General features: G+C 48.9%; 21 protein-coding genes, 1 non-coding gene and 2 pseudogenes across 76 annotated transcripts; 15 read left to right on the top strand and 9 right to left on the bottom strand.

Annotated features, from left to right (window-relative positions):
* Window positions 1–7,830: 7,830 nt before the first annotated feature.
* On the top strand, window positions 7,831–7,937 carry LOC128560544 (U6 spliceosomal RNA). Its single transcript, XR_008373040.1, has one exon. It is a non-coding gene; the product is annotated as a U6 spliceosomal RNA (small nuclear RNA).
* A 4,087-nt stretch (window positions 7,938–12,024) lies between these two features.
* On the top strand, window positions 12,025–48,645 carry SMARCD3 (SWI/SNF related, matrix associated, actin dependent regulator of chromatin, subfamily d, member 3). 3 transcript variants are annotated; one of them, XM_053609122.1, is made up of 14 exons: window positions 12,025–12,324; window positions 14,002–14,139; window positions 41,745–41,956; window positions 44,016–44,058; window positions 44,952–45,074; window positions 45,193–45,315; window positions 45,538–45,633; window positions 45,790–45,891; window positions 46,116–46,277; window positions 47,186–47,283; window positions 47,457–47,592; window positions 47,881–48,003; window positions 48,125–48,226; window positions 48,462–48,645. In XM_053609122.1, the coding sequence occupies exons 2-14, from the start codon at window positions 14,101–14,103 to the stop codon at window positions 48,513–48,515; spliced, it is 1,413 nt and encodes a 470-aa protein (XP_053465097.1). In that variant the 5' UTR covers window positions 12,025–12,324; window positions 14,002–14,100; the 3' UTR covers window positions 48,516–48,645. The 3 variants fall into 3 exon arrangements, with proteins under 3 accessions (XP_053465097.1, XP_053465098.1, XP_053465096.1); XM_053609121.1 differs by lacking the exons at window positions 12,025–12,324; window positions 14,002–14,139 and adding an exon at window positions 38,568–39,052; XM_053609123.1 differs by lacking the exons at window positions 12,025–12,324; window positions 41,745–41,956 and having other exon boundaries at window positions 14,016–14,139.
* A 141-nt stretch (window positions 48,646–48,786) lies between these two features.
* Window positions 48,787–54,659, bottom strand: CHPF2 (chondroitin polymerizing factor 2). The gene is made up of 4 exons (XM_053609110.1): window positions 53,028–54,659; window positions 52,005–52,569; window positions 50,983–51,165; window positions 48,787–50,230 (listed from the first exon to the last, which is right to left on the bottom strand). Exons 1-4 carry the CDS (start codon window positions 53,306–53,308, stop codon window positions 48,923–48,925), a joined length of 2,337 nt encoding a protein of 778 aa, XP_053465085.1. The 5' UTR covers window positions 53,309–54,659; the 3' UTR covers window positions 48,787–48,922.
* A 5,659-nt stretch (window positions 54,660–60,318) lies between these two features.
* Window positions 60,319–73,616, top strand: ABCF2 (ATP binding cassette subfamily F member 2). Of its 3 annotated transcripts, none has more exons than XM_053609334.1 (15): window positions 60,319–60,483; window positions 61,145–61,343; window positions 62,934–63,146; window positions 63,861–64,043; window positions 64,126–64,297; window positions 65,379–65,474; window positions 67,169–67,271; window positions 69,321–69,416; window positions 69,592–69,711; window positions 69,796–69,885; window positions 70,274–70,384; window positions 70,750–70,812; window positions 71,041–71,169; window positions 72,015–72,218; window positions 72,945–73,616. In XM_053609334.1, exons 2-15 carry the CDS (start codon window positions 61,187–61,189, stop codon window positions 73,080–73,082), a joined length of 1,875 nt encoding a protein of 624 aa, XP_053465309.1. In that variant the 5' UTR covers window positions 60,319–60,483; window positions 61,145–61,186; the 3' UTR covers window positions 73,083–73,616. The 3 variants fall into 3 exon arrangements, with proteins under 3 accessions (XP_053465309.1, XP_053465311.1, XP_053465310.1); XM_053609336.1 differs by having other exon boundaries at window positions 60,405–60,483; window positions 62,937–63,146; XM_053609335.1 differs by having other exon boundaries at window positions 60,455–60,473.
* A 2,507-nt stretch (window positions 73,617–76,123) lies between these two features.
* LOC128598420 (histone H2B type 2-K1) lies at window positions 76,124–78,765 on the top strand. Its single transcript, XM_053608750.1, has 2 exons — window positions 76,124–76,264; window positions 78,529–78,765. Exons 1-2 carry the CDS (start codon window positions 76,124–76,126, stop codon window positions 78,763–78,765), a joined length of 378 nt encoding a protein of 125 aa, XP_053464725.1.
* A 3,460-nt stretch (window positions 78,766–82,225) lies between these two features.
* IQCA1L (IQ motif containing with AAA domain 1 like) lies at window positions 82,226–95,598 on the top strand. Its single transcript, XM_053608749.1, has 19 exons — window positions 82,226–82,236; window positions 82,638–83,055; window positions 83,967–84,086; window positions 84,393–84,578; window positions 86,714–86,785; window positions 88,195–88,400; window positions 88,838–88,922; window positions 89,340–89,465; window positions 89,578–89,650; window positions 90,364–90,470; window positions 91,255–91,338; window positions 91,430–91,485; window positions 92,143–92,225; window positions 92,357–92,464; window positions 93,170–93,369; window positions 93,754–93,840; window positions 94,072–94,249; window positions 94,608–94,846; window positions 95,384–95,598. The coding sequence occupies exons 1-19, from the start codon at window positions 82,226–82,228 to the stop codon at window positions 95,489–95,491; spliced, it is 2,547 nt and encodes an 848-aa protein (XP_053464724.1). The 3' UTR covers window positions 95,492–95,598.
* A 4,183-nt stretch (window positions 95,599–99,781) lies between these two features.
* On the top strand, window positions 99,782–110,990 carry ASB10 (ankyrin repeat and SOCS box containing 10). Of its 4 annotated transcripts, none has more exons than XM_053553832.1 (7): window positions 99,916–100,215; window positions 100,554–100,792; window positions 100,963–101,230; window positions 104,191–104,533; window positions 109,176–109,289; window positions 109,567–109,752; window positions 109,898–110,990. In XM_053553832.1, the coding sequence occupies exons 1-6, from the start codon at window positions 100,049–100,051 to the stop codon at window positions 109,750–109,752; spliced, it is 1,317 nt and encodes a 438-aa protein (XP_053409807.1). In that variant the 5' UTR covers window positions 99,916–100,048; the 3' UTR covers window positions 109,898–110,990. The 4 variants fall into 4 exon arrangements, with proteins under 4 accessions (XP_053409806.1, XP_053409807.1, XP_053409804.1 ...); XM_053553829.1 differs by having other exon boundaries at window positions 104,191–104,710; XM_053553831.1 differs by lacking the exon at window positions 100,554–100,792 and having other exon boundaries at window positions 99,782–100,165; window positions 104,191–104,710.
* Window positions 110,991–117,061: 6,071 nt separating this feature from the next.
* On the top strand, window positions 117,062–137,461 carry GBX1 (gastrulation brain homeobox 1). The gene is made up of 2 exons (XM_053609714.1): window positions 117,062–117,739; window positions 135,980–137,461. Exons 1-2 carry the CDS (start codon window positions 117,208–117,210, stop codon window positions 136,519–136,521), a joined length of 1,074 nt encoding a protein of 357 aa, XP_053465689.1. The 5' UTR covers window positions 117,062–117,207; the 3' UTR covers window positions 136,522–137,461.
* Window positions 137,462–140,162: 2,701 nt separating this feature from the next.
* On the bottom strand, window positions 140,163–208,450 carry AGAP3 (ArfGAP with GTPase domain, ankyrin repeat and PH domain 3). 10 transcript variants are annotated; one of them, XM_053609678.1, is made up of 18 exons: window positions 207,829–208,450; window positions 169,287–169,345; window positions 168,977–169,064; window positions 168,711–168,796; window positions 168,398–168,539; window positions 167,842–167,976; window positions 167,561–167,688; window positions 165,639–165,797; window positions 161,992–162,084; window positions 156,623–156,727; window positions 150,180–150,348; window positions 146,351–146,521; window positions 144,563–144,703; window positions 142,457–142,611; window positions 142,261–142,351; window positions 141,919–142,141; window positions 140,977–141,232; window positions 140,163–140,841 (listed from the first exon to the last, which is right to left on the bottom strand). In XM_053609678.1, the coding sequence occupies exons 1-18, from the start codon at window positions 208,148–208,150 to the stop codon at window positions 140,635–140,637; spliced, it is 2,730 nt and encodes a 909-aa protein (XP_053465653.1). In that variant the 5' UTR covers window positions 208,151–208,450; the 3' UTR covers window positions 140,163–140,634. The 10 variants fall into 10 exon arrangements, with proteins under 10 accessions (XP_053465653.1, XP_053465650.1, XP_053465654.1 ...); XM_053609675.1 differs by lacking the exon at window positions 207,829–208,450 and adding an exon at window positions 170,580–171,584; XM_053609679.1 differs by lacking the exon at window positions 146,351–146,521.
* Window positions 208,451–210,717: 2,267 nt separating this feature from the next.
* On the top strand, window positions 210,718–213,804 carry TMUB1 (transmembrane and ubiquitin like domain containing 1). Of its 3 annotated transcripts, XM_053609673.1 has the most exons (4): window positions 210,718–211,122; window positions 211,367–211,522; window positions 212,348–212,766; window positions 212,993–213,804. In XM_053609673.1, the coding sequence occupies exons 3-4, from the start codon at window positions 212,378–212,380 to the stop codon at window positions 213,342–213,344; spliced, it is 741 nt and encodes a 246-aa protein (XP_053465648.1). In that variant the 5' UTR covers window positions 210,718–211,122; window positions 211,367–211,522; window positions 212,348–212,377; the 3' UTR covers window positions 213,345–213,804. The 3 variants fall into 3 exon arrangements, with proteins under 3 accessions (XP_053465648.1, XP_053465649.1, XP_053465647.1); XM_053609674.1 differs by lacking the exons at window positions 210,718–211,122; window positions 211,367–211,522 and adding an exon at window positions 211,653–212,023; XM_053609672.1 differs by lacking the exons at window positions 210,718–211,122; window positions 211,367–211,522 and having other exon boundaries at window positions 212,257–212,766.
* A 203-nt stretch (window positions 213,805–214,007) lies between these two features.
* Window positions 214,008–218,236, top strand: FASTK (Fas activated serine/threonine kinase). Of its 5 annotated transcripts, XM_053609662.1 has the most exons (11): window positions 214,041–214,198; window positions 214,959–215,149; window positions 215,285–215,381; window positions 215,845–216,024; window positions 216,150–216,289; window positions 216,779–216,992; window positions 217,087–217,246; window positions 217,463–217,554; window positions 217,626–217,761; window positions 217,836–217,950; window positions 218,028–218,236. In XM_053609662.1, exons 1-11 carry the CDS (start codon window positions 214,117–214,119, stop codon window positions 218,133–218,135), a joined length of 1,515 nt encoding a protein of 504 aa, XP_053465637.1. In that variant the 5' UTR covers window positions 214,041–214,116; the 3' UTR covers window positions 218,136–218,236. The 5 variants fall into 5 exon arrangements, with proteins under 5 accessions (XP_053465636.1, XP_053465639.1, XP_053465637.1 ...); XM_053609661.1 differs by having other exon boundaries at window positions 214,008–214,198; window positions 214,959–215,381; XM_053609663.1 differs by lacking the exon at window positions 215,285–215,381 and having other exon boundaries at window positions 214,056–214,450.
* A 101-nt stretch (window positions 218,237–218,337) lies between these two features.
* Window positions 218,338–230,836, bottom strand: SLC4A2 (solute carrier family 4 member 2). Of its 3 annotated transcripts, none has more exons than XM_053609657.1 (22): window positions 230,723–230,836; window positions 228,866–229,031; window positions 228,459–228,694; window positions 228,264–228,379; window positions 226,567–226,799; window positions 226,338–226,480; window positions 225,148–225,328; window positions 223,443–223,578; window positions 223,179–223,344; window positions 222,954–223,068; window positions 222,615–222,799; window positions 222,254–222,479; window positions 221,944–222,159; window positions 221,714–221,862; window positions 221,417–221,611; window positions 220,490–220,744; window positions 220,301–220,390; window positions 219,954–220,120; window positions 219,301–219,554; window positions 219,049–219,218; window positions 218,684–218,857; window positions 218,338–218,577 (listed from the first exon to the last, which is right to left on the bottom strand). In XM_053609657.1, exons 1-22 carry the CDS (start codon window positions 230,771–230,773, stop codon window positions 218,497–218,499), a joined length of 3,705 nt encoding a protein of 1,234 aa, XP_053465632.1. In that variant the 5' UTR covers window positions 230,774–230,836; the 3' UTR covers window positions 218,338–218,496. The 3 variants fall into 3 exon arrangements, with proteins under 3 accessions (XP_053465632.1, XP_053465633.1, XP_053465635.1); XM_053609658.1 differs by lacking the exon at window positions 230,723–230,836 and adding an exon at window positions 230,104–230,145; XM_053609660.1 differs by lacking the exon at window positions 230,723–230,836 and adding an exon at window positions 229,558–230,072.
* On the bottom strand, window positions 230,723–233,392 carry LOC128598853 (translation initiation factor IF-2-like). Its single transcript, XM_053609671.1, has 2 exons — window positions 232,999–233,392; window positions 230,723–230,836 (listed from the first exon to the last, which is right to left on the bottom strand). The coding sequence occupies exons 1-2, from the start codon at window positions 233,386–233,388 to the stop codon at window positions 230,783–230,785; spliced, it is 444 nt and encodes a 147-aa protein (XP_053465646.1). The 5' UTR covers window positions 233,389–233,392; the 3' UTR covers window positions 230,723–230,782.
* A 1,489-nt stretch (window positions 233,393–234,881) lies between these two features.
* CDK5 (cyclin dependent kinase 5) lies at window positions 234,882–238,824 on the top strand. Of its 4 annotated transcripts, XM_053609666.1 has the most exons (12): window positions 234,882–235,011; window positions 235,622–235,710; window positions 235,799–235,866; window positions 235,986–236,046; window positions 236,144–236,200; window positions 236,888–236,983; window positions 237,131–237,205; window positions 237,364–237,460; window positions 237,624–237,694; window positions 238,161–238,220; window positions 238,328–238,408; window positions 238,537–238,824. In XM_053609666.1, exons 1-12 carry the CDS (start codon window positions 234,975–234,977, stop codon window positions 238,621–238,623), a joined length of 879 nt encoding a protein of 292 aa, XP_053465641.1. In that variant the 5' UTR covers window positions 234,882–234,974; the 3' UTR covers window positions 238,624–238,824. The 4 variants fall into 4 exon arrangements, with proteins under 4 accessions (XP_053465641.1, XP_053465643.1, XP_053465642.1 ...); XM_053609668.1 differs by lacking the exon at window positions 238,161–238,220 and having other exon boundaries at window positions 237,624–237,764; window positions 238,280–238,408; XM_053609667.1 differs by lacking the exon at window positions 238,161–238,220 and having other exon boundaries at window positions 237,624–237,764; window positions 238,277–238,408.
* A 1,010-nt stretch (window positions 238,825–239,834) lies between these two features.
* ASIC3 (acid sensing ion channel subunit 3) lies at window positions 239,835–246,724 on the bottom strand. Its single transcript, XM_053608380.1, has 12 exons — window positions 246,595–246,724; window positions 242,972–243,866; window positions 242,247–242,397; window positions 241,801–241,928; window positions 241,459–241,660; window positions 241,309–241,365; window positions 241,061–241,208; window positions 240,701–240,792; window positions 240,548–240,627; window positions 240,381–240,452; window positions 240,153–240,211; window positions 239,835–240,011 (listed from the first exon to the last, which is right to left on the bottom strand). The coding sequence occupies exons 2-12, from the start codon at window positions 243,500–243,502 to the stop codon at window positions 239,933–239,935; spliced, it is 1,599 nt and encodes a 532-aa protein (XP_053464355.1). The 5' UTR covers window positions 243,503–243,866; window positions 246,595–246,724; the 3' UTR covers window positions 239,835–239,932.
* Window positions 246,725–247,794: 1,070 nt separating this feature from the next.
* Window positions 247,795–263,481, bottom strand: ABCB8 (ATP binding cassette subfamily B member 8). Of its 2 annotated transcripts, none has more exons than XM_053608378.1 (16): window positions 263,247–263,481; window positions 259,622–259,934; window positions 259,101–259,256; window positions 258,930–259,024; window positions 258,694–258,799; window positions 257,853–258,014; window positions 257,657–257,742; window positions 257,413–257,510; window positions 256,955–257,060; window positions 253,570–253,603; window positions 253,192–253,328; window positions 252,923–253,017; window positions 252,623–252,756; window positions 251,379–251,526; window positions 248,878–249,128; window positions 247,795–248,083 (listed from the first exon to the last, which is right to left on the bottom strand). In XM_053608378.1, the coding sequence occupies exons 1-16, from the start codon at window positions 263,339–263,341 to the stop codon at window positions 247,943–247,945; spliced, it is 2,157 nt and encodes a 718-aa protein (XP_053464353.1). In that variant the 5' UTR covers window positions 263,342–263,481; the 3' UTR covers window positions 247,795–247,942. The 2 variants fall into 2 exon arrangements, with proteins under 2 accessions (XP_053464353.1, XP_053464354.1); XM_053608379.1 differs by lacking the exon at window positions 263,247–263,481 and adding an exon at window positions 263,136–263,226.
* Window positions 263,482–263,586: 105 nt separating this feature from the next.
* ATG9B (autophagy related 9B) lies at window positions 263,587–274,344 on the top strand. Of its 10 annotated transcripts, none has more exons than XM_053608375.1 (16): window positions 263,587–263,660; window positions 265,323–265,448; window positions 266,258–266,881; window positions 266,991–267,036; window positions 267,211–267,273; window positions 267,528–267,689; window positions 268,793–268,934; window positions 270,359–271,113; window positions 271,299–271,452; window positions 271,653–271,832; window positions 272,420–272,656; window positions 272,776–272,909; window positions 273,416–273,512; window positions 273,688–273,814; window positions 273,898–274,039; window positions 274,205–274,344. In XM_053608375.1, exons 3-15 carry the CDS (start codon window positions 266,338–266,340, stop codon window positions 274,023–274,025), a joined length of 2,769 nt encoding a protein of 922 aa, XP_053464350.1. In that variant the 5' UTR covers window positions 263,587–263,660; window positions 265,323–265,448; window positions 266,258–266,337; the 3' UTR covers window positions 274,026–274,039; window positions 274,205–274,344. The 10 variants fall into 10 exon arrangements, 8 of the variants coding, with proteins under 8 accessions (XP_053464350.1, XP_053464349.1, XP_053464346.1 ...); XM_053608374.1 differs by having other exon boundaries at window positions 266,056–266,881; XM_053608371.1 differs by having other exon boundaries at window positions 265,323–266,881.
* A 928-nt stretch (window positions 274,345–275,272) lies between these two features.
* Window positions 275,273–292,975, bottom strand: NOS3 (nitric oxide synthase 3). Of its 4 annotated transcripts, none has more exons than XM_053608357.1 (26): window positions 292,790–292,975; window positions 291,403–291,505; window positions 290,910–291,058; window positions 290,574–290,736; window positions 289,399–289,490; window positions 289,184–289,325; window positions 288,802–288,941; window positions 288,501–288,675; window positions 287,580–287,681; window positions 285,985–286,179; window positions 285,684–285,757; window positions 285,361–285,505; window positions 285,021–285,125; window positions 282,511–282,578; window positions 282,087–282,203; window positions 281,803–281,977; window positions 280,027–280,159; window positions 279,821–279,899; window positions 279,506–279,693; window positions 278,839–279,011; window positions 278,382–278,592; window positions 278,205–278,292; window positions 276,931–277,052; window positions 276,055–276,203; window positions 275,565–275,759; window positions 275,273–275,434 (listed from the first exon to the last, which is right to left on the bottom strand). In XM_053608357.1, exons 1-26 carry the CDS (start codon window positions 292,945–292,947, stop codon window positions 275,282–275,284), a joined length of 3,594 nt encoding a protein of 1,197 aa, XP_053464332.1. In that variant the 5' UTR covers window positions 292,948–292,975; the 3' UTR covers window positions 275,273–275,281. The 4 variants fall into 4 exon arrangements, 3 of the variants coding, with proteins under 3 accessions (XP_053464332.1, XP_053464333.1, XP_053464334.1); XM_053608358.1 differs by having other exon boundaries at window positions 275,583–275,759; XM_053608359.1 differs by lacking the exons at window positions 275,273–275,434; window positions 275,565–275,759; window positions 276,055–276,203; window positions 276,931–277,052; window positions 278,205–278,292 and having other exon boundaries at window positions 278,458–278,592; window positions 278,839–278,914.
* On the top strand, window positions 290,431–339,986 carry KCNH2 (potassium voltage-gated channel subfamily H member 2). Of its 10 annotated transcripts, none has more exons than XM_053608363.1 (16): window positions 306,377–306,396; window positions 309,613–309,843; window positions 324,733–324,897; window positions 326,232–326,678; window positions 327,229–327,440; window positions 331,741–332,169; window positions 332,726–333,113; window positions 333,419–333,618; window positions 334,322–334,574; window positions 336,117–336,212; window positions 336,333–336,526; window positions 336,612–336,711; window positions 337,233–337,505; window positions 337,577–337,763; window positions 337,964–338,141; window positions 339,433–339,986. In XM_053608363.1, the coding sequence occupies exons 2-16, from the start codon at window positions 309,714–309,716 to the stop codon at window positions 339,580–339,582; spliced, it is 3,402 nt and encodes a 1,133-aa protein (XP_053464338.1). In that variant the 5' UTR covers window positions 306,377–306,396; window positions 309,613–309,713; the 3' UTR covers window positions 339,583–339,986. The 10 variants fall into 10 exon arrangements, with proteins under 10 accessions (XP_053464340.1, XP_053464338.1, XP_053464336.1 ...); XM_053608361.1 differs by lacking the exon at window positions 306,377–306,396 and adding an exon at window positions 306,572–306,704 and having other exon boundaries at window positions 336,612–336,678; XM_053608360.1 differs by lacking the exon at window positions 306,377–306,396 and adding an exon at window positions 306,572–306,704.
* Window positions 339,987–402,829: 62,843 nt separating this feature from the next.
* AOC1 (amine oxidase copper containing 1) lies at window positions 402,830–414,742 on the bottom strand. 2 transcript variants are annotated; one of them, XM_053608966.1, is made up of 5 exons: window positions 414,679–414,742; window positions 405,388–406,973; window positions 404,402–404,687; window positions 403,470–403,602; window positions 402,830–403,168 (listed from the first exon to the last, which is right to left on the bottom strand). In XM_053608966.1, the coding sequence occupies exons 2-5, from the start codon at window positions 406,967–406,969 to the stop codon at window positions 402,902–402,904; spliced, it is 2,268 nt and encodes a 755-aa protein (XP_053464941.1). In that variant the 5' UTR covers window positions 406,970–406,973; window positions 414,679–414,742; the 3' UTR covers window positions 402,830–402,901. The 2 variants fall into 2 exon arrangements, with proteins under 2 accessions (XP_053464941.1, XP_053464940.1); XM_053608965.1 differs by lacking the exon at window positions 414,679–414,742 and adding an exon at window positions 414,360–414,572.
* Window positions 414,743–448,818: 34,076 nt separating this feature from the next.
* LOC128598512 (spermine synthase-like) lies at window positions 448,819–449,857 on the top strand (annotated as a pseudogene).
* Window positions 449,858–458,945: 9,088 nt separating this feature from the next.
* On the bottom strand, window positions 458,946–463,519 carry TMEM176A (transmembrane protein 176A). 3 transcript variants are annotated; one of them, XM_053608973.1, is made up of 7 exons: window positions 463,217–463,519; window positions 462,307–462,488; window positions 461,691–461,801; window positions 460,619–460,675; window positions 460,212–460,421; window positions 459,575–459,698; window positions 458,946–459,224 (listed from the first exon to the last, which is right to left on the bottom strand). In XM_053608973.1, exons 2-6 carry the CDS (start codon window positions 462,475–462,477, stop codon window positions 459,576–459,578), a joined length of 672 nt encoding a protein of 223 aa, XP_053464948.1. In that variant the 5' UTR covers window positions 462,478–462,488; window positions 463,217–463,519; the 3' UTR covers window positions 458,946–459,224; window position 459,575. The 3 variants fall into 3 exon arrangements, with proteins under 3 accessions (XP_053464948.1, XP_053464946.1, XP_053464947.1); XM_053608971.1 differs by having other exon boundaries at window positions 459,588–459,698; window positions 463,217–463,515; XM_053608972.1 differs by lacking the exon at window positions 463,217–463,519 and adding an exon at window positions 462,853–463,164 and having other exon boundaries at window positions 459,588–459,698.
* A 69-nt stretch (window positions 463,520–463,588) lies between these two features.
* TMEM176B (transmembrane protein 176B) lies at window positions 463,589–472,640 on the top strand. 3 transcript variants are annotated; one of them, XM_053608970.1, is made up of 7 exons: window positions 463,589–463,786; window positions 468,029–468,253; window positions 470,328–470,438; window positions 470,794–470,850; window positions 471,076–471,297; window positions 471,868–471,987; window positions 472,299–472,640. In XM_053608970.1, the coding sequence occupies exons 2-7, from the start codon at window positions 468,047–468,049 to the stop codon at window positions 472,389–472,391; spliced, it is 810 nt and encodes a 269-aa protein (XP_053464945.1). In that variant the 5' UTR covers window positions 463,589–463,786; window positions 468,029–468,046; the 3' UTR covers window positions 472,392–472,640. The 3 variants fall into 3 exon arrangements, with proteins under 3 accessions (XP_053464945.1, XP_053464943.1, XP_053464942.1); XM_053608968.1 differs by having other exon boundaries at window positions 463,593–463,786; window positions 468,045–468,253; XM_053608967.1 differs by having other exon boundaries at window positions 463,593–463,786; window positions 468,042–468,253.
* Window positions 472,641–510,312: 37,672 nt separating this feature from the next.
* LOC128598613 (high mobility group protein B1-like) lies at window positions 510,313–510,928 on the top strand (annotated as a pseudogene).
* Window positions 510,929–558,995: the final 48,067 nt, after the last annotated feature.

The raw sequence follows: 558,995 nt of genomic DNA, 5'->3' as shown, positions 1-558,995 counted from the left end.
TGCTTCTAGTACAGCCTGCAGAACTGTGAGCCAAATATACCTCTTTTCTTTATAAATTATCCACCTTCAAGTATTCGTTTGTAGAACACTGAATGGACTGAGATACTGAGGAAAGAGGAGCAGTCAGATGAGAACCTCACAGGCTCCCACAGCTACAGCCCACACCTACCTGCTTCTGTACCTATGTACAGTTCCTTCCCCGTTCTCTGCCTGGGCATCCCCAGGTCTGAGGTGTGCCCTGGGCCTGGTGATTTTTAAACACTACTCAGATGATTCTAATATACATCCAAGGTTGAAAACTGCTGCTATAGATGAGTGACCCGTGCTCTTGCCTCTTGTTTACTCAGGGACACTGTCCCAGTTGATGTCATCTCCTTCCCTCCCCAGCATCATCCCTGGATTGCCTCTTTCTCCTCAGCTTTCATGCATGCTGTTAATTTTCCCATTCTAAAGAAACCTTTTCTTCAACCTCATTCCTCCTTCTAGCTCCCACCCTACAATCAAACTTCTATCAAGGGTTGTCTGTTCTTACTGCCTATAATTCCTCTTCTCCCCTTTCCCCTTCAGGCTTTGCCCCACAGACACATCAAAAGGTTATTATCAAGGTCACCAGTTGACTCTTCACTGCCGATTCTCAGTCTTCAACCTACTTGGTCAACAGTGACACACGATGCAGCTGATCACGGCCTTCTTCCAAGAATGCTCCCTCTAGACTGGGTTTCTGAGATGCCCTATTCTTCTGATTTTCCTCCTGATGCATGGTGGATCCTTCTTAGCCCCCTTTCCTGACTTTTCCTTATATCCAACCCCTTAGTGTTGGAATATGCTGAGGCTCAGATTTTGGACCTCTCCTTTTTCAATGCTCATTCCCTTGGTGAGCTCATCCAGTTTCATGGTATAAAATACTATCTAAATGTTGACTCCTAAGTGCATATTTGCAGCATAAGCTCCACCTGGACTCCTACATCCAAATTTTAACTTGACATCTCTTCTTGAATGTCCTCTAAGCATCTCAAAGAGATCCTCCCAACCTCCCTCTTGAGTAAATGGCAGCTCCATACTTTCAGCTGGGAAAAGACCAACTCCTTGCAAGCATCCTACCTTCTTTTTTTTTTGAGATAGAGTTCAAGCTTTCACCCTGGGTAGTGTGCCATGGCATCATCACAGCTCACAGCAACCTCAAACTCTTGGGCTCAAGTGATCCTCTTGCCTCAGTTTTTCTATTCTTCGTAGAGATGAGGTTTCTCTCTTGCTCAGGCTGGTCTTGAACTCATGAGCTAAAGCAATTCACCTGCCCCAGCCTCCCAGAGTGCTAGGATTGCAGGCATGAGCCACCTAGCCCAGCCAGCATCCTACTTTCTTTTTTTTTTTTTTTTTTTTTTTGTAGAGACAGAGTCTCACTTTATGGCCCTCGGTAGAGTGCCGTGGCGTCACACAGCTCACAGCAACCTCCAACTCCTGGGCTTAGGCGATTCTCCTGCCCCAGCCTCCCGAGTAGCTGGGACTACAGGCCCGCCACAACGCCCGGCTATTTTTTGGTTGCAGTTTGGCCAGGGCTGGGTTTGAACCCGCCACCCTCTGCATATGGGGCCGGCGCCTTACCGACTGAGCCATAGGCGCCGCCCAGCATCCTACTTTCTTCTGCCTTTCTTTCACACCCCTACCCAATCTGAAAGCAAATCTCACTGCTTTGCCCACCATCTTACTCAAACCCGCTACTGCCTCCCACCTGAGTGATGGCAAAAGCCTCCTAACTGGCCTCCCCACCTTCTGTGGACCATCACAATCTGTGCTCAGCATGGCCATAGATCTGTCCACTCACATGTAATGGCTTTCCACCCAACTCAGAGTAAAGGACAACATCCTTAAAATACCCTGCAAGACCTTGTACAACCCCTCCACCTTGCCCCCCGTACATAACAAGGCTTTTATCTCTCTGACCCCATAGCCCACCAACCACGCTTCAGTTCCACTAACACTTCAGGCCCTGAAAATCCAAGTACTCTACCCAAGTACAATGTTCCCTCTCCCACCCATGTTGAACTTTTTAGCTCTCTCCCTTGCTTTACTTTTTTTTAAATTAAACTTTTTATTTTTAGATAAATGTAGATTCACATGCAGTTGCAGGAAATCATACAGCAAGATCTGCTGTTTTTTTTCCCCTGTTTCCCCCAGTGCTAACTTTTTGCAAAGCTGTGATACACCACTGCAACCAGGACACCAGATAGTACACACGTACTCCTGTCCCCGCACTGGGACAAATTAGCACACGCTGGGTGGCTAAAAACAAAACAATATTCTTTGTGGTTCTGGAAGCCAGAGCCCTAAATCAAGGTGTAGGGCAAGGCTGTGCTCCCCTCATGGCTCTGGGGGGAATCTGCTCCTTCCTCTTCCAGCTTCAGGCTGCTGAGTTAGGCCGCCTTCTGTGCTCCGTGTTTACATCACCTATGTGTGTATGTGTGTGTGAAATCCCCCTTTGACATTCTGTTATAAGGACACTGGTGATGGCATTTAGGGTCCACCCAGATAATCCAGGATAATCTCCTCTCTAGATCCTTAACTTAATTACATCCATCCACAAAGACCTTTTTTCCAGATAAGGTAACGTTTACAGGTTCGGGACATATCTCTTGGGGACATTATCAGCCTGGCACACAGTGAAGGTCCTCAGACATTTTCACCAACACAAGAAGGCCACACCTACTTTCCTCCCACTCCCACCCCCTCCTTAACCCCTGGCAACAACAATCTGTTCTCCATCTCCATAATTTTGCCATTTTGAGAAAGTTATATAAATGGAATCATGCAGCATGTAACATTTCCAAATCAGCTTTTTTCACTCAAATGGCTTCTTTTTCTTTTTGAAACAGACTCTCACTCTGTCGCCCTGGATAGAGTGCATTGGCATCGTCATAGCTCACTGTAACCTCAAACTCCTGGGCTCAAGCAATCCTCCTGCCTCAGCCTCCCCAGTAGCTGGGACTATAGGCGTGGGCCACAAAGTCTGCCTAATATTTTTCTATTTTTTATAGAGATGGGGTCTCACTCTATCTCAGGCATGTCTCAAATTCCTGGTCTCAAGCAAAATCCTCCTGCCTTGGCCTCCCAGAGAGCTAAAAAATGACTTTTTTAATAATTTTAATTAACAAAAAAAAAATTGAAGCAATTTTTTAATTAGATTGAGATTCCCTGTGTAGTTGTGTTTAGCAATAGCTTGTTCCTTTTCGTTGCTTAGTAGTATTCCGTAGTGTGGCTGAACGGCAGTTTAACATTCACCCGCTGAAGGACAGTTGGGTTGTTTTCAGTTCTTGGCTATTGTGAAAAAGCTGCTGTGAGCTTTTGTATATAGGTTATGGGTGAACATGAGTTTTTACTCTGGAATAAATGCTTGAGTGCAATTGCGGGGTTAAATGCATGTTTCGTTTTACAAGAAACTGCCAAACTGTTTTCCAAGTTCTGTACCAATTTGCCTTCCCAGGAGCAACGCATGAGTGACTCAGTCTCTCTACATCCTTGCCAGCATTTGGCGTCATCACTAGTTTCTATTTCAGCCAGTCTGATGTGTGTGCGGTGTGACAGCTGCTGGCAGTGAACGTCCTTTCGGGGACTTATCTGCCATCTGTAGGCCCTATTGGTGGTGTGTCTGTTCATGTCTTTTGCTCTCTCTCGAATTAGATTACTTGGGAGTTTAGCCTGTGAGTTTTAAAAGTTCTTTATATTCTAAGTACTAATAATTTGTTCGATATGCAGTTTTTCTCCTATTAGGATGCACATAGGATAGGGATAGGATAGGGTAGGATACACGTATTTTCTCCTATTCCATGTCTTTTATTTTCATCTTCTTTCGCAGAGCAAAAGTTTCTTTGTTTTTATGATGTCCAGTTTGTCACTTTTTATCGTTTGTGCTTTTGGCATCAAGTGTAAGAATTCTTTACCTAGCCCTAAATCCCCCAAATTTTCTCCTATATGTTTTCTAGAAGTTTCATAGTTTCACCTTTTACATTTAAGTCTGTCATCCCTTTTGAATAAGATTTGAGGGTTAGGTGCTCTTTTTTTTTTTTTTCTCTCTTTTTTTTTTGATGTCTGGTTGTTCCATCATTGTGGAAAGGCTGTCTTTCCTCCACTGAATTGCTTTTGCTTTTGAACTTTTATAAAGAATCAGTTGAAGGCCAGGCACAGTGGCTCATGCCTGTAATCTCAGGACTCTGGGAGGCTGAGGCAGGTGGTTTGCTTGAGCTCAGGAGTTCGAGACCAGCCTGAGCTAGAGTGAGACCTCGTCTCTAAAAATAGCCTGGCATTGTGGTGGGCGCCTGTAGTCCCAGCTCCTTGGGAGGCTGCGCTGAGGCAAGAGAAGGAGTTTAAAGTTGCTGTGAGCTGTCATACTACAGCACTCTACTGAGGATGTCAAACTGAGACTCTGTCTCCAAAAAAGAGAGAGAGAGAGAGAAAGAAAAGAATCAGCTGGGCATACTTATGGGGGGTTATTTCTGTGTTCTCTGCTCTGTTCCATTGGTCTCAGTGTCTGTCCTTCTGCCAACACCACACTGTCTTTGTTACTGTAGCTTTACATAAGAGGGTAGAGGGATTCCTCCCTCTTTATTCTTCTATTTTAAAAAATCCTTTGCATTCCCATATAAATTTTAGAATAATCTTCTCTTTATTGATAAGCACTTTGGCTAGGATTTTGATAAGAATTGAGTTAAACCTGTATATCAATTTGGGGAGAATTAATATTTTTACTATTCTGACTCATCCAAATCACCAACTTGCTTTCTCTCTTCATTTATTGAGGTTTTCTTTGATTGTTCCCATCAATATTGCATGGTTTACAGCATACAAGTCCTGTATGTGTTTGTTAGATATGCACAAAGCATTTCCATTTTATTGAGCAATTGTAAATGGTACTATTTCTTTTTCTTTTCAGACGGAGTCTCACTCTGTCACCTGGGCTAGAGTACCATGGTCTCAGACTAGCCCAGAACAACTTCAAACCCGTGAGTTCAAGCAATCCTCCTGCCTCTGCCTCCCATGTACTTGAGACTACAGGCTCCTGACACAACACCTACCTAAATTTTCCCTTTTCAGTACAGATAGGGGCTCACTCTTACTCAGGCTGATCTCTAACTACTGAGCTCAAGACAGCTTCCCACCTTGGCCTTCTAGAGTCCTAGGATTACAGGCATGAGCCAACATGCCTGGCCAATGACATTGTATTTTCAGTTTCAGTATCCACTTGGGCACTGGTAGTATATAGACTACAATGGACTTTTTCTGTTGTCTGAGACAGGGTCTTACTCTGTAGCCTGGCATCATCATACCTCACTGCAACCTCAAACTCCGGGGCTAAAGAAACTGCCCACTTCAGTGCCCTAAAGTGCTAGAATTACAGACATGAGCCACAGTGGCCAGTCCACAGTGGACTTTGTATCCTTGATGACCTCACTTATTCTAGGAAGTTTTTGTGTAGATTTATTGGGATTTTGTATGTAGACGGTGGTGTCTCTGCCAATAGGGACATTTTTATTTCTCTCTTGTAATCTTTATGTCTTTTATTTGCTTTTCTCACCTTGTTGCACTGGCTAGAACTTTCAGCAATATGTCAAATAAGAGTGGTGACAGTTCAGGGGTCCTCAAACTTTTTAAACAGGGGGCCAATTCACTGTCCCTCAGACCGTTGGAGGGCCGGACTGTAGTTTAAAAAAAACTATGAACAAATCCCTATGCACACTGCACATGTCTTATTTTGAAGTAAAAAAACAAAATGGAAACAAATACAATTGCACCGCCTCATGTGGCCCACGGGCTGTAGTTTGAGGACCCCTGTGACCTTGCCTTTCCCTAGGTCTAAAGGAAAAGCACGCAGTCTTTCATCTGGCAACCTAAATAACAGAGAGAGAGACACTCTGAAAGAAGACATTTATTCAGTAATTAGCATTGCAATGGGAAACCAGCACCCTAGTGAACCGTGTGCACAGTCAGGGAAGTAAAGAAAGAAGTTTTTGAAGGAAAAATAGGGAGAAATAAATGATAGTTCTGAGAAAATTATCATTGGCTACAAGGATCTATAACAAGGGTGATGTCAGGGCAAGCTTGGATATGCAGTTGCCAACCAGATGTCTTTACAGAAGTATTTTGTGTGTGTGAGATTATCCCGGCCTTTGTGTGAGGCTGTGGGTTTTGAAGTCTTTGTGACAGTTCTTGTTATCAGGCATTCAAACACCAGAGCCTCCTTTCACCGCCCTCCTTGGCTCTATTTGTCAGTGTTTTTAATGCAGACTCCGTTTTGATTCTGACAACTTTCACAGACCATTAAGTTTGATGTCAGCTCAAGGTGTATAGTAGATACTCTTTATCAAGTTGAAGAGGTTCCTCTCTTCAAATTTTCCAAGAGATTTTTAACGATGAATGAGTGTTGAATTACGTCGAATGCTTTTGCTGCATTGATCAACGTGATCATGTGATTTTTTTCTTTAACCTTTTAATATGATAGATTACATCGATTGATTTTTGAATAGTAACGTGGCCTTGCATGACTACAAGGAACATCCCACATATTTTTCTTATTGTTCTTGCCTGTTGTCTACTTTTCCATTTGAAGAAAAGTTCCAAGTAGGTACAAACTTCTTGGTTTAGTTTGTTCATGGCCATCTTCCAATGCCTAAAACAATGCTGAGCATAGGACTTGATACTTGTTTGTTGAATGAATAAATGAACAGGAGAGAAGAGAAAGGAATCCCCAAGATGATCTTGACGGGAGACTCCAGGGTGACAACCATGGGTAGTAGGAGATGTTGATAGTGGAGGAGGCTGGACCTGTGGGGGAGGGCAGAAGTTTTATGGAACTCTCTGTACTTTGTACTCAATTTTGATGTGAACTTAAAACTCCTCTAAAAAGTAAAGTCTGTTTTTAAAAAAGCTGATCATTAACTCTAGGGAAAACAAAAGTCACCCAAGAAAGGAAGAGTGGTCACAGTCTATTATCTGACTCCTCCAGGGCAAATGCAGGTTTGATGGGGCCCAAAGTTTACACAGTTGGGGAAGGGACTGCTTCAGAAAAGAAAAATGCTAATCAGAAATAAATCTGATTTCATCTCAGAGCAATTTCTGGAACATTTGTCCTTTCCCCATGAAAGATTCTAATCTGTGAGAATATTTGGGGGACCACGTGGGAGCCAGGGGTGCTGAAAGTCTTCAGGAACGAGCGCTCAAGAGCTCCAGCTGGTGCAGCAGCCAGCAAGAGAGGTCAAAGGCAGCCCTTTGTTGTTCCCCTAGGCCCAGAATGAAGCCCAGATCCCCTCGAGGACTCCAGAGCCCCTGTCTTAGCCATGACCCTCACCAGCCTTATTCCTTGCTCCACCAGGCCATTGGCCAGTCCACATACTGTCACACCCGTAGCAGCAGCTCAGCCTGCTCCTTGCTGAGCAAGCCCTCTTGTCCTCTTGTTGTGCACCTGTCATGACCCAATGGCCCCTCAAGACCTCGCACCAAAGTTCTGTGTCTTATCATCTGTAAATGTGAACAGTGATGTCCTTCAGGGCGGGTGGGAAACCAAACACCCAGTAGAGGGCTTGACATGTGGTGGGTGAGAAAACACCTTTTCCCTTCTTTCTTCTAGCATTTTTTAAGTTTTAAAAATTATGGCAAACTGGACTTTGTGGCAGGTGCCTGTACTCCCAGCTACTCGGGGGGCTGACACAAGAGCATTGCTCAAGCACAGGAGTTTGAGGTTTCTGTGAGCTGTGACACCACAGCACTCTACCCAGGGCAACAAGAGTGAGACTCTGTGTAAAAAAAAAAAATGTGGCAAAATAACATATAATTGACCATCTGGTGCTCACTTCGGCAGCACATATAATCAAATTGAAGCAATACAGAGAAGATTAACAAGGCCCCTACATAAGGAAGATACAAATTCATAAAACTTTCCATATAATTTTTCTTTTAAAGATAAGAGAAAAAAATGTACCATCACAACCATTTGTAAGCGTATAGACTGGCAATATTAAGTACATTCACATGTTATCCAACCTCCAGCACCATCCACTACAGAACTCCTTCCATCTTCAACACTGAACTCTGTCTTTCTCACACACTAACTTCCCTAGCCCCTTTCCTGGCACCATGTCCCCCACTCACAAACAGCTGTGGTCTCACAGCTCAAAGCAACCTCAAACTCTTGGGTTCAAGCAATCTTCTTATTTCAGCCTCACGTGTAGCTGGGACTACAAGCATCCACCACAATGCCCACCTGGTCTTGAACTCTGGAGCTTAAGCAATCCACCCACCTCAGCCTCCCAGAGTGCTAGGATTACAGGTGTGAGCCACCGCCCCTAGCTCTCCTATCCTACTCTTTGTCTCCTGGAGCATTTAGACTGGCCTCTGCCACTGCACCCAGCCTCTTCTAGCTGGTGTTGTCAGCTCTTTCACCCTCATCTGGTGAGAGATTCTCACTCATCTCTGCCCCCAGTACTGGGGCTCCACGGTGATAGAGGGTGGAAGGGAAAATACAAAATGAGTGAGAGAAATGAGCGGAGAGAGTGTAGGTACCACAGGGGTTCATGGTCAAAGGCACATAGGTTTGTGTCTGTTTTTACAGAGCAGGTAGTCAGAATATATTAAAATCCAAATGATGATGCAGACGGTTTTAGTAAATTTTTACTTATTTTTTTAATGGGTAAAGTATTCTTAATTCAAACGCTACGGAAGAATACACAGTAGAGGTAAATGTCCCTCCCACCTCTGTCCTCCAGCCACCTTACCGGAAGCAACTACTGCAGCCAATGTCTTCTGAATCCTTCTGGAGTCATATACATGTACATGCACGGCACACACATACGTTACACACACGTACACTCACACACACGCTCTCTCGTAAGCCTGCTTTACATACTGTTTGTGTTTGTGTGCCCTGCTCTTTCTCACTTAACACACTTTGAGATCTCTCTAGATCAGCACATAGACAGTGTCTCCATTGTTTGATACCATTCATTGAGTGATGTTTTTACCCTGTCACCTATTCACACCTGTCACAGGAATCATGTCATCTGTCACCTGTTGAACATTTAGGCCATTTCCAAATTCTTGGTATACAAGCAGTGCTTGCAGTGAAAAACTCTGGACACTCACAAATGACTGATTGTCATCCCTGACTCTAGTCTGGGGGAGCCCAGCTAGTTCCCCTCCTTGACCTCTGTTCCAGCCTACCCTGGCTTCCCCGGACTCTCTCTCAGCCCCTGTATGGCCACTGCTCACCTGTTGGAATGTTCCTCTTACTCTGTGCCAGGCAATGGGCTTGGCTCTGGGCTGGCAGTCTCCACTCCTTCCCTCACGGAGTCATGGCCCAGAGAGAGAGACAGATAGGATGAACAAGGGGACAGTTATTTAGAAATAAGATGTTAAGCACTGGGATAGAGACCTGCTGTCCTAACTTCATGCCCCTCCCGGCCACCTGGGGAGCCACAGAGAAGGGCCATGGGCTTAATGCTTGATAACCTTATCCTTGCTCAAGGCTCCCAAGGTGGCTTCCTCACCAGTTGTCAGTACAAGGAAGAAAAGGGGAGTCCACGGAGTGTGGACACAGGGTCACAAGGGGAGAATGGCCCATGTGGCTGCTCTGCCCTTCACCTGAGCCAGGCCTACCTGCCTGGGACCATTTATCCCCCACTGTATCCTGGCCATCCTACTCTCCTCATCTGGAGGCCCTGTGCTAAACCCCACATCAGGACTGGCCACCTTAGCACTCTCCTCACTTTTGAAACTACTGGCCTGTCCCATTAGAAGGGCTCTGTGAGGCATATGCTGCCAAGTTAGCAGCTGGTGATGGAGGGAGGGGAAGGCAGCATTCAGCACGTCCCCCGGCAGGAAGAGGGTGGGTGCTGCCCCTGAATAGACTCTTGTCAGCCAGAAGGGATGCAGCACTAACAGTGATCTCTGGGAGTCAGCATCTGGATCCTGGAAGTCCAGTCAGGCCCCCAAAATCCCATCATTTGGAGGCCTTCCTCATCCCCCCAAGCCACTGAATATTCAAAATATTCACTCCTCCCCTCTTCCCCACGCTTCCCTGCTGAGCCTGCTGTCCTGAGTTCTGCCTCTGGATCTGTCCTTTGGGTTTATAAGGCACTGCATCTCCAGAAGTCACAGGGAAACATTCCTAGGAAGGGCAGCATGGGCTCCTTAGCATGGACTCAGGTGCCTTCATGGAAAGCGGCACAGGCATCAGTTTTGATTCAGAACATTGAGTAAGAAAATTTGATTAAGAAGTCCATAGTAGGGCCTGGTGAGGTGGCTCACACCTGTAATTCTAGCCCTTTGGGAGGCCAAAACAAGAGGATCACTTGAGCCCAGGAGTTTGAAGTTACAGAGGGCGATGATTGCACCACTGTACTTCAGCCTGGGCAACTGAGCAAGACGCTGTCTCCAAAAAAGAAGAAAAAGAAGCCCACAGTGGGTCCTCTGTGTCTGAGCGGTATGAGATGCTCTGAGAAAAGGTCCTGAAAATAGAAACACGGGTGCTGAGGGAGCAGCTGCGGGGTGGGGGATTGCTGAGCATGCCTTCCCAGGGCAGAACGGGAGGGGGGGCCTGTCCTGTTTGATGCCAGTAATTTTAACAGGAGCATAAAAGCCAAATGAATCACTACAGCCAGCCCTGTTGTGGTTGGTGAAAGCAACCCAGATGTCCCTCAACAGATGAATGAATACACAACCTGGTGTGTATACTCACAGTGGAAAACTGTTCCCCTTAAACAGGAAAGAAGCCTGTCACATGCTACAACGTGGATGAACCTAGAGGACACTATGTTAAGTGAAATTAGCCAGTCACAAAAGCACAAATATATATGACTCCACTTACAAGAGGTTAAATTCGAGACAGAAAGTAGAATGGTGATGGGGGGTGGGGGGTGGGGGGGTTGAGGATCTCCTGTTTAGTGGGGACAGAGTTCCAGTTTAGCATGATGGAAAGAGCTCTGGAGGTTGGTTGTATAACAATGTGAAAATACTTTACAATACTGAACTGCATACTTAAAAATGGTTGCAATAATAATTTTTTTTTCCACCTGCATCATCATTGTTCAATATAACTCCAACTCCCGGGCTCAAGGAGTCCTCCTGCTTCAGCCTCCCAAGTAGCTGGGACTGCAGGCGCCACCCCCCCCCCCAAAATGACTGGCTAATTCTTCTATTTTTACTAGAGTCAGAGTTCTCACTCTTGCTCAGGCTGGTCTCAAACTCCTGACCTCCCAGAATGCTAGGATTACAGGCGTGAGCAGTGAGAAATTCTATGTTACGTGCATCTTACTACCATGAAAACTTTTTAACAATAAAACAAAATGACCAAAAAGAGGGATGAAACACTTCATGTCTGTCCATGGGGCCTGCTCATCACAGGGCCAGCATGGACCCAGGCAGAGCAGAGCCGGGACCCCAAATGCTCATGGTGTGAGGGGAGTGTTTGGCATGTGGCAGAGGTGGAACCAGAGGCACAGATCCTGGGCTCTACTATGGCTCCCTGCTGTCTGCCAACCCCCTTCTGGGGGCTGTCACCCCCCCCAAAAAAAAATACTTGGTAAACATATGCTGCTTACTGCTGCTCCTCCAGAGGACAGCCTGTTCATTCTGGCCCCTGCCAGAGATCTCTGGGGCTTATTCCTTCCGGCAGGTAAGATTTGAGTCCCTGCTGTGTGCAGGGCACTGTGCTAGCTCAAGTCTGGAGGTTAGCAGTGGGACTGGAGGTCCCATGGAGGTTTGACTGGGTTGAAGTTGGAAAAGGGCTTCTCCCAGCTGCCCAAGTTAAGTGTTAAGTGCATAATAGGGGAGAGAATTGTCATTAATGAGAGCCTGGTGCTGAGGCTCTGAGGGGGTGCGTTGGGAATTGTGCGCGTGTGGACCTGGTGTAGATAATGTCTGTAGCCACAAAGGATGCTCCGACTGTTTCGCGTGTGTCCACACCTGTACATGTGTGTGCCCACGTGTGCACTTGTGGTCTTAGTACAGGGAATGTCTGCCACCACATAGGATGCCGTCTGAGTGTGTGAGTCGTGGGCGTGCAGATGCATGTGTAGATCTAAGACACATGTGTGTACAGGCCGAAGAACACAGCGGGTCTGACCAGGGCCCGCCGCGGGACTCTGAGCACGCGATCACACAGATTGAGGGTGGGGCGACGCTTTCTGCTCCGATCCCTAACTCGTTATTAAGCTCCTCGCTCTTTGCAGACGCTCCCTGCGCCTCCCCCGCTCCGGGCTGCAGCGGCGCAGGCGCCGGGCCGACCAAGCGCTGAGCGGGGAGCGGGCGGCCGCGCTCCGGGCCGGGGTCCCGGGGGAGCAGGTGAGCGACTCGCGCCGCGCGGCCCCCATGGCCCCTGGCGAAGACGCCGCCCGGCCGCGCTGCGCCGGCGCCCCCGCCTTCCCTGCCTGGCAGTACCCACTCGCCTCTGTTGGCATCCTCCTCCCCCTGCCTGGCATCCCTCCTCCCCGTGCCAGGCATTTCCCCTCCTCCCCCTGCCTGGCATCCCTTCTCCTCCCGCCTGGCATCTCTGCCTTCCCCCTTGCCTGGCATCCCCTTCCTCCCCCTGCCTGGCACCTTCCCCTCACCTGGCACTTCCTCTCCTCCCTACCTGGCGTCCCCCTTTCCCTTCCTGACATCTTCCTCCTCTCCTCCTCTCCCAGTATCTCCCCACTCCTGACTCCCATCCCCCCACCAGACACCTAGGGAGGTGCCCTGCAGCCCCACTCAGTCTGGTACCCCTTCCTCCAACCCCCTTCCCACACCTCCTCCCTGCCTGGCAGACTCCCATCCAGCCCCTCTCTGACACCTCCTCCTCCTCCTCCCTGCCTGGCATCTTCTCCTCTTTCCCTCTCTGGTACCTTCCTATCCTCCCTCCACCTGCACTTCCCCTCCTTCCCCTGTCTGGCACCCTCCTGCCTGGCACCTTCCCTTCCTCCCCCCTGTCTGGCACCACCCTCCTCCCATTGCCTGTCACCTCCCCCTGCCGAGCACTTCCCAACCTGCTCCTGCCTGGCATGCTCCGCTTCCTACTCCCCCTGTCTGGCACCTTCCCTCCTTCCCCCTGCCTGGCACCTTCCCTGTCTCCACTTGTCATCCTTCTCCCTGGACACCTCCCTTTCAGGTTGTCTCTCTGTCCCCACCTTCCTGCAGAGCCCCTCCCCTCATCCCTGGACTGGTGACTACCCCCCACCCCCATCAGCACCTTCCTCTGCTCTTCTGCCTCTCCTGCTAAACTCCCCATCAGCCACACCGTCTGGCTCCTCCCCATCCTCAGCAATCCCTCTCCCCAGCCTTCTCCTTTCCTCATGCTCTCTCCTCACCCTGCTCAGAGCTGACCTGTGGCCAGCACCACCTTTTGCCCACATGGTTTACAGGGCCCCTGAACCACTCTCACCCATGCCACACATATACAAAGCTGGCCTCTCCTTGGTCCCCATACCCCCTACTGCCCAGGGACTTCAGTTCAGAAGTTGGGTCCTCCCATAGGCCAAGGCCTTCTTGCTCTTCCAGAAGGGAGGGAGGCTGCCTGGGGGCAAGAGCTGGGGCCTGGCCAGGAAGGCTGTCACACAGCAGGGGATGATAGCCAGGCTGACTACCTGCCCCACCCCAAATACCCTCACATGCCTGGGTTCCAGAGGCTGTCCAGTCACCATCCTGGCCTGCTGTCTGACCTTCACCTCCAGTGTCCAGCTCTCCCCTTCCACCCATTGCCCTCCAAACCTGCCTTCCCCTGTCAGGGCATTGCCTGAGGTCTCTGCTGTTCCCTTTCTAGTTCTTTGTCTAGCAGGCCCCTAGGACCAGTACACACTGTTCCCACACTGTGCCCTTTCTGTGTCACCCCATCTCCAGGCTGGCCCTCACTAGCCCCCTCTGTCCTGGTCCCCTTCTGCATGGCCTCCTGTCTTCTTCCTCAGGGCACCTCTTCAGGGACTCTGGCAGCCTCCAGAGTCCCTTTTAAGTCTGCCTGGGAGCTCAGGGTTTGGCCTCTCCTTTCAGATCCTCAGAATGGCCCTTGGTGCTGCTGGCGAGGTGGGCTCCCGGCCTGGGCCCCGAGGGGGCACTGGATGACTCACCAGTTGCAGGACCCTGCCATCTATGACTCCAGGCCTTCAGCACCCCCCCACTGTGGTACAGGTAGGCACTTCCTCACCACACCAGCCCAGGAGCAGGAGCTGTGGGGCCTGAGTGTCTGCAGCTTTCACCCTGCCCCAGCACGGCCCCCAGCTGGGCTCTGCGGTGCTCACAGCAGTCTCATCCTCATCCCTCTGGCTGGGGCCTTCTCCACCCTCTTAACATCTGTCATCGATCCATTTCCCTCCACCTCTGTCCTCGTGCTGAGTGTCCCGTCTTACACCTCCTGGCATCCCTAGGTCCTGGTTCCCAGAGGCACTCTGAGACAGGGACAAGTTAGTCTGAAGCCAGGGTTTTGGTTTGTGTGAAATGTCTGGGGCTCTGGCTTGCTCCAGTTCCTCCCCCACCCCAGAAGCTGGGGCACACACTGTCTCCCCCCTCTCTGGGGTGTATGCACATGCACTTGCACAAGTGCACACAGCCCTCCACACACAGGCTCTCTGCTTGCTGGAAGGAAGCTGCTGACCCTGGTACAACTTGGGCTCAGAAACCTATCTCCAGATGTGCTGTGTAAACCTCGGAAAGCCCTGCAATGCCCCAGGTGGGGCTTCGTTCTTGTGGGAAGTCCGTGGTATTGTGTGGCCTTTGAGGGAGTGGAGCCCTGCCCTGCCACAGGTGGGCCTCCAGCTCAGGTGAGCTCTCAGGTGTTGTACCCAGTTAGACCCTCCTACGCCTCCTCCCTGAATAGTGAGAAGAGGACTGCTAGTTTCACATCAGTTCTGCCTTGTCCAGAAGGATGCACTGAGGCTCCAGGCAGAAAAGCCACCTGCCCCAGCACCCCACCCAATTGTGGGAAGGGTTTGGAGGTGGGTCTGAAGCTCAAGTCTGAGCTCTGCCGACCCAGCCTGCCTGTCATTCTGGTTGGCCTTTCCTGTGCGAGTTACCTAGCAGATCTGGGTGCTGCCAGGAGCTCAAGGTATAAGGGACCTAGTCCCTGTCCTCAGGGCCTTGGTGGTCTGAGCAGAAGGGCCACAGATGTGCAAGCCTTGGGGCTCTGAGAGGGACACCTCAGGAGAGCCTTAGAAAGGTGCACTTCCTGTGGCTGTCAGGAGGCAGAGGGGTGGGGTAGGCCTGGCATTGTGGGCAGGATGAGAGTGCTTTCCTCAGCTTCTTCCTCAGAAGGGGGCAGAGGAACTCACCTTCCTGCCTGGTTGTTCTGAAGGCCAGTCAGAGCCCTATTGCCCTTTCCCCAGGCGGAGCAGGGTCTAGGCCCAGAGGATTAGAGCGACACGGGGTGGCAGTGAGCATTGTTCACCTGCTGCCTGTCACTCAGGAAACAGGCAGGTTTCGGGCATGCCCCTTCTATGTAAGCTAACCAGCACCTTAGGTGAGGTGGGGGCCTATTCAGTTTGCAATAGTAGGTCGGTTTTTTTTTTTTTTTTTGCAGTTTCTGGCCGGGGCTGGGTTTGAACCCACCACCTCTGGCATATGGGACTGGTGCCCTACCCCTTTGAGCCACAGGCACCGCCCAATGGTAGGTTTTTAAATGAAGATTCATAAAGAAAAAGTGTGAACTAGTGTATTAAACCTGTTCTTACTGGACCAGTGGACTCACACTCAAGCAGTCTGAAGTATTGGGGTGTCTGCAGGTGAGGATCAATGCAGAGGCAGCTGAGCTCCCTGAAAGATGGCAAGTCCCCTTAAGGGGGCTAAGTAGTAACCTATTTGGGACTCATGGAGCTAAGCCCTAAAGGTGCTCCCCAGGGCACCAGCCGTTGCCTGAAGAAGGTGATCTCACTGAAGGTGGGTAGTGAGGGGTGGGCGGATGCCTGATAGGACTGGAGTTGGGGACACTGGGGGAAATGGGTATGTTGTGGTGACCCTGAGTCCCCAAAGGGTTCCTGGTCATGAAGGGGTTCCTGGGGGATCAGGAGCCCCAGCCCCCATGGCGATGAGATGGTGAGGGTGAGATGCCAGGGGAAGTTTGGTGTTTTATTTTGGAGTCACAGTAGCATAAAGTCAGCCTTCATTCAGTATGGTTGCAGGCTGGGGGCGCGCTTAAGCATTTGGGTGATGACAAGCCAGGTCCCAGCAGTGCCAGAGTCTGGCTGCAGCAGCTGGAGGCTGTCTTCACCTTGAGCACGCGTGTGGCATGATTGCAAGCCAGCTTTAAGTGGCAGAGGTAATGAGCTGGGGGTAATGAGCTGGAGGTGTCACTGGGAGGAGGTGTCACCAGGAGGAGCCTGAGCTGGGACTAGTGAGCAAAGGCTCTCAGCTTTGGCTGCATCCTGAGCCTTCTGGAACTGTTGCATCTGAAGGGCTAAGCTGAAGCCATGCCTAGTTTTGACAGGCAGTCAACTGAGGGGCATCTTGTGGGGATCATGCTGTGTCCCTGGTGTTCCTTGCTGGTGAGGATGTACAGACCCTTGGGAACTCACAGGGGACCATACAGCAGAGTTGTCCATCACTCCAGCCATGCCCACCTTTTGGAATAATGTGTTCTGTTTACTTACTTCTCAAGGTGTGAAACCAATTTCTTTGTGACCTAAACTTCCAGGGAATTTGAGACTGTATCTCATGTATGTACCCACATGTGCCTTTACTGGAGCTTACAAACTTGGATCATCTTCTATGTGAACAGTTTGCTGGGAGGGAAGGGGGTAGAGGGACAGAGAAGATGACCCGGGAAGATGTACAGACCCTCCACTTCATTCCAGAAAGGGCTGGCATTTGCAAAGATACTTGTAGTGAGGACACTGGGACAAAGGGCAAAACTTGATGCAGCTAAGGATCAACAAAATGTCCACCATGAGGTCCTGAGACCCTGACCACTAGCAGAGAGACGAGCAGTCACATGAGTCACACGTCCATAGGACAGAAATCAAACCACCTGCTCAAATCACTGCAATTTCTAACCCTGAAACCCTCCTGTGTAAGGATGTGGAGAGGATGCTGTGTGACAAATTGAGCAATGACCTCAACAATATCACAACAGTTTCCAAGGGCCAAGGCAAGGACCAACGCAATACTGTCCAGCTATATAAATGGTGCTGATTTTGCTTAATCTGAAGATAAAATTCAGAGCCACTGGAGGAAAGGATTGCTACCCTCAGGGAATACTTTCTGTGTTAGTATTTACAACATGAATACTTGGCAGCAGGAAGGTTTACTGAAATCAGGAATGAAGTACAAAGCCATGCTCTCCAGGTAGGGGTAAAATCCTCATAGAAAATAAAGAACTCTGTCAGCATGTCTGCCCAGCAAGAGAATTTGGGTACAAAGAGGGACCAGTCCCACTCTATCCCGCATGTCAGGGATATATTGACATGTCTAAGAAAAAGGCTTGAACTTGAAGCCCAAATGTAGAAGGGAGGTTCTCCCCACCTAAGCTAGGTTTGCTTCCCCTGCGCAAGATGAATTCAACACCTTCACCCCACCCAGAGGCCCAGAGAGGCTGGTCCTCCAGGTATCAGAGCTGCCTCCTTCCAAGAGGAAGGGTAGGCAGAGGGGAAGGAGGATTATTCCAGAGTCTTGTCTCCTGGGAATAGAGAAGTTTCCTTGTGAGCATATGAAGGCAAGGGAGCGGGGCTTTCTCAGCAGTAAGGTGGGACTGGCCACTGTTGCTGGACAGTGACATCAGTGCTCAAGTCCAGATCTGGGAGTAACCTTTGACACTACTCCCTTCCTTATCTCCTTTGGAACAATCACCACAATCTTTGATTTCGTTTCCTAGCTACATCTCAATTTCACCCACTTCTTATTCCCCACATCACCACTCTAGTTCACGCCACTGTTGTCTTCTGCCCCTAACTGAATGTCCCATACTCAGCCTTGCCCCCTCCACCCGACCTGGACCAAGCTGAGTACCCACACACTCAACCTGCTCCGCCTTCCGCTCCCTCAGGGCTCCGCTCAGCGCCTTCACTCATGCGCTTCCTTTCACCTGCAACACCCTTCCCGGCCCCCACCCCCGGCTAGTGACGCTCGTCCTTCAAGTCTCCACTTAAGTGCCACTTCTTCCAGGGAGACTTTCTCCTACCTCCGATTGAGTGTGAAGTCCCACTTGTGTCTTGTAGCACATACCCAAACTTGAAATCTCTAATTGTAGTGCTCCTTACAGGCCAGGAGTGCCTCCACCTTATTCCGCACAGTATAGGGAAGTATTTCTTGAGGAAATGAGGAATGCATGAGGTGGCGGGAGCGGAGATGCTGGATCTGAAGCCGATTTGAAACCGAGCCCCGGAACCCTCTGTGGGCTGCTGACCTCACCCTCTCTACATCCTGAGACCCAAATGTGGGCCTCTTTTGGCTCTCTAGCTCATCCTGCTGACACTTGAGCTGGTGCAGACGCCCTGCCTGCCCCAAGGTCCCCTCACTATCAGGAGGGATACTCCACATTCAAGGAAGCTTGTCCCCCTTCAGCTGGTCTCCCTCTGACTTTGGTTTAGCCTTCTTCAGTCTCAGAGAATAAACCCTTTTCAGTCCCCTGAGCTACAAGTCTCATCTGTGAAACAGGGCGTGGAGTCTGTCAGTAAAGACCAGGGGCAAGAGTGAGAGCTGAGCCCTTCACACAACACCTGGCCTGTGGCAAATGCCGAGAGTGCCCCTCACTCCTGCATGGCTTAAAATATGATGTTCAGTGCTGCCCCTGCCACAAGTGTCATCTGTGGACCCCAGAGCACCCTCTAATGCCACCAATGCCTCCCTTGGTCCAGTCCCAGCCTGCTATTTACTCGGCTTATATGTCAAGGGCTTCCAGCCAAGAAGTTCATTCTCCCTGTCCTGTATCTGTGAACTTCAATGCCAAGTGCCTCAGTTTTAGGTCATCTTCACAGATAGTAGTGCCCATCCAGGCTGCTGCAATTTGTCCACAGGAAAAGCCTGCCTTCTTTGCCTTTAACAAAGTTTTTAATTGGAGAGAAAAAAGGTGAGCCAGCAGAACCTGGTGGAGAGCCCTGCAGTCCTCTGGAGATGCTCTAGGTGGGTTGTGGCGCATTGGACCTGGTTTGGCAGCTGAATCAACAGCAGGCCCCGGTAGATGGGCTTGCAGTGGGTGCTGGGGGTACCCGCACAGGTGGGGAAGGGAGGGTTCTGCCCATGGGGGCCTTCGTGGAAGGAGGAGAAGCTGAGCACCAGCTCCAGATCACAAACTCCCACTCTATTCCCCATGACCACCCTGCAGGAAGCATCGCTGTGGTTTTGCCTTTTCTTGCCTCAGTTTCTCCTCTAACTTGCTCTTTACTGCCATTGCACCCCTGTCTTCAGGACACTTTGAAAAGTGTGCCCATTGGGCTGGCTATGGCCCCTGTCAAGAGTCCCCCACACAGACCCCAGCCCTCTCTTCCTTGGCAGCACCTCTGATTGGAGAGCAGCCACACAGACATGGTCACCTGCAGGAAGTGAGAGGGACGCAGCTGGGCAGAGGAAGAGCAGCTAGTGTGCACTGAGGTCTTAGTGTGAGGTGGTTTTTTTTTTTAATATCAGTTTTATTTGGTTGATCTTTGCGAGTTGTTTTGTTTGTTTATTTTTGGGTTTTGCCGTTTTTGGCTGGGGCTGGGCTTGAAACCGCCACCTCTGGCATATGGGGCTGGCGCCCTACTCTTTTGAGGCACAGGCACTGCCCTTAGTGTGAGTTTTAAGAATTGTTTTAAGGATTTTTTTTTTTTTTTGAGACAGAGTCTCACTTTATCGCCCTGGGTAGAGTGCCTTAGCATCACTGCTCACAGCAACCTTCAATTCCTGGGCTTAGGTGATTCTTATTTATTTAGTTTTTTTTTGTAGAGACAGAGTCTCACTTTACGGCCTTCAGTAGAGTGCCATGATGTCACAGGACTCACAGCAACCTCTAGCTCTTGGGCTTCCGCGATTCTCCTGCCTCAGCCTCCCGAGCAGCTGGGATTACAGGCACCCGCCACAACGCCCGGCTATTTTTTGGTTGCAGTTCAGCCGGGGCTGGGTTTGAACCTGCCACCCTTGGTATATGGGGCCGGCACCCTACTCATTGAGCCACAGGCACCACCCAGGCTTAGGTGATTTTCTTGCCTCAGCCTCCTACAAGTAGCTGGGACTACAGGTGCCCGCCATAACACCCGGCTATTTTTTGATGCAGTTTGGCCTGGGCCAGGTTTGAACCTGCCACCCTCAGTATATGGGGCCAGTGCCCTGCCCACTGAGCCACAGGCACTGCCCTGTTTTAAGGATTTTAAGTGGTTTAACTAATTTACCATCACTTTTCATATGAGGAAGCTGAGGCACAGAGTTAGGTGACTTTCCCAGTGGTTAGGGGAAGGGTCCCAGCTGGGATCTCTCTGCTGTACCTGGCCCTCAGAGATGTGCTGTGCAAAGACCGTGGGCTTACAGGGATGAAAGACCATGGGCTTTGTTACAGGGATAAGAAATCACTTCAACATGCAGGCCCCAGCCCTGCCTTGCTTCTGGCATCCCCAGCTCTGAGGCTCAAGGTCAAAGGCTACTTATCATTTTACACAAATCCTAGGCTACCCATGCAGATTATTTATTTATTTATTGAGACAGAGTCTCACTCTGTCACCCTGAATAGAGTACCATGGCATCCATCATAGCTCACAGCAACCTCACTGGGTTAGAGAAATCCTCTTGTTCAGCCTCTCAAGTAGCTGGGACTACAGGTGCCCACCAAAACACCCTGGTAGTTTTTCTGTTTTAGTAGAGATAGGATCTTGCTCAGCTCAAGCAATACACCTACCTTGTTCTCCCAGACTGCTAGGATGACAGATGTGAGCCACTGGCTGCCATGCACATTATTAATTGCTCGGCACCTAGGGAGACATTTAAGTTTGCAACTACTGAAAACAGGGAATGGGGAAGGGACATGGTGGATCTGAAAGCCTTGAACCTCCACCTTTCCTTCTTTTTTCCAAGAGTATTAGTGGTCTTGTCTTGCCAGATTTGTAGATTTTTAAGAGATTCTGGAAATCTTGCTTTTTATGTGAAATCTTCCAACTTTTAGGTTGGTGTCTAATTTAAGTGTTTGAGATGCCAGGCTAGGTGGCTCACACCTGTAATCCCAGGACCCTGAGGCGGGTGGATTACTGAGCCCGCGGGTGGCTGAGGCAGGTGGATTACTTGAGCTCAGGAGTTTGAGACCAGCCTGAGCAAGAGAGAGACCCTATCTCTGAAAAATAGCCAGGCATTGTGGTGGGTGCCTACAGTCCCAGCTACTTGGGAGGCTGAGGCAAGAGAATCACTTGAGCCCAAGAATTTGAGGTTGCTGTGAGCTATGACACCATGGCACTCAACCCTAGGGTGACTGAGTGAGACTCTGTCTCTAAAAAATAAGTAAATAAATAAAGTGTTTGAGATACAGTAAGGGCTGAGCAAGCCTAGTCTGCCTTTCCCAGTTTGTGACACTTACCTTGAGCTTTCCTTGGCCCATCACCTGGCATCTGTCCTCTCTCTGTCCCCTAGCCCAGAAAACAAACCAGTGGTTTTCACTGAAAACTCAGGGACCCCAGGCACCAGCAGCCCCTATTTCAGAAGCATTGCGTTAGGAGTTGCTGTCACTTTCACTGGTTTCTTTTTATGACAATGAAATTACAAATGAAATGCAGAGACTTATCAAAAAATCGAGGACCCTCCCCACAAGAATAGACCCAGCATTGCACTTTGAGAAGCACTGGTCATTAATCCTCAGTAACTCGCTGCCAGTGGGAAGGGCCGAGCTGCCTTAGAGTCCACCTCACAACTTGCCTCTGTCCTAGACCCAGAGCAGTGACCACAGAGGGATTTTGAGGTACCTTTGATAAACAACAGGGGAATGGTCAGATGGTGACCCCAAAAGAACTCTCTGAGCCTCGTGCTCCTTAAATTGAATATAGAAATATCTGTCCCTTCACCTTCTTGGGGTGTGGAGAGGATCAAGTTAGATGACACCTGTGGAGCTGTCTGTAGTCTAGGCTCCATGAAGATGGATCGGTTGACTGGACAGTGTCTCCCATATTTTTAGGGGAGGATATCTAAACGTGGGCTGGGTGCAGTGGCGTGCAGGTAAATGCTTAGCAACTGGTTCTTGGTGGGGCAGGGAGGGGAGCAGAGCTAGTTCTTGTGGTATACATACCCCACTATGCCTGACGTTAAGCTGCTGATGTGACTCTGGCATACCACTGGCCAGTTGTTAATGTGATCAGGTACATTTGCTAAGAATTGAAAACTCAGCCTGAAGCATGCTGAGTAGTCTAGAGAGGGCTTTGGCTTGCTGTGTGTCCTTTTTCAACACGTTCAGCAAAGACGTGCATGGAGATGGATGGACACACTCACTGAGGGCATGAACAGTGCACAGCTGGAGAAGAGGGCAGATGTGTCGATGACAGAATTGAGATTCAAAAGCTCTCAGCAGCCAGAATAATGGGCTAATTCTTACAGGATATTACTGGGAATAAACATGTGTCCGTTCTGAAGTCCCAAGTGGCAACTTTCCAAGTAGGGGACAGGGAGATATGTTTGGGCACAGAGTAGAAAAGGAAATGAGACTTAATTGGCAGTGAGTTCAATACAAGTCTACAGTGGGATGGGTGGTTACCAAAGCATAATAAACGAATGACTTTATTTAGTACTTAAAGAGAATGTCACAGATGGCAAATCATTACTACTTAGCTGTTCATGATAACCCACTGAGAGAGGTAAGATGATGATATACCTGTTTTGTTTTTTTTTTATTGTTGGGGATTCATTGAGGGTACAATAAGCCAGGTTACACTGATTGTAATTGTTAGGTAAAGTCCCTCTTGCAATCATGTCTTGCCCCCATAAAGTGTGACACACACCAAGGCCCCACCCCCCTCCCTCCATCCCTCTTTCTGCTCCCCCCACCCATAACCTTATTTGTCATTAATTGTCCTCATATCAAAATTGAGTACATAGGATTCATGCTTCTCCATTCTTGTGATGCTTTACTAAGAATAATGTCTTCCACTTCCATCCAGATTAATACGAAGGATGTAAAGTCTCCATTTTTTTTAATGGCTGAATAGTATTCCATGGTATACATATACCACAGCTTGTTAATCCATTCCTGGGTTGGTGGGCATTTAGGCTGTTTCCACATTTTGGTGATTGTAAATTGAGCTGCAATAAACAGTCTAGTACAAGTGTCCTTATGATAAAAGGATTTTTTTCCTTCTGGGTAGATTCCCAGTAATGGGATTGCAGGATGAAATGGGAGGTCTAGCTTGAGTGCTTTGAGGTTTCCCCATACTTCCTTCCAGAAAGGTTGTACTAGTTTGCAGTCCCACCAGCAGTGTAAAAGTGTTCCCTTCTCTCCACATCCACGCCAGCATCTGCAGTTTTGAGATTTTGTGATGTGGGGATATACCTGTTTTAAAGATGAAGAGACTGAGGTTCAAAGAGGTTCACATAATTGTGGCACATTTGTCCTTCTGTCAAAAGGCGATGGAATAAAAACTCAAACTGAGGCCTCTGGCCCCAGGTTCCATCCATGTGGTACTGAGGACCTTGCTTTGGGTGGCTGTAGGCAAGCCAGAGGGGAGAGGCCAGCAGGTGTCCAGAGGAACCTTATGAATAGTGAAGAACATAACAGAGTCTGGGGGCAGTGTTAGGTCATTAGGGCCAGTGGGACAAAGCACCACAGACCAGGTGGCTTAAACAACAGAGATTTATTGTCACACAGTTTGGGAGGCTGGGATCTGAGTGAGATCATGTTGGCAGGGTTCATTCTTTCTAGAGGCTGTGTGGGAGGGGTCTGTCCCAGGCCTCTCTCCTTGGCTGGAAGTTGGCCGTCTTCTCACTGTGTCTCTTCTCATCATCTTCCCTCTGTGCATGTCTGTCTCTCTAGTCTAAATTTCCATTTTTAAAATACCAGTCATTGGATAGAGCCCATGCTAATGACCTTGTTGAGCCACAGGTGCTGCCCCCCCTATTTTTTGTAGAGACAGAGTCTCACTTTATTGCCCTTGGTAGAGTGCTGTGGCGTCTCGTCTCACAGCAACCTCCAACTCCAGGGCTTAGGCGATTCGGTTGCCTCAGCCTCCCGAGCAGTACAGGCACCCGCCACAAAGCCCGGCTGTTTTTTGTTGCAGTTTGGCCGGGGCCAGGCTCGAACTCGCCACCCTCAGCATATGGGGCCGGCACCCTACCCACTGAGCCACAGGTGCCACCGCCCGCCCCCCCTTTTTTTAATTACAGTTTTTGGCTGGGGCTGGGTTTGAACCCGTCACCTCCAGTATATGGGGCCAGGGCCCTACTCCTTGAGTCACAGGCGCTGCTCACTAATGACCTTGTTTTTTTTTTTTTTTTTTGCAGTTTTTGACCCAGGCTGGGTTTGAACCCACCACCTCTGGTATATGGGGCTGGTGCCCTACTCCCTTGAGCCACAGGAACTGCCCCATGACCTTGTTTTAAAGATTACCTTTTTAAAGAGCCTGTCTTAAAATAAAGTCACATTTTGAGGTATTGGAGCCTAGGACTCCAACCTATGAATTTGGGGGGCCATGATCAGCCCATAACAGAAGGCCTCTAACAGGTGCATCAGGATTTGGAGATGCATCTTGTGGAGGATGGAGAAGAGGCGCTCTAAGTGACCACAGCCTCAGGGAAGTGGCTGGGGCTCAAAACTCTGGACCACACCTGCCCCAGAAGGCCCAGGGCCCTAGGGAGAAGTAGACTCCCTGCCACCCTTTGAGCGGCTGGAATGCCCCCAGCTGTTCATGTGACTCCAGCTTTCTTCACATGGGAACGTGTGGAGCCAGAGGGAGGCCTCCAGACCTGCTGTTCCCACGGTTGCCCTAGGCATTAGCGTGCCCTGTCCTTGCTCGGCTAGTAGTCAGTGCCCCTGTTGCTGCCAGCCTCAGCCCTGACTGCTGCACGCCTCCAGCAGAGGTTTGGGTACAGTTCCCTAGAACTTCCCAGATCACCCTCGTCACAACCATGTCAGGGAGACGGTGGGCCCATAAAGGAGTGGGATGTTTAGGGGCTCTTTGCCTCTGTCTTCCATAGGAGTAGTCCCCAACCTTTTTGGCACCTGTGACTAGTTCATGGAAGACAGTTTAGACAGTTTTTCCACGGACCAGGGAGGCGGCCATGGTTCTGGGATGATTTTTTACCTCTGCACCTCAGATCATCAGGCGTTAGATTTGCAGGTGATCCCCTTGCATGTGGAGTTTATGGTAGGGTTCACGCTCTGTGAGAATCTAATGCCACCACTGACCTGATGAGAGGTGGAGCTCAGGAGGTGATGAGAGCGATGGGGAGTGGCCGTAAATACAGATGACGCTTCTGAGGAAGCTTTGCTTGCTTGCATGCCATTCACCTCCTGCTGTGTGGCCCAGGTCCCAACAGGCCACAGACTGGTACTGGCCCACAGCCTGGGGGTTGAGGACAACAGCTCCACAGGAATGTCCAGTTTCTGACCCAGGTGCTGGGCTGGCCTGGCCTGGACAGACCTGCTTCACCAACACTCACTGGTGCTCTGAATCAGGCGCAGTGGTGTGCTGTTCTTCCTCCCTTATGCCAAAGCCACTGCTATCCTGTCTACCTCTCCAAGCCAAGGGATGACATTAACTCTTCTCTATTCAAGGGCCAAATCCTGGCTTTAGTAACCTGATCTTTAGACCCAAGTGGCTGATGACTCCAGGTCAAGGGAATGGTATGTGCAAAGGCGCTGAGGTGGGCTGGTATCAGTGGGTGTGAAGCCCAGATAGGGACTGGTGAGCTATGTGAGGGGTGGGCCCTGTGGTCTTTGGCAGAGAGCTGGATTCTATCAACACAGTAGAATCCATTATCAGATTTTAAGCAAGGATGTACCATGGTCCTAGTTATATTTTTTAAAAGATCACTCTGGCCATGGTATGGAGAGAGACATTGTGAAGAGGTGGGAACATTGGTCCAGAAGAAAGATGGTGGTAGCCCATACTAGGATGGTGGCGGGGAAGACACAGAGGTGGAAGGGCTTCAGAGATCATTTAGTGGTGGGATCAACAAAACTTGCCCGAGGATTAAATATGAGGGCTGAGGGAGAGCAGGATGTGAATAACAGTAAGAGAACAACACCGTGGAAAACACAACCAGGGAGTCAGCTGGGGAACTGGCTGGCTTGAAGGATATGTGGGATAGTGAGGGAGGCATCCCTGCAGACAGAACCCCGGGAGCAGAGAGGGCTTTGGGGCTGTGTGTGGCATGTTTGGGAGCAGTAGCACCTCTTTGGTGGCAGTGGGAGGGCCTGCGTGGACATGTGGACACTCCCCCTGCCTCTGTTGTTCCCCAGTTGCCTCTCAGCTGTGAAGTTGTGATTACATCCTTAGCCCTGATTTAAACACCTCAGAACCCCTGTTAGCTTTTCTTTTTAATTATAAAAAAATCAATTTTGACAGGAGAGTCTGGGACCTTCTTACATCCTCGCATCAAGCTTGCCTGCAGCATAGGGGTTAGAATCCAGACAGGGCACAGGCCACGTGGACAGAAATACCAACTCCATCCCTTATTAGGTGTGCAACTTCGGGCCAGTCATTTTGACCTTCTGGGCCTCAGTTTCCACACCTGGGTAAGGTGGGTAAGGAATTGTACTTAGCCGGTAGGGTGGTTATCAGCCTTAATTAAGCTGACATCCAAGAAGGGCTTGGGGCAAATGGTACCCGTGTGTCACTAGTCCCCACCTGCTAGGCTCTGTGGGCACCTGCCCTGCCTTTCCATTCTTCATAAAACTCTCCTGGGAGAAAGCACAGGCCTTGAGGTACCTCTCCCTGTAGCCTCACAGAGGTGCCCATGGCACCTGAGCCAGCCATGGGCATCACGCTAGCTCAGGACTCTACTCATGTGTTGTGGCTCTGAGTCACCTGTGGGGGCAGCCCTGCCTGCCCCTGTTGGGGACCTCAATGCCCAAGAGGTCCTGAGAGGCCATGTCATGCGTGTGAATGGGCCGCACTTCCCACAGGCCATGAAGAGGACGGAAGGAGGCCCTGCTTTTCCTTCAGGTGCCTCTATCAGCAATTCCCAAAGCTTTAGCTTTCCTAGGTCCAGCTGTGGCCTTGAAGATTCTTCTTAGGTTTGAATCCAATCGATTGGCTAGTTGTGGTGGCCCCTGGATGTCCCCTCCCCTCCCGAAGCCTTATGCTCCAGACACCACCAAGTGTTTCCCCTGTTATGACCCAGCCTATATAGTAGCACCACCCCTGGCTGTTCTTTGCTCAAGGAAGCATCCAATGGTTTGGGCAGACCCCAGACTCTCCACAGGGCTCTGAGAGCCCACCATAATCAGCCACTCTGGTAGTTACCTGGCACCCCTCTCATGCACACTCCATGGCATTTATGACAGGCCTGTGGCTGTAGAACTCCAAAGGCTCCCTGGTCCCAATGTTCCTGCAGCTGGGGTGGGTGGCAGCACTATCAGCCAGGCCCTAGACATGAGGTAGATCAGCAGCAGCCAAGGTGGCAGGGACTCCAGACTGTGGGACAGACAGGCAGTCACATTGCGGAGCTGACGGTAGCTGCTACTATTCATTAAGCATTTGCTTTGTACCAGGCACTGTGCTGAGCCCTCACACATGCTGTGTGAGTTCTGGTCACCACAGCGCTGGGAGGTAGGTGTGGGATGGGAAAGATGAGGCTCAGGGGTCAGGCAACATGTACAAGGTTATGGTCACTCTGTGGAAGAGCCGGTTTTGAACCCAAGACCATCTGACTCTAGAGCTGTGGTTCTCAACCCTGAGTCAATCTCACCCTCCAGGAATAAGGGTCACTGTCTGGAGATACTCTGTTTGTCACATTGAGATGCTGATAGAAGTTATTGGATGGAGGCCAGAGATGCTCCTAATGTCATACAATGCCCACTGTAAAGACTCATCCAGCCTCCAACCCTGCTCTAGACCCCAAGCTGAGAGCCTGCAGAGACCTCACCTAGGATAGTGGATTTCGGGTGGGGAGGCAGCCAGCCTTAGCTACAGAGTTTTGGAGAAACCAGAGGTGGGGCCCTGAGCACTTCTAGGCCCTGAGAACAGTTCCCCTGCCCCATCCCTGCCTCCTCTACTGCTGCCAGCTGCATCCCTGATGTGTCTTCATGAGATCTCTCCGTGCCACTGAAGCCATCTGAGCCCCAGAGTAAAGCGCCACCTGCTGACTTACAGGCTGTGCTGTATGGGGTCATGCAGAGATGCTGAACCTGGTTTTGACTATGAAATCCATCTCTTCTCAATCCCAGGCACTTTTGCCTGGTTCCCCAAGAAATTTGAGGTCCTCTCAGCATTGCTATTCATATCCCTTCTCCTACCCTCCTTGAGGGTCAGGTTCTGTGTTTGAGTTCCCCAAACCAGTAAGGTAGGGCTAGGTGTCATGGGCTGGCTTGGGGCCCCACTGGCCTATGTCAGGATGACATGCATTCCTGAAGGAAAGAAGACTGAGGTCCTTAGGTAGGAAGATGAGGCGCATGTCATCATGGCATCCATGTGTATGCTTCCACACAAGAGTGACATGAACATATATGTGTGTCCATCCAAAAGGCTGGGAGAAGCCACAGAAACAAGGGGCTTGTTCCAGGTTTAACTAAGACTTCTTCTTTTTTTTTTTTTTTCTTTTGAGACAGAGTCTCACTATGCCACCCTCGGTAGAGTGCCATGCTGTCACAACTCGCAGCAACCTCAAACTCTTGGGCTTAAGCAATTCTCTTGCCTCAGCCTCCCAAGTAGCTGGGAATACAGGTGTCCGCCATGATGCTTGGCTGTTTTTATTGTTGTTGTTGTTGCAGTTGTCGTTGTTTAGCTGGCCTGGGCTGGGTTTGAACCCGCCAGCCTGGGTGTATGTGGCCGGCGCCCTACCCACTGAGCTACGGGCACTGCCTTAACTAGGATTTTTTTTGGCTAAATACTGATTTTTGCACAAGAACTCAAGGAACCTCTTCAAATGCATTGAGATTTATTTCAGACACCTTGACAGTGAATTTTCTGGAACTTATATTCCCAACATTTGAAATAATCTGTTCGAGATTATTTGGGTGTATTTTAAAAGATAACTGAGGGTAATTCAGCGTACATGTGCAGACCACCAGGGATTCTGACTTCTCCCTCTGAAGGGCAGGTGTTAAGGAAGGTTCAGGCGCTGGCATACTGGGGAGGTGGCTTAGCATGAAAGAGGAAACCCAAAGGCCTTGCAGTCAAGAGACCTGATTGCAGTCCCAGCCCCACCCCATAATAGCACAGTGACTTTTGGCAAATCACATGGCTTCTTAGAACCTCACTTTCCTTATCTTCAGAATGGGAATCGCCTCGGACCTGAGAGGGTATCTGTCAGGGTTAATGTGTGTGAAAGTGCTCAGTCAACAGTCACGTCCTATATAAATCTGAGCTGACATTATTCCTATCATAACATAGTCTCCAGCGGTAACACTAGCCAGCCTGAGAGCACGCTGGAAATCCTGAATCGACTGGGAGTGAGCTCACTTCACCTACACCTGTGACATATCGGAGTCTCTACCATGTGCCAGATATTTGGCATTTGTCAGCAAACAAGACAACAAGAATCTCTGCTTCCTTTAGAAAAACACATACATTAAAAAAACAAAACAAAACAAAACAAGAACCTCCCTGCCTTTTTGTAGCTGGCATTCTAACTGAGGAAAAGAGAAACTAAGTGTTCCCTAACAAGTGGCGTCTGCAGGCTAGAGAAGGAGCAGAATAAAGGAGACAGGAGTGTGGAGGGTAGGGGGCTGCACTGCAGTTTTTTAATCCAGTGGTCAGATTGTACCTCATTGAGAAGGGGACATGTGAACAGAGACTTTTGGGAGGTGAGGAGTTAGCCATGCCCATAGCTGGAGGAAGAGTGTTGCAGGCAGAGGGAACAGCAGGCAGGAGAGGAAGGCTGGCAAGACCTGGAGCCTCCAAAGTCCTGCAAGGAGGCCAGAGGCCAAGGCAGGCGTGTGAGGGGAGTGTCTGGAGGTGGAAGCAGAGGGGACAGGTGGAGCCAGCCTACAGGGCCTTCAGGATCTCGCCCTTTCATGGAATCAGATGGGAGCCTCAGGAGGGTTTCTAACAGAGCCATGACATAATTGGATTCCTTCTCCAAACTGTGGCCAGGCTGAGAATGCTCTGTCAGAGGGAGGTCAGACACAGGCTACCCCATCATAGTGGAGGCTTGGACCTAGGATGGCAGCAGGGGAGAGTTGAGAATTGGCTGTGCTGGACAGAGCCAGCAGGACATGCCTTTGATCCAATGTCAGGTTTGAGAGAAAGACAGACTTCCAGGAGGACCAGGAGGCTATAGGCAAGAGCAGCTGGAAGGAGGGAGGAGCCTATGAGTGGTAGCTGAGCCCGAGGCAGGGGAGCAGGCACTCATTTTGGACATATTAAGCTAGAGCTGTCTATTGACGATCCAGGAGGAAATGCTGAGAAGACGATGGATGGATGAATCTAAAGATGGAGAGAGAGGACTGCACTGGAGGAGAAACAGGAGCTGTGAACATGTGCATGGTGTTTAGGGCTGGGAGTTTGCACAATGAGAGCTCCAGGGAAGAGAGAGTGGAGAAGCCAGGGAGAAGGGTTCCAGAGAGGAGAGCATAATCAGGACGGAAGGCTACAGTCTGTTAAGCCAAGCACTGTGTGGGCTAAGAATTGATGGTAGCATTTGGCAATATGGAAGTTACTGGTGACCCTCCCAGGAGCACTTCAGTGGAATAACAAGAAGTGCCCCTGATGGGACTGGAATTCAGGAGAATGGAAGACAGCAATGGAGACAGTGCTTTTCAGAAGTTTTGCCGGAGCCGGGCAGCAGCATGTAGGATAAGTGGGATTAAGAGAGTTTGTTTCCGATGGGGACAGAAGCCTCTGTGTGCTTGGTGGAGGGAAAGCTGAGGGGGGTGGTGTGGGCGAGCCATGCGGAGAGCTACACTGTCTGCGGTATGGGGGTGAGGACAGCTGCCAGGGGTAGGAGCACAGCTTATCTGGAGGAATGGGGAGGAGGGGGTTAAGTTGCTAGCAGGTGGGAGCTCATGGTGGGAGCCCCTGGAAGTTCTTCAGACATGTCTATTTTCTCAGCAAAGTGGGAATTGAGGCCTCAGCTGGAGAGGAGCAGGGAGAAGATGTAAAACCCCTGTGAGAGCAGGCATGGACTTGAACAGGCTGTGGAAGAGTGGACAGCTCTAGGCCCGGTGAGCTCCTGAATCTGCAATGGGACTGGGCATGTGTGCAGGTGCAGGAGAGGTGCTGGCCAACCTGGATTTAACTCTGAAGTAAGAGAGTCAAGAGTATATGGAAGTGGGTTAAAATGGTAAATTCTGGCTGGGTGCAGTGGCTCACACCTATAATCCCAGCGCTTTTGGAGGCCTAACTAGGAAGATTACTTGATGTCAGGAGTTCTAGACCAGGCTGAACAACATAGTAAGACCCCATCTCTATAATAAATAGAAAAGTTAGCTGGGCATTGTGGCAGGTACCTGTAGTCCCAGCTACTTGGGAGGCTGGGGCAGGAGGATCACTTGAGCCTAGGAGTGTGAGGCTGCAGTAAGCTATGATGATGCTATTGCACTCGAGTAGGCAACAAAGTGAAACCCTGTCTCAAAAAAAAAAAAAAAAAAAAGAAGTAAATTTTGTTAAGTATATGTTACTATAAAAAAAAGTGTACTTTTTGGGCGGCGCCTGTGGCTCAGTGAGTAGGGCGCCGGCCCCATTTGCCGAGGGTGGCGGGTTCGGACCCAGCCCCGGCCGAACTGCAACCAAAAAATAGCCGGGTGTTGTGGCAGGCGCCTGTAGTCCCAGCTGCTCGGGAGGCTGAGGCAAGAGAATCGCGTAAGCCCAAGAGTTGGAGGTTGCTGTGAGCTGTGTGACGCCACGGCACTCTACCTGAGGGTGGTACAGTGAGACTCTGTCTCTACAAAAAAAAAAAAAAATGTGTACTTTTCCACTCCCAGTGCTTCACTTGACTAGTTAAAAAAAGAATTTTTTTTTAAAGTATAAGTGAGGAATGGTTGTGCAAGTGAGGAATGGTTGTGAAAAGAGGTGTGGGCCATTGAAATTGACCAGTGGTTCCAGAGAAGTTTCAGGATTTGAGGATCAGGCAACTGGATAGAATGAGCTGGGGAGAAAAGAGATGGTGGTCATAAAGTAGGGTACATGGGGTTGCAGTTCGGGGATTCATTGCTACTTTCATCTAAGAGGTGACCCTAAAGAATAAGTGGCTGAGCTAGGGGAGGTCACTAAAGGAGAAGTAGCCAAGGAACTTAGAAACCAGAGGTTTTAGAAGGCCCCATGTAATGGACCCTGAAAATCAGCAAGTGGGACAAGACTTGTGCTGGAGAAAGTGCCATCAGCCAGCAGCCAGAGCCTCAATAAATGAACACTCCCTGTGAGGGGTGAGGTGTAAAGCTGTGGGTCTGGCAGGTGGTCCTCACCCCTCTGTGAAGGTAGGGACTCTGGAAAAAACACAGCCACCAGAAAAGGCTTTGGTGAGGAAGCAGGTCCTCAGCAGGGAGCCCCACTTCTGCTTTCAGGAGATTTTCCTTGTGACAAACCACACAGGAGAAGAGCTTAGGGCTTGGTGGGAGATGGGTGCCTGCCAACTTATGAGGCCCAGAGTGCACGAGTTGGGGGAGTTTGAGTCTGGGGCTTTCTGTGGTGACTAATAGTCCGGGACAAAGAGTAAGACTAGACCTGGTGCACTCGAGGCAGGGTCACACCTAGTGGACCTGGAGATATCTGGAAGGTGAGATCCATGAGGTGCTTCCTTCTGCATTTCATTTGCACATTCCACTATCCATGGCCATTTGATTTAATTTCTCCAGAAATTTATTTAAGGAAATGCCAGTGAATTTTTCCCTCTCTGTTTGGTTCTCTTCACCCAGGTGACATCCCAGATCTTAGAATGTAGTATTTGGCAGGGGTCTCTCTGATCACCCAGTCAGAGCAGTAGCTAAAGACTTGTTCTGCCTCACGAGTCTTCAAACTTCCCAAGTTGAGAGCAGGATGTTAGGCTACCAGGAAGATTGTCCTGACACTGGTTATGAGGGAGCTATGAGCTGCAAAAGAGAGAGGAGGAGAATTGGGCATGCTGGGATAAGGCTTCTCTCCTCTCTAAACAAGAGGCCTAGGGGCCCTGGGCATACACGCAGACTGCTGGAAGAAGGATGGCCAAGGCCTCCCAGCCCAGGCAGGGTGGGAGACCCAGGGCCCAGACTCAAAAGGGGCAGCACCCTGTGCTTTCTTGGCATTCCCAGGTAGCAGCACCCTCATTTCACAGATGAGGACAGAGCACCACGAAAGAGGTGGCATTTATAGGGCTACACAGTGGACATCAGTAGACCCCAGTCCACAGGCTGGCTCTGCAGCAGCCAACACAGGGAGGAATCCACCAACATCTGTAGAGAGATGCAAGGGGCCCGGGTGTCTGGGACATGTAAAGCTCTGGGTCTCCTCTGGAGCCTGAGGCACTAGAGATACAACAGAGGCAGGGTGGGAGTGGAGACTTTAGCAGAGGACAGAGGCTACCATGGGGATGAGTGGCCCTCCCTGGCCTGGCTGCTTGTCAACCAGGAGGCCAGTGGAGCCAGAGACAATGGCTCTGAAGCTCCCGGGAGAAGGAGGAAAGATGTGCTGCTAGTGGAGTCTCCACTGCCCTATGGGTCACAAGGCTGCTCTTCTCCCTTGCTTTAGCCTTGGGATTCAGCCACATCTAACCAGATGTGCCAGGTGGATCAGGAGGGAGAGGAGCAGGGAGTAAAGATGGCTCTGGGAGACATAACTCTCCCTCACTGGGCATTCAGGCAGCAGGTCATTTTGTTACCCAATGCAGGGTCACTGGATGTGGTCCTGCCACTCACCAAAGCTATGCCCCAGGGGCAGTTCTAGCACTCCTCAGTGTCCCATATCAGCATTGCCCACAGATCAGCCCTGTCCTTGCAGAAATGGGGACAAGGTCTCTGTGGCTCATTTCCTATATGCTGTGTGACCTGCTACAAGAGACCACCTAATTAATGCTGGCCATGAGCGGATATGAGAAAACCGGCTGTTTATCAAAAATGAGCCTTCCATCTGGGACCGCAGGGTTCTCAGAGCCTCAGCAGCCCAGTGGTCCCCTTGTGACTCACAGTTTACTATATGTTGTATGTGTGGTATGTGGTGGGTGGGAGTCGGTGTCCAGGAGCATCCCTAGCCTGAGGAAACCCACATAGGCAGAGAGAAAAAGGACTTACCCATTTAACTAACCTTTGTCATGCACCTGCTGGCTGCACAGGACCCTGAGGACCCTAAGGTAAGGTCTTTAGTAGTGGTGAGGGTTCCACCAGGTGTGTGTGACAAGGGGCAGAGCTGACCAGAGAGAGTAACTCTGAGCGGAGGTGGGTGGAAGAGTTGGGGGGAGGGGGTGTTCCTGAGGACTTTATAGAGGACAGGGTGCTGATAGCTGGGACCAGGCTTCCCTCCTTGATAGTAGCATATGGGTGTGGGTCTGTTTCTCTGTCTCTGCTCCCTCCCTCTGGCCCTTTCCTTCCCTCCTGGTCTGCCTTCCTTCCTGTCTCTTTCAGAGCCCTTGGATTTCAGAGGAGAAAGAATCCTCTAATCTGAGCCCCTCCTTTTAATCCCAAGGATGCGGAGGAGCAGAGAGATAAAGTGACTTGCCCAAGGTCATATCACTATTTTAGTGTACTACTTCTGGGGTTTTTACTTCTTTCTATTTGTCTCTCTTGTGTATATTTGCAAAACAGACACAGAAGGGCAAAGTTAAACAGAGAGACAGCCCTCTTGATAGCAGCAGATGATGTCCTGGGCACAGAAACATTCTAACAAACAGGGAGGCCCACAGCGACTCTGTCCTGGGAAGAGCAGCAGCAGGAGGAGAGCTGTGCCTTCATGCCTCTGGTCTGGGCTTCCAGATGTCCTGTCTGCCAGTCCCGTCCTTTCATCTCTAGGGCTGGGCCTTACCCCAAGGACTAGCCAGAGTTCCTTGGGTGCCTGGGGCTTAGGCCAGGAAGGTAGGTGGGATCAGAGCTGCTCTGGGTGCAGTAGCTGCCCCACGGTTTAGTGACCAGAGGAGAAAGCCGGCAGGGGGCAGATTTAGGGATGGGCCAGAACACAGAAATCAGGATTCTGTGGGCCTGAGAGCTCCAAGTGGCCTCACTTCTCCCTCTCTCCATTCTCTGAGGGTAATTTTACTTCCCTAAGGAAAGCTTCATTGTGGGGGGTGTAGGGGAAGGGGGCAGCCAAAAGAAGTCTCTCCCAAGCAACCCGTTCCCCTCCTTCCCTTCCAGTCGCATTTCCTTTGTTCCTCCCCTCCCTTCCTCCCTCTTCCTTCGCCTGCCTCCCTTCTCCCATTCTCTCCTCCCACTCCTGCTCTCCCTCCAGCTCCCCCCACCCCCAGCTGTGTCCCCGTAGTGGGACCTCCGCCGTAGGCGAGAGGGCGGGACTCGGGGCTCGGCCTGGCCTTGGTGGCTGTCTTCCCGCAGGGAAGGAGTTAAGTCTCTCCTCCGCATCCCTCCTCCCTCCTCCGCCTCCCCGGCCGCCGCGGGTCCTGCAGCTGGGCCCTGGGCTGACCTTCACCGCGAGGGAGGCCACAGCGCGCATGCCCAGGCCGGGGGGCCGGCGCGGACAGAGGGAGGGCGGTGAGGGCCCCGCCGGGCCGAACCCCCCAGCACACCGGCAGCCTCCCGCTTGCTGGCTCCGGCGCGGTGGGGGCGAAGAGGCCGAGCCTGTCCCGCAGGCCGCCGTGCATCTCTCCCTGCGCGGGGAGCGGCGCTTTGCCATTTGGTGCCGGTGGTGCTTCAGCGAGGAAAGGAGAGATGGGGGGAAGGCAGGGGGGACTCCTGCTCCGGGCCTCCAGGCGGCCACCCTCGCCCCAGACGCGCACAGCCTGTCCGTGTGCGGCCAGCCCTCAGTTGGGCTGGGCGGAATCTGGGCTGTCCCTGGTTCTCATTCCCAGCCACGGAGCCATTGACCGCGTGGCACTGCCGAGTACCCTTCTGGAGCTGAGCTGTTAAGGATCCTGGCCTTTGTGAGGAGGAGGACCCGGGCCCCCAACACTGGCACTGCCCCTGCTTTCTGGTCTGAAGGCTCCTCCGTGTGCCCACCTAGAGTCGCCCCTATAAAAGCAGCATGCAGTGTCTCTGCGGGTGCCTTGTGAATCTCATGTGGCCTGCAGTGGGTGGGATATGGAGGTGGTCAAGATGTGCTGTGTGTGGGAATGCATGTGGCTCCGTGTCCCTCCGTGTACTTTAGTGTGTGTCTGAGGTGTATGCTGAGTTGTTCATGGTGCACCTACTGTCTGCACACATGAGGACATCTCCCAGAGAGGTGGTTCAGGAGGGGCTTATCTGTGGACCCCAGTGACACCAGCCCTTCACATGGGTGTCATCTTAGCCCCTAATCTGAACACCTCCTGCAAAACCTCCTCCACTGTGGAGACCAAGTTTGGATTGCTCAGCCTCTCACAAATGCAGGGTATCCCCCTCTCCTCAAGCCTCTCCCTCAGACTTCTCAGCTGCTCTTGCCAGGGCACCCATCCACTTCCTCTGCTGTCCTGTATTCCCAAAAGGTCTCTCCAAAAGTTAAAAACACAAAGTTCAGGGGTGCTGCCTCTCAGTCCCAGAATCTCTGAGGCCTATGGTTTCCCATGTCCCTGCCAGAAGCCTCCACAGTGAGTAGGGGTGCCTGGGGTGACTCACACCTTCAGGTGAATGGCAGAGTACCAGCTCCATCCACGGGGCCACTGAGCTTTGCAAGCATCATCAGTCTCTTGGTATTGCTGAGTCCCTGGATCCAAGCAGAGGGTGAGGAAGTAGGACTTAAAGACCAGTCCTTGAACTTAAGGGGTCATAACCTCTTTGAGAAATAAAATCTAACACACAAGGAGCATAGGCCACATCACCCCAGTCCAGTGCCAATTTGTGATGCTAGGTAGATGGCAATGGGCATTTGGAGAAGAAAAAAATCCATGCACACAAATGGGAGGGAAGACTTCCTGGAGGAGGCAAGGCCTGTGCTGAGGTTTAAAAGATGGGTGTGAGTTGGACAGGCAGATGGGGAGATGGAAGGCATTCCAGACCAAAGAATTATGGGAGCAATGGGCTTAGAAATGTGAGTGAGAGGTTTTGGAGGTTAGTGGATGGGTTGGAGCAGATCACCTCCCCAGGTTACTAACAGCTATCTTCCTGGCCAGGGGCAGACAGAGGCAGCCCACCCACCCACCCCCACCCTGCCAGCACCCAATCTCTAAGGACCAGAGGTGAGGCAGAGACCCTAGGAGAGATTGGGTAGGAAAGGAATCTCTAGGTCCCATGCCAAGCCAGGAGTACAGGAGGGGCATCCAGGACCAGATGTCCTCTCTGGCCTTTCAGATCGACAGTGGGCACATATATGGGTAGTGACAGCCAGGAGCACAACCGTGGCAAATGGAAATCAGGCTGCAGGCAGAAAAGACTCCCTGGGCCAAGGTATCCTGTAGGATTGAGGGTTAAGACCCCCACCCCCACCCCAGTCTTCAGGGCCCAACTTCAAATAAGTGTTCCAACAAACTCCCCCAGGCATTGCCCCCTCCCTCACCTGGATTATGACAGTGTAGCAGGTCCCTAAACTTGACCCACTGGGATCCCAAAGCCCACGGGCTCCTCCTTCAGAAGGAGGAGAAAGGAGAGTGGCCTTGGGGGCCAGGACACCCAGCCAAGGGATCTCAGGATTTTCCCCTGCTCTGTCTTGTGCCCCCTCCACCCCCAGGGACGGCCAGTTCCACCCACACTGCCTCCTCTAGGGTTCCCTCATCACCCTACTCCACACCCTTGCTTTCTTAGGGGTCTAGAGGCCCCACCATACTCAACTGCCCCACTCCTAGGGTTCCCTAGTCCCATTCCACCCCTACCCGCAGGAAATGAAGGCCCTGCTTGTCTCATTCTTTGCACCCACCCTGGCTCTGTGCCATTCCCCCACATTCTCTCTTGCTGTTACCAAGAACCCTCTCCATGTCCCTCTTTCCGAAATACTTCCCCTATTGCCCTCACTTTCTCACATAGAGACAAAGACTCACATACCCAGAAATAGACTCCCACAGAGCTGAAAGGCACAGGCCACGTCCTGCCACACGCACGCACGCGCACGCACGGAGGCTGCTGTGGAGGGAGGCACACAGACGAGGCGTTTGTCTGTGCACGCACATAAACATCCACACCCACGGCCACCGCGCCGTGCCACAAAAGGGCGCGGACACACTCGGCGTGCGAGACAAGGGCACACACATCTATGGACGCAGGGAACACCGCCGTGCCAGGCACACCCACCGGAGGCCGGGCGGGAGCAGAGGCCTCCTCCGGGCTCCCCCCATGCCTTCCAGAGAGTGTTTCGCTACTTGGCCTGCCAGGTCTCTGGGGAAGGGCCTCAGAAATGCAGCAGGAGCCACTTGGGGGGAAAGTTGGAACTGCCGGTTCTGTGCCTCGCCCTGCCGGCGAATTCCCTAACGGAGAAACTATTTGTGGCGAGAGCCCGGTGGCTGGCGAGCCCCCCGCCACCTCCCCTGGCATCCCCTCCCCGAGCCGCCCGCCGCGGCCCTCGAGCTGCCTCGCGCCCGCAGAGCGGCTGCCCAGCGCCCAGCAGCCGGGCTCCTCGGCGCGACTGGTCGCTTATCTGCGCTGTTTGGACAGCGAGAGCTGGAAGGCAGGCCGCTCCGGCCCCGCCGAGCCGGCAGCAGACCCCGGGCCGCCGGACTATTTCTGTCTTATCAGCGCAGGAATGCGGCAGCCGCGGCGGCGGCGGCGGCGGCGGGCGGGCGGCGGCGGCGTGGGCCGTGGGCCGTCAGGGCAGCCCTGAAGGGGCCCCCTCCCCACTCCGCTCGAGTAGAAGTGTGAGAGAGCCCAGCAGGACTCAGAGGGGAGAGTTGGAGGAAAAAAAAGGCAGAAAAGGGAAAGAAAGAGGAAGAGAGAGAGAGAGTGAGAGGAGCTGCTGAGCCCACCCCGATGGCCGCGGACGAAGTTGCCGGAGGGGCGCGCAAAGCCACGAAAAGCAAACTTTTTGAGTTTCTGGTCCATGGGGTGGTGAGTGGGGGAAAGTTAGCGGGGGAGGGTGAGCGAGCTGGCTCGGGCTGAATGGAGGGCTGATTGGGAGGGGCCGGAGGGCGCTCCCGCTCTCCCACTCCTCTAGTGGGGGTGCCACGGCCCACAGTCCAGCCCAGAGACTGTGCCAGCGCCCTGGCACCCGAACACGTCGTCAGGCGGCAGGCTGGGGATGGGCGCGAGGCGGTGAAGGGAGGCGTTTGCACGGGCTCTTTGGGGGATATTGGGGGGTGGGACTTGAGGACTATCCCCCCAAGTAGGGCGTCACCTCTGTAGCTGACACGTTGACTTCCTTTCCTTATGGGCCCAGGTGTTACTTCTGTCCTGGGGGTGGGGGTGGGGGACGAGGACATGACATAAGCTGGGCTAGGTTGTCTGTTCATCCTTTGGGACAGTGTCACTCTGCTTGTATCTGGGAGCAAGGAGCAGGTGACCCTGGAGCACTGTGAGCGGGAAGCGCTCTCGCTGGCTGAGCAGCCTGTGCATCCCAGCAGGAGGGCTTTGCTGATGGCCTCTGCCATCAGGGTCAGGGAGAGGCCTGCTGTTAAGGACAGACTCCAAGTTAGGGGGTCAGAGGGTGCCCTTGGCAGATTCTGCCACCAGAAGCTGATTTCCTTAAAGCCTCAAAGGTGTGAAGGAGGGGCTGGAATTGGGGACATGAGGCCTAGAGATCCAAGGGACAGTTCTCTTAGGCTTCTCACAGGGACTGCCAAGGCAGGGATATGGGGAGCTAGGGGAGCCAGGGAAGCCTAAGGGGGCAGGAGGCTTGATGGTGGGATAGGAAAGGCAGGGACTCCAGCACTTCAGAAGCCACAGATAGAGGAAGCAGTCTGGTTTGCTATAGCCAAATTTGGCTGTGACCCCAAGGAAGACACCTTCTCAGTCAAGAAGGCCAGGGTCCCTAGACTCTTGGCCTTTTGTGGGTATAGGACTGGCACAGCTCTCTAGAGGCTCTGGAAGCCTCCCTCTTAGGGCCTCTTCAGCAGATCAGAGAGTATCCCTGGCCTTGGCAGCTGATAGGACCAGGGGGTTCCCTGAAGCAGTCCATACTCCAGTCCCAGGGACCTCTGGGCTAACTTCCTAGGGTGTCTGTGTCAGCCAGCTGACTTACCACCCCTAACCTTGCTGCTTAGGGGGAGTCCTTTTTAAAAGACCCATATAGTGGGAACAGAGGCTGTACACATGTATGTTTTTATATGGCCAACTGAGAGTTTTAGTTCTTGGGTGGCTGTGAGCCCCACTGCCCCGTCTATGCTGGTGAGGAATGACCAGGCCTGGACTCCATTCTGAGCTACTACCCTGGAGCATGAGCGACAGGGTCAGGTGGGATGGGAGCAGCAGACACATGGATAGGCAGTTTTCCCTGTGGGAGAGATGGGCAGAGACAGCTGCTGGCTGGGGGTTGGAGGGTGTTAGGGTTAAACACAGTGCAAGGCTTGGAGGGACTCAAGGGAGGGTTGGCAGTTGGAAGGGCAACACCATGCCTAGTGCAAGGGCTCTTTTTGTGCCTGCAGGGGAAGGTGGGTGGTATGTAAATGGCAACAGGGGCCCAGGGTCTCCTCCCTATTCTCCTGGGCCCAGTTCCCATCCCACCTCCCTCTACAGTCCCTGAAACTCACTCTGTCTCTCCCCATCTCCCTTCTGGAGTCTGGACAAGTGGGGTTTGGAACACTTCACTGATGCATTTGCATCTCATTTACACCCCATCTGACCACCCAGGGGTAGCAGCTAGGGAATGGGAGCTTCTCCCTCCCCACAGCCCTCTTTGAACTCTGACTCCTGACCCTGCTGGGGTGGGGGTAGGGAGTGGAAGAGGTCTCTGTTGACCTAGGGGACAGGAAGGGAGAAGTGGATGTGAGTGGGGGTCCTGCTGCCTCCACTCAGCCCAGGCCCCTTGAATAGCCCACCCCTAGCCCAGCTCCTCCTCCCCTAATCAGAACCCTGGCGGGAGGGGGTCTGGAGCAGCCCCCCAGGTTGCCCTTGCCCTGCCCCCAGCTTTCACCCTTGGTACAGGTTATGGGCGTGGGTTAAGTCAATGAAGCCCCTGGTTGTGGAGATGTGGAGTGGGGTTTGGGACTGAGGGTCCAAGAGCAGGGGCACAGAGGGGATGAGTACCATACAGAGCCACCCAGGGTGGTGACAGGGGAGATGGAGAGGGAAGAGGAGGAGGAGAAGTGGTGGAAATTAGAGCAGGGAGCTCAGCCCCTGACAATACCAAAGCACAGAGAGGAAAGGCCCTGGGCCTCAGGTGCTGCCTTTGGCAGGATGAGCTGCATGACCTTGGCCAGGTGGCTTTTCTCCTTGAAAAGCCCCAGTTGCCTTATCTGTCAAGTGGGGATGAAAGGACCTGCTTAGTCTGCCTTGCTGATGATGTGAACACCCTTTGAAAGGTTGAAAGGCGCCATTAATATTCATTTTGACGGTACCTTACTCCGACCGGAGGCTCAGTAATGCCCTGTGCCATTGCCTGGATTCAGTTCGCCTTCCAGCGAGAGGCCAAGCCCCCTAGCACCCCCGCCCCTACAGCTCTTCGCTCCTACCCATCGCTCATCGCTCAGGGTCACCAGCGGGGGTCTTGGGGGGAGGGGAGACGCCGGATCACGACGCCTGGAGCGGGGGACCCTGGTCTGACCCGCCGGTGCCCGTTTCTGCTTCACCCCCGCCCCACCCCCAGCGCCCCGGGATGCCGTCTGGAGCCCGAATGCCCCACCAGGGGGCGCCTATGGGCCCCCCGGGCTCCCCGTATATGGGCAGCCCCGCCGTGCGACCCGGTCTGGCCCCCGCGGGCATGGAGCCCGCCCGCAAGCGAGCAGCGCCCCCGCCCGGGCAGAGCCAGGCACAGAGCCAGGGCCAGCCGGTGCCCACAGCCCCCGCGCGGAGCCGCAGGTGAGTGGGGGCCCACCCCAGCACTGGGTGGGGAGAGGCGTGCAGGGACGGGCCGTTAGGACCCGAAGGGACCAAGTAGGCGAGTAGCGGGGATTGGAAGGGGCAGTCTTCCAGGGTCGGATGCTCTCTGGGGAGATGGGCTTAGGGGGCCCTGGTCTGGTTCTTTTGTGTGCCCACCGTAGAGACAGGCTGCAGCCGCGTCTGGTGCCCCTTCTCTGCATGCTCCCCTCACGTTTCTCCTTGTCAATTGCTCAATCCTCTTTCCACCCCTTATTCCAGTTTATGGGTGATGCTTCAGTCTTTGGGGGTGGGGGCGGGGCTGGCTGTAGGACTGAGGGCAGAGCTTTAGGACTGCTTCCCAAAGTATGGTTGTCTGCTGCGCCTTCCTGCGGAGTCCCTAGCTGATTGGTTCAAAGCCACTCAAGATCTTCTTTGGCTGTGGGGGTGGAACCTGGGGATTTGCCCTGTGGGTGGCTGGTCTCTGCCCAGTCCTGCCCTCAGGCGATTCTTAGATACTCAAAAGTTGAACTGCTGCCATAATCCATCCTCTGGTCCACTTCTGCTCCCACGCCACTAGGGCCAGCCCATTTCCTTGTCTAAGTAGCTGGTACCCCAGAAGCTCCTGCTGGCTCCTGGCAAGAACGATGCCCCTCTGGGTTTCAGTATTTAGCCAAACACACATGCTTCTTTTGCACAACAGATGGATTCCTATAAAAGATGTAATATCAATTTTACTTCATTATTAAATTTTTTGGCTGGGTGCGGTGGCTCACACCTGCAATCCTAGCACTCTGAGAGGCCAAGACTGGTGGCTTGCTGAGGTCAGGAGTTTAAGACCAGCCTAAACAAGAGTGAGACCCTGTCTCTACCCAAAATGGGAAAATTAGCTGAGTGTGGTGGTACACACCTGTAGTTTCAGCTACTCAGAAGTCTGAAGCAGGAGGATCACTTGAGCCCAAGAATTTGAGGTTGCTGTGAGCTATGATGGTGCCACTGTACTCTAGCTGGGGTGACAGAGCAAGACCCTGCCTCCAATTAAAAAAAAATTTTTTTTACACATCAAGGAAAATTCACCACTTATAGGCATCCCACGATGAATTCTTTTGCAAAGTTAATAGTCATTTATCATAAAAATGATGATTTTTCTTGTACAAATGGAAAGTTTTACATAGATAATTTGTTTGAAACAAACAGTAACTGAAAGCTGCTTACCTAGCCTTACAATAGAATTCTGGATAGTGAGGGGCAATGGTTGAGAACACCACATGGGGGCAATATAGAGCCATGTTCCAGGCTGCATTTTAATCTCTTGACCTGCCAAGGTTATTCTGGGGTGCTTTTGGGAGTCAGAAGCAGCTAGCAGGTCAAGAAGCATGCACATTCCAGATGCTGCCTTGCCCAGGTCCAGCCAGTTTGGCCCCAGCCTGAAGTCACACCCACAGAGGAGGACATCCACAGTCTGGGTCCCTGTGGGTATTGTGTCCCTTGCCCTAGGGGCAGGTGGTCCAAGGGCTTGAACACCTCCCTGCCTATCAGCATTCCCTACCAAGCCCAGGGTAGCAAGGATGCAAGCCCCACCAGCTTCATGCCATCACCTCCTGCTCCAGGAGTAGAAGGGGGCATCTCTCTCCTTTCCTTTGAGCTTAGGCCAGCTTGGACTGTGTAACCCCTTAAAGGAAGGGCATAAAAAGAAGGTCCTCAGGACCTGTCTCCTCACCTCTGCCCTCTCCTCTCAGCTTTCCTCAAATAGCTCTGCAGCTCCAGCAGCATCTCCTCTACCTCCTAGACCCTCTTAAGTGGAAATTTCTTTGGCCCTGAGGATGTGGTAGGGTGGAAAGGGGCTCCCAGGCCAGAAGATGGACAGGTCACCCCTGCTACCTGAAAGAGGATGAAGTGTCAGTTCCACACACCACCATCGTAGCCCCTCAGGCAGGCAGATGAGCGGACTGTGGGAACCCCAGCCAGGCGGGTGGAGATGTCGGGATAATTTAGCAGGTGGCCTCGTTACTCCCAGATCTGTCGCCATGGTAACCTGGTTTTTTCTTTAAAAAATGTACAGTGCCAAGAGGAGGAAGATGGCTGACAAAATCCTCCCTCAAAGGGTGAGTGCCTTTCACAGCAGCCCCCAGCCCACCCCCACGCTCTGCTGCTCCGCCCTCCTCTCCCCCTATCCTGAGCTGCCACCCCTCCCCCCTCAGAAGCAGAGCTTTAGTATGGCAGTCACTTTCACTTTTTGTTTAAAAAGCTCACTAAGAAGTGAAGCTCCCCAGGCCAGAGGGAGGGGGTGAGGCAATGGGAAGGAGCAGAGCCATCAGCCAGAGCCCTGGTGCTGAGGTTCAGGAGAGGACAAGAGCCAGGGAATCAGAAGCTGCCAGAGAAAGAAGGGAATGGAGAGTGGCCAGAGATCTCAGGCATAACGAAGGGACCAAGGCCCAGTTGGGTACTGGGCCAGCATGGCTAAGACACTGGGTGTGGGGGCCAGGGGCTGTGCCAGAGTAGAGGCCACATCTGACAGCCTCAGGGACCTGAGCCCCTAAGCACTTTGCAGAGGCCCAGGGGGAGCCCACTGGTCATGTAACAAGGGAAATGACAAGACAGAAGGTTAAGGGCCAGTGCCTTTGAGCTCCACAGTTATAACCTCTTCCCCTGGCAAGGAAATGCATGGCTCACCCTAGAGAAGCAATTTTTATCCCTGCAGTTAAGTTGTCTACTTTTTTTTTTTTTTTTTCCTTTTTGCAGTTTTTGGCCAGGGCTGGGTTTGAACCTGCCACCTCTGGCTTATGGGGCCAGCGCCCTACCTCTTTGAGCCACAGGTGCCACCCAAGTTGTCTGTTTCTGAGTAAATGGAACCCTGGAGAGAGGTCCTATTCCAACTCTCAAAATTCCACACCCTAAAATCGGCTCCCCACCACATCCTTTGTACCCTGGAAGTGAATGACATACAAGTCACAAGAGGAGCTGATCCCTAACTCCTGATGTGCTCCTCCTCCCCCAGATTCGGGAGCTGGTCCCCGAATCCCAGGCTTACATGGACCTCTTAGCATTTGAGAGGAAACTGGATCAAACCATCATGCGGAAGCGTGTGGACATCCAGGAAGCTCTGAAGAGGCCCATGAAGGTGCTTTAGTTTGGGGGTAGGAAGGGGGCTCTGTGTCCTGTGCCCAGGATGGTAGAGTGGGGTGGCCCAGGTGGAAACACACAGCCATTCCTCTGTACTATACTCTCTATCTCTACAGCAAAAGCGGAAGCTGCGTCTCTATATCTCCAATACTTTTAACCCTGCAAAGCCTGATGCGGAGGATTCTGATGGGAGCATTGCCTCCTGGGAGCTGCGGGTAGAGGGGAAGCTCCTGGATGATGTACGTCCTGGCCCAGGTCTCTCCAGGTGTCCTGGGGTGGGTATGGGCTGAGCTGAGAACAGAACTATCATAGATGTTTGTACTAAGGGTTAGGGGGTTACCCATGGCTAGGGTGGGTGGGCCTAGAGAGATATCCTGGGTGCCACACTGCCTGCTGCCAACTCGGTCTCCTGTCTCCACGGCCCCTGTTCTACCCCCACGGTCCCTATTCCTCTCCTACAGCCCAGCAAGCAGAAGCGGAAGTTCTCTTCCTTCTTCAAGAGTTTGGTCATTGAGCTGGACAAAGATCTTTATGGACCTGACAACCACCTTGTGGAGGTAAGTCTGCAATTCCTCCTACCTTCGAATCACCACCCTCCTACAGACCCAGGTCCCTGAAGATCCTGCACATTTGGACCAGGGACCAATGTAGAGCCCTGGGCCCCACCAATCCAGATGGGCCTGTAGGTAACCCAGCTCTTCCCCCCTGGACAGTGGCATCGGACGCCCACAACCCAGGAGACAGATGGCTTCCAAGTAAAGAGGCCCGGGGACCTGAGTGTGCGCTGCACCCTGCTTCTCATGCTGGACTACCAGGTCTGCACCAGCCCCAGTGTCCTGCAGATGCCACACGAGATGCTCAGGGTGTATCTAGGCCCCAAAGTTGCACATCCTGAGAGATCTTCCTTTCCTCCCTACCCTATCCTTCTCTGGGAGCACATTTCCAAGGAGCCCAACCACACATCCCCTCCAGTCCCAAACAGCTGGGCCCTGAGCTCTTTCCATTCCTAATTTTCATGCTCATGGTCACCTTTCCCCAGCCTCCCCAATTCAAACTGGACCCCCGCCTGGCCCGGCTGTTGGGATTGCACACACAGAGCCGCTCAGCCATTGTTCAGGCCTTGTGGCAGTACGTGAAGACCAATAGGCTGCAGGACTCCCATGACAAGGAATACATCAATGGGGACAAGTATTTCCAGCAGGTAACCACACTTCTGAACCTCGGGATCTGGGGAGCAGGCAGAGTTTTCCATCAGGGAAATACTTCTACTAAGGTAACTACCACCCCTCCCTTCTAGATTCCTAAGTAGCAGAAACCGTACCTAGTCATGGCCTTGGAGCCAAGAGACCAACTAGGGTCCTAGTCCAGGCTCTACTATGGATTAGCTTTGTGCTAGAGCCAATCCACTTTAGGTTCCCCAAGTTAGGAAGATTTGGAATCCTTCAAAGCCAACAACTTTCTGGAATGTAATATTCTTAGCACTTGAAGTTAGGATCCCTGGTTCTAATACTGGGTCTAGACTTTGGGTAAGTTACTTAGCTGTTCTGAGCCTTGTTCCTTGTCCTTGAAGTGAAGGGATAAAACTTGTCCTATCTGATTTCTTGGGCAGTTAGGACAATCAAATCACTGTGAAAGTGATTTGGCAAAATCCTACCAAAGTAGAGAGTATTCTTAATAACGTATTTTTAAATAAACACAAGAGATAAACCTGAGGAGTAAAAAGAGTAGTTGGTATTTATTGAGCACTTACCACCATTCTTTGCATTTCGTATTAACTTACTGCCTTGTCATGACACCCCTGTGAGATGGGTGTCATCTCCCCACAGTGAAGACACTAAGGCCTGAGGTGTTAAGTAACTTGCCCATGGTTGCAAAGTAAGTGGTGGACACCCAGGCAGGCAGCCCATAGCTGTGCTGTCAACCACTGCCCCATGCCACTGGTCTCCTCATCAGCTGTCCTGGTGACACACCCCAGTCCCATCCCCGTGAGCATGGAGGAAGCACACTCTCAGCTTCCTGTGGCCTTCCCAGGATGGAAGGATCTAGAAGTATAGGTATGATCTCTTCAAGCACAGAGAATGACCTCTCTTCTCCCCAACTGTTCTTCAGATTTTTGATTGTCCCCGGCTGAAGTTTTCTGAGATTCCCCAGCGTCTCACAGCCCTCCTGTTGCCCCCTGACCCAATTGTCATCAACCATGTTATCAGGTGAGGTTGCCCAGGTTGCTTCTAGGACCAGAAATTCTCATTCCTGCCTTCCCTTCCCTTCCCTCTCCCCCGACTCCCATCTCCCCTCCCTTGCTGTTGGATCTGTCCCAGTGCCAGGGCCCTTGGCCTCTGTGGGGCCACCATGGACACCAAGGGCTGGACTTCCCTGGCAGCGTGGACCCATCAGACCAGAAGAAGACAGCGTGCTACGACATTGACGTGGAGGTAGAGGAGCCACTGAAGGGGCAGATGAGCAGCTTTCTCCTGTCCACGGCCAACCAGCAGGAGATCAGTGCTCTGGACAGTAAGGTGGGACCCAAGCCCAGAGCTGAAGTAGGACATTAACCCAGAGAAGACAGCAGATTTACAAGAGACCACAGCATGGGCCTACTAGGAGATGAGGAGACACATGGCCCTTCCATGCTGCTTGGTGCTAAACCTCATCCCAAGTTTAGTTCTTACATCCCCTCCTTCCTTGGGACTTTAGGGACTCAAGGATTGCCCTTCACAGGAAGTCAGCCCCTCCTCCCTCCATACCCGCCCTCCTCTCCCACATCACCACAGCCAGGTGGAAAGCATCTGTCTTTCTACCTGTAGATCCATGAGACGATTGAATCCATAAACCAGCTCAAGATCCAGAGGGACTTCATGCTAAGCTTCTCCAGAGACCCCAAAGGCTATGTCCAAGACCTGCTCCGCTCCCAAAGCCGGGACCTCAAGGTGAAGAGGGAGAGTCGGGAGGACTGGAGTGGAAGACAAGCACATTGGGAAAGGCAGTAAACACTGATGCTAGGAGTAGGTGAGGGGTTGGGGCTTAGGACTGACCCCATGCTCCCTCCAGGTGATGACAGATGTAGCTGGCAACCCTGAGGAGGAACGCCGGGCTGAGTTCTACCACCAACCCTGGTCCCAGGAAGCTGTCAGCCGCTACTTTTACTGCAAGGTACAGAAGGGCCCCTGCCCTGAGGTTCCCTTTGCTCTGCCTAAAGGACACCTCCCTTCTCAGCTTGCCCAGCCCTCGCCACACCCCAGGGAAGTTTCTCCACCATACTGCCTCCATGCAGCAGCCCTCCCTGTTCCCGGCCACTCTTCCAGGGCAGGGGGCTTTCCATAGGTAGGTTGTCCTGATCACTCACCGGGAACACTGTAACCTGTTCCTGCTTTCACCTCCCATAAAGATCCAACAGCGCAGGCAGGAGCTGGAGCAGTCGCTGGTTGTGCGCAACACCTAGGAGCCCGCGAACATACAGCACTACAAACCCTCTGGCCGCACCCTGTTCCCCCAGCATTCTGCCCAGGGCTGTGGCATCACTCTGCCGCCTTGGGGTTGGGGATGCTGGATTAAAGGTCATTCATCTGACAGCAGCCGTGTGGTCATTGATAACTGGGAAGGGAAGAAGGTAGGAAGGAATGGGGGGAAGGCAATGGGTCCCTCTGGACAAACTCCCCACAACCCTCCTTGGATTTTTCTCCTTACTCCATTTTCCCTAGACCTAAAAACAGTTTGGCAGAAGATACTTTTAATAACGTTTTGTTAAAAAAATACAGCGACAAGCCCTCCATCTGTCCATCACCCTGCCTTGCCTTTCCTGAGGCTCAGGCAGACCCAGGGAAATACAAGGTTAGAGCTGTGGAGCAGCTAGGTGCTATTGGCCTGCTCCTGCTCAAACAGCGCCATGGCCAGCTGGGCACGGCCCCCCAGCCCCTCCAGGTTGCTGAGGCGGCAGCGGTGGTAGAGTTCCTCACTGAGCCGCGGGTTGCAGTCCCGAAGGGAGAACTTCTGCACCAGCCCTGGCTCTACGGCCCGAAAGAGGTGGAGCCCTGAGAACCGGAGGAAAACATCCATCACCTCCAGCCCCTCCAGGGCTTCCTCCTCTTCCTGACCTGCCAGTTCACCAGCCAGCCGGGCTCGGGCTGCCAAGTAGTCAGCATTGTAGAAGCAGCCCTCCGCAGATGCCTGCCGGTCAAATCTGCCCCCCACAGGAGCCCCTCTGGAAGGGTCAGCACCAGGAGGGGATGGAGGGTCAGGGCCAGACCCCGGAGGCCCTGGGGGTGACCTCTGTGGTGACAGGACGGGGTTGAACTCCTGGAAATGGATGGGAAAGAAGGCCTGCCAGCCAGAAATGGCATTCATGCGGCAGCGGTTGAGGACTTCCAGCCCAGGCCTTGTCCACACAGTGGTGAGGAAGAAGAGAGTGTCCACGGGGTGCTTCTTAGAGACCACGTCCATGAGTCGCACCTGGGAGGGGGCTTCTGCTCGCACAGCAAGCCAGGCCAGCCTCGTCCCAGGGTATCGTCGCTCTAACTCAGCCGCTGCAGCCTTCACCCCAAGAAATGGGTCTGGGGTCCCACGGCCACCTTCTCGTGGCCCATAGACCAGAAGCAGAGTGAGCAATGCGTGTTCTCGTGGCTCTAGAACACTGGCAGCAAAGGCCTCAAGGAAAGCCAGCGCTGCAGCAGCTTCAGCCACCAGGAGTGGCAGCACCAGCTGCACTCGGGTGGCCTCAGTGACATAGGGCATAGGTAGGATTTCTACCCGGCTCAGTGGCCTCAACAGGCTGACCCTGCGGGCCAGGGCCCGCCGGTGCCCACGCTGAGTCACACATTCCAAGAGCAAGTCCAGGGTGTACTCCATGCCCCGAGCTGGATCAAAGCGCCGGTAGCCGTTGAGCAGCTGCTGCTTCTGGAAGCGCAAGCGGGGCTGATAGCGTCGATTGAGCTGTTCCAGGGCAGTCTCTACAACGTCTCCCACATCTGCCCTGCCAGCCCCCTGCAGTGGGCACTTGGGGGCCCCATCTGCACAGGAGAAGGTGTGCTGCTCTGTGAAGTAGTCCCAGCCTAGCACCTCAAAGCGAGAGTGTGGTGTGAAAGGGGCTGGGAGCCCAACAGGCCAGCTCAGCCCTGCCTCCCCCTCGGGGGTCAGCACTGTCAGGTTCCGGATCTGAGCCTGTTGGAAGGAACATGCTGATGTTAGTGCCAGCTCCAGACCCTACCCAGCTCCAGTTGCCCAGGCTCGGAGAGTCAGAAAACTGAGTTCAGTCTTAACTCCATCAACATTTAGTCAGGGGCCCCTTGGCTAATCATTTAATTCCCTGTATGTTATAGTCTTCATCTATAAAGTACAGAAGAGATAGGAATTGTACCCACCTTATCCGACTGCTGTGAGAAGGAGGAAAATGTGCTTCTGCATAGGCAGAATTATCTTGAAATATAAAGCTTGAGAACCCTTCTATCCAGACCCAGAGGACTCACACCCTGTTCATAATCAGAGCTTGTTTTCACCTACTCTCCACCTCTGACATGTAGCTAGAGAACTCTGCCTTCTACCCTTGGGGCTTTCTTGGGATAGTTGTAGAACTTTCTTGGGAAGTTGTAAAACTTCTGGATTTTGCCTCCTTGGTGGAGAGGGACTATTGAGGAAGAGCCATAATTACTATATCTCATGCTGTACTGAGTGTCCTGATGCTCAGTGCTACCTGCATTCACATTGTTCTAGGAGTGTACCTCATAACTACTCTGGATTCCTCAAGGACCCTTGTCCCTGTAGTTGTTTTACTTAGGTATGGTCAGCCTTTTTCCACCCTGCCATTATACAGAGCCTAGCCCAGGACCCTGCCCCAGATCAGCTCACTGTATGCCTGGGTATCTCAGGCTCCCTCCGACCATGGTCCTCTACCCACCTGCCCCTCTTCAGCTCACCTGTAGTTGTTCTATTTCGCTGTAAGCCCGCTCCAACTCCAGAGCACTGAAGCGTTTGTGGAGCCGGTACATGAGGGTGCCCTCAGAGACAGGGTGCACGGCGAAGGCACTCAGGAAAGCAGAACTCCCTTCCTTCTCTGGGTCCCTATTTTTGGCCAGTTCAAATGAGCGATACTGCTGCCCCTAGAGGGACAAATCAGACAAATGAATGCCATCCATAAGGGCCGCCTAACCCAAACTACCCTTAGTCATACTCAGAGTTCACTTCTGTTCACCAGTTACCAACTGCTGGGGTAGGGGTGGGAGACACTCCTTCTAGCACCTCCCTTAACCTCCGTTCTTCCTTTTCACTGCCCAAATTTTGGAAAGGAGAAAGCAAGTAGGCAACTAAAGATAGCTTCTTCCCTCAAAAAATCCCACTGTTGCTCAAAGCAATGCAAGCCACACCCAGAAAACCATCCCAACACTCTGGTTTGGGAGGATAGCTGCCTATGGTATCTTCCACTCTTCTCCAGGATGACTGACATGGCAGTTGGGTTGGAGAAGTGATCTCACTTTGTTGTTGAGTGGCCATCTCTAGGACATTCCCACACTGTCCTTAACTGATGTGTCTATGTCAGGGGAGGTGTGGTGAGCAGGGAGGCAGATGGGTAGGAAGAATGGTAAGCACGGGCACCTTTCTGTCTTTCTCAGGGGTCCTTGACAAAACACCACTTTACATAGTCTCAGGGGTTTTTTTTTTTTTTTGCAGTTTTTGGCTGGGGCTGGGCTTGAACCCACCACCTCCGGCATATGGGGGTGGTGCCCTACTCCTTTGAACCACAGGCGTTGCCCTAGTCTCAGGGTTTTAAGATTGCTGAAGGTTAGGGAGGGTGTGCCAAAGGGGCCGGCCAGTAGGTAGGAAGTGTAAAACGATAGTCTCCAAGGTGCTGATGAGGAGCCAGCATCACCCAGCCTGGAGGCCAAACACTTAATCACCACTAATGTCTCAGGGATTGAGACTGACTTGAAAGAGCTGTCACCTGGTGCTGCGAGACACAGCCGATGCCCAGGGAGTCGATGAGGCAGCGGCCAAGCCACTCGTCAGGACGGGCACTGAGAATATCTCCTCGGCAGCCATCCAGATGTGGCCACAAGCGAAGCAAGAGACTTCGTGATAAGAGGTAGCCAAAGCCCCCATGACAGTACCGGGCCTGCTCGCCTGTGCCAATGAACTCCTCTGCTCGGCCCAAATACAGGTCTTGATTGATGCTCAGGTGGCCAGCAAGGGCTGCCAGGCGGGGGGCCTGCACATACGTGTCATCCTGCATGATGAAGAACCAGTCGTAGTCGGCTCCAAAGTGTGTGTGAAGGTGTCGCAGTGTCTCTGACATGAGCCAGGCTGGGCGCTCGTCCCCATGGGACACCACCTGCATCCCTGCTGGAGCCCGGGCCCCTCGCTGCCCAGTAAAGTAGAGTAACCGAGGGAAGTGGTGGGCCACCGTGCGGTTCACAGCCACAGCCAGAGTGGACAATGTGGCCCGAGAGGTCAGGACAGCTACCAGCAACCGCTCACGAGAGCCCAGTTCTGTCTGGATGTACCGAGTCCTGTGGAGAGATGAGAGTGCCAGGGTCAACTGCCTAATCTTTAACATATTCAGCATAAACATCCCCCTAAGAACAGTGAGTTGGGGTTGAGAAAAGAAAAAGAAGAAGCCTTCTTTCTCATTAATGTTAATAAGCTACTGGAGTGAGTACCCACTGAGTAGCTAACATTGGAATTGATTTGGGAGGGGAAGAAGTTTGCTAAGGATGCATTATATAGGTAACATGCAATTCCCACCCTGTTCAAGAATATCAAACCCTAATTACCACCAATAGGTGAGATTTTCTTAGACCTGAAAAGGAGGGGAAAAAAACAGGAAGAAAAGAAGATGGAAAGTAAGACAAAAAAATTGTTCCAAGATGCCTAACACTGATTACCGGTGGAAAAGCAGAGACCAGGACTTACAGCAGCCCCAAACTGAGGGCTGGCGTCCAGGACAATGCACACATGTAGCTCTCACCTGAGCACCTTCTTGTAGGGCTTGTTGGGATCCCTGTAATAGGGGACAATCCGGGGTTTGAAGTCTTCATCACTTTGATCTAGCTGAGTTCTTGAGTCTGGATTCTGTGGCCCTCCTGGTTCCCCCACAGCCTCTATGCAGGGATCTTCTCCCTCACCTTGGATCCAGGAAACCCGCAGGAGGCTCAGGCTGCACCCCAGAGACAGCCCTAGGATGAGGGGCAGTGCTGGCCGCAGCAGAGCTAACAGGGAGCTTAGTCGCATGGTGGTGGACCCTGCCATGTGGGTGCCCCAGGGGGCACAGCCTTAAGGATTAATGCGCGGATGGGCACAGTCCTTAAGTTTTAATAAAGGAAACTGGAGTCAATGAGGTCAACAATAGAGCAAGGTGTGCTGGCTTCCAGGCCCAGCATCCCCAGGAAGATTGTCCATCTCCACAACTCCCTCTGCGTGGTCTTCAGCCACCAAGGTGCAGAATCTAATCCTCAGCCCAAATAGTAATAAATATGAGAACCAATTTCACTCACACTGTGATTACTGTTTGTCTTCCAATAGAAAGGGGGAAGAAACAAAACTCAATACTACAAACCTAACCCAGAAAGGACTACACACATCTGTACCCTGGACCTAAGTCAAGAGTTGTCAGCAACTGACGAAGAAGGAGATAAGGAAAAGCTCATGGTGAGAAACAACTGCCCCCAACCAGAGAGAGGAGTCTGCTCCATTGAGCCTTTCTTGAAGAATGCCTAGTTGTGGCACCATGCCTTACTCAGGTGACTGGAGGGGCTGCTGACCAACTCCCGCGGGTGGCCACAAGCCTAGGGGCCAGAGTCTCTTTCTACTCTGCTACCCGAGTGTCAAGGAAACGCAATGGGTACAGTAACCCCTCCTGCCACTCAGGAGCAGTCAGGAGCCACTGCATGGTACACACAAGTCCTACCCACCCAAATGAGGTAGACAGACGCGTGACTCAGCACTGACAGCCACTCAGAGAAGCAATGGCTGATGGAGCCATCTTGCAGCACATTCTACAAATTCCAGCTGCGGGAAGGCTAAGCTGTCCACCTTCGGGAGGAGAAAGCCGGCAAATTACAGTAACTCTTGCTGTGAAAGAGCTATTCGGCACCTGGTTTTATCAGCGCCCCAGGGACCAAATGAAACAAGCCAAAAGCCAAAAGCAAACACAGAGAACAAGGAGCTAAAGACAACGCAGAGGTTCTGTGGCCACAGACAGAAGCGTGGCTGGCTTTGGAGATGATCCTGTCAGGGGCCCGGCGTCCTTGCTCTACCTCTCAGAGACCAAAGACCAAATCTAGCCCTACAAAGAAGGCCCAGCGCGGGTCTTCGCCCAAAACAGAAATAAATCGGCTACGTCACAGGCTGCAGAGAAAGGGAAGGGGGTCCAGCTCGGTTTGTTCTGAGAGCCAGAGCCGGCGGCAGCGGGCGGCAGCGGGCAGCACCGGGTCGCGCGAGGAGATCGGGTAATATACCGAGTTGTCGGGCCCGTCGGCGGAGGCAACGGCCGCACCGGAGACTGTGCCCAGGCAGCGAGCTTAGGGCACCGAGGGACGCGCAAGCCCCACAGGGATGAGGCCGGCAGCAGAGCCAGGGAGCAGGGAACCGAGAGGCGGAGTGGGGTCCCGCGCTCGCCACGCAAGGAGCAGGGACCAGGAGGAAGGAACAGACGCCAGGGCCAGCAAGGGACCGGGACCGGCTCCGGCGCTGCAGCCGATGCCACCTCACAGCCCCGGCCCTCAGCTTCCTCTTCCGCTCCCTGTCAGTCAGCGGTCTCTATGGTGATCGCATCCGGCCGCTCGCTCCGCCCGCCCCCTTCTCCGCCCCCAGCCCCCCGGGTCCCACAGGGACGCGCGTGCGCTCTGCAGCTGCTAACCCGAGTGAAGCGAGCAGGACCAAAGGTATCTTGCAACTCAGCTCAACTTCTTACGCTCTTGGAAAAGCAAGCCCTGCCCTTCAGTGAACAAGTTGCTTCGCCCAACCACCCATTCTATTACTTAAGAAATGTTGTTTGCCAGGCATGTAAGTTTTTTTTTTTTTTTTGAGCGTCACAGCTCACAGCAACCTCCCAGCTCTTGGGCTTAAGCGATCTTTTGCTTCAGCCTCCGGAGAGCAGCTGGGACTACAGGCGCCCGCCACAACGCCTGGCTATTTTTTTGGTTGCAGTTGTCATTGTTGTTTAGCAGGCCCGGGCCGGGCTTGAACCCGCCAGCTTAGGTGTATGTGGCCGGCGCCCTATTCACTGAACTACGGACGCCGAGCCAGGCACGTAAGTCCTTAAGGATACTGAGTTCCAGGCATCTTTGTAAGTAAGTGAGAATGAGATGGGCATGGCCCCTGCCCTCAAGGAGCTGGGAATTGAGACTGTTGAGACAGGCAATAAACACACTCTGACGTGCCAAAAATAAAAATAGGTAGAGATCACAAACTGTGATGAGTACCATTGCAGAAAAGTACAGAGTCCAGTGGAAAACACAGGAAGTATTACGTTATATTGGGGACTTGGGAACGCTGAGATCCAGATGTTCAGTTAAGAGTTATCAAGACACCAAGTGGAGAGTTTTCCACGCAGATGAACGAGCACACGAAATTCCTGAAAGAGGAAAGAGATTGGCCTAGAGAAAAACTGGAAAGACAGGGTAGCTAGAGGCTAGTAAAGGAAGAACAGCCCAAAGTGAGGCCAGAGGACAGGCAGGGTCTTCAGATAGCCACAGTGGGTCCCCAAGCAGGATGCTACCATCCCTAGGGAGCAATTTGGACATGTACTGGGGCAATTTTGTTGCTAAGTGATTTGGGGTGGAGGGGAAGGTAGGCCAAGGATGCTTAATGTCTTGCACATTGCAAGATAGTATGACACAAGTAGACTGTCCTGATCTGACACTGCTTTCAATGTCCTACTGAACAACATTCATGTAGGTGAAAAAACTGGCTATAATCAGCTGATCTTTGAGTTTGTGTTTTTAAAATCTACACACATACACACACACACACACACATATGTAATTTTTCAGGGCTGTAAAATGTGTTGAATTTTCAAGGAATGTAAATATGTAAATGGAAGGAAGTCTGTATTTAGTTGTGTTTGGAATTTACTGGGAGTTATTCTCTATTTTGGAGAACTGTATCACTGACAGCAATGTTCATGGCCTTTATACTATCACATTCAAGGTGATCTCACATGTATGTAAAAGCATCTGACTAATAATGTTAGATTCTAGCATGCTGAAATAAAAGTATATTTTAATATAAAGTATCTCCTATTCTTCTTTCTTTCTTTCTCTCTCTCTCTTTTTTTTTTTTTTTTTGGTTAAGACACCATTTTTGGTTTTGGGGTTTTTTGAGATGGAGTCTCACTGTGTTGCGCAGGCTAAACACATGAGCATGGCTCATTGCAACCTTAAACTCCTGGCTTCAAGCGATCCTCCCACCTCAGCCTCCCAAAATGCTGGGATTACAGGCATGAGCCACTGCATCTACACTGTAATTTTTAAAAATTATGTGTATAGTTAGGTATATCATCCATGAACTTAAATTCAAAATAATAAAGAGGTGTTATGAAAAAGGAACATGGGCTGGTAAAGAACCACCATTCTAGCAGTATATAAGATAGAACTCACCTGATATATTACTTACTAGCATTGTTATCCTGTGTTTTGGACTTAACCTCAGACTGCAACTGGATTACCCCTTACCAACTGGCACATGATAACAGTAAACAAATGAATGGTTAGAAGAGACTCTGGGAAAACAAAATAGAGACACTCAGCTACAGGTCAGAAGATTTCTAGACCAGTGCTGTCCATTTGAAATTTAATGCAAGCCACAAACATGAGCTATATGTGTAATTTAAAATTTTCTAGTAGCCACATTAAAAAACCGAACAAGTGAAATTAATTTTAATATTTTATTGTATTGTTCAATTATGTAAACTATTTCAATATGTAATCAATATGAAAAATTAATGACATATTTTATGTTCTTTTTCCTCATATGCAGTCTTTGCAATCTGATGCATGTTTTACACTTACGTCATATTTCAGTTTGGACTAGCCACATTTGGTGTCCTCCATAGCCATATGTGGCTAGAGACTACAGTATTTTTTTTTTTTTTTTTTTGGTAGAGACAGAGTCTCACTTTATCGCCCTTGATAGAGTGCCGTGGCTTCCCACAGCTCATAGCAACCTCCAACTCCTGGCTTAGGCGATTCTCTTGCCTTAGCCTCCCAAGTAGCTGGGACTACAGGTGCCCACCACCACGCATGGCTATTTTTTTGTTGCAGTTTGACTGGGCCCTACCACCTGAGGCTACAGTATTGAACAGTAAGGTTCTAGTCCCTGGCCAGTTACTAAGTTCCTAGGTAATTCTCAATGTGACATTTCCTTCCTTGGGTCTTAGTTTCTTCATATTTTAAACAGAGTCTTACCCCAAAAGTTCTTACTTCCAACATTGGCCTTCTGTGATAGGCCAATGTTGGAAGTAAGCCAGTCTTACTTCCAACTTTCATAGTTAGCCGGTCTTTTCTTCTTCTGCTCCCACCTTCCATTTCCCTATCTCTCTCCCTGTTTATTTTTCCTCATCCCCAGTTCTTTTCTTTCCAAAAGATCCAAACGCTGGGTGGGAAGGGTAGCAATTCTAATTGCCTACCAAGTTTTCTAAACCACCCTTCCTGTGCTGATGGAGACTCTGCCTAGTAACTGTTCATTCATATGAAATCATGTATGTCATTGGCTGCTACACAGGTGGACTTAGAGAACTGGTTAGTCTTTCCCTTGCCATTCCTAGCCATTTTAGAATTGGAGTTCATAAGATTTCAGCCTCAGGGCGGCGCCTGTGGCTCAGTGAGCAGGGTGCCAGCCCCATATACTGAGGGTGGCGGGTTCAAACCCAGCCCCGGCCAAACTGCAACAAAAAAATAGCTGGGCGTTGTGGTGGGCGCCTGTAGTCCCAGCTACTCAGGAGGCTGAGGCAGGAGAATCGCCTAAGCCCAGGAATTGGAGGTTGCTGTGAGCTGTGTGACACCACGGCACTCTACCGAGGGCAATAAAGTGAAACTCTGTCTCTACAAAAAAAAGATTTCAGCCTCAAATCCAGTCACTGTCTCCAACCAGCAGTGTTATTAGAAGTTCTGTGTCTTAGTTTCCTAATCTGCAAAATGGTAATAAAAGCAACCTCAGGAGTTTGTTGGGGGGATTAAATGTGATGACATTCTCTGTAGCCTGTAACCAGAAATTCTAAATGAGGTTAGAAGAAGGAGGCATATAGCAGACAATAATCCCTGAGGCTCAGGTGTTTGAATGAGTGCTGTATCTGTGATCCACAACAACATACAACTTTTTTACTTCATACAGAGGACTTTTGCAGTCAACTATATATATATATATTTTTTTTTTTTTTGTAGAGACAGAGTCTCACTTTACCATCCTCGGTAGAGTGCCATGACGTCACAGGACTCACAGCAACCTCCAGCTCTTGGACTTCTGCGATTCTCCTGCCTCAGCCTCCCCAGCAGCTGGGACTAATGGCGCCCGCCACAACGCCCAGCTATTTTTTTTGTTGTTGCAGTTCGGCCGGGGCTGGGTTTGAACCCGCCACCCTCGGTATATGGGGCCGGCGCCCTACTCACTGAGCCACAGGCGCCACCCTTTTTTTTTTTTTTTTTTTTTAACCAACATCATTCCCATTTTACGGGGGTGAGCATGGACTTTGCCTAAGGTCATGTACTGTGAATGGTAGGTTGTTTTTTTTTTTTGAGACAGTTTCACTTTATCACCCTCGGTAGAGTGCGGTGACGTCACAGCTCACAGCAACCTCCAACTTTGGGCTAAGTGATTCTCTTGCCTCAGCCGCCCAAGTAGCAGGGACTACAGGCGACCACCACAACGCATCGCTGTTTTTTGTTACAGTTGTCATTGTTGTTTTAGCTGGCCCAGGCCAGGTTCGAACCGCCAGCCTCGGTGTGTGTGGCCCGTGGCCAGTGGCCGGAGCCCTACCCACTGAGCAACAGGTGCCGCCCGAATAGTAGATTTTGAACGCAAGCGCCAGAGTTCCTGCTATGCCAAGTGAGATCACCACTTAGGTACTCAAGCAGCCACACAGAAGTCACTTCTTTTATGGCACTTATCACATCACCTGAACGTCATGGTCTTTTTACTTTTCAAGTTTCTTCTAATTATTACTTGTCACTGTTAAAACTTCAGCATCTATCTCTGAGCCTGATACAGTAGGCACTTCATTGGGGAAAGTATTCCAGGAAAATTGAAAGTTAAAAGGCATGAAAGTGTGAAATAGCATGGTTTATCTTTGTACAATATGCAGGTAAGTTCCACCAAAGCATCAACTTTGAGGACAAAAACTAGTTTTACTATGAGGGGAGGAGTCAGCTCATTTTTTCCAAGTCAAAGGACCATGAGAGAAAAGGTGCGGCATTTGGAGAATATCATCATCTGCTTCATTCCAGTGTCACTGATGGTGAAGCACCACCGGACAGGGGCATGAAGTAACACGGATCATACAAGGCCTGCCTTATACGTATACCTGAGGCTACAAATTTGGGGGTCCCAATGCAGGTATGTTAAGTCTGTGAGATTTCTAACAGTGGGACTCAAAGGAAAAGTAACCAGCACTGCCACATGACTTAACTGATAATAAAGATAAATTCAACAAAAGGGTTTTTTTTACTCCAAGTCTCTTAGCACCAAACTTACGCGGCTTCGATGGCAACAACAGTTCTGGAGTAGGTGGGCGAAGAGGCCAAAGTTCAAAAAACGTTTGGGACCTTCTAAAAGTTTGCTTGACAACGGACCAGACTCTAAAACTTCGATTTCATGAAACGAGGGCGCCACTCTTTCATGAACCAATTGTGCTCGCAATGTATCCGCGGTGCCGCCCGGTTATCCCGGGCCTTTACTCAGCGCCTCACTTCTTCCTCTTCCTCCTCGCTCTACCACCCACTTCTCCGGTCCCATTGTTTCGACCCACTCCGCGTGATACATGCTGGGAAGTGTAGTCGCACGCCCTGCTGGCTAAGTTGATTGGGCAGCCCTATAAACGCCGTATTTCCGCGGAGCTCAATAGATTTTCAAGAGGAGGGGTAAAGCCTGGAGGGCTCAGCTCGCTGATCCGATGAGTAATCTGGGATTTGCAGTTTCCAGTGCCCAAAGCCGTCCTTCAAGCGTCGGGCTCTTGGACTCTAATCCCCGCACCACTCCGAACCTCGCGCATCATGATGACATCACGATGGCCCACGAGGTGTCTGGGTATGTTGTAGTTCTTGAGCCGGGACCCAGCCTTGCCTACCGCAATTGGAGGACTACATTTCCTAGAAGTCTGCGCGGTGACGCGCCAAGAGCCACCCGAGCTCGTGATTGGCTGATGAGCCGGCCGCACGCGGAGGAGCTCAAGGAGCAGCTCTGTTGCGACAGAGGCCAAGCGGTGAGGCCCAGTGAGTTGGGGGAAGGGGCGCTGTGGGGAGAGGGTGCTGGCGGGTGAGGGGGACGGACGACAGAAGAAGAAGGAAGGACACAGTCGGGATGGAGGGAGCTGCGAGGAGGAAGACAGGACCAAAGGAAGGAAGCTGACAGGCGGCGCGGGGGAGGGAGGTGCGGGGGGGTGACGAGTGTGGAGACTTTGGGGAGACTAACCCAGGGAAAGACCAGCGTATCCCAGAAAGAAGCGGGGCTGGGCTCGACGGCCGGGTGATGTGGGAGAGGGATGGCGGAGAAGAGGGCAGAGGTGGACGGGAGGAAGAAGCCTGTAAAGTGAGGCGGCAGGCTGGAGTGCGGAGCGCCAAGTGGTAGGGAAACTGGAGACGGGGACCTCTGCGAAGGGGCAGAACCTGGTTCCTAACTGGAGGCCCTGAAAGAAGGTACCAAGCTAGTCCGTGGGTTTGGTGACCAAAGCCTGAAGGAAGAGATGTTAAGATGGGGAGAGCAGCTGAGAATCAGAATTGGGTTGAGAGACTCTGGCAAAGTTGAGAGAGACTAGGCAAGAGCAGAGCAGGGCATCAGAGCCTTGATAGGAAAATTCTTGAGACGGATGGACAGGGCCCAGGCATTCTTACCAGTAAGTTTAGAGTTGGGAGGTATCTGTTTGCCTCCCTCCAGGCTCCCTGAAAGAAGAGTAACCTACCCCTGTGGTTCATCACCATGCCCTCTGACTTGGCCAAGAAGAAGGCAGCCAAAAAGAAGGAAGCTGCCAAAGCTCGACAGCGGCCCAGAAAGGGACATGAAGAAAACGGAGATGCTGTAACAGAACCACAGGTGGCAGAGGAGAAAAATGAGGCCAATGGCAGAGAGACCACAGGTGAATTGAGGGAGGAGAGAGTTCCTGGGATGGTTGCCAAGACTTAATGCAAGTCCTAGCCCACGTTAGAATCTTGATGCTGGGAGCAATGGAGACTACCATACATACATATCTGGTGCCGTGAAACTCTTCATGATGAACCAAAATAATAAAGTTGGAGTTGTGCCACCCTGTTATTGATTACTGAAACAAACCACAAGGTTCTCACATACTGAGTGGCAAGCAAATGTGGCAGTTGCTGAACTGCCTTGCTGGTCTGTTAGACTATAAGGAGAAGAAAGTCAGTTCCCTGCTCCTTTTATTTCTATGCTCGGTGGCCAGTGTGCCAAGCTCTTTGCCACTTTATACCCTTGTCCTCACAGGGCCAGTTCCATACCTAAAAGAGAGTAACTTATGAATTATTTTGTGGGTTTTTCCTGGGAAAGAGATGCCTTTCTGTTATTTATATTTTCAGAAATATTTTTGAGTACTTCTCAAAGATTGACTTGGTCCTACACACTGAGGTACTATAAACGAAGTCTGGCATCCTATAACTTATAGGTTAGATGGGGAAACATGGAATCCCAGCCCTTTTTGCCCTTAAGAACTCCCTAAACAGACTTTTGTGCCCCCATGCTATTTATTGTCTCAAATCATTACCACACTGCTGTTTACACACTACATTTTAATAGGACAGTGTTTCTGTTAGCTATATTTGATATTTCTCTCAAGGGCCAGCTCAAGATAGCAAAGCCTTTCCCAGCGAAACCTGACCTCAGTAACATTTCCATTCACTGTACCCCTGTGCTATCACATTGTGTTGCTTACCTTTATTATATCTTCTGTTTTTTCATGTAAATTGTTTGATCTTTGAGGGCAGGGACCATATCTTGGAATGTGTGTGTGTGTATATATATATATATATATATATATATATATATACACATATTTTTTAATGACCTGTCTCATGGACAATAAATGTTGGAAGAGAAAAGGAGAATTAGTCATGCAAATTATAATAGGCATGAGTCCAGAAAAGAGGGAGTTAAAAATTGATTGAGAGATAAAGTCAGGCTATGAGGAAGTTTCATTCCTGGCCAGAGTAATAGAGGGAAGTTAAGAATGATGGGAGTGAACAAGGATACAGAGGACAAAACAAGGACAAGAGAGAATTGACAGGGTGGTGCCTGTGGCTCAGTGGGTAGGGCACCGGCCCCATGTACCTAGGGTGGTGGGTTTGAACGCGACCCTGGCCAAACTGCAAACAAAAAGTAGCTGGGCGTTGTGGTGGGCACCTGCAGTCCCAGCTACTCGGGAGGCTAAGGCAAGAGAACTGCCTAAGCCCAAGAGCTGGAGGTTGCTGTGAGCTGTGATGCCATAGCACTTTACCAAGGGTGATAAAATAAGACTGTCTCTATAAAAGAAAATAGGTTATAAAGTGAAAGGTGTTCAAGAAAAGCATGGTGTTGACAGCTGTGTCAGTGGCACTGTGTAAAGTTTGGGAAACATATGAGTCTGCTCAGCAGAATCTAAGCCTGGTCATTTAGGACACTCCTTTGTGTGAGAGCTGAATTTGAGAACCCTTTTTGTAAATGGCTTTTCTGTCCCTAGAAGTGGATCTGCTGACCAAGGAGCTAGAGGACTTTGAGATGAAGAAAGCTGCTGCTCGAGCTGTCACTGGTGTCCTTGCCTCTCACCCCAACAGTACTGATGTCCACATTATCAACCTCTCACTTACCTTTCATGGTCAAGAACTGCTTAGTGACACCAAACTGGAATTAAACTCAGGCCGTCGTTATGGCCTCATTGGCTTAAATGGAATTGGTAAGGCCCTTGGAAGACAAGGTGGGAGGTATCTCGTTTTGTTTGCAGTTTTTGGCCGGGGCTGTGTTTGAATCCACCACCTCCAGCATATGGGGCTGGCGCCAACCGGGAGGTATTTCTTGTTGGCTCATCTGCTACTCAGCAAGTATTTATTTAGTACTAGCTGTGTACAAGGCAAAGAATTTACAGTAGGGGTGGGAGACTAGATATTTGCAGGGCAAAGGAACTACTAAACAGAGCATTACAAGTCAAATACCCCTTAACTGAAATGCTTGGGACCAGAAGTGTTCAGATTTAAGAATTTTTCAGATTTAGGGATATACGGATTGTACTTAACTGGTTGAGCATCCTTAATCCAGAAATCTAAAATCTGAAATACTCTGTTTCCTTTAAACATTATCTCAACCCACAGAAAGTTTCAGATTTCACTGTATCTGTACTACATGAGTAGTTACAGATAGTAGGTGCTGGAGATGTTGGTGGAGCAGGGTTGTGTGAAACTGTTACAAATGCAAAAGACTTCACAGAGAAGAGGGGAGGCAAGGATTGGAAGAAAGTTAGAAAGGTATCCCAAGAATGGATGAGGGCAGCAGGATTTGAATGAAGGGAAGAAAGATACTCAGAAAAAAGGAAGAGGTCCTGGTGTGGCTAGAGTGGAGGAATGGCAGAAAGGAACTACAGGAAATTGACTGTACCTCTTCTCTCCCCACTCAGGCAAGTCCATGCTGCTGTCTGCTATTGGGAAACGTGAAGTACCCATCCCTGAGCACATTGACATCTACCATCTGACTCGAGAGATGCCCCCTAGTGACAAGACTCCCTTGCAGTGTGTGATGGAAGTTGACACAGAGCGGGCTATGCTGGAGAGGGAGGCTGAGCGGCTGGCTCATGAGGATGGTAGGGCTCTAGAACTGGGGGTGGGGGCAGGTCTCCTTCCAGGAAAGCCCCACAGAGCCTCATGGCCCCACACTGCCCATAGCCGAGTGCGAGAAGCTCATGGAGCTCTATGAGCGCCTGGAGGAACTGGATGCCGACAAGGCGGAGATGAGAGCCTCACGGATCTTACATGGACTGGGTTTCACACCTGCCATGCAGCGCAAGAAACTAAAAGACTTCAGTGGGGGCTGGAGGATGAGAGTTGCTCTTGCCAGGTGAGTCGCTACCTCATTCCCCACCCCAGTACCTTCCCCCTTCACTCAGAGTTGAATGTTCACTGTTTGGAATGGGTCAATGGTTAGTAAGTGTCAATTGAGACACAGACATGGACAGTATAGAGGGGGTGGTGTGTGGGACTAGAGAGTGAGCTTCCTGGCTGAAGCAGCGAAGGATGCCTCTGCTCCGTTGGATGCCCAGCTCAGGATGTAGGATTCCTAGGGGTAGCCATGGAGTAGATCTGTCTCCTGACTCCTGTCACACCCTTTTTGTACTGCAGTGCTGCTAGTTTTTGCTAGAGAGTGTTTGGTATCTGTTTTGCCCTCTGTGGCCTGAACCCAAAGTGAATTTCTGTAGACCAGCATTCTCCCAAAGTCACCAGTTAAATAGGTAATTTCTTACCCCACCATTCTCTGTGAAGTAAATTTATAAACTTGATACACTGCTCTAGAAAATTGCCTTGTATATACCTTAGAACATGAGAGCAGTAGTTCCACATATTAGCTCTCTCCACTTCACCTGTGGCGCTTTTAAAAACAGATTTCCCAGCCTCTGCTTCAGCTCTCTACAGTCAGAATGCTGGAGTTTGGTGTCCAGAAATCTTACTTCTAACAGGCTCCCCATGTGTGATGACTACAGGTTTGGGAAGTGTGGTTTTAGAGTCTATTTCTTGCTTCTCCCATCCTGAGGTTCCATTTTAAGAAAAGAACATTGTTTTGGCCCTCTTGTTAGAGTCTGGGTCTAAACTGAATGCTTCCTTTAGCAGTTTATATTCTCTCTATCCTCTTGGCTTGCTCATGGTCACCAGCTTCAATATATAAGACTCTCAGACTCATAAGGACTTTACAGCCTGACCTCAAACCATTTTCCTATACTTCTAAGTCTTATTTTCTTGTCTTTGATCTTTGCTGTTCAGCTCTGGTTTCTCTCTTAGTTCCCTTTTTCCATCTGGGATGGAGCCTAGAGTTGATTTTAGGACTTAAGCTAGCCAACCCAGACTTGCATGTGGTGGGCAAGCCAGTTAGTTCCATGTCACATCCTTTATGCTGAGGTGCCTCTGTCTCCTTTCCTGTCCTTCAGAGCCCTCTTTATTCGGCCCTTCATGCTGCTCCTGGATGAGCCCACCAATCACCTGGACCTAGATGCTTGTGTGTGGTTGGAAGAAGAACTAAAAACGTAAGGGGGTGGGATTGGGAATGGGAGCGGGCAGACCCCAAAGGGGAGTGAGGAGACAAATGCCCAGAAACTGCACTGAAGTTAGAGCAGTGAGAACAGGAACTGAAGGAGGTCAAAGAAGGCTCAGCAAGTTTAGAGCACCTCTAGGGCTGGCCTTTTTGATTGTTTTTTTGTTTAGTGTGAAATGTGTACAGTCTTTTTAAAAAAAGTTTGTTTTTTCCACTATACCATCTTTAGTAAATACCATATTTTTTTGTTGTTGTTTTTGTTGTTTGGTTTTTTTTTCTGAGACTAGGTCTCATTCTATTGCTCAGGCTAGAGTGTAGTGGCATCATCATAACTCACTGCTACTTCAGTCTCCTGGGCTCAAGTGATCCTCCTGCCTTAGCCTCCCAAATAGCTTGGAATACAGTACACACTACTACCCCCAACTCATTTTTTAATTTTTTTGTAGAAACAGGGTCTGACTATGTTGCTCAGGCTGGTCTTGAACTCCTGGCTTCAAGAGATCTTCCTCCACTGGGGCTCCCAAAGCGCAGTCCACCATGCCCAGCCTAAAGACAGTATTTTTTCTTTTTATTTATTTATATAGAGTCTTGCTTTGTTGCCTTCGGTACAGTGCCATGGCATCACAACTCACAGCAACCTCAAATTCTTGGGCTTCAGCGATTCTCTTGCCTTAGCCTTCCAAGTAGCTAGGAATACAAGCACCCACCACAACACCCGGCTATTTTTGTTATTGTTGTTGTAGTTGTCATTGTTGTTTAGCAGGCCCCAGTCGGGTTTGAACTTGGTGTACAAGTTCACCCTAAACACTGAGCTATGGGCACTGAGCCAACTATTTTTTTTAATTGTATTTATATAGATCAAAGAAAGCCCCAAGAGGGGAGTCTCCCATCTAAGATCGTGATGCAGTGACAAAAGAAAATACGCCGACATGGTCATGGTCCTCCTACAGCTAAGGAACCACATAAGCTGGAATATTGTACTAACTGTAAAAGAAGGCTTTTGTGGTACAGTGACCTAGTGCCTTCTTTCAAAAAGAAAAGAATTGTGTTTTTTCTTGAATCTGTTGCAGTTCTTCCCACCCATACTTTTGGATACGTTCATGGGTGTGTTCGTGTGTATATACTTCTCCTTTGCCATCAGTGTTGCTGCCATCACAACTCTATTCTTTTTTTTTTTTTGTAGAGACAGAGTCTCACTTTATGGCCCTCAGTAGAGTGCCTTGGCATCAAACAGCTCATAGCAACCTCCAACTCCTGGGCTTAAGTGATCCTCCTGCCTCAGCCTCCCGAGTAGCTGGGACTACAGGCGCCCGCCACAACGCCCGGCTATTTTTTGGTTGCAGTTTGGCCGGGGCTGGGTTTGAACCCCCCACCCTCGGTATATGGGGCCGGCGCCTTACCGACTGAGCCACAGGCGCCGCCCCACAACTCTGTTCTATTGAAATTTAGAAAGGAAGATTAAGGAAACTCAGCCTATCATGCCACACTTGAAAGGCATCTAGTTATCCTTGCAGAGTGGTAGTACCTCAGTGCTTGCTAACTGGCAGGAATTGGATGGTACATCTAAAAGGTGTCTAGGTGTAAGGATTGGAAAGGTTGAAGATTTGGGGCCTGACTCTTAATACACCCATTGTCAGCTTGCTCTCATTTTTGAGCTCCTCCCTGATTGGTTCTTTGGCTTTGCAGTTTTAAGCGCATCCTGGTCCTGGTCTCCCATTCCCAGGATTTTCTGAATGGTGTCTGTACCAACATCATTCACATGCACAACAAGAAACTGAAGTATTATACGGTGAGTGGACCTCTGCTTCTCCCACAGTAATCTTTGCTTACTACTTCTCTGTTGTTCTCCTTTTTTAAAAAAAGTAAACTTAGCTAGCAGCTCCTTTCACCTATTGTTATAAAAAGGTGTGGCTGCATCCTGCAGGCTTTTGTTTTAGTTCCAAAGTTATTGCTTTCAGACCATAGACCATGTTGGTAGCCCATGCCTGTGCTGTATGGCAAAGAGGTTGACTTTCCATAGTGCCCAGGCATATCCTGCTCTCTCCACCTTCTTGCATGTCTCCTTAACTCTGCTTTACCGAGTCCACATATGGATCCTCCTTCTATAGCCATAGGAAAATGAGGGTCAGGATCTCAGCACCCCATTATTGTGCCTTTGTTTTTTTTTTTTTGCAGTTTCTGGCCGGAGCTGGATTTGAACCCACCACCTCCGGCATATGGGGCCCGTGCCCTACTCCTTTGAGCCATAGGCGCCACCCTGCTTTTTTGTTTTGTATATGTATATATATATATATATACATATATATATATTTTTTTTTTTTTTTTTTTGTCGCCCTCGGTAGAGTGCCATGACGTCACAGCTCACAGCAACCTCCAGCTCTTGGGCTTAGGCAATTCTCTTGCCTCAGGCTCCCAGGTAGCTGAGACTACAGGCACCCGCCACAACGCCTGGCTATTTTTTTGTTGCAGTTTGGCTGGGGCCAGGTTCGAACCTGCCACCCCTGGTATATGGAGCCCGTGCCCTACTCGCTGAGCCACAGGCGCTGCCCTGTTTTTTATATTTCAAAAAATGAATAATAGCAATTCTCTTCATTCACAGTAATACTTGCCATGGGAGTATTAATAGTTTCTTATATAGCCTTCCAGGAATTCTCTGAGTACTAGCAAGCATTTCACTTATACACATATACTTTTCTTTTTACACAGTTGCAATATTAATAATCATTCTATTCTATAGGGTTTTTTTAATTTAATACAGGGTGGCCGTAAAGTTCACGTACAGTTTCAAATTGCACACTATTTTAAATTGTACACAAACGTTATGACCGTCCTGTATGTCTTAGACTGCTTTCCATATGGGTATATAAATCAAACACAGTCACTTTTCAGTGACTGTGTAGTATTTCATTGTGTGGTTCTGCTGTAATTTACTTGTTAGGTTCTTTTTGATGGATAATTAACTTGAATCCAGTTTTGGGGTGGTTTTTTTTTTTTTTTTTCCAAATAGAAACTATGGTTGTCAGGGCGGCGCCTGTGGCTCAGCGGGTAGGGCGCCGGTCCCATATGCCGGAGGTGGCGGGTTCAAACCCAGCCCCCGGCCAAAAAAAAAAAAAAAAAAAAGAAACTATGGTTGTCCTGGGCAGCACCTGTGGCTCAGTGGGTAGGGCGCCAGCCCCATATACCGTGGGTGGCAGGTTCAAACCTGGCCTGGCTGAACTGCAACAACAAAAAAAAAATAGCCAGTGTTGTGGCAGGCGCCTGTAGTCCCAGCTACTCAGGAGGCGAGACAAGAAAATCGCCTAAGCTCAGGAGTTGAAGGTTGCTGTGAGCTGTGATGCCACTCTACGAGTGTGATAAAGTGAGACTCTGTCTCTAAAAAAAAAAAAAAAAAAAAAAAGAAAAGAAACTATGGTAGTCCAGTTGTGCAGGGTTTGTCAGATTCTAAATCTACTCAGTCTATTTTCCTACCTGGGGACAGCTCTCGTAGTCTTTGTGGAGCTTCAGCCTCTAGGAGGTGGTGTCACAAGGCTCTGAACCTCATGATGTATATGTGATCATGGTTTTCAGGGCTATTCCCAATGCTGTGAGTATCTTTCTGGCTAACCTAAAAACTTGATCAGTTTTTAGGATCCATATGGGCTGAGAGGCACAGAATTGAAAAGACCTTAGGTTCTAGGTTAGAATGTGCTTCTGTAATGTACTTCCTCTTTTCTTACTTCATAGCCTCAGTATCAGGGTCAAGTCCGTGTCATCACTCATCTCCCTAAACTCTGAGTGAGAACCTGGGATTGAAATCTGGGTTAAAGCTGCCCATCTTGTCTGGCACATGTCCATGCAGGGTAATTACGATCAGTATGTGAAGACACGGCTGGAGCTGGAGGAGAACCAAATGAAGAGGTTTCACTGGGAGCAAGATCAGATCGCACACATGAAGGTAGGGACTGCACAGCCAGCTCACGTTCTCCTGTCTGAAGCAGGGAGTTGGACGTCTAGGGGGTTGGGGTCTGAGAGGAGTCAGAAGGAAGTTGCAGTCATTTTTTTACCCTGGATTGAGGGTGAGTTGTTTAGGACCTGCATGTATTCCAAGGCCCCTTTCTGGTCTCTTTTAGAACTACATTGCTAGGTTTGGTCATGGCAGTGCCAAGCTGGCCCGGCAGGCCCAGAGCAAGGAGAAGACATTACAGAAAATGATGGCATCAGGACTGACAGAGAGGGTCGTGAGCGACAAGGTGGAGTCTGATTGGGTGGGGTTAAGTGGCCTAAGGCGAAGTGATAAGAAAGGAACCAATTTGATACATGCCTTCTCTTCCTAGACACTGTCATTTTATTTCCCACCATGTGGTAAGATCCCTCCACCTGTCATTATGGTGCAAAATGTGAGCTTCAAGTATACAAAGGATGGGGTAAGTTCAGGCCAGGGCACGTAGTAGGGTTGGGAGCACCTGTGTAGGGTTGGGTGCTGGGGCATGTTTTATAGGGTGAGTGTCAACTGGCGGGACCCCTCATGTTCTGTGCTGACCACACCTGCTAACCCATGTGGTATGGGGGATTTCTAGGTGTAGCAGCTGGGGTACCTCATCTGGGGACTCATGCTGGCCCTTCTTTATGTACTTGGAAATAAAACTGTTAGGCTGGGTTGGTGAGTTAAAAGGCAGTAGGTCTGCTATGAGAGTGCTTTCTTCTCCCCACTTCCTCCATGGGTGACTGGGGATTCAGTGGGCTTGGTCTGCAAGTCAGAGTAGATCTGTCCACTAGCCTTGTGTCTCCATATCTCTCTCATCCCCACCTCAGCCTTGTATCTACAATAATCTGGAATTTGGTATTGACCTTGACACACGAGTGGCTCTGGTAGGGCCCAATGGAGCAGGAAAGTCAACTCTTCTGAAGCTGCTAACTGGAGAGGTATGGTGCCAAGGTGGATGTGATTCCTTCCCAGAGTAGGTGCTTATATTTTCTGGGGAAGAGGGGGGTTATGCAGGGGTCACTACTTTGAGAAGATTAGAGTGCCCTGGTGGTGAGTGAGCCATCTGGAGGAAGCTGTAGTGAAGGGAGGAGTCCAAGCAAGAGTGAGAAAGAGCATGTGTGAACCACGTGTGTTTAGAGTGGCCAGAATAATAGCCTGTGAGTTGGTGATGTAGATTCTGTTTGGCGATTTTGTATGAGTCTTCTTCAGTGTGAACATGTTTGTTTGCCTGCCTTTGTCTATTTCTGACCAGGTTTCCTTTCCTTCATGCTTATTTTTCCACTTAATATTCTTTACTTCTTAGCTACTACCCACAGATGGAATGATCCGAAAACACTCTCATGTCAAAATAGGGCGTTACCATCAGGTACAGTCCTGGGTGTGGGGTTTGGGGAAGTTGCCCAGGTGTGGGAAGGGGGTGCATCTGGCTAAAGTCCAGCCAGTCCCCTGGCCCCAGGAATTCTAGTTTAGGCAGCTCCAACTGCTTTTCCTTGAATCCTGAACAGGTGCCTGGGATAGAAGTAGAGCTGCCCAATGGGGGCTCCTTTTGAAGCTGGTTACCAGTCATACTGAGTGGCTTCCATTTTTCCTGTAGCATTTACAAGAGCAGCTGGACTTAGACCTCTCCCCTTTGGAGTACATGATGAAGTGCTACCCAGAGATCAAGGAGAAGGAAGAAATGAGAAAGATCATTGGGCGATACGGTCTCACTGGAAAACAGCAGGTTAGTGGAGGAGGATATGGGTAGAACCTCAGATAGCTGGGAGACCATGACTGGATGGGTCAGGGGATACTATGTCCTGGCAACCCAGGTTTGGAAGCTGTCTCAGAGTCTCCTCTGCTTGATTCCAGGCCCTAAGAGAGCCCAGTATCTCTCCTTTGGGTTGTTAGGTAATGGAGTGTTCAGGTCTCATTGTAGGGGGTAAGGACAGAGTGCCAGTCTCTGATGGGCCTTTACACCATAGTGCTTAAGGGCAAAGGAACTTACAGCTTTGAAAATAAATTCCTAGATTCAGATCTGAAACTCAGGATTCACTGGATTGCTCCAGTTCTATTAAGATTTAAGTGCCATGGCCAGGCACAGTGGCTAATGCCTGTAATCCTAACACTCTGGGAGACTGAGGTGGGTGAACTGCTTGAGCTCATGAGTTTGAGACCAGCCTGAGCAAGAGCCTAGCCAGGCATTGTGGTGGGCACCTGTAGTTCCAGCTACTTGGTAGGCTGAGGTAAGAGGATTGCTGGAGCCCAAGAGTTTGAGGTTACTGTGAGCTGTGATACCACAGCACTCTACTGAGGGTGACAAAGTGAAACTCTCAAAAAAAAAAAAAAAAATTTAAGTGCCAAGAGAGTGAACGGTATGGCTTAAAGCAAAGGTTTCAGGTTTCCAAATGTGTCTGTCCCTTTCAGGCCTCAAGAGACAGGTGGCCATTCAGTGTGATGTTGGGTCTTTTTGAGCCTCATTTTTTTTTTTTTTTAAATAAAATGCCAGTACTAAAGGAGGACCCAGGGAGAGATGTGCTGTATGGTGGCAGTAACACCAATTTATGTGCATGTTGTGGTCCCACTCAGGTGAGCCCAATTCGGAACCTGTCAGATGGGCAGAAGTGCCGAGTGTGTCTGGCTTGGCTGGCCTGGCAGAACCCCCACATGCTCTTCCTGGATGAGCCGACCAATCATCTGGATATTGAGACCATTGACGCACTGGCAGATGCTATCAATGAGTTCGAGGGTGGTATGATGCTGGTCAGCCATGACTTCAGACTCATTCAGCAGGTGAGACCCTGCCTGGGGTGGGAGGTGCAGCAGAGAGCATCTAGAAGGTTGGGCAGAACATAGTCATGGCACATGGCACATGGTGGGTGCATAATGAAGGGGCTTGGTGTAGGCAGTCATGGCACATGGTAGGTACATAATACCCATCTACCAAATGAAAGGACTTGGCATAGGCAGGGGTGGTAAGAACTGAATCTTGTGGCTCTTTGGGGCTACTTAGAAAGTCTTAACTGAAACTCTTGCTTTCAGTAGCTATTTGGGTATATTAACAAACTTGGCATTGTTGGCCCTAAAGGGGAAGAGAGAATTGGGTAGAGAACAGAGTGCTTAAACTATTGTCCCAAGATTCTTTAGTCCAAGTATGGCATTTTAGAAAGGATTTGGGTTAAACAGAGGGCTACCACAGTCATTGGGGAACAAGCTTTTGGTCATTTCTCGGAAGCTTTGGAGAAGATGGGAGTTGGAGAAAAGGATGCTTAGAGTAAAGCCTCCGAGTAGATCTAGACCCTGTTAGAGAACTGACATAGGGGTGACACACTCACTTCCTGGCTTGGAAGGCCTCTAAAACCTGCTGGTTATTGTACCCTTGGGTTAGACCATCCAAAGAACTTAAAGGTGGTAAACCAGTGGGCTGGGTATGGTTTGGGGTGGGGCCCCTCAGAAAAGTCTGCTGGAAAGAGATGGGAACAGTGAGTGGCCAGGATTAAGTCCAGGATCTGCTTTCAGGTTGCACAGGAAATTTGGGTCTGTGAGAAGCAGACAATCACCAAGTGGCCTGGAGACATACTGGCCTACAAGGAGCACCTCAAGTCCAAGCTGGTGGATGAGGAGCCCCAGCTCACTAAGAGGACCCACAACGTGTGAGCCCTCTGCCCCAGCTCGGGTCAGGAGCTTCATCTGGGACTAACAGCTGCCACCCTGACCAGCTGCTCAGGACAGGACACTGGGGCTACACTCCTGCACTGCTGCAGTACTACTCCCCCAGCCTCTCCCCTGCCCCTCAACCTGCCTTAGCTGCACTCTATTATCATATCTACAGCTGGACAGTACCTGTCCGTTTCCTATCCTCCTTCCAGTTACATTTGTCCATGTCTGGACTTGGCTGGCTGTTCCCTCCAGCCCCTTGCTGGTTACCTGACCCTGAGCGTGATGCAGCCAGAGGCACCTAAGGGTTAGCCCAAGGACCCATGCCCTGGATTTGGCCCTTGAAGGAGCTCAGGATCCTTGTTTTCTGGCTTTTGGTGATGTTAGAGGGCCACTGCCCCCATTCCTTTTGCTTCTGGTTTGGAGCTCTGGACCAGGGCCTCAGTCCTGATCAGTTTTAAAATAATTATTTAATGTGTAACTTTTAGACCTGCGTGGCATCTACAAAGCGTCCAATAAATAAAGAGGAAGCCATAGTCCCTACCTTCCTTCTCAGGTTTCTGGGGCCACCTTCCCCTCCTCCCTGCAGTGCCAACTTTGACTTCCCCTTGGCAAGAGCTGGAGCTAGATAGTGGGATGGATGGGGATGGAAGACCAGTCCATAGGAACTGATTTGAAGTTGTGCCTTTTCTGAAGCCTGTGGTTCACATGCTGTACATGCATCAGAATCCTCTGGAGGGCCTGGGTCTCCTCTCAGGATTCCTGGCTCAATAGATAGGCCAGACCAAGAATGATAACGTTTTTAACAAGCTTCCAGATGATGCTGATGTTCCTGGTCTGGGGCTGCACTTTGAGATCCACTGTCCTGGATCCGCATGGTTTCTAGAGTGTGAGCTGAGGTTCTCCTGCCACTCCCTGCACCGCAACATGTGGGATGCTTGTTAAAAATGCAGATTCCTGAGCTCCAGAGCTACTGGCTTTATTTAGTGGAACAGGAGAGATGCAGAAGTGGCTAGGAGTCTGCACTTTCACACTAAGGGTTGGGAACCACTCTCCTGCTGGGATGCAGGAAGAGTTAATGTTTGACCTGTGCACAGCCATCATTTTCCTCAGCACTATTCAGTTTACTTGCCGCCCAGTGTTCTGCATTTCTTGTCTGTTTCTTTTGAACCGTAATAGCACTTCCGTCCTTTGTGCCACTAGGCACACCAGTGGTCATCCTTAACAGCATGGATTCATCACTTAAGCTTTGGAACCTCAGCAGCCATCCCTGTGGGAAAACATAGCACAGACACAATTTTTCAGTACTCATGGCAGTACATCCAAGACTATGGGGGGGAAAATGTCTCAGATGGTGTTTATACCCCCAAGGAGCTCATGATCTAGTGGGAAAGCCAACCAGACTAGAGAACATGACACAGAAAGACGTATATCAGATGCCAAACTGTGATTAGAAAGTGTTCAAAATGGAGGGAAATTTCTCATGAGTAGCTGCCCAGAGGCAGGGTTCGTACTCTCTGAAGATGAGTAGGGTCTTACATGGCTACAAAGTTCAAGACCTGCAGTAGGCAGAGGGCACAGAGCTGCAGCTGAGACATAGTGCTCTACCCCACCGCCAACCCCAGATGATCTGTTTCGGCTGCTTTGTTTTAAATGGATCCTGGAGCAGAAATGGGCCATGTCTGTCAGTCTGTCCTGAGCATCCAGAGCCTTGGTTGCAAGGAGAATGGGTATCTAGAGAGTGAGCTGCTGGGATTATGGGAACAGCTCCTGCAACTTAAGCCAGGGAAGTGCCCAGGTATTGCTAAGAATCTAAATAAAGTCTATTGGTGGTCTCCAGGTTACTGTGTCCGAGGAGACAGAGATGAGGAGTCTTCAGAACCTGGGGGGATGGAAGGATTCTAGCTAGCTAATTTGTCAAGAAAAGTGCCAATCTTGATTGTTTAATAATGTTTAAAAAAATCCACAAAATAAATATTTCTAAATTTATCAGTGCCTCATTTGGGGTTAAGAATTACCCCCTTGGTCCTCTTAAACCTAGCAGGTAGGGTGAAACTGGACATTGGGAAATGGGCAGAGTGGCAAGTTAAATGCGGTAGGGATTGCTTGCTCACACAGGCAGGTGATGCCTCTCTTGACCTCTTTCCCCCCAGCCCATACTGCTCTTGTTGCTGCAGATGTCTTTAATCACAGCATTCAAGGACTGCAAATGTTTTTTCACATGTAGGTGCTAAGTAAAACAGTTAACCTCTATTTCTCAGAGCCTTTTTCTTCCCTTTGCAGCTGACTTCCAAGACCCCCACACACCTGCTTCTATGGAGAGCATCTGCTGTTTCTCTGTTCCTGCCCCGCCCCTCCCCGGGGAGCTTTCCTGCTGTCTCTGGTCCAGGTTCAGCCATTTTGCTCCATCTTCTGCCTTCAGTCCAAGCCTCACTATACTCTGTGTGCACTGATTCCACGCTCTACTTTTCATGCTGTTTCTCTCTTCCCACATTCTTAGCATTTAAATGATACCCGTCCCACAAGACCAGCTTCAGATCCCCATTTGCATCATGAAGCTGCCTCTGGCTACTTGAGCCCTCCTGCTATGGCTGCCACACCACAACCTTTGGCCCCTTCGCCCTGCTCCAGTAATTTGATGTGAACTGGTCTTGTCTCTCGTCAGCTCTGCTAGGGCTGGTAGGAGGTGGGGGAGCCTGTGCCCCTTTTGGAATGCCCCAGCACTCAAAGCTGAGCACCCGGATGGTAGTCCAGAGGTGTGTGAACTTTAACAAATGTGTAAATACAGTGGCATGTGGTTGGGTGGGGGCAGGGGGTCTGGTAAAGGGTTTCTTGATTCAGAGACAGGAGATCACTTGGGGGAGAGGAGAGCAACTAGTCTCTTTCAAGTTTAACCCAGAACATGTTCTGGATGGGGTAGAGCCAAACCCCACCCCTCCCACTCAATCTCAGGTGTTTGCCCCCAGCCACACCTGGTAGGGCAACTGACTTCATAAAAGTGGCTCCCGAGGGTGGGAAGGGGCTGTCCGAGAAACTGGAAGATGAGTACGGAGCATGGGCAACGGCAGCAGGCTGGGGGCCGTGGGGGCCGTGGGAGCCGCAGTTCTGGGAACAAGAAGTCCAAAAAGCGTTGCCGGCGTAAAGAAACCTACTCTATGTACATCTACAAGGTGTTGAAGCAGGTGAGAGGAGGGACGAGGTGTGAGGGGGATGTACTGGGAAATGTCTTACCGGGCACCACACCGGAAATGGGACTTGGTTTAACGCCAGCCCTGGGGAAAGCCCTTTGCCCTTGTTGTGTCCAGCATGAGGTGGCAGGACTTGATCTCACAGGTCTCTCCACTACCCAGTATCTCGCACACCTGTGACAGGCAGGTACCATGTAAAGCATGCTGCCTACCAACTGCCGGAAGTTCACAGGGCTTTTGGACAGACAAGATGATTAGGTGAGGGGACATAAAGGCCAAGGAGACGACACTGCTGTGCTAAAGGTGCTTGGGCACCAAGTATGGTACAAACAGGATATCTGAGGTGACTGAAGAGCAGGAAGGGTGAGCCAAAGTCTGGACATGCAGCATTGACTCCAAGGGGCTTAGGGTTTTCTTGCTTTACAAACCAATAACACAAAGCCCCCAAAGACACCATGAGGCAGCCAAATCATGTGACCAGATAATGGCAAACTGGCCACTAGGCAAGCCCTTAGCATCCTTCCTGTGTGTCACTCTCCCCTAACACAAAGGGGATGCAGGTACCCTTTATTAATCCATGAGAAGCGGCTAACTTCTGGGACTCAACACATTTTACAGACCCTTGGACACCAGTGGGTACCCAACAACCAGTCTGTTTGGGGGATCCAGAGCCACTGTCTTATTCAGAGCCAGGGCCAGGAGCAGGTGGGGGTAGCTGTGTTGCCAACCCTGGCTCACCAATCTGCCTAAAATTCTTACCCCTGTTAGATTCAGTCCCAGAGGTAGAACCTGCCTCCAGCTTGAACCCCAGTAGTGGTTTTAGTGGATTGACAACGTGTGTCTGGGGGTGCTCTTGGGTGGAGGGTGGACCCAGCTCTGATGTGGGTTGGCCAGAAGAAATGCACCAGAGGACAAACTCCCATGCCCTGAGGGAGGAGAATGGGAGTATTACCGAGCCCAGCAGCTTAGCCAACTTTAGGGCTCAAAAATTGTGTATGACTGGCTGGACCAGGCCTGGACTCGGCGAGGAGAGTGCTGCTGAGTTAGTTCTTTATCTCTCCCTGAGGGTGAGAGCCATTTCTCACTCTAGCAGCCCTAAGGATGGCAGGGTGTGCTGACTACAGAGGGGACTTGGGGTAAACCAACCTTGTGCCAGCTGCAGACTACCTGGGTGGTGGTGAGCAGAGGCAGTGGGGGAGCTGATGGTTGGATGTCAGGACCCTGGTTCCTGTGTGTTAGGGGACGGGCACAGGAAGGATGGGTCTTGCCCAGGCTAGTACTGTCTCCACTACTGGCTCCATGTAGGCCACTTCTCTCCCACTTCACACCTGACAAGGTCTATCTAGTCACTTTAAGATTGTCATCGGGTCCCTACCATTTGTTTTATTGGTGATCGCCTAGTCCAAAAGCTTGCATGACAGAAGAGGAAACTGATGCCCAGAGGAAAGTGTCTCATTCAGGGTCACACTGATTCATGGAACAAACACAGAACATGGGTCTCTTATCCCTTAGTTTGGTGCTGTGATTTTGTCATGTGCTCACTCTAGAGTACCTTGGTAACTGTCAACCTGCAGTCTCCCCTCTGGGAATAACCTTCGTTATGCTCAAATAAGGGTTCAAAGATGTCCATTCAGAGAAGAATGGAGGCCAGGCACAGTGGCTTATGCCTATAATCCTAGCACTCTGAGAAGCCGAGACAGGTAGAAGACCAGCCTGAGCAAAAAGCAAGACCCATCTCTACTAAAAATAGAAAAACTAGCCTGGTGTTGTGGCAGGTGCCTGTAGCCCCAGCTACCTGGGAGGCTGAGACAAAAGGAACACTTGAGCCCAAGAGTTTGAGATTGCTGTGAGCTATGACGCCACAACACTCTTCACAGGGTGACAGAGTGAGACTCTGTCTCAAAAAAAAGAAGAATGGAGATATGAACTATCATTCATCAATACCATGGAACAGCATGCAAATACATTAAATGAAAAAAGCAAGATGCACGTGTAACTGATCCCATTTGTTAAATATAGGTGCTTACATCTACTTGTACAGGAACTTAATAGTGTTAACTCTTAACGTTGGAATAACTTTTTTTTTTTTTAACTTGGATATAACATAGTAGTAAAAAGAAAACACAAATTCCTATTTGCATGTCTGTTGGCTTCTGGGGAGGGGCTGGCAAGGACTTGCCTCCTGCTTCTTCCCCCAGCTCCTGGGTGAGGTTTGTGGTGGAACCCCTGTTAACAGAGTGGTCCTGCTGTTTCTCCAGGTGCACCCTGACATCGGCATCTCTGCCAAGGCCATGAGCATCATGAACTCATTTGTGAATGATGTGTTTGAGCGGCTTGCTGGTGAGGCTGCCCGGCTTGCGCAGTACTCGAGCCGGACAACCCTGACTTCCCGAGAAGTCCAGACAGCTGTGCGGCTGCTGCTGCCTGGGGAGCTGGCCAAACATGCCGTGTCCGAGGGCACCAAGGCTGTCACCAAGTACACCAGCTCCAAGTGACCCAGGGACTGACGAATAAAGGGTGAATTGCTCCTGTGCACTTGGTGATTTGAAAGAGGGATGTGTGAAGTGGGGTGTAGTCTGGGGCAAGGAAGGCTACCTCCTACCACAGGAGGAATAACAACACTCACTCACATTTATAGTCCTTTAAAGTCTGCTGTCTGGGTGTGTCCGTGAGCAATGGGATAGTACTTTGTAAACATACAATGTTCTAATTGGTAGTGAGCTAAAGTAGGACTTGTTGCTTGGACTAATCCTGGGTTTACTGCTGGCTGCTTCCCTGAGCTTGAAACTCCTCATGTGTATTACTCTTTTAGGCTGTGGTTTTGTAATGCCATTTCCCGCCAACTATAACGTGTCCCATAGGACAGTTCTTGTGCTAGGTGAAAGGGCCACACGGATCTATTCATCAAGATACAAAACTCAGCCTGGGGTGGCACCTGTGGCTCAAGGAGTAGGGCGCTGGCCCCATATGCTGTGGGTAGTAGGTTCAAGCCCAGCTCCGGCCAAAAACCGGAAGAAAAAAAACAAAAAACAAAACTCAGCCTGGGTGTAGTGGCTCATGCCTGTAATCCTAGCACTCTGGGAGGCTGAGGTGGATGAGCTCAGGAGTTTAAGACCAGCCTGAGCAAGAGGAGACCCTGTCTCTAAAAATAGCTGGGGGTTGTGGTGGACGCCTGTGGTCCCAGCTACTTGGGAGGCTGAGGCAAGAGGATCACTTGAGCCTAAGACTCTGAGGTTGCTGTGAGCTGTGACACCAAGGCACTCTACCAAGGGTGACAAAGTGAGACTCTGTCTCAAAAAAAATATATATATACAAAAACTAAAGGTTCAGATCAGCTTCTAAACAACCTGATGAAATCAATAAGATTTTTTATTTTCTCCCAACATTTTCTTCCCCTTAACTTCAGAACAAATCAACAAGGATATAACTCTTCTTCCCTAATTTTATTTACAAAAATCTAGAACCCAGGCTTGGCACCTGTAGCACAGTGGTTACGGCACCAGCCACGTACACCAGGGCTGGTGGGTTCAGACCTGGCTCAGGCCAGCTAAACAACAATGACAACTGCAACAAAAAATAGCTCGGCATTGTCGTGGGCACCTGTAATCCCAAGTACTTCAGAGGCTGGGGCAAGAGAATCACTTAAGCCAAGAGTTTGAGGTTGCTGTGAGCTGTGATGCCACAGAACTCTACTGAGGGTGACACAGTGAGACTGTCTCAAAAAAAAAAAAAAAATCTGGAACCCACAGAAAAATTGCAAGAAAATACAATAGCCACTCACATCCCTCACCTAGATTTACCATCTAACATCATATCACATTTGCTTTTTCTCCATCTCCTGCAGCCCCTGCTCTATCCTGTGGGAATGTGGCCCATAAATTCTCTTCCAAACTTGAAGAGGGTGGAGTGAAGTGATGAGACTTAGACGAATCTAAAAATCCTTCTTTATGTTCCCTTTGTAATTGGGTAGATGTGGCTTCTTCTCACCTTCAGCTCCATGTGCTAAAAAGGCATCACCTTGTAATATGGCTGCAGTGCTATGTATTTCACATGCATTTTCTTAGACCTCAAACCTCACAGTGGGATTCTGAGAACAGAGAACTGATTTACATTTGGGTCCATAGCTGGCAAGCAGCAGGCCCAGGAGGTGCCCCCCCAGCCTCATTCCAACCCACTCCCCACTGTTTCAACCTGGCCATTAATGTGTGCCTCCTGGACCAGTGACATCCACACCAGCTGGGAGCTTATTAGAAATGAGGCTCTTGGCTGTCTGCCATGGTGGGTTACGCCAGGAATCCACCACTTTGGGAACTAAGGCATGAGCATCACTTGAACCCAAGAGTTAAGACCAGCCTGAGCAATATAGTGTGACTTCATCTCCACAAAAAAACAAAAATTAGCCAGGTATGGTGGTAAAAATCTGTAGTCCCAGCTACTCAAACTTGCACCCAGCAATTTGAGGTTGCAGTGAGCTATGATTGTGCCACTGTACTCCAGCCTGGAAGACAGAGCAAGGCCCCATCTCTAAAGAAAGAAATGCAGTCTCTTGGGGTTCACCTCAGATCTAGGATTAAATTCACATCTTAATAGGACACACTTTGAAGTTTGAGAACTCCTCCTCTTTGTTCCTCTTCCCCTCTGCCTCCCTTCTCCTTTCCTTGACTCTGTTCCTTATGTTTCTTTCTTCACAAGTCCCTACTTAACACTGAGTTCAAAAGCTCACTAGCTCGCCAGCTGACCAGCACAAGGCAGCTGCTGGTATAACGTCTTGTATTTACTGAAAAAAGGTCTCCCTAGCCTGTAGCAGCAGGTGGGTGGGCCCCAGATGTCACTGAGCAGCACCCACAGCACTAAGAATCCTTGACATAGGTCTAGTTCCTGTGAATGGTATAAACCAGGGGTCCAGTTCACTGTCCCTCAGACTGTTGGAGGGCCAGACTATAGTTTAAAAAAAAAAAAAAATGAACAAATTCCTATGCGCACTGCACATATTTTGAAGTAAAAAGAAAAAACAAACGGGAACAAATACAATCACACTGCCACCTGTGGCCCGTGGGCCATAGTTTGAGGACCCCTGGTATAAATTCTCTGCATAAGGTAGGCTAGGTTCTGCTCACTTTCACAAACAGGTCTTCTGACCCCAAATCCAGTGCCCCTCCCCCTCTATCACACAGGCTATGCTGAGGCACAGCCCTCTAAGGAATAAAGACAGGCAGTAGGTGGCGCCTGCGGCTCAGTGAGCAGGGCGCCGGCCCCATATACCGAGGGTGGCAGGTTCAAACCCATCCCCAGCTGAACTGCAACCAAAAAATAGCCGGGCGTTGTGGCGGGTGCCTGTAGTCCCAGCTGCTCGGGAGGCTGAGGCAGGAGAATCGCGGAAGCCCAAGAGCTGGAGGTTGCTGTGAGTCCTGTGACATCATGGCACTCTACCGAGGGTGGTAAAGTGAGACTCTGTCTCTACAAAAAAAAAGGACAGACAGTAATGTCTTACAGCATGCCTTATACCCAGAGCTGCACAGATTACAGGTGACTTCAAATAGACTCATTTCCTTCGAGAAATGAAAGAAAAATAGCCATGGGCGGCACCTGTGGCTCAAAGGGGTAGGGCGCCAGCCCCATATGCCGGAGGTGGCGGGTTCAAACTCAGCCCTGGCCAAAAACTGCAAAAAAAAAAGAAAGAAAAATAGCCACAATGAACACTACATTCTGCCCTAACCTTCCAAAGCCTAATATTTAGGCACTTGCCGCCACCATCCTCTTCCCTGCAGCACAGAGCTTCCAGGACAGAGATAAATGTCCCCAGTCCTGCACCCACCCACCTCCTTCCCCTTGGCCCTAGAACTTTGGGTATAATGGGTCAGAACTCTTCAAACCAAGTTGTTCTGCCCCCCTAGCTTTGGGTTCTGTGGATTCCATAATCAGCTCGAAAAGGGCAGCTGAGTAGGAGCAGGCACCATGTCTGAGGAGTGAGTATGGGCTGGAGGGGCCCTAGGGCTGGGAGAGCAAAAAGCAAAGCACCTCTCTGTTCCTAGGAGGCTGGGGGGGACTTGGGTGATAGGCCACCCTGGATGCTCTGCCTGTGGCCAGCTTTCACTCTGCAGACCCCATCTTGGACTATTAGCTCCAGAACAAGGGCTCTGCTCCAGAGAAGGTACCCTTGTCCATGCTCATCCTCACTCCCTCTCCCCCCAACATCCAGACCACTGCACCCTGGCTTGGAGGGACCCACTGCCTCTAACTACAAAAGACCCCCACCTTACAGAAGTGCCACTCTCTGGCTGCCTCCCTCCTAAACCCCTAAGGGCTACACACCTCCTCTCCTTGCTAATCCACCAGCCACCTCTACCTCACACCCCCTCTAAGCTAGGCCATACCTACTCACTCTCCTGTGGGCCCCTTGGTTCATTAAAGTTGGAAGGGCTGGGGGCTCAGAGCAGGGGTGCCGCCTTCCCTCCAGAGCCTACCAGCGCCTCTGGGAGTCCTCCCATGTGACCCTGCAAGAGCTGCTGGAGCAAGAGCAGCCTCTGCTGGAACCCGTGCCGGAGCGGGAGCGACAGTCCTTCCAGTACCGGATTGCGATGTTCTACCTGCACTACCTGGGGCTGATGCGCGGGTTTGACACCGCCTACGACCAGATGGTGCAGCCGCAGAAGCGGCGGCTGCTGCGCCGCCTGCTGGATTGCGTGGTGGTCCGCGTGCTGGAGCTCAAGGAAGAGCTGGTGCGAGTAGACCTGAGCGAGAACCACTGCCTGGACCGTGTGCTGCAAGATCTCAAGCTCACCCCGGTGAGCAGCAGCAGAGGGAGGAGGCGGGGTGGGAAGGGCAGACCTTGAACCTCTCATTTCCTTGGCATTTCCTTATATACGAGGGAAGCAGGGCCGAGCAGATGAGTGGACAGAGTAGAGTGTGGAGGCTGGGAAGACCCACGCACTGCTGTGGATCAGCAAGGAGATCCCTCAGAGGCCTGCTCCTCAAAGTGTGGTCTCTGGACTAGCCACGTCCACATATTGAATGCAGAAACTGCTGCCACATGGCAGACCCACTAAATGTGCGCCTGCATTTTACAGAACCTCAGGTGGCCTATGTGCACAGCCAAGTTCTAGAAGGCTGTTCTAACTCCAGGATGGTGAACAGAGTGAAACCCTGCCTCTGTTAAAATGATGATGATGATAATGATAATGATAATGATAATAATAATAATAATAATAATGCTGTTCTACAGCACAGAGCTTAAGCAAGGCCTCTGGTCCTGCCCCAAGGTTAGAGGTCAGTCACTGCTCCATAGCCAAGGCAGTCTCAAAGTTTCCCCTAGCAGATGCAACATGTACTTCAACAACAACAACAAAAAAAAATGATCTCCCAGACCCTGCCATTCTGATATGTTTAACTGATAAAGACCTAGGGATTCATATTCAAGAGCTTTCCAGTTGATTTTGATGCACAACCAGTTTTGGGCTCACTGCCACCTACCAAGATGCTCTAGAATTCCACTCCTGCTGGTGCAAAAGGTGGTGCAGAGGAAGAAGGGAATGACCCTTGGAAGGATCTGCCCCATAACACGTCAAGTTTCCCACCACAGGGCTGTAGGATGGAGAGAATAGTGACAAGGAGTGTATAAGCAGCTGGGAATGGCAATTGGTCAGCCAGGTGGCTCAGACTTCATTCCTGACTCTCTTTCCTCCATATTGCCCCAAAGGTGGATCTGGAGGTTCCAATCCCTAAATACTTCTTGTTGGAACAGTCCAGTGCTATACGGGAGCGAAGGCTGATGCTGGCTGAGATCTTGTCCAGAATGGAGCCAGTGTCCCCCCATGAGGTAAGTGGGGGAGACGCCCTCCCAGACTCTTCCCTTACCCCTTTCGAGACCCTACAACACACAGAGCAGCCCTGCTCTGCTCTATACCCACTCCATAGTGCTCTTTAGGTAACCTCTGGTTTCCTTCAAGGCTGCTCTTGTGTCATTGTAACCCTCCAGCTCTGAGACAAGACAAGCTCTGAGACCCACCTGCTCTGGGAGGACTCTGGTTCCAGCATATCCTTCGGTGGCTGATCTCCCAGCTGCCCACCTTGGACAAAAGCTCACCCTCACATCTCCCTACTCTTTTGCCCCCTTTCTGGTCAGAGCTTTCCAGGAATGCACCGGACTGAGGCCATAATTCTACTGCAAAAGGCTGAGCGGGCCAGGCAAGGCAGGCTCCGGGCCACCTTCATGCGAGAGATTCGAAGAGAGGAGGAGCGGGATCGGAGGATTTGGGAGGATGAGTGGCACAAATTTAGTCAGGACCAAGCAGCTGTCACAGTACAGAAGGTAACCTTGGGTGTCCAGGAGGATGGTTAGGAGAAGAGAGTCACCTCCTCCAGGAAACCTGCCAGGCTCAGCAATGGCTTACAGGAGTGTCTGGATTCTGTTTCCCATGACTAGATTCTAAACCAGAGAATTTAATAACCCAGTAAGCTTGTATTTTACTTGTTTATGATTTAATCTCCAGCTGTATTACATAAAAGGTCCAGAAGCAGAAGGATCATTAAAGTTAGGGGAGAAAGATCCATAATAGTGTAGCAAAACAGAGTAGATGATCATTCCAGAAACTCTTAAAACTGTTAAAAATGAGCCACTAAAATGTATCCTGATGAGACTGAGGATCGCTTGAACCCTGGGCAACATAGTAAAACCCCCATCTCTAAGAAAAGAAAGAAAAAAAGAAGACAAAAAAGATCCTGAGGTAAAGGGAAATATGATGAATAAATTAGATTTGATATGTACTCCAAATATCCTCAAGCTCTGTGCCATCAGGGTCACTCTTCAACATGGAAATATAATTACATTCTCCCATATTGCCCCATTGTGGAAGGCTCAGCCCCCCTAGGTTTCCCAAGCCCCCCCTAGGTTTCTCCTCTGTACAGCAACTCTACACGTCTCTGGGCCAGCCTTTGCTATCCACTCCTGTGTATGGACATGGCCTCTCCCACCTTTCCCTAAAATGCTGCTTGACAGGTTGACTCTAGGCAGAGGCAGTTGGCAGCCTGAGCAGAGACTGCAGGGGGCCCGGGAAGATTCTAGGGCTGCTCTCAGCTTCTGCTCCTGATGAAGCTCTGCCTGAGGTTACTGGCCCTGCCCTGGAGCTGCTTGCCACCTTTTCTTTCCAGAAACTGTTGACCTGAGGCTGGACCCTCTTTATCTATCTAAAACCACCTCCTCTCGCATCTTCTCTCTCTCAAGTCCCCACCCTCAAGAACTTCTGCCTCTTAGCCCACTAGAGGAGACTTACAAGGTCTTCCCACCAAAAAATATAACCAAAACACCAACAAACAACAACTCTGTGAAGATGTATCCTCTCCAAATGGGATAGATTTTTGCATTATTAATCAGTGCACTGAACATCCGGTCTGAGCCCCTGCTTTTGGGATGTCTGTACCAATGTTCAGCTAAGCAGAAGGTCCTTGGCCACAGGTCTCACTAAAGCAGGCCTAGTAAGGAGGATGGGCCCCAAAGATAGAGTCCTATCCTCCCCCAGAGAGCCAAAGCAAGTCTTTTTTGCCTCTATTGACAGATATCAATAGTACAGAAGTACAGTAGAACCTCCATAGTTGACCACCTCCCTACATTGACCACCTCCTTAAGCTGACCTAATTTTCACAGACGAAACATGCACCACATGTACATGTCAGTACAGTAGGCCCATTTCCTAATGTTGACCATTTGTTATAGTCCCTTGGGTGGTCACCTTACAGAGGTTCTACTTACTGTATTACATTCCATCCAGCATACTCACAAAAGGAACGAATGTATGAAGGACTTGTCATTGTGGGCTTGTCCTGTGCTGGTCAGGGGAACAGAAAGATGAAGGCAAGATGAGAGAACAGGAGCCAGCCCTGCTCCTAGATGCACTGCTATGCACATGGAAAGCCCTGGATGGCCTGCCTCTTGCTGCCCAGTATCCATGTCCCTGGCCAACCAGCACTCAGTGGTCCTCTGGACTGAAAGTGCCTAGGGCCTGGGAAAGACCATGGGTCTAGCTCTGCATTGATGGCTCTGGGGCCCAGGAGCAGTCACGTCCTGTCTCTGGCCTCAGTTCCTTAGGGTCAATAATGAAGGGAAGAAGGTCCACGTTCTCATGGTGCAGATGCTATGTGCCTGGGTGGAATCAATTATTCCAGCTGCCCTGAGAATTCTGGGGAATGCTTCTTGGACAAAGTGGTGCTGGATTCTGATCCAGTCCTCAAAATATATGGCAGATGAGGAGGGAATTCTTTTGGGAAGGGAGTCGGAGCTAGATGGCTTGTTGTTTGCCGGAAATCACCTGTTCCACCTGTTCCTGCTCAGTGTATACCTGAGCACCGAGTCCTGCCCTACCCTCTTCCTAGCCAGACCCTCCCTGAGAGAGTGGCTGCTGCCTGAGCCTGATGGAAAGTATCTGTGTCCCACATGTTCCCCACCCCCAGGTGTGGAAAGGTTACCTGCAGAGGAAACGCACTCAGCAGGACCGGCAAGCAGAGATGGAGTTCATTGGCATGGTGAGCCCAGAGCACAGGGCTGGCCAGTGCAGGCGCCCTCTCTCTCCTTTGACCTCTATGTCCTGTCCCGGAGCACAGACCTCTCCAGCCCCACACTGCCCATGGCACCCTCCACTTAGGCCAGGGTAGGGGTGGGGATCCTGGGTGAGAAGGACATGGAAAGACAGGAAAGCCACCCCGCCACATCCCTTCAAAGAGCCCCTAGAAGGATCTCTAGGTGGGTTGAGGAGCATAGAACAGAGCATCCTGGACCCCACATCCCTGCACCCGGCTGGAAGGAGGTGCTGCATGGTAGGTGCAGGCGGAGTACCCCCACTGCCCACTGCAGCTGAGGATATCCACCGGGGCTGTGATGGAGTGGGGGCACACTCCCCCAACTGGGGCCGTGCAAGCCACAGACTCCCTATTTGTTCTATGGACCCCAGACTTGATTCTGTGCAGGGGGGATGGCAAAGTATGAGCTGTGTAATGTGTGAGTGCCCACACAGAGGAGTGTAGATGGTGGAGGCAGAGGCCCTGGGTGTGCCAGTGTGTGTGTCCAGGTGGCTTGAGTTGGCCCCTGCTCCTGTCTGTCCTCTGCTCTCTCACAGTTCACTGGTCTGGTGAGTCTCCTCTGCCTTAGGAAAGGAAGGTCATGCCCCCGGGACAAGGAGAAGGAGTTTGCCTAGACAGATCCCACAGAGGCCTGGTTGGCAGAGGGAGCTGAGAAGGGCTGGGCTAGGGGCCGGAAGGTTGGTGGGAAGGCAGCTTTTCCAGGTCTGGCAGCATCCAGGGTGGAGCCAGGGTGTTTTGACAGACTAGGAGGCCCCACTGGAGCCAGGGACCTTCAGGAGGAGGAAGCAGTGGGGTCCCTGTGGGAATGGAGGTGAAGACTTGGTGGGGCTGGAAAAGAAGGTGAAGACTTTGAGGGGACTGGCTGGAGAGCTACACCCTCAGGAGGCAGGAGCAGGAGGAGGGAGGCAGGGTTGAGCCTTGGTGTTGGGGGGTGCACAGCACGGCAGTGGGTGAGGAATGAGCCTGGCCGCCCAGGCCCATCAACAGTGTGAGCTCAGCGTTTTTCGGTAATTGTCTCTGCGCAGAGTGATATTTAAAATACATTTGGGAGCCAATGAGGCGGGAAAGTGGCTGGGAGAACGGCTGCTGCGGGGTGGGGGCTGGGCCGGGGGCTCCAGAGGAGGGTGTGCTGGAGGGGGGCGCCCGGATGCATCTAGCAAACTCATTACCAGAGTAATTTACACAGACGAATTTTGGCTCCAGACACAGTTTCTCCTGACGCAGGCCTGCCAGTTGTCCGTGTGGGTGTGAGACCGCTTGTGTGCGGGTGTGCAGGGGTAGGAGTAGGTGCTAACTGGTGCTGGTCCTCTCGTGCCCACCTCTGAGCCCCTCGGCCTCTCTCTCTGCTCCCCTAGCTGCCCCCACCCAACCAGGGGGAGCATCTAGGCATCATTTCCCAGGCTTGCCTTGGTGATGAAGTCCGGAGGCTCCGCCAGGTGGAAAAGGAGGAGGAGTTCCAAGTGGCCATGGAGAAGGCCCACAGCTCCCTGACAGAGACCGAGGGGCCTGACATGAAGGAGCATATGAAGGAACAAATCCGTCAGTGGTTCATCGAGTGCCAGTCAGTGTCTTCATAATCCTCCACCTCTCAGTCCCTTCTCACACCAGTGTCCCCAAGGCTGCTCTTGCCCTGCTAGCCCCATTCTGCCCTCTGGTCCAGACTGCCTCCCTCCCCCACTAACTCTGATGTACAAGACCATCTCACACCTGACTTCCTGTTTCCACAAAGGGGAGGAAATGCCGGGTAGGATGGGAGGAGCCTCTATGAATGCCCCTACAGGGTCTGTCTTTTCTGTCTGCAAATGTCCATTCTTTCCCTCCCTCCTTCCATCTCCCTGAAACTTCATCTTTCTCCACTCTTCCATCGGTCCATCCACTACCCTTCTATCCACCCATCCAGGTCTCCATCCATCCATTTACCATCCATCTGTGCTGTCAACCCCCAGTGTACCCCCACTACCATCCATCTCTCTCTCCAACCATCTTATGTTCACTTAGCGCCCTTACTGGTCGGTTCCCTGATTATCCAGATGAGTCCTCAGGTGGATCCTACCTGATCTTCGCAGACAAAACTCCAGAACAGGTACCCTGGAGGACAGGAGGTTTTCTGTAGCAGGTGGAGCCCAAGGTTGCAAAGAGTAGGGATTGTGGGCTGAAGGAGGCAGCAGGTGGGACAGGGGTCAGCCTCAGAGGAAGCACAGGTGGCCGAGAGACTGTATGGAGAAGGGAGTGAGGGCAAGAGGAGCCTGTGGCAGGGGAAGGTGTCCATCGTCAGGGAGGGGAGATGATGTGTCTGGGGACACTCATGGCTCCAGATCACTGTGGCCCAGGGGAGGCAGCTGCTTAGATCCCCACACTCCTTCTTAGGCTCCCCTTTCTCCCTAGCCCCCAGCGAAGTCTCCGGACCCCGTCTAGGCCCAGGGGATCCTTGGTCCAGCCCAAACTAAGACCCTGTTAGAGACGTTTCTTCTGAAACATCTTTCGTCCTCGTTGGTCACAGGTAAGAATGGAGCTGGAGATGCAGGTTCAGGAGAACAAAAAAAAAGACCAAGAAAAAAATAAGGAGAAAGAAAATGATAAAAAGGAGAAGAAGAAGAAAGGGAAGGAAGAAAAGGCCAAAAAGGGGGTAAGATGCCTCCTGGAAACGAGGAGCAAGTGGGCAGGGAGGAGGGGAGCCTCCTGGTAGGAGGGCTGGGCAGAGGGGAGGGTCAGGGCCAAGAAGGTCATTTCTATTTTAGGAAGACGTAACACTGCAAGTGCTGCCATCCAAGGTCATCCCTGCAATTAACGCAGGACATGAGGAGTACTTGAGTAAGGAGGGCCAGGGAGTGTACCTGGGCCTTGTGGAGTCCTGGGGCCCTGGGTCCTGTGGAAAGTGGGCCTCTGCCATGTAGACTATGAAGTGGCTGTGTGTGTGTTTCGGCTGTGGCTGTGTGGGTGTATGCACATGTGGCTTTGTGACTATGTGTGTATGGCCATGTAGTTGTGTGACTATGTACGTGGCTATATGTCTGTGTGGTTATGTGTGTGGCCGTGTGGCTGTGTGTGGGGGGGTATGTGCCTGTGTGGCTGTGTGTGTGCGGGGTGTAGCTATGTGGCTGTGTGTGTGAGACCATGTGGCTGTGTGTGTGTGTGTGCATGTGGCTGTGTGTGTGGGGGTGTGTGTGTGACTGTATGGCTGTGTGGCTGTGTGTGAGTGTGTGGGTGTGGCTGTGTTTGTTGGTGGGTGGGTATGGCCATGTGTATGGGGAGGTGTGGCCATGTGGCTGTGACACTGGGTGTGTGTGGCTATGTGGCTATGTAGGCTGAGGGGACAGCGGGAGATGTATGTGATTCCTTGGCTAGGGGTGTCATGGCTTGGGTCTAAATCCAGGGGTCACAGGCCCTGGGCTCACGCTTCGTCTGAGGTCGGGGTAGGAGCATTGCTGGGGGCCAGAAGGGAACAGGTCCCTGACCCATGTCTGTGCATGTACACATGTATGCATACCCAGAACTCTGACCTTCAACACAGCCCTCCATTTCAGACCTGTGGAAGAATCGACATGAGGGCATGCACCCCAGTCAGAACTTTGACTCTGAGACGCTCCGGGAGGAGAAGAGGAAGGAAGTGGAGCGGGAGATCCGGGTACAGGTGAGCGCTGGTCAGGGCTTCCCTGTAGGCCAGCCACTCTGGCCCTCTTCTGTACCAGGTACCCCTGGCCTATACCAGGCTTGTCCCCAGCCCTCTGTCTGCCTCCCTCTTATCCTCAATCCCCTACCCCTGGCCCAATTCATCCTCTGTGGACCTCTCTACCTGCCTGGCACAGTCCCAGTTACTCTTGCTGCGCAGGTCAATTCCCACCTTCTTCTGCTTCCCTGTCCCCCTCTCTCCCTGGGGAGTCTGACATAGCAGGGCTGTGAAGGCACGGAAAGGGCTCAGAGCTGGGGTCAGACTGGACCAGGGACTGATACCCCACCATATCGTCAGGAGCCCTCTGACATTATGACCCTCCCATGCCGGGTGCTTTAGGAGCATTTGATCATGTCTTCTTTCTCACAATCCATAAGGGAGGTACCATGGTTTTTACAATGGTACACAGGGAAACTGAGGCTAAAAGGTTGTGTGAGTACTCCCTGAGGTCACGGAGACCTCGAGGGGTGGATCTTGGGCTTGAACTCCACCTGGGGGCTTCTCCCCATGTTGTCCACTGTTGAGAGCAAGGCTCAGGGAAAGCAGGACTAGGTGTAGAGAGGTGGAGGGAGGGAGGAGAACGCAAAGACATACATGGGGAGGAGTTGATGGCTGTCCCTGTTGCCCTCACTAGGCTCATGGGTGCTTCTGGAAGGCTCCTCCCTCCTCTTTGCCATGCCTGCCTCCTCACCTCTCTTCAGTCCTCCCTAGCCCCAGGCCACCCTGCCCCTGCTATCTCCCCCAGGTGGATGAGCTGATGCGCCAGGAACTAAGGAACCTGCAACTGGCTGTGGACAGAGAGGAGGGAAGACCCTTGAAGGCTCCAAAGGCGAGATGAGGCGGTGGGGCCCAGCAGGGGAGGGCACAATGGGACAGGAAAGGCCCAGAGAACAATGAGCTATGTGTTTGTTTCCAACCAGAAAAAGCCTGGGAAGAAAATTGGCAAGAGGAAGGAAAAAGATCTGACCTCAAACAGGTAGCAGACCCTCCGGTGCCTGCCTTGCATGGTGGTGGTAGAGAACAGGCCTCACTGCTAGTCCTTGTTCTGCTGCTATGTGACCTTGGGAAAGCCACTTACCTCTCTGACTCCCTGGCCTTGTTCACCAAGTTCCTGTTCTGCCAAATGCACGAGATAGCTGTGCGGGCATAATGCAGAAAGTGACACAAATGGAGTCTGTGATATCAGTACCTCTGCTCCCTCCTTCCAGGTGCTCCCTTCCCCCTGAACCTCCTGGAGGGGGCCACTGAGGGCCTTTCTACTTCATGAGCACATTGACATGAGCCTCTTTAATGGTCGTCCCTCCCAAGAGGGTTTACATCTTAAGAGTGGTTTCTAAGCAGAAGGCAGTGCTTAATCCAACAACTGGTTTCTCATGGAGGACCTGTGGACAGAGGACATCACCATCACACCTCTCACAGAGCATCCACTATGGGAGGCCTGCACCTTGGGGTGGTGATTTGGTTCTGTGCCCTCTGGATGTGCCTGTCCAGTGGCACTATTGATGTTTTGAGTCACTAATATATGGGCAGGAGGATCACTTACTCAACCCCTGCCCAGAGTCCCCTGTCTCTGCCCTCGGTCTCCTTAGCCCTTGCTTGAAAACACCCTTGAGGTCTTCCTGCATCATCCCAGGTCCCTGGACACTCTGTACGAAGAACTTGTCATTTTTGGCCTTCTAAAGAAGAGTGAGACGGTAGCACTGAAAGACTACATTGGTGAGACCCTTCCCCCAGTCTCTGTTCCCAGCCTGGGAAACAGTGCTTGAGGCTCCCCACAACCCCAGCCCACCATCCACGCCTTCCCCTTGGGGGACTACCACTGACAGGATGGCCACCTGTCCCCTTAGGTGACTGCCTCTATCTTGGATCCACTCTGACTTTTGCAAACAAGTTGCCCATGCCCTCCCTGTTTGACATACGGCAGAACATGGCCTTGTATGCAGTCCTACGTCTTGGTAAGAGGCCCTGGGGAGTGAGAAGAGATAGTGCCAGGCAGGTGGCTGTCAGGGTAGGGGTTGGGGTTCAGGGCAGGGTTACTGAGGCAAGCATGTCCAGCCTGGGCCTCCAATCCCCAGAGCCTCCTGCCTTCTCCAGGCCCTGCTGGAGGTGACACCTGGACTGAGCCACCCTGGAAGTCATGTGGGTCTTTGACCGACACAGCTAGTCCCTCACTCATCTCAGTGACAGCTCAGATGATGGGTGCTCTCCAGGCTGCATGGTGTGGTGCCCACTGTCCCTCCATGTCTGTGTCCTTCCCATACCTGTAGTACCCTAGAAGATCAGTGGCGCAGCCCTATTAAATATCAGGGACAGAGATCTTTGCAGCCATGTCTCAAGTGCCTTTTAATTCTGCCCTGTCATAGCCCAGGAGTGGAAGCATCTGGTATAGAAAACAGAAAGGGTGTTGGAAGGAGGTGCCAGGCTGCCTCCTGACCACACATGCAGCTCTTCACAGCTGAGACTGCCAAGCCATTCAAGTCTCCAGGCTGCACCTCCCAACTTGAGCCCCAGTGGAACTGCACAGACATTGGGGGACAGTAGTACAACCAGGACCTGAACCTCATCCTCCCTGCCAGTCCTATCTCACATAGGGCCCTCTGCAGCCCCTCCCCTGCTCCTGGCTCACTACCCACCTCTGGCCTCTGCTTCCTTCCTCTCAGGCTCCCCAGACATCCACGCCATGGCTCCCCTCATCCGCTCCATCCTCCTGGTGGGCCCCTCTGGCATGGGAAAGAAGATGCTAGTCAAGGCTGTGTGCACAGAAACTGGTGCCAACCTGTTCGACCTGTCCCCCAGCAACCTGGAGGGCAAATATCCTGGCAAGACTGGGACACAGATGATGGTGCATATGGTCTTTAAGGTCTGGGGCCCATGATTTTTGGCATTTCTGGTTCTTAGACTTGTGATGACAGAGCAGGGTGGGCTTTATGCTGAAGAGGTTGCCCATCAGCTTATTTGGTATGATTTCAGGAACTGAACTGGTCAGGTCTCTCTGCCAGCTCTGGCTAGGAGCTTGGGTTCCCCCTAGAGCCTCTGTGCAGGGGCAAGTGGGGAGACAGAGCCTTTTCTTTTCACAGTAAGACAAGGCTTAGCATGCTACCCCCCATGGAGGGCAGAGGCTTGGTCCATACTGAGGATGTGGGGCTGGCAGGAAGTGGGACATGGAAGCTGAGGGCTCCAAGGTCAGCTCTGGTCCTGGGTGATGAGACCCTGGAGTCTGATTTCGACTCTCCAACCTGTCCAGGTGGCCCGGCTCCTGCAGCCCTCTGTGATCTGGATTGGAAATGCCGAGAAGACCTTCTATAAGAAGATCCCCAAAGAAGACAAGGAGGTGAGGGAGCGCAGACATGCAGTGCCCTGTGGGCAGGGCCGCCAGTAGGGCTTCTTTCTGGCACTCTAAACCTCACCTATTGGGACCTTGGACAAGTCCCCTCCCTTCCTCACACCTGATTTCCTGTTTCAGAGTAGGGTGGACAGCACCCCCTGGGCTGAGCCTGGGGCCTGTGCTTCAAGATCCTTGGATGTCCCATCACTGTGTCCAATTCTTTTATATCTGGGGCAGATGGACCCAAAGAGAATAAAGAAGGACCTCACCAAGGCCATGCGACTGCTGGTTCCTGGAGACCGTGTGATGCTGATTGGGACAACCGCCCGGCCGCATCTGGCAGAGCTGAAAGGGCTATGCCGGGTCTACGAGCGGATTCTTCTGATGCCCCGGCCCGACTATGCTTCTCGCTTTGGTGAGGTCTGGGAACAGGGAATGGCCAGAGAGGAGCCAAGGGACTGAGACCCCTGCAAAAGTCTGCCCATCTCTTTTCCCACCACCCACTGCTGCTATGAGCGCTCGCCTCCATGGCCAAATGTTCTGGAAGGGCTGCTGGTCAAGCAACCCAGTGGCCTTAGTCCTGCCTCTGATGTGTGGACACAGGCAGGTCACAGACATCCTCCAGGGAGACAGTCCTTATCTCTGGGGGAGAGGAGCTGATGGGTGGGATGATGGGTGCTCTCCAGGGGCACAAGGCAGAGGCTGGTCAGGCCATGCTGCACGGTGTGGTGCCCACTGTCCCTCCATGTCTGTGTCCTTCCCCATACCTGTAGTACTCTGGAAGCATATGATAGAAGCCCGGGGAATCCAAATGACCCGAAGCCTGGACATCAGTGCCCTGGCCAAGGTGTCTGATGGCTACACGCCCGGTCACATTCTCCAAGCCATCCAATCAGTGATGAATGAGCGGCGGCTCCTGCAACTGGCCAAGCGGCCCCTGGTGGCCTCAGAATTCCTGGGACATCTGGCAAAACTAGATCCAGTATACAGGGAGGAAGAGGAGTCCATGAAGGTGAGGCTGATGGGGGCTGAGGCTGCCAGTAAGCTGTGCCTGTCAGGGAGTCAACTCCCTGAAACACAACTTGGACCCCTTCCTCTGCTCCCCGAGATGATTGGTTTAAAATGAACAAGAGACTCCATGGGAAGGAAAAGAGAAATGACTATGAAAGGCCAAGGAGTAGGAGCCTGTGGGCAAAACCATCTCACCTAGTTTCCAAAAGGGCCACCTAAATATTAGGAGCTCTCAGCTGGTCAGCCACCCAGATCCCCCTGAGTCGGTGTCCCCTGGACGAGTAGGGTGGCACTGGGCATCCAGGAGAGAGGGCTGCAGGAGTGGAGGAAGAAAAGTTTGCCTTGAGATGGCTGGCACTGTGGCCTAGAGTATTGAGTGGGGAGCAAAGGGAACCCCATTTCTCCAGGATTTCCAGGCTTTGAGGGGGAGAGGAGGCTGCTGAGAGCACAGGGTCCATAGAAGGGGAGGGGTGAGGTCAGGAGGCAGAACCCAGAGTCAGGTCCGAGGGACTTGCCCCTCCTGCTTGTACCACCCCAGGACTGGTACTTCAAGACTCCACTGGGCAAGAAGAACCTGAAACTCAGCAAGGAGCATCTGGAGGCTGAGGAAGCCAAGCTGGCCAAGGAGAAGAAGAAAAGGAAATGATGTCTGAGGCCGGAGGGTGCCTAAGATTAGTGGGGTGGGAGTGGGGAATGCCCCAAGGGTGAAGGGACAGAGGGCAGAAGCATAAATGCCCAGATGACTCAGGGACACTCTCTTGTCCGTCCATGTCCATGTCTTCCCACCCCTCCCTCTGTGCCCCACCTGTGCCGGCCCCATCTGACCCCTGCCTCTTTCTCCTGGGCTCTGCCCCCTCCCCCCCCCAGCTCACCTCTATCTCCCTGCTCTGGCTCCTAGATCCCTGTCCTGGGCTCCCACCCCCATGACTTCATCTCCTTGTTATTGCTCTGTCCTGGATCCACAGTTCTCTTCCTCCTCAAGGTATTTAAGGGAGAAAAAAATGCAAAGAGAAGGCAAGATGGAAAAAGGAGAGAGGGGAGAAGGAAGGTCCATAGTTAGTATAGAAAAAAAAAAGAAGAGCTTGGAAGGGGGGCATCCCTGGGGTTAACCCTACTCCCACCGTGCACTGGTTCCCTATGTGATCTGGACAATGTTTTCCCTTCTCTGGGCCTCAGTTTTCTTACTTGTGTGGTGAGGAGAGGCTGGACCAGCCCTCACTAACATTCCTTCGACCCTAGGGTTCATTTATTCCAGCAAATGTATCTGGGAAGTCAGGAGGTGAGGGTGCTGGGTGAGGAGGGTTGGGGAGCTGAGCAAGGGTATGGGGAAGTGGAGGGACTTTGTGGCCAGGGCTGTTGGTAGACCCAATGCCTGTTCTGAGTGATCTTCTCCTCTTTCCTCCAAAGATCCCACCCTTGGTACCTTGCCTGCCCCAGATCTGCACTTTGTCTTCTGACCCACAGCCTATTCTCCAGAGCTTGATGGGACACAGCCTCTTGCTCCTGGGGGCTGGGGGGAGTCCATCTGTGGGATTCCCCTTGCTAGAGAGAGAATAGTTCAGGGGCAGGTGAGTCAGGAAACTTGGAGAGCAGGGGCAATCATACCACCAAGGGCTGGGGAGCCCCAGAGTTCTCTGGGAAAAGACAGACCCATGGAGTGCACACTGTACAAGGGTGTGACTGAAGGTCAAGGTGCGTCCACAGGCAGTAAGAGCCAGTACAAGACCTAAAACTGGAAAACACTTGAAGAAAACATAAGGGAAAGCTCCATGACATTGGCCAGGCAGAGATTTCTTGGATATGACACCCAAAGCACAACAAAAATAGACAAAAGGGATTGCATCAAACTAAAAAGCTTCTGCACAGAAAAGGAAATAATAGAGAAGAAATAACCCAAAGACTGGGGAAAAATATACTGCAAATCAAACATCCAATAAGGAGCTAATATCCAAAATATACAAGGAACTCAAACTACTCAATATACCAAGAAAACAAATAATCCTGTTTACAAATGGGCAAAAGGCTGAATACACATTTCTCAAAACTCAAAAGAAGACGTATAAATGGTCAACATATATATGAAAAAAATGCTAATATCTCTAACCATCATAGAAATGCAAATTAAAATTACAATGAACTTTCACCTCACATATATTAGAATGGCTATTGTCAAAAAGGTAAAAGATAAGTGTTGACAAGGACATTGCACTGTTGGAGATATTGTAAATTAATACAGCCATTTTGGGAAGTAGTATGGAAGTTCCTCAGAAAACTAAAATTAGAATTGCCTTATGAGGCAGAAATCACAGTACTGGGTATATACCCAGAGGAATTGAAATCAGCACGTGGAAGAGACTGAAATCAGCACTCCTCTGTTCATTGCAGCACTATTCACAAAGCCGAGATGTGGAAGCACCTAAGTGTCCATCAGTGGAAGATGCATATAGAAAATGAGGCACAGCATCCTCCAGGGACACTGTCTGGAGGCGCTCAGAATAGTGCAGCATTTGACATGTGGTCCTGGGCTTTCCTAACAATACGGCCTCTAACAAAACCAGGCTATCCTGACCCCCTGCTAATAGGATCATTATCCTTTATAACAGGAAGGTTGGGGTAGCACCAATATCTACATGCAGCACCTGCCCAGGTAGGTTGCAGGTGTTCATGCTGCGGGACCCTATTTATGAGGGTGTCTAAAGTGGCAAAACATGCCAGCAGAGCTCTGGTGGTTCCACATGTGCTCCTTGTGTCTGTGACAGGATCACATGTGCTTTCCCATTAAGGAGCAGAATGTTGTCGTGGAATTGTTGAAGGCATAGCATAGTCAGGATGCTAAATTTAAAAAAGGAAAGTTTTTTTTTAGTAATAAAAATTGAAAGGCCCCCCCACAAAAGTGAGGTATATACACATTGAATACTATTCAGCCTTCAAAACAGGAAATTCTATCATTTGTGACAATACTGGTGAACATTACAGGATTATGTTAAGTGAAATAAGCCAGGCATAGAGTTACAATACCACATGATCTCACTCGTATGTGGAATCTAAAAGATCATAGTTGTGGAAGCAGAAGGGCGGTGACCAGGAGCTAGGGCTTGGGGGAGGCAGACAGGGAAAGGGGAGATGTTGGTCAGTGGGTCAGTGCTACAGTAACACAGGATGAGGTCCTGGTGACCGACAACTGCACAGCATGGTGACTACAGTGAGTAATAACGTGTAGCTAAAAGAGAGGATTTTAAATGTTCTTACTATAAAGAAACATGGATATGGTAAACTACGCTGATTTAATCATTAATGCAGTAAACCTGTATCAAAACATCACATTGTACCCCATAAATATATACAATTATTGTCTATCAATTAAAAATAAACTTTTTAAAAAAGCAATTGGTTAAAAAAAATTTTTTCTAGAGCCAAAGCAAACTAGAGAAGGTGAGACTGCTTGGGCTGGAGCACCCCAGCCTGTGGTGGGAGTGGTGAGCCAGACCTGAGCCTGGCTTGCTCTTACTCTTATTTCTCCCCTTTTTTCTTTTTATTCACCTGAAGAGAGCAGTCTTTTTTTTTTTTTTTTGAGACAGAGCCTCAAGCTGTCAGCCTGGGTAGGGTGCTGTGGCATCACAGCTCACAGCAACCTCCAACTCCTGGGCTTAAGTGATTCTCTTGCCTCAGCCTCCCAAGTAGCTGGGACCACAGGTGCCCACTGCAACGCCCGGCCATTTTTTGGTTGTAGTTGTCATTGCTGTTTGGCAGGCTCAGGCTGGATTTAAACCCGCCAGCTCTGGTGTATGGGGCTGGCACCTTAGCCGCTTGAGGTAAATGCGTTGAGCTATGAAGAGAATAGTTTTAACCTGACTTGCCTAAGGGGACAGAGGCATTTCTTCCTCACTGTCCAGCTGAAACCCCATCTAACTACGGCAGGGTAGAGATGCCATCTGGGAGATCTAGGAGTTATCCAAGAAAATGGAGGATCAATGCCTGGCATGCACATGGGGGGCGTCAGTACCCAGGATGGGCATAGAGATCCGTACTCAGGATGGATGTGGGGGTGTCGGTACTGAGGATGAGCATGGGGTGTCAATACCCAGAATGGGCATAGAGGTCAGTACACAGGATGAGTGTGGGGTGTTAGTACCCAGGATGGGCATAGAAATCAGTACCCAGGATGGACATGGGAGGTGTCAGTACCAAGGATGGGCATAGAGGTCAGTACACAGGTTGAGTGTGGGGTGTCAGTACCCAGGATGGGCATAGAGATCAGTACCCAGGATGGACATGGGGGGGTGTCAGTAGAGGATGGGCATAGAGGTCCCTACACAGGTTGAGTGTGGGGTGTTGGCACTCAGAATGGGTGTGGGGCATTTCTGTTGCTGCCTGTGGGAGGAGCCCTATTCCCTAGGTAGAATTTTGTCCTGAGAAGACTCCCTTCAGGGGTGCTTCACACAGTGGGGGGAGCCTTACTGCTTGTCACTGCTATGACCCCCTCCCTTGGGTTTGGGAGTGGGAAAGTGCCTGGCCATTTGGAGGTCAGGAAACATTACCTGACACCCACAGCCCCTCCCCGTAGGATCAGAGCCCAGGTAGCTGGAAGCAGGTGATAGACAAGAAAGAACTTGAAATCCCGGGTTCTATCTCAGCTCTGCAACAAATTATTTGTGTAACCTTGGGCAGATCAATTCTCTTCTCTGGGCTCCAATTTCCTTTATCTGTGAGATGACAGGTTGGCCAGATTGGACAGCACCATCTGGGTGGCCCCTTCCAACTTTGATGTCATCAAATCCTGTGGTGAAGCACAGGGTTGGAAAGCTTAAGCCTTACTCTGTTCTCCTGGCCCTCCCCAGGTCTCCTTCCAGCCTGAGAGTTCCATCCTGAGTGCTGACAGCCAGGCCAGCCAGGGCTATTTATGGCTTGGTCTGTGTGTGCCCTTCCTCTTCTCCCACACCGAGCCCCACCCAGCTTGGGCCCAGCGCCTACCTGCCCAGTCATCCAGCGGCATTGCCCAAGCATTGTCCCCAGTCCTCCAGCACCAGCTTTCTCTCCCAGAATCTAGTCATGCCCAGGGGAAGGAAGTCCCTTCCCCCCTGGGAGCACCATCTGGGGTGCCTACCCTCAACCCCTACCTGCCGGGTCTGGGGACTCCAGTCCTGCCCAACCCAGGGGACCCCTCGGTCATCACCACTGCTCTGCCGTGACATGGCCCTGCAGAATGCCCTCTACACTGGGGACCTGGCAAGACTACAGGAGCTGTTCCCTCCCAGCAGCACAGCAGACCTGGTGCTGGAGAGCCAGGCCGCCGAGCCTCGCTGGAGCAGCCATCAGAGGGGTGAGGGACAGCTGGGGGCCTGAGAGTCGGGGACTGGCTGAACACCTCAGGTACACAGGTCCCAAGGGCTTGGAGAAAAGGAAACTCCCAGGCTGTTTCTCCCCCACCCCAAAGCTTGTCCAAGATCCTAACCTTTGGCCCAGGAACTAAGTCATGTGGAGCCCAGAATAGCTCCTGCTGAATGCCTAGCCAGCTCAGACACAGAGCTTGGGGCATGGGGACCCTCTGTCTCTTTCTGTCTGGGTTTCCCTCCTTCTCTCTCTATGCCTTTGGCCTCTTCCTCTCCTCCCCACCACCCTTCCACTTCCCACATGCTCATGAGCTGGTCCCCAGAAGAGTGTGGGGGACAGGGAGAGCCCCGAGGTGACAGACATACCCTCTGTGCCAGGCTGGTGGAGAAGCCCAGCAGAGGGGCTGAGGAAGACCCCGAGGCTGGCCCGGGACCCATCGTCACCCGCACAGCCTCGGGACCTGCCCTCACCTTGTGGCAGGCAGTGCTGGCCGGGGATGCGGGCTCTGTCTCCCACATCCTGGCAGACTCCAGTACTGGCCTGGCACCTGATTCTGTCTTTGACACCAGCGACCCGGAGCGATGGAGGGATTTCCGCTTCAACATCCGCGCTCTGAGTACGGGCCAGGGGCATGGGGCTTTGGAGTGGGAGAGGGGCGGCTACAGTGGAGCTCTGGTTGCAGTGGAGCTCCAGCTCCTGCTTCCTGCCTCTGCCCATTGCACCCTGTTGGTTGGCAGCTCTTTATCTCCTCTTAGGAGCTAAGGCCTGTGTCCCCCCTCTTTCTAGGACTCTGGTCTCTGACTTATGAAGAGGAGCTGACCACCCCTCTGCATGTGGCGGCCAGCCGTGGCCACACAGAAGTTCTGCGGCTGCTGCTGAGGCGGAGGGCGAGGCCAGACAGTGCCCCTGGGGGCCGCACTGCTCTGCACGAGGCCTGTGTGGGAGGCCACACAGCCTGCGTCCATGTGCTGCTGGTGGCGGGAGCTGACCCCAACATCCCTGACCAGGATGGAAAACGGCCCTTGCATCTCTGCCAGGGGCCTGGCATCCTTGAGTGAGTGACCCCTCACATTGACCCCCAGTTCCACTCTGAGGGGAGGCAGAGAGGCCTTCTCAGGGAAGGCGAGGGGGCATGTTAGGGCTGGCAGCCTTGGTGGACTGGGGCTTGGGGTGGAGGTCAGGGTGAAATTCCCAATTCACCCATTGGCCCCATGACTTTTGGAGTGGCCTGGACTTTGGGCCATTTTCTGGTTTCTGAAGGATAGAGGAAGGCTGTGGCAGGGGCCCAGTTGATGGTCTCTGTTGGGAAATTATCTAGATTCATGATGGGGAAGTGGTGCTGCTTACAATTTTAATGTTTTCTGAGTTTACTCTGTGTTTCAGGCCCTGTGCTAAGTACAGCAGCAACTAAGGCATGTCCTGCCCTCAGGGGATCCTGTCAGGCTGCAGAGGGCAGTGACCCCAGTTGGGGCCTATTGTGGTCTCTGTGTGCAGGGCCTGGTTTTCAGCCAGGCAGGTCTGGCATCTCCTTATTGGCAGGGCACCCTCAGATAAATGGGATCAAATGACTGTCACTGACCAAACTCACAAGAAACTAATGAAAACACCCAGATGTGTCAATGTGTTATTTACTGTTGGCCTAAATGATTATGATCTATGCATAAGGAACCTGGAAGAATAAGTCCCACTCACAATTTATTTTTATTTTTATTTTTTGCAGTTTTTGGCCAGGGCCAGGTTTGAACCCGCCACCTCTGGTGTGTGGGGCCAGCACCCTATGCCTTGAGCCACAGGTGCCGCCCCCCACTTACAATTTTTTGATGAACATGGAATCCAGGCAAAGGGAGCCTCAGCAAACTTACGCACTAAGTCTGCATATGATAGATAGAGGGCCTCTCTCTGCTGACCGCACACCTGCTGGATTCTGCATCTCGCCTATGAACGATGCCAATTATTGACTTTTGGAGGTCCCTTTAATGTAATCTCTTCCTCTTGTTAGCCTAATCAGCCTCCAGAGGATTCCATAAACTTAATCCTAGTACTGTTGAAGATGTGTTTTATACCAGTGTGGTCAAACAGGAATCTAACGTGCGCCACATACGCAATTTAGAATTTTCTAGTAACCCTAACATAAAAAAAAAAAAAGTCTGAGGGCAATGGCTCATGCCTATAATCCCAGTACTTTGGAAGACTGAGAAGGGAGAATCACTTGATGCCAGGAGTTTGAAACCAGCCTAGGCAAAAATTTTAAAAATTAGCTGGGCTTGGTGGTGCATGCCTGTAGTTCCAGCTACTCAGGAAGATTGCTGGGCCCAGGAATTTAAGGTTACAGTGAGCTGTGATCAGGCCACTGCACTCCAGCCTAGATGACAGAGTGAAAGGCTATCTCTAAAAAAAAATTAACAAGGAAAAAAAACATGTAAAATTAATTTTTAAATTGCATTAAAAATATCTACAAAATCTCCCACTTTATCCATTTTTAAGTTTACAGTTCAGTGGCGTTAGGTACACTAACATTGTTGCATAACCATCACCACCATCTATCTCTAAATTTTGTCATCATCCCAAACTAAAACTCTGCACCCATCAAACATTAACTCTTCTCCCTCCCCCAGTTCCCTGGCAATCACTATGCTACCTTTTGTCTCTATGAGTTTGACTACTCTAGGGAGCTCATATAAGTGGACTTATATAGTATTTGTCCTTTTGTGCTTGTCTTTTTCTACTTAGGGTTCATTCATGTTGTAGCATGTCAGAATTCCCTTCCTTTTTAAGGCTGAATAAATATAAAATATTCCATTGTACACAGATACCACATTTTGTTTACCCATAAATTTAACACGTGGGTTGCTTCCATATTTTGGCTACTGTGAATAATGCTGCTATGAACATGGGTGTACAATCTGTGAAATAGGTGAAATTATTAATTATAATAATATATTTAACATATATATCCATATGTTATTTTATTATGTAAAAACTGGAATATTTTACATATTTTTATTGTAGTAAGTCTTCAAAATTGGTGTGTTTTTAAAACTTACAGCACATCACAATTAGTACTAGCCAGCTTGCAATTGCTTTTAGTAGCCACATTTGGCTAATGGTTACCACTGGATAGTAAAGTTCCTTACAATCCCAAATGTTTAGTTCTGTGTTCTTGTCAGCTCCTCTGAGGTCACATCCAAAGATACTTTTAAAATTATTATGGAGCATTTCAAACACTTAGAGAGGTAGACAGGATAATCTAAGGAGCCCCCATGATCCATCCCTGTCTACACCACATGACTCCTCCGCCAATTGCTGCCATTTTTGAGCTCTTATGATGACGGCCTTTCAGGCTTTATCTCACATGTTGGTCCCAACAACCTCATGAGATCAAGGTATTATTGATTGTCCCCATGCTACACATGAAGAAACTGGAGCTCAAAGAGGCTAAATCCCCTTTGGGGAACACATTAGTGCCACTTGCAATCTTCTGTAGGAACCATATTGGAGTGTGTCTGCTTGGCCAGTTTTGGTCTTGCTCTTCTTTGTCCCATTGCCCCCATTTCCATCTAAGCCCGCTCCTGCTCCTCTAGTCCCAGCATGAAGAGATTTCCAACTGCCCTGCTGCTCCGGGACTCCAGCACCAGTTCCTCCCCTTAGCAGCTGCACAAATTTGGTTGGGATCCTCAAACCCTGCAGAGACTCAGTTTCCTCATCTGTGACTTGAGGCTCATCAGAGAACCTACTATGGGAATGTCGTGAGGATTAAACCAGTTAACCCATGTAGAGCCCTTAGGAAGGTCCTGTTCTGAGTGATAACTGCTGTGACTTTTACTCCCATTGAGGATTTGGTGAATTATTCTAGCAGAAACTATTTGAATGTTAAGAGGACAGGCAGGATGGAAGATGAAGGGAGACAGAACTTAGAGCCCCCAAGGCTCCCTGCCTTGTTCACTTTGCTTAGATTGCAAGGAAGGCAAGGGGTCTATGCCTGCTTTCCTCCCATCGCCATCTCACCCTTACTAGGTGTGCAGAGCTGCTCCTGAGGTTTGGGGCAAGTGTGGACGGTCGGTCCGAGGAAGAAGAGGAGACTCCTTTGCATGTGGCTGCCCGGCTTGGCCATGTGGAGCTGGCAGACCTGCTTCTAAGACGTGGGGCATGCCCTGATGCTCGTGATTCAGAAGGCTGGACTCCACTGCTGGCTGCCTGTGATACCCGCTGCCAGTCTCCTGCAGATGCCGAGGCTACCACCGCCCGCTGCCTCCAGCTGTGCCGCTTGCTGCTCAAGGCTGGAGCAGATGCTGATGCTGCTGACCGGGACAAGAGGCGGCCCCTACACCTGGCCTGTCGTCGTGGCCATGCTGCTGTGGTGGAGTTGCTCCTGTCCTGTGGTGTCAGTGTCAATGCCATGGACTATGGGGGACACACGGCCCTGCACTGTGCTCTGCAGGGCCCAGCTGCAGCCCTGGCCCAAAGCCCTGAGCATGTGGTGCGGGCTCTGCTCAACCATGGAGCTGTCCGCGTCTGGCCAGGGGCCCTCCCTAAGGTACGGGGACCAAAGGCAGCAGGCAGGCCACCATTGTGAGGAGACAGGGAGACCTAGACCTGTGCTTCAGCTTCCTTTGAAATGCAGTCCAGAACATTGTGCATATAGATTAGCTCCTTCTCTCTTTCCTTTAATAAGTAAGCAGGCTCAGTGCCCGTAGCACAGTGGTTATGGAGCCAGCCACATGCACCAAGGGTGGCGGGTTTGAACCTGGCCTGGGCCAGCTAAACAACAATGACAACTGCAACAACAACAACAAAATAGCCAGGTGTTGTGGAGGGCACCTGTAGTCCCAGCTACTTGGGAGGCTGAGGCAAAAGAATAGCTTAAGCCCAGGAGTTTGAGGTTGCTGTGAGCTATGACACCACAGCAATCTACCGAGGGTGACATAGTGAGACTCTGTCTCAAAAAAAAACAAAAACAAAAAACAAGTAAGCAAAGCCCAGATAGGGTAAAGGCAAAGACAGATCAGCAGGAAATGTGTATTGTGCACACATGTGTATGCATGTGTTTATATGTAGGTGTGCACGTGTATTCATGGTGTGCGTGTATACATATGTTCATGCACATATATACATGTGTATCCTGGGTTTGTGCATGTATGTGCGCAAAGGGAGGCGGACGGCAATGGGGCCAGATTATAAAGGGTCCACAAAGACAGGAGTCAGGGCTAATGTGGGTGATGGGTATTGTTAAAGGGTCTTCATAAGGGCATTTGAGGGAGCACTAACTGGTAGTAAGGTCAGTTCAGTGACAGATACCCGGACATAGGAGTGGATACTCCAGGGAAAAGCATGGGCCTATCTCATGAGGCTCAAGATCCCCCAAACATCTGCAAACAGATGTGGCCCTGCTTTCTGAGAGCTTAGAAGTATGCACACCCCCAGACCAGCTGCCCATAGTCCCACTACCTGTGAAACGTTTCCTACTGTCAGTTTTCAATTTTTATCTTACTCTATATTAATTTCCCCTGAGTAGGTTCTATTAGGGCCTATGCTTCTGACGTCTTGGCGGGGAGGGGGGGCGGAGGGGGGAGGAGATGGGTAAGGACTCAAGACACCTTCTCAGAGGGTGGCAGAAGCGTGTCCCCTCTGGCCCCACCTAGGGCCTAGTTTTACCTAGCCCCACCCATCCTGGACCCACCCATTCTGTCTCCGCCTCTCCTCTTTGCTCACAAACCTAGAAGCATCTGTCTGGATTCCTAAGCAAGACCAAATAATTAAACAGCCCGAGAGTTCGGCAGATTGGTCTCCCCTTTGGGAAAATACAAGAAAATCAACAATTAACACTAATTAATCTCCTATTAACACTAGATAATTAGGAGACGAGCAATTCCCTGTAATCTGAAAGCGGCTCTGACAGCTAATGATTTCCCCACCAGGCAGGGTGGGAGGACTCCAGCAGTAAATGAATTTCCCAGTACCCCACTGGACGCCCATAAGCCCTTCTCCACCCTTCAGCCTGTCTCTGGGACTAAGGGGGCCAGAAAAGCAAGGGGCCCCATTTGCCCCTTCACAATCTGCAAGTCTTCCAGCCTTGGCCCCCCTGGCGGCTGTGATGAAATGCCAGCCCCAGCCAGTCCTCTAGGAGTCACCACATTGGACTTGGTCCCCAGGAGACCTGGACCTGGATCCAGGATCCAGCGTTGATGTTTGCCCATGTGACTGTATACAAGTCACTGAAATTATTTGAACCCCAAGTTCCTTGCATGGGATACAATTTCTCCCTAACAGGGACAAAAAACTTCAAGGGAACAATAGGACTAAGCGTAGCACTGACACCACATTAGACACTGTCTTAAGGGGTGTTGCCTGTTATGTGGGTTTCCTCAATCCCCTCAACAACCTTTGAGGTCAGTGGTGACTGAAAGTGCAGGCTCTGGAGCCAGGCACACTGCCTGGGCTTTCTCAGCTGGTTGCTTTCTTTCTGTGGGCCTCAGTTTCCTCATCTGTAAACGGGGGCTGTAACACAGTGCCTTCTTAAGGTTTGTGTGAGAAGTAGAGTTAATAAATATAAAGCCTTTGGACAGGGCATAACCTATTGTCAGTGCTCAACACTTGTTAGCTAGTGGTGCTCTCAAGTTAATCCAGGAAGCAGCCCTTGGTAAGCTTCTAGGCACTGTTCCAATATAAGGTGTCATTAGACATGGCAGAGAGCAGGGCAGGCTGTCACAGCTGCACAGGCTTCCCAGAGGAGGTAGGACATGGGATGGGCGGCTCTTGGAGAGAGAGAGAAGGAAGGATCAGGCATGGCAGCAGGCTGAGCACTTGAACAGGGTACAGAGGAGGGATAAACAGGGGCCAGCCTGACAGGCAGGCAGGAGGAGCAGGTAGAAAGGAAAGTCAGACAGAACCAGCCTGTTCTTTCCTGGTTCTGGAAGGACTGAGGTAAAGTGAGGCCTCCACACAAAGGGAGAGCACTGCTCAGGTGCATATCAAGGAGCAGGGCCTGGGCCTGGACTGTCTCCTCCAGGGGCACCTGCCCTGGAGATATGCCTGGTCTTCCACCTGCTCCACTACCCAAGGCACTCTCAACCTGCCAAGCAGAAGGGTCCCTTCTCCTCAGCAGGCCCAGGTTTTGGGGTTTTTTTTTTTCATTTTTTTATTAAATCATAAACACATAGATCATGTATACATTAATGCATGTATGGGGTACAATGTGCTGATCAGGCCCAGGTTCTAAAGCCCCTACTGTTACGTCCCATGGTGTGTGTTTGGGAGGTATGGGGTATGTACAGGAATGCTGCCCAGGAGGCTGTACTTAGCTGTTTCAGATCTTATGAAGCCCCTGTGCTCACTGCCTGTGATTTGAGATCCAGCAAGAGATGGCGTAGAGCAGGCATCCTCAAACTTTTTAAACAGGGGGCCAATTCACTGTCTGTCAGACTGTTGGAGGGCCAGACTACAGTTTAAAAACAAAACAAAACTATGAACAAATTCCTATGCACACTGCACATATCTTATTTTGAAGTAAAAAAACAAAACGGGAACAAATACAATCACACCGCCTCATGTGGCCCGCAGGCCGCAGTTTGAGGAGTCTTGGCGTAGAGGAAGCATGGACATGCTCATGGGTACCGAGGGCAGACACAGGCAGACATCAGGTATGGTGTCGTTGGGACTGTGGTTGCCTTTTTGACCAGCAGATGCTCCCTTCAAGGGCTGCTCCACTGCCTTGGCTGCCAGCTCAGAGATGCTTCTTGGCCACTCTGTCTAGGATGGTGCCCTCACTCATATGCACAGTCCTCTGACCCAGCTTCATTTTCATTGTAGCAGCAGATCTGTAAGTAATAGGCCTAGGCATGTGTTATGTTTTCCTGCTGAAATAGAAGCTTCCAGATGACAAGGACCTTGTCTATCTTCCTCACTGTTGGATCTACAGGATTGGCATAGAGTTGGCCCTCTGTAAACTTTACTAAATGAAGAAATGAAAGAATGAATTTGGCTCCAATTGCTCCTACCCTTGCTCCTACCAAACCTTCCACTGCTGCCACAGGCAGTCCTTGCTCCTGAATGCCATTAAGGCCCCTGAGTTCCATTGCCTTCAGAGGCCAAGCCTCCCTGTGAGTCCCTCCCTGACCACCCAGTCCCCCTCCCATATGCCCCTCTTGTAGCCATCTCTAGCTCTTACTTTGCATTGGGAAGGTTCTGTTTTATACAGTGGTGGATCTTTTTATCTTCCCAGAGCTCCAATCACAGGCCAGGGACCCCTTATGATCCAGCAGAAAATTCAGCATAGAGCCTTGTAGAGGCAGACAGGAGAGGGGGATAATGTAGTATCTAAGGGCAAGCCATGCTGCCAGGCCTGGACTGTGGGAATGAACTGTAAATTGAGCAGGTAATTTAACCTCCCCGCACCTCAGTTTCCTTTGGCTGTTAAATGGGAATAATAACAGTCCATACCTTGTAGGGTTGAGAATTATAAGTTCATACAAGTAAGGTGCTAAGAAAAATATCTAGCATAGCATAAGTTATGCATGACCGAAATGTGTTCGTTTCCTGAGGCTGCCACCATATAGCACCATAAACTGGATGGATTAAAACAGAAATTCATTTCTTTACAGGCTGGAAGTTCAAAAACAAGTTGCTGGCAGGGTTAGTTCCTTCTGGAGGCTCTGAGACGGAATCTGTTTCCAGTCTCTCTTTTAGTTTCTGGTGGTTTCCTGCAATCCTTAGTGTTCTTTGGCTTGTACATGCATCACTCCAATGTCTGCCTTTGTCATCACATGGGTTTCTCTGTGTATGTGTCTGTCACATTGAATCAGGGCCCATTCTTGGGCCCAAACTTGATTATTATTTACGAAGATACTACTTCCAAATTAGGTCCTATTCATAGGTACCAAGGGTTAGGACTTCAGGACATCTTTTGGGAGATAAAGTTCAACCCACAACAGTTGTCTAGAGAGAACCATCTGGCCACCCTGCATGGACTGATTGGGGACCTGACGCATCTCTGCCTCCTCCAGGTGCTAGAGTGCTGGTGCACGTCCCCACGGACCATCGAGGTCCTGATGAACACCTACAGTGGCATGCAACTTCCTGAGGAGGCTATGGGCCTGGTACCACCTGAAACTCTGCAGGTCAGACTCCAGGACCCTGAACACAGACTCACTCAGCCTGATCCCAAGAGATACTCCCACTCCCTAAATGGCAACCCTATCAGTCCCACATAGAAATTGCCCAGTTACCTGTTCATCTCACAAGAGAAGAGAACTCAGGGTGTGAACTCCTAAAACATACACTGCTTCTGAGAGGTCCCTGTAGACACCCCACCAGTCACCAGCCTACCCCTGTAATGAGGGGTGGGTGTCACTTATCCAAGGCAGCTCCTGGCTAAGCCCTGCCCTCTGCCCCTAGAACCATCAGCGTTTCTACTCTTCCCTCTTCGCCTTGGTGAGAAAGCCCAGGTCACTGCAGCACCTGAGCCGCTGTGTGCTCCGCTCCCACCTGGGAAGCTGCCTGCCCCACGCCCTGCCCCTGCTGCCCCTGCCACCCCGGCTCCTTCGCTACCTGCAGCTCGATTTTGAGGATGTGCTCTACTAGGTGAGCCCTGGGTTGTGTGGACGGTGACAGCCACTGGGGGTGGAGAATGGATAGGAGGCAAAGGAAGGGTTGAGGGAGGGCCCTGGCCAGAACCAGTCCACTCCTGGACCACTGGACATCTCTGAATCCAAACCTCTCCTTCCAGCTGTCCACTGCCTTTTGAGAGAGCCTAAAAGCAGATGCCTCATCCTGTGGGGGGTGTTTCTCTGCACCACGTCAGGGAAGGTGGCCCCGGCAGCAGGAGGTCCTTCTCTACAGGCAGATGTGAATGCTGTGATTCCCAACAGAGAAAGGCGGACAGACCTCTGCAAGCCAGATGATGTCTGATGAAGAGAGTTAAGACTCATGCAAATGATACTTTCCTCTTGGGTCTCTCCTGAAGCCCCTTGCTAATCTGTGCAACCCTTGCATGTGCATTAAAAATCTCCAGGCTGCGTTTGATGCGGTCTCCAACAGACCATCCTCTGAGCTGGCTCCTTCCCAGGAGAGTCAGGATGGGCAGACTCACAAGTGCTCCATATCTGTCCCATAGTGCTGGCTGTGTCACTTCCCCTTTGGTATCTACCAGCTCTTTCATGTACCCACGAAATGAAGGAATGGCCCCCAGGTGAGACAGTGTTAGATAAGCCTAAAAGATGTGCAGACGAGGGTTTCAGGTAGGCAGAGCTGCTGTGCAAATAAAGGCAGGTGGTGCAGAGAGTTGAGGTGAAGGGAGGAGGGAGGAGAGCCGCCGGGAAGGTGGTGGCCAAGCATGGAGGATAATAACCATGGCTCAGGTGAGAGCGAAAAGCCCAGGTCTAGAAAAACAAAACCAATTCTATCATTGCCTGACACTGTAGGTCAGGGAGCACCCCAGGCAGACCTGCTTCCTGCCACTTTTCATCTGTTCCTTCCTTAAGTTTAGCTCTGTGACCTCAAAAACACTGAGCTAAGAGTTACATGACTGGTTCTGGTCTAACTCTGTCGTTAATTTCTTGTGGAACATAAAAGTCTCTTGCCTTCCGGGCTCAAGTTTCCGCATCTGTAAAGAGAAAGAGAAGGAGAGTCCTCTGGTTCACTGAAGTTCCAGGAGTTTAGGAACCTGCCGGAAAGAGGTTGCCATAGAGCAGCCAGTCAAGTGCACTGTGATCGCTGACGTCAAGGGTCGCCAGGCAGAGCACCCTGGGCTCGCTCCAGAATGCGCACGCGCTGGAGCTCGACTTTCCCGCCAATCGCCGCGTGCGTGCAAAGCTGTGGGGGCGCGGCGGCGTGGGGGCGGGGCCGGGAGGGCGCGAGGCCAGAGCCGCCAGTACTTGAGCGCAGATCTTGGCGTGCATGGAGCGGACAGGTGAGGAGAGGCAGAAGGGAAAGGCTTGGGCCCGGGCCCCCACCCTGGCCTAGCTCACCTCTCGGGGACTGGCCTGTCTGGACTTCAGGTACAAGGCAGCGGCTTTGGGCAGGGCTGGAGGTCGGCAAGCGGTGGAGGCTCTCGGTTATGGAAACTCCAGCCCCTGACCCACAGGTCCCACTTCACAAGGTGACGGTCAGGGGTCAGGAAGCAGTTTTCCCAGAGGCGCGTTGGCGGGAAACTGCCTCGTTTGCCTCCCTGCTGATCTCGTCTTGTCCCCAAGTGAGGCTCCTGGAAGAATGTCTTGCATTCACTTTTTGTTCCACATCTGGTGAGGGGCCTGCTGTGTTGAGGCGCCGTGGGCCGGGGAGGCAAGGCCTGTCCTCCAGTCCCCACTGAGTTGGCTTCCTGGTGGGAACAGGGAGACACTGAGCAGACTCGCAAAGTGTCAGATGTTGGTGAGCCTTAGGAGACACGTGCAAAAGGATAACGTGACAGAGCGGGAGCCATCTGCAATTGAGTGACAGGGAAACCTACTCTGAGGAGGGGAGGAACCTGCCAAGTGAGCAGAATGAGGCAGAGTAGGGAAGGGCCGTGAAGGCATCTGGCTGTTGAGTGGCTAGGGGCGGGAGGCTACTCGAGGTTGCTGCAGCTGATATAGGGGGCTGAAGAAAAGCGTGTGGGGTGATTCCCAGTTTTTTCGCTTGAACAACTGGATGGGTGGGCAAGATGAGAAAGGAACAGGAGGCTCGGCGCTGTAGCTCAGCGGCTAGGGAGCCAGCTACATACACCGGTGCTGGCCCGTTCGAACCCGGCCCGGGCCAGCTAAAGAGTGACAACAGCAACAAAAAATAGCCAGGCGTTGTGGCAGACGCCTGTAGTGCCAGCTAATTGGGAGGCTGAGGCAAGAGAATCGCTTGAGCCCAAGAGTTGGAGGGTGCTGTGAGCTGTGACATCATGGCATTCTACTCAGGGCGACATAGTGAGACTCAAAAAAAAAAAAAAAAAGAACAAGAATCAAAGGTCCATGTTGGATATATTGAGTTGAAGCTGCCCCTTTTTTTTTTTTTTGACAGAGTCTCACTCTCTGTCGTCCTGGTAGAGTGCCATGGCTTCATGGCTCACAGCAACCTCAAACTCTTGGGCTCAAGTGATCATCATGCCTCAGCCTCCCAAGTAGCTGGGACTACAGGTGCCCAGAAAAACGCCCAGCTATTTTTAGAGACCGGGTCTCATTATTGCTCAGGCTGGTCTTGGACTTCTGAGCTCAGGTGATCCACCCGCCTTGGCCTTCCAGAGTCCAAGGATTACAGGCGTGAGCCACTGCTCTGGCCTAAAACTATCTATTAAACAACCCAAGGAGGCTGTGTGAAAAGGGTATTTAGATGTATGAATCTGGAGTTTGGGGACAGGGACAGCCCTGCGTGCAAAGGTGTAGGATCACTGGTGTGTGAAAAATGTGTATAGCTTTCTTCTAAGAGAATCCTGACTCTTAAAGTTATGGCTTTCCCAAGAGTCCTGTTTATGAATTTTGATGGAAATTCCATTTAATCCCACCCACTCTGTTTATTTTGTGCTTCCTGAGCCCAGACCTTATTACTAGACATAAGGCTATGAATGAGCCATGCTTCTGCCCTCAGTGAACCTTCAGTCTAGTCTGAGAAAGAAGTGTGTGAACAATTAGTTAGAATACACAGAGCAATTGAATGAATGCAAAATAAATGTGGGAGCAGGAGCTGAGGACATGAAGGGGAAAGTGGGGTATAGAGGAGTTGGGATCCCGGAAGACTTCACAGAAGGAGGGTATGCCTCCCCTAAAGTGACTAAGAGTGGGAGGGAGATTTCTGACCTTATAGGGAGAGCACTGGATCACCAGAACCCTTTTTAAGGAAGGAGAAGGGGAAAAAAAGCCATGTGGAACTGTCCGTATAAGGGGGTTGTGCCTAACTTCACATGTTGTCCCCTTTAGTGTGGCAATGTCAGGAAGGTCCTTTCTGAGGTTAGACATTTAAACTACTTGCAAGCCAGGAAGCTCCCTCCCCAGCCTCCTGGCTGTTGGTCCCGCAGGCCCAGAACCTCTCCCCGGTAATTGCTTTCCGTAATGTGTTTGCTCCAAACCAATTTCACGCCTCCATGAGGACTCCGCCCTGCACTGGAGGCACGGACCTCCCTACCACCAGCCTACCCGCGCGTGAACGCGTGGGCTCACACATAACGCCACACTTTTAACACAGCAGATACGCAGGATTCAAGCACCTAGACACATACATAAACCTGCACGCATGCATACCAGACTTTAAGACACTCATGTACAATCCCCTCGTCCAACCAAACCAGTGCGCTGGCGGTTAGATACCCAGAAGCGCCTAGCGCTCTCGTCCTGGGACTGCTGGGTCCCCTTTCCTTACCCTCGGCGCGTGTCCTAGACCAGCGCGAGGGGGCGCTGCAGCACGCCGCACTTCCTTCGCAGTGACAGCAGTTAAGCGCTACTGCCACCAGAGGGTACTCGCGGACAGGGTCTAAGGATGCCCACGGTGAGGTGAGTGAATCCAAGGTATAGATCCCTTGGCTTTGACTTTAGAATACTTTCTTAGCATCCTAGGTGCTTATTGGAAATACACGAAAGAGAGACCACATGATGAGGCCTGACATAGTCACAGGCAGAGAGGGTAGATTAAAAAAAAATAAGATTCCTCTGTAGGAGCATTTCCCAAACGTAGAGAATTGAGAGTAGGACAAGTCAGAGCAAGTGGACAATTGAAGCAGCACTTTTAGAATTCCATTTTAGACAATAAGGTGTTTGATCATAATGGACCTGTTCAGGGATTCAGTAGGAGAACCACGGTTTTCTGCTGGTAAAGAAAGGCACCAGCTCTGTTCAGATTTGAGGAAGGCAACTGTTCTTGGTACTGATGGGAGACTAAGAAGCAGGTTTTGTAGTGTTACTGATCTGGGAAAGATGAGTCTCTTCCATTCTTGGCCATTCTACTGTCTATTTAGTGCAGGAAAAACTCATGTTTGGAAGTTGTTTTCTCATATTCACTTGATCCTTGCACGGGCTTTTTGAGTAGGCAGTGTATATGATACTTGTCCTCTCTCACAGATGAAGAAGTTAAGTCAAAGAGAGGCCAAGTTCATTTGACCCATTGAGGGATCAGGACAGGTACTTGCCTCCAGGTGTTTTTACTCCAGCCAATGCTTTCTTCCATTTACCATGTGGCCTCAGTTCCATGCTCCACGAAGGGGCTGAGAAAGGAAATGGGCTGCTGCAGTTGCCACTATATATGTGAATGTTACTAAATGTCAAGGACTACTTGGAAGTCACACTTTATAACCCCAGCATAACAGGATAGCAGAGGATATAAATGCCTCAGTTCATATTGGTGGCCCACTAAGATTTGTTGGCACCTAGCTTCAAGTCTGTACTCTCTGTGCCAGCTTGAGTAGAGAATCCACTTTACTGAATATAGTTCTGAGGAACAAGCTGCTCTTGTCTTGAGCTAGGTGACATCTTTAAGAACAGAGGATCTTTAACCTTGAACCCTTGACAATGCGTGATCCATTCTGTCCTACCAGAGAGTGATAGGCTTGTTAAGGTGGCATTTTACTTGGAGAACTGGTGGCAGGGGGAAATGTTCCAGTTATATTCTTTTGAGCTTTTGGAATTTTGTAGTATGCGATTTTATTACCTGTGGAATAAATGAATGGCAATTATTTTTACAAATGGCTCTTTCTTCGTGCCTTATTTGATTGGTTCTCACACAGCTGTAATTTCAGTTATTATAGCCCAAAGTTATCTCAATAATTTATCGAGTCAATAAACGTCTATTATGTATCCAACACTGTTCAGCCATCAAACCAAATACTTGACCTCTCACTTTTTAAATACAATACACTTTTGAAGTCTGGTCTTCCACAGTGAAATACTTGGTTAATTTAACGTGGAGATGTTCTGAGGATTATCTTTAGACAAGTGCTCAGTAATGAATTGGGGTTCCCAGACCTAAGCTTTCTCCATCATGACATCTTCCCACCAGACTTGTCTCTTCTAAGTGCCTCTGAGTTTAAGATAGTACCTGTGGTAGATCAGGACTGCATTCACTGCTGATGAGCTATCAGTTGAGACATAATCAAAGAAAGCTCTGTTCTTGAATCCTGCCCTCTTCCTCAGTGCACCCTGGTGACATTGTCTTTTATGGTGCTGTTTAAATACATCAGACTGACATTAATAGTACTCCTAATTGAAACAAACACTGAGCTCCAGAGTTCCCATCTACCAGCTCTGTCTTGGCTGAACAACCTGATACTCTTTGGTGTAGGTTTTCCTTCTCACTAGATCTATATTACTTCCCCTGAGCAGACTACATCTTCCTAAACTTGCCTGGCTTTGCTATAATTAATTTTAACTAGTTTGGCTCTCCCTGGCCCCACCTGAATAAGTAACAGTTTCCTAGTGATCAGATGATACTTCAGCTAGCCAGGCTTGGTCTGTGCCCTAAAGCTTGGGTCACTCTTCTCTTAACTTGCCTGTCTTAAGCCTTTTTCTTGCCCACTGATCTAAGGCACCTATCAAGCCAAAGTATCTGTGACTTTTACCTCTAGATTGACAACTCTACTGCTGGGAATCAGGAGGAGGAGGGCGGTAAAAGGGTTAGGGCACTACCATTTCTGTGCCTGAGAATGGGGGAGGTGAGCAGAGTCATCCACAATTAGCGGATAATTAGCGCAGCTGACCCTTGGGGCTCATCAGCGCTCCTGAGGCCAGCCCCCAGCAATCAGCCAGGGCAGGTCGTGAATGTCAGGCCCAGGAATGAATAGGGCTCATCAGCAGCGCTGGAGCTGGGGAGCCAATCAGGGAAATTAATAGCAGAAGAGGAAGAGAGAGCTAGGGAAGGAGAGAGAGAGACAGACAGACAAGAGATACAGATAAAGAGGCAAGAAATGAGAAAAAATAGAGTAAGATGGACTGGGATAGGGAATGAGAGATGGGAAAGAGCTAATCAAATAGGAAAAGGAGTAGAAACGAGGTCAAGAAAGGGAAGAAAAGTGGGGGAAAGGAAACAAAGATGGGAGAAAGATGGAGGGGAAAGGTGAGAGGTAAGTACTTGGCATAGTTCGGGCCAGAGGAGAGAATAAGAGACTGAGGAAAGCTGGCAATGGAGGGGGAAACGAGGATGAAGGGCAAGAGTCAATGCCAAGAGAATAGAGACCAGGGGCGAGCAAGCCAATGGGGTGGAGACGACGGGAGGGAAAGGGCCCCCCAGAGGGTGGCCCTAAGCCTTGGCTCCGGCTCCAGGCGGTCGCAGCGCGCCCCCTGCCGTCCCTGCGTCGCCGTCCTCAGCCCAGCTCTCGCCCGAAGGAGCGGCTAAGGTGCTGTCCCGCCCGCTGCCCTGGGGATTGTTCTGAGGAGGTTGCTCGTATTCCGTTTCAGGGGCCGGGGAAGGGATGTCGGAGGCTGGAGGCAGGCCTGGAGATGGTCCGGGTCTAACGGAAGGCAGCGGCCCAGGGCCGTAGTTGGGCCGGCTGTCCGTCCCTCCTGGTGCGCTCTCCTTGCCTGCCACCCATGCCCGGTCCAGGCCTGGGCCGCCTCCCGCTTGCCCCTCAGAGCCGGGCCGAGCCCGGGCCGGGTGGGTGTAAGTGGAGGGCAGGTTGAGTGGAGGGAAGGGGATCAGCTCAGCAGCTGCCGCCGCCTTCTTGTCGGCCACAAACTTTCACAAAGCGTCGTGTCCGGCCTCATCAATCTCCATTAATAATAGTTGGTTGGGCCGTGGGGGGCGGGTGGAGGGTCCCGGGCCGGTCGGCCGGGCCGCTGGGAACAGGCTCTGCCGAGGGAGTGGGAGCCGGGCGCGGCGCGGCGGGCGGAGGGAGGAAGTGAAGCGTAATTTGAGGAAGATGGATGAGTCCGGAGGGCGACACCCCCAACCCGCCCGCTCGCCCGCCCCCTCCCTCCTTATGTGAGAGAGGGAGCGCGGCGCCGGAGCCACACTGCGCCGAGCCCGCGCCCCGCCGCCACCTCGGCCCGGGAGTCAGGGAGCGAGCCCTTCGCGTCCGCGCTGGGCGCCCGAGCCGCGGGGCGCACGGCGGCGCCTGGAGGGGAGCGCCCCGGGGCGGCCGCATCTCCGGACACCATGCAGAGAGCTGGAGGCAGCGGCGCCCCGGGGAGCAGCGGCGGGGGCAGCGGCGGGGGCCCGGGCACTGCCTTCTCCATCGACTCCTTGATAGGGCCACCGCCACCGCGCTCCGGCCACTTGGTCTACACCGGCTACCCCATGTTCATGCCGTACCGGCCGCTAGTGCTACCGCAGGCGTTGGCCCCCGCGCCGCTGTCTGCGGGCCTCCCGCCTCTTGCCCCGCTAGCCTCCTTTGCTGGCCGCCTTACTAACACCTTCTGCGCGGGGCTGAGTCAGGCCGTACCCTCGATGGTTGCGCTGACCACAGCGCTGCCCAGCTTCACGGAGCCGCCCGACACCTTCTACGGGCCCCCAGAGCTCGCCGCCGCTGCCGCCGCCGCTACTGCTGCCCGCAACAACCCTGAGCCGGGCGGCCGACGCCCAGAGGGCGGGCTGGAAACCGAGGAGCTGCTACCCGCCCGGGAGAAAGTGGCAGAGCCCCCACCACCCCCGCCTCCGCACTTCTCAGAGACTTTCCCAAGTCTGCCCGGTAAGTGCTGGCACGCCAGGAGGGAGGCGCGTTCACCTGGAAATCCCAGACGGGAACCTTGCTCGTAATCTCGGCGACTGCCTGGAGCCCTGGAGTCCCAAACCCCTAGATCGCGTGCAGGTTCTGACACCAATTCCGTTCCAAACAGCGTCTCTAGATCCCAGAGCCCCTGCCCTGTCTTGTCCCCAGAGCGCCTGAAGCCTCAACTAAAGAGTTCCCAGTACTCTCTTCCAAATTAGTGCCTTTGCTCCTAGCATCCTCATCCTCAAGCATTGGGTCAAGCTCCTTTGCAGCATTCCTTCATTTTCTCCTCTTTTAGGAGTAGAGAAGATAAAAGAGTGGATTCTTGGGGAGACGAGGATGAGCGTATGTTTGAGCAGCTGTCAGTTCAGTAAGGCTGGACATGTTCTGGTTTCTGAGAAAATTGAATTGACACCAGACACTCAGAGGGCAGGGCTGGGCTCTGGATACAAGGGCAAAAAGAAGATCTTAAAGCAGTGGCATCACCTTAGTAGCAGAGGACACTTCTGAACTGGCAGATTTAGAGCTAAGCAGAAGGCATTAGCTAGCAGGCGTGCTAGAACCCACTGGACCAGGACTGACTGGGAGGAGGCTAAGAGAGAGCAAGGCTAAAGGCTGGGCTGAGTTGGGTGTGGCCCAGAGACCTGGAGTCAAGAATCAGCTAAGATTCAGCTAGGAGGTAATTCAGGAGCCCTGGAAACTTCCCTGGGAGAGTGCTCTCTCAATAGAAGCAGGGTGTATTAACCTGTATTGTGTTTAGGATCAATTTAGAGCTTTCCTTTCCAACCTTTCGGTCTTAACCACTAGAGGCCAGAAAAGCTTTCTATTCAGACAGATCCAGGTGTTCTGAGACCCACAGCTTATGTAATTAGGTGAGCCCTTTTTAAGAAAAATAGAGGCCATGTGCAAGTGGGCTCTGATGCTTAAACTTCTTTAGTATGAGTGTAAATCTTCCCTCTGGGATGCAGGTGGGAGGCGTGTTCACCTGGAAATCCCAGACAGGAACCTGCTCAGAATCTCAGCAACTGCCCAGAGCCTAGAATCTCAGACCCCTAGATCACAGGCAAGTTCTGATTCTAATTCAGTCCCAAACAGCATTTCTAGATCTAGATTATTCATTGCATCCGGATTAGCAGGTGAAAATGACCCCAGTAGACCTGGGAGCTGACGCTAATGGAGACAAGGAGATGTAAGAGTCCTTTTGTCCTTTGACAGGAAAAGGCAGTTCTTGATGATAGGTATCTTGGCTCTTCCTGAAATTATCCAAAGAGGGCATCACTCTTCTAGACTCCAAGGGTTGCCATAAAGCCTGTCTTCCTCTTCTTTTCTCCCTTAGCCCTGGACATTTTTGGCTTTGAGGACGCAGCTGTTGTTTTCTTTCTTATGTCTGGATGGACCAGGAGGATCCAATGACTGAAGTCAGAGTAGCATCTTCTAAGGAGGATCGTAAGGAAAAGATAGAGCAGCAACTGGAAGGTGGGAGAAAATGTCCACAAGATAAAAGGACCTAGGGTACAGTACTGGTGGTGGTGTAGCCAGCAGGATGATTTTAAGAAGAAAGGATTTGTAGGATATTCAGAATAGGAGGACCGGAAGGCAGAAAGAGAGCAAGGCAGGCCATCAAAGAAATGGCTTTGGAGGCAATAAGATCATACCCAGACACATCTGGGAAAGAGAGACCCCTCAGTGGGGTCTCAATGAGGGGGGAACTGAGAGGTTTATCCCAAACCATGGGAGGATGAACAGCTTATCCTACTCCTTTATGTCCCCTTGATTCTTATTTTGACCCACAAGTATAATGGGGGCTCTTTTCTTTTTAAAAAATTTAGCCCCGGCTTCCCATCCCCTGTGGGGGGCTCTTTTCTCAACAGAATATTGGCTATAAAAACTAGACATTGAGAGAGAGAGGGATAAGCAAAGGAAAGGACAGAAGAAAAATATTGAAGAGATAAGAATAGAGAAAAGGACCAAGGAATAAGCTGTATGCTGGGGATGTCCACAGAGAATATGACAGAAGAGAGGGTCTCTGTTGAAAGAGGGAATTCTAGATTGGGTTAAATGAAAAGCTGACAATATCACAAGACCAGAAGAGAGCTGGAGAGAGAGAGATCATGAGAGAATTGGGAAAGAGCTAAATAAAAATGCTAAGAGAAGAGGAAGAAGTTTCAACACTAGGAATAATTTTCTTGAAAGAAAGGTTTTTTAATACTGGGAGTGATGGGAAATTGGAATTTTTATGGAATGATGAATAAAAGATCTTAATCACCTGCGGAAAATGTTGGAAGCAAAAAAGGACACTTGTGTTGTTCTTGGAGTAAAGGCAAGGAATTTTTCCTAAAAATGATAAGGAGACCTTATAGATGAATTCTGAGAAAGTGCTAAAATAGAGGTATAACTTATACTGGGAAGGGATACATGTAAAGGGTTTATAGTGGGGAGGCTAGGACAGAGTAGTAAGGAGGAAAGACTTCAGAAGAAACGTTGGAAGAGGAGAATGAGTGGGAACTCTTTATCTGTGACTGGTGCTTCTCAGCACCTTTTCTACAAACTCTCAACTCTTCCTGGCCAAGCCATTTACATCCATCTTCTTAGTCTAAAATCATTGCGAAAAGAAAATGCAATTCCAGAAATGTTAGACATAAAATCAGCTTGGGAACTGATGACATATGGCCCTTGCTAAAAATGGTTGATAAACAAATACTCCGTTTTGGGAATTGTATGCAAGCATTTGGAGGGAAATAAGAGTTCTCTGCTGTTGAATAACCGGCTGAAAACCTCAACATTAGAAGAATTTGGAGAAAGAAGTAGTCTTTAAGATGACAGGAAAAATGGCTCTCCTGGTGTGAATGAGTAACATTTTTCTGACATTATTATGAATTTACATTGTTTAGAGTGTCAAAATTTACTAGCCCCTTTAAATGAAATTATCGTATAGATAGGCCAATTTGGAAAATGATGAGTGAAGTTCTTTTTGTTGGGAATTGCAGGGACTATTTCTTTTTAATTTGCTGAGAGTTAAGACAAATACCACTCTATTAGAAATGATGAGGAAAAAAACAGAACTAGGCCATGATTTTAGTGCAAGGGTAGAACCTCTGTTAGCAGATGAAAAGAAATACCATGTATAGAAATAAGGGGGTAGAAAGGTATTGAGAATGGTAGATTGAAAAGTGTTCTAGGTTGAGAATGTGGTATGCAGTGGGAATAATTGGAGAAGTTCTTTTAGTAAGAGTGATAAAGAGGAAAAAATTTTGAATTAGTCGGAAAGATTAAAATATGAATCAACAGGAGAGCCCAAAGTAGTGCTAGCTATTAGAAATGTAATGCAAGCCATTACGTTATATATGTAATTAAAAAGTTTTTAGTAGCCATGTTAAAAAGATAAAAACAGTTAAATTAATTTTAATAATATATTTTATTAACTAAGTATGTCCAAATTATTATTTTAACATTAATCAATATAAACACTCTTTATGAAATATATTCTCTTTTATGCTAAGTCTTTGAACTACAAAGTGTTATTTTATACTTCTAGCACATCTCAAGTTGGAGACTAACCATGTTTCAAGTGACCAGTAGCCTCATGTGAATAGTGGTAACCAAATTCAATAAAACAGATTTACAGAGTTGTAAGAACAGAGCCATGTTAAAGTGATGGGGGGAAAGCTTTGAATTGGGGTGGAATAATGAATATTCCTTGTATTAGGAATAATGGAGAGAAGAGAGCAATAATCTCTAAATGATAAGAAAGCACAGAATTCTAGCTCAGGAGGGGTAGGCAGAGATCATCTTGTATGCCTGAGGGAGGATTTGTGTGAACCCTGGCTAAGTGTAATTGAAGCTAACTTGTCACGGCAAGATGTGGTACAGATACACATCTCAGCATGGGTGAAGAGGATGCTATGTGCTATGATGAAAAGAGCTATGTGCTTGGAGAAACACAGAAGGAAACTTTAAATTGGGGGTTTCTAGAGCAATAATTCATTCAAGGAGAAAAAGGTTGGATGCCTGAATGAAAGCTTGAGAAGTGAGGGGTGCTAGATACTCCATATATAATTGTTAGATGAATGATAAAAAATATAGTGAGAGTAGATGGATGATAAAAATACAGTGAGAGATTGGCATGAGAGATAATGCCAGTATTTGGGTGTGGTGAAGAAGAGAAAACATTTGTAGTTGAGGGTGATGTAGAAGATAATAGAATAAGAGAAGATGATGGGACAAACCTGAGAGATAGCAGTGTAATGAAATTATTTTTAAAAACTAAATGGAAGGGCGGCACCTGTGGCTCAGTGGGTAGGACGCCGACCCTATATACTGAGGGTGGTGGGTTCAAACCCAGCCCCAGCCAAACTGCAACAAAAAAATAGCCAGGCGTTGTGGCGGGCACCTATAGTCCCAGCTACTCGGGAGGCTGAGGCAAGAGAATTGCCTGAGCCCAGGAGCTGGAAGTTGCTGTGAGCTGTGATGCTACGGCACTCTACTGAGGGCAATAAAGTGCGACTCTATGTCTCTTAAAACATAAACATAAAAATAATTGCTAATTTCTGAATAGAGATTGTCAACAATAATGGAAATTATACAAAGAGACTAGGAAATTTCCTAGAAGCATAATAGTCAAGTGCTGATTTCTATAAGCTAAGTGCCTGAGTGTAGCTAGGGAACATTTTAGATGACCATTAATTAATTCCTGAATAGGTATCTATTATGACTGTCAAGATATGATATTTACTTATGAGATGAAAATAGAAAATGATGATAGAAAGTGATGTGGAATCAGAAACTTGTGGTGTTACAAACAAGAGGGAGAGAGTGGCTCGGCACCTGTAATACAGTGGTTATGGCACCAGCCACATACACAGAATAGCTGGATGTTGTGGCAGGTGCCTGTAGTCCCAGCTATTTGAGAGCCTGAGGCAAGAGAATCGCTTAAGCCCAAGAGTTTGAGGTTGCTATGAGCTGTGATGCCATGGTACTCAACTGAGGGAAAAATAGTGAGACTCTGTCTCAAGGAAAAAAAAAAAAAACAAGAGGGAGAATTTTGGGAGAAGTGATGAAGACCCAGAGTATGTTTTTCTAGAACTTTTGAGGAAGAGCATATAGTGAGAATGCTTGCTCCATTGACATTTATAGGGCAAATGTTGCATTAACTTAATATGATTGAAGAAACATTTATTTACAAATTATGACACATGGGCATACATCTTAACTTTCTCATTCATGAGCTGTGTAATTTTGACAAGTCACTTAAATTCGGGGCTTAGTATGTTCAAGACACTATGAGAGAATCAAAGTTGTGTAACTTTTCCAGGCTTTGGTTTCCTCATCTGGGTCAAAAGTTTTGGTTCAGATTACTTTTAATGTTCCTTTCAATTGCATAGGTCTCAATGTTTAAATTAGGGTTTTTTTTTGTTTGAGACAGAGTTCCATTAGCAACCTCAAACTCTTGGGCTTAAGCAAGTCTCTTGCCTCAGCCTCCCAAGTAGCTGGGACTACAGGTGCCTGCCACAACACCCAACTATTTTTTTGTTGTTTTTATAGTTGTCATTGTTGTTTAGCAGGTCTGGGCCGGTTTCAAACCTGCCAGCGCCCTAACCACTGAGCTATGAACACTGAGCCATAAATTAGGGTTCTTAACTTGGACTCCTTGGACCTTTTGTCAGGGGATGGTATTAACTATGAGTAGGAATAAATTATATCTTTATTTTTACTAACTTCTCCCTAAAATTTGGTACTAACTTTAATAATGTAGGCCAAAAATTATAAGAGTTTCAGCAGTACATGAGGTTTTTGTCACTAACAGAAAACATAGACATTGGTTATATGAATTTATAATCTTTGGAGGGACTTTGCTTAATCAATAAAGAGACATATAATTATATCACAAATTTAATTTTAAATATTTTAATATAGTTGCCTTCAGATGTATACCTACAAGGATTATTTTGAGAAGGCTTTATCAGACTGCCAAATGGGTTGAGGGCACAAAAGGATGAAGACCCCCTGGTCCAAAGATAAATCTCAGAAATGAAGAGCATTGCAATGGGATGCTGAGATGCCTTGTGCCATACCTGACACTTGTTGGGGGCGTTGGCAAAGAGAAGGCTCTCTGCAGTGGCACACATGTATATATGGAGATACGTATTCTAGAAGATGAAGAGGAAGATTCTTATACTCACGGTGATGGGCATGAATAGTCTGTACTGGGAATAATGGGACAGAGGCAACAAGTGGAATACTGAAGGAGAAATATTTTAATTGGAAAGGAGGAACATGATATGAGCAAAGTTATCTGCATTGAGAGAAATGTTACAATAGGAAGCTGTATAAGAGGAAGCAAGAATTCTGCATTGGAAGTAATGAGAATAGCAGGATTTTTTTTTTTTTTTAGAGAGATAATGTCTCTATCATCTAGGCTGAAGTACAGTAGGCAATCATAGCTCACTGTAGCCTTGAATGATCCTCCTGCCTCAGCCTCCCAACATGCTCAAAGTGTTGGGATTACAGGCTTCAGCCACTGAACTTGGCCAAAAGAAAGAGCTTTTCAGTGAAACTGATTTGCAAGAGGAGGCAGGCTAGGACATATGCATCTTGAAGTGAAATCAAGGCTGGGCTTTAGGGTGGAAAGGTTTTGTGATCTAGGATTGGGGAGGTGGTACTTGAGCTATGACTATGTATAGCCATCATATTAAATGAGAGAGAAAGGAGAGAAGTAATGGAGTAGATGCACAAAAAGAGAGAGGCTTAAGCAGGAATGATGAGATGGAAGGTGTCTTGTGGGAGGAAAGAAGGTTTATTTAGAAGGAATGGGTAAATGCACCATACTGGGAGTAGGAAAGGGACTGAGCTCCCTATGCAGACGGTGCCCAAAGCCACAAAAGAGGCTCGGATTAGGAGCAGTAAAAGAGGCTGGAGATTTTTATTGGAAATATGATTGTGCTGGGAGAAAGTTATCAGTTTAGAGTAATGTGGACAAAATATTGATATGCTAGCACTAATTGGAAGAAAGAGTGAGAGAGAAAAGGGATCTTGGATATGGTGGGATGGAAGAGTAACCCATATGGCTTGAATTAAGGGGCAGTGGGAAGAGACAGCACTGTGTCACAAGTAGCCATGAAGCAGTGTCTTCACCGTTCCTCATCAAGGGAAGAGGAAAGATCCTCAAGGGGGTGAAGAGAAACATCTGTATCAAAAGGAGGGCTGCAGGAACTCCCTGATATTAGGTTGTTAACAAAGGAGCACTATCCAAAAATTAGGACTGGGGAAAAAATGGAAAACACTCCTGAACTGGGGAAAATGGAAGATGGATCTCTTGACTGAATTATGGAGAAGATAGTATTATAATAGAAATAATGGGGGAAAGGGAACTGTGTACTTGGGAGCAGTGGAAAGAGAAGTGATGCAGAGGTGTCTTGACAGAGGAAGGGAGATGTAATCATCCTGAGAGTGAAGGTAAAACTGTGTGCTGGAGGAAATGATAACTGCTCTTTGAATTGTACTGAGGCACTGATCATGCACAGCAACGATCTGGACCACATCACACCTCTCTGTCTTAGCCTCATCAGTAAAATTAAGGGCTTGAAATAGGTGATGTCTGAGTCGCTTCTAGTTCTACAATTCCATTATTATCTATCAGGATACCTTTATTAGTGAATTATTTCTTTAAAAAGTAAAAAAGGCATCCTGAGCAGAGGGCCTGGAGGAAATTCTATGCTTCTCAATGCTGGGTTGTGGTTGTGGAGGAGGAAGAGAAAGCGGGCTGGGATGCATGCATCTTGAGGTGAAATTGGGGCTGGACTTTAGGGTGGAAAGGGCTTTGTCATCTGAAATTGGGGAGGTGGTACCTGAGCTATGACTGAGTAAAGTCATCATATTAAATAAGAGAAAGAATCATTTGATAAAGGCAGGAGTAGATTTTGCCTAGGCCAATTAGATTGAGGATCAATTGTGACCAACTTTGCCTGGTGAGGAAGGGAGCAATGAAAAAAAAAAAGTTGTATTGTACAATCAGTTCCTAGCCTATACCATTTTTAAAAATCTGGTACAGTATTTATGATAGGATGACATTAGAATCAGTCTTTTGCATTCTCAAGTAACAAAGAGATGTGGTGGAGTGCAGAGGAACAAGCATAGGCTTTGGTCAACAAAGCTGAATACAGATATTGGCACTGCTTTTTGTGGTCTACAGTGAAATACTAAGCTCTGCAGTTTTAGTTTTCTCATCAGTAAAATAAGGGCAATAATACTTACCTCACAGAGTTGAGGATTACATGTGAAGTTTGTACAGCATCCTGAAAGTAATAGGTGCTCGAGGGATTGTTACTGTCCTTGTATTGGAAATAAGTGAGGAATCTTTCCTGGGAATTAACTTGGGAAAGATTTCTTTACTAGGAATGGTATAGCATAGGTGACACTGTGTACTAATAAGGACAAATATTTCTGGGAGTGATGATGGAGAGAGTGCTGTATTCTGAATTGGCTATATGGGGACTGCGGGAGAGAACATTGTGCTAAATCTCATAGGGTAGCTTTCAAATTTGTCTTTGGCTTTGTCTCTGTTCGTTTTCCTAGCTCACATTCTGGCATCCTCTGTAGATCCTAAGGCTGCCTAAAGTACCTCTGCTGTGCCTCAGTAGGGCCTGTTCTCCCTTTATTTCCATTAAAAAAAAAAAAAAACCTCTCCTGTTTTCTTCATCAAAATTTCTTTTCTTTCTTTTTTTTTTTTTTTTTGTAGAGACAGAGTCTCACTGTACCGCCCTCAGGTAGAGTGCCATGGCGTCACATGGCTCACAGCAACCTCTAACTCTTGGGCTTACGCGATTCTCTTGCCTCAGCCTCCAGAGCATCTGGGACTACAGGCGCGCGCCACAACGCCCGGCTATTTTTTTTGTTGCAGTTTGGCTGGGGCTGGGTCTGAAACCGCCACCCTCGGCATATGGGGCCAGCGCCCTACTCACTGAGCCACAGGAGCCGCCCTTCATCAAAATTTCTATTCCCTCATATATGTCCATCTCAATTTGATGTCAGGACCAAAGCTTTTGGGTTAAACTAATTAACACTTGATGGATTAATGAGATTTTTTAAAAGTCCAGATGAATTTCAAACAGGTGGAATTTTACATGGTATTACTATGAATAATTTTGGGGAATATGGAAAAATTATTTTGGATGAGAGAGTTATGGGAGTGAGGTGGAGAGACTTACTTGCATGTAATTACCATCTCTTCTTTTTCTTCTTAAATTTTTTTGTAGAGATGAGGGTCTCGCTATGTTGCCTTAGCTGTCTCAAACTCCTGGGAGCTAGTGCTCCTCCTGCCATGGCCTCCCAAAATGTTGGAATTACAGGCATGATTCCCTGTGCCAAGCCAATGATCTCTTCTAATTACAGCATTATACTTAGAACTCTTGGGGCTGTTAGTGACAGTAGCTCAACTCTAATTTAAGATAAAATGAGGATTTATTGATTTATGTAACTGGGAGGTAGGTACCTGAGTGGATCTGGAAAGGCAAACTGTTGTTAGGACCCTCCTTCCTACTGTCAGCCTGGCTCTTCTGTCTGATTTCATCTCATTCTGTCCTTAAGACAGCTTTCTTCATTTAGTGAGAGGTAGGAGAGGGCACGAGTACGTGCAGCTCTAAATTTTTATAATCCTAGCTTAGGACCCCAGTGAATTCTATCATATATAAAACCCTAGGTGTCTCCAGGGAGATAGCATGTTGCAAATGGTAGTTCTGGGTCACGTGCCCCCTCTGGTCAGGAAGGTATAGAAAAGCCATTCACAGTCTCACTGGGTATTGAGTAGAAGGGAAGAAGCAGTGCTGTAAAGGAAGACGGTGCTATTACTGAACAAAAGAGAAAAAGATGCTGGGCAAACAAAACCAACTCAAAACAGGTATCTTCCTAAACCAGAAAGAAGGGAAAGAATGGACTGTCAGCTCCCTTTCAGTATTAGGGAGGAATACTGAAAGGAAACACTTAGCTTCCACACTGGCTAGCTAAGTAGTCTGGGGAATGCTAGAAGTGATCCTGAGAGTGAAGTTCTAAAGAGAACTCTGTAGTGAGGAAGGCAGAGAGAAAGACAGTAGAAAAATTTCCATCCCTCCATCAGGCTGTCTCTTTGTTCTGATTCCTGTACAAGAAAGACTAAGAGATGAAGGATACAGTGTAAACTAGAAGCTAGAGAAAATTGATACTAAAACAAAACTCTTTCCATAGTTTGGCAGTATTATTTTTAAAGTTAGAAAATACATTTTTACATAAAAGGAACACTAACTGGTTACATCATACAAACCAATAAGGTCAGAAAGAAATTGGAGAAAAGATCTAGTGGGAATTTTGTCTTGAGAACGATGGGAGAAGAAGCCTATTAAAGGGTAGGTGACATTTGGTGAGTGAGGCCTCTCCTATGCCAGTTTTAAGAATCTTCTCTGACAGGGTGGTGCCTGTGGTTCAAAGGAGTAGGGTGCCAGCCCCATATACCCGAGGTGGTGGATTCAAACCCAGCCCTGGCCATAAACTGCAAAAAAAGGAATCTTCTCTGACAATGTTAAGGGAAGATATTAATGAATAGGCTAGAGCTCTGTGGTGATAAGTGAAAGGGATAAGACCTAAACTTACTTTGATAGGAAGGTTATTTATCTAATGAGGCATCTGGAGAAAGGGCTTTTACTTCAAGTGCAAGGAAAGGAGAAAATATTATATTGGACAAAATAGAGCATTAACTGGAGTGATAGGAGATGAAGGTTCTAGACATGGTGCTCTGTCCCTGTCTATGTAACTTGGGAAAATCGTTTAATCTTTCTGAAACTCCATTTTTTTTTACTTGAAAATAAGATTACTAACTCTGATTACTAATTATAATATAGAGCTGCTCTACTTCAGTGAGTTGCTTGAAGATAAGATAATTTGAAAAATGTTTTGAAAAGTTAAAGGTCATACAAGGGTGCTCTTGGCAAATACAGTGTTAGTATGCCATGAAAGGAGCTCTGAGCTTGGAGGGAGGAAATTGTGGTGTACAGTGAAATACTAAGCTCTGCAGGGCACCGTATCTAGAACCTTCATCTCCTATCACTAAACTTTCATGAAGCTGGGAGGGACTCTGGATGGCAGTGATGTAGAGAAACTTCTCCCATTGATTTGGAGTAAAGAATGCTAAAGAGTCATGGGACAAGTGGTGAGAGAGTGAAAATGAATGTTCCTATTGTACCTAAAATTATAGGAAAGACTAGTAGCATAATGGATGTATGAAATTAACAGGGATGAGAGAAAACAAACCAAAAGTGAGCTGGTTGTTGTAACCAATGAGAAAAAGTACTGTGCCTGAAAAGAACAGAGAAATGATCTGTACTAAGCATGATAATGAAATGAGGATTTAGAATGGAGTGATGGCAAATATATCTCTTTCTTGAGGGATTACCTGTTTCCTCCCACCTTTTGATCCCACCCAAGTTGGATCCCAACCACCAGGGAGATGATCAGTTGACCTAGGAAGATCAGGAGGATATTCACTGTCCTGGGAAGGGCAGGGTAGGAGGGAACTTTTCCTGAGAGTAGATGGAGAAAGTGTTAGGGTAGCTGTTTTTGAAGTAGAAGAAAGAGAAATCAGAATGGAGGGAATTATTTTCTATAAAGATAGTTGATTTTCTATAAGCTATGACAACAGGAGATACAGTAACTGGATGAATGAGGAACAGCACAAGGGATACATGAGTTTCTATAGTGGGATGTCTAAAGTCCTCATGGTTCTCCATCATCCTTAGTGACTCCAGCTGACTCCCCCTCTACATTGAGTGAGTCTGGTGCTGTGTATTCTTTTTTTTTTTTTTTTTTTTATTTATTTATTTTTTTTTATTGTTGGGGATTCATTGAGGGTACAATAAGCCAGTTACACTGATTGCAATTGTTAGGTAAAGTCCCTCTTGCAATCATGTCTTGCCCCCATAAAGTGTGACACACACTAAAGCCCCACCCCCCTCCCTCCATCCCTCTTTCTGCTTCCCCCCCATAACCTTAATTGTCATTAATTGTCCTCATGGTGCTGTGCATTCTTTCTACTGGAGAATAACTACCATGGATTCTTTGGCTTTTGATTTCTTCCCCACCCTGACCCAACCCATTGCCTAGATGGGGGTTCCCTCTGATCAGCACCAGAGCTGCTTCTCCTCTTCCTGGAAGAAAGACTCATGCAAGCGCATCTCCTGAGTGCTGTTCTTTGGAGCAAGATCAATGCTCCTAGCATAAACTCTATAGGAAATAGTGATTAAACCTTGTGATTTCTGGTTCTTAGGATAATAGCATGTACTAGGAGAATTCACATGAACTCTTCATGTTTCCTCATAACCAGTCTGTCCTATAATCATCCCCCGCCCCCCGACCAGAGACCAAATATTTTCTACAAGTTCTGGACTTACCTATAGGGATAAGGTAGAAACTCAATATAGTCTTCTTATTATCAATTATCATTCTCATACACAAAAGACAGAATCTTTCTGGCTATTTAGCCTGCCTGCCTAGCACCGTCTAATTTTTTCCAATTAAAAATTTTTCATTTTGCTGAGAGTATTCTCACCATTGAATAAGAATCCTTATTGTCCATGTAAAATTTTTTTACAAAATCTTGTTTTGTTGATCAAGGATTTTTGTTCCTATCAACCAATTATAGTGTCTGGTTGGTCTAAATACTCTAAATACTTCAGGTCTAAATACTAAATCAAATTTTGCAAATATGAAATTTTTTTGCTGTTGTCCTAGGTTTATTAAAATGTTATAGCACAGCAGATAGATTCAAATAGTTCCACATGGTATTTTGAAATTCATCCTAACTGTAGGCTGAGTGACCTGGAGGTTGGACAGACTGCCAAAGTCCGAAAGCTTCAGCATTTCCTTAGTGTCGGGATCTACTTCCATGATCTCTTGATCCAGGGCTGAGACTTCTTTCTCTCCTCCTCCTGCACCTTTATGGAGATGCCTCTCACTGGCCCCCTATGGATGCATTTCATCAGGTGTGTGACATAGCCCACTATCTTGTTGCAGAGCTTCTTGCTGGGAATGATGGTGATCACCTTGCACATGCGCTTGTTCATATAAAAGTCATTGCCTAGACAGGTGTAGTACTTCTTGATGATGACCCAGGCTGCCTTCTTCATGGTTTTGTTGTGATCGTGGCCCATGTTGGCGGGTCCTTGATAAAAAGAGACGCAAATATGAATTTTATTAAAAACATTTGCAGGCTCAAGTGGCTAAGATGCCAGACACATACACCTGAGCTGGTGGGTTTGAATCTAGCCTGGGCCTGCGAAACAACAGTGACGGCTGCAACCAAAAAATATCCGGGTGTTGTGGTGGGTGCCTGTGGTCAAGGCACCCACCACAACTTGGGAGGCCAAGGCAGGAGATTCACTTGAGCCCAGGAATTGGAGGTTGCTGTGAGCTGTGATGCCACAGCACTCTACCCAGGGTGACAGCTTGAGGCTCTGTCTCAAAAAAAAAAAAAAAATTGCACTGGGCATGGTAGCTCACAGCTATAATCCCAGCACCTTGGGAGGCTGAGGCAGGAGGATCACTTGAGGCCAGGACTTCAAGACCAGCCTGGTTAACATAGTGAGAGCTTATCTTTATTAAAAATTTTTAAAAATTAGCTGGGGGTGGGTGGTTTGTACCTGTAGTCCAAGCTACTGTGGAGGCTGAGGCAGGAGGATTACTTGAGCCTGAGAGTTGAACGTTGCAATGAGCTGTGATTGCACCACTGCACTCCTGTACTGCCTGGGCGACAGGGGAATCCTGTCTCTGGGGACTAAGGGAGAAAGATTTGCTTCTTTCAATTTTTAGTCAATATATTTTTATGTTCAGTTTTTATTTTATTCTGTTTGATTATTTTTACCACTAATGAATATTATAAACTTGATAAAACTATTTGTATTTGTTTCTTAATTTATGAGAAAATAGTAAGATGTTTGGGATTGCTGCATTTTTGGGATTGCTGCATTTAAAGTCCACACTACTGTTTTGCTCATTCTGTTTGCCTGCCTCTGTTCCCATCATTCTTGTAGTGCTCTTTCTGTTGGTACAGCAGAGAGCAGATGGCAGGGCCAAAATGCTTTGCTTTGCTCCAAATGCATCAATAATCTGGCAGGGGTGTGGGGGGAGGTAGCAGTGTTTTTTAAAAAGCACCTTTTGATTTCTTTCTCCTGTCCCCCCCCCACCAATTTTCTCTTTCCCTTTTCTAAACTCTTCAGCTCTTTCATTCTCTTTGACTCATTTAATCCTTCTGCCACTTCTCTATCCTGCTTCAGCCTTGCCTTCTCTCTCCCACTCGTTGTCAGTCTCACTCATTGTCCCAGACGCTCTCCACTGAGGTGTATAGCTGTACTTTCTCCTATTTATTCTCCTATATATTATTATTCTCTCCCCATTTTGTTCCCAAAGTTGCTTATCAGAGTCTTCAATGTCATGATTATAAAGGTTCAGAGAGAAATGCTTACCCTTGCCACTCAGCATCCTACTGGGACCAAGTAACCAAGGGAGGTTATGAACCTGTGCTCTTTATATGGCTTTAAAAGCCACCTGTGAGAGTGGCTGGCTCATATAAGCTTGATTTTATGGATCTGTCTGAAGACGGGGGATGGATGATCCGATCACAGGAGGGGTCTGCCAGATACAGGAACCTGGGAGCTTCATCTCAATCATCACCAAATTAGATTTATTGCACACCCCCCCACCCCGGGTGCTTGGAACTATACTAAAAGATTTCATTCTTCAAGCCCTGAAATGTGATTTCTGCTTTTTTAGTAGTATTTAAAATTTTGTAATGTTGAGCTGTTTGTACAAAATTTTGTTATTTTTTTCTGTTATTAATACTCTCTGTGTTTTAAAAATTAAAGTTAGAGGATTTAGTAATGGTATCGGAATTCTCCTTAATTTCTTTAAGCAAGCTATAGATTTCTAAGATCCTGTAGATTTCTACTGTGGATGGGTACCATTCCAGCCAATGTGAGATCTGAAGTATTCTGAAAAGTAGGATAATATTCATGGCAAGGATGTCTTATGGACAGTAGGGGTAGGGTAGGGTAGATTTTGGGGAAATATCTTAGGAAAGGCTTGGGAAAGGAAGGGACAAGAAAGGAAGGAAAGAGAGAGGGAGAGAGCACACACACACAAGTGCTAGGAAATAGTGTCTTATTTAGTTGATCAATATTTATTGAGTATCTACTCTGTGCATGTAATTTTCAAAATGCTGAAGATACAGCAGTGTACAAAAAATTTTAAATCTTTTCCTTCATGAAGCTTATATTCTAGTTGCAACAGACAGCCAATAAAATAAATGAGTGAAATTGGCATATGTTATAGTAACACATAAAACAGAGAAGGGAGATAGGAATATGGGGAGGTTGATTTTAAAAGAATGATCAAAGAAGATCTCATTGGTAAAATAAAGACCTGAAGGATGTAGAGAATGAGTTACAGTGAAGAACTACGTGAATAGTATAGTATTCCCAACAGAGGGGGAAATAATGGTCAGGAGGAGTGGTAAGGGGAGAGCTGGGAAACCAGCTAGGACATGTCAGCGAACAAGATTAGAGAGTATGGTGATGCTGGCTTGTTGGTAGCAGAGGAGGTGGTGAGAAGGGGTTGGGCTTCAGGTGTAAAGGCAGCAGCACTAGCAGGATTCATGGGTGAATTGGGTGTGGGTCGTGAGAGAGAGGAGTGAAGGATGGCATCAAGGTTTGGTTTGAACACACAGAAGATAGAGTTACCATTAACTGAGATGAGGAAGAGCTGATTTAGGAGAAAGATCTGAAGTTTGGTTTGGGACATGCTAAATTCTATGAAGCAGAAAAATAACATGGGGACAATCCCTTGATGAAATGAAGATGGAAACCAAGGATGTAAATCTTATAGAAAACAAAATGGATTGGCTAGTGATGGAATAGGGAGCGAGAACATGGGAAGACGAGAGGTGCATGTAATGAGGAACACATTATCTACGGTCTGTGGCACTTATCCAGATGGGGCTTGATGCTGGGCACCAGTGAAGCTTATGAAAGCTTGTTTCAAGAGAATACAAGATAATTTGCTGGTGAAAAGCAATGAGTAGGAGCAACATGGGAAGACGTGGTGAGCCTAAACTGGGGTGTGCCACATGGGCTTTGAGGAGGTTAGATGAAGAAGGAAGCACAAGAGGAAGAAAAGGCATGGATGAAAATACCCTTGAGGTATGACGCTGATTGGGATGAAGGTGGGTGACGTGAACAAGGGTTGAGAATTCTGGCCACAAAGGATAACGTCAGTGTGGTTCTTGAGGAAGAGAAACAGGTGTAGACTGTAGCAGTGAGGGGAAAGAGATGACGCTGGGGAGTACGGGAAGAATGCCAAGAAGCTCTGACTGCTGGGAGGTGTTCTAAGCACAGAACACATACCTTCTTTCTATTATAAAGCATTTCACTGTGCCCTGAATTTAGTTTATGTTGAGTTGTATTCTCAACCTCTGAGAGTGCTTATGTGTATACATGTGATACGGGGCAAATAGAAGTAGATTCACTCCCACAGATGTTTGTAAAGGCCTCCTGCCTTTACACAGTGAACTCTCTTGGGAAAGAGCTAACTCTTCAGTTCACAGATGATCCATTTTGTTTTTTCTCTTTCCTATTGGTTAGTTGTCTTTTGACTTTTTATTGTTTCACTGCTTGTTGGTCCTTTGGTCAGAAAACAGGGGACTTTGTAAAACTCAAAACACTGAAAACATTTGTAACATATTATTTGTTGTTCCAATAAAAAACATCAGGGGCTGGCTGGGCACCTGTAGCTCAAGCAACTAAGGCGCCAGCCACATATACCAGAGCTGGCAGGTTCAAATCCAGTCCTGCCAAACAACAATGACAACTACAACCAAAAAATAGCCGGGCGTTGTGGCAGGCGTCTATAGTCCCAGCTACTCAGGAGGCTGAGGCAAGAGAATCACTTAAGCCCAAGAGTTTGAGATTGCTGTGAGCTGTGATGCCACGGCACTCTACCCAGGGTGACAGCTTGAGGCTCTGTCTCATAAAGAAAAAAAAAAAATCAGGGGATAAGAAGATTAAAACTAGTGGTTAAATTAAATTTTAGAATGTGTGGATTAAAATGTTTACATGCCTGTGATTACAAATAATTGGTAATCTATTGAGTCAGAGTTTCTTTTTTACCATTTCTTTCTCTATATTTTTCCTTGTTGCACTTCCTCCTCCTCCCATATTCCCTCCAGTCCTTCCAGCTGACATCAAGCTCAGGGTCCTCAGGATTCTGAACTTGAGCAGAAAGCAGCTCTTTGTGCTGCTCGGGGAGTTTGGGCGAGGAAAGAGGGAAGGTGGGAAAGAGATGATGTCACTTCAAAATAAGGGTAAGGATTGAACTAGGGTCGGGAGGCCTAAGTAATTGGGAGAAAAATATGGCTGCATACAAAGCACCGTGTGGCTGGGAGTCCCGTTATAGGCTGGGCATCTGGTTAAGAAGAATTGGGTAGGAGGCTGGTCAGAAAACCTCAGACTACCAGGTCCCTTGATAACATTTCTTTGACACAAATTTGGGTGGGTAGAGGGTGACAGATCAGATGACCATGAAGGTTCTATCTGGAAATGAAATCATGATTTTAGATCTAGTGAAGAGGGAAAAAAGAAAGACTAGAGGTCATGAGACAGGTCTTGCCAGCTGGGTCAGATGTGGATAGAGGCTGACATCCCTTATCTCCCCATCTATCCTGGGAAAGTCAGTTCTCCTTAACTTCTTTGCTTCACTCCTTCCCACTGTAGTACTCTGGAAGGACCTTAAGCCAGGTTCTATGTTACTCCTATGAGTCTGGCTTTGGAGGGGTGGTGTCAAAATGAGATATTGGGCCCTTGGTCTCTGGGTTTGGAGAAAGCTGGGGAGGTGGTGGGTAAGGAGAATGAGATGGGGTGGTGGGAAGATGAGGGGTCATTGTCAGTACACTTACTGCCTCCCCCGCTTTCCCATAGTGAAATCTGTGCTGGTTAATACCTTTCTTCCCATTTCTTTGTTTTCCCTAAACCTCTTCCCATTCCCCACCTTGGATGTGCGATCCTCCTTTCTCCTCTCCTCCCCATCTCCTATGTCTGCATCTTTTCCTGCTGTCCCCCACCCTTGCTCCTGGCCATGGTTCCTTGTGCTGTCTCCAAACTGTCTTTTCCTTGCCATCTCCCTCCCTATCCATTGGTTTCTCACTCCTCACAGCAGAGGGGAAGGTGTACAGCTCAGATGAGGCACCAGCAGGAGACCCAGCAGGCAGCGAACAGGAGGAAGAGGGCTCAGGCGGTGACAGCGAGGACGACGGTTTCCTGGACAGTTCTGCAGGGGGCCCAGGGGCTCTTCTGGGACCTAAACCGAAGCTAAAGGGAAGCCTGGGGACTGGAGCTGAGGAGGGGGCACCGGTGGCAGCAGGGGTCACAGCTCCTGGGGGGAAAAGCCGACGGCGTCGCACAGCTTTTACCAGTGAGCAACTTTTGGAATTGGAGAAGGAGTTTCATTGCAAGAAATACCTGAGCTTGACAGAGCGGTCCCAGATCGCCCATGCCCTCAAACTCAGTGAGGTGCAGGTCAAGATCTGGTTTCAGAATCGACGGGCCAAGTGGAAGCGCATTAAAGCTGGCAATGTGAGCAGCCGTTCTGGGGAGCCTGTAAGAAACCCCAAGATTGTTGTGCCCATACCTGTGCACGTCAACAGATTTGCTGTGCGGAGCCAGCATCAACAAATGGAACAGGGGGCCCGGCCCTGAATGGACACCCAAGGACTTAGGAAGGCAATGGATCTGTACCTGAGCCAATATGACACTGAGTTAGGATTCTGGGGACCAGTGGGCTGCAACTGTGATTCTGCTCCAGGGGAGGCAGTAGTTGGCCATTAGCCTAAGCCGTGGTGTGCTCCTCTAGGAACCTGAGATGTGGGCAGTTGGCCCTGAGCTTATTCCAGAGACCTTCAGGACTAGGGGCTACAGGGTAAAGGGGCTTGGGTTCTAACTGTGGAGGAGCTGTGGGGACCAAGGTGGACTCCTGGGGGCGGGGGGAGGGTTATGATGTCTTAGAACCTGAAGGTTCTGTGGCTAATGCCCTGGAACAGCTGCTGCCAAGGGGTGGAATCCAAGACTGTATCTAGCCAAGTGGGTGGCAGCTCCCTATTTATTTTGTGTAAAGTTTGTATATATGGTGCTGTCTCTTGTCTGTCTGCACCCCTGAGAAGGATTGAGAAAGTTGTTTCCTCAGTCCTCAGCCAGAGTTCATTGCATCCTACTCCTTTAGGGTGGGCATCATCTTGCCTCTCTTTACAAAGAAATGAAATACAACTGTCACTGAACTCTGTGGAAATTCCTTAGCACCCTAGCCATCCCACTCCACATGTACTGCCTCCACTCCTGTGCTTTTCCACTCGGGACTGCTCACACCATGACACTGTGTGCTCCTAATGTGCCACTTCTCTTTCCTCTCCCCATTAAACAGGAAAGCTCCCTCATTTCTACTTGTTCCTCTTTGGAAGACTTGGCAGACTTCAGGGTGGAGATTCACTCCCTTTCGTATTATGAAGGGAAATGGAGCACTTGACCCTGCTTTAGCTGGGGTATTTCCAGGCTGTCTAACTAGGGAGATGTGACTGGGGCAGGGTAGAGGGCTCAGTCACATCACTGTTAATAAGCTGTACAGGAGACACAGAAGCCTAGCCCATCTCTGCCACCTTTTGATATTCTGGATACAAGGGCCTAGGGGAAATGATTATTTCCAGTTTTCTGTTCTTATAGTATTATGGTCTCTTTTTTCCCATCACACCATTTTTGAAGCTTCAGATAGCCCAAGTTCTTCTGTTGTAGAACAAGATCTGTTGAGGGAGGCCACTGCAAAGTGGATGGGACAAGAATGAATCTGTGGTTTTGAAAGTATGTACTGGGGCGCGGGCTAAAGAAATCAGCAGCTTTGGGATTGGTGTTTTATAAGCAAATTAAGAACAGCATTAATGGACAGAGTACATACAGGGAACGGGGCTCTATGTATCCATCTGTAGAAACACTGGGTAAAGGGGAACCAACTCAAGTTGGTTCGGCATCGTGGCAACTGGGCTTCCTGAGAAGCATGACCTGTGTTGATTTGGGAGAGGAGCTAGAGGATAGAACCATTAAGAAGAAAAACAGATAGGCTGATAATGTGGCAAGTATCAAGGTCAGGGAGGGAAGAGAAGTACAGTTCAGTCAAATGCCTGGCCTGCCTCCTCACCTTCCTTGTGGGCAAATTTCTGATTCCAGGAATGGCAAACGTACTGATATTTCATTCACTCTAACAGTGGTGAACACCTCTTACAAGGAGACTGAGACCACCTTTCCTTGGCAGTTCATTTCTCTCAGCTCCCAAAGGCAGCCAAACAGTAAGCAACCAGGAGCCGGGACTGGTCATTAATGGTACCACAGTTCTACAGCCAGGATGACACCAATCCAGGGCAGGTCTTTCCTATTTTGTGACTATAAACTTCAGGGAGCCTTGAGAACTAAACACATGTAGTCCCATTCTCAGCCTGGTCTAGATCTGATACCTTAGATTCACGTACACAAGGAACTTACTACAGGGTAAAGATTCTTTTTAGCTGGGCGTGGTGGCTCACGCCTATAATCCTAGCACTCTGGGAGGACGATGTGGGTGGCTTGCCTGAGCTCACAGGTTCGAGACCAGCCTGAGCAAAAGTGAGATCGCATCTCTTAAAAAAAAAAAAAAAATAGCTGGGCATTGCAGTGGGAGCCAGCTACTTGGGAGGCTGAGGCAATAGAAAATAGTGTTTGAGGTTGCTGTGAGCTATGACAACACAGCACTCTGAGGGCAACAAAGTGAAACTGTCTCAAAAAAAAAAAAAAAAGGAATTCTTTTTAGGAGATAAGCCAGGCAGAGGTTGAAGATCATAGGAACTGTTGTCACTTTGTTGGGGCTGGAGGCTCTGTGGTTCCATGTTTCCTGCAGAGGACAGGTGAGCTCTGGGTGGGAAGGCAAGAGAGAACCAGCCCAAACCAAGGCCTGATCTGCCATTTTCTCTGGCACTACCTATGAAGTCTTCTAAAATGTACCAAGCTGTCCTGATCCTTCCTAAGCAGCTTGTTTTCCTGAGGGAATCTGGAGTTGATTATTGCTAATATCCTGAACCCAGGAACCTAGTCCCATACATCCCATGGCCCTGTCTCTATTCTGCCCCAATGTATATGTAAGGCTCTCAGCAGCCTTGCAAAAGGGGCTGTGGACCAAGAAAATAAAATCTGGTTTCTTCTCTTGAATGTCACTTAGTTATTTCCCTCTAGGTAGGCAGGTACCTGTGCACAGAGCACCAGCCCACCACACCTAACACACACTCAAGTTGTTTTAGAAAACAAGGCTCCAGGAATGAGGAAGCAACAGACTCCGCAGAGAGCAAGACTCTAATTTGTAATGCCTCATCCTTTAAGAACCAGCAGGCAGACAGCGCCCGTTGCTCATTGAGTAGGGTGTGGCCACATATGCTGAGGTTGGTGGGTTTGAGCCTGCCCTGGGCCTGCTGAACAACATCTGCAACCAAAAAGTAGCCGGGTGTTGCGGCAGGCACCTGTACCTGGGAGGCTGAGGCAAGAGAATCGCTTAAGCCCAAGAGTTTGAGGTTGCTGTAAGCTGTGACGCCACAGCACTCTACCAAGGGCAGCATAGTGAGACTCTGCCTCAAAAAAAAACAAACAGTAGACAGGTTTCCCACTGGTCGTCTTTCTAGAATAACCAAAAGATATAGTCAGAAGGAAAATGGGCTCTGGAGTCTACGTCTAGCTTGGCTTGGCAAGATGTCGTGGGAGTTAAGGTGGCTGTTCTTGTGTCAACAACCTACCTCCTCCCCTTTCCTCACACGCAAAGCTTAGGCATGAGTTGGTCTACATCGTAACACAGCTGTTCTGAGACAAGTACTGCCACTTCTTCTGGGGCCTCCTTGAAATTCTCCTGTTTGACTTAAGTATTTCTTTGTACACCTGGTGGTGAGGCTAGTTCCCAGACTCAGAGGAAGGAGGACAATGCTTATGCCCGCTCTCTAGCCAGCACAGAATGTAGCATGAGGTTGCCAGAGAGAATATTGATGACAATGAAGAGAACAGCTGGAAAATGTCCCTAGTGGGGCAGGCAGTGCCCAGGAGGAAGCAAAGCACTCTGTCTCCTCTTGTCAGGGCTCACTGTGATGTGCTGCTGGCAAACCCAGCTGCACCTCTACCAAGGGGAGGCCAAAGGAATCAGTTCAAGTGGGAGGTCAAGGAAAGAGCCTGCAACCCAGGCTAAGAGGGCAGAAAATCCTAGAACACAGCAAAAAATGAGAAGGGACAATGAAGTAGAGATGAAGGGCATTCTTGGAAGGGCAACAATATAGAGATGGAAAACAAGGCCACACACAGTCTGGTTTATTGACTCATCATACACACCAATTATGTACACAAACATAAATATTCTAATGTACAAAGTTTACATAGGACTCAGAGACCACCCCGTCTCTATCCAGCACCCCCTCACCTGTGCCCTCTGCTTTAGGATGAAGACTTGGGACGGGCAGTAGAAGGAAGGGATCTGGAGGAGGGAGAGGTCCTGCTCCCCTCTCCTCACTGGCACCTCCAAAGGGTCCTGTCCCTTTTCAATGGCACCTCAGGGCGGAGGGCTAAATACTTCACTCCCTCTCTGTCCTGTAGCCTAAATGCCAACATATTCCTTGGATCCTTTTGATTCTCCTGATTTCTCCTCCTCCTTCCTCTCTGTGTGTTGTTTCTCCATCTCTGTATCTTGTTTCTTCCAGTGCCTGCGGGGAACAGGATCCCCAGGCTGTGGAGTTCTTCAAGCTAGGCCCCCTGCCCTTTTCCTGGGCCTTATAGGAGGCTAGGACTACGGTGCAGTTCAGCAGAGGGGTTGGTGCCATTAGCAGGCTCTCTGTTGGGCGTAGGTGCTAAGCTACAGCCCTCCCCAGGGCAGCCATGCTGGATCAAGATGTCTGCACACTCCTGACTGCCAGCCCGGCGAGCATAGGCCAGTGGGGTCAGACCCCGGGCGTCTCGGCTCCTCACGTCCACCCCATACTGCAGGAGAAAACACATTTCATAAGTGACTTATGGGGTAGGAAAGATACCAGTCTGGGGGAGAAAAGGAGAGGTAGCTTTTAAAGGGCTAGAGTAAGGATAAAATCAAGGTAGATCCGAGGTGCCTCAACTCACCCAGATTAGCAGCTGTGTGAAGACCACATTAGCCATGGCACTGGAAAGATGCAGAGCCGTCCGCCCGTCCCCATCCCCATAGGTCTCATTCACCTCCTCCTTGGACCCATGTGCCAGAAGCATCACCAGTAGCCGCAGGTCATCCTCCACCACCGCCCGCAGCAACTGCTGCCCCAGCGGCACATCAGAGCTCGGCAGTGGGGCCAGGAAGAGCTTCTGCTCATACTTGGCCCGTATCCAGTGCTCCTTCTCCTCTCTGCAACCATAGGTCCATGAAGGCATGAGCCAAGGCAGGACACCGAGCCAACAGGTGGGGCCGGGAGGCAGTTAGGACAAGAAAAAGGGGGGATAAGGAAGAAACAGTGAGAGAACGTAAAATAGAGTAGAGAGAAAAGAGAAGCCTAAGAAACTCTAGGGTATATGGATAGTATAAAAGGAGTAGGAGATGCTGAAAGGAAGGAACACTGAAGGGAAACCTCTTGGGGCAGCAGAGATGTGGGGGCTGAGAGGGCAGGACAATTCTAGGCAGGCCTGTGTGGCACCTTATCTGGCCGTCTGAACTTTCTCCAATTGGCAGTGCTGGAATAAAGCAGGTGGGGGCCTGCACTGGGGGCCATGCACTACCCTATCTACCACCCATTCTCCCCATCTCAGCACTCAGGCCAGGGTGCTTGCACCACACTGTGATAGGGCCCTGCGCATGCGTCTCCTGCTGGCCCCCTGACCTGCTGATAAGGGCTCAAAAAGGGCCTGTTGTTGTGAGGAGCCTGAGTGACAGGCACCAGAGGGGGAGGGGTACCCCCAAGGGGCCAACTGCCAAGCAGAGTTAACGGCTAGTTTTAACCCTTCTAACACTGTCACAGCCACTGCAATCTTTCCCATACTGGGAGACCCAAATGTTCCCTCCTCTTCCTGGCCAGTTTCAGGGCCCCATCCATTCACCTGCATGCATCAGGCCCTGGCTTTGCGTAGCCATCCAGGGCCCCTTCCCAGACACTGTTGGCCAGGGCATTGCCCATCGCAGTCATAACAGCCAGCAATTCAGGTGGCCAGTCATCAAGGTCAAGGGAGCGGACCCGAGACAGGTGAGCCCCCAGATGTCGGTGTATCCCTGAGCACTCAATGCACATCAGGGCACCCAGATTCAGGCTGGCCCAATCTGGATCTAGGTGAGGAAAGGAAAACGATAAACAGGTGAGCAACCAGAGAAGTCAGTGGGACAACGAGGAACATCCTCCTCCCCACGTCTTCCCACCTCCCAGCCCTACCACCCTCAGCACTCACTGGGTGCATCACAGTCAATGCAGAAACTGTTGCCACGAACAGTGCGGACAGCCTGCACAGCCAGAGCTGCATTCTGGTTCCCCAGTCGAGTCTGCCACATCGTGGGAGAGACAAGAGGTAGCTGGTCAGTCATGAAGCCTCTTTCAGTCCCCTCCCAGCCAGGTGCTCCATGCCAGCCCAGCCTCCCCTTGCCAACCTTGTCCTTGGCACTGCGGCAACCCTGCAAGCTGGCGAGGATCTGGGCCTGCACACTCTGTACCCACAGCTCCCGCTCCTCAGCCGTTGAGGCCTCAAAGTGCCACGTCTGCCCGGTGAGGGACACCACCACAAACTCAAACGACTCCTCTGCCTCTGGAGGGCGGGGAAGAGGGCATGCCATCAGGCTCCTGGCCAGCACACATGCCCAGGGCCACACCATTACTACAACTCCGCTCCTTCCAGTTTCGCTGGCGCTCATCCTCCTACCCCGATCTTCCCACCTTGGCCTTTCAGGCCACACTCTAAAGCAGGGGTCCTCAAACTGCGGCCTCTGGGCCACATAAAGCAGTGTGATTGTATTTGTTCCCATTTTGTTTACTTCAAAATAAGATATGTGCAGTGTGCATAGGAATTTGTTCATAGTTGTTTTTTTTAAAACTATAGTCCAGCCCTCCAACAGTCTGAGGGACAGTGAATTGGCCCCGTTTAAAAAGTTTGAGGACGCCTGCTCTAAAGGGAGAAGCAGAGTAGACTTGTAAGAGCCCTCAAACCTTATTCCTAACCACCTGTGGAGCATGGGTAAAAAAGATGGAAAACCAAGGTCTTGACATCCCTGGCACTGCCAGGAAAGGGTCTGAAGCAAGGTGCTTTCTGGAGAAAGAAGAGCCAAATCTCTGAAGAAGGATGTGACGGGTGCTAGGAGGCAAATGCAGAGAGGGTTGGAGGCGGGTGTGGGCACCATCCGTACATGTCAGCTGCAGCCGCCTCATTTTGCAGCTCATTAAACCCAATATTCCTGACGGCGTCAGTGTGGGGCTCCTGGGAGTTGGACCCCTCCCCCACTACCCTGGCACAGACAGGAAGGGCAAGTAGATTGGGGAGAGGAGAAGAGGTTTTCTTCAGGAACTGGAGTATGTGAGCAAACAGGGACCTGAGGGCATCTGCAGTAACAAGCACCGAGGGCTGGACTGCTACCCAGAGCAATGTTGTGAGCCTTTCCAAGCTCTGCTCCCCAAGGCTCCTGGAAGACAGCCACACGAATCTCATTCCAGTGGCCACTGCTCCATGGTGAACAGTTCCTAACGAGCAGTGTGATGTGTCACAGGGGCTGGAAAAACAGCATAGGCACTAGGCTGAGCCACACCTTCTGCCAAGGTCATCCCTGCTTGTAAATCTTACCGCATCTTGGCCCTGGGCAGCCTCATCTCAACGACAACAACATCCCCTGGAAATCTTCCTCTGTTGGCTCCTGCTCTCAGGGACCCGTAACAGAACTTTCTTCTCACACAAACAGAACTGGCACCTCTTTCCCCAGACGTTACCACGGTACCTCACTTGCTTATGACCTCAGCCTTTGAGCCACATGATCTCCATGATCACTGGTAGGACTCCCTAGACCACAGTGACAGACACCCTTTTCCATAAACACTAAGCATCACTGTGAAAAGCTGATTTCTGCCCACTTGCCCCACAGCTCTAACCCTGACAATTAGAGCAGAAATGAGAAATTGAGTCTACAGAAATTAAAACTTATTCGGGAGCAAAGAGACTCTAATAACTGAGAAGAGAGAGATTTTAAAAAAAACTTCAGGAAAAATCAGAGGTACAGTACTATAATTAATACAAGACTTTAAGAAGGGTCCTATGGAAGGGTTTAAGGAGCTGGAATTCCTTAGCCTAAGGAAGACTAAGGAGAGACTTAACCAGTCTGTACACATGTATTAAGGACCTATTAGCATTCGTTAAACTCAATGGATGACAGGAGAGACGCAGAAAACACAGATCCTGTCCCATAGGTCTTGGAAGTGCTATTGCAATAGTAGCCTGCTGTCTTTTACCTTCTTTAAGAATAAAAGCAGCTCACATTACAACAGAAAGTGTTTCAGTTAGCAGTAAAATTCCAGTAGGTTTTACTGTCCCATTCCCTAAGATAATGGGTCTAGATTACCAAAAGAAGTTATGGAACTACTTTTATTAGAAATTATTACTAGAAAGTGGTTTAACTCATATAATACAGAGAAAACAGTGTCACTTTCAGGGGACTATCCCCAAGTCCCATTGCCCACCTCCTGTGCCCAATTCCCTCTGCAGAGGTCCCCCTAACCTTCAGCAGCACTGCTGGGGCCGTCTGGTCGGGGGGTCCCGGTGGTGCTCTTTTTCCGCCGGTGCTTCTTCCGGTTGGAGTGGGGAGATGGGGGAGGCTCCAGCTTGGGGCTGGAACTGAGCACCTCAGCTGGGCCACTGGCTGGTGAGGGGAGAGTTGGAGAAGTGTGGGAAGAGGGGAGGAGGCCCAAAGCACAGGGAGAAGACCAGTCTTGCCGACTGTAGCTGGGGTGCACCTGGGTCAGCAAGTCAGGCGCCCTCTCTCTAGGTGAGGGATCCGCCCAGCCTTCCCAGCCCCAAAGCTTCCCAGACTTGGAGGAGGAAAATGTGGACAGAGTGAGAAGGAAACTTAGGCAGAGCAGAATAAAAGCAAAGGGAGGAAACTGCCTCTGCAGCCTGGAGGGGTGGAAGGCAGCCCCGGGAACTCACAGGGAGCTGAAGCCCCAGCAGCTCCGCACCAAATTTATCCTCAATCACACTCCCCGCTCCTCACAATTAATAGCAGAATTAGAAACAATCAGGGAGCTGCCTAATTACTGTCAATTAGAGCGCGCTAATCAAGCTCTGTCTCCCACACCCCGCCCTGCGCTCACCACTAAATGTCAAACTTCATTAGAGGCAGACACGCTCCCTCCCTTCCTGCCTTCCTCCTTCCAGACTCAACAGAGGGGCCTCGCCAAGGCCAGCATAGCCATCGACCAGTGACCTAAGGGAATGGCCCCTGGCTCTTCCCCCAAGTGGGCTTGGGCTTGGATCAGGTGGGGAGCAAAGACTCCTTGTGCTGGAGTCATCCATCTCTTCCCTTGGCATGGCTGCTCCTGAGGTGCAAGGCAGCTCAGGCTGGGTGGGAGTGCTTCTACTGAAGGGGTCAGGGAAGGGTCTTTGGGAGGCAGCTCTGGGAGAACTTGATGTGCCTCCTCTGGGATAGCAGTGAGAAGGCAGGTTTGCTCTGGGGTGCCCACCTCCCGGGGGGCAGTGGGACACCCTGGGCTCCTCCCTGTCTTCATACCCTCACTCTGGACAAGTGGATATGGACAGGAAAAGACAATTGTCTCATTCCCTTTCTAGCCTGTGACCAAAAGGTTAGGATTTAGGTTAAAGTGAGGTTGAAAGAAGAAAGTGGGGAAGGGAGGGAAAAGGGGGTGGGGGTGATAGAGAAAGGAGGACAAGAAGGAAGATGAGGTGCCAGGAAAGCAGAGGAGTGGACTGTAGAGAGAAGGCTGAGTTTCCCATCCATCTGGGACAGGATGGGGCTCAGCGGAAGAAGGCTGCACAGGTGGGGAAACGACCTTTCAGGACAACTCCATGGGCAGCAGCTAGGGCAAGTTGCCACCTTCAAATGTGGCTCACACTGCTTAGAGCCCTCAGCCTGGGACTGCCTAGGACTGCCTTACTCAGCCGCTTCCCTGTCCCCCTGCCGAGAAGCTGATGAGCTGACTGAGCAGGGGGCTGATGGGGATGTAGGAGCTGCCACCAGCACAGCCTGGGGACAGAGAGGGGAGGAGGATCTGCAGAGGGTGGGCCTCTGGCACTGGTCACTGGCAGGGCTAGGGGACTCAGGGGAAAGCAAAAGGGTAGGTGGCCACACATGGTGGCTGGAGAAGGATTAGAGCCCCTACTCCGTTTCCAAGAAAAGACTGGTGCCAGGCCCCAAAGCCAGGTGTCTGTGACTAGCCTTGGAGGGCTCAGCTGGGCATTGTCCCATCACAGCCTCCTAGGCTAAACTGCTGCTTGGCTCACCTCCTCTGGGTCCCAAAAGAGGTGGGAAGCAGCTAGAGCCACCACTCACCAGGGTGCTGCATGCCTGGGGGCAGGGCAGCGGGCTCACTCCACTGGTCGGTGCTGGAAACAGAGCAGGAGCGCTGATGCAGCCCCTCGGTGCTGCTGGGGTCACCCCAGGCCGAGCTGCTGAGGGGGCGCTCAGAGTGCAGGGATGCGCTGCTGGCCGAGTGGGGGGCACCTGGGGGAGGGGAAGGGTCAGACTAGATGGTGATGGTAGGCCAGGCAAGAGGTGCACAGAGATACTGTCCTGGAAACAGGGCAATGGGCAGAGCTGAGAAATTCCAGTAGGTTTTACTGACCCAAAATGAGGATTTTGGGTTCACCGGGTGGAGCGCTGCTAGGCTTATCAGAGAATCCCAGGCCTCACACAGGCTCTCCTCATGCCTTGGGAAGCATCCTGTCCCCAGACTTTTACGCTTTCCTCTCTCCATGCACATAAAGGTCCATAACTCTGTTCCCTCACTGTGACCCTGAAGCTGGATTGGTGGGGGAGCAGGAAACTGGGTGGGGTCTCTACACCAGAGGACTCCCAACTTGTGGGACGAGCTTGGGGTGGTGCCAACTCCCCAACACTGCAGTGCTCCTTGGCTGAGAGCTGGGACCTGCTGTTGTCCCAACCCCTGCCCTCGGGCTCACCTCCTGCACCCTTCACTCTAGTCCACATATGCCATTTGCTTTGCCTCAGCTTTGCTGCCATTCTGACGAGAAATAAGTGTATCAAATTCAAGTAATTATGTCTAATTAGTATTAGTAATTATCCTGTTGGGCTGGAGAAAATTAATCTTTCGTTTCCCATCAGGGAAGAATGGCAGAGCCAAGGGGAACCAAAGGCTCTAGGAGTGCCAAGGCTGGGCGGGCACAGCCGACGATGTAGGGAGGAGGACAGCAGGCTCCTCCCGGCCTCTCTCCTCAGGTTGAATCCCTTCTGGAGTGATCCCCAGAACAGCCATGGGTTCTCAGAGGCCTATGACATGGAAAGGGTCTTAGCTAGGATACCGAGAACCTGAAGCTTCTGTCCCTGTCTTTAATATACCCAAGACTGAGTGTGGTGACTGAGGCCAGAAGGAAATGGCCCTGAGTGTCTTAAGAACAGGTGGGCCACACAGAGTTGTTTAAAACTTTGTGCTGAGGAGCTAGCCAGGTGCTGGAGGTTAGAAGGAAAGCAGAGAAGGGGCCTGGCACCAGCCAAAGCTGGAGAAAGCAAGCAGAGGCAAAGCCAGGAAAAGAGCACTCCAGGCCTCCCACCAACCCTGCGGAAGCCTTACCTAAGCTGGAAGGTAAAGGACCAGGCAACACATACCAAATGCTGTGGGGACAGTATGATGCTCAAAAGCAGAGAGCAAGTTTTGTGTTTCTCTTGCATTTGTCGTAACACCCAAAGCAGAACTAGACACGTAGTAAGGGCTTAGTAAGATACGTGTGGCGCCAAGACTGTAGGCCAGTCTCCTGCTTCCAGTCCCTACGGTAACATGCTGATGCCATCTCCTCAGAATCCCACCCACCGCTGCCCCTCTGCTCTAACAGGTCCCCCACTCCCCACCACTCAGGAAACCTTGTGGGGGAGACTTGGCCCCTAATTTCTCAGACATCTTGCTCCTCTTCACTCCTGCTTTCCTTCTCCCAGGTTCCAAATCACAAACCCCTCATCCCTAACCCCAACCAGAGACATCATTGGTCCAACTTCCTTTCTGAGCCCCCAACCCAAAACCCTGAGGGAGGGAATGTGCTTTCCCTTTTCTTTGTTAATTCTCCCCTCATTACGCCTGCAATCCCACAATCAGTGTGCACTGTAATTGTCGAATTTGATGCTAATGATTAATGAATTAAACATGGAGCCATCAATTAGTCCTCGGAGGATAATTCTGCATAAAGCAGCGGATAATGTAATTACAGTAACAAAGATAATGAGATGTTAACATCGCCCGGTGAGCAAGAGACATGTGTGAGTGTGCATGAGGGTCGGTGTTGGCGTGCAGCAGCAGGGTGCGGGTAAGCACCGTCCGTGTGCTCCTGCGTGTGGGTGCTGTAATTACGAGAGCGAGTATGCTGCGGCTTCCCAGGTGAAGGATGTCAGGGCCAGGAATGGGATAGGGCAGTGTCTTCTTGTTTCCCTCCCTCTTTGGGGAAACAGCCCAGCTCTCCTCTGTTCCCTGCCTTTAAGGAAAGGTTCCCCTTCCACAGACTCGTACCTGTTCCTCCTCCACGCTGACTCTCCACATGAAGCCCCGGGAGATCCTGGGGACCAGGCCAGAGGGCTCCCAGCACCCCTGACCTCTCTCTGGGCCAAATACTGAGAACTAATGACCTACCATTTTTGCCCCCCCATGCACTCCCCCCCAGCATGCTCACAGCCCAGCACGGGCACACTGCCATGATGAGAAGCTGCCTTTTTCCTCTGGCTTCCTTCTTCCCCTCCATCCACTAGAGCTCTCCCTCTGCACACTTCTCAAGCTTCCTCTTTCTGAGCTCAGGGTGGCTTGGTGGAAAGGACATAGTTTCGAGTCAGACACACTTAGATGCAATCCTACCTTTCCCACTTAGGAATTAACAAGACAAGTTATTTAGCCTCTCTGAGCTTTTGTTCCCCCATAAAAATGGAGACTGTAATCTTGGGCCTGAAATAGAGGCACCCACTGCACCTGGCACATCTCAACTGATGACATCAGGCCCCTCCCTGGCCTCTACCCACTTTTGAGCCTGGTGAGTAGTGGCCATTGTCAGCATGAGCCTAACACACATGAGGTGCCTTGCCTCAAAGAAGGAACATGCCAGAAGGCCACCATCTTACATGCCCTCCCTTTTACCTAGATTTCTCAGTGCAAACCCCATCAGCATTTTCAGTGGGGGCAATTCTTTATTGTCTGGGGTCTGTCCCATCCATTCCGGTATTCCAACCCCTGTCCACTAAATGTTATAGCACCCTCCTATCATTGTGAGAAGCAGAAACACCCGGCATCCCCACACACCTTCCATGGCAGGCAGCACACCCAGCTAAAGCCCTACTCTGCTAGGAGCTGACTCCTGGGGCACGGAAGGAACTTGAGTGGCTATTCCTGGCCTCAGGTACAGTGAGACACAGTGAGCCAGGACAATATCAGCAATACCGAAGTCTTGGAGGGAGGGTACAGGAGCACAGGGGCTCTAGGTGCCTGAGTGTGGAAGGACAGTCCCAGGGGATGGAGACAGGAGAAGCCCAGGAAGAGGAACGAGCCCTGGGGAAGGGCCTGTCGCCTGAACCCACACCATCCCATGAAGAGGTAACAACACAGAGAAAGGCTGCTCTGCCTATTGCCATCTTAGTTCCTTACTTCATTACAGACACCGGATACACAGCAGTGTCCCCTGCTTCCAGCTCCTCTCTAATTCAGTCCTCTCTTGAGCAGATACCTACCTCTCACTGCAGACCTGAAAATGTTCACTGGGTGAACCCCTGGATAGCTGTGTCCCCTCTGCCTCCCTTCCTATGGCAAGCTTGGCTGAGATGCTAGCCACATATGCCAGGAGGTCTGCCCCTACCCACGGCCTGCCTTGGATCCAGATGCATCCATAGGCCTATGACCACTGGTGCCACTCCTCAGATACAAGGCTACCTGGTCCCATCTGATATCCAGATCAACTGCTGGTCAAGACGTTTGCTGCCACCTCAAGTAACTCCACTAGGGCTGTATTTTGACACATGCATTGGCTGAGATGAACCCCCCCAAAAGTGTGACACTGGCTTGTCAGCATCTGTGGAGCACTGTGCCCAGGCGGAGAAGAAGCCAAGCCCAGAACAGCTGCCTGCCTAGGCCCTGCCACGGCCACTTCCCATGCCCCCACCTCAGCAGCCACCTCACCTGTGCTCCCACCCAGCTGTGTGTTACTCCGCTCCATGGCCAGCCCATTGGCACGGGGGCTGGTGCCTGGGGCTGTGGCAGGTGTGGCTCGAGGCAGGCGCTTCCCTGGCACTTTCACTGTGGTCCGCAGCAGATCAATCTCCTTGCCATGGATGTTCTGCATATAATCCTAAAGGCCATGTGGGTAAGAAGATTTGTTAGGACAGGTCACTCTTCAGTGGCCCCTTTGTCTCTGGCATTGACCCTCTCAACTTCTGGGTCTCTCCTTGCTGTGCTACCTGGGTCCAGGGAGGAGAGAGAAAGCACACATCTTAAAAAGCAGGTCTCTGATGCCTACAGAACATTTCCAATCTGAATTACACCTAGATCTCCATGGTGCCAAAGAAAAGCCCATGGGGGACTTAGCCAGGAGAGAGACCGGGTCAGGGGAGAGCTAAACATCAGGAGCCAAGCACTGAGGCTCAGTCATTTAGAAAAGAGTTTAGGAGGCAACACCACAAAGGAGGCCAAGTATTGGGCTGAGCTGGGATTTAAGGAGAGGGAGCCTGGCAAGGTCTAGACATGGGTGACAGGGAACCAGGCCTGGGAGGCTGGCCTCTGTGTACTTCAGCCCATTCCAGAAGTTCCCACTCCCACCTAGGCATCAGAACTCTTTTAAAGCCTAAAATATTATCAGCCCTTAGAATAATGCCAAATAACTGTTCAAATAATATTTGTTGAACAGTTTAAAGTAAAGCCTCTGATTCTTTTTTGCTGGACTTCAGAATATAGCAACAGGTACATGGTTCCACAGATACCGCAGGTCCTCTGTCAGTGACCCTGTCATCACCGTACCATCTACCCATCCCTGTGCCAGGTATTCAACGTATGTAGCAGTATGTTTTGTACATGATGTCACATACTATCTCATGTGATCTTCACAACAACTTGCGGGGGCGCTACTTTGCCTATTTTGTAGATGAAGAAACTGAGGCTTAGTGGCCAGGCTGTGGTCGGGAGGACTGCTTGAGCCCAGGAGTGTGAAGCAGCAGTTGAGTTATGACTGTGCCACTGCATTTTGGCCCAGAGTTGAGACCCTGTCTCAAAAAAAAAAAAAAAAAAAAAAGAAAGAAAAAGAAAAAAGGAAAGAAACTGAGGCTTAGGAATGTTAATCCACCCAGAAACTCCCAGAAACCTATAACTAAAGGTAGCAGGGCAAGATTCAAGCCCAGGTTTTTCAGATTCCCAAGGCTGTGCTCCATACTCAAGACTTCCTTAAGCCCCATCCTAGGCCCCAGAATGCCCTCTTCCTTGAGTCAGCGCCCCAGAGGGCTCCAGAGAGTGGAAGCCACTTTGTGCCTGGACTCCCTCCACCATTTGGGTTTTGGCCTAGGAGCGCCATGGCCAAGTGGCAGGGACGGTGGGGGCCTGCAGAGTCTCTGCTTTCTGCTTTAAGCCCAGTGCTGACTTGCAGCCCCAGCTGTACCTGTGTCTCTAGCTTCCTTTCAGACCACTGACTCAGTTCCACCATCCCTGTCACCATCCAGCTCTTCAGTAGTTCCTAGCTAAACCTCGATATCACAGCAAAAATTCCTTTCCTAGTCAATACACCCTCCTGAGAGAAGAATCTGGGTGGTGTCGCCTAATGTAACTTTTGACTGAATTACACTCATTAGACATAAAATCAGCTGCTCGTTTCCCCTTCATGAATATCTCTGGGATGTTTTGCATCCAAGAGCTTCCATGAGAGGACCCAGCTCAGTGGCGGGTGGATTTCCATCCCCGAGGGATCCACCTGCTCATTTTTACCTGCTCTAGGCAGCAGACTGCTTTTCACCTGGGTGTTCTCTCTTTTCTCACCCTCTAGCTCCTAGGGAAGAGGACAATGTCTTTTGCTTAAAAAAAAATGGTAGGGAGTGCAGCCCCTTGGGAAGCCGTAGAAGGGCAGCAGGTCTCATGAGTACTCACTCTGGAAACCACAAGGAGGACATCAAGTAGACAAGAGGCACCAAGAGAACATGAGGAGGCAGAGCAGGACAGCTGTGTCCTCAGGGATGGTGGAAAGGCCTGTTGCCAGCATGCATCTCCCTGCCCAAGTCCCGCCCCTGAGGCCTGGCTAACTCCTAGTCACCTTCTCTAGGAGGTTATGACACCCTCCCAGGAAGACAGCCCTTCAGAAGGGGGAGGGGAGATTGGCTACCCCTACCCCAGCCCTTCAGAAGGGGGAGGGGAGATTGGCCCAGGTACAACCCAAGGCTCTCTATAGCCTTGGGTTGTACCTGGGCCCTCCTGCCACTCCTTACCCTCTGTGAGGCATGGTGCCAGGTCCCCGGTCCCAGGCACACAATGACATTACTGGCAGGGCTCTGTACTCACCTCTGGGCCTCACTGAGGTGCTGGGAAGGAAATGGAGGACTCCTTCCTACTCTGTCCACTCCTTCTCCACCAAGCTGGGCTCCACCTCGCCAGTCACACTGCCCTCTAGTCTTGCTTCCATCCCAGGGTCTGCCTTCTGGTCTCGCCCTCTCCCTACCTCTATCCCATGGACTTGGCTTCTGCATGCCCCCATCCCCAGGCCCTAGCCCCTGTACACAATCACATCTTAGATCGGCTGCTCTAGACAACTGTCAACAGCTGGCTGGGCCAAAGGCACAGCTGTAGTCCCTCTCCTGAGGGACAGGCTTAGGCTGCTCTAGTTCACAAGGAGGTCACAGCAGCTGCAACAGTTTTCAGGCCCCACTACACAGCCCTGGGATGCCCAGGCTGGGATGAGGCAGGAGAAGCTGACCCTACGCCAAGAATCAGAGCTGCACAGAGGGACTCTGTTCAAGGCCAAAGAGCCAGACGCTGTCTTACAGGGAATAGGCTGCCCAACTTCACCAGACAGCCTGGGCCTGGAGGTGAGTGGAGAGAAGCTAGAGGGCAGTGTCAGGGACAGGAACCTAGGGCAGAGCAGTAGTGTTTCCCTCTGTCAGCAGAACAGGGAGCGTGGTGGTGGCAGTGGCAGTGGCTGCTCAGGAGAGCGGTCACCACGGCTGCCTTTATTACCCACCATCAAACAGCAATTTCTTCCCCAGCCTCCTCGCTAATTACCCAGCCAGCGTTCTCATCTCGTTTTATTACTGGAATTAACAACGAGTTCAGAGCGTGGAAAGCTATTAAGATGTGTGATTAAGCCACATTCAATTAGTTTCTACAAACAATTTAATTGATGTTGCAGATAGAATTAACAGAAGGTGATTGTGTGAATGGCTCCGCTGGCTGCAAAATGGGGGAGGCTGTGGCGGGCTCTCTTGGGCCAGGCAAGAATCAGGCGTGAAGCTTGAGGCTGGTCCACCAACATATCCTCTGCATGTCTCGTATGGCCCAGGCCTAAAGGCCTGCTGGCCCTGGGTCTTGGGTGAGACTTGTCACTGGGTGGAGAGCCAGACCAGGCCCAGAGTTCTGTGTGAGCCTCCAGGGGTGCCTGAGGCCTTGCCCCACACTTCTTGTCAGGATCTTGTACTTGAGAGGACCTCACAGGGAATGGCTGCTCATAGGCAGGGAGGCTACATGGTCACTGCTGACAATTAAAGAGCTTATTCAGGCTGGAAAAAGGTGGGAAAGGGGGCCAGGCATGGTGGCTCATACCTGTAATCCTAGCACCTGGGGAGGCTGAGGTGGGAGGATTACTTAGGAGTTTGAAACTAGCCTGAAGAAGAGTGAGATCTTATCTCTACAAAAAACTAGAAAAATTAACTGAGCATGGTGGCACACACCTACAGTCCCAGCTACTTGGGAGGCTGAGGCAGGAGGATCACTTGAGCTCAGGAGTTTGAGGCTGCAGTGAGCCGTGATGATGCCACTGCACTCTAGCCAGGAAAACAGGGGGAAAAGGTGGCTAAGGGGACATTGAAGAGGTAAGGCAGCAACAGCAACCAAGCAGTGCAGCGAAGAAGCAGAGAGGGTAGAAGGAAGTGGAGTGGCCTCTGCCAGGGCCACCTGAGCCTGGGAGCACCCTGCATGCAGGAGCTCTGGGCCATCTTCACCTGTTGCCACACAGTTCAAATCAGACCTGTCTTCTTGATGAGCATCTTCAGGGCAAGGATGGTACTGTCTGGTGGTCCCTCCTGTGTCCAGTGTGGAGGGGGGACGTGTACTTTGACCACAGAGTCCATGGGCAACCAACAAAGAGCAACCACTCACAGACTGGTCACTCATGCTTTCAAGAGCCACTCCCACGACCCTCCTCATGACTTCCTGCGGCCAGGAGAGCAAAGGGAACATGGTGGTGCCAGGACCCAGGGTACAGGACCAGCAGAGCCTCCACCTCTTGGAACTCACCCTGCAAGGATCCAAGGACATACCTGGAAGCCTCTGGCAGCTATTCCAGGCCCCTGAAGCACACGTGGCCACAGTACAACAAGTATGGCACTAGAGGGGATGCCTGGGGGCTCAGATGCCCTACCTGGCCCCGGGCTCACAGTCTGACTCCTTCTGTCCTCTTTGCCTGACAGCACTTGGCCCTGCTGCTGACTCCTCAGCGACTTTCCCAGCTGGCCCCTAGGAAGGTGCTTTGTGCAAGTGTAGAAAAATCTGGGTAATGCAGAGTCAAAGTCATGGGTCCAACCAAGTCTTGCCTTAAATACTGACTGGGTGACTTTGACAAGCCACCAAATCCACCAAGCATCTGCTTTCTAGCCAGCTGAAGGTAAAAGCCTTCTTCCAAGCTTTTACCTTTCTTTCCTACACTGAAACCCAGACGTGGCCCTGCTCCACCTACGCCAACCCTTTCTTCCATGTCCCAAGACCCACTGCCATCCTCTTCTTCAGCCTGGGCTTACTTTACTACCTGGGACATGGGAACAAGAAGAGGACAGACCATGTATCAGACAGGGCCACAAAAAGAAGAAAGGAGTGAAGAATGCAAGGTCACCCCTATACAAGTGGGGAAACTGGTATGCTTCAAACAGGCCCGTTCTGAAGCTCCCCCATCAAGATGGAGAAGCTGAGAGCACGTGCTGACCCCCCTGGTGTATGGGGTTGAGTGCCACAGGCTGGGACAAGGAGGTGCCAGTGTGGTCTTGGCTTCAGCACACCTACCTGGGACTTCCTGTCTGTCAATGGCTTTGGCACCTCTCGGAATCCTTTGGCTGGGAAACCATCAATCTACTTGCTTTCCTTTTGCCAGCTCTTCCAGCCTTTCCCTTAGGTGTGGGGTTTTATTGCACAGTAACCAAGCCTTGTACCCGGAGAGTGCCCTCTGCCTTCCTAAGATGGCTTTTGTCTCTGTTGTCAGTGCTTTCCTAGCAGCCCTTGTCATCTCATAAAGACAAGGTCTGTGCATGAGGGGAGGGTGGGGTTGGGGTGAGGAAGGAACTGAGGACCTAAATGGATACGGTCCCTTCTCCAGGCCCCCAGGACCATGGCAAACTGGTGTTCTGGCATCAGGTCCTACCCTGAGGAGTAAGGGACCTTAGGAGGATATATCCTCTAACTGATATTATCCCCTGAGCTAAGGGGAAGGGCCAGTCCCCAAGAAATCAGATAATGAGAAAACCCTGGAGGGCCAGGCTGGGGTGTGGCTCGATGGAGACAGACCCTCCAGGCTGGCTCTTTCCATGCCAGGCCTCTTGGCATGTTTTCTCTATTGGGCTTCCTGGGAAGTGCTCTCAGGACTGGGTTATGGCCAGGAAACATGGACTTTAGCACCACTTGGGTCAGGCCTCCTTGACATCATGTGCAGATTCAAAGGCAAGCTAGGGACCCTCCAAGGCAGACCCAGGGCCTCTGGGCCAGGGGATGGGGCTGGCCCACGTGCTGTGCTTGAGGGGCTTCACAGGAGAACTCATTAGCCCCACAGTGGGGTGGTGACAGAGATGGATTCTGGTGACAGCTGTGTGCTGGAGCCACGCAGTGAGGGGAGGAGGAGGAAGGCAGGGTGGGGGGAGCTGCCACAGGGGCCACTCTATAATCACCACAACACCCTCCCCCTACTGAGACATAGGCCATGCACCTTCACTCTCCTTCTCCCAGAAGGACCTGTCCAAGGCCCCAGGCCATTCTCAACAACACTTGCTTAACTGCAGTCTTGTGCCCCACTATCCCAGACCCAGGAGCCTGCTGCTCCCCTGCTGGCATGGCCCAGATAAAGACGATTTTGACAATACTGGCACCCCCTGACTTCAGAAATTCCACCTAAGTGAGTGAGTTGAATCCAGCTCTTTAAACAACTGGAATATGGAGTGTAGAGCCTGGTTGCCCAGCCTAGCATCAGCCAGGGTTACCATCCCTGGGAGTGAATCTCCCCCCAAAGGCTCAGCTACACGTGGGGCTCCTGTGAAAACACTCAGTAGGGCTTGGGTCCTGTGCATGTCCCAAACCACCAAAGCCAGGTTCCTTCTTAAGGGAAAAGCCATTTGATGACACTAAGGTTTGTTTCTAGCAACCTCCCCCAGGATCCCAGCTCTTCCTCCTGAACTCACGTGCAGGCTAGGGTGGTAGGTGAGCAGCCCATTGTCACAGAGGGTCACGTATTTCTTCTTCCACTCCTTGTTCAGGGACTTGCCGCTCCGCTTCAGCAGGATCCCCTGAGAACAGAGGTCCTATCAGAAACCAGGGCCAGCCCCACATGTTACAGGACATGGGAAGGCCGCATCTCCCTTCTCCTTAGCCACTTTGAGGAGAGAAGCCTGTAAGAACTGAAAGCTGAACTCAGAAGAGCCCATTAGACAAATCCTTCCACAGAAGTCGGGTTTTCCTGAACTCTCATGGGACATAGCCCAGACCACTCTTGGGCCGGTGGCCAGTTCATGGAGCGGGGCAGAGATTTAGAGGGTGGCCAGCATGATGCGGGTGAAACAACAGCAGAGACTTCAGTACTGCCTTTCACCCCCTGCACTAGCTCCAGAATAGGACAGAAAAAACCCTTTAAATGTCCCAAGAATGTCCCAGACCTCCCAAGGTAAGCAAGTGGGAAGACCTGGCCTTCTGTCTCAGCAACCAAACTTCTTAAGTAAGCCAGAGAGACACTAAATATGGAGGTTAGACAAGGGTAAGGATAAGAGAAAGCTCCATAAGAACAGGAGTTTGTGTGTTTTGTTCACTGATAAACTCTCAGCACCTGGACCACAGCAGATAGCCAAGAAATATCCTTTGGAAGAAATAAGGAAAGGGCCCCCCAGACTGTGACTGCCAAGATGATAAAGCAGGAGACGGACCCCACAAGGAAGACAAAACAAGATGGTACCCAACCATGGCCTTTGCTTCCTTCCTGGGAGAAACCTGTTCCTCAGTGCTAGCCCCAGAAAGCAGCCCCTAGCCACACTGGCTCTCCCCCTCCAAACAACAACTAGCACAAGAAAATGGCTGGGAATGGGAACAGAGGTCAACAAGGATGCAACCTGTTCCACCGTCAGGACCAGCGTCACTACCTGTGGGCTCCACCTCGAAATCCCAAAGCTTAGAAAAGTTGAGAAGAGGCAGTCAGTGCTCCTTGGGGATTTCAACACAAAAATCTCACAGGGATAAGAGGGACATAGATCCACAAACCTGGGGCTAAGTGGGGAGGGGAGAAGGGGAAGTAGCCCAGGTCCCATCCCAATGCTGGTTCAAAGGATGAGCTCTGCCCACACCTAGAGGCAAAGCCCAGAGAGAGCCCCCAAATGGACAAGAAATGGAGGAAGAGATTCAGGTGTGAAAAAACAGTCTGCCTTCAGCCTATGGTCCTGAGGCCCAAGGGTAGGGGGTAAACACTGGATGGAATTGCACCTTCTCCCTCTTAAGGTCTTCCTAATAGAAGGCCAGCCCTAGGAGGACCAGAGAAGGATCAAAGTGACTGAGGGTTTCCTGGCTGATCTCTCCCCACCATAACCAGGGGGTCAAGCAGAGGCAGGACAGGGCAGTCGCATCCAGCCACCCAAGCAGCTTTGATTCCAGTCCCCCAGTTTTCCAGATATTTCGCACCCTTGCTGACCCTCCATCCTTCCTTCCTCTATCTTCCTTCTCCTCCTGCTCCCACTGAAGACAAAAACCACTGCAGGAGGTATGGTCCCAAAAGATGTGACTTGAAGTACATGCCCATCTAAGGACACATCCTGCTATGTGGTCCCCCTCAGCCTCAAAGGGGCTTTTGAAGACACCTAGTGCTAGTGGGACCTGCACTAGAAGGGCTGGAAAAATCCATCCCCAAGGCAATCGGAGCCTGCCTCATGGTCTGTGAAGGAGCCCCGTCCTCTGAGGCTTTGGTGACCAGCCTCTGGGTGTGGCATGTCTGTCACACTGGCCAAGGACAAGGTGCAGCTCAGAGCTCAGTGAACAGTCCAGCTGCTTCCTTTACCCTGGTCCATAGGCAGGGCAGCTGAACACCCCTTGAGGACAAGTGGTCATTAGACTCTGGAGATACCTTCCAGGAGTCGCCCTCTCAGGACAGAGACCAGAGCAAGAACCTCCATGGGTAACTGAGTGGTGTGCCTAGAGCCCCAGAGGGGATGTCTTGGACCAAACTCCCAAGCATATTCCCTAGGCAAAGCCCTGATAGATGTCTTCAGTGGAGTTTTGGTCCTGGGTCCTGAGCCTGGGGTAAATGTCTTGAGTGGAGACTCCACCAGGCTCACTTATGCCTGCCTCCCTTCCCTCAGTGTGGCCCACTCCCCTCTCCCCAGCCCTCCACAGGAGATCCCACAGAGGCCTCTAGTCTGCCTCCTGCCCCTGGGCCAGCCCTCATCTTTCTGCCACCAGGGAGCCCCATAACATTAAACAAATCATTTATTGTTCTGGGTTATTTCCTGGGACAAACAGGAGGGTGATCTTGGGGTCTCAATAATCTTTCTAACTTAGACCTAGCCAGCTCCTCCCTCCTCCCTGAGAAAGGGATCAGAAGCTAGGATGCTAGGAGGCAGTGTCTAGAACTCTCCCCTCCCTTCACCAGGGCCCTCTTTGGGAGGAAGCACGTGGAACCCACGACCAGCGCTAGCTAGCCGGGGCGTGGGCCAGAGAGTGCCCAGAGCCTGGCGGAGAGAGGCTCGTTAGCTAGCTGGTGGGTGGGCTCAACCCGCCGCGCCCCGCAGCTCACCTCTAACCTGCCGGTTCGCCCGGAAGCCAGCAGAAAGCCGGCGACCGACAGACCTGCCCACCCCGCCTCTCCCCAGTTCCCTCACCAATCTCGCGTTCCGAGAGGGAGAGGAGCTACAGGGGTTCCCGCTCCCCTCCCTGGCCGGCCGGCTGCGCACGGCGGAGCAGGAAGCAATCTGGGGCGGAATGGGAGCGGTGCGGAGGCGACAGCCCCCAGAGGACCCGTTCCCGCCGCCGCCTCCCTCCCAGCTCCGCCAGCCGACTTAATTGCGGAGTCCGGATTGATTGGGAATGCAAATGGCAACTGAAATGCAATCTCCACTCCCAGCAGGAGCTGGGGGGAGGGGAAGGAGCAGAAACGGAGTAGGAACGGGACAGGAGGGCGGGAGAAGGGAGAGGCCGCAGATCTTGCGGGGCGGGACGGCGAACTGCGGGGGAGGTCCGTGAGGGCCAGCTGCAGGAACAGCCCCACGCCACGGCGTCGGTGGTCATTACAGAATGATAAGGTGCAGGCACACCCCAAAGGTTGCCGCTGAGATCACACAGGGCCACTACCGGAGCCCAGGCCTCTGACACCTGCCCCCAGCCAGTAATACGCTAAGGGCTGCATGGAGCAGGGGACCTTCCTACTGAAAGCCCCTGAGATTTAGGGGTTGTAGCACCCAAGGAACCTAGCTGACTAGGTTGGACCAGAACCCCAGGTGTGAGTTCACACAGCTTCCTACCCAACTCTACATCTTGCCTTTCCCCTACATGTAGGGGATTCAGGGAACAAATAAGTGGCCCCCAGCTACCACAACTCCCAGACAGGGCGCATGGGGGCCCAAGTAAAGTGTTCCCATTTACTTATTAAACACGTGGTTTATACACATCATTTGGAAAGCCCCTGCCCTCCCTTATGTCTCCTGATCTGCAAGCAGGAGCTGATGAACCTTTGCCCCAAACACAGAAGCATCCCTACCAAGAGGCCCCTTACAAAGGGAGTGCCCAGGAGGTACGGGGTCCCATGATCAACAGGTATGTACAGGACTGATATTGCACATAGACACCACACGTCCACACACGAAGGGGCGGGCCTCTGGCTCCTGTTACTCTGTACTCTCAGCCTTTTCCAGTTACCTCTCAGCAGGCTAAACCAACTGGCAGCCAAAGATCACCCAGAGTGATCTCTGCCAGACATAAATGCAATGAATACTTCAAGGGAGGAGTAAGTAGGAAAGGCAGGCAGGGCAGACATCTTCGTATGGTGCTCTACCCTGCCCTCTGGGGCCCACAAATACACCCTGAAGCTCTTCATTCTACACTGACCTTCACTGGGGTCAGAAACCCCAGCTTTGCTGGACACCATGACTTGTGCCTATAATCCTAGCTACTAGAGACACTGAGGTGGGAGAATCACTTGAGGCCAGGAGTTTGAGACCAGTCCGGACAACATAGAAGAACCTCATCTCTTTAAAAAAAAAAAGAAAAATCCTCATGAATTCTGGTCACAATGACTGGTCCCCTCCCTCCAAGAAGTCATACCTCCCATGGGTCCCCAAAAGCCCAAACCAGGAAGGCTGAACCTGACGCCAGGTCCTACCAAACTAAGCCCTGGTGTTCTGGCCACATCAGTCTTCTCTGTGGTCAAAACCTGCCAAAATGGCCTCCTATAGACATGGCCTCTCCAACCACCAGATCCTTCCCTCCCTCTCTATCCTCATGGGCACTTAGCTTCTCAGGCTCTTGACCATGCACTAAACAGTCACCCCTCATTCTACTCCTGTCCACTCTAGCAGCTCTGAGCAAAGATAGCCTCCAGTAGTCAGTGTCTTTTCCAGCACAGGGACCCACAGTGGGAGGTTCTGGGAGAATCCAAGCTTTGGGTGGCCCAGCGTTCCCAGGCAGTGACTCAGAAAGGAAGTGGGGGAGATTAGGTAGTGGCATCTTTACTAAGTATTTTCTTTAAAAATGAACAGAAGCTCATATCCTCATATTGATAAAACAATGCCAATTAGCCTAGGGCAGGAGTATCCTTCAGTACCCCGTTTGGTGAACACTTAGGTTACTCATCTGCTAACTCTCCCTCAGGCCGGAAGACTAGAGTCATCCGCTCCAGATTGAATTCAAAACCAGCAGGTCCAGGAGGGCTCCTGAGGGCAGCAGGTGGCTCTCTGCTGCCCCCACGTGGTAATAAGATGGTACAGGCAGGCTGTGAGCCCAAGAGAGGTCCCCAAGGAAGGGACTCAGCCTCCCGTTTCTTTTCGTTTTTTTTGGAAACAGACTCTCACTTTATAACCCTTTGGTAGAGTGCCATAGCGTCATAGCTCACAGCAACCTCAAACTCTTGGGTTCAAGCAATTCTCCTGCCTCAGCCTCCCAAGTAGCTGGGACTACAGGCGCCTGCCACAACACCCGGCTATTTTTAGAGATGAGATCTCGCTCTGGCTCAGGCTGGTCTCGAACCCGTGAGCTCAGGCAATCCACTGGCCTCGGCCTCCCAAGTGCTAGGACTACAGTCGTGAGTCACTCAGATTTCTTACGAGGAGCACCTGTCCCTTGTTAAAAGACTCCGCTGGGGGGCGGCACCTGTGGCTCAAAGGAGTAGGGTGCTGGCCCCATATGCCAGAGGTGGCAGGTTCAAACCCAGCCCTGGCCAAAAACTGCAAAAAAAAAAAGACCCCACTTGGGAGGGGGCGCTGGCCTCTTACTCCCACACAGAAGCCCCAGGAAGAATCACACTAGCCTCTCCTGGACTTCCTTCTGAGCTGCTCTTGGACCACAAGGGAAGGGAAGTGCTGACCTGTTTAATGGGGATTGCCCTGCCACTCCCGATACTGTCCATCTTGTTCTCAGCAGCCTTCTTCTCCCGGTCTAGGTCAGCACCCTTTCGAGACTGAAAGAGAAAAGAAGAGGCATGTTAGAGGCCCTGGCTCTGCCAGAGAGAAGTACCCATCTGGACTTCCCAGCCCTCCCTCCTTCCTCCCTCCTGGGCAGCTCTAGCAGTGGACCAGGCCGGGGCGGCGGGATGGGAAGGAACTGAGACCACGAGTATTCCAACGGGTTTATTCTTACACACGGCACCATACAGAGCAGCACAGGTCACTGAGCTGGGCCCGCCCCTTACAAAAGAGCAAGGACACGATACCAAGGGTGCGAGGAGCACGCAGCCCAGGGGGCTGGGGCCTAAGAGAAGGGAGGGGTGAGGAGAGCTGGACGGTGGGGCAGAGGGCTGGCTGGGAGCACAGGGCACGACAACCGGGGAGAGCAAAGTCCAGAAGTGAGCGGGCAGGTAGCCCGTCGGCGGCACAGACACCACACGGCACGTGGTGCCGAGCACATCGGCATGGCCCGAGGGGCACAGTGGATGGAGAGAGAGAGGAGAGAGGCCAGAAGAGGCCCTGCGCCCTATCAAGCTCCTGGGGCAGAGTCCACCCGAATGCGGATCCTAGGAAATAGGGGGAGGCCAGAAAGAGGGGGCAAGGCAAGCGCGGTGGTGGCGGCGGCTTCCGGAGCAGGAGCAGGAACAGGAACGGCAGAAGTCCATGCAGGAAGGAGCAGAGGAGGGAGGGGCAGGAAAGCTCCCCCCAGGAGCAGCTGGGCTGGGCAGGCTTGGGCTCCCCAGCCCCTGTGGGCCTCGTCGCGCTGGCCAGCGCCGGGTGTGGGGCCGAGCTCCCTTCTTCTCCATGCAGCGAGCCTGGCGCAGCGTCCAGCCGGGCCTGGTCCCCCAGTAGCCCCCAGCGCGGGCTCCAGCGTTCCTAGCCTTCCCTGGGGGTGGGGTTAGTTACAAAGGTTCCCGTGGGTCTCTGGAGCGGGGAGCTCAGCGGCCGCTTCTCATCTGAGAGCAGTCCCAGGGCCCGGCCCGCCTCCGGCCCCGCACAGGGGGAATGTCCAGAGGTGCTGTGTGTCACCACCTGGTCTTCTAATTTGGAAGGAGTTGGAAAGGCCTTTTTGTTGATGAAAAGTTGGAAACAGTGGCACATATCTGCAAATATCGAAAGAATAAAGATTTTGGCAAGTTATACTTAAGCCCCGCACAAGTTGGTCAGCACTGGTGAGGGCAGAGACCCAGGCACCTGGGGAGCGGCAGCAGCGGGATGAAGAGGAGGAGGAGGAGGATGAGGAGGAGAGGCGGCGGCGGCTGCACCTGCTGGGCAGACGCAGGCCCAGCAGTCATCTCAGTAGGGAACATTTGCCACTCAGCAGCCCAGGCCCTGTCTCTCCTGTTCTCCCAGGCTGTCAGGAGCCAAGGGCACAGCAAGGGGACAAAGGGCCACAACTGCAGCGTGGGAGGAAGCACAGCCAAAGGGAGCAGGGAGAACTGGGCAAAGAGAGGCCGGAGAGTGAATTGCTGCCCAGCAGCTCCATAGGCAGCAGCTGCCTCCTGGTCCCCTCCTGGGCTCCATAGCCCCGACTGCCATAGCCCTCTGTCCTTTCAGCCCAGGGAGGAGGAAGGTGGATGTGACCGCTGCCACCGTGTCCCCACACAGAAGAGCTGGTTGGGGGAAATGGGGTGCAGCCCACCCCAGCCAGGCTATAAGCCAAGAGGCCCCCAACCACCAGAGGACCCCAGGGGGCCCAGAGAGGCACCTCCCCCACACAGATGGGAACAGGGTCAAGAGTGGCAACAAAATGAGTACATGAAGTGACGGAGGAGGGGACTAGGGGCATCACAACCATGTCCGGTGGGGGGAGTCATCAGAGCAGGTAGGACACAAGGGCTCACCCTGGAGCAGGTGTGACTGCTAGGGAGGATGATGGAGGAGAAGAGGGGTGGCCCCGACAGCAATGATGAAGGGAGGTCCCAAGATACACCCATAGAAACGGACATGCCTGAGGCCACCTCGGGGACGAGGGTGCAAGTGAGGTCACCACAGAAACAATGGAAAGAAAAAATAAGGTGCCACTGTGAAGATGGAGAGAATGGAAAGGCCTGCAGGGAAAGTCGTGCCGTGAGCTCACAGAGCAAGGATGACGAGGGAGGCAGCACAGGCGGGCAGGCAGCGAGAGCACAGGATGACAGGGCACAGGCGCCGTGGCGAGGAGGCCATGGAGCTGGGTGCAGGCGGGTGGAGAGGGAGGCAGGTGCCCTGAGGAGCTAGCCCTGCAGAGCTAGCCCGCAGGGGTGGAGGGTTAAGAATGGAACTGAGGCAGCAAATGACTGAGGCGCATGTCAGGGAGCAGGGTGCCCGGGCACTGCGGTGGTCACCGTGAGCACAGGCACCCAAAGACTCCATAGCAGCAGTGGCAGCAGCAGCACGAGCACAAGCAGGTGGCCACCAAGACTCTGTGTGTCCCAAGGAGCATGAACAGAAACACGAAGCCGTGAGCCTGGGCAGGTCAGCGGGGAGCAAGCGCCATGCACAGCAGTAGCTGTCTGCAGCAGCAGGGCTGGGCAGCATGGGCGGCTGAGAGAACACCTGGCAGGCTCAGGGCGGGGCAGAGGCGAGAATGAACGAGCAGAGCCTGGGCACACTGGCTTTGCCTAGGCAGGGTCCTGAGAGTCTGGCCTGGCTGGGTGAACTCAGGCCCAGGCTGAGAGCCAAGCCCTGCTCTCAGAAAGAGACCCATGGAGTGAGTGACGCAAAGGGCAGGTGCTCTGGTGACAATCCACACAGGCGGCTCACCCACCTTTGTCTGGCCCAAGATGCCTGGAACAGTCCAACCCCAGCCCGGCTGGAGGGTTAGAGTTTGAGTGGGCGTCATATATCAGAACAGAGAGTGGAGAGACAGTAGGTGCAGAGGACCTACGGCTGAGGGGCTGGCCCTGGGCAGGGAGGGCACATCAGACCCAGCATGGGGTGTGAGGTTTGTGGAGAGGGTCAAGTGAGTAGCTCACAAGGAGACAGGACAAACCTGAGAGGGAGGAACGAGGCAGCGTGGTGAAGCCCAGGAAAAGATGGCTAAGCCTTTGTTAAACCAATCACAGCGGTGGGTGGAAAGCATGAATTTTCCCCTCGGCAGTGGGGTAACGGAAAAAGAGCCGGAAGGCAGACTGGGAGGCCTGGGCTCAGACTCTAGCTTGGCCAGCTAACCCTCTGTGTCGCCTTGGGCAAATAGCCTTCTGGCCGCCGGTTCATTAGCTGTTGAATCAAAGGGGGTCAGGGGAGTTAGGCCAGATAAGTCCAAAGATCCCGTCAAGCTGACAGATACCCTAAGGGGCCTAGGAGAGTGGGAGGCCGCAGGGGGTGAATGACTACAGCAAGGGTGGGGAGGCCCATGGGGGACTTGAGGGTGGCAATGGGGAGCCCCTTTGAGGGCTCAGAGGACCAATCTGGAAGATTCTGGGGGTACCAGTAAGGAGCCTCTGGAAGCCTGTGTGTGCGAGAGAGGCTGCAGGTGGCATCTTCCTGACTGGGGCTGCCCACGCCCCTCCTGGCCAGGAGCTAGGCGCTCCGCCCTGCTGGTTCCATGAAGGCAGCGGGGCGGGGAGGAGGGCAGGTCACGTACCGTGAAGATGTTGGAGCGCCGCTTGGACTGCTTGCGGATGGGTGTGGGGGTGGAGGAGGCAGCGATGGTCTCGATGCGCAGCTCCCTCTGGCTGATGCTTGGGGTGGAGGGGACTGAGGATGAGTAGTCGCTGAAGGCGCTGCTGCCGCCATTCGTGGCCTAAGGACAGAGAGGGCTGCTGAGGGCGGCTCTGAGGGGTACAGGTGGACGCCAGGGCATGGGTTATAGGGATTTGGGAGAGGGCCTGCCAGCTCCAACAAGTGATAATGGGGAAAGCAGCATAGCCTGGAGGCCAGCATGATTAGCTGGCACCATGGTAGGGATGCCCCACTAGGCACCTTTGTCCTGGGGCCCCAGCAGGGTTGCTTCTAGGCCAACCAAGGAGCTAAATTAGGAGGCATAGGCTAAGAGACAGACATCAGTGATAATGCCTGAAAGTGAATGAATTGTGCAAACCTGGCTGGCAGGTGGTCTAGAAGGAGCTAGGGGGTGGCCCTAGATGAACCCTAAAGTCAGTGGCATATGTCAGGGGTGCAGGAGGCCAAGAGGTGGGTGCTGGGGCCCAAGATTGGGCTCAGAGTGCTGGGGGAGGCTGAGATTTGCCTTTAGCATGTGCGTGACGGGAGCAGGGTTCTGGGACAGCTGAGACAGAGCAGAACAGAGCTCAGACCACCAGTCAGAATAAGCCATGAGGAACAGAGGAGGGAAAGGAGAAAGACAAAAGCCATCACAGGATGGAGACAGAGCATGGCAGTGTCTGTGCAGGAAGCACACACACTAAAACCAGGAGGCCTGAGCCCCCCCTCACCAGAGCAGATGACCTATGGGTCATCTGCCCTGTACCCTCACCAGTACAAAAGAGGCACACTACCCAGACCACTGCCTCTCACAACCCATGCCCACGAGACAGGGCCACCAACCCTGAACTCTTGTCGGCGCAGGACCTGGCTGCTCAAAGTCAATGAAGAAAGACATTGCTCCTCCTTTACCTATGTGGGATGCTGCCACCTTTTCATAAGACCTAAAGGGGAGGATCTCTATAAAGCAATAGGCTGTTATCAGAAAGCTGGCTGCCTCCAGGAAGGCCTTGAAAAGATAATGGGCCACTGGCAGAAAGCACGGTCGCCACTGGTGTGACCACTCCATCTGTGGACAGCAGCAGGGTGGGAATGCCACTATGATCAAGCAATGGAGCATATGCCAACGGCCATAAACTAATCTGGCAGTAGGCCTAGGAATAGACAGGTGTCCCAGTTGCATTATGGGGGGCACACTAGTAGGACCTGGCTCAGAAGCTGCACTACCCCACCCGCCAGCCCTGAAATGCCACATGGCACCCAGAGCCATTCATCCTCTTAGGACAAGAGATGCCCTCCTAAAACACACACTCCCAGAGGACTGCAGGCAGATCCTGTCCTTAGTGGGCATGAGGCCATCAGCTACTGCTTCCCATGGAGGATAGCACCGCAGGCTGTGGGCGAGAGGAGAAGGCACCCACCTGCAAGAGGTGAGGGGCTCAGGCCTACGTATGCTTCCCAGGCTCTCTAAGGGCCAGTGTAGAACAGAGCCAAAGGAACTTTCTCTCCTCCCTGTGCCTGCTGGGCATGGCTTCAGTGGGAAACAGCCTGAGACAACTCTGACAGGGTTAACAACAGTGAACATCTGTGTCATCTCTGCTCAAGTGGTTGGGGTGAGAATGGTGCAGAGCAGGAAGCCATAGCAGGAAGGGGAAGCACCACAGGGCAGCTGAGGCCAAGGCTAGCATGCAGGCTAAGTGGAATTCGAGCCAATGTTTTCAAACCATGTGCAAGGCTGGGAGGCCAGAGGAAAGCAGGCAGCGTGAGGAGGCGGCAGCAGAGGTGATGGGATACACATAGGTGAGATGCACAAGTGAGGGCGGTGGGACGGGTGGCTGACCACACCTGGTTGATATGCACAGCCGGGATGGAGGCGGCGGACACTGCTGAGTGGCTGGGCGAGTTTGGCAGTGACTTGCAGGGCCCGATGGCCAGCTGCTGCTTCTTCCGCAAGGCCACTACCTTCTGGGCCACTGCAGGGGACAGCAGAGTCAATTAGACCCACTGAGGAGAAGGGAAAAGCCCAGCTTAGCGCCTCCCCCCCAAAACATACCGCCCTGCCCCCTGGGAGTCTTCCTACAGCCCCTCTGGCCCCACCAGCATCTCCGGCCCAGCTCCCGAGTTACCGTCCTGGAAGACGCGCTCCACATTGAGCCCATAGGTGGCGCACGTCTCGTAGTAGGTGCAGCGCTTCAAGTCTGTGGAGAGCTTGCGGGCCCTGCTGTCATCAATGACCCGGGGGTTAGCAGCACTGATGGCGTCTGTTGGAGGCAGAAGGGTGGGATTCACTCACCTTTCTGAGCAGCTGGGGCAGTGGAGGGAGGGGGCCCTTTGGCCCCAGGGTGGGGCCCATGAGTGGGACACAGCCCTGAGAACACAGGTGTCTGGGCCTCATTCCAACCCTGACATGCTTGCGTGAGTACAAATGAGCAACCCCTAAGTCTCTGAGTCTCTGCTTATTCATCTCAAAAAATATGGACACAAAAGTCACGCGACCTACAAGACTCAGCTGGGGAAGAGCAAGCACAAGGCCTCCAATTACCAGCAAGGCAAGAAGGGCTGTGATCTCATCGGCACCGGGAAGAGTAGGGGGCTCGTGGCTTCCTCATACCTGGACACCCCCACCATGCACCCCTGCTGGGGCCTCCCGCCCCCTGCTGCTCCTGCAGGGCCCCGCCTCACCCTGTGTGCCCACTAGCACCATGGGCACCTCGCTGGCGTTACGGAAGCTGCAGAGCCGCAGGAAGTAGTTGTACACCGTCTGGAAGCTGATTTCATCCTCCAGGCTGAACACAAACACCACTGCATCCACCCAGGCAGCAAACTAGGGGAGACCAAGCAGAATTAGCACCCTTGCCTGGGCCTCAGCAAACTCCCACACCAAGCAGGTAGACCCCTTTCCCTAGACACGCAACCTTGCCCAGTCCCGGTACTCGGCTCGAGAAAGGGCTCCAGGCACAGGGGTCAGCCCAGGGCCGTGGGGCAGGAGCATCACCTGGAGCTCAGGGGGGCCTCCTTCATCTCGGATCAGCAGCAGGTAGCTCTGGCCATCCACCACAATCTCCTTCTTAAACCGCCCCCCTAGGACAGAGTGCACGGTCAGCACCAAAATGAGAAGAGCCCAAGGAGGCCAACAGAGAAGGAATCTATACAGAGAGCAGTGCTGAGAAGGATGGGGCTGGAGGCCCCTACCCTGACCCCATGGAGGGGCAGGAAGCAAAAAGCCAGCCTCCAAGCCCCGGCTGGACCTGTGACCCTCACCTTCAGGGGACTCCTCCTGGACATAGGTCCCCGTCAGATAGCGGTGCACCAAGGCTGACTTCCCACTAGACAGGTTTCCCACTATGCCCTGCAGAGAAGAGAGGGTGAGTGGCAGTCAGCGGAGATGATGGAGAAGACTGGGTAGAGAAGGCAAAAACAGAGCAGGAAGGATTAAGGCCAAGGCTGAAGGGGCAGGAAAGAGGGAATAGGAAAGACACGGTGAGAGAAGAAAGGGGCGGTCACAGGAAAAACAAGGCCCAGGCCCCGCTCCCAGCCTTGCCCACCCGTACCCTCCATGCGCCTCACTCACCACTTTAAGCTCTGGCACTGAGCGGCTCAGCGTCCACTCCTGGCTGTTCACAAAGGAGTCTGTGGGAGACAGAGGCGCCCCATCAGGACCAAGGCGGCATACATACCTGTCCTAACCACTGCTGCCAGCGTCACCTAGGATGCCCCTCTCTAGGCCATAGCGAGAGGACAGCACCCTCCTCGAGGAAACTCCAATCCTCACCCCTAGTTCCCCAGAAAACACTGGAAGGTTCTTTCCAAGTAACCAGAGTAAGGACGGTCTTCAGGACAGGACTCTGAGGGCTCAATCCACCTAGATGTGGACCTGCATCCCTCCTCCTCTCACTCCAGCAGGTGAGCACCCCATATCCAGCCTGGTGCCCCAGGGCCCAGGTACCAGACCTAGGTTAGAGGCCACTCCACCAGGTCTCAGACCTGCCTCAAGAGCTGGGCACCTGCCAGGGGGGCAGGCCAGACTTCTGCAAGTAGGAACAGCTCACCCTTGACAGGGTGGGGCCACCCACCGCATTCCTGAGCCAGGGTAAAGAGGGAGGAGCCTCACCTGGCCCTGTTCTGCCAGGGGCAGGTCGAACCAGGAGCCATCTGCCCCTCCCTGTCCGGCCCTCGGCCCTCCTCCTCACGCTCCTCCTTAGAGAGGAGGATGCCACCTCTGTCCCCTAGAGACACACCTCCTGAGCTCCCTCCACTTCAGTCCAGTCTCAGCCCTTGACTCAGGCAGTGTCCCTTGAAAGGAAAGCCTCAAGCTACCCAAGCCCGCTCACAGCCAGCCTCTAACCTCCAGCTTCCCACACACAACCTTGCGCCATCTCTGGGTGGCCCAGGCCTGGGCCAGCCTCTCCAGCTGGGCAGCACTGGTGTCCCCTCCTAGGTTCCCCAGGTTGTCTCAAAGACCAGTCTGCAAGCAGTCCCTAAACCCACCCACAGAGGCAGCTAGAGGAGAGAGCTCGACCTCATCTTGGGAACTAGAAAACACTCAGGCTGGCTAGAACCCTGCGACTGTGGTAAGTTCGCCTCCTCTCTTGGACCAAAATTCTGCATCTGCTGAACAGGAGGAGGGCCAGTTCCGAACCTGGGCCCTTCCTATGCCAGGATGCTATGGGCAATGCTATCACCTGCACTGCCCTGCAATCCTCTGCCATTGCCACCTCCTCTGGACACTGCCAGTGACCCAGACACGGTGCTGCTTGCACTTGGGCCAGGCTCAACCAGCCTCTGCCGGCGCCGCACTGTACCGAGCAGGTAGGTACCCTACTGACACTCACAAGCTCTGGGTGCGCGCTGCCACCCCCCTTACCGCTCGGCGCGTCCAGGAGCCCAGGGGCCGCGGCTGCCCGGCGGCTCCACAGCGGCGCGGCGGGCTCGGGCTCCGGCTCCGGCTCCCTCCGGCGGAAGCGGCTGGTGAGCAGCCTCCAGAGGCCGGCGGCGGCGCGAGGGCGGCCTGACTCCGGCGCAGCGCGCGGAGCCTCGGCGCCCAGGAGGTCCCGGCGGCTGGGGAAGGCGCCCAGGGAGCTGGCGTCGCCGTCGCTACGCGTGCGAGCGCGGGGCGGCCGGGCCAAAAGCCCCGACTCGGAGCGCCGGATCTCCTGGCCGCGGCGCAGGCGGAAGCTGAAGCTCTTCTTGAGCGCAGACAAGCCGCGCCGGGGACCCTCGGCTGCGCGCCCTCCGCCGCCGCGAAACACCTGCCAGCGCTGGCTGCTCCACAGCGACGCACCGCGCAGGAAGCCCGCACTGCCCGCACGGCCCAGTCCCGCGCCCGCGCCCGGAGCCTCGGCCGCCGCCAGCTCCAGGCGGTTCACCTCCAGGAAAGTCATGCTGGTGGGCCGCGGCCGCGGCGCCGGGTCCCCTCGGCTGCGGCTGCGCCGGGTCAGCACGGGGCTGGGCGCGGGCGAACCGGGCTGCCCCGACGACGTCAGGTCCCGGCGGCGGAGGCGTGGGCGAAGGAGGCCGAGCAGGCCACGGGCGCCGGCAGGCGGCGGCCCCGGGCCACCCGAACATACGCTCCGCGGCCGCGCCGGCTGCTCCCGCGCGGCGCACAGGGCGGCCTGCAGGGCGGCGGCAGCGCGACCGGCGGGGGCGCCGTGCAAGTCCAGCGAGTCGCAGACGCTGAGGGCGCGGCGGCAGGCGCCGGGCCGCTCCCCGCTGCAGCTGTCCACCTGCGGCCAGCCCCGCTCCATGCTCAGGGCCTGCGGGCAAGGGCCAGGCCCATGGCGAGGGTCGCGGGGCTGGGCCCAGGCCGGGGCCGCGGCCGGGGCGCACGGACCTCCGGCCTCGGGTCTCCTGGAGTTGGCCGACCGAGTCCCTCGACTCCTCCACCTCGAAGCCGGCAAGCCCAGACCTGGAGAGGACGGGAGCCAACCCCGCCAGGAGAGGCGGCAAGTCTGGCCTGGAACACCTGGGAACGGTGGCGCAGGGGAGCCGACCTGCTGGGGCAGCCCCTGGAAGCCCTCAGAAAACAGGAAATTCCAGCCCAGGGCTCCTCCTAGGACTGGGCAGGTAAGCGAAGAGCTGTCATTAAGAGCAGGGCAAGTAAATAACAGTCCTGAGTACACCACACGCTGGGGCCCGTTTTGGAGAAAAATGGGCCATTTTCTCCTCCAAAGGAAAAAGGGCCAACAACATGGAGGACCAGAATTATTAAAAGCCTGAACTGGAAGTCACGAGGTGAGTCTTATGCCTTCTCTGGGCCCCAGTCTCATCTGTAAAATAAGGACTTGAATGAGATGTTCTGAGGTTTAGATTCGCTGGATGCTAAGTCAGCTTCTGCTGATGACTGGGCTGTCCTCAGAGACCATAAAATCCAGAAGATACCCATCACTTTGAACTGAGTTAAGTATCCTGCCTAACGCAGCAGAAAAGTCAAAAGCTAATTGTGCCCAGACCAGGGTTCTGGCCCTGAAGTCTCTGGTTCCAAGCTATTGGTGGGTGTCACCTCTCTTCCAGATGATGGCCCAGGAGTGGTAGACTGCAGTTCTGGCTGGAGCCTGACGCTTTCGGTAAATGAAAACACTCTTCTCTCAGCTCTGGTGAATGTGGGCTGCAGGGCTCACCCAGAACGCATGGGAGAGGGAGCAAGGACTTCCCTTGCTGTGACTTAGGCTACATTGTAATCATCAGTCCTCTCCAGAGGCCAGTGTGGCCAGTGTTTACTATACTCCACAAAGTAAGAAATCGCCAGAACTTCCTCAGTACCTCCCACAGACGGGGAGTAACCAGTTTAGGCAGTGAGTGGCAAGGGAGAGGGGCTCAGGTTTGTTTTGTTCAGAGAGGTAATACTCCCAGGTTTCCTCCCTTCCCAGTCTAGCCCAACTCCCAGGGTTTCTGTGTCAGTGTTAGAATTCCATGGTCCTGGACAGAGCCAAGGAGGAGATAAAAGTGGCACATTCCTGTGGGGCTGGGGGAATGCCTAAGGCAGGCAGGGCCTCTCCTTCCTAGGCTCCCTGCAGAAACCAGCATGGGAAACTCCCAAGTCCTGGGCTGGATCTCCCAGGCCTGGAAAGGCCCTGGAGTGATTCTGTATTTTCATGGGACTAGTTATTAACAGTGGGGAAGATGGCTGCTTCCTCTCCAGGACATGTATAATAGACCCCCCCCTCTCCTTCCCCAATAATAGATGGTTTAGCAGTAGAGCCCTTCCCAGGATCCACGGGCAGACATGGAGACAAGAAACACAGGCAAGAATTCTGACTCACATTTCCCAACGTCCTGGAGGTATAGATCTTTTTGCCTTGACTTCTCTATTTGTGTTATCTGTCCCTTCACACGTATAGGGAATGGCTCTTCCTCAGTAGAGTAAGGCCATCACAGGCTGATTAAAATGCAAGCACAGAACAGCAGCTATAGATGCTGGTCTGTGGAGGCTGAGTGGGGGACAGGGAACAAGGTGCCCAATAGGGGGATGGGATGCTCCAGAACCCAGCTGGCTCTCAGTGGGAGAAAAGGATGGATGAGAAAGGAAGAAAGCCCCAGCTCTCTCTACGCTGTGCAGACAGACACACACATATAACACAAGTCTCAGGGAAGGCAAGCAGCAATGCCCAGTCCCCTAAAGAACATCTTATATTCTCAGAGGACACAAAGGCTCCCAGGTCCCACTGCACCTACAGAAATCAGCTTGAGTCAGTTCCCAAACCTAGAATATCTTCCTCTTCCTCACCCAACTGCATCCTCCTGCCTGCCCCTTTTCCCCAGAAACTTTTCCTGACCCAGAGAAACTAGACAGAGAAGGGTATCTGCTCCCACATACACATCTCAGAACGTCAACCCAAAGGCCCCAGAGGACAGCTGCAAGCATACGTCCCTCTTCCTCACTGGATCAGCCCTGGGTCAGGAATAAGGTCTCTGTTCTCACAAGACTGTGCATCAAAGATGTGTGGCCAATATAGCTGTCAATGCAGCCATTACTTGCTGGGCCCAAGCTGGGACATACAGACCACACAGGATCCCACGTCAGGTCTTTGTTTCTTAAGTCTATCAGAAGCTCCAGGCTGAATTTTCCTCTTAGGGGCTAGAGGCTCCATGGAGTTTCTGGGGACTAACAATGGAATCCCTCACAGATGCCCACAGTATGCACTGTGGTTCAGGGTGAACACAGCTTCCATGGAGACAATGAGTGCCAAAGATGAGCACCAAACCACCAAGCCCTGCTGACCTAAGGGCTTGGAAGTCAGGAGAAAGAGCTTCCCTAGCTATGCCTGATGGCAGCCAAGCTGGACAGCCACTGAAGCTGGCCTGTGCCTTCGTTGCCCTGCCCATGTGAGCACAGTGTGTCTAGTGCCAGGGGGCCATATTGGGGTGGGGAAAACCCACTGGGCAGTGTGAGATGTGATGCTGTCCAGAAAGTGGGCTGAACTAAGGATAAGGAAAGGGCAGCTCTGGAGCCAGAACCTGCAGGCCCTTGTACCTATTTTACACCCAAGTGTTTGCTGGCCATGCTGGCCGGCATTGATAAGTCTTAGGCTGTGCCCAGCTGCGACTCACCCAACCCACAGGAAGTGGTGACTGTCCTTCTTCTCAGAGACCAGAAAGGACTAGCTTTCTTCTGAAGGCCCAAGCGTGTAACTGGTTCCCCAGGCTTCTTCCAGTGCCAGGTTTGACCTAAGAGCCATACCAGCCCTCCAGGAACTCTTAGGTTCTTCCTGCCCACAAGGTGGCAGCAAAACATCTCCCTGTGCTGAAGCCCGCTGTGTGGGAACAGAGACTAGCAAGATGACTCCTGGGTGGCCACTTGAGCTGGGGAGGCCAGGTGGGTAGGGGATGGGAGAAGAGGCACAACAGTCTTTAGGTTGCCTACCCTACTGCCCCACCGTCCTGGCTGGCAGGCTGACCAGGTTATCCACGCAAGCCAATCAAGCTGCTGTGTGGCAGCCACTGACCGCTACATTCTGTCCCCCAGGTCCCCTGCCTTACAAACAGCACAGCAGCTACTCCAGAGCTGCAGGCCACAAGTCTAGTACAATCTCTCCTTCCCACTCTGGCTCCCATCCTGGGGGCTCTTCCTTGCCAGCTCCCTTCTCCCAGGAGCAGGGAAGCCACCCCTCCCCACGGAGCCCACTGCCACCAGGAGGAACAGCCCCTTAATACAGCTCCCAGAGAAGCCCTGCAACTGACACTCCAGCTCCTGAATCTTGTCAGCTCCTGAGTCTCTCCCATTGCCCCTTGGCCTCCCATCTGTCACAGTTCTTGTGATCCACCTCCATCCAGCCACCAGGCTGCCAACACACAGAGATTGTCCTCTGCCCAGACTTTCTACATCTGCTTTCTGTGAGGTCATTCAGGTCCCAGCTGCCACATCCCTTCCTCACAAGGCTGACCCGCTCAGAGACTACTGTCAACATCACCTGACACTCGCCATGCAACTCTTAGATATTCCTTTTTGCATTTGATGCTCCCCTAACAGAATGCCAGGCACACGGAGCGTGTATGGTGACCCTCCCTGAGTAAATGAAGGCGTGAACATCTTTGCTGAGTGTGAACTTCACACCCAGGCCTCTGCTCTCGTGGGGAGAGAGGCAAGTCTAAAAGAGATGGTCCCTGGCTGGGCCAGTGTGTTGAAGAGATAAGTCACAGGCAAAATAAACAACACAGATCCTAAATAGCCTGGTGGTGCACCAGCAAGATGCACGCTGCAGAGCTGAGGGAGCTGGGATCAAGTTCAGCCTCTGACACCTGTTAGCTGTGTGACCATCTACAGTCAGCTTAAGCATGATGAATCTTGGGTTTTAATCTGAGAACTAGGGATGATCCCCAACCCTCGCCCTGCCCAGCTGAGTCTGCTGTGCTGTGTGAGTGTGGAGGCACCATGAGCAAGAGAAGGAGCTGTCACTCCTTGGAAGGTAAGCGCCAATGCTTTTCTCATGGGACATCGAGGCGAACGCGGTCAGTCCATGACCTTAGCAGTTTCACATCAGCTAGGGATGGTTCCTAGACTGGTCCTTAAGAGACCTTAGGACCTTAAGAGACCTTAGTGTGGATGCTGGAAATCCCTGAGTTCTAATTGCTAGGACCTCACAATGTGCCCTTATTTGGAAATAGGGTCCTTGCAGGTGTAATTAGTTAAGATTAGGTCATGCTGGAAGAGGGTAGGCCCCTGCTCCGTTATGATGGGCATCCTTATAAAAAGGGGAAATTTGGGCACAGAGACATTCACAAAGGGAATTCGTTGTCAAGAGACACAGGGAGAAGAGGGCCATCTGCAAACCAAGAAGAGAGGCCTGGGACAGATCTCTCCCCAGCACCTTCAGAGGGAACAGACTCTGCCCACCTTGATCTCAGACTTTCGGCTTCTAGAACTGTGAGAGAATAAATTTCTGTTGGTCTAAGCCACCCACTTTATGGTGCTTTATTACCACAGGCCCAGGAAATGATAAAAAGCTATGGGCTCTAGAAAAAACGATATACACTTGGATGAATGTGCAGGTGTTTCCAGGAGGTTCCCAGCCGCCTTAAGTCCCACTATGGACGCCAGGTTCAGAACTCATGCTCTGCTTCTGTCCTTACATTTTCTGTTTTATTCTTTTCTTTTCTTCTTTCTTTCTTTTTTTTTTTCCTTTGGAGACAGAGTTTTACTTTGTCGCCCTGGTGCCATGGTGTCACAGCTCACAGCAACCTTACACTTTTGGGCTTAAGTGATCCTCTTGCCTAAGCCTCCCAAGTAACTGCGAGTACAGGAACCCATCACAATGCCCGGCTATTTTTAGAGACAGGGTCTCACTCTTGCTTAGGCTGGTTTCAAACTACTGAGCTGGAGGAGCTTGGGCACTCGTCCTCCCAGAGTGCTAGGATTACAGGTGTGAGCCATCAAGACCTGCCCTATCCTCACGTTTTTTAGAGACAAGGGCACCAATGCCCAGAGAGGGGAAGTGGCTCACCTGAGGTTACACAGCCCTTAAGCTGGACTGTGTGTTAAGTTTTGAAGGGAAATACCATTATTAAAAATATTAATATTTTAAAATGTATGAAATGCAGGGAAGGGGTCAAAATCATGAGGAAAGAGTATAGTGCAATCAGGGGCATGTAATACTGCAAATTGCTCGTTGTTGTTTGAGATAGAGTCTTTCTCTGTTGCCCAGGCTGAATGGAGTGCAGTCATCATAACTCACTGTAGCCTTGAACTCCCTAGCTCAAGCAATCCTTCCAACTCAGCCACCTGAGTAGCTGGTACTACAGGTGCCCACCATCATGCCTGGCTGATTTTTTTTATCTTTGTAGAGACAGTCTCAGGTCGGTCTCAGGTCTTGCTCTTATTAGGCTGGTCTCAAACTCCTGGCCTCAAGCAATCCTTCTACCTCTGCCTCCCAAAGTGCTGGGATTATAGACATGAACCACTCCCACCCACCCCCACCCAGCCATACTTCACAGTCTGGGTCCTGAACCCCCTAAGTACCAAGGTGGGGCATGCAGGCTCCTGCCCTACCCCTCAGGCCATGGGAAGAATAGAAATGGTGTGAAGTGTACAGGGTACCTGGTGTAGGGCCAGCCTCCAGGGTGGAATGGTGCATATCTGTACCCTTTCCCCTTCAGGGAGGAACTGCTGGAAAGCAAGCTTTGAAAAGTCAAGCCAAATGAGGCATGGCTGAGCCACAGGCCCCAGCAGCTACTGTCGCTGATCAGAGCAGAAGTGGTGTCCAGGTGCTGTCAGGGTCTTAGAATGTGGGCAGATGGGACAAGGTCCGGAGGCCTGATGGAGGACATTCTTTGAGAGGGCCCTTGTCCCGTCCACTAATGTGCCCAGCACAGAGTTAGTGGACAGAAAGGAAAACAAACTGCTGTCAGGCTTGGTGCAAAGAGGCCATTTCCAGGCTGGGAAATCGGCTGTCCTAATAAGGGTGGTCTGGGATCCTCGGAGCCCAGGACCCTGTGGCTCTCTCTTCCCACTCTCCCCTTCGCTCCCTCAGCTAATCCCTGGGGAGGGGAAGGCAAGGTCACTAGAGAGCTCTCAGATACCCTGAACTTGGGCCCTTGGTGGGTTCCAGGGATATTAGGTGGTTTTTGTGCCAGTCCTGACTGCCAACCCCTAAAGCCAGCCGTATCGCCTATAGGTGGGGTGGAGCAGAGGCTTTTGTCTGCTTGCCCCATCTCACTTTAGTAAGTGCTCACTCAGAAAATAATGTTAAATAAAGCTCGGAGACCCAAGCACTGGTCTGGGAATCTGGAATCCTGGCACTTGTTCAGGCTCTGCCACCATGAGTGAAAACTCTGCCTCTTCCAGCCTAATGTGCTTCTAAAATACGTTCAATTTATGAGATCTTCATTCCTTATCAAAGTACTAGCACTTTCACTTAGATTCATATTTTTTTATAGAAATAAAGTTGTTTTTTAATTTATTTTAATTTTTACATTTTTTTTTTTTTTTTGGCCGGGGCTGGGTTTGAACCTGCCACCTTCGGCATATGAGACCGGCGCTAATTTTTACATTTTTAATTTTCAGTAGAAGATGGGGTCTTGCTATGTTGCTGAAGCTGGTCCCAAACTCCTGACCTCAAGCAATCCTCCCATCTCAGCTTCCCAAAGTGCTGATATTACAGGTGTGAGCCGCTGTACACCCAGCCAAAAGTAAAGTATTTTACTTCTGGGGAAAATGCAATGGAGTATACAAATAGCTGCATTAATTTTGCAGCACTGTCACAAACTACAGACACCGAGCGGCTGAGAGCACAGGCGCAGATGGTAAGTTCAGGATCTCAGAGCAGGAGACGGCAAGGCACAGGTGCACTATCGAAGAACCAGGTGGGCTGAGAGTCCAGTGGACAAAAGCTTAAAAGCGAATGGATTCTTCTGACAGATGTTACAACAGCAGGGCATGTGTGGGAGGCCACCTTCTGACTGGGCCCAGTTCTGCTCACCCCAGCCAACTCTTGGGTGCTGCCCCACCACATCCCGGGGGCTCCTTCCAACACTCACAGCACTCTTGCCTCTGCCCTCTGCTCATGTTTAATCTGCCTCCTATCGTGCAGGAGCTGGGTTCCCAGGTTCCCTGAGGTGGGCGTGTAGAGCTGGCTGGGGCCCCTAAGAACACCTGCACCACTGTGGGTGCACAGACTCCTGAGACAACTGCCAGGTAGGATAGCACTGGTCACCTGATAACAGCAGCAACTTACAGTGGTCCCCACTCTGGGCATTTTATACATATTAACCCACATTTAGTCCCCATAATAGCTCTTTGAGAAAGGTACAATTAATCTCCCCATTCTACAGATGAGGAATCAGAGGCACAGAGGCAAGGGACTTGCTGAAGGTCACCAACCAGCAAGTGATTTCAACTCAGGCCATTGGTTGGCCAGTTGGAGCCTGTGGCGTCCCCAGTGCTGGCCACTGTCACTCTGGCCTGTGAGACCTCTGTTGTTACGGTGCCAACCAAAACCCAAAGCTTGCCTCGGTCAGAGCTCATCTCTGAAGCGGTGCCCCCCACCTTCCACCCATCCTGGTACCAACATCTGGCTGGCCCAACCTTGGCCTTCCTAACAGGGACTTTACTTCCAGAAGATCCCTCCCTGAGGTCTTTCCTCACTGACCTTCCAAAAAACTCCTGCCCCCATCTCCCCTTCACCCAGCCCCGAACCACATTAAGTACGAAGGATTGACTGGGGCTTCCACAGCTCCCCACAGGAAGAAAGTGGTACATGGCCCAGAAACTAACCTGGAACACTTCCTTCTGGCAGGCAAATGTTCATGCCATGCAGGCGTGTGGACAGATCACACACAGACCAGGCTGCCTTGCGATCAGAGAAGGGACCCAAGGAAATGCAGATGGCCCTCCTGAATCAAAGCTTCCCAGGGCCCTGGAGATCCTGAGCAGAGCACAGGGACATCTGACGAATGAATTCCCCTCTCAAAGAGCCCCTCCCTGGCAGGTTTTCTTCTGACCGAGGCCCCTGCTGGCAACCCACACCCACACCCAGATGGTGGCTGCCAGAGCACTGCCTGGCCTAGGTGCCCAGCCTCACACTCGAGGGAGGGGGCATGGGCCACCCACAATGCTTCAAGTTTATCAGCCAGATCTGAATAATTTTCCTGTCAAACACCCACCGTGTATCCCCAGTCAACCTAGTTCTCCTGTATCTTAGAGCAACTGAGAAATGGAACCAGAACTTTAGCGCTTTTGGTAGCTGGGTTTAAGACTTTTATCTTAATCCAATCTTATACCTTGCTGCCCTAGTCAGCCCAGCAGCTCTCAAGCCTTGACCCAAGGGTCACACCATCAACATGAAATGATGGCAGTAACCCTGGCAACAACTGTGGGGCCCACAGGACCCTTGGCTTCAGGATTAGAAAGGCTAGGAGGTCCCTAGAGCCACCTGCAAAGCTGCCATCAACTGGGAATTTACGTTCTAAGGTCAAGGCAGAGTCAAAGGAGACCAAGAAGCCCGTGGTGGGACCCCTTCTGGGTCAGCAAGAAAATCCAGGGCTGGGTGGTGCCTGTGGCTCAAGGAGTAGGGCACCGGTCCCATATGCCGGAGGTGGTGGGTTCAAACCCAGCCCCGGCCAAAAACCACAAAAAAAAAGAAAATCCAGGCCTGAGGTCTGTCCAGCAGTATCTCTGTACAACCAATCCCAGGGCCACACCAGGCAGAAGGCAGCCAGAGACATCCAGCAACAGAGTATAAGGCACTATCTGCAAATAGCCGTCCACCCCTTCTCAAGCCCCAGAAAGACAGGTCTCCCCTCTCTTTCTTTCTTGGGCCACCTTCACACCTTCCTCTGTGCTGCTCTGGGAACCATCCCAAAGACCCCACTCACCCATGGCCAGCTGCTCCCTCTGAAGCCTCAGCCCTCACTGCCCAGCGCCAGCCGTAACTGTGCTGAGTTAGCACAATACCAGGTCAGGGGAGCTGGAGGGAGTGCCTCTAACAGCTGTCTAGTGAGGTTGGACATAAGAAGGGGGCTTGAGAAGAGGGTGCTGGCTGCAGGACAGAAGGGACTCAAAAGCAACCCCAGGCTGGGTGCAGTGGCTCACTCCTCCCATTTCATATCCTAGCACTCTGGGAGGCTGAGGCAGGGGGATGGCCTGAGTCAGTTCGAAACCAGCCTGAGTAAGAGTGAGACCCAATCTCTATTAAAATGAAAAACCGAGGCAAGAGGATCACTTGAACTCAAGAGTTTGAAATTGCTGTGAGCTATGACACCACAGCACTCTACTCAAGGTGACAAAGTGAGAACTTTGTCTCAAATAAAAAATAAAAGAAAGCAACTCTCAGGGCAGCACCTGTGGCCCAGTGGGTAGGGCACCGGCCCCATGTACCACGGGTTGTGGGTTCAAACCCGGCCCAGGCCAAACTACAACAAAAAAATAGCCAGGCACCTGTAGTCCCAGCTACCCGGGAGGCTGAGACAAGAGAATCTCCTAAGCCCAGGAGTGGGAGGTTCCTGTGAGCTGTGTGACGCCACGGCACTCTACCGAGGGTGATAAAGTGAGACAGAAAGAAAAAAAAAGAAAAGAAAAGAACTCTCAGCAGAGAAAAGAGCAACAGATTCAAATAGGTAACAATGAAAAATCCTGGGAAGATGAGAGAGGGGAGGGAGGGGGGTATGGGAGAAGGGAGGGTATTTGGGGGGACCTCACCTAATGTGCATGATGCAATGGTACATTTAAAAACTATTAAGAAATGAGTATAATTGCAATGGATGTGTTACTTAGTTTAATGTAAACATTTCATTGTATATCAAAGCAGTACCCTGAATCCCATAAATGGATCAATGTACAAAGTTATGATTTAATAAAAAAAATTAAAAAAAAAATAAAAGGAATAAAAAAAATGAAAAATCCTGAATGGGCTAGGCACCTGTAGCTCAGTGAGTAGGGCGGTAGCCACGTACACCAAGGCTGGTGGGTTTGAGCCCAGCTCGGGCCTGCTAAACAACAATGACAACTGCAACAACAAAAAAAGTAGCCGGGCGTGTGGCGGGCGCCTGTAGTCCCAGCTACTCGGGAGGATGAGGCAAGAGAATCGCTTAAGCCCAGGAGTTGGAGGTTGCTGTGAGCTGGGATGCCACGGCACTACTGAGGGCGACATAGTGAGACTGTCTCAAAAAAGAAGAAAAAGAAAAATCCTGAATGATAAAAAGCTATTAAAACCCTAAGAGAAATATAACTAAAGAAAAACCAATAATCTGAAAAAATGTGACTATCTAAAAAATGTAATCTATTAATATAATAGATTAATATCATTAATAGATACAGAACTCATCAACATTGTTTAAAAAAAAAAACACATAAAATCTCTAAATGAGGGCGGCACCCTTAGCTCAGTGGGTAGGGCACTAGCCACATACACCAAGGCTGGTGGGTTCAAACCAGGCCTGGGCCAGCTCAACAACTATAAGTGCAACAACAAAAAAATAGCCAGGTGTTGTGGCAGGCGCCTGTAGTCCCAGCTACTTGGGATGCTGAGGCAAGAGAAGCCCAAGAGTTTGGAGTTTCTGTGAGCTGTGAAGCCACAGTCCTCTACCCAGGGTGAAAGCTTGAGACTCTGTCTCAAAAAAAAAACATCTCTAGGCTTGGCGCCTGTAGCTCAGCAGCTAGGGTGCCAGCCACATATACCGGAGCTTGTGGGTTTGAATCCAGCCCAGGCCTGCCAGGCAACAATGACAACTGCAACCAAAAAATAGCTGGATGTTCTGGTGTGCTTGTAGTCCAGCTACTGGGAGGCCGAGGCAAGAGAATTGCTTAAGCTCGAGGTTGCTGTGAGCTGTGATGCCATAACACTCTACCCAGGGTGACACAGTGAGACTCTGTCTCAAAAAAACAAAACAAACAAACAAACAAAAAAAACACCTCTAAATGAGTACAGAAAGTTCAAGTGGCTCATACACATGCAAAACCATTCACCCTTAATAGGTACTTAAAGAATTATAAGGCTTGGTGCCTGTGGCTCAAGCAGCTAAGGCGCCAGCCATATACACCTGAGCTGGCGGGTTCAAATCCAGCCCGGACCCGCCAAACAACAATGATGGCTGCAACCAAAAAATAGCCAGACGTTGTGGCGGGCGCCCTAGTCCCAGCTACTTGGGAGGCTGAGGCAAGAGAATTGCTTGAGCCCAGGAGTTTGAGGTTGCTGTGAGCTGTGATGCCACAGCACTCTACCCAGGGTGACAGCTTGAGGCTCTGTCTCAAAAAAAAAAGAATTATAAGTTAAGACAAAAATAGGATTCTATGTCTCATCTACCAAAGCCATAAAAGTTTACTTCTGCTTTAATTGGACTGCCCTACGGAGCAAGCACACTTGCAGGGTCCCCTGATCGCTGTTCTCAGGCCATGTTCAATTGATCTGGCAGCTTAGCAATTTAGCTGTGTGCACAAAGGGACAAAGAAAAAGAGCCTTATGCACCTCATGCCACCCTCTTGGAGTCCACCTGCAATGGAGGGAAAGATTTAGGCTCAAAAAAATACTAGTAACCCTGGATGTCAAACAACATGGAAATGAGCACGTAAACAATTCTATATCCACATAGTAGAATATTTTTTGCACATGGTAGGATATTATGCAACCAATTAAAATAATGTCTGCAAAGACTTCTTTACCTAGCACAGGTGGCAGTACTTGATTTTTTTAATCCAGGTACAAAATTGTATGTAACAGGAACCTGTGTAGAAAATTCAGGGGAAAAAAACAGAACAGGTGAGAGGGGCTGCCTGCCTCTGTTTAGGATTATCTGTGTTTTCTTCTGCTTCTTTACATTTTTGTGATGTGTATATTTTACCCTATTTTCTGAAATGTTTACAAAAGGCACATTACTTTTATAAAAAGAAAAGAAGATTGTTCCGCCTCGGAATGGGGAGTAGATAATTTTTAATTTAGGTTCAGGGTGGGGTACAAAGGAGACTTTGTACCTTTCATAACAACCTGGAAGCACCCGGAGAATACTCCCCTGAGTAAAATATCACAAGAGTGGAAAATCAAGCATCACATGTACTCAATACTAAATCGAAACATGTAGATTAACCGACTACAGGTCCACATTAGAAAAAACTCAATTACACTTAAGAAGGAAGGAGTAGATCTTACCCAACCGGTACATCGCATAGGTATTAAAGGCACACTTCCTGGGTGAAGAACACAACTATATCTCAGACTTTACCTTGCAAACCCAAGCACAGTAACCTAATCATCTGTACCGAGTTAAGGAAGAGGAAATGCACATTTATTGATGAACATGAAAAAATGTAGCCTCACCTAGTGATCAGGGAAATGCGAAAGCACAAGAACGGGGTGCCCTGTTCCTGATAACTGCTGTGGCTGGTGGGGCGGGCTACCAGCGGAGAGCAGGACATATTAATCTGAAATTTTAAAAACGTACTCTCTGGCTCTGCGCCTGTGGCTCAAGCAGCTAAGGTGCTGGCCACATACACCTGAGCTGGCGGGATCAAATCCAGCCCGGGGCCCACCAAACAACAATGATGGCTGCAACCAAAAAAATAACCGGGCGTTCTGGCGGGCGCCTGTAGTCCCAGCTACTTGGGAGGCTGAGGCAGGAGAATCGCTTAAGCCCAGGAACTAGAGGTTGCTGTGAGCTATGATGCCACAGCACTCTACCCAGGGTGACAGCTTAAGGCTCTGTCTCAAAAAAAAAAAAAAAAAGAAAAATTTCATGGTACTGAGTCCCATCAACTATTCACCATTCCCTTGCTGAGGGGTACTTGGGTCACTTCCTTCTTTTTAAACCACTACAAGCAAAGCTATAATCAACATCTGTGTACCTACAGTGTTTTCTCCCCATCGGGAACATGCCCACAGGTAGGACCCATTAAGCTGGAAGGCATGAGAATTTTTCATGTTAATGGACGATGCCCAATTACTTTCCAAGTGAGGCAGCTGTCCTGCTCTCCGCTGGTAGCCCGCCCCACCAGCCACAGCAGTTATCAGGAACAGGGCACCCCGTTCTTTTGCTTTTGCATTTCCCTGATCACTAGGTGAGGCTACATTTTTTCATGTTCATCAATAAATGTGCATTTCCTCTTCCTTAACTCGTCTGATCCTACTTTTTGTTTTTCTCTTGGGTTTTTAAAATCTTTTTCTTAACTGTCTGCAGGAACTCTGTGCTATGGGCATGTTAAGCCTCAATCTGGCACATGCTCATTATAAGCAAATTCTCCTACTCTAGGATGCCGAAGTGAATTTCATCTGTTAGTTTTGCAACTGACTATAATATTTGAACAACAGCATCAACAAAAACCCATGAGACAAGGGTGATGCTAAAAAGAAGCTGTGGTGCACAGCAGCTGTTCTTGACAGCAGAGCACCTGCCAGTACTCAAAAAAGGAATGTCAGGATTAGAAAGTCACCTTGTGACAACTCCAATGTAACCGACGACACCATCGGTGAAAGGCTGTGGGGCCAATTTATTTCCAGGGAGCATAAGTATCACCACACAGACTCCTTACCAACTACAAGGGAGGACAGGAGCCTTCACAGTGGAGAGTCGTGATTGTCATTACCCCAACAGCACTGATGGGTAGGCCCTCTGGAGGGAATAGAAGGTTCCCACCAAGATGCAAACCGCGCTGCAGTTCCCACCCAGGCGATAGGAGGGAGGGAGGAGCAAGTTGGACAGCACCACGTAGCAGCCATACCCAATTCTAGAACCCAGTTCTAAACTTTCCACAAGAAAGCCAATCCCAATGCTTCAAAAAGTCTGTATGGTGGGGGAAAATGTATCGTGTGGGATCCTGTTCCATTCTGATTTGGAAAACCAAAAAGGGCCTCATATGAAACATTTTGGGGATTGCTGGGAAAATTTGATTATGGATCAGCAATTAAATAGTACTAGAGAATTCTTGCTAATTTTCTTAGGTGTTATTCTGGTATCACACCATGGAGAAGATTGTGCCTATTCTTAGGAAATGTCTGCTGAAGAGCTTTAGGGAGAAGCATCAAGATGTATACAACCTCAGAAAAAAGTGTGTGAGAGAGAGAGAAAGACCAAGAGAGGGAAAGAGGAGAGACTGAGCAACCAGATGGGGTAAAATGTTAATAATGATCAGACCTTTCGATGTTGTCATTTTTCAAAATAGAAAACGGGAGGAAAAATCAGTCTTTTCCCTATAAATTCTGGGTTTCCCATCTGACTTAAGAGTATCCCTCATCCTAAGATTAGATAATATTCTTCTAATTTTAGGCCAGATGTGGGAGCTCACACCTGTAATCCCAGCCCTTTGGAAGACCAAGGTGGAAGGATTGCTTGAGGCCAAGAATTTGAGACCAGCCTGTGCAACACAGCCAGACCCTATCTCTACAAAAGTTAAAAAAAAATTATCTGGGCAGCTGAGACAAGAAGATCACTTGAACTTCAAGGTTGCAGTGAGCTATGATGACATCACTGCACTCTAGCTTGGTGGCAAAGTGAGAGCCTGTCTCAAAAAAATATACTCATGAATATTTTAAATAAAATTCATGAATTCTTTAAATTTAAAGTACATGAACTTTATGAACATGGTGTATATATTTTCTTCTCTATTTTTAAAGGTTTTATCTTTTTTCCTGGCAGAGTAGCTCCTAATGGGAGGAGCATAGCCTTGGAAACCAGACTTCCTGGGTCCAGGTCCTGCTATGAACGATTAGCCTTGGGCAAATTCCTTTACATCTCTAGGCCTCAGTTTCCTCATCTGCAAAAGGAGTTAATGACAACCTGCGGGGATGCTCCAAAAATCATATAACAAGAACACCAGGGAAGCACATGGGTAGGGCCTGACATCAGAAGCACAGGAGAAAGGCACCCTTCACACCGGTCTTTCCACTCTGGTCCTGCCACCCCAGCTTAAAACTCTGCAACTCCCATCACCTGCAGCAAGAGTTTTCAATCTTGTGACATTTGCAGCACAGACATAACATGCTGGAGTGTGCGGTGGCATGCTTGAGTAGCTCAAAAACAAACTACATCAGCAAGTTCCATCATAAAATCACTACTCCTGTAAAACTGTGCCCCACAGTGTGAGTTGGGCCAGCAGACCTAGCCCCAAGGGCACTGGCAGAAGGCTGTTCACTGCCTCAGCACGCACTCTTAGTATCCTCCTAAGACAAGATTATTTGCTTTTGGTAAGCACGATTTTCCTTCAATGCCAGTTTACCATTACATGTTTCCCCCACCCACCCCCAGTCTCCTTCCCACGACCGACTCCCAGCCTGGAGAGTGCTGTCACCTGTAGCTCTGCTTATTTCACCCTTGATCAAGTTTTGGGGGTACCTAGGAAGGAAGGGGTTGGAGCACCACTGCTATGGGATTCAGAGTCATGGACACTACCCCATGGTTCCCTCCACCTGAGCTGCAGTGCCTAACCCGCCTTCCAGGAGCAGAGAGGTTTCTCGAAAACACCAAGGGAAATCCTTTCTCAGCCTCCCTGAGACCCTGCCATTTGAACAGAAGGCTCGGCCTCTCCTGGAGCCAAGGCCAGGGTCTCTGCCTCTCTCCCTACCTCCCTGGCCCTCCCAGAGTGTGGTCTCAACCAGGCCTGGGCAGGGAGGGCTAAGACCCCTGGGACAGGCTTGAGTCAATTGAAGCATGGCAGGAAGGTGTCACAAAAATGCCTGCATACTCCAGAGGGACCCCAGGTCTGCCCCTCCACTCCCAGGGGTCATGTGAAACTGTATGGACTTGGGTCTGGGTCTCAGTCTCTGGCCTCCTCTTCCCTGGGGTGATGCCAGTGGTTCCCCCCACCCCCAAGCGCACCTGACCCTCCGAGGCTTTGTGTGGCTCGTGCTCCCACTGCACAGAGATAGGAACATGTAGCCTGGGTCCCCTGCTGCAGCTTCTTCCCTCTCTCAGCTCCCACTTCCCTTGTCACCTGGTCTCCTCACCCCATGGCTCCTGCCCAGCTCCACCAGACTTGGGCCAGGCACGGGGAGAGCAGCAGCCACACTCTCAGGACTTTGCTCACTGGATAGACAACTGGGAAGCGTGTCCAAGCCCTGAGCTGGCAGAGCAAGACCCCAACAGCAGGGCACTGTGTTTCCTGACATCTCCCTGAGTCCCAGCTCAAGGCATTGCCGTCCTCTGCACCAGCAGTCTGGCCAGAGTTGGGTGGTGGCTCGGAGGCTCTGCAGAACTCAAGCAGGGGGCCCCATGCTGGCCTGTCCCTGACACTCCTGCCAGAGACACTGCCTCAGAAGGAGACCATTTGGTCCACAGTAAAGCGACTGTCCCGTTGACCCATGAGGGGACATCACTACAAGTCTCAAAGCCCCTCCATCAAGCACCTGCCTGATAGCCCCAGCCCCCATCTGCATCTGGCCTGGAAGGTACCCCACAGCCTGGCAAGAGCCCTGAGCTAGTGCTTCTGACCCAGTACAGAGGCAGGAGGCTCTGTGGGCATTCATGGCTTCACTGGGCCAGGCCTGGTGCTGTGCTGAGGGAGTGGCCCAACTGCTCCACATGGGACAGGGCTCCGTGTCCACCAGGGAAGCAGACATTAGCACATGACAAATGCCACCCCAGGAGGTAGCAACTGCTCTAGGTCACAGGGGGATCAGGTCAGAGAAGGCTTCAGTGGTGATCTATGTGGGCAGGCACCCAGCCAACCCAGTCCAGTCTCCAGGGGGAAAGCAGAGCCTCCCAAACAAGGTGTCTGGTCCCATGCAGGGTGAAAAGGCCTGACAGAGCCCCATTTAAACCCCAGCTTGCCGAAAGCCTTAACAACTGCTTAGCTTTTATGAGATCACTCCTCCCATATGTAAAGGGGACAGTAATATGTCCCTCGGGGCTGTTGCACTGCTCAGAGCCCAGGCAGAGAATCAAAGGGTACCAGGTGGACTCAGGCAGCACCCCTTACCCAGCCCCTTCCAGGCATCCGAGCCTTCACACTGGCCAGGATGTGATGAGATAACAGGGTCAGGATGACATCTCCCTCCGAAACAGTGACAAAATTGAGGGGGAATATGAGCCTCCCATGATGACCACATCTGTTCTCTCCCAGCTGGACTGGACAGCCTTGGGTTGTCCCAGCTCAGATGTGACATCTGAGATGTTACAAAGGGCATGCAGAAAGCAAAGGGCTACCTGGTACAAACCATCCCTTGGACTCAATGCTGCTCCCAACAAAGCCTGGGATCCTTCCTGATGTCCACAAGGGGGAGTCGCAAATGGGATCCAGCACTGACCACTGCAGCACCACAGGAGGCTCCTTCCCAGACAGTCCATGGTCACCTCATCTTGACAGTCAGGGGGGCGTCTCTCCAGTTCTTGGACAGGAAGCAACCCCAGGCTAAAGAGCCTTTCTCTTGTGCCACACATCTTCCCAAGGTCCATGGATGCTCACAAACTTCCTGCTATTGTCCGTATCACTTAGCATAAGTTAAGGAGAAACCACAAACACAAAACCTTGGGGCCAGGTGCGGTGGCTCATGCCTGTAATCCTAGCACACTGGGAGACCAAGTCAGGTGGAATGCCTGAGCTCACAGGTTCAAAACCAGCCTGAGCAAGAGCAAGACCTCATCTCTAAAAAATAGCCAGGCATTGTGGCTAGTGCCTGTAGACCTAGCTACTTGGGAAGCTGAGGCAAAAGAATCACTTGAGCCCAAAAGTTTGAGGTTGCTGTGAGCTGTGACACCACAGCACTCTACCAGGGGTGACAAAGTGAGACTCTGTCTCAAAAAAAAAAACTCACAAAAAGCCCCTGCCAAAAATGCCAGGATGGAGTGAAGGAAATATCTTAACTTTTGTTGACCAAGGCCTTTGACCAGGCCCTCCCTAAGAAGACCCTAACAGGTAACCAAGACGCTGACTTTGTCTTCTCCAAGAGGAAGGCTTGACTGTCCCCCTCTGCCCTCCATGAACAGAATCACAGTTCCCAAACTGGGTATAGGAGAACTCCTGAACATTAGCAAATATGATTGCCCCACACAATAGTCATCCTTTCAGGTTCTAAGAAAATACACAGGGACAAAACACTACTGTGAATTTAGTCATACTTTAAATGGATTTGTTAGCTGGCAGTGGTGGCTTACGCTGGTAGGCCCAGCTACTAGGGAGGCTGAGGTAGAGGATCCTTTGACTCTAGAGTTCAAGGCCAGCCTGGGCAACACAGCAAGTCCCTGTCTCTATAAATAAATAGAAAAATTCGCTGGGGGCGGTGCCTGTGGCTCAGTGAGTAGGGCACCAGCCCCATATGCTGAGGGTGGCAGGTTCAAACCCAGACCCGGCCAAACTGCAACAAAAAAATAGCTGGGCATTGTGGCGGGCGCCTGTAGTCCCAGCTGCTCGGGAGGCTGAGGCAAGAGAATCACATAAGCCCAAGAGTTAGAGGTTGCTGTGAGCTGTGTGACGCCATGGCACTCTTCCCGAGGGCGGTACAGTGAGACTCTGTCTCTACAAACAAAAAAAAAAAAAAGAAAGAAAAATTTGCTGGGCATAGTGGAATGCGCCTATAGTCCCAGTTACTCAGGTGGCTAAAGCAGGAAGACACCTTGAGGAGGAAGTTTGAGGTTGCTGTGAGCTATGATGATACCACTGCACTCCAGTCAGGGTGACGAAATGAGACTCTATCTCATAAAAAAAAGAGACCTTATTAAAATTAATTTCACCAAGACATGATTGCAAGAGGGACTTTACCTAACAATTGCAATCAGTGTAACTGGCTTATTGTACCCTCAATGAATCCCCAACAATAAAAAAAATAAAATAAAATAAAATAAAATTAATTTCACTTTTTTTTACTTATTCCATATGACTACTTAAAAATTTAAATTTATACATGTGACTCACATATGTCTACTGAACAGTACCGAATTAAAGAAAAAACTTTATCAACAGGCAAAATAATAAAGATGACACTGGGTACATGTGTGAATATGCAGACCCCTTGTGACAACCTGTGGCCCTGTGGCCCATGCTCATTAGCTGGAACCTCAGACAAATGTCAAATTGGCCCTCTGTCCGTGAACCTTGCTGGCTATACCAATGTACCCAAACTCTGCCTTCATACAAGTTCCCAAGCTCGGTTTCAGCACACACGATGCCATGTGAGGCACACCAATACACATGACCTTACTCAGTCCTCAGTGCACCACAACCTCATCTATGAGTCAAAAAACAACTGCTGGGGGTAGCACCCATAGCTCAGTGGGTAGGGCGCCAGCCACATACACAGAGGCCGGCAGGTTTGAAGCCAGCCTGGTCCAGCTAAAACAACAATGACAACTGAAACAAAAAAAAAAAGGAAAGAAATTAAGAAACAGCCAGGCATTGTGGTGGTGCCTGTAGTCCCAGTAACGGGGGGGTTGAGCCAAGAGAATCGCTTAAGTCCAAGAGTTTGAGGTTGCTATATTACCACACAGGGTGACAGGTTGAGACTCTGTCTCAAAAAGAAAAAAAGAAACAACTGCTGGGGAAGGGGCAGAGCAAGATGGCAGACCAGAAGAATCATTCAGCTGAGCTCTCCTAGAATGACTAGGGAAAAAGAGAGAACTCAGCCATACCTGGCACAGGGACCTTACTCAGAGTCATAGCTCAGGGAGCACAGCAAAGACATGGTGAGCTGGATACAACATATGATCTGGAGCAGTGGAAATCTGATAAATTAGGTAAGTGATTGTGAATTGCTGGGATCAGCTGGCTCCCCACGGAGGTCTGGGACAGGAAGAACCCTTTCTGGAGTTATTAGTTGTTGGGGGAAGCTTCATGTTGAGTGGAAAGCTTGGAAGAGTGGGAGGACTTAGAATGGTATACAGCAACCAGATATGAATGCTGGTTGGAGTTGATTTGCCATAGGTTTGGTGGCTCATGAGGTAGCCATACTGAGAAGGTCTCAGTGGCTAGGGGGCTACCATCATGGTAAGGTGGGGAGGTCTTAGCAGGAGCCTAAAGCACATCTTAATTATGCCTGCCAGTATCAGAACTCCACTCTTGCGGACAGGCTGAGGGATTCCTGCACCACATGGGAACTGGAGTCAGGGGGGCACTGTAAGACCTGCCCCTGAAGGATTCTTGTGAGCTTTAAGATCCCAACCCATTAGGGTCTGAATGGTGAGGAAACAATCAGGTGATCACCAAAGGCAACTAACTTTGGAATAGGGACCACAAAGGTTGCTGGCTGTGCTCTATGTCTCCTAAAAAAAAACACAGCACCACCTTGTGTCCTGGAAACATATTGCAATATATTGTCATCAAGAGCAAGGACTTCTGTTTGAAACAAAGGAAGCAGTGAGAAGGAAAAAGGAGGACAAGGAGGTAAACAAGAAGAGGGCGGCGCCTATGGCTCAGTGGGTAGGGCGCCAGCCTCATATACCGAGGGTGGCAGGTTCAAACCCTGCCCAGGCCAAACTGCAACAAAAAAATAGCCAGGCGTTGTGGCGGGCGCTTGTAGTCCCAGCTACTCGGGAAGCTGAGGCAAGAGAATCATCTAAGCCCAGGAGCTGGAGATTGCTGTGAGCTGTGTGATGCTCTGTGAGCTGTGTGAGCTGTATGAGACTCTGTCTCAAAAAAAAAAAGGAGGTGAACAAGTAGGAACCAATAGAAAAATTCAGGCAACATGAAAAACCAAAACAGAGGAACTCCCCCAAGGGACCATGAGGTAGCTACTGCAGAAGACACCACCTATAAAGAATTAATGGACTTGACAGAAAGGGATTTAAAATATGGATGATAAAGATAATAAAAGGAATGGACGAAAACATGGAAAGACAGAACCAAAAGTTGGACGAGAGATATGAGAATATAAAAAAGATATAGTTGTGCTTAAAGAAATGAAGGAGACAATCAGGGAATTAAAGATGCAGTAGAAAGTATCAAAAATAGGTTAGACCATGGAGAAGAAAGAATCTCAGAGCAAGAGGGTAAAGTTTTCAAGTGAACCTAGTTAGTTAAAGAGGCAGAGAAGAAGAGAGAGAAAGCGGAACAGGCACTTAAAGAACTACGAGACTCCATGAAGCATACAACATATGAATAATAGGGATCCCTGAAGGGGAAGAAGATTGTCCCAAAGGAATGGAAGCCCTACTAGAGACTATCATGAATGAAAACTTCCCAAGTTTTACTAAAGACCCCAATGCACTCCTTTCATATGGATATCTAACTCCGGGTTAACAGAGCCTCCCCAAGATACTTTGGAATGATCCTGTCCAAAGTCAAGATGAAAGAAAAAAATCTGCAAGCAGCCAGGAGTAACCACCAACTGACCTACAGAGGCAGAGCCATTAGGATGACGGCAGACTTTTCAAATGAAACCTTCCAAGCCAGAAGAGCATGGTCATCCACCTTCAGCATTCTTACACAAAACAATTTTCAGCCCAGAATTCCGTATCCTGATAAACTAAGCTTCAAAATTGATGGAGAAGTCAAATCTTTTGCAGATTTACAAGCACTGAGGAAATTCACCACAAGACTAGCTCTACAGGAAATATTTAGATCTATTCTCAACACTGACAACCACAATACACCACAAGCAAAAGGTCAAGACTTAGCTTCCACAATGGTGCAAAGGATAAAACTACACACTAGACTTTCATAAAATAAGATGAACAGAACTCTACTATACTTATCAATTCTCTCAATAAATGTCAATGGACTGAATTCAACATTGAAGAGGCATAGGCTGGCTGATTAGATAAAAGAGCACAAGCCATCCATATGTTGTCTCCAGGAGACACACCTAGCATTGAAGGACAAATCAAGACTCAGGGTTAAAGGATGGAAAACAGTATTTCAAGCAAATGGAAATCAGAAGAAAGGAGGGGTTGCAATCATATCTTCAGATACAAGCAGATTTAAAGCAACTAAAGTTAAAAAAGACTCCAGACTCTTGGGCTCAAGCAATTCTCTTGCCTCAGTCTACCAAGTAGTTGGGACTACAGGCGCCCACAACAATGCCCAGCTATTTTTAGAGGTGGGGGCTCACTCTTACTCAGGCTGGTCTTGAACCTGTAAGCTCAGGCATTCCACCCACCTCAGCCTCCCAGAGTGCTAGGATTATAGCTACCACACCAGACCTAGATATCATACCTTGTATCTTCTCTGACCACAAGGCAATAAAGGTGGAACTCAGCTCCAACAGAAATGTTCATCCCCACACAATGACTTGGAAATTAAACAACCTTACGCTGAATGATAGTGGGGCTCAGGAAAAGATAAAAGAGAAAATTGTTAAATTTCTCCACCATGACAATAAAGACACCTGTATCCCAAAACTTGTGGGATACAGCAAAAGCAGTCTTAAGAGGGAAATTTATCACATTAGATGCCTACATTTGAAAAACACAAAGAGAGTGCATCAACAATGTCATGAACTGTCTTATGGCATTGAAAAAAGAAAAATAATCTAATCTCAAACCCAGCAGAACAAAAGAAATAACCAAAATTAAACCAGAGATTAATGGAAATTGAAAACAAAAGAATCATTCAGAAAATTAACAAAACAAAAAGGTGGTTTTTCGAAAAAATAAAGAAAATCAATAAACCTTTGACCAGATGAACTAGAAACAGAAAAGTAAACTCTCTAATAACCTTAATCAGAAACAATAAATGGGAAATAACAACAGATGCCACAGAAATACAAGAGATCATGTCCAAGTACTAAAGAAACTCTATGCCCAGAAATTTAACAATGTGGAGGATTCCACATTAAAATGGATCAATACCTGGAATGACACCCTCTCCCTAGACTTAATCAAGAAGAAATATATCTCTTGAACAGACATCTCAATAGATGCAGTAAAAGCATTCCATAAAATTCAGCCTCCTTTTCTAATTAGAACACTTAAGAATTTAGGCATAGGTGGCACATTTCTTTTTTTTTTTTGTAGAGACAGAGTCTCACTTTACGGCCCTCGGTAGAGTGCCGTAGCCTTACACAGCTCACAGCAACCTCCAACTCCTGGGCTTAAGCGATTCTCTTGCCTCAGCCTCCCGAGTAGCTAGGACTACAGGCGCCCGCCACAACGCCCGGCTAAGTGGCACATTTCTTAAACTAATAGAAGCCATCTACGACAAACCCACAGCTAATTATTATACTCAATGGCGTAAAACTGAAAGCTGGATCCACTCAGAACTGGAAAAAGACATGGTTGTCCTCTAACACCAATACTATTCAACAAAGTACTAGAAGTTCTAGCCAATACAATCAGTCAAGAGAAGGAAATAAAGGGCCTCCAAATGGGTGCAGAAGAGGTCAAACTCTCACTCTTTGCTGATGATATGATCTTATACTGAGAGAACCCCGAAGATTCAACCACAAGACTCCTGGAAGTGATCAAAAAATACAGCAATGTCTCAGGATAAAAAAAATCAATGTCCACAAATCAGTAGCCTTTGTATACACCAATAACAGCCAAACTAAGAAGCTAATCAAGGACATAATTCCCTTTACAGTAGCTTCAAAAAGAATGAAATACCTAAGAATATATCTAATTAGAGAGGTGAAGGAACTCTACAAAGAAAATTACAAAACCCGGGCGGCGCCTGTGGCTCAGTCAGTAAGGCGCCGGCCCCATATGCCGAGGGTGGCGGGTTCAAACCCGGCCCCGGCCAAACTGCAACCAAAAAATAGCCGGGCGTTGTGGCGGGCGCCTGTAGTCCCAGCTACTCGGGAGGCTGAGGCAGGAGAATCGCCTAAGCCTAGGAGTTGGAGGTTGCTGTGAGCTGTGTGAGGCCACAGCACTCTACCCGAGGGCCATAAAGTGAGACTCTGTCTCTACAAAAAAAGAAAATTACAAAACCCTAAGAAAAGAAATAGCAGAAGATATTAACAAATGGAAGAACATGTCATGCTCATGGGCTGGGAAGAATCAACATTGTCAAAATGTCTATATTACCCAAAGCAATCTACAGATTCAATGCAATCCCCATTAAAATACCATCATCAGGGCGGCAACTGTGGCTCAGTCAGTTGGGCACGGGCCCCATATACCGAGGTTGGTGGTTTCGAACCCAGCCCTGGACAAAATGCAACAACAACAAAAAAAAATAGCCAGGCGTTGTGGCGGGTGCCTGTAGTTCCAGCTACTCGGGAGGCTAAGGCAAGAGAATCGCCTAAGCCCAGGAGTTGGAGGTTGCTGTGAGCTGTGATGCCACAGCACTGTACCGAGGGTGATAGAGACTGTCTCTAAAAAAAAAAAACCATCATCATACTTTCAAGATTGGGAAAAAACAATTCTTCATTTTCTACGGAACCAGAAAAAAACCTGTATAGCTAAGGCAGTTCTTAGCAATAAAAACAAAGCCAAGGGTATCAACCCTACCAGACTTTTGCCTATACTACAAGGCCATAGTGATCAAGTAGCATGGTATTGGCACAAAAAATACAGACACTGACATTTGGAACTGAATAGAAAACCATGAGATGAAACTAACCCCTGTAGCCACCTGATTTTTATTTTTATTTTATTTTATTTATTTATTTATTTATTTTTGTAGAGACAGAGTCTCACTGTACCGCCCTCGGGTAGAGTGCCATGACGTCACACAGCTCACAGCAACCTCTAACTCTTGGGCTTAACGCGATTCTCTTGCCTCAGCCTCCCGAGCAGCTGGGACTACAGGCGCCCGCCACAACGCCCGGCTATTTTTTTGTTGCAGTTTGGCCGGGGCTGGGTTTGAACCCTCCACCCTCGGCATATGGGGCCGGCGCCCTACTCACTGAGCCACAGGCGCCGCCCGCCACCTGATTTTCGATAAACCAAACATGAACATACACTGGGGAAAAGAATCCCTATTCAATAAATGGTGGTGGATAACCACATGTAAAAGACTGAAACTGGACCCATATCTCTCACCACTTACAAAAATTGATTCAAGATGGATAAAATATTTAAATCTAAGGTATGAAATAAAAACCCTCGAAGAAAGTGTGGGAAAAACACTCGAAGATATTGACCATGGAAAAGATTTTATAAAGAAGTCATTCCTGGCAATTGCAACAACAACAAAAATAAACAAGTGGGACTTAATTAAACTGAAAAGCTTCTGTACAGCTAAGGAAAACAACAACCAAAGCAAACAGACAACCTTCAGAATGGAAAAAGATATTTGCATATCATGAATCTGACAAAAACTCAATAACTAGGATCTATAGAGAACTCAAATTAATCAACAACAACAAAAATGACTCAATAGTCCCATATATCACTGGGCAAGACAGATGAATAGAACCTTCTCTAAAGAAGACAGACGGGGCAGGGTCTGTGGCTCAGTAAGTAAGGTGCTGGCCCCATGTGCCAAGGGTGGCAGATTTGAACACAGCTCCAGCCAAACTGCAACAAAAAAATAGCCAGCCCCTGTGGCAGGCACCTATAGTCCCAGCTATTTGGGAGGCTGAGGCCGCCTAAGCCCAAGAACTGGAAGTTGCTGTGAGTTGTGACACTACAGCACTCTACTGAGGGTAAAAAAGGAAGACTCTGTCTCTAAAAAAAAAAAAATAGAAGACGACAGACTAATGGCTAATAAACATACGAACAAATGCTCATCAACTGGGTGCGATGGATGACACCTATAATCCCAGCACTCTGGGAGGCCCTGAGCTCACAGGTTGGAGACCGGCCTGAGAAAGAGCAAGACCCTGCCTCTAAAAATAGCCAGGTGTTGTGGAGGGCACCTGTAGTCCCAGCTACTTGGGAGGCTGAGGCAAGAGAATAGTTTAAGCCCAAGAGTTTGAGGTTGCTGTTGAGCTGTGATGCCACAGCACTCTACCAAAGGTGACAAAGTGAGATCCCCCCCACAAAATGCTCATCATCCCTAATCATCAGAGAAATGCAAATCAAAACTACCCTGAGACATCACCTAACCCCAGTGAGAATGGCCCATATCACAAAGTCTCAAAGCTGCAGATGCTGGTGTGGATGTGGAAAGAAGGGACCACTTTTACACTGCTGGTATAACCGCAAACTAATACAACCTTTTTGGAGGGAAGTATGGAGACTCCTCAAGAACTTAAATTAGACCTCCCATTTGATCCTGCAGTTTCATTACTAGGCATCTACCTAGAAGAAAAAAAATCCTTTTATGGGCTCAGCACCCATAGCTCAGTGAGTAGGGCACCGGCCACATACAGTGAGGCTGGCGGTTTCGAGTCCGGCCCAGGCCTGCTAAACAACAATGACAACTGCAACCAAAAAAAAGCCAGGCATTGTGGCAAGTGCCTGCAGTCCCAGCTACTTGGGAGGCTGAGGCAAGACAACCACTTAAGCCCAAGAGTTTGAGGTTGCTATGAGCTGTGACAACTCTGTCTCAAAAAAAAAAAAAAAACTTTTATGATAAGGACATTTGCACTAGACTGCTTATTGCAGCTTAATTTACAATGGCCAAAATGTGGAAAACGCCTAAATGCCCACCAGCCCAGGAATGGATTCACAAGCTGTGGTGTTTGTATATCATAGAATACTATTCAGCCACTAAAAAAGATGGAGACTTTACATCATTTGTATTAACCTGGATGGAGGTGGAACACATTCTTCTAGTAAAGCATCACAAGAATGGAGAAGCAAGAATCCAGTGTGCTCTTTTCTAATGTGAAGGCAGCAGACGAGCTAATACAAGGCGTGAGTAGGGGGATGAGCAAGTGGGGAGAGGGGAAGAGGGAGGAGGGATAGGGCGCCATGGTGTACGGCACACCTCTTGGGGTTGGAACACAATTATAAGAGGAACTTTATCTAACAAATGCAATTAGTGTAACCTAATTCTTTGTACCCTCAATGAATCCCAAACAATAAAATAATAATTGGATGCTTGTAGCACAGTGGTTACAGTGCCAGCCACAGGGCTGGTGGGTTCAAGCCCAGCCCAGGCCAGCTAAATAACAAATGACAACTGGAACAAAAAATAGCCAGGCTTTGTGGCAGGCACCAGTATACTCCCAGCTACTTGGGAGGCTAAGGCAAGAGAATAGCTTAAGTCCAAGAGTTTGAGGTTGCTGAGAGCTGTGACGCCACAGCACTCTACTGAGATTCTGTCTTAAAAAATAATAATAATAAAAATAATTTTTAAAAACATATGCATGAAAAAATTGCTGGGCCAGGTGCTGTGGCTCACACCTGTAATCCTAGCACTATGGGAGGATCCCTTTAGCTCAGGAATTCCGGACCAGCCTGAGCAAAGTGAGACACCGTCTATAACTGCTACCCATATGGGTACCTCCCAGGAGCTAGTGCAGACGTTCAGTGACACAACGCTAAATGTCACACTCGCACCTATGCTATACCCATGTTTTACCAACAACGAAGCCAAGACACACGTTAAGGAACTCACCCAAGGCCACAGAGCTCCTAAGTGCTCAAATTCAGGCAGCTGGCTCCAGAGCCTGGGTTCTTGACCACTACCTTATCTAGGCTCCATCAGAGAAGGAAGAAAACCCAGGCCTCATTCTACCACCTTACCCAATATAGAACTGTCTAGATCCCAGAACGATCTTAGAAGCAATAACCAAGCAGAGGGGCCTTCAGAGTGATGGCAAGCCCTCAAATCTTCATAACTCTTCTCAAAGGTCCTAGGGCTTTCAATGAGGTAGTATGTATATCAAAAACTCCTCTAGGCAGAGAAGTGATGTCCCCAGGTTCCAGCAGGAGCACATCAGGAGCCCTGAGTGGGGACCTAGACCTCTGGGCCTGCCCTGTTCCCTGTGCCTGGGTTTTAATTCCATTCTAGGAGTTTAGGTTTCAGTTTTGAAGCCATCAAAACATCAAATTAAATGACAAAGAGAAACTGTTGTGGGCAGGCACTCCGACAGTGGCCAGGAAGGATGCAAACAGAAAAGAAAGGAGAGAAAAATACACCCTGTGAATAGGCACAAAAATACTCAACGCACAGCCACACAGAACCAAGCCATGTACAGTTGGGACAACAAGCTTCAGTGTCCTCAGTGGCCCAGAGGACAGTATCACCCGCTCTGGTGTCAGCCGGGGTGACAGTTCTCATTAGCTGGAACCTCAGACAAATGTCAACCATGAAGCCAAAGTGCTGACCAAGACCAAGACTGCACCGTACTTCCAGCAAACAGGCTTATACAGGCTTTTTTTTTTTTTTTTTTTTTTTAAACCCACTGAGAGGGGAAGTAGAGCAGGGAACAGGCTGTCACCAGCCCTGGAAATCAGAACGGCCTCTCTGGGGCAGTGTGCCCATGTGCAGCAAAAGTCCTAAAAATGGGCAACCCTAGAGTCTCACCGTTTTTTTTCTGGGAATTTGTCAAAAGGAAATAGAATAGGGTGGCGCCTGTGGCTCAGTCGGTAAGGCGCTGGCCCCATATACCGAGGGTGGCGGGTTCAAACCTGGCCCCGGCTGAACTGCTTCAAACCCAGCCTGGGCCAGCTAAACAACAATGACGACTGCAACAAAAAAATAGCTGGGCGTTGTGGTGGGCACCTGGGGTTCCAGCTACTTGGGAGGCTGAGGCAAGAGAATCGCTTAAGCCCAGGAGTTGGAGCGCCATGAGCTGTGTGATACCATGGCACTCCACCGAGGGCCATAAAGTGAGACTCTGTCTCTACAAAAAAAAAAAAAAAAAAAAAGGAAATAGAATAATCAGACAGGTGTACAAGGAGGTGCACAATAAACAGCATTCATCTGTGCCTGTCAGAATAATGACTAATGCTCAGCAGGTGCTCACCACGTGTCAGCCCTGTTCTAAGCATGCTACACACAGGATGCACACATGAGAGACATGGCCAGTGGCTTTGTTATGACCCCTCCACCTAAGGTGAGGAAACTGAGGCACAGAAAATCTCACCTCTTCCCATACGATCTCTTCCAATTATCAGCTCCTTGAGGGCTCCAAGGATGCACATCTCAAAGTGCCACATGGCAAAGATGAGCTCAGAACAAGGCCCAGGACCTCCGCTTGGGTCCTCACTTGACCGCACCACAGGCCAGAGAGCCAAGGGTAAGATACAGCCGAAAGTTCACTCACAGGGTCACAGCTAGGTGGACAGACACAGCCAGAATGTGACTCTGGGAAGACAGGCCCGGAGCTGTGGGTGACCTGCCCGAGGTCTCACAGTCAGTCAGTGACAGAGCAGCAAGGAGAACTCCCAGCCCAGGGAGCTGCCCAGCATACAGACAGACAAAGGGGCCTCCTGTGAACCTGTGACTCTCTGGCTCCCCTTCTCCCAGTGAAGTGGTTTCCACAAAATCCCACCTTTGCGGGCGGCGCCTGTGGCTCAGTCGGTAAGGTGCCGGCCCCATATACCGAGGGTGGTGGGTTCAAACCCGGCCCCAGCTGAACTGCAACCAAAAAATAGCCGGGCGTTGTGGCGGGCGCCGTAGTCCCAGCTACTCGGGAGGCTGAGGCAAGAGAATCGCTTAAGCCCAGGAGTTGGAGGTTGCTGTGAGCTGTGTGAGGCCACGGCACTCTACCGAGGGCCATAAAGTGAGACTCTGTCTCTACAAAAAAAAAAAAAAAAAAAAAAAAATCCCACCTTTGCTGTGAAACACTAGTAGTATCAAATCAGTCAGAGGAGCTGACAGGAGACAAAAGGCCACACCTAACAACAGACACCTCGGGGAAAGGAGGCCCAAGTTTCCTCTACTTCCTTCTATGTTTGAGCGGGTTTTAACAAGCACATATTTACTTTAGTCACTTAGACATACTTAAATGAAAATTTTCAAAAATATATTTTAAAGCATTTCTTAAGCAAGTATCAGCCTACTGTTTGTTACAGCCACGCTTATTCCCAGAAAGGAGAGACACTTCAGAGAGCCACTGTACAGTGGGGGATTCAAGACATCAGAAGAAAACTACAGGCCGGGCGCAGTGGCTTATGCCTGTAATCCCAGCACTTTGGGAGGCTGAAGTGGGCAGATCCCCTGAGCTCACAAGTTTGAAACCAGCCTGAGCTAGAGGCAGACCCCATCTCTAAAGAAAAAATAGCAGGCATTGTGGTGGGCACCTGTAGTCCCAGCTACTCAGGAGGCTGAGGCAGGAGAATCACTTGAGCCCAGAAGTTAGAGGTTGCTGTGAGCCATGACACCAGGGCACTCTACCAGGGGCAACAAAGGTGAGACTCTGTCTCAAAAAAAAAAAAAAGTCCAAATTCACCCTTAAATTATACTCTAAAAGTTTCTAAGACTCAAAGTCAGGTCAATTCAACTCTCAATAAAATTTCCTTTAGAAACAGCTTTTATGGGTGGCGCCTGTGGCTCAGTTGGTAGGGCACCGGCCCCATACCGAGGGTGACAGGTTCAAACCCGGCCCCGGCTGAACTGCAACCAAAAAATAGCTGGGCGTTGTGGCGGGCACCTGTAGTCCCAGCTGCTCGGGAGGCTGAGGCAAGAGAATTGCTTAAGCCCAGGAGTTGGAGGTTGCTGTGAGCTGTGTGATGCCACAGCACTCTACCGAGGGCCATAAAGTGAGACTCTGTCTCTACAAAAAAAAAAGAAACAGCTTTTATAAGGGCGGATGGGAGCGCCCCCCCACACACATACACACACAACTGTATTACATCATCCTGCCAAGGGGAACACCACCAGACCTGGAGTTGGAAAACCAGGTAAAATTCCTGGTTCTAACACTCACCACTGTGCCTCAGGGAAAGTTACTTATCTAAATCCTAGGCTATTTCACTTGCAAAATGGAGATGGTACTTGCAAACCTACAGACGCACCTTCTCTGGGAAAATAAATGGTGAGCTGCAAAGCTTTAAGCCTCATTCCAATCTCCAGTTAAGTGGTAGGCAGAGTGTCAGCGCAGCAGGGGACCCAGGCACCGTCCTTCCCCACCTCAACTCCACGCTCTACTCCAGGACCAGCTGCCCTAGCCCTTGGCCTGTACCGCACAAGTCAGCTAGAAGGAAAGCAACTCAACAGGTTCATTTCTAGTTACCTGCCTAGTAAGAAGAATGAGGGCAACACTCATGCAATGCCACCTGGGGACACAGGGGTTCTCAGAGGAGTGTCTGGCTCCCCCAAGCTTTCTAAGAAGGCTACCTCGCCCCCTCCTCTTCTGAGCCAGAGGCAGGTTGACAGCTGGTGGAGGGCTCAGGAGCACCAATGATGGGTGCAGTGTGGGCCGGCATGAGCCTCCTCAGAGTTAACGCTCCCCTGAAACCCCTGCTCCTGCAGGACAAGATGAAGTACCATCTCACAAGACTTCTGGGAACGTGGAGAGACAGAAGTAAATACATAGAGAAGAAAGCATTGAAACTTCTTCACTGGGGTCTTACCTGTGCTCCACCTGTGCCCCATAACTTGATGCCCCAGTCTGGGGCCATAGCACCCAACTCGCTCCTCCCCAATTCCCCTGTATGCACTACATGCTTCCCACCCTGCTGCCTTCTGCAGGAGAAAGCTCAGCCCCAAGCCTGATATACAGGAATGAAAAGTGATATAGGAAGGGAGCCAGGTGGTACACAGGGATAAGGACTGCTTCATTTGTGCAGTATCAACACGTGGGAGGAGCCAGAGTTCAGTGATCTTGGATGGGGCAGGGTGGGTTTCCTGCCACACTGGACCATGAGGTCAGACAGTGTGAAGACCAGCTGTTTAGCTCTTCCCATCTCTCCTTCTGACACTGAGGAAAGGATCTTCTGGGCTTTTTTGAAACAGGGTATCACTCTGTCACCCAAGCTGGAGTACAGTGGTATGATCACAGCCTAGTGCAGCTTCCAACTCTGGGGTTCAAGGGATCCTTCTGCCTGAACCTCCTAGGAGCTGGGACAACAGGTGCACACCACCATGTCCAGTTAAATTTTTTAATTTTTTGTAGAGACAGAGTCTTGCTATGTGCCCAGGCTGGTCTTGAAACTCCTGGTCTCAAGCAATCCTCCCACCTCAGACTTCCAAAGTGCTAGAATTACAGGCATAAGCCACTGTACGTGGCCAGGAAAGAGGTCTTGCTGAGGCTTCTCAAGTCTGACCTTTGCCTTGCTGTCCTGAAAATCTGGGCTTTGTCCTCCCACTCCCAGTACCCCACTGGCACCCCCTACAGGCTGAGCTCTTCTCCCCACGTGCAATGAACTCAAACCTTCTGGCCCTTTCTCCCCACTACTCCCCTTTGATTGCCCATTTTCCATTGTGCTACATGCAACTGGGCCACACGGTAGGAGCTAAATAAATGTATCTGGAACAAAAGCAGCTTTCCCCAGCTACTAGCACCCACACGGATATCTTCTTTTTCAGAATTCCTAGAACCCTTGTGTGCAAAGTCCTATATAAGCAAGCCCACTCCCACCACTCATTCCCTAACAAGCTAATTGCCAAGATGGCCCAGGAGGGTTCAAGGGCAGATTCCCAGCCAGGATTGGAATGTCTACCCAAGGAATAGTGAGAAGGACAAATTAGCTCAGTAGAGAGCGCCCCTGGCTCTAAAATGCATACCATTATTCTGATCCTCCTGAATCAAATTACAGAACAAACAGAAACACCACACAAAACCCCAGGTGGGCCTGGCAGATGGGTTCAAGCAAGGGTGTGGGCTGCAGGGTGGCTTCTCACTGCTCCCTCTTCTGAGCTACCACCCAACATCCCAGCCCCCTTCTCTATCTAGCCTCCACTTGCCTGCATCTCTTTCAGTCCCTTTAAGATGTTACTAAGCCCAGGGCCCAGCGCAAGCAGGCAATCTGGGAACTGAATCAGTGGGCCAGTGAGGCTAAGAGCACTCCAGCTAGTCCAGGCTGCTGAAACTCAAAGGAACTTCACTGTTGTGTTTTGTTTGTTTGTTTGTTTAAGCCCTAGGGAGGAAAACAAAGGAGAAACTTGAACAAGTCATCTAGCTGACAAAGCCCATTCCAGCACACACAATAGTCACCACATGACATACAGACCATCCACTTCCAGGCTCCATGCCCATCAGGAACCTTGAGCTGGGGTTCCAGGCCCTCCCTGGGGGCAGCTCTCCCCTGTGCACATCCACCCAGCTAGCAGGCCTTTCCACCCACCTGCCAAACCCTTGGGGCTGTTTCTACCAACAACTTCTCCAAACTTGGTTAGCCTGGTCCAGCCTCCCATGTTCCACACATCCAGGGTCCCCACTCTGGACTGCATCCCTCTCACAGCTAGGTGACCCCCGCAAGTCAGAGGAGTGCCAATCCCCAGAGGTGAGCGAGTGCTGAGCTGGGAGCCAAGAGCGGGGCTCCCTCTCTTCTTTGAGCCTCAGTTTCCCCACCAGTGACATAAGGGTGGCTCAGAGGTTCTATACATGGAGGCTTCCAACTCTGTCCCAGCTCACAGCTGTGCTTCTCCGTTCCCTAAGACCAAGTGATGGACAGGTTTTCTCCTTCCTTGGCCTTTGGTGGGAAAGGAACTTTCCAAAATGATCTGCCTCCTCTCAAATCCTGAAACACAGGAAAGCTGACCATCCCCCTGCTGCTTCCTGCCCTGGACACGGGGTTGGAGGTGACTGAGAGAAGTGGAGAGAAGACAGGAGATGGAGGTACCCACCGTACTTCCTCAGTGCCAAATGGGTCCTGAGAGCACCTCCCAAGTCACTTTAAGTAAGTGCGGGAGGCTTTGTTACACAGCCTGCAAATGTCATCCCTTTCCACGGAGAGGCTCGCTCCTCCCCCGCCCCCACAAGCAGAGGATCCACTCTGACATATGTTTATGTAACAGCCCAGGTCTGCAGGGGGCCTGGGGCAGGGGGTAGGGGCATGGGGGAGCTCAGTCTCAGTCCAAACTCAGAGTGAGCGCAGAAACGTCTCAGAAAATCTGCCCCTCTCCTTCGTTGCGGAAAGAAGGTGGGGACACTGCTTCACAGGACAGAAGCAATATAGTTTGGCAGATGGAGAGGCCTCCAATGGCAGGAAGGATACAGGGCAGAAATTGGAGGTGTGGTTTTTTTTCTTTTGAAGCCTGCCTACAGCAACAAAGCTCAGACAACAGAATAGGGAAGCAAGAGGGGTGAGGTGGGTAAGAAGGACAGCTCTGGGAAAGAGCCTGGGAGGCCCCACAGGGAGCAACAGGGCAGCAGGGACCAGGGGAGGGACAGCAGAACTGAGAATGCACATGTGAGCAGCAGCTGGGTCCATCTGGTGATGATGAGACATCAAGTCCCAGGATTTCATGATAGTGATGCAGAGCTTCCAGGCCAAGCAGATGGGACCATGGGGTATTTCCAAATAGCAAGGGGAAGTTGGCTGGGAGGGAGGGCTCTAGCAGGGGGAATTCCACTTGTCATGTTGAATTTAAGATGGAGGTGAAAACCCTGGCTTGGTGCCTATAGCTAAAGCAGCTAAGGCGCCAGCCACATACAACAGAGCTGGTGGATTCGAATCCAGCTCCGGCCTACCAAACAACAATGACATCTACAACCAAACAATAGCTGGGCGTTGTGGCGGGCGCCTGTAGTCCCAGCTACTTGGGAGGCTGAGGCAAGAGAATTGCTTGAGCCCGGGAGTTTGAGGTTGCTGTGAGCTGTGACACTCTACCCAGGGCAATAGCTTGAGGCTCTGTCTCAAAAAAAAAAAAAAAAAAACCCAAGTGCATCCCAGGAATCATGGTCTTCTCATCACAGAAAGCTCCCAACAGAGAAGCCTGAATTGGGAAGGAGAGACCAGCAGGCCCCACCTCTCTCTGCTCTGGGAAGGGCTCTACAGCAGACCCTCTGCCCTCACTTTCCTAGGTTGACCAGCCAGGTCTCTTCACCCTCTAGAAGGAACTGGGGACAGGGGAGAGGTAATCTTCCCGGAGTTGATCAGGAATTTCTTTACTTCTTCTAAGGGACAGTGAAGCTGCAGCACATAGTGTCTCTCCTCACGCCATTCCCTTCAGATCTAGAAGGAAAAATTGGCCATCTCTTCTCTTTGGGGCCCCAGGCTCACACAAATGCCTCCTCCCAGTCCCCAGCCACTGCGGTGATTCAGGCCATTTACTCAGATCCACGTTAATGAGTTTTTGCTGCCACCTAATTAGTTCACAGTGAGCCCAGTCTTGAGAGGAAAGAGATAAGAGTGGGTGGGGGAAAGGACAGAAAAAGTCAGACTGGAATGTCACAACAGGAAGGCAGGACTCTAGTTTCTCCTACTTCCAAGAGACCCAATAATCCTTTCCCAGCTATGGGGACCTCTGAAAATAGAAAGGAATGTTCAGGTGCAGAAACCCAGAGAGCCTCGCACAAAGAGGTGGGAGTGAGGCCCGCACAAAGAGGTGGGAGTGAGGCCCTAACTATAAGGCCCCAGGAGTGGACAGGCCCCTGCCCACAATTCCATGTCATCCTGAAGAGCCATGTCACTTGGCTCTTGCTGCATTTCCACTAAGACAGAACCCACCACCTGCTGGTGGGCGTCCCCCTTCTAACGTAAGTGGAGGAGGAAGCAGATGGCCCAAAGCAAGGCCCATCTGTCTGTGAGCACTCGAAGGTCACCATGCCACTGGGTGCCTGTGACTACCAGTGGCCCTTACCATATCAGGGTAGTGGAGATTTCTGTAAGGAGTGTGCCCACACTTCCTATGGCAGCAGGCACCTGAAAGTCCAGCAGCCAAGAGACCAGAGAAAGGAACAGTGGGCAGCGCTGTGGCCCTGGGTCCCTGGAGATCATTCGGCCCCCTGCAGCCCCGCGCCTGCCTCCGGAGTTAGCAGCCACGAATGGCCGGCGCGCACTGTACAAGGCAAAGGCACGGATGGACAGTCCGGTGCCTCTCACTCGGTTGCAGCGCCCCACCACCGCGCCAGGCGCGGCCCTCTCCCTCTTGGCCTCAGCAGCGTGGGGAGGGGAGGTGTGCGTCGAAAGAGGGCGCCGTCACAAAAGCCACCCTCATCTTCCAAGGCCCACCGGCGCTAGGCCCGGGAAGACTGCCATCCCCTAACCGAGGCATTAAGCCCCCGCCCCACTGCGGGGCAGAGCCGGGGCAGCGGCCGAGATGCCTCCCCGGTCGCCGCCCCACCTCCCCGCGCGCCAAGGCACGCCGCCGCGCCCACCCTCCCTGGTCAAACCAGATTCGGCCCTATCCCCCAGGGCTATACCACCTTCGTGCCCTGGAGCACTAAGCGCAGAAAATGTCCCCCCTGGCCCCAAAGTGTCCCTGAACGAGACACGGCGAAACCTACTAGCCCGCTCTACAGCGCCAATCAGCAAACCGCGTGGCCCGGATCTCAGGCGCGCGAGGACCCCCGACAGGGAGAGCGTGGCCGGCTGGGCAGTGCACCCTTGGCCAGCTCTGGAGGGGCCACCGCGCCGTGGCTACCCGCAGCCCCCGATCCGCTCACCCTCTATGGAGATGACGTGCTCCCGGATCTGGTTCTGCAGCGCCAAATCCTCGATGCGCTCGATCAGGTCGTAGATGGCGTAGATATTGGGATGCACAGACTCGAATCGCTGGATCTCGGCCCGGATGGCCGCCGAGTTGGAGAGTGCGAACTGCTGGGGGGGCCCGCTGGCCAGCTGCTGAGAGGGGCCGCCGCCGCCCCCGGCCCCCGGCCCCGCGCCGCCGAACTGCCCGCCGCCCCCCGAGCCGCCGCCGCCGCCTCCCGGAGCCGCGAGGCTCTGCTGTTGCTGCGGGCTCTGCCCCCCGCCCGCCTGGAAGTTCATGGCTCCGAAGCCGGGGGGCCCGAGGCGGGCCCGGCCAGGGCCCGGGGCGGCGCGGCGGCGGCGAGCGGGCGCGCGGGGCTGGTGGGGCCGGGACTACTGGACCCGCGGCACGGGGCTAGTGCATCGGGCCCGAGTCGGGGGGCCAAAGCCACGAGGCGCCGCCGCGCACGCTGTGGCCACCGTTGCTGGGCGCTTCCCGGCGCCGCGATCCCGCTGTCTCGGCGCAGCCTCCAGCGGCAACAACAACGGGACCGGGAGCGCGCGGCCCGGGCCCTCCCCCCGCGTCATGCGCACGCACAGCCACCCCCGCCGGCTCCGGCACACGCTACCCGAGCCCCCTCCCCGCCGCCCCCACCCCTCCAGCGCGCCAGCCCCAGCGCCCCCGCCCCTTCCTAGCTAGTCAGCTCCGCAGCCTCCACCCCCAGGCCGCGCTCCAGGCCGGGCGCCCGGTCCCCTCCCACCCAGCCTCAGCCCTTCCGCCTCCTCACCAGCCCCCACCCACGCCGCCTGGAGGGCCACCCGCTCGGAGGGGACAGCTGCCCTGACCTCCTCCCGAGCCCAGCTGTCGTTTTCGCCTCCCTGCGCATATCTGGGCGGGGTGTTGGGTCTCTGGGCAATGTACAAACTGTACCCCGCGCCGGAGGGTGGTGATGAACGCCAATGATTGGCCCGGCTGCTCCTAGCTTACAGCGTCCTGACTTCAGTGCGGCATAGGCTCCCCTGTCCCCAGGCCCCGAGGTCAACCCTAGAGTCCACCCCGCCACCAGGGTTCTCTCCCTGGCTCACTGCCCAGACTCTCCACTGTTGGCTGCAGCTTAGGGGCTGGGATGGATTCTCAGCTGCTATTTCCAGTTCTCCCTGAGGCTTCATGGATGGCCCCTGGAAATAACACTTTGAACAAAAAAGTCCCCACTCTTATCCTCTTGTGACGGGTCTATCCTAAAAGACATCTCCGCCTTGCATGCGGTGGACTGGGAGGCTTCCTCACCCCTGACATGGAGGAAGAAGGGGGGAAAAATCAAATACTATGCCTTTTCCTTCCCTATCCACCCCATTCAGGAGACTGGACAGGGCCCACATGGTGCTCTTAATTTTCCTTGTCCTCACTCCCTTTTCCTTGTCCAACTCCATTCTGTTGTTTCACCCTTTCTTGGGCCAGGGAGTGCCCTTGAAATGTCCCAGTTACCAGAGCATTCCCATTGCCAAAGCTGTCTGCAGCTGAACCCCACTCCCACCCCCAACACACATATTTCCTAAAACCCACCAGAGGTTGCATGTATGTTGCAGGGGCCCCAGCCAATAAATGTGCCAGGGATATAGCAGGATATTTGCTACACCAGATATCCTCAGATAGTTGACACATGTCATCCTTTTTACACACTTTCAATTCCCAGGCCAAGCTGAACCTCCCCTGCCTCTGCCCCCCTCACCATCCCCCCGCATACAATTGCCCATCATTTGACTACTCACACAACTTGGCCCCAGTACCAACCCAGTCACCACTCCTGAGTGTCTTGAGCCTTCCAAAGAACCAGGTGCACAGGTAATCAACACATGAGATGTCCTGTGCTCCTGAAGGGCATGGGTTTCTATCTACCTATATGACCTTAAGGATGTCTTGAACTTTCTCAGGGCTTCATCTGCAAAATATAGTGGTTGAACAGAAAACCTAGCTGTGGCATTCTATAATTCTAAAACTAACAACCAACATCCCTTTCAGATGTTTAATTAAAACTGATGTAACTTCTTGACAGCAAGAAGTTACATCAGTTATACCTGCCAAAAGAGATGCTAAGGGTAAGAAATGCTGACAACCCCTTGAATGTGTTGCCCCAGCAACCAGCACACACTTGTTTTAGCACTGATAGGCTATCTATGCATCTGTCCTCTATTAGTAGATGAGCCATATGAGGGCAGGGAGAGGGTCTGATTCACCATTGTATTCTTGCACAATGCCTTGCAAAATTTATAGTATATATTTAATAAATGTCTGTAGAAAAATGAATGGAAGGGAAAGAACTAGAAATAAGTTCGTTCTGTACCTTACAAATTCAAACATTCTCAAAACAACATTTGTCAGTTTGCTCCCGTAAGTAGGCATGAACTATGGAAAAAAAACTAGGGTAGATCTCTTTTTTTTTTTTGTAGAGACAGAGTTTCACTTTATTGCCCTCGGTAGAGTGCCATGGCCTCACACAGCTCACAGCAACCTCCAACTCCTGGGCTTAGGCGATTCTCCTGCCTCAGCCTCCTGAGTAGCCCAGGCGGACTACAGGTGCCCACCCCAACGCCCGGCTATTTTTTTGTTGCAGTTTGGCCAGGGCTGGGTTTGAACCCGTCACCCTCGGTATATGGGGCCGCGGCCCTGCTCACTGAGCCACAGGCGCTGCCCCTAGGGTAGATTATCTTTAATCAAGACTAGCCTGTAAAATTCACGATGTGAAATCTCTGTGGCTACAGGAGCCCAGAAGAATCCACAGAAGTCCGTAAGCCAGGTTGGGACTTGACATCCTCTATTGTAACACAATAAGGACTCACATTTCTGAGCCCAGGTTTGGGTAGATGGAATGTACTTATACCAGGTGAGCAAACATCTACTACGTGACACAGACATAGTTTTCACATTTTTAAATAAAACCATATGATTTCTTCCTTATAATTGATGGACTTATGAGGTATGTTCTAGGAACGAAGAAACATGTTCAAAGAGATTCAGTAACCCATCCAAGGTCATATAGCTGATAAGCACCGGATAAGTGGTCAGGATTTGTTCCAGGTTACAAAGTTCATGCTTCTTTCACAGTCCTGCAGGGGCAATGTGGAGAAGGGGAACAGGGAAAGGGACAGCCCTGGGGATTGGTATCCTTAGCCAGCCTGGCTCGGCAGCCTGTGGGTACCGGGGTCTGGCCTGAAGTCACTTTGGGAGTCCACCGTGCCTTCTGGCGTCCACTCTGACACAAGGATACGCCGAGGTAGGGACAACCTGAGCTCCCCAGAGCTTCATCACCGCATCACCAACACGGTCACTCTGACGTGCTCCAGATGACGTCGGTGTCTAGACTGAAAGATGCCCAGGCTGCTGGCGGGGAAGGGGGAGGGTTTTGCTCCTACCCAAATCTCTGGAGCTAGCACAACTCCCAAAGCTGCCCCCGCGGATCCCCCGGCGGTCAGCTGGTGTCAGGGACCACCGCTCGAACCCCGCATGTGGGTCTGCAGAGCGGAGGTTGGGGACAGCGCGGCTCCGGACTACAAGTCCCACAATGCCACGGGCCGCCGCGGCGGAGAAGGAGGGGTGCTTCAGGTACTTGCGACCTCGGCGCCTCCTGCCCGGAAGTGCCCCAGGGGCCGAGATGGAGCTGGCAGAACCGAAGGGTGAGTCCCCGCACCGCGACCGCGCCCACCCTGCCACCCAGGGCCGCAGGTGGGCCCCGCTCGCCCCGCCCCGGGAACGCTGTGCCTTCCTGCGGCTCCGGGGGGCGGGCAGATGGGAGGGCTGATGGGGGTGGGGAAGATGAAGTCTCGGGAGTTGGGGTGGGGAGGATGAAGTCTCGGTTTCCTGGGCCGGATCTGGGGTCTGGGAGCTGGGAATCCGAGGCTTTGGGGAGGCTACTAGACTAGACGCGAAGTTGGGTCCCCGCGGGGTGGAGCTCGCAGGGACCAGGAAGGGGCTGAGTTGAGTGGGTGGCAATGCTTGGTGGCTCCAGATTGCCAAAGGGCGGAGTTTGACGTTTGGAGTGGGGGAGGTTTTGGGAAGCAGCCCCATGCCATGCGTGGGGTTTGGGTAAATTGTAATGCGTGAGGGTGGGGGAATCCATTTCCCCTCTTGGAGAAACTTTAGCGACAGAGTAAATGAGCCTTTTGGGGGTGAAGTAGGTAAGAGGTAAACTTTGGGATGAAGTGGACAAAAGAATAGATACCCTCCTTGGGGTAAAGTTTGGTGGGGGTCGCTTAGAAAGTCAAGGCCCTTACCTTGAGGGTTTGAGTGAACTGGGGAGCTAAAGACTGAGACTTGGGTTACAGAGAGTTAGGAGTTGGGATTGAGAGATGGGAAAAGGCAAGTTTGGGGCAACTGCGAGTGAGGCCAGTCTATGCTGGGGCAGGTAAGGGGACAGAGGGCTTAGGACTGTGGGAGAGTGTGGTGGGTGGAGGGCTCGTGACCAGGGAGCCCACCCTCACGGGTTCTTTGTGCCTCTCCAGCTCGGTAGCGGTGCGGTTAAGGCAGGCGTCATGACCCTGATTGAAGGGGTGGGTGATGAGGTGACCATCCTTTTCTCGGTGCTTGCCTGCCTTCTGGTGCTGGCCCTTGCCTGGGTCTCAACACATACTGCTGAGGGCACGGACCCACTGCCCCAGCCCTCAGGGCCCCCAGCGTCAGTACCACCCGGCGAAGCCATGGCAGCTACTGAGAGCATCAGAGGGGAGGCCCCAGGGTCCGAGACCCCCAGCCTGAGACACAGAGGTCAAGCTGCACAGCCAGAACCTAGCCTGGGGGTCACAGCAACACCACCACCCTCGGACTCCCCACAGGAGCCCCTAGTGCTACGACTGAAATTCCTCAATGATTCAGAGCAGGTGGCCAGGGTCTGGCCCCATGACACCATTGGCTCCTTGAAAAGGTAAGGGGGAACAGGGCAGGAGTGGAATTCTAAAGAATTGGGAGGAAGTGATTGCACCACCACAGAGATTTGAGACTTCCCCCTCAATTTAAGATCTCCAAATCGCATACCATAGTGGTTACCCTGTGGCAGGTGGAGGGCACAAGTGAGGGTGGGAGTGTGTTCTAGGGCAAGGGCCAAGGATTGCCTGAGGCCTACTTTCTTACCCAGGTCCCTCTCTTCTCAGGACCCAGTTTCCTGGCCGGGAACAGCAGGTGCGACTCATCTACCAAGGGCAGCTGCTAGGAGACGACACCCAGACCCTGAGCAGCCTTCATCTCCCTTCCAATTGCGTTCTCCACTGCCATGTGTCCACAAGAGTCGGGCCCCCACATCCCCCCTGCACCCCTGGCTCAGAGCCAGGCTCCTCCGGGCTGGAAGTAGGCAGCCTCTTGCTGCCCCTGCTGCTGCTGCTGCTGCTACTACTATGGTACTGCCAGATCCAGTACCGGCCCTTCTTCCCCCTGACGGCTACCCTGGGCCTGGCCGGCTTCACCCTGCTCCTCAGTCTGCTGGCCTTTGCCATGTACCGCCCGTAGTGCCTTCACGGGCTCATGGCAGTATTGCTGGCCTCTCCGGACCTTGCTCCCTCCACCGTGGTCAGAGCTGCTGTCTGCCCAGATCTGCCTCTCTGGCCTGCTTATTTCCACTACCCTGAAGCCCAGCCCTGCGTCAGAGGACTCCGGGGGGCTGGCAGAGGCCCCTCCCTGTGATCTCCGTGGCTCTGGGACACCTCCTGGGGCTGCTGGCCCACAGCCTCCACTGACAGTCGGCTCCTCAGGGTCAGGCACATGCTGTCCCCATCTGGGCCTTGGGCGGAGCCGGGCCACCCCCCTAGGCTGGTCTTGGTGTCTTTCCCGAGGACCCAGACCCCTCTAGTTCCTGACAACTCCTTGGGCAGATTTAGGGACCCAAGGACTTCGGGAGGCTGATAAAGGGGAGCTGAGAGGGGTAGAGTTCTCTGAAACGTGTGCACATTAAAGTAACTGTGAAGTTTTCTTTCTTGGTGTCTGCGTGTGTGGTACCTGCGGGGCTGGAGAGCCCGTGCCCACGGGACGGAAGAGTGCAGGTCACGGAGCAGCTCTGACCAACCCGCTTCCCCTTCTCCCCTCCGCCGTCTGCCTTCTGCATTTGGCTCGCTGGCTCCGCCCCCACGCCGTGCGCTCATTTCCTGGCGGGCGGGGCTCACTGCGCCCGGGCTCGCAGCGCCTGCTGGGAGCCACGTCTCAGCTGGCCCAGGGCCTCGCGGTGATTGGCGTCGGGCGGCGCTCCGGGGGCTGCTGGGAAGATGGCGGACTTGGTGGCCCGCTGATGAGGAGGCCGCGGGGGGAGCCCGGCTCCCGGGCCCCGAGACCGACTGAGGGAGTGACCTGCGCGGGGCCCGGGGAGTCATGTAGGGGTGGCGCCTGCGGGGCGGGCCGCGGGAGGGCGGCGGGAGCTGGCGTTGGCGGCGGTGACCGCGGTCTCCTGGAGTCCCTGGGCAGGGGTGGATGTGGGGGCTCCTGACCTCAGCGACTCCGCGCCATTGCAAAGCTGCGCACTCGAGTCCCACGCGTGTTGTGCGAGGTGGGCACTGCATTCTCATTTCACGAGTGAGGAGACTTAGGCGGAGTGACGAAGACGAAGGTCCAAGGTCACGCCGCTGGTAAGTGGGAGCGCCCAGCATGGAACCCAGCACCGTCCGGCCGCGGAGTCCGCATTCCGTCCTTCGTGCTGCCGCCGCCTCCTGAGGGAGGGGGAGGTGGTCGGAAGGGCGCATCGCCAGGGCCACCTGGGCTCTAGACTGGGCGCGACCACTAACCCGGTTAATGACCTCGGGCTTAACTAAAGCTGCTCTGGGCCGTGGTTTCTCCACCTGTGAAATGAGGTAATGCCTGCCCTGCCTACTCCTCGTGGGCGTGTAAGAAGTATCAGAGAAAATGATGCATACGGAATTGCTTTGTAAATAGTGCTATGCTGAGCACGTTAAAGGAGTATGATGACAATTTCAAAGGAGTAAGGAGGCAGAGGGGCGGGTAGGGGGGAGGACCAGAGCAGTCACAAAGGGGTACTCTGAACCCCAGGCCCCTCTGGAGGGGGAGTGAAGTGAGTAGATAGCGGGTCTTTCTCCTCTTTGGAGAAAACCTCACCCCCTTTTCTGGACCGCCCTTCAGGGTCTCCATCACCCAACTTCATGCTTCGAGTCCTGCTTTCTGCCCAGGCCTCCCCTGCTCGGCTGTCTGGCCTGCTGCTGATTCCCCCAGTACAGCCTTGCTGTTTGGGGCCCAGCAAGTGGGGGAACCGACCCCTTGGAGGATGCCCCAATGCAGGCCCTGTGCAAGGGCTGCAGCGACTTCTGGAACAGGCAAGGAGCCCTGGGGAGCTGCTGCGTTGGCTGGGCCAGAACCCCACCAAGGTGCGCGCCCACCACTACCCCGTGGCACTTCGTCGTCTGGGCCAGCTCTTAGCATCTCAGCCACAGCCCCCTCCTGTGGAGCAGGCCACACTGCAGGACTTGAGTCAGCTCATCATCCGTAACTGCCCCTCCTTTGACATTCACACCATCCGTGTGTGTCTGCACCTTGCAGTCTTACTTGGTGAGGAGGGGCTTGAGGGCTTTTGGGGGGCTGGGTACTAATGGAAAAATAGAGAAACAGAGACTCAACCTCTCAGACTTTTGCCAGGAACTACACATACCCAGGCACACTTCCCTTCTTACAATAGCAGACATTATGAGTTAAACAGCATTTGTTCTAGTCTCACTAAGGTGGCACCCCAAATCCCTTCTGTAATACAGTGCTCTTTGGAGCCACTATGATTTGTCAGTTTGTGTGAGATGAGAGTATGTTTGCCACCTTTGTATAAGGTCTTCCTCACAGACTTTCCTAATGCCTCACGTTCACACAGTATTTTACATTTCTTCAGTGTTTGTACTTAAACTCTAGCATACCTTCCCACTCAGGAAATGGGAGAGGAGAAAGGTGGGGAATTCGCTAACCCCATTCTTAGACCAAACCAGCATTGCTCTTATCAGGACGGCCTTTGACTTCTCCCTCTTAGGCTTTCCATCAGATGGGCCCCTGGTGTGTGCCCTGGAACAGGAGCGAAGGTTCCGCCTCCCTCCAAAGCCACCTCCCCCTTTGCAACCTGTCTTCTGTGGTGGGCAAGGGTTGGAAGCTGCTTTGAGCTGCCCCCGTTTCCTGCGGTATCCACGGCAGCATCTGATCAGCAGCCTGGCAGGTGCTGGAGGGGGTTAAAGGCAAATGGGGGTATTGCTGAGGAGGAGGAGAAAGATGGATTGAGGTGGAATTTAGTCAACTGGAGGTCTGGCCTGAGGGTCCAACATAATAGGCCATTTTTCACAGAGGCCAGGCCAGAGGAACTGACCCCCCATGTGATGGTGCTCCTGGCCCAGCACCTGGCCCGACACCGGTTGCGGGAGCCCCAACTTCTGGAAGCCATTGCCCACTTCCTGGTGGTCCAGGAAGCCCAGCTCAACAGCAAGGTGGGCTTGCCTCCACCCACCCACGCTTCTCTGAGTCATCCTTAGCATCCTCATCAGGCCCAGCCCTCTGTCAAGCTTGGCCGGCCTCTTCCTGCAGTAAACACACCAGTGGGCTGCTCTGTCCCCTGGGACCTCCATCCTTACTTTCTCTGGCTTGTCGAACACCCATAACTAGCATGTACCTAAAGCTCTGCAGTTTTCCAAAGTACTCCCAGTTCCACCCTAGCTTCACGGATCCTGTTTCTCAAAGCCTTCATGGCCAGACCCCACAGAGCTGTCCCCGCTGCTTATTTGGTGATTTAGTCACCTGCTGCTCATGACTGCTTATGCTACTGAACTTGTATGTTGGGCGGGGGAGGGGGGGTAGAAGGACTGTCCTCCCTTTATAGCAATGTTATAAGCTTGAGGCCTCAGCCTCCCCAAAGCTCAGCTTGTAGAAGATACCAGGGAGGTATTTTTGGTGGGTAATGAACTGGTCTTCCTCCACAGGTGGTGCAGAAGTTGGTTCTGCCTTTCGGGCGGCTGAACTACTTGCCATTGGAACAGCAGTTTATGCCCTGCCTTGAAAGAATACTAGCTCGGGAAGCTGGGGTGGCACCCTTGGCCACAGTCAACATCTTAATGTCACTGTGCCAGCTGCAGTGTTTGCCCTTCAGAGCCCTGCACTTTGTTTTTTCCCCTAGTTTCATCAACCACATCAGTGGTATGCAGCATGTTGGCTGGCCGGGACTCTGAGGGGCAGGGGAAGAGTGGGGTGGTCTGCAGCCCAGTGTGCCCCAGTCTCCACCTTCCTGCAGGCACCCCTCATGCTCTGATTGTGCGTCGCTACCTCTCTCTGCTTAACACTGCTGTGGAGCTGGAGCTCCCAGGATACCGGGGTCCCCGCCTTCCCCGAAGGCAGCAAGTGCCCATCTTTCCCCAGCCTCTCACCACTGACCGTGCCCGCTGCAAGTACAGGTGGATGGGGCAGCTTGGGGCAAGGGGAGGGGACTCACACAGAAGACAGCAGAAAAGCCAAAGGGACCATAAACAACCCAAGCTAACTTTTGGCAGTCATAAAGAATAATGGGCTCTGAGGCAATAGGCCTCAAGGGGGTAGTGGCTACACAGTGCAGAGTAGGAGGAAACTCCAATGAGACTCAGCCTTTCCTGCTATCCTGTCCTTCCCTGCAGTCACAAGGACATAGTAGCTGAGGGACTGCGCCAACTGCTGGGGGAGGAGAAATACTGCCAAGATCTGACTGTCCCTCCAGGTTATTGCACAGGTGAGCTCTGGGTAGGTGGCAATCTGGGGAGAGGGAGCCCTGGCTGAGGCCACTGGCCCTTCTCCCTGCAGACTTCCTGCTGTGTGTCAGCAGCTCTGGTGCTGTGCTTCCTGTGAGGACCCAGAATCCCTTTCTGCCATACCCACCACGGTCCTGCCTACAAGGCCAGGTTGCCTCTAACCCCACTACCAGAGACCCTGCTCAAAGGTAAGGGAGGCAGGGGGCAGAGCCTCAGCCATCTTTTGCGGCAGCACCCGAGCCATGTTCCTCCCCACTTCTAGGGTGGTGCTGATGCTGCGGGAACGCTGGCATTTCTGCCGTGATGGCAGGGTACTACTGGGCTCACGGGCCCTGAGGGAGCGGCACCTGGGCCTAATGGGCTACCAGCTCTTGCCCGTGAGTTGCCCTGCCCTGCCCTGTCCAGTGTTGTCTTCACTCCTGGCCAATGGTAACATGCTGCCCTCTTCCCACAGCTGCCCTTTGAGGAACTGGAGTCCCAGAGAGGCCTGCCTCAGCTCAAGAGCTACCTGAGGCAGAAGCTCCAGGCCCTGGGCCTCCGCTGGGGGCCTGAAGGGGGGTGAAGGGATTCAGGTGGGGTTTAGGATAGCCCCCCATGGGGGGGTGACAATTTGCACTTTGGCCTCCTATGTTTTGGTTTTTCATTAAAGTCCCTTTCCTTCCCTTTTGCAAGTCTCCTTTCTGGGACAGGGAGTGCAGGGCTGGGTCTCCTACCTCTTCTGTATATGTGCATCCCCTACAGAAACAATAGGCTAGGGGTAAGTAGGGGCTGAAGCACTTTACTGCGGGGGGTGAGGGGTCAGGGGTGGGGACATTAAATTATTCACTTAAATAAAAACAAGGAAGGAAAGGGGGATGGGAAGGCCCATCCCACAGCCCGTTTCCTCAGTCCATCAGTCCCTTGGCTGTCTCTCCAGGCGGCAGCTACACAGGCATGGGCATCTCGTTGTACTCATCCACACCCTCCCGCTCGTCAAACACCGGCTCTGCCTCATTGGCATCCAGCTGTGCAAGGAAGACACCATCAGGGAGAGAAGGAGAGAGGGACCTTTCCAGATCCATAAGTAGGAGGGACTGGAGTGTCCGAGGGAAGGCAGGTGGGAGTCCTTACACATTTCATCTCTCGCTCGGTGAAGATGCGGGAGAGCACCACCATGCGCAGTGGCACTGTGAGGATGAGGATGAAGGGAAAGGCCAGGGAGGCTGCTGTGGACATGACTGCCCAGAGCAGGGCCAGGCAGAGCAGCTGCAGGGCTGTGAACAGGTGCATACGGAGGGTCCGGACCTGGGGGACAGAGACAGGTGAGCCAGGCTTCTCTCCCTGCCTGCTGCATCTGGAGATGGGATGGAGGCACCTTCTTAGGAAGCCTACTCAGTGCAGGCAGAGAGGAGGGGCCAAAATGGGTAGATGGGGGGAGCTGGAGGGTGACCTGAGTAGACCAGGGTGGGGCAGAGGCTGTGGGACCCAGGGCTCACCTTCTTAACATAGGTGACATCTGGGTGGTGTTTGGGTGGCATGAGCAGCAGGTGCAGCCGCTCATAGAGTTGGATCCCATTCAGAGAGGTAACTCCCATGTACAGGAAAATTCCAAAGAGCACAGCCAGGGGGATCTGCCGAAGCAGATCCCCAATAACCATAGAAAGGCCTGGGGGCAGGAAAAACAGTTGGTCCCATGGTTCCCTGACCCAGGGAACCCACTGGCCAGGGTAGGGGCAGAGGCCACATACCCACAAGAAGGGCAACCAGTAGCCCCGTCACCCGTTGCTCCTTGACCTCCCGAATCTTGGGCTTGTCCCCAGGCGCCACAGCCTTACTCATGACAGTGAGTGCATTGGCATGAGTGACAGAGCGGACGGTGGCCGCAGCCAGCCAGGGCAGGCCAAAGAGGGCACAGATGCCACCCATGGCCACAATGAGCAGCAGGTCCAGGTGGAAGCCGGAGCCCTTCTGCAGCATGCGTTCCTTTTTGGAGATGATCAGCCTGAGGGCGGGAGGGGCATTCACTGAGGGGGCTGGGCTACACAGCTGCACAGCTTGGCGCACCATGTCTTTCCAGAATCCCCTGCCAATTCCTCCCTCTGCTTATGGAACCTGATGGTCCTGTGCATTCCTTCAGGACTAGAATTCCACTATGGAGCTCAGTCTGCACTCCGCCCTGTACTACAGGACAGCTCCCAGCAAGTACTGCCAGGCCACCTGTTCCCATCCCAGCAAACATCAGGTGGACTTCCTGCTGCCTACAAAGTAAACCAGCACAGCAGCCAGCCTGGCATTTGAGGTCCCCCAAGGTCCCTGGGCTCCCTCGTCCAATGCAGCTGTGGTTCCCAAGTGTCATTCTCCAGGCTGGCCCAGGCTCTAGCCCTTCAGCTAAGACACTCACGTTGTGATCTGCGTCTCCATGAAGATAAGGATGAAGACCAGGATGGCGGGCAGCAGGCTGGCAACCATCATCCACACAGGGAAGGGGCTCTTCTCCCCCAGGGGATTGATGACCCAGCCCCGCTTTTCTGGGGCTGTTACCGAGAATCCACTGGGCACACTCAGCTTCTGCAGGACAGGTGGGGTGGGATGAACATGAAGGGCATGACATGGAAAAAACTTGATGCCTACCAGCTTAAGGATAGGCTTGGGTTGTGGACTAGAAGGGGGGGAACACTTAAGACTCCAGGTGGTGGAGCCAGCCCAGTGGCAGGCAGCAGCTCCTCACTGCCATGTGCACCACCTTACCTGGGTATAGGTGTCCTCGATACTGTAATCCACAAGCACCATGATGAGGATGGCAATGGGCACCCCAAAGTCCCCAATCACCCGTCGGATCTGGGTGGGCAAGCACAGTGCTCAGAGGCCTCCTGCCCATCATAGCCTCATATCTTATCACCCGCTTTCCTGTCCCCTATAGTCTTCAAGGCTACACACCCGGCCAGGGAAGAACCGGCTGTTCTTGAACTTGCGCAAGAAGAAGGCAATGAAGAAGGTTCCAGCCATAAGCACCAGTGACAGCAGGGCTGTGTTGGGTTGGCCCTGGAGCCTTCCCTGCCCAGACTGCCCAGCTGAGCTCATGTTGCTCAGCTCCAGCGTGGGTCCTGCCCTAGCCCACGTTGTATTCCTGCTGCCGTCTGCCTCTGAACTGTTGGAAACTGAGCAACCATGCAGGGGGTGCTCCTGGAAGATCTGAGGAGAAAAGGGCCACATAGGACTATCAGCTAGACTGCAGGGATTGCCAGGGCTTGGCTGCACACTGAGTAGGGTGGGGCAGGGGACAAGCTGGCCTGTCTTGTTGAGTTAATGACCCAGAGAACCAGTTGTGAGCACAGGGCAATATGGGATTAGGAGAGGGCCAAGGGGCCGATGTAAGGCAAGCAGCTGCAAATGTGGCTCTAGCCAGGCCCCAAGGGTGGTTCCATGGACCTGAAGCACAGGGGACCAAGGGTGGCCTGTCTTGAGCGTGTCACACATACATCTGATACCCGCACTGTGATGGTGTTTCTCGCTTCTGGGGCCTTTCCCATTCTATACTCCTGAATCACTTGACATCCTAACAAAAGCGTGTGTTACCTTTGTTACTAAATACCTACTATATGTAAACTTCCAAATTAAAAGTAATATAAAATATTGAAAAAGAAAAAAACAAAAAGACTGATTTGAAGCTGGGTTGTGCTGACCACAAGGAGATTGGGGCAGGGGCATGAGGAAGAACAAGCCTCAACTCCTGGGTGTCAGCTACAAGCCCAGTGGACACCCTGGACCAGCCTGGCCCCACATCTAGAAGGAAGGACTAGGAGATGGCCAGCATGTTCCCGGCTCCCTCTGGCCCTAAAGCCTTGGCCCTCCCAACCTGCCCACCTTCACCAGCTTGTAGAAGGTCTCATAGATGAAGATGAGTGAGATGAGAAAGGCGAAGATCTCCTGGGTGAAGCGGGAGACGAAGCGGACCAGGAAACTCCCCTCCAGGGCCACCATGAGCAGGGCCAGCAGCACCAGCCAGAAGCCAATCCATACACGGCCCACCAGGTACTCCAGGTGGTTGCTGCTACAGAACTGGGATGGGGCAGCAGTCAAGTCCTGAGCTCAGGGTATGGGCCCTGGGGACAGGTGTCCAGAGCAGAGAAGTGTGGCTGGAGCCCGGCAGGGAGCCCTTACCGTGAAGAAGGCCTCCTCAAATACCAGCAGGGGCCCTGAGAAGCCGATCACCAGTAGTGGCTGGGCACCCAGCAGGCAGAAGATCACACCCTGGAGTGCTGTGGACATGATCAGCTCTGAAACCCCTATCAGGTCCCGCGTCTTCTCTCCTAGGGGCACAGGAACTGGCTCAGGAGCTGGTAGTCAGGGTCCTGGGCTCCCTCCTGCCCCCACCTAAAGCCTCTCCTCACCCAGTAGCCCCCCGAAGGTGATGGCAGGAGACAGGGCAGCAAAGTAGATAAAGATGACAGCAGCCAGGCATTGTGGGTCAAGTGCATCTCGGAAGTCACTCAGGTAGTGGGGATAGCGGCGCCGCACATCACGGATCAGCCCCCCAAAGGGCCGGCCTGTCCGCCGAAGGGGATCATCTTCGGCTGCGCCTACTGCCTCTACCATCTGTAGGAGCGCTGCAACCCAGGCCTCCATCAGGGCTCCTGCCCCTCCTGTCCACCCACCCTCCTAGGGACAGCCCATGCTGCATAGGCCTGTGCTGGCCCGTACCCTTATCTTGGGAGGACTTGGGCTCTAGCCCGGACCCCATGGGCAACAGCCGACCCTGCTCCTCCCGCTTCTTGAGCATCTGGCGCTGGAAGTGAGCAACAGAACGCAGCAATTCCTCGCCCTGCACCTCTGAGGGTGGCAGTACCACACTGCAATCCAGGAAGGCGTTGATGGCGGTCAGCAAGTCTTCCCGCTCGTCAGCCAGGTAAGCAGCCTCGTGGAATTGCTGCCAAAGCACAACCAGGATTGGGGAGGGAAGGAGGAGGGGGCCCAAGGGCCTGGAGCTGGGACTGGGCAATGTTGGCAGGTGGGGAGTGGGGGACATGCAGGGAGCAGGGCCCAGGCGTGGAGGGGAGCTGACCTTGTCTGACATGAGGGTGGAGATGGAGCGGCCAATCTCGTGGTAGTCCATGTTGGCACTGCTTGGGCCCAACAGCAGGAAGAGGAAGCGCACTGGCACCGGGACCTCTAGCACCGCATCCAGTTCCACAGCCTCTCGCAGCCGCACAAAAGCCATGGTGGGGCGGGAGAGGAACTCCACACAGCCTAAGAATGTGGGCCAGCATATGGGCAAGAGCAAGGAGGCCACTGACTTTCCAGCCCCTATCCCAGGGCAGCACCAAAGTAAGGCCAAGGAGACTCCAAAGGCCCTGCTGAGGCCCAGCTGCCAAGCCTTCCACCAGGGCCTCACTCTACCTACCCACAAGGACCACTGTGGCCTCGGCATTTTCAGGGATCTTCTCCAGCAGCTTCAGCTCATGCTTAGACTTGGAGCGTGTGATGCCAGCTGGCGGTGCTGGGGGAGGCAGCTCACGCTAGGGGACAAAGAAAGGAATTCAGATTAGCTAGGTCCTTCCTGCCACGCGTTCATACAAGGGTCCCCCTCCCAGCTGGCACCGGCCCCCCAAAGGGTCTGTTCACTTACCTCTCGTTCCACCTCCAGGCGGGCCTCCGGAATACCTCCAATGAGAGGCTCAGTGACATGGGGATCGCACTCAGCCCCTTGGCCATGGTGATGCCCCAGCAGAGAGCCCAGAGAGCCAGCAGAGATGTTGCGGGGGAAGGAGAAGTCCTTCTCATCACTTGGGTGACTGGTGGGGCAGACAGCAGTGACATTAAGGAGGTCAAAAGTGAGGGCTGGGGTGAGTGGGCTGGATGATGTGGACTTCCCCCCCACCCCCAGGCCTACCTGTGTTTCAGTAGCAGGGCCCGCAGCACATTGGCTCTGTCCTCAGCCTTGATCTGGTCAGAGATGACCATCTGCTCTACCACCTGGTGGGCCACCCCAGGCAGGGTCTGCTGGTCTAGATCCAAGAGCACAGCCCCTGGGACAAAGCCAGCATGGAGAGTTCCTCAGTGTCCCCAGTTAAGAGCCAACAGTGGGGGATGGAATGGGAGGGAGTGCTGGGGACGGGCAGGAACAGCCAGGTGGGTATGCTGCAGGGGACAGAGCGCCAGCCTACAAATGAAGGACCAACTCTACTACTGAAGCCTTAAGTCGCATCTCCTTTCTGATTTATTTCTCCCCACAGGAATGCTAGGGGGCTCAACAGAGACCACCAAACCTCAGTTACCAGAGAGGCTGCCAGACACTCCTTGCAGAGGCACCCAGCCTCCATGGGACATCCAGGCTGCCTACTCTGGGGCTGTTAATAAGCCATGTGCTGCCTCCTGCTGAGCATCACTCTAGGGTCCTAGTTCTACCCTCTGGAACATGACACAGCGCATATGTGGCCTTGTTTATGTGGCAGCCCTCAAGCCATCTAAAGATGCCCCGATCTCTTCAGGCTTCTCAACTTTCTGGTCACTTCCACCAGCCTCATGGCTCTCACCCAGTACCTTCTAGAGGTCCCTCTTCATTTCATATCGAAATTAAAGTCCAGCAGGGCGTGGTGGCTTACACCTGTAATCCAAGCACTTGGGAGGCCGAGGTGGGTGGACTGGCTGAGCTCACAGGTTTCAGACTAGCCTGAGCCAGAGTGAGACCTTGTCTCTAAAAAATAGCCAGGCGTTGTGGCGGGCGCTTATAGTCCTAGCTACTTGGGAGGCTGAGGCAAGAGAATCACTTGAGCCTAAAATGTTGAGGTTGGAATGAGCTATGATACCATGCCACTTTACCAAGGGTGACAAAGTGAGATTCTGTCTCAAAAAAAAAAAAAAAAAAGAAAGAAAGAAATTAAAGTCCCTTCAAAAGTTACCAGGTTAAGGTCAACTTTCAGGAATAAAGAACTAAAAAAAATAAACAGACCCTAAGGCCCCTGAGCAGTTAAAACAGAGACCATAAAGCCCAGTGACAAATCTTGCACTTTACCCAAAGTACTCAGGCCTCACTCAGAACCTGCCTACTCCCAGTCAGGACACAATTCTAATGGCAGGGCCTCAGCTGCTTAGAAACTGGCCTCTGACAACAATGGAGTGACTTCCCATTGGGAAGAAAGCAGTGAGAGGAGAGTGGAAACCTCAGACACATGGCCAAACACTCTGGCATCCCCAGTCAGTGGGGTCAGGCAGCTGACAGTTATATTCCCCAGATCTCTAAGATGTACCAAGGTATGCCAGGAATTTCAACAAGTTTACATCAAAATGGCTTAAAAATGTTTCAGCACCCCACACATCAGCTTGACCTGTCTGAAAATACCAGAGAAGCTGCTTGCTGAAAATGCAGATGGGAGATAAGTGTTGTCAGCCCTACCTGCAGTCACCCAACAACAGAGCCCGAGAAGCTGCAGTCTGTGTGACATCGCAGAGAGGGACGATGCTCCTTCTTGGGCTTCAGTGATAATCATACAAAGTGTGGCTCAAGACAGATTTGGGGCCATTTGGGCCTCAGCGATCAGGCCTAGCAGCAGAGTTCCTGGAGCAAGGATGGGCAGGAGTGGGAGGGGAGCCAGTACCGTGGGCCAGGGTCCGGCGGAGCTCCAGGAGACTGCGGAAGGAAAGGGAGGCCACATGGGGCTTCCCCCAGCGCTCCGTCTCCTCCTCCACGTCCTCCTCAAATTTGATCCAGCGAGCTGTCTCCCGCCACTGAGGCTCCTGGTTCTTGTCCAGCAGCAACTCATTTAGCTCCACGAACACCTTGGGGGGAGATGAGAAGGCACTGCAGGGTACAGAACCAGAGTGGCTCTGAAAGTGGCCAGAGATAAGTGCCATCAGGAGGGGTCAGGGAGCCTGGAGAGCATGGTGGGCAGCACTCAAATCTCATACACAGCCTAGGTAGGATTGTGGATGAGTGACTAGCCACTCTGAGACTGTTTCCATCATTTGTTAAATGGAAATAATATCCACCTCAAGGGGCCATTATAAGGATTAAAAGAAAAAGCATATACAACACTTAGCATGCTGCCTGACCCACAGTGAGGGCTTGGTAAATAAATTTGCTACACACGAACACAGTGGGGTTTGTGTGGTTCTACCTGAATGCATTTAAGAACTGGCAGCCAATTGCAGATGAGTGGTCACTTCTGAAGGACAATGCCTGATCAGGGAAACAAAGGAAATTTCTCAAATGTGGGGAATGGTCTCTTGCCTGGCAGTCTCATGTAGGTGCTGCCCGTGAGTGAGAAGGACACTAATGCCAGTGCAACTCATTGCATCCCTCATCATCTCAATAAGAAGGGGGAAAATTACCCTGTCAAGAGTTCAGGAGCAGAACCCTGAAGCCTATGACAGGCAGTGTCGCTAAATAACCAAGTGACTGGCCAAGCCTCAGTGCCCTGGTTTAGGGCTTACGCCACCTGCGGTCATCCTCACAGGTTGCTAGGAGGATCAAATGAGTACAGAGCTGATGAGGAGTCGAAAACTGAAGTGCAGGGCCACACAGAGCCACCTCCAGCCCTTCACACCAGAAAAAGGTGTCTCTTCCTAAAACAGTCATGAGAAGCACACCAACATCTCAGATGCGAGCCATAATCGTAATGCCCAAGGCAATAAGCTCCAAGATGCATACACTGTGCTCTGATGCCTTACACAGCCTTCTGAACCACAGGGACAGCCCTGGTGCTACAGAGCATTGCAGTCTGCGAGGCAGGGGAGCGGCGTTGGGAGATGGAGAGTTAAAGGAAATGTGTGGTACAGAGCATGGTACCTCGTGGGGCTTGTGGGGAGCCCGGGGTCGGGCCCGAGGTGTGGGGCCAGGCTCCCGCCCATCCCGTCCACTCTGTGCTGACCCCTTGGCATTCTTCCGCACCAAGTGCCGCCGCACCCCAGGAACGTCCTCGAACCGGTGACCTATAGGTGTAGAGGGCCAAGGTCAGGCTTTCCCTCCTCTCACTCCTTTCCCACCAGTGCTGGGCTAGTTAGGCCCCAGCACTCACTCTTCATGAGGTCTAGGTCAGCTGTGGCCAGTGTCTGGGCCTCGCTCTCATCCGTGGGGACACGGGGCAATAGTGCCTGCTCGGCCCCAGTCATGCTCCCGATGCGCCTCCTCTCCTGAAGGTTGTAGCTGCGATGCCCAGGCTGGCCTTTTGTCAGGGGGCGTCCCGAGGCACCGCCATCATCACCACCTGCTGTGCCGCTGGCCACCACGACCACCTCCTCCACCAGGGTTCTAGACAGACAGTGCAGCTGTGAGCCTGAGGAAGCTGGGCTCTGCCTCTGAGACCCAGGCCCTCCCCACTCCTACTCTTAGAAGGTCTGGGTGTTGGAAAAGGAAGGATTCTGGAAGCAGACTGCCAGTGTTCGAATTCCTTCTCTTGGCTATGCAGCCTCAAGGTCACCCAAGGCCCCTCGGAACATCAACTTTCCCTCCATAGCTGGGGCTGAGGCCAGCCTCCCACAGTGTAGGAAAGATCGGATTTTTGGAAAAGCCCAGTGCAGGGCATGGCATGTAACAGGAGCATAGGACACTGCCTACAGTTAGCTAGCATTTGTTCCTGTGCCCCTCTGCCCTTCACAGGCACACCCTACACACAGAACTCAGAGTGTCATAGGGGCCACATTTAATCAAGCAGAATAAAGTCCTCCTAGAAGGGCCTTCTCTACTATAGTGTCTCTGTGCTGGTGGGAGAGGTTGCCACCTCGGCCTCCATAGACTCCAGCTTCTGCTCCTCTCTTTTTCTCAGCTAACACCTCAGCCCAGGCCCTGCCACATCATCTTGTTTCCCTCTCCCAACATCAAGGGCCCCCACAGTTCCAGGCCCACGTCCCCTCCCATGTCCAGGCTTCCCTGGCCTCCATCTACTCTCAGTGGCCCTCTTCTGTTCACACTCAACCCACAAATCCAATCCTTTCCCACTGCCAGACCTTCCTAAAGCACTCACCTCCTCCTGGCCACCCAGCACCAACTGTGGACCCGCCCCATCTGTATGACTGTCCCAGAGCGCCTGGTACTCTCAGGGGTGACATGTCCTTCAATTCTCATAGCCCTTCATGCTGCCTGGCACCCAGAAATCAACAAGTCTGTGATAGTAGTGACCTTGAGACTTAGTGCAAAGTCATTTCCTCCAGGAAGTCTTCTCTGGCTAGTGCCCCCAAACACCAGTGGCCCCCTAGTACTGATGCTCTGCCCAAACCAGGCTGCAGGATGCATTAACAGTGTTCCAGTGCCATTTCACGTGACAGTATTTGGTTTCCAACCAGGGTGGAATGGCAGCACCCCAAGAATAAGAGAGGTCTCCTATTCTCAAAACCTGGGGGCCCCAGCGGGTGCTGGGAGGTCACAAGCTCAGTGCTGAGCCAGCTCCCTGAGTCCACAGGCAAGGGAATAGGTAAGGGGACAGGCAGGAGGTGGGGCACAGCTCAGATAGCACATCTGGTTCCATGCCAGGCTGAACCACATTAGAACGTCAATTCACACCAACCCAATCCCCACAACCACCCAGTGAGAAGGTTCTATTGTGCGTGGCTCCCAGATGAGGAGCCTGGGGCTCAGGGAGTTTAAGTCACTTGCCCAGACAGCTGGTGAGGGCAGAGTTGAGCTCCGACCCTGGTCTAGAGACTCCAAGACTCACACTTTCTCCTGCATCGCCGCCCAGCCCCAGCAAGGGACACTTGTTGACCAGGATGCACTTACCCAATCTGGGCCCCTTTGGTGGCCCGAGGAGCTGCCTCTTGGGGCAGGGGGGCAGGGGGAGAAGGACTGGTCCTCTCTGCCTTCCGGTCCATGCCTTCATCCTCTTGGAGAAAGAACTGCAACAGGGACTTGTGTGGGTAGGAGAGGCGGGCCAGGGCCCTGCAGACCTCCCCTCGGGGCCCACGCCCGGCTCACCTGCACTGAAGAGGAAGCTGGGGACGGCTGTGGGAGGGCTCGAGCCCCCTCAGCCTCACTGGCCTCATCCTCATCTTCCTCTCCTTCCTCAATGGTGGGGGTCTCTCCAGTAGGGGAGGTTCCAGGGCGCCTTCGAGGCTTCCGTCCTGGGCCCTGGGGTGTCTTACGGCGACGGGTGTCCGGAGGCAGGTGGGTGGACAGAGGGTGATGGATATGGTGGGAGGATTGGCGGTGGTCTGAAGGGAGGAGGGGGATGGAAGGGGAGTTGGCTGCTGGTAGGCACAGTGTCTCTCCCCTGCCATCCTACTCCTAACCACCATTCCTCCCACTAGTCCCAGCCCCTTACTCCTGGGCAGTCAAGCCTGAGCCCCCTGCCTGACCCGTCCCTTCCCTGCCTGCCCCCTCACACTCAAAGTCTTCCTCCCCATAGCTGCGGCCTGGCTCCTCCCCTCCGCGAGACCCGGCCTCCTGTAGGATTTCCTCAAACCGCTCCACGCCCAGGGTGCGGTGAAGTTCATCTTCCTCCTGCTCGGGGAACCCAGGCGTCCCAGGGACCAAGCTCTCTGGCTCTGTCTGTGAGGAAGAAAAGGATAGAAAAACCCACAGGGGCTCACTGGGAATCATGCCCTCAAACCCCAGCTGGCCCAGTGCCAGGGACCCAATGATTCCCAGCAACTGTCCCCTCCAACATCAGGGACCCAATCTCTTCCCCAATAGCCTGTCTCCTGGTTCTAAGCTGTGTCTGGACCCTGGCTGTACAATCAGTTCCAGAGCAGGTAGAAGAGCCCACCCTGGAGGTGGTAGCACTTCTGCAACCGGGGGGGGGGGGGGGGGGGGCTACTGTGTGAAGCGAGCAGTTCACACAGTGCCAGTGAAGAACTCTTGTTAGGCGGGGGACAACTGCTGAGCCCAAAAAGTAACTTCTGAAGGTGCCCCAGCTAACTGACCTGGAGTAGCTCTCTGCGCACACACACACCCCCAGCCCTGCCCAGACAGACTGCACTTCACTCTGACAGGGGAGCCCCAATTCAGCCCAGAGCCCCCCGGGCCCCTGGCTGCTCCCCAGCCCCGCCCCTCACCCCACCCCCACGGCCCCCACCTGAGTCATCCTGCAGGAGCCCAGCCGACTGCAGCACTTGTGAGAGCCCAGCCTTGCTGAGCAGCGCTGCCTAGGAAGGCAGCCTTGGTCCACCCCCCCACCCCACAGTCTTAACTCAAGGTGCCACCAAATATTTGCTCAAGAGCTTCTGGACCTGAAGGGCATCAGGACCTCCAAGGGCAGGGGTATGCAGCCCCCTCCACGGCGGTGCCAGCAGCTAGAGCAGGGAAGAAAAGGGGAGGAGGGACGGAGGGAAGGAGGTACGGAGGGGAGGATGGGGCGGGTCTCAAGGGTGAGGTGGGGACAGGACCAGCTGCGGTGGGCAGGAACACTGGATACAAGATGAGAGAGCCAAGGGGCCGTCTTCTCCCCTTTGCCTTGCCGGAGGATGGTCCCTGCCCAACCCATTTCCCAGCTCCCCAAGCCCTCGTGTTGCTCCCACCAGAAGCAACCCCCAGGGAGGACCAGGGAAGGCCAACATAGGGAGCCAGCCCAGGACGGGGGTGGGGGGGAGGGGGTCATGGGGGGGGCCAGGACCCCTCGCACCTGAGGCCGCAGGAGGAAGTCCATGACTGGCAGGACTGAACCAGGGAAGGAGGGGGAGGGGACTGGCCCGCGCCCCTTCCCAGTCACGTGCCCGCTGGGCCAAAGTGACCAATAATGGAGCTGATTATGGCACTGGGTTAATCATTAGACTCCTTAGGAAACTCAGGAGGGGGCCATGTGGGGCTGTAGCCACATGGGGGAAGGGAGGGGCGGGCCAGGTGGCACGTGGGGCTGAAGGGTGGGGCCAGTTACACCAGTCACTCTGCCCAGAAGCCAGCACCAGCAACAGCACAGACTTGACCTCAGCTTCTAAGGCCAGGTCAGAGAGGGGTTGCTGGGTTAGAGACCCAGAGTCCTCAAGGTTTGTGTGAGTCTTCCTTCAGCAAGCAGCAGCAGCATCTTTCTACCCAGGACTATAAGACACCTAAATACCCCCGTCCCCCTTCCTCCCACTGCAATAACCATTTTGCTCCCAGACCATACTGCACAGTCAGGACACAGATGGCAGCACCCCTCCTAATCCACACCCACACAGGTACCCCTGGTTGGTGAGGACCCTCAGCAGAAGGGGACTGAGACTAAAGGTCAGGGCCCAACTGATCCTGTGGGCAACACTCACCGTGCAGAAAGAATCTGCCCCCGAGGCGGGGCGCCGGGGGGCGCTGCTCATGGCCAAATCTTAGCCCTTTTCGCTGTCACTGCGGCTTTCAGGGCAACAAGGTGGAGGCATAACCTGGGTAGGGGAGATGCCCAGTCATCATCTGAGAGGGGTTAGGCTGGCAGGGCACCCAGCCAGGGGATGAAAAAGAAGCCTGCCTGCCACACAGGTCTCTGCGCTGCTCAGGATCCTCTGTGCTGTGAAGGGCCTTGGAGTGGCCCTTAGAGGCGGCAAGAGTAAAAAGAAGAGTTATTCACAGGAAAAAAGAGAAGAACAAAGCAAAAGGAGAAGACTGAGGTGAAGGGGGCCAAAAAGGGCCAAGAGACTGGGCAGAATAGGGAGGAGGAGAGAAAAGGTGGGAGGCTGCAAAAAAAAAATGAGGAAGAAAGGAGTCAAGGCCCAGTCCTGGAGAGAAAGCAACAGAGACTGGGGAGGGTGTGATAAAGAGTAGAGAGAGAAGGGGAGTGAAGGCCAAGACAGAAACAGGAACCATGCCCGAGGTGGCACCAGAGGTGGGCCTGAGACCAGAGAGGGGTGTGGTGGGAAGAGTGAGACACCCCATGGAATGAGCAAGGAAGAGGGAGTAAGAGAACTCTGGGGTGAGTCCAATATGTCAAGCCAGAGGGCAGCCGCAGGAAGGGTAGCCCCCTCCCCAGTGGAGGCCAGGCAGGGAGACTCCCCTCCCCAGGTGTGTGGGGGAGGGGGGCAGGCAGGAGAGAGTTAGACTCCCTGGGTGAAGGGCAGGAAACCACCCCCACTCATTCAGTGGGAGGGAGGAACAGAAAATGGGCACAGGCCAGGCAGGCAAACGTTTATAATGGGGGGAGGGGCATGTGATGGGTACTGAGGAGGTGGGCACAGGAGCTCTGAGGTTCCTGCCCCTGAGGGGCAGTCTGTCCCCTCCCTAGCCTGGGGCCAGGAAAATCTGAGTGGCAGGGCTGCTACCTCCTGACCGTGACTGTAGTAAAGGCTGGGGAGGACACTGTGTATGCCCAGGAGCTGCAGGGCTGAAACCTAATTGATGCAAATTGGGGGACCCATTCCTAGTGGAGGCAGCACAAAGGGGATACCCAAAGCATTCCGAAGGCAACAAGCTCCCCAGTGTGCTAGGGAGTCAGGGCTGCCCAACTTAGGAGTGAGACAGGTCAGTGTAGGATCAAATGATACAGGCTTGGGGGGTCAGCCCAGAGTGGGGAGCCTGGGTGACACATTCCTGGCAAGAACGTCAACTCAGCTGACCACCCTCTTCACCCTCCCCAGCAGGCCTTCAGCCAGGGCAATCCCGTGGGAGCAGGGGGGCCACTCTGGGATGGGTATGGAGAATCAGTCCGGAGCACCTGCAGGTGCCCACTCCCACCTCCAAGCTGTGCCCTCAACGAACTCCGCTACCATCCGCTCCTCCTTTTATTCACGCCACTCCACCCCTCCCCCGCTGTCCCAGAACACAAAGCAGCTTCTGTTCAAAGCATCGCGCCGATAATCCGAATGGGGGCACATTCCGGGACCAGCCCCGACCGGCCCGGAGGATTAGCCTTTTTTCCCCCTGCCCAAGGGATTAGCACCTCGGACCCCTACTAGGGCATTAACCACCCCCCAAGTGAATTTGTACATTCCACAGCTCTTGGGTGTGGGGCTGGCGGGGGTAAGGAGGGAAAATAAGTTTCTGGAGTTCAGAGATTTCAGACAGCGCTGTCCCCAACACCCAGTATAGAGCTTCCCACCCAGGGAAACCGGACCCCGGGATTCAGGTCCAACTCTCCGGGCTCTTCTTTTTCATCTCCACCCAGATGCTCCCTCTTCTGCCTGACCTCTTGTCCCGACCTGACCCGCCACTCCCCTTTCCCGGTTCGCCTCCCAGCCCGGAGTTCGGAGGCTGAGCGCCCAGACGAAACTAAGGGGCAGTGCAGCAGGGTCGCAGAAGAGGGCAATCGCCTGGAGACTGCCCAGAGTGGGAAGGCCGGTGGCGCCTCCCTGAGACTACCCCCTCCTGGTGGCAGGGGGCGCGGCACCATGGCTTTGAGAACTCTTAAGAAGCGGGACCCGGTATGCCCGCTTCGGACCAGCATCCACTCGCCTCGCGGTCGGTCTCCCCAAGACCTCGATTCCCCGCGCCCCAGTCTCCGCCCTTTCCTCCACTTCCACTCCCTCCGCACGAGTCCCGAGTCCCCCCGCGCTCCTCCCCCTCCCTTCCTCCCTCTGCAGCTCTGGCCCTCCCCCGCCACCACCTCTCCGCTTACCCGCTTGGTCTGGACTTCACGCCCGGGGGTCTCGGGGGTCTCTCCCCGTCCTCCGGCGCCCTCGCGCGCTCCCGACGACTCCCCCGTGCCCACCCTGGGGCGCGCCCCTGCCGCTCCCAACTTCTCCCAACTCAACTTTCCCCCGCGCCGCGGGCAAGCCAGCCCCCTGCGTGCGCGCCCCCCAGCGCACCGTGCGCGGTCCCGGCAGAGCGGGTCGGGAGGCGGGGAGCCCGGACCGAAACCAGGGCAGGGGCGGGGGCGCGCTTCCAGGCACTGCCCTGCACCCCCGGGCCGCTCCCGCTGCCCAACGCTACCTCCCCGAGAGGCTGCAGCCACGGGGTTCCCCAGAGAGGGCTCAGGAGCCCCTGAGACGCCGTCTCTAGGCTCCATTTGGCACCTCTGGGCGGAAAGGAGCCCGCCTCACGTGGGGAATCCCATGCAGGAAAACGCAGGCACAAGGATCGCCAGGAAATTCGGGGCGGAAGAAGTTGAAATAGAAATGCATCAGGATCTAGATTCTCTGGCGCCCCGCCCCTGCCCAAATACCTCCCGGTGCCTCCAAGAGAGCCCCTGTCTTTGTCTAAGGGATGAGGTGGCAAGTGAGAGGGGATGATAGCGATGGAGGTTGGCCGCCGGTTATCTTGAGCTGACCTAGGGAAGACAACTTGTTAGGCACCCCCCACTTTCTAAGACAGACAGATTCCCTGAGATGGCCTGGTTCTTAGGCTCTGTTACCTCCACACTGAGTTGAACCCTGTTCATAGCCATCACCTATTATTTAAAGACTTTTGTGTGTTTTCCCAACTAAATTATAAATTGTAACAGATAACGCTTTTCTCTTCTTTAGCCTGCCAAATACGTAAGGCACAGCATTGTGTACGCAAGAGCATTCAGATATGAACGAGTTAATTAAATGTTTAGCACCAAATCTGGTTTCAGGGCTGAAGAGTGCTGTTTAGAGTCATTTTTGCCCAGTTCACAGCCCTCAAGAATGCAATCATGAGACAATTAGAGAGCAGCACAAGAAAATCTATAATCAACTCCTTTCAGGAATGAGGTAAGGGCTGCTCCAAGTGTACTATCCGTCTGTGGTCATGTCTGTTGAGTGGGGTAACCAGCCTGCCGGCCCTCGTTCCTCGACCACACCCTGGCTGACTCCAGTATCCCTGCTCTGGAGACTGAGATCTGGCGGGACCCCTAGGCTCCAGCCAGTCGTCTTCCGGGTAAAGTGGCTAGTTTTGTGGGCTCCAGCAGAAAGGGGGTGGGTCTTTGACATGTTTCCCCCTCCTCAAATCCAGCCTCAAATGGGCCCGCCTGTCTCTCTTTCCAGCCCTGTGGTCAGCTGGCCCCTGTGAAGTCATCAGCTGCAAGACATTCCTCAGAGCCATTCCGCAATCAATCCTGGGGTCAACCAGGTGAGGTCTGGAGAGAGGTGAAAACCGGTACTGAAAGCGTCAGGAACGGGGTCGCTGGGAACTCAATACCACCAACCGGGTCAGAGCCGGGCCACTGAGGCCCAAGATCTAGGCCGCCAAACTCCAAACCGAGAGCGCCCCACTCCCACCCCGCTGCATTCTGGAACGCGTAGTCCCGGAACGGCCCTTTTCGGGAGCACGGAAAAAGAATAACAAGAGCAGGGCACACTGGGAACCGCGGCGCCAATGCGGGGACCCCCGGAAAGCGGATACGCGATGCTTCCTGGGATTTGAAGTCCTGGGTTTGCCTCCGCTGTGGAACCGGAGCCCCGGAGTCGAGTGCGGCAGAGCTCCTGGGCACGGCCTGCTGGGAGTTATAGTCTTCTCGGCCGCAGCGCCGAGCGTTACTGGGAGACCTAGCTGTCCAAGGACTACAAGCCCCAGAAGCCCTTGCGCAGGCAGGGGGCGGGGCGGGATGGAGGCAGGGGTGCCACCTCCTCTGCAACGCCGGGACCGGAGTGTTAGAACCGAGGGCCCGCAGGGGTCCCTGCGGCCGCCGAGATGCAGAAATACGAGAAACTGGAGAAGATTGGAGAAGGTAATTAAACCAGGAGATGTTTCTGCAAGATCTTCTGCAGACCCTTTGGCATTCCTTGCAGCGTTGGCTCCCCTACCATCAGCAGTATCTGCAGGCTTAGACCTCAGCACTGGCCGCAGTCCTGGACCCTGAGCTCAGGACTTCGTGCAGACAACAGTCCTCGCCACGTAGCATTTTCCGCAGACTCCCACTTCCAACCTTAGCGCTCCCTGTAGAACAGACCTCTCGACCGCGGCACTTCCTGCATTTCCCATCCCAGTCTCAGTACCACTCGCACAACCTCACCCCACCCCCCAGCCTGTGTTCTTGCTGCAGACCTCCAATATCAGCATTTCTACAGCCCCCCAGAACCAGACCAGTCTTCCTTTTTTCCAGAATCTCTGGAGCATCGCTTTTGTTATTGACCTTCTTACCCTGGCAGCCCAGACCCCTCCTGCTCACACCCTTGGCAGGCATCTTCTGCCTACTTGCCACATCCTCACTAGAAGCTCTTCATGCCTGGGGCTTTCACCGTGAATCCCTTTCCTTGTACACCCAGGAGGCACATCCTTTCCTTCTGGTGTGGAGGAGGTGCCCCATCCTTTCCCTCACCCCTGACCTCCTCCCCTAGGCACGTATGGAACAGTGTTCAAGGCCAAAAACCGGGAGACTCATGAGATTGTGGCGCTGAAACGGGTGAGGCTGGATGACGATGATGAGGTAGGCCTGAGGATGGGGTCAGGGAAAGGTTGAAGGTAGGACTGCCTGAGATCTGACTGTTGCCCACCTGGTTCCCTCACACATGTAGGGTGTTCCGAGTTCTGCCCTCCGGGAGATCTGCCTACTCAAGGAGCTGAAGCACAAGAACATTGTCAGGTGTGTAAAGGCAGGGCTGTCCTTGCCTGCATGGCTGGTGGGAACAGGTGGGGGCTTCGGCATGGGCTGGGCTAATGTTGGGATGTGAGGTGCAAACTTGAGCCCTTCCTTTCCCCTAGGCTTCATGATGTCCTGCATAGTGACAAGAAGCTGACTTTGGTTTTCGAGTTCTGTGACCAGGTGAAGGGAGAGCTGGAAGAACAGTAGCATTGGGAACGTGTAGGGGCCCAGACTGAGGTTAAACTCTGTCTCATTCTCCTACCCCATTCCATTTTAGGACCTGAAGAAGTATTTTGACAGCTGCAATGGTGACCTGGACCCTGAGATTGTGAAGGTGAGGAGAGTGGTGTCTAGGGGACTCCTCAAGGCTGGGGTTGTAGTCTATATTCAGTACAAGCCCTCTTTGAGCACCAAGTTTGGGCCCTGAAAAGGGACACTTTGGGGTGTCAGAGAATGAGAAACCATTTCTACCCTCCAGTGGCCTCTGATCTTAGCAAGCATAGTCATGTGACCTGAAGAACAACACTCTAACATCAGTGACTATTTACACTTGACAGGCAAGAAAGCGAGGCTCAGTGCGATACTGGCATTTATTCTGCAGACACTTACTTAGTGCTTCTCTGTGTGCCAAGCACTCTTCTAGGCCCAAGACCAAGTGCCTTGATTCAGGTTCCTAGGGAGCCAGGTTCCAAATAATGCTGTAGCACATATTTTATGGTGATGTGACAAGAGTGTGCTCAGACGCGGCCAGCTAAAGGAGGTCAGGATGGTCTGGGAAGGCAAGAAGACGCACTAGGCTGTAAGGTCCAGAAAGGTAGGAAGCAGGGCCAGCTTGTTCACTGTTGTACTTTGAGTACTGGGCACAGTGTAGGCAGGTCCTGAACAATGAGTGTCATATTGATCTGGGGTATGACAGGTGGATGGGGGTGAAGAGAGGCAGAGGATGAAGGGGGTGACCCACCCTTGGGCACAGCAGCAATATTGGGGTGTCTGACTCCCATCTCTCTTCCCCCTGCCCCAGTCATTCCTCTTCCAGCTGCTAAAAGGCTTGGGATTCTGTCACAGCCGCAACGTGCTGCACAGGGACCTAAAGCCCCAGAACCTGCTAATAAACAGGGTATTTACTTCTTAAGGGAGAAGGTGGGAGATAGGGGAGGCTGGAGCCAGGGGCTGGGAGTGCTAAGGGGACAGGGCCTAGCAGGAGGGAGATGAAGCCTGCACTAACTGCTAAGGCTCCTTCTTGTCCCCTTCCCATCCGCCTCAGAACGGGGAACTGAAGTTGGCTGACTTTGGCCTTGCTCGAGCCTTCGGGATCCCCGTTCGCTGTTACTCAGCTGAGGTGACTAGAAAGTGGGCTGTGGGTTGAGGGAGGGAGGCCCTCAGCTCCTACTAGGACCCAAAACAGCATTCTCCTTTCCTGTCTGAGCCTCTGCCTCCAAACTCTTTCTCCATCCTCTAAGTGTGTGGGGGGGTCCCTGTGGGTGGGGTCTCTTCCAGGTGGTCACGCTGTGGTACCGCCCACCAGACGTCCTCTTTGGGGCCAAACTGTACTCCACCTCTATTGACATGTGGTCAGCCGGCTGCATCTTTGCAGGTGATACTCTGGGGCTCTGCAGAGGCACTTTGCCTTCCATTTGGGTTGACAGGCAAGAACTGGAGGGTCCCATCTAGAGTTAGGGAGTAGGACCTTGGGGCTGGGGATGGAAGGTGTGGGGGTACCTGGGAGCGAGGGGCCTTAGTTCCCCTTCTTCCCCCAGAGCTGGCCAACGCTGGGCGGCCTCTTTTCCCTGGCAATGATGTCGATGACCAGCTGAAAAGGATCTTCCGATATCCTTCCATTTCCCTTCCTCTCAAACCCTCTGGAAGGGGACCGACCTGTGGAACATGCCCTACAGGGGGTGAGGATGGGATGGCCTTGGGCCAGGATGGTGGGGTCTGCAGGGCTCCTCCTGAGGGCAAAGCAGGGATAGCAGGGGTGCTGGACACCAGCCTATAGACAAGCAGTGCACTCCTCCAGATGAGCCATGAATAATTAGGATGTAGCAGACAGAGTTTTGTGAGAGTGGGGTAGGAACTGGTTCACTAGGACTGGACCTCAGGACTCAAGCTAGGTGAGGGAAGCTGGTGGGGCCACGTGGGGGGCCTCCCTCTGCCACAGGTGAGGACGAGGAAATGGATAAGAGGAGGCTGTGGTGGGGTGAGGAATGCCCCCTGGGAGGGGAAGAGACCCTCACCCTCCCCAAAAGTTGCAGACATTGCCATCTCCATGAATGATCCTTGACCTGGTAGACACACTTCTGGGGACACCAACTGAGGAACAGTGGCCTGCCATGACCAAGCTGCCTGACTATAAGGTGTGATGGGTGGGAGGAGCATGGTTCATCAGGGTTCCTGTTCTTTCTGTTCCTAGCAGCCTGCATATCCCCATGCCCCTGGTCTGCTTCTCCCTGCCTCTCCACAGCCCTACCCAATGTACCCAGCTACAACATCGCTGGTGAATGTCGTGCCCAAGCTCAATGCCACAGGGAGGGACCTGCTGCAGGTAGGTGACCAGAGGGAGAGGGTGGGGTTTTAGACACTTGCTCTTGTCCAGGGCAACTAGAGGAGGGCAGGCTTCTGGGCAGCTGACCTGTCCTGAACCTGCCACCACTTTTTCCTCCCTGACTCCAGAACCTTCTGAAGTGTAACCCTGTGCAGCGCATCTCAGCAGAAGAGGCCCTGCAGCACCCCTACTTCTCTGACTTCTGCCCCCCCTAGGCACCAGGACTGCTGGCCACCAGGCTGGGGTCTGGCCTTGTTTGAGCCCCCTCCTGGGAGGGGCGGGCCAGTGGGGATGAAGGTCAGATGCTGAGTTCCAGCTGTGCTGGGCCTGGCCAGGGTGGAGGTGCCTGAGCTCATGTTCGTCACTCCCTCTGTGGACTTTATTTAATTTCATAAATTGGCTCCTTTCCCACAGTCTGGCTGATGTGATGGTCCAGTGACTGGAAGGGTGTGGACTGGGGTCTCTGCTTTGCAGCCTTGCCTCCAGCTCAAACCAACCAAGGGTCTCGAGACTGGGAGATGGAAGCCATGACACCCCTCACTGCTGGGGTCAGGACAGCCTGTCCTTGTGCACATGTGCTTGTGCGCATCCCTTCCTTTCTCTGCCCAGATGGGTGGTGGCAGCATCTGAGAGCAAGGGTGGGCTTCCCCCAGAATGGGAAAGAAAGGGCCTCTCCTTGTGGTTGTGGTTCTCCATATCCCATGTCCCTCTTGTCCCTTTCCTCCTCATGCCCCCATACCCAGGCCTGCAGGCTGGGAAAGACCTAAAGCATTAGAAACACCCTACACACACTCCCTGTTTGTCAATTTTCCAATGTGTAGGTTGCAGTCAGAGAAAGGGAAATTGAGCCTATGACTGGGCATTGGTGTGCCCTTAGTGGCAGGAGGGGGAAGGAAGGGCTCACCCCACCCCCACTGTCTTAAGCTGGGGCCTTCAGTTTTTGTGGGGAGGTTGGGAAAGCAAGAATCATTTCCGTGGACAGGCTGTGTGCCATGCTTGGTCCCAAATGTGAGAAAGGGAGCCTTGGTCTACTAAGGCAGGAAAACAGCTGTACTCTTGGGAGTGGAATGGCCTCTGTCCTCTCCCTGTGCCCCACTTCTTGCCAGGCTCTGGGTCAGAGCTTTCTTCCAGCCTTACCTCCACTGTGTGATCACTGCCTGCTGCTAGCTCCTATCCTCACCCCTAAGTTCTGGGCTTGGATGGGGCCTGTCCTCCCTTCTCTGTGTGATGTCAATCTGATAGACTCCTTCACACCAAGGTGCCAGTGACTGATCTCTGCAACAGATTCATGGGGTTAGCTGGGGGCCAGCTTCCCTTTTCAGAAGCCATGTGCAGCCAGATAATGGCTGGCAGAGGACTTCCTGTGCCTGCATAGGGCTGACCTGGGCCTGACTCGTTTTCTCCCTATGAGAGGAACATCTGAGGCTGATGCATTAGAACTTTATTTGGGGTGAAGATGGCAAAGTTCTGTGCAGGCTGGTTATGTCCAGGATGTCAAGGCGTGGCCCTGAGGACATAGTAGGTCTAGAGCCGAGTGACGAGGTAGCAGGTGCGGTGGGAGGTAGAAAGAGTCTTGGTGACAGCACGTGGTGGGGTGGGAGGCCTGTGGGACAGACCACAGTGCTGGGGCCAGAGGCCTTCACACATGCTGCCTTGTTCTGCTCCTGTCCTCCTGGACTTGAACTTCACCCCTGCATTGGACCTGCCCCTCCTCCCTTGGCCTTAGGGGGCCATGTTGCATTACCTGGGGCCCAGGCTGAGGTGGGGAACTTGGGTTCCATGGCTGCCCAGCCCTTCCTGAAGCTGTGGGAGGAAGGAGAGGGTCAGAAGTGGGAGGGTTCCTCTTCCCAGGGACCAGCCAAGGTCACTGCACACCCCTTCCCTGCTTTTCTATTCCTCATGAAAGTAGGGAGGATGTTCTAGGCTTCAGGGAGGGGCCTAGCTCTGTTCTGTAAACAGGGGAAGCTGTTACCAGGTTGGTGTTGGAGTGCCTTTGGGAGCGCCTTCCGTTCCAGAAATAACCCAGGACCCTGTCTCGGAACACCTGAAGGCAAGCAGCAGGGGTAGGTGGCCAGTGCACACCTTCCAGGGATCTTAGTGGTGGACCCCTCCCCTGCCCGGGCTGGGGCCCTGGCCCACCTCACAGAGGTAGTCTAGGATCTCAAGGATGGTGAGCAGGCTAGCCCCGATGAACAGCCCCATCTGGCCACCAATGTCGCCTGTGGAGACGGTCACCTTTCAACTCAGCCACCTGCCCAGCCCACACCTCCCTAGCCCCAGGACTCTGCACACCGAGCAATGCCGACATTTCGTAGGCCTTCTTCTGCTCCACCGTCTCGTAGTTGAGGGCCTCAAAGAAGATGTCCAGGACCAGCACGTTCTCCCTGGAGGGGGGTAAAAAAAAGTCCTCGGATGTTCGCTGGACACCCTTTGGTGCCAAGAAGCCCGTGTGGATACTCTGGTTCCTCCCAAGAACCCTGGGAGGGGCATCAGCAATCCCTGGGAAGAAGGCTTAAGCAAGCAGCTGGTGCAGAGGCGCCCGCGCAGCCGCAGAGACCGGTGTCCAGCCTGGGCTCTCGCTCGGGCCCAGTCCGCACAACCCGCCAGGAACCCCTCCGCCTGCTCCGAAGCCTCCAGCCCCGCCCGGCTCACGCGATGTAGGCCTCGCTGCGGTTGAATTTCCGGGCGAGGTAGCGGGCGGCGGCGCGGCTAGGGATCCGCACCATGGAGAGCTCCTTGGCGTAGCGCGTGCTGGCGCAGGGGTTGGGGCAGGCGCACACATCCTTCCGCTGCACGGCGCCTGCGGGTACAGGCTGGGTCAGCGCAGACAGCCCTGGGGGCTCTGGGTCGAAGGCCGAGCCGGGTGCAGAAGGCGAGGTGGGGGAAGGCTCGTCCCTTACCCAGAGCTGTGCTGGCGCAGTTCTTGTGCTGCTGGGGGCTGCACACTGGAGCGCCGCCTGGAGCGGCGAGGGAAGGAAATGACTTCAGGAGAGGCTGAGTGGCCAGGATCAACACACACACACATACACGGACCCCTCTCGGCCCCTTACCAGGCATGTGCATCATTCGACAGCCACACTTCCGAGCCACGTAGCGGGTCTCACAGACCAGGCGACACCCCGTTAGGGTATAGGGAGGACTGGGCCTGATGCTGTTGCTGGGGTGACCCAGGGGATCAGAGGGCTCTGGCTCAAAGTCAGGGTCCAGAGAAACGGAACTGCAATCGCCCCAGGGAGGTGGCAGGAATCTCAGCTGTGGAGGGACAAGTTAAGGAGGCCCTGGGAGAGCGGAGTCGTGAGTGGGGGCCTGGACAGGTCTGGGACACACAGTTGAAGGTCTGCGGGGTTGGGGAGCGGATGGGCTGGACAGCTTAGGAGTGGAGGTAAGGATACTTGCTGTTGCTGACAGGACACGAAAGTCTGGTAGCCAGGGGCCACCCCGAAGCCCAGCTGGTCGATCAGGGGGGGCTCCTCCTGGCTGTGAATCTGCACTCGGATCCCCACTTCAAATAGGTTATCCTCTGTGGAACAGGGGCCTCTGAGGCCTGAGACTCCCCTCCCCCAACTCCTGGCAAGTCTCCTGCCCCACTCAGGCAAGACCTCCCCTGCAACCCTCTCTCCCCAGGATAGGGAGGAGCCTATCCTGTCCCTTTTCACAGGGAAGGCCTCCCTGGACTCCTCTCTTCTTTCCCTAAGCTTTTGCCCTCCATCTGTGTTCCCCCCGTCTGCATGTGTCCCTCCCCATGGGCAGACCCCCCTGCCCCTCACGTGTGCTCTGTACCCATGTCCCCCAACACAGCCAGACCCCCTCCCCCCCATCTCACAAATGTGCTCCATACCCATGTCCCTCCACACAGGCAGATACTCCTCCTGCTGCACATCCAGCATGACCTCCAGCCCATTGCCGGCACCACCCTTGGTGGTGGTGAGCAGCTCTGCCCCATCAATGCCAGAGTTAAACGTGTAACACTGCCCCATACGGGTGAAGATCTAGGGGTGGGCAGACAGGGTGATAGCCTCTCTCTCTCCAAGGCAAGCATGCAGGTTGTGTGACCCTCCTCATGCTTTATTTGGGTCTCTTATTTGAACACTGCAGCCCAAATCTCAATGCCCCTTGCCACACCATCCACTGGGGCACATGTAGTTGGACCCTTTGGTGGCCCATCCCTCCAACTCGTCCACTCCCCACCTCTCACCAAAGCCCAGGGCACAACCTGGAGGGCAAGTGTTTCTCTGACTACTGGGGTGAGAGGAGATGGGTCCAACCTTCCTCTGGGGCTGGCAGAATGTTCAAAAGGGAGAGGGGAAAGCAAGGCGGGGAGAGAGGTCTACTGCTCCAGAACAATCCCACTAGGAGACCATTGCCTGCCCCAGAAGCAGGGTCTCCACAGGCCAGACCATGGGCCTGAAGACAGGTTGGACTGCTTCCTGGGCTGAACAGAATGGGACAGGGGCTCGGGAGCCATGGCCTCTGTGCGCCAAGGAAGGGAAACCCTGGGCACATATGTTAGGGTTCCCTGGTTTTGGGGCATGCTGGGCAGGACAGACAGGGTGGTCAGCTCACCGTAGTGAAGTTCTCTGGCCCACATGGTTGACCACGGTAGCTGCAGTCCAGCAGCATGTCCTCCAGGGTGTGCCCAGCACGGGTGTAGAACTGCGCCATGTCGAAGGTGGGACTGGGCATGAAGCCGGGTGGCGCGGGAGGCCGGCCCAGGGCGCGCAGAAAGGCTGTGTGCTCAGCGGGGTCCAGGCCCAGCAGTGCGGGCCCGGCCCAGTGCAGGTCATTGGGCGTGAGGTGTGAGCGGCGCAGTGGGTTGATGTTGCACAGGGTGACAGCTGGAAAGGTGAGCTGGTGGCTTTCTCGCTCTTCCAGGGCCGTCTGGTGGTGGAATTCCTGGTAGTAGCGCACCCTCCCAGTCACCTGGTAGAGGAAGGCGGACACCGACAGGAGCACGGCCACGGCCCACAGCCCCCGGCGCACGGTCAAGCCGCCGGGCCTGAAAACATGGCCCAGCCCGTGCAGTGTGCAGCTGCTGGCAAACACGCAGATGTCTGAGGTTGACTTCTGGGTTTCTTCTGGCCCTGGGGGCTTCATGGCCAGAGCCTGGAGAAAGCCACTGCAAGGGCTGGGGGCAGGTAACCAGCCACAGGGGCTTGGAAAGAGAGAGAGGATGGGTGGGAGGGCTGAGATAGATTTGCGTGGCCAGGCAGGGGCCACTGCAGGTAAGGCAGGGGGAGGAGAGGAGAGGAGTGAGTGGGAGAGGACCCAAGGGTGCAAGGTGGGAGGTGCTGGCCTGTGGGCTTGGAGGAGGTGACCTGGCTGGTCCAGCTGAGTCTTCCCCAGGAATAGGCGGTAGCTCCGTTGGGCCAAGCACTGGGCTGGGGGCTCTGCAGCCAGGGCTAGGTGGGGTGCAGCCAGCCGCGGCAGCCAGGGGCTGCAGCAGTGCTGAGCTGAGCTACTGCAGAGGATTGAGTTTCAGCAGCAAGGGGGGCAAGGGGCCGGCCTAGTAGCCTGGGGGCGGGGGAGCTCCCTGAGGCCCCAGGCTGAGCCATTAGTGCAGCATGGGGGGGCCGTGGCTGTCAGAGACCATAGGCGCCAGGGGGAAACCACAGCGGTTCTAGCTAGGGCTTGAGGGGAACCCAGAGATAACTTGGGCCAGGGGGTGCCTTTGGAGCCCTCTAGATTACAGTTGCAGCCCCTGTATATCAGGCCCGAGGGTCAGTCACTGACCCTTGGCCTGGCTCCTCCCTCCTTCTACCTTCCCAATGACCTCACCCAGGAGCATCTGTTCTTTCACAAAGAATAGAGTTGGCTCTTGACCAAGCTGGAAAGTGGTTGGAACTTTGGCATCAGTAGCTCTCTTTTTTCTGTGCCCCCAGAGTCCCAGTCTCCACTGGCCAAGTCCTACATCCAGGGCTTGGCTATTTCTTGAGTGTCCCCTCATCCCTAAAGAATCAGACCTCACCTCCTCACAGGCTTTCCTGTTGAGGAGACTGGCCTCTACCATGATGGGTGTGGACTAACCTGCCAACCCCCAAGTAACAGGTGTGCTCCACCTGCCACGCTCCCCCCATGGTAGCATGGGTGTCCCACTTGCCATAAGCATCTTACAATGTGATATCCAGGCCTGGAAAATGCCCTCATTCTTTTAAATGGTTGCCTGCCACCCTGTCAGGTGGACACAGCAGTTTATTTTATGGCTGCCCTATTGATGAACACTGGGGTTCCCACCTTGCTGTCAAGAGGCCCCTGTGTTGGTAATGTGACAGATGAAATCAAGTTTCCCCCCGGAGTCATACCATTTTGCATTCCCACCAGTAACATGGCAGTGTGCTTGTTTGCACTGGGCTTTGAAAGCTGTCCTAAAGAGGGCAGGGTCAGTGCAGTTATTTGACCAAAGACTTCTGATGAGCCAGAGGATGGGGTGGGTATCAGGGTGGGGAGGACTCCTGGGGCAGACATCTCCAGAAAGCAGAGTTGCTGTTCCCAAGGTCACAGACAGAAGGCCTGAGGTACAATAGGGTGTCCTACTGATCCATGGCCTTGCCAAGCTCAGGGCTACTCACACAGAGGAAAGCCAGAGCCTGGTCCTTGTCAATGTCAAGCTGTGCATATGGTCAAATGCTCACACGCACCATTTATTTGAGAATTGGGCGACACTTCCTTCTATGCCTGAAAGTAAGCAGGCTCACCTCCATTAATTTATTTATTGAAATTTATTTCTACTCCATCTTCCTCCAAAAAGTATTTGAGGCTGCCAAGTTCATTTTGGTGGACTTTGGCCCTGAGTGGTTAAAAAATGGTTCCACTAACCAAATGGGAACATACCACACTAGGACTGCCTGCTCCACTGAAGGGACCATAAGCTTTGCTGGGTAGGGACTATCCTCATTCCTCACTATAGACTCAGTGGCAGAGAAGTGCTTAGTTAATAAATAATTTGGAAGGGCTGAGTGAATAACATGGTTTATGGTGTAGATGCAACAACTTTCCAAAGCTACAGTATTAGGATTTCAACAGCAGATTATCCATTTAAACTCTTAAAACAGGCTTTTGGCTTGACGCCCATAGCACAGTGGTTACAGCGCCAGCCACATACACCAAGGGTGGCGGGTTCAAACTCGGCCCGGGCCAGCTAAACAACAACTGCAACAAAAAATAGCCAGGTGTTGTGGTGGGCACCAGTAGTCCCAGCCACTCAGGAGGCTGAGGCAAGAGAATTGCCTAAGCCCAAGAGCTGGAGTTGCTGTGAGCTGTGATGCCATGGCACTCTACTGAGGGCAAAAAAGTGAGACTCTGTCTCTAAAAAAAAAGACAAAAAACAAAATTTAACATGAAGTATAGAATATAAATTTCTTAACACAATAACTAAGAAAATGCAGTGAAGGCTATGTTAACCAGTTTGATGAAAATATTTCAAATGAATAGCTGGGCGTTGTGGCGGGCGCCTGTAGTCCCAGCTACTCGGGAGGCTGAGGCAAGAGAATCGCTTAAGCCCAGGAGTTGGAGGTTGCTGTGAGCTGTGTGATGCCACGGCACTCTACCGAGGGCCATAAAGTAAAACTCTGTCTCTACGAAAAAAAAAAAAATTTCAAATGGTATATAAAACCAGCACATTGTACCCCAGATTGCATTAATGTACACGGCTATGATTTAGTTAAAAAACAAAAAACAAAAAACAGGCTTTCAAGATCAAGCACAGCCAAGCACCTGATCTCTACAGACCAGTGGAGCCTGAGGCTGCGGTGAGGTTACACACCAAGTGCAGATAGCATGGCTCTTCAAGCTTGACTAGTCATGAGGCTTCACTACTTCCCTAGTAGGTGGGAGGTTGGAGGGCTAGACTCCAAGAAGCCACTCTGAAGATGTAAGCAAACATCCAGAATCTGGTGTCAGAAGGTATCTTGGGGAGTCCTCAGATGGTGGAGGGGTTAGGCAAACAACCTGGTGGTGGAGGGCAATGTGGACTTGTGTGGCATGGGTGCCCTACCCTGGACTGTGCTAGGGAGGCGTTTAGTGGCAAAGCAACCTGAAGCCAGCCCTTGCCTAGAGATGCAACCTTTGATCAGGAAGCAGGGTATCCAAAGGGGGAGGTATGGTTCTGCGGTAGCTAGTGCCAGAAGTAGCATCTGGTCCCAAACCATGCTCACAGAGGCTAGGAGTCCCACCCTGGCTCCTGCACTCACACCTGAGCTGCTGCTGCCTTCTCTAGGCTGGCCTCTCTGCAGCACCAGTCTGCTCTGTCTTTCCTGTGCCTCCACCCTGAAAGATAGCACTGCCTTCTTTCCCGCCAGATAAATCAGAAATGGTTGGCTAGCAGTGAAGGTACAGCACAAGCAACTCCCCTACCCTGGAGAGCAGGGCTCTGCAAAGGTCCACAGGCTGGACAGCGGAAGGATCCCAATGGAAAGTGACAGCAGTGCCAAGGTGAGGCCACCAGCCCTGGGAGGGTGAAGAGGGCTGATGCACCCGCAGCAGCACAAGAACATCAGGTTTTGGCTGCTCCTCAGTCCTAGGGTGGCAGTTTAGTCCAAGGCCCTATTTGCATGTCTTTCTAGGCCCCTCAGAAGCTGACTGGAGGCCAGCTCTTCCTGGTTCACAGCTTTGGGGCTACATGCACATCTCATTCAGGCTGTCTGCACCTCCCTTTCAAGGTGCACCTTGGTGAGCACTCTGGGGAGGCAGGCCTGGCAGCAGCATTGTGCTGGGCGCTCCCTGCTCCCTTTGTATTTGTCAGTACTGTGGCCCTGCAGCTGAGAATTCTGGGTGTTCACTTGTCTCCTTCAGAGCTGGATGCTCTCAGGGACTGAGAAGGGAGGTCAGTGTATAATCTCAGCAGGCCAGCAGCAGACAGCCGAGCAGGTGAGGTGCCCCTCTAACCCTAATCCAAGGGCTGGGCACTATTAGGCATGTGTCCCCTTAGGAATGGGGTGTTAAGATGAAATCTAGAAATCAGGACTATGTAAATGGAACATAGAAGGAAGGGAGGTTGTTCGGAGGATGGGGAGTGTGCGCTTGAGAGTGGGCCAAGACATAGGCCCCTTCTCTCAGGCCCCAAGAGGGCAGTGGGGAGCAGGGAGTATGGGAGGCAGTCTCCAGTCTAGGGCAGTGAGATCCTAGCAAGGGTGTGGGAAGAGCCTACGTCTGGATTCCCACATGCTGATTTAGTAAAATTCCCTGGAACTGGGGCTTGGACAACTTGAGGCTGCTGGATGGAGCAAGAGTTTCAGCAGCATGATTCTGAGAAGGGCCTGGGTGGTCTGGGCAGAGGGAGAGCAGAGTGCAGGAGCACTGGGAATTTGGCCTCTGCCCACATGCAACCTGGTGACCCTGGCAGGAGGGAGGCAGCCTAGCAGGATCAGGGAGCAGGTAGAAGGGCTCCTAGCCTTCCAGCCCAGGGTTTATTGTGAGCAAGGGAGCAATGGCGGCCATCACACAGCACACTGGCCCTCCTAGGGGCTCAGTCCCTAGTGAGCTGCCCCCAGCTGAGCCTGGCTCTGGCACTGATGTTCGGCAGAGATCTCAGAGGATGCCTCAGGACTTGTGCTGGCGATCCCTGGGGCCTTCCAGCTTCTTGGGAGGTGGGACCTCTGCCAGTGGCCCATCCAGGGCCTGTCTCCGGATAAGCTCTGCATACAGCCCGCCTTTCTTCAAGAGCTCGTCATGTGTCCCAGCCTGGAGGACAGGAGGGAAGGACAGATGGTTTCCCTAACCCAGTGTGGATTTCAGAGCCCTAGGAGGGCTGCACTTCTTTTTTTTTTTTTTTGCAGTTTTTGGCTGGGGCTGGGTTTGAAACCTGCCACCTCCGGCATATGGGTACTGCGCCCTACTCCTTTGAGCCACAGGCACCACCTGGAGGGCTGAACTTCTTTACCGGCCATTGGGGATCACGGTTATTTAAGCTGGGGATGCTCTGAAATCAAAGTCCAAGCTGAAAGGAACTGTCATTGGCACAGCTGTATCAGTCCATAGCATTCACTGCTTAGCTGAATTTTGGAAGAATGTGATTCCTCCTGTCCCCTTTACAGAGTCCAAGGCTCTAACTCAGGACCTGATGCCCCATGAAAGCCCCTCAGTGGCTTGGGGCTGTGAGCCCCCATAGAGCCCTGGGACTGCTCCTGACCAGTCCCCAATCAGGTGCCTTGTGGGGTCTCCTCTGCACCTTACCCCTGGGCAGCCAGACTTGCCCAGGCCCCACCCCACCCAGCACCACACACTTTATTGAGTACTTTTCCTCTTGATCCTGGAAGCCAGTAGGGCATTATACTATCCCAGGGGACAAAAGAAGAAATTGACGCCCTGAGCATCCAGGTCTTGTCTAGGAGCAGAACTACTGAATACTGTGGGATGCTGCTTCCAAAATACTGTCTCAAGGCCAGACTCTCGCACAGCTTCAGCTGAGCCACCATTTCACTGACTGTGGCTGAGACCATCCCTAACCCGACCCTGTCCCCCAGGCCCAGACTAACCTCCCAGACACTGCCGTTGGCCATGACAATGATGCAGTGGGCTGCACGGACAGTGCTGAGCCGGTGGGCAATGACCAGTACCGTGCGGCCTGTGCTGGCCCGGTCTAGGGCCTCCTGCACGACACGTTCAGACTCTGCATCCAGTGCACTCGTGGCCTCATCCAGGATCAGCACTGTGGGTTGCTTGATGAGAGCACGGGCAATGGCCAGGCGCTGCTTCTGGCCCCCAGACAGGGTGGTACCTCGCTCACCTGCAGAGGGAGGGCACAGGGCAAGGGCCTGAAGTGACCCTCTGCTGTACACTTGTGATACAGTGCCATGAAAGGGCACTGGGTCCTTCCTGAAGTTCTGTCCAGCTCCTTTAAGTGCCCCTCTTGGCACTGTGCACATCTGCCCTGCCCCTCTGTGACACCCATCAGATCCCCAATCCCACATCCCTGTGCAACCAAGTATATACCACTCACACAAAATAACATAGCAAGGCTCAGTGTCCTCCACAGGTGCATGTCCCTCCCCAGCCACGGCAGAACCTCAGAGCTAGGATGACCCACTCCCTGTCCTGGGACTGCAGCTCTGGCTGCCTCCCTAGCCTCCAGCTCTCTGCTACAGTAGGGACACCCCGCAACACAATATGGACTCCTGGGGTGTGGTAACTGGGGTAGGCAGTGGGATTCAAAGCCCACAGAGGACAGGAGACATGGCAGCCTGGGACCCAAGAGCATCAAGGCAAGATGGCATCCCAGGTCAGCAGACAGTCAACCCTGACAAGCCCCAGGCAAGCATGAGTGTGCTAGGATGAGAGATAAGGGGGAAGCTCCCAGCCCCCAGGATGGTGTGGAGCATGAACAGTGTCAATGCAGCCCATCAGCACACAGAACACGGAGGACAGGCTGCAGGCAGCAGTGCCACACTCAGAAGGCTGGAGCTCAGTCAGACCGAGCAGAGTTCAGAACCCCAGATAGTTTTGCATCCAGAGAGCTGCTGGAACATTCTGCAACAGTGCCAAGACACTGGACGATAATCATAGCCCCAAAGATTGAGAAGAAATGACTCCTGAGGTAAACACGTAAAGCTGCAATAGGACAATAGGAACGCCCCACAGCGTGATGCTGGTGTTCCCGTACTCCAGGAGAGACTGTTAACTCAGTCGCCCTACTGTAATGAGAGATGTCACAGAAGAATAGGAGGGGAAGAAAATAGCCCAGAAGAGTTACAAGGAGTCAACCCCCCATTTCTTCTCTTTGATCTCAAGAAGTAGTGGCCCCTGCAAAGTTCTGTGAAGATTCCAAACATCACAAATCATGGTGTCCACGGCCCGGGTCCTGTTACATTCATTTTTTATTTTTTGAGACAGGGTCTCACTCTTTCTCTGGTGCTAGAGTGCAGTGGCACCATCACAGCTCATTGCAGCTTTGAACTCCTGGGCTCAAATGATCCTCCTGCCTCAGCCTCGGTTAGGACTACAGGTGTGCACCAACATGACCAGCTAATTTGGATTTTTTTTCTTTTTTTTTGAGATAGAGTCCATTCTGATACCCTGGGTAGAGTGCTGTGGCTTCATAACTCGTAGCAACCTCAAACTCCTGGACTCAGGCAATTCTCTTGCCTCAGCCTTCCGAGTAGCTGGGACTATAGGTGCTTACCACAACACCTGGCTGATTTTCTATTTTTAGTATAGAGGGGGTCTTGCTCTTGCTCAGGTTTTTCTTGAACTCCTGAGCTCAAGCAGCTCACCTGCCTCAGTCTCCCAGAGTACTGGGATTACAGGTGTGAACCACCATACCTGGTCTAAAAGTTTTTTTTTTTTTTAAGAGACAGGGCCTTGCTATCTTGCTCGGTCTGGTCTCAAACTCCTGTCCTCTAGTGATCCTGCCAAACCCTGTCATATTCTTTAACTCCTCTGGAGCCACCCCCTTTTTTTTTTTTTGTGGTTTTTGGCCGGGGCGAGGTTTGAACCGGCCACCTCCGGCATAAGGGACCGGCAACCCTACTCCTTGAGCCACAGGCGCCGCCCTGGAGCCCCTTTTTTTGTTGTTATTGAGACAGTTTTATTATGTTTCCCTTGGTAAAGTGCCATGGCTTCAAAGCTCACAGCAACCTCAAACTCTTGGGCTCAAGTGATTCTCTTGCTTCAACCTCCCAAGTAGCTGGGACTATAGGCACCTGCCACAATGCCCAGCTATTTTTTTTTTGTTGCAGTTGTCATTGTTGTTTAGCTGGCCTGGGATGGGTTTGAACCTACCAGCCTTGGTACATGTGGCCAATGCCATAACCACTGTGCTACAGGCGCCGAGCCTCTGGAGCCCTTTTTGTTGCTGCAGCCTGGTTGGTATGTTGTGCTTGAACCCCATGAACCTGGACTCCCCATCTCTCTTAGTTACAGTTCTGGTCATCTCTAATGCACTGTCTCTTTCCCCTAATGCCAATGAAGCCTTTACCCCTGTGTGACATCCTATCTCTTAGCCTATGGTGCCCTGAAGGATTCCTGTCCTGGAACTTACCAACAATGGTGTTGTAGCCCTCAGGAAAGTTGGTGATAAACTCGTGGGCATTGGCTTCCCATGCAGCTGCATATACCTCTTCATCAGAGGCTTCTGGCTTCCCAAAACGGATGTTCTCCATGATGGTTGTTCCAAACAGGACTGGCTCCTAGAGGGGAGGCATAGGGATGATCCACAGAAACATTCTGACTCTGCCCAGAGCCGTGAGGGGCTCCCATGATCATCAGGAGAGTCTACTTTGGCAGAACCAGAATAGGATCCCTTAGAGAATCGGAAGTTCAGAGTCAGGTTAAGTGAGGACTTAAAGTGGCCCAGAAACCCTCACTGGGAGAGCAAGGCTAGCCAGCCCAGCAGAGGGAGGGAGAGAGGAGGGGTTTACACTTCGGCTTTCCCCTGCTCATGGGCAGCTGTCTGAGCCTGGGAGAGACACTGCTCATGAACAGGGGAAAGCCAGAATAAAGCCATGAATAAAGTGTTCCCTCTTTATTCGTGGGCCCACGATGGCAAAGAGAGGACCATCACTGGGCAGTGCCACTTGAAGCAGAGGGAAGGTGATTAGAGGCTCAGTGCTCCAGGCTGGGCTGTGGATCCTCAGCTACGGGTGGATGGTGGCTTCCCGCAGTCCCAGCAACCCCACTGTGGGCTTCTCTAGACCAGGATGCTATGGGCTGTACAGAGAATCCCAGGGATCCTAAAATCCCACCTGCACAGACTGTTTTATTTATTTATTTATTTATTTATTATCGTGACAGAGTCTCACTATGTTGCCCTCAGTACAGTTTGATGGCGTCATAGCTCACAGCAATCTCCAACTCTTGGGCTTAAGTGATTCTCTTGCCTCAGCCTCCTGAGTAGCTGGGACTACAGGTGCCCACCACAACACCTGGCTATTTTTTGTTGCAATTGTCATTGTTGTTTAGCAGCTCCGGGCCAGATTTGAATCTGCCAGCTTTGGTGTGTGTGGCTGGCGCCATAACCACTGTGCTAGAGGTGCTGAGCCCACAGACTGCTTTAAATAGGGACCAAAGTTTTCCTACCCTGGGAGACAAGGGCAGAGATGCAGGTGCCCTAAAGACAAGGATACCTCAGACCTAGATGACAGCTGGGGACATGTGAAGAGGGCTAGGGGCTTCCTGGGAGTGGTCAGATAACAAGGGTAGGGAGGAGAGAAAGGCCCCGAGGGCTGAGAGGATCAGGGGAGGACAGGGGATGGTGGCTAATGGCAACTCCAGGGGCCCCCGCACCTGGCTGATGAAGCCAATGACGTGGCCACGGAGCCAGGAGGGGTCAAGGGTGCGCAGGTCCCGCCCATCCAGTGTCACCACTCCCGCAGTGGGGTCGTAGAAGCGCTCCAGCAGAGAAGCCACTGTGGTCTTTCCTGGGGAGGGAGGCAAGGGCTTCTGGAGAGATCCCAGCAAACCAAGTCCCTGGGTGGCAGTGGAGGGAGACCCCCCCCCCCCCACAGGAGGGCCAGGGCTCACGGATGCCAGAAGAGGAGTCAGAGGGTAGGGAGAGGGTGGTCAGACAGTGGGGGCTCCCCTTACCTCCCCCAGACTGGCCCACGAGGGCCACGATCTTGCCAGGGGGCAGCGTCAGGGTGAAGTCTCTGAGCACCTCGAAGCCAGGGCGGCAGGGGTAACTGGGAGGAGACAGACATCAGACCAGGCTCCAAGCCTGTTGCCCTGGTCCCTCCTAAAGTTTCACTGTACCCTGGCGGGGCACTTGTTTGGAGGCATTAAGCCAGACCTCCCTGCCTGGTTCCCCCAGCCCTTGGCCCAGAGGGGCTTGCCCTATGCCCATTCACCCTGCTTACCTGAAGCAGACATTCTGAAATGTGACAGAGCCTCGCAGATGCTCCCTGGGGATGCAGCAGCCCCCAGACAGGGGGATGCAGGGGCTCAGGGCCATGTACTCGAAGACCCGGGTGCCTGCACTGAGCCCTCGCACCACCTATGGGGGAAATCCAAAGTTTACAGAGAGGTGGTAGCGGGGCTTCTAGGGACAGGAGCCCCTGGGGATAACCATGGCATCTCCTAATCACCAGGCAGCAGCAGAGGGGGCTGTGGGTCTGGCCTCAGGTCCTTCTTCCCCTCTTGTCCCCACCCATACCCACTTCCTACAGCACCAGCCAATAATGGGACTTGGGTTCAGACCTGAGTGTCCATATCCCAGGTCCCCACCTGCTACTCACCTGACCAAACAGGATAGAGAGATTAGCCATGGACCTGGGAGAAGAAGGGGAGAGGGCTGTAAGAGGTGCGGATGAGAAGAGCCAAGAGAAGGAGAAGAAAGCCATGGTGGGGTTGGCAAGGAAACCAGCAGCCTGTGACCCAGGTCAGAGATGGCTCCTGATAGGGGACTGCGGGAGGCCTGGGATCTAGTGACACCAAACCACTGAACCCTGGCTTCCTCCCTGGCCAGACAAGGATGACAACTGTCCGCCTACAGGATTCAGGGACAAGAGGACATGGACATGGAAGGCAGGCATAGGACCTCAAGGGTGTCCTGTGCTGCTCTGGCCTGCAGCCTGCAGGTGAAATTAGCTCACAGTGTGCAGGGATGCAGTCATTCCACAAGGATGGGACCCCACCTAACCCTATGACTTCCCTGCTTTGCCCTAGTAGTGGAGATGCTGCTGTCAACACAGATCAAGGTTATATGGCCTATGATAGGAGATTAGCCCTGACATTAAAAACACAAGTCAAATCCTGGCTTCAGAGAAAAGAAAAAAAACGAAAGGCGCTACTGAGCAACAAAGAACTGTGGGAGCCCCCAGACAGAATTCCTTGGAACAACTTCTACTGTGGGCTCAGCCCGCAGGGCCTGTGGGTATGAGATGGGGGTGTTTATCTATCTAGACCAGTGGTTTTCAACCTGTGGGTCGCGACCCCTTTGTAACAATGAAAATACATCGTGGCCATTATGAAGGTTGAGAACCACTAACGTAGACAGTGTGTGGCCTCCTTTGTCACAGCAGGGCTGAGATGGGGCTGTTGGCTGCCTTGAAACTGTGGGGGAAGATGAGTCAACTGCTTTTTAGTCACTGACTCCTGACTGGTCTGGTCAACTCGTGACAGTGGCTCTGCCACTGTGTGTGATGGGTCCTCTCTTTCAGAAGAGGAAAACCTGACTCCCCAGCAATGGTTCAGCTTCAGGATTCACTTCTTCCAGCCGGAAACCCACAAGGAAATGGTTCCAGCAGGCTCAGGACCAGCAGTACTTGCAAAGGGAGTAGGCAGGTAGTGAGCAAGAGGCCAATTCAACAAGCCATAGCTGGGGATAAGGTGACAATCTCCACGAGAGCTAGAAGCCATCAGGGCCTGGGAAAGTGACTGGGCTAAAAATGAAGTCCCACACATGCGTGACTCATCCAGGGGCAAGAACCCTACTCTCAGGGAGGCCAGGTAGGGCCATGACTAGACTGTGAGGTCACCTGACCTGACTGTGGTCTGTCTGGGCATCTCCCCTTCCTCACTCAGTCTCCTCCCTCAGGACCCCAGTACTGATGTGTGTACCCCTGGCTTAAATGGCAGGATACAGGAGGAAACATACCAGCTTCTTTAATACAATAAGACCCAATTCCTCCATGGTGGGTGGTGAAGAATTTTCATATGAGCAGGGCTAGAGGGGCTCTCAAAAGCTAAGGAATGTGGCTACAGGAGCAACCGCCAACAAGGCAGACAGTGCAGCCTGGCTCCCTGGCATCTGTAGTGTAATTCTGTTAGCTGGCTAAAAAGGGGAAGTGAGTCCTCAGGGGAGGGGCCAGGGCTGGCCAGAGCAGCTGCCTCCCCACAGGGAGATATCCTGCCACTGCCCCAGGGAGGGCTGAGGGTGTTTTCATTGAGAGGGCTGGTGGGTCGGTCAGGACTAAGGTGATGGCGCTGCTTATCTGAGTCAGCATGGAGGGGCAGGCAACAGAAGGGATCTGGCATCCCACCGCCACCTGGAAGCAGCTCCTGGGCTGGGGTAGAGTTGGGGCTAGTTAGGGAGTGTGGAACAGTAATGGGGCCGATGGTGTCTGTGCACCAGGAGATGCTGGATTTGGGGCTGAGAACTGGGGTCTGTCCTGCCAGCTATCTCTTGCTTATCCTCAGTCTACTCGAGCAGTAAGCCTGGTGGGGGGGGGAATCCTTTAAGGAATAGCTGACGCACACCCGGAGGTGTGTTAGGAAGCAGGGCATAGACACGTACTATCAAGGAGTGGTGGCCTTGGGAGGGAGAGCAGAGGAACTCATGGGGGAGGTACATGGGGGCACTGGGGATAGTGCTCTATTCTCCTGACATGGTTGGTGACAACAAGTCTTCACTTTTTTTTTTGACACAGAGTCTCACTCTGTCACCCTTGGTAGAGTGCTGTGGCATCACAGCTTACAGCAACCTCCAACTTTTGGGCTTAAGCGATTCCCTTGCCTCAGCCTCTCAAGTAGCTAGGACTATAGGCGCCCACCTCAACGCCCAGCTACTTTTTGTTGCAGTTGCCATGGCTGTTTTAGCTGGCCGGGGCCTCGTTCGAACCCACCATCTTCGGTATATGGGGCCAGCGCCCTACTCCCTGAGCCACAGGCACCGCCCAAGTCTTCACTCTTTAATTATTATAACGTATTTACTCTTTAATTATGTATCATAATGTAAACTCACATTTTATGTATTTTTCTATATTTGGTGGGTTGGGGAAGCAAAGGGGAAAATGGCAATAAAACAGGTTTTTGTCTAGCCTGGAAAGAGAAGGGAACAGAGGCCCACCTTGGGCCATGTGTGGCAGAGCCAGCCCCTCAGCTTTGGTCACCCTGTAGGGGTGGGAACCCAGCTGAGGGAGTATTTTCAGAGTTATAAAAAGCACTGGCTAAAGGGGTGGCCCTAGCAGGGACACTGGCTCAGTTTCCCATTCCTAAAAGTGGCCAGTGAGGGCAGGAAAGGCAGTTCTCAAAAAGCTTGTCAAGGATGGTCTGTCCACATGTGGAGTGTATTTGGCCTTAGCAGGGAGGGGATTCAGACACGTGCTACGACACGGAGGAACCTTGAGGGCAGTGTGCCACGTGATAAAATGCATTCACAAAAGGACAAATACTGCATAATTCCACTTAAGGGATGTCCCTAGCGCTGTCAAATTCATAAAGAAGGAAATGGTGGGTGCTGGGGGTTGAAGGAGAGTTAGTGAAAAATGGGGACAGTTTCAAGTCTGCAAGATGAAGAGAGATCTGGAGATGGAAGGTGATGATGGTCGCACATGATGTGAGTGTGCCTGTGCCACTGAACTGCACACTTAACAATGATTAAGATGGTAAATGTTAGGTTGTGTATTTTACCACAATTAAAGAAAAAATTAAAGTTTGTCAAGAATCCTTTTGCGTCCTTTGGGAGGCTGAAGATGACAAACACATTCCTGAGTATACCTGGGCATTGTTTACAACCGTGATGGTCAATCTCACCCCAGCCCTGTGCTTCCCTGGAGTAGATGGGCAGGCCTGGGGCTGTGCAGCAGACCCTCACCACAGTAGGTTGGCACCCCGTCCCCTGACCCAGCAGAACTCTGAGGGTGACAGGGGCTCCATAGGGATGGGGATGGCCCTACTTACCTCTGCACTGTCTGGGAGGCCACCAGGAAGGACATGAGGTCTCCCCCTGTGAGTTGCTGTCCAGCCACGAGGGAGCCCCCAATTAATAGGGTACCCAGGACCATGCCTACATGGGAGGTGGGAGGGGACAGGTGGTGAGGGAGAATGTGGTTGGAGCAGAAGTGCCCCGCCTAGGTGTGAGCCTGAGTCTGGCCCTGCCCTGAGGTTGACTGGAAGACTGAGGCAAACCCCAGAGAGTAGGGTGGGTGCCCCTCCACAGCTTCCCTGAGGGTAACCTGTAGCATTCCACACATGGCTTGGCTGGGAGGTAGGCCTGCCACCCTCCCCTTGCCTACACAAGATAGTGGCCCGGAATGAGGTAAACTAAGGCACCCAGTGACCGTCCACAGAGAGTCAAGCAGAGGGAGAGCTGCCTCATCATCTGTCTTTATGCTCCCCCTCGGGACCAGCTTACTCACAGTTAAAGGCGATATTGGAGAGCCCCTGGAACAAGGCTATGCCCCGGCCTAGCTCCTCTGCTCTGCAGCGGCACCCCTCCAGCTCTGCCCCGTAGCGCCTGGTGAGAGAGGCCAGCCACGCTCATGAGACAAGAGGATAGGCTGTGGCGAAGAGTGTGTGTGTGTGTGTGTGTGTGTGTGTGTGTGTGTGTGTGTGCATGTGGGCGGCTCAGCTCTGCTGTGCCCTGCCCCTCCCAGGACTCACTCCTCCTCCCGCTGCTCCATGGCAAAGGCTCGCACGGTCCGGACGTTGCCTAGGGCTTCATCTGCTACACCAGTTGCCTTGGCAATCTGTGAGGAGTCCAGGAAACATGGAGCCAGGTTAGAAGAGGGTGAGCGGGGAGAGCAGATGGAGAGAAAGCACGAGGGGAGCAGAAGAGGATGGCCAGGAATGCTGGTACCTGCTCTTGACACTGACGAGATAATTTTCGGAGACCTGAGCCCATCAGGGTGCCAACTCCCATCAGGGCAGGTGTGGCCACCATCAGCAGCAATGTGAGGCGTGGGGACAGCATGGACAGGGACACCAGGCAGCCAGTCACTTGGGTGCAGCTTCGCAGTCCCTAGGAGTGGGAATGAAGGCTGGAGGCTAATGGCCATCAGCACCATGACTCAAGGGACTTTACCAAGGGTCAGCGGCCAGAGCTCTGCACCCAGAAGGCCAAGGCCACAGGTCTGATGCCTAGGAGCCCAAGTGGCAGTCACAGAACATAACCCTTTCCTGACCAGAGAAGTTACACCCAGGATACATGAGGGGCCATGAGAATGCCTGAGCCATGGCTTCCTTCCCCAAGATAAATCCCGGGTTGCTTCTCTTCCTGTTTCATGTTGATCAAAGAGAACTGCACAGGGATACCACCTGCTGATGCCACAGGCTGGTGTCCGGTACCATGCAGCAGCCACTGTGATGGTGGGCGTGGATAAGAGGGAACAGCAGTATTCAGGCTCTCTGGGGACAAGGTAGGCCCACTGATTTTGCTCTTGTCAGGAAAGGCTCTTGTCTAAGTCCTTGGGAAGGCTTTCTAAAGGAGATGGTTTCAGGGCAGCGGAGAAATAGCCCACTCTGACTTTGGACATGGCCTCAGCACCTCCCTTCCATGAACTTCCATGCTACCTCACCAGGCACTGGTCTCTCAAGTCCTTGTGAGCCTTGGCCCAACATCAGGGTTGGGCAGGGCAGGGCTGGCTTGGTGAGTCTGCATGGGGGAGCTGTGGTTGTATGGGGGGACTGGGGCCACTGACCTGGGAGATGACGAGCTTGAAGGATGACTTAAACTCCTGCACATCAGTTGTCAATCGGCTCACCAGCTGCCCTGTCTTTTTAGCATCAAAGAAAGCAATGTCTTGTCTGGCAGTGAGACATGGAGGCAGAAGGGTGGGAGGAGGGAGAGGGAGACATTACTTTAGGATAAGCCCCAACCCAGGGCCCCTGTGGTCACATTAGTTACCCCTGCCGTGCACCCTTAGGCTGGCAATACCGGAGCAGGGAGCTGAAGAGGGCCCTTCGCATGTCCACAGCCATGCGCTCGCCAATGTGGGACAGCAGCACCAGGTACCCGAAAGTCAGCAGTCCCTGAACAAGAGGCAGATACACTCAGGGATGCCCTGGGGAATCTCCTGGGTGGCCTGAAGCCCACTCTCTGCTGTACCTGGATGCTGTAGAGAATGAGCAGGTGGGTACTAATATTCCGGGATTCAATCATGAAACTCCCCACATGGTCCCTTGTGTACTTGGCCACGATCTCTACCAGCTGTCCCAGGAGCAGGGGGATCTGCACATTCACCAGAGCCGCACCCAAGGCCAGCTGGAATAGAAGGGCAGAGGGGACAGATATTGGGGGAGGTACTCTTCTCTGTCCTAGCCTCGACTTTGGCCTTTCTTCTCCCATAGCTGCCATGATACCTGTCCATGCCAAGCTGATTGTGTGGACATATCAGTGCCTCTCTAGAGTTAAAATGCTGGCTTCCAGCCCCTGCACCCCTCAAACCCAGCCACTTTGTACTAATTCTCCTGGCATCCCTCACAAGCCAGCGCCTTGGGCTACTTCCTGGAGGTCTGAGACATAGTGAGGCAGGAATGCTATCCCCGTGACCTCTGGCTTATAGCCTCTGCAGACCCTTTCTTGGGTCTTTCCCTGTCCCCAGTATGGAGGAGTGGGGAAAGCCTCACCACAATGGCTACCCCCAGGACCAGAAGGTGGGGGCGCAGAAACCGCCAGAAGAGCTTCCAGTTAAAGCGGGACTCCACAATACTGGGTGTGGAGCGGGCAGGAGGGGCCTCTTCTGCTTCACACAGTGCCACAAGGCAGAGGTGAGGACGTTTACTCAGCAGCAGAGGGCCTAGCAAGGGCCCCCCAACCCAGTACCATGTAGAGGGGCTCCGGCTGGGAGCCAGGGGGGCTCGAGGGAGGTGGGCCCGGAGCTGAGACCGCAGCTGGGCCACAGCCCTGAGGAGGAAGGAGCTGTGGTGACCGTCAGAGTACCTGCAAGGAAAGAAAGGCATCGATGGCTTGAGGCCCTGACTGTCCTCCAATTGACCAGTAAACTGACCAGGCTCTGGTTAAGCCCTCTGGACAGCAACATTTCCTCTTCTTTCAGGCCCTTGACCCTGACTTTCTTAGGGCTGATTTATAGCAACTTCAGTTTCTAAGATAAATGTACACAAGTAAAGCTGCTGAGAATGAGGAGGCTAATCATGGAGTCAGACTGCCCACAGCCAGCCTAGGCCCCTTTCAGCCTCCAGGGGCACCTGACTCCCAAGTTGGCAACGGCTGCTAGTCCATAGCACTCCCTGGACAAAGAGAAGCCAGAAGGCCTCAGTGACCAAAGTGCAGAGGTCAGGAGAAGAGAAGCTCCTTTTGTGCCTGGCACTGCACCTGGTCACTCCAGCCACCAAGGCAGACACAGCCCCCACCTCCCTGGGAAGAAGATGGCTGTTCTCACCTGACAGAGGAAAAACATCATGTGGAGCTGAGACAGTTGAAATCACTTGTCCCCAAGCAGTAGAACTAAGATAAGAGGGGAACTCTGCTCCAGCATCCAGGTTCATCTACTCTGCCTATGTGCTGTGCCCAAGGCTATAGGTGGCCTGGCCAGGACTGGACATAGGTCTCCTGACCTATTACATCCCTCCCCTACTGGGCTTGGAGTGCTGTGGCACAATGCATGAAGGGAAAGGGGACCATACCCTCCTGTTTTTTTTTTTTTGTTTGTTTGTTTTTGTTTTTTTGAGACAGAGTCTCACTTTGTCACCCTCGGTAGGGTGCTATGGCATCACAGCTCACAGTAACCTCCAACTCTTGGGCTTAGGTGATTCTCTTGCCTCAGCCTCCCGAGTAGCTGGGACTATAGGCACCTGCCACAACACCCGGCTATTTTTTGTTACAGTTTGGCCAGGGCTGGATTCGAACCTGCCACCCTCCGTATATGGGGCTGGTGCCCTGCCCACTGAGTCACAGGCCCATGTCTTTTTCTTTTGAGACAGAGTCTCACTTTGTTGCCCTTGGTAGAGTACAGTGGCATCACAGCTTACAGCAACCTCAAATTCTTGGGTTCAAGCAATCCCCTTGCCTCAGCCTCCTGAGTAGCTGGGACTACAGATGCGTGGTGCAATGCCTGGCTATTTTTAGAGAGAGGGTCTCACTCTTGCTCAGGCTGGTCTCGAACTTGTTAGCTCAGGCAATCCACCTGCCTTAGCTTCCCAGAGTGCTAGGATTACAGGTGTGAGCCACTGTGCCTGGCCATGTCTTGTTTTTCACTGTGTCCTTATACCTACCCTAACATTTAGATACTGATGCTCACTCTCCTTCTGCCCTGGGTAACTGTCCAATTTTCGCATTAGAGTATACGTTCCTGAAGTGCAGGAAGCTATCTCACATCCTCAGTACTTAGCAGAGCTCTGGCACATGAAAGATATTCAGCACATGTTCACATTTGTTGAGCACTGTATGCCCTCATTAGAGACACAGAACAATCTGACCTGACTACTGCTGTAAACATTTGTACTTACTGTGGCAAACAATAAGGAAATGCATTTTACATTGCAATCAAAGATGATGAACATATATGCATATGCCACACAAAGTTGAAACGCTTCACAAAACAGTTATTTTCCCTAATTAAAAAATGTATTCCAATATTTTTTATTACATTCACCTTATTATTTTTTATAATTTTTTTTTTAAGAGACAGAGTCTCACTTTGTCACCCTCGGTAGAGTGCCATGGCTCACAACTCACAGCAACCTCCAGCTCTTGGGCTTAGGTGATTCTCTTGTCTCAGCCTCCTGAGTAGCTAGGACTAGTCGGGCACCCACCACAACATCCGGCTATGTTTTTGTTGCAGTTTGGCAGGGGCTGGGATCGAACCCACCACCCTTGGTATATGGGGCTGGCGTCCTACTCACTGAGTCACAAGCGCTGCCACTCCCCCCATTTTTTTGCAGGTTTATTTTTGGCCGGGGCTGGGTTTGAACCCGCCACCTCTGGCATATGGGGCCAGTGCTCTACTCCTTTGAGCCACAGGCACCGTCCCCCCCACCCTTATTTTTTTAAAGAGATCGTGTCTGGCTATGTTGCTTAGGCACAACTATAGCTCACTGTAGCCTCAAATTCCTGGACTCAAGTGATCCTCTCACTTCAGCCTCCAAAGTAGGTGGGGCTAAAGGTGTACATCATCATGCCCAGTGAACTTTTTTCTTTTTTGTACAGCTGAAGTCTTGCCATGTTGCACACACTGGTCTCAAACTCCTGGGCTCCAGTGATCCTCCTGCCTTAGCCTACCAAAGTGCTGAGATTACAGGTGTGATGCATGGCACTAAGACCATTTACCTTTAAATGGCCCTGATCCATTAACTTCATTTTATGAGCTATTGAAAAACACTAACTTATGAACACATATATACTTGAATATTACTTGATATCCCTCCCTGGTTTAAATAATATCAACATTTTAATTCTGTCTTAAGGTTTGTTTTCAAAACTTCCAATAATTTACCCTGGCCACTTTCCAGCTTCTCTCATCTTTTCTAAACTAAAACTCCAAAGAAGAGCTTAGTCACTGCCAAGAACTGATGGAATACTTCCCAGCACCAGTACTTCCAGCTTCAGTGGGCCCCAGCTCTTGTCCTCTATCAGATGGGCTTATGACACATAACTCCTCATCCACCTGCCCTTTGGGAATCTTGCATCTGTTTTTTCCTTTCTTCCGGAAGAAAATCAGTCCCTTCTCCTACAGCATTTATCTGCCAGCTGTAGTTTCATGGCTCTTGTTTGCTGGCACGCTGTCTCTCCTCTCCCTCTCCCAGTGTATGTACAGTGTTTTACCAAGAACAAACATGTTCGAGTTAGTAGACTGACTATCGCTGCGGAATGTCTCCAGTTCTAGGCCCCATTTTTGTTGGATTCACTTTGAATCGTGTGGAACACAATCAGTATTAAATGTTCCTTGTCCCTAGTAACAATTTTTTTCAAATCTCCAGGTCAGTTTCAAGAGGACAGAAGTCCAGAATAGCGCCCCCTCAAGGGGAACGCAGACTCAGCATAGTCACTGACCCGAGAGCCCCATACGTCCCGCCACCACACAGATATACACGCACAGAGCCTGCTGCAGGAGCCGCACGGATCGCTATTAATAATTGAGGCCAACGCTCCAGGGAGTGACGCTCCACCCCGGGCCAGTCTAGCCTACAACTCCCAGAAGGCCTCGCGCGAGTGCAGGGACTCCATCTCCGGGCGGGCTCGGCACTGACTTGCCAGCCGGTCAATGGCCCGCGCTCTAAGTTTGTCTCTTTTTACCTGGCAGCCGAGAATGTGTGGAAGCGGAGGGGCAGCAGTGGCCTGCCTGGGACCAGGCCACTCCGAATCCCGACCCGAAATAAGTGCACCAACATACTGGGGCCGGAAAACAGGAGCAGCCGGCAACGGGAATTTCACTCTCACCCCACCATGGGCTCCATCTTGGCTGCGGCCCACGTCCCGACAACCTCCTCGCGCCTCAGCAATGATTGGTAGAAAGACCCATCAATCTCGTTGCAAGCTGTGATTGGAGAGAACGTTGTAAGCGGGCCTCCTTCCGAAATTGTGATTGGAGAAAATCACTTACTCCTTTACCCCAGTTGTGGGCGTGGCCGAACGAAAAGCTCACTGCCTTTCTCCCAGTCTCCAGGTGATGGCTTGATAGTGTGCACAGTCAGTCCCCTCAGCTCCGAGGTATCCATGGTAACGCGCCTGCCGCTAACCGCGGGACATTTTCCTGAGGGTATCCCGGAGGACATGGGAAGTCCTCTGGTTTCTAGGGAGGGTAGAGCACTGAACTCTAGTGGACAAATGAAGAAAATTCGACGGGGAATTTTTTGAAAGCACGTGCACGGGCCCAGCGCGATGATATTTGCCTTTAGTCCTAGCTACTCAAGAGGCAAAGTGGGGGGATGGCTTGAGGTCAGGAGTTCGGGGCCGCAGGGAGTTATGCTTGCGCCACTGCACTCCAGCCTGAGTGACAAGGCGATACCCCATCAAAACACGTGCACTTGATTTGCCACCCGCCCTGTACTTCTTAGGCGTGTCAGAACTCCAGGACAGCTGGCTGTCATGTATATTGGGGGCGGGGGGAATCCCAGGATTCTGATACTGTTGCCCCGTGCGTCAACATATTGAGTATGACCAGTGTGGAGGTCCTGGAGTTTATCAAGGCACATCTCAAATCTCTCTCCCACGGCAGATGCCTTCCTCACCCTGTCAGAACAGCTTGCACCTTTGTTATTTCTCCTGTGTAATTATTTGTTTGGATATCTGCTTCCCCACTGGTCTGTAATGTCTTGTTGGGTAGTAGCTCTGTGTCATTCATCTGTCTTCTCCAAATGCTTGGCAGGGAAAAGTGCCCTTTATAATAAATTGTCCTGAGTTGGGGGAGGGGGGGATGGAAGTGAGGCTGTCAATGGATGAATCTAGGTTAGAACTGGGTAGGAAAATGTATCAAGATTAGTTTGAAGTTGGGCTGGGAAGGGGTCCTAATGTGAATATAGACCTAAGGATCCTAATGTGGAATATCCATGATATTGAGTGAGTGATATTGTTTAAGAAGGGGCAGAGACAAGGCAAAACCCCACACAACCCCATCTTTCTGAATAAATTTTTCCCAGAGACTGGGTCTTGCTCTGTTGCCCAGACTGGAATGCAGTGGTTTGAGCATAGCTCACTGCAACCTCGAACTCCTGAGCTCAAGTGATCCTCCTGTCTCAGCCTCTTGAGTAACTAGGACTACAGGCATATGCCACCACACCCAGCTAATTTTTTATTTGCAGGAACATTTTTATCTGGTCTCTAGGGAGGGTAGAGCACTGACTCTAGTGGACAAATGAAGAAAATTCGACAGGGAATTTTTTGAAAGCACGTGCATGGGCACAGCACCGTGATATTTGCCTGTAGTCCTAGCTACTCAAGAGGCAAAGTTGGGGGATGGCTTGAGGTCAGGAGTTCGGGGCCGCAGGGAGTTATGCTCGTGCCACTGCACTCTAGGTGGACTAGGTTGTCCACGCTGGTGTCAATTCTTGGTCACAAGTGATTCTTCTGCCTTGGGGCTCCCAAAATGCTGGTATTATAGGTGTGAGCCACTGAGCCCAGATACCACATAATACAGATGTCTTAGAAAGGTTATGGGAATATCTGGCTCCTCTGCAATGTGAGATTCTATTTTGCCACCTCCAGAAGTGCTGGGTCTTGTTTTCATAGCTCTGCCACCTGCTCAGGGATAAAGTTATGCTACTACTGTTCCCCACCCAAAAAAGAGGCACAGAAAGAGAAAAACAGGTACATTGGACTCAAGTTTTATGGGTACTTCATGATTGTCTCCACATTCCTTCATTGAATAACCAGGAAGCACTGTATTCCTTCCATTTCATGGATCTGGGCCCCACATCAGCCTTTGGGCCTAAGCCCTGGAGGCCCTGACACCTGGTGGCTGAGTTAGCATCTCAGGAATGGGCTTCAGGAAGAAACCTGGTGAGTCAGGGCCTCAAGAATGGCGTTGGGCAAGCCATCAGACCAGCTTCCTGGGCCTCCTCCTTGTTGAGGCAACACCACAGAGCTCAACTCAACTCACTTGACTCCTTGAGTACCCATACTATCCTTCCAAATCCTGCCCTTCTCTGCCTGCTCAGCCTTGATGCTGCGCAGGGGGTCTCAGAACCTGGATCAGGACTTGGAAAGGGTGTCAGTGTTCAAGAGTGTAAGGAAGTAAACATAATGGAACTTCCAGGGAACCCCACTTTTCTACTTTAAATCCCCTTTAACTGCTTCTGGAATCCAAGATAAATGCCCTTTCTATCTTCACTTCCTCCTCTCCTCAGTTTCCCTCAACCTGACTGCCAGGTCAGACAGGCTTCCTTATTTCCTTCTTTAACATCCTTAGACCAACAAAACATGTTTTCTTTTCTCTTTCTTTTCTATTTTGGTCTTATAGCATTTATTGTATGGGTGTGTGAAGGGAAGAGGGTCGAGATTTTAGGAAATGGGATTTAGCATCCCAGCCCTGAGCATCTCCCATCTTTTCATAGGTTTCTGCATTTGCTTGTGTTACTGTGACCGCTGCTCTTTATCTCCCATCCAGTCTGACATAGGTGTCTCCTCTTCAGTTCCTGCCTCTTAAACCAATGACCCTCCCAGGCATGGAGTCTGCACCCTGAGTGGTTTGGCCCCAGGTTGCCCTGGAAGGGGTGTGAGTGATCAGACAGGTGACTGAGGGCTGGAATGCCTGAGGCCTGCCCTGACTGAGTCATCTTGTGCTGTTGTTGTCACTGTTCTTGTTGAAGTCCCTGCTCAGTTCTACAGACATCCGTAGGAACAACAACAGCTCCCATCCTTTTACCCTTTCTGGAGACGCTGCAGCAGGATGGTGAGCCGAATGGGCTGGGGGGGGAGCCAGGGGCGGCTGAGGCAGTGGGGAGACCTGGGGCCAAGACCCGTGCCCCTCCTCCCCATGCCACCTCTGCCTCCTCCTCCTCCTCATCAGGGACCCCGGGGAGGGAGGATCTCTATCTACCCTCTGTCCCCTGCCACTCATACAAGAAGCTCCTCCTCCTCCTCTTTCCCTCCTCTCATGGGCCCCCCTTGCTTGGTGCTGCAGGGGACAGGGGCTTCTCAGCCTTGCCACAATGCCCTCCCTGCCCCAGATACCCCCACAAAGGCACAGCCCACAATGGCACCTGCCTCTGCTTCCCCCTCTTGGGGATCCCACACCACCCCACCCCTGGCCTCGGTGACTTCTCCTCCCTCACGCCGATGCCCCCAGAATGCTCCTGGGCTTCGGATAGGTCCTCTGATCCCTGAACAGGATTATGAGCGGCTAGAGGACTGTGACCCTGAGGGCTCCCAAGACTCACCCCTCCATGGGGAGGAGCAGCAGCCCCTGCTTCACGTGCCCGAAGGCCTCCGGGGTAAGTGTGAGGGTCATGTTGGAGTGAGCATCTGGCAGGGGTTGAGGGCGTGGAGACCTGATCACTCAGGTGAGTGCATCAAGGCCCCATGCTATTCTCCTGTGCCCAGGCTCCTGGCATCACATCCAGAACTTGGACAGCTTCTTCACCAAGATATCCTTTGTGCTAAGCCTGCAGAGATGGCATGTGAAGGCCCCTCAGAACTAACAACATTCTTGGCTAGGAGACTCTGAAGGTGTCATGGGTGGGAGGACTTGTTGGAGACAGGGGGAAGAGACCTCAGGAAAGGCCCATGAGCCTCAGGCTTATTCCTTGACACATGGCCACATCTACAGCTACCACCAGCGGAATGGCTTCACCTGTATCCTGCTGGAGGACATCTTCCAGTTGGGGTGAGCTGCTTTGTGGCCCTTCCTATCATCTTGTTGCTTTCTGGAACCTTTGAGTGGCTGCTGCTTCCATCCCACACTTTCCCAAACAAGGGTCTTGGTGGGGTTGGATGAAGGATGACTGGCTGGTGTAGGGGCTGGGGCAGGCCCACCTGGCCCTCATGTCCTATCACCTCTGCATCCTTGCACCCTCTGAACCCTGTGAAAGGACAGGAGATTCTCAGGGCTGGGTGTTAAATCCCATTTCTTCCCCCCAGACAATTCATTTTTATTGTCATCTTCACAACCTTCCTCCTTCGCTGTGTGGATTACAATGTTCTCTTTGCCAACCAACCAAATAACCGTACCAGACCTGGGCCGTTCCACAACAAAGTGACCTTGTTGGATGCCATCCTACCCTCGGCCCAGTGTGCTGAGAGGTGAGTGATAGTCCGGTGGGACCCAGGGGAGGGTGGAGTTCATGAAGAGGGAGCTCCTGAAGAGGGGATAGGAGCAGAATGGAGCCTCCCTTATCCTTGGTCTAAACCAGCAGTTCTCAAAGTTTTTGGTCTCCAGACCAAAAATACACTTAGTATGCTTTAATTGTATTTAATTTAAAGTGTATGGTGTGTACTTTTAATGCACTTAAAATTGAGAACCCCAAAGAGGTTTTATTTATGAGAGTCATGTCTATCCATGACTATCATATCTAATTTGAAATTAAAGCTGAAACAATTTTATTTATTTATTTATTTATTTTTGAGATAGTCTCATTCTATTGCCCTTGGTAAAATGCCGTGGTGTCACAGCTCACAGCAATCTCAAACTCTTGGGTTCAACAGTTTCTTTTGCCTCAGCCTCCCAAGTATCTGGGATTACAGGCACCTGCCGTAATGCCTGGCTAGTTTTTCCAATTTTAGTAGAGATAGGTCTTGCTCTTTCTCAGGCTGGCCTTGAACTCCTGAGCTCAAGCAATCTACCTGCCTTGGTCTCCCAGAATGCTAGGAGTACAGGTGTGAGCCACTGGGCTTGGCCTGAAAACAATTTTAAAACCTAAGACTGCCCAAGCACACATTCCATTGGCTGTCAGTGTGAGGTGATGTCTTTACAAGTCTTGTAACCTCTGGAAAGTGCCACCTCATGCCCATGAGAGAATGAGATTGAAAACAGCGAAAGCATTTGTATTATCTGAGAAAAGTTTTTTAGACAGGCATGGTGGCACTGGTGCCTGTAGTCTCAATTATTTGGAAGTTTGAGTTAGGAAGATCACTTAAGCCCAGAAGTTTGAGGCTGCAGTGAGTTATGATTGGGCCACTGCACTGCAGCCTGCATGACAGAGTGAGACCTTGTCTCTAAAATAAACACAAAAAAGAAAAAAAAGAGTTTTGGCTTTGCAGACATGGTGTAGGGGCCCCCTCCTTAGATCCCAGCATGGAGAACTGCTGGTCTGGCTAGATCTTCTCGCCATGGCTGTTTTCCCTTCTTCTGGTCTCTCTCAGGCCCTCATCTTTCCCCCCTACTACCTGTCCCCAACACCACACAGGATCCACTCCAGCCCCATGCTGGTCTTCCTCCTGGTCCTGGCTGTCGCCTTCTGGCTGGTCCAGCTGCTTCGCTCGGTCTGCAACCTCTTCAGCTACTGGGACATCCAGGTGTTTTACAGGGAGGCCCTGCACATCCCACCGGTGAGCTGGGCCAGCATGTCTGTGGAGTGTGCAATAACAGGGTGGGTAGAGGAGTGGGGCTGTGCAGATGCAAACAACTACTTGGAAGAGGGCAGAGAGAGCAAGGCCTTATACCTGCCCTGGGCCCTAAGTATGTACCACCACTTAGAAAACGTGCTACTTGCCCTAGTGGAGCCTAGTTTATTTAGATGGCTCATATGAGATGACTTAGAGTCACATGTTTGAGCTAAAAAACAGGGAGTATTTAGAGGAGGGGCAATCATTGGCTTTCCAGAGCAGGAAGAATTTGGATTGGGCTTGGTTGGATAGGAAAGAAAGGTAGGGCATTCCAAGCCACAGTGGGCCAGAGAAGGAAGGTGGGGAAAATCTGTGAACATCTGTAGGCTGTGGTAAGGAGATGGACCCATTAGCCTAAAACGGAGCCTTCAAGTCCCCCATCAGGTGATCCCCCTCCCTGGTACTACAGTAAGCCACTGCATTGGCCTTGTCACTGTTCTCTGGTCACACTCTGCCCTTTCCTCATCTTGCCTCCGCCTCTTATTGCTTTGTACTGAAGTTCTCTAAGAGACAGTTCAAAGGCTGCCTTCTGTAGCACCCTTCCCTTGCTTCCTCCTGCATAACAAGGGAGAGGTACTAAAAGGCCCCTGAGTAGGGGAGCACCAGGCACGGGGTGGGGTGGGGGGCATCAGGAGGCCCATGAAGCAGAGGTGAGGGAGTGAGAGTGTGACCACCTTCCTGGAGACTGCTAATCCTTCTCTTCCCTCCTTTTCCATTCCTCCCAGGGGAAGGGGAGACCCAAGGATGAACTACAGAGACTGGAGGGACTGGGGAAGCTGGGTGAAAATGGGCTAAGATGAGGTTTGAAGACCCCCAAATGAGCTCTCACAGCACCCCATCAGCAGACATGAGCACTACCAGGGTCTTGAGAAGGCTAATCTGGTGACAGAGTGCTAGATGTCCTGGGGTAGGGTGGAGCTGGGGGGTCTCAAAGTATGCCGAGGCAGAAGGTGGGGGAGGTTCTGGCCCAGAGTTGGAGGGAATACTGCAAACTGGAAGGAATCATCCCCCTGGGACCTGCCAGCCAGTCTATCTTCTTTGTGTACAATTGAGGGGACATCAGACAAACCTTCTCATTAGAGCTAAGAAGCCAGGTCCAATACCTGGAGAGTTTACTAATGAAGTGTCCCCAGCAAGCACGTGACTAATGGTCTCATGAATGGCAGGGATGATGATGAGCAAAGCAGTTCAGAAAAGGATGAAAGGAAGTGGGAGGTTAGGGGATGACAGAAAGCAAAGGTGGGGAGGTGAGGGAGGGTCATGGTTAATTTGAGGTGGTTTCCGGGCAGCCCCTTGTGGGGTGTGGCTCAGGTATCACTGTGGAGAGCAATGGGGTGGCTGGCACACAGCAGGTCCCCTTTCCTTAGGAGGAGCTCAGCTTGGTGCCCTGGGCAGAGGTGCAGTCCCGCCTCCTGGTGCTGCAGCGGAGCGGTGGGCTGTGCGTGCAGCCACGGCCACTAACAGAGCTGGACGTCCACCACCGGATCCTGCGCTACACCAACTACCAGGTGGCTCTGGCCAACAAGGGCCTGCTGCCGGCCCGCTGCCCACTGCCCTGGGGAGGCAGTGCTGCCTTCTTCAGCCACGGCCTGGCACTCAACGTCAACCTGCTGTTTTTCCGCGGTCCTTTCTCTCTCTTCCGCGGGGGCTGGGAGCTGCCTGACGCCTACAAACGCAGCGACCAGCGGGGCGCCCTGGCCGCGCGCTGGGGGCGCACAGTGCTGCTGCTGGCCGCCGTGAACCTGGCGCTGAGCCCGCTGGTGCTGGCCTGGCAGGTGCTGCACGCTTTCTACAGCCACGTGGAGCTGCTGCGGCGCGAGCCGGACGCGCTCGGGGTGCGCTGTTGGTCCCGCCTGGCGCGCCTGCAGTTGCGCCACTTCAACGAGCTGCCGCACGAGCTACGAGCGCGCCTGGCCCGCGCCTATCGTCCAGCCGCCGCCTTTCTGCGTGCCTCCGCGCCCGCCGCGCCCTTGCGCGCGCTGCTAGCCCGCCAGCTGGTCTTCTTCGCCGGCGCGCTCTTCGCCACCCTACTAGTTCTCACCGTCTATGACGAGGACGTGCTTGCCGTGGAGCACGTGCTTACTGCCATGACCGCGCTTGGGGTCACGGCCACCGTGGCCAGGTGCGACAGCGGACACCCTTGGGTGGTGGTGTGTCTCTTTCTCTGAGCTGGGGCTATGTGAGTCCATCTACTGGCAGCAAATCCTTACTCCTCCCACCGTCAGTGCCCCCCAGCCGTGCAAACCACTGCTGTCCCCCTAGCCGCAAGTCCCTTCTCCCCATCCCTTCCTCCTCCTCGCTTTCCAGGTCTTTCATTCCGGAGGAGCAGTGCCAAGGTCGTTCCCCGCAGCTCCTGCTGCAGGCCGCCCTAGCCCACATGCACTACCTCCCGGAAGAACCCGGCCCTGGCGGCAGGGCCAGCGCCTACCAGCAGATGGCGCAGCTGTTGCAGTACCGGGCGGTGAGGGTCGCGGGCTGTGGGCGGCGGTGCAGCCCCGTGCTCTGTCTGGGAGGCGGCATGGGACAAAAGGGCAATGCCGGAACTTAGGGAGTGACTAGGTTGGAAGCTTCTCTCCCTGGCGAGTGTCCCTGGGGCTTCTTGGTCTTGGTCACTCGCGTGGCTCCTCAGCAACGCTTGTACAGCTTCCCCCTACTTTCCAGGTTTCCCTGCTGGAGGAGCTTCTGTCTCCCCTCCTCACCCCGCTGTTTCTGCTTTTCTGGTTCCGCCCTCGTGCCCTGGAGATCATTGACTTCTTCCATCATTTCACTGTGGATGTGGCTGGGGTTGGGGACATCTGTTCCTTTGCCCTTATGGATGTGAAGCGCCATGGCCACCCTCAGGTTAGACCTTTCCCTGGCCTAGTGGGGTCGTGCTGGATAGGAGTTTGCTTGTCTTACCCCAAGCTGACCTGGGTTCCAACTCCAGCTCCATCACTTGCCACCTAGGACCCTGAGCAAACAACTTCATTTCCTTGCATGCCAGTGCCCTCATCTGTCAAATGAAGACAACAGTGGTAGACAAGGCTCAGGCTTGTAAGGATGACAAGAGATGATGTCCTTAGGACCCTTAACAGAGTTGCTGCCTCATAGGTGTATCAGCAGATGGGAGCAAAGATGACTGGAGGGGCTGAGAAGAGTGGCCAGTGGGTGGGGCTGCATAAGGATTGGCTTCTGGACCAAAGCTGTCAGGCCCATTCTGGGGATGTGGTCTGCACTGGTAGGCAAAGCATTGAGGCCAGGCCACATCCCTCAGCTGGGTCTAGACCCAGCTCCTCCTCTGCTGCTGTACTTTTGGGTGATGGTGACCAAATCCCCATTGTGGCCTCCATTTCCTTCACATGGAAAATGGGGCAGTGTCTCCTATCCCACCTACCTTCCTCCATAAGACTTAGTGTTTGCAGTACCTGAGTGACCATGGTTGCTTGCAGTGGCTATCAGCAGGACAGACAGAGGCCTCACTGTCTCAGCGTGCAGAGAATGGGAAGACTGAACTCTCTTTGATGCGGTTCTCCCTGGCCCATCCACTATGGCGCCCCCCAGGGCACAGCTCTAAGTTCCTTGGGCACCTCCGGGGCCGGGTACAACAAGATGCAGCTGCCTGGAGTGCTACTTCGACTCAAAGTCCCCCCACCCCAGGGGTACTCAGCAATTGCACCTCACCTCTGGTGAGTCCTAAACCTGGCCTACCCTCTGCTCTCCCCATCCCAGTCCTCCCTTCTCTCTGCCCCTACAGCCTTGCTGTTGGTAGTACCCTCTTCATCTTCCCCTCCTCTCTTGCTCCCAGCCAGAGGCCTTCCTGGCTAACCTCTTGGGGCACCCCCTCCTGCCCCCGAGGGACCTGAGCCCCACATCCCCCTGTCCAGCTGCTGCCACAGCCAGCCTCCTTGCCTCCATTTCCCGCATTGCCCAGGACCCCAGGTGAGATGCAGGGAAGATGCAGGGGAATTGGGGGTGGTTGATTTTCTACAAGGGAAATAGGATGCTGAAAGGAGTCCAGAAGGGGAAATCCAGTCTGGCTTGCCCTATGGGGTGGGGGCAGGTGGGAGGGTGTATTTTTTTTTTCTTTGCAGTTTTTGGCCTGGGCCGGGTATGAACCTGCCACCTCCAGTATATGGGGCCGGCGTCCAGAGTCTCAAGCTGTGGCCTTGGGTAGAGTGCTGTGGGATCACAGCTCACAGCAACCTCAAACTCCTGGGCTTAGGTGATTCTCTTTCCTCAGCCTCCCACATAGCTGGGACTACAGGTGTTCACCACAATGATCATTTTTTTTTTTTTTGGTTATAGTTGTCATTGTTGTTTGGTGGGCCCGGGCTAGATTTGAACCCACCAGCTCCAGGGTATGTGGCTGGTACCCTAGCCGCTTGAGCTACAGGTGCCGAGCCAAGGTGGGGTTGTATTCTGATCTACTGTACCCTGTGTTCCAGCTGTGCATCCCCAGGAGGCACTGGGGGCCAGAAGTTGGCCCAGCTCCCAGAGCTTGCTTCTGCTGAGATGAGTCTCCATGCCATCTACTTGCACCAGGTGAGTGGAGGGTGTGGACAGGAGAAATGTGGAGAGGAAGCAGGTGAACAAAACAGAGGTTGGGAGGTACCTAACATGAGCTGCAGGAGGTGGTTTCTAGAGCCTCTGCACCCAGTCAAGGGCTTGGCTTGCCCTCAGAAGGGACGGGCCCCTCATTCCTCTCATTTCCATGCAGCTTCATCAGCAGCAGCAGCAGCAGGAGCTGTGGGGGGCAGCTTCAGCCATCTCTCTGTCCAGGCCCTGGTCTAGTCCCTCACAGCCACCCTCGCCTGATGAGGAGAAGCCATCTTGGTCAAGTGATGGTGAGGAGAGGATATGCAGGGGGTAGATCCTGGGTGGACACTGGGAATCATGACTCTTCCCAGCTGATGGTTTTTGTCACTAGGCTCCAGTCCTGCCTCCAGCCCCAGACAGCAGTGGGGAGCCCAGAGGACCGGGAATCTGTTCCCTAGAGGGTTTCAGGAGACCACAGACACCCAGAAGGAACCTGTCCAGGCCTCTAGCACTGTCTGAGAAGACTCTTCAGGGTCAGAATTGCCTGCTTTTGCAGGGAGGCAGAAAGGATTGAGTAGGAAGTTGGTTTGGAGTCAGACTTGGAGGGATGGAACAGTGGGAATTCACGGGGGCAGGGGGTGGTTATCTTTGGAGCCCAGAGCCCTGGACTGCTTGCCAAAAGCCTTCTCCTTCCTCAGGTTTGCTGGCTTCCCACAGGAGACTGGACAGGGTGGAGTGGAAGGACATGCCAAGCCATCTTTAGAGGCCCCCTACATACAACAGGCCCAAGATACTTTAGCTGGGCAGGACCTAGGGGTCGATGAAGAACTTGTCCCAGAGAACAGAGAAAGGGTTTGAGGGTTTCCAGTGACATCTGGAAATAAGTCTTAGAGATGGTTCCCACAAGGAGGGGGAAGGAGACACACCCCAACTAACTGTTCTGGAGTAGCTTCTTGGGAAGAAGCCTCCAAGTATACTCAGGTAGGGGGCATGGGCCAAGGAGGGAGCCCCAAGTGTAAGGGAAACAATGAGGCCCAAGATCTGAAAGCCAGTGGCTTCTCCACTGGCTTCTCTCAGGTTCCCATGGGTCTTGTGAGTGGAAAAACTAGAAGGGGCTGGCTATTGTGGACTTCAGCATTGTGATGTCCAAGTGGGGAGTGGCTCCTGTTCTGTACAACATAAGCAGTAAAGATTGTTCATGGCTGTGTTGCATCTGGGCCAGTAATCTCCCCCACTGCTGGCAGCAGAGGGCCAACACCTCCTTCTCAGAGATGAAGAGCCCAGGTCTGGCTGGAACCATGTTTTTAGTCAAGTGGACTGTGTAAGACTCCTTGCAAAGAATAACAGCCCCCTACACATTTGCACAGGTTAAAACACAAACTTGTCATTTCATAAGCGTAATTGGCATGAGCTGGGTTAGGCATCTTGGTATCTCTCATAATATTTGGCACAGTCTCTTGTGGTTAATCTTTAATAATAAATATTTGAATGATTAAGCTTTCAGATACTCCTGAGAGAGGGAAGGGGAATCTAGAATTCGCCTAAAGAACACAAAGTGGGTAGCAGTAGGCCCTGGAACGCCAGTGCTGGGAGGGGCCTTCCCGATATAGACAGACCCAGGCCAGGGGGAAGCAGGCCTAGAGCGAGACACTGCACTCATTGCTGATGGAATAAGGTGAATCTTTGCAACCTCTGGACAGATGCGGGAAGGCACCTTGTGAGGGGAGGGAGAGGTGGCTGGTCCCGGTCAGGTCGAACCGAGCACAGCAGCCCGTCTAGGTGTCTGGGACAGGAGGGTCGAACGCCCAGGGCACTGCGCCCCGAAGCTGCCGCTCCTGCAAGGAAAAGCTCTGGGTTCGTATGCGGCTGGTCACTTCCTGGGTGCGCAGCGTGAGCCCGAAAATGTCCTCGTGGTAGCGTTGCTGGTCCTGCCAGGAAAGAGTTCACCGGATCAGAACCAAGTGTGAGACCCCAGCGGGAACCTGACGCGCGTCGCGCCTGAGCCCCACATCTGTCCCCACCCGGTCCTAGCTTGGCCCTGGCCTCGCCCCTCCACACCCGCAGCACGCCGATTACGTCGCCGGCCTCTTCCAGCTCCATGTCACCCTCGGTCGCCAGGATTCTCTGCACTGTCTGCAGGACGCTGGTTGCCATGGTGACGTCGCCGCAGACGAACATGTGGCCCCGCTCCAGGCACAGCACGCGGTACACCTCCGCTGCCAGCTCGGTCCTCAGGAGGTCCTGCACATATGTCTGCGGGCAGGCGGGGTTGGGGCGGGCCAGGTTGGCCTAGGTGCTCTGGGGCTGGGTGTGGAAAGGCCTGGAGGGGTGGAGCCAAGCCGGGGGCGAGCCTTTGGGGCGGAGGTGGACCGGCCCAGAAGGGACTGCGAGCAGGAGCTCGGGCCGAGTTGGGCGGGTGGCCGAGTGCTAGTGTGTGAAGGCAGGGGATGTGAGCTGGGGCTGTGGCAGGGCGTCCCTCTGGAAAGCGCAAACGTCCTTCCCTTTCTTCCTGTCTTCACATTACCCCCGCGCCCTCAGAGTCCCGCACCTTGGGGCTATCGGGTTCCCGGGAGAAGGCAGTGAGTACGCAGCCAAACACCCCATGCTGCTGGGCGTCCTGCACCTCATCGTGGTAGAGATGGTCGAGTTGGGAACATCGGCAGCCGAACACCAAGGTCATGGGGGCGGGCTGCAGCCCTGCGGGCAACAACGCTGTGGCTTGGGAAGGCCCCTCCCCTGGGGCGGAGCGCAAGCGGGAAGGCCACCCTAACCCAGGCTGACATGTTGGGTTGAAGCAACCACTATTTTGGCTGTTTGGGCTCTAGGAGAGTGCAGGGTGCTTTCACAGAGATCCTGCCACATCCCTGATTTACGGAGAAGGAAACAGCTCATAGAGAGTGGTGACTATCCTGGGCCGCATGGCCCTTGGCGGGGCTGCCCATAACGCAGGACTTCTGGCTCAGAATCTGTGCTGTTTGCATTGTGTGACACTTCAGCCCCCTTCCCTGTTTCATCATCATGTTCTTCCACACTTTCAACTTTTTGGCACCCCACTCCCAACCTGAAAACTTAGTATCTTACTTAGGTCTTAGACACACCTAGGTGAAGTCTGGCGCTATGCTGAATACACCAGGGGCATTTCTTTGTCTTTTGAGTCTCAGCCCCATCCCTTCCAAAGTTCCATTTCTTCTGTTTTTAATCCACTAGACACCTACTATGTGTCAGCCCAAGGAAGCCAAACAGGGCCCAGCCAGCCCTTGCTTCTGGTCTCTCCCCTCCGTCTAATTATAATCCCCCACTTCCAGCCTCTTACCTTCTCTTTCCTACCCGCTTCATGCCTTCCAGCCCACCCTTTTGTCCCTAGATTGTGTGACTCCTTCCTACCCTCCCCAGGCTCCCTCATACCCTTAGACCCCAGCCTCACCTTTGCTCTCAATGTCATGTAGCCGCTCCTGCCAGAATCCCCGGAAGGGGGCGATTCCAGTGCCTGGGCCCACCAGGATGCAGGGTAAGCTGGGATCAGGTGGCAGGTGGAAGGACGGAGCCCTAAGCAGAGAGACCCTTGGTCAGGTCCTTTCCCTTCCCTGCTGTCCTGTTCCTAATAGCCCAAGTTCCACTGACAAATTAGTTGTTGCTTGTAAAGTCCCTAGATGTGTTGATTAAAGGAACTCTGCTTGCAGGTAGAAACTTATATAGTTCAATTTGGATTGAAGAATACTTAGGGATTTAGAAAATATGGGGAAGAGAAGGACAGATTTTGGTTCCTAACAGATAGTGTTTATTTTAAATAAATAGCTTTATGTGGTACAGTGTCTCATTTGCTGGAGCTCAGGAATTGGAGACCAGACTGAGAAAGAAGGAGACCCTGTCTCTACTAAAAATAGCTGGCTGGGCAATGTGGTGGGCACCTGTAGTCCCAGCTACTTGGGAGGCTGAGACAAGAGGATTGCTTGAGCCCAAGTTTGAGGTTGCTGTGACCTATGAGGCCCATGACATTCTACCTAGAGCAACAGAGTCAAACCCTGTCTCAAAAATAAATAAATAAATAAATGCCTTAACCCAGTATTTGGTTTGTATTCAGTAGATTGGAATAGCTTATTTATAAATTAGCTTCCTGGGTGCGTTTGGGTCCCTGAGCCTAGCTCATGGCATCCTGGGAACTCTTCTCAGTCCTACTGAAACTTTTGGCTCCTGACTGTTGAAGAGGGCATGACTTCTGAACACAGCACAAGGGAAGGGGATCTTGAGCTCCCTCACCTTCTTTGAGTCCTTATAGACACTGTGGCCAAAGGTGGTCTTTGTCCTAACCAGTCCTCACTGGATTGGGTGAGGACTAGATGCCATGCCTTCCAATATTACACTGAGGCCATGGACACAGAAGTACAGAAGCTATACTTTCAAAAAGCAACAGGGCCAGCAGATCTAATCCCATTTCTGTCTCTGGGAGCTGTGGTTTCAGGAAAGGACCTGGAGTCCAAATTAGCAAGAGGTCCAGAGCTTAGTCAAAGTTCTGAAGTGACCTAACTTAATGACACCCCACACTTGGTGTGGTCCTTTCTGTTTTCAGTAACACTATTTACCAAAGCAACCACCCTGCCCCTGTGCTACCCTCCACTGTGTCCCCATCTGGTGCCAGCCATCCATGTGGCACTTTCCCCACCCCTACTTGAACAGACCCTACCCACTATGTTCACTCACCCCCTAATGAAGCAGGGCACAGGGTCTCCAGCCTTGAGCTGGCTCAGCCAAGTGGAGCAGACGCCATAGTGCAGGGGGCCCAGCCCATCTAGGGGATGGGAGGAGAGGCTGGTGAGGGGCCTGTGAGGGGCTGGCCTGGCTCTGCTGTGGCCAGCCTGCCCCCATTCCCAGCCTCACCCTGGGTCCTGTAGGCCAGCACAGCTACAGTGAGGTGGATCTCTCCTGGGTAGATGCTGGGTGCTGAGCTGACGGAGTAGTACCGGGGCTGGAGCAGAGGCAGCTGAGTGAGGAGCAGGGGCGCAGGCAGGGCCACCGATGGGAACTGTTCCAGCACCTCTAGCAGTGTGGGACAGCGGAACCACTTCCACTCCTCGTAGCGTCGGGGGTCCTGGCAGAGCATGATATAGTGGGCTTGGAGACCCCTAGCCCTTCCTGGCAACTTCCCTTCTTGACCCCTCACTAGCTGAGCTTTCTTTAGGGTTTCTCCCTCCTCAGTTAAGGCCAACAAAGGTTTCATTGTGTGTCAGCCAGGAGAAAGCCTAGGGAGCCCCTTGCATGGAGGCTTCCTACCATGGGGATCCCCTCTGCTCAACCTGCCTCTCCAGCCCTTGCTGCCCACTGGGGTGGCCCCAACCTGGCTCAGGGCCTCCAGCTCCTGCTGTTCACTGGGCTCTTCAGCCAGGGTGCTGAGCAGGCGAAGGAGTTGAGAGCTGGGTGGGGAGGTGATGTCCAGGAAGAAGGTGAGAGCCTGGCGCAGCGTGCACGGGGGCAGCCGGGGGTCCCGCACCCAGCCGGGGGGAGGGCCACCTGCGGGTGGTGCATAGGGAGCTCTCAGCAAAGGGCCTGGTGGGAACTGTACTGTCTGGGCTGATGTTTGCTTTTGGGGTTCTGACTATGCCCCGTGATGTTTTGTTAGAGAACCTGTCCTTGATGGTAGTGTGGGTCTGTCTAGGCAGTCTCAGTGTGTTTGTCTAGGCTCCTGTGTCCCTAACCACCCTGCTTATTTAAACCCCAGGTACTGATGTGGCAGGAGACAGACCCAAAGTCTGTTGCAGAGCAGGCTGTACTGCAGGGTGTGGGGAGCTGTTGGGAGGAGTCTGGGGGAGGAGGGGTGGCCTTTGGAGGGTGTGCAGGGGGCAGCTTCTCAGAAAAGACCTCTGTCCTGAGGATGGTCCAGCAATAAGGCCAGCCTGGTGTGCTGACTGTGAGGGAGGTGGCAGCCCTACCAGTCCTGAGCCAGAAGAGCCTGGGGCCAAGGGGTGGGGCCCTCTTATTGTGGTGCCCTAGACTGTGCCCCTCACCAGGGCTGCCCTTCTCCAGCTGTTCCACTGCCACTGGTTCAGTAGGTGCTGGCGGGTCCTCCACACGGCTCAGTAGCGCCTCCACGAGGCCAGGCCGGTTGGGTGGACAGATGCCTATGTGGTCCCCTGGCTGGTACTGCAGCCCCTCCTGGCCACTGGTGTCCAGGCGCACCAGGATTGTGGCTCGGCTGGGGGTGGGGAGAGGGGGCAGTTACATGAGGTCAGAGAGGGGTGGGGGCAGGGAGAACATGGGTGGAGGAGGACACAGGGTCTGGGACAGGGGGCAGGGTGGGTGGGGTATGCCATCTTCCTCACGTGGACTTGCTGCTTTGCAGGTTTTCCACCGAGAGGACTGAAGCCTGGGACATCTTGCGCCTGTGCACGTGGGTCAGACCTGGAGTGAGGAGGGCAGAGAGCCTGAGCCTGAGCCAGGGAGCAGGGCCTGGCCTCTGAGTGAGTTAGTCATGGGGCCCTGAAGTCCCTAGAGAGCCAGTGGGGCCGGGGTTAGGTCAGGTTCGCACCTGGCAGTAACTGCAGGCCCTCGGCCTGGGCACTCAGCCGGTACCTCTGGCGCTTCCAGCTCCGTTTGGGGCTGAATATGTCTCGTGCGGCAGCCTTGGCATCCTCTCCAACACAGAAAGTCTCACAGGAGGCCTGAGGGATAGGGGTAGTGAGGACTGAGGAACTCTGCCACCTAAGAATGGCCCTAGTGAAGGGCCTGCTTCCCCGCCCAGAGGAGTGGGTATGGCATGGGCAGTGGAGCTGGGCCTTCTGGATCCCTCTTATTTCTGGGTGGCCAGCAGCTCCAGTGGAGAGAGGTGACAGCACCATTTCTTCTAGCCCATTTCATGGTGTGGCGCTGGGCCCAGGGACCCTGCTTGTGCTCCTCTGCACATACTGGCTGATCTGCAGCACTTATCTGGTGTTAATCCTGTGTCCCAGGAGCACAGTGCTTGCCACGTGGAGCTCAGTGAAGGTGTCTGTATGACTAGACCTGCATTCTGACTCCTGTACTTAGATTTTACATGTCTCAGTTTCCCCATCTTTACACCTCATTGGATTATGGTGAAGACTAAATGAGCTACTAAATGAGCTATCCAAAGCCCTCATTGTAGTGGATGTAGATAGTATGTGCTCCTGGAGAGGGACACAGATTTCGGGTGGCAGAGGGGGGCGTACAGGGCAGGACCTTTGGGAGGACGCATGTCCTATCTGGTTCTGGTCAGACACTCATCCAGCAAATTGCTTGGACAGTCCCAAGCTTGGAATTGAGGGCTCCCCTGTGATTGGTTGAGCCCCATATCGCCAGGTCCTGGTAATCTTTCTCCTGTGGTGTGTGCAAAGTCTTGTATCTCTTCCTTCCTTCCTCGGCCCCCTCCCTTCCTTCCTATCCCAGCTGCTACCACCCTGGTTAAATCACAGTCTTCCTGCCTCGAGTCTTGAGATGCTCTTATTGATCCCACACCCCTATGGTAGTATTCCTGAAACTCTATGTTGCAGCCTCATCCCACTCCAAAACTTGCAGTGGTTCCTTTTGTATAAATTCTTTGCCTTATTTTCTGTTCCCTTCTTCCTAGCCAGGGCCTATAAGTTTTTTCATCTTGACCTCTGCAGCAAACCTCTGCCACATGGCCCTCCCTGTGCCCCACCTCTTAGGACACCCTCTTCCTCCAAGTCAGGCCAAACTCCTGAGCTCTGGACTGGAGCTGGGAGCAGCACTGGGGAGAATATGCCCCTGTCAGCTCCAGCCATGATCCGATCCCTAGATGGGCAGTGTTGACCGCCACCCCTCTGGAAGCCCAGACTTGAAAAGTCACAGGCCCTGGGAATCACCTCCCTGTGTTTCCCTGCCCCAGTACACCCTGGCCTCTGACTTCCTGTACTTCTGTGTTGGCCTCAGAAGGCCTTCAGTCCGAGTGTCCATCTGGAACCTCTCTCCACCCGCCCATCTGGGGTCGGGGGCCCTGTCCTGTACCCCCTCCCTCAGTGCACCTGCTCCCGGGGCCCCACCCGAACGCACCAGGCATCTCTTCTGCTTGGCTTCTCTTCTGCTTGGTGAGGCATTTCCCATTGTCAGTGGGCTCATGTCACCTGCTACTTGGGACTGACCCAAAGTGCCGGCTGTGCAGTGGTGAAGTGAGGATGGATTTTGGAAAGAACAGGAAGGGACCAAAGAACCAAACAGGATCAGGGCAGCAGGGAGGCTTCTAGCCTTGACATTGCAGGCCTCAGAAGGAAAGGCTCTGGAATAGTCTCAGGTTGGAGCGAGGCAGAATGGGGGCTGGGGGCAGCCTCACCTGGAAGGCTGCCTGGGCCCAGCCACGGAAGGCCTCTTCCTGGCCACACAGCTCATCACCCTGGCCCAGCGGCAGCAGGCGTTCCCCGCCCAGCTCCTCCAGTCGTGTGTCCACCGCACGAGCAAAGGCACAGAAGTGGGGGTATGCTCGGGAACCCAGCCCGAACACACAGAACCTGGGGTGCAGGGGCCTGTCACCACAGACCCCATCCTGGTGCTATTTGCCTGGCAGCTTGCCCACCCTGTGACCTCTTCTGTGATGCCCCGACCTGAGGGTGTCCAGACCTGAGGGTGCCCAGGGCCCCTGCACTGTCTGTGTTACTGGACTCCTTCCTCCTCCGCCGCCAAGAGGACACCAGTGGGTCTGAGCAGGAGACACTGTTGAAGCGGATTTTGTAACTCCTGGCAAGAAAGGACAAAGACAAGTGTGTCAAAGGGAACTGAAGACACAATCCAGGGTCTGCCCACCCCGGAACAGCTTTAGGGCCTTGACCTCTGGGGTGGGAAAGGCCCTGGCCTCTGGAGAGCTGCCTTCCCTCCCTCTCTGAAGGAGACCTCAGGACTATCTCTATCTCAGAGTCCTTGACCCTGGGAATGGGCAAGTGCTGAGGGAGCGAGGGAGGGCATCCTTGGGCTACATGGTATCTTCTGTTGGGAAAATGACTTGCATTACAGGGGAACCTTCCTTGTGTGTCCTCCTCCCACTCACTTGTGCTGTTCCGGCCTCGGGGAGCTGTTGTAGGGGCCCGACATCTCCATCAGGGCCGCGGCAAAGCTCTGGCAGGAGAAGAGTTTGCATCAGGGTTATTTTTGTTTGATTTCAAAGCCTGTTTCTGAACTTTATACAAAGTGAACCTTGCTGGGCACGGTGGCTCACGCCTGTAATCCCAGCACAGTGGGAGGCTGAGGCAGGAGAATTGCTTGAGCTCAGGAGTTCCAGACTTGTCTGAGCAAGAGTGAGACCCCAGTTCATTAAAAAAAAAAAAGAAAGAAAAACCCAGTTGGGCACCCCGGAGAGCATCTATAATCCCAACGGGAGGCTGGAGTCTGAGTACGTAGTGAGCTATGACGCCATTGCACTCTGCCCAGGGCATAGGGTGGGACTCTGTCTCAACAACAACAACAACACAACACCCCCAGGAAATAAAAAGAAAAAAATAACAAGGAAACAAAAATAAAAAATAAAAAAAATTTAAAAATCACAAACAAACAAGCAAACAAACAAAAACCAAAGTGAATCCTGCGGTACAGAATGCATTCGTTTGTGTCTGGCTTTTTTCATTCTTCATATTTTTTGAGGTTCTTCTGTATTGTGTGTGGTTATAATTTGTTCATACTTATTGCTATATTGAATTTGAATATACCACACTTTATTTATCCCATTTATCATTGACAGTCATTTGAACTGTTTCCAGCATGGGGTATTATGAACAAATCTGCTATAGATATTTTTGTTCACATCTTTAGTGAGTATGCTCCCATTTTCTGTAAGGTGTATTCCTAGAATTGTTCCATTAAAAAAAAATCTGGAGTAAAAACAACATACATGGAAATGCACAGATCTTAAGGGTGCAGTTCAATCCATTTGGCTGTTTGTCAATTTTATGAAAAAAGAAAGTTATATATGTACTCCATGACCTAATAATTCCATTCCTAGGTATTTATCTAAGAGAAATAAAAACATAAGCTCAGGGCGGCACCTGTGGCTCAGTCGGTAGGGCGCCGGCCCCATATACCGAGGGTGGCGGGTTCAAACCCGGCCCCGGCCAAACTGCAACCAAAAAATAGCTGGGCGTTGTGGCGGGCGCCTGTAGTCCCAGCTACTCGGGAGGCTGAGGCAAGAGAATCGCCTAAGCCCAGGAGTTGGAGGTTCCTGTGAGCTGTGTGATGCCACAGCACTCTACTGAGGGCCATAAAGTGAGACTCTGTCTCTACAAAAAAAAAAAAACATAAGCTCATAAAAGCCTGGTACAAGAATGTTCATAATAGCTGTATTCATAATGGCCTCAAACTGGAAACAGCCCAAGTGTCCATCAACTGAATGGACAAACAAGCTGGGGACATTCATACTGTGAACACTACTCAGCAGTAGAAAGGAGTGAAATAATGCAGCAAGGTGGATGTGTCTCAAACAGACTATGGGAAAGACTCCATGACACTGCGTGGTTCCATTTAGATTACTTTCTTTTTCTTTTTTTTTTTTTTGGCCGGGGCTAGGTTTGAACCCGCCACCTTTGGCATATGGGACCGGTGCTCTACCCCTTTGAGCCACAGGCACCGCCCGCATTTAGATTACTTTCTACAGCAGGTGCCACTCATCTGTGGTATCAGAGGCCATGCTGGGAGACAGACCCAGTGGGAAGGGGATTCACTTGGAGGAATTGATGAAACAACATTCTAGAGAGATAGGAATGTTCATTGCTTGTTAGGTTGTAAGTCATCTGGGTATATATGCTACATATAGGCTTTAATTACTACTGCTAGTTTTGTTCCAAAGGTAGATCAGAATGAGGGTTGAAATGGGGGTGGGGAGAGGGACAGGACAGAGGGAGCCTGCCTGAGGGTACAAGGGGGTGTTAGTGCTAATAAGGCAGTTAGCTCCAGAAACTGGAGCAGATAAAAAGGAACGAAATGAATCGAGCCTGGGGCAGTCCAGAGACACCAGGCATTCATGGAGGTGCTGTATTGTTTTGTTTCTTTTAAAATTTGTTGAGAAAGTGAAGTTGTTCAATCTACATTGGCATCTAAACGGTGCTTTTTTCTTTGTTAAGAAGAGAAGAAATGGTGTGGTGGTGGTGGTGGTGCACCTGTAGTCCCAGCTTCCCAGCTACTAGGGAGGGTCTCAAAAAAAAAAAAAAAAAAAAGCAAAAGCTGGCACAGCATATTCAGTGGAGTGAAGTATCTCTGTTTTCTCATTCACCAATGCCTGCCTGAGAGCATTAACCTCTCTTTGGCCAGCCAGAAGGTGCCTTCCACATATAAAGATGTGCATTTGAGACACAGTGAAGCAGGTATGTATTGCGGGGAACGGCCACAGGGGTGGGCCAATGGCTTTAGGGTCTCAGTCCCCAGTACCATGTCCACCTTCCCACTCTGGGTGCTCTCTCGGCATCTCCACTTTCCATCCTGGGGTGTGTGTGTGTGTCCTGCCTTCTACCCAGTCACTCCACTCTGAATCTTTCCTCATTCCCAGTGGCCCCCTCTCCTAGAAGGCCTCACCTCTCCATTTTCTGGGGGATCCCCATTCCCAAACGTGCTGGTCACCACCAACACCAGTGTCTCGTGCTCCAGGGACACCACATCATACTCATCCATGCACAGGACCTGTGAGCAGGGAGAAGACAGATGTCTCATGGACTTTTGGCTCCCTGCAGCCCTGTCCTCACACTGGGGCTCCCTGCAGACCAATATTCAGGCCCAACTTGATCCTTGAATCCCTGTGGTCCTGGGTTCCTCATGAGCCCTGACTTGTGACCCTCTCCTGTTCAACAGGACACCTCTGAAGATGCTGACAGAGCCCCCTCTCTCCATCTCTCTGCCCTTCTGGGCTCAGCCCTACCCGGGGGTCGAAAGCCTTCCGGAAGAGTCTCCCCAGCTGCTGCGCGAAGCTCTGGGCCCGTCCAGTCTCAGAGCCGTACAGGATTGTGGCCTTCACTCGCTTTGCCATCACTGTGCCCATGAGTGAGGCAGAGATCTTCACCGCGCTGCAGGGAGGGACGGGTGAGGGTATCCCGGGGATGCGGAGGTGGGGCCTTTCCAGGCAGGGGTCTGAACCCCATTGGAACAAGGTCTTGGGGTACTGAATGGTGGTCCCAGACCACTGATGGGGCTGGGTGTCCCCAGGGCATGGGTGAGGGAGGGCAGGACTCCAAGGGTACCCACTTGGCCACTTCCTTAAAGGTCTTCTTCCTGGCGATGCCAGTGCCCTTGGCTGCACTCCCCTTCCAGGGGTCTGGCTGCAAAGAAGGGGTGTGGGAGGTGAATAGAGAATATAAAGATTAGGGGTGGCACCTGTGACTCAAGGAGTAGGGTGCTGGCCCCATATACCGGGGGCGGCGGGTTCAAACCCGGCCCCGGCCAAAACTGCAAGAAAAAAAAAAAAAGAATATAAAGATTAGAGCTCCCTAGGGTCTGCTTAGTTAGAGCTGGGCCCAGGTGGGGAAGAGCCAGTTGGCACTCATACCTGGTAGCGGAAGGCAGGGGACAGGAAGTAGTTGACCATCTCCTGATGGAAGACAGGAGTGAGGCTGCCTGAGATGGGAGGCACAATCCAGGCCCAGTCAGCAGGGCAACCCCCCCTGGCTTTCTGCTCATTTTCCAGGTGCTTCATGAAGGAGGCTGTGGCAGCATGGTGGTCCACGATGGTCACTTTGGCTAGCTTGGGTGGGAAGGGAAGGGAAGAAGCTGGGCTCAGATGAGGCCCACAAAGGGCAGCCATTCTATGCTGCCAATTCTGTCACCCCAAACCACACTGTACCCTGGGCCACTCCCAATCTAACTTATTCTATGTCCCCTTACACCACAATCACCCCAAATTGCAGCCTACATGGCCATGCTCCGAGCTCAATACACAACAGCAGCTTTAATTAACTGTATGCCTTGGCCCCCAAACCAAAATATCCTAAACTTTTTTAAAAAAATGAACTAAAGAGCTTTATTGACATCCCAGCACATTCAAGAATAAATTTAAGAACATTACGGCTGAAAGAGAATGGCATGTTTATAGTCTTATGCACTATTTTTGTTTGAAAAAAATGTAAAACAAAGAAATCCTATTAAGTAACTTGGAGGAGCATTGAAAAAAGTACATCTATTTACAGATTAAGAAAAAAACCTCTGGTTTCACCTATACAGCCACAATGTGCCTCTATGATGAGACAAGCCCTTAAAACGCATGGAATTTTTTTTTTTTTTATTGTTGGGGATTCATTGAGGGTACAATAAGCCAGGTTACACTGATTGCATTTGTTAGGTAAAGTCCCTCTTGCAATCATGTCTTGCCCCCAGAAGGTGTGGCACACACCAAGGCCCCGCCCTCCTCCCTCCTTCCCTCTCTCTGCTTTTCCTCCCCACCCCCCTGGAATTTTTTTTTTTTTTTTTTGTAGAGACAGAGTCTCACTTTATGGCCCTCAATAGAGTGCCGTGGCCTCACACAGCTCACAGCAACCTCCAACTCCTGGGCTTAAGCGATTCTCTTGCCTCAGCCTCCCGAGTAGCTGGAACTACAGGCGCCCGCCACAACGCCCGGCTATTTTTTGGTTGCAGTTCGGCCGGGGGCTGGGTTTGAACCCGCCACCCTCGGTATATGGGGCCGGCGCCTTACTGAATGAGCCACAGGCGCCACCCACCCTTGGAATTTTTTTTAAACAACATTAAATATCCTAAACTTTTGAGACCTCAAGAAGCACTCAGCAGGCAGGTACTAACTAGTCTATAACAAACTATAACTCCCAGCATGCTTTGTACCCCCATACGTAGCACACCCTGGATCCTCGTATTAGAATTTCCAGAATCCAGTGGATCCCACAAACTACAGTACCCACATGACCCAGGAATTAGAATTACTGAGCATGCCCTATTCACCGAAGTTCCCAGTGCATGTACCTGGAATAGCATGTTCTGTGTCCCAGAACTACAGGCCTAGGGTGCCCCATGGTACCTGGGCTGGGGAACATCTCCCAGCTGTCCCATCTGCCTGGGTTCTAAGTGCCTTCTTCTCTTCTATGCCCACGTCACTTCCAAGTCCCTTTCCCTCCTGGCCAGTCTGGGCCTATTCACCTGGTAACTGTGCAGCACAGCCACGTTAATTTCCACCGCTGCCTTGTCTTTCCACAAGGATGAGGTTGTCCGGGTATCCAGGTCCATGCAGACAGCCACATCCTGGGACAGAGAAGTGTGTGTGGCATTGGCAGGGACAGAGACGATTGGGAGCAGATGGAGAAAATCTCTTTCTCAAACTTGTGGGTAGAAGGAGTCAGGTGGGTGCTTGGCTGGGAGGTCTGACTGCCTAGTGGGCTAGGTGAGATTTTGCCTGCAAAGGCACCTCAGAGCAGAGAGGCACTTTGGGCCAGTCACTTCTCAGCCTTACACCTTAATTTCTCATGTCTAAAATGGGGCTTTGGCCAGGTATGATGACTTCTGCCTGCAATCCCAGGACTTTGCAAGGCTGAGGTGGGGGGGCACAGGGCTGGGGCCCTCAGAGATTGAGACCAGTCTGGGCAATAGCAAGACCTTGTCTCTATGAAAAAACAAATATTACCTGGGCATAGTGGTACATATCTACAGTCCTAGCTACTTGGGAGGGTGAGCCAGGAAGATTACTTTTGCCCAGGAGTTTGAGGCCACTGCACTTCAGCCAGGGGGACAGAGTAGAACTCTGTCTCAAAAAAATAAAAAATATAAAAACCTTACATTGAGTCAAGATCTCCTTTGAGAATCTACTGAAAGTTATAGAGTTATGGATCCTCTACCTGGAAAAATAACTCTGTATTCACACAAAGTCTCTCTCTCTCACACACGCACACCCTTTTGCCCCAACCTTCGTGGTTCCAGAGCCTCATCTCAGTTTCAGTTAGGAGACAGTCCTGGCCCCGCCAATGCTCAGACTCTCCCCATGGATGGCATTCTGCAGATCCGGGGGAGGGTCGGACTCCAGCCCTGGGCACTGCAGCCACGGGCCCCTCCCCTGCTGCCCCTCACCTCTAGGATGTTGTAGCGGTGAGGGTCACACAGGTTGCGCATGCCAATCTCAGTGCTCATGTACCAGCCACTGAAGGGGGCTGCAGGGAACTCCAGGCCCCCAATTTCCAGCAGCATGTTAGACACCGCCGGGAGAGCATACCAGCGCAGGTCCAGGGCCGAGAACCACTCCAGCCTGGGGGTGTCAGGGTGTTGGATCAGTGAAGGGGGGGGCTTCACCAGCACCCACTCCTGAAGCCCTTCCTTGGGGTGCTTGGGACATGCCTCTCCACCCAATCCAGTCAGCCCCTGTTGTACTCACGTGGGGTGCTCCAGGGGCACCTCAAGGACCAGATCGGGGGGCAGAGTGAAGAGTTCTGGGGGCTCATCTGGGGCCTGCAGTAGCAGGGGCAGCACGTCGAAGCGGCCGTTTCCTGGGGCCCAGCCGTGCTGGATGCAGAGCTGTGGGGAGCGGGCTAAGGTGGGTCTGAGGGCCCCACCCTATGCCCTCCTCAGTGACTCCCTCCATCAGCTGCCTCCCATCACTCATGGAGGGGACCCTTCCTTCTGGATTCTTCACCTCAATGAGGGAGCCCCTCTTCCTGCTCACAAAGTCCTCTTTGGCTGAATCCCTGTGCCTCATCCCTCTGGCTTCCCCTTCCTCTGCCTCCAAGGCCACCCTATGGGTGGCTCTTGGTGCCCACCTCGGTGATCTCCACATTGGCTGGGTCACCCCGCACAGAGCCATCCTGCTGCCTGTAGCCTGCATAGCGAATCAGCTGGCTGTTCCAGATCCGGAAGTCCCGGCGGCCGGGGCAGCGCTGCGGGAACACTGTGATGGCTGAGCTGGTGTGGGCAGAGAGCTGATCAGAGCCCCACCTTCACTGCTACAGGAGCGGGGAAGGTTGGGGACACTCACCGAAGGTTGCCCCGGTTGGTGGCATACTTGATGTGATTGCAGATGAAGGTGAACATTTCCTGGGCAGACCTACAATCTCGGGCATCGAACACCTATGCCAGCCACGGCAGGGGGGAGGAAGGAGGAGAGATGGATCTCAAGGACCAGCTCACAGGGGTTACAACAGGAGGAAGGGCCTGGGGAGTCACTTTCTGACTGTGGGCCGGTTCTTTCTCCTGGGGGCACCCTGCACACCCAGCCCTGCCATGCTGGCTCCTCATCTCCCTCCTAGGCCTAGCAGCCCCCTCCATTCCCACAGGAGCTGACTCTGTACCACAAGCAGAGGGACTGGGTCACTGCCAAACTGATGCTTGGGGAAGGCAGATAACCCTGTCAGCCATCTGACCATCCTTAAACACAATGATGACAGGAAGGGGGTGGCTGCACTAGTGGCCTCCCCCTATGACCCTGCCAATCCTGACATTCTGATGCTAGGAGGAGCCACCTGGCCTGACTGAGGGGAAGCCTCAAGAGGGGTCTGGGAGGTCCCATTCCTGCTTAGGGGAAGAAGAAACTTTGTTGGTGATGGGTAAGGGTGGCTGTGACTGGCCTGGGACCAAGGCAGGGACAGCTGAGAGTGGAGTCCTTTATGGAAGTGCAGATGGGTTCAAAGCTAAGTTGAAGCTTTGAGCAACTTAAAGGGTTAGGCAAGTGTCAGACAGAATCATTCTGATTTCATTGGAGACTCCTTTGGGATTTACTGGGCATGTGACTTTATTCCAAATTCTTTGGTGGCCAGTTACAGCTAAGGAGGCCAAGGTCACAGATCCAGTTCAGCTGTGGGGCACTGTGTTTCTCCTAGTCACAAGCTATTCCAGCAAGCTGGGCCAACCCTGAGTGTGTGAGGAAGAGTGTGGGGCTGAGGTAGGGTCTGGGAGGGAGCTGTAGGGAGGGCACCAGGAGGGCCTGGCTCAGAGGGCCAGCTGTTCTTTCCTACTGCAGCCAAGGCATGGCTGTAGGGCTTACTGGCCAGGTGTCAGCTGCTAGGCTGAGTCTCCGGGAGTTCTGAAGGTAGGACCAGTCTCCTTTCCTTTCTTGTCTTTAAGGGAACAGGCAGGGGTTTCCTCACTGCTCTGGACCCTTGGGAAGCCTCAAGAATGGCCCCACCCGCCTTCCCTTTTGCTAGCTGGCCACACCTGCAGCTTCCCCCACTGGATCCGGCCCACACAGCGGGGGGCATTGCGCCATGCCTGCTTGGCCCCGAACACTAGTTCACTCTCCCGAAGCTGATAGGTGCCTGTGGCCGCCACCTCAGCTTCCACCTCTTGGAGCCGCTGCTGGTGGGCCTGGGAGCCACTCCTGGAAAGGAGAAGGGAGGGAAGAGGATGAGCAGGAAACTGTGTAGGGCACAGAGGGCTGGGGACACTGAGCTTGGGCCGGTTATGGTGTCAGGCCTTAGGAAGGGACTGGACCAAGGTGATTATGAGGTTTCCAGAGCCTCAGTGGGACAAGGAGGGCTACAAGTGTCTCACCGCTTGATGGAGCCAAAGTACTGGTTGATGAAGGCCCTGGCCTGACTCAGTAGCTGCTCAGGGGCTGCAGGACCTGAAGAGGGCCCACTCTGCAGCTTCCGTGGAAATACGAGGGAGCCCAGGCAGCGTCTTGGGGTGCAGGGCCCATCCTGGGTTGGGAGAGCAGGGCACTCAAACTTCAGGAGCAGGGCAGGGGACAGGAGTGGGGGCAGCAGGAAGGAGGGGCCATAGAAGTGTGGGTGGGGCCAAGGGTGAGGTTGGAAACGGGGGTGGAGTGGGGGGTTTGAAGGGCAGAACTTGAACCAGGATTGGGGGTTACCAAAGTCCCTGAACTCCTCTGGTTCTTCTCTTTTTGGAGAAGTCCTCAACTCTTTTAGGAGACAAGGGGCCAATTCAGAGCAGGGTGGAACTTCCCTCTCCATTTCATCTGAGGTCCCTCCTCAGTACCCTAACTCTGGAGAGGTGGTAGAGACCTGGTGGGGTCTGGCCTCACCTGTTGTGCCTGGACGCTGAGGGTGTCGTAGGCGATGCTCCCCACCTCCCAGTTCTTCACTCGAGGGAACTTGGGTCCTTCTGGGGGCTGAGTTAGTGGGGGGCTGTTGGGAGCCAGGGATGGGGTCATGAGGGAGGCCTTACAGATGGAGCCAGAGGCCCCCCTACGGCACCAATAATGTCACTGATTTGTTGTTCGCCTGCTGCATGCATGCTTTATGAGCTTTTCTCTGTCAGCCCTCCCAGCAACCTGGGAGGAAGGCAAATGTCTATGTCCCCTTTACAGAGGAGGAACCCAAGGCTCAGAAAAGCCAGGCAGTAGGCCAGAGGGTGTACGTTACAGGCACAGCTTGCAGTTTGATGCCTGAGTGCTCAGTCTGGTCCCAGCTGGGTTATCCCAGTGCTCAGCTCTTGGGTCCTGAGGCTGGTCCACAGCCCATCTAGTCCCACCTCACCTCTTTTGGAGGTGGGGTGTACAGGTCCCTTGAGGTTGTCATGAAGCCTACCTACCTTGTGGGGGACAGACCTGGTGCCAGAGCTGAGTGGAGCCCCAGCAGGGATTCCTCATCCCGATTTTCCTCCCCATGTGCCCCTCCTGACAGCAGCCCCTATGTGAAGGGAAGCCTTGGAGGCCTTATCATTTCCTCCCAGAGCCGCCAGCGGTGGGAGGAAGGGAGGAACTCAGCCTCCCCCAGCCCTTTACCGCAGAGCCGTCTGTTGCCCTAGCGCCATGCCACCTGGCCTGATACCCGACTGGGCCTCAGGGTCCTTCCTCTCTCCTGGCCCCTCTGCCCCAGAGAAGACTCTTTTGGGGACTGAGGTCGAAAGTTCCAGTGGGGTTGACATCCCGTGGGGTGGAGGTAAGGGTGGGGGGGCAAGGACCTAGCAACTCTTCTCTACCACCTACCCCCAAGGGCCTGAGTCTCCTGACCCAACCCTCCTCCCTTCCACAAGGCCCCACTTCCTCTCTCTCATAACCACCACGCCCAGTTGCTTACTTCTCTGGTTAAATAACCATCACCAGTGTTTTTTAAAGGCTTGCCATGAGCTAGACGTGAACAGCCCCATGGGGCAAGTACTGCTATAGTCCTGTCTTATATGAATCAAAGGCTCAGAGAGGTTAAGTAACTTGCTCAAAGTCAAACAGCTGTTGGTGGCAGAGTAGCATGCAAGCCCTGCCCTGATTCTGTAGCCGGTACCCTTACTTCTACCTTCACCTGCTTCCCATTGGCCCTGATGCTGGTCTCTTTTTCTGATCCCCCGCCCCACCAACTATCCTATTCTATGTACACCAAGAGACCATTAGTGTTGCTGACCTTGCCTTCCCAGCTGGGCTACAGGTCTGACGCCACCCTCCTGCCCACCTGCTCCTAGTGCAGGGCCCTCACCTGTGTTCTGATGCTGGTGGGGGTAGGGACGCTGGGGCCTGGCTGGGCTCAGGTGCTGGGGTGGCTGGGCCCTGCTTGCCGCACAGCCCGAGGCCTAGCCCCAGACCCAGGCCACAGGGTGGCCCAGGTTCCTGGGCCACACTCTTCAAGTTGCCCATGTCGCTGAGCGTCAACTCTGCTGCTTGCCAGTGCAGAGCTCTGGCCTTTTCCTTAGGAAGCAGGGGGAGGGTGGGGGGCAGTGGGAGGGGGCTCTCTGGTGTTGGCCCTTGCCCCGCCCCGTTCCATACACAATGGGACAGGAACAAGGCTGGCTGGGAGGCTCTGTAGCCTCGGCTCCATGCCCGTGGCCTGGAGGGTGGGGGGCCGGACGCCTGTGTTCCGCTGTGAAGACTGGGGCTGATAAGTGGGAATCCAGGTGTCTAGCAGAGCCCTGGGGCTGGAGCACAGGAGCCCAAGTGAGGGGGAATGGCAGGTGGAGACACCAGAGGGTCAGGAAGGGTCTTCTGTGATGTCACACCAAAAGGGGGGCCTTTGGCCTCACCCCTGCCAGCCTTTCTCTGAAAGGCTGGGAGGAAAGTAAGCAGCAGCAGGGTGATGGGATCCCACAACCTCAATGACCACAGGGAACCTCCAGGATCACCTGAGTTCTCCTTCACCAACCTCTTTACATCTAAGTACCCCTGGACCCTGACTTTGAGATCTTTTAAGTTCTTGGGGATACATGTATGGGCCCAGCAGGAATGCAGTGACTTTTTGTCCTTGAGTCTGGCATTAGGGTATCCCTTCTTCTCCCAGCCCCAATTTCCTGGAACCCCCAACCCCCATGACTCAAGTGGGGGACACAAAAGGGCAGGAAGCTGCCATCCAGGGCCCCCACCCTGTCATCCAGTGACGCACACTTCCCTGGGCAAGCAGGTCAGCAGAGAGAGAGAGGCAACCGCAGCCTGGGCAGGGCCAGACTCCTGGGGGAGATCTTGGAGTCCTGGCCAGTGTGTGGAGGCAAGGCAAACTACAGTTCCCAGAATGCAGATGGGAGGCACCAGTACTCCTCAGGCTCCTCAGGCAGGAGGGCATGCTGGGTGTTGTAGTTCTGTGCCATCGGGTGCTGGAGAAAGGTCCCTGGCTGGGCATCTGGGTCTACAGCCCTGGGGTCCGAGACCTCAGAGACTGAGAGAAACTGTGAGAAAGAAACGGAAGCTGAGAGACTGGGAGAGGCAGAGATTGGGAGAGGCAGACAGGCAGACAAACAAACGTGGATTTGTGTTGGCTGGACTCCTGTGAAAAGCAGTGGAGGATAAGACCAGGGTGGGCCTAGGTTGGGGGCAGGCAAGAGGACCAGCCGGAAGGAACGGGCTGTGCTAAGAGCTCTGGGGTCACGCCAGGAGGTGGGGGCTGCCCATTTTGGAGGGTGGAGGGGACGGGGCCTCATGGACAGAGAGAAACCTGCTCCAGACGCCATGTACTCTGCTGCCTCTGGCTCCGGAGGAGGGAGACCCGGTGGTTTGATGCTGTGCTCAGCTCAGGCCTTCTCCCAGGCCCTGAGCCTGTGGCCCTGTCCCAGCCTACTGCCTCATCTTCCCAGTGAGGATGATGGATGAGATCCAGCTCCCTGCCCCTTCTAGACATTCTTGACATGCTGGTGGGAAGGACAGACCCCAAGTCTGGCTACTATATTCAGCCATTCCCTAAAATGTGCATGGTTGACAGGTTCCAGGTTCCCATTAGTGGAGTTGTGCCTGATGTCCTTAGGGTCAAGGTGACAACTAGCCTCAGATGCTGATGTCCTCATGACTTCTTGCTTGCACCACTGGCTGTGGCCTGTCTCTGTTCTCTCCTGACCCCAGGGTCACCCTTTCCCATCTAGACTACATGCTGCTGACAGATTCCTTTCAAAATCAGGGCTTACCTCATGCTTTGGCCCTACCTAAAACCTTCAGCCAAGGCCAAGGCCAAAACCACGCTGACACATTGTCCTGGCCTTCGATTTCCCCAGCACACTGCTCACCCTCTGTTCTAGACAAACTGGCTTTCTCATTGATTCTCATGGACCCTGCCTCTGACCTTTGCTGTGCTCTCCTCCACAAAGGAAATCTCTTACCCCTTCCTCTGGCTAAGCAGTGGCAGCTCTGGGGGTGTCCTGCCAGATCTCTGTCCTAGAGAGCAGGAAGTGCAGTGGCTGACAGCTTCCAGTTTTGATGCTTGCAAATCTGCCCAGCATTCAATCCAAGGGCATGTGCTTGCCTGGTGACTTCACACAGCCCCAGGACATATGCGGGCTCAGCATTCGTGCCCAACTGGCCTCCTCCAGTGGCATCTCTATGCTGGTGTCACCTGCAGGGTTAGCTGAGACTCAGCTCTCTCTGTCTGATGGCTTCCTACCCAATCCCCCTTCGCCCCTCCTTCCACATGTGTCTGGCCTGCATCATGGTTTGGATCCTTGCCCTGTTCACCCCTGTTCCTTCTCCCCATTATCTTTCTTAGACATCACCTCCTGTAATTCTCTTGTATTTCTAACTCCTTCTTAGAGGTCTCTTCCTCTGGGTGGCTCTTTGTCACTCTGTATCCCAGGCCCTGGGACCATTCCTTCCTCTCATTCCTCTGTTCTGTGTGTGAGTTGTCCCCCCCACCCCCTGTGAACCTATATCTCTGGAAAACACAGATTGGTTCCTCCTGTTTGGGACCCCCATGCTGGGTCTGAGCCCCTGCACTGAGTAGGTGCTTCATAAACATTGGCTTGCTTGTTTGCAAGTGTGTGCAGCCATCCCAGGGACCAGTGTCTGTGTTTTAGAGGCAGTGAAGAGGGGCCACTGAGAAGGTCTGGCTGAGACTGGATAGGTCTGGGCAGGCAAAGAGAAGGGTCAGTCTAGGTCAGCGGTTCTCAACCTGTGGGTCGTGACCCCTTGGTAACAATGAAAATACATCCTGCATATCAGATATTTATATGACAATTCATAACAGTAGCAAAATTACACTTATGAAGTAACAATGAAAATAATTTTATGGTTGGGGGTCACCACAACATGAGGAACTGTATTAAAGGGTTGTGGCATTAGGAGGCATTAGGAAGATTAAGAGTCTAGGTGAAGGGAACAGGTCCAAGAGAGAGCACTCTCTGGCCAAAAGGGAGGATGGAGTATAGTCAGCACTGAAAGCTGTGGGCCAGGACAGGATCTGGGGCAGAGGACATTGTGGGGTTTTAAGAAAAGGAAGAGAAAAAAGTCAAATAGAAAAAGTCAGAAGTAGAAGCTTTCTGGACGGGGGTTTCCTTCCTCCCCTTTCCTGGGGTTGTGGCCAACATTACCTGCACGTCCTGACTTTCAGTAAGGTGCTCTGGGTAGAGCAGTAATGTCCTGATAGCTGTTGATTCCTGTACTTGTGGGGCAGACCTTTCCTCCCTCTCCCCAGGTCTCTGGCTGGCTCTGGCCCCATTCCATGCCAGCACCCCTGCTGAATTGATCACATTTACGCCTCTTAGTGGCTGACTGCTCATATGGGCAACTTCATTTTAAAGAGTGATTTCTGAAAAAAATATAATTTTTACGGTTTCAGGTTTAAAGCTCTACTGAAAGGGAATAAATTTTAAATCACAAGATCTCAAGCTCATGGGGCTTTAGTTATAATCTGGTTGGGAGCCCAGCTCCTCTGTCCCTGACAGCAGCTGTGTTTCTGCCCCTGGTAGGTTGGTCCAGACTTGAGCCTTCATTGACCCTTATTAGCAGGGGGGCAGCCTTTGTCCCTGGAGTGGGCCAGGCCTCTGTTCCCTCCTAAACACTGAGAAAACAGCACACTTTGCTCCTGCCTTCCCTCTTAGACCAGAGCACTGTGCAGAGCCGGATAGGGGGATGCCCTGACCTTGGGGCCCTGTGCAAGGAAGGGAAGGCCCTGGGCCTGGATGTGTGTGCAGGGACTGGGGGTGGTGGTGGCAGGGGTGGTGGGTGACGGGAGCGGAAGTCCCTGACTCTTTATAGACCAACCCGGGGTTGTTCAGTGTGAGCTGGAAGTGCCCCACCCTCAGCACTATGAGCAGCTTCCTTCCTGCCTGCTGGCAAGGCTGGGTGGGGAGCAGCGGGGAACTGAGGGAAGGGAGGTGGGAGAGGTGAGAATAGGGGAGGGCAGCAGCTCTGTCGGCTAGGGAGGTCTTCTCTTCAGGATGTAACTCATGCTGTGCATCAGGAGGCCGGCAGAGAGTGGAAAGCCTTGCTCAGTTTCCAGATTGCAGAGTTGGGGCTGGGCATGGTGGGAGGGCTTTGGTCAGGGTCATGGGTTGTTGAGGGCTTCAAGCCCAGGGAAGGGGCTTTCTGTCCCAAAGGGACTCCCTTGGCCCTATGCGTCACCTAGCAGCCCTAGCCCTTCTTGAGATGGCCACATGGGAGCAGCAGAGAGCTGAAGAGAAGAGATTTGAGCAAAGTTCTGGGATCAGACATCAATGACAGAGGAGGTGCAGGCAACCAGCTAAAGGACAGTGGAGTGTGCCTCTGAGCCTAGACTGCGTGGTGGACCCACAGAAGTGGCTCATTTGCATAAGCTTTAAGCTCTGGATAGTGACCCTGTAAGCAGCCCAACACCAGAGGGGCAGGGGAGCCTCCCCAGGGGCCAACCCTTCTGCCCCTCTCTGCTCCCTATATAAACTGACCATATGAGTTGTGGTGAGGTGCAGGCAGCTCTTGAAGTTGGAGAGTCAGGGAGAGGGTGACTGGAGATGCCTGCCCTGTCATCCTGCAGGCAGGCTCCTGAGGACAGAGCCAGAGAGCAGCCTGACCTCCTCTGGAGAGTCTTCTGCTGCCCGCCCACAGACTGCTAGGAAAATCATGTGGCTGAGAGGCCTTTGGAAATGCTAAGACCTTGTCCTGGCAGTGCCGGGTGACTGTCAGCCTTTGGAGGCTTCTGGAAATTTAGACCAACTTTCTGAGGGAAATTCAGGGTTTATATTCTCCCTTCCAAACCATTGCTCTGCATGGGTGTGTGTGTGTATATGTGTGTGTGTGTGAGAGAGAGAGAGAGAAAAGCAGAGAGAGACAGAGTCAATTTACTCTGGCTGACAAAACAAAACACCATAGGCTGGGTGGAAATCTAAAATCAAGGCATTGGCAGATTCCCTGTCTGATAAGGTCTCAAGTCCTGCTTCACACTTCGTGCCTCCCTGCTGTGTCCTTACATCGTGGGACAGGTGAGGGATTTTTCTGGGGTCCCTTTTACATACTATAAGAGCACTAACCCCATTCATGAGGGCTCTGCTCTTATGACCTAATCCCCTCCCAAAGGCTCCACCTCCTAATACCATCACTTTGGGGTTAAGATCTCAACATACAAATTTTGTGGGAACCCAAACATTCTGTCTATAGCGATATGTCTGTGTGTGAATGTGCATATGAGTGTGAGTGTACACATGTACACGTGGGTAGTGCGTCCTGGGGCTCCCTCACTGACCTGCCTCCTCATCTGGTCCCTGTCCCTCCAAAACTAATTTGAGCCAAGAATATCAGTGTGGCTGTGACTGTTTTAACATTTGTGGGGACTTGAAATTTCCCTTCATTCCTGGGATCCAGAGTGAAAATGAAGAGTTTCTAGAGTCAGGCTGAGGTCTCCTGAATGCTGACCCCTGGGGCCCCATGCCAGGCTGTGGGGCCTTACATAGAAAGCAGTGCTATCTGCCAGTGCAAGACTGTAAGGTGACCTCAGACTCAAGCAGACAGCTGTCAGGGTCAGTCTGACGGGCCTTCCCCCTCCCCCTCTCCTCCTTTATCCCTCTCCTCTCCTTCAATCCCTCAGCTGGCCCAGTTTCCTGGTGTGGTTGCTGTGGTGCTAGGTCTCTTGGGAACCAGGGCTTTGAGCATCAAGTGTGCCTAGCATGGAAATTCCATAGCAACCATCTAGGGGATTAGCTGGGCAGAATCCTCTAACCCCTGCCTCTCAAGTGCCCGAGGAGGGGCCAGTCCCTCTCTTCAAATCAGGGTGAGAGGGGCAGCCTTTAGATTACCTTAGTGATCTGTGAGGTGTAGAAATCCTGGCTCCAAACCCTGCTGTACCTTCAGTCATTTTATAATTTGTCTTTTTTCCTGTCCTCCCAAATAGATCATATGTCCCTTGACTCCTAGCAAGCTTCAAGACACCAGCAAACAAGACATTCCTGACATGATCTGAGGCTTTCCTGGGGATCTCATTCTGTTGTCTGGTTTCCCAAACTCCAGTCTAGGTTGCTCTGGGAACTACTGAGCCCAGTCCTGGAGGAGCCTCCACTGATTAATATGTGATATTCTGCCTCATAAATCCAGAAGGGGGAGCTCTCTAGGCCCCCTTTTTTTTTCAGGGGAGATGACCTAATAATCTCTTCCAGGACATTTTGGGCCTTTGCATCATTATCAGCCTCTGGTGACACCTTCGCACCCAGCTCTATTCTCCCACTTGAGAAGGCCCTGCACTGGACTGGTAGCCTCTAGAGGCGAGGTCCTGAGCACAGTTCTCAGCTCAGCCAAATTCTCCCTAAACCTTTCTCCCTTGTAATGCCTTCCCTTAACCTTCCAAACTTAAAATGATCTCTTCCCACTCCAAAGTCAAAGCATTCATGGTCCACACCACTTCTTGGACTTGGGATCCAGGATCATGTGATTTCTCTTGTTAGCTGCCATTATTTGTATTTGGCTCCTGTAATATTGTCTATTCATGTGTGAACATCTTGTCTTCCCCCCTAATTGCAAACTTTGTAAGGATAGGAGCTAGGCTGTATACTTTGCATTTCCTTAGGAGTTCTGCATAGTGTGAGGTGCATGGAAAATGGTGGATGGTTGTTGGTGGGTAGGTTGGGGGGATGATAGAGTGGGAGACTTAGTTGGATCTGAGTTCTCTTCCCTGGTCCTTGCTGTTGGCTGGCTCAGAAGCTCATGATTCATGGGGTGAGCTGGCTACCCTTCAGGATATGGGTTGCATCTCCCATGGCCAAATTGGGGTAGGGTCTGAATTCTGCTCAATTTTAGCATTTTAGCAGAATGAACAGGGCATAGTTCAGGAGAGGTGAAACAGCCACCTCTGTATCTAGAGCATTCTCTCTCATATACATATATATCTCATTCCATATTTCTTTAGCTCTTGTTATATGTGGTATATAAATCTCCAGCCTGGGCTGGTGTGGTAGGAAAGACACTTAGCTAAGAACCAGGACATCTGGGGTTGTCCAACTCCATTTATAACTTGTGACACAACCTTCTGGAAGAGTTCTCACCACTCTGAATCTAACATATGAAAGTGTCTGCTTCTGGCTCTAATGTTTCATAAAGCAACAGAAACTCCCAAAGGAAATACCAAGAGTTGCATGTGTAAAGTTCAGGAGTGTATCCATATCTTTTTCTGATGGCTGTGGTGGTGAGGCTGAGGGAGGAAGGCACATTTAGGATGCAGGTAAATGAGACCTGAATTTCCCAGGACCAACTGGCAAAGCCACATGCTGCCTCCCGGAGCCACAGTCCAGCTCCATAAACATTCTCATGTTTTGAGGTGGCCATCTACTTCACTGTGTCCCGGAGAGGGCCTTTGTCTTTCTTACCTGGGCTGTCCTCTCTGGTTTCCGGCCAAGCCTAGCATGAAGGGCTTTCAGCACCTTGGACAGAGACAGAGCTCCAGCCTGGCTTGAGGCATTGAGAAGCCAAGCGAGCTTAGGATCGCCTACCCAGCAGCCTCTCTGGCAGGGTGGACCAAGGCTTGGCTTGCTCTTGATTTTTTTTAAATTCTTCAAAGCCACTCCAAAATAATCTCCAATCTATGCCAAAATAGTGCACTGTTCTTCAAACTCTGAGGGCATAACAGGAACCAAACCAAACTAAAACAAAACCAGCCTACTTCCCCAAATAGTGTTAGCTACATACTAGGTGCTTAGCAAATACATTTTAAAGAAATACATGCAAATTCAAAATCCAGATAAGTGTCCTAGCACCATTATAATCTGAGTCTCCCTCCCCATCTGTAGCTTCTACTGCTCACTAGGTTCTGGAACCTCACTTGAAGCCCTTTCTTGTGTCTAAAGAGCTTAGTCTTTAAATCAAAGGGACACTTGGCTGTTAAGTTGCCAGGCAGAGGAAACCTAAACTGGACTTTTTGTTTCTCATTTGGGGGTAAGTATAGTTTTTTGGGGTTGTTTTTGAGACAGAGTCTCACTGTCACCTTGAGTAGAGTGCCTTGGCATCATAGCACACAGCAACCTCAAACTCCAGGGTTCAAGCAATCCTATTGCCTCAGCCTCCCAAGTAACTAGGATTACCAGTATGCACCCCACACATGGCTAATTTTTATATAACTTTTTTTTAGTAGAGATGGGGTCTTGGTCTTGTTCAAACTATGTGGTAATATAGATCGATGGGAGTGCCCACACCAGACTCTTACTGGGATCTTGCTTTATGAAGACGTTTATCCCCTTCCTTAGAGCCTGAGGAAACCTTTACCATCCAGGAGGGCCTGCTTGCCCCAGCGCATTCAGTGCCCTCCTTCCCTGGAACTTCACTCCATGTGTCATCAGCATACCGCATTGTCTTTGTGATATTTCATGCCCCTTTGTTCTCTCTCCTAAGTTAGATTGTAACTCCTTGTGGGGGAGGCCATATCATATCTTTGCTATTTCCAGTAGACCCTATGGTCATGAGTACACAGCAGGTAGAGCGGGAGTCTGATCAATCTCAGGGTCTTCTCATCTGTCCTTAAGGGTTTCCCATTCCACTTACTTGTTAGTCTAAAATAAACATGTAGGATGGTGATATTTGTGGAGTAGCCATGGGTCCCCAGGGTACCAGGGATGACAAAGCAGAGGCAGGAAATGGAGGTTGAGGTGGGTATTGAGGGAAAATGAGGAACCACCCATATTGTGTATAATTAAGGAATCACTCACTGTTAGAGCTGGAAGGTATCTCAGAGAACAACTTGTTTGGTCCCCCCATTTTATAGGTAAGTAAAGTGAGATTAAATGATATTCCCATAGTTACACAGCAAATGGGTTCTTTTTAACCATCTCTGACCTAGTCCAAGTCTTGGCTATCTCCCCTCGGGACTGTTGCGTAGCTCTACGAAGAAGATGATATTTTCCCAAGGTGGTTGTGTCAATGTATTCCATGGCACACATTTTTCTTCCAGTGTGACAGTGACACTCCTTCATTGAGAGGTGAGGTCTATGTTCTTTTTCTTTGAATATGATTGGCCACGATTGTGGTAGGAGTTATTTTATGTGACTTTTAAGGCAAGGTTATTAAAAGTGATACAGTTTTGTTGAGGAAGATGTTGGTACAACATAAAAAGAAAAAAAAGGGAAAAATAGTGACACAATTGCTCACTGATCTTCCCTTGGGGGCACTGATCCTTGGAACCCTGCCACCATCCTGTGAGGAAGCTGGGTGGACACATAGATGTGTGGCTCCAGTCCTATCTGAGGTCCCAATTGACATCCAGCATCAACCAAATGTGAGTGGCTGCGCCTTCCAGTGCCTAGTTTGGAGTAAAGCAGAGACAAATGGTCTCAGCAGAACTTGCCCAAATTGCAGATCCATGAGCAAAATAAATGCTGTCATTGATTTAAGCCATTGGATTTGGGGATGGCTATTATGCAGCAATAGATAACTGAAACACCTCATATTTGCCTCAGTTTCTCTAAACTATATACACATTTCACTCATTGAACAAATCTTTATTTGATAATACTATATGCTAGAATATGTATAAAAATAGATGAGATTTCTACAATCATGGATAACGCATTTCAGCTTCCCTACTGTTCCTTCAGTGTGTCCCCTTTGCTTGCAGCCCTCTGCAAATGGTGCCAGCCCATTGCTCCATTGTCAGCAAACCCGTTTTGCCCTTATTCTTCATTTTCCAATCTCTATACTTTTGCTCATGTTGTTCTTTCCACCTACAATGCTTCTGCCCTGTCCCATTTTGACTTTTAAGGATCTGTGGTGTAAACTCCCTTCCTGGCAACATGCCCCCAGTCTCCTCCATTGAAATCAGCCAACACCACTTGTAATCCCATAGTACTTACCGCAGGCTGTGCAGTTTCTGTCTGCCCACCACCTCTCTTAAAACTCACTAGACTGTGACTCCTTGGAGGAGGATTCCCATCTATCCCTCCTGTCCACCAGCAGTATCTGGAACTAGGCCCAGTGCTTAGAAAGCCCCCAGAAGAATTTGGCTTTGAAGAATTTAAAAACATTTCTCAATGCAACTAGTAGCAGAACCAGAGTCAAAAGTCTGGTCTCCAGAATCATTGTCTCTAGGATCTTACTGGCTTCTTTGACACCATGAAGCCAGAGAAAATGTCCCACCAATGGTGGGTATTAGGTTGTTAGAAGAAAACCTTGGAATGGGCCAGGGGCAGACAGGATTGCTGCATGTGGAGCAGCAAAAGGCTATGAGTGAAGAAAGCCCTGACCCTGACTGTGGGTTTGAGGGAGGTCCCTTCCCCCTTCCCTCCCTTTCTTCCCCTCTTTCTATCAATAAGCCCTGAGCACCCACTTCAGGGTAGGATGGGGAGAGAAAACAAGCAGCTTCTTTGATAATCTTCTCCTCTAACTTCGGATCATATCTGAAAACATCTCTATTTTGAGGACCCAGCTGCACAGAAAAACAAAGCCCCAACATGTAATATAAGCTTCCCCTTGAACACCAAGGGACGATCTTGCTGTTCTTCCTCCCTGGGGGCTTCCAAGGAGCCTTTCTTCCATGAGCCTGTCTCCTGCGCCTGTCAGACTGCAACTGCTGCTCAGTCCCCTGTGAGTGTCACATGCTCTCTGGGGCCTGATTTTGGCTGTCTTGTCTGGCCAGCTCTTTGAGGGCATGTAGCAGGGTAGACTTCCATTTTTTTTTCCTCCTAGGATATACTGCCTCAACTCCCTCAGACTGAGCAGGAGCACAGTGGGGTGGGCAGGATATTTTCTGTAGACTTTTCTCCCTATATTCTCTCTTTCTGGGAGCTTGAAGGAGCCAATATGTCTCACTGCAGAAGCAACTTCTCCTTCCCCTCAGTTATAGGAAGGGTAGAGAGCTCTTCTCAAAGAAAGCCCCTGAAAAGTGGCTCTTGGAGACTGAGTTGGAGGTGGGGCAGATTCTAGATTCTCAACCTCTTGGCATCAGGGATGGTACTTTTCTCTTTGTCCCAGATATGGGGGTAGCAGAAGCAGAAGTTTGGGGGAGGCTTTGGCATCAGCCCATCTGTTGTCTTGTATTTCCTGGTGCCTGGCACCTGTGACTGCAGGGAGGACACCCTGGGAAGAGCTTGTCTCATCTCACAGCCTTCAGGGAAACCTTCATTTGGCTTTGACTTCTGAGTGTGTGTGTGTGTGTAGGGCAGGGCAAGAGAGGGAGATATCTGGCTCCCCTTAGCCAGCTCTCTTCTTGCCTTTCTGCACAGAAGGAGGGCTACTCTGTGCACGGTCTCCGCTCTTTTAGGGGCCCTCTCACTCCTTTGTCTTTCCTTTGTGATAATAGCAGAGGCCTGAACCAGAAACAGGGGTACAATAGTGAGAGGACAGCTAGGCCGGTTAGCTGAATGTCTCCTTCCTTTCAGGGCCTGGCTCTCCCTAACTCTTGGTTTGGAGAGATGGGGAAGCCACAGATGTCCCTTTCCATTCTCTCTCTCCCATGCTCATTCTCAGCTGTTGGCCTTTGCCCACCTTCTCTCAATACCCTGATCTGGAGAGAAGACAATCCACTCTCATGTGAATCACCCTGGACTTTTGGCAGGCAACTTAGCAGCCAGGGGTGCCATGGGGCAGGGTGTGAGCTGGGCCAGTCACGGACTGGGCTCCACCCAGAACTCACATGTGTTGATGCACTTGATTGCCAAGTCACGGGGGGAGGGGGTGGGTGGGTGGGGGTGGTGGGGGGCAACCTGTGCCACTGAAGGCCTTGGGAATGAGGGTGGTGGTGAGTGAGGAAACTGCTGGAGATGAGGAGGGCCTAAGGAATGACAGCACAGGCAAGAGCCTCTGGACTTTTTTAGCATCGGCTGGTGGAGCCACCTCCTTCTCTCCCACTGGCTGCCTCCCTGAGTCACTGCCCACCCACCAGCAAATAAAAAAGTGTGTCATCTGCTGGCCAGTGGCCCCATTTGGCCCCAGTATTTGCATCTTTTTGCTCCTGGGTGGAAGGTGATAGTCTGAGTAGGGTGGTCTCCCTAAGACCAGTCTTTCTATGCCTTCCTCCCCTGCCCTTTTCCCCTTTCCTCCCCCTGCATCCCATGATGATTCTTGCTGGTGACAAGATCCAGCCCCTTGCTCCAAGGACAGAGGCAGCTGCAAGCCCTCAGGAGCCCCCACATGGCCCCATCCATCTAGACAGGTCTCTGATCCGGCTGCAGGGAGGGGACCCTGCCGGCTGCTCAGTCGCAACCTCTCCTCATTGCCCGCCTACTCAGCTGTCAGCACTCTCCTCCCGGCCTGGGCCTTCTCTGGGCCCTGTCTGCCTGCTCAGGCCCTGGACACCTCGCCTGGAGACCCTTACTCAGACCCAGGCAGGCTGTGGGCAGACACCCCGCCTGGCCATGACATCCCCAGGCCTCCTTGCCTAAATAAGGGAGCTGCAGCAAGAGCGAGCCAGCTGGCCGGGGGAGGGGCCTGCTGCTGGGCCAGGGTTTTCCGAGGGGCTGGGCCGAGGCCATCGCGGCAGAACTCGGAGACCGCGGATTGGGCTTGCAAGGCTGGCCCGGCTCTGCAGGGGGAGGGCGGGCCGTTCACACACGGGGATCCCCTGGCTAGAACCTCAAGATTCGGGCCTCTCTTTGATCTTGCAGCCCGGAGACCATAACTCCCATATCAGAATGTCCCTCTCTTGTGCAACCCCCATGCAGAGCCCAGCATAACCTCGGAGGTGTGTGTGTGTGTGTGTGTGTGTGTGTGTGTGTGTGCGCGCGCGCGCGTGTGTTGTGGGGGGCGTGCCTCTCCTAAATTTCATCCACCCTTATCTCTAATCTCTGCTGCCTAAGGCCTCCAGATTGCCTTGCCTTTCCCATTTCCTGAGTCTCCCGTGGGCTCATCGTCCCAGGGCCCAGGCCTTGCCCCTGTCACCCACAGTAGGCAGTGATCCCATGCTGTGTGTAGCAAGCCAGTGGGTGGCGTGGTGGTGCACCAGGGCATAGGGACCGGCCCATTCCCTTCAAATCAGTTTTCTCAGCCCCCAACTCTACCCCACTCCCTGGCAGCCTTCAAGCCGGCGGTCCACCTGTCCTCACAGTTCCCACCTACTAAGGGTCCCTTTTCCCTCTTAGGGGCGCGCGAGTCCGGAGGGCTCCTGGGCAGAGCCGGGGGCTGGGGCTGGGGGGTGCCCTCGGCGCGGCTCAGCCAATGGGAAGGGCAGGCACGCGGGGTGGTGGGGAGAGGGCGGTGCTGCGAGCGCGCGGCAGGCGGGAGGGGGCCGGGAGGCGGGGGCCGGAGCCGGAGGGGCGCGCGCCGCATTAACCCTTCCGCGGCCGGGCTGAGCCGCAGGCGCTGCCCCAGCCGCGGGCGCCCGAACGGCTGTTGGCGGCGGCGGGCCGGCGGGAGGGCGGGCTTGGGAACCCGGCTCTCGGGCGGGCGGGCGGAGCGCAGCGCAGCGCGCGGACGCGGCGGAGCGGGGCTCGCGGCTCGGCTGGGGCCGGCAGACAGGTGTGCGGGCGGCGAGCGGCTCGAGCTGAGGCTGCTCCAGGCCGGCCGCGGTCCGGAGCCGGGAGCCGAGTGGGAACCCAGCGTCCGCAGTACAGTCTCGGCCCCGCCCGTGCTCAGCTTGGCCGCGGGGTGCGGGAACCACGGCCCGGCCAGGCCACCCGAAGCCTAGTGCTGGGCCGGGCCGGGCCGCCGGGGTGGGTGGGGGCCCGCCCGGCCCGCCCATGGGCTCAGGATGCCGGTGCGGAGGGGCCACGTCGCTCCGCAGAACACCTTCCTCGACACCATCATCCGCAAGTTTGAGGGCCAGAGTGAGTGGGGGAGGGGGCCAGTCGGGGAGGGGGCTCGGGGGCGGGCCGAGCTCTACCGAGTGTGGATGGGGGGGGCGTGCCCGGGCCGGGTGCGTCTCCTAGTGCGAGTCAATGGGGGCTGGTGGGCCCCAGGCGCTGGCGGGGGTGGGGTGGGGGGAAGCGCAGGGGCAAGTCTTGGTGCTGGGGGGCGGTAGTCATGGGGCCAAGGGGCTTGCGGCAGGAAGCTCAGGCTTTGGCAACGGAGAATGTGTGTGACACTCTTGAGTGTTTAGGGAAGGGGGTCTGGATGGGAGTGTGCAAGTGTTTCCAACTCTGGGTGCCTGGATGTGTATGGGGCTTTGTTCATGCAAGGACAAGAGAGTGTATGTGACCCAAACCTTGGGACCCTAAGAGTACATGCCAATCTTTTGTTTGTTATTTATTTTTTTTTTTTTGGGGGGGGGATCTCACTTTGTTGCCCAGGCTGGTCTTGAACTCCTGGCCTCAATCAATCCTTCTGCCTCAGCATTCCAAAGTGCTGGGATTATAGCATGAACTACTATGCCCAGCCAGGGAGCTGATATTGGCTGTGTTGTATGTGAGGGATGGAAAGCTAAGAATGTAGAGTCAGCACCTAATCTGTTCTTGTGTGTGTATGTGGTGTGCTGTCCATGAATTAGACACTGCTTGGGCAGTGGGAGATGTCTTTGATAAGTCTTGTGAGCCCTGTGATGAGAGGCTGAAAGCTGAGCTTTGAAGGTAATCTGGTTCCTGTTGTGTTTCCCAACCTGCTGGTGGAGACTATAGCACCTCTAATACTGGCCTGGTAGGGGAAGCTTCTAGAAGGGTCCCATGATAAGTAAATATGTTTGGTGTGGGCATTTGTACCCACACTGCATTCATGTGCCTGTCCCCAAGGCTGCATGTGCCACAGTGGGTGTGACTGCCAAGGTCTCTGGGAGTTGGGAGAGGGTGACATTTCTTGTCCATGACCCTGTGAGCACAGGACAATGTGTGCTTGTAACTGTGGTGGGGGTAGGGAGGACTCAGTTGGATGGGCAGTATTTGTCTGAAGCTGAGGAACAAGATGATCCTGAGGGGGTGGAGACAGTGACATTGGTGGAGGACCTTGCCCTGGGGTTTTCTTTCCCACAAGCTCAGGAGGCTGAATAGGCACAGGGAAGAATCTGCACTGGATTTGGTGGTGGTGGGGGTTGCCTTCTAGCCCTACTTCTGCCACTGACTGCCGTGTGACCTTGCTTCCCTCTCTAGGTCTTAGTTTCCACATGTAGGAGGTGGGGGCAGGCCTTCTGTCCTAGTATTCCAGGATCTCAGTGGGGGTATGGGAGTGGGGTGGGGCTGGCCTTCGAAGAAACTTGCACTGCTCTCCAGGCCTGGGAGTGAGGACCAGGAATGGTTTTGTTTCTGTGAAGCTGGTTGGTATGTGTGTGTGTGTGTGTGTATGGTACTCCAGACTGCCTTAGGTTCAGATGGAGATGGAGGGTGAGTGTGTGTGTGGGTGTCTTTCATGTGACAGGAAGCCCTGATTCTTAGGGTTGATGGCTCCCTGGGAGGTTTAGGGGGTCTCAGGAACTGACCTAAAGATGACCCAACTCCAGAAAGTAACTTCTTGGAAGCCAGGGGAAGGGAGGGCCAAGGAAGGCAGGAGGAGGCCAGACCCTTACAGCAGCATGGGCCTCCTTGGTGGGATTGTCTAGGGCTGTAGCTTCAGGGATGTGCCCATGGTGAGGGGGACAGAGACAGTTTCAATTGCTACTGAAAACCCTGGCATTAAAGGCCAAAGTGACCGGAAACTTCTGTTTATAAAAAGCTTTATCCTTAGAGCATCATGGCTGGCACAAGCTGAGGCTGTCTGCCTGCTGCTCACCTGCCAGCCTGGCTCTTGGGGCAGACGCAGAGCCCAGGAGCCAAGTCTAGTGGAAATGGAGCCACTGGGCTCTTCTCCTTGTTGGGGCCCAACTGAGGAAGGCCTCATATCCCTGAGGAAGTTCCCCTTTCCTGGGTCTGTTTTCTAATAATTGGGCCATTATCCCAGGCCCACCCCAAGCTCCAGGTATCGCTGGGGTTTGGAGCTGCAGGTCCCTTTCTTTTCTCCCTATGACCTTGAGCTTCTGTCTGTGACCCTTAGCTTATTTCTCTGCCTGTGCCAGACCAAGGTTCAAAAGCTGGCACCGGCAAGACTTGGGCATGGTGCCGAACTTCCCTTGAGCCTCGGTTTCATCTATAAAACAAGGATAATGGCACCTACCTTATGGGCTTATCAGAGCATCAAATGCTCAATGTTTTACTTCCCTCATTGTCTCTGGTGCAGTCACTCCCAGCCCCCCACCCCATGCCCTCTGCCCTCAGCCTCCTAGGGAGTTCAGAAGTTCCAGGAGCTACTAATCTTGTAAGATCCTAAGATACTTGGGGGAATGATTTCCTTGGGAGCCTTGGGGGTAAGGGAGCTTCCTCAGGGAGCGCCCCCCTAATCTGGAGAGCAGGCGTCTAGAGGAAGACTCTAGAGGAGCTGGTGCAAAGGGAAGGCGGACAGCCATCTCTGGCTCTTCTCAGGCCCCCTCTCCAGGCCCACTGTTTATCCCTTTGCCGCGGCTGCTGACACGCGTTGCTGACACCCGCCCAGGCTGGCCTCGGCTCTGGGCGCGGAGGGGGCTGCGGGCTGCTGGCAGCCTTCCAGAGGGAAACCACGCAGTCAGCCTGAGGGCCCAGGCGGGGGAGGGGGCGCGCCGAGACACCTGTGTCCGGGCACAGCTGCGTTCGCCCCCTGCTGGGGACCCCGGTCCCTGCTGTGCTCCCTGCGGCGGGGAGTTCCCGGGCGGCTGCATGTGCCAAGAGAACGCGGGGTTAGGGTTGGAAGCTCGGGAGGCAGGGGTCCCCGCTCATGTGCCCGCTCAACCCCACCCTCCAGGCCGCAAGTTCATCATCGCCAACGCTCGGGTGGAAAACTGTGCTGTCATCTACTGCAACGACGGGTTCTGCGAGCTGTGTGGCTACTCTCGGGCTGAGGTGATGCAGCGGCCTTGCACCTGTGACTTCCTGCACGGGCCGCGCACGCAGCGCCGCGCTGCAGCGCAAATCGCGCAGGCCCTTCTGGGCGCCGAGGAGCGCAAAGTGGAGATTGCCTTCTACCGGAAAGATGGTACTAGCGGGCCCCGGCAGGGCCAGTAGGGTGCGGGGCCTAGGAGAAGGGGCGGGGCCTAGAAGGACACTGGGTGGGTGAGAAGGGGCTGTTGCTTTGTGCCAGGTGGGAAACGTGGTCTGACTCTCTCCACCTCACTCTGGTGAGATGGTTTTTGGGGTGGCCAGGATGCTGCTAGGCTGGGCCTGTCACCACTTTCCTTCTTATCTGGATAGATGTGGGCACCTTGAACAGGTGGTCTAGAGTCAGATCAGGCAGGTATGTTTGTGGATGGAGTTAATAGGTTAGGATGGCAGTTGGGTGCTGACCTCTGGCCACAGGCAGGCTATCCTAGGGCAGTCTCTGCTACGTGACCACTCTGAGATTTCAGGGGAGGTGAGGCCCTGGAGGGCTGCTGGACTCCGGCTTGTTCTCTGCCTTCCCTCTCCTGCCTCCTTTCTCTTCAGCATTTCAGTGGCACCTGGAGGAGGTGTGTGCCCTTCCCTGCACCTCAGTTCCCTTTGTCTCCTTTGTTAAGCACCCCACCCCACCACTCCCTCTTGTGCCAGGTGTCTCTGCTCAGCCACTGCCTCCCAGCCCTGTTGGGCTTCCGGAGAGTGGTGAGTGGATAAACAGAGCCTGGGGTGGGGCTGCTTCCACACCACAGCTGCCCTGTTGGGGTGGGAGGGCAGTGCAGCCGGGCTGGGGCCTGCAGGCATCATATGGCTTTGAGGATGCTCCAGGGCACTCCAGGACGTGAGGTTGGAGTGTTGAGGTTGCTCAAACCCTGCTACTTACTAGTGTATGTCCAATAAGCAATTATTGAGCCCCTAAGAGCAGTGTCAGACTCTTAGAGATAAAGCAGTCTGTAGGATTGACAAGGCTTTTGCCCTCTGGGAGCTTGTCTGTTGCATGAGGTGAGCACACTCTGCGTCCTGCTGGGAGCCAGCCAGCCAGACCCGTGCCCCATGCTCCACCAGTGTGTACTCGGGTGGTGGAGACTGCCCTGTCAACTGTATTCTCCATAGCTCTGCTTGTGTAGGGTGCAGTCTGTGGCATCAGTGGATGGCACTGGAACAGCATGGGCCCTGTGGAAAAGTTTGTTCACAGCAATCAGGGCTGTAGCTGGCAGGAGGCCAGGGCCCTGAAGACAGTGGGTTGTTTCTAGTGGCTGGACCCTGGTCTCAATATTGCCCCTACTTTATCTCATGCAGTCTGCACAATAACCCTGAGAGGCAAACACTATTTTTATCTCCATTGTAGGGATGAGGAAACTGAAGTTCAGAGAAATTAAACAACATCCTCACAGTCACACACGTAGAAAGTGACAGAGCTGGAATAGAGCCCAAGATTATTTGACCAGAGCCTTAACTGCTCTGGTCTGCTGTCATATATTGAAAATGAAGCCAAAGAGCCACAGGGCTATCTATATGGTATACATTATTTTATGTGAAGTTTTGTTTCAAAAGTTTGCAAATCACTGGTTTGATGAAAAGAATATGCATCCGTAAGTCCTGGTTCATGTCTAACACTGGAAATTACATGCGATTGGACAAAATGGCTGACTTCCTGAGCTTGTCTCCACTTCTGGGATAATGTGGCTCACTGAGACGCTCACAAGGATGCTGAGCTCTCTATAAAGTGCCCACAGCAGGCCTTATTCTGCATGCTGTGCCAGTCCCACTGTGGGTATCGCTTGTGCTGAGGGATTTGGCCCCTTGGTAGCAGTGGTCTGAATGTTTCTGTCTTTGGCTGTAGTATGTGTGGGGTTCTCCGAGGTAGAGCTGTCCGTCCCTCCTGGTCCAGGCTGGCTGCTTCAGGAGAGGGCGGACACAGGACTCCCGCAGAGGAGCTATTGTGGAATCTTGGTGACCTTGAGAATCACCTAATGCAGCCCACTCAAGTTACAGATGGAGGAACTGAGAAGCAGAGGTCTGATTACCAGTGCATCATTGGAGGGAGTGGGACTAGAACCCAGGGCTCCCACAGGTTCAGACTCTTTTCCCTCTATAAGTTACAACTCCAAACGGGGCTGCAACCCAGAAAACCCTATGCCAGCCATCTTTACCTGCTCCCTGCTCTGCTCTCACCTAGTTTCACTGGGACTCAGGGATCTCCTATTGGCCAACAGGCTGGCCTTGGCCCTCGGCCCCCTACGAGCCCACTTATCCTTGGACTCTAGGCCTGGGATGATATGAACAGAGTTCCTCAGTCTCCCCTTCCTCTGTCTTGAAACACTCAGTCCCTCCTGTGCTCCCTGGGGCCTGGCCTGGGGTGCATGCGCGTGTGTGCCCGCATATGGGTGTGTGAACTCGCACAGGGGCCAAGTAGAGAGGTGGAGGTGAGGAATGCCAGTGCCACCTCTAGTTCTGCCCAGGCCTTTCTCAGGGTCTCTTCCTGGGCCAGCCCTGGGGAGGGGGAGCTGGGCAGGAGGCGGAGCCTTCCACTGGCAGGCGCTGCAGTGGACAGCTGTGCTGTGTCGGTGCCTCCAGCCTAGCTCTGTGCACTGTCAGGGCCTGGAGCCAGACAGCCCCATTATTTAGTTGCTAGGACTGCTGGGAGGTAGGGAGGCTAGACTGGGGGAGTGTGGGCTGGAGAGAGAGACGTGGGGTGTCCGAGGCTCACTGGCCCTGTGCCAAATCCCCTTACTGTCAGGCCCAGTGTTAAGATGGCATTGGGAGCAGAGTCCAGTAGTGTGGGCCTGGCTGGCGGTGACACCCCTGCAGGGTCTTGGGAGGCACTCTGGGTAGCAGGTGCTGGCTTGGGTACACACCTGTGCTCCCACATTGCCATGCAGGGCGTCTGTGGCTCCTCTCTAGCAGCCCTTACCGAGGCCCCTCTCTCTGTCTCTGGTGTCTCTCTGCTCTTTGTTTCCATTGCTGTTCCCTGCCTCCCAGCGGCTATTCAGTTGGCCTGTGCCCGTCCTCACGTCCTCCTGGCATTTCTCCCACTCCCCACATCTCCAGCCTCCCAGCCTTTGTTGCTGCCTGCCTGGTTGGCGAATTTGTCACTCCTGGCCTGCATAGTGACTCTCCGTGCCCTTGCTCTTTATCTCTTTTTCCCTGGATCTTCCTCTCTTCTTCCTTACTTCATGCCCCTGAGCCCTCCTCTTGTGTCCCCTGCCCCTCTGAGCCTCTATCTTTGGGGCTGTCTGGCTCTCCATACCTCCGATTGTCCTGGCCTGGCTCCATGTCCCGGTATCCCCAGGAGCCTGTGCGTGGGTGGGGATGGGGGTGTCTCTGGAGAAGAGTCTATCAGCTTCTTCACTCCAGCTGCAGGCTGGTTGCCATGGTAACAGGGTCATAGGGCCCCTACTGTAACAGCTGATGCTGCAGCTGGGGGAGGGGTGGGGACCTGCTGTTCAAGCCTGCTCCCCAGTGCACTGTGCCCTTAGGGTCCCAGAGGTGGCCCATACCCCCTAGGCTATGGACTCAAACCCAGCCTCCCAGGTGCTCCTGCAGGCACTGCTGGTGCCAGCATCACTCCTCTGGGCCTTCTGCCCATCCCTCTCTGTCCCCTTAAATCAGAAGCCCTGCCCTGTCACCACCACATCTCTCCTCCCTCATGGGTGACCCCTCCTTATCTCAGACACCCTCTTCCCCATTGTCTCATGCCCCCAGGCTTCCCATTAGTCTGACCTGATGGTAAAAGCTTTTCCTGGAAATGGGAAGCAAGCTTGGGAAGGCAGGTGAGACAGGTGGGTGGCTAGGTGGGTTTTGTCTCCTTGAGATGGGAAGCAAAACAGAGTGGTCCCAGGAGCAACTGAGCTTAGACACAGGAGCACTTTTCCTATGGGGCTGAAGCCATGGGAGAACTCCCTTCATTTCAGGGGCAGGGATGTCCCTATTCTTCTGGGCAGGGTCCAATATAGCATGGAGATAGGGCCAGGTGAGAGCATCCTGGGGCTGCCAGGTGCAGACAAAGGAGTCTGAAGGGCTGGTTAGGCCTTGCCTCGGGGCAGCTGCCTTTTCCTTTGCAATGCTTTCCTTCTGAGGTTCCCCTTCCCTGGCTAGGTCAGAGGCTACTAGAGGCTTGGAGGGGCTTGTGGGCATCATCCCTGAGCTGGGGCTGGCTGTCCTTGTCTGCTGGGGACACCTCCCATCCAGGTCCACCCCACGGGGAGGCAGGCATGACTGGATTGAAGGGTATTGGCTATTACTCGGCCTACCTCTGGGTCTGGAGAGTGTCGGGAGGGTGGTTCCTCCATGTTGTGTCTTCTGTAGCCCCCAAGAGGAGCTATGTAAATATTTATGCAGAGCTGTCTGGGATGGGAGCAGAGTTTGACGGTGGCCTTGGGCTCTGGGGAGAGGGGGTGTGGAGCAGCAGGAGGGCTAGTTGCGGGGTGTGAGGTGGGGTAAGCCTGGGCCTCTTTTCCACCTAGAGGTGGCTTCTCGTGTGGTGTGATTTGAGAGGTTCCCAGAAAGCCCTTTTATGCTTAGGCGTTTCCCCCAACGGTGCCTGGAATGTCTCCCATAGAGAACTTTACACTTGGGTTGAGAATGATCCTTTCTCTTTAAAAACACATCGTCTCTCATTGCTCCCCTCCTCATTCCCCCTGTATTATGAGAGAGTTTGATAGAACTTCCCTCTGGTATGGCAGAGGAGGGTAAGAGAAGAGGGGATAGGGCAGGGGGGATACCTGGAGGAGCAGCACTGGCAAGGTCTGTGAAGATGCTGCCAACTGTGATTGACCTCACACGAACCCCTCTCCTTTTTGGTTGCTTGTCCACAAGACTAGAGCACCTTCAGGGCCTGGCAGGGTCTTCCTCTACCTTGGTCATGGTGCTGGGTGAGGTCCAGCTTCCAGCTTCCCCACAAGGTTGGAAGCTCCACGAGGGCAGCAAAGCAACCTGTCTGCTTTGTTCTCTGTTGTAGCTACTTGCCTAGTGGATGGTGGGAGCTCAGCACATATTTGCTGAATGAATGAATGAATGAATGAACCAGGCAGTGTGCTGTGTTGCAGAAGCTTTTCCTGAGAGTTAGATGACCTGGAGGCAACTTCCAGCATGGTTCCAGTCCTGCTGGGTGATCTTGGGCAAATCACTGCTCATCTTTGGGCTTTAGGGTTCCATTACGCAAAAAGCCTTAGAAAAGTAGACTATCATGGCTGGGAGGGGTTGTAGAGGATGGGGAGGCTGTCAGGGCCAGAGGAAAGTGGGACTGGAGAGAGGTGACCTGAGGTGATGTCAGAGGTCCCCCACCCCTGCCATAGGTAGGGGACGTTGTGGGCGCAGGGAAGGTATCTGCAGGCTCATAGCCTACACACCCTCAGAGGTAGACCGAGGAAGTCTGGGTAGGGGAGCAAAGTCTTACAGCTGCCAAAGAACTAGTGGGGGTGATGGCAGCTGCCCAGCACACACATGGTACACTTGTACAGTGTCTACTTTATAGATTATGAGCTGGGGGTGTGCCCTCAAGGCCCTCTGGAAGGTAGGATTAACTCTGTCACTTTACAAGAGGGAAACTCTTGCTTAGAAAGGCTAAGGAAGTTGCCAAGTTCACCCAGCTGGCAGGTACCTGAGTGGGAACTTGAGCCTAGCTATTCTTTCCAAACCTGCCAAGTTTGGAATGCCACTGCACAGGCTGCATGCCTCTGGGCATGCTGGGCTCAGGGCTCAGGAAACTTGGATTTTAGGTTGGGTCTGGGAGTCTCAATTTCTCCTATGCTCATTTGGATCACAGTGCCTGTCCCCCATGTACCGTGGGGGACAAAGGTGTTCCTGGAATAAGATGACAGACATCTATAGCAAAGCATGTGGTGGCAGGGCTCATTCTGTTTGCTATTAAGCAAGGCTTCATCCCCTGGCTATATAGGTCCTGGCCAGTGCTTTTGTGACTGTGGGAAGTGAGCTTGACCCTGGCCTCGGCATTCCTGTTTCTTATGATGTCCCTGTCCCACCCTGTGCCCTGCTCAGCACCCTGCCTGCCTGTCCCTGTCCCTCCCTAGGCTTCTGCTGGCTGCAGCTCCTGCCTCTCCCCAAGTAATTACAACTACAGCATTTGTGTTGTTGTTTTTTCCCTTTCAGTTTATTTTTTCCTTTTCTCTTTATCTCACTCCCCAGTCTCATTACCCTCCCCATAGGCAGTGGTTCAAACGTTCTTGCTGTGAATGTGTTGCTTGCATATGTTCTTGCAAATGTGTATTTTGTCTGGAAATATGCATATAGATTTAATTTATGTAAATGATATTGTGCTATATGTTGTACTTTGGCACTCACTTTTCTTACTCATGAGTACGCGTTAAGACCAGCTGGGCTGCTGTTTGGTGCCTGGTCTGTACCTCCGTGGTCTGTGGTGTGCACCTACCATGCTGCACCTGCCCACTCTCCTGCGGGGAGGGGGGGGACCACATTTTTTCTCTGACTCCCTGCCACCATAAATGATGCTACATGAACATCCTCAGGCATGGTCCCTTCCAAACTTGTGTGATGATGTCTGTGGAATACATGCCCCAGAAGTGGAATTGCTGGGTCGCAGGCTATGTAGATATTCAACTCAGTACTGCCAGATTGTAAACTCTGACAGCCATTGCCATCAGCGGCCTCATAAAGAGCATGGCATTCTTGTACCTCCATGTCTCTGCCACACTCGACATTATCTGCCTTTCTAATTTTTGCCAAAGTGGTTTGGTGACTGTGATTTGCTTTAATTTGCAATTCTCTGATTTCTTTCTATCCTTTTTTCCTTCTTCCTTCCTTCCCTGCCTCCTTTCTTCCCTTCCTCCCTTCCTTTTCCCTCCCTTCCTTTTGGCAGAGTTTCACTCTGTTGCCTGGGCTAGAGTGCAGTGATATCACCATAGCTCACAGCAACCTCAAACTCCTGTGCTCAAGTGATCCTCTTGCCTCAGCCTCCCAACTATCTGGGAGCCACTACACCCAGCTAATTTTTTATTTTTGTAGAAATGGGGTCTTGATATTGCCCAGGCTGGTCTCAAACTTCTGGCCTCAAGTGATCCTCCTGCCTCAGCCTCTCAAAGTGCTAGGATTACCGGTGTGAGCCACCTTGCCCAACTTCATTTCTTTGATTTCTATTGAGTCTTAATGTCTGTTAGGCTTGATAGCATTTTGGATTTATTTTCCTGTGCCTTGCCTGCTTCCCTTTGTTCAGTTTTCTTTTGTAGTTGCCGCCTTTGTTCTTATTGATTTGCAAGAGTTGCTTGTACAGTCTGGAAACACAAATGCATATGTTTAAATATTCAGTATATCCCAGGTTAATTCCTTGCTGAATTGTAATATTACAAATACCTTCTTCCATTCATTGTCCAATTTATCCAACAAAGATAAAAATTTTAATACAAATTCATTGATCTTTAGCTTTGTTTGTGCTTTTGAAGTTTTATTGAAGAAGTTCATCCCATCTTGAGGCTGAGCAAAGGTTTACATTTTCATCCGTTAACTTAATTGTTTTACCTGTGTGAGTTGGATCTTTAATCCATCCTGAGCCTACTTCGTATGTGGTGTCAAGTAGGGATCAAGTTTTATTTTTTCCATGTAATGAGCCAACTTTCCTAACATATCTAGTAAACAGTCTGTTCTTTTCCATTGATTTGTGGGGCTACCTTTATCATGGGTTAATTTCCCACAGAGCCATAGCTCTGTATTGTTCCAAGTATTTGTCTGCTCTTACGTCAAAGCTACATTAAAAAGCCCTATAATGTTCAGTATGTCTTAGTATCTTTCTCTTCTTCTTTTTAAAGGTTGGCATAACTATTCATGGTTCTTTCTTTATAACTTTAGGGGAAGTGTATTGAGTTCCTGGAAAAAAAAAAAACACCCACTAAAATCTTGATTGGAATTAGATTGGCTTTATAGATTTTTTTTTTTTTTTTGTAGAGACAGAGTCTCACTGTACCGCCCTCAGGTAGAGTGCCGTGGTGTCACACAACTCACAGCAACCTCTAACTCTTGGGCTTACGCGATTCTCTTGCCTCAGCCTCCCGAGCAGCTGGGAGGCTTTATAGATTTATCTGAGGAGAATTGATAATCTTTATAATATTTGTCCCAGTCAAGAGCCTGGACTCTTTCTACATTTACTATATCATTTCTATATCCTTTATTAGTTTAAAGTTCTGTTTTGTTTTGCTTTTCCCACAGGGGTCTTGTGGATTCTTGGTCAATTCTTAGATACTTTGTATTAATGGTTTCATTGCTATTCTAAAAGATACTTCGTTTTTGACTATTTTTCTAATTGCTTTGTTGCTGGACTAAAGCAAAACTATATATTTTTTGTGGGCTAATCTTGTATCTGGCAACCTTGTTGAACTCTCTTGTTCTAGTTGTTTATTTGCTGATTTTTTTTTTTTTTTTACTCTCTCTAGGGAGATAACTTTATCATCTGCAAATAATACCAATTTTTTTTCTGTTTATATTTGGGTCATTGTTGTGTGTTTTGAGTTCAAATGTCCCATTTGACTTTTCAGGGGTTCTCACTGGCCCTTGCATTTGTTTGTTGGTCCTTCACAGTGTCCTCTGGGTATGCAAGTCAGGGACGAATGATAACTCTTGGTTTAAGCAGTGACCCATGGCAGAGCTGGAATTGGGACAGGGCTTTATCAGGGCCTCCCAGGCTCTCTGGGGTGTGCTGGGAGCCAAGATAGAATATAGTTCCAGAAGCTTCCAGGGCACTAGAGGAGGGTAGAGACCCCTAGATTCTCTCTTGGGGACAGTGGCAACTCTGCCTTCTCTGCCCCATGGCAGGCTGTGCGTGGGCTCCTGGTGAAGCGGGCAGAGGGCTTCAGGAATATCACACCTACTGCAGCTCCTGTTTTCTTCTGCCCTTCCCCCAGCTTCCTAGGAGGTCAGCCTCTGTGTTTCTGGATAATTGGTAACCAGATTGAATATTGCATTGGTGACAGACACCTAAATCCCAATGGTGGCTCAGTCTTTGCCCAGGGTCAGGATGGAGAGCACCAGAGGTTTGAAGTGGGCAACTTCTACTACAAAAGGGCGATGTGTGCTCCTGGATCTGGAAGGGAGGAGAGAGGTGGGGTTGTGGCCTGTCCATACCTGCCATGACTGCAGGTTACTACTCCTGAGTCCGTCATCAGTCTTGCAGCTGCCAGCCTCCCTCACCAGAGGGAGGATGCTCACTCAGCCCAGAAGCCAGCATGCAATGGTCTCTTGTAGGAGGGGTGTCGTTTTATTTATTTATTATTATTTTTTTTGAGACAGAGTCTCACTTTGTCACCCTTGGTAGAGTGCCATGGCGTCACAGCTCACAGCAACCTCAAACTCTTGGGCTCAAGCAATTCTCTTGACTCAGTCTCCCAAGTAGCTGGGACTACAGACGCCTGCCACAATGCCCTGCTATTTTTTTGTTGCAGTTGTCATTGTTGTTTAGCTGGCCTGGGCTGGGTTTGAACCCGCCAGCCTCGGTGCATGTGGCCGGTGCCATAACTGTGCTATAGGTGCCGAGCTGGGGTGGTGTTGTTTTAGAAGAGTTCTCAGAGAGAAGCATCCATGAGGGCCATATGGAGCAGTCAAGAAAGCCTTTGTTGAAGGGGCCCTAGAAGGACAGGAGGAGTTGGAGGTCAGTGGGTAAGGGTGGTGGGCTGCAGGGCCAGCAGCTTGTACACAGCATGTCCACTCAGAGCGCTGTGGAGAGTGGCTTCCCGCATCACTGTGCCCTGTTTCACTTTCCCAGGGCTTCTCAGTGGTGGGTAGGGAGTGGGACTCCCAGCATATGGCCCCTAGAGGTTGCATGGCACCCAGCAGATGGTGGCAGAGTTAGGAAGAGCTCTTCTAGGCAGAGCTCTCTCTTAAGTCCACTGCAGTAGTCCGGGGCAAAGGTGGCTCAGGCATGCCACATATTGGGGGTTTGGGTGGGGGCCTAGATGAGTACAGAGTCCCCTAAGGCCCTATATATGGCCTCAGAGTTTGCTGAGTGGGTCTCAGGCTAGAAGGGGTGGGGGAGGAGTCTGTCCAGAGATGCTGCTTTGGTTGGAGTTGGGGTCTGGCTTATGTTTCTTAGCCCTGCCCTGCAGTGTTCTCTGGGACTCTGTATTTCTCAGCTCCTGGAGTCAGAATTGTGGGATTGGTCTCTCTCTCTCTCCCCCTCTCTCGTTCTTTCTCTCTCTTTCATACATACACACTCACTCATTCACCAGCTGGCCTCTCAGGCTCCCCCACTCTGTCCCCAGGGCCTTCAATGTCCCTCACTTTCTCTAAGCCCCAGGCTGCCCATGAGAACTGTGTTAGCGACACGGTGGCCCCCGTCCAGGAGTGGCTCCTGCTGCATCTTCCTGTCGCCGCCACCAGGCTAAATATAACCTGACACTGCACAGCCCTGGGCTGCTGCTCTGGAGACAGCCTCTCTGCCTGGGGGCGGACAGGCCAACTACAGCCCCAGCCTCCTGCCCTCCGAGTGACTTTGGGCTGGTCTGGGCCACAGCTCCTCTTGTTCACAGCGAGGTGGGGAGGCAACCAGGGTGAGCATGACTGCCTCCCTGAGGTCACCTTCCCTGCAGGGACCCAGCTCCCCACCTCTTTTGAGCTCTGGATGCTTCCACAAGGCCATCTGTCATCTCATCTGGCACCTAGGGCAGGAATCACTTATCTCTGCAATACCCACAGGGAGTCTGAAGCTCCAGAGAAGTGGGTGACCTACCCCCAGCAACAGCAAACGCCAGGCAGAGCAAGAGCCCAGGGTTGCTGGATGGGCGGAGCAGCTCAGAGCCGGCCTCTTCACCTGTCTGACCGATGATCTTCCTTGGTCTTGCCCTGTGCACTGAACTGGACCCTGTTGAATATTTGGCCCAAGGGGGGCCAGCACCTACAGGCCTGTACTGTAGGTCATGTGGGCACAAATGCTCATAGGCCTTCATGTGTTCAGTGATTTTCATGGGGTGATGCAGTTTAAGGTTAGTGAGGAAGCCTCAGTTCCTCTGATCCGAGGAACTTGCCTAAGGCCACTCAGGGTCATCTGCAGCCTCCTCCTGCCTGGTATTGCTGTGAGAGATAGGGTCTATCCTGCTATAGCCATGTGTGGCTCCTGCCTGGGGCTTGGCCTAGGCTAGTGCTGTCTAGGGGTAGGAAATTTAATTTGGGACAATGGGTGGAGCCCCTGACCCTTGAGTGAGTTGTGATACTGGGCGGGGATAGTGATGCTCCATGCCTCGTGGACTGCTGGGTATGGATTGTCAACAAAGGAAAGTGAGCTAGGTGCCTTGTTCTGATGAATGGCAGAGGCCTTCTCTGGGGCCAGGATGTGCTGTACCTGCTGCACCTGGAATGTGTCCAGGCCTGGTTCTGCCCCGCTCCTCCCTAATCCTCAGCCCTCCTCAGTGCCCTGCAGTGCACTGGTTGGTGAAAGGCATACCTCCCCTTCCTTTGTCTCCATCCCCAGAGGGGCTGGGAGGTAGGCCTGGGCTGGGCAGGGACAGCTGCCTCACCCAAAGGTCTCTCCAGCTGGGGTGGGGCAGGGCAGGGCAGGGCGGGTAGGCCCTAGGGCCTCTGCATTCTAAGAACTCATACCCCTTGTCTGCCTCTCTTCTCCAGTGTATAAGGACCTCCTTCAGCCAGGCTGAGTGGCACATGTATTATGTCATTCCATTTCAGCCTTGTCGGGTGGGCACGCTCTCCCTGCCTTGCAGATGACTGTACCCCCCACCCCCCCGCCTACTAGTCCAAAGTCATTCTAATGCAATACACAGAGGCCACCTGACTGCACAGCCCATGCCCCCTCCCTTGAGACTGAGAATCCTACAAATCCTACCCCCCTGCTGCCTGGCCAGTCTATCCTGGCCCCCTCCTTCCTGGAGCTGCTGGCGCTGGCTCAGGAGTGTGGGCTGCGCCTGCCACGGAGTGGCTCTTCCTGGTACTACAACCGTACTGCTGGGTGCTAGGCCTTCTAAGGCCAGCCTTTGCCAGGGAAGCCAGGAGGGAGTGGGGGTAAAGGGATGGTCTGGGTGGTCTAGGGGTAGGTGGGAGCTGATGTAAGTGTGTGCTAGGGACAGCTCAGATGCTGGCTTTCAGGGTGTTTTCTCTTCAGGGAAGTTGAGTGGGAGTCACAGCCCCAAACCCCTGCAAGATGCTTTTTGCTCTACTCTGCTGTCCTGGTCCTATCCTTTGCCTGGCTGTCATTTCCTTTCCTTGCCCTAAGGGATCCCCACTGCCTGTAATCCAAGCCAATAGTGGGATGGGGTCTGGCCGGCAGGTCTGAGGAGCTATGGGGCTGATCTGGCAGGTGATTGAGGGCAGTGCCTCAGAGAGCCTGGACCCATGTGGAACTGCAGCATCCCTTCCTTCTATGTCTCTGTGACACTAGCTGGGCTCCCTACCCCCAGCCATTAGGCAGGGCTCCAGCTTACATTTTTGGAATAACCAGGCCTCCTTTGACAGGATTATTTGAAAGGAAAGATTCTTGAATGTGGATAAAGGGAGAGGCCAAGGGGACTCGTGTGTGTGTGTGTGTGTGTGTGTGTGTGTGTGTGTGTGTGTGTGTTTAGGTGTGGGAAGCAGGCCTGTGCTGCTGTCACCTGGGTGGGGGATTTTGAGATGCTAGGGTCCTGGGGGCAATTTGACAATTTGGCAATTTCAGGTGTCGGGGTCCTGGGCTGGGTGGGCTTCAGAATGCAGTTCCGGCCTGTCTTGGTAAGTGGCTTGAATTGAAGTGGGGAGGAGTGCTGAGGGCTCAAGCTCAGAATTTCTGGGGCCCTATGTTGGGGATAGAATCCCCAAGCCATCCTTGGGGTTGAGATCATCTTGGTTCCAGACTCTAGACTTCTCTGAGACAAGTTTCCTGATGAGGAATGAGGTGTGAAAGCCTGGGTCCCGGGGGTCCTGGGGGTGGTGGGTGCTGGGGTCTCCGGGGCTCAGGTTTCCTGTCTCTGGCCTCTCCTTAGTCTTGTGAGGCTAGTCCCTATTCAGGCCTCTGCCGGCCATCACCATATTAGGGCATAAACTCCAGGCAGGCTGTCCGGGTGCCAAATGGTCTCCAGCTGGGCCCAGCCCCCTGCAGTTCCTGACACCATGGCTGTGTGTCAGAGGCCGGAGGTCAGGGGACAAGAACGGCTGCTGAAGGGAGACCCAGACAGAGTGCCCAAACTCAGGGCCCTTGGGCAGAGTTTGGCCCCTGGAGGCCCTGGGATGCCGTAAGTGGAAGGTCTGTGGGTGGGGCAGAGAAGTCCTGGTCAGCCCCTCCCCTCGTCCAGCCCCTCACCTCAATGCCAGCCTGTTTAAATTGGTTTCAGAGGACTTCGGTCCACAAGATGAACACTACAGCTATTAGAATCGCTGATCTGTTGTCATCTCTCAGTCCCATCCTGGCACATCTGACCTGAGCCTGGCCAGCTTCTCCCAGATGGGGCCCTTTTCACCCCCACTTCCCCTGCAAGTGGCCCCTCAGGCCTCAGACCTTGCTGGGAAGTAGCAAGACTCAGGGGTGCTGCCCCTCCAGGTGGCCAGCCTCTCTCTGACCCAGGTCACCACTGTCATCCTCTGCTGTGGGTCTGAGAGCAGGGGTGGGGGTGCAGGGCACATGCCTAGTAGAAAGGTGAGGGGGAAGGAAATGTGAGCCTGGATTGCCAGGGGACTCCTGGGGCCATGTGGTTCATCACCCCATGCCCACCTCTCCATCCACAATTGCCTCATCACTGACACCGCTGGCCAGCCCTGGCTCCCAGGGCATATTATTCCAGGCAGTAAGTCCTTCAATGGGGATGCACATACCAGGAGGCAGAGAAGACAGGTGAGCAGGAGGGAGCAGAGATAAGGAGAAGAGTATCTCCTCCCCTAGGAAGAGTGGGAGATGAGGGACACGCCCGGGTACCCATGGGACCATAGAGGAGGGAGAGCAAGATGTCATTGTGTCTTCTTGAGAACTTCCCAAGGGTGGCGTTTCCTGGGCTTTAGGTGGAACTGAGAGCTTGATCTAAAGAGGTCTTTCAGAAATCAGTGTGGAGGGGATGTGGGGGCACATGCTAGCTGGAGTGGAAGGAGGACACAGCCTGGTGGACTGAACTCCCCTGATATAGGTGCTTTGGTGGACAGAGACAGACAGGGAGGGAAGGGAGGGAAAAGACTGAGAATAGGAGAAAGATGAGAGATGGAAATGAAAGATCTAGAAGCAGTGCATCTTAGACTGTTTGATTCTAATGTCACAGATAGGTACTTCTATAAAATATAAGAGTGCACGCGTAGATATTGTGGCATTGCCAACACCTGTAAAGGGTTTGAAACTCTTGCTCTCAACATCTGTACTTACCTTGTGGACTGACACGATGGCTCACTGCTAATCTAGAAACAATGGCGACAGAAAGACAGACAGTAGCAGCCAGCTGTCTATGGTGCGCCATGTATGCAGGCATTGCCCTAAGCACTTAGCATGTGTCAACTTAGTTAATCTTTACAACTAGTGAGAATAGGATTACTATTATTCCCATCTCATAGATGAGGAGAACGAGGCACAGGGATGTAAAATAATTTAGAAAAAAATGCATGACCAACTAAGCAGGGCTGAGTCAGGACTGAACTCAGAGATCTTGGGCATAAAATCTATGGGTTTGCCCACCATGCTGCACTGCCTCACATGAGGGAAGAGCAAAGATCTGCTGAGAGGATGGGGAAGATGAGGTGAAAAGATGGAGAGAGAGAGGATCATCAACCAGTGTGAGAGAATGTGCACATGGGAAAGAGAGCTAGAGAAATACGATCTGCAGAGAGTGGCGAAGGGGAACTCCGTGAGCTCCTAGCTGGAGCAGACAAATGGAAGACATGTGACGGGCAGGTGCATCCAAATGAGGGGGGCAGGACAGGAAACCGTGGTGAGGAAGTGGAGAATGGTGCGTGGGGGCCGCGGCAGGCGGCAGAAGTGAGCAGGTCCTTTTGGTGTTTGGGGTCCCTCCTCCTGGCTTTTAGCACTGCCGACCGAGGGGTGCTGGTGCCGTACTAGCTGTGTCTTCCCACTCTGTAGGGAGCTGCTTCCTGTGTCTGGTGGACGTGGTGCCCGTAAAGAATGAGGATGGAGCTGTCATCATGTTCATCCTCAACTTCGAGGTGGTGATGGAGAAGGACATGGTGGGGTCCCCGGCTCATGACACCAATCACCGGGGCCCCCCCACCAGCTGGCTGGCCCCAGGTAAGTGCAGCCACACCTTTGGGTTGGCTCAGGAGTACATGGCTTCACTTCCCTGGGACCTGAGCTGCCTGAGGTCAGTGCTTTGTAGGAGGGAGGATGTAGTTTGGGGGAGAGTACACCGAGGATGTGGCCTGGTCCCACCTGGTCCAGGATGGACAGACAGTAGTAGACAGGGTCCAGGTCACAGGTCTTTGTAGCAGTAGCACCTGTTTTCCTATCTTTACCTGCTCAGGTCCCCCTTGCAACATTCCCTGAAAGCAGGCCTCTCTCCAGCCTGCCTTGAGCAATCCAGGGATGAGGAACTCACCCTCCCCAGAGGGCACAGGCCACCTGGAAGTGGTTCCCTTTGTTCATTAGAAAGGTCTATCCTCTGGTCTTTGTTCCTGCCAAGTTCCCTGGAGATCTTGGTTGGCTGAGGGGAGGACCTGAGGGAATGTTCATCCTGGCTGGAGACACGGCGGCCTCCCCTCACCTGCTCCATGATGCCAAGACTCAGATGTCCCCTCTCCCAGGATGGCCTCTTTGGGTTTAATTTTAATTTTTTCCTCAGAGTCATGACAAAAGCTTTCACTTCTTGGTGTCATGCTCTAAAATGACAATGTTGGTAACACTGACCCACCTGTTCTACAGATGTCATATGGCCGATGGCAGGGTATGGCAGGAAGACTATGGCGTTAACCCATTCCACTGCAGGCCCCTTGCTGTGTGATCTCAGGCAGGTTACACAGCCTTTATGCTTAAATTTCCTTATGTCTAAAATGGGGATAATGGTACCCACTGGCTAGGTGTGGGTAGAATCAGGGATGATTTATGTAGTGCCTGCTCTGAAGTGTGGCTCAAGAATGGCAGTTCAGGCCGGGCATGGTGGCTCATTCCTGTAATCCTAGGAAGCTGGGAGGCTAAGGCAAGCAGATTGCTTAAATTTATGAGTTCAAGACCAGCCTGAGCAAGAGGGAGATCAACTAAACAGCAACAACAACAACAAACAAAACAAGGCAAGAGGATGGCTTGAGCCCAAGAGTTTGAGGTTGCTGTGAGCTAATATGCCACAGCATTCTGCCCAGGGCGACAGAGTGAAACTGTCTTGGAAAAAAAAACAAAAAAAGAAAAGAAAAGAATGGAAGTTTATCTTGATCAAAGTCTTAGATAAAATTGTATTCTAGAATTTTTTTGAGAATTGAGTTCAAAAACTGTACATGGGGTGAGGTGTGAGGTGGAGGGGTGTTGGCTTTCAGGGTCCCCAGTTCCTCTGTTTCCTGCCCTGGTGTCTGAGGCTCCAGCTACTCCCGGCTGCCAGTGGGTCCTGGTGGCCACATACCTCCCCTCTCCCACAGGCCGCGCCAAGACCTTCCGCCTGAAGCTACCTGCGCTGCTGGCGCTGACTGCCCGGGAGTCGTCGGGGCGGGCTGGCAGTGCAAGCAGCGCGCGTGCCCCCGGGGCCGTGGTGGTAGATGTGGACCTGACGCCTGCGGCGCCCAGCAGCGAGTCACTGGCCCTGGACGAGGTGACAGCCATGGACAACCACGTAGCAGGGCTTGGGCAAGCCGAGGAGCAGCGCGCGCTGGTGGGCTGCAGCTCGCCACTCGCAAATGCACCTGGCCCACACCCGTCGCCCCGGGCACACAGCCTGAACCCTGATGCCTCTGGCTCCAGCTGCAGCCTGGCCCGAACGCGCTCCCGAGAGAGCTGCGCCAGTGTGCGCCGGGCCTCTTCAGCTGACGACATCGAGGCCATGCGTGCCGGGGCGCTGCCCCCACCGCCACCGCGCCATGCCAGCACTGGTGAGGGGCCCCCAGCGCGGTCAGGAACTGTCCCGCTCCAGCCCAGCCTCCTGGACTGCCAGGCCTGCTCCCCTGCCAGGCCCTCAGCTTCTGACCTTTCTGCACAGCCTGGGTGCCTGGGAGACGGAAATCCCATTAAGCGCTTATTTAATCCCATTAAGTGGCCTTTTAGGCTATTAAATGTCCATTCATCCCATTACATTCTTCCACTCAGAGAGCCCTGGCTGTCCCATGGAGCTGGCTGTCCCAGGACATCTTGGAGCAGGGATGGTTCTGGGGACTGTGAAGGGTACCTGGTACCACCTGGCTCTCTGGCAGGGTCCAAATGTCCTTGAATAGACCCTTCTTCCTCCTCTATCTTCTATTTGCACCACAGGGTGCTTTCTTAGAGTGGGGAAGGGTCTGGCCTGGTCTGTTTCACTATAACTGTCCCCATCCTCTAGAGCTGACCTCATTGAGTCATTGTGCCCCATGGCTCCAGCCAGTGCAGGGCCTGGTCGCCCTTAGGCCAAGGCCTGCTATCCTGACCTGGCCTTGCCTCTCCACCCAGGGGCCATGCACCCCCTGCGTAGCGGCCTGCTTAACTCCACCTCGGACTCAGACCTCGTGCGCTACCGCACCATTAGCAAGATTCCCCAAATCACCCTCAACTTTGTGGACCTCAAGGGTGACCCCTTCCTGGCTTCGCCCACCAGTGACCGGGAAATCATAGCACCCAAGATAAAGGATCGGACCCACAATGTCACTGAGAAGGTCACCCAGGTAGGTGCCCAGTGAGCCTGGCTCTCCTCTCACTTGATGAAGCTTGGAGGGGAGGAGGGGGGAGTGTGCTGAGGTGCAGAGGTGGGGTGGAGGGGGCCAGCCAGTGAGAGCCTCCTGAGTGGGCAGACCTGAGGCCCAGGGTGGGAGGTCCTGAGAGGTCCTGGGGAGAGGAGACTGGGAGGTTCTGGGAGCAGGCAGATGCAGAGGGCAAGTGGATGAGGTACATGCCTCTTACAGAGTGAGGACAGGGCAGTTGAGGCAGGGGACGTGAGAGGGCCAGGCAGCTTTATGGACATGAAGGGCCTGGCCATAGGGTGTGTGTGAGGCAGTACCATGGGTCAAGCCAACAGGAGGAGGCTTAAAATTAGAAGGGGCCACAGAGGTCAGGCCTGGAGGGTCCTGTTGCTTCTAGGCCAAGGTAATGAACTCACCTGAGCAGAGGGTAGGCACCTGGTGTTATGAGGATGGCCAGGACGGCCTGGAGGTTCCCAACCATATCCTCAAAGCATGCGAAAGTACTGTTTCCTTTTCATGTGAGGAGGGGGGCCATGGGAGTGCAAAGACATGGAGAGATTAATTTCCGAAATCCTGGGTCAGAGAAGACCACTAGCCAACACCACACTGAGGCAGGGCCAGTCTGGTCGTCTGTCTCCTCTTGGGCTTGGAACATTCCTTGCAGCAAGATGGTCCACCCCCTCCATTACCTAGTCCCCCAGTTCTTTCACATCCTGGCCTTGGGGGTGGGGGCAGCTGATCAGGAGTGGCCCCCAGCAGTGAGTAAAGCCTGGGATAGTGCGGACTCCTGTTCTCTCCTGCCCCTTCCCCAGCTGTGGCCTGGGCTGGCCCATGTGAGAGCTGCCCTGTTCCCCAGGCAGCCTCCTGGCCCTGCTCCCACTGCCTCCAGCTCTCTGGACCCCAGCCAGGTCTCCAGTCCATTGGCCTTGACTCCAGAACATTCCCCCTCACCCTAGGCCCTTATCTGGCTGCCTCCTTTCTTCCCCCCTCCCCCCTTGCCTCTCTCTTGGTTCCCACCTGAGCCCCTGGCTGCCCATAAGCCCGAGGTGTGTTGTGGGGGGTCAGTGCATGTGTGCCTCGGTGTGTCCATGTGCGCAAGTATTCTGGCCAGTCTTGGTAGTCTCTCCATCTCTGGGTGTCTCTGTTTGACTCTGGCTGGCTTGGCACTGGACTGGCCAGGCGGGGGTGTCGGGGAGACCATTAATCTGTGGTGACAGGCCGGCTGCCGGCCGAGGGGGAGGGGCACGGGCTGCGGGAGCAGCGCAGGAGCTCGAGCCAGTGAGCTGGGAGGGGGCGGGCGGGGCAGGAGCCCAGTGTGGCGGGTGGGGGTGGGGACCCAGGAGGAGGAGGGGCCGCTGGAGGAGCCGAGGTGCCGGCCGCAGCCAGGCTGCTGGGCAGGCAGAGCGCAGAGCCCTGGCAGCAGGGCCCGCACCAGGGGCCGTGGGCAGCCCTGGCTAGGTGGGCTGCCACCCACGCTCCCTGCCTGGGTGACCCCAGCCCGGGGTCCAGCCCCAGCCACACTGGCTTCATGCCAGAGGCTGCGTTGGCTGCCAGTCGGCCAACCTCTGGGGTGCAGTCTGGGCTGGGACTGCTACTGGGGTGCAGGTCAGGTACTGGCTGGGCCCCTGGGCCCCTGGGCAGGCAGGCTGGGGGGAGCCAAGTCCTCCATGGCGGCCTCAGCAGTGAAGGCGAGTGGAGCAGGGGCTCTGCAGCCCAGGGCCCAGAAAGGCCGGGTAAGGCGGGCCGTGCGCATCTCCAGCCTTGTGGCCCAGGAGGTAGGTGACCCCTGGTCCCTCCCCTTCCTTTTCTGGACCGGGGCACTGGGCAGGTGGCAAGTGGGGATTTGGCCCAAAGGGCTCTGACTCCAGGCTGGGGAGAGGGCTCCTGGGAAACAGCAGAGTTTGGGTAGCCATGGAGTCTGTGCCCTGCTTGGCCATTCTGGGCTCCTGTCTGCTCTCCTCCTAGGCTGGGGCTACCGTAGCCCCCTTGCTGGGGCTTCCCCTCTCCTATGGCTTCTGCTGCCCATGGCCCTCAAGCTCAAAAATGCAAAGGTGGAGAGAAAGACAACAGGAGTGAAATGGAAGCCCAGAGAGGATGGTGGGGAGGTGGTGGGAGGAGAAGGAGCCAGTGGGCAGCAGCCAGGCCTGGCACAGAGGCACAGAGGCACTGAAGCTTCCTTGCTGTAAGTGCTGGGGTATGATACCCTGCAATGGGCAAGGAAGGCTTGGGCTGCCTCCAGGGGTCCAGGAGGCTGCAATCTGCACAGGCATAGAAACCACTGTGTAGGAGGTGAGGGCGTGCTGAGCTGGGTGTCTGGCTCATTTTTTTAGGGATGGCCTGAAGTACTGCTGGAGGGCTATGTGCTGCTCTGTTACCTCCTGGGAACCACCTCTGTGTCCGCAGTGGCCCTCCTATTACAGAGCCTGGAGCAGGCTTGGGTTGTGGTGGATGAGGTGTGAAATGTGGCTGGCTTAGGGGTGAGTCTGAGAATCCCACCCCCGCCCCATTCCTGCCCCACTGCCCTGGCACCTCAGCTGTCTGCCCTGGCTCTTATGCTGCTTCCAGCTGGGGACAGGTAGAGGTGGGAGTCTTTTTATCCTCAGGTGAGGACCCAGGTTCTGGCTTAAATGAGTTGGCTTCAGTATTCTATGACAGTATTGGGGGTAAGCTGACAGGGCAAAGCTGAGACTGACCCCTGTAAAGATGAGGTTTGTGTGTCCAGGCCTTGCATCCCAGGAGTGTCCTGGGGTGATGCTGCTCATGCTGTGGTGAGGGGAAACTTGGGAGTGGGATCGCTGCTGTGGGGAGAGGGCGGTTCTGCATACCTGGCCTCTCAGTGCAATGAGGATTTGCATCTAGGGCCAGCTACCTCTTTCTGCCCATTTTTCTGCAGTTCTTTTTTTCAATCCCTGCTTCACCCCAGAAATTCTGCCACCCCATGAGCATGTACTCTCTGTCCTAAGGAGCAGGTTGCTGGGGCTGAAGGCAGAGCAGAAATGGGAACTCGGGAGCCTGTCCCTGGGCTCCCTGCTCTAGGCCCTAGCTTCTCCCCTCTCCATCAGTACCTCTGGAAGCCCTGTGTCCACCCCAGGGTAATCAAACCCCTAATTATGACCTGTCTTAACTTCTAGTAATTACCTCCAAGGAGATGTTCCCCAAACGTGCTATCTGTGAAGGTGGCTTGAGGATGTCCCCAGCTTGAACACGAAGGGGAGTCATTGGCACCCCATTGTTCATGGCCTTCTCCAGCCCAGAGGTAGAGGCTCTGTGGCCCCAAGAGTTAGTGTTTCTGGAGGCAGGGCCAGCAACTCTGGCTTTCCAAGGTGGCAGGGTGGGGCCTTGGGTTTGGCTGGCTGCCAAGGATGGCAAAGGCCAGGCTGGGAGCGTTTGGGAAGGGGGCTCTTGGGTGAGCTGGATGTCTGTAAGAGAGGATTCTGGGGGAGTAGGCCCTGAAGGTCAGATGGAGGCTTGTGCGACAGCCTGGGGAAGCTGGCCTGAGCTCTTCCTAGTTTGGCTTGGGAGAAAGAGTAATGTGGCTGCTGTCACCTGGTCGAGAGGGTGGGCCTACCTGCTGTCTGTGAGCGTCAACCTGCACAGGGCTTTGTGTTGCTCCTGGGCCATCCATTGGGCACCGTCTCTTCTGGGCTGGATAGTATCTTCTGTGTCCCTGTGTAAGAGTGTGGGAGTGTGAGGACTGTGGGCTGCCCTGGGCCTGGGTAGAGAGAGGACTGAGGGGAGCAGAGGAGTGTCTTGATCTCTCCCTACCTCCACCCCTAGAAGGTCAAAAGAATTGAGACTGGATGGCTGGTGTCCCTGGGCCAGTGACAGGGAGGGAACGCAGTGACTACCATTTTATCTGAAGACCCCGCCCAGGCAGGGAGCTGTAGTCCTTAGGATTTTTTCTAGACACAGGCTCTGGGGTATTTTGAGATGGTGTGGTGACTTGGGGTGTGGGCAGGATCACATGGTGTCAGTCATTGTCCGTGGGGCTGGGTCTGCATGGCTGGTGAGGCAGCACTGGGTGTCACTGCAGAGAACCCAGAATCCAGGTCTGCTGAGAGCTGTTGGGACTGTTTGGAACCAGCCAGGAGGCCTGTTGCTGTGTACCCATGGCGAGAACTGTCCAGTGACTGGTCGCTTGGCTGAGGGGTGTGCATTCTGATGGAAACTGTTTTGGCTCCTCCCCGCTTACTCTAGTTGGCCCCAGCAGAGATGTCACCAGCTCCTACTCTGAGGTCCCATGGTTTGCCCTCACTCTGCACCTCTACTTTCTCCTTCTGTCCAGGTCCTGTCCCTGGGCGCTGATGTGTTGCCCGAGTACAAGTTGCAGGCGCCGCGCATCCACCGCTGGACCATCCTGCACTACAGCCCCTTCAAGGCCGTGTGGGACTGGCTCATCCTGCTGCTTGTCATCTACACGGCCGTCTTCACGCCCTACTCGGCTGCCTTCCTGCTGAAGGACACAGAAGAGGGTCCTCCGGCACCTGACTGTGGCTATGCCTGCCAGCCGCTGGCTGTGGTGGACCTCATTGTGGACATCATGTTCATCGTGGACATCCTCATCAACTTCCGCACCACCTATGTCAATGCCAATGAAGAGGTGGTCAGCCACCCCGGCCGCATCGCCGTCCACTACTTCAAGGGCTGGTTCCTCATTGACATGGTGGCCGCAATCCCCTTTGACCTGCTCATCTTTGGCTCTGGCTCTGAAGAGGTGGGGTTGGCAGGGAGGCAGGGAGGGGAGAAAGGACAGGGAGGCTGGGAGGTGGAAAAGGGAGAGAGCTGGTGGGATTTAGTGTGGTGGAGGGGTGCAGAGAGAGAGGGGGAGAGAGACAGAGAAGGTGAGGTGCATGTCAGGTGTCCCAAAAAACCCGTGCTCCTCTCTGTTCTCCACATGAGCTGAGCTCACAGGGTTGTTGAAGGCCAGAAGAGGCACTGCTTTTCGCTAATTTGTCCCCCCAAAGGCCCTAGAAGCTAAGGAAAATTCTGGCCAGGCACCTTAGGGTGATTGTCACACTTTTTGGATCCCCTTTTCCCTCATTCTTGCTGTGGGAACTGTGTCCCCTTTGTCCTGAAGCTAGCACGAAGATTAATGAGACATCTGTGCTGGGCCCAGCATGGGAGGTGCTTCAGACAAGGTGGCTTCAACTACTGGGAAGAAGTTCTGGGAGAAGGTCTTTGGGGTTTCACCTCTGATACCCTGTCTAAGAGTAGTTCCCTCTACTCCTCCTCTACCCCTACACTGAATGTCCTGCCTTCTTGCCCCCTAGCTGATCGGACTGCTGAAGACAGCGCGGCTGTTACGGCTGGTGCGTGTGGCACGGAAGCTGGACCGTTACTCGGAGTACGGGGCGGCCGTGCTCTTCCTGCTCATGTGCACCTTCGCACTCATCGCGCACTGGCTGGCCTGCATCTGGTACGCCATTGGCAACATGGAGCAGCCGCACATAGACTCTCGCATTGGCTGGCTGCACAACCTGGGCGACCAGATCGGCAAGCCATACAACAGCAGCGGCCTGGGCGGCCCCTCCATCAAGGACAAGTATGTCACCGCGCTCTATTTCACCTTCAGCAGCCTCACTAGTGTGGGCTTCGGCAACGTGTCCCCCAACACCAACTCAGAGAAGATCTTCTCCATCTGCGTCATGCTCATTGGCTGTGAGTGTGCCTGGGGTGGGGCAGCCTGGGGAGGAGGAATCTGAGGCTGCTGGAGGAGCCTAGGACTCACAGACTCTGGGGGCTGCCATCATGATGTGGTTTGGGGGCTGGGACACCAGGGCAGGAATTGCTGGAAGGCTGGCATGTGTCTGAGCACATGTGTACTTGGGCATCTCCTGGGTATGTCAACACTGAGGGTGAGCTGTGGTGGTAGGTGTCGCTGATCTGCTGCAGGGTCTGAGCAGGATCCCTGTGGGTGGATGGAGTCCCTGCAGGTACTGACAGCCTCCCCTCTGTCCCCCTAGCCCTCATGTATGCCAGCATCTTTGGCAATGTGTCAGCCATCATCCAGCGGCTATACTCTGGCACAGCACGCTACCACACACAGATGCTCCGCGTGAGGGAGTTCATCCGCTTCCACCAGATCCCCAACCCGCTGCGCCAGCGCCTGGAGGAGTACTTCCAGCATGCCTGGTCCTACACCAATGGCATCGACATGAATGCGGTGAGGCCACCAGCACAGTGTGGTAGACAGGTGGCTGCTGAAGAGAGCGGGATGGCTGTGGGGTCTCTCTTGGAGCAGTTAGCAAGTCTCAGATGGCCCTAGTTAGTGCATGTTGCTCCCCCTTTGCTCTCCCTTTGGGGCAGGTGCAATGTGCTAAGCCCCCCACAGGTTGTCGAGTTAATATCCACCCAACAGGGCGGCGCCTGTGGCTCAGTGAGTAGGGCGCCGGCCCCATATACCAAGGGTGGCAGGTTCAAACCTGGCCCCGGCGAACTGCAACAAAAAAATAGCTGGGCGTTGTGGCGGGCGCCTGTAGTCCCAGCTGCTCGGGAAGCTGAGGCAAGAGACTCGCCTAAGTCCAGGAGTTGGAGGTTGCTGTGAGCTGTGATGCCACAGCACTCTACCGAGGGCCATAAAGTGAAACTCTGTCTCTACAAAAAAAAAAAAATATCCACCCAACAGCCGGAGATAGGAATTGGTTTCTACACTTTACAAATAAGGACATGGAGGTCTAGAGCCAAAAGGTGCCCAGCCAGGGGAGAAGTAGGAGGCTTTCCTGACACAGACACCAGATTACTCTGGGGTAGCACCCAGGCCTGGAAGATGAGGTTTCCCTGAGACTGAGGGCTGGGGCAGTGGGGTGGGAGTTGGGTGGGGCCCCAAGGAGGGTGTGCTGAGCTGCCCCTCCCTGCCCTGTCCCCAGGTGCTGAAGGGCTTCCCTGAGTGCCTGCAGGCAGACATCTGCTTGCACCTGAACCGCTCGCTGCTGCAGCACTGCAAGCCCTTCCGAGGGGCCACCAAGGGCTGCCTGCGGGCACTGGCCATGAAGTTCAAGACCACACACGCACCACCTGGGGACACACTGGTGCATGCTGGGGACCTGCTCACCGCCCTCTACTTCATCTCTCGGGGCTCCATTGAGATCCTGCGGGGTGATGTCGTCGTGGCCATCCTGGGTATGGGGTGGGGGTGGGCACTGGACTGGAAATACCTGCTGCAGCCTAGAGAGGTCTGAGCCTTCTGAATACTCATTTGTCGGGGCCATGGGCCTGCAACTGTCTGTAGGGTCTTTGGGCTCCTTTAATTCACCTAAACTCAGGCCCTCCAAGAGGGGCAGTGCAGAGGAGCCCCACGTGGGACAGGGCTGCTGAACCTTGAGGGTTCCCACATTCTCTTTCCCTTCAGGGTCTCCCCACAGACAGATGTTTCTTGCTTTCTTTTTTTTCCTTTTTTTTTTTTTTATTGTTGGGGATTAATTGAGGGTACAATAAGCCAGGTTACATTGATTGCAATTGTTAGGCAAAGTTCCTCTTGCAATCATGTCTTGCCCTCATAAAGTGTGACACACACCAAGGCCTCCCTCTGTCCCTCTTTCTGCTTTTCCTCCCCCCCATAACCTTAATTGTCATTAATTGTCCTCATATCAAAATTGAGTACATAGGATTCATGCTTCTCCATTCTTGTGATGCTTTACTAAGAATAATGTCTTCCACTTCCATCCAGGTTAATACGAAGGATGTAAAGTCTCCATTTTTTTAAATAGCTGAATAGTATTCCATGGTGTACATATACCACAGCTTGTTAATCCATTCCTGGGTTGGTGGGCATTTAGGCTCTTTCCACATTTTGGCGACTGTAAATTGAGCTGCAATAAACAGCCTAGTACAAGTGTCCTTATGATAAAAGGATTTTTTCCCTTCTGGGTAGATGCCCAGTAATGGGATTGCAGGATCAAATGGGAGGTCTAGCTTGAGCGCTTTGAGGTTTCTCCATACTTCCTTCCAGAAAGGTTGTAGTAGGATCAACTCTTTATCCTCCAAGGTGGGCAATGGGGGAGAAAGGCTACCATGGAGGCTGAGCCTCTGATTTTACTCAGGGCCGTGTGGTTTTCAGCAGCCTCATGCAAGATAATCATAGCTGTCCCCTTGCTACGTCCTGCCCCCTTTCCCTCCTACCTCATCCTTTCTTCCCACTGCAGTGCCTGCTGCCTCACTGCAACCCTGCAGTACACGTGAGCCAGGATTCTGGGGGCTTCTTGCTCTCTGCCTGTCCTTCCCTTGGCCCTGCACACCTTAGGGCAGATAAGGTGGGATAGTTGAGATTTTTAATCTCAGTTCCATAAACTTTACCTTCCCTCCCACCCCAATAGAAACCAAACTTTCACTGTATAACACTCGGCCTTACTCTGTGTGGCACATTCTGGTATTTTCTGTTCTATGCTGTGCTTAGCTATGCTATCAAACTTTCTTTCAGTAAAAGAAAAAAAAGTGCTGGACTTGATTCACTACTGTGTTCTGATCTATAGTGTGAAGAAGGTTGCTTACGAGGGTGCAGCAGTAGCCCAGAGGGTGTTGGTGTGGGGTTTGAGGGTGGAAGTGGTTACAACCCAAGGAAGTCTGGGCCACGGGCAGATCTGGGGCACCCGGGTTGGTTCCACTGGCTGGTCCCAGTTGCTGGGGGGCATGGAGACCCGAGGTCCCTGGCCCCTTCTTCCTCAGGTGCTGCTGGCCACCTGGCACTGTCTTGCTTGCTGGGAGCTGAGGGAGGACGGGCTGGCAGATGCTCCCCTGGCTGTATGGGCTCAGGGCCAGCTGGTGGGTGACCTGGCTGAGGGGAGATGCCACAGCCCAGGGTGGGAATGCCTGGGAGAAGGTGCCTGCTGCCTCACTGCAACCCTGCAGGGCTGAGTGCTCTGTCTTCTCCGTGGCCTTCAGGGAAGAACGACATCTTTGGAGAGCCACTGAATCTGTATGCGAGGCCTGGCAAGTCCAACGGGGATGTGAGGGCCCTCACCTACTGTGACCTGCACAAGATCCATAGGGACGACCTGCTGGAGGTGCTGGATATGTACCCAGAGTTCTCGGACCACTTCTGGTCCAGCCTGGAGATCACCTTTAACCTGCGAGATGTGAGTGGGCCACCCTGAGCTGGAGCGACCTGGGTGGGACAGGAGAGTGAGTGCAGAAGGCCCCTGACCTGGCTCTTGGTTCCAGACCAACATGATCCCAGGTTCCCCTGGCAGTGCAGAGTTAGAGGGCGGCTTCAATCGGCAACGCAAGCGTAAGCTGTCCTTCCGCAGACGCACGGACAAGGGTGAGGCGGGGGAATGTCAGGGTCAAGGTGAGGCCATGGTTGGGGAGAGTGGAGGGTGGGGTCAGGTCGTGTCTGCTCCACCCAGGCCTCCAGACATTCCTGTCCCTCCCTCCAGTGTGCCCATTCCTTGTCCCAGCTGTCCTGGCTCATCCTTCCAGGCCCCGGTCACCTCCTCCAGGAAGCCCTCTACCACTCTCCAGGGCAAGGGCATGCCTAAAGATTTTGGTTTGCTCAGGGCTGTAGTCTCAGTGGGCGCTGCCTTAAACAGATGAGGGGGCAAGACTTAGGGCAAAGGCGGGCTAGAGGCCAGAGAGCCCCGCCCAGCAGCACCATTGCCAGTGCTGGTTCAGTAGCCAGGGGCCCTCCTTGAGAGAGCAGGAACACAGCAGACGGACAGAGGAAACATTTGGGGACAAATCAGGGCGTCCAGCTGTGATCCTTTTGTAGACTCAATCCTCTCTCCTCCCCTGCTCTCCCCCAATCCCCTCTCCTCTCTGAGTCCAGTTCTCTGTTTCCCACAGACATGGAGCAGCCAGGGGAGGTATCCACCTTGGGACCGGGCCGGGTGGGGGCAGGGCCCAGTTGCCAGGGCCGGCCAGGGGGGCCCTGGGGGGAGAGCCCATCCAGTGGCCTCTCCAGCCCCGAGAGCAGTGAAGATGAGGGCCCAGGCCACAGCTCCAGCCCTCTCCGCCTGGTGCCCTTCTCCAGCCCCAGGCCCCCCGGAGAGCCGCCGGGTGGGGAGCCCCTGACAGAGGACTGTGAGAAGAGCAGTGACACTTGTAACCCTCTGTCAGGTATGTGCAGGATGACCGCAGGGGGTTGGAGGGGGTCGCCTGCACCGCCTCACGCCACTCTTTGGCTCCAGGCGCCTTCTCGGGAGTGTCCAACATTTTTAGCTTCTGGGGGGACAGTCGTGGCCGCCAGTACCAGGAGCTGCCTCGCTGCCCCGCCCCCACCCCCAGCCTCCTCAACATCCCGCTTTCCAGCCCTGGCCGGCGACCCCCGGGTGATGTGGAGAGCAGGCTGGATGCCCTTCAGCGGCAGCTTAACAGGTGTGCGGGGTCTGGGGAGAGTGACTGCTCTATCCAGGCCTGGCTGGAGCAGCTGGGGCAGCTGGGTCCCCTCCTTCCATTCACAGCTGAGCCAGGGGCTGCCACCCCAGAGTGCAGAGGGGGCCTGGGTGACTGGCTGCCCCCCCTCAGTCACTGGTGTCCTCACATCCCTGAGCATCCTTCTCCCTCCTTCTTGCCAGGCTGGAGACCCGGCTGAGTGCAGACATGGCCACTGTGCTGCAGCTGCTCCAGAGGCAGATGACGCTGGTTCCACCTGCCTATAGTGCTGTGACCACTCCGGGGCCCTGCCCTGCCTCCTCCTCTCCTCTGCTGCCTGTCAGCCCCATCCCTACCCTCACCTTGGACTCGCTTTCTCAGGTAGGTTCCTGAGCTCCCTCCCCTGCGGCACCTCCAGCCCTGCTTTTTCTGCCAAAGTTCCACCCCAGACCTGTTCTGCTGCCCTTTCTTCCCCCACCCTGCTCCTGCCCTCCTCCCACCCCTGCACTCCTGGAGGAGGCCTCCTTAGGAGCTGTGGGCTCAGGGCAGGCCAGGAGAGCCCCAGCCCAAGCCCCAAGACAGCTGGGCCCCCAGAACCATCAGGCTGAGCTTCCCGGACTCCCCTAGTGTCACTGAAGGGCCACATTTAATGATGTCTGTGTCCAGGGAGGACTGACTGAGCCTGAGGCCTGGGGGTGGGGGCTGTGTGCCAGCATGTTTAGGGACAGGGTCCCAGTTCCCTGCTGTGACAAATACTTCCCTGGTCTGACCATCCTGCCCTCCTTCACTCTCAGCACTAACCCCCCAAAGTGTTGTCTTAGGGCTGCTGTCATTTCCTGGTGCTGAGGCCCAGCTCTGAGGTAGGACTTCCTGGGCCTGCGTTTCTCTCCTGTGCTGGAGATGGGCAGCAGTTGCCCTTTGTCCCCTCCTGAAAGGACATTTGCATTCCCGATTTCTGCATCTGTGTCCCCTGCACCAGTTCTTGGGCATCCCTGAAGGGACTCCTCTAGCTGTCAGAGGCAGCCTGGGATCTGCCCCCCTTTCCCCTGGCATCCGCTCCCCCCTCCCATATGCTGCCTGCTCCTGTTTGCAGACACCAGGGCCCACGTCAGCAAATGTGCCAGTCTTCCTTCACAGCCGCCCCCGCAGAGCTCTCACCAGCAGGCTCGGCAGCACCCCCTCCCGCCCTGGCCTTCTCTCTGGCCCTCAGACGCCTGGCTGCCAGCCTGCCTCTGTTTCTAGGTCTCTGAGTTCCTTCCAGATTGCAGGAAGGAACCTTGTTTCTCTTTCTGTCCCAGCTTCTGTCCCAGAGCAGGGACTCCTTATTCCAGGTTGGGTTTGGATTCAGCTGCCGCCTTGCTTGGGGAAGAGGCTGTGGCCTTGAGTTTCCCCTGGGCTGGGGCCAAGGCCCCTTGCATCAAGGAGAAGCCCTCCAACTCGCCTGGCTTTTGCCTTCTGAGAGTATACTTCCCAACCTCCCACCTCAGTGCTTCCCCTTGGTCCCTGTCTTGCTCTGTCTGCTTTGGCCCTTCTTCTGGTCCCCTCAGACCTCTCTCCACCCACCCGACCCTCCTCCCCACCTTCCTGTCCTGCCTGTCCTCTATCCCTAGGATTCTCCCACCTCCCCACCCCCATGGCCCCCTCATCTGCTCACGCTCTGTGTTCTTTGCAGGTTTCCCAGTTCATGGCGTGCGAGGAGCTTCCTCTGGGGGTCCCAGAGCTCCCCCAAGATGGCCTCGCTCGACGTCTCTCCCTGCCGGGCCAGCTGGGGGCCCTCACCTCCCAGCCCCTACACAGACATGGCTCAGACCCTGGCAGTTAGTAGGGCTGCCCAGTGTGGACATGTGGCTCATCCAGGGATCAGGGTGCCACCTGGGCCCTTCCCCTAGGAGGCCCTGCTCAGGAGGCCCTGCTATGGAAGGGGAGAGGAAGTGGAAGGATCAGCTTCTCCCCCAGCCCTTGGGACCATCTCCTCCTGTAGCCCCCTGGGCCCCAGTGAGAGGGGCAGGGGCAGGGCCGGCAGTGGACTGGGGCCTGTGGTCTCCCACTGCCCTGAGGGCATTAGCTGGTCTAACTGCCCGGAGGCACCCGGCCCTGGGCCTTAGGCACCTCAAGGACTTTTCTGCTATTTACTGCTCTTATTATTAAGGATAATAATTAAGGATCATATGAATAATTAATGAAGACGCTGATGACAACGAATAATAAATAATTATCCTGAGGAGACTCCAGTGCCTGGGAGAGTGCAGCTGTCATATGTACCCTGTGTTTACATTTGGACGCACACGGGCACTCATGCATTGGCCTGTCTGTGCACAGGGCCTGCGGGGTGCTCTGAGATCCAGATGTGGGCGTGTTTGGTAGGGGGTGCTCCCTGGTGGGCTGACACAGGTCATCTCCAGGCATCTGCCTCTGTAGGGCCCCCAAAGCTGGCCCCACCCTGACTGCTAATGCAGACATACACTTGCCTCCCTTCACAGTTCATGAACCCAGCCCCGCATTGACCCTAAGCTGGACTGTAATTGGCCTGACCCCTGGTCCCCAGCCCCACCCAGCTTCACTCTATATACCAGTAATTGGGGCCCTTACACTGACTTAACTCTGAACATACTGGTTTCCCCAGCCCTGACCAGAGCTCACCTGGTGGCTGTTTGCAGGTGAACCACACCTTGGTCACTATGGTCACCTGTGATCCTTGATTATAAGGAAAGCTGCCAAGAGAGGGTGTAATTTCAAGATGACACATTTCCATCACTGGGAGAATAAGTCAAGGCAGACATGCCAGGACAGTGGTGGATGTATGTCCCAGTGTGTGTGGGTGTGTGGGTGCACATGCGTGTTCATGTATGCCTCTGTGTGTGTGTGTGCACGCACACGTGTATGCCTATGTACTGCTGAGCTTCTGAGGACACACAGCGTTGGGGGAGCATAGTGCAGTGGTCATGGCCAGCGGCGGGGGGATAGGGGGAGATGATAGGCAGTGCAGGTGCTACCTGGACCGGCCAGCTTGAGGGCTGGTGTGTTGTCAAAGGCCTCAAGATCTCTCACAGAGGTTTCTCACTTAAGTCTCATAACCTCTAACTCTTTGAGGTGGGGTTGTTCACTCTGCTTGAAAGACAAATGCGCTTTCTCACTGCCCAGGCCTGGGATAGGGTGGCAGTTGGTCTCTGAGCATGCCAGAAAATTTGCACAATGCCCAGAGCAAGCAGGAGAGAAGCCCTGGAGCTTCCCTGACTGGAGCTTGGCAGGGCCTGGGAGACATGGGAGAAGGCGGCAACCTGTGGGTGAGAGTGAGACAGAGGTGGGTCAGGCAGAAAGGGGGGCTTTGTGCCTCAAGATCTGTTGCACGTGTGTGTGTGTGTGCGCGTGTGTACTGTGACATGCCTCTGCTTGCGATTTGAAAGTTCAACATGAGCCTTCCTGGTGGGTTGATGTGTGTGAGTTTGGGTGGGGGTCGAGCTGGGGTGGCCTAGATCTGGTATGAGTGGGATATGGCTCTAAAGGTGAACCAGTGCCTGGGGACCTCAACCTGGGGAAGGACACAGAGTAAGCAGCAGCTGGTGGTGGGAAGGGAAGGTGCATGTGAGGCTCCAGGCATGTCGCATGCTGGCCCTGGAACTTGGGCCAAATCCTTGCTCGTTGGCATTGTCTCCATGTCATAGACTGCCCTTGTTCTTAGAGTGCTGTCTTCTGGAGGCTCAGCCTGGGCGAGGCAGCCTGATGAGTTGGGGGTCTAGAAAGGAGAGGGAGAAAGAGCCCCTGCTCCCTCACCCCCACCGAGGCTTTGTATCAAGAATGATACTGAGTATTTCTTTGGGGCTCATGCCAGCATTGCAGCAGCTTCCTGCTGCTGGGTGAGGGTACTGCCTGGGTGGACTTGGTGCTCTGGAGTGATGTGTGTATGTATGTGTGTCTGAGCCCACGATGTACACAGGGCCCAGAAGAGGGGAATCTGTAAGTACCTATCTTCAGTCAAAGCCACGTGGATGTCTGAGGAGTCAATTGCTCTGTCTGGATGAAAGAGCTGGCAGTCTAGCCTAGATGCCCTGCACCAGGAGCCAGCTGCCAAAGTTGGAGCATGGGTGGGGGACCACAGTCATGGTGGCTGCATTTACCAGGTGTTCACAACCTTAGAGTACTGTCTTCCTGGGGGCTCAGCCTGGGAGGGGCAGCCTGGAGAGTCGGGAGCAGTGCTAGGTTGTATCTAATGCCTTGCTCAGGTGTCATTAATCCCTACCACCATGCAGACCACCATTTTTGGTCCATACGAGGAGGGTCAGGCTTGGGATGGTTTGGTGACTGCCAGAGGTCACACCACAGGTAGGTGGCAGGTATGTCCGACTCCATGTTCTCCTCCATACCCATCTTGGGCACGTGTTGCTCGGCCTCAGGCAACCACCCATGGGGCCAGGCCTGCTCCCTGACCTCTTTTCACCTGGACTTCCAGAACCACAAAGACACCGGTGTTTGGGGCAGGGGCAAGCCATGGTGGGGCAGTCCCCTTTCCTGCAGGGGTGGACACCCAACTGTTGGGGAGCTGTCATGCCGAGCTGCGGCTCTCTCTAGTCACGAGAGCCAGAGGGTGGGTGGGAGCTGCAGGAGGCTGCGGCAAGGGAGGGGAGGGGTCCCATGGAAGCCTGCAGCATAGCCCTGAGCTGTGCTAGTCAGGGGTTAGGGGAAGGAGGCAAAGGGCAGTGTACCCTCCCTTCCCTCCACCTCACACTCACAGCTCCAGGAGCCAAGGGTCCAGCCTCGGGACCGCCCACACGTCCAGGTGTACACTTGTCCTTGCACCTGCCCCAACACGGGCATCCATCCCTGCTCAGCCAGGTGGCAACAGCTGTCACATTTCGCTGACAGATGGCAGTGACGGATATTCACTGAGCACACTCTATGGCAAGCAGTGTTCCAGATGCCTGAAACTAAAGCCCAAGAGGCTGAGCAATCAGGAACATTCACTGCTCCTGGGAGTGGAGCCCAGGTGGCCCAAATCACAAGCCTGTCAGCTTAACCCTTGGCACACTGCCTCTCTTACTACAGGGACAGTGACTAGAAGACTTTTGTATATTACTGGTGCCCTCTGCGGCTTGAATCCTCTCAGTGGGCATGTTGGGGTATGGCTGAACACCTGTGACAGCCACAGCTGGGCTCCCACCCTCTTAGGTTCCAGGCTACTAGCTTGGCCATGTTCCTAGAAACAGCCCTGATAGCCAGGTTTTATTCTCAGGGTCTCTTCTGTCTCCTGCGTGGCCAGATGAACTGGAGCATGCTCAGGTCTTGAAGGGACAGATGGCCTTCTCCTCCTTGCCTTCAGGACAATGCTCTTGGTGCCAGCTTGGCTCAGGGCTTCTCATCTTCCCTTTCAGATCTGCCTGCCATCACCCCTTCTCTGCCGCGTGCCCTGTGCTCCTGCCGTATGAGCTTCTGTCCTGTCCTGGTGCCTTCTTTCTCCTTGCTGCCGCCTCATCTTTCCCTCCTTCTGTGATGCAAACTCCCTTCTTGGTCTGGACAGACAGACACTTCCATCTTATAAGTCCTGGCTCAGATGTCCCCACTCCTGAGGACTTCTTCAGGCTTTGTAGCTGCTCAGCTCCTGCTTATACCTTTGTCATCATGCTCCCCACATTCTGTCTGCATCCCTGTCTGTCCCTGCAGGACTGCAAACTGGTCATCGTTGTGTCCTTCCCACCCTGCATCCAGTGCAGCACCCAGCCCCTGAGGTGGCCACTAGGAAGCCCACAAGCCCTGGTGTCTGAATGTTTTATGCTGAATGGAGGAATGTCTCCTGGACAGAGTTGGCCGGGCTGAAATTGCTTCTGTCCCTGGAGCTTTCTCCTCCTGGGAGTTTGGCCTCTTGGACTGTGGCTGCCTCCCCCTGCCATGGCCTCCCAGGAGTATGGGTTCCACTCCTAGCAAATATAGGTACAAATGCTTCCCTTGCTTTTGACTTTAGCACACCTAAGGTAGTCTGGCGTTCTCAGAACACCATGATTACCTACTGGAAGGACAATTGTGGGGGAGGCAGTGATGGTAATGCAGAGACTGGAGCCAAAAGCCTCGAGGTCATTTCACAAAGTGAATGTGTGGGGCTTTCTGCTGCTCTAGTCTGCAGGCCTGTGGGTTCCGTCCAATTCCTGTCCCCAAGATGCCTCCGTGGTGGAGCTGGACAGACTTCTTGCAGGGTCCCTTGTTCCCAGTTCTTGGTGGCTTCTGCTTGGAGGGCGCCAGCTCACTGTTCTCTCTGGTTGCTCACAGGTTCTTTGATGGTCAAGGTTGGGGGAGGTTGCACCTAGGGCTTTGCAGTTCCAAGTTCAGGTCTGTGGGACCAAGGCTTTTCCCTGGGTGGGGAACAGTCTTAAGGGAACAGAAACTCGGTGGGCCTTGCCTTTCAGCAGAGCCGGCCTTGTCCTGCAGGGAAAGATATTTTGCTTTCAGGAGTCCTACTGGTCTGACGACAAACACATTGGCCATGAGAGGACATGTGATGCATCAGTCTTGCTCAAGTGCACAAAGATGTTGAAATAAGTTAGAAGCTCAGGACCTTCCAAGGAGACTGTTTTGAGGCATTTTTAGCTAATTGTATATAACAGGAAAGAATGATTAGTGCAAAAATTAATGATGATTTAGTAAAAGATTCAATGGTAATTGTTTTCCTAAAGCTGTGTATATGCATGACATTAAGCCATTAAAATGCCATTTCTCTTGGTCATCTTATTGCACTACCATTTAATTTCATTTTTTTTTGCTATTTTTTAAGAGACCTCCACCCAGGCTGGAGTACAGTGGCAGGATCATAGCTCATTGCAATCTCAAACTTTTGAGCACAAGTGACCCTTCTGTCTCAACTTCCCTAGTAGCTGGGACTACAGAAACAGACCATCACACCAGCTAATTTTCTTTTTTTTGGAGGCAGTTTCATTATGTCGCCCTCTGTAGAGTGCTGTAGCATCACAGCTCACAGCAACCTCAAACTCCTGGGCTTAAGTGATTCTCTTGCCTCAGCCTCCCAAGTAGCTGGGACTACAGGTGCCCACCACAACACCTGGCTTTTGTTGTTGTTGTTGCAGTTGTCATGGTTGTTTAGCAGGCCTGGGCTGGGGCTTGAACCCACCAACTTTTGTGTATGTGGCCGGTGGCCTACTCACTGAGCCACGGGCGCTGAGCCTAAAGTGATTCTTATATTACCTAAAAGTTCAAATACAGTTTCATTTTTTTTGTTGTTAACTTTTGTCTTAAAAAAAAGGAAGCCTTCTGAGCATTTGTTTAAATAACCAGCTTCATTATTTTGTAATCATACCTCTTAAGTGAGTTAGAAGTCTGAATGAGACATTGCTGAGAAACTAGACAGAAGAATTCAGCATGACGGTCCTACCATTATTTTAAAATTAGCAATAGCATAAGGTCTGGCTGCAAAAGACTTAGATGCTAACTGGCAAGAAAATCAGTCATTAGGGAGACAGTCTGAAGAGGCTCTCGCAGCGTTGCAGCAGTAAGCGCAGCTTTTCTTCCCCCTCTGCTCTTCCAGGTGATGACAACCAGAGAATCAGATGGAACTTGCTGATTAGGGATGCCAGGGAGGTCACATGAGGGTGGTCCCTGGTCTTAAGCAGCCCAAGTGGAATGGAACTCTTAACAGATGGAAAAATGAGTGCTTTATTTAATGTCAAGCTGCCCCGGGCGCCCCATGCTGATGGCTGTTCTGCAGGGAAGTTTGGCTTTCTGCAGGGCTCTGAGTGACCCTAATGTTAGTTATCCTTAGGGCTGGAGGAAGGAGAGTGGGGGTGAGGATTAGGCCAAGCAGTGATTAATGGTGTGACTTAGCTGCCCTCCATCCTCAGCCCTGGAAGAGCCCTTCCCTTTGGACACAGAGGAGTGGATTGTGCCCCATCCCACAGAGGGGGGTGTGCAATGCCGCCCCAAGTTTCTGGGGATGCCCAAGGGGCAGGGACAATGCCCCTGTGACTTGTGTCTCCACAGGCCCCAGGCTCCTCAGCACTCAACAGCTCCTGTGGCTGGGGCTGTCTGTCTTCCACTGCTGCTTGGGGAAAAGTTGGGTTCTCCCTCCCGCTCCGTGATCCCAGAGCATCACTAACTGAGGCAGTTGCACCCAACAGATGACTGATGAAGATTTGGGGGGCCGTTGTGAGCCCAGGGAAGTTGCCTCATGGTACAACTCACAAAACAATGTCGAAGATGACCCCAGACATCCTGGCCCTAAGTTCTTGACCAACCCCTTCCCCTCCCCACACCCCGTTAATGCTTTCTTTTCTTGCTGGCTGACTGCCCTCCTGGTCCTCCCAAGGCCGTGAAGATGCTATCCTAATATACATCTGCTGGACCCCAGAGAGAGTTGAAACATGTCCCAAGAAGGGAGACATGGCAGCAGTAAAGGTTTTTTGATTAGCAAGCAGTATTTCCATGGTAATAATTATTGATTTTTAATGAGCCATCTAGCTGCAGAGATGGGTCGTTAGCACCAAGGTGAGGAAGAAGCAAAGAAAACAGGCAAATGGGAGGTGTCGAACATCCTGGGAGGGCAGAGCATGTGCAGGCCTGAGGGTGGGCTCAGCTTGGTGGCTCCTGTCCCTTCCCCTCGTGGACAATCCTGAGGGCACAGGAGATAGTGGGTGGCTGCAGGCCGAGCTTTCTGCTCAGGGCTAACACAGCTAAGGTCTTAGGAATATCCCTTCATGGGCAGTTAGCTTTCCACTTGCTGGGCATCACTGCAACTGTAGCCAGGGCCACCCTCTTGGAATTTCAGGGCTTGGGTGGAGGATCAGGGACTTGAGGGGATGGTAAGTGCCATTGCATATTGGAGACATCTCATCACATCAGATGCGGCCTGAGGAGGGTGGCACACAGGGCTGCTTGCTGAGGACAGCCTCCTGGTGCTTTCCTGCTGGCTTTTTGCCGACTGACAGGCAGACATTGAATGTTCTGGGTAACTGTCAAAGTTGTGGTTCATAAATAAATAAAATACAGAAAGGCTGCAAGTGACTTTGGTGAAGATACAGCTCCTTAAACTAAAACGCTCAGCAAATTGAAAGAAACCAATGGCAACAGAATGGGCACTGCTCCCTCCTTACGCCGCCCTCACTGGACAGCCTCTCCTAGGTTCTAGTACCTGGATTAGCTCCCCACCGGGCTGCCTGGACCCAGGGCTCGGGAAGTTCCTGTCTGCTGTCTCTCTCTGTGCAGAACAGACTGGCTGTGTGGGAGTTAGTACAACTCTGGTATCCCCTGTCTTGACTTCATACCTCAACCAGAGGCAGTATTGTTTTCATTTAGGATGTTTTCTTGCTTGAGCTCAGGAGTTCAAGACCAGCCTGTGCAACACAGTGAGACCTTAAGTCTACAAAAAATAAAAAATATTAGCTGAGCATGGTGGCTCATGCCTGCAGTCCCAGCGGTTTGGGAGGCTGAGGCAGGAGGATCACTTGAGCCCAAGAGTTCAAAGCTGCAGTGAGATATGATTAGGTCACTGCACTCAAGAGTGAGAGTGGCAGAGGGAGACCCTTATGTATTTTCCCCCTTAAGTATCACTGAGAATCAGAGAAAGTCAGGGAAGTTCTCAGAGAACATAACCTACCTCCCTCATTTTTCAGTGGAGGAGAATGAAGCCCAAAGTTGCCATAGGCTCTTTAAGGGTTAAGGGCAACCAGGCCTCAGAACTTCCAGCCCCACTGCCAGCCGGAGCCTGTGTTGGGTACAAAGATGATGGTTTAGGGGCGACTGTGTCCTTCAGTGCCTTAAAGTTTAGTTGGGAACACAAAAGAGAAATGTGAGAAAATAGCTATGGTCCCATTTCTCTGCTGAGCCCAACAGACTTCCAAGACCCGGGCCCTAGTGGCTTCTCCATAGGGTCTCGCCATGAATCTGTGTGAGTTTACAGCGGTACACTGGCCCGTGACAATTGTTAGTTGCAGGAGCTGTGTGTTGCCAAGCAGAGCTGGATTTAGGACAAGGCCAGACAAGGCCTCTTTACTACGTGTAACATTTTACATGGATGATGATACTAAGAAACCCCACCTCCGTCTTCTTGCTGAGTGTAGGCACATCCCTGCAGCCCACCCTATGTCACAGGGGTTCCTGCTGGGGCTTCTGTGGAGGCGGTGGCCTAGCGTGGTGGGAGCGAGCACACCAGCTCCTGTTGTCCGTGGTCCCCACACCTGCTTTTCTCCCCAGCTGTGGGCTGCCACCTGATGTGGCATCCTGCTCCTTGCTCTCAGCGCCCTGTGTGTGTCCATCAAGGACAGCTTGTCACATGGGTGTGCTTACTCTCAGAGGTGCCAACTTGTGAATCTTTTCTTCCTGCAGGGAAGCTAGAAGTGCCCACATAAGTCCAGGGGCATGGCTGTGTTATAGTATGGGGTTCAGGTCCATTCAGAAGCAGTTTTCTTTCAAGAGCCACCTATATGCTACCTGGTCACCCAACATTCTGATCTCACCTGTGTCCCAGGCTTAGCTGATGGGCCCCAGGCTGACACTCGAAAAGATTGAAATTTCAAGTCTTTCTCCAAAGCCAGCAGGGGTAAAGGACTTCTGGGTTGGAGGGAAGTCTCACTCTTGCCCACGCCACAACTTTGACCCAGTGTTGTCTATCCTCTGAAGGTCAGCTTCCATAGGGCGCTGCCGCGGTCTTACGGCCAACCACATCATCGAGTTGTTTTCGTTCTCAGAAATCTTTAAGGCACAACACCGGCCCACATAGAGGGCCATGACTCTGAGACTTTCAGAGTTATATCTGTCCCCTGGGTCCTCCTCTGATGAACATTCAACTTGAGTCATACACTGCTGCACAGTAGCAAGTGGTGCAGCTGTGAATGGGGTGGGGGGCGCTAGGGACTGTGGCTCTGGAGGCTTGGGGAAGGGCCATGGCTCTTGGAGATGGGGCTGTCAGAGCACCTGGGAAAAAGTGGAAGAGATAAGAAGGTATCCAGACACCAGTGCCTGGAGGGACATGGGGACCAGGAAGGACCCCAATCAGCTCAGCTGTTCTTAGGTGGAATAGGCGGCCCCGTGCTCCATGGCCAAAGTGAGAGGGAAGGGACTGTGGGCGAGGTATAAATTGCAGATTTGTTCCTTTTTGTATTTTAAAGTGGAATTTAAGTGCTTAGGTTCGGGTTAAAAGTTACGAAACAGGCCTGCTATAAACCAAATTATTTTAGGGACAAATTCTACTGGCTGCTATTGTGGAGAAGGTGGCATGTTTCACCCCTGGCAAAGTAAAATAGGAAAGTGTGTTAGTCTTGTCTTCCTAACCTGACTATAAATGCCTTGACACCAGGACTGAGACTGACGTTGAAGTGAGGGCTGTTTGAGGAAGTCTCTCACCAAAGCTGTGCACGAAGGAGCAGAAGAGAACTGCATGGCCTGAAGCTATCTCAGTTGGCACCTCTGTCCCCGGGGAGAGGAAGTAGGAATGTGAGGCTTTAGTTTTGTCCATTTTTGTCATTGTCGCTGTCATGGAGCTCAGTGTAGGCTGGCTGGCTAGCAGCTCAGGGTTGGAAAAGTGGCCTGTTGTAAGACTTGACAAATGAGAGTGGATGGAATGGACACAGGACTGGGTGCTGTGGTAATGGCAGAGCAGAAGGCTCTTGGTGAGCATGTGGCTAGAGCCTATAGCTCCAAAATGAACAGAGGCAGGACAGAGAAACATTGTCAGGAGCTGGCAACATCACAAGACCCTCATTGCACATATTCCCATTGGGAATAGCTGCAGACATTCCCGTGGCCGCCAAATATACTAGTGAAGGTAACTGTTTAAAGGGGTTTTCTGGGAGAAATGGGGGGAGACCAACCAATCCTAATGTTGTAGGTCTGGAGCCTGGGAGACTGCAAACACACAAACTACACACATAGTCACAACCCTTTGTGGCTGAGGCTAATAGCCACTATTCTTTTCCTCTTTAATGGTGGAATCTTTTGAGACCAGTCTGGGAAACATGGCAAGATCTCATCTCTAAAAAATATAGGGAAAATTAGCTGGGAGTCGAGGTACACTTCAGTATTCCCAGCTATTTAGGAGGCTGAGGCAGGAGGATCACTTGAGTCCAGGAGTGCAAGGTTGTAGTGAGCTATGATCAGGCTATTGCACTCCAGCCTGGGCAACAGAGCGAGACCCTGTCTCTAAAAGAAAGGGAAAAAAAGGGCTTGGCACCTGTAGCTCAGTGGCTAGGGATGCCAGCTATATACACCGTAGCTGGTGGGTTTGAATCCAGCCTGGGCCTGCCAAACAAAAATGACACCTACAACTAAAAAAATAGCTGGGCGTGGTGGCGGGCACCTATAGTCCCAGCTACTTGGGAGGCTGAGGCAAGAGAATCGCTTAAGCTCAAGAGTTTGAAGTTGCTGTGAGCTATGACGCCATGGCACTCTACTGAGGGCAACGGCTTGAGACTGTCTCAAAAAAATAAAAAAAAAAAAAGAAAGAAAGAAAAAAAGGGCTCCTCAATTTGAGCTCAACCTATGGCTTCCCACATACCATGTGATTTACCAGTCCCCCTTATCAGCTTGGGGTTGCTGTGATTGTGATTAGGCTCTGGCCAATAGGATGGGAGTAAAATGTCATACGTAAGTGAGAGGTGCCCTTCAGGGGAGAAGAATTTCCCTTTTCACCTCTTCCCCTTCGTACTCCTCAGGTGAGCCACAAGGTAACAGCACTCCAGGTCTCTGACCATTGACGAGCTCCCACACCGGCCTTGACTGCTGATCTCTGTACTCACTTTCTGAGAGAACGGCCACGTCTGCTGCCCCACGGCCAGAGGCAGTCAAGGAGAGATGGGGGAGGAGGTGTGTGAAGGCCCAACCATTGGTGTCCCTTTCTTCATGGGCCTTTTCTCTGCCCAGAACAGAGGACGGCAAAAGGTTTCTTTCTGGGTCTGTGGATTAATCACAAGCCACTAACACTAATAGGACACTTGGGATGAATTCCAGGGCTCATTCATGGCCTTCTGGCCTGAATTCATGGGTGTTAGCCCCTTTCCCTCAGTGCCCGACAATCCCATACCAACCTCTCTTTGCATAAGCTTCTTATCGGCTCCACACCTGCTTTAGCCGCCTCTCATATAGTGTCATGGTGTAAAAGCCGGTGTGCAGTCATGAAAGCAGACATTACTCTAGATATTTCAATCAAAGAGGGCTTTAGTGCAAGGATTACTGGAAACATTGGTTACAAATGTCAAAGAAGGGCTAGAAGACTGGCAGCAGAGTGGGATACCAATAGGTCAGAAAGCCACTCTTGCCCCCGGGTAGAGCCCACAGCCCACGTAACTTCTGGAACCCACGTCACCGCAAAGCCACTAGTGCTGCTAAAGGTCACAGTTGCCTTCTCTAGCTGTAACAGGTGCAGAATGGCTTCTCTCTTCTCCTCTCCTCTGCTCTGTTGTCATTGATTCCACTGGTGAAACCTGACCGGGACCAGGTGGTGGGGGATCTGGGGTGTGTTGTTTTCAGACTTCCGGCCCTCACAGTCCAGAGGGAAGCACGGATAGGTGAGTGTGAGGCTGAGGGCCAACAGATAAATAATCAGCGCACAGAGGAAAGTGATGGTTAGCATGCTCAAATTTCCTGGTGAGCTTTACTTTTTGTATTTTTTCTTTTTGTTTTGGAATTTTTATTTTTATGATGAAACATTTTAAATATATACAAAAGCACCAAAAATGCTATAATAATCCTTTATGTATCTGTCATCTAATTTCAATGACAATCAATTCACATCCAGTCTTGTTTCCTCTATACTTCTCACTCCCCCACACCAGATTATTTTGATACAGATCCCAGGCTCTATATGATTTCATCTGTAAACATTTCAGTTTTCCTAAAAGAGGAGGACTCTTAAAAAACACACAGATGCACTAGCAATACCATACCTAAAATATGGTAAGTAATTTCTTGATATTAAATACTCAGTTAGTGATCAAACTTCTTCAGTTGTTTCAGATTTTTTTCTTTTTTTTTTTTGAGACAGAGCCTCAAGCTGGGTAGAGTGCCATGGCATCACAGCTCAAGTAGCTGGGACTATAGGCGCCCGCCACAACGCCCGGCTACTTTTTGGTTGTAGCCGTCATTGTTTGGCGGGCAGGGCTAGATTCGAACTGGCCAGCTCAGGTGTATGTGGCTGGCGCCTTAGCTGCTTGATCCACAGGCGCTGAGCCATGTTTCATATGTTTTTTTTTTTTTTTTTAGAGACAGAGTCTCACTTTGTCACCCTCGGTAGAGTGCCATGATGTCACAATTCACAGCAACCTCCAGCTCTGCTTAGGTGATTCTCCTGCCTCAGCTTCCCAAGTAGCTGGGACTATAGGCACCCGCCACAATGCCTGGCTATTTTTTTGTTGCACTTTGGCTGGGGCTGGGTTTGAACCCGCCACCCTCAGTATATGGGGCCGGCACTCTACCCACTGAGCCACAGGTGCCGCCCTGTTTCATATGTTTTTGACAACATTTTCTTACCTGAAACCAAGTAAGATCCACGTGTTCCAACTGGTAGACATGAGTCTTAGGGGCCTTTTAATCTCCAGAGTCCTCCTCCATGTTTGTCCCTTGCGTTTGTTTTGATTAAAGAATCTAGCTGGCTTATCCTTTCTACAATCTGAATTTTGCCAATTGCATTCTTGTGAAGTGGCCAACAGAGCCCATGTAGCCATTGTTAAAACCAAGAAAGTCCTGAGCAAACCCAAGTGGTTGGTCACTCTGCAGTTTTCTCTGTCACTTATGTTTCTTATAAGTTGGTAGTTAAATCTAGAGCATTTGTCAGATTTGGGTTTAATTTTTTGGCCAGATTATTCTTTAGTTGGTAGTGTATTATTCCAATAGAACACACTAAAATAGCTGTCTGCCTCTATTTTTGTGATATTAGCAGCTATGTAACAAGCAAAGTTCTATTCTAAAGTTCTATTTCTATCTTTCCTGTTGTAGATATTATATGTGGGGGTTTTGGTTTTGCTATTCTAGTTATGTTCTTTTTTATGTGGATATTTGGTGATATTAAACAAACTACTGTGGGCCATTAACATCCATATCCTGTCCAATTTATTAATTGAGATTATTAAGAAATTATAAGCATAAGTAAGTATGTGGTGGTGTTAATAAAATGCTCATTAACCACTGTATCCTATGGGCTGGGAATGTCCTATTCAGGGCAAAATGTCCAAAGGACACAGACTGAGCAAACATGATATAGATTTAGGGGTTGTATTAAGTTTCCTTGGGCTGCTGTAACAACCCACTGCAAACTGGTTAGCTTAAAACTACAGAAATTTACTCTCTCATAGTTCTGGAATCCATGTTCCCTCTGAAGGGTCTGGGGAAGAATCCTCCCTGCTTCTCCCAGTTTCTGGAGGTTGCCAGCAATCCTTGGCATCTTAACCTTGTATTTAAACAAAGTCACATTCACAGGTCCCAGGTGGACATAGAGTTTGGGGAGCACTCTTCAATCCAGTATAGGGGTCTTAGGTTAGATAACGTATAATAGGGGAATTTTCTAGATAAAGAGAAACAAAAATGTTCCAAAAATGAGAGTCAGAAGATTTAAGCTCAGTTGTTCCAACCTCTGGCATCAGGTAACAGGCATGTGCCCTCTGATGCCCCAAGGATCATGACGACAGGCACTCTCCAGTCAGCTCAGGGCTTTTCCCAAGACCCAGCTGTGCCCTTGGGTGTCTCCTTTGGAATAGTTTCTATGTGCACCTTGCACAGGTTGGGGGCTAAACCTGGTGCAGGGAGAGCCACCCTGTAGGGGCCTGTAACCCGAAAAGCTCTGTCAAAGGGAAGCTTCTCTCTCTGGACTATGGTGTGGATCTGGAAAAGAAGGATATTCTGTGCTCCCTATTCTGGCTACTGAACCCTATAAATGAGCTTCTTTTTATAAGCCTGAAACCCTCATGTAGGCTGAGAAGGAAACGAGTCAGAATAGGTGCCAAGAGCTATAAATGTTCCCTGTCTGGGGCCATTATTCCATCGCCTACAGGCACACACTTGGCAGCTCCACATAACTCAGGCATATTCATCAGCCCAGGTGGATGCACTGATTATTTAATGAATTGGATGTACAAAGTTCAGGGTCCTAGCTCTTGCATGGGGTGTCTGCCAAATTCTCAGTAGTTAGAAATATCCCAAGGAACTTTCCTGACTTAGAAGTAAAGTTGTTATACATATTGACCTTGTTCTACCGACAAGCCCACCTCTCGTCAGTGTATTTTAACAACAGCCACAGCAACCCCACGCCAATTTACCATTTCTTGAGAGTGTGTTCCGTCTTTGGAACATGTGCAACTGCTTTGCAATGATTACAGGGGAAGTCTCTCAGCTCATGGAGTGTTCTTATGAGTGATTCATATGCTCTTTGCCTTTGTCATTTTTAGAGGGTTTGAGAAGCTTTTCCAAGAACTTTAATTCTCCTGGAAATCACATGCTGAAGTTCTGATGTTTGAGGCCTGACGTAGCCTGGTAGGATGGAATTAGCTGCTTATTCTCTTAGTGTCACAGCTACCTGGTCTCTTCCACACTATCCCCAACCATTCTCAACAGTCCTCTATTCCTTCCCCACCATCATCACGCCAGCTCCTCACCCACTTCACAAGTCAGCCTCCCAATTCCACGTTATCCCCAGTCATCCTCAGGCCATTGTCTGTAGTGAATGAAGCGAGGTCCCTTTTTCGGCTTCCTTTTTCTCTTAGGTGGGGCGTCTTCTTTGGACTATAATGAACAGTGTTTTTAGAGTCTATGGGACTTTGTACCTGTCATTGGACGTGTCTTTCTATTTCTGCGTATGTCTTCATGTTCTTCTCTTGTCTCTGCTCTCATGATACTGGTCTTCTCTTTGAGTTTTTCCTTTCTCTGGTAACCAGGTCCGCCTACTCTACTTCCCCTCTGTTTCTTTCTCTAACAACGGCATCAGTTAGGCCCAACTGGCAGACGATAGAAGCAACTCTAGCTATTTAAATCAGGGAGGGAAATCAATACAGAGAATTAGATGTCTGTAAAATTGTTGCTAAGATTGGAAGATTATTTTCCAGGCCCAACTCCTAGAACAACACCAAGGAACTGGCCCAACACAGGAATGGCTACTTCTTCCACAACCTGGAAGCTGATGCCAGAATCACCTGTTAGCTGCAATCCAGGATCAGAAAGCCATCTCTATGCCTGTTTCTCCCAAACTGTGCCTTTCTTCACAATCTTTCTTCACAAATGAAGAAGGTGTTGCCACAATTGTTGTGGCAAAATGGATGCCTTCCATGACGCTGCCTTTCTTTCTACTTAACCCAGCTTTGAAATCTAGTTCTTGGGAGTGTGCTTTTCCTGGAAGAAGGGATAGCTTGAAGTGAGGTATAGCAACAAAATATTTGGCCAGAGACAGACTTGGAAGAGACACAACTGGATGGTCAGTGGCAGAGCAACCTGAAGAAGAGGGAAGTAGGTGGACCCTGAAAATGTAGGATGCTTGTGTCTCTTCTGAATGCTCACTTCAGAAGAAGCTCTCAATGATCAGGTGGGCAGCAGGACCATTCTGTGGACACTGGTCAGCCTTCCCCCTCTTTTTTTTTTTTTTTGTAGAGACAGAGTCTTACTGTACCGCCCTCGGGTAGAGTGCCGTGGCGTCACACGGCTCACAGCAACCTCTAACTCTTGGGCTTACGTGATTCTCTTGCCTCAGCCTCCCGAGCAGCTGGGACTACAGGCGCCTGCCACAACGCCCGGCTATTTTTTTTGTTGTTGCAGTTTGGCTGGGGCTGGGTTTGAACCCGCTACCCTCGGCATATGGGGCCGGTGCCCTACTCACTGAGCCACAGGCGCCGCCCAGCCTTCCCCCTCTTATTCACCCCAGCCACCCCAGCAATTTCTTGATGGGCCCATGTGCACAATGGCTGTAGCAGCAGAATGGAAGCTACACATGAGCTCAAAAACATGGATTTTTCCTCATTAATCCTCATCTGTGTCCTGCTAGCCCAGGGATGGCTTGTTCTTCCTGGGATACCCTCTTCTCCTGAGCATGGATTTGCCTTTGCTGTCTCTTGGCGTTCATGGACTTCTTTTTTTTTTTTTTTTGTAGAGACAGAGTCTCACTTTATGGCCCTCGGTAGAGTGCCGTGGCATCACACAGCTCACAGCAACCTCCAACTCCTGGGCTTAAGCGATTCTCTTGCCTCAGCCTCCCGAGTAGCTGGGACTACAGGCACCCACCACAACGCCCAGCTATTTTTTGGTTGCAATTTGGCTGGGGCCGGGTTTGAACCCACCACCCTCGGTATATGGGGCTGGCGCCTTACCGACTGAGCCACAGGCGCCGCCCCCGTTCATGGACTTCTTAACAGATGTCTTCTTCACCATGACAGTATCACACCCTAGATTACTTCTAACCAAGCAGTGATATTATGACAAGAAGTGGGATACTGCACTGATGCTCAGAAGATTCTGTTGTCTTGAAATGTACTCATGGCCTGACGAGCAGGGAATGGCCGGCTGGAGATTCCCTCTGCGTGCCAGCCTGCTTATGCCCAGAGCATGAGCCCATTCTTACTCCCCTCTTAGGCTTATTCTCACCTCACTTCTGCTCCTTCCATCCCATCCTTTTTTTTTTCCTCCCCTGTCCCTACATTCTTCTCTTTCCAGAGTACCCTATAAGCCTCTGTTTAGTAGTAAAAGTGAAGGTGAACTCTTTTTTTTCTTCATTCTTCCTCCAAATGTGAACCGAAGCCTTGCTCTCTGTCTCCTGAACACATTTTTATTAGTCAAGACACCTTGCTTTGCATATTGCAGGAACCCAACTCAAACTAGCTTATGCTAAGAAGCTATCTGTTGGCTGCTATGGTAGAAAAGCCCAGGGCCTTACTGCTTCAGGTTTGGCTGGATTTAGGTGCTCAACAAATGCACATAAGGCTTGGTCTCTCTTCAACTTGGGTTTTGCTTTTCTCTATTCTTTGGCAATCTCTCTCTTTCTAAGAAAGCTATTGGTGGCTCCATTACAAATTCAGGTCTCATCAGAGAAGCACTATCTTTCTCAAATAGAAACAACCAAATCAGCATCAGATGGAAAATTGGCCCTACATGGGCCATGTGTCCATCTTTGAATCAATCTGGAATAATCTGATGACCACACATGAGTCATGTGATTGTTCTTCTGTGGGGAAGCTGAATCACACAAAGTTCTCAGGGGACAGTTTCCAAAAGGAAGGGAAGCTGGGCAAACAGTATGACAGATGTCCACTGTGATGTTGCGTTCTCCACCACTGCCTCTCATGGAAGAGGATCTTTCCTCTTCTTCCTTTAGTCTGCACCCCTGTTTCTAGCTGCTCATGTTCTATTTCTTGCTGTTGAATTTGCCTATGCTTTAGCACCTGATTTTATCCACATAACCACCATCCAGTTCAATACATACAACTTGTCTGTCCCCTAGAAGCTCCTGTGTGATGCTTCTTTATCATAACCTATATGCAGAAGGCAAAACATATCAGGAAACCAGAGGCACTAACTATAAAGAAAAAAATTAACACATATGACTACATTAACATTAAGAACTTCTGTTAATTATGATACATCTTTAGGAATTATTACTCAGAAAAAATACCACCCTCTCCAGAAATATGGGCTTGAGTGAGTATGGGCTAGACTTGGTGACTTGCTTCCAAAGAATAGAATATGGATCGGGAAAAATAGTAACATTACCATGGAGAAACCTACATGATACTACCTTAACCAAATGCTCAAAGTTGATATTGCCAATGTTAAGTCATGTTGAGATCAGGGGCCCCAGATGAGAAGTGAGGAGAAGGCACTTCACTCCTTTGGGAGAAGGCACGTTCCCAAACACAGATTCTCGGTAAAAGACACTAGACAAGCCCAAACTGAATGACATTCAACAAACACCTTATCAGTACTCTTCAAAAGTGTCAAACTAATGAAACAGAAGGACAGACTAGGAAACTCATAAACGGAAGGGAGGAGGAGACCACGGACACATGGTGATTACGTGAACTGTGTGGTGTCCTGGATTGGATTCTGAAACAGTAGAAAAACATTAATGGAAAAACTGGTGAAATTTGCATAGTCTATAGTTTAGTTAATAGTGTTGCACCAATATTGAATTCTTAATTTTGACAAATGTACTATGGTAATTTAAGATGTTACCATTGGGCAAGCTGAGTGAAGGGCATATGGAATTCTCTGCATTTGCAAAGTGCTTTGCAACTTTTCTGTAAATCCAAAACTATTCCAGAATAGAACTTTATTAAAAAATACATTTTTAAGAGAGTAAAAAGTGGAGTCACAGAATGGAAGAAGATATTTGCAATGCCTATAACCTACAAAAAATTCAGATGAAGAGTATATGAAGAATCCTCACAAATCAGTAAGAAAAAGGCAGACAAATCAGTAGAACACTGGGGAGGGGAACAAGCCCATTACAAAGGAAGAAAGCCAAATGGCCAATAGACATAGAAAATTGTTTCATTAGGGAAATGCAAGTTTAAAACGAATTACTAAAAAAAATTTGTTGTCCTCTCCTCTCCTTCTCTAGAGCCTCCTCCCACTCCAATTACGTGTTAAGTAGCACTCTTTCACCTTCTTCATATATACCATTTTCTCCCTTTCTTCGTTTGCCTTTCATTTTGCTTGCCTTTCTAAGTTTTCTCCCTTTTGGTATTTTGTAATGCTCCCTTGTGCTACTTCCAGTTTTTATAGCTGTGATGATTTTATTTTATTTTTAAAAGATTTTTTTTTGCTCAGCACCCATAGCTCAGTGGTTAGGGCGCCAGCCACATGCACTGGGGCTGGTGGGTTCGGACCCAGTCAGGGTCTGCTAAACAACAATGACAACAATAACAACAACAACAAAATAGCCGGGCATTGTGGTGGGCATTTGTAGTCTCAGCTGTTTGGGACGCTGAGACAAGAGAATCGCTTAAGCCCAAGAGTTTGAGATTGCTGTGAGCTGTGATGGCATGGCACTTTACCGAGGGCGACATAGTGAGACTGTGTTTCCAAAAAAGAAAAAAAAATTAATTTTTAACTTTTATTTATTTTTTGAGACAGAATCTTGCTTTGTTACCTGGGCTAGAGTGACATGGCATCATAATAGCTCCTTGCAACCTCAAGTTCCTGGGCTCAAGCAATTCTTCTGCTTCAGCCTTCTGAATAGCTGGAGATACAGGTATGTGAAAGATAGATTTTTCTATTTTTTTTGTTTTTGTTTTTGTTGTTTGTATAGAGATGGGGTCTTGCTCTTGCTCAGCAGGTCTCAAACTCTTGGCCTAATAAATCCTCCTGCCTCAGCATCCCAGAGTGCCAGGATTATTGGCATGAGCCACTGCTCCTGGCCTGATTTTATTTTTGATTCTGCTCTTTCCCGGATTTTGCCAGTTTGTTTTCATATCCTTCTGTTTTCTCACCAGGTCTTTCTTGAGCTGTTGCCTCATTAAGTTTAAAAAATTCATGACAAAATATTTGGATATGATTTTCATCTGTTCATTGCAACACATTTTTGACAAGAGTTTTTCATCTGTCATTTTTCTGCTATAACATTTTTTGCATAGATTTTTGCATAGACCTTAATATCATCCTTCTTGGAGGCAGGCAAAATTTTCTTAGATCACATGTTTGCAGGAGATTCTTAATAGTTGGGGGCCAGGGCTGAGAAAAGAAAAGAACTTTAATCTGAGGGATACGAGTCCTTTTAAGTTGTCAGGCCCAGAGAGATGTTAAAGTGAGGCAGCAATCAGGTCCCACCTCTGCTTTGAGCTGTGTGTGTATTCATCTCTTGAAACTACTTGCTGTTGCCATAGGTAGCTATAATTTAACCTAATAATGCCACACTGGACACTATAAGCCACACCTTATAGCTTAATGATGTATAGCCCATCACTAATCAATGTTATTTCTGTAGATCAATGAGAATTCCTGGCAAACATCTCTGTACTAGCCCACTCAGTCCCCCTTTATTTCCTCTCTAAAACCTGGCTCATTACTTGGCTATGAACCTTTTAAGTAGCTGTCTTCACTTTGGCTCAAGTAAACTTTTTAAATTACATTTTGTGATCGAGCCTCTTCCTTTTAGGTTGGCAAAGCCATTCCAGCCTAGCAAAAATTAACCTTATAAACTGTTTTTTTAAAAAAAAAAATACTGAATTTGTTTAACTTGTACCTTTCCCCACTCAGTGGAGGTAGGAAGGTGTGGGGCTGTTCGTGATGCAAAGTCTTCCTACTCTGTTGCCAGGGGATGTGTATTACTTTTGTATTTGCAATAACAAATACTACAAACTTAAAATAATATATATTTGGCTTAAAAGAACACAAATTTAGGCTCAGTGGCTCAGTGGCTAGGATGCTGGCTATATACAATGGGGCTGGCGGGTTTGAACCCGGCCCAAGCCTAATAAACAACTACAAAAAAAAAAAAAAGCTGGGCATTGTGGCGGGCGCCTGTAGTCCCAGCTACTTGGGAGGCTGAGGCAAGAAAATTGCTTGAGCCCAGGAGTTGGAGGTTGCTGTGAGCTGTGACGCTACAGCACTCTATCCAGGGCAACAACTTGAGACTCTGTCTCAAAAAAACCCAAAAAACAAAAAGCTGGGCATTGTGGTGGGCACCTGTAGTCCCAGCTACTTGGGAGGCTGAGGCAAGAGAATTGCTTGAGCCTAACAGTTTGAGGTTGCTGTGAGCTGTGATGCTATAGCACTCTATTGAGGGTGACACAGTGAGACTCTGTCTCAAACAACAACAACAACAATAACCCCCCCCCCACAAATTTATTATTTTATAGTTCTGGAGGTCTGAAAGGGGTCATACCCGTGTTTGCAGGGCTGTGCTCCTTCTGGTAGCTCCATGGGAGAATCCATTTCCTGTCTTTCCAGCCTCTATTACAGAGGCCACCTGCATTCCTTGGCTCACGGCGCCTTCCTCAATCTTCAAAGCCAGAAGCAGAACCACTTCCTGTCTCCCTGTGATTGATATTCCTGCCTCTCCTTGTGATGATGTGCATACCTGGCAAGTCAGAATAATATAAGCATCTCAAGATCTTTAGTTAATCACAGTTTCAAAGTTTCTTTTGCCACGTACAGTAGCATATTTGTGGGTTTGGGGATTAGGTTGAGGACATCTTGGAGGGAACAATACTCTGTCTACCACAGGTGTCACAGTTTGGATTCTCCAGAAAGCAGTTTCAGAGCTGGGGTTCGGCATTCAGGATGCTTCCTGTAGGTGCCCATGGCACCCATGCCTGTGGGAGGGAGGGAGAGGAGGGAGAATTGGGCAGAGCAAGGTGCTCAGCCCAGATGCAGACTGACAGCCTCAGCTTACCCACAGGGAGGTGCAGGGCTGGAGGGAACAAAGTGTTGTCCTGTTTTGGGCTGAAACAATGGGCTTCTGTGCTTTGCTTCCACCAGTTGTTGGATATGGGCTGTGCCCAGAAGGGCGTGACTTGGGTGAAAAGTCCATGGAGACGGGCTGAGAGCTGTCCCCAACCAGCACTCACAGAGCCTGCAACAGGGCCTTCCGGCAAGGGGGTGTGGGTGGGGTATCTCTACATTCCCCCGCCCCCTGGCACAGACTGCTTCTAATTGCTGCACCTGAGGACTCATAAGTTTTCAGCTCCTTTGTGATGTTTTAGCAGTTGGGTATTAAAATGCACTTAGTGTTTCTGTAGCTTAACTTGTACTTGTGGGAAACAGTCTCTACTTTTGCTGTGTGGTGAAGCAAGCGGCTCAGGGTGTGCATGGGCTGGGCCTGGGGTGTATGCCGTAATATTTTCCCCAGAAACCCAATGGCTGTGGAACCAGGGGTTCAAGAACACTCTTCTGGCTCTCTCTTGGATGGTGGGATTGGGCAGTGGACAGGAGTGGGGTATGAAGAAAAGCTTTGAACATATAAAGAAGCTATTTTGGGTTGAGTGCTCTAGATTAGGTTGAAAGAAAGAAATAGAAGCCCCAGCAAAGAGAATCAGTTTAGGATTAGACTCTTGGAAAAAAGGAAGTTTGCTTTGGGGTTAGATTTGGGTTCAAACATGAGCTCCAACAAGTGCTCCCCTGTCATTGTTGCCTTTGGTCAAAGTTGCTAGTAATTGGCTCTTAGAGGGAGGAACAGGGGAGGCAGGTTACGTGACCTTGGAGTCATTGCTTAAAGGACCTTAGGTATTGCATTTAGATGGTGGTGGTGATATGACTCTCCATGTATGGTGATGCAATTTAAAGGGTATGTGGGCAGTGCCTGTAGCTTAGTGGATAGGGCACCAGCCACATACACCAAGGTTGGTGGGTTCGAACTCAGCCCAGGCCTGCTAAAACAACAATGACAATTGCAACAACAACAAAAAATAGTTGGGCATTGTGGCAGGCACCTATAGTCCCAGCTACTTGGGAGGCTGAGGCAAGAGAATTGCTTAAGCTCAGTTTGAGGTTGCTGTGAGCTGTGACGCCACTGCACTCTACCCTGGGCAACAGCTTGAGACTCTGTCTCAAAAAAAAAAAAAAAAACCAATAAAAATAAACCTCCTAAATAAATTAATAAAGGGTATGTGGAAAAGCTTGGCAAGTCACTAGTTGGGGTAAGCGGGCAACTCTGAAACCTCAGAGGCTCAGTGACAGTCTGGACCTCTCTGGGGCAAAGTCCCAGGCAGCTCTCCTCCATGCTGAGGCAGGATGGAGGCGTTCACATGGTGTGGCTCTGCCCTGGCAACATGCCATCAGCCCTGTGGCTGCGGTGTGGAGCGGGAAGAGGCACACTAGCTCAGTCTCTGGCTTGGAGATGGTCACATGGCTCCATGAAACTGAAGGGAAGCTTCAGAACATAAGGGAGACTAACTAGTGTTAACTGAAAAATCATGTAATTCATACATTTGGAAAGGAGAGATTTTTTTTTTATAAAGGGTTGTAGTATGTCAGGCTGCCATTTAGACAGTCTGGGAAGTGTAGCCTTTGGTCAAAGTTGCTAGTAACTGGCTCTTAGAGGGAGGGACAGGGGAGGCAGGAATTTAAACTGAATGGATTGGCCAAGTGTATAATATATTAGATAGGTTATAGGAGGATCAATGAATATTTATGAAGGTGGTCCTAGGGTATGCATGTTGAATAAATATGTATGTGATATAATCCCATGTTTAATTTAGGGTAGTGAATTAATGTTGAAATGTATTATAATTAGGCCCTATATGTCAAAGGGTCTTTTTAGGACACAAAGGCATTTAAGTACGTGGTCTCTGTAAAACTGGCCAGAACCAGTCTATGGTTAGTGGGGTTAATTATTTTCTTTTTGGGTACTAATTTTTAAAAAAATTCAATTAATATGAGGGTACAAATGTTTAGGTTACACTGTTTTCATTTCTAAGGTAAAGTTCAAGTTGTAGTTGGGCCCTTCATGCAGGGGGTATGCTGTATACACTTATATTGTGCATATTAGCTAAGAGCTTGCCGATCACCATCCCTCCTCCCTCTCACCTGAATATGCTTGTGTTTTTCTTCTGTGTAAGTGCATAGTTGTTTATATATTGGCTTCACATTGGTATTGAGTACGTTGGATACTTGCTTTTCCGTTCTTGTGATACTTTACTAAGAAGAATGTCTTTCAACTCCATCCGGGTAAACACCAAAGATATAAAGTCTCCATCCTTTTTTATGGCTGAGTAGTACTCTATGGTATACATTTACCACAGTTTGTCCATCCATTCGTGGACTGATGGACACTTGAGTTGCTTCCACATCTTGTTGATTGTGAATTGAGCTGCAATAAACATTTTAGTGCAAATGTCACTGTGGTAAAATGATTCTTTTCTTCTGGGTAGATATCTAATAAGAGGATTATGGAGTCAAATGGAAGGTCATCTGTTAGTTCTTTGAGAATTCTCCATACTTCTTCCCATAGAGGTTGTATTAGTTTGCAATCCCATCAGCAGTGCAAAGGTGTCTCCTTTCTCCACATCCATGCTGGCATCTACAGCTTTGGGATATTGTGATGTGGGCTATTCTCACTGTGGTAAGATGATATCTGAGATTAGTTTTTATTTGCAGTTCTCTGATGATTAGAGACAATGAGCATTTTTTCATGTGTTTGTTGGCAATTTGTCTGTCTTCTTCAGATAATTTTCTGTTCATATCTCTTGCCCACTTATCAATGGTATTGTTTCCTCTCTTCTTGTTGAGTAATTAGAGCTCTACGTAGATTTTCGTCATCAGCCCTTTGTCAGATTCATAGCATGCAAATATTTTCTCCCATTCTGAAGGCTGCCTGTTGGCTTTAGTTGTGGTGCCCTTAGCTGTGCAGAAGCGTTTTAGCTCGATCATGTCCCATTTATTTATTTCTGGTGTTGCTGCAATTGCCAAGGGAGTCTTCGTCATAAAATCTTTCCCCAGTCTGATTTTGTCAAGAGTTTTCCCCATACTTTCTTCTAGGATTTTTATTGTTTTTATCTTAAATTTAAATCTTTTATCCAGCAGGAGTTGATTTTTGTCAGTGCTGAGAGGTGGGGGTCCAGTTTCAGTCTTCTACGTGTGGCTAACCAGTTCTCACAGCACCATTTATTAAATAGGGATTCTTTTCCTTAGTATGTGCTTTCATTTGGTTTATCAAAGATTAGATGGCGATATGTGGCTGGGTTCATCTCTAGGTTCTCTGTTCCATTCCATAGATCTCTAGCTTTAGTTCTGTACCGGTACCATCCTGTTTTGCATTGGTTATTCAAATGTTTTTCTGATTCTATATGAAACAAAGTGCTGTTTTTTCAAGTTTTTCAAAGTATGATGTTGGTGCTTTTTTTTTTTTTTGGAGGCAGAGTCTCACTCTGTTGCTCTGAGTAGAGTGTGGTGGTGTCAATAGTTCATAGCAACCTCAAGCTTTTGAGCTCACGAGATCCTCTCGCCTCAGCCTCCCAAGTAGCTGGGATGTTGGTGTTTTGATGGGGATTGCATTAAATCAATAGGGGCTTTGGGTAGCATGGACATTTTAATAATGTTGAGCATGCTATATTCTTCCATTTGTTAATGTCTTCTGCTACTTCTATTCTCAGGGTTTCATGGTTTTCTTTATAGAGATCCTTCACATCCTTTGATAGATATATTCCTAAGTATTTCATTTTCTTTGAAGCTATTGTGAAGGGTATTATATCTTTGATCTGATTCTCAGCTTGACTGTTATTGGCATATATGAAGGCTACTGATTTGTGGACATTGATTTTGTTTCCTGAGACATTACCGTATTTCTCAATCACTTCTAAGAGCTTTGTGGCTGTGACTCTGGGGTTTTCCAGGTATAAGATCATGTTATCCACAAAGTGTGAGAGTTTGACCTCCTCTGTCTCCATTTGAATACCCTCGATCTCCTATTGCCTGATTACATTGGCTAGGACTTCCAGCACTATGTTGAATAGCAGTGGCGATAGTGGGCATCCTTGTCTGGTGCCCACTGAAGGGCTTTCAGTTTTATTCCATTCACTATGACATTGGCTGTGGGTTTGTTGTAGATGGCCTCTGTCAGTTTAAGAAATGTCCCATCTATGCCTGTTTTCTTAAGTGTTATTGTCAGAAAAGGATGCTGCATTTTGTTGAATGCTTTTTCTGTATCAATCTAGAGCAGACGTCCTCAAACTTTTTAAACAGGGGGCCAATTCACTGTCCCTCAGACTGTTGGAGGGCCGGACTATAGTTTAAAAAAAAATATGAACAAATTCCTATGCACACTGCACATATCTTATTTTGAAGTAAAAAAACAAAACAGGAACAAATGTAATCACACCGTCTCATGTGGCCCGCAGGCCGCAGTTTGAGGACCTCTGACTAGAGGATCATATTATAATCTTTGTGTATGTGGTGATTTACATATATGGATTTATATATGTTGAACCAACCTTGAATCCCTGGGATAAAACCCACATGATCATGATGTATAATTTTTTTGATGTATAGGTGTATTTTGTTTGCTAGGATCTTACTAAATATTTTTATGTCGATATTCATTAATGATATTGGTCTGTAGTTTTCCTTTTCCATTAGATCCATTCCTGGTTTTCGAATCAGACTGATAATGTGTTGGGGAGTAGTCCCTCTTTCTCTGTGTTTTGGAATAGGTTATGCAATATAGGTACTAGTTCCTCTTTGAAGGTTTGGGGGAATTCTGAAACCATTTGGTCTAGGCTTCTTAAACAAAAACAGATGCTAGGAGACAGGACCAGCCCCCCTTTCCCTGTGGCCAGTTAAGGATCAAGATGCTTATGGTGAGGGGAGAAAATGGCCTCTGTGAACTTGGTTGCCTGGTTGGTCGGGAGTTCCTTCACCTTTCCGCTGCCTGGGCATGGGGCAGCCCATCCAGGTTGGCCTGGCTAGCACCCCATTTGGCTGAGAGCTGGGAGGCTGGCCTCTGTAGGGGGCAGTCTCAGGTGACCAAAGAGAGAGGGAGAGATGTGGAGACAGGTGGTGGCGACAAAGTTTGTCCGTTTCTGTCAGGTGAGATGGGGACCCAGGTGGTAGAAATTCCTAGATGCAGGAAACCTGGGGTTTTGTGGCTCTGTCCCATAGGGTGAGAGAAATCCTGTGTTCACTGCTCTGGGTGGAGAGCCCCAGGAAGCCCTCAGGTGGGGGAGGCCCCCTTTCCCCTTTGTTGGGTACCGGGCTCCCTCTGTAGCTATTCTCTGTCCTCTCCCTTCCTCTTTCACGTCTTCATTTGCCTCTGTAGAGATGTTGAGCTGATTTCTGTTCCTTTTGTTCAACCCCCGAATTTCAATTGCTCTGAGTTCTTCTTCAGTCTGATTTTTCCCCTCTGGACTGGAGCCTCTGTCTCTAGTCGGCCATCTTGCCGCCCTCTGGTCTTTTTGTTAATATTATGAGAAAGTTAGTGGAATTGGCTCCTTGACTATCGAAGTTGTAGGCTATGGCTTGTGGTGGGTCAGTGTGAGTGGTGAGCTGTCAGTTGTTTATTTGGAGGCTAGTGTTTGTTTAGTTGCAGAGAAAAAAAAAACTTTGTGTCCCAAGTGTAGGGGCGTGTAACTTAACTCTTGTCTGGAAGGACCTTAGACCTTGTTTATAACATGGCAACTTTTTTTTTTTTTTTGGCCGGGGCTAGGTTTGAACCTGCCACCTCTGGCATATGGGACCGGCGCCCTACTCCTTGAGCCACAGGTGCCGCCCACATGGCAACTTTTTATCTTTGCATTTTCCTTTGAATGAGCATCTCATACCAATTCTTTTAGCCTGTCCCACTGTTGCTTCAGCTGTGACACGAGGAAGGGGTTTTTCACACTTTGCACTCAGGCCAGGATTGGGGGAGACTGGGGCTCATCTAGAGGCCAGATGTGTGCTGGTGAGGCTGGATGCAGGGAAGACATTTCTAAAGAAGATTTCTAAATTTCTCAGATGAAAGAAACCCCCCAAAAGGGTAGAGAATTTTTAACTCTGTGAGTTAAATGAATGAATGAATTTGAGTTAGCTGTGAATGAATGAATGAGCTAGCTGTGAATATAAATTCCTTACTCTTCAAGTGTCTCTTTGTATCCATAAAAAACAAAAATTCCTTCTACCCTATCTCAGATGAATGAACCTCCAGCCAGGAATGGGATATGCTCCACTTTATTGTACAACATCAGCTATTAGGCCAAATCTCTCTTCTGGTGAGTTCTACCCACTGGTCCTACTTGTTCTTTCATCAGCCCCTGACCACGGTCGGATGTGTGGGGCAAATCCTCCCCCTACTCTGTGCCATCAGCCTTTTCTTCTCGAGGCAGAACAGTTCTTATTTCTTCATCTACTCCTTGAAGGGTGTAATTTCAAGATGCTGATGAGTGGCAGCATGACAGCCCTCACTAGTGGCCGGACATTGTTGGCATCGTTAGTCTGCAGAGCTTAACCTTTGGTGACCCCTGTGGGGAGGATATAAGGGCCCCTCAAGAAAGCCTGGTCACTAGAATCAGCACAAACGGAAGGAGACAGGGCGCCTTCTGGGCCAAACACAAACTCGAGCAAGGACATTAACAAAGCAAAAGAGGGGACACAGCAAGCGGGAAGGGGATGGATGCGGCACAAAGTAGAAAGTCCAAGATATGGAAGCTGACAGTGCCTGTCCAGGGCGGTCCCGGGGACACTGAATCTGAGTGATGTGAGCATCTAGGCCACCAGAGTGCAGATCTCTTGGGCAGGAGAGTCAGCAGGTCCTGTTGTAGCTCGGGGGAAGTGGCCTCTGATGTTAGGAACTCCCTGGGGTCTGATTCTCAGTGTTCATCAAGCAGTGTTTGGTTTAATAATTTTACGTCCCAGTTCCTTGGTACCAGGAAGGAGAATGTTCTCATGGGAAAAATAATCCCAGGGACCAGAATGGGAGTGAATACATTGGGCTTTGGCTCATATATCAATCTATTACAAGTTGGGAAGTATCAACCATTTCCTGACAGAATGATTGCACGTGGGTGTCGTGTATGGCTGACAGTTGCCACCTCTATTTTCCATTAATAGAGGCCGTTGTGCCAACTAAAGATGCTCACTTCCGCAGTCTCTCTTGCAGCTGAGGGCAGCCATGTGCCACACTTCCTGCATTGTAGGTGGAAGTCTCTGGGGAATGTGTCCCTTTTCAGGATAACAAAGGTAAAGCTTTGCTAGAAAAAGTGTTTTTGCTTTTCTATTCTTTCTACCTAGAACGTGGATGTGAGGCCTCAAAGTGCAGTGGCCATTTTGTGACAGTGAGGCCAAATTTACACCCAAAGGTATCAGAGAAAGAAGATAGAAGGGGTCTGGCTCCTTGGTGCATCCGCGAGCAGTTGCCCCAGCTCTGATTGCCTTCCTTTGGACAATGTAGAAAATACGCCCCTGTCTGCTGAAGGCGCAGTTGGTAGTGCCTTCGGGTCTTTGTAACAGTAGGTATTCTTTTTTTTTTTTTTAAACATAACTTTTATTTGAACGGAGAAACCAAAATCTTCACGTCAGTTTGTTTGTTACTATATTTACTGTATTATGATATTCATTTTATTATGGTGGTGATCTAGAACAGTAGGTATTCTTTATTGAGGTAGGTACAGAGTGAAGTTATGAGCTAGCAAAGCTGAGAACAAGGCCCCAGGATGTAGTTAATCTACACGGCAATGCATTCATGAGGCTCTTTGGTGGACGTCCCCTGCGATACCTCTCAGTATTTTCTGATCATAAATATAACTCATTTACTTTGTGAAATTCAGATAAACAGTACATTTTAAAGAGTAAAGAAAAAAAATCACACTGAAGCCCATCATTGAGAGATAACCACTGTCTACACAGTAGTGAATCTCTTCAGAGATATCTGTGGGTCTATATATAGACCTTTTTTTTTTTTATTAAAACCTTTTTTTTACATAAATGGAATTGCCAGGTGTTGTGGCGGGTGCCTGTAGTCCCAGCTGCTCAGGAGGCTGAGGTGGGAGAATCGGGAAGCCCAAGAGCTGGAGGTTGCTGTGAGTCCTGTGATGTCATGGCACTCTACCGAGGGTGGTAAATTGAGACTCTGTCTCTACAAAAAAAAAAAAATAAATAAATAAATGGAATTGCATCTTGGAACTTTCTATTTACTTGATGACTTTTTTTGGCCGGGGAGGAGGGATCTTGCTCTGCTGCCCAGGCTGGAGTGCAGTGGCATCATCATAGCTCACAGCAATCTCAAACTCCTGGCTTTGAGTGATCATCCTGCCTCAGCCTCCCAGCTAGCTGAGATTGTAGGCGTCCACCACCACACCTGTGTAATTCACTTGACAATTTCTTGTGAAAATCTTTCCAGTGACTTTTTGTTAAAAAAATCCATTCTGACTATTATGATTTAAGATATGTCTACATTATTAATTTTAGCATTTTAACATTTAAACACTATTATTTAATCTATTATATGCTATGATTTAGTATCAGATTTTGACATTATGTGTAGGGATGCTGTGCAAGGTCTTGGGTGAAGGTCTCTGAGAACTTTCTGATGATCCCCTAAAGGCCAGTTCCTGGAAGTGGACGTGCTGGCTCGGGGGGAGGGGATGTCCTGCTTCCCACTGTGTGGTCCCTGCCTCCTCCACCTCCCCACATGTTGGGAACTTTCCTTCCACATGTCTAAGCTGTCTGGTTTCACATGGACCTGGATACAGCTCAGCAGCACTTTATCCACCAACACATCCCATTCTCAGGGGCGGTTTCCTTCTTCCTACACTCAAATTAGGCTCAGTGTGGGCTCTATTTATAAGGCAGTCTGCAAAAGGTGCAGCTTTCTAAGAGAAAAGATAGAATGAACTTTCTTTCTTTCTTTTTTTTTTTTTTAAGGTTTTTGTTTTTATTTTTTTCATTTTTTTTTGGCCAGGGCTGTGTTCGAACCCACCACCTCCGGTATATGGGGCCGGCGCCCTATTCCTTTGAGCTACAGGCGCCACCCAGAATGAACTTTCTTAACAAAATGCTTCTAGTTTCTGGTAGACAGCACATCAGGCTATACTCAGACCTCACCCTCAGCACACGCTTTCTTTAGCAGCTAACTCGTTCTGTTCTTTATCTAGAATGCCACATTCTCCTCCCCATCCTAGGGGACAGGGGAGGTGGACAAAAAGAGGTTCATCGATGGGGGCTCTGTGGATGAAACCAGTCACTGCCTTTCTCCACCAAGGTGAGCTGCACCCTCTTTCTGCCCCAGTTGATTGACAGTGATGACCATGGATGCCGATGTCCTTGTCCTCATTAGAGAATTGCAAGGCTGGCTTCTTCTGTTCTCTATCAGAGAGATTGCAAAGTAGCTGGCATGCAAAGTTTCCTAATGAAACAATTTAAAACGTAAGACTAAAGAACATTCTGTGCCCTGTTCTGTTCACTTGTTATAAATTACTTTAAGTATCTTGTGGGACTAGGACATCCTGGGCCTTGGGGTACCAATCCCTTAGTGACGGTTTTCAAAATCCATAAATTCACAGGTGGAGAAAGCATTATAATTAGCAAATGGCCAAGGGCCATCCCCCAAACTGCCACTTCTGCAGGATAGTCCAAACGTTCCTGGCATCCCGACCCTTTCTTCCCTTCTTCCTGGATAAGAGGGAGGGGAGAACAGATTCTAAGTCTTCCCACATCCTCTGGTATGTGACACTTTGTCCTTGTGGAATTATTAATCACTGCATTTCTCTGAGTAATGAAGATGCTCCCTCCATGAGTCCCTGACTGGGGAGCAGCCTGCCCTGGCCTCCCCTCCTGGTTCTCACTGGAGTTTCCAGCAACAAATCTACGTGCGACATGCTCCCACCCATGTGCTCTTTCATCTACGATCTGCTGAGCCTCAGTCATGTCCTGAAAATACACCCCTTGCAGCCTTTGTTGACATACAATCTATCAACTTAGTGTCTTTTCATTTGTTCTTATTTGACTTTTTTTTTTTTTTTTTTTGGTTGTAGTTGTCATTGTTGCTTAGCAGGCCCGGGCTGGATTCAAACCCGCCAGCTCTGGTATATGTGGCTGGCACCCTAGCCACTGAGCTACAGGCGCCAAGCCACCTGTTTTTTTTTTTTTTGAGACAGAGCCTCAAGCTGTCACGTTGGGTAGAATGCTATGGCATCACGGCTCACAGCAACCTCCAACTCCTGAGCCCAAACGGTTCTCCTGCTTCCGCCTCCCAAGTAGCTGGACTACAGGCGCCCGCCACAATGCCCAGCGATTTTTTGGTTGCAGCCGTCATTGTTGTTTGGCGGGCCTGGGCTGGATTCAAACCTGCCAGCTCAGGTGTATGTGGCTGGGGCCTTAGCTGCTTGACCATTTGACTTTTTCAGCTGCCCCGCCCCCACCTCCAATGTGTACTCAACACCCACTCTGACGACTTCTGCTCCCTTTCTCCTCTCTGCACCCGCTGCACTTTCTAGTTTTCTCCTGTAGGGCACTGATATTCCCTCAAACTTTAATCTGTGTCTTCAGCTCTGTTTCAAGACAGAATCTTGCTGCATTGCCCTGGTAGAGTGCCATGGTGTTGTCATGACTCAGGGCAACCTCAATTAAACTCCTGGGCTCAAGTGATCCTCCTGCCTCAGCCTCCAGGTGTGTGTCATTATGCCCGGTCAATTTTCTATTTTTAGTAGAGACAAGGTCTCACTGTTGCCTAGGCTGGTCTCAAACTCTTAAGCTCAAGGAATCCAGCTGCCTCGGCCTCCCAGAGTGCCAGGATTACAGGGTAAGCACCGTGCCTGGCCTTGAGTTCTTTTCTGTCTGTACCTCATGCGCAGGTCTCAGTTATTTGCCTGCATGTCTATATATCCACCCATGGGGGGCCCACAAAGCTCTCGCTCATTCTCTTCCCACAACAAGCCACACATTCTCTCACCACAGGGCCTTTGCACTGCAGGACACTCTTCCTCCAGATAGTCATGTGGTTTTTCCCTCTTCCCTGCTGGTGTCTGCTCAAAGGGCATCTTGTCAAAGGCTTCCTGATCCACCTATATAAAGTAGCAATCCTGACTTCTGACTTTTCCAATGTTCCTCCATAGCCCGTATAATCACTTGACCTCTCTCTCACACAAATATATATGTTTATATATAAAGAAAGAAAAATGTGGCATGATCTTACTTATATGTTGAATCCAGAAAAGTCAAAGTTTATATGTACATTTATATATATAAGTATATGCAAACATATATATGTACATATATGTGTTTATTTCTTTATTGTTTAACTCCGCAAACTAAGATAGAAGCTCCAGGTGAACAAGGATTTTGTCTCCCTAATAAGCAGGCAGCAGATATTTGTTAAATAAATGAATTCCTAAGAACACTTGGTTGGAACAAATCTATTGATCAAAGTTATTAGTTGCAGAATCCCCTCTACTCAGTTTAAGGAGAAAGGGATTTATTCAGGGTATTAAGAAGGTCACAGAATCATGGAGTTTGGAAGAAATAGCCCCCAAGGACAGAGAGGCTTCACTTTCCTCTTGCACCCTGGCAGGGTGGTTAGTGGAACCTAACCCCCCCGTCCAATCCCTAACAATAAGCAAGGCTTGGAAGTGCAGGTCCCCCTGATCCTTCATGCTAGGAAGGCCATGTTTACAGGGAAGAAGAGTTCAAAGGATTTGGGGGATGCCATGAATGACAGATATCTATTGTAAATATTGTCCTAGGCTGATGGGATTAAAGGTTTATGTCACTGTAATTTTAATTTCTCTCGAGCAACTCTGCAGCTATTTGTGTGGCCATTTGGGCTGCTGCTTCTGAGACTTGCCTCTTTCTCCCCCTTGCCTGTTTTTCTGTCCACTTTCCCCCCTTGCATGTTCTGGCAGTGCCCGGTCAGGTTGAGATGTTGCAAATGCCTTTTCCCAATCAGGCATTTGTACTGAGTAGAGGGGATTCTGCAACAAACAAGCTTCATCAACAGATTTGCTCCAACCAAGTGTTCATGAGAATTCATTTATTCAACAAATATCTGCTGCCTGCTTATTAGGGAGACAAAATCCTTGTTCACCTGGAGCTTCTATCTTAGTTTGTGGAGTTAGGCAATAAAGAAATAAACATATGTATCAGTTTTCCCCCTTAATGGTCATAGTAAGTTATCTTTTTACTTAGAACAGGTCTTCAGGAGTGCTGAATTGTATTCATCGGATTTTTTAAAAGTAAAATTTATTGTGTATATTTAAGATATAGAATATGATGTTATGAGATACATATAGATAATAAAATAGCTGCTATAGTGAAGCAAATTAACACATCCAACATGTCACAGTTACCTAATTTTTTTTTGTGTGTGTGGCAAGAGCAACTATAATCTAGTCATTTAGCAAAAATTACCAAATGCACCACGTGGTTATTAACTGCGGCTCTCACACTGCACCTTAGATGGCTAGATTTGTTCAGCCTAAATATCTGCTACTCTGTATCCTTTAATCTGCATCTCCCCATTTTTCTCCCCCACCCCACTGTTTACTCTCTCTTTCTGTATATTGGACTTTTTCAAAGAGATTCTATGCATAAGTGAGATCACGCAATATTTTTCTTTCTGTTTCTGTCTCATTTCACTCAATATAAGGTCCTCTAGGTCTGGCAAATGACAAAATCTCCTCCATCTTAAAGGCGAAATGATATTCCATTGTGTACATACATCACCGTTCCTTATCTATTGGTTCACTGACAGACATCTACATTGTTTTTGTATCTTGTCTACTGTGAGCAGCTACAATGCAGGTAGGTGGCAGATACCTTTATGAGATGATAATTTTATTTCCTTTGGGTATATGCCCAGTAGTGATAATTCTATTATTATTATTGTTATTTTGTTTTGTTTTGAGGCAGTGTTTTGCTCTGTTACTCAGGCTGGAGTGCAGTGGCGTCATTCTAGCTCACTGTAACCTCCAATTCCTGGGCTCAGGTAATCCTCTTGCCTTAGCCTCCCAAATAGCTCGGACTGCAGGTGCCTGCCACTAAGCCTGGCTAATTTTTTTTATTTTTTGTATATATGGGGTCTTACTATTGCCCAGGCTGGTCTTGAACTCTTGGTCTCAAGTGATTCTCCCACCTTGGCCTCCCTTGGATGTGTAAGCCTGGCCAATAAGGAACTACCATACTGTTAGAGGAACTACCATACTGTTTACCATATGGCTGCACCAACCTATATTCCCGCCAACAGCATACAAGCATTCCCTCTTCTCTGCACCCTCACCAACATGTGTTGGTTCTTTTTTTTTGATAGCCATTCTAATAAGTGAGGTGATACACGTATGTCATAGTGGTTTTGATTGATTCCCCACTTTTTAGTGATGCTCATCACTTTTTCATATACTTGTTGGCTGCTTTTATGTGTTCTTTGTAGAAATGTCTATTCAGGTCCTTTGCCCATTTTTAAAATCGGGTTGTTGTTTTTGCTATTGAGTTGTATGAGTTCTTCATAAATTCTGGATATTAACCCCTTACTAAATACATGGCTTGCAAACATCCTTTCCCAGCCTGTAGGTCACCTTTTCATTTTGTGGATTGTTTTTACTTTTTATTTTTTGATTATTTTTCATTTTGTGAATTGTTTCCTTTACTATGCAGAAGCTTTTCAGTTTCACGTAGTCTCATTTATTCATTTTTTTCTTTTGTAGCCTGAGCTTTTGGTGTGATAATAAGACAATCATTGCCAATGTCAAGGAACTTTCCCCCAATGTTTTCTTCTAGGTGCTTTATGGCCTCAAGTTTTACATTTAGGTCTTGTATACATTCGAGTTGATTTTTGTGTATGATGTAAGATAAGCATCCATTGTCATTTTTTTCCTTGTGGAAATCCAATTTTGAATAGAATTTCTTAGTTTTAATACAGTGGGAAAATTAATTTTTATCTTAGAGTTTGTGATTTTTAGGTCTTATTTATAACGCTCTGTATCCTTGTTATTACTCTTGGCCATGCCTTTCCCATCTACTTCTTTCATGTACCTGGAGCCCACCTTTGCTGTGTATGTGGTGATAATGCGTCTGGCAGGAATGCAATACCTCCTCTCCTCATATAAAGAGCTAGTTTTCCTCCAAATCACTTGCTGAAGAAGTTCTTCTTTCTACACTGACTTTGGTGCCTTCTTTCTCAGCCTAAGTCCTTGTCTTTGCATCTGTCTATAGCCATGATCTCTAATTTGGTCTATGTTCTGGCCCCTTACCTTTTCATTACTGTGGGTATGGAGTATGTCTTCATTCTGGCAAAATAATTCTTCTTTGCTCTTTTTAAGAATTGCTTTAATTTGGAAACTTTTATTCTTTTTTATAATTTTTATTTATTTATTTTTTTGAGACAGAGTCTCACGCTGTCACCCTGGGTAGAGTGCCATGGCATCACACAGCTCACAGCAACCTGAAACTCTTGGACTTAAGTGATTCTCTTGCCTCAGCCTCTCAAGTAGCTGGGACTACAGGCGCTGCCACAATGCCCGGCTATTTTTTAATTGCAGGTGTCATTGTTGCTTAGCAGACCTGGGCTGGGTTCAAACCTGCCACCCTAGGTGTATGTGGCTGGCACCCTGCTGACTGAGCTATGGGCGCTACCCTTTTATATAAATTTTAGGATAAATTTATTGAATTCTTTAAAAATTCCAATTCAGTTGGAATTTGATTAAAATAGCAATTATGGTAATAGTTGGACAGAACTGTTTATTTTATTTTATTTTTTTTATTCTGAGACAGAGACTCACTCTGTCACAGAGCGAGTGCCATGGTTTCTACTTAGCTCAAGTGATCTTCCTACCTCAGCCTCCTGAGTAGCTGAGATTACAAGTACCTGCACCATGCTCAGCTAATTTTTCTATTTTTATTTTTTTTTGAGACAGAGCCTCAAGCTATTGCCCTGGGTAGAGTGCTGTGGCATCACAGCTCACAGCAACCTCCAAATCCTGGGCTTACATGATTCTCTTGCCTCAGCCTCCCAAGTAGCTGGGACTACAAGTACCTGCCACAACACCCAGGTATGTTTTGGTTGCAGTTGTCATTGTTGTTTGGCAGGCCCAGGCTGGATTCGAACCTTCCAGCTCTGGTGTATGTGGCTGGCACCTTAGCCACTTGAGCTACAGGTACCGAGCCTAATTTTTCTATTTTTAGTAGAGAAGGGATCTTTCTTTTATTCAGGCTGGTCTCAAACTCCTGAGCTCAAGTGATCCTCCCACCGTGGCCTCCTGGAGTGTTAGGATTATAGGCAGAACTGATTTTTTATAGTATTTTGTCCTGTCCAACAGCATGGAATATTCCACTTATTTAGACCTTCTTTTATCTCCTTTAATAGAGGATAAAAACTTCCCCTATGAAGGACAAATGTATGTTTTGCTAATTTTTTCAAGCATTTAATAATTTTGTTGCTGTTATGAGTAATATCCTATTTTCACCTACATATTATAGGTACCTATTGTGGTGTAGAGAAAGTGCTACTGATTTTTGTAAGTTGATTTACATCTCACAGCAACTCTCTTATTGGTTCTAATAATTAGTTCAAATTTCTATGTAGATTATTGTATTGTTCACAAATAATAACGTTTTAATCTTTTGCCTTCCAATTCCTACACTTCTCATTTCTTTTTCTTGTTTTATAATATTGCCCATGACCTCTGTTTTTTGTTACATAATAGCAATGCTAATAATCATCCTTATATTATTGCCAGTTTTAATGGGAGTGTTTCTAAAGTTTGTCCATTAGGTGTGATGTTTGCTAAGGTGTTTGGTATACAGTCTATAAAATTTAAGACAGATTCACTGAAATTCTAGTTTTCTGAATTACTGTATGGGTCTCTGTGTCATGAAGGGCTGCCTACCCCTTGTGGTTCCAACTTAGCTGTTGGCACCACACTGCAATCCCATGACTTAGAGGTTGGTGTTTTTACAAAGATATCACTATTCCTGGGACATGTCCTCCGTCTCTGTCCTGGAGGGACATGCCTTAGCCCTTCCTATTACACACAGACACCCCCTGGCGCACCTGAGGCATGTCATGTATAGAGTGGAGGGTGGCATGGAGAGAAAGGACCCTGGCTATAAATCAGGGTGACCTGTATTCTAAACTAGGACCTGCCCCTTATTATAATGGCTGTGTGACAGTTATTTAACTTCTCTAAACTTTAATTTCCTCATTTGTAAAATGAGGACTATAACAGTTCCCGGGGAAGCCACATGGTAGGTTGTTAAATTAAATTAGCCAAAAAAAGCATTTGGCAGAGCAGCCAGGGTCAGCGCTATATTAGTGAGCCATAAAAGGAATGTCATTAGCACATTAAGAGTAGTGTAAATGCTCTTGGTAAGAAGTGAAAGCTCTATACAGACTAAGGCAATGTTTGTTTCAAAATGTTTTAAAATTTGCAAAAGTAAAAGATTGAAGAGAAATATATTGAGATGGGGATTAAGGTGATTTTTAATCACCTCCTCTATATTTATTCTTCTGTGTTTTCAAATTTTTCTGCACTAAGTGCACGAGTACTTTAATAAATCTTTGAAACATGTTCTCTGGAAATAGAAAGCTCAGTGTGACTCAGCAGTGACAAGGCTGCCAAGGGAGCAGCGGCTTTGGCAGCTTCAGGAGAAGTGGAGCTCCCGGTGGTGGGCAGCCCCCTGCCACTTTCTGGCCAGACCCGGCTAGATCAGCACTGTGATTTGCTCTGGGCACAGGGAATGCCACGGCGGAACAAACAGGGCGAGTATGTGAAGCCCACAAAATGTGGAGGAAAACAGGGCTGAGAAAGCAGGGAGGAGGTGACAAGGAATTGGGAGAAACTGAGACAGGCGTAGAGAGGGAGGAGGGAGTAAGGGAGGGGGAGAAAAGGGGAGAGAGAGAAAGGAGGGGAGAGGAAGGAACACCCCGGGTCCATGGAAGAGGTGTCCCTCCGGGGAGTTTGCAAACTGGCCTGGGACCTGCAGTGCCCTCAGAGGCCACAGCTCCCTGCCCAGATGACGATGAAATCAAGCCGCTCAGCATGACTTCAGGAGTCCCAGCGGAATCCATGCCCATCTTTAGGGTCTGGTTGTTTAATGTCCTGTCAAAGCTCTTTTTCCTAAATTTGTTCAGATTGGGTTTTTATCACTTGCAACCCAAAAGGTCCTAAGCAACATGAAGTGACAGTCATCAGTGATAAAGAGGGGCTAAAAACAAGGGGCTCTATGACAGCGGTTCTCAACCTGTGCGCGACCCCTTTGGGGGTCGAATGACCCTTTCACATGGGTCGCCTAGATAGATCCTGCATATCAGATATTTATGTTACAATTCATAACAGTAGCAAAATTACAGTTATGAAGTAGCAACAAAAATAATTTTATGCTTGGGGGTCACAACAACATGAGGGACTGTATTAAAGGGTCGTGGCATTAGGAAGGTTGAGAACCACTGCTCTAGGACGTTATAAAGTTGGGGCCCCTGGGAGGAGCAGGACCCTGCTGGTGACAGTCGGTGACAGTGCACAGGGGCTGTCTGTCTGCTCTCTCCCTCTTGCTGTCTTTCTGTGTATCTTTCTCTCTCTCTGTCTCTCTCTCCTGAGTCCCTGTCTCTGTCTGTGTATCTTTCTCTCTCTCTGTCTCTCCCTGTTCCCCAGCTTCTCAGCCTCACTATCAGACATCAGATCCTCTCTCCAGGCCCCTCTGCTGTGGGGCTCCCTCCCTGCTGACTCACTCCTGCTCTGCTCCGGGGCCCTCCCAGCCGGGTGTCTACCAGTGCCCCTTCCTGTTTCCTGCCATTCAGGGGTTAAGCCCACTGCCCTTGACTCCTGGCTCCTCCCTCCTCCTAGTCCTGCTCTCTGCCTGGGTCCCTGTTCCCGTGGTGGCATCATATCTTTGCCCAAGCTCAAAGCTGCTTCCTTCCTTCTTTACATCCTGGATTCTCTGAGCCCTGGGCTTTCGCCTCCTGGCCCGTTCTCGGGTGTGCTTCTTCCTCCTGCCTCTCCCAATGGCCCTGGTGTAGTCTCCCATTGTCTCTCACAGGAATATTTCCTTCCAGACTTCTAAATGGTGTCTTTGCCTCCAGCGTTCTTGTTTCCCCCAGCCCACCCTCCCACTGTCACCATGGCCAGTCACTACTGCATAGCACCCCTGCAGAGAGCCCTGCCAAGGGCCCCACCAGCCCTGGAGTAAACCCCAGCCCAGCCAGGCCACTCCCCTCCTGCCACTTTTGCTGCTCCAGGTACCCTGGACCACTGCAGCTTCCAGTATTACTACATGCTGTTTCTCAGCTCTGTGCCTTTGACCAAGCTGTCACTCTGTCAGAGTCCCACCCTCCAGCCCTGCCTGGCCCACTCTGACATCACTGCTCTGAAGCTGGGGCAGGGACATTAGCACACAGAGGAGGGGGTGTATGGACTTTAGAGGAGTGTCTCTAAACTTGGGACTCCTCCATCCCACCTGAGAGTACAGAGGCAGGGAGGGACCCCTCTACCCAGAAAGAAAGTGCCTTTCCATCAGTGAGCCCGACACACTGAGGTGGACCCGAAGTCCACTGTTTATTGAGCGCCTGCTCTGTTTCAGGCCCCAGGGTTGCAAAGATGAGCTAGGGCTTCCAATCCAGGGCAGGCGGGCCAGCAAACAGTGAGAATGCAGGGTGGCTAGCAGTGGGATCAGGCAGGTAAGCACAGGGTGCTGGCAGCATGCAAAAGAAGGTCATGAGTGTCCACCAGATGCTCGTTGTCCCAGAGCCTAGATTCTGATTATGGAGATAATATAGACTGAAAATAATGTAAGGTAAACCCAGATGGTAAGAATGTGGGAAGTAAACAGTACTATGCTAAGGGCCTAAGCAGACAATCCCTCTCAGGAAGTGACATTTGCACTCCTGGGATGATAGCAGCTATGTCAAAGGCCAGGAGAGGCAGACTTGGAAGCATTAGGAAACTCAAAGATTCCAGGGTGAAAACCTGGAAATCGGACATAATAATACCTGCCTGCATGGGTCAGCTCTTGCTCTAACAGTGCTGCCTAACAAACAGCCCTCACATTCAGTGGTTTGCAAAAATACCAGTATGTATTGTTACACTTGCGGGTCCCAGATGACTGCAGTTTGGCTGATCCAGGTGGGTGTGGCTGCACGGTTCTTCTCTAGACTGTGGGTAGCATGGATGTGAACTGAACTCAGTTATGTTCCACTGGTTTTGTTCAGGGAGCACTGGCTGAAGGTTCTCTGGAGGCAGCTGTTCTTACCCTGGACTTCTAGATTGCAAACCAAGCAGGTGCATTGAATGCTTCTGCCCGTGTTCTGTCCTTGAACAGTCCAGTAGGCTAAACATGTCCCATGGTCAAGTCCAACATCAATGGAGCAGGGAAGTGTCTCCTGGAGGAGTGTGAATATTTGCTGACAATTACCCAAATTATCACCCACCGCCTCAGAGAACTGATGTGAGGAGCAAGGGAGTCACTGGTTGGTCTGAGCACACGCCAGTAAGTGCTTATGCCAGTTTGATAAACCATGTTAAAGAATCTAAATTTCTTCCTAAGGACAGTGGGGTGCCTTTGAGGATTTAATCAGAAGGGCAAAATGGTTCGATTTGGATTTTAGTGCAATACCTCCGGAAGTCAAGCTGAAGTTGGTCTCGTGAAGGTGAGGCTGGGGCACACTGCAGACCTGAGATGATGAGCAGGAAGTCACCCTGGGGACAGGGAAGCTGGAACGAAGTCACAAAACACTGAGAAGGCAGCATCCCTAAGACGAAGAGAAAGAGTCAGAGCGGTTGTGTGGAAAGAAGGAGGTGCCAAGATGTCTTCCCCATTGTCGGCTTGTATGACAGGGACAAAATGATGGAATCCTAGATTTGGGGAACTCAGCAGAAAGAGCTGGCCTGGAGGTGAGGGAAGGCAGATGATGAGCTGAGACATGCTGAATATGAGATTCTTGTAGGACAGGCAGATAGAGATGCGTGCCTTGGGATTTAGGAGAAGAATCTGCATGTGGGACATATATTTGGGAGTCACATCAACTAAAGGGTAGGCAGGAAGGGGGCCTTAGTTATCCACAGGGCATGGGACACACGCTGCTGTGTTGGCAGAGAGGGATTTTCAGCGGCATATACTTGTATTATGTCACGCCCACATTGCTAGCTGCTTTCAGATATCCTGTCCTCGCTTTCTTCTTCCAAATGAACCCTAAATTACCTGGAGGTAGCAATACTCAGTGAAAGATGCCAGTCCCCAGCCTACCAAGACAGCTAAAGTTTGGTCAATGAGTTGTGAACAGAAGTGATGCCTATGAATTCTGGCAGAGCTCCTCGGAGCCTGAGGCCAAGCCCTCCTCTGTTCCCTCTTCCATCCACTGCCTCTTGTTGGATGCGATGGCAGGAGCTCTGGCAGCTACCCTGGAGCAGGAGGTGGTGAGGAGAAAGGAGGCTACTCCCCTGGGCCTGCATGGCAAGCCCCACACCAGGCAGGACTGCATTTTGCATAGAAAGAAACTCTCTCTATGAGCCACTGTTAATACACTTTTCTGATACATTTATCTGAATTTAGTCCAGATAAAACCGCGATGTTTGGTCAACCCAGAGCTCACACGTGGGGCATTTCCAGCGTCTGCTCTTCACCTCGGCTGCATCGACCCCGAGGCGTCGGGGACGTTGGGCGCCACCTGGTGGCCGCTGGGAGCGCGGCACCGCTCCCGGCGGGGCGCCGCGGAGCAGCGGAGGTAGAGCGATGTCCTAGCTGTCTGGCGACTGTTTGCAGCCATCTGTGTCTCGACCCCAGATCATATTCTAGCCAGCGACACACCATGTGCCTCAGAATTCAGAATGTCAGAACTCTGAAAAGAACCCTGAATTCCAGACTGTGCGGGGCCGCTCGGCTCACGTGCCCTGGGAACAGCTGGGGACTGTTTTCTGAAGAGCCCCGCTAGCAGCCCCTCCCCTTCCCCGCCCAGGTCGACAACTTCTGTCCTACTTAAAAGAGTCCATGTGACCTTGCCACTGCAGACTCGGGTCTCAGAGCAATAGTGGAAGCTAGAGGGAGAGAGGGAGATGACTCACTCCTTACCTGAGCAGGAAATTAACACCCAGGGAGCCTAACCTGGCAGCAGCCTGGAAAAAATTGATTTGCTGTGGGTTGAGCCAGCGGCAAAATGGGTCTGTGTGGGTGGGCTTATTAATACTTTCTCTGCTGACCGGTACAAACTTGCAACGGCCAACGATAAAGAAAGTGGAATCCAAGGTGCAAAACGAGTCTCAAGTTTTAGAAATGGCAGAGGTTAGTGGAAAGACTCTGGGGCTGGGACACATGGTTCACACCCAGTCTAGCTGCTCTGGGAGCCCAACCAGGCTGTGAGGTGGCTGGGACACTCTAGGTCTCCAGGTGCTGGTGAAGAGAAGGGGCCCCCAGGATGCCCGAAGTGGCCCCAGTGAATCCTCCCTCCTCCCTGTCATCCCAGACTCTCAGGGAGTGGCTGAGGCACTTTGTCCCTCCCTGAAGGGCCTCTTAAAAGCAACAGGCTCTGAAACCCTCCATCGTCTGCTTTCCTCTCTTTTGTAAAACAATCTAGTCCTGGGCCAGCTTTCCCGGATTTGCATCCCCACCTGGTAGCTGAAGAGCCACAAACAAAATAGCATTGGCTTTACATGGAGAGGAAGTCAGCCAGGCTAGGGGGTAAATCCTTTCCTTCCCTGCTCACCCTCAGGGTTGGGGTCTTTGTGGTCCTCCGCAAAGAAGGTTTGGGGTTGGGGGTGTCTCTTCCCACTCAGAGCCAGAACTGGATTCTCTCTGCCCTGCTCCTGGGCTGGCCTGGGTGTGGCTGTGCCCACCAGCACTCTGTCCTGAGACAAAGGCCCAGGACTCAGCTCCAGCCTAAGGGTCCCTGTCTCTGGTGAGGGGCCGGTAGCCACGTGCTTAAAGAAGCTTCTCCCTCTTGGATATGTCCTCCCACTCATGACCAAACACATCCGGAGATGTCCCAGGCAGCTCCCAGTGTCCCTGTCACTGCCCCTGTATTTTGGGATCTGTGAGTTGTGGGAAGATGGAGAGCCAGCCTGGCCAGGTGGGAGGCAAAAGACGAGGGATCATTCCAGGTCTCAAAATACCACCCCCTCCCTCTGCCTCCAGCCTGGTCTGGATTGTCTGACCTCTGTTTGTCTCTTAGTTCCTCTGTCTTTAGAGCCACCAGTTCTCTGACATCCTGTGTCTCAGTGCTAAGTCCCCCAGCAGTCCCTGATTCCAGTGAGAGTAGAAGCAGGTCTGGTGTTTTTCGATTGTGTATGAAACAGTCCTGCCAAGTTCATTTAAAACTCTTATCTAACATCCGGTTCAGTTTTCCCTTCCTAGTTCAGAGAGGTGTGAGGGTCCTTCCCCGTTCAGGGAGGAGTGAGGGGCAAGGTTGCTGTCCCTTCCTCCACACTCTCTTGAGCCTATCATGCTCCCTGGGGCCAGGCAGGGGTGGAGGGGGTTTGGGGGGAGGCTGACCCTGCTGATGTGCCCCTCTTGCTCACACTGGGTGCTTGGGCACCTGATGGCAGATATGGAAACACTGGCTGTTGTGCTGGGCGCAGGTGTGCATTCTTCCGAAGCATCATGAGATCTGTACTGAGGACTTTGAGACCTGCCACCTGGTGTCCACCCCACAGCTGCTGCTGCTGCTGCTGCTTCTTTTTTTTTTTATTAAATCATAGCTGGTACATTAATGTGATCATGGGGCACCATACACTGGTTCTATAGACCGTTTGACACATTTTCATCACACTGGTTAACATGGCCTTCCTGGCATTTTCTTAGTTATTGTGTTAAGGCATTTAAATTCTACATTTACTAAGTTTCACATATACCCTTGTAAGATGCACCCCAGGTGTAATCCCACCAATAGCCCTCCCTCCGCCCCCCTCCCCCCCCTCCTTTTCCCCCTTCCCCCTATTCTTGGGTTATAACTGGGTTATAGCTTTCATATGAAAGCCATAAATTAGTTTCATAGTAGGGCTGAGTACATTGGATACTTTTTCACCCCACAGCTTCTAACTACACAGCTCTCCCTGTCTGCCAGGCTGCCCTCTTAGTGGGGGCTATGTATTAGATTCCTGTGGCCACCATCACAAGATGTATAAACTGGGTGCCTTCAAACAACAGAAAGTTATTCTTTCACAGTTTCAGAGGCCAGAAGGCCCAAATCTCGGTGTTGGTAGAGCTGTGCTCCCTCTGAAGCCTCTAGGGGAGGATTGTTCCTCTCCTTGTCCACTTGAAGGCCCCAGCTGTCCCGTGGCTGTGGTAGCATCACTCTGTGTGTCTGTGTGTGTCCTCTTCTGTTCGCATAAGGATATCAGTCATTGTATTAGGGCCCACCATACTCTGGGATCACATCTGCAAGGACCCTATTTCCAAATAAGACCACAATCACAGATACCAGGGGCTTAAGATTTCAATATATCCTTTCAAGGGACACAATCCAACCCACAACAGGTATAGGCAGATGTTGAGGATATTGAGGATTCAGTTCTAGGCCACTGCAATAAAGCAAATATTATATAACACAATGAGCCTCACAATTTATTTCCTAGTGCATAAAAGGTCTGTTTACACTATATTGTAGTCTACTAAGTGTGCAATAGTGTTATGTCTAAAAAACAGGCTCCACATCTGTAGCTCAGAGATTAGGGCGCTGGCTACATGCCCTGGAGCTGGTAGTTTGAACCCAGATGGGGCCTGCTAAACAAAACAAACAAACAAAAAATAGCCAGACATTGTGGTAGGCACCTGTAGTCCCAACTACTAAGGAGGTTGAAGCAAGAGAATCACTTAAACCCAAGAGTTTGAGGTTGCTGTGAGCTGTGATGCCATGGTACTCTATCGAGGATGACATAGTGAGACTTTGTCTCAATCCCCACCCCAAATGAAACCAATGTACATGCTTTCATTAAAATATTTTATTGCTAAAAAATGCTGACCATTGTCTAAGTCTTCTTCAAGTCATAAACTGGTGGTGGAGGTCAATCTCGATGGCTGCTGATTGATGGGGTAGTGGTGATGAAGGCTGGGGTGGCTGTGGCAGTTTCCTAAAATAAGACAACAATGAAATTTGCTGCATTGATTCTTCCTTTCATGAAAGATTTCCCTGTGGCATGCGAAGCTGTTTGATGCATTTTTCCCATAGTAGAACTTCTTTTAAAATTGATCTCAGTCCTCTCAAACCCTGCCACTGCTTTATCAACTGAGTTTATGTAATATCCTAAGCCCTTTGTTGTCATTTCAACAATTCTAATAGTGAGAAGTCAGGCCTCTGCTCAGGCTTGTGGTCAAGTCTAAATTTGTTCACTTACTTCTTGGCTTTAAATTGTTCCTACAGTGTCCTGAATTGCCACTCCAGAGCCTCCTACTGGGCCACTAAACGCCCATCCTCTTTCCTTCACCCCTCCCTCCTTCCTTTCTTCTTCTCTTTTCAATACAACAGTTGAATGAGGATGTGATTAACATGCTCTACAATTCATCCATTTAGGGTATATAATTCAACAGTTTTTAATGTGTTCACAGATTTGTGCAACCATCACCACACTGAATTTTAGAACATTTTTGTCATGCCCCAAAGAAACCCTGTACCCATTAGCAATTACTCCTAATTTCTCCCCAATTTTCTCACTAACCTACAGGAAGTAATAAAATGGCTGTATCATTTTACATTCCCAGTAGCAATGTATGAAGAGGTTCCAATTTCTCTACATTCTCAGCAACATTGTTATTGTCTATTTTTTTTTTTTCACAGAAAACATCGCTTTATTAACTGCATCTGCCAACACATGAGGAGTACAAAGGGCTCCTTAAGACAGTGGTAGGGCGGGCGGCGCCTGTGGCTCAGTGGGTAGGGCACCGGCCCCATATACCGAGGATGGCGGGTTCAAACCCGGCCCCGGCCAAACTGCAACCAAAAAATAGCTGGGCGTTGTGGCGGGCGCCTGTAGTCCCAGCTACTCGGGAGGCTGAGGCAAGAGAATCGCTTAAGCCCAGGAGTTGGAGGTTGATGTGAGCTGTGTGAGGCCACGGCACTCTACCAAGGGCCATAAAGTGAGACTCTGTCTCTACAAAAAAAAAAAAGAAAAAAGACACTGGTAGGGCCAAGGTCTGGAAGCCCCTATGTATTGTCTATCTTTTTGATTGTAGCCGTTGTGGTGGATATAAATGGGATCTCTTTGTGGCTTTGATTTACATTTCTCTAATGACTGTGATATTGAGCATATTTTCATGTGCTTATTGGCCATTTGAGAACCTTTTTGGAAAAATGTCTATTCAAAGATTGTGCCCATTTTTAATTATGCCATTTGTCTTTTTATTATTGAGTTGTGTGTGTCAGACACTAAAACCTTATCAATTTATAAATATTTGCAACCATTATGTAGCTTGCTCTTCACTGTCTTGATAATGTCCTTTGAAGCACAAAGGTTCTGAATACTGACCAAGTCAAACTTATCTATTTTTACTTTATTAGCTTGTGTTTTTGGTGTCATAGCTAAGAAATCATGCCCTAATTCCAGGTAACAAATATTTATACTTCTGTTTTCTTCTTCTAAGAATTTTATAGTTTTAGATCTTATGTATTGGTCTGTGATTCATTTTGAGTTAACTTTTGTATGGTGTATGAGGTAGGGGGCCAACTTTATTTTGCATGTGGACATCCAGTTGCCCCAGAACCATTCCATTAGTTGAAAAGACTATTTCCTTAGTGAATTGTTTTGGCACCTTTGTGAAAAATCAATTGACCATACATGTGAGGATTATTTCTGGACTCTCAGCTCTATTTAATTGATTTATATGTCTATCCTTACGCCAGTATCATGCTATCTTGATTATTGTGTCTTTTTATTAAGTTTTGAAATCAGGAAGTGCCAGTTCTTCAACTTTGTTCTTCTTTGCAAGATTGTTTTGGCCATTCTGGGTCCCTTGAATTTCCATTTGAAATTTAGGATCAGTTTGTAAATTTCTGCAAAAACCTACCCAAGATTTTGATAGTGATTACATTGAATCTCTTTCATCAATGTTGGGAATATTGCCATCTTAACAATGTAAAGTCTTCTGATCCATGAACATAGTTATTTTTCCACTTATTTAGGTATTATTTAATTTTTCAATAATGTATAATTTTTAGCATATGACTTTTATACTTCTTTTGTTATATTTATTCTTAAGTATTTTATCCTTTTTGATATTACTTTAAATGTGATTTAAAAAATTCGTTTTTGGGTTGCTCATTGATAGATTATAAAAATACAGTTGTATTTTGTATATTGATCTTGCTAACCCTTGCTAAACTTGTTCATTTGTTCTAATAGTTTTCTTTTTAGTGGATTCCTTAGGATTTTCTCTTTATATAGTTTTGTCATCTGCAAATAGAGATAGTCTTACTTCCTTCTTTCCAATCTGGATTTTTATTTTTTTTGAGATAGAATCTTATTATATTGCCCTCGGTGGTGTGCTGTGGCATCACAGCTCATAGCAATCTCAAACTCTTGGGCTCAAGTGATTCTCTTGCCTTAGCCTCCCAAGTAGCTGGGACTATAGGTACCCGCTACAAGGCCCGGCTATTTTTTTGTCACAGTTGTCATTGTTGTTTGGCAGGCCCAGGCTGGGTTCGAACCTGCCAGCTCCAGTGTATGTGGCTGCCACCCTAGCCGCTAAGCTACAGGTGCCGAGCCCAAAAAATCTGGATGTTTTTAAATTAATTTTCTTCCCTAATGGCCGTAGATAGAAGCTCTGTAATAATATTGAGTAGAAGTGTTAAAAGTAGCCATCTTCATCTTGTTTCCAGTCTTAGCAAGAAAGCATTCAGTCTTCATGTTAGTTACCTATCTGTATAATATCAGCTGTGGGTCTTTTGCAGATTCTCTTTATCATGTTAATGAACACAATATTTGTGTTGTTTTTGTCAAATATATTGCATTTTTATGTAATAGAAAGAAAAATACATAATATAATATATAGGCCGAACAATGAAATTTTACACACAGGCTACAATTGCTTTTAAAATTAGATAAGAAAGGAGAAGAAATATGTATTCACACTGTTTTTTTATAATTACAAGATTATCTATACTGGTGCTGTTTATTTTATTTTATTTTTTATTTTGAGACAGAGTCTCAAGCTGTTGCCCTGCATAGAGTACTATGGCATCACAGCTTACAGCAGCTTCAAACTCTTGGGCTTAAGCAATTCTCTTGCATCAGCCTCCCAAGTATCTGGGACTACAGGTGCCCTCCACAATGCCTGGCTATTTTTTGATTGTAGTTGTCATTGTTGTTTGGCAGGCCCGAGCTGGATTCAAATCTGTCAGCTCGGTTTATGTGGCTGGTGCCCTAGCTGCTGAGCTACAGGTGCCGAGCCAAGGTGCTCTTTATTTTCTGTGTGTGGCTTCAAATTACTATGTGATTCTCCAGGGGTGGTAAGGCACACCTGTGATCACAACTCCTTGAGAGGCAGGAAGATTGTTTGGGCCAGGAGTTTGAGGACAGCATAGGCAACATACCAAGACCCCATCTCAAAAAATAGTACTGTCTGAGGCCACTTGCTTTCGGCCTGAAGAACTTCCTTGACTATTTTTTGTGAGGTAGGGTGCTGGCAAAGAATTCTCTGTTTTTATTTATCTAATAATTTTTTTTTCCTTCATTACAACAGTTTTGCTGTATATAAGATTCTTGCCTGGGCTCGGTGCCTATAGCTCAGCAGCTAGGGCAACAGCTATATACACTGGGGCTGGCGGGTTTGAACCCAGCCTGGGCCTGCCAAACAACAATGACAATTACAATACCAACGACAACAACAACAACAACAATAAAATAGCCAGTGCTGTGGCGGGTGCCTGTAGTCCCAGCTGTGTGGGAGGCTGAGGCAAGAGAATCACTTGGGCCCAAGAGTTTGAGGTTTCTGTGAGCTGTGATGCCATGGCACTCTACCAAGTGAGACTACATCTCAAAAAAAAAAGATTCTTGCCTGATGGTTTATAACATAATACATATGTTATTGTGTATTGTTTCTGATGAGAAGTTAGTTGTTAATCTTTTTGGGATTCACTTGTACATGACCAGCAATTTTTCTTTTGGTGATTTTAAGATTTTCTTTTTGTTTTTGGCCTTCGACATTTTAAAGACAACATGTCTAGTTTGACCATCTTGTTGTTTATCCTAGTTGGAGTTTATTGAGCTTCTTGGATATGTAGATTAATGTTTTCCATCAAATGTGAGAAGTTTTTTCAGCCATTGTTTCTTAAATTATTATTATTATTATTTGCCTCTTTTTCTTTCTGCTCCTCTAGTACTCCACTGTTCATATTTGGTACACTTAATAATGTCCCACATTTCTCTGAGGTTCTGTTCATTTTTCTTCTTTATTTCTTTCTGCTTTTCAAATTGTGTAATGTCTATTGATCCATATTCAAGTTCACTGTCAGTTCAAATCTAATGTTACTGTGCTTTTTAACTCCAGAATTTTCATTTGGTTCTTTAAAAATCAACTTTTACCTTTATATTGGTATGCTTTATTTGTCCTAACCTCATTTACTTCTTTAAGCATGGCTTCGTTTACGATGTGGGATCAGACATAATGCTTGCTTTGATGTTTTTATTAAGTACTACATCCAGGCCCTTTCACAGGCAATTTTTGTTACCTGCTTTTTTTTTTTTTTTATTCTGTGGGTCACACTTTCTTGTTTCTTTGCATGTCTCACTTTTTTTTTTTCTTAAAAGATGATCATTTTAGATAATGCATTGTAGTGACTCTACATCCTGCCCTTCTCTCTCCATATACGCCATTCCTGGTTAAAGCTGCTTGCTCTGTTGGCTTATTTGTTTAGGGATTTTGCTGGATTATTTTATGAAGTGTATTTCCCCATAGTGTGAAGCCTCTGATATTACTCCTCAGAGGCCACAACCTTAGTCTTAAGCATGTACAGATATCTTGGAATCACAGCGGCTTTGACAGGTGTCTCTTTGACTTTCTTTTTGCTAAACCATCTGTTTCAGTTGGCATCATACCCAGATATTAAGCTCCACTAATTACTGGCTGATTGCTTTATTGTTTTTGACAATGCCTTGAGGTAAATAGTACTTCACAGTCTGATCCAATTAAATTTGAGTTCCTTTTCAGGAGTGGTTTTTGAGGCTAGCTTTTGAGGTTTGTTCTGACACCTGAAGAATTCTTCTTAGCTATTTGTCTCATTTTCCCCCCTCTGGTAAACTAGCTGGACTATAGTTCAGCTTTTTGTTCTCATGGAACTACCAGCATTATCTTTAATGTTTACCACAAAATCTCCATTGGGTTTGAGAGTGCCCATATGCTTGAACGTCCCCACTGGTCCTGTCCTAAATAAAGTTAGATTTTTGTGGGGAGGGTTTCAGAGCTCTCTGTTCTTAGGGTCTGCTTCTCCCCGGGACAAAATCTTTGACATACTGCTCCAGAGATGGGGGCAGGGACAGTAGCTTGCTTGTCTCAGAGTGACACCCTTGCCTTATAAAACAGGGCTCTCAGTGTTGGCAATTCTCTCGTCTTCTTGGTTCCTAGCATGGAACCTGTGACCTACCAGTGAACTGGGGCAAGCTCAATTGGAGCCCCTGTAATCTTGACCTGCATTGCTCAAGTTAGAGCCCCTCCTATGAGTGAGGACTGGATAGAGGAAGGAAGCCTCCATTCTCTCAGGGGCACTCACCTGGAATTCAGTCTGTGCAAGTGGGGCCTGAGGAATGCTGGTGACTTGCCCCTCTTTGGGAGCCACTGTATTCCTTGACCCAGAGGTAAAGGGAGAGCAGAGCCCTGTTTTCTTGGCCATACCCAGAGTGGAGCTTCTTTTGAGTGAGCTGGAGGAGGGAGGAGAGAGGGAGTGGGTCATGGCTCAGAGCCACAGGTTCTCACTGTTCTTATCAGGTACAATTTCTAGAAAGTTTGAATGCTTAAAAACAACAACAACAAACTTTCACTAGATATGAGTGTTTTGTTGGGGAACAGGTCTGCAGAACTTCTCCTCCAGCCATTCTGGAAGTGAGTCTCTACTTGCTGGTTTCTTTTCTTTCTTTTTAAATTTCCTTCCTACTTTTTTTTTTCTTTCTGTGTGTAGTTTTTATTTTGTTTTGTTAACCTATAACAGAAAACGTCAGATGTCAGGATTGATCTTAGAATGTATAGTGCTATTACTAGGTAAACTAGCTAATGTTAAAGACATTCCTATCAACTCAATGATCAGAATTAATAAATTTTTATATTTTATTTTAGAGAGAGAGAGTCTCACTCTGTTGCCCCAGGCTAGAGTGCTGTGCTCACAGCAACCTCAGTCTCCTGAACTCAAGTGATCCTCTTGCCTCAGCCTCCCAAGTAGCTGAGATTACAGGTACCTACCACCACTCCCGGCTAATTTTTCTATTTTTAGTAGAGATGGGGTCTTGCTCTTGCTCAGGCAATCCACCTTCCTCAATCTCCCAGAATGCTAGGATTACTGGTATGAGCCACCACGCCTGGCTAGAAATAATACATTTTTAAAGCATAGTGAACAGCTTTTTCGGTAAGGCTGAAGGTTCAAAATAAAAAGTTTCAAAGCAAATACTTTCCCTGGCTTCTCTTTGTAACAATTTATTATCTACTGAGCTATTAACCCTTTTTCTTTAAGATTATTTTCCCAAATGCTAAACGATTTGCTATTTTACCTTTCCTTTTGTTGACATTTAAAATCTTTTGTCTTTTACTAGTTCCAAAAGCTTTAAAACAATGTTTACATTATTTAAAAAATTAAGATTAAAAACAATGGCAAGGATAAAAATGATTGCTGTTTTAAATATTGTGGCAGTTGCTATAAAGGGGTTTGTCCAATTCTCAAAACCAGTTTGTCTTAATGGTGTTAGGAGGAAAGGTTTAAGATTCGCCTTCTTACTGCGATAAAAATAAAAGCTACTCAGATGGGTTTCTGGAAATATTAAAAGTGCAATGCAAAAGTTTCTTCACCTAATCAACATCTCTGGACATCAGACTTCCCAAAATAATCCTGCTCCAGACCACAGGCACATCTTCCCACTAGATTGCTGGGGTAAGGTACAGGCAAAGGGAAGCAAGGTCATACTAATTTTTAGTGGGAGTGGGCCCCCCAACCTGGCAAAAGAACCCATCAGCTTCCCTTTAAGGGAGTAATGCCACAGACCACAGCAAATAATAGAGGACATTCTGTGAACTTCCTCCAAAGCCAAAACACATGTGGAAGGGACAGAAGGCTGATCTGCTTACCACCTGGGGTCATTTGGCTGGAAAAGAAGAAAAAGAATGGGAGAGTTTGGGGGTTCTCCCAGGTGGAAATAGGACTAGCTCTTTCAGAGGCAGGTGGAGAAAGGAAACAGAGACCACGTCTGTGGACTCACTTATTTTCCCACTTCCCCACTCCCCCTCTTCTTTTTAGGAACACAGTAGCAAGTGGCAGGGTCAGCGGGGGAACGAGGAGAAAGCAGATGTCTCCTCTGCTTGCATTCCGGGGTGTTCCACTGTCCTTTGTTAACCTACTGCCTTTGACAGCCACGTCTGTGGGCAGCTGGGGTGCAGGGGCTCCTCTCAGTAGCTGATGGCTGTGGAGTATCAGGAAGGTATGAAAGCCACGTCTGGGATCCCAGCCGCTGCTCCTGCGGATACTTTGGAGATCAGCGAGGTGGGTAGTGCACGCATCTCAGTAAGGTCTCCTGAAGTGGGTTAGGACAGGAATATTAGTTAATTGCAAGCCCCCACCATCCCGTCGCAGTTAAGGCCAGTCGCAGTTAAGGCCAGTGATAGGATAGCCCCGTGTTGCTAGAAACATTCATTCTCTCTATGTTTAAGTTGGTTAGAGATGGTTCTGTTATTTCAACCAAAGACAAGAGGAGATGAATCTGCTGATAATTCAGTGATTCAACAATTGGGTGCTACTTTCATTGCCATCAAGGAACATGTTTGTAGTTTTTGGCCGATGCCCTTTCTGGCAAACCGTTGCTTGCGCTTGGGATTCAGAAATGAATTGAGCTCACGAGTTCCAGACCAGCCTGAGCAAAAGCTAGAACCCCGTCTCTAGTAAAAAATAGAAAAACTGAGGCAAGAGGATCGCTTGAATCAGAGTTGGAGGTTGTTGTGAGCTATGATGCCCTGGCACTCTACCCAGGGTGACAGCTTGAGACGCTGTCTCAAAAGAGAGAGAGAGAGAAATGAAGCGCCAGGGGGCTTTCGGCGACCCAGGAGATTTGGGAAGAGAGGAAGGCAGAAGGCGAGGAAGAAAGAAGAGAGAGAAATAAACTTGTGAATGCCCGGGTGCTTTGCAGAAGACACGTCCCGCACTAAGGCAGGCATGTGGCCATTCTGCCTTTGCCCTCCCATCCCTCCTTGGCCTCCCCAGCGCACCTGTCTGGACTCAGAGCACAAAGAGCAGCAACATCAGCACTTGGGCTCCGCGGCGAACTGCAGTTGAGGGGCGCAGCGGCGCCACCTAGCGTCGGTACTCTGGGGAAGCGCACAGTTGTCTCCAGGAGGGAAGGGGAGGCCGCAAACAATGAATGTGTCCTGGGTGCCTAGGTAGCCTGGTAAACCAAGGGAGCTGAAAGTAAAATAAGGGTAGGAACAGACTGAGCCCCATTTTCTTCTTTGTATTTGGCATATACCCTTGAATTTATATGCGTTCTTATAAAATACGAATCGTTATCTAGTATGTATAGTATTTAGTATTTACAAATGTAAATACTGTATAAAGCTACAGATTTTGAAATAGTGTTTCTTTTTTTATCTTTCCATCTACATGGCTTTCATTATTTTTAGTAAAATAGTAATCGATGCGTTACTTAGATGCTGAATTTTGTTATTATGATCCAACTCTTGAATGAGGAAAGTTGAGAGTGAAATACCCCTATGACAATGTCTGTTTATGCCTTATCCCTTGGAAATAGTTTACAGATAAAGACATCAGAAATCTGAAAGAGTGGGCAGTGCCTATGGCTCAGTGAGCAGGGCGCCAGCCCCATATGCCGAGGGTGGCGGGTTCAAACCCAGCCCCGGCCAAACTGCAACAACAACAAAAAAATAGCCGGGCACAGCTGCTCGGGAGGCTGAGGCAAGAGAATCGCTTAAGCCCAAGAGCTGAAGATTGCTGTGAGTCCTGTGATGTCATGGCACTCTACAAGGGCAGTAAAGTGAGACTCTGTCTCTACAAAAAAAAAAAAAAAAAAAAGAAAGAAGAGTTTCACTGGTCTTTGCTTGGGAATTCATATATTTATTTTTAGAAAAAATTTTCAGTTTTGAAATAATCATAAACTCACAAGGTAGCAAAGAGAGTCCAGAGTCCTGGGGGCCCTTCACCCTCATACCTCCAATAGTGAAATCTTACAATGGACCCAATGTTTTTGTCCCCCTCCCCAATTCATATATTGACATCTTAATTTCCAAGGTGATGGCATTAGGAGGTGGGTTCTTTTGGAGGTGGTTGGGTGGCAGAGCCCTCATGGATGGGATTAGTGATGTTATTAAGGAGACCCCAGAGAGATCCCTTGTCCCTTTTGCCTTGTAGGGACACAGTGAGAAGATGACTAGTCTATGAACCAGGAAGTGAGCCCTCCCCAGACACTAAGTCTTTTAGTGCCTTGATCTTGGACTTCCAGCCTACGGAACTATGAGAAATAAATTTCTATTGTTAATCCAGCCTATAGCATTTTGTTATAGCAGCTGGAATGGACTGAGGCACATCTCACATAACTGGTGCTAGTGCATGATGTCAAAACCAGAAAATTGACACCAGTACACTATTGTTAACTAGAGTACAGAAATAACTCAATTTTTTTTTCTTTTTGAGACAGTCTCACTCTGTTGTCCAGGCTAGAGTGCTGTGGCCTTAGTCTACCTCACAGCAACTTCAAACTGTGGGCTTAAGCGATTCTTCTGCCTCAGCCTCCCAAGTAGCTGGGACTGTAGGCGATTGCCACCACACCTGGCTAATTTTTCTGTTTTTGGTAGACTCAGTCTGGTCTTGAACTCCTGAGCTCAAGAAATCCTCCTGCCTCAGCCTCCCAGAATGCTAGGCATGAGCCACCATGCTCGGCCTCATTCAGTTGTTATCATTTTTAAACCTGCATAGTTCTGTGCAGTTTTGTCTCAGGTATAGATTTGTGTACCCCACCAACCCAATCGAGATACAGAATCACTGTCTCACCACAAAAGAACTCCCGCCTGCTGCCTCTTTTTATTCATATCTACCCTGTCCCTTTAGACCCATTGCATGAAAACCATTAACCTCCTCTTCATGTCAGTTGTTTTCTCATTCTGAGAACACTTTGAATGAAATCACCTTGAATGCAACATTTTGAGATTACCCTTCCCACCAAGAATATCCTTAGTGACGTCCATCCAGGTTGTTGCACGTTTGTCCTTTTTCTCATGAGTTGTCTTTGATTGTGTGAGCATTTATTCAACCATTTATTCACTGGGGGACATCTGGGTTGTTTCTCTTAATAGTTTGATACTATTTGTAAGGCTACTATGAACATTAGTGTACAGGATTTTGCATGAACATAAGTTTTCAATTCTCTGGGATAAATAAATGCCCAAAAGTGTGATCACAGGGTGTATGGTGAGTGAATGTTTAGTTTTATAAGAAACCACCAAACTATTTTCCATTTACATCAGCAATATATGAGAGATCCAGTTTCTCTGCATTGTCACCAGAGTCTGATATTACCACTATCTTTAAATTTAACTCTTATAATTGGTATGTGATGTCATCTCACTGTGGCTCTTTAATTTGGATTTCTCTATTGGCGTGTGTGTGTGTGTGTGTGTGTGTGTGGTTAACTCATGGCTCCAGCTGTAAGCTCTGTAGGGGTCTGTCTCAGCTTTCAAACCAAGGTCATGTTCTTCTCTGGGATGTTTCTAGGCAATGACTGAGCAGAATGAAGGTACAAGGGCCAGATCATCTCTATTCTCTGTGGACTCCCTCAGGCCATCTCTGCCCTGGAGCTACCCTTTGGGCTGGCAGAGACTTCATCTCAGCATCTCGAGTCTGCTTCCTAAAGCCTCACCGGGTGTAGCGTGTGTCTTCGTATTTCATGGTGTACAATCTGTACATTTGACTCAGCAGTTCCCCCAGGGATGGATCCTGAGTCCGCCTCCAACTCCCACTCTCACGACAAATGCTGTGATGAGCATTCTTGTTCTCATCTCCTCACAGTCCTGGGTGAGAATTTCTTCCAATTATGTATACCCTCACTAGCAAGGAGGTGGATTAAATAATTCTCCAAAGTTTTTGAGGAGTCTGAAAAGCAAGACATTGGATTTAAGGCAACTTCCAGTCTCCTTTTTGGGGGGTCTTGTTTCTTGGATTGTCAACTGCAAGTATCTTTATCCAGGCAGACCATGGGTGGGAGGTCAGTGTCAGCAGGCGAGGTACTTGATGTTCTTAGAGAGCCTCTGTGCTGCCTGTCTACAGCCCATGTCTGGAATGGCCTTCTCCTGCCCTCAAACTCTACCTCCTTTTTACAGTTTTCTGTGACTGACTTCCTTTGAATTAATGAGGAGTGCCTTTCTCTACTATTCTTTAATGATTCCTTTACATGACTTTTTCTTACAGGAATACAAGCTTCCAGAAACCAGAGACTGTCATTCATCTTTGTATCTCTAAAACCTAGAATAGGATCTAACATGCGCACATGTAGCAGATGCTTGTTGCGTGAGTGATAGAACTGAGGATGGGATTCGTCACCCACATGTAAGTTGGAAATACTCACTTGTTCAAGCATTCTAATCGAGTGAATAAATGACACTGTGAAAGAAAACCGTGCTTAGGGCTGGGTTGTCCCGATGTTCCGGTGGAGGTAGTATTTGCTAATAACATTTGATAACAAGCTTGATGTCTTTCAGACATGACAGTACAGGACATACATTTGCCACCCTCTTCTTCTATAACCACAGCAGAGATGGCTAGTTAATTACAGCGCTGTTATTTACTCAGCCTGCTTGTGAATTCAGAACCTTTTGCAATGCAGCCCAGACCAGGCAGCTTAATGATCAGAATTGATGCAGGAGATTAAAACTGTTTTCCATTAAAAGTATACTCTGAGGCTGGGTGGTGGCTCATGCCTATAATCCCAGCCCTGTGGGAGGCTGAGGCAGGTGGATTGCTGAGCTTGTGAGTTCCAGACCAGCCTGAGTTTAGAGCAAGACCCCGTCTCTAAAAATAGCTGGGCATTGTGGCAGACACCTGTACTCCCAGACGTTTGGGAGGCTGAAGGAAGAGGATTGCTTGAGCCCAAGAGTTTGAGGTTGTGAGCTACGATGTCACGGTACTCAACCAGGGGTGACAAAGTGAGACTCTGTCTAAAAAAAAAAAAGATATTCTGTTTTGTTGTAAATGTGGATATTGTGGACTAGAGGAGAAAAATTTTACTTTGAGAGCAGAAAATAAGGAGTTTCTAAAGTGGCATGTAAACCAGAGACACTGTTCCAAGATGTCAAGAATTTGAGGGGCTGGAATCAAACAAATGCAACCGTTGAAAAATGGTGCAGCTTTAGCAGTTGTAGAGTTTGCTTATTATAAAGGAAGTGAGTCATGGTGAGTTGTCTAATTGTTTGATAGCCCTCCTATTGATATGTGGGGTCTATGTCTTCTTCCCTTCAACTCAAGTACAATAATGACTGTACTGACCAATACAGGATGGCAAACAAAGGCATGTGACTTCTGAGGCTAGGTCATAAAAGGCATACTGTTTCCTTCCTGTTTGTTAAGATACTCATTCCTGAAGCCCCGAGTCTCCATGTAAAAGTTTGATTACTCTGAGATGGCCATGCTGGGAGGAAGCCCAAACCACACCGGGAGTCCCTGTGTAGGTGTTCGGTCTGTAGTCCTAGTTGAGCATAGCCTTTGACTCATCTTCCTCCAAGTGTCAGACATATAGGGGAAAAAGCTTCCGGATGATTCCTGCCTCCAGGATGCTATCCAAGCTACTATCAGCTTTTGAGTCCTCCCAGCTGAGGCCCCAGAAATCATGGAGCAGAGAGAAAACATCTCCAATGTGTCCTGCCTGATTCCTTGTCCCATTGAATTCATGACCATAATAAAATATTTGTTATTTTATGCTACTAAGTTGGGGTGGATTGTTACATAGCAATGGACACTTGTAACATGGAACTAACTCTCAGGCAGTGGTGGGTACTGTGAGTTTTGGAAACCAATTCAATTTGGTTTGAATTCAACTGGATGCCCCAGTAAATAAGCATGAGGGTTTGGTAAGCATTCTTTTAACTTCCTGGCCACATCCTTGGATCAGAGATGTACAAGTGCAATGTTTTCATTTGATACCAGATTTCTCCTGGTTTCAGCCAGTAGAAATTCCAGGCTACGGGATGTGGACCTTGAAGTGGCCTCAGGACAGGGAATCAATGCAGTTCAGAAGAGCAGGTGAAGTTGTGCACAATTTGTATGGTCACAGATTATGCATTTCTCCCACTAACTGGAGGAGGCAAAGTAAATAAGGGGAGAGATTTATGAGACAATTAGTGTATACGCTCTGAGAAACAGCTCTCAGTTGGCCAAGAGTTTAGGATCAGTCTTTCAGGAAGCAACAGTTGAGAAACATGTTTAAGCAACTATGTCTTTTCAGTAAAAATGTTTACTGCCCAGATAACTAAGGGTTAAGTGTATAACTGCTCTAATTTGCATAAGTTTGAATTTAGTGGCAAATGAATATTTACTACAACTGGCATTTGATTTAATAAATACATGCTTCCTCTTTGGAAGCAGAAGGTGCCTCCATAAGATTACAGGCCATCTTGCTGTATCACATTAGAAACAAAGCCTGGGAAATAGACTGGGGATCTGGGGATGTGGCTGAGGCAGGATGGGGGAGCAGATGGCCAGACTCTAGCCTGCAGCTAATGCTCTGCTGTCACCATCTTACAATTCTTAATAATTTAGGAACAAATTCCCACAAGTTATGTCACTGGTTCTGGTGGGCAGGAGTCTGCACCGGGGCTTGGACATTTGCTGAGGTCTGCTCAGACATTAATAGGGACATGTGGTTGGTATTGGAGGGAGCTTAGTCAAGAGGAAGGGTTTAAGGATCCATAAAAGCAGAGAGGCCTGGTGATGTGGGGTTTGGTCCACTGGGCTGCTGGGAGGTTTAGGGACCCAGCACAGTCTTGATGAGACAACTCAGAGCCCCAGGGTTCCTTGGTTAACACTGCTCATACTGGTTCCCCCCACAAATGGAGACCTTGTCCTGTTTACGCCACCTTTGGTTTGTATGAATGCTGAGAAGTCACTCTCAGGGAAGGTCCTGTAGCTTGACTCGGGGCATCTTGGGGCATCTGAATTTTCACAGCTTCAGTCAGGCTGACTGTGAGGAGTCATGAGCTGCCTGTCTTCTGGGCTTCCTTCTCTTGGGTCATGGTTGGAGGCCTGCGTGGGACACCTGCTGTTCTCAGCTCCCCCACCTGGAGGACCAGAAAACAGGGACAGTCCCCTGCTGCCCAAGTGTGCATGTGCTCAGGGAGCATTCTCCCTCCTGGGCAAAGCTGGCCTCTGAGCCTTGGGATTCTGTGCTGCACACAGAGGCCCAGCTGTGCCTGGGGTCACTTGCAGTCTAGGGTGAGACCACACTTCTGGTGTCCATAAAGGAGACAGCAGACAACTGCCAGAGGCAGTCCACACCCTGTGGGCCCAGGCTTCTTTGTGCTGTCCTGCTGGGGTCTCTCCCCTGTGGCTGTGGACCTGGTCCTTGTCCTTGTATACTCCCGCCAGTTCTATTCTGCTCAGAGGGAGAGGCAGGGTGGGAGCAAGGCTGAGAAAGTGAGACCTGTGAGTGACAGGGCCTGTAGGGAGGGGAGAAGGGACCCTGGGTTCTGGGGGCTACTTGCCCAGGGCTGAAGCTCAGTTCTCTTGCCATCTTGTGAAAGGTGAGTAGTGTTGGAAGACATCACGGATTAGGCACCCAGCAGGGTCTTTTTTTTTTTTGAGACAGAGTCTCACTATGTCACCCTGGGTAGAGTGCTGTGGCATCACAGCTCACAGCAACCTCAAACTCTTGGCTTAAGGTATTCTCTTGCTCAGTCTCCCAAGTAGCTGAGAGTATGGGCACCTGCCAAATGCCTGGCTATTTTTTTGTTGCAGTTGTCATTGTTGTTTAGCTGGCCCAGGCTGCGTTTGAACCCGCTGGCCTGTGTATGTGGCCGGTGCCCTACCCACTGAGCTACGAGTGCCACCCTCCCAACAGAGTCTTGATAAGACAACTCAGAGCCCCAGGGTTTCTTGGTTAACAAACTCTGCTCATACTGGGATCCCTCTACTAATGGAGACCTTGTCCTAGTAGCCACGGAAATGGCCAGAATCATATTTGAGGTGAGGGACCAAAGCTCAACAGGACAGAGGAAAGGAGGAAGTAAAGGGGATGTGGGATCGTACTGTGACTTGTACTTCCTGGGCGCTCAGCCACTTGTCACTCAGCGAGAACTGCTGAGTGCTGCTGAACACACAGCACAGACACACAGCAAAGAAGCACATGCAGAGGAAGGGGGTGGTCTCCAAGCTACCGCCAGTGTAGTGGGTGGCAGTCATGTGCCCATAACTCAGTGTGGATCAGGAGCCACTTGTCCTCTGGTTGCTGACTCTGCACCTTCTTCAAAACATTCATCTCAGCCAAGCATGCCCTTCTTTCTGTCTCTCTGGGGAAAGTGAAAGGTTGGGATATTTTCTTGACTGGTTGAAGATCCAGGACCCAGCCTTTTTTCCTCTTCGACTGTGCTGGCCCTAGACTTTTGTGACCAACTCCCCTGTTCATGGCTTCCTGTCAATGGATCTAGGTTCTGGAACTTTCAGGTGGGAGAGCCCCTGTGCACTGCCTGCTTTCCTCTGTCAGCATCCCCCTGGGACTGGGAAACTCGATATCCCTGCATGCCTATCTATCCTAATGCCTATGGCTGCTACAAGTAATTACAACAGACTTAGTGTCTTCAAATAGCACAGATTTATTCTCTTACAGTTCTAGAGGTCTTCAGGGCTGTGCTCCCAACAGAAGCTCTAGGGCAGTGGTTCTCAACCTGTGGGTTGCAACCCATAGGAACTCTATTAAAGGGCTGCAGCATTAGGAAGGTTGAGAAACACTGCTCTAGGGGGAAACCTGCTTTTTTGTCTTTTCCAGTTTCTGGAGGCTGCTCACATTCCTTGGCTTGTGGCCCCATCCTCCATCTCCAGAGCCAGCAGTGCAGCTGCTTCCCTCCTCTCCAACTTTCTGCTTGCCTCTTCAAGGACTCCTGCCTGGATAATCTAGGATAATTTCCTAGGATTAAGATCCTTGCCTTAATCATACTTCCAAGAATCCTTCCTTTTGCAACGTATGGCTGCATATTCCTAGGTCCAGGGGATTAGCATGTGGATGCCTTTAGGGGAACGTTGTTCCATCTGCCCCATCCATCTTGGCCAGCTGCTATAGTACTACTAATCAGCAATAAGAGTTTCATTTTTCTTTCTTCCTTTCTCCTCTGTCTTCCTAGATTTTAAAATGGAGATTTTAATTTTTTGAGTAGGTAATTTATTCTCATGATCCAAAAATAAAAACATCATAGCACTAGGGTGGCGCCTGTGGCTCAGTTGGTAAGGTGCCGGCCCCATATACTGAGGGTGGCGGGTTCAAACCCGGCCCCGGCTGAACTGCAACCAAAAAATAGCCGGGCGTTGTGGGGGGCGCCTGTAGTCCCAGCTGCTCGGGAGGCTGAGACAAGAGAATCGCTTAAGCCCAGGAGTTGGAGATTGCTGTTAGCTGTGTGAGGCCACGGCACTCTACCGAGGGCCATAAAGTGAGACTCTGTCTCTACAAGAAAAAAAAAAAAAAATCATAGCACCAGGGTGAGAGGCAATGGCACATGGGTTCCTGCCATCAGTTCTTTCTCAGAGACCCCTCAAATGCAGCAGGAGGGGAGAGACCCCACCACCCTCCACCTGCTGGGTCCTCCCATCGCCCAGCCCTCTCCTTTATTCCGTCTATCCTCTCAGGCTTTTGTCACTCAACAAACAAAACAACAATAAAGGCCCTAATGACAAATGAGAAGGTTTAGGCTGAGAACTCCTGCTCTGTTTTCCTCTGTGTAGACAATGTGAGTGGAACCTCCTGTCCTATCTTATGGAAAGCTTAGCACACAGTGCATAATTTTCTACACCTATTTTCTTGTCTTCTTTAATACTTCCTGAAGATGTTTCCCTTTCAGTATGCAGAATATCCTTATTCATATATTTCTTTTACCATCACCCAGAATATTGTGTGGATGGGGCCACAGTTTATTCAACTGATCTTTGCTATAGCTGGAAAGTCAGTTCTTTCCAGACTTTTGCTATTACAAACAACACTGCAATGGTTCACTTAGTATGTATATTTTTCTTGTGTTTATAGGTGGATCTTAGGGATAAACCCCCAAAGTTGGATCATTGTGCCAAAGAGTAAAGGCATTCACAGGTAATTTTGTTAGATTTTTTTTCTACCATCTTCCTGTGGTTGTACCATTTTGCTTGTTCCTATGATTGACATTGGAGAATTTCCCTACAGCCTCCCTAAGAGGGAGTTGTCAGTTTCAGATTTTTAAAAATCAATCTCATGGGTAAATCTAGTATTTCGGTGAGCTTCTTTTTTGTTAGTAATGGAGGTCTTTTCTGGGGCACAGCAACTAGTGTAGAGGAGCCCATGCCACGTGCTTGCACACCTGTGTGTGTGTCCTGCACATGTGCCAGTAGAGCCTTTGCCTACTGTACCTCCCCCAAGAAGCAGCACACAGAACTGGGATCTGAGAGGTTTATTGTGCATTCTTGGGAGGTTCTCTGGCTTCCAGGTAGGAATTGGGGGCAGAGCCCTTCACACGGGCATGTAGGTCCCATTGTAGCTAAAAGGGGGTGGCATCAAGCAGTCTCTGTCCTCAGGGATCCAACGCTGGATATAGTTGGGGCCATTGTCCCGAGGCCACACAATCACCGTATCTCTGGATGCCAGGGACGGGTCCTCTGGGAAGAAGTTGAAGGGCCGGAGCAGAAAGCCCACAGAGTTTCCAGGTGTGGCTGTGTTGGGAATATCCTCAGAATGGGGGATGTGCAGGAAGCCCACAGTCACCCAAGCCACCAGGTCCTGTGGGAGAGAGAGTTGGGTTTTAGTGGGTAGGGCAGTGCTGAGTACCGACTACTGAAGGCTACCCTGGCCTTTGGGGACTTCCAGACGGTCCTTAAAACTTGCTGAAACCCTCTCATGCCCCATTTAAAAGAGATGGGGAGATCTGTTGTGACCTCTGAACTTGCCCTGTACACAGCAAGCCATGGCTCCTGGGACCAGGGATAGGCCCAGGCAAAGGATGTTTTAGGGGTTAGGGCTTTCTGATGGTGACAGGGCTGCTCTGGGCTTGGGCTGGGGAGGGTTAAGGATGGGGGAGCACCTCGTTTTCAATGTTCTCATTGTTGTGTAGAAACTCCTCAAAGACCACAGGTGGGGCCCAGGGGTCGTTCTGGTTGTAGATGCTGCTGCTGCACCGCTCCGACTCCCGGTACCTGGTCACGGCCAGAGGGTACCTGCAGGGTGGAGGAGAAGCCTGATGGCTCTTAGCACTGAGCTGGCCTCACTGCCCTCCTGGGGAGTCCATTTGGGGCTAACAATGAGGGGAAGAAATGAGAAATCATCTCTGTGGAGTCAGCGAGCAGTCACCTAGGGTGCAGGTGCCCAGGGCGAGTTCCTCACTGTCCTCCCCACGTGCACAGAGACATGCGCCCAGGAAAACAGTTGACCTTGAACAACACAGGTCTGAACTGTGCAGGTGTACTTATGCTCAGATTTTCTCTCACTTCTGCCACCTGAGACAGTAAGACCAACTCTTCCTCTCCGTCCTCCTCCTCAGCCTGTCAACGTGAAGATGATGAGCATGAAGAACTTTAGGAAGATCCACGTCCACTGAATGAAGAGTAAATATATTTTCTCTTCCCTTTGATTTTCTTAAAACATTTTCTTTCTCTATATTATTATAAGGATATAGTATATAATATTAATACATAGAACATACAAAACGTGAGCTAATCCATTGTCCATGTTATCAGTAAGGCTTCTGATCAACAATAGGCTATTAGTAGTTGCATTTTGGGGAGCCAAAAGTTACACATGAATTTTCAGCTGCTGTGGGGTGGGGTTGGTACCTCTAAGCCCTGCATTGTTCAAAGGTCAACTGCATCCTCCTGCCCCCAAACATACCCACACCTGGATACACACCACACAGACATGGAATCAATCCTACTTGGAAACACAGACAGACACAGACACAGAGACACACGAACATGAGGGAAACCCCAGGCCCCCGACATCCCCCCTGGGTCCTCTCACCTGGCCCAGGTGACAGCCTGCTCCTCCTGCCAGCCTGGGGGCAGCACTTGGTCAGCCATGGAGTGGATCTGCAGGCGATAGCTGCGCTGGTGGCCCCAGGGGTTCTCCTTGGGGCTGGTGAAGAGCAGGTACCTCGGCAGAGTCCGCCCAAACCGGAATGCCGCCTGGCGCTCCCGGTGGTACTGTGTCTGTTGCAGAGTCGGCTGGACTAGGCGGTGTGTCAGGCTCCAGGGGTTGGTGATGTTTTCTAGCTTCATCTGTAGGGTCTGGAAGCTGTTCTTGGTGCCTGGGGGGAGGCAGGGAGAAGGAGAGTGAAGACCAAGCTCTGGGAGCTGAAACCTCTTCCGTCTGTGCTGGGATCTCCGTCCTCCATCCTAGACCAACAGCTGAACTTCGGGAGTGAGTGGGCTGTTGGGGCATGTTCTGGGCATGTTTCTTGGCAGTTCCTCATTAGGACGGTGCTTTTGCCCATTTGTTGCAGGCTGCAACCCCAGAGAAGGGGCAGCCCATCTGTCTCCTGGCATGAGAGACTGTGTCAGGGGCCACTGGGGCTGAGGGGTAGAGTTGCCTTGTTCTGGTCTGTGATTTGGTGTTAGGTCAACCTGTTGTACCCACCACATTATTCTTTTATGGTGACCTCATCCAGGAGACACACTGAGTGTCCCAGAGGATACTATACTGCATCTCAAAGTTCTAGGGGTGGACATTTGTCCCCTTCCCTGCTCCAAGCACATCTTTTTACTCCACCCACCACCTGGGGGTCAGCACAGTGCCAGATCCAGGACAGGGTCCACACTGCCCATTCCGGGCAGCCCTCAGCACTGCTCACTTTCACCATTTCTGAGGAATATATAGATTTCACAGAAATAGGCTGGGCAAATGCTCCTCATTTTATGCTACCAGGGAGTTCTGGTGTTGTCTCCATGAAGTTTAAGGTATTGGTTGGTGGCGATGTTTGAAGGGGAGGGTCTTGTTCTGAGTGGTACCTGCCACGTCCAGGTCGACGCGGTAGTGCACGAGGTGCGTGTGCATGTTCCCGACCAGGTGGGTGTGCAGGCGCGTGCCGTGGCGCAGCCCCTCGGGGGTGTAGAAGGTGGCGTGGACGTAGCCGGTGGCGTGCATCTTGGCCTCCATCACCCCATTGGGATAGAAGATGATGTCCCAAATGTAATCGTAATTGTAGACGGTGGACGTCGTCCTCAGCACCAGCACCTGGCCCTTCAGTCCGGCGTAGAAGTTGAAGCCTCCGCTAAAGTTGGAATTAAAGTGCCGCCGCAGGGGCACCCCCGTGGGCATCTCAAAGAGGCAGAGGGCTCGGGGATAGCGCACAGGGTCGTCAGTGTCGTAGTAGTGGACGGCGTCCAGGAAGGTGGCGGTCTCCGGGCAGTCGACGCCCGGGGCTAACTCGTGAGTGACGCTGCCCAGGCCCCAGCCCACGTCCACATACTTGGTCTGCATGCCCGCAGGCGTGTGCCCACCGTACAGCGCCACCGCCTCCTGCACACTGACCTCGTAGGCGACGCGCTCTCCGCCGAAGTGCACGTTCAGGACCTGCAGCCCCGACGAGGAGCGCAGGCGGAAGGCGAAGCTCCAGCCCCCATAGAGCACGGCGGAGCCCTCCAGCCTGTAGCGGGGGCCGTGGGGCTGGACCAGGCGAGGACCGCTCACGTCCATGGGGCTGGGGAAGGCCCCTCGCGGCTTGTGGGAGGAGAAGAGGGGCGGCTCCTCTGCGCTCTCCTGCCCCTTGCCCCGGGGCCGCAGGTCCTCCAGGACCACCACGTCTACCTCCCCCGCGGCGTACTTCCGAGCCAGCTCTTCCACGCTGGCGTAGAATTTCCCGTTGTACCATACCTGCTCCACGGCCCAGCTCCGGGCATCGGTGCTCGCGTGGTCCACTAGGAGCTCCAGCCCCGTGGGGTGCAAGAAGTAGCCTTCCACACAGCGCTGGACGATGAACCAGCTGCGGCGTTGGCCGGAAGCCAAGCCCCGGGGGGCCACGTCAGTGAAAGTGAGGCATCGGTTGCCGCAGTCTTGGAATGAGAAGCCCGTGGTATCCAGGAAAAACTGATGCAGGGGCTTGGTGGCTTCCTGCAGGGTGTGGTAGAGGAGGGTATACTCTACCGAGGAGATGGGCCTGGAAGCCCAGGAGGGCCGGCGTCCAGGCCTGGGGGGCAGCACCCTCATGTAGTAGGGGTGAGGCAGGGGCCCCACAGCAAACTCAGTGATGTTGGGATGCTCTTGGCCGCCAAAGAAGATGACTGCACGGGCTTCCCGAACAGGACGTCTTTCACCTTTATCCAGAAATCTCAGCACATGTTGCTTCTTGGGCAGCAGCATCTCAATGAGGAACACGGTGTTCTTGGCCATGGTGGATGCCTTGGAGGACTCTAGCCTTAGCTCGGTCCTGGACCAGAGGAAGCTGTGCACCGCCTTCAGCTCTTGAGCACTCAGGTCTGAGAATACCCTGGCCTTGCCGTGCAAGGTCCATGGGGAATGCTCCCCTGCAGCCACCTGCAGGAGCAGGGTGGCAGCCATGGCCCAGCGGAGGGCCAGGGTCTCTTGCCCCATTGCTCTGGAATGTAGAAGAGAAGAGGAACTTAGTTGTCTTATGGGAAGAAATGGGTTTCCATCAGGATAAGGCCTTTAAGGACAGCGGCCCTTAACTTCATGGTTCTCCTATAGACTGAGCTTCTTGGCCTCACCCCACTCCAGCCTGAGGCTGCCTGCAGGGCAGCTGGGCACACATGCAGTTCCTGGCACTGTTCAGGCCCCTTTCTGTGCTTCTCTTGTTATTAATTCTCCTTTATTTATTTATGTATTAATTCTTGCCTTGCTCCTTTGTAAACCTCTCATAGTCCTGTGGACTTTCTTATCAGGTGAACTTCCTTGTTTTTGTGTATTATCTCAGCCGGGGAGAACACTAGCTCTTATCTGCCTTTAGATTACCCAGCCAGAGGCACCGTGAGTCACAGTGGCCTGAGGCTGTGCCACTGTGCATTCCCCAAAGTGCTTATTGTGTCCTGGAGAGGCAGACACCTATATTGACAGCACAATTACATTTTTGATACAACCAAATATTTTTTAAGTTGACAAGTTTTAAAATTTAGTGTGGAAGTTTAAAGGGTAGGTGCTGGAGTCAGATTGTTGGGAGTTCAAGTTCTGATAAGTCATGCCACTGGGACCAGCTGTGTGGCCTTGGCACATTGCTTAAACCCTTTGGGTCTCCATTTTCTCAACCGTGTCGACCCAAAATAAGTGACTGAGGCAACAATCTTAATCAATGGAGATTTATTCTTTAAATTTTTTTTTTGAGACAGAGTCTTACTCTGTCTTACTCTGTTGCCCTGGGTAGAGTGCTGTGGCATCAAGCTCACAGCAAGCTCACAGCTCAAACTCTTGGGCGTAAGTGGTCCTCCTGTCTCAGCCTCCTGAGTAGCTGGGACTACAGGTACCTACCATCATTCCTGGATAGTTAATTTTTTTCTATTATTAGTAGAGATGGATAGGTTTTAGCTCTTGCTCAGACTGGTCTCAAACTCTTGACCTCAAGGGATCCAACACCTCAGCTTCATAGAGCAGGGGTCTTCAAACTATGGCCCGTGGGTCACATGCGGCCCACTGAGGACATTTATCTGGCCCGCTGGGTGTTTTTGCAGCCACTGCCTGTCCTGCTTAGCAGCCGACTCATCCCAGGCCTGCAGTGTGCATGTGTGGAATGTGAGCCGAACTCTCCGACTCCCCTGCATTTATATTCTGATTGCTATTCAGTTGTGTATGATGTTGTATGTTGTGTGCTGTGTAAGCCCCGGTTTACACTGTTGATCTCTGAGCAGTGTGAGTTCAGCCACATGCTTGTATGGCTGAACTTGCATTAGATTCAGAAGAAAAAAGGCATATGTGCCTTCTTTTTTCCTGCAGTGGAATCTGATCACATGGGTCTTCTCACCCATGCGATCAGATGCCTGTGCGAGTTCACAGATCGCAGTGTGGCTCACACAGGGTAGTGTGAACTGGAAAGGTGGTGGAGGAACTGGCTCTGTAATCATGGTGGTTTCTGCACCGCACCAGTGTGAGCCTGAGGTAAAAGTGGACTTCCACCAATATGGGCACTGGGGAGGCTGAAATGATGTGGACTGGCAAGACTGCATTGATGGACCCTGATCAGACTGCATTGATGGGCAATGCAGTCTATATGTCTCTGTGTGGGCAAAGTTACTGCTGGTATATTGTTTTTGGAGCGCTGTATATATATATATATATATATTGGTATTTTACTAATAGCAATTTGGAATCCCTAGGAAACAATGATATCAAGAAAGAGAAAAATTGAGTCAGAGTGTAGGATATTCAAAAAACAGTGGACTTATGATTACTTTTTCATACTGTACAAGGAAAGAGTTGTGTGTTTGATATGCCAGAATATAGATAGTGTCTGTGTTAAGAATACAATTTGCGTTGACACTATCAAACTCAACATAAAGATAAATATGATTGTTTGGTCGGAGCAGTGAGAAAAGATAAAATATTAAAACTGAAAAACATATTTTGCCTGACAATTTAGCAAAATACTTTTGTGAAGCAGAAGTAGCTAAATATTTCATCATTGAGAGCAATTTTTCAAGTTGCCAAGCTAATAGCGTGTACTGGCAGACCATTTGTGGAGGGAGAATTTGTTAAAGAATGCCTTCTTTCTGTTGCCAAAAAGATGTGTCCAGAGAAGGCCGACTTATTTAGTACAGTGAGTCTTTCAGGACCTACAGTTACACGAAGGATTGAAGAAATGGGAGACAATTTGCATCAGCATTTGCAAAACTTGGCAAAAAACTTTCCTATTTTTTCTTGGCACTCGACGAAAGTAATGATGTTCGTGATTCTGCACAATTTCTAATTTTTATTCGTGGGAAGAATGACTATTTCGAAGTCACAGAAGAGCTTGCTGCACTGCAAAGCATCAAAGGAACAACTACAGGACAGGATATCTATGAAAAGGTTTGCCAAACTGTGAATGGTTTGGAGCTGAACTGGGCAAAACTAGCCAGTGTGACAACTGATGGTGCTCCTAGCATGGTGGGGTCTAAGAAAGGAGTAATTGCTCACATTAACCAAGAGATGGACAAACATAACCTCATCCAATAGCCATATACTGCCTCATCCACCAACAAGTGCTGTGTAGTAAATCACTGAAGTGGGATTCTATTAGGAAAATTGTGGTATCTTGTGTTAACTTCATTAGAGGTAATGCACTAAACCACAGACAATTTCAGGAATTTCTGTCTGAGCTAAATGTTGCCTATGAAGATGTTCTGTATGGCACACAAGTCCGTTGGCTGAGTCGAGGGAAAGTTTTGAAACATTTCTATGAGTTACTTCCACAGATTACAGCTTTTCTGCTTTCAAAAAACAAAGAAGTACCAGAGCTCAATGATGCAGAATGGAAATGGCATCTTGCCTTTCTGACAGATGTAACAGAGCTACTCAACAGTTTCAATGTGCAACTTCAAGGAAAGGGGAAGCTCATCTGTGATATACAATCACATGTGAAAGCACTTGAGTAAAATTAGGCCTCCTCATCAAACAAGTGAAGGAGGAAAATTTCTGCCATCTCCCCACAACTCAAAATCTGTTAGCAGAAAAACCATTGGTTGCATTCCCAAACAAAACGTGTGGATTCACTGGAGAAGTTGCAAAAGGAGTTCCAATTTAGATTTAAAGAGCTTCATCTCCATGAACAGGACATACAGCTTTTCTGCAACCCATTTTCTATTGACATTGAAAATGTGGATACAATTTATCAAATGGAACTGGCTGAACTGCAGAATTGTGACTCTCTGAAAGACGCATTCAAGTCAAGCAGCCTTCCTAATTTCTATGCATCTCTCCCCTCTGAGACATACCCTAATCTCAGGAACCATGCACTCAAAATGGCAACCATCTTTGGCAGCACTTATGTCTGTGAACAGACTTTTTCCAGAATGAAACATTGGAAATCTCCAACCAGATCTAGACTAACTGATGCACACTTGCATCACTTGTTACGACTAGCAGTGACAAATATGGAACTAGACATTGAACATCTCATTACCTAAAAGCAGGCCCATAGTTCCTATTGAAGTACTGGTAAGTGTGTTGATTTAACTTTACTTGTTCTTCATTTAAATTATTGTATTTGTTCCTGTTTTGTTTTTTTACTTCAAAATAAGATATGTGCAGTGTGCATAGGAATTTTTTCATAGTTTTTTTTTTTTAAACTATAGTCTGGCCCTCCAATGGTCTGAGGGACAGTGAACTGGCCCCCTGTTTAAAAAGTTTGAGGACCCCTGTATTAGAGTGTTAGGATTACAGGAGTGAGCCACTGTGCCTGGCCACAATGGAGGTTTATTAACCCAAAGATGAGCATGTGCTAGGGAAGAACACAATCACAGACAGATCTGTGGATGTTTTTTTGAAAGGGGAATTTGGAATTTTCTTTCTTTTTTTTTTTAGAGACAGAGTCTCACTTTATCATCCTTGGTAGAGTGCTGTAGCATCACAGTTCACAGCAACCTCCAGCTCTTGGGCCTAGACAATTCTTTTGCCTCAGCCTTATGAGTAGCTGTGACTACAGGCACCCACCACAATGTTTTTTTTTTAATTGCAGTTTGGCTGGTGCCGGGTTTGAACCCGCCACCCTCGGTATATGGGGTCGGCACCCTACTCACTGAGCCACAGGCGCCACCCATGGAATTTTCAGTATTTAGAGGGAGTAGGGCATATAGAAAGGAAAGAAAAAAGCAGGGAACAGGAGGTAGTAAGACAAAATAGTATGTTCTTTGATCCAGGACACTCTACATTTTACATCAGATAAGGCAAATATTAGAAGAGAAAAAGAGAGTGCAGAAAGCATCAATTATGTAGGTGCCTCTGGGTAGGTGGGAGAATGTCTGATCCTGTCTTATTTCTGTGCTGACCTGGAAAGATGAACCTGTAATTCATTATTAGTGTGGAATCAAACAGACTTAAGTTTTAGGAGAAAGACTAGTCTACAGACCTAAAGTTATAATTCATAGATCCTTGCTTATGGGAGGCCATCAAGGCATTTCCTTAATGAGTGATCTGTAGGGCTAACCCTCCTTTACCCTCCCTTTTTGTAAAGGGAGTTGTCCTGAGATTTTTATTTTCTTTTACCAGCATAGGATGAAATATCAACAATCTCCTCCTAGGGTTGATGAGATAAATCAATTGGACAGTAAATATAAAGTGTTTGCAACAATGCCTGTCTTATAGGAAACATGTAAGAAGTATTAGCTAGTCTTCCTTTTAAATTAAAAACAGTCTGTTGACACCAGCGCATTTAAAGTTTTAAGCAATATGGAGTGATTCAATTGTGAATAGGCTGTAGACCTGTGGCCTTGAGGGTGAGGATGAGTTGGCTAGTCCTGCTCAGCCTTGTCTGGCCCTTCCAGTGGAACACTAGAGTCATGGTCTCTTGATCATTCAAGGCTACTGGGAAGGCACTTCAGGGAGATGCCTTCTCACCTCCCCTTTTGAAAGGAGGGCGTGGGCATGGTCTTCACCCCATAACCCCATACCCTAAGCAGCTAATAAAATCCTGTGCATGTAGCTGAGAGTTTCCTGAGGGGCTAGGAGACCTTTGTGGCCACCATTCTCTTCTCCTTTGAACCTGGCTGGGGCCCCAGCAGACTCTACTGTGTGGGGCTTTCTGGGAGACCTCAGCTTTTGGAGAGTGCATTGGCTGCTGAACCACTGGCCTAAACTGGGCTTGTTGGTGCTGCTGGGCCCTTGCCTGGAAGGCCACCTTTGCCATGTCATTTCTCTACAGAAGAAGAGCTGCCTTTCTGCCTGTTCTGCACTATCTGAAGGCTCCAGCTGACCTCGGAGTCCCAGTCAGGGATCCCTCCCTGTCTCTAATTGTGCTTTTCACTTCCTATAGGTGGTACCTGAAGTGCAGACTTACTGGTGGGCACATGAGTGGGCTAAGGACTGTGAGAGAGACTTGTCTTCACAGGTAAGTCTCCCCAGATCAGAACCCCTGGGGGTAAATCTGGAGAAGACACTTGCTGCTGTGCAGACAGGTATAGGGAGACTTAATCGATTCCTGGTCTCCTACCATCTTCCTGGCCCAGCCTTTTCCCAGGGCTCTGCCTGCAGGAGGGTGCTGGGTGTTCCTGGGACTTGGGTGCGTTTCATCTGGGAACTCGGTCGCACAGTTGGCGTCAGGTCTAATTGAAGTACAGGAGCGCTGACTTCATGTGTGTTATGGAGAGAGCAGGCTTCCTCAGTTAGGAAGAGCCTGACCACCATGGACAATCTTCATCTTCATCTTTTGCTTTTGCATTTTGGAAAATGTTTTTTACACATCATTTATCTGACTCGCAAGTGTTCAGAACACAGCCCATTTGTTAGCTAGAGGTCCTATTCTCCTTGTGGATTTTTCCCTTCAGAGACGCTCAACCCCTTTCCTGCCTGTCATTCTCTGCCAAGTCCATATCCTTCACCTCCTTCCAAAGCTGGTCATAGCCCCTCTCTGCAAGGAGCTTGTGGCTTTGGCCCTCCCTAACTTAATTCACTTTGCCACCTACTGTCTCCTTAGAACTTCAGTATCTAATTTGTATGCCAGTCCCTCCCTCCCTCCCTCCCTCCCTCCCTCCCTCCCTCCCTCCCTTCCTCCCTCCCTTCCTTCCTTCCTTCCTTCCTTCCTTCCTTCCTTCCTTCCTTCCATAGGATCTTCCTCTGTTACCTGGGCCAGAGTGCAGTGGCATCATCATAGCTGACTGCAATCTTACACTCCTGGGCTCAAGTGATCCTCCTGTCTCAGCATTCCAAGTAGATGGGGCTATAAGCATGTGTCACCAAGCCCAGCTAATTAAAAAAAAGTTGTGTAGGGTTGAGGGCCTTATACTATTATTGCTCAGGCTGGTCTTGAACTCCTGGCCTTCTCTGATTCTCCAGCCTTAGCCTCCTAAAGTGCTAAGATTACTGGCACAAGCCACCACCCTGGCCTCCTAAAGTGCTGAGATTACTGGTGTGAACCCCCACCCTGGCCTCACTAGCGTTTCTTGATATGTAGATCAGGGAATGCAGGAGTTTTCAGGAGCTGTTCTGTCACCTGAGGGTTCTCCTGGCCATGAGATCATAGTCAAGACTGTCTGAGAAGTCCCCTACACCTACCAGGAACCTCACACTGCTCTGGTTTTGCTCCATGCCCATCCTGGGACTTGCCCTGGTAGCCTTGTCTTGTACCTTGGGTACTGGTGGGAAGCTCAGGACCCACACAATCTGGGGTTCTGAGAGCCCAGCCTGAAGGAAGCAGGTGAGCAGGAGGCACTGGAGGACCCAGAGCCAGCAGGAGGGACATGAGCTTTAGGGTTCTATTATTAAAGTTCAGCTGGTTTGCTTCTTTTTCTTCTTCTTTAACTAGACTTCATTTTAAGAGAAGTTTTAGGTTCATGGCAAAATTAAGCAATATGTACTGAGAATTCCCATATGACCTCTGCCCCACACATGCACAGCCTCCCTATCAACACTCACACCAGAGCGGGACATTTGTTATAGCTGGGGCACCTACACCCCCACATCATTATCGCCCAAAGTCCATAGTCTGCATTTGGGTTCACTCCCGGTGTTATATCTTCTGTGGGTTTGGACAAATGTAAATGACAGGTCTGTGTCATTGTAATATCATATACAGACATCTCACAGTCCTCAACATCCTCTGAGCTCCACCTTCTCATCCCTCTTGCCCCTAACCTCTGGCAACCACTGATGAGTTTTCTGTCTCCATAGTTTTGCCTTTTCCATAATGTCTTGTAGTTGGAATCCTGCAGCATGCACCCTTTTCAGACTGGTCTCTCTCAGATGGCAGTAAATCCTTATCCTTTCAAGCCTGCACCTCCTCTTATCCCCAGATTTCTTTCTGTTTTGCTGAGATGGAGGAGATGTGGAACAAACCTTCACTTACCCATTAGGACCCTCTGTTCCCATGTGCACATAGCCGCAGGAGAGTCAACGGTGGCAATGGAGCCTTAATGGAAGAGGACACTGTTCCTCCATGCGGGGAATGGAAGCAGGCGCTCTCCTCCCTCACCCACTCCGTGCCTTCCTTTCTCAACCCTCAACCTTTCATCAACCCAGCTGATGCCTGCCACCAAGAGCACCCCAGCACCGTCTGTGACCCACTCTGGGCCCCCCACTCCCCACATTCTTTACTTCCTGCCCCTCACTCCATGGCTTCTCTCTTAGCCCTGTGTGCTCTCCCCAAGTGTCCCGTCAGAACGCACCTGTGTGCTCTGCTGTGGTTCACCTCTGCTGCCAGCCTTTGTCCCCGAGCTGGTCCAACTCCTTTTTGAAACCTTTTGGACCCCGCCCTTCAGGGAGGGACAGAGTGTGACATGGGTTGATCAAGGTGGGGCCCTGTGGCCCATGGGACTCCACAATGTCATAGAAGCCATAGCACACATGTCCTAGGTCTGTTTCTCCATTATTCATCCTGTCACTGTGATACCTTCCTGAAGAACTGCCTTGCTCTGTTATGAGCAATACAGTGCCATAAACTGGTATTTTAGGTGGTTCATTTCGGAGGCCAGAGGTAAGGACAAGGGGAAATTCCAGGCTAATGGTCTCAGCTGAACTGATGCAGGACCAAGGCAGGGGCCGGTAGAGACTGACATCCACAGCGGAGGGTTCACCCCAATGCAGAACAGGCCCCAGAGGCATAGCTGTTGAGGGAGGAGGCACTCTGAGTTGAGGGACTAGTGGTCTTCGTAGCCATCCCTGGGACCGTGCCGGGGTTCAGAAAGCAGGGAGGATCTGTCTGGGAATAAATTCAGTCAGGATGGCCAAGGCCTTGGGACAGAGAGGAGAATGGAAATGAGCCAGGGGCAGGATACACCTGTGCAGGGAGGGTGCAGTACTAAAGTGGTTCAGTTTGGTTGAGAAGGGCAAATGTGGGCCAAGGAGGGAGCTCCTTATTAGAGGGGAAAGAACAGAGTCTGCAAAAGTGCACAGCTTGGAAGAACCAAGATGCCCAGGCCTCTCAGATGTGACCCCAAAGCACAAATAAGCAAAGAAAAAAATAGATAAATTGGACACCATCAATATTAAACAACAACACTCACAAGAAAGTGAAAAGGCAGCCCACGGAATGGGAACACTTTCTAAGAACAGACATACACAGAGGGAGATGCATTAGGCACGTTAGAACCGCTGTGGGTTGTGCAGGGGACTGGGGACACACACATAACACATGCACGTGAGGAAGACAAGAGCGAGGCCTTGCGTGGCCAGTGACGGTGACGCACGGAGGCAGATCTGCAATGGATGCCCATAAAGGAGAGAAAGAAAGTCCTGAGCAACAGGTGAGTGGCTGCAGGCCCTCCTACTGGGACAGTCATGCCGTGAGACAGGAGGCACCGGGTCTCACACCTGGGGGATGAAGGTGATGAGTAGGAGGAGGAGCTCTGCACGCAGGCCAGTAAGAATTTCTTTATTTAAAGGAGTACATAAAATGTATACAGAGAAGTGACTATTGCCAGGTAGCATAGAACATGTGCAGGAGGAGTGAAACCAAACAGCCGATCCTCCAGGGGTTTGGAAAGAGCTGCCCTTCAGGACTGCAACTCCCCAAGTCCCAGGGCTCTGTCCCCTCTGGCTTAGCCTCTGCAGGCTGCTGGAACTAAGTACCACAAACAGGGGTGCTCAGAGCAATGGAAACAAATAGTGTCACAGTTCTGAAGGTCAGAGTCTGAAATAGAGGTGTTTGCAGGGCTGTGTCCCCCAAAGGCTCGAGGGGAGGCTCCTTCCTTGCTCCCTGCAGCTGTGGCTATCACCGGTGATCCTTGGCACCCCTTGGTTCCTGGCTCATGGATGCATCCCTTTAATCTCTGTCCTCGGGTGTCACCCTCCCATCTCTGTCTCTTATAAGGACACCAGTCTCTGAGTTTAGGGCCCACCCTACTCCAGTACACAGTGCAATGACACTATTTCCAAATAAGGACACATTCTGAGGTTCTGGGAAGTACATGAACTTTGGGGGTCACCACATAGATTAGCACACCTTCTTCAAGGGCCTCACAGAGAGCCCGGCCTGTGCCCCTGAATATGAGTCCTGTGCCCTGGGACCTGCTCCCTGAGGGGCCACAATAAGAGTCATGTGGGGTCTTTGGGCCCATGAAGGTGTGGGAGGAAGGGGACAGAGTCCTGGCTGAGAGGAGTGTGCTCATGGAGATTCTGAGGGAGTGGAGGGCTGCCTCCCTGTGCTGAGGAGGCAGAGCTGAGAAATGTCTGGGGGCGAGAGTGGTATGGGGAACCCCGGGGCAGGGCTGTCGGAGGCAGGATGCAGTGGAGACCCAGGAGATGGAGACACCATTGTTAAGAGGGTCCCGAGAAAGCTGAGGAGGCAGAGTCTTTGGGTAGAAAAGCCAGGATAGGGCCACAGTGTTTATTTCAAACTCTGCGCATTGTGGCAGGGGTGGAGACTCGAGATGTGAAATTCTGGGCTGGGCTCTGCTGCTCAACACCTCTCTTTTCCCAGGCATCTGGCACTGGCTGTTCCCTGTTGATTTCTGAACACAGTCCTCCTCCCTTCTTGGGGTTAATGATTTGGTGGCAGTTAGAGATATTGCTTGGGTGAAGGTCAAGTCCTGGAAGTGTCCTGCCTTCCTTAAAGGGGAAGGTCCAGGGCACCCTCAGGTGACTGGTGAGCGGGAGCCCAGCCTTGGCTCCGGGGCAGTGTGACTTGTGAAGAGGAATTCAAGGTCTTGGGTCTGGGAGGCCAGGATTTTGATATTTTGTTTTAAAAAAGTCACAACATCTCAGGGATAATCTGGGATGATCTGGGGAGCACGATTGTTTCCATAAAACCACAGGGAAAAAAGGCGTCTGTGCCAGGGCCTGTTGGAGGCAGGCCAGGGAAGTGACTTGATTAGATATTTATACTAACAAAGCCAACATCATAGGTTTTGTCCCTGATTAGGGAAGATTTGGTTGCAAAAAAGAAAATTCTGCCATTTTCTAAAGCAGGGCCACTGATCATGAGAGGCCCTCGCAAGCTGCAGGTGGCTTGAGGCAACCCACCCCGATGTGTGAGAAATCTCCAAGTGCCAGCCCTGTTTTCACCATGGAAACATTATTCTTGACATCACTCATTTACTCAACAAATATTTATAGAGCACCCACTCCGTGTCAGGCCTGCTAGGGGCTGAGATACAGCAGCAACAAACGAAACAGTCCATAGGGCTCACATTTGGTGACGAGAGACAGGCAATGCACAGTGTCACAAAGTGCAGCACACCTGACCAGAGGGACAGACTGTTATGGGGCTGGCCCTGGGCTGGCTTCAAGGAACTTGACTTTTGGGGTCTTCTCCACACTGTCCCAGCCTGCTGTGGCTGTTTGTACAAACAATGTGGCTGGCATATGAACACTTGCTTTCCTTTTGGGGATCAGGAGTCTTGGTAGTTGTGGTGGACACAGGGTATCTATGTGACCAGGCCTGACCTGCTCCCAGCTCTGACTTTCTCCTTCTCAGAGCAGACACATTGCACAGGTGTGCTCGGGGCAGCCTCTGGGGAATAAGAGAGAACACGCCTGTGCACAGAACCCCCAGACCATGGCAGACCCTGCTGTGTCCTTGCTGTGACTGCTTGTTCCAGGGAGTCCTAGTGAAGCTCCGAACATGTGGTGGTCTTGGGACGTCCAGCTGGGACGGCTGGGATGGTCTAGAAGTAGAGAGGCTGCACAGAGATGATGTTGGAGTAAAGACCAGAGGCAGTGAAGGAGTGAGTCATGGGGGACTCCTCCAGGAGAGCATTTCAGGCAGAAGGAGTGTGTCAAAGTCCCTGATGTGGGGTGACACCATTGTCACCAGAGGTGAGTGGAGGGAGAGGGAGTTTCAGAGAGTGACAGGGAAAGGTCACCTAGATGTTCATGGGACCTCTGGCTTTTACTCTGAGCCAGAGGGGAAGCCTCTGTGGTGTCTGTGCCAGGATGGACAATGACCTGTCTCTTATCTGGTCAAGAGCTGCTGTAATAGTCTTGGTGGATGAGAACATCTGTAGGGTGGAAATGGGGGAAGTGGCCAGATTCTGGACACACTTGGAAGTGGGGCCGGGAGCATTTGCTGAGCGGGGGTATGTGAGAAGTGAGAGAGGTGTTCAGGTGACTCTGAACTCTGAAGCTTTTGGCAGAGCTTCTTCTTTTTCTTTCTTTATTTTTATTGTTCTTTTTTTTGAGACAGAGTCTCACTATGTCGCCCTAGGTAGAGTTCTGTAGTGTCACAGCTCATAGCAACCTCAAAGTCTTGGGCTTAAGTGATTCTTTTTCCTCAGCCTCCCAAGTGGCTGGGACTACAGGTGCCTGCCACAATGCCTGGCTTTTCTTGTTGTTGTTGTTGCAGTGGTCATTGTTGTTTTAGCTGGCCTAGGTCAGGTTTGAGCCCGCCAGCTTCAATGTATGTGGCCGGCGCCCTACCCACTGAGCTATGGGTGCGGCCTTTTTTTTTGAGACGGAGTGTCTTTTTTGTCGCCCTCGGTAGAGTGCTGTGACATCAAAGCTCACAGCAACCTCTAACTCCTGGGCTTAAATAATCCTCTTGCCTCAGCCTCCCAGGTAGCTGGGACTGCAGGCGCCCGCCACAGCACCCGGCTATTTTTGTTGCTGTTGTTGTTGCAGTTGTCATTGATGTTTAGCTGGCCCGGGCTGGGTTCGAACCCTCTAGCCTGGGTGTATGTGGCCGGTGCCCTAAACATTGAGCTACGTGCGCTGAGCCTCGGCAGAGCTTCTTTACAGAGAGGCAGCCAATGACCATGTGGAGATGTCACAGTGTGTGAACATGGCCGACCGTTGGCTGTCCTCACTTCCAGACTTTGACGCTGGATCCCAAGGCATAGAGCGGCAGGGCAGAGGGAGTATGGAGACCTTCCCAAGGAGTCAGAAACCAGGTCCAGCTCCTCCAGTTGCTCTCTGTGCCGGGCAGCACGGGTGGGCTGACAGTTTCATGGTCACATCTCAAATTCCATCCTCCTTATAGCTGTGTCCAGTGGTTTGAACTTGGCCATCGAACCAGCGGAATTCTTCCTGTCCCAGACCTCTCTTTCAGCTCCTTCATACGTGTGCATTGGATTTTCAATATGAAGAAAAAAAATATCAAGAGACCAGAGAGTGAGGAAACAAAAGTTAAAATCTGTTGCCAATCTTTAAAATAAACTGTGTTAGTGTGTGGCCATGTGTGGTGTGGGGATGCATCTTTGTTATGCCATTTCAGTGACCGTGATGCTACAGATGCAGATGGAAGGTAGCATGTAGGATTTGGTACCCCCCCTCCCCCCCCGTGACAGTGACTGACTTTATGCTAGCCCTCTGCCAAGCATAATTTTGGGGGATAAAACATCACAGTGGCTCCTGGAAAGGGGTAGCAAGTCAGAAGGCCTGGGTTTGAATTCAGGCTCTGCCTCTTTTAGTTGTATGATGTGGGCAAAGCAGTTACCTTTTCAAAGCTGTTATCTCATCTGTAAAATGGCCTAAGATGATGATGAGCATGTGATAAAATTGTCGAGATGATCCATTGAGGATAAAAGGTAAATAAAGCACCAAACCAGTATTTTTGACACATAGAAATCACTCAGTAAATGTTAGTTTGGATGACGATGGTGATGACAGTGACTTTGGCTGGGAGGTAGGGGTTGGGGTGGGGTATGGGAAGCACAGAGGACCCGGAGAGCTGTGGCCAGTGTGTGTGAGCTCCTGGACTTTCCTCCTTGCTCTGCTCTAGGGAATCCTTTTAGCCCACATCTTCTTAGCCACAGCCCAGACACAACAGTCTCCTAAAAAGACTTCTCATTCACCCCACTGTTTTGAAAGCTCCAAATTTTCTTTCCAAGGGTTCCTTTCCACTCCACATATGGGTGAATTGTCAGCCGTCTCAGGAATCCAAGTTTCCAGAGTTAGCAGCTGGTTTTGCAGGTGGCTCCAGGTTGGGCCTGCCTGCCTGCCTACTAGGTGATGCTCTCCTGACCTTTCACTGCTCAGGTGGCCCTGTCAATCTGGGGTCTATCATAGACACTACTGATATGAAACTAACCTGAAAGAATAACAAAGACTGCAGTTTCCTTCAGGGTACAGCCATTGGCCTCTTGCTGCTTCTGATTTCAAACAGCTCTGGATTTCTCCCACTTAGAATCTTTATTATCATCGTCTGGGTCAGGGCTTTTCACCCCAGCACCATTGACATTTTGAGCCCGATCACGCTTTATTACGGGCTGTGGGGTGTTTGGCAGCATCCCTGGCCTTGACCCATTAGATGCCAGTGGCAGCCACTGTCCTGTTGTGACAACTAAAAATGTATTCAGACATTTCCTGGGAGGAAAAATTGCTCTCCCTTTGAGAACTTCTGGTCTACACTGAAGCGCTCACTATTTGAACTGCAAACTGCAACAGCTCCTGACTCCCGGCTCTCCTGCTGAGGCCCTGGAAAGCACGTCTGTCCATGTCCCCTTCCCCTCTGTGGGTTCTGGTTGCCTATTGGATAAAATGTAAACTACTTAATGTGGCATCAGAAAGCTCTTCCAGCCAACCCCAGTCTTCCTTTTGTTCTTGGTACACACGTTACCCCAACTCCCCCCACTGGAGAGACAGCTGGGACCACCTGGCCTTCACCTGCCTTGTTCCCTTTCTGAGAAAAGACTCTCTCCATACTTGCTGAACCAATTCTTCCTTTAAGGCTTGCCCCAAAGCCCGCTCCTTCAACCTCCTCCACTCTCCACAGCTATCTCGGTCTCTGGTTCCAAGGCCTTGGCTCACGGCTCTAGCACCAGTGCTCACAGTCTGTCTCCTCTACCACTTCTTTAGGGTTACAGAGACCAGCACAGCACATGGCACACAATAGGTGTTCGTTCTTCGTTTTGGGAATTAATGAATAAACAGATGACATGGGCAAGAGAGATGGAAGAGGTGTTAGGAGCCTTCACATCAGAAAAGTTTTCTTTTCATTTTAATGTGGCATTTTAGGAAAAACATGCTAGATGGTGTGTTGAACCTGGTTACCATTAAGATGGCCACATGGATGGGTTAGAGCAGTGGTTCTCAACCTTCCTAATGACGCAGTGTATTTTCATTGTTAAAAAGGGGTTGCAACCCACAAGTTGAGAACCACTGGGTTAGAGGGTGACTTCAAAGGATGCCATCAACTCTAAACTGGAGGGATGATTCTTTTTTTTGTTGTTGTTGTTAAATCATAGCTGTGTACATTAGTGCAATCAAGGGGTACAATGTGCGGGTTTCATATACAATCTGAAACATTCTCATCAAACTGTTCAACGTAGCCTTCATGGCATTTTCTTAATTACCGTATGTAGGCATTTGTATTCTGCATTTAGTAAGATTCACCTGTACCCATACTAAGATGCACTATAGATGTGGCCCCACCTATTACCCTCCCTCCACCAAAACCTCCCGCCTCCCTTCCCCTTCCTTGGCCCTTTCCCCATAGTCTTGTGCTATAGTTGGATTATAGCCTTCATGTGAAAGCTATAATTTAGCTTCATAGCAGGGCTGAGTACATAGGATACATTTTCTTCCATTCCTGAGATACTTTGCTAAGAAGAATATGTTCCAGCTCCATCCATGTAAACATGAAAGAGGTAAAGTCTCCATCTTTCTTTAAGGCTGCATAGTATTCCATGGTATACATGTACCACAATTTGCTAGTCCATTTGTGGGTCGATGGACACTTGGACTTCTTCCATGACTTAGCAATTATGAATTGGGCTGCAGTAAACATTCTGGTACAGATGTCTTTGTTGTCTTTGTATTGTGACTTTTGGTCTTTGGGGTATAAACCTAGTAAAGGAATTATAGGATCGAATGGCAGGTCTATTTTTAGGTCTCTAAGTATTCTCCAAACATCCTTCCAGAAGGAACGTATTAGTGTGCATTCCCACCAGCAGTGTAGAAGTGTGCCCTTTTCTCCAATCCACGCCAACATCTCTGGTTTTGGGATTTTGTTATGTGGGCTACTCTTACTGGGTTTAGGTGGTATCTCAAAGTAGTTTTTTTTTTTTTTTTTTTTTTGTAGAGACAGAGTCTCACTTTATGGCCCTCGGTAGAGTGCCGTGGCCTCACACAGCTCACAGCAACCTCCAACTCCTGGGCTTAAGCAATTCTCTTGCCTCAGCCTCCCGAGTAGCTGGGACTACAGGCGCCCGCCACAACGCCCGGCTATCAAAGTAGTTTTGATTTGCATTTCTCTGATGATTAAGGATGATGAGCTTTTTTTCATGTGTTTGTAGATTGTGCGTCTGTCTTCTTTAGAGAAGTTTCTCTTCAAGTCCCTTGCCCACCCTGAGATGGGGTCACGTGTTCTTTTCTTGCTAATACATTTGAGTTCTCTGTGGATTCTGGTTATTAGACCTTTATCGGAGGTATAACCTGCAAATATTTTCTCCCATTCTGAGGGCTGTCTGCTTGCTTTACTTACTATGTTCTTGGCTGTGCAGAAGCTTTTTAGTTTGATCAGGTCCCAGTAGTGTATTTTTGATACTGCTTCAATTGCCTGGGGAGTTCTCCTCATAAAATATTCACCCAGGCCAATTCCTTCAAGAGTTTTCCCTGCACTTTCTTCAAGTATTTTTATAGTTTCGTGTCTTAAGTTCAAATCTTTTATCCAGTGAGAGTCTATCTTAGTTAATGGTGAAAGGTGTGGGTCCTGTTTCAATCTTCTACAGGTTGCTAGCCAGTTTACCCAGCACCATTTGTTAAATAGGGAATCTTTTCCCCCCTGAATGTTTTTTTTTTTTTTTTTTTGTAGAGACAGAGTTTCACTGTACCGCCCTTGGTAGAGTGCCGTGGTGTGACACGGCTCACAGCAACCTTTAACTCTTGGGCTTACGCGATTCTCTTGCCTCAGCCTCCCAAACAGCTGGGACTACAGGCGCCCACCACAACGCCCGGCTATTTTTGTTGCAGTTTGGCCGGGGCTGGGCTTGAACCCGCCACCCTTGGCATATGGGGCCGGCGCCCTACTCACTGAGCCACAGGCGCCGCCTCCCCCTGAATGTTTTTAATTGGCTTGTCAAAGATCAAATAACGGTAAGTAGCTGGATTCATCTCTTGATTCTCTATTCTGTTCCAGACATCTACTTCTCTGTTTTTGTGCCAACACCATGCTGTTTTGATCACTATTGATTTGTAGTACAGTCTGAGGTCTGGTAGCGTGATTCCTCCTGCTTTGTTTTTACTGCTGAGTAATGTTTTGGCTATTCGAGGTTTTTTCTGATTCCATATAAAACAAAGTATTATTTTTTCAAGATCTTTAAAATATGACAATGGAGCTTTAATAGGAACTGCATTAAAATTGTATATTAGGGACGATTCTTATATACTATTACAGGCTCCTTAGCAAAGGATAACTGGGAGTGGCTTGAGTCAGCCCTGGCTCCCTGGCGGGTCTCCCAGGGCTCCACACTCAGACAGGCCCTACACTTAGTTTAATGTTTCATTGTTGATGTCTGTAGATTATTAACTTTTGAACAAGGGGAATTGCTCTTTCATTTGGTACCGGGCTCCTCAGTCCTGGCTTGGGCTGAGAAGGCCAGGGTGGGGAGGGCAGGAGGACAAGGTGGAGGGAGGCCGGCCCTTACAGGGAGCAGCAAGGTCAGCCCTTGCAAGGGCTGATAGGATGCTTCAAGGGTTGATAGGATGAGGGGTGGGGCTGAGTTGCAGAGGGACCAGTGTCCGTATCAGCAGGTGTGAAGGAGAGAGGCCCCAGGCAGACTGGTGGCAGCAGCAAAGAGGTAACAGGTAACTAAAGACTCAGATGCCTGGTTCTGGCTGGGCTCAGCCCTGTGGGCTATGATTCCTTTCTGTGTGATGTGTTTTTTAGCTCCATTCCGCTTAGCTAAGTCCCCATTGCTGAACGAACGAGTGCAAGCATGGGGTAGTTTCTCTAACAGCAAGTGCCCCTTTGCAGTGACACTGTGCCTGGGTCTGGAGGGAGGTTTAGGACTCAAGAATCAAGATTGAAGAACTGCTTGACATTTGCATCCTCTTCCAGCTGCCAGAGGCAGGGCTGGCGGGAAGCCCTCAGGCTACTTGGAAATCCACACTCCAGTTTGCCACCAGCACCATGAAAATGCAAGAAAGCCTAGGGGCTCCTGCCCCTGAAATTGTACCCCCAGGGCTCTTTCTCCAGTTTAGGAACTTTTTCTTCCCTCCCTCCCTCCCTTCTTTCCTTTCTTCCTTCCCTCTCTCTCTCTTTATTTCTTTTTTTGCTAAAAGCTGTGTACTTTTAAAAATAGCAAGAAAAATAAAAACTATTAATACATTGTCATGCATTCTCCACAGGAGAAGGGGGATGGATGAGGCCCAGGCAAGCAGTGGTATAGAGAACCAGCCCCAGAATCAGAGACTCAGGGTTGGAAGGGACGAGGCTTGGAGAACAAGTTGAGCTGCGTGGAGGCTGTGAGCACACTCCTCAGACCAGGCTCTGCCCTGCTCTCAGTCTGAGCTGTGCCCCACTGGGAGTTGGGGGTGGTGGTTTGCCACTTTCAGCCTGTGTGAGCTGTACTAAGGGGAAGGGAGGCAAGCAGAGTGCCCTGTGTCCCTGTGAAAGGGAGGTAGGCCTGGCAGGCAGAGGACCTAAAGACAGTGACACTCCAAAGCCACTGGTCATCTCTTCTCTACAGCTGGGAGGGTTCCTTTCACATAAATATGGGAAGTTCTGGGTTTGGCTAAGGAATGAGGGCCCTGGCATTATGTCTTGTGTACATGATCTTGTTCAATCCTAGAGAGGACCGTAGGCGTCTTTCCTGGGTTACACAGCACAGCCGGTAAGTGTTTGGGAAGAACTAGGATTTGAACCTGAGTGGCTCTGGCTCCCAAACCTGAAGCCATCTCCCAAAGGACAGTGCTTCCCTGTGGCAAGTAATGTTAGGACTGAATGTCAGGGCATTTCCTTCAAAGGGTCACTGGACAAGTGAGAACTTACCTTAGAATGGGTCATGTCCTGAGTCCTTGACTTCCTCTGCCCCTTCACTGCTGTAGGCTGCCCTTCCCAGTGTTTCTGGAAAGGGACTGTTGTGCCTATACCAGGATGTTTGAGAAAAAACACCCTCCACTCCACCCTCCACCACACTACAAGCAAGCTCATGCTATACTTCCAAATGTCTTCAAACAAATCTTAAACTTCAAGTCTAATATTCACCATCTCTGTGGCTTTATAGCTTATCCTAGAAGGCAAGGCTCAAACATGAAAAATTAGCTTTTTGTAGGAATTAGAAATTTTTGCACTGATGAGTTGTGCCAGCTCTAATTTTGGGCTTTTGGAATCTGTGCTGTATAAACCTAAATTCCACGCACTGGAGGCCTCTCCTTACAGGTCAGTCCCTTTTCCTGCCCAGGGTGCCAGTGAGCAGTAGGTTTGGTGAGCCTCAAGTCCTGGGAGAAGTTTATCTTGGTGAAGGGTCAGCCCACTTTGAGCAGGCTCCAAAGCCACAGAAAAGGGAACACTGAGACCTTGTCCTGGCCGTCCCCAGAGAGCTCACATGGGGTATAGTGCTGACTTGCATGACACAGACCAATAACGATACAGACCTGTGTTGCAGACCATGCCCTATGTGTGTCACCCATCTCATCTTCCTGCAATCCTCCTAGAAGGGCATTTTCCTGATGAGGAAATCTGTGGCTGAAACATCTAATTTTTCCTTGTCAGGGTGGATCCTGGGTCAGCCTCACTGAGAGTCCTAGAGACAAACCCTGGTAGGTGGGTGAACTAAGCCCTTGCTCAGCCCACCCAGCACTCTCGGGGTACAAGCCAAGGAGGGCTCAAGCTACCTGAGGATGGGGGCCTGATGAGTGATTTGAGAAGGCAGATGTTTTATTGTATCCCGTGAGCAGGGCTGTGGGATCCGGGAGCTGCTGGTGTTGCATGGAGCCCCTTTCTGGGTGGGGATCTGCAGCAGGACGGCTCCTACCACCGGGGGTTTAATGGTACACTAGAAGGAATGCCTGGTTTGGATGTACAGAACCACCAGGCATTCCTCGCCCAAACTGGTCTGCTGGACTTTCACCAGATATTCTAAGGGATGGCCTTGACTTCACAGTGCGTGACAAGAATGGGTGCTGCCCAGTGCAGGCATTCAAGTGTCTTAGCAGGGTGCTTTTGCTTTGGATATAATTAGAGGCTCTCCTAGAATTACAGAAGATGACAGATGAGCTGGTGTTTCTCACCAGCCTTCATGGCTTTAGAAATTTGTGAGCACAGGGTAGAAAAGGCCTCTCTGCCCTGAGGCTATGACACTTTCCAAAGAAGCAAGATCTTGGCTAGGCTGGGTCTCTGGGTTATCCCAGGTAGGGTCCTGCACCAAGGATATCTTCCTCAGTTCTGCTTATCACTCAGGGAATGGTCCATAACTTTGCCTTTCCTGGTTTTTCCTATCTGTACCTAACACCAGTGTGGGATGCTCAGAGTGTCTTCCTGTCCCAGAGGTGCAAGCGCCACAATGCGCCCGGATCTCAGGCAAGGATTCTTTAGGGTTTTAGTTTCTAAGGGAGGCAAACACAGCCTGGAAGTTCCTCTCTGGCTTTCACTGCCTGGAAGACAGCAGCAGAATTGAGCCATACAGATCCCCATGAACTCTCAGTGGAGGGCCTATGGAGCCTCCAAAACCTAGATAAGACAAACCTTGGGCTCTTCTTCCCCTGGCTGGATGCTGGGACCACCTGTGCAGTGCTCCCAACTGTTAGTGCCTCTAACTGTTAGTGCCCTGGGTTACTGCCTCTGAATTCTGATCTAGTTGGGGGGGGGGGCTTTAGCTTGTAGGTTTTTAACAGCTCCCCAGGTGATTCTATGGTGCACCCAGGGCTGAGAATTCCTCATAGAGCAGCCCCATCCACATAAGAGAACACACACGCAGGAACTCTGATTGTATTTGGAGAAATCCAGTTTAATATTTTTTCTTTCTTTTTTTTAAATTGACAGATGACATTGTATGTTTTTATTGTATACAACATGATGTTCTGAAGTACATATAAATTGTAGAATGGTTAAGTCTATTAATTAACAAATGCATTACCTCACTAGTTATCATTTTTGGGATAAGATCACATAATATCCACACTCTTTATGTTGTTCAAGAATAGAATATATTATCATTAACTGTAGTCACCTTACTATATAATAGAGCTCTCAATCTTTGTTCCTCTTAACTAAATGTAATTATGTATTCTTCAACTAACATCTCCCCATCCCTCCTCCCCCTAACCATCACAGCCTTTGGTGACCACCATTCTACTCTCCTACCTTTACAAAGTCAGTTTATTTTATAATCCACATATGAGTGAGATCATGTGGTATTATTTTGTGTGGCTTATGTCACCCAACATAATGTCATCCAGGTTTATCCTGTTGTCACAAATGACAGGATTTCATAATAGTATTCCATGGTGATATATACCATGTTTCCTTTATTCATTCATCCATTGATGGACATTTGGGTTGATTCCATATTTTGACTATTATGAATTGAATAGCGCTGTAATGAACATGGGTGTGCACACGTCTATTTGACATACCGATTTCATTTCCTTTGGATATACACCTAATACTGGGTTCTATTTTTAAGTTTTTGAGGGACCGCCATACTGTTTTCTATAATGGATGTTCTAATTTATCCTCTCATCAACAGTGTGTAAGGGTAACCTTTTCTCCATATTTTTTGCCAGCATTTGTACTCTCTTGTCTTTTTGATAATGGCCATTCTAACAGGAGTAAAGTGATATCCCATGTGGTTTTAATTCGTGTTTCCCTAGTATTTAGTGATGTTGAACATCTTTCCATACACTTGTTGGCCATTTGTATGTCTCTTTTTAGGAATAGCTAGTCAGATCTTTTATCCATTTTTGGATTGAGTTGTTATTATTATTATTTTTTGTTATTGAGTTGAGTTTCTCATATATTTTGGATATTAACCCCTTGTTAGATGTATAGTTTGCAAGTATTTTCTCTCATTCTGTAGGTCGCCTTTCTGCTCTGTTGATGTTTTCTTTGCTGTGCAGAAGTTTTTTTCATTTGATGTGACCCTATTTGTCTATTTTTGCTTTTGTTGCCTGTGTTTTTTTTTTTTTTTTTTTTGAGACAGAGTCTCAAGCTGTTGCTCTGGTCTGAGTGCCATGGCATCACAACTCACAGTAACCTCTAACTCAGGCTCAAGTGATCCTCTTGCCTCAGTTTTTCTATTTTTTAGTAGAGATGGGGGCTTGCTTTTGCTCAGGCTGGTCTCAAACTCCTGAGCTCAAGCAATCCACCCACCTCAGTCTCCTAGAGTGCTAGGATTACAGGTGTGAGCCACCAGGCCCAGCCAGTTGCCTGTGATTTTTAGGTCTTAGCCAAAATATTCTTGCCCAGACCAATGTCATGGAGCTTTTGGTCTATATTTTATTCTAGTAGTTTCATAGCTTCAGGTCTTGCATTGAAGTCTTTAATCCATTTTGAGTTGACTTTTGTATAAGGTGAGAGATAAGGGTCTAATTTATTCTTCCTATTAATATTCAGTTTTCTCACCACCATTTATTGAAGAAACTGTCCTTTTTTCCTTGTGTTTTCTTGGCACTTTTTTGAAAATCAGGTGGCTGTAAATGGATTTATTTCTGGGCTTTCTATTCCGTTCTGTTTGTCCATGTGTCTGTTTTAAGCCAGTAAGCACCACGCTGTTTGGTTCCTAGAGCTTTTAGTATATTTGAAGTCACATAGTTTTATGTCTCTAGCTTTGTCCTTTTTGCTGAAGATTTTTTTCCACCTGTTTGGGGTCTTTTATGGTTCCATACAAACTTTAGGATTGTTTTTCTGTTTTTGTGAAGAGCATAATTGGCATTTTGATATTTTGCTTTCTATAGTTAAATATTAGATTCTCATGAAGTTCAAATTTCTAATCTTAAAATAACTGATTCTAAGGAACTGATATTTCCACTTGTTAGGTTACAGTGAATGGAGCAGCCTTGTAAGAACCACGGATGAGTATCCAGTAAAGTATTTTCATGGGTCAATTGCACACCCCCTAATTTATATGTTGAAGTTCTGCTCAACCCTAGAATGTAGTTGGAAATAGGATATATAAGGAGATAATTAAGTTAAAATGAGGTCATTAAGGAGGGTCTTGATCCAATATGATTGGTGTTCTTTAGAGAAGAGGCAATTAAGACACAGATGTGCACAGAGGCATGACCATGTGAGGACACAGGGAGAAGATGGCCACCTACAAGTCAAGGAGAGAGACTTCTGGAGAAACCAATCCTGAAGATGCCTTGATCTCAGGCTTCTAGTCTCCAGAATTGTGAGAAATTGTTTGCTGTTTATGCCTCCCAGTTTGTGATACTTTGTTATGGCAACCGTAGCAAATTAATACAGGTACCAACCAAACAGCCAGCTGTCAAGGTCACATGGAATTAAGGCTCAGAGGATAAGACCTGACAGGAAGCCAGGAGGAAGCAGGTAGCCCTCACTAGAATCTCTCTTCCTCCCTATCACATTGTTCCGGCCAGTGCCTGGGCTTTGGGTCTCAGTTTACCACCTATGCAGTTAGGGGCATATGTCTGCTGCCTTTGCTACCTCTGAAGGATGTTGAGATTGACAGCAGGGTCAACAGGACCTTCTCAGCTGGCAGGTCTAGGAGTTTTCTTTTCTTGTCCTTCTCTCTTTTTTTTTTTTTTTGGAGACAGTCTCACTTTGTCACCCGCAGTAGAGTGCCGTAGTGTCACAGTTTACAGCAACCTCAAACTTTTGGGCTCAAGTGATCCTCTTGCCTCAGCCTCCTGAGTAACTGGGACTACAGGAGTTTTCATTAATATGTTTTTCCCCTCAGTCCATCTTGATCACACTGTGAGCCTCTAGAAAACAGGGATAGGCCTGGTTTGCTGGATCAAAAATTTATTGATGTTTTTTCCATTTCTGGGAAAAATGTACATAATTAATTTGTGTGTCTGTTTATCAGTTCATATACCTATCTATCGCTAGTAGAAAGAATCAGGCAAAAATATTAACAATAGTTATTTCTGGGGTGTGAAATTATGGATACTTTTTGACTTGTTACACATTTCCATATTTTCCAACTTTTTCCAATGGGCATGTACTATCTATTTTTTATAATTAGAAACAATAAAAAGTCTACAACAAAAACACGGTGGTCAAGAAGCCCAAGTTCTTGGTGAGTAGACTACTCTGAAGAAAAGATAAATATCAAACTGAAGACAGGAAGAAGAGTTGTTGCTGAATTGCTAACCTCTTTAGGCTCTAGACTGGCTCAGAATGAAAAAATTTATAAACCTCAAGACTTACCTTGGATCCAGTTTGACAGTGAAAAGCTTGACCCCAAGCCCAGAGCGCAGCAAAGTCTTTGTGCATAGAAGGGAACAGTGGCACATACACCCCCGAGAAACAAGCAGCTCATTATTTTCTTCCCTGGCAGTCTGTTAAAACTTCTCAGACACTGAACTAAATTCTGCCCTTCCTCTGAGGAGAACTGGACTTCCATGTCCTCGAACAGTAACTGAAATAACTTACGAATAGAAGCTTGTAGCTCTTCTTATGGTGTGGGCAGCGGAGAGTCACTGCTTGTCTGCCTCTTGTACTCAGGTCAGTTTCTAAACAAAGCAGATTTCTCACTCCACTTGGAATTCAGAGACCAAGGCTTTGCTGGCCAAGGGTCAAGTGTATCATTATTTAACAAGTTCCCTCATCCCTTTATTCCATAATCATGTACTAAGAGGCAAGTGTTGGATGCTGACTCTATGCCAGGCACTGTGCTAAATGATTCACATACATATTTTATTCACTTCTACAATGATCCTGTGAGGGTCACCACATTACAGGTGAAGATGCCAGAACCAGGATCTCAACCCACTCTGGTACTGACTCCAGAGCTGTGTACCTCTGCCACCCTGTCCTGCCCTCACCGTGGAGATGCAGGCATGAAAATCCCTGATTCTGCCTTGGGGTTGTGGAATGGCATGAGGAGAGTCAGGTCTGTGAACAGTGAGGGTCATGGCCAGGCACAGGGGAGGGAGTGGTCCACTGGCACAGGGTGGGGCAGTGGCCTTTGTGCTGGGTCTTATGACAAGTGCAATTGATTGTGAGTGAGGGGAACAGGTGCTTGGGGTGAGGAGGTTTTTTCAGGCCAAAAGAGCAATGTCAGCAACAGGTTCAAAAGCGCAAAGGCTGTAGTCCGTCAGCAAGTGAGGGATGGTAAGCTGATTACAGGCTGTTCGTACCCATGGGATGCTGCTCAGCAAGAAGAACGGACACACTGATACCAACACAGGCAGCAAGGACAAGTCTCTGTGACTGTGCCAAGTCAGAGAAGCCATATTCAAAAGCTAAAGTCCTGTATTACTCCGTTTATAGGAAGTTATGATCAGTGGCTGTCTTGGGGGTTGAGGGCGAGAGTGGGGACTGACTGAGAAGGGGAAAGAGGGAGCTTTCTTGGCACCATGGCTGTGCTCTGTATTTTGATGGGAGTTGTAGTCACAGAAGTGTACGCATTTGTACAAAATCATCAAATGGTGCACGTGGGAGGCTGAATAATGGCTCCCCAAGGTCCTGCCCTCCGAACCTGTGATTATGTTGCTTCACTTGTGAAGGGGACACTGCAGATGTGATTCTAAGGAGAGATTATCCTGTCTCACCTGGGCGGGCCTGATGTGGACCCTGGTTTCTGTGGAGGGCGGGGCCTGGTCTCTGTGGAGACCAAACCTAGTCATAGTGCTTAGAAGAAGAAGGCAGATTAGAGTGAGTGGTAGAAGTTGTAAGTACTGGATGACAGGTTGGTATGATGTGAGGAAGAGGTCACAAGTCAAGGAATGTGGTAGAAGATGAAGAAAGCAAGGAAATGAACTGTCCCTTCTAAGCTGCCGGAAGGAACTTGCCCTGCCGACAACTTGACTTTGGCGCAGCCATACTGATTTTGGACTTCTAAGAGAATAAATCCATGCCATTTTATACCACTGAGTACATGGTAATTCGTTACAGCAGCAGGATACTAACCCAGTATACCTATGATTTGTGCATTTCATTGTATGTTAGATTTACCTTAATGGAAAATAGGAAAAGCAAACAAATCTGGGATTCCAGTTAATGATATGCTGAAGTATTGTAGTGTAAGTGTACAGATCTCTACAACTTACTCTGAAGTGCAAAAAAATGGATAAGGGGATGGATAAATGAATAGATATGTGATAAGTGAGAGGTTGAGGACCTCACAGGCTGGGCATGGCTTGGGGGGAGGGTTTGGATTTGGGTACTACTTGGTCCAGTGTCCAGGCTTACTGCACTTGAAGCACCATCCAGGGGGAGGTTTTCTTTTCCTGGACTGTCCAGAGGAATTTCAAGAAGTAGCTGGGGTTTGTCTAATGGTGGAAGCCAATAACTGGAGCTCTGAGAGGCGCTGCTGCTTCGAGGCCTCTGTTCGGTTATTGAAGACCTTGAAGGCCAGTCAATGAGATCTTTTTGTGGGGTCTGAGGGCCCTGGGGGGATTTTTGGAGTTTTTTCCAGATATTGGGTGCAGACTGAGAGATAAAATGCATGTTGATAATGAGTCTGTCCTTATTGCTCTCTGGCAATAGAGTGGTATAGCGATGGAAGGCTTATTAAGATGAGCTAAAAATTGGGCAGGATTTTCGTCCCATTTCTGTTTTTTTATTTTTCAGTTTTTGGCCAGGGCTGGGTTTGAATCCACCACCTCCGTTATATGGGGCTGGCGCCCTACTCCTTTGAGCCACAGGTGTCACCCCCATTTCTTCTTTTTTTTCTTTTAATTTGTCATAATTCACGGCCTTATGGGCTGCTTTGTTTAGTCCCTCTAAAGAGACATTGGACCATGTGGTTATGGAGATGGATACCAAGAAGGTCAGTTTGATAATTCCAAATGGGGTCTTCCCAGGGGATGGCCCTAGCCCCCTCCAGCAGGGTTTGGTCTATCCTCCATAGATCTTCAGTGTGAACCTGGGCCTGAATCCAGACCTGCTCCTGAATCCAGACCTGCTCCCACTCCTCGGAAGTTAGGGTGGAGGTGAGGATGACATAGACATTACGCAGGTCAGATCATGTGATTGGGTTAGTTATCTAAATGCTTGGGAGTATTTTGTGGGATCTGTGGAGACCAAACCTAGTTTCTGACTTATGTGAGACAGATCTGAGAGAGAAAAGGGGGCGTGAACCTTGATGATACCTTCCAGTCCTGCAGCCTCTTGGAGGGGGTATAGAGGTTGTGGTCCAGAAGTGGAAAGTCCAAAGGTGTGGCCAGATCTAGTATGGGGGGGGAAGTTGGGTCTGCCATTCCGCTCCCCCTTCATGTGTGGCAGAAGGCAGGTGGGAGTGGTAGAGAGAGGGAGCTTGGGGTGGAATTCAGCAGGTAGGGAGGAGGTTGAGGATGGGGGCCTGTGGAGGGGCAGAAGGGGGAGGGTTGTCTGCTGGTCAAAGGAAGACAATGGAGTAACAAGGGGTTCAGGGAGGACTGGTTTGGCCCGTGCAAGGAAAATTTTAGAGGGTTCACAAGACAAACACAAAGAAGGAATGTTTTGGGGGAGGAGGAAGGCCTGGATGTAAGGGATTTCTGACCATTTTCCCAATTTCCAACAGGAATTGTTGAGGTCAGTGAGGATTGAAAGGTCAAGGTGCCATTTGCAGGCCATTCTGAGCCATTGTCTAGTTTGTACATAGGCCAAGTGTTATTATAGAAAAAGATGAGGCATTTAGGTTTAAGGTCAGGATAAAGGTGTAGAGGCTTGAGGTGAGTTAAGAGGCAGCTTAAAGGTGAAAAAGGGGGAATCAGTGACTGAGCGGTCGCCATGTCAGAAAGTGGAGGTAGAAAATAGGTGAGGTTAAAGTGAGGTTGAAAAGAGAACTTATGAGGGGCAAGGGAGGTAGCTGTGAGGCTGGGGCTGGGAGGTTACCAGGTGTCCCTGATGGACCTTTATCCAGACCAAAAAGAGTGGTCCAGGACCAGGGTGGAGCTTCCCCATGCACCAGGCACTGGATGGGCAAGTCTGACTTGCCAGGGTTAGTCCGTGACTTGGTGCCTGATTTAGGAGGCACAGATAATGGAGTTTTTTTGGCCCAGAGTGGAGAAAGGGAAGAGAAGTTAAAATGGCTCAGAGAGGGGTTATATACAAATGCTTAAAAGGCCTAGAAATGGAGGAAAAGAGAGAGAAATTAGAATGGAGTTCAAAAGGCTCAGGAAGGGGTTATAGATGAATGCTCACCTCAAAGGCCTAGAAATGGAGGAAGAGAGAGAGTGGAGTTAAAAGGCTCAGGAAGAGGTTATAGACGAATGCTCATCTCACTAGTAAATGGATGAATTCTGGGTGGGGGTTGGATGCATCTCCTGTTTCCCTTCGCCTCATGGGAACAAGAGTCTGTCTAGTTGGGGGTGGGGCCGAGGGGGTGTATCTCGGCCCTCCAAGGGGGAGTCTCCTCGTCCTGGGTTCTCGGCACCAAAATGAGAGGTTAAGGACTAAAATGAGGGATTATTCTGAGATGTGAATGAAAGGAAGTGGAGTCCAGGTTCTGTGAGGGCAACGTGGCTTTTATTTCACTCTGGTGTGAGCAGGTTGAGTCCGAAAAAGAAGTCAGCATGTGGGTTAAGGCGGATGGGAACTTACGAGTTTGGAGGGATTGTCGAATTCATTCCTTTCTTGTCGGGATGGTTCTATTTGGGTGGGTCCCTACATTGCCCCTATCAACAGCACCCACAGTGTTAATTGTAGAGCCTAGGTATATGGGTATTCCCTGTAAACTTTTGCCAATTTTGAAAACTGTTGTGGTCAAATGTTGAAAGGCAGAGGCCTGACGCTCAAGTGGCATGTTTAGGACTGTGACTTTTACACGGCTGAGATGTCTGTGCTGGGGCAGGAGAAGGTGACATAGCCAGTAAGGGGCTGAAGGGGTATGGAGGAGACATGGAGGGAATTCGGAGGCGGTCATTAGCGGAAATCTTTAACAAGCAGTAACAGGACAGGATTTGTGTTTTCCACTCTCACTGCACAAGTCATACTCCAGACTGAAGTTTTTTGGAAGCTGCTTGTTTGATGTGAAATCAGGTCATTTGAAATGGAGTCAGGAGTTAATTCAGCATTAGTTAGAGAGGGGCCTCCCTTTGTGTCAGCCTCCTCATTGGTAGGTGGGGGCAAAGGCTGAGGCTTTAGCCAACAGAGAAGGACCTGGTGGACAGGACAGTTCATAAGAAAAGTGCAGTTAATTCCAGTCTTATCTTTAAGGCCTATGTATTCTTAGGGGTAAACTATAGGAAGAAAAACCCTTGTATAGTCTGAGGTGTTAGTCAGCGAATGTTAAGAAAAAGCTCAGAATCGGGTGGCGCCTGTGGCTCAGTGAGTAGGGCGCTGGCCCCATATACCGAGGGTGGCGGGTTCAAACCCAGCCCGGGCCAAACTGCAATCAAAAAATAGCCGAGCGTTGTGGCGTAGTCCCAGCTGCTCGGGAGGCTGAGGCAGGAGAATCGCTGAAGCCCAAGAGCTAGAGGTTGCTGTGAGTCCTGTGACATCATGGCACTCTACTGAAGGCAATAAAGTGAGACTCTGTCTCTACAAAAAAAAAAAAAGAAAAGAAAAGAAAAAGCTCAGAATCAGGAGTCAGGGAGTCTGGATTAAAATCTCAGTTAAGACATTTTCTAGCTGTGTCCTTGGACAAGTTAGTTTTCTAGTTGTGAAATGGGGATAACACTGGTCAGGGCCTCATAGGTTGCCAAGAAGATTACAATAAAAGAAATCAAAGTATTCACCATTAAGTACCTGGTATAGAGCCTGGTACATAGACAGTACACAAAAAATGTACTGACTTGTGTCCCCAGGTTCCTTGTGAGCATTTTTAGTTGCCTAGCTTACAGGTACCTCAAACTCAACAAAGCCAAGCAGTACACATTCCTCACAGATTTCTGTGCCTCCCTTGTTATGGGAAATGAGGCCATTGTCTACCCAAAGCTTCAGCCACATTGGGCAGTCATGTCACAGTGGCTTTTCTTCCCCTCCCAGCCACACCCCATGCCTAGCTAGTTCTAATTCCTGAGGATTTCCTTCATCTCTCTTTTGCACCGCACTCCCCCTACTATTGTTTTTGGTCAAGCTTTTGTTATCTTTTACCTAAATTCCTGCAATAGACCCATACTGGCCTTCCTGCTTCCAAACTTGCTGCCTCCAACTGTCTGTCTCTGCAAGAAACTTTTCACAATGAGAATCTGGCTACTTATTGCACTGCCCAGGTCCCCCAGGATGCCCTCACTGGGATATGCTGACTTGTGTGTACTTATGTGGTCTGACCTTGCATCAGTCTGAGGAATGCCTAGCTACTTATGCTCCTTCTCAGTCTCTGCATACATCCCTCTGCTGGAACAGTCTAACCCCCAATCCCTACCCTGACCTTTGCCTGGCTGTCGCTGACTCTGATGCCTCTCTGGATCACTCCCTGCCTGGGCTGTGCCCTCACCTGGCATCAAACTCCATCATAGCCTTTGCCACCTGGTTCATTGACTGACTATGACCTTTGCTTCTTGAGTCTATACCCCCCCATCCTCTCCCTCCCCTATGGTTGGCATATTATAGGGTCTATGTCTGTAGCATGAATGGATTGATTTCAGGCTCACAGGGTAGTAAAACTGAAGAAAAAGAAAACTCAGTATGTCAGGGTCCTGTTGGGAAACAGATGATTTTCTCTGAAGGGGGAATGAAGAGAGTTTAAAGAAGGGTCTGTTTGCAAAGATGGCAGGGGCAAGGAAATCGCCAGGAGGTGGAGAACCACCCTGAGGCCAGCAGCAGTAAGAAGCCATTTTCACCCCTAGGAGGGAAGAGATTACTAGAAGGGGAGATGACTTGCAGAGACAAAGCAACTTGACAAGATCAGCAGCTTTCGGCTCAGCGCCTGTATCTCAAGAGGCTAGGGCACAAGCCATGTACACAGGAGCTGGTGGGTTCGAATCCAACCCGGACCTGCCAAACAACAATGACAACTACAATAAAAAAATAGCCAGGCGTTGTGGTGGGCGCCTGTAGTTCCAGCTACTTGGGAGGTTGAGGCAAGAGAATCGCTTAAGCCCAAGAGTTTGAGATTGCTGTGAGCTGTGATGCTATAGCACTCTATCCAGGGTGACAGCTTGAGACTCTGTCTCAAAAACAAACAAACAAACAAAACAAAACAAACAGCAGCCTTCATATTGCAAGGGTACATGTCAAATATATTAATAGTAGAGTATAAATGTCTAAACACAACAATTAAATACGTGAGGTGAATGCTATGTTAACCAGTTTGATGTAAACATTCCAAATGGTATATAAAATCAGCACATTGTACTCCATAAATGCAGTAATGTACATAGTTATGATCTAATAAAACAACAACAACAACAACAAAAAAGAACAAAGCTATGCCACACTATGGCCTGGCTCAGAAGCAGCAGCCAGGGAAGCAGACACAGTGATCTTATTCGCCTGCCAGGGCTACCTGCAGGCTGAATCCAACCCCAGTCTGAATCCAGTGTCTATTAATGACATTTGTAAAGTTCAGCTTGCTTGAGCACAGGGCAGGGGAAGAAGCATGGAAAGTGGGTCTGCAGGGGCAAGGAAAACATCCTGTACACCTATGAATCCTGTTTTCCTGTCCATGGACTGGATGCTGGCCTCCTGATCTGAGCATGGAGGATGAACTTTGCACACGAGTGAGAACACAGCACCTCTGCTCTCTTGGCTTTCCCATTCAACCAGAAAAGCAATACTGGCAAGTAGGGAAGTTTCGGCCCACTCTTGCTCTGGCACATTAGAGTCATTGAGACCGTGAGAGACACTCTCTGGCTCTCCTTGCCATTCAGTTTATTCTATGGAGAACCCCCCCATGGTAAGGTGAGTTCTTTTTTGAAACCATAAGAAAGCTGGGACTAGGTTTTGTTATAGCAGTTAAATTCAGGAGTCAATTTTAGGTTCTGTTCTCTTATTTATGTCTTTAGGGCTGGCCACATGCCCTGTTAGGAAGAAGGCTCATGTATCAGTCTCTAGGGCAGAACCTCTTTACTTTCCACCTTCTCTGAGTAGCCAAACTCAATCCATGTGCTCCACCTTTTGTTTCCTGCAGAAAACATCAGGCCCAGAGTCATGGGCAAGACTAACCTTAAGAACGAGCATGCAGTCCCAAAGGAATTCTATGCCACCTGTCATCCAGCAGTTCCCTTCCCCTGGTAGCAGCCAGACAGTAAAGTCTCATTCTGTTTTGAACAAGCAAATGGAAGCAGCCTGAGCCAGGAGTTAGGTGGGGCTGGGTAATGTCTGAAGAGACTCACTAGCTAGGGTAGCCCAGGCAGGGAACAGAAGCCATCACAGACAAGACTGCGGGGACTGGCAAACACATCCACATCAGTACTGACTTGGAGGGGTTTGCAATCTGTTAGGGAGGTAAGGCGGCTGCAAAGAAAGTGGTGCATTATGAACCAGAGGGGTGCTTCCTTATAGATAGCGCTGCCTGTTTGGGAAATTGTGAAATAGATAGGGCCAATCTCTGTCCATCGAGATAGGGTCAGAGAGACCACACAAAACAGCAGTGGCTGTGCGTGGGGCCCCGGCGCCGACACGCGCCCTTCCACATTGGGCACCCGGCAGGGCGGACCTTGTTCTTTCTCCAGCCTGACTGGGAGAGAAGAGGAGAATAGGGGGTCCCAAGGGCAGCCCCGGGAGGTCCTCGGTCATTGTGCTGACACCCGGCAGGTGGTTGTGTGGAGGTTGGGGGCACGTCTCGTGACGCCGGCTTCAGCTTCGTTTCAGCTCTGGACCTGAAATTCCCGTCTGCGGTCCAGGACCTCGGCATTCTCCTCCAGCTGCCCTGTTGACAGGCCCCGTAGTTTCCAGGTCGGGTTAAAAGACCACAGGACATCCGGACACGTCCTCTCAGTAAGCGAGCTGCCATATCCTCGTAGTCAATGGACAAACTGCCTGCCATTCACTCTCTAACAGCCAATGAGAAGGGAGCCATGATCTAGGCTCTCTAAGCCCCGCCTCCCCACCCTTTGAAAGCGAATAGCGCCACCTCGTGTTCCGGTGGCGCAGCTTCGGGGAGTCGGGAAACCCTCCTGATCTTGGCAAACGTTTAACACAAGTCTGCTTGTGCGCAAGCTCAATGCCAGGGGCTGACTTCTGGCGGGGACAGACATGTATCTTCTAGGGTAAACTCATTAGGGGATGGTACCACTTTTCTAAATTCCTCCATGTGCTCCTTTGGGAATTCAGTATGGGAATTCATACTTTGGGAGATGGGTGTGACAAAAATGACCCAATTCATGTGGTTAACTCTCACATCCTTTATGTAATGAAGTCCCTCTTTTAGACTGTAAATAGAGTTTAGGGAGCCTCACTAGTGGACATGGATGCAGGCACATCCTAACCAAATCCTCTAATTTTTTCCCCCAAATGCTCTAATTAAGAAATCAGGTGAGCCAGAAACATATTCCCGCAAGTTGGAAACTACACTTAGGAAGGAATCATAATGCTGAGCACTTTCATCAAGAAGAAAAGCCAACATCAGGGATTCCAAATTCCAGGTGCCCCTGGAAGAAAGGCTAGTTCCAGAAGTGTTTGAAACCAGAAAGAGTGAGATGCAGTAAAAGAAGCTGAGGCCAGACATAGGGGCTGAATGAAATGAAGATGTGGGATAAGAGCTAGAAATGTTCATCTCTATATTTTACTGGACTTTGACAGCGAGGTGATCATTTAGCTCTGTCTTAGATTTGGGTCATATCATTTCTGATTTCGTGTCGGCTTACAATCTTTCGATTCCTGCCCAGGTCACTATACCACTTCAATATCATTTTCATTCCTTTTATCCTTAGGCTTTCTCTAAAAGCCTTTGACCTTGACAGAATTTTGAGCTTTTGTTTTCCTTTTAAGTTATAAAATACAACATATATACAAATGAATGTTATATATAGGAATATAGTTGTGTCAAGGTTAAAAAAAGATAGAAATGAATCTCTGAAATTAAAATGTTTTATTGGGGTTATTGCAGTTTGGGGCATACGCACAGACCAGGTGGTCTTTGGTTTGTCCAAAGAACAAAGAGAAGGTTAGAGGTTTTATAAAAAAGAGAAATGTTCCATATTGCTCTATAAGAAAGTTCATTGCCACTGGTAAGGTTTGGGGTAGTTGGAAAATTCTGACTGGTGCATGATAGCAGTGGGTTGAACACATTTCCTGTGGTTATCAGCCATCTGATTTCCTTGTAGGTATAATGCCTGCTCAAATCTTTGGCCAATTTTTCTTTTGGGTTAACTGCCTATTATAATGACTATAAGAATTTTTCCCATTCAATTGCTGGCTTATGACCATTTTTGACCTACAAAAAATGGTGGTTTCATATCCTTCTGGATGCTGGTTCTTTGTTAATTATGTGTTGAAGTGTGTATATTTTATTACATTATATGGCTTATCCTTTTATTTTCTTCCTTTATTCATTTTTTTGAGAGTCAGAAGTTTCTAATTTTAGTGCAAGTGGATCTATCACTTCTTTTAATTGTGGTTGATGCTTTTTGTGTCTTGCGTAAGAAATCTGTGTCTTTAAGAAATCTGTGTCTTTCAGGCTAAAGGTGACCAGATTGTGTTGGGTTTCAGTGCAGTGTCCTCAGGACATTTTGCCCTGGGCCCTGGCTCTCACTGCCTCTACTATCTCTGTACCCTCAGCCTTGGCTTGAGGGAAGGAAGAGAGGTCGCTCCTGGGCTCCTTCTGTGGTGGCACCCATGTTTCCTAGAAGATCTTTTCCTGCAGATTGTTTCCACGTCTTTCTTTCAAGTATAGGATACCTATGTTTCACTGGGCCACAATTGAGGCAGGACTGAGCCAGCATCACTGCAGATGCTCAGGCAGTGCGTACAGTGACAGGGGCTGACTCCAGCTTGGAAATGGAAAGCCTGTTTTCTGAATTGTGTGTCTTGGAGCTGAAGAGTTGGTGTGACAAGAGGAAAAATCCTACCTGCCCTGTAACTCTGGGGCTTGGGGGCAGTATAATGGCATGATTCTGACCAACTGGCTCAAGCAGAGTAGATGGCATGGGGTATGCCGGATGGAGGAGCTGGGAGGGGTCTTGATTTCTTATCCCATACTCCTCAGTGTCGCTGAGGGTTGGGGGAGGTAGGGAACCATCCAACCTATTTCCAGTTCTATTTCCAGTACTGAAAGGACTTGTCACATAAGAGGTATTTGTAGATACTTGTTCAATCAACAAATTAACAAATTTCGAAGAATTGTGTTAAAAAATGTAATTTTTTTTCTATTTTTTTCTGAAGAAAACTTTTTTTTTTAGCCAGTAGGTGGCAAAGTTAATCACATCTAGATGTCCTGTAAGAGAGAATTCAGATATGGAACCAGGTATTTGCATTTAAAAATCAAACTTGTTCTAATTCTGTTGCTGAACTTGTTAATCATTAAGTTAAAAAAATTGTCCTAAGAAACATGGGCAGAGTAAAACTAAAAATAAAGACCCTGGTAAATTACTTTTTTTTTCTCAAGCTAAAGGTGGTGTGCTTTTTTTCTTCTAAATCAATCCTTTTACGGCCAGAATGGATATAAATACTTTCCATTCTCCATTCTTCATTCAAATAAACCAAATGAATGTCAATTCAGTTTGTCGTCTGTTCAGAAATGGTCTTTTGCTGCCAAAATCTGGCAACTTCCTTTGCCTCTTGCATCTGGAGGATCTGCGTGTGAGGAAATGGCTCCCTTCTGCTGCTGACCTTTCAGCCACCCCGCCTCCTCCCCAACAGGAAAGTCCTGAATCTTTGGTTTTCAGATGTCACTCTGCCCTTTCATTAGGACAAAAAAAAGTTCACAAGCCTAACAATTGCAATCAGTGTAACCTGGCTTATTATACCCTCAATGAATCCCCAACAATAAAAAAAAAAAAAAAAAGAAAAAATATCATAAAACTAAATAGCACAATCAGTTTGACACTCAAAAAAAAAAAAACTTCACAAGCAATTTGTGTATTTGAAAATATAGCTAAAGCTGCAGGGTTGAGATTCCTGTCTTGATGAGGAGAATGAATATTCACCTCTGGAAATAACTTTGGAAACAACTTTGGGATGTCGAGACAGAGACAGGCAAATTAATCCCAAACTTATTTCCTTATCATTATATTTTTTATTATCGTAAAACTGACCTTTTTTCTATGTACAGTTTTGTGAATTTTTAATACATGTATATGAGGTTGGACAATTAAGTTTGTGAACTCATCTTAGAAAAAGTCGTACCTCATTGTTGACTATCACTAGGGTCACCTTCGAGGTACTCCCCTTGGGAAGCTATGCACCGAAGCCAGCCCCTCGTCCATCCTTCCAAGCAATGTTGGAACTCTTTTTCTGGAATGGCCATCAGAGCTGTCATTGTGCAGAGATCTTACAGTTAAGTTTGCAAACTCACGGGATGGCAAAGGAGAGTTCTTCAGCAATGAGGTATGTAGCACTTTTTCTAGGATAAGTTCTCAAACTTAATTGTCAGATCTTGTAGATTCGTGTAACTAAATCCATGATCAGGAGGAAGCATAGTATTACACCATCACCCCCCAGGTCTCCCTGGACTCTACCTTTGTCCCTTTTACCCTCCTCCTATCCCTGACCCCAGGACACTGTGGATTTGTTCTGTATCACTGTAGGTTTTACTTGTTGAGAGTGTCAGGTAAATGGAATCATGTGATACACAACTTTTTGGGACTGACCTCTTTCCTTCAGCATAGTGATTCTGAGATTCCTGCATGCTGTTGTTGGTATAGTTTCTTTTTATTGCAAGTAGTAATCTAGTGCGTTAATGTTCCTACAGTTAATTCATTCACCCATAGAAGGACATTTAGGCTATTTCTACTAAACATTCACAGGTTTTTTGTGTAAACAGAGCTTTAATTTTCTAGTGTAAACACCCAGGAGTGTGATCACTGAGTCATGCGGCGTAGGCTTAAATTTGGAAGAAGCTGCCAAACTGTTTCCCAGAGTGGCTACACCATTTTGCATTCCTGCATGGTTCGTGTCTTCTATTTCACCTCTTCAAATTGATGTGGTATCGGATCATGATTATAATTTGTATTGACTTGTGCCTAGTGATGTTGAACATTATTTCCTGTACTTATTTGCCATCTTTATATTCTCTTTGGTGACACGTCTATTCCAGTCTTTTGCTCACTTCTAAAACTTCGGTTCTTTCTCTTGAGTTCTGGATACAAGTCTTTTGCCAGATACATGGCTTGCAAATATTTTCTCCTAGCACGTAATTTGTCTTTCCGCAAAGTATTTTACAGACCAACAGTTACTAATTTTGATGAAGTCAAAGTAATCAATTTTTGCCTTTTGTGGACTATGTTTTTAGTGTCATGTCCAAGAACTGTTTTACTAACTTTAGGTCATGAAGATTTTTCCCTCTGTTTTCTTCTACAGGTTTTATGGATTCATATTTGACATTTTATCTACCGTACATCATACGGAGGAAGGAGAAATAAATCTTAGACTTCTTAGTGATCCTGAGAAAGCAGCAGGCAGTTGCAGAAGAACTTCTCCTCTAAAGATACTTTACACTGAGCTAAAATAACCCTGAAAAGGAAAAGAAAAAAAGACTAACAGTAAAATCATCCAGGCTAGAAAATTTCTTGTCCAGAAAGTTTTAAACTATGAATTCAATTTTCTTAATAGTCGTTAAGACCATTAAGAACAGGATCCTTGTTTCCACCATCTATAGACTTAACTATGTAGCTGATATTGAACTAAAGAAAAAAAAAGATATAAAAGAGTTTGGAAAAAACTGTTCCTGGGACTCAGCATTAACATGCCTTGAGGCACCTGGGTTCTCACTGGCAATTAAAAGAATCACTTAAGCCCAAGAGTTGGAGGTTGCTGTGAGCTGTGTGAGGCCACGGCACTCTACCGAGGGTGGTACAGTGAGACTCTGTCTCTACAAAAAAAAAAAAATAATAAAAAAATAAAAGTTCTTTTCTCTCTATATCGTTGATGTAAGTGTCTGTCTGTTTTAATTTGTGGTTTTCCTGCAACAATATGCTAATTTTCCCCTATGCTGTGAGATTTATGTTCAGGTTAATTTTTTTTTTTTTTTGCATGCAGAGGTCCAGTTGTTTCAATACCGTTACTTGGAAAGACCATTCTTTGTCCCTTGAATTGTGTTGGTACCTTTATCAAAAATCTCTTGGTTGTATTTATGTGACTGTTTCAGAACTTTTTATCCTGTTCCACTTATTTGTGTGTGTATCTTTCCATCAATACCACAATGTCTTCATTGTTGCAGCTTTTTTAGCAATTCCTAAAATATGCAGAATAATTCTTAGAATTTTGTTCTTCTTCTTCAAAATCTAGTGATTGTAGTTCATTTGCTTTTTCATATACATTTTATAATCAGCTTGTGTACTATGTACATATATGTTTATATATACAAAATTTATGCTGGGATTTTGATTTGAATTGTGCTAAACCTATAGACATATTTGGGGAGAATGGACATCTTTACTGTGCTTGGTCTTCCAATCAGTAAACACAGTGTATATCCCCATTAGCAAGGTCTTTTTTTGATAACTTTCATTAGCATTTTATAGTTTTCAGGGTATAAATCCTGAAATAGTTTTTAGTTAGTAGTTTTTTAGATTTATATCTAAGTATTTCATTTTTTGGAGCTATTGTAAATTGTATTGTAATTTCAGTTTCCAATTGCACAATTGGAAGTACAATTAATTTTTGAATGTTGATTTGTGTCTAATGATCTTGATAAGTCATTTACTAGCTCTAGGACTTTATGTGTGTGTGTGAAAATTCCTTGGAATTTTCTACCTGGGAAATTATTGTCATCCACAAATAGGGTCAGTTTTTCTTTTCCCTTTTTAATCTACATCTCTCTCTCTTTTTTTTTTTTTGCGGTTTTTGGCCAGGGCTGGGTTTGAACCCGCCACCTCCAGCATATGGGGCTGGGGCCCTACTCCTTTGAGCCACAGGTGCCGCCCCTTAATCTGCGTCTTTTATTTTTTTTTTTTGCCTTGCTGTACAGGCTAGCTAGGACTTCCAGCACGATAGTGAAAGAAAGTGGTGGGAGGAGGCATCCTTTTCTTGTTCTCCATCTCAGGGTTAAGGCATTCAGTCTTCCACTGTCAGGTATAATCGGACTGTAGGTTTTCAGTAAATGCCTTTTATCAGTTTGAGAAAGTTTCCTTATATCTATGTCTAGTTTGCCGAGAGTTTGAAACAAAATCATATATCTATATTGAATTTTATCAAATTGTTTTTCTACATCAGTTAATATGGGCTTTCTTCTTTAGACATTTTTTGAGGGATGTTGGTCTGTAGTTTTCATTTTTTAAAAATGTTTAATGTTGGGCGGTGCCTGTGGCTCAGTGGGCATGGCGCCGGCCCCATGTACCGAGGGTGGCAGGTTCGAACCCCACCCTGGCCAAACTGCAAGAAAAAACAGTCTTTCTGTATTCTTGTTTCAGATGTGTTTCCTGTAAATAACGTATGGATGAGTTTTTATAAGAATACAGTCTATTTTTGTAATTTAAGTGGACTATTTTATCCATTTGTATTTATTACAATAACTCATATAACTTAATTCATAGCCATGCTTTCTATTTGTTTCACTTTTAAAAATACAGTTATGATGCCACATAATTCTTTCAGTCAGTGATGGACCAAATGAATGTAGGACAGTGGTTCCATGAGATTATAATACAGCTGACCTATACAGGTGTACTATTTTTTACTATTTGGACCTTATTTTTACTGTATATTTACAATGTCTAAATAAACAGATACTTTCGTGTGCATTGTGTTATAATTGCCTACACTACAGTGTTCAATACAATAACACGCCGCCGTACAAATCTGTGTGCATTGTGTTACAATTGCCTACACTACAGTGTTCAATACAATAACACGCGGTACAAGTTTGTAGCCTAGGGCAACAGGACATACTATGTAGCCTACATGTGTAGTAGGTTGCACCATCTACTTTTGTGTACTCTGTACTGGTCACACTATAATGAAACTTCATATTTTTTTCAGAATATATCATTAAGTGATGCATGAATGTATTTCTATCTTCTCTGTTTTCTTATTTTGCACTGATTGAATTTTTTCTCATTCTACATTTTTATCCAAACAAATTTAAAATTTTATGAGCATTTTTATTCTTTTAGTAATTACCTTTGAACTTTTAATAAAACACTTAGCTTAAATTAAAAAAAATTTTTTGAGACAGAGTCTCAAGCTGTCACCTTTGGTAGAGCACTGTGACATCACAGCTCACAGCAATCTCCAACTGTTCAGCTTTAGCAATTTTCTTGCCTCAGCCTCCCAAGCAGCTGGGACTACAGGTGCCTGCCACAACACCTGGCTATTTTTTGGTTGCAGTTGTCATTGTTGTTTAGCAGGTGTGGGCCCGGTTGGAACCCGCCACACTAGGTGTATGTGGCCGGTGCTGACTGAACTACGGGTGCCACCTAAATTTAAATGTTTAAGTGTTAGTTGACTGAATATATAAATGAATGAGCTGATAAAGGTTAAATTTAATCAATATCTTTACCTCTTCCAAACAATACAAATGTCTTATAGCCCTTTAAGTTTACTTATTCCTCACCAGAAAGTAATTTTTCCTTTATGTTTTTGGTTAATGTAATTTGAATGCTTTTAAGACATTCTCTTTGTTTTCTGAAGTTTAATTTTCATGGGTTTAGATAAGGGTTTCTTTTTATTTTATCTTGCTTTGTATTTGTTGTTTCCTCTAAGAATTGTTGGGTTTTATTGATTCAAGGAATTTCTCAGCAATTGTGTTTGAATATTTCTTTTCTGTCATTCTATTTATTACTCTTGGAATTCTGTCTGGACATACGAGAGATCTAAATGTCTCACATTTCTGTTTTTCATCTCCTTTTTACTATCTGATCTGCATTCGAGGTCATTCCTTAAGACAGCGCCTGAGGCTCAGTGAGTAGGGTGCCGGCCCCATATGCCGAGGGTGGCAGGTTCAAACCCAGCCCCAGTCAAACTGCAACAAAAAAATAGCCGGGTGTTGTGGCAGGTGCCTGTAGTCCCAGCTGCTTGGGAGGCTGAGGCAAGAGAATCGCGTAAGCCCAAGAGTTAGAGGTTGCTGCGAGCCGTGTGACGCCACGGCACTCTACCCGAGGGCGGTACAGGGAGACTCTGTCTCTACAAAAAAAAAAAAAAAAAGACTTATCCTCTAGTTCACTTCTTTGCAGCTGTGTCCAGTCTGTTTATTGAGGTTTTTATTTGAATTACTATGATTTTTCATTTCTAGAATTTTGGGATTTAAAAAAATATTTTATCATTTTTAATATTTTCTTATTTTTGCAAGTACCTTAATTCCCTTTTTAATTTCTTTAAACATATTAAAATTGCTTATTTTGTGTCCTACAGGTAAAAATGACAATAACGGAAGAATTTATGATCTCAATTTTATGTTTGTAGTTTATGTGGAATCTCAGTTGTTTCTCTATAAAACTATGCTTTTAGGAATCATTGGAGGCCTTAGTTGAAGGTGAATTTCTTCAGATGGAATTTGCATTTTTTCTGACAGATGGCAGAGGTCATTACCATCTTGAAAATCTTTAAATTATTTTTTAAGGTTTTTGGATCACTTAAAGTCCAGCGGTTCTCAACCTGTAGGTTGTGACCCTTTTTGGGGGTGGAACAACCCTTTTACAGGGGTTGCCTAAGACCATCGGAAAACACATTACGATTCATAACAGTAGCAAATTACAGTTATGAAGTAGCAACGAAAATAATTTTATGGTTGGGGGTCACCAAACATGAGGAACTGTATTAAAGGGTAGTGGCATTAGGAAGGTTGAGAACCACTGACTTAAACAGTGGGAGTTCAGTGCATAAGCCCAGGTTGGGACCAGCATATATATATAAAAAATACATATATATATATTTTTAAAAATTAAATCATAGCTGTGTACATTAATGCAATCGTGGGGTACAATGTGCTCGTTTTATATACCCAGGAAGGCTATGTTAACCAGTTTGATGAAAATATTTCAAATTGTATATAAAATCAGCACATGGTACCCCATGATTGCATTAATGTACACAGCTATGATTTAATTAAAAATATATATATACCATTTGAAGTATTTTCATCAAACTGGTTAACATAGCCTTCACTGCATTTTCTTAGTTATTGTGTTAAGACATTTATATATTTGATTCTCCCTCCTGGAGGCGGGCCTGGCCCCGCCCCTTCATCCTGGGTCTCTCCCAGAGGCCCGTCCCACCTCCTAGGCTTGGCCTCCCCCACGCTGGGCCTCCCAGTCTCCCATGGTTGCCTTCCCTAGGCATGGCACAGGGACTCACCTCACTATGGCAGCAGCACAGCACGCTGGATTTCATACTTGGTGCCAAAGCTGATGGCGAAACCATTCTGAAAGTCCTCCAGTCCATTTTCCAGGAGCAGGGGATGGCGGAGTTGGTGCATACCTAGCAGGACCATGGCTACTTAGCAACCTACACAGCAAAACGGCAGCTTTGCCAATTTGAGAATTTACCCACATGGATTGGTGCTGCTGGACCTTCAGAGTTATGACAGGGATGCACAGAGCAAAGAAGAAATTGACAGGCTTTTGAACAAAGTTGAAGAAAGAATGAAAGAATTGAGTCAGGACGGTGCTGGGCGAGTAAAGCGATTATCATCCATAGTTCGAAGAGGGGCCATCGACAGATATTAGCCCACTGCTGATGGGTGCCTAGTTGAATATGACATAGATGAAGTGGTGTATGATGAAGATTCACCTTATCAGAACATTAAAATTCTACACTCGAAGCAATTTGGAAACATTCTTATCCTTAGTGGGGATGTTAATTTGGTGGAGAGTGATTTGCCATATACCTGGGCCATCATGGGTAGTGGCAAAGAAGATTACACTGGCAAAGATGTACTGATTTTAGGAGGTGGAGATGGGGACATTGTATGTGAAATAGTCGAACTGAAACAAAGATGGTTACCATTGTAGAGATTGACCAAATGGTGACTGATGGATGTAAGAAATACTGATGTCTTAGACAATCTTAAAGGAGACTGCTATCAGGTTCTAATAGAAGACCGTATTTTGGTACTTAGGAGGTACGCCAAAGAAGGGAGAGAGTTTGATTATGTGATTAATGATTTGCTGGCTGTTCCAATCTCCACCTCTCCGGAAGAAGATTCCACATGGGAGTTTCTCAGATCGATTCTTGACCTCCCAGTGAAAGTATCGAAACAGGATGGGAAGTATTTTACACAGGGAAACTGTGCCAATCTGACAGAAGCCCAGTCGCTCTGAGAAGAACAGCTCAGGCACCTGTATTGTCCTGTGGAATTCTCGAAGGAGATCGTTTGTGTCCCTTCGTGTTTGGAATTGCGAGTATTTTACACTGTTTGGAAGAAAGCTAAACCTTGAAGATGAATATCCCTAATCACATGTGCTGCAATAGCCTTCCTGACCTCCGTATGCTGTACATGACATGGAAACGAGTCAGGCAATTGATTGTGAATCCCTTACTTTTTTTTTAAATTATTATTTTTAATTTAAGAAAGCAAATAAAAAATGTATATTTTGATGAGCTAGGGTGTTATTTTTTTGAAAGTCAGCTGAAGGGCAGTTAACACAACGAAGACTGCTGAATGCACTGACCCCCTAGAATGTGATTTTTGTTCTTATTTCTGTGTGGCTTTTATTTATTTATTTATTTATGTTTTTGGTAGACTTTCAATTTGGATGTTTGGAGGAATGAACATCATTGTTTTATTCTGGAGGGAAGTTCTTGATGGTGTCTCTTTCCCCCCAAATTCACTTAGATATTAAAATTTGGTGCTTATAAGAGTTAAAAAAATGAATAGCAATGCTTCAGTTAAAGTTACAAAAGAAATAAAAAAAGACATTTATATTCCACACTTAGTAAATTTAACATGTACCCTTACAAAATGTACCAAAGGTGTGGTCCCACCAATACCCTTCCTCCACCCATCCTCCCCCCTCTCTGCCCCTCCCTCTCTTCCTTCCTCTTCTTCTTGGGCTATAGTCGGGTTTTAGCTTTCACATGAAAGCTATAAATTGGTTTTACAGTAGGGCTGAGTACATTGGATACCTTTTCTTCCATTCTTGAGATACTTTGCTAAGAAGAATATGTTCCAGTTCCATCCATGTAAACATGAAAGAGGTAAAATCTCCATCTTTTTAAAGGCTGCATAATATTCCATGGTGTACATATACCACAATTTATTAATCCATTTGTGGGTCAATGGGCATTTGGGATTCTTCCATGACTTAGCAATTATGAATTGGTCTGCAATAAACATTCTGGTACAAATATTGTTGTTATAAAGTGATTTTTGGTCTTCTGGATATATATACCTAGTAGAGGAATTGTAGGATCGAATGGTAGGTCCATTTTTAGATCCCTAAGTGATCTCCAAACATCTTTCCAAAAGGAATGTATTAGTTTGCATTCCCACTGGCAGTGTAGAAGTGTTCCTTTTTCTCCACGTCCATGCCAACATCTCTGGTTTTGGGATTATGTGATGTGGGCTAATCTTACCAGGGTTAGATGATATCTCAAAGTGGTTTTGATCTGCATTTCTCTGATGATTAAGGATGATGATCATTTTTCATGTGTCTGTAGGCTATGTGCCTGTCTTCTTCAGAGAAGTTTCTCTTCAAGTCCCTTGCCCAGCCTGCGATGGGATCACTTGTTCTTTTCTTGCTAATACGTTGGAGTTTTTTGTGGATTCTGGTTATTAAACCTTTGTCTGAGACATAACCTGAAAATAACTTCTCTCACTCTGAGGGATGTTTGCTTGCTTTACTTACTGTGTTCTTGGCTGTGCAGAAGCTTTTCAGTTTGATCAGGTCCCAGTCATGTATTTTTGGTGTTGCTTCAATTGCCTGGGGAGTCTTCCTTGTAAAATATTCACCCAGGCTGATTTCTTCAAGTGTTTTCCCTGAACTTTCTTCTAGTATTTTTATAGTTTCATGTCTTAAGTTTAAGTATTAAACTTTAAGTTTAAATATTTAATCCAGTGAGAGTCTGTCTTAGTTAATGATGAAAGGTGTCGGTCCAGTTTCAGTCTTCTACAGGTTGCCAGCCAGTTCACCTAGCACCATTTGTTAAATAGGGAATCTTTTCCCCATTGAATGTTTTTTATTGGCTTGTCAAAGATCAAATAATGGTAAGTAGCTGGATTCATCTCTTGGTTATCTATTCTGTTCCATACATCTACCTCTCTGTTTTTGTGCCAGTACCATGCAGTTTTGATCACTATTCATTTATAGTATAATATAAGGTCTGGTAGCATGATTTCTCCTGATTTGTTTTTATTTCCGAGTAGTGTCCTAACTATTTGAGTTTTTCCTGATTCCATATAAAATGAAGTATTATTTTTTTTGGGATCTTTAAAGTATGACAGTGGAGCTTTAATAGGGATTATATTAAAATTGTATAGTGCTTTGGGTAATATGGACATTTTAACGATGTTGATTCTTCTCAGCCATGAGCATGGTATGTTTTTCCATTTGCTAACATCTTCAGCTATTTCTTTTCTGAGAGTTTCATAGTTCTCTTTATAGAGATCTTTCACATCCTTTGTTAGGTAAACTCCCAAATATTCCATCTTCTTTGGCACTACTGTGAAAAGAATGGAGTCCTTGACTGTTTTTCAGCATGGCTATTGTTAGTATATATAAAGGCTACAGATTTATGAATGTTGATTTTGTAACCTGAGATGCTGCTGTATTCCTTGATCACTTCTAAGAGTTTTGTAGTAGAATCACTGAGGTTTTCCAGGTATACAATCATATCATCTGCAAAGAGTGAAAGTTTGATCTCATTTGACCCTATATGGATAGGCTTGATCATTTTTTCTTGCCTAATTGTGATGGCTAAGACTTCCATTACAGTGTTGAAAAGCAGTGGAGACAATGGGAAACCTTGCCTGGTTCCTGATCTGAGTGGAAATTATTTCAATTTAATTCCATTCAATATGATATTGGCTATGGGTTTACTATAGATGGCCTCTATCAGTTTAAGAAATGTCCCTTCTATATCTATTTTTAAAGTGTTCTGATCATGAAAGAATGCTAGATATTATGAAAAGCTTTTTCTGCATCAATTGAGTGAAACATATGGTCTTTGTTTTTCATTTTGCTTATGTGATGAATTATATTTATAGTTTTATGTATATTGAACCAGCCTTGAGACCCTGGGACAAAACCCACTTGGTTATAGTTTATAATTTGTTTGATGTGTTGCTGGATTCTATTTGCTAGGATCTTGTTGAATATTTTTGCATCAATATTCATTAGTGATGTTGGTCTATGATGTTCTTTTCTTGTTGGGTCTTTTCCTGGTTTGGGGATCAAGGTGATGTTTGCTTCATTGAATGTGTTGGGTAGTATTCCATCTTTTTCTATATTTTGGAAAAGGTAAAGTAATATAGGTACTAGTTCTTCTTTAAACGTTTGGTAGTATTTTCATGTGAAGCCATCTGGTCCCGGGCTTTTGGTTTTAGGGAGATTTTGTATAGTTGATGCTATTTCAGAACTTGATATAAGTCTGTTCAACATTTCCACTTCCTTCTGGCTAAGTCTGGAAAGGTGATGTCCTTCCAAGTATTAGTCTATTTCCTTCAAATTTTTGTATTTCTGAGAGTAGAGTTTCTTGTAATATTCATTAAGGATTTTTGAATTTCTGAGGAGTTTGTTGTTTTTTCGTCTTTGACATTTCTATTTGATGAAATTAGAGATTTTACTCTTTTTTTCCTGGTTAGGTTAGCCAAAGGTTTATCTATTTTATTGACCTTTTCAAAAAACCAACTTTTTGATTTGTTGATCTGTTGTATAATCCTTTTGTTTTCAATTTCATTTAATTCTGCTCTAATTTTAGTTATTTCTTTTCTTCTGCTGGGTTTGGGATTGGAATGTTCTTTCTCTTCCAGTTGCTTGAGATGTCCCATTAAGTTAACTTCTTCTCTTTCCATTCTCTTGAGGAAGGCTTGCAGTGCCATCAATTTCCCTCTTGGGACTGCCTTTGTGGTAGCCCAGAGGTTCTGGTAATTCACGTCTTCATTATAATTTTGTTCCAAAAATTTGGTAATTTCTTTCTTAATCTCATCTATGACCCAGCTATCATTCAGCATAAGGTTATTTCGTTTCCATGTTTTTGTATGAATATGCAGATTCCTGTTGTTATTCAGCTCAACTTTTATACCATGATGGTCCGAGAAGATGCAAGGAACAATTTCTATTCTTTTAAATTTGCTGAGGTTAGCCTTGTGACCTAAGATGTGATCAATTTGGGAATATGTTCCATGGGCTGATGAGAAGAATGTGTATTCAATTTTGTTATGATTACATGTTCTTTAGATGTCTGTTAAATCCAATTGTTGAATGGTTAAGTTTAAGTCTAAAATTTCTTTGCTGAATTTCTTATTGGAGGATCTATGCAACACTGCCAAAGGAGTGTTAAAATCTTCGACTATTATGGAGCTGGAGGAAAGTTGCTCATGTCTGTTAGAGTCTCTCTTATCAATTGAGGCACATTCTGTTTGGGTGCATAAATGTTAATAATTGAAATCTCATCATGTTGAGTGTTACCCTTAACAAATATGAAGTGACCATTCTTATCTTTCCTTATTTTTGTTGGTTTAAAGCCTATTGTACCTGTGAATAAAATTGCAGCACCTGCTTTTTTTCTGATTTCCATTTTCCTGAAATATAGATGACCATCCCTTCACCCTGAGTCTATATTTATCTTTTAAGGTAAGATGAGATACTTGTATGCAGCAGATATCTGGCTGGATTTTTTGTATCCAGTCAGCCAACTTGTGCCTCTTTAGAGGACAATTTAAACCATTCACATTAATTGAGAATACTGATAAACCTGGTAGAATTTTGGGTATTGAGTCTTTCAGAAGTCCAGTGGACATTTTTAATCCTTTCACCACTGTGGAAATTGGAATTTGATCAAAAGTTTCTGAGTGAGTTTACTTTGGTGGTAGAGGATTGCGCTGGTCATTATGGAGGATAAGTCTGAGAATATCCTGGAGAGCTGGTTTAGTTGTGGCACATTTCTTCGACATGTGAATGTCAGTAAAGTATTTAATTTCTTCATCATAAATGAAACTCAGTTTAGCTGGATACAAGATCTGGGGTTGAAAATTATTTTGTTTTAGGAGATTAAAAGTTGATGACCACCCTCTTCTAGCTTGAATGGTTTCAGCAGAGATATCTGCAGTCATTGTGATATTCTTCCCTAGTAGGTTATGGTTTTCTTACGTCTGGCTGTTTACAGAATTTTCTCCTTCATATTAACTTTGGCAAAATTAATTATAATGTCTCTGGGAGATGCCTTATTCAGATTGAGTTGTGCTGGGGTTCTGAAACTGTCTGGTATCTGAATTTCAGAATCTCTTGACATGTCTGGAAAGTTCTCCTTGATTATCTCATGGAGTAGAGCATCTGGGCCTTTCAAAGCAACTCATCACCTTCAGGAATTCCTAGAAGGTGAATGTTAGTTTTCTTCGAATTATCCCAGAGCTCTCTGAGAAAATGGTCCATTTTGGTTCTCCACTTTTCTTCCTCTTTGAGCTTTTGGAAGTGTTCAAAATCTTTGTCTTCAATGTCAGAAATTCTTTCTTCTGCCTGCTCCATTCTGTTACTGAGGGATTCTACAGTATTTCTCAGATCTTTGAGGGCTGCAAGTTCTTATCTCAACGTGTCGAAATCTTTGGTGATTTTATCTTTGAATGCATTGAATTCTTGAGACAACTTTTGAAATGCTCCTTGAATTTCTAATTCCAGCCTTACCTCCGTTCTATTAATCTTATTTGCAATCCAAATTCTGAATTAGATTTCTGACACCTCAGCCATTTGTTTACGAATGGGATCTTCTGGTGTGTCTGCCATGTCATTCCTTGAGGGAGTTGGTCTACTCTGATTATTCATATTGCCGGAGTTTTTCTGCTGATTCCACCCCATGATTATTTTACACCATTTGGCTAGATGAGCAGATAAGGTGAAGTTGGGTTGGGGGTTCCTGGAGTAGGGATTAACCAGCCTTTTGCCTAAGAGGGCTTTACCTTTTCCCATAAAGTTTTACCAAAGACCTATACAGTGCTATGGCCTGAGACACTGGGGACCTTCTTGGTGTGCTGGGGCTAAGTGGCTCTGTCTTGTTTTCAGCTGGTCTCTGTCCAATCCTAGTGAGTCAGTAGCTGTGGGTTGAATTCTCATCTGTGGAGAAATACCAGGAACTAAGTCACCCTGCCCCCCATGGGCAACAACTGGAAAAGGAAAATTGAACCTTCCCACAACCACACACCCAGGGTACCACTTTGGATAGTCCTTGGGTGATTGGCCCAGGTCAAGAATTTGAAATTAATTGTCTCAATCGGCACCCAGTCTCAAGTGGGAGAGTTCAAAAGGTCTCCAGCAACTTGATAGCAGGGGTCTGCTGGAGGCTCAAGTATGACTTGCTCTGGTGCTCCATGGAGACAGAAGGACCCACCCAGCAAATGAATTAGTCTGGGAAGGTTGACGCCTCCTTCCCTACCTTACACCTCTGTCGCACCCAGTCATTGGTAACCCTACAGTGCTGTGACCCAATTCCCTCCAATGAGCAGATGCTCTAGGGGTTTATGTCTGCCTGAGTCACAGGGAGATCCTCAGCCATACCGTTGCACTCTACCACCTGCTTGTGGGTGGAGCTGATGCCTGACAACCTTGGGTGCTTAATGGAAGCTGGGGTGATTCACTCAGTTCCAGCTCTGCCCCTGCTTGATGTTGCTGCCACTTACATTCTCGCAGAATTTGTGTTTCTGTCCCAGCTATATTCCCCTGCATGCCAGACACCGTGTGAGTTCACAGAAACTGTGACTCAGCTCTGCCCTGTGCTGCTGCTGTTGTGGCAATTCTCGCGGAGCTGGTGTCTCTGTCTCTGCTGCACTGTGTGTTCAGGCTGGCATAGTTAGAGCTCACATTCAGCTCTCAGTTCTTGCCTCTCCCTGGGCTGGTGCTGTTGTCCCACCTGCTTTTGTCTCAGCTATGTTCCCCTGGTGGCCGGGTGCTTCTTAGGCTCACTAAAGCAGTACTTCTGACTCAGCCCTGTCCTGGAAGTCTGCCATCGTGTGTATTCAAGTGTCTGTCCCCGCTATGCCCCACCCAGGCAGGTACCACCTCAGACATACCCTTTATTCATGGGGCCTGTGTTTCCATCCCAGATCTGTTTCACCAGTGGCTGCCACCAGAGTAGAGGCCTGGCTTTCTCTGGTTGCCAAGAGAGGCAGAGAGTGTCTCTCTAAAATATCCCCAGGGGTGTGATCCTTATTGTTCCTTCTGCTGCTACTCTGTGCTGTGGAGTACTGCCTCTCCCTTTCCTGTATGGCTCCCTTGGTCCACAGTCCTCTCTCTACACCTGTGCCACAGAATCAGCACAGACCTGCAACAGCCCACGCCTTGTCCACACCTCTTGAGAAAATGCCCAAGTGTCTGGACTCCATGGGGGATAGGCTTCCAGACCTCGGGGTGAGAGTGGAGGGGAGTGCTGGGAGTTCAGAATTGCAGGTAGAGAATATATACCTGGCAGGAAAGTGCCATGGCACACTAGTGGATCCTCTCTGGGGAAGGACTTCCAGTTTTTAGAGGGTCTCTCCTGTGGGATAAAATGGGAGGAGATCTGAACTCTGCTCGCTTGTTTGTAGAAAGTATACTGGAAGGCATTCTCATGGGGGAGGGGACTCACATCCACTTGGTGATGGATTTTGTAACTATTGTTTGTTTCCTTGGGGTCGCAGCTCACCTCAGCAGGGTTGATGTGCATTCTTCAACCTTCTCTCTTGGCTCAGCTCCAAACCATCAACTTACTTGCTAAACTTCTGTCCCTTAACCCCCCCTTCTGGATGGGAGCCTCTGTGGAAAGCTGGCTCCAGCTGGCTATCTTGCCTCCACCCCCTGGGCCAGCCTATATTTATGAATGTTCTTCTCATCCCTTTAACGAAGAGTTTACTTGTTATCCCTTTTGCTGGGGTAGACTTTTTCCCTCAATTGTTCACTGAAATTAAAGATTTATACAAATAAGATTCTTCACTTTGACTCCTCAGTTTAAGTAGCTCTAGGTTTTGTTGGCTATCTTTTACATAGTTATTAAGCACAGTTTTGGGTTACAAGAGGTTGCTCTCAGGGCAGTGTGCAGGAAAGAGTTAACATAGAGGGCTGCTCTTTAAAAGGTCCTGCTTGCAGGGTTGGTCTTTGGCTGTCTTCTCAGAGTTTGGCTTCTAGAATGCTCCAATGCTGATAAATTGGTTTTGTGTGCTTGGGCACTAAATTCTACCCTATCAGCATGCCTAGACTGTCTGTACAAATAATGTGACTTCAGGTGGACTCCTGCTTTTCTACTCGGAGTCTTGAATTGAAGGTGGACCCCAGTAAAATCCCTGGTCTCTGAGTCTTAGATGGGCTTCCCTGGGCAGAAACACTGATGTGTTACTGCCTGGCCTCTTGCGGGTTGGGAGGATATAGGATGCCTACATCTGTATTATGCCAGAGCCCACCTAATGCATTTTTTCCCCCTCATTGATGCTGCTATGTATCTTTATGCTATAATAAAACTTAACCATCCACCAGTACAGCCACATGCCAAGCCTTGTGTATCCTTCCATAAACCACTGAGTGTGTGGGTGGCTGTGGGACCCCAATACAGGGAAATTCTGGCTTCGAGACTCAGCTCTCTGAATTCATACCCCTATATCTATTATGACCTTTGAGGGTTTCCCTTCTTTTCTTGACAGTTTAGCCTGGATTTAAAAATATGTGATTCATATTTTAGTTATTTTTATGGGACAATTATTTAAGATTTCTATTTTGCCATATTGTCTGATGCCCTATCTTGGAAAAATTATTTAAAAATGATTGTGTCTTGGGTTTTTTTGTTTGTTTATTTTTGAGACAGTCTCACTATGTTGTCCTTGGTAGAGTGCCATGGCATCACAGATCACAGCAACCTCAAACTCTTGGGCTTAAGCAATTCTCTTGCCTCAGCCTCCCAAGTAGCTGTGACTACAGGTGCCCGCCACAATGCCTGGCTATTTTTCTATTGTAATTGTCATTATTGTTTAGCTGGCTTGGGCTGGGTTTGAACCTGCTGGCTTTGGTGTATGTGGCTGGCGCCAAGCCTAAATCTCTTGGTTTGGTAGTGCCTGCTTCATAATCTTTCCAAATAGTCAAAATAAAAAATCCAGGTCTCAAATTGCCACACGTTTGCTTTCTTAAGTCTGAACAACAAAGAGTGGGGCGTAGATTCTCAGCCCCCTTCCTCTCTCATTCCCAGGCCTTGGACCTACAGCTCTGGGACCAGCCTCACGGAGGGTCTAGTTTCAGGGCTGGCCCCTCTAGGGGGTGGGGAGCCATGGCAGGGGTGCCTTAGGTCTGCTGTCAGCTCATTCTCCACTGCCTCTTCCAGCCCAAAGAGAGTACCTGAAATAACTGAGCAAGAATCTGAGAGCAACAGTGTGAGAGTTTATTATCAAATTACTGCTCAGGAGGGGACCCACAGCAGAGCAGGGTGATAAGAGGAGCAAGAAAAGGCAAGTGCTGCTACGATGGCAGGTGAAGCAGGGTAGTGGCTGTGGCTGCCAAAGACTGTCTTTTCCCCGGTCTGGTTCTTCTTCCTGGGGTCAGGTGCAGGGACGACCACTAGGAAGCACCACGCCCAGGCCCAAGTCTCAGTGTAGGTCTAGGTCCCACTCATTCCCAGCAGCTTCTTCTGGTCTCTTTCCTAAGAGAGGGAGAAGGGTAAGACAATCCAGATTGGGAGAGAAAGGGCCAATTCTCCCTTCCAAAGCAGCTTAGTTCTGAAGCTACCCTTTTTACCACTGGCCGCATGGATCTGATGCAAAGAGCCCCAAAACCCTAGCCTGGATTTGGACTTCTCTGGCTTCCTGGGGTCTTTTGCTTGGGGGCCACTTGGTTGGGGATAGGGACATGCTGGGCTGGGCTACCACTGGGTGGAAAGACAGGCATAATGCTACATGGGACTTATGGGGCCCTTTGCTCCACTCCAAACCATCCACTCTCCATCCCTGTCTCCTCTGAATATCCTCCCGTCCCCAAAACACAGGCCCACACTTTAGGGACTTGCCTCCTTCTGTATGAATCTTCTCCAGCAGTACAGCCACAGAGGGGTCAGAGATGCCAGGAGCAGAAGAACCCATATACTCAAGAGCATGACCTGAAGGCCTATGAACAGAGCCTGGGGACAGAGGACCAAGGTCGTAGGCATCAGGGTGATGCAGTCTTTCCATTCTGTTGCCACATTGCTTACTGACATGGGTCACTCTCCACCCTTTTATCCCCAAGGACATGGCTTCTGGAAGGGGATCAATGCATCCAGTGTGCAGGCTGCAGCCAGAAACTCTTCTCATGGGGCACTGTCTTCATCTGCACAGTGGTCGGCCTGGGCTATAATTTGATGCCCTGACAATGTCCAAGACTTAAGAGGATCCAGGAAGAACATTCATTTAACACCTTTGTAGATGTCACACACTTGCAGCCTTCATTGATTTGTTGTTATTTTAATAATGCCCATTCCCACTAGTCTGTAACACCCACAACAGGAGCTGTTTCTTCTTTGTTCAATGTCTATGTCTTTAGTGACAATAATTAAGCTTGGAGCAGAAAAGGCAACACCTATTTCTGGTGGCGAGCCTGACTCTCACCCCCACCTGGCTTTCCCTGCCTAGCACCTGCTCCCCTTGACACGTACCCCTAGCATTTGCAGGTAGGAGACACACAGTCTGACTTCTGGACTCTCGGTGGTGCTGGGGGATGGGGTGTACCAGTCCCAGGAGTGGGACTTACAATTGCAGACATAGTCATCATAGTAATAGCTGAATTGCAAACTCCTGACCCCAAATACAATGGCAGCAATGGCTGTGGAGAAAGCTGCCAGTGCCAGCAGGGTCTTCAGCAGGGCCTGGGGAGGAAGAAAGCAGAGGGAGATATCAGTGAGCCAGTCTCTCCTGGACTCTCCTGAACTCTCTCCAGACTCTCCTGGAGTCTAGTCTGGGAAAAAGAGGGCAAGTCCAAGTGGACCCAGTGCGTGAAGGTGCAGGAGGTTGGGGTAGCCTCCAGCCTGAGCCTGGTTCCCTCCCTTGCTATCCCTGAACTCACCCAGCAGATGCCACCCTGTTTCTGGTAGATGAAGGCAGCAGCTCCAGCCAGCACAGCCTAGGCAGAGATTAAGCCAGAGCAAGGTTAGCACAGGAAACGTGCCCCCGCACCCCCACCTGTTTTCCTAGCAGCTCCTGCAGATGGAGCTGACACATGGCCAGTCCCTCCTCAGCACACTCCATGTAGGCTTGTGGGCTTTGTGTCTGTGGTGAGATAACTGCTGAGGGTGCTCATGGTGAGGTAACTCCTGAGGGTGCTGAGCCTGGATCAAACTCATGAGGCTGCAGAATGCTCCTTAGTGAAAGGAGAGAGTGATATGGACAAGCCAGGCCTGGGCCTTCCTGCTCTTCCACAAAGCCTTCCTTTTTAAGCAACACCAAGTGCCTTAGGAAAGCCCTGGGATCTCATGGATGGAAGTCACAGGGTGCTGAAGCAGCTCTCTGTGCAGGAGGAGTTTGTGGCTGCCTGGCAGAGTAGGGTGCTAGTGTAGCCCACCACTACATCCAAATCATACTTGGTGGTTCTGTAACCAATCTCTGTGTTGTTGCCATTAGACGAGTAAAAATGGTTGCTTTTAGCTCCTCTCTCAATAAATACGTGTGTTTTGCAGACATTCTGAGACTGTGGGTATGTCCAAGGGTTGCTCCATCCTACCCAGCTCCTATACAGACAGCACACCCTCACCTGCTGACATTAATACCTCAATTCCACTGTGGGGGACCTGGAGAGGGCAGGGTGAGTAACCAGACAGTGACACTTCCTTGTGGGTCACATATTGTTTGGGACATTCTGCTTCCCCTCTCAGCACAAGCATCTGGAGGTGAGTGAGTCCCTGGAGACTTAGTCGATATTTGCTGTTGAAGGTGGGGAGAGGCAGGCAACCTAGAGCGCTGACAGTGTGACTTTGGATGTGCCACCACTTCCCACGGCAGGGAGCAGTTTAGATAACCAGGTCTTTCTGACTGCCAGGGTGCTGCAGCACATGGAGGATGGGAGCATGAAGGCAATAAGGATAGCAGCACCTCCACCTCCACCTCTGAGTGGAACTCAGCCCCCAGCCTGCCCTACTCACCACAGCCCCTGCCCAGATGGCAGCTCCTGAGCCGAGTATGATGGAGTAGTGGGTGATGTACAAGACTCCTCCCAGGACCCCACTGAAGACCCCCAGCACGATCTGCACCACCTGAAAGACAAAGGGCCTAAGAATCCAGCTCCCATAGCCTTCTGCTCCCCAGCCTTAGGGTAGCTCTGTGGGCCTGCCACTCCCATGACTGAATGCCCCATGAAGGAGAAAAGGAGGAGGAAAGGGAGAGGAGGAAGGAGGGAAAGGGAGGGGAGGGATAAGGGAGAGGAGAGGAGGGATGTGGAGGAGGGAGGAGCCAGAGAAAGAGGAGGAAGAGGAAGAAGAGGAGGAGGAAGGAAGGAGAAGGGCAGGGTAGGGAAGGGGAAAGCGTCTGGCCAAGGGGAGAGGGTAGACTCAGGGCTCCACAGACTGGCCTTATAGGGCCAGCAGCTTCTGTGTACCCTTCAGCTTAGCCTCCCCACAGCTGTTGCTCAGAAGGCTGGGAAGCTGCCTCTGAGTCAGAACAGAGCCTGGCAGAGTATACATGACAAGAAGAGAGCTCTTCCTTGATCTGCTGAGAGCCGACTGGGGTGTTGCAGATCCCCAAGGCCTCAGCCACACTCACCCAGGAGGCCACCAGCAGCCGGCTGCTGCCTGGGGTCTTGCTGGCTGGGGGCAGCAGCCAGGAGCATCCAGACAGCAGGAGCTTGACCAGGGCCGAATCCTGATGGATGTGTACGTCGATGTGGGTGGGCTGTGGGGCCTCCAGGGCCAGCTCACCATCGTCTGTCCCCATGGCTAGGGACACTTCAGAAGGAGGAAGGGGATAGGCGGAGGAAGAATTGGAAGCAGATTTTTACACATTTCACTGGAGTTGGGGAGGTCAGGGGCCAGTGAGGGCTCAGGGACGCCTAATGGTTGCCCCTGATCACAAAGCTGTCCTCTGGCTCCCTCTCAGGACATGTGCCAGGGCAGCCTGGCCCTGCTGGGGCTGGCCAGCTGATGAGCCTTCTGGAAACTCCCCCTTAGCCCCAGATTGTGCTCTGTTGTCTTAGTCGTCCTTCTCCTCCTCCCAGGGCCCTGAAATCTGGGTCAGCAGTGTCCCACACTCCCACCTCTCACTCCTCTGGCGACTCCCCGTGTGATCACGATGCTCAGCTCTTTCCCTCACCTCTCCTCCAGAGCCCCAACCTGCAGAGTTCCTACTGCAGTGACTGCGCCCTGGGCTGGGGTCCTAGCCTCCGCCCTGTCTTCCCTCTGCTCCGAAAGCCTCTCCGCGCCAGGAGCCCTGCTCGGCCCGCCCATGCCCTGTCCCAGTTTCCAGACTGGGCAGCGGTGCACAGGGAGATCAGCGGGCAGGGCCGCACCTGGCCCCACTGCCCCCTCACCCCGCAAGTCACATCCCTGTGTGGGGTCCGCCGCTCTCCACAGCCGGCTACGAGAACGCAGAGTGGGGCCGGGGAGGCCCTGGACACCCCTGAGGAGCGTCCTGTGCCAAGACCCTCCGGCAGGAATCGGGGCGGGGGCCGCCTCACCTGCTGTCCTCGAGGCCAGGGCGAGAGTGCAGCGCAGGGCGGGGGCCCAGGGCCACCGCCGGGCGGGAGGCGGGGAGGGGCGGCCCCCGTTGCGCGGCTTCCTGGCAGCCGGCTGGGCCTAGGGACCCTTCAGGGGCTTTCCAGCGGTCCGGGGTCACTGGGCTCCTGGGCCCGGGAGGCTGGCGGGGCGAGGGGGCGGCCCAAGGAAAGATGAGATTGTCTCCGCCCAAGGCCGTCGGGTCAGGGCTTTCTGCACTGGGTGGGCCCGTGCGCTGCGTGTGTGCGCCCCGCGTGCTATCTGCGTGGGAGCGCGCGTGAGCGAGAGCGAGAGCGCGCGGGCCCTGCTGCTCCCGCAGATCCGCTACGCGACATGGAGCCCCCTGTGGGAGGGGAGCCCCCCTCCGTCCAGCTGTTTGCCGGGAAACCGCGGGGCCCAGGCCAGGCCGCGCCCCCTACCCCTCCCTCCCTTGCAGTCCGCAGCGGTCCCTCAACGTCCCTCCCACGGCGGGTTCTCAGCTCCGGATCGGCTCCGCGCAGCCTCGCTCGGCCCTCGCTTCCGGAGGACAGCAGGTGAGGAAGGGCCCTGCGCAGGCCGGGTGGGCTCTTTCCCAGAGTCTCTCTTGCCGCTGCACCCTCTGTCTCTGGAGGAATCTCCGAGACCAACCCCAGCCAAAGCCCCATCCACTCCCGCGGGATGCCATTCTTTCCGCGTTCCTGGTTTCCCACAGGACTCGCCTGGGGGAGGGAGGATCATACTAGATGGAGAGGCCTAGAAACACGGCTGGGGAGGAGTGGACTGCGCCTGGCTGGGGTGGAGGAGGCTCCTTAAGACTGATGCCCAAAGGTGGAGTGGCCGCTGGGACGGCGGGCCCAGACCCTAGCAGGGGTGCCGGCCTCTTTCCCAAACTCCAAGGCCGGAAAGAGCGAGGCAGAGGAAAGTATCCAGGTGACAGGGAAGAGCCCCACCATCTGGAACCGCGGCGTCTGAGGAAGGGAGGCTTTGTGGTTGGCCTGGTGCAGACCCTGCCCTTCAGGGGGAGAGCTGGGCTGGAGGATCTGGGGGGTTGGGGTGGGGCCAGGGAAATAGTGCTGGGGCTGGAAGGTAGCTGGGGCCCAAGGCACGCTGCAGGCTGCAACTTTGTGCTGACTCTTGAGCCCCCAACTCATGATCTGGCAGGAATTGAGGATGGACTTCTTTTTGGGTGTCTGCGAATAAGTCTGAATCTCTTTTGTGCGTCTGCAGAATAGTCAAACACCTGTCCTTTTTATCTCAAAGAGCATACAAATGGGAGGTGTTATTAGAATTGTTAATATTTGATTTAAACAGTGATAGGCGGTTCAAGTCTACCCTGAGCAAGAGCAAGACACATCTCTACTGAAAATAGAAAAATTAACTGGACGTGGTGGTGGGGCTTGTAGTCCCAGTTGTTCAGAGGTTGAGGCAGGAGGCTCTCACTTGACCCCAGGAGTTTGATCTAGGGTGACGATGCCACACCGGGGACAGGCAACAGAGTAAGACTGTCTAAACAAACCCCCCCCCCCCACCGGCCTATGCAGGATTTAATTTGGAGGTAGACAGATCCACCCTAAAGTGTACATGGAGAAGTAATCTAGCAAAAATGGTTATGACCATTCTGAAAGCAGAAACTAACATGAGCGGATCATGAAATAGCCCAATTAGATATTAAACTCCATACTTAGAATTAAAATTGTGGTAACAAAGCCTGACTCATCAGACCCTCCAATGGACAGAATGTAAAGATTAGAATAGGCCTAAATTCCTATGGGAACCTCATATTTGCTCAGGAGAGAATTTTAAATCAGTGAGAGGAAGATGATATATTCCACAAATGAAGCACATCCTTCAGAAATTCACCATCTGAACAACAGCAACAAAAACTTGGACCCATGTCTTCCAACATATTAGATAAATTCCAGACGAATCAACATTTGGAAGTGAAAACTGAAAGCATAAAACCACTTAGAAAAAAATATGAAAGAATTATTTTATAATCTTGAAATGGGGGAATCCTTTAAAAGTATGATATATAACCTAGACACCATAAAAAGAATGAAACTTTGATTATATAAAAATACAAGCAAAGTAACAACATAAATCACAAATTGTAAAGAAATATTTGAAACTGGTATCACAGTTGGTAATCTTTTGAATAAACAAAGGACTCCTAGAGACCAAAACCAAACAGAAAGGATGTAGGCTACAAATAGAGGAAAATAAATATGGCTCTTCACACAATGAAAAGACTATCAACCTCACTCATAATAAGAGAACTACAGATTAAAACTGTCCTGAAATAGTTACAGAAAGCAGATCAGTGGGTACATGTGGCCAATGGTTGGGGGAATTCCTGGGCTGTGGTTCTGTTTGGTTTTGGCCTCCAGGAGTCCTTTGTTTATTCAATAGATTATCATCTGTGATGTGAGTTTCAAATATTTCTTTACATTAGGGAAATTTTTGCAACACAGAAATGTTGTATATCTTTTTTTTTTTTTTAATTTCAGATTAATATGAGCGTACCTAACATTTAGGTAATACTGTTTGTGTTTGTAAGATAAAGTCCAAGTTGTAGTTGTGTCTTTTGCCCAGGAAGTGTGCCATACTTCTGCACATTGTTCCTGCTGGTAGGAACCTGCCAACCCCCCATCCGGAATTTAATTGAGTTTTTCTCTCATGTGAATATGTTGTTGTTAATCCACAAATTTCAAATTAGTATTAAGCACATGAGATGCTCTTTTATCCCATTCTTGTGATACTTTACTTATGAGAGCATTCTTCAAATCCATCCAAGTTATAACAAAGGATACAAAATCTCCATCTTTCTTATGGCAGAATAGTATTCCCTGGTGTATATATACCACCGTTTATTAATCCATTTGTGTGTTGAAGAGCACTTGGGTTGTTTCCACATCTTTGCAATTGTAAATTGTAAATTATAAACATTTGAATGCACATGTCCTTTATCTTGATTGTAACTATAGTTGTATGAATGTATAAATTTGTCAGAACTCACTGAGATATATATTTAAAAAGGGATATTTGCATGAATTGAAAATCTACTATAGAATGTAGTTTCTCCATGTGAAATTGAAGAAGGTAGAATTTTCCAACACGCTCTTGGCTGTGGGAAGGGGAAGCTCCACTCTTTGATGGTACATCTGCATGTGAGTTGCTGCCACCTCCGTGGAAGATAACTGGTGACGTTTGCTAAAATTGCAAAGGCACATTCCTGTTGACCTGCTAATTCCACATTGGCTGTAATGGGAAAGGATTAGAAATAACCTAGATATTTGCCAGTAAGGGACCATTTAAATAAATCATGATGGATTCATATACTGGAGTACTATGCAGTTATACAAATGCATGAAGAAGCTCTTGTGGACATTGTAATAATCAAAATGGAGTCACTTATGTTAGAAAAAACGAACAACAACCCCTTCCCCCACAAAACCCTGACAAATAGAGCTGGAGAAGGCCATGAAGGAATGGTTCTTATGCATAAATACCTGATAAACAAAACTATTGCAAAGGGCTCTGCAAAAAAAAAAAAAAAAAATGATAACCCTGCACAAAGGCCATCACAACCTTGTATAAAGCAAGGCTGGGGCAGTGCCTGTGGCTCAAAGGGGTAGAGTGCCGGTCCCATATGTCAGAGGTGGCGGGTTCAAACCCAGCCCCGGCCAAAAACTGCGCAAAAAAAAAAAAAAAAAAAAAAAAAAAAAAGCAAGGCCAAACTGGGTGGCTCACACTTGTAATCCTAGCACTCTAGGAGGCCAAGGCTGGTAGATTGCCTGAGCTCAGGAGTTCAAGACCAGCCCAAGGAAGAGCAAGACCCCATCTCTACTAAAAAATAGAAAAACTGGCTGGGCTTTGCGGTGGGTGCCTGTAGTCCCAGCTTCTTGGGAGGCTGAGGCAGGAGCATTGCCCAAGAGAATGAGGTTGCTGTGAATTATAATGCCATGGGACTCTAGCCAGAGCAACAGAGTAAGATTCTGTCTCAAAAAACAAACAACTCCCGAAAACATATTTCTGTGAAGACATCTGCCCAGCATTTGTCTGTCCAACCTTGGACTGGTGTCACCTTGGTTATTGGTCCTTATAGTCTGGGATAATTATCCCAAACAATTACGTAATCCTCTCTCTTTTTCCTTTAAAAACCTTTGTCTCCCTTTATCTCCTGAATATGCACACAGTTTACCATGGCATGTGTACTCCCATTGCAATGCCTGTTCCCATCTTTTTTTCGGTTTTTAGAGAGAGCCTCTCCATTTGTTATTTAGGTCAACACTTTTTATGGACTGGATTAGGATTATCCTAAAAGCATGTGGTTATGTGAACACAGGATTGTGCAGATCAGTATGTATTTTGTGCTGCTATTTGTGGGGAAAGGGGAGAAGAAATAATATGTGTATGTGCTTTTGTATGCAAAAAGTTTCTATCTGGAAGGCAAGTAGGTGGCTGGGAGAAAAAGATGAGAGATAGGTATACTCTTTGGTATATTTTGAAATTTTCAACCAATGAAACTATTCTATGTAAAAATATATATAGTAAAATAATTCAGACTCCTTTCTTTCTCCCACACTAGAACTAGATAAGCTATGTTAGATAATTTTGGGAAGGGACCAAAGATTGTCTGTGGTGAAAAATTGTAGTAGTGATTGAGATTAAGGTCACTGAGACATTGACCTTTAAACTGGAAGAATCTTTGGATCCTGGTAAGGAGGCTATTTCCTCTCCCCTCACCCATGCTGCTCCCTTTTACCTTACCCAGTTCCCAGACTTCACTTCTGCAGGTCTTCTTCCTAGCAGGCATGATGACCCAGAACATGGTGACAGTGAATGGAGTTGCTGTGGCCTCTACATCGTCCCAGCCCACCCATATCAACATCCACATCCACCAGGACTCGGCTTTGTCAGAACTGTTGAAAGCTGGTGGTTCTCTGAAGCAGTTTCTTCCTTGCTTTGGAGATACAAGACCTTCCAAGGCCACGATTAACCTTGCACAGCTGGCTCTTGGGGTAAGAGTGGGCTGGGGGTGGATGAGTGAGGGGACAAGGGTCGTGGAATTGATGTCAGTTGAAATAAAGAACCAAATTTCTGAAATTAAAAGGTTTAATCTGGAGGAAAGAATTGAACTTCAGGGCACACACAGACCAGATGGTCTTCAGTATGTTTTTAGAACAAAGAGAAGGTGAGAGGTTTATAAAAAGGAGAAATGTTATGTGTTGCTCTTCAAGAATGTTAATTTGCCCTAGTAAGGTCTTGGGGAGCTGGCAAGGTCTGATGGCTTGTTTCAGATTACAGCAGGAAGTGCCAGAAGCCAGGCTTGCAGAAAATTGCATTCTTGGAGCAATGTTTTGTGTCCTGAGTGCTTTTTCCTTTTGGCTTCCAGACTCTGTTTTAGTGCCATTGGTAAGATTGACCCAATTTATGTGATCAACTTTCACAATGGAAACTCTCCTTTTTCTATAGGATGCAAAAAAAAGGAAAGAGAGTTGAATCCCTATGAGGAGGGACACGAGAACTATTTATTTCTCATTGTGTATAAGAAAAGGTTTTGGAAGCTACCCCACAAAGATTTGTATAAAGAGGAATAATCAACCTCTTTGGTACAGAGGTTCAGTCCCTGTCAGAGGTGGGGACAAATCTCGGCAGGTTCATTCAGCTTCATTGAACTCACATGCGCTGAGGGCCTGCAGGTATAAGGGCAGGTACTAGGAACTTTGGGGGAAATCCCTAGGCTATATCCTAAAAATGCTTAGCATCCTTCAGAAGGGACCAGGGAACTACACAAGAATTAAAGATAGGTAAGTTGAGCTAACATCCTTGGGGTCAGTCAGAAAGTGGAAGAAAAAGAATTCCAGGTCAAGGGAATGACAGGAGGAAAGTCAAAGAGGCCAGAAAGCACAGTCAGCTGTGCACTAGTGAGGAGCACAGGGACAGGCTGCTTGTTGGTAAAGGGCCATGTTGTCAAGAGCCCTGAGGACAAGGTGAGGAGTCTGTCCAGAGTCAGCTTCAGTACTGGGAAGGCTGTGGATGGATTCTGAGCAGGAACTGGGACTCCTCAGAGTTGGGAGGTGTCCAGGTGAGAAGTGTCAAGGGTCTGCACTTGTGTGATTGTAGAAGAAATAGTGAGGGAAAAGAGGCTCCTTTGTGGATTGGGTTTCCATGACTTGCGAGAGAATGGGATGGGGTATGAGGGAAGAGGGAAGTCCAGCAACACACAGAGGTTTGAAATGCTGATAGCCAGGAGGTCAGAGGGGCAGATGTTGGAGGTGTGTGGGGTGGGATGGAATTTGGATGTGACACATCTGAGATGCTGGCAGGACAGGTAGGTGGTGATGTTCTAGAGGCTGTGACATCCAAGAGGCTATCACAGTTGGGTTCTCCAGGAAGCAGAGGCTTCGTGGGAGCTAGGCATGTGGATGGTTTATTGAGGTTAACACCCCTGAAATGAAAGGTGAGGGCAGGCCTGTGCGGAGGGAGCCCTTACACTGCCATGCAGACTCTGCCAGCCCATCATTCGAGCTCCATGTTGGGTAGAAATGGCCCTGGAGCCAGTGCCTGGCTTAGTTATTGTCTGGAATGACCAAAGCATGTGCCCACAGCTTGAAAGACCAAGATGACCCTGAAGCTGAGGACTGCGGGCTGTCAGCAGCCACACCCCTTTCTCGAAGGAGGTCTTAGCAGTATACATTTGTGCATTTGCCACAGAGCCCTCAGAAGCATGAGTCTGGATCTGAAAAGAAAGGCACTGAGCTCAGGCTGAGTTTGGATGGGGTGATGGGACTCCCAAGTGAAAGTGAGGAGGAAAAAAGTGAGAATATTCAGGGGAGATGAGAAAGAGTTAAAGTTAGGAAAAGTAATGGAAGGTAAACAACCAAGCCTACAAGGGGAGGAGGGGGAGACCCAGGCCAATACCGCTTCCTTGATATTAAGGGAATGGAAACTTCCAGATTCAGAGCTGTGGAGAAGTCAAGGCAGAGGAAAAGCAGGGGAGAGCTGTTGAGGCAGGAGCTGGAGCCACTGCTGCTGGGGCTGTCAGGCCGTGGGTTCATTGGAAGGGGTCTGGTTTCTCATCCTGTCTTACAGGTGGTTCACATCCTGCTGGGAGTTGTAAGCTGTGCTCTGGGTGTGTGTCTCTACTTCGGGCCTTGGACTGAGCTGCGTGGTTCGGGCTGTGCCTTCTGGGCTGGGTCTGTGGTGAGTAAGGAACAGGCTGTGAGGCTGGTGGGAGGCAAGTGGTATGGGCAAGGAGAAAGTTCCTTTGGGTCTAGCTGAGCCAGGGATTTGGAGAAATGACAAAAGACTCTAGGTCCAGATGCTTGTGCTAAGAGGATGCTCCTTGGGGGGTGGGAAGAGCCCTTTGCTTCACTTTTTTCTTTCAGGTGAAGTTGGGGAGCATTTGGGACTGATTCTTGTCCATGTGCTGGGTTTCTTTGCTTGTCCCTTGGATCCTGCTTCTGACTGGATGTTCTGGGAACTGTTGGTGGAAGGGTGATGGGAGCTAACTCAGGTGAGTAAATTGGAGGCCTCTGTCTGTGTCTTCCCCTCCCAGGCAGTTGCAGCCGGAGTTGGGGCCATAGTCTATGAGAAGCACCGTGGCAAACTTTTGGTAAGTCTCAGGCATCCTCTCTTCCCTACTGCGTCCACCTAACTCAGCCTGTGTCTAGTTTTTATGCTCTGTTCTTTGTCTTCCAACCTTGGTTCCCAATATCCTGGGGTCTCTCCCAGAGGGATGGCATGGGGGGAGTTTTCTGGACAGGGGCTGGGGAAGGGACGTGGGTTTGAGGTGGAGACCTCACGACTCTGCATCTGTGTCCTGACCCTCTCCCTGCAGGGCTGTGTGTCCAGCCTGCTCACCCTGGCTGGCATTGCCACGGCCGTGGCTGCCCTTGTCCTCTGTGTGAACAGCTTAACCTGGCAGACTGATGGCTTCTTCTACATGGACTCTGTGTGTGATTGCCCAGGGTCTGTTGACCCCACCGCTGGCTACAAATGGAGGCAGAGAAATGAAGACTGGCAGAAGAATGAGTGCAGAGCCTACATGAGCATGCTGGTGGTAAGAGGCGGGAGTCCAGCCTCCCAGTGGCTTGTCACAGCTCTTTGGTCCCAAGAGACGTAGGCTTTTCCAACTTGGACCTCACCCTCCATCTCTGGTGCAGGAGGTTTTAACTTAAACTGAAGACATTTTTCATACCCTCATGAAGAGTCTCTGAATCAAAGGGTTTGAGGAATAAAGAGGAGACATGTCAGAGAGGAGAACTTCTGTCTTTTCTGGTGCATGGGTATTCCAGTTTTTTATTATGGAATTAAGTCACCCCCAAAAGCAGTGGCTTAAAACCACAATTTATTAAAGGCTACCTCAGTTACCGTATAGTGTTACTTCCACTGTGGCTAATGCAGTCACAGGTCCTTCTGGATTCCAGGGGGTGGAGAAATAGACTCCAGTTCTCACTAGGAATGGGGGGCCACCCTGCAGACAAGCAAATGGGGTAGAAGCTCTGGCTGTCCCCATCACTGGAAACGCAGCTGCTGAGGTGGGTGGGAGCATGCTGGATAGATTCAGTTCGTGGGATGGGGGAGGTGGCAGAGTGCCCCCTGAGTATCTTTTTTCTTCCTTGATCCCCAGAACTTATTCCTGGCATTCCGAGCCATGTTGCTGGCTGTCTGTGTCCTGAAGGTTATTGTGTCCTTGGCTTCCCTGGGAGTGCACCTCAGAAGCCTGTGTGGCCAGAGCTCTGGCCCCCTGGTGAGTTTTCTGGGAGGAGCACCTGCCTCAGCTCCCTTCTGTGCCAGCTCTTCCCTCAGTTGTCTGGGGAGTGGGACCCCATCACCATGGCGGGGTGCCCATCAGCATGCTCCTCTCTCTGATTTCCCACTTTCCCCACCACTCTGTCCCTGGTGTGGGGCTATTTGTCTGATGCTCTGACAACCTTGTCCTATTTGCTTGATGGGTGTTTCCTGTCTCTTTCCCCTTCTTAGTTTCCAGGTTGTATGAAGCTAACTCTGCCTCCATCCCCTTTTCTCCAAGGATTGAGCTTTTTTACAATTTTTTTCCAGAATGAGGAAGAATCAGAGGAGAAGCTATTGCAGGAGAATTCAGTGCCTCCCTCACCCTCTAGGGAGAAGACCCCAGCTGCCATTGTCCTGTGAGCCACCAGAGACTCCACTGGGCTCCCTCCCTCTTGTGTCCTTTTCCAGGACATGGTACATGCCACTCAAAGCTCTCTGCCCTGTCCTTGTGCTTGTGTCCCCCTCAGCCACTGCCCCCTCTTTTCTCCCCTCATTGTTTACACCCACTGCTCCCACTCCTGGGTTTTCAAACCCATGAACAGATATTGCTGCACTTTCCCCAATGCTGATTAAAAAGAAACAACCAGGAAAAGCAGTTTCACACAGGAAGGTGTGCTTTCTCTTTGTTTATACACCTCAATTTGCTGTGAAAGGCCTTTGTTTGTGCTGGTATGAATGGAATTAAACAAGAGCTGATTTATCCCATGGAAACAAGGTCCCAGTAAGACTGAATTAAAGTATGTTCTGCTCTACATCCCAAGAGGCAAAACTTCTTTTTCTGGTTTCTTTCCATTCGGTGTAAAGTGAAAGTAACTCTAGCATGCTTAGAATCTGTCTACCTACCAAGGTTGTGTAAGCATCTGCAACTTTGACCTTTAGACTTTTGTGGAACTATGTGGAGCATAGAACAAGATTTTCTCACTCTCTCCTTCACTCCCTTCCTTCTTTTTTCTTTTTGCAGTAATTAGTGTGGGTTCTCTCTCTGTCTCTCAAATCACTCCTGGAAGGAAAGACTCTGTCTTTCTATACACACACACACCCTCCTTACTGTTCTTCACTTTCATTGTAAATGATGTGACTGATTTTTCTTTTACTTTTTCATTACTTTATAGGTATATAAATAATATCATAGAAATATATAGATGTAATCATTTCTGATGGGCAGGAAAGCAGATTGGGGCTTTATGAAATCTTCACGAGGTGGGTTTTATTAGCAGCCTCACAGGGACAGCCCTGGTGTTCAAATCCAAGCAGATTGGCTCCAGAGCCCACTCTGTCCTCTGCCTGAAGCTGAGCAGGTGCAGAGCTGCTGCATTGAGTGGCTGGCCCCAGGCATGAAAGTTTTAGAGCCGAGGTCTGTGGGGAGGATGGTGTTACTCTCCACAAGGGCTCTCACCAGTCTATGTTTTGAATAGAGATTTGTAAAAAAGACTGTGAGAAGAAAGTATGTTCAGAGTATGGACAGGGGTCAGCAAATTACAGCCTGAAGGGCAAATCAGTCTGCACATCTATGAGCAGCAGCAGTGATTACCTTTCTTCTTGACTGTCTTTTCACAGGTGTTTCAGATGTTCGTATCTCCCAATGAGCAGCCTAGGAAAACAATGTCTCCTTCTGGAGTAAAGGACAGGCATGCTTGTTGCCTATTATAAAAGAATCAGGTTCCGTATGCTCAGGGCTCCTCTCCTAGAATACAACCTGCTGAGTGTCACCTGTAATGCCTCTTTGCATTGTCTTGTGGGAACTCTCATTCTTCTGTGAGACCTCAGAAGAAAACTGCTGCCAGGGACATGGCCCAGTGCACAGATGCTGCTCTTGTGGCCACTGCTATTGCTGTACATAACATCTTGTTCTTTGTCATGACTTGCGGGTCTTGTGGCTTCTGGCAGCATTTATGAAACTGTGGCAAGCTGACATGTTGACTTGCATATAGGGTTAGACTTTAGACCCTTCACTGTCCCTGACTACTGTGTCCCACTGTATACAAGAGTTACGGAATGCATAGATTAAAGACATAGCATCTGACATCAAGAATTTTACAATCTGTTCAGCAAGTGCAGCATAAACCCTATGCTACAAGGAAAGGACATTAATGAGTGAGGCATCAGTGGGAAGTGGGCTTACATTTGTTGAATGACTATAGGAGAAGAGGACACTGGAAGGGAGGAGGTAAAGGAGCGGACACTTGGTTGAGGTCACTGTTGGTGCATGAACAGCCGTGACAATGCAAAGTGGTCAGGGCTGCTCACACATCAGTGTTCATGGACACATTTGGCAGGGCTGGATTACCTGCCCACTCACTAGCCCGACCCCAAGGAACTGTGGCCAAAGTTAGGGAGGAGTTTGACATATACTGACACATATACTGACGAGCGAGACTCCATCTGCAGAGATCTCAGTCTACACTGCAGCATGAAGTGGGGGTGGTCCTTGGGGCCTGCTGAATACCAGAGTCCCCGAGGATGGAGAGAGCACTGCCCTGTGCACCACTTTGGGAGGTGGTGGGTGTTGGGGCTGAATCGTGTGCCCTCCCATTTCAAATTTGTATGTCAAAATCCTAATCGCCAGTAGTTCAGAATGTGATATATTTAGAGACAGAGTCTTTAAAGAGGTAATTCAGTTAAAATGAGGTCATTAGGGTGGGCCCCGATCCTATGTGACTGGCTTTCTTATGAGAAGAAGCAGTTAGGATGCAGACACCCACAGAGAGAGGATGATGTGAGGGCACAGGAAGAAGATGGTCACCTACAAGCCAGGGAGGGAGGCCTCCGAAGAACCCTGCTGTCACCTTAATCTCAGACTTCTGGCCTTCAGAACCATGAGAAAGGAAATTTCTCTTATTTCAGTCCTCCAGGCTTTGCTATTTTGTTACTGCAGCCCTAGCAAACCCATGTACTGGAAGATGGGGAACAGCCTGGGAATGGGCTCAGTGAGTGCCCCAGCAGCACCCCCTTCTCAAAGGCTCTTCTCTGTTTACTGTTGAGAAGCTCCATATGCAGCCCCCAGGCTCCCAGAAGTGGCACGTCTGACGGTTTGGGACCACATGCACCTTTGCCATGGCTGAGAGCTGCAGCTCCCAGGGGCTGGTGTTCTCAGCACAGACAATTGCTGTTGTCACTTGGGCCACTGTAATTGGGGCCATTGCCTCCTTCTGCTGCCTTATCCCCTCCCTCTCCATCTGAACTCTCCTGGGCTCCAAGACATCTCTCTACCCCTCCCCCCCACCCCAAGTGCTGCCTTAGGATGCACCTACCCCCTTTGGTCTCCCCCAAACCTATTTTAGTATAAAATATCTCATAGATATTTCTAGTACAATCTTTCCTAGTATAATTTCTAGTAAATTGTATCGACTTTTCTAGTATACTTTCTTCAGGGAACACAGATGCTAAAAGGGTGAAGAGCAGCTTTTGGTGTTTTCCGGTTTAGATGTTAACCCAAACTGTCCGAGGCCAGGGCATGCATCTGAAATGCCTTTCCATCAAGGGTCCAGCCACATGTCCAAAAGAGGAAAGGGGAGCAGGAGCTCCCTCAGTCAGTCGCCCTGTCACACACAGCACTCCCCAATCCCTCCTCAGCATCCTCGGGATCACCACTAGGGAGGGATTCCCTAGAGCAGGCCTGGAACTCTGCCCTTGCTGTTTCCCCTTTGGGCAGATGACTTTCAGATTGGGCATGTCTCTTCCTTGGGGTGTTCCACTGGAGCTGATGATGTGGCAGAGGAGAGTGAAGGAGAAGGAGAAGCTCACCCTGCCCTCTGTGATCCTAGGCCTTGGAGTCAAGGGCAATATTCTCGGTGCAGTTCACAGCCACCCAAGGGATGACAATGCTGACCCACTGATACTAGCAGAGCACAGATGTCACAGTTTCTGGACCTCAAATGCCCTGCTCCTCCATGGGCTGGGGAAAGGCTATGTTAGTCCTATACTCAATCTCATGGGAGTTAATAAATAACCCATCCCCTCATGGGAGTTAATAAATAATTTGCTCAATTATTACAAAAAAATTTTTAGAGACTAAAGAAAAGGTAGTTTTTTTTTTTTTTTTAACTTCTGCATTGTGTAAAAGAAAAATGTTGGCAGTCAGTACAGGGTCTAAATTGCTGCTGCAAGGGTAGTTTGGGAGCTTGCTACAGAGGAAAACCCTCTCTGTGCCCCACACCTGCTCAATCAGCACTTGCATTTTGCCAAGATCCTAGGAGCTTTGTGTGCTCAGTGAGTTTGGAGGAGCACTGAATAGACACACAGCCAGGCAGCGTGTGGGGGACAATTTGGAAAGGAAGGAAGCCCCCTTGAATTTTGAATCTCTTTGTTTTAATTCTTTTCATGATCTTTTTAACTTTGGTGTTTTAAAAAGGAATTTTGCTAATAAGAAGCACTAAGATTAAAAGGAAGCATCTTTACTTTCTTAGCTGAAAGTAAGATGGTATTAATTTCCATGCTTAAGATGGTATTAATTTCTATGCTGCTACATCTCTAAGCTAGTTCTTTTATAGCCAGATTGAATAGAAATTCTTTTCCTTTTTTATTCTGTTAAACAAATATCAACTTGGTGGGGTGTGTCTCCACTTCCTTTTTTGTCCTTGCTGCACAAAATGGTCACTTTCTGTCTGGCAACTTCTCCTATCTGACCCACTGCCCTCCTCACTTCCTCTAATCCTGGTCCCCTGCCCTTCTTCTCACCCTCTCCTCCTGTGAATGGCCTTAGAAGTCTCAATCTTTCTTTTTCTTTTCTGTAGAAAATGAGATCAGATGTCACACTCCTGCCTTCTGCTTTTGTTTGTGAAAGCTGACAGCTATTTGTGTAACCTGGTTTTGGTGGTGAGCTCTTGTTCATCTGTTCATGGCCCCGACGTGAGGCTGTGTGAATAATCTCAAGCCTAGTTATGGGTAACATATTTATCGAGGGATTTAAAAACATTCAGAGTATAAACAGGAAACAGCTTTATTTTTTTTCTTCTAGTCGCTGTTTTTAATGGTGTTTTGTCAACTTGCCATCTCCCTGTTGGATCTTGGGTCTTTTAACATCAGGACTGGACTCTAGATTCCACAACTAGGTCATTAAAATGATTTCATATTTGGCTCTCTAGGCCCTGCCATACTCATTTTAAAAACTTCAGTCAGCAGAGCTTGGCTCTCCCCTCTGCTAGAGCAGACCTTGGTTGGACTAGGAAGGGGGATGTGTGGAGGCACACTTGCTCTGGGGTGAGACTTCTCCCTTCTTTTTCCATTAGTCCTCTCTTTCTATTTCCAATTAAGACAGGGCAGAGGGACAGAGGGCAGAGTTTCTATACGTGACAGGAAGGCTGCAGAGGGGATGGGTATCTAGGCCTTCTTGGCTCAGATGAGATCTAACTGACATGGGTGGCCTTTGCTCATGTGATGTAGATGATGGGTGGTGTCTAGTTTTGTTGCTTACTTGGGAATTTTGCTGCCCTGTGCTACTTAGTTGCCTGAGTCAATCAGGAAAAATTCTAGGAAAAGTATAGCCAACGTAGAGATATATGAAATGGCGGGCAGGGAAGAGGTTTTCTGCCTTGGGAAAACCTCCTGCTCCTTCCTGCAAGGCTCTGGAGTCTGACTTGTAGATGTTTCTAGTAGGTGGCCTCAGACACCACAGAGACAACCTGGAGCCTCAGATAGAGAGTATGGTTCATATAAAAACTTGCAGCTAAGTGTTTGGAAAACTGTCAACTTTACAAAAAAACCTCTTTTCCAAGTAGGAAGAAGACATACACTTGCTCATTTTACCTCATTCACCTTCCCTCCCCGACTCCCCACTTTCTTTTGGGTTTAACTTTGTCCCTTCCTCCCCCTCTCCTCTTCCCTGCTTTCCCCACTCAGGAGGATTTCTACTTTTTAGTGGTTTCCCTTGAAATATTTATTTTAAAGTTTGTTCATTTTATTAAGCATACTCTACAGCTAATCAATATCTTTCTCCTCTGTCTGAAAAACACAATACCATTAGGTTTTGCTCCTTGTTATATGATATTCTTGTTTTGAATTTTAGTTCTATCTGGTTTTATTTCAACTTCACAAATTAAATATTTTAATATACTCAATGCTTATTTAGATTTTTTCATGTTTGTATTAAGAAATAATTTGTTGCTTTTTTTTGTAGTTCAGGTCTTCTTTCTAATATCATTTTTCTTCTGTCTTAAGATGCACCTTCTGCAAGTTTTTTTTTTTTTTAATTTTTACTTTTTTTATTAAGTCAAATACACATAGATCATGAATACATTTATGCATATATACATACAATGCATAAATGGGGTACAATGTGTTGATTTTTTTTTAATACAATCTGACGTGGTTACATCAAACCATTTTCATTCCTGATCTTATCTATTTTTAGAAAATATTTTTCTTTTTTTTTTTCTTTTTTTTATTTTTATTTTTTTTATTAAATCATAACTGTATACAATGATATGATTATGGGGCATCATACACTCACTTCATAAACCATTTGACACATTTTTATCACAGTGGTTAACATAGCCTTTCCGGCGTTATCTCAGTTACTGTGCCAAAACATTTACATTCTACATTTACCAAGTTTCGCAAATACCCCTGTAATATGCACCACTGCAAGTTTTTTATACAAAAACTCTTGGTGGTAAACTTTCTAAGTTTTAATTTATCAAAAAAAAAATTTTTTTTTTTACCATATCTAGCTCAAGATAGTCTTATTTTGTATACATTATAATTCTAACTTCACAGTATTTTCTGTTAACACTTAAAGAACATTACTCAACTTTAACTTTGAAATCTATCTTCTCTCTTGTTGTGTTATTGAGATAACTGGTTTCCCCCCACAGGGTGGGATTCTTTCCCCTTCAATGTCTTGAAGCCAATGTATGAAATCAAAAGGGAGTGTTTGGCAGGTCAGGTTTTATTTGATTGGCAAGGTGTGAGGAAGCAGGAACATAGCTCATAAATAGACTTCCCTGTGTGAGAGGTTAAAAATAGATTTATTTTATTGAAGGGCTTGGGTCTTTTCTGGGAATGGATGAAGAATTTCTTAGAACTGGAATACCACCTTTTCCTTTTATGGTGTCTTCTGCACTCAGTGATTGGCAACCATCAAGGTGCTGGCTGGGAGCATCTGCTACATGGAAATTAGATTATAATGAAGTTAGGTGTTTCTAGAGGCCAAGTGTACCACTATCATGGATCCCATTATATGAGCCAGTTCTGACCGATCCCAGGCATCCTTCTTAAAGATAAGAATGATTGGACAGGTAGAGTTTGGGGGAGGCTGATGCTCAGCTGTGTTAGACAGAGCTAGAGTGGGAGGTAATGCTCAGTAGTGTTCCCCAGGCATTACACCAGGTAATGATGTTCCCCAGGTATTACACCAGGTAAGTAACATTGTTCCACAGGCATTGCCCTGGGTACCAGGTGCTTTTAAGATCTTTTTCCCATCTTCAGTGTTTCATAGATTTGCTTCAAATTGTGTAGGGCCTTTTTGTTGATCTATTTTTCCCAAAAAATAATTTTCGGGGAAAAATAAATCAACAAACAAAATATTATTCCCCGAAAATTATTTTAGAGAGTTCCTGGACTCAGAATTCATACGTACCCTTTTCTATTCTGAAGAGCTCTCCAAATAATGCTTTTAGTAGTTTCTTTTCTACATTCACTCTAATATCTCATCCTGAAATTCTGATTAGTCATGTTAGACTTTCTCGCTCTAGCTTCCTTATCTCCTAACCCCTTTGAAATGTTTTATTTTTCATCTCTTTATTTCTCCCTGCTATATTTTGGTTAAATTATTCTATAATTAATTTATGAAATTTGTTCACTAATACCTGCTTCTGTTATGTGCAATCTGCTTTTAAAAATTTTATTAATTTTTAAATTCCATTTTAAAATTTCTATATATTATCCTTGCTTCTGTTGTCAAAACTGCAAAGGGGTTCCTGTCATTGCTTCTTTGCATAAAGATCCAGTTATTGAGACAATGATGATTACCAAGGAAGAAAATAATTTTTCAATACTACAGAAACGTTGTTAGGAGAACAGGAGAGGCTGCCTCAGACCCATCTTTCTGACTAACAGAGCTCATGGGCTTTTAAAGAAGGGATCATATGCTTTGGAGCAGGTGGTGGTATAACTAACAAGGGGGTACATGCATTGGGTGCAGGTTGTGAGGGATGGTGAATCTGGGCATCAGGGTGTCTTCCCAGGAGACTTCAGAATTTTAGCCCCTCTGTCTTGCAGAAAATCCACCATTTCCGGGAAATAGCTCAGAAGATCAAGTAGTTGGTTAAGGAAAGAAAACATACTGGGGTCATTGAAATATGTTCATAGAGCTGGTTACACCTCCTCTCTTCTTTTTAGCTCATTTCTCAATGTTGAGGAATCAGAACATTTATCTATCTGGCTGCTTAGTGTTGAAATGGGATGTAGTTGGGGTATGAGGCAGAACAAAAATATTGGGCTTGTAACTGACACTTTTCAGTACATATTGTTGGGTACCTTCTCTCTGCCAAGGTAAGGAAGGATATCAAAAGAAGTACCCATCTCCATCTGGTATCCTTCCCAAGGAAATATTGGCCCAGATGGAATCTCCATCCTAAAATTCCCCTAGTTGTTTATAAAAAATGTTTTAGGTCTCTAATTTAGCATTGAAATAGGTTAATGGAAGAGACAATAGATTAAGAGATCTTTACTAAGGGGCTGTCTTGCCAGGCAAATGAAAAACCCCAACAGACAAGTGAGATTAACAGTGCATATGTTTTCAGATGTCCTAGGGAGTAAGACTTGTTCCTCAATTACCTTTAGGCCAGTTACCGCAGTATACCCAGCTTTGCATGGTCCCTGATTCCCAGCGCTGCTTTCATCCACAAAGACCTCATCTAGGTTCAACAAGGGCTGATCAGTCAAATCCTGGAAACTAGAGTACACTTGGTCATTAACATGAATAGTAATCGTAGAACAGAGGGCAATAGTCCATAGGCAGCAAGGTGGCTGATTTAAGGTGGACACTACCTTCAGAATTACATTAGGTTGTCCTATAAAGCAGTATGATATTTATCCATCTGGTCACTGACCATTAACCAAAAGCCTCCCTTTTGTTCCAGGAAGGGTAATATTAATATACAATGAATAGTCATCAATTGCCCAAGAGCAAACTTTTCAGCTTTTTGTAAAATATTATAAGTAGAAGCCACCACTCTCAGAGAAGTGGGCCATCATTTTGTTACCATATCCAATTGCTTGGAGAAATAAGGCACAAGTTGCTTATGATTCCCCAAAGTTTGTGTCAATACTCTTAAGTTCAATTCTTTGTCTTTCTTGAATGAACCAAAGGTTTATGTAAGTCCAGGGGGCCTGATGCAGGACACTGATTAATTTTAATAGTGAAGGAAACCTTATAGCATTTCCTGGTCCAAGTAAGTCATTATTTTTCTTTGTCTTTTTAAGACTTTAAAGAGAGGTTTTATATTAACCTAAAGTCAAGAATGTAAATCTAGCAAAACCCAACCATACCTAAGCGTCCTCACAACTGCTTGTAGATGGTAGGGACTGCTATTCTGTTTATAGTCTCTCTCCAAACTGGGAGGAGGCTCCAAGTTCCAAGAGATAATTCAAACCCCAAGTATTTGACAGTGGAAAGTGAGATCTGAGTTTTTTTTCTGAGATGCTTTATATTCTTTGTCAGCCAGTAAATTTAATGCATTTACAGTGTGAGTGTGCTGCCTTGATTCAGCTTTAGTTTTATTGGCTATCAGAATATGGTCTACACACTGTAAAATCATTTCCTTGCCTAAAACGGTATCCCTCAAAACTCTGGCCAGAATATTCTGAAGATTGCTTGAGAGTTTTATTGAAACTATAAAAAGGGCAGTCCAGTAGTATTGAGATTTGGCTTTAGACTTTAAGTTTTCTCATTTAAAAGCAAATAGTTGTGTGAGGCCATTTGACCCTCTCTCTGGAAGCTTTGCCTATGAAGTGGGAGCATAACTTTGACCCCTGCTGAAACAGATACCTGCCAGCTTTGGTGGAGTCTGAAGGGAAGCTCACACAACCCAGGCCCACCCAGCCACCCTCCCCCACCTGTCTGTGCCTTGGTAGTGAAGAAGGACTCACCTGAAATTCCGGGTTCCCACCCACCACCTGGGGCAATGAAGTGCTTCTCTCAAAGGACTAGAGCTGGTCACAGGTTCCAAATACAACATTGAAGTTTGTTCCTTCTGGCAAGTGCCACCTACTGTCAGGGAAGTCAGTTTTCACATCCTTCAAAGCATTCGCTGACTCAATATACAGGATATGGTTGAGTCTCAACCACAAGCACCACCTCAGGATTACATGAGGTGTGCCACGATCTAAACAAAAGAAAATTCAAAAATTAGAAGCAAAACCTGCTCCAGATTAGAAAGAATCATTGAAAACACTCCATAAACATAAAAAAGGACACCCCCAAAAGAAAACTATAACTCCAGACCAATGGAAACCAATCAAAATGAGAATATTGAAATGACTGATAAAGAATTTTGAATATGGATTTTAAGAAAGCTCAATCAAATACAAGAGAAAATAGAAACCCAATACAAAGAAACCAATACAAGAATGCAGGAAATGAATGAAAATTCACTAAAGAAATAGAATTATTTAAAAAAATTGAGCAGAGCTTCTGGAAATGAAAAATTCATTAAAGGAAATATAAAACACAGTGGAAATTGTTAAAAATAGGTTAGCCAGGTAGGAGAAAGAATCTGAGAGCTAGAAGATAAGACCTTTGAATTAAACAAGACAGTAAATGAGAAAGAACAGAGGAATAAGAGAATTAACAAAGCTTCTAGAAATATGGGATGATGTGAAAAGGTCTAACCTAAGAATCATAGGCATCCTTGAGGGCAAAGAAGAAAGTATGCAAGGGCTAGAGAACCTATGTGAGGGAATACTTGAGGAAAATTTCCCAGGTCTTGCTAGATATCTGGACATTCAGGTACCTAGAAGCTCAAGAGACTCCTGGAAGATTCATGCCAAGAGGCAATCACTATGACATAAATTCATCAGATAGGTGAAAGTTAACTTGAAAGGGGAACACTCCTCACTCTATCCTGGGCAATAGAGTGAGACTCTTTCAAAAAACAAAAAATAATACCCCCACTCCACACAAAAATAACAACCCAAAAAACTGAACGCCTATGATCATAAGGCAAAAGTACCAGGTAACTTACAAAGGAAAACCCATTAGGCTAATTACAGACTTCTCAACTAAGACCTTATAAGCTGGTAGAAACTGAGGCCCCATTCTCAGTCTTCCCAAACAGAATAATGATCAGCCTAGAATTTTGTATCTTGCAAAATTGAGTTTCTTATATGAAGAAGAAATAAAGACTTTTCAGAAAAACAAATGCTGAGCAAGTTTGTCACAACCAGATCTGCCCTGCAAAAGTACTCAGATCTGCACTGATCTGCAAAATAGACATCCACCAGTGTAAAACCATGCAAATGCTAAAGTTTAGAACCCAGACACCCAAATGGTTCAGGAGAGAAAACAATGAAGTTCTATTCTATAGATGAACAGAAACCTACCCCATTTATCAATTCTTTCAATAACTGTGAATGGATTGAACTCCCTCTTGAGAGATACAGGCTGACTGAATGGATAAAGAAATACAAGCAAAGTATCTGCTGTCTTCAGGAAGCACGTCTAACTCTCACAGACTCATTCAGACTCAAGGTGAAAGAATAGAAAACTAATATTCCATGTAAATGAATACCAAAAGAAATCTGGCATATCTCACATAAAACAGACTTCAGAGCAATAAAGTGAAGAAAGACAAAGATGGTCATTATATAAGGGTAAAGAGAATTATTTAACAAGAAGACATAATTGTAAATCTTTACAAAATATTTACCTAATAAGGTGCACCCAGATTTATAAAGCAAACCCTACAAGATTTAAAAATAAACTGATATCAGGAATATTGTAGTAGTGGGGACTTCAATACCCACTGACAGAACTGTATAGATCCTCCAAGCAGAGGATAAATAAAGAAACATGGGACTTAAATGAGGCTCTAGAAAAAATGGGTCTAACAGATATATATAGAGCATTCTAACCTCCAACCACTAAATATATGTTCTTCTCATCAGCACACAGACCATTCTCCAAGATTGATCATATCTTGGCCAACAAAACATGTCTCAACAAGTTAAAAAAATAGAAATTACACCATATATCAGATCACAGTGGTATACCACTAGAAATCAACTCCAACAGACACACTCAATTCTACACAAGATCATGGAAATTAAAAAACTTATTGCTAAACAATTATGATGTCAAGGAGGAAATTAAGATGAAAAATCACAAGATTCTTCTGACAAAATGAGAAAGGGGGCACAAATTATCAAAATCTGTGTGATTCAGCAAAAACAGTCCTAAGAGGAAAATTTACAGCTTTAAATGCCTATGCCAAAAAATCAGAAACATCACAAATCAGCAGTATAATGTTGATTCCTTCTGGCTCAAGGAATCAGAAAGGGAAGAGCAAACCAATCCCAAACCCAGCAGAAAAAATGAAATAACTAAGGTCAGAGCAGAAGTAAATGAAATCAGTAACAAAAGAATTATACAGAAGATTAATGAAACAAAAAGTTGGTTCTTTGAAAAGATAAACAAGGCCAGTCTCAGTGGCTCATGCCTTTAATCCCAGCACTCTGGGAGGCTGAGGTGGGTGGATCACTTGAGCTCAGGAGTTTGAGACCAGCCTGAGCAAGAGTGAAACCCTGTCTCTACTGAAAATGAAAAACTGAGGCAAGAGGATTGCTTGAGTCCAAGAGGTTGAGGTTGCTGTGAGCTATGATACCAATGTACTCTATCAAGGGTGACAAAGTAAGACTCTGTCTCAATGAAAAAAAAAAGATACACAAAATTGACAGACCCATTTTTAGATTAACCAAAAAGGGAAAAAAAGAACCCTATTAAGCTCAATCAGAACTGAAAAAGGAAGAGAGGAAATATTACAACTGATACCAGAGAAATACAAAACACTATAAGAAATACAAAAGTACTTAAGAACTTCTATGCACATAAACTGGAAAATGTTGAGTAAATAGACAAATTCTTTGAAGCACACGTCTTTCCTAGGCTAAATCAGGAAGAAATAGAATTCTTAAACAGACCAGTATCAAGTAGCCAAATTGAGGCAGCAATAAAAAAACCTTCCAATGAAAAGAAGTTCTAGACCAGATGGATTCACAAACAAATTTTACCAGACCTACAAAGGTGAACTTGTACCTATACTGCAGAAATTATTTCATAACATTGAGAAGGAAGGAATCCTTCTCAGCTTGTTCTACACAGCAATGATCATATTGATACAAAAGCCAGGAAAAGACACAATAAAAAAAATGACATACCAATATCACTTATGAATATACATGCAAAAATTCTCAATAAAATTCTAGGAAACAGAATTCAGTAGCATATCAACAAAATAATCCACAGTGACCAAGTGGGCTTTATTCCAGGGATGCAAATATGGTTTAAAATATACAAATCTATAAATGTGATTCACCACACAAACAGAAACAAAAACAAAGACCATATGATCATCTCAAAAGATGCAAAGAAAGCATTTGACAAAATTTAGCACTTTAAAATAAACTCTCTTAACAAAATAACATATAGATAAAATATACCTCAAAATAATAAAAGCCATGTATGACAAACCCACAGCTAACATCATCCTAAACAGGAAAAAATTGAAAGAATTTCCATTTTGATCTGTAAGTGGACAAGGTTGCCCACTGTCACCATTTCTATTTAATATATTGCAATGCAATCAGACAAGAGAAGGAAATAAAGGGTAACTAAATGGGTCAATTTTTGCTGATGAAATATATCTAGAAAACCCCAACCTGTATTGCCTTTAAAGTCTTCTGATTATTAATTTTAGTTAAGTGAATTGTTATTATTTTGCAATAATTTGTAATTTGATTTTGATCAACCTCTGTGGAAAATTACATGAAGATACTTCGAAGAACTAAAAGTAGACTTGTCATTTGATCCAGCCATCTGCCCATAGGGTATTTACCCAAAGGAAAAAAGTAAATTTTATCAAAAAGACATGTACACTCAAATGTTTATTGCAGCACAATTTACAATTGCAAAGATGTGGAACCAACCCAAGTGCCCGTCAATAATAGATGAATGGGTTAATAAAATCTGTATACATGTATGCCATGGTGTACACTCTGCCATTAAAAAAATGGTGAACTAATAACACCACAACCTGAATGAAACTGGAGACCATTCTTCTAAGTGAAATTTCTCAAGAATGGAAAAAGAAACACCATATGTACTCACCATTAAATTGGAACTAACTGATCTATATCCATGTACACATTTGTTGGTAAAACTCAACAGAAAACTAGCAGGTGGGAGGCGCAGGAGAGGAGGGATAAATTAACACCTAACACGTATAATGTACACTTTCTGGATCGGGGTGCACTTATAACTTTAACTCAAACTGTACAAAAGCAATTCATGTAACTGAAACATTTGTACCACCATAATATTGTGTAATTTAAAAAAATTAATAAAATAAAATAAAAGCAAATTGTACTTGGGATGCAGGAGCAAGAGGAATGTGAAACAAAGCATCTTTAAAATCTATTATTGAAAATCAGGCAAAATTTCCAGTTAAAATGATAAGAAGGCTGTAGGATTAGGTGCCATGGGCAGAATATCGTCCCTTATTTGGCTTATTGCACTTAGATCAAAATGGCATTCCTGGGTCCCATATATTTTTTTTATTTTTGACTCACAGAATGTGGGTGTAACAAGGTACGTCCAACCTCCCTTCTCCTCACGGCTGGGAACTCAGTTTAAGATTTTTTCCTGTGGCATACTCTTGGCCAAGGGGGTATCTGTGTGTGTGTGTGTCTGTTTTCTAGGTGGGGGAGGTGCCTAGGACTTTCTTTTAGTTTTCATTTCTGCCCATTTTGGCCATTATTTATCAGAGTCAGCATGAATGGCCAAACTTTTATTTTGTTCCATCATTGCCAGGGTGGTGTGGTCATCTTCTCTGGTTCCATTCTGTCTCTCACTGGGACCCTGTGGACAAAGAGCTTAAAATCAAAAGACTCACAGCCAAGAAATATTCTAGGCCATATGGGAATTGAGATAGACAGACATTTATCCAACTTAAAACCCTTTTTAAAAAAATTATTAAATCATAGCTGTGTACATTAATATGATCATGGGACACCATGCACTGGTTTTATAGACTGTTTGACACATTTTCATCATACTGGTTAACATAGCCTTCCTGGCATTTTCTTAGTTATTATGTTAAGACATTTACATTCTACATTTACTAAGTTTCACATATACTCTTGTAAGATGCACTGCAGGTATAATCCCACCAATCACCCTCCCTCCACTCCCCTCCCCCCTCCCTTTGCCCCTTCCTCCTATTCTTAGGTTATAACTGGGTTATAGCTTTAAAAGAAAAAGAACCATACACCAAAAGCCAGGTAGTTATAAAATTAACTTATATGTAAGCATTGAGCTACTGTCGAGTTTTTAGAAATTTGCTGTACAAAACATAAGCATTTTTTAAAATAAATTTGAGCTAAGGATTTAGAGACTCTTGTATCAGATTGAACAAACAATATTTATTTTATTTTTTCATTTTAACAAACAACATTTTAAACAAAATGTTTTAAAGTTTTTTTCTAGGTCTGATAATGACTGGAAAATGGAAGCTTACAGGTAGCAATACATTCACTATATCTAGATTTTTGAGGACATCTGTCAAGGATGTAAAAAGGCTCAAAACATTTGATCAAAACAGAATTACAAGTTATTTTATAAAATAATAATAATTCACTTAACTAAAATTAATTATCAGAAGACTTTAAAGGCAATACAGAAAAAAACCTTAACTTTTAAAAGTGCAGCTTACCCAAATAATCAAAAACGTAATAAGGACAAGATAGAAATTATCTTTTTTTTTTTTTTTTGAGACAGAGTCTCAAGCTGTTGCCTTGGGTAGAGTGCCGTGGTGTCATAGCTCACAGCAACCTCAAATTCATGGGTTTAAGTGATTCTGTTGCAGTTGTCTCCTTCTGAAGAGCTGGGATGGACTGGGTTTGAACTCACTAGCCTCAGTGTATGTGGCTGATGCCCTACCCACTGAGCTATGGGCACCGTGGGGAATTATCTTGATAAAACATAAAATTTTTGTTTCTTAGGCCAATTACCAAAAGATAAAGAAAAAATACCTTCTACGTAACTGTTTTTTTCTCATAAGAAACCCATTTAGACAACTTGTAAGTCAAACCTCATGAACAGGGAACAGGAATTTATCTGTCATAAGAAGACCGTGTCCAGAGTCATGAGTGAACATTGTATTATGAAGGAAATAAGAAACTAGAACCTATAAGAAACCTTGAGTAGAGAAATACACAACTCTCAGTGACAGCATGAATGAGGGTATTAACAAATGAATGTACTTCCTTTTCCAATTGCTTGAGATGACCCATTAAGTTGTTGACTTCCTCTCTTTCTGTTTTCTTGATGAAGGCTTCTAATGCTATACATTTCCCTCTTAGGACTGCCTTTGCAGTATCCCACAGGTCTTGATAATTTGTGTCTTCATTATCATTTTGTTCCAAAAATTTGGTGATTTTCTTCTTAATCTCATCTTTGACCCACTATCATTCAACATAGGGTTATTTAGTTTCCATGACTTTGTTTGAGTATGAAGATTCCTCTTGCTGTTGAGTTTAATTTTTATTCTATGATGGCCCAAGAAGATACAAGCAATAATTTATTTTCTTTTAAGTTTGCTGAGATTAGACTTGTATCCTAAGATATGATCAATTTTGGAAGATGATCCATGGGCTGATGAGAAGAATGTGTTTTCAGTTTTATTAGGATGAAATGTTCTGTGGATGTCTGTTAAGTCCATTTGTTCTAGGGTTGAGTTTAAGTCTGTTATTTCTTTGTTTAGTTTCTTCTTGGAGTGTCCATCCAAAACTACCAAATTAGTAAAGTATCTCAAGAATGGAAAAAAAATTATCCAATGTACTCAATACTATTGTAAAACCAGTGTATAATTACCTACACTTTCATACAAATGATAAAACACAAGTAGATCCAGAAAGAAGGAGGGAGGAGGTAGGGGATTGAGGAGGTGGGGATGAAGAAGGGTACTTGGCACTGTTGCTTGGTTGTATGTGTTTCCTGAAATCCCTTTCTGTAATATTAGCAGGAACCTTTATGTTGGTGACACCAGTCCAGGTGTCCTCAAACTTTTTAAACAGGGGGCCAGTTCACTGTCCCTCAGACCATTGAAGGGCTGGACCATAGTTAAAAAAAAAACAACTATGAACAAATTCCTATGCACACTGCACATATCTTATTTTGAAGTAAAAAAACAAAATGGGAACAAATACAATCACACTGCCTCATGTGGCCCACGGGCCGTAGTTTGAGGACCCCTGACCTAAAGTGTATAAGATAGCATCTTGCAGTTTTGATATGTATTTCCCTTATGATTAGTAATGTTGAACACCATTTTGTGTATTATTGGTAACTTGTATTATATATATTCTTTGGAGAATATTTATTCAAGTCCTTTGACTTTATTTTAATTAGCATTTTTTCTGTTCTTGAGTTGTAGGAGCTCTTTATATACCTTGAATATCAATCCCCTATCAGATATTAGATTTGCAAATAGTTTCTCTGATTCTGTGAGTTGACCTTTCACTCTAACACCATCTTTTGATGCACAAAACTTAATTTTGATGAAGTCCAATTTATTTTTAGACAACTTTTGTTGCCTGTGCTTTTGATGTCATATCCACTAAAATCACTATTAAATCCAATATCATGATGCTTTTGATCAAAGGTTTTATGGTTTTAGCTCATTAGCTGTACTTAGGCCTTTAATCCATTTTTAAAATATTGTTTATCATGTTAAGTGAAGTACAGCTTCATTATTTGCCTGGGGATATTCAGTTTTCACAGCACTATTTGTTGAAAGATTATTTTTTTGCCATTGCACAGTATTGGCACTCTTGCTAAAAATCATTTGACTATATATGTAGAGTTTTTTTTCTGTGCTGTCTAGTACCTGGCATATCTTATGCTGGTACTACTTTACTGTAGCTTTGTATAAGTTTTGAAATCAGAAAGTGTCTTAATCCATTTTCTGTTGCTATGACTGATACCTTAGACTGCATAATTTGGTAATTTGTAAAGAAAAAAAAATATTTCTTACTGATCTAGAGTTAAGTAGTCTCATGTTGGGTGGTTGCCTTTGGTGAGGGCTTTCTTGCTGTTGGGGACTCTCTGCAGTGTCCTGAGTTGATGCAGGGTATCACATGGTAAGAGAAGTGCACTGAGAGCCATGCTGGCTTTGATAACAGACTCACGTTGGTGATAACCAATCCTTCTGATAACCCATTTATCCATCAACCCATTAATCCATTTGTGCGGGTAAAGCCCATCACGCAATCACTTCTTAACAACCTCACCTCTTAATGCTATTACATTGGGGATTATGTTTTAACATGAGTTTCAGAGGAGGCAAATATCCAAAATATCACAAGACCTGTGCATCCTTTAACTTTGCTATTTTTCAATACTGTTTTGGCTAACTTGAGGTCCCTTGCTATTTTATATACATTCTAGGATAGGTGTTAGGGTCTGTTCTAGTGAAGGCAGGTTTGAGAAAAGATTTCTCCAGACCAAGCTTAGGATAGAATGAAGAAAAAGTTTATTTTACTTTTTCAGATGGGAAAAAGAGCCAACTCAGTGAAAGAGAGGAGGATAATGTTGTCAGAGAGAATCAGGTGCTCATATTTTTTATTTAGGGTTGAAGGTGATTTATGGCTATAGCTGTTGTATGGGATGTGAAAAGTAAGATTACCCCATAATGGTCTCCAGGGGGAAAGCTAAAAAGGGGACAGGCGTGGCACATGAGTTAAGTAGAAGTACGAGAACAGTAAGGTGTCCTCTAGACTACAGCATGTTAAAGCCAGAGTTTGAGGCTTCTGTTGAGTGAATAGGAGTTTGGTATCCATGATGGGCTGGCAGGTATAAGCTGGTAGACTCAGGGAATTTGTAGAGAGTGGAAGCAGATTATGGGGAGTCTGTAGGTGTGAATAGAGAGGTGTGAATCTAGGACTAAATTCCCAGAAGGTTAGCTCGTGAGGACAGTGATAATTATTTTAAAAAGCCTTTTTCTATGGTTGAAGGGGACCAGTTTGTCCTTCAAAATCTTTGAGTAAAATCCAGTCTCTAGGTTGTAAGTGTTGCCCTTTAGGTGGGGGTGGGTACCATTGAGGGCAAAGACAGCTGGGGAACCAAACACTTGCCACTATAATTCCTGGAGATATCAGATAAGCTTTGTTATTTACATATCTATCATGACTCTGATTTAGGGTTCCACCATCCAGGGATAGATATGGACCCCCCATTTCCTAGGTCTGAGCCATGAGGGCCTCTTCTGAAGTGGATTTTGTCCATTTTGCCCAGAGTGGGAGGGACTGCATTCATTCATTTCTTAATATACTCATCAACATTGAAAAGGTGTCTTCTATCTACCAAATCATAGCCAAATGTAATTCTCAAAACCTTATATCCATAGACAATGGATCCACTTGGGTCTTTTCCTCTACCAGTAGCTCTGGTGCTTTTTATTCCTTCTGTATTCCTATTTAATAAATTCTATCTTACCACTGATCTGTGGTCTATGGATTCATTCTTGGAATCCCCAAGACCAAGGACCTACTGCAGAAAGAAATTTCATGAACAACTCTGGAAAATGAAGTAAGAGAATCAGTAAAGTTAAAAAGTCATAAAAATATTTTAGTTCTTTCCATGACATTTTTCTAAGAATTAGCAAATTTTGGACTGTAGCTGATTATAAACTATTGTTTAAGAAGAATCAAATTTTACTTTACTTTACTGCAATAACTGTCTGTGAACGATAGAGATCTTACAACAGTGATGATTTATACATATAAAGGACATTTGGTTATTTTTGTGGCACACAATTTAGCCTATGATTATTGATACTATAAATCAAGGCATGTTAGAACTTTAGGAATCTCACATAGCCTTGGAGCAGATATTTATATTTATGTAAATATAACTCAAAGAAAGTTAAATATCATTTCATATTTATTTGATAAAGCATTTCTGTATGGTTTAACATGCCAGGAAGCCTAGCAAGTTTTTTGTGGACTTCTAGTGTACCCATTATTAAAAACTATCTTGAGGTTAAATAAGTGAATTCAGAATTTTGTTCTTAGAAAGTCTGCTGAACATGAAAGATCTACAACATTTGTTTAAATAGAACCACAGGTCACTATAAAACAATGGCTTTCATTTAACCAAGAGTTACAATCATTAGATGACTTTAAAGGCAATGCAGGAAGTTACATAGGTATAAACCTCAATCCTCAAAGTTTAGTTTTTCTAGTTAGTCAATAACCCAGCAAAGATGACACAGGGTTTATTTTGACAGAGCATAAAATCCTTGTCTCTCTCAGGTCAGTCACCAAAGAGGCAAAGAAAAACTTGCTACAGTATGACTGTCATTGGTGGCCACCTTGGATGTAGCTGCTTTCATTGGAGTATTAATTATCATTTTAAAACCTTAAACTTCAGGGCGGTGCCTGTGGCTCAAAGGAGTAGGGTGCCATATACCGGAGGTGGTGGGTTCAAACCCAGCCCTGGCCCAAAACTGCAAAAACAAACAAACAACCCCTTAAACTTCAGCGGCCAGGTGCAGTGGCTCATGCCACTCATCCCAACACTCTGGGAGGCTGAGGCGGTGGATCACCTGAGCTCAGGAGACAAGCCTGAGCTAGAGCAAGACCACATCTCTAAAAATAGTCAAGTGTTGTGGTGGGCACTTGTAGTCCCAGCTACTTGGCATCTTGAGGTAAGAGAATCACTTGAGCCCAACAGTTTGAGGTTGCTGTGATCTATGATGCCAGAGCACTCTACTAAGGGTGACACAATGAAACTCTGTCTCAACCCCCCCCAAACAAAAAAAAAACAGAAAACAAACAACAAAAAAACCCTTAAAACCAGTTTTATGTACCAAGGATTACCAAGGTCACATGAACTAAAAGGCATTTGAGTTCTTTCTCATGTTCTTGATAAAATACTTCATTTAAGTGCTTACTTTTTCTTTAAGCCAAATAATCAGAGCTCTGTCATGTATTTATGTAGTGAAGCATTACATATACATGATGCATATAGACACACAAAAATATAGACATATAGACAGAAGTAGACATTTTAGGCAAAACAAGGCAGAAAGTTTACAGTTTGAAAGCTTTTTACAGAAGTCAGAGAATGAAGCCCTAAGATCTTTTCCCAGTGGGAGTAATTGGAAAGCACTAAAAGGTATGAGCAAAAGACTTGATCTCCCAGTGAGCAGAGAAGCTGTGGAACTCACAAGGGGTACTTTAACTCTCACTCTGACAATGGAGATTGGAGAGGGAAACAGAGGTCCTCAAAATTCAAGAAGAGCAGAGGAAGTGGCTCTGATGTTTATTTGAAATCAGCCTGTTTACCTATGAGGGAGAAAGTTGCCCAAAACTTGACCATCACTGTGTGAGGAAGTTGAGTCTGTTCCCAGGCTAGACATGTTGTAGATTGGAGCAGTTCCAGTGGGTCAGGGGTATAGAGGATGCTCACTGGGGCGCCACCTGGCTCCAGAAGGCCAGTGCAATCTCCAGCTTTAAGGCCAATGCTTTCTCCTCCCAGTGCTCCTGGGAGGGGAGTGCTTACTGCAAAGGCTGCTTCCTGAAGCTTTTCACTCCAGGGACCCAGATTTGTAGTGGAGAGAAGGCTCCATGTCCATAGAAGGGTGTGGCCAAGTCCTGTTGTTTTCTTGCCTGGGCCTTTTGAGTAGCTCTGTCTTTGAAAAGTTCTTTCTATAGCATCAGCTACCATTTAAAAAGCATTTCTTCTGGTCTCAGGTTGCTGTCAATCCCATTCTCTCTTTTTCCTCTTGCCTCTCCCTATCAGGATTATTACACACCTTGAAGGCCAGGTTTAAAATTCCACTTGTGGAGTCTGAGACCCCTTTTCAAGTTTTGGAGTTTATGTCAAATATTGGGGGTGAGTGGGAGGTGAATTACATTGGCAAGATGTACTGTCCCTCCCTAGTGTCAGGATCTAAATTAATAAAGAGGCAAAAGGCTTCTGACAGTCATGAGAGGAAGAAGGGCTGGAACTCCATCCTGACTTGGAGTGATTTACGATGCCTTGTAACTGCAGCATCTTAGAGGGGAGTTGGAGGGGAGTTGTTATGCTGCAGAGGGAGTTGATATGGCCAGTCTGAGTGGGTGCAGCAGCCAGAGTGGTGGAGAGAAGAGGAAGGAAGGGGAGCAGGGGAAAGGGCATGGAGGGAGGGAAGGGAAAAAGAAATAGGATCTGGAAAGTGAAGGCCGTGAGAGAGATGCGGGTGTAAGAAGTAATATTAGGCAGGCAGAGTGAAGATCAGAAAATGTAGCAGGTTTAAAGAAAACCTGAACAGATTTCAGACCCCTTATTGAGCCGACAGTGTTAGAAGGCTGAGTGATGGTTAATTGATCCATTCTTGGGCCAAATTTCCCAGGTATTTAACATAATGTTGCCCACATGGCAAGTAGGAGAAAGAAAAGGACTTTTAGAAATGGTCAAATGTTGGAAATAGAAGTCCGAGAGGCCATCCCAAACTCAGATAACTTGAAAAACCTGATTAGATATCAAGTGTCCCTGAAGTCTGAATCAGACCTAAACCTAGTGATCTAGAAAATGGGTATCCCCAAGCTCAGATTCAGACTGAGACCTTGAGATCTTCCCCATAGCTAGGTGTCCCTAGGTATGGATGATGACCAATGGGGGTAGGGCCCTCCTGGGAAAGAGTAGTTAGGAAGTGTCCCTCTGTGCCACTCTCCCAAGCAGGAAACCTAGCACTGGGTTTTCTTTGACTACACCAGAAAGCTGTCACTCTCACCCTTGAACATAGGACCATTTTCAGCATCCAAAAGACTCATTGAATTCCAAACTCTCTGGGATGCACCAAGGAAAGTGTTCTGTAGCAGAGAAGGGAGCAGTTGTAAGACTGAAGGTGGCAAGTTAGCTCTCTGTTCAAAAGCAGAAGAATGAGAAAGTTCTGTCACAGGGAGAAAAATGACTTCTGGGAAAAAGGACCACCATGGTGAAAGACATAGAGAAAGTGTTGGCAGACAGAATCAGGTGCTCATGCTTTTAATTTAGGGGGCGAAGGAGATTTATGGCTGTAGACCAATTATCAGGGTGCTGATACATCCACTCTGCTCCTTCTTAGCGGCAGGCTGATAAAAAGAGTGGAGCCAAAATATCAAAGTCCAAGAGTTGACAGCTCTACCCTTCCTTGGAGACGGGCTTTATTCCAGGATCTATGACTGCCCTGGAGATATGGCTAAGCCTTGAAGCTGGAGCTCCTGCATTGTAATGACAAACAAATTCTCCTGTCTTGTACTTGCAAGAGTGATATTAGAGACAATTGGGATGACAGCTTCTAAATATTTGTTGGGTAAATAAATAAATGTCATGAATTATTTTTTCTTGCTGTAAGTGGAGTGTGTTTGAGCCATTCATACCTAACAGTCTGTATTATGATGAGTGGGACATATTTGGGTGGTAATTGAGTAGGGCAGTGATTCTCAGTTTGGGATGGAAGAACATTCTCACCAGTAGATGTAACAGAATAATATAGGTGATTTCTCAAGTTTTCCAACCATTCTTGGTTGAAATTTATTGTGGTGGGGATTTTTTTTTTTTGAGAACCATTGGGTTAGTGTTAGTATAGAAACTCACAAGCTGATTGCCCTGTGTCCATTCTCTTTTTTTCTAGTAACAGCCCCAGATTTGCATTTGGGGATCCACCTTTTCCTTATTGTCAGCCTATGTGTGTATGGTAGTGAGAGAGGATACCTGGGAAGAGTCAGGTCTAGGAGAACAGAGGTCTTCTTAAAGACACCCCGAGGAAACACCTGCAGGGTCCTCTCCATGGTGACTCAGCTCTTAGGAATTTGTAGACTTAACTTCCTGGGATCTGGTAATTTCTGCTTCGTGAAATCTTGTAGTTCTGTGTGTGTGTGTGTGTGTATAGAACAGCTTCTCCAGCTTGATTCAAACTGACCAATGAGAAAGGTACCTGTGGGTTGGAACTTTTTGACTGGAGATAAAAAGACAAATACCAAGCCTGTCAGGGAGCATGGTCATTTTGAATTCTTCTATGCTGTTAGCTATACCAGCTGAATAAAAGCCCTTTTCCTCTTAAAAACAGTGGTTGGGTGCTCCCTCTTTCCACTGGGCCTAATCTTCCTACAACAGTAGGGCTCTGTCCCTAGTTCCAGTTGAGAGAGGATACTCAAGAAGGATGAGGTCTAGGAGAACAGGCCTTCTCAAGGAGACAAGGATACACCTGTAGAGTCTTCTCCATGGTGACTCAGCTCTTGGAAATTTGTAAACCTAACTTCTGGAACTTGGAAATTTCTACTTCTGTGAAATCCTGTACATATGTGGGGCCTGGAGTAGCATCTCCCACTTGATTCAATCTGGCCAATGAAAAAGTTACCTATGAGTTGAAACTTTTTGACTGTAGATAAAAAGGGAAAGACCAAGCCAGTCAGGGAGCATGGCTATTTGGAATTCTTCTATGCCATAAACTCCCAGCTGGTGAATAAAGCCCTTACTCTTATAAACATGGTGTTTGGGTGCTCTTTCTCTCCATTGGGCCTCATCTTCCTGCAACACAGTGATAAACCATGCAACCCCAATTTAGATTAAACCATTAAACCTTGGCCATGGGGTGATTGTTTCAGATGTGGACCCATGACCTGAGTCTATCTTACCAGAGTAAATCTTTTTTTTTTTTTTTTATTTTCTTTTTTTTTTTTATTGTTGGGGATTCATTGAGGGTACAATAAGCCAGTTACACTGATTACAATTGTTAGTTTACCAGAGTAAATCTTAAGGCTTCTGGATTATACTACCAGACCAGTCTCTTAAATTTTCTACTGAACTTGAACCTGGAAGTGAGAGTGCATGTAGTGGGAATAAGATGGAGTCAGTCAGGCTAGGGTGGAAATGACACAGCTGGTCTGGTTGGTTTAGGTCCTACATGACCTTCACCTCATGTCTTCCATCCTTATTGTTTTGTAAATTCAGCTTTAACCTAAAAGTGTATATCTTGAGTAGTTTAGGGCAATTGATTTAGGAGATTAATTTTTCAATTAGAAATGTTGTTTGGGGTCAAGGGTTATGCCAATTATAAGATAAAGATTAACATGGCTTTTGCTTTGAACTTCTATGTATAAAACTGTGGTTTTGGAAATGAAAGGGTAGAACAGTCTTAGAGAGGCTACTCTCACTGTTCTCCAGAAGAGGTGACCTTCTGATAATAAGGCTCACTGGACCTATCCCCCATCTCTGCATATTGGCTGGGCAGTGACAAGCTGCAAGATCTTTGTCCAGTAACAGAAGGATATCAAGATGTTAGCTGTAGCAGTCATAATTGTAAGGATATCAGTGTTCATAGTGAAAGAATAGAAAAATTATTAACTCATAATTTTCTAATAAGGCATAAAGTTTGTCTGTCTGTCTGTTTTCTTTCTCATGCCAGTCCCCCACCCCTTACCCTTCTGGATTTCTGTCCATTGAGTAACCCAGCAGACTAAAAGGAAGTATAAATCATCATTGTATTTCTCCAGCTTCTTTGTCCTTTAGAATTTGTTCCTTGAAGCCTCAAGTGATTCCTGAGTGTCCCTGTTGGATGAACAATCAGGACTAAGGATTGGGAACACCTAGAAAAATGTCTACACCCCTGCCTGAGGAAAAATGGACACAACAGTCACATTCACAACACCTTGTAAATTCAGCTGTGATTACCTCCCCACCGCCCCTTAAATTCAGCCATCCCCTGGACCTCAGGGAAGGCTGGTCTTCCTTTCTTTCTTTGGGATGCTGCTGTTCTCTTGCTCCTTTTCTCTCCATATTTCCCCCTTCTCTCTCTTCTCTTCCCTCTCTCTCATCGTTTTCCCCCTCACTGTCTTCCTCTCTCTCTAATATAAAATAATCTCTTCTTTCTATCCTTTTCGTCTGGAAAAATTCTTTTCTTGTCCCATAAGCAGTGCCTGAAGAGCAACTGAGCTTTTCCACACCTATCAGTAATTGCCTCCCCCCATGAGAAGTCTACCTGGAGCTGCCAAAGACCACCCCAGGAGCTTAAGAGTGAAGACAACCTGGATATCAGTGTTGAGAGGTGGAAAAAGCAAACAAACAAACAAAAACCACTCCTGGTGATACTGCGTGAGCCCTGAATTTAGTGGTGCCTGAAGCCAGATTGACTGACTCTTGACCGTCTTAGTGTGATCTTTTGCTTAAGCCACTTGCACTTGAAAGAATCCTAATCAACAAGCCAAGAGACTAGGTATAGTAACTGGCATTTAAGTTGATTGTCCTGTAATCTCTAAGTCCCAGATCCTAAGGTGCTGTGCTCAAAGCCTCCTGAGTTGGGTGCTGTTTCTGGGGTGACTCCAGGTGCTTTTGCCAACCTGTGCTATGAGGAAATCCCATGCAGTGGGGGAAAGCTGAGTGGTCAGGGATTCAGACACTTTGGGAGCAACTCACATTAAGCAGAGGACCTGTGCCTTTAAAAGGTGTGTGTAAACTCATTTTGCAAATGTATGTATAAAATGTATTGTTTATATGTCTTAGAGAATCCACTCTGCAGACAAAATCCAGATGGAACAACTAGTGTCTATGGGCTGTGGAGCTCTGTTGATGCTGGAGGAACAGAATCAAGTCAGTAGTCCAGATTCGGTTTACTTCTCTCTACTTGTTTCTGCAGCTATAACAAACAAACAAACGAAAAAAGAATGAAGAGGCTCTTTATGTACTCACCATGTTAAAAAATAAAAGCAAATACAGAACAGTGTACAGCATGCTATGATTTGTTTAAAAAGGGGGTTAGAACAGCACAGACTTTTCTTTTTATTGTTGGGGATTCATTGAGGGTACAAGAAACCAGTTTACACTGATTGCATTTGTTAGGTAAAGTCCTTCTTACAATTGTGCAGCACAGACTTTTCTGCTATTGCATACACACTTTTCTAAAAAATCTTGCATCCCTGGAAATACCACATTAAAAATAACAAGTTTATGGCTTTGCACCTGTGGCTCAAGTGGCTATGGTGCTAGTCACATACACCTAAGCTGGTGGGTTCAAATCCAGCCCGGACGCCAAAACAACAATGACATTTGCAACCAAAAAAAAAAAAAATAGCTAGGCATTGTGGCAGGCACCTGTAGTCCCAGCTACTTGGGATGCTGAGGCAGGAGAATCGCTTGAGCCCAGGAGTTGGAGGCTGCTGTGAGCTGTGATGCCACAGCACTCTACCCAGGGTGACAGCTTGAAGCTCTGTCTCAAAAACAAACAAACAAACAACCCCCCCCAAGATTATGAGAAAATCAAAGTTGGATCACATTGTTGAAAATCCATGCAACTTTCTAAAGAGCACTAAAACAAACACAACTCCTTCCAGCAATACAATTATTAGTACACTGAAAAAAAGACTTGTTATGTATAAAGACAATATTTTTTAAAAAGATCCTCCTTACTTTTAAAAGCTTGATGGAAAATGTGAAGTCTATTGCGTTCTGGAGTCAAGTGCAAAATGCATAAAAATCAGTGAGAACCATGGAAAAACCCTTCCAAGACAGAGGCAGACCCAAGGACAGGGAGGAGGGATGGGCATCATGTGTAGTCAGAGTGCATCACCTACTGGTGAGAGCTGAACAGTGAGCTTGGTGATTGATTGCAGTTTCTTGGGCTAAAACTTGTTACTGAGGGAGAAATCGCATATGCACCAGTGGGATTTTACACTGCTGTCACTCCCCTAACCACCGCTCCCTAATGAGTGGCTCTGGGTTACAAAAACAAGATGCATAGGAGGCAGAGCATGATGGCGGATGGGACGGACGTGTAGCCCACCTCTCTCAAGTCATCAGGTGAGAGGAAGAGGGGTCTGGACCTTTCCCGCATGGATTATTGGTGTGGACGGATACCTGGAGACGCTCACTGAATTGGCAGATTGCTGTATATGAGGGCTAATTTAAAACCACGGACTCTGTTGTAGAGATTTTTTCCCTGTTTGGTTGTGCTGGCTGGCAGGCCCCTCCCTTATGGAGGACAGCAGCTTGTAATTACTGGCAAAACCCAATTGACAAAAATTTATTCCTGAGCTGAGGGTGGCACCCAAAAGGAGAGTCACTCAAAACCATGGGGAGCTGGGCAACCCCATGGAAAATTGAAGGGAAGGGATCCCGCCTGGGAAACAGACATTTTGAACTATCCAAAATGGCAGACGCCTTCCCCCAGAACAACAGGAATGATTAAATAGACCGGAGCATTCCTGGTCGGGAATGTTGGAGGGGGCTGGCAGTTCAGGCTGCATGGCGAACAGATGGCTGGACTCAAAAATCCTGATTCAATAGGGAGACTCTGAACCACAAAACTGAGATAAGGTCCCCAAGCCTCCACCAGTGGGAACCGGCTGCAGCCAACACCCTCCCCCACAGCCAATTGCAGTCGCCAGTTTACAGGAGAATGTGGGAACAGAGGGGAAAGATTTGTGAAGCATGGACCCCTGCACTGAGTTGGGAGGTCGGGTAGGAGTGCCATCTGGAACAGAGCAGCTGAGGTTGCACAATAGTTAGGTGACAAACTTTTACAGAAACTCCAAAATGGCAATTGCCCAGGTAGGGTGGTTACTGTGGTAACAGTATGAACTGTGAATCAGGTATAAGCCTGGGAACCACTCACAGTGCCACCTAGTGTCCAAAAAGTATATTGCATTATAAATATATTCCTTCCAAAGTTGATCCCTACATCATACATATAGATGTATATTTCTACATATACACAAGAATAATATTTTTGTGGTTGGTGACTTTTTTTTCTTTTCTCTTTCTTTTGTTCTGTTTTTTCCTCACCATTTTCTTGGAGGAGCTATTGTTAATTTATTATTATTTTTTTATAGATATATTTTTTACTTCTATTTATTTCTATTTTTTTTTATTAAATCACAGCTGTGTACATTAATGCAATCACGGGGCACCATACACTGGTTTTATAGACCATTTGACACATTTTCATCACATTGGTTAACATAGCCTTCCTGGCATTCTCTCAGTTACTGTGCCAAGACACTTACATTCTACATTTACTAAGTTTCACATATACCCTTGTAAGATGTACTGCAGGTGTAATCCCACCAATCACCCTCCTTCCTCCCCTCCCTTTCCCTCTTTCCCCTATTCTTGGGTTATAACTGGGTTATAGCTTTCATGTGAAAGCCATAAATTAGTTTCATAGTAGGGCTGAGTACATTGGATACTTTTTCTTGCATTCTTGAGATACTTTACTAAAAAGAATATGTTCCAGCTCCATCCATGTAAACATAAAAGAGGTAAAGTCTCCATCGTTCTTTAAAGCTGCATAATATCCAGGGTGTACATATACCACAATTTATTAATCCATTTGTGGATCGATGGACACTTGGGCTTTTTCCATGACTTAGCAATTATGAATGTTTATTGCAGCCCAATTTATTTTTCTCTAATTTTAATTTCTCCTTTCTTCTTTTTTAACTTTTTAATGAACACCACTTTTTTCTTTTATTCAATTATTTTACGATTATCACTATTTTTATTGTAGTTGTTTTTTGTTGTTGTTGTAATGGGTGTTGTCTGTATGTCTATGTGTCTCCGTCTGTTTGTGCATCTATGGGCTCGTGTGTCTGGTAGCCTTTGTATCTGTTTATTTGCTCATTTGGTCTCAATGAGCTTGGTGTTATGACTGCAATTCTGAGCTCCCAGCACTTCCCTCCACTCTCACTCTGAGGTCTGGAGGCCTGTCCCCCAGGAGTCCATATTCTTGGGTGATTTCTCAAAAGGTATAGACAGGACCTGGACTGCAGCTGGACAGTGCTGATTCTGCAGCATGGGAGTGAGGAGACGACAGTCAGCTGAGAGGGAATCATGCCAGAGAGGCAGTGCCCCGAGGTGCAGAGCAGCAGCTGTCTTTACCAATAACAAGGCCCACCCCCAGATATTCCAAAGCCACTCCCCCTGTTTCCCTGGGCAACCAGAGGAGGCTGGGCATCTTCTCAGATGGCAACCACTGAGGAAAAGATCTGGGACTGAAACACAGGTCCTTTGAGTAAAGGGTTTGCCTGAGGCGGTACTGGCCTGGGTGGAACGCTGGGGCTAGAAAACACATGTGCAGAGCTGGGAAACTCCCAGGGTGGGGCTGACCCAGAGGACCACCCTTAGGGGATCATCAGCCTATAGACAAAGAAGGACAGGAGGCTAGAGCTGACAGCTAACCATGCTGCGAATACAAACCTGCAGGAGTAAAGATAGGGCCTGAGGCACAGATTCTGGGAACTCAAATCAGCCCCTCTTCTGCAGAGGAATTTAGCAGGGACAGAAACAAACTTCCAGAGGGTTGTTCTGTTCTGCCAGTAACATCAATCCAGGGTGGGGCTGGAACTGAGTGAACATCCCCCAGACTCCATCAAGCGCCCGAGGTTGACAGGCCTCACCGCCCCCTGCTGGATAGAGGCAGAGAGCAGCAGCCTGGCTGAGCAGATACAGACTTCCTTGTGATTTAGGCAGGTGCAAACCTCTGGAGTATCTGCTCACTGGAGACAACTGACTGGGTCACAGCCCTGCGGGGCTAGCAGTGACTGGGTGTGACAGAGCTGCAAGGTGGGGAAGGAGGCATCAACCTTCCCAGATTAATGCATTTGCTGGGTGGGTCCTCCAGACTTCATGGAGCACCGGAGCAAGTCGTATATGAGTTGTCACCAGACCCCTGCATTCCAGTTGCCAGAGACCTTTTAAACTCTCCCACCTGAGACAGTTGCTGACTGAGACAATTGATTTGGACCTTCTGAACTGAGCCAATTGCTGAGGACTATTCAAGTGGTGCCCTGGGTGTGTGGTTGTAGGAAGGATTGATTTTCCTTTTCCAATTATTGCCTGTGGGGGGCAGGGTGACTTAATTGCTGGTATTTCTCCAAAGCTGATACTTCAACCCAGAGTAACTGTTTCGCTAGGGGCAAACAGAGACCAGGTGAAAAGAATACAGAACCACTTACCCCCACCACATCAAATAGGTCCCCAACATCTCAGGCTGCAGCACTGCATGGATCCTTGACAAGGCTGCAGGGGAAAAATCAAATGGTGTAAAATAATCATGGGATGCAATCAGTGGCAAAACTCTGGTAACATGAATAACCAGAATAGATCACCACCCCCCCAAGAAAAGATATGGCAGATGTAACTGAAGATCCCATTCATAAACAGCTGGCTGAGATGTCAGAAATTGAATTCAGAATTTGGATTGCAAACAAGATTAACAGAATGGAGGAAAATTTGGAATTAGAAATCTGAAGAGCAATTCAAAAGTCAGAATTAGAAATTCGAGGAGAAATTAAAAAATTGTCTCAAGAATTTAATGAATTTAAAGACAAAACCACCAAAGATTTTGAAGCACCGAAGCAAGAATTTGCAGCCCTCGAAGATCTGAAAAACACAGTAGAATCCCTCATTAACAGAGTGGAGCAGGCAGAAGAAAGGATTTTTGACATTGAAGACAGGGCATTTGAACACTCCCAAACTCTCAAAGAAGAAAAGAAATGGAGAGCAAAAACAGATTATTCTCTCAGAGAGCTCTGGGATAATTTGAAGAAGGCTAATATCTGCCTCATTGGAATCCCTGAAAGTGATGAAGTGGACTTGCAAGGCACAGAGGCCCTTCTCCATGAAATTATGAAAGAAAAATTTCCAGATATGTCAAGAGATTCTGAAATCCAGATAGCAGACAGTTTAGAACCCCAGCATGACTCAATCCAAATAAGACATCCCCCAGGCATATCATAATTAACTTCACTAGTGTCAATATGAAGGAGAAAATTCTGAAAGCAGCTAAATGCAAGAAATATATTACCTACAAAGGGAAGAATATTAGAATGACTGCAGGTCTTTCTGCTGAAAACTTTCAAGCCAGAAGAGGGTGGTCATTGACTTTTAATCTCCTAAAGCAAAATAACTTTCAACCCTGGATCCTGTATCCAGCTAAACTGAGTTTCATTTATGATGAAGAAATTAAATACTTTAATGACATTCATACGTTGAAGTAATTTTCCATAAGCAAACCAGTTTTCCAGGATATTCTCAGACCTATCCTCCATAACGACCACCCCAAAATACCACAAAATAAATTCAGTCAGAAACTTTTGATCAAACTCCAACTTCCACAATGGTGAAAGTATTAAAATTGTCCACTGGACTTTCAAAAAACTTGATACCCAAAATTTTACCAGACCTACCATTATTCTCCATTAATGTGATCGGCTTAAACTGTCCTCTAAAGAGGCACAGGTTAGCTGACTGGATACAAAAACTCAGGCCAGATATTTGCTGCATCCAAGAGTCACATCTCACCTTAAAATATAAATATGGACTCAGGGTGAAAGGATGGTCATTTATATTTTGGCAAATGGTAATCAGAAAAAAGCAGCTGTTGCAATTCTATTTGCTGACACAATAGGCTTTAAACCAACAAAAGTAAAGAAAGATAAGAATGATCACTACATATTTAAGGGTAATACTCAATATGATAAGATTTCAATTATGAATATTTATGCACCCAACCAGAATGTGCCTCAATTTATAAGAGAAACTTTAATAGACATGAGCAACTTGATTTCCTCCAGCTCCATAATAGTCGGAGATTTCAACACTCCTTTGGCTGTGCTGGATAGATCCTCCAATAAGAAGCTGAGCAAAGAAATTTTAGATTTAAACCTAACCATCCAACATTTGGATTTAGCAGACATCTACAGAACATTTCATCCCAACCAAACTGAATACACATACTTCTCCTTAGCCCACGGAACATACTCCAAAATTGATCACATCTTAGGTCACAAGTCTAACCTCAGTACATTTAAAGGAATAGAAAATATTCCTTGCATCCTCTCGGACCACCATAGAATAAAAGTTGAACTCAGTAACAACAGGAATCTGCACACTCACACAAAAACATGAAAGTTAAATAACCTTATGCTGAATGATAGCTGGGTCAGAGATGAGATTAAGAAGGAAATTGCCAATTTTTGGGAACAAAATACAATGAAGACATGAATTATCAGAACCTCTGGAATACTGCAAAGGGAGTCTTAAGAGGGAAATTTATAGCACTGCAAGCCTTCCTCAAGAGAACGGAAAGAGAGGAAGTTAACAACTTAATGGGACATCTCAAGCAACTGGAAAAGGAAGACCATTCCAACCCCAAACCCAGTAGAAGAAAAGAAATAACCAAAATTACAGCAGAATTAAATGAAATTGAAAACAAAAGAATTACGCAACAGATTAATAAATCAAAAAGTTGGTTTTTGAAAAGGTCAATAAAATATACAAACCTTTGGCTAACCTAAGCAGAAAAAAAAGAGTAAAATCTCTTTTTCATCAATCAGAAATGACAAAGATGAAATAACAACAGACTCCTCAAAAATTAAAAAAATCCTTAATGACTATTACAAGAAACTTTATTCTCAGAAATATAAAAATCTGAAGGAAATTGACCAATATTTGGAAGCACGTCACCTTCCAAGACTTAGCCAGAATCAAGTGGAAATGTTGAACATGCTAATATCAAGTTCTCAAATAGCATCAATTATATGAGATCTCCCTAAAAATAAAAGCCCGGGACCAGATGGCTTCATGTCAGAATTCGACCAAACCTTTAAAGAGGAACTAGTACCTATATTACTCAACCTGCTCCAAAAGGTAGAAAAGGAAGGAAGACTACCCAACACGTTCTATGAAGCAAACATCACCCTGATCCCCAAACCAGGAAAAGACCCAACAAGAAAAGAAAATTATAGACCAATATCACTAATGAATATAGATGCAAAAATATTCAACAAGATCCTAACAAACAGAATCCAGCAACATATCAAACAAATTATACATCATGACCAAGTTGGTTTTATCCCAGGGTCTCAAGGCTGGTTTAATATATGTAAATCCATAAGTATAATTCAGCACATGAACAAATTAAAAAACAAAGACCATATGATTCTCTTAATTGATGCAGAAAAAGCTTTTGATAATATCCAGCATCCCTTCATGATCAGAACACTTAAAAAAATTGGTATAGAAGGGACATTTCTTAAACTGATAGAGTCCATCTACAGCAAACCCACAGCCAATATCGTATTGAATGGAGTTAAACTGAAATCATTTCCACTCAGGTCAGGAACTAGACAAGGCTGCCCATTGTCTCCACTGCTCTTTAACATTGGATGGAAGTTTTAGCCATTGCAATTAGGGAAGAAAAGGTGATCAAGGGTATCCATATAGGGTCAGAAGAGATCGAACTTTTGCTCTTCGCAGATGATATGATTGTATATCTGGAAAACACCAGGGATTCTACTACAAAACTTTTAGAAGTGATCAAGGAATACAGCAGCATCTCAGTTTACAAAATCAACATTCATAAATCGGTAGCCTTTATATATACCAATAATAGTCAAGCTGAAAAAAACAGTTAAGGACTCTATTCTGTTCACAGTAGTGCCAATGAAGATGAAATATTTGGGAGTTTATCTAACAAAAGACATGAAAGATCTCTATAAAGAGAACTATGAAACTCTAAGAAAAGAAATAGCTGAAAGTGTTTACAAATGGAAAAACATACCATGCTCATGGCTGGGAAGAATCAACATTGTTAAAATGTCCATACTACCCAAAGCAATATACAATTGTAATGCAATCCCTATTAAAGCCCCACTGTCATACTTTAAAATCTTGAAAAAATAATACTTAGTTTTATATGGAATAAAAAAAAAACAAATGTCGAATAGCCAAGACATTACTCAGAAATAAAAACAAAGCAGGAGGAATTACACTTCCAGACCTCACACTATACTATAAATCGATAGTGATCAAAACAGCATGGTACTGGCACAAAAAACAGAGAAGTAGATGTCTGGAACAGAATAGAGAACCAAGAGATGAATCCAGCTACTTACTGTTATCTGATATTTGACAAACCAATTAAAGACATTCAGTGGGGGAAAAGATTTCCTATTTAACAAATGGTGCTGGGTGAACTGGCTGGCGACCTGTAGAAGACTGAAACTGGACCCACACCTTTCACCATTAACTAAGATAGACTCTCACTGGATTAAAGACTTAAACTTAAGACATGAAATTATAAAAATGCTAGAAGAGAGTGCAGGGAAAACCCTTGAAGAAATCGAATTCAATTGAAGTAGCTTCAAAAATACACTACTGGGACCTGATTAAACTAAAAAGCTTCTGCACAGCCAAGAACACAGTAAGTAAAGCAAGCAGACAGCCCTCAGAATGGGAGAAGATATTTGCAGGTTATGTCTCCGACAAAGGTTTAATAACCAGAATCCACAGAGAACTCAAACGTATAAGGAAGAGAAGAACAAGTGATCCCATCTCAGGGTGGGCAAGGGACTTGAAGAGAAACTTCTCTGAAGAAGACAGGCGCACAGCCTACAGACATATGAAAAAATGCTCATCATCCTTAATCATCAGAGAAATGCAAATCAAAAACACTTTGAGATATCATCTAACTCCAGTAAGATTAGCCCACATAACAAAATCCCAAGACCAGAGATGTTGGTGTGGATGTGGAGAAAAGGGAACAGTTCTGCACTGCTGTTGGGAATGCAAATTAATACATTCCTTTTGGAAAGATGCTTGGAGAACACTTAGAGATCTAAAAATAGACCTGCCATTCAATCCTATAATTCCTCTACTAGGTATATACCCAGAAGATCAAAAATCACAGTATAACAAAGATATTTGCATCAGAATGTTTATTGCAGCCCAATTCACAATCGCTACATCATGGAAAAAGCTCAAGTGCCCATCGATCCACGAATGGATTAATAAACTGTGGTATATGTGCACCACGGAATATTATGCTGCCTTAAAGAAAGATGGGGACTTTACCTTGTTCATGTTTACATGGATGGAGCTGGAACATATTCTTCTTAGTAAAGTATCACAAGAATGGAAGAAAAAGTATCCAATGTACTCAGCCCTACTATAAAACTAATTTTTGGCTTCCATATGAAAGCTATAACCCACTTATAACATAAGAATATGGGGAATGGGGAGAGAGAGGGTAGGGAGGGTGGAGGATGGGCGGAGGGAGGGTGATAGGTGGGATTACACCTGCAGTGCATCCCACAAGGGTACATGTGAAACTTAGTAAATGCAGAATATAATTGTCTTAACACAATAACTAAGAAAATGCCAGGAAGGCTATGTTGACCGGTGTGATGAAAATGTGTCATACTGTTTATAAAACCAACGTATGGTACCCCATGATCACATTAATGTACACAGCTATGATTTAATTTTAATAAAAAACACCCCAAGATGCATAGCATAATAGACTGTATATATTTGTTGCAGTGTATGGAAATACCCATATATATAAATATACATATTTTGTGTGTGTGCATAGGATAGTTTTGGAAGGAAATGCCCAAACTAGTAACATTGCCTGCCTCTATGGATGGGAAGTGAGCATCTAGGAGGTGAGGTGGGGGGGCACTTTTCATTGGATACCCATGTATATTTTGAATATTCCCTAATCAAGAAAGTAACTTAAATTAAATCATTAATTTTTTAAAAAAATTGAAGACTTCCCCGGGCCTAGATCCTTCCTAGCAGAGCATCTCTAACCAGCACCATTCTGGCTTTGTCACTAAACGTATCTGTGTTGGTCATTTTACTTCTTTAAAAGGAGACAACTACATGACAGTTTAGGATCCATGGAGCAATGTGGTATGCAACAGAAACCAGAGTACCTCTGGGCCAGAGCAAAGGACCCTGCTCTAAAAGAACTGGACAACCTCTGCAGGGAGAGCGAAGGCTTCAGATGGGGCTGTGATGCTGCAGAACCAAGTCCCCTTTTTTGAATATTTTGAGGGTTGCAGCCCCCGCCTGACAGACTCAGACCCCTCCATCAGCCGGCCCCAGTGCAGAGCCCATGCTGGAGGAGTCCACACAAGGCAGAGGCACTGCGTTTCTGGCCTCCTTCATTTCTCAGCATAAACAGACAGCCAGGGGTCTCCAGATACACTCACAGCAGAAGACTAAATGCGCCAATGGAAAAACAGTCACTAAGAGAAGCAGAATAAAAGTAAAGAAAATCCAAATAGCATTTTCAGTGAGATGAAGACTCGCATATGGCCATACGTAGTATCACATCTGCAAGTGATAGGTACATTCCAAACATAGGGACAACTAGAAGATGAGAGTTTCTTAGAGATTAAAAATATAATTGCTCAAGTTAAAAGAAATCCCGAAGAAAAACTAGATAATTGAAGAATGAAAGACAGAGAGAGAAAGCCTTAAAATATGAGGGAAAAGGTAATGACCAAAAAGGACAATCTAAGAGGTTAATTGTCCACAAAGAGGAGTCTCTGAAAGATAAAACAGAGTAGGGAGGAAAGCACAGAGTTAAGGAAGACTTTGGTTCACAGCGGGGAAAAGGAGTACCTCGTGTCAAGCACAATAAGTAGGGAAAAAAATACACTCAGATCCACATTTATGAAGTTTCAGAGCACCAAGGGTAAGAAAACTCTGAAGTTTAAACAACAACAGCAGCAAACCCAATAACAACTAGGTTACCTACAAATGTGTTAGAATCAGATTGACATCAGACTTAATGTAAACTGGAGGGAATCATGTCTTCAGAATTGTGAGAGAAAATGATTTTGAACTGGGATTTTAAAATTCATTTAATCTAGTTGTTGTATGAAAGGGCAGAATAAAATTAAAAATTATTGAGAAAACCCAAAATAATTTAGAAATTGGATATGATTACTTAAGTTATGCATAAATAAGTCCTAAAAATCACATCATTTTAGTGTGCACCCAGATTATCAATACAGAAACAGAAATTTCAGTCTTGATTAATCTTTCTTGAATAACTTGTCCTACTGGCTTATTTGTTTTTATGCTACTACCAGACTGATTTGATTATGATAAGTCATTTTTTTGTTTGTTTCATGGGAGCCTGAAGAAGGTATCATCAGGCAGTACCTTGAGCTCCATACAGACAGCCGGGGCAAGTGAGAGCCGGACGGGCACTGGGTGACTCTGTGCCTTGCTGAGGAAAAATAACTAAAGATGGACAAAGGAGATCCTAAGAAGCCAAAAGGCAAAATGTCATCCTATGCATTCTTTGTGCAAACTTATCGGGAGGAGCAAAAGAAGAAGCACCCAGATGCTTCAGTCGACTTCTCAGAGTTTTCTAAGAATTGCTCAGAGAGGCGGAAGACCATGTCTGCTAAAGAGAAAGGAAAATTTAGAGATGTGGCAAAGGTGGACAAGGCCTAATATGAAAGAGAAATGAAAACCCATAACCCTCCTAAAGGGGAAACAAAAAAGAAGTTCAAGGATCCCTATGCACCCAAGAGCCCTCCTTCGGCCTTTTCCTTGTTCTGTTTTGAGTATCGCCCCCAAATCAAAGGAGAACATCCCGGCCTATCCACTGGTGATGTTGCAAAGAAGCTGGGAGACATGTGGGGTAACACTGCTGGGGAGGACAAGCAGCCTGATGAAAAGAAGGCTGCAAAGCTGAAGGAAAAATACAAAAAGGATATTGCTGCATACCGAGCCAAAGGAAAGCCTGATGCAACAAAAAAAGGGTTTCATTAAGGCTGAAAAAAGCAAGGAAAAGAAAGAAGATGAGGAAGACGAAGAGGATGAAGAGGAGGAGGAAGATGAAGAAGATGATGAATAAGTTGGTTCTAGCGCAGTTTTTTTTCTTGTCTATAAAGCATTTAACCCCCCTGTACACAACTCACTCCTTTTAAAGGAAAAAATTGAAATGTAAGGCTGTATAAGATTTGTTTTTAAACTGTACAGTGTCTTTTTTTGTATAGTTAACACACTACCGAATGTGTCTTTAGATAGCCCTGTCCTGGTGGTATTTTCAACAGCCACTAACCTTGCCTGGTACAGTCCGGGGGTTGTAAATTGGCAGGAAATTTAAAGCAGGTTCTTGTTGGTGCACAGCACAAATTAGTTATATATGGGGATGGTAGTTTTTCATTTTCAGTTGTCTCTCTGATGCAGCTTATACGAAATAATTGTTCTGTTAACTGAATACCGCTCTGTAATTGCAAAAAAAAAGTTGCAGCTGTTTTGTTGACATTCTGAATGCTTCTAAGTAAATACAATTTTTTTTATTTAAAAAGAAAGAAAGTATCATCAATTATATACACAAAAAGTACAGATTTCAATTGGACTTGAGTACATACATATCAATTTGGAAGAATGAGTATTTTTATAGTGTAAGAACATAGTATGTTTTTCCACTAGTTTCAGATCTTATTCCATGTTTATCAATATCATACATATCACACATATATTATGATATATTTACATGTATCATACATGTATACATATATGTACATATACTTATATGTATATGTATTATGATATACTTGTGTGTATCATACATATATCATACATATAAGTATATCATGAATATATCATACGTACAATATCATAAAAAATATTGATAAAGCAAATACCCAGTTTAAGAAATAGAGCATTAAAGCCTGGCACAGCAGCTAGCCCCTGTAATCCTAGCTGCTTGGGAGATTGAGGCAGAGGGTCCCTGAACCTAGGAGTTTGGAGTGCCACTGCACTCCAGCCTAGGAAACAGAGCAAGTCTGCATCATCAACATACATACAGAACTAAATAAAATAATAAAATAATAAACATAATAAAAAAAGAAATAGAGCATTATCCTTCAAAGCTTCCCACGTACAAGGGTGTAATTATTATCCTACACTCTGTGATAATCATTTCTGCTTTTCTGTATAATTTCTTTTTTTTTTTTTTTATTGTTGGGGATTCATTGAGGGTACAATAAGCCAGTTACACTGATTGCAATTGTTAGGTAAAGTCCCTCTTGCAATCATGTCTTGCCCCCATAAAGTGTGACACACACTAAGGCCCCATCCACCTCCCTCCATCCCTCTTTCTGCTTCCCCCCTCCTAAACTTAATTGTCATTAATTGTCCTCATATCAAGATTGAGTACATAGGATTCATGCTTCTCCATTTTTGTGAGGCTTTACTAAGAATAATGTCTTCCACTTCCATCCAGGTTAATACGAAGGATGTAAAGTCTCCATTTTTTTTAATAGCTGAATAGTATTCCATGGTATACATATACCACAGCTTGTTAATCCATTCCTGGGTTGGTGGGCATTTAGGCTGTTTCCACATTTTGGCAATGGTAAATTGAGCTGCCATAAACAGTCTAGTACAAGTGTCCTTATGATAAAAGGATTTTTTTCCTTCTGGGTAGATGCCCAGTAATGGGATTGCAGGATCTAGCTTGAGTGCTTTGAGGTTTCTCCATACTTCCTTCCAGAAAGGTTGTACTAGTTTGCAGTCCCACCAGCAGTGTAAAAGTGTTCCCTTCTCTCCACATCCATGCCAGCATTTGCAGTTTTGAGATTTTGTGATGTGGGCCATTCTCGCTGGGGTTAGATGATACCTCAGGGTGGTTTTGATTTGCATTTCTTTAATATATAGAGATGATAAACATTTTTTCATGTGTTTGTTAGCCATTCGTCTGTCATCTTTAGAGAAAGTTCTATTCATGTCTCTTGCCCATGGTATATGGGATTGTTGGCTTTTTTCATGTGGATTAATTTGAGTTCTCTATAGATCCTAGTTGTCAAGCTTTTGTCTGATTCAAAATATGCAAATATCCTTTCCCATTGTGTAGGTTGTCTCTTTGCTTTGGTTGTTGTCTCCTTAGCTGTACAGAAGCTTTTCAGTTTAATGAAGTCCCATTTGTTTATTTTTGTTGTTGTTGCAATTGCCATGGCAGTCTTCTTCATGAAGTCTTTCCCCAAGCCAATATCTTCCAGTGTTTTTTCTATGCTTTCTTTGAGGATTTTTATTGTTTCATGCCTTAAATTTAAGTCCTTTATCCATCTTGAATCAATTTTTGTGAGTGGAGAAAGGTGTGGGTACAGTTTTACTCTTTTATATGTGGATATCCGATTCTCCCAACACCATTCATTGAATAGGGAGTCTTTTCCCCAAGGTATGTTCTTGTTTGGTTTATCAAAGATTAGGTGGTTGTAAGATGTTAGTTTCATTTCTTGGTTTTCAATTTGATTCCAAGTGTCTATGTCTCTGTTTTTGTGCCAGTACCATGCTGTCTTGAGCACTATGGCTTTGTAGTACAGACTAAAATCTGGTATGCTGATGCCCCCAGCTTTATTTTTGTTACTAAGAACTGCCTTAGCTATACGGGGTTTTTTCCGGTTCCATACAAAACGCAGAATCATTTTTTCCAAATCTTGAAAGTACAATGTAGGTACTTTGATAGGAATGGCATTGAATAGGTAGATAGCTTTGGGAAGTATAGACATTTTAACAATGTTGATTCTTCCCATCCATGAGCATGGTATGTTCTTCCATTTGTTAATATCCTCTGCTATTTCCTTTCTGAGGATTTCATAGTTTTCTTTATAGAGGTCCTTCACCTCCTTCGTTAGGTATATTCCTAGGTATTTCATTTTCTTTGAAACTATGGTGAAGGGAATTGTGTCCTTAATTAGCTTCTCATCTTGACTGTTATTGGTGTATACAAAGGCTACTGACTTGTGGACATTGATTTTATATCCTGAAACATTACTGTATTTTTTGATGACTTCTAGGAGTCTTGTGGTTGAGTCTTTGGGGTTCTCTAAGTATAAGATCATGTCGTCAGCAAAGAGGGAGAGTTTGACCTCCTCTGCTCCCATTTGGATTCCCTTTATTTCCTTGTCTTGCCTAATTGTATTGGCTAGAACTTCCAGCACTACGTTGAATAGTAAAGGTGACAGAGGACAACCTTGTCTGGTTCCAGTTCTAAGAGGAAAAGCTTTCAGTTTTACTCCATTCAGTAAAATATTGGCTGTGGGTTTGTCATAGATAGCTTCAATCAGTTTTAGAAATGTGCCACCTATGCCTATACTCTTCAGTGTTCTAATTAGAAAAGGATGCTGGATTTTATCAAATGCTTTTTCTGCATCTATTGAGAGGATCATGTGATCTTTATTTTTGCCTCTGTTAATATGGTGGATAACGTTTATAGACTTGCGTATGTTAAACCAGCCTTGCATCCCTGGGATGAAGCCTACTTGATCATGATGAATGACTTTTTTGATGATAAGCTGTAATCTATTGGCTAGGATTTTGTTGAGAATTTTTGCGTCTATGTTCATGAGTGAGATTGGTCTGAAATTCTCCTTTTTGTTTGGGTCTATTCCTGGTTTTGGTATCAGGGTGATGTTTGCTTCATAGAATGTGTTGGGGAAGATTCCTTCTTCCTCAGTTTTTTGGAATAATTTCTGCAGTACAGGAATAAGCTCTTCCTTGAAGGTTTGATAGAATTCGGGAGTGAAGCCATCTGGACCAGGGCATTTTTTAGTTGGAAGCTTTTTTATTGTTTCTTTGATCTCAGTGCTTGTAATTGATCTGTTCAGGAGGTCTATTTCATCCTGGCTACGTCTAGGGAGAGGGTGTGATTCCAAATATTGATCCATTTCCTTCACATTGTCAAATTTCTGGGCATAGAGTTTCTGGTAGTATTCAGAGATGATCTCTTGTATCTCTGTGGGATCAGTTGTTATTTCCCCTTTATCGTTTCTGATTGAGGTTATTAGAGATTTTACTTTTCTATTTCTAGTTAGTCTGGCTAATGGTTTATCTATTTTATTTATTTTTTCAAAAAACCAACTTCTTGTTTCATTAATTTTCTGAATGATTCTTTTGTTTTCAATTTCATTGATCTCTGATTTGATTTTGGATATTTCTTTTCTTCTACTGAGTTTAGGCTTAGATTGTTCTTCTTTTTCCAATTTCATAAGATCTCTTGTGAGATTGTTGATGTGCTCTCTTTCTGTTTTTCGAATGTAGGCATCTAAAGCGATGAATTTTCCTCTCAAAACTGCTTTTGCAGTATCCCACAGGTTTTGGTAGCTTGTGTCTTCATTGTTGTTATGCTCAAGGAGGTTAATGATTTCCTGTTTTATTTCTTCCTTCACCCATCTGTTATTCAACAGAAGATTGTTTAATTTCCATGCCTTTGGGTGGGGTTGAGCATTTTTGTTAGAGTTGAGTTCCACCTTTAGTGCCTTATGGTCTGAAAAGATACAAGGTAAAATTTCAATTCTTTTGATTCTGTTGATATTTGTTTTGTGTCCCAGGATATGATCAATTTTGGAGAATGTTCCATGGGGTGATGAGAAGAATGTATATTCTTTATCTTTGGGGTGGAGTGTTCTATATGCATCTATCAAGCATAGTTGTTCTAGGGTCTCATTTAAATCTCTTACATCTTTGTTTAATTTCTGTTTAGAGGATCTGTCCAGCTCTGTAAGAGGTGTGTTAAAGTCCCCTGTTATGATGGTATTATCAGATAACATATTGCTCAGACTGAGTAAGGTGTGCTTCAAGAATCTGGGAGCATTTAAATTGGGTGCATACATATTTAGAATGGAAATGTCTTCTTGTTGTAGTTTTCCCTTGACCAATATAAAGTGACCATCTTTGTCTTTTTTGACTTTAGTTGCTTTAAATCCACATGTATCTGAAAATAAGATTGCAGCTCCTCTTTTCTTCTGAATTCCGTTTGCCTGAAAAATTGTCTTCCAACCCTTGACTCGGAGCTTTAATTTGTCTTTTGAGGCCAGGTGTGTTTCTTGCAGACAGCAAATGGATGGCTTGTGTTTTTTAATCCAGTCAGCCAATCTATGTCTCTTCAGTGGGGAATTCAAGCCATTAACATTTATTGAGATAATTGATAAGTGTGGTAGTATTCTATTCGTCTTATTTGGTGAGAGTCCATTGCTTAGTTTTATCTTTTGCATCAGTGTGGAGGTTAGGTTCTGTCCTTTGATTTCTGAGTTCTTACTTTGCTGCTGATCCATTGTGGTGGTCAGTGTGCAGAACAGGTTGAAGTATTTCCTGTAGAGCTGGTCTTGTTGTGGCGAATTTCCTCAATGTTTGTATATCCGTAAATGATTTGATTTCTCCATCAATTTTGAAGCTTAGCTTAGCAGGGTACAGAATTCTGGGCTGAAAATTGTTCTGTTTAAGTAGATTAAAGGTAGATGACCATTGTCTTCTTGCTTGGAAAGTTTCATTAGAGAAGTCTGCGGTCAATCTGATGGATTTGCCCCTGTAGGTCAACTGGCGCTTACTCCTGGCAGCTTGCAGAATCTTTTCTTTTGTCTTGACTTTGGACAGGTTCATCACAATGTGTCTTGGAGAAGCTCGGTTAGAGTTGAGGCGACGTGGGGTCCGATATCCCTCTGAAAGCAGTGTGTCAGACTCTTTGGTGATGTTTGGGAAATTTTCTTGTATAATATTCTCTAGTATGGCTTCCATTCCTCTGGGGCATTCTTCTTCCCCTTCTGGAATTCCTATAACTCGTATGTTGGAACGCTTCATAAAGTCCCATAATTCTGACAGTGAACGTTCTGCTTTCTCTCTCTTCTTTTCTGCCTCTTTTACTGTCTGAGTTATCTCAAGAACTTTGTCTTCTACCTCTGAAATTCTTTCTTCTGCATGGTCTAACCTGTTGCTGATACTTTCCATTGCATCTTTAAGTTCCCTAATTGACTGTTTCAGTTCCTTCAGGTCTGCTATATCCTTTTTATATTCTTCATATCGTTCATCTCTTATTTGATTCTGTTTTTGGATTTCCTTTTGGTTATTTTCCACTTTATTAGCAATTTCCTTCATTGTTTCCATCATTTCTTTCATTGTTTTCAACATGTGTATTCTAAATTCCCTTTCTGTCATTCCTAACATTTCTATACTGGTGGAATCATCTGCAGTAGCTACCTCATGGTCCCTTGGTGGGGTTGTTCTAGACTGGTTCTTCATGTTGCCTGGAGTTTTCTGCTGATTCTTCCTCATGAGTGATTTCTTTTATCTGTTTCCTTGCCCTAATTTTCCTTTCACTTCCTCTTGCTCTTTAAGTTCTTGTGCCTGTGGACTAAGGGTTACAGGACCAGAAGGGTGAGAAGGTTGAAGAGCAAAAAAAGGGGATGAAAGAAAGGAGGACCGAGTGATAAGAAAAAAAGAAAGATAGAGAAAGGAGAGGGGGTGGGTATAAGGAATATTGACAAAAAGAAGAGAGGCACAGAAGGAGGGAGACAGGGCAATATAGGTGTACAGTAGGGTACTTTGACACAACCTTAAAAAACCCCACCTTCCGGGGGTGCCCAGTTGCGTGGTTCCCTTGAGGTCAGCAGCTCTTTGCTAACCTGATCAGACACAGTACCCCACCCCCACCAAGTAGAGAGGAAAGACAAAAATGCTATAAATCAAACCAAAAGAAGCAAACAGAAAAGTTTACGGGGATAAAATTGGGTGAAAAACCAAATTATATCGGTAGAAACACTAGCAAAAATGAAGTTGAAGTTATTAAAAAAGGCAGCAATGGGAAATTATAATTAAACTAGGAAAATTGAGAAAGAAAAAGGGATCTGTGTGGAAAAGATTGAAATTAAAAAAACAAAAGAACATCAGCAACGTCAAAATAAACAAACAAAAAAAACAACCAAACCAAAAAAAAAAAAAGAAGAAAAACATACACTACCAAAAACAAAGCAGTTTGTATATGTTATTGAACATTGTCTGGGCAACACGTGGTCTTCTGGAGTATGAGATGTTAGTCACAGTTCTGATACGACTGGAGGCTGCTGATTTCTCAAACCCCAGCAGGTAGACACCCTAAATCTCTCTTCAGCCTACTTAAAAGGCACTTTGAACTTGTAAACTTGCTGAGCAGAAGCTTTCCCAGCTTTCTCGCTGGAATCGCCGCTGAAGTGGCTATCCACTTACTCAGTGTGCCAAAACCAGTCTCACTCTGCCCCTGAGGGTTAGGGCTGGAAGGCGGCTCAAACCCCACCCTTAGGCTACTTGGTTGCTGGGTTACCAGCTCCCACCCGTTTCTAGCTCTGGGACCCTGAGGGCGGAGCTTGCCGGGGCAGATCACTGACAATGGATCCGTGTGACCCACCGCCAAACACTATTAGCTCCGTCTGGCTCAGCGGCTCAGACTGGGGCCCTAGACAACGGCCAAAGTTCTCCGCACTCCCGCTCAGGCCTTCCCCAAGGCAGTTCAACTCAGTGCCAAGTCCAAGGACATCAAAACAGTTCACAGGTAAGGCCTTTCTGGTTTGCAGTCTCGCTGCTACTGAACTTACAGTTGTGGGCGGGTTTAGACGGATTGAACACACGCGACCACTTGCCGGTTTTCCACGGTTTTAGTCCTCCTCTTGGGGTCCAGAAGTCTCTCGCTGACTCCCTGTATCTTCATAGGAGTGATGATAGGCAGTTCCCACCAGCCAGAGATGCCTGGAGTCCTATCTCCCCAGACTCACGGTGCCCAGATGCAAGGAAGCTGTTACTCGGCTGCCATCTTGCTCCGCCTCCCCCTTTTCTGTATAATTTCATCATCTACATCTGTTGTTCTGAATAACATTTATTTTCAGTTTTTTCCATGATTTATGTTGACAAAAGTGAAATCAGACTCTGTGTTCTCCTGGAAAAAGAATGATTCAACATTGCATATGTGAGATTTATCCCTCCCAGTGCAGGCAATTGTATTTTGTTTATTTTTTACTGGTGTATGTCATTCCATTGTATGAGCAATCTACCATTTGCTTATCCAATCTACTGTTGGTGAATATTTGGATTGTTTCTAGATTTTACTGCCATGATCCTTCTTACGAAAATATCCTCATGCATTTGTGTAAAGGTTTCTCAGAACTGATGGTTTTCAAACTCTTTTGCTTGTGTATTTACTAAAAGAATTTTGAAACTCTAGGCCCTCTTGAGCATTTTAAACTGAACTAAAATGTCTTCATCATGAATATTTGAAAAGGACATAATTTCTAGCACATTGTAGATATTAACATTTTAAAATAAAACTACTTTATTTAAAAAAATATTTCTAATATAATACAAAAAACATAGGACTTGGATACAATCCTCAGCTATTTAAGAAATACATGAGCAAGCCTGTTGCTAATAGTCAGAAATTTTATGCTGCTTCTTTGTCTCCTTTTCTGTCCATTTACCTCCCCACAGAATTGACTTTTACAATGTACTTTTGCATTTCAAAATCGTGGTTGGCCAGGTGTGGTGGCTCATGCTTTTAATCCCAGCACTTTGGGAAGCTGACGAGGGAGGATCACTTGAGGCCAGGAGTTTAAGACTAGCTTCAGCAACATAATGAGACAATCAACTCTACAAAAATAGAAAAATTAGAGGACAACTTTTTCTGGTTCCAGTTCTAAGTGGAAAAGCTTTCAGTTTTACTCCATTCAGTAAAATATTAGCTGTGGGGTTGTTATAGATAGCTTCAATCAGTTTATGAAATGTTTCACCTATGCCTATACTCTTCAGTGTTCTGGTTAGAAAAGGATGCTGGATTAGAATGCTTTTTCTGCATCTTTTGAGAGGATCATGTGATCTTTGTTTTTGCTTCTGTTGATATGGTGAATAACGTTTATGGGCTTGTGTATGTTAAACCAGCCTTATATCCCTGGGATGAAACCTACTTAAGCATGATGTATGACTTTTTTGATGAGAAACTGTGATCCACTGGCTACGATTTTGTTGAGAATTTTTGCATCTATATTCATTAGTGAAATTGGTCTGAAGTTCTCCTTTTTGGTTGGGTCTTTTCCTGGTTTTGGTATCAGGGTGATGTTTGCTTTATACAACTTGTTGAGGAAGATTCCTTCCTCCTCATTTTTTTTGGGAATAATTTCTGCAGTATGGGCATAAGCTCTTCTTTGAAGATTTGATAGAATTCTGGTGTGAAGCCATCCAGACTAGGGTATTTCTTTTGTAGGAAGATTTTTTTTTATTGTTTCTTTGATCTCAGGGCTTGAAATTGGTCTGTTCAGGAGATCTATTTCTTTCTGGCTAAGTCAAGGGAGGAAGAGGGTGTGATTCCAAATATTGATCCATTTCCTTCACATTGTCAATTTTCTGGGCATAGAGTTTCTTGTAGTATTCAGGGATAATCTCTTGTATCTCTGTGGCATCTCTTGTTATTCCCCTTTATCATTTCTGATTGAGGTTACTAGAGATTTTACCTTTTTATTTCTAGTTAGTCTGGTCAAACTAACTATTTTTTAATTTTATTATTATATATAACTATTTATTTTATTTTATTTTATTATCATTTATTTTTTCAAAAAACCACCTCCTTGTTTCATTAATATTCTGAACGATTCTTTTGTTTTCGATTTCATTAATTTCTGATTTACTTTTGAATATTTCTTTTCTTCTGCTGGGTTTAGGCTTATATTGTTCTTCTTTTTCCAATTCCATAAGATGGCTCGTGAGTTTGTTGATGCACTCTCTTTCTGTATTTCAAATGTAGGCATCTAAAGTGATAATTTTTCCTCTTAGGACTGCTTTTGCTGTAGCCCACAGGTTTTGGTAGCTTGTGTTTTCATTGCTGTTATGCTCAAGGAAGTTAATAATTTCCTCTTTTATTTCTTTGGGCACCCAACTGTCATTCAGCATAAGGTTGTTTAATAGCCATGTGTTTGTGTAGGGTTGAATGTTTTTGTTAGAGTTGAGTTCCACCTTTAATGTCTTATGGTCTGAGAAAATACAAGGTAAAATTTCAATTCTTTTGATTCTGTTGAGGTTTAATTTGTGTCCTAGGATATGATCAATTTTGGAGAACGTTCCATGGGGTGATAAGAAGAATGTGTATTCTTTATCTTTGGGATGGAGTGTTCTATATATGTCTATCAAGCACATTTGTTCTAGAGTGTTACTTAAGTCCCTTATATCTTTGTTTAATTTCTGTTTAGAGGATCTTTCGAGCTCTGTAAAGAGCACTAAACATAGCGCTGGAAGTTCTAGCCAATACAATCAGACAAGAGAAAGAAATAAAGGGCATCCAAATGGGAGCAGAGGAGGTTGAACTCTCCCTCTTTGCTGATGATCAAATGGGAGCAGAGGAGGTCAAACTTTCCCTCTTTGCTGACAATATGATCTTATACTTAGAGAACCCCAAAGACTCAATCACAAGACTCCTGGAAGTCATAAAAAATACAGTAGTGCCTCAGGATATAAGATCAATATCCCCAAGTCAGTAGCTTTTTTATGTGCCAATAAAAGCCAAGATGGAGGCTAATTAAGGACACAATCCACTTCACTATAGCTTCAAAGAAAATGAAATACCTAGAAATATACCTAACAAAAGAGGTGAAGGAGCTCTATAAAGAAAATTATGAAACCCTAAGAAAAGAAATAGCAGAGGATATTAACAAATGAAAGAACAAACTATGCTCATGACTGGGAAGAATCCACATTGTTAAAATGTCTGTACTTCCCAAAGAAATCTACAGATTCAATGCCATCCCTATTAAAATACCAACATTGTACTTTCAAGACTTGGAAAAAATAATTCTTCATTTTGCATGGAGCCAGAAAAATCCCCTTTTAGCTAAGATAGTTCTTAGTAATAAAAACAAAGCTAGGGATGTCAGCCTACCAGACTTTAGGCTGTACTACAAGGCCATAGTGGTCAAAACAGCATGGTACTGGCATAAAAATAGAGACATAGACATTTGGAATCAAATAGAAAACCAGGAAACGGATGGCACCTGTGGTTCAGTGAGTAGGATGCTGGCCCTATATACCGAGGGTGGCAAGTTCCAATCTGGCCCCAGCAAAATGTAACACAAAAAACCCAGCTGGTGTTGTGGTGGGCACCTGTAGTCCCAGCTACTTGGGGGGCTGAGGCAAGAGAATCGCCTAAGCCCAAGAACAAGAGGTTGCTGTGAGCTATGACACCACAGCACTCTATTGAGGGTGACAAAGTGAGACTCTGTCTCAAAAAAAAAAAAAAAAGAAAACTAGAAAATGAAACTAACATCTTAAAGCCACCTAATTTTTGAAAAACCATACAAGAATATACATTGGGGGAAAGAATCCCTATTCAATAAATGGTACTGGGAGAACTGGATATCCACATGTATCTGTACCTTTATCCACTCACAAAAATTGATTCAAGATGTACATAAGACCTAAACTTAAGGCATGAAATGATAAAAATCCTCAAAGAAAGCATAGGAAAAACACTGGAAGATATTGGCCTGGGGAAAGACTTCATGAAGAAGACTTCTGTGACAATTACAATGACAACAAAAATAAATAAATGGGACTTAATAATACTGAAAAGCTTCTGTACAGCTAAGAGACAACAACCAAAGCAAAGAGACAACCTACACAATGGGAAAGGATATTTTCATATTTTGAATCAGACAAAAGCTTGATAACTAGGATCTATAGAGAACCCAAATTAGTCCACATGAAAAAGCCAACAATCCCATATATCAATGGGCAAGAGAGATGAATAGAACCTTCTCTCAAGAAAATAGACGAATGGCTAACAAACATATGAAAAAATGCTCATCATCCCTAATTATTAGAGAAATGCAAATCAAAACCACCCTGAGATACCATATAACCCCAGCAAGAATGGCCCACATCACAAAATCCAAAACTGCAGATGCTGGTGTGAATGTGGAGAGAAAGGAACACTTTTACACTGCTGGTGGGACTGCTAACTAATACAACCTTTTTGGAAGGAAGTATGGAGAACCCTCAAAGAACTCAAGCTAGACCTCCCATTTGAATTTGCAATCCCATTCTGGGTATCTACCCAGAGGGGAAAAAAATCCTTTTACCATAAAGACACTTGAACTAGACTGTTTATCACAGCTCAATCTACAATTGCCAAAATGTGGAAACAGCCTAAATGCCCACCAACCCAGGAATGGATTAACAAGATGAGGTATATGGTGGTATATGTATACCATAGAATACTGTTCACTCGTTAAAAATTTGGAGACTTTACATCCTTTGTATTAACCTGGATGGAAGTGGAACACATTATTCTTAGTAAAGCATCACAAGAATGGAGAAGCAAGAATCCTATGTACTCAATTCTCATATGAGGACAGTTGCTGACCTAGCACACGGTGGAGGGTGGGGGAAGGGAACAGCAGAGAGAGGGAAGGAGAGAGGGAGGTGGGGGAGGAGGCGAGCAGAGAGAAGGAAAGAGGGAATAGGTGGGGGAATGGAAGTGCAGAGGGGGGAAGGAGGGAGGAGGAGGTGGGTCATGGTGTGTGACATACCTTTTGGGGAAGGACCCAATTATAAGAGGGAATTTACCTAACAAATGCAATCAATGTAACCTGGTTTGTTGTATCCTCAATAAATCCCCAACAATAAAAAAAAAAAAATAGAAAATTAGCCAGGTGTGATGGCATGCATGTAGTCCCAGCTATTCAGGAGGTGAGACAGGAGGATTGCTTGAGTCCAGGAGTTTGAGGCTGCAGTGAATTAAGATCCCACCACAGTACTCCACCCTGGTGACCCTCTCTAAAAAACAAAAACAAATAATACTTGGTCACTCTAACACACATTTCTACCAGAAAAATATATATGAAAAGTGAAAAAAATTTCTGTGACTACAAAGCTTTAAGTGTGAAAATTTTCTTTTGCATTTAGTTTTTATCAAAGTATTACTACCATGTGTATTAGTATACAATTGATCAAAGATACCTGCATATATCACAACGTTTGTAAAATAATTTATCAGTAGTGTTTAATTTTGGAACTGTATCTCTCAGTTGGATGGATGAGACTTTTTTTCATTTACTTCATATATTTATGGATCATGCCATTCTTTGTTCTAATGAGACAATATCCAACATTAATGTTATTTGTATTTTTTGTTTTAATCAGTGCAAACATTGAGAAGCCTTGTTTGTATAAATGATTCAATAGCAATGAAAAAAATTTTGTTATGGCAATACCACTCAATTCTTTGTATTCCTTCCAAAATAAATGCCAAATACCACATCATGGCCTACCATTAATCTTTAATTATCTATTAATGGATACATCAGTCTTTCTTTTTGCTGGAAAAAAACAGTGGAAACTACTTGACTTGCAAAAAGATGTAATGGACCGTCATTAAATTCATTCTACTTCTCAGTATCTGGGAAGTACGCAAAATGGCTTTACCAAGATCTTTCAAATGACCGTAAATTATATCCCTTACACTTTTACTGACAGATTAACTACCCCTATTAACCAAATATATAAAAAATATTTAGGAAAAAGTGGAAATATTGTGAACTTCGATGAACCTTTGTCAATATACTTAAAGAACTTTTTAAGTGGAAATCTAGATATGTAGAAGTAGAAAAGATTGTGCTGAACTCAATGCATCCATCACAAGGCATCGAAAATTAATACATGGGCTTCTATATTTTATATAATCTCCTATCCCTTCTTCTGATTTTTGAAAGATAATGCTAGATACCATATCATTTCATCTTGCAAACATTTCAGCACACAGCTGTAAAACAGTAGAACTTTTCCTTTAATATTATCAAATCTAAAAAAAACAGTAAATATTTAAAATCATCAAATATTCCAGTGTTCATAGTTCCCCAATTGTCTTATAGATTTTTTTATACTTTGTTTTTAAGGTTAAAGTTCCATACATTGCACCTTATAAGAAGGGTGTGTACTTCCTTTTGGAAGCACATGTCTGGATGTCTCTTATAGTGATGATCAGCCCAGACCCTTTAATTTATGAGTGTCTATAAGATGACAATACCCTAATTTTATTATTCCTTCTATTCCCTAGCTGAAACATGTCTATAGTAAGAAAACTTTGGCATCGGGAACTCTTTCAGGTTGCCTCTTGTGTCTCAAGGAGTTCAGAACTCGTCATCTCAAAATACACCAATTTGACATCAGAATTATTTTGAGATTAAGGCACTTACAAAACAGGAGGTGCAAGATCACTTTGACCTTTGCTGTCTCTTAAAAGCTGAAGCTGAAATTCCCTTGTGAAAAATGACCTCCCTATTCCAAAAGGAAAGTAACATTCTCATCACCAAGGACAGGAAGTAGAGGCCAAGGGACATCTGTACACACATCCCTTATCTTCCTAATCACTTCTCCATCCAGTTACCTACCCCAGCCCAAGAACTTTGCCTTACCACATTTTCACAACTTACTGCTCTTTGTCCAATTCAGTGTATAAGTATTTGATTCTAATGCTTCTTTGGGTCTTCATTCCTTATAAGGCTTCCCCACCACATAAACTTGTACCAAATAAATTTGTGTGCTTCTCTCCTGTCTTGATCTGTCGTATGTCAATTTAAGTACCAGAGTTAGCTGAAGAATGTCCCTCAGAGGACACAGGTAACATTTTGTCCCCACCCTGTGGTTTCTGGTGACCCAGACAAGTTGGTAAAAAGCTGAGCCTCCTCACTCACTCTGAAGTATGAGGATGGGGTCTGGGAGAACTGATGGGAGGTGACAAAAGAGAAGAATTCTTGTCAAAGTTAGACCTTTCAGTCCTCTGTCTCTAGGGTCCAGTCGAGAGAGGAAAGCAAAAATTTCTCCTTCTCTTCCTTTCCACATTCAGATTGACAAGAGAATGACATTTGTGAAAATTAGTTTGAAAAGTGTCTCTTGGTTTTTGGGTACCCATCCTAAGCCTCCCAGGAATAGTCATGGTTTTGCTTTTCTCTGTCTTTTGTGTCATTTGTCATAAGGAGGCTGTAAAGAGGACATAAGGAGCCTTTGTCATCTCTCTCTTTGTTATTGCTTAGGCTGGGAAAATTTCCATCTCCTCTGGCCTGCAAAACAGATCAGTAGGTCTGGGACCCAAGTCATTTTACATCATGAGAAATTAGAGTTTCTTTACTTCCTGTAAGCAAAGAACCTGTGGTTCTTAGTTGTCTTTGGGAGAAACTTGGGATCTTGAGGAGGACTGCATATTTTGTATCTTTTTTGCATTAAGCCATAAAAAGGCTCATTGGTTTAGAGTCACATTAAAATACATACACCTGGGCGGCGCCTGTGGCTCAGTGAGTAGGGCGCCGGCCCCATATGCCGAGGGTGGCGGGTTCAAACCCAGCCCCGGCCAAACTGCAACAAAAAATAGCCGGGCGTTGTGGCGGGCGCCTGTAGTCCCAGCTGCTCAGGAGGCTGAGGCAAGAGAATCGCGTAAGCCCAAGAGTTAGAGGTTGCTGTGAGCCGTGTGACACCACGGCACTCTACCCGAGGGCAGTACAGTGAGACTCTGTCTCTACAAAAAAAAAAAAAAAAAAAAATACATACACCTTTTGAGAAGGGACACTAAGACAGGGGCTTCAAGGTGGATGGGAGGGAAGCCTGGCCTGGTGAACCAGAAAGTCTGGAGGGCCCATGGGAATGTGGGTGTGAGGTAACCTAGGTAACCAATGATTGATAGAAAGAGACAGTTATTAATAACCAATAGAAAAGGGCAATACTGCCTGGAGGAGCAGAGAGGCCAATGAAAGACTTGCAACCAATTTCAAATGAAGAGAAAGAGGGTATTTGTATCTCTACATGGCCGTTGTGTCTCTGTGCCTGTTGGGACATAACACAGCCACACACAAATCCTTTCTGAGCTTCCTGTTCCTCGGCTCCTCCTAAGACAAAGACACAAAGGCTCTGGTAACCCCACCGCCCAGAAGGTGGCGCCAAAGGACCCTAATTTTCCAGGCAAGCTGTGCAATTCACCTACCCCCTATGGCCCCATATAAAATTGGTCTCTAACTGTCCCTGGGTGCAGACCCCGTTTTTGAACTGTCCAGGCGGATCACCGTCCACTTTCAATAAACCTGGCTTGAACATCTCTGGGCCTTGCCTGTCTCTGGGCGCCATCATTTACACCTTTCCGTTTCTTTCACCTCTGCTCTCATCATGAGACAGACCCATTTCCAAGTCTCTTTGGAAGTGCTCTAAGCTTTCTCTTTGTTCTTCAATAAAATTTCCCCTTGTTACACTGAAACTTGTGCAGGTTACGTTTACATTCTATTCACACTGGCTGTGCTGCTCCTGTTTTATTTTCAGTTTCCCCTCAGTTTTGCTTTCGACCCCTGCTGTGCCTCCATTGAACTTTCTAGCTCAGCCAAGTAATCAAGCCAGGTCATCTGGGTTCGAGGAACTGGGACATCTGACCCCAACACCTTTAATGATTTGGAATTTATATCTAAAACGAATTTTTTAAAGAGAGCTCTCATTTTACACAACCATCTCATTGGTGCCCATGGGAAAAACAAATTATGAGACAGAAAGGAATATGGCAGCTAGCCTTAGGGACACTGTCAACAAGATTGAAGAACAGAAATCAGAACAAAAGCTAAAACCAGTACCTGCTATAAATTCTTCTTTTTTTTTTTATCCCCAACTCTCTGTTTCTGCCCCTCCCACCTCTCTGATTTTTTTGAGCTCTGGGCCCCTGGCATGAATGCTCCCTCCCTCAGATCTGGTTCCATCTCCTCAGTAAATTCTTTTAAATCCTAAAACTCCTCTGACTTAACCAGAAAAATACTTTAAAAGCCCAGCTGCCTGCTTTTAATTCCCTTTCCTGGAAAGATTTACAAAAAGCACTCTGACCTGATCTCTAGGCCAGGGGTATACCGATGAGCTATGTAAATGTTGATAGCCAAGACACAAATCTGACCAAGCCCACTTTACTGTGCCTTAGGACTCCTCCTACTTCTTGGGTTCTAAATCAAACTTTGTCAGCTCCAGGGTGCAGCCCTGGGGCCTGCATATCTGGGCCCCCCAAGTCAAGTCTGATGACAAGTTTTTGGCTTGGCTTCCTAGACTTGAAAGGCTTTTAAAAGTCCAATATGAGATTCTCTATTAAATGTTCCAGCAAAAGAGACTTAAACAGAGCGTATATGATCAACGACTCTTCTTGCTACACTTATGTAAACAATCAGGTCAAGTTCAATGAAACTAGATTTGTTTTGAAAAAATAAAAGTCTTACTGTGATTATGTTTGGTAAAAATAGGGTGACTGTGGAGAGAAAAAATATGTTAAAAACCCTATAGTTCACCTGTTATTGGATTGTAGTCCTCTTCATTGTTTTTGGGGTTTTGTTATCTCTCTGTGAATTGGACTGGATTCCAAACTTTGTTTTTTTTCAGTATCTGGCTACCACTTTCCAAGCTAATTGCTTTGTTTTTTTTCCTCCCACTCTCCTGACTTGATCCTATTGAAAACTAAAACTTCCCTTTTCCTGGATCCCTGCAATCTGAAAGTGGATGCCATGATGTAAACTTCCAAGAAATCACCATACCAAGAGATTCACTGTGTGTGGTGGTGTACACTGGTAGTTACAGCAGCTTGGGAGGCTCAACTGGGAGTATCTTTTGAACCCAGGAATTCAAGACTGCATTGAGCTATGATTCCTATCACTGCACTCCAGCCTGGTGTTACATCATCTCTTAAAATGAGCAACACCTCATATCTTAAAAAAAATACGTTTAAATGGGGCGGCGCCTGTGGCTCAGTGAGTAGGGTGCCGGCCCCATATGCCGAGGGTGGCGGGTTCAAACCCAGTCCCGGCCAAACTGCAACAAAAAAATAGCCGAGCGTTGTGGCCGGCGCCTGTAGTCCCAGCTGCTCGGGAGGCTGAGGCAAGAGAATCGTGTAAGCCCAAGAGTTAGAGATTGCTGTGAGCCGTTGTGACGCCACGGCACTCTACCCAAGGGCGGTACAGTGAGACTCTGTCTCTACAAAAAAAAAAAAAAAAAAAAATACGTTTAAAGTCATGAGTATAGGCATTATAACATACATTTTTAAATTAATCTGAACATATAATTAAATAATATTGTATGTATTCCCATATAGTTCAAGGCCTTAAAGTATCCTTGTCTGACTTCTCTGATCTTACCTTGGCTGTCTCTCAAAAGTACTGCAAGTTCTCACAGGGTGACAAAGTTTACCCTGTGCAAGTGACTCTTATTCTTCCAACTTCCCTGTTCCTCCCTGATTTCCTCTTCCCCTTTCTGCACTCTCTGTGCCTCCCTTCTCATCTTTTCTCTCCCTAGGACAGCCCCTTTCACATCCTCTTTCTCTGTCTCTTCTCTTTTTACCCCACTTTTTAATAAACAATTAATAGACCATTAATTATTGTTAGGTTATCAATTAATTATTTTTAAGAGGAGTTTTAGATTTACAGAAAAATGAGTGGGAAGTATGGTGAGGTTGTATACACTCCTCACCCTTCTGCCCCTGCGTTTCCCCATATTAGTAATGTCCTACATTAGTGTGGGTCGTTGTTGCAAAAGATGTGCCAACATAGATACAGTTTTATTAATTAAAGTTCATAGTTTACATTAGTGTTCAATTTTGTACACTCTGTGGGTTTTGGCAAATGTACAGTGACGTGTGTCTACCACTGCAGGGTGAGGCAGAGCAATTTCATAAAAATCCCTATGCTCTACCTACTCATCTCTCCTTTTCTCTCCCTGAGCCCTTGGAACCACTGGTCACACCATTTGGTCTTTTTTAGATTGTTCTATAGTCAAAATCATATAGTATGTAATCTTTTCAGATTGACTTTTCGCTTAGCAATATGTGCTGAAGTTTCCTTTTCATAGCTTATTAATTCATTTCTTTTCAATGGTGAGTAAGATTCAGTTGTCAGAATGTACCACAGTTTATTTATCTATTCACTTATTGAAAGATATCTTGGTTGTTTCTAATTTGGTGATGGTTATGAAGCTGCAGATTTTGGTGTGGCCATAAGAAATATATTTTTAACTATTGGAATGAAAAAGGGGGACTTTTCTAAGAAATGTAGAAGCCATAAAGAAAACAGAAGACTGTGCAAAAAAATGTAACCATAACAAACAAATATAAGGCAAACAGCAGGGGGTGGTATTTGCAAGACATTTGACCATAGTTAACAGGTGTGCATTACTTAGCAGACCACCAACATAAATGAAGTAAGAGTCTCAAACTCTTTGACTATTTTGTTTTATTTTATTTTATTACCTGAATGTTTGTGGTAAAAAAGGAATTCCCTTTAGATTTGTCCAAGGAATCTTACAAGTATTTAGACCTATTAGGAATGACCAAATTTTAACTTAACATCTCACTATTACGAAAATACATTATGAAACAAAACCACCATACTTCTACAAACTTTTAGAGAGGAAGTTATTTTCACAGGACAGAGCTACAAGTTTTGAACATTGACTATCTTGCGCACTTTCGTAGAGATTTGCTGTTTTCCCCCTTCTTTACTGCAGATCATTCTTTACCCATTCTTTAGCAGCAAAAGATTTGCTACTTTTTTTGCTACAAAATCTTTAGTAGCAAAAGATTTGCTACTTTTCCCCCTTCTTTACTGCAGATCATTCTTTCACCAGCAATTAGAAGCACCTTCCATTTGAGGGCCAGTGCTAGAATTCCACCAGTTAACATTGAAAGAAAAAGAGAAGGCCCAGGAGTCATAAAACTCCGAATGTGGAAAGGAAAGGCACAGAAAAGGGTTGTAAATGAGGATTGTAGGAAAGAAATCCTCATGGCCCTGACAAGAGTGCAGCCATTTTGGGAGGCAGGTGGTGGGAAGGAGCAGGCCAAAAACTAAACTGTATGGTCACAGCAAACCTCCTTCCCACCTCCTGGAATGCGTCAAGGCCGGTGTTCTTGGAAAACAACAGAACAGCAACTTTTACTCTGGCAGGGCTGGCAGCCAATTAAGGGAGTAATTCTTAGATTTGCCCTAAGTGGAAGTTAGTCCTTCTGCAGAAGGGGTGACTTTCTCTGGGAACCCTCCCTCTCACATTTAATTCTACTGATAAGAATAATAAGGGTCTTTTGAATCTGTGTGAAGGTTGAGCTGATTCTTGGTCAGACTCTACTATGTACTTTCTCTCTTATGAGAAAGCCTTTCTAATCTCTGGACTGGTGTCTTCTCCTTTTTACAGACCCTTCTACCCTCCCTGACTCTACTCCTGGTCCCCTCAGGGATGATACAGAGGAGGTTAGATTACCTATAACACAAAGGGCTTTCTCAGATCAACAAGAAAAATACAGGTGACTTAACAAAAAAAAAAACCAAGTAGAAGATGAACTAAGGGGATGAACAAGTAGGTTAGAGGGAAAGGCATTCAATGGACTCAAGTAGAAAGCCACCCCTCTCAGCCTGAAGAGCAGCTGAGGCAACTCCTGAAGATAGAATCAAGATTCTTTTTTCAGTGGTCCATTTGCATTTTCTCTAATGCACAGAAAGTAGATGTGCTTAGATCAAGATACATAGTCAACTCTATGCCTTGGACACGTGGGTTGTTTTATTGTTTTGTTTTTGAGACAAAGTTCCTCTCACCCAGGCTGGAGTGCAGTGATATGATAAAGTTCACTGTAGCCTCAAACTTCTGGCCTCAAGTGATCCTCCTGCTTCAGACTCTCAAAGTGTTGGGATTATAGGCCTGAACCATGGCACCTGACCTAGTGTAGATATCTTAATGCAGACAAAACTCCCTGTTTACCTCAGTCATGAAAGTTCAATAAGGCATGTGTGGATTTGATTACCTTTAAGCAATATCCCCTTCTTGTATATCAAGTATTTACCAAAATATATGCAAAGATGGCTTTAAATTAAAATTCCGATGTGAAGCCATCTGGTCCCAGACTTTTCTTTTTTGGGTGATTGGCTTAGGTGACAGTTTCCTAACTTCATTTCCTCAGAAACCAGAGAGACATCTGACCCACCCATGGTGACATTTAGGAAAAGGAACAAATGCTTAACATATGAGTTGAGAGAGGAGGAGGAAGGGTGCACTGGACCCCTCATACTGCCCTGGCTAATGCCTACCCTCATCTTCACATCCTTCCCTCCCATCCTCCCCCCACAGTTGTTGCCTGACCAAAGAGTCTATCTGCCTGTCACCCAAGCCAATCAACTGAGAAGCAGATAAGAGATGAACAGTTTCACTTTCATTTACAAGAAAAGCCAGTAATTCCGGGAAGCTGTTGGCATATCTTCCCAAAGAACTGCTCTGCCCTCCTCTCTCCCTTTATTCCTTTTTATTATCACAGTAAAAGTGAACACCAGCAATATTACCACTTATCAAGATACATTGAAATTAGAAAAACATTTATGATAAGCTGGTTTAGAGCTGATAAATGTTTACCAAAAGTAATTATTTTTGTTTTAGAGGGGTTGGTCTTTAGGCCACTGTTTTTTTCCCTGCCAAAAATGAGATACCAGAGACATTTTTAGATAACACAAAGAAAACAGTATCTTCCATACTATGTTAAAAGCCTGCCTTTTCCTCCTGTCCAGCAGAAGGGGATGCATCCATATCCATCTCAGGGTGAGAGCTATTATTATCTGAAAAGTTAACTATAAGCTTAGAATGGGAGAATAATTTGGAAGTCAACCTGGCTATCATTGCAGAATTGTGTGTTGTCAGCATTATAACTGCCCACCTCTCCCGACTAAGCAAAGCACCTGCATCTCACTCTCCTGCTTATAGTATCTTTTAAAAAGTTAATCTGAACTCAAACATGCAAGTAACTGATCAAGCTCTGCCCCATTCACCTGAAGGTATCCAGAGAGGAGGTCCAGGTCCTGACCCCCACCCCACACAGCACAGAGGCTGTGGTAGTGGCCACTGTTAACCTGAATGGCCATTTCATGCAGGGCACTGCTGGTCGGGCCCTAATGAGGCTGGATGAACCTATGTGCCAACCTCTGGAGATTGTTTATCCACTTCCAAGGCTACTGTCATAGGTAAGTTGGGGAACTGGACTCCATGTACCGGTCAAGGTCCCAGGGCACTCTGCACACAGTAAAATGTTGACTAACTATAAATTTAGTTTAAAACAAAAATAAAAATGCTTTGAAGATATAACCACTTTCAGATAGGAAGATATTGTGTAACCCTGTAACCTATGAGGGTGAATCTGTTTAACATATATCTTGATAAATGGTAATATTGCTGGTGTTCACTTTTACTGTGACGATAAAAAGTAATAAAGGGAGAGAGGAGGGCAGAGAAAAAGCTTTTTCCTCTGTATTTTATTTACTTAAAGCACTTGAAGTGATCCAAGGAAGAGAAATTGAGAATGAAATTATACAAAAAGCAAAGTACTGTATGTACTCTGAAAAAGAAAAAGGGAAAATAGATTGTAGAAATTACCTGAAAATGCTCACTATTCATGAGCAGTAGACAAGGGGATTAAAATGACAATAAAAATCAGAACACCTATGGCAAGAAGGACAGATACTAACATGTGTGAAGCCATCCAGCGCCGGGCCCTGAGAAGCACCTTGGCCGCCCAGTTACTCTCCCCCCTCTCAGCTCTTCCCACAGCCTGTTTTGCCCACCAGGATCATCCTTAATGAGGGTGATGTTGCATACCAGTTATCTTCTAATCTACCTTTTAAAAAAGAAGATTTTGTGTCTTACTAAGTTAGTGATTCTGAACACTGTGAGGTCATGGATCCTCTGGGTATCTGGTGAAAGCCATGGCCCTCCTTCCCAGAATGGCAGGCATATTTAGTTGCACAGAAAAATGGTTCTTGGATATATAGGAAGCCCCCATGGCAGCCCATGCTTTGATCCATAGGCAGGAGTCACATTAGGCAGGTGTGCGAGCACTTCATCTGCATCGTGACAAACAGAGTTCTTCTGGAAGGAAAGTGTTTAGGGCGCTTTTCCCTGTGTGGGGCTCAGGCCAGCTCCATAGACAACTGGTTACTAAGTAAATATTCTGAGCCTGGAAGGAAGTAGAGGATGAGAAGTAAGAATATAGGATTAACTTTCTCCCACCCACAAATTCCCTGGCACACTTGTATTGATGTGCCCAGCACATTTTCCTGGTATGAGAGTAAGGGGGTCACAAAGCTACAGTGACAATACCCCCCTCCCCCATCAATGGCCAGCTGTGTGTTCTTGGACCTGTGCTCTTTGGATGGGAAGTGGCATGCTAGAGTTGAGATGATGTAGTCTCAGTTAATGTTAGGACAATATCTAGGACATGACCCTAGGGTGGATGGCTGAAGAGGGCATAAGATTAGACCATTAGAGGCTCTGTGTTGGAAAGCTCATCTGTTTTGTTGGTTGACGTGCAGGAAATCATAACAAAAGTCATGTTGGAGTGGGCCACACTGAACCAAGAGTTAGAATCTTCAGGGTACAGAGATGGGGAGAATCTGAGGATTTCTAGAGTTGCTACATGAATTTCTAGAAGCTCACATGCATTCTAAAGTGCCTTTTAGGTTCTTAAGAACTGATTATTCTATTCCTCCTCCTCCTCTGTGTTGGTTCTTCCTTCACCTAAGTATTCTGTGGCACTTTTTAGCAAACACCATGGCTGAACCTTGATGGAGGACTTTCCCTCCTTTCAGCTGAGAGCGCACAAGGACAGAGAAACCCCATTGTGACTTGGCTCTGGACCCTCTGACCTTTGACTTCAAGTTTCATTTCTGTTTCCCTTGTACCCTGTGCAGGGAGACAGATGTGTGTGTGCAGGTGTGTGTGTGTGATGACAATGATGTGGTGGGGCACAAGAGGATTAGGAAGGTAAAGCCCAGTGATAGTTGCCCTTTTCTTTTTTGGTTGAAAGTAACTGGGTTCCTGCCACTGTGTTCGAGGTGGGGAATAGGAGGGAGAGAATCATGACTCTCTCCAAGTGGTTTGAGCTCTTGAGAACATCACAGGTTTCTTACCTTCAGCCAGCGTTCTGTAACTGCTCTTCTGGGGCCCTTCCATTCTCTTCTGGAAGAAAAATCAGGAAAAAGATGAAAAACAAGAGTCCATGTGGGAGCTGGTAGGGCCTGAGAGCAGCTCAATTCAGGTAACTAAGAATTATCAGATGATCCACTTCCATTGCTAATTTTCTAACATATTTTTATTTTTAAACATCTACAAATAATTTTAAGCAAACCAGGCAATGCCAGGTTATGCTAACACAGTGCCCTGCTGCCTTTCTTCTTCGCAGCTTACAGAAAAGGAGGAAATGTTTGGACTATCTCTCCCCAACTTGAAAGGCTGGAAATGAAGAAAGCATTCTTCTATGGAACAAGAGTGGGAGATTAAAAAAAATTGGAAACAAAGTAGGTGAACTTGCCAGAATGCAGAAAAAACAATTGCCTTGCAGTCAATAATATTGTTTTGTTTGAAGTACTGGGCATTTCCAGTCCCAGAGACTCTTTGTGTCAGATGCACTCAGAGGACAAAGTGACAAAGAGGAAGGTACCATGTGCTTCCCATTGGAGGTTGGGAGCTCCAGTTACTGGCATGAGAGGAAGTCGTGCAGGGGGACAGGATGAAGCATGACTGCCTTCACCCCCAGACCTGGTGGAGAGAAGGTGAAGCAGCAGTTGAAGGGAAAGCATCATGTTCAGGACAAATTTAAGATAAACTCATCCCCTGCTCAGTGCAACAGAATCCAGTATTTCACGGCAGCTTATCTGGGATATACATCTCCCACCTGACCTAGACATTACCACATATGACTCCAAGGGGGTTGTGCTAACCTACATGTAAGAATTTCCAAAATCTATAAGAAATAAAATCTAACCAATAATAGGGGAATAATAATAATAATAATTTCCAAAATCTTTTAATTTCTTGTCACCTTTATGTGTATAAGTAAGGATATCTTAATTGGTTTAAACTTGCATTTTACTGATTGCCATTGAATTAAAATAGTTCTCATACTTCATTTGCTTTTTAAGTTGGTTCTGCTATTTCTGTCTTTTGTACATTTTTCTATTCTTTCAGTGGATTTCCTGGCTCTGTCTGGGAAAACTGTTCCATTTTCACACATTATGTCAGCTTCCTCACCCCCTTCCCTCCTCTCTCCTCTTGTCCTCTTCCTCTTCCTTCTCTTTTCTGTTTTCCCTCAGCCCAGAGAAGGGCATTGTCACCACAACCACCTCCCATGCACTGTTCTTGTCTCTGGTAAACTATCGCCTGGCTTTTGCTAAAAGTGCCCCAATTCTCTGACCTCTTTTCTATTCCGGATGACATTTTCTGAGGTCTAGAATCAACCCACTGACATGGTGCTGTGCTGCCTGATGACCTTCACCAGCTGGACAATCCTCCGTGCAGCCGTTTAGTTTTCAAAGTTTTTTCATGTTCATTGTTTTCATTACTCTCCTAAATTCTTTGTAATGTGATCAAGATTAGTATTACATTTTCTTTTTTTTTTTTTGAATTATTCATACCTTTCTTTGTATTATTCCATTTACTTGAAAGTAGATAGAAAGTATATCAGTGGTTACCAAGGGCTGGGGATAAAATTTCTGTTAAAATGTTAGAAAATAGCATCAGATGATCTGCACAAGGTCATGTATTTGTCATGGAGCCAATACCATAAAATAGCTCCTTTTGCCTGTGTATGTTCCTTGATTTCACAGGGTGGTGGGGAGAGACTATTCTAGATATCAACAAGCCTCTGGGAACACCACACACAATGCCGCCACCCCATGGTCAGGACTCAAATTGATGCGGACAGCCTGGAAGCCTAACCTAAAACCAACACAGAGAATTGTATTGCAAAACCTTGAGTGCATTTAAAAAAACAGTATTCAAAAATGAACTAGTTGTGGTATATGTATACCATGGAATATTATGCAGCCTTAAAGAAAGATGGAGACTTTACCTCTTTCATGTTTACATGGATGGAGCTGGAACATATTTTTCTTAGTAAAGTATCTCAAGAATGGAAGAAAAAGTACCCAATGTACTCAATGTACTCAGCTCTACTATGAAACTAATTTAGGGTTTTCACATGAAAGCTATAACCCAGTTACAACCTAAGAATAGGGGGAAGGGGGAAAGGGAGGGGAGGGAGGGGGGAGGTGGGTAGAGGGAAAGGGATTGGTGGGATTACACCAGTGATGCATCTTACAAGGGTATATGTGAAACTTGGTAAACAGTCTGTGAAGCTAGTGAATGATGCCCCATGATCATATCAATGTACACAGCTATGATTTAATAAAAAACAAACAAACAAAAAAAAAACAAAAACAAAAATGAACTAGTTGAGGGAAGGAGTTGCTCTGATTGAAGAATTTCAGTTTAAAACATCCTAGTACTTTTACCTGACTTGATTCTCAGTGTGACCCAGATGCAGCGATACGTTCCATGGGTAGCAGCAGTAGATCTCAGTAGTTCAGACTGCTTTGGGGAATAGATTTCTGGCAGACATTAACTGATAACAGAGTGTCCACAGGGCAGTCAGAAAAGATACTAATGGAGATATAAATGAGCTAAAATGAGTCATAGAGAAAAGACCTGGGGAGACAGAGCCCAGGAGAATGGCAACTGTGTGAGGTCACTTCCCGAGTCAGTGGCTGGGGCCAAACTGAGGTCTCTCCAGCTACCACAGTCTCTGTGAGCATAGACTGCTTCTTACCAGGAGCGGCTGTCAGGCCTGTCGTCCCACTCAGCGAGGCTTGGCAGGCTGGTCCTCTTTTAGGAAGGTGAGTGGCAGCAGACACAGGACCCTGTTCTGGGGAAGGCAATTCATTGGTCCTGGTGATGCTGTGCAGATGCACTTAAAGGTCAGCCACTAGTTGGGGCAGAAGGTGTCATGGCTTGGCCACAGGCAAAGAAGGAACACAAGGATTATGGACAGTGGCCCACTTCCTGCAGAGTCCTCTTGGAGTCAGTTGGACACTGATGAAAAGAGGACCCTGAAAGCCAGCTGGGTACACTGGCTGAACTGGAGCCTCAGCAGTCACTTCCTCTCAGCAGCCTGCCCTGCGCCATCGTGCCGCCTCCTATTTCCTTTTTATGACTGTGTAAAGCAAGCAGTGTTTGGAGGATGGGCATATCGATGAATGACAGATCCCCCATCCTCAGGCTCAGAAAAACCCCCTTGTGACTGGAAAGTTCAGGCACAAGCTGCCTGGCCCTCTGCACCCGTCTCTGGATCACCTGCTCTTCCCGACAACCCCAGGCCCCTTCTCACAGGCTTTGCTTCTAGAATGTTCCTGCTGACCAGGCTCAGAAAGGCACTGCTGGTCCACAGAGGGCCTGGACTAGCTCCTCTCAGGGTGTGACTCCAGCCTGGGTGTGTTGTTGTCCCTTCGTCATGTGACAGAGCCTCTCTGTGGGGACACCGTGGAGTTTATGTGTCAGTTTATCCAGTTGAGTGTTGGGAGTGTGGCAAAAACACCTCTATTTTTAAGTGATTGCAAAGTTAAGGCTAAAGCAGTGAAAGAAAGCAGCTATGAGATCAGGATCACATGTGGGCCTAGGCCGAGGCCGATCTTGCCCCAGGCATCTCCACCTTTGTTGACATTTGAAGTGAGGGGGTGGTTAGAATTACATCATAACAAATGTCTAAGATCTTACGGGTAAAATAATTGAAAACATTCTCTTGCCAGTCCAGAAAACCTTTCCACAAAGGTAGAAGAGAAAGAAAACAGTCTAATTATTGAATATGCATCAAGCCGGAATGTGGTTTCCATCACAGGCAGTCAGCTGGGAGAGTGCACCTTGTCATGTAGCTGGGCAGACACAGTCCATTGCACACACACTCTCAAGACAAACCATAACTAGTCCTCAAGTAAACGGACTCAACAACACCATCTGTCACACATAATTTGTCCTAAATTCACACGATAGCCATCTGTGTTAGCTAATTGGCTTTTTTCAAGAGGGAAAGAACCTTCTATATTTTTGTGATGAGTGGAAGGTTTGCAATGTGGAGAGATGTGCCTGGTGAAATTTAGGGGTCCTTAGATAGGCTCCTACTTTCAGACTGGAAGGAGGAGGTCTGTCTTCCTGATGTTCACACTTCAAAGAGCTGCCTGGCAGGTGCTTGCAAAGATCATCCTGGGTGGTCAAACTGGCAAATAGCTTTTAAATAGATTTGCATCTCAGAGAAAGAAATGGCACTTTCATGCTTTCTACAAAAAATGCTCTAAGAAGGAAGATGGTAATTCTTTCCTCTTTTTTTCTCACAAGGGAGAATTAGTGGTTTTTCCTTATTTTTTATTTTTATTCACCCTTTCACTTTGAAAAATTTCAAGGACTTTCAACTCAGTAAATACTCTTGAGTGAAATGGGCAAAGCAAGGCAGGGCAGGAAAGTGGGTAAGTAAAACGAAGGGCTGTGACGTGACCAGGATTTAACTTTTATTAGAAGGGACCAGGAATTCTGCCAGCTACTGGATGGAATCTCTCAGAAACCTGATGAGCAGAGTTTACATCAAAATCTCATAAACAGTGAAGGGACACCATTGCTCCCCATGCTTATCAGTATAGCCAACCTACATTCACCTAAATTCACTTCATGCTAGCAACATCCTGAAATAGGCTTGACCTGTTCACAAACATTCCATTTATGTGATCCTGGTATGCCAGATAAGGACTGATTTTCTGCTTTGAGTTCTCCTGTTCTCCAAGAGTCTTATCTGTTTCCTGCAAGTAATTTCTGGCATGCTCTGTGGCTTAAAGATACCACCAGAGAGTCAATGGTAAAATATATTAACCGGTCCCTATCATCTTTTGGATGAGACTGTGAGTTTCTTAGCAGTCAGGGGCTATCTTAAGGCAACCTAGTCCTAGAAAGTTATCAAAAATACACTTATTGAATAAATGAATAAAGCCTATAACCGAAATGGTCTAATTATTCCGTTATCTTGCCTTTTGTTGTTACACTTCACCCTATGAGAACAATCTTAGTTAAGTAGCTAGTTTCACAAAGTAGAGTTGTAGAAGCTTGCACATCCAGATCTGAGAGTAGTTCCAAGATTCTTTCTCCATTTTCCATACCCTCTCTATTCCTCTGTTCAGATTTGCAAAGAAGTATGAGGTTCATAGGAAAGCAAGAGCTCCTAGATCATGATCGGTTTCTCTGTCCTTCTGTTTAATGCCAAAGTCAGTCCCCTTTTAGCCTGGACAGAGAGGTGACTAGTAATCCCTCTCCCACCTCCTTGCCTCCTCATCTTGAGTTTCCTTCTCTACCAGACTTCCTCAAATAGTATGAAATATGATCAATCATGGCTGAAAGTAGGTCCGTATCTATTCCTGGCCACCTCTGTTCTCCATGTGCTCACACAGTGACTCTCTCTGGTGTATGGAAATGAGCAGGCTCAGTTGCAATCAGTGTGCTCTAGTTACACGATGGGGGCTCTGGAGTCCTGGGCACCAGCCACCTCATGGTTGATATCTGCAGGCTGTGTCAGGGATCAGCTTTATTAAGTAAGACAGGAGGATGCCATGGCCACATCTCTGGGACATTTAGGGGAGGTACCTTTCTGACCGACTTAGGAGATAGAAAATTATCTCCTTCTGACAGAGGAGAAGAGGAGCCAGGAAGAGAGGAGGCCACTTACCCCTTTTTCCCAGTCCCTGTTTGAACTGCTAGGGGACCAATTATTCCAAATTGCCCAGAACTTGACTGGATTAAGCACTGAAAGTCCCACATCTTGGGAAATCCTTTAGTCCCAGTCAAAGTGAGGCTTTTGCTCACCACATGGTCTTCTAAACTTGGTTCACTCTTGTTGTCTCCATGCTCTGGCCCCTGCCTCTTATTCCTTCTTCTCAACACATGATGTGAATAAGGCTGGTGAGGGATGTGGAAATGCAACCCCAAGAAGAACTGGGAAAGGCTGAAGCCAAATGCTGAAGTGTGGTTTCTCATTCACGTCTATACTCCCTCTAAACAAAGTTCTTTGGAGAAATTCAGTAATAGTGTGCACTAAAACCCCACCCATTGCTAAAATGTGGAAATGCATGGAGGAGATAGAATAAGTGCAGTGTGGAAACGTATAGAATGATTCTTTTAAAGGGATAAAAGTACCTTAGACATCTTCCAGGCCAGACAGCTGTTTTTATAGGTGTACAGATTAAACCTGACATCATCTCACATAGTTAGATAAAAATTCCACTATCACTGTTGCTTTTAATTTACAAAGCACATTTTCATGCTCTGTGCTTTAGTTTGCTAATTTAATCAATGGGAAGGCAATATTTGTTCTCCTTGTCTCATCATGTGCCTATCAGAACCAAAGAGTAGGTAAAAGATCCTGGAAAAGTATAAAAATACAGGCATTTCCATCTTATCAGTATTATTATATCCTTTGTGTCTGGACAATGTCATGGCCACTCTTTTTAGGGCTGAGAGGGGACAGGTCAAGGAGGCGTCCAGTTGGAGGTGGGCCAAGGGGCCTCCTGGATCAGGAGGTGCTTCAGACACCACACATGCTCAAGAGGCTTTGGGTTGGGGGTGCAGATCATCTGGGGGTGAATCCAGCTGCTCAGCAGAGGGTTCGCAAAGGTCCAGGTGACAAGGAAGGGTAGGGATTGAGCTCATGATTGACACACAGCATGGAGGGAGGATTCAAGATGCCATGATGCACCCCTTAAATGTCTGGTTTACCTTATTCTCCTGAGCTGAGGCAGCATACCAGGCCCACAGAGTCGTGAGTGGTTAAGTCCAGACAGAACTTGTGGGCTGAGACAAAAAGTCATTCTCTAAGGAATCTACACTCTTTTTAGAGGGGCAAGACTTATGGAAATGAAAGACAATGAGTAAGGGACCCAAATGAATGTTTCTGGCCAGCATATTTCATACACTTCGTTAGAAACTTTAACACATGGAGTAGAGTAGAACAGAAACTATCAAAATTAATTACATGAAACATGTATGTGAGTGCTGGGAAGCGGAATACAATGTATTGTTTCCTGAGGGTAATGGTCAAAAATTGCGGAAGGCCCAGTGGTAAACTGCATGTCAAGCAGGATTTGGGGGGAGAAAAGAGATCAAAATGTGCCAAACCCAAAGGAAAGTCCCTGAGTTGGACTAGGACTTGGACCACTGAGCAGGGCTGAGAGGAGGTGGGAGGAGGGCCCTTCTGAGTGGCTACTTTTAAGAAAGCAGAGAGTATGTAGATGTCAGGGAAGGGCTGGATGGCCCTTGGAGTAGATGTAGGAGCTGGTTATCGTGACCTCTAGAGTTATCTGGGTAGCTTATGTCTACCTGTCTAATTCCATAGCAATGAGTTTAGAATCAAAAGCACCTGCACAAGCTTAGTTACTCCAAAAGGCCACTGAGGACTGAATCCACACTGTTATGTTCTCTTAATCTAGTTGTTTACCTTGTGGGTAGAAGAGGTCCAACACAGATGAGGTGATCCTTGACCCTTTGGAAGACTGCACTTGCTGGCTCTGGAGTGTAGTGTAGACCTTACTGAGAGTCTAATAAGACCCTCCCTTACCTTGACATTACCAGCTGCAACCAAAGTCCCCTAGTCAGGACCATGATCCACAAGCTTAGAACTTTCTGTCATGAATAATGTTCCTGATCTCACTGAGGTATATCCTGACCAGGCTGATGTCCCTGTGTTGTTACATCAGAAATTCTTGGTCCATGAGCCATAAATCAGTCATAGGTGTGTTGATATATTTTCCCATGAGCCTTCAGGAAGGAGGGGACATCCTCCTCAAAACTCCAAGGTGGCTGGAAGCCTGAATCAGTTGCCTCTAACAGAAAGAAGCTTCCTCTATTTACACATTGTGCTATTACAAATGCTACCTTGTGGAGCTTGATGTGAAAATGTTGGGAAGCTCTACTTCTGATGAAAAAGACTAATACACCAGGTCTTTTTTTCCTTCTGTCTGAAATGACTATTAGCATTTGGTAACATGGGATCTTGGAATTTCCAACAGGCATATTTGTAGAACTGGATCAGCCCTCTTGGGATACACATCACCTCTTAATGCATCCCACTCCAGGAGAACTTGTTTCTTTTTTCTTGAGCCCATTAGTCACACATAGTCAGGGTCATAAACTCTTCCCTAGGGGAGACTCCCCAGCTGCCCCCAGCCTCTGTCTAGATCAGGCTCTCATAGTTCCAGGTCATGCCTGAGGCAGGACCACAGTGGCTGCTTATTTGCTTCTTCAGAGAATGGAAAACACAGCATGGGCAACAATAAAATGCTGAGGCAGGGGGCAGAGGCAAGATGGCTGACTGGAGCCAGCTTTCCACAGAAGCTCCCATCTAGAAGGAGAGTTAAAGGACAGAAGTTTAGCAAGTAACCTGGATTGGAGCTGAGCCAAGAAAGAAGGTTGAAGAATGCACATCAACCCTGCTGAGGCGAGCTGCTACCCCAAGGATACAAACAAAAGGTACAAAATCCATCATCAAGGAGATAGGAGGCCCCTCCCTGCTGAGAAGGGCTGGCAGTATTCCATACAAACAAGTGAGCAGAGTTCAAAAGTCCTCCCATTTTATTGCATGGGAGTGATCCTCTAAAAATTGGACCTCTTTCCCCTACTAGAGTGCTGTGGCACTCTCCTGCCAGGCATAGAACTGTATAAAACTGTATATATTCTCTACCTGTAATTCTGAACTCCCAGCACTCCCCTATACTCTCACCCTGAAGTCTGGAAGCCTGTCCCTTATGGAGTCCAGATTCTTGGGTATTTTCTTGAGAGATGTGGGCAGGACATGGACTGCTGCTGGTCAGTACTGATCCTGCAGCATGGGAGTAAGGAAAGGACAGTCAGCTGAGAGGGAACCATACAGGAGTGGTGGTGTCCCGAGGCACAGAGCAGCAGCTCAAACCCCTGGTGATATTCCAGAGTCACACCCCCAACTCTCTGGGCAGCCAGAGGAGGCCAGGCATCTTCTCCGGTGGCAGCCACTGGCAGAACAGATCTGGGATGGAAGCACAGGCCCTGTGAGTAAAGGGTATGCCTGAGACAGTACCTGCCTGGGAAGAGCACGGAGACTAGAATATGCACGCACAGAGATGGTAGACTCCTAGGGTGGGGCTGACCTAGAGGACTCCTTTACTGAGCCTAAGGCGCACCTGGTCCTCAGGGGATCATAGTGGAGACAAAGGTGGGCAGGCAGAAGCTGGAACTGACAGCTGAGTGTGAGCTCTAACCAGCCCGCCCCAAAATAAACTATAGTCGAGACCAGGCAGTGGCACAGACTGGGCCTGAGTTGCAGTTTCTGTGGACTCAAACAGTGTCTGATCTGCAGGGGAATATAGCTGGGATAGAAACAAATTCTGTGAAGTTGTTCTGTTCTGTCAGCAACATCAATTGGGGCAGGGCTGGAACTCAGTGAACCACCACAGCCTCCATTAAGCAACTGAGGTTGTCAGGCCTCACCTCCCCCTGCCAGACAGTGGTAGAGAGCAGTGGCCTGGCTGAGGAGACATAAATCTCCCTGTGACTCAGGCAGGTGCAAACCCCTGGAGCAACTGCTCATTGGAAGGAACTGGGTCACAGCCCTGAGGGGTTACCAGTGACTGGGTGTGAGAGAGGTGGAAGGTGGGGAAGGAGGCATCAACATTCCCAGACTAATTTATTTGCTGGGTGAGTCCTTCTGACCTCATGGAGCACTGGAGCGAGTCATACTTGAGCTGCCAGCAGACCCATGCTATCTAGTTGCTGGAGACCTTTTGAACTCTCCCACCTGAGATAGTCGCTGACTGAGTTAATTGATTTGGACCTCTTGAACTGGGCCAATTACCTTAGGGCTATTCAAATGGTACCCTGGGTGCGTGGTTGTGGGAAAATTTGATTTTCCTTTTCCAATATTGCCTGGGAGGGGCAGGGTGACTTAACTGCTGGTATTTCTCCACAGCTGAGACTTCAACCCAGAGCAACTGATTCACTAGGGTAGGACAGAGACCAGCTGAAAACAAGACAGAGCCACTTAGCCCCACCACACCAAGCAGGTCCCCAGTTCCTCAGGCCATAGCACTGTATGGGTCCTCGGCAAAGCTCTAGGAGAAAAGGTACAGACACCAGTTCCAGCTTTTGGGCAAAGGGCTGGTTAATCCCTACTCCTGGAGCCCCCAACCCAACTTCTCTTTATCTGCTCATCTAGTCAAGCGGTGTAAAATAATCATGGGGTGGAATCAGCAGAAAAACTCTGGTAACATGAATAACCAGAATAGACCAACCCCCGCCAAGGAAAGATATGGCAGACACAACTGAAGATCCCATTCATAAGCAGATGGCTGAGATGTCAGAAATCAAATTCAGAATTTGGATTGAAAACAAAATTAATAGAATAGAAGAAAAGTTGGAATTAGAAATTCAATGAGCATTTCAAAAGCTGTCTCAAGAATTTAACGAATTCAAACACAAAATCACCAAAGATTTTGACACATTGAGACAAAAACTTGCAGCCCTCAAAGATCTGAAAAATACAGTTGAATCCCTCAGTAATAGAATGGAGCAAGCAGAAATAAGGATTTCTGACATTGAAGATAAAGCTTTTGAATGCTCCCAAACTCTCAAACAGGAAGAGAAATGGAGAGCAAAAATGGGTCATTCTCTCAGAGAGCTCTGGGATAATTCGAAGAAAACTAATATTTGCCTGATAGGAATCCCTGAATGGGACCAAGTGGCTTCACAAGGCACAGAGGCTCTTCTTCATGAAATTATGAAAGAGAATGTTCCAGACATGCCAAGAGATTCTGAAATTCAGATAGCAGTTTCAGAACCCCAGCACAACTCAACCCAAATAACACATCCCCCAGGCACATCATAATTAACTTTACTAAAGTTAATATAAAGGAGAAAATTCTGAAAGTAGCCAAACATAAAAAAAACATAACCTACAAGGGGAAGAATATTAGAATGACTGCAGATCTCTCTGCTGAAACCTTTAAAGCTAGAAGAAGGTGGTCATCGACTTTTAATCTCCTAAACAAAATAACCTTTGACCCAGGATCCTGTATCCAGCTAATCTGAATTTCATTTATGATGGAGAGACTAAATACTTTAATGACATTCACATGTTGAAGAAATTTTTCATAACTAAACCAGCTCTCCAGCATATTCTCAGACCTATCCTCCATAATGACCAGTGCAATCCTCCACCACAAAAGAAAACTCACTCAGAAACTTTTGATCAAACTCCCACTTACACAGTGGTAAAAGTCCACATTAAAAATGTCCACTGGACTTTCAAAAAACTCGATATCCAAAATTCTACCAGCTTATCAATATTCTCAATTAGTGTGAATGGCTTAAATTGTCCTCTAAAAAGGCACAGGTTGGCTGACTGGCTACGAAAACTCAGGCCAGATATCTCTGCATACAAGAATCTCATCTTACCTTAAAAGATAAATATATACTCAGGATGAAGGGATGGTCATCTATATTTCAGGTAAATGGAAATCAGAAAAAAACAGGTGTTGCAATTCTATTTGCATATACAATAGGCCTTAAACCAACAAAAGTAAGGAAAGATAAGAATGGTCACTTCATATTTGTTAAGGGTAATACTCAATATGATGAGATTTCAATTATTAATATTTATGCAACCAACTAGAATGCACCTCAATTTGTAAGAGAAACTCTAACAGACATGAGCAACTTGATTTCCTCCAGCTCCATTATAGCTGGAGATTGTAATACTCCTTTGGCAGTGCTGGATAGATCCTCCAATAAGAAGCTGAGCAAAGAAATTTTAGATTTAAACCTAACCATCCAACATTTGGATTTAGCTGATGTCTACAGAGCATTTTATCCCAGTAAAACTGAATACACATTCTTCTCATCAGCCCATGGAACATACTCAAGAATTGATCACATCTTAGGTCATAAGTCTAACCTCAGTAAAATTAAAGGAATAGAAATTATTCCTTGCATCGTCTCGGACCATCATGGAATAAAAGTTGAACTCAGTAACAACAGGAATCTGCATACTCATATAAAAACATGTAAGCTAAATAACCTTATGTTGAATGATAGCTGGGTCATAGATGAGATTCAGAAGGAAATACCAAATTTTTGGAACAAAACAATAATGAAGACACGAATTATCAGAACCTCTGTGATACCACAAAGGCAGTCCTAAGAGTGAAATTTATAGCACTGCAAGCCTTCCTCAAGAGAATAGAAAGAGAGGAAGTTAACAACTTAATGGGACATCTCAAGTAACTGGAAGAGGAAGAAAATTTCAACCCTAAACCCAGCAGAAGAAAGGACATAACCAAAATTATAGTAGAATTAAATGAAATTGAAAACAAAAGGATTATATGACAGATCAATAAATCAAAAAGATGGTTTTTTGAAAAGGTCAATGAAATAGTTAAACCTTTGGCTAACTTAACCAGGAAAAAAAGAGTAAAATCTCTAATTTCATCAATCAGAAATGGCAAAGATGAAATAACAACAGACCCCTCAGAAATTCAAAAAAATTCTTAATGAATATTACAAGAAACTTTATTCTCAGAAATATGAAAACCTGAAGGAAATTGATCAATACTTGGAAGCACGCCACCTTCCTAGACTTAGCCAGAATCAAGTGGAAATGTTCAACAGGCTTATATCAAGTTCTGAAATAGCATCAACTATACAAAACTTTTCTAAAAAGAAAAGCCCAGGGCCAGATGGCTTCATGGCAGAATTCTACCAAACCTTTAAAGAGCAACTAGTCCTATATTACTCAACCTTTCCCAAAATATAGAAAATGAAGGAATACTACCCAACACATTCTATGAAGCAAACATCACCTTGATCCTCAAACCAGTAAAAGACCCAACAAGAAAAAAAATTATAGACCAATATCACTAATGAGTATTGATGTGAAAATATTCCACAAGATCATAACAAACAGAAACCAGCAACACATCAAACAAATTATACACCATGACCAAGTGGGTTTTATCCCAGGGTCTAAAGGCTGGTTCAATATATGTAAATCTATAAATATAATTCATCACATAAATAAATTAAAAAACAAAGACCATATGATTCTCTCAATTGATGCAGAAAAAGCTTTTGATAATATCCAGCATCACTTCATGATCAGAACACTTAAGAAAATAGATATAGAAGGGACATTTCTTGAACTGATAGAAGCCATCTACAGCAAACACACAGCCAATATCATATTGAATGGAATTAAATTGAAATCATTTCCACTCAGATCAGGAACCAGGCAAGGGTTCCCATTGTCTCCACTGGTCTTTAGTATTGCAATGGAAGTTTTCACCATCGCAATTAGGGAAGAAAAGGCAATCAAGGGTATCCATATAGGGTCAGAAGAGATCAAACTTTCACTCTTTGCAGATGATATGATTGTATATCTGGAAAACATCAGGGATTCTATTAAAAAACTCTTAGACGTGATCAAGGAATACAGAAGCATCTCAGGTTACAAAATCAACACTCATAAATCGGTAGCCTTTATATATGCCAACAATAGTCAAGCTGAAAAAATGGTCAAGGACTCTATTCCATTCGCAGTAATGCTAAAGAAGATGAAATATTTGGGAGTTTACCTAACAAAGGATGTGAAAGATCTCTATGAAGAGAACTATGAAACTATAAGAAAAAAATAGCTGAAGATGTTAACAAATGAAAAAACATATTATTTTCATGGCTGGGAAAAATCGACATTGTTAAAATGTCCATACTACCCAAAGCAATATACAATTTTAATGCAATCCCTATTAAATCTCCACTGTCATACTTACAGATCTTGAAACAATAATACTTTGTTTTATATGGAATAAGAAAAAACCTTGAATAGCCAAGACATTACTCAGAAATAAAAACAAAGCAGGAGGAATCACGCTACCAGACCTCAGACTATACTATAAATTGATAGTGATCAAAACAGCATGATACTGGCACAAAAACAGAGGTAGATGTATGGAACAGAATAGAGAACAAGAGATGAACCCAGTACTTACCGTTATTTGATCTTTGACAAGCCAATTAAAAACATTCAGTGGGGCTTTTCAGTTTAATGAAGTCCCATTTGTTTATTTTTGTTGTTGTTGCAATTGCCATAGCAGTCTTCTTCATGAAGTCTTTCCCCAGGCCAATATCTTCCAGTGTTTTTCCTATGCTTTCTTGGAGGATTTTTATTGTTTCATGCCTTAAATTTAAGTCCTTTATCCATCTTGAATCAATTTTTGTGAGTGGGGAAAGGTGTGGGTCCAGTTTCAGTCTTTTACATGTAGACATCCAGTTCTCCCAACACCATTTATTGAATAGGGAGTCTTTCCCCCAAAGTATGTTTTTGTTTGGTTTATCAAAGATTAGGTGGTTGTAAAATGTTAGTTTCATTTCTTGGTTTTCAATTCGATTCCAAGTGTCTATGTCTCTGTTTTTGTAATGAGTGTAACCTAGCTTATTGTAACCTCAATGAATCCCCAACAATTAAAAAAAAAAAAAAAGAAATGAAAAAAAAAACATTCAGTGGGGGAAAAGATTTTCTATTTAACAAATGGTGCTGGGTGAACTGGCTGGCGACCTGTAGAAGACTGAAACTGGACGCACACCTTTCACTGTTAACTAAGATAGACTCTCACTGGATTAAAGGTTTAAAGTTATGACATGAAAGTATAAAAATACTAGAAGAAAGTGCAGGGAAAACTCGGGAAGAAATTGGCCTGGGTGAATATTTTATGAGGAGGACCCCCCTGGGAAATTGAAGCAGCATCAAAAATACACTAGTGGGACCTGATCAAACTAAAAAGCTTCTGCACAGCCAAAAACACAGTAAGTAAAGCAAGCAGTCACCCTTCAGAATGGGAGAAGATATTTGCAGGTTATGTCTCTGACAAAAGTTTAATATCCAGAATCCACAGAGAACTCAAACATATTAGCAAGAAAAGAACAAGTGATCCCATCTCAGCCTGGGCAATGCACTTGAAGAGAAACTTCTCTGAAGAAGACAGGTGCATGGCCTATGGACATATGAAAAAGTGCTCATCATCCTCAATCATCAGAGAAATGCAAATCAGAACTACTTTGAGATATCATCTAACTCCAGTAAGATTAGACCAAATCACAAAATCCCAAGATCCGAGATGTTGGCATGGATGTGGAGAAAAGGGAACACTTCTACACTGCTGGTGGGAATGCGAAGTAATACATTCCTTTTGGAAAGATGTTTGGAGAACACTTAGAGGTCTAAAAATAGACCTGCCATTGGATCCTACAATTCCTCTCCTAGGTATATATCCAGAAGGCCAAAAATCACATTATAACAAAGATAGTTATACCAGAATGTTTATTGCAGCCCAATTCATAATTGTTAATTATTGGAAGAAGCCCAAGTGCCCATTACCCATGAATGGATTAATAAATTATGGTATATGTTCACCATGGAATATCATGCAGCCTTAAAGAAAGATGGAGACTTTACCTCTTTCATGTTTTACATGGATGGAGCTGGAACATATTCTTCTTAGTAAAGTATCTCAAGAATGGAAGAAAAAATATCCAATGTACTCAGCCCTACTATGAAACTAATTTATAGCTTTCACATGAAAGCTATAACCCAATTATAACCTAAGAATATGGGGAAATGGGAAAGCGAGGGGAGGGGAGTGGGGAGGATGGGTAGAGGGAGGGTAATTGGTGATACTACATCTACAGTGCATCTTATAAGGGAACATGTGAAACTTACTAAATGTAGAATATAAATTTCTTAACTAAGAAAATGCCAGGAAGGCTATGTTAACCAGTTTTGTGAAAATATTTCAAATTGTGTATAAAACCAGTGCATGGTGCCCCATGATTGCATTAGTGTATGCAGCTGTGATTTAATTTATAAAAAAAAGAAAAAAAAGAACAAAAATGCTGAGGCAAAGTTGATTCCCCTGCAAAGAGGATGAAGAAGGTTCATTCGCATATAAGGTGTTAGAACTAGTTCAGTGACAACATAAGAAGTTTTACATTGGTCCATGACTTTATGTGGCTTTTCTATGAAACCCACAGCCTGTGCTGCCATCAGTCTTACTGAGATTTGCACACACACATCTTCCCTTTGAGTTTAACCCATTAAGTAAGTGAGTTTTGTGGAAGTGAAAGGCAAAAAAGGGTACAGCCTTAAGAGGGGAGAGCATGAAGGATATCAGGAGTCATCTAGACCAGCTCCTTTCCCCACATATTATAGATAAGGAGACTGAGGTCTACAGTAGAGAAATGGTTTTAAGATTATCGCTTCAGTTAATTTTAGCATATGGTGTGAGATATAAGATTCTTTAATGTCTGATATTTACTAATAACTCACTGTTATGATGACTGCCACTTTATAGTAAATCTTGTAATTAGGAAGTGTGAATCTTCCAACATTTTCTTTTTCAAAATAGTTTAATAATTTTTAGAATCAGCTCATAAACATACATGAAAAAGTCCTGCCCAGATTTTTATTAAGACTACATTGATCTATAGATTAATTTGGAAAGAACTGACACTTGAATAATGCTGAATCTTCTGATCCATGAACATGATATATCTTTCCATTTATTTGATCTTATTTGATTTTTCTCATCCATGTTTTGCAGTTTTCAGCATAAAAGTCTTAGATTCATTCCACAATGTTTCATGATTTTAATGGTATTGTAAATGCTAGCGATGATTTAAAGTCAATTTCCACTGTTTATGAGTAGTATACAAAAATATTTTTGGTCTTCGTATGTTTATTTCATATTCTGTGGCTTTCCTAAACTAATTTATCAGTTCTTGAATTTTTCTCCTTGATTTTTCAAGATTTTCTACAAGAAAATCATGTCATCTGAAAATAAAGACAGTTTTATTATTTTCTTTCCACTCTGTGTGCTTTTCCCCCCTTTTTATTGCCTTTTATCACTTACTGTGTTTCTCTTATAATGTTAAATGGGGTGGTAAGATGGGATATCCTGGCCTTTTCTCAACCTCAGAGAGAAAATGTTTAGTCTTGCACCTTTGTATTCTTATGGATTTTCTGTCTACATGTTTTTATTATCAAGAAAGAGAAGGTTTATTTATTTATTTTAATTAATTAATTAATTTTTTGGAGACAGAATCTTACTTTGTTGTACTTTAGTAGAGTACTATGGTGTCATAGCTCACAGCAACCTCAAACTCTTGGACTCAAGCATTCCTCTTGCCTGAGCCTTCCAGGTAGCTGTGACTACAGGTGCCTGCCGTAATGCCTGGGTATTTTTAGAGATGGGGTCTTGCTCTTGCTTGGGCTGGTCTCAAACTCCTAAGCTCAAGTGATCCACCTGCCTCAGCCTCCTAGAGTGGTAGGATGACAGGTGTGAGCCATCACACCTGGACCAAGAAAGAAGTTTTAAAGTATCCAAGAAAATTTTCATTTGTCTATTTACATTTTTGGGTTCTTCAGTTTTGCCTGGGATATTTTGAAGCTCTGAGTTTAAGTGCAAACATCTTAACAATTGTTATGTCTTCCTGACAAATTAACACATTTATCATTATGTAATGTCCATCTCTATCCTTGATAATATCCCTTACTCTATAGACCATAGATCTGTATTAATGTAGCCACTCCAGATTTCTTTTGATTAATGTTCTCATGGTATTAATTTCTCCATTCTTTTACTTTTAATCTATCTATGTGGTTATAGTAGGCAGAATTCCAAGCTGAGCTTCAAGATTCCACCTACTGGTGTACAAGCCCCAGACAATCCTTTCCCCTTGAGTGTGGGAAAAATAGCATAGACATCACTCCTATGAAGTAAAGGGAATTTGCAAATATAATTAACATCTCTGAATAGTTGGTTTTAAGTTAGTCAAAAGGGAGATTATTGTGGGTGGACATGACCTAGTTAAAAAAACTCATTAAAGCAAAGGATATTTGTTTTGGCTTTGAAGAAAGCAAACATCCATGTTTTGAATTGCCTATGGAAAGGGGCAGCCTCTAGGATCCCAGGGCCTCTATCCTATATCACAAGGAACTGAACTCCACCAATAATCTGAATGGACTTGGAAAAGGACTCTGAGCTTCGGTTGAGAATGGCAGCATGACTGACACCTTAATTTCAATTTTGTGAAACCCTGAGCACAGGATCCACCTAAGCCATGCCTGGACTCCTGATCCACAGAAATCGTGGGATAATAAACATACGTTGTTTCAAGTTGCCAAGTTTATGGTAAATTGTTATGCAGCAATACAAAACTATCTATGTCTGAGAATTAACACTTTGGGATCCTTTCAAAAAGTAAGGTGAGGATGAGAGACTCTATTTTAGATCTCTTGTGGCCTTTCACTTTTACCTTGATTGCCCTATATGACCACCAAATCCCAAATCGTGGCTCCATTTTTAAGCTGTTTCTACTTACTCTGAAAATTCTTTGAGGGCAAAAGAGGCCTTTGTATACTAAGCATAACTCTCTGGGTTTTTATTTTTCCTAGGTTTTGTTCTAGAAACTCTTTACTCTCCTGTGAGGTTTTAGAAGCTTAGTATTTATTGCATCTGGTTTTAACAGTATTGTACTGTCTAGCCACTGTTACCATAAAACCTACATTCCATTGAACTTACTGATTCTGAGTAATCCTAATTCTTTGGGCATCAGAGGCCATCCTGATCTGGATCTTTTTTTTATTTTTTATTTTATTAAATCATAGCTGTGTACATTAATGTGATCATGGGACACCATACACTAGTTTCATAGACCATTTGACACATTTTCATCACACTGGTTAACATAGACTTCCTGGCATTTTCTTAGTTATTGTGCTAAGACATTTACATTCCACATTTACTAAGTTTCACATGTACCCTTGTAAGATGGCTTCTTCACAAAAACACACTGATTCTTTTTAGTGCCAAAGGGGATAGCTAACTTTCTCTGAAGGCCCCTCTTCTTGCCCATAAAGACCCAGATCAGGTGTAACTGGCTGGACTGCTTGAGCTCAGGAGTTCGAGACCAATCTCAGCAAAAGCGAGACCCTGTCTCGAATAAATATAGAAAAACCAGCTGGGCATTGTGGAGGGCACCTGTAGTCCCAGAGACTGGGGAAGCTGAGGCAAGAGGATCACCTGAGCCCAAGAGATTGACAATGCCACACCACTCTACCCAGGGCAACAGAGTGAGACTCTGTCTCAAAAAAAAAAAAAAAAAAAAAAGAAAGAAAAGAAAAGAAAAGAAAAGAAAAGAAAAGAAAAATCTCAGTCAAATTAGTCAAATATTTTATTGATAGAGTAAGAACAAACTAGGGCATAAGAAAAGGCCCCCAAACCACTATTAGATAAAGACTCCCAGGAGCAAAAAAATAAAATCTTGAGTTATTTAGCTCCAGCTTCTCCAAGAATTTACGACAATTCTCTTCTGAGGTGTTCAATCCATGGGTGACTCTATGGGAGGAGCACTGGTATCTGGCAGGGCTATGATGTGGGCTAGGTACTGAATATTGCACGAGACTATGTAAGAGTGCACACATTGCCTGAAATCCTCTGCTCCAAAAGCTCATCATAGCCAACACTGGGTCACAGAAGTAAGCCAGATATGAACTGTTTTGGGTAAAATGAAACTGATCCAGCGTGTGGAAATATGAACAGAAACTTCATCAGCACAGGATGCAGACATTTTATCCTTTATGGGATAAAAAGAGAAGGAGGAAAGGAGCCACTGTTGAGATGAATATAATTCACACAAATATACAGTTTTTGAGATATTGAGATTTTGACTTCGTGTCTGGTTAAAGGTAGGGAGGAAAATTTTCCTATAGGAGGTGGTGCTGATTTATGCTGCTATTTAAATGTAAAATTGATTCAAATCACCCAAATAGCATAAATGAAGTCACAGGGCCTACCTTGAGCTACAGAGGGTAAGAGTGTGTGTGTGTGGGAAGTCCTTCAAGCCACAACCTACACTGAATGGAATGGTGGATGCCATTTGCTCTATAGTAGGAGAAAAGGATAGACTGAGATGAAAGGGCTGGAAACATCACTTTTTGCTTGAAGGAAAGTAAATTTCTTTAGAACAAGAAATTATCACTAATGCAATGTCATGCTTGCATGAAAGAATTTTTTGTTACCCATGGTAGAGAATTCATGAAATAGTCAAATATCCGGTAACTAGGAATCTAGTATGAAGGGAGTGCAGGAAAGTCAACCTCATCATTGAATTCTCAAATATTTTCTTGATCCCATGACCTTAGGTGGCCAAGTTCTGCTCCATCTACCTAAAGAACAAACATCAAGTGGTCCCCAGATTCTTCTCAATTGTAGGGAGGGCATCTTTCTCCTCCTGCCGTCTTGGGAGAGTTCAAGTTCTGGTAACCCAGGAAATGACTGTCCCTGAGGAGACGGCTTCCTTAGTTATAAAACCTCAGACCATAAACCCTCCATTCCTGACCTACATGCAGGCTTTGGGGGACTGTATGCTGATCTGAGACTCCTACATAGCCCAATATTCTTCTCCTCACCAGCTTCCCAGCACTAATTCTGTTTCTTCACCCAACTTTATTCCAGAAAGAATGAAAATATACTTAGACATTTTGTAATCAATGAAAGGACTCATTTATTTGTAAAACAAGTATCCCTTGGGCAGCAGCCCCTGGAAGAGGCATTAATTTATAGGCTTCAATCTTCAAAACAGATTTCAGCATAAAACCAACAGCAACAGGAAATAGAAAACACAAGAAATTAATTCTGAGAGCAAGTTTGCTAGGAGGTTTAGGGTACACACCCAGAGGAGAGGCCCCTACCATCCAAATTACTGCCTTGCCCCTCTCCCCGCCCCAGACAAGTACTTCTATTCCCTTACCTGACAGATCTGGAGCCTTCACCCTTCTCTGATTTTGCATGCAATGCAGTAGGATACTGAGAAAAAGGAGCAGAGAGAAAGTGAGGGGAGGAGCTGTCCAAACTGGCTTCTGTAGTACCTGCCTTCCTTGTCATTCAGCTGCACTAATAGAACTTCCTGTAGGGCTGAGATTCCTTGGTGCTGCTCAATAGCAAGACCAGCAGCCACTCATGGCTATTGAGAACTTGACATGTGGCAAGTGTGATTACAGCACTGAATTTTTAATTTAATTTAATTTTAATTTATTTGACGTTAAAGTTTAACAGTTACCTGTGCCTACTGACTACCACACCAAACCTCACAAAAACTCTGCAGTGAGAGAGGAAACATGGGTCATGCTGTGTGGCATTGGAGAAGGGACTTCTGGGTCAGACCAGAGATATGCCTGTTATTCTGAATTACCTATGGGCTGGAGACCCCTGCTCAGCACCATAAGACTCCCAGCTGACATTTGCTCCTGGTGTCTCAGGCCTGTGTCAGTAGAGGTAGGTAACTTCTCTCCTTGCTCCCAATGAAGTGGGAGACAGAGAGCTGCAATTTCTGGGGTGTGTCTTCTGAGTCATGTGCTAGAAGGAAAAGAGAGTAAAGGATATTGATTTGAATGATTTGAATGGGCCCAAAGTCACCCTGTGCGTTGGTCCTGCAACCACTGATATAGTTCAACCACTGATACCTGACACTACCTGCCATTAAAATGGAAACTGTGAGGTCTTGTAATAGGGGTTCTGGTTCTCCTTTATACCTGTTATTCTTCCATTATAAAAGGGGTCACAATTTACTATTATATCCCACAGTGGAGACTTCATTTAAAATTGCACAGCACTTTGGTAATTATAGAAATTGCTGCAGTGTTTTTGCCAATCTGGCTAACTACAAGCATTCCTCATCCACTTAGAGAAATCAAAACAGTGCATGGACAATTACAAATTGACTGTATCATCCAAGAGGCAACCCAGGTGTTCAACAGAAAAACAAAAGGAAACTTCAAATTCTAGGAAGGATGCCAAGCCAAAATTGACCAAAAATGGGAAGTGAATCCCTGTTACAGGTGAGGGTGAATGAGTGTCTTTCTGTGGTTCACTTTCTCACTGGGGAATCACACTATCCAGGCCATTGAAGACCAGCTTTATTTTCTCAATCCCTCAATCTAACTTAGAGAGTAGCTGAGGGACTGTGAGAAGGACCTGCTCCCAGAGGTGTCCCACACATGTCCCCAGCATATCCCACTATAGTAAGATAACATTCCTGACCTAAGATCTTAACAAGCTGTGCGTGATCCTCGAATCTAGCAATAGCACCAGCCTGTTGTATTAAAGAAACTTGGTCTGGGGTGTGGGGAATAGAGGCTTGAATGGAGGAGAGGGTCCCACAATCAGGACTGAGAAACTAGCTTTGTGCGGGCTCCAAGCACTGATGCTGAGACCTGGGCACCACCCCAGGACCTTAACAGGAAGATAATTGCTGGGCAGGCTTGGTGTTAAGCCTGAGGACATCTTCCTTGGCCTGGGGCTGTCTTTGGAATAAATGCTATTTGCCCTGTCTGACTGATTAGCTTGATCTACTGCCAGTCAGGACAGGAAACGGAGCCTTGCAGGGACTAGGGTGTGAGAAAGAAGCAAGTCCTATACTGCTAGCTAAAGCTGTGGCTGCTGAGACCACCTCTCCCTCATTATGCAAAAACTTCAGTATAGCTTTGGTCACCCCTCATCCAAGAATTTTGCCAAGGGCCTGAGCACTTCCTTAGTCTCCCTATAAACACTGGTGGTGCTGAGTGTAAGCTTGCTTGGTCTACCTGAGCCCAGATTCACACTACCTCTATGATAGAGCACAGAAATCCAGGCCTCAGAGTTTCACAACCCAATCCATCTCTTGGGCCACCTGAGCACTTCTATGTGGGAAGAGAGGCTGGTTATAAATCCTACTGCTACCTCCATAGCTGGCTCCTACATGTAAGCCCCACCTCAAGGCAGCCCACACAGCCCGTTGCAGTAACTCCTAAGACAAGAACACAGTACTCAGAAACACTATGTCTTCTCACAACCACTGCTAAACCTATAGCCCCCACCACCTCAACTAGCCAGGACGCTGTGTGTCCACTCACCCATGTGGTATACTGCTACTAGAACTGACATTTGAGAAAGCCATCCTGACATCTAAGAGTTGGCCTGTTTTGAGCTGCCAACACAGGTGCCAGCATAAATAGCTCCAGGTCCTAATCATAGACATGCTTAGCCCATCACCACAACCACTGAAATCTGAAGAAGGACCCATCAGGCATTCCAATCCCAAGAACATCTTCATCACAGCTACCACCAATAACCTCATCCTAACATACAGAGAATTCACATTATAAGGCCTAACAATTAAGCTCACAAACTCATCCTAGATAAAGTGCTACATATATCATTGTTGAGTACCACTGTGGTCACCTTTAAAGTACTCCCCTTGGAAAACTATGCACTGACACCAGCACCTAGGCCACCCTTCAAAGCAATTTTGGAACTCTTTTTCTCAATGGCCATCAGAGCTTTTGTCCTATGGTATGCAGCAACCATATTGAACACCACTCTGTAAGATACTGCCCATATGAACACACTTGTGAGACACTAATACACCAAGGTTATGAACCTTTACTGGGTTGTTTGTATGGTGTAGTTAATGTAAACACACAGTGGCAACTTTTTGAACTTAATTGCCAGAGCTTGTTCAGTGACAGCTCTGATGACTATTCCAGAAAAAGAGTTTCAAAATTGTTTTGAAGAGTGGACTAGGTCCTGACATCAGTGCATTGCTTCCCAAGGGGAGTACCATTCAAGGGACCATAGTGATAATCATCAATGAGGTATATAGCACTTTTTTCTAGGATAAGTTCTCAAACTTAATTGTTGGACCTCATGATATAACTCTAATGTTATTTATAGCCAAGGAAATTAAACAGTCTTTGGCACTGCAGGCATCCCAAAGTAAAGACAAAAAGCCCCACTCAACCAACATCACAGTCCCTCTTCAAGAAAACACTACCCCCACAATGAAAGTCACAATGAGAATGTGACTGTTGTTCTAGATGTATAGAAATCAATCAATCAATCAAGCATTAACAAGCAAGGTACTAAGACAGACTTTGAGGAACACAACAATTCTCCAGCAATAGATTCTAATGAAAAGGAAATCCTTGAAATATCAGATAAAGAATTCAAAATAGTGATTTTAAAGGAGTTCAATGAGATATGGATAAATCTGAAAACCAATACAAAGAAATCAAGAAATAAATTCAGAATATGAATGGGAAATTTACCAAAGAGACAGATACATTAACAAAAATTAAACAGACATTCTGGAACTAAAACATTTATTGAAGGAATTAGAACATACATCAAAAGCTT

The sequence above is a fragment of the Nycticebus coucang genome, chromosome 11, assembly GCF_027406575.1.
Source record: "Nycticebus coucang isolate mNycCou1 chromosome 11, mNycCou1.pri, whole genome shotgun sequence".
Taxonomy (NCBI): Eukaryota; Metazoa; Chordata; class Mammalia; order Primates; family Lorisidae; genus Nycticebus; species Nycticebus coucang.
The sequence above is the reverse complement of the archived record's forward strand: the minus strand, read 5'-3'. Positions and strand labels throughout refer to the sequence as shown.

What these genes read in the sequence shown, in the direction of transcription:
- SMARCD3 (XM_053609121.1), top strand. Translation starts at nt 38,975, where the DNA reads ATGGCCGCGGACGAAGTTGCCGGAGGGGCGCGCAAAGCCACGAAAAGC. An exon ending in TCAGTGCTCTGGACAGTAAG is followed by an intron (nt 47,593 to 47,880) that starts GTGGGACCCAAG and finishes TTCTACCTGTAG; the next exon opens with ATCCATGAGACGATTGAATC. An exon ending in GCCGCTACTTTTACTGCAAG is followed by an intron (nt 48,227 to 48,461) that starts GTACAGAAGGGC and finishes CCTCCCATAAAG; the next exon opens with ATCCAACAGCGCAGGCAGGA.
- CHPF2 (XM_053609110.1), bottom strand. Translation starts at nt 53,308, where the DNA reads ATGGCAGGGTCCACCACCATGCGACTAAGCTCCCTGTTAGCTCTGCTG. An exon ending in CCCTACAAGAAGGTGCTCAG is followed by an intron (nt 52,570 to 53,027) that starts GTGAGAGCTACA and finishes ATCTCTCCACAG; the next exon opens with GACTCGGTACATCCAGACAG. An exon ending in GCGAAATAGAACAACTACAG is followed by an intron (nt 50,231 to 50,982) that starts GTGAGCTGAAGA and finishes TCCTTCCAACAG; the next exon opens with GCTCAGATCCGGAACCTGAC.
- ABCF2 (XM_053609334.1), top strand. Translation starts at nt 61,187, where the DNA reads ATGCCCTCTGACTTGGCCAAGAAGAAGGCAGCCAAAAAGAAGGAAGCT. An exon ending in ATCAGATCGCACACATGAAG is followed by an intron (nt 69,417 to 69,591) that starts GTAGGGACTGCA and finishes GGTCTCTTTTAG; the next exon opens with AACTACATTGCTAGGTTTGG. An exon ending in TGAAGCTGCTAACTGGAGAG is followed by an intron (nt 70,385 to 70,749) that starts GTATGGTGCCAA and finishes TTTACTTCTTAG; the next exon opens with CTACTACCCACAGATGGAAT.
- LOC128598420 (XM_053608750.1), top strand. Translation starts at nt 76,124, where the DNA reads ATGAGTACGGAGCATGGGCAACGGCAGCAGGCTGGGGGCCGTGGGGGC. An exon ending in TCTACAAGGTGTTGAAGCAG is followed by an intron (nt 76,265 to 78,528) that starts GTGAGAGGAGGG and finishes CTGTTTCTCCAG; the next exon opens with GTGCACCCTGACATCGGCAT.
- IQCA1L (XM_053608749.1), top strand. An exon ending in CAGACAAAACTCCAGAACAG is followed by an intron (nt 88,923 to 89,339) that starts GTACCCTGGAGG and finishes CGTTGGTCACAG; the next exon opens with GTAAGAATGGAGCTGGAGAT. An exon ending in AGCGGGAGATCCGGGTACAG is followed by an intron (nt 90,471 to 91,254) that starts GTGAGCGCTGGT and finishes TATCTCCCCCAG; the next exon opens with GTGGATGAGCTGATGCGCCA.
- ASB10 (XM_053553829.1), top strand. Translation starts at nt 100,049, where the DNA reads ATGCCCTCTACACTGGGGACCTGGCAAGACTACAGGAGCTGTTCCCTC. An exon ending in GGACTGGCTGAACACCTCAG is followed by an intron (nt 100,216 to 100,553) that starts GTACACAGGTCC and finishes CCTCTGTGCCAG; the next exon opens with GCTGGTGGAGAAGCCCAGCA. An exon ending in GGCCAGGGGCCCTCCCTAAG is followed by an intron (nt 104,711 to 109,175) that starts GTACGGGGACCA and finishes TGCCTCCTCCAG; the next exon opens with GTGCTAGAGTGCTGGTGCAC.
- GBX1 (XM_053609714.1), top strand. Translation starts at nt 117,208, where the DNA reads ATGCAGAGAGCTGGAGGCAGCGGCGCCCCGGGGAGCAGCGGCGGGGGC. An exon ending in GACTTTCCCAAGTCTGCCCG is followed by an intron (nt 117,740 to 135,979) that starts GTAAGTGCTGGC and finishes CACTCCTCACAG; the next exon opens with CAGAGGGGAAGGTGTACAGC.
- AGAP3 (XM_053609675.1), bottom strand. Translation starts at nt 171,459, where the DNA reads ATGGAGCGGGGCTGGCCGCAGGTGGACAGCTGCAGCGGGGAGCGGCCC. An exon ending in GGTGCTAGTGGGCACACAGG is followed by an intron (nt 167,977 to 168,397) that starts GTGAGGCGGGGC and finishes TGCCTCCAACAG; the next exon opens with ACGCCATCAGTGCTGCTAAC. An exon ending in CGGCTGTGCATATCAACCAG is followed by an intron (nt 165,798 to 167,560) that starts GTGTGGTCAGCC and finishes CTCTGTCCTTAG; the next exon opens with GCCACGAATGGCGGCAGCAG.
- TMUB1 (XM_053609673.1), top strand. Translation starts at nt 212,378, where the DNA reads ATGACCCTGATTGAAGGGGTGGGTGATGAGGTGACCATCCTTTTCTCG. An exon ending in ACCATTGGCTCCTTGAAAAG is followed by an intron (nt 212,767 to 212,992) that starts GTAAGGGGGAAC and finishes CTCTCTTCTCAG; the next exon opens with GACCCAGTTTCCTGGCCGGG.
- FASTK (XM_053609661.1), top strand. Translation starts at nt 214,117, where the DNA reads ATGAGGAGGCCGCGGGGGGAGCCCGGCTCCCGGGCCCCGAGACCGACT. An exon ending in CGCGGGGCCCGGGGAGTCAT is followed by an intron (nt 214,199 to 214,958) that starts GTAGGGGTGGCG and finishes ACCGCCCTTCAG; the next exon opens with GGTCTCCATCACCCAACTTC. An exon ending in TGGGCTACCAGCTCTTGCCC is followed by an intron (nt 217,951 to 218,027) that starts GTGAGTTGCCCT and finishes CTCTTCCCACAG; the next exon opens with CTGCCCTTTGAGGAACTGGA.
- SLC4A2 (XM_053609657.1), bottom strand. Translation starts at nt 230,773, where the DNA reads ATGAGCAGCGCCCCCCGGCGCCCCGCCTCGGGGGCAGATTCTTTCTGC. An exon ending in CAGCTTCCTCTTCAGTGCAG is followed by an intron (nt 228,380 to 228,458) that starts GTGAGCCGGGCG and finishes TCCCTGTTGCAG; the next exon opens with TTCTTTCTCCAAGAGGATGA. An exon ending in CCACCCTCATGTCAGACAAG is followed by an intron (nt 222,480 to 222,614) that starts GTCAGCTCCCCT and finishes GTGCTTTGGCAG; the next exon opens with CAATTCCACGAGGCTGCTTA.
- LOC128598853 (XM_053609671.1), bottom strand. Translation starts at nt 233,388, where the DNA reads ATGGAGCCTAGAGACGGCGTCTCAGGGGCTCCTGAGCCCTCTCTGGGG. An exon ending in GTGAAGTCCAGACCAAGCGG is followed by an intron (nt 230,837 to 232,998) that starts GTAAGCGGAGAG and finishes TCCCCTACCCAG; the next exon opens with GTTATGCCTCCACCTTGTTG.
- CDK5 (XM_053609666.1), top strand. Translation starts at nt 234,975, where the DNA reads ATGCAGAAATACGAGAAACTGGAGAAGATTGGAGAAG. An exon ending in TGGACCCTGAGATTGTGAAG is followed by an intron (nt 236,201 to 236,887) that starts GTGAGGAGAGTG and finishes CCCCTGCCCCAG; the next exon opens with TCATTCCTCTTCCAGCTGCT. An exon ending in TTCGCTGTTACTCAGCTGAG is followed by an intron (nt 237,206 to 237,363) that starts GTGACTAGAAAG and finishes GGTCTCTTCCAG; the next exon opens with GTGGTCACGCTGTGGTACCG.
- ASIC3 (XM_053608380.1), bottom strand. Translation starts at nt 243,502, where the DNA reads ATGAAGCCCCCAGGGCCAGAAGAAACCCAGAAGTCAACCTCAGACATC. An exon ending in CGAAATGTCGGCATTGCTCG is followed by an intron (nt 240,628 to 240,700) that starts GTGTGCAGAGTC and finishes CCGTCTCCACAG; the next exon opens with GCGACATTGGTGGCCAGATG. An exon ending in GGCACTCCAACACCAACCTG is followed by an intron (nt 240,212 to 240,380) that starts GTAACAGCTTCC and finishes TTCCTCCCACAG; the next exon opens with CTTCAGGAAGGGCTGGGCAG.
- ABCB8 (XM_053608378.1), bottom strand. Translation starts at nt 263,341, where the DNA reads ATGTTGGTGCACTTATTTCGGGTCGGGATTCGGAGTGGCCTGGTCCCA. An exon ending in TTTCAGAATGTCTGCTTCAG is followed by an intron (nt 253,018 to 253,191) that starts GTAAGCAGGGTG and finishes GTCTCCTCCCAG; the next exon opens with TTACCCCTGCCGCCCTGGCT. An exon ending in GGGCTACAACACCATTGTTG is followed by an intron (nt 249,129 to 251,378) that starts GTAAGTTCCAGG and finishes CTCCCTCTGCAG; the next exon opens with GTGAGCGAGGTACCACCCTG.
- ATG9B (XM_053608375.1), top strand. Translation starts at nt 266,338, where the DNA reads ATGGTGAGCCGAATGGGCTGGGGGGGGAGCCAGGGGCGGCTGAGGCAG. An exon ending in GACAGCTTCTTCACCAAGAT is followed by an intron (nt 267,037 to 267,210) that starts ATCCTTTGTGCT and finishes ACATGGCCACAT; the next exon opens with CTACAGCTACCACCAGCGGA. An exon ending in GCCATCTTGGTCAAGTGATG is followed by an intron (nt 273,815 to 273,897) that starts GTGAGGAGAGGA and finishes TTTTGTCACTAG; the next exon opens with GCTCCAGTCCTGCCTCCAGC.
- NOS3 (XM_053608357.1), bottom strand. Translation starts at nt 292,947, where the DNA reads ATGGGCAACTTGAAGAGTGTGGCCCAGGAACCTGGGCCACCCTGTGGC. An exon ending in GGGCCCAGGCAGCCTTCCAG is followed by an intron (nt 280,160 to 281,802) that starts GTGAGGCTGCCC and finishes CCTATCCCTCAG; the next exon opens with GCCTCCTGTGAGACTTTCTG. An exon ending in GCTGGCCTACAGGACCCAGG is followed by an intron (nt 278,293 to 278,381) that starts GTGAGGCTGGGA and finishes CCCATCCCCTAG; the next exon opens with ATGGGCTGGGCCCCCTGCAC.
- KCNH2 (XM_053608360.1), top strand. Translation starts at nt 306,629, where the DNA reads ATGCCGGTGCGGAGGGGCCACGTCGCTCCGCAGAACACCTTCCTCGAC. An exon ending in TTGGCTCTGGCTCTGAAGAG is followed by an intron (nt 332,170 to 332,725) that starts GTGGGGTTGGCA and finishes CTTGCCCCCTAG; the next exon opens with CTGATCGGACTGCTGAAGAC. An exon ending in CCGCAGACGCACGGACAAGG is followed by an intron (nt 336,712 to 337,232) that starts GTGAGGCGGGGG and finishes TGTTTCCCACAG; the next exon opens with ACATGGAGCAGCCAGGGGAG.
- AOC1 (XM_053608965.1), bottom strand. Translation starts at nt 414,382, where the DNA reads ATGGGAACAGAGGGTCCTAATGG. An exon ending in CAGGCTGTCACCTGGGCCAG is followed by an intron (nt 403,603 to 404,401) that starts GTGAGAGGACCC and finishes TCCACCCTGCAG; the next exon opens with GTACCCTCTGGCCGTGACCA. An exon ending in ATGAGAACATTGAAAACGAG is followed by an intron (nt 403,169 to 403,469) that starts GTGCTCCCCCAT and finishes TCTCTCCCACAG; the next exon opens with GACCTGGTGGCTTGGGTGAC.
- TMEM176A (XM_053608971.1), bottom strand. Translation starts at nt 462,477, where the DNA reads ATGGGGACAGACGATGGTGAGCTGGCCCTGGAGGCCCCACAGCCCACC. An exon ending in GGCTGCTGGTGGCCTCCTGG is followed by an intron (nt 461,802 to 462,306) that starts GTGAGTGTGGCT and finishes TTTGTCTTTCAG; the next exon opens with GTGGTGCAGATCGTGCTGGG. An exon ending in GAAGATTCATACAGAAGGAG is followed by an intron (nt 459,225 to 459,587) that starts GCAAGTCCCTAA and finishes TCCCTCTCTTAG; the next exon opens with GAAAGAGACCAGAAGAAGCT.
- TMEM176B (XM_053608970.1), top strand. Translation starts at nt 468,047, where the DNA reads ATGATGACCCAGAACATGGTGACAGTGAATGGAGTTGCTGTGGCCTCT. An exon ending in CCTTCTGGGCTGGGTCTGTG is followed by an intron (nt 470,439 to 470,793) that starts GTGAGTAAGGAA and finishes TTCCCCTCCCAG; the next exon opens with GCAGTTGCAGCCGGAGTTGG. An exon ending in CCTACATGAGCATGCTGGTG is followed by an intron (nt 471,298 to 471,867) that starts GTAAGAGGCGGG and finishes CTTGATCCCCAG; the next exon opens with AACTTATTCCTGGCATTCCG.